Source organism: Gorilla gorilla, chromosome 1 (genome assembly GCF_029281585.2).
Source record: "Gorilla gorilla gorilla isolate KB3781 chromosome 1, NHGRI_mGorGor1-v2.1_pri, whole genome shotgun sequence".
NCBI classification, from domain to species: domain Eukaryota; kingdom Metazoa; phylum Chordata; class Mammalia; order Primates; family Hominidae; genus Gorilla; species Gorilla gorilla.
The window spans coordinates 177,084,357-177,647,530 of record NC_073224.2 but is presented as its reverse complement, the minus strand read 5'-3'; the positions used below and the strand labels follow the sequence as shown (position 1 = coordinate 177,647,530).

General features: G+C 38.4%; 4 protein-coding genes, 2 long non-coding RNA genes and 1 pseudogene across 21 annotated transcripts; 4 read left to right on the top strand and 3 right to left on the bottom strand.

Annotated features, from left to right (window-relative positions):
* Positions 1 to 14,241: 14,241 nt before the first annotated feature.
* On the bottom strand, positions 14,242 to 33,250 carry LOC129526916 (uncharacterized). The gene is made up of 3 exons (XR_008671733.2): positions 33,138 to 33,250; positions 30,283 to 30,326; positions 14,242 to 14,444 (listed from the first exon to the last, which is right to left on the bottom strand). It is a non-coding gene; the product is annotated as an uncharacterized lncRNA (long non-coding RNA).
* Positions 33,251 to 81,714: 48,464 nt separating this feature from the next.
* On the top strand, positions 81,715 to 90,041 carry LOC129526935 (uncharacterized). Its single transcript, XR_008671758.2, has 3 exons — positions 81,715 to 81,883; positions 88,313 to 88,372; positions 89,913 to 90,041. It is a non-coding gene; the product is annotated as an uncharacterized lncRNA (long non-coding RNA).
* Positions 90,042 to 92,771: 2,730 nt separating this feature from the next.
* On the top strand, positions 92,772 to 109,405 carry USP1 (ubiquitin specific peptidase 1). Of its 3 annotated transcripts, none has more exons than XM_063698147.1 (9): positions 92,772 to 94,134; positions 97,459 to 97,697; positions 99,148 to 99,268; positions 99,855 to 99,959; positions 100,818 to 100,978; positions 102,401 to 103,092; positions 105,020 to 105,190; positions 106,142 to 106,343; positions 107,918 to 109,405. In XM_063698147.1, the coding sequence occupies exons 2-9, from the start codon at positions 97,528 to 97,530 to the stop codon at positions 108,651 to 108,653; spliced, it is 2,358 nt and encodes a 785-aa protein (XP_063554217.1). In that variant the 5' UTR covers positions 92,772 to 94,134; positions 97,459 to 97,527; the 3' UTR covers positions 108,654 to 109,405. The 3 variants fall into 3 exon arrangements, with proteins under 3 accessions (XP_063554217.1, XP_055219624.1, XP_004025948.2); XM_055363649.2 differs by having other exon boundaries at positions 92,772 to 94,229; XM_004025899.5 differs by lacking the exon at positions 92,772 to 94,134 and adding an exon at positions 94,338 to 95,067.
* Positions 109,406 to 112,675: 3,270 nt separating this feature from the next.
* On the bottom strand, positions 112,676 to 351,742 carry DOCK7 (dedicator of cytokinesis 7). Of its 13 annotated transcripts, none has more exons than XM_055362977.1 (50): positions 351,270 to 351,528; positions 326,415 to 326,520; positions 317,381 to 317,556; positions 317,122 to 317,190; positions 311,831 to 311,960; positions 311,522 to 311,734; positions 311,099 to 311,184; positions 294,091 to 294,157; positions 292,341 to 292,490; positions 291,065 to 291,145; positions 288,811 to 288,976; positions 282,835 to 282,977; positions 277,462 to 277,555; positions 276,269 to 276,431; positions 244,029 to 244,146; positions 240,694 to 240,764; positions 236,647 to 236,785; positions 235,087 to 235,188; positions 219,802 to 219,888; positions 217,166 to 217,397; positions 213,998 to 214,162; positions 211,003 to 211,172; positions 203,032 to 203,124; positions 201,736 to 201,825; positions 200,691 to 200,786; positions 197,849 to 197,989; positions 197,642 to 197,755; positions 195,988 to 196,158; positions 193,588 to 193,727; positions 187,368 to 187,537; positions 186,241 to 186,395; positions 171,398 to 171,580; positions 171,126 to 171,288; positions 167,622 to 167,718; positions 165,011 to 165,107; positions 162,708 to 162,842; positions 161,656 to 161,808; positions 153,344 to 153,502; positions 152,588 to 152,688; positions 151,293 to 151,485; positions 149,727 to 149,870; positions 145,957 to 146,088; positions 144,417 to 144,431; positions 134,723 to 134,848; positions 133,085 to 133,174; positions 132,726 to 132,962; positions 132,227 to 132,370; positions 131,006 to 131,112; positions 115,197 to 115,364; positions 112,676 to 113,119 (listed from the first exon to the last, which is right to left on the bottom strand). In XM_055362977.1, exons 1-50 carry the CDS (start codon positions 351,305 to 351,307, stop codon positions 113,077 to 113,079), a joined length of 6,423 nt encoding a protein of 2,140 aa, XP_055218952.1. In that variant the 5' UTR covers positions 351,308 to 351,528; the 3' UTR covers positions 112,676 to 113,076. The 13 variants fall into 13 exon arrangements, with proteins under 13 accessions (XP_055218952.1, XP_018874684.1, XP_055219001.1 ...); XM_019019139.3 differs by having other exon boundaries at positions 171,153 to 171,288; XM_055363026.1 differs by lacking the exon at positions 144,417 to 144,431 and having other exon boundaries at positions 134,723 to 134,857.
* On the top strand, positions 255,048 to 263,919 carry ANGPTL3 (angiopoietin like 3). The gene is made up of 7 exons (XM_004025902.4): positions 255,048 to 255,589; positions 256,231 to 256,341; positions 258,618 to 258,732; positions 259,305 to 259,418; positions 259,825 to 259,920; positions 261,509 to 261,775; positions 262,172 to 263,919. Exons 1-7 carry the CDS (start codon positions 255,095 to 255,097, stop codon positions 262,354 to 262,356), a joined length of 1,383 nt encoding a protein of 460 aa, XP_004025951.1. The 5' UTR covers positions 255,048 to 255,094; the 3' UTR covers positions 262,357 to 263,919.
* On the bottom strand, positions 303,843 to 310,541 carry LOC129527146 (large ribosomal subunit protein uL13-like; annotated as a pseudogene).
* A 94,434-nt stretch (positions 351,743 to 446,176) lies between the features above and the next one.
* ATG4C (autophagy related 4C cysteine peptidase) lies at positions 446,177 to 528,032 on the top strand. 2 transcript variants are annotated; one of them, XM_019019202.2, is made up of 11 exons: positions 446,177 to 447,126; positions 466,586 to 466,729; positions 468,043 to 468,126; positions 479,445 to 479,678; positions 481,869 to 482,199; positions 484,001 to 484,071; positions 491,898 to 492,034; positions 496,932 to 497,010; positions 497,670 to 497,746; positions 504,316 to 504,435; positions 526,868 to 528,032. In XM_019019202.2, the coding sequence occupies exons 2-11, from the start codon at positions 466,654 to 466,656 to the stop codon at positions 527,033 to 527,035; spliced, it is 1,377 nt and encodes a 458-aa protein (XP_018874747.1). In that variant the 5' UTR covers positions 446,177 to 447,126; positions 466,586 to 466,653; the 3' UTR covers positions 527,036 to 528,032. The 2 variants fall into 2 exon arrangements, with proteins under 2 accessions (XP_018874747.1, XP_018874739.1); XM_019019194.4 differs by having other exon boundaries at positions 446,177 to 447,174.
* Positions 528,033 to 563,174: the final 35,142 nt, after the last annotated feature.

Below are 563,174 nucleotides of genomic sequence, written 5' to 3'. Positions count from 1 at the left end.
GCAAGGAGCTTCTCCATCCATCTACCCACCCATCCATCCATCCACCCATCCATCCATCCATCCATCCATCCATCCATCCATCCATCCATCCACGCATCCACACATCCATTTATCCATACATGTATCCTCCACGTATCTATCTACCCATTTGCTCTTCCACCCACCCAACCACTCAGCCACCCATGCATTCATCCACTCACCCACAGATCTATTCATCCATCCATCCATTCATCCATCTACATATCCACCTATCCATCCACCCATTCACCCATCCATCCATCCACATATCCACCTATCCATCCACCCATTCACCCATCCATCCATCCATCGACCCATCCATTTATTAATCTAACTAATAGCCTCAATTTTCTTATTTATAAAATGAAGAAAGTTGATACTATATTTAAGTGATATAGAACATGTTAACTACCTGACATAAATAGGTTCATTAATGTTTATGCAATGGATGTCTTTTGCCTTATTAAGGAGTCAATTTCAAGGCGATCTTATTCCTGTGGCCCAATCATGTTCCACAAACTCTGTCCTTTGGTTTATTGCTTTGGGAAACTGGAGTGATGAGGGTGTGCTGGGTCCTTTTTATTACCTGATGAGTCTCTCTGGCTCTTGGTTGTCCATGAAGATCAATAAGAAAATCCCAGGGAGAGACAGTGGGCAGAGGACCATAAGTAAAGTGAACAAAGGCAGGAGCAGCCACAGGCCTCCCCTCACTGGAGTCAGGCGTGGGGAAGGTGTCTGGGAAGCAGGAAGTTTAGGTTAGCTTCCCCACCTTCCCTGTAGACTCTATCTCAGGAAGAGGAAGCTTGTCCAATGTGGAGCTATAAAAATCCTCATGTGGGGCTTTGATGTATCTTCTCTGCAGGGAGCTGGGGCCTAGTTCTAGGGGGAAAAGAAGGTGAAAATCTTAAGGCCTGGGTTTGGGCTGCTATGAAGAAAGCTGGCAAAGCTGTGGCCTGGACTGACTCCTGAAGATGATGGCAGTGAAAATTATTGTACCTGACATTTGTACAGCTGTTCACAGTTTGCACAGGATTTGCACATGTGCATGTGCCATGCCATCACACCCCTGTGTATCAGGAAAGACGGCCTTTTTTTTTTTTTTTGAGACAGACTCTCGCTCTGTTACCCAGGCTGGAGTGCAGAGGCGTGATCTCAGCTCACTGCAACCTCCACCTCCTGGGTTCAAGAGATTCTCCTGCCTCAGCCTCTCGAGAGTAGCTGGGAGTATAGGTGCATGTCACCAAGCCTAGCTAATTTTTGTATTTTTAGTAGAGATAGGGTTTCACCACGTTGGCCAGGCTGGTCTCAAACTTCTGACCTCAAGTGATCCGCTTGCCGCAGCCTCCCAAAGTGCTGGGATTACAGGCATGAGCCACCGCGCCCGGCCAAGACAGGCATTTTTATACTCATCATAAAGACGAAGAAGCTAACACTCACTGTGACAACTGGCTACCCCCCAGGGCACCCAGGCTCCACCTCTGCTCTCCTGACTTTCCCTCCAGAACCGTCTCCCCTAATCTGGAGGTCCTCTTTTGAAATGGTCCCTAGACACTGGGAGAAAGTTACTTCACCATGTCTTGGGCAGCCTGTGACTTCCAAAATTGTGTGGAGAGAACTCTCTTAGTTTGGTTGCTGTTGTTGTTTAAGTTTTAAATTAATTAATTCAAATTGATTTTACAGAGTACCTGCCACAGGTACTCTGTACCTTTTCTTTTCTGGGAGCTTGGCATCGAGTGGAGTGAACTAACCGAATGCAGGCGGTTGCAATTCAGTGGATGGGAGCCAGGATCCGGGAACTGGCTGCTCTGGGAGCATGGAGTTACCTTGCCAATAACATCCCAAAGGTGACTCAGCAGCTGACAGGTAGGAGGGACTCAGGCAAAGGAAGAGAAGAGGGTCCTGGCAAGAGGAAACCCCACTTGCAAACACCAGGATGCAAAGAAGTGAGTGAGTTTGGCAAATTGAAGGAGGCTCAGTAGCTGGAGGGATGGACAGCAGGAGGCTGGAAGAAGGGGAATGGGGAGTGGTGAGACCCCAGGCCGGAGGAGGGCAGGGACCAACGCTGGAGGACCTCAGAGATCACATTGAGGAGTTGGTCTTCATCCTAGGAGCAATGGGAAGCACCTGGAAGGTTTTAGCAGGAACTTTAGATGGCTACGTTTGTGTCTGACTGAAGTGTGAAAAATGGGTTGGAATACAGGAGAAATGAAGGCCTGTGCCAGTAGATTTTTGTTTTTCTGGTTTTTTTTTTTTTTAAAACATGTCTTCACGACTAGATTGAGAACACTTGAAAGTTAGAGAATAAGTCAAAAAAAAATATGGTCCTGAGATGTCCAGGGCTCCTGCAGAAGCATGCTTCTAGGAGAGACAAGCCTTTACAATCACTGCTAGGTTGGGTGCCCACCATGTGCCAGGCAGAGCTTAAGCAGACCCAGGCCCACCCTCAAGGGGCCCACAATCTAGTGTAGTATTATAGACAAGGAAGCCCCATCCAGGAGTGTGCACCAAATCCTGTGCAAGCACCCATACCAGCATGACGGGGTCCCTAGAGATCAGGAAGGCTTCTCAAGGGAGGTGACATCTGAACTGTGTCTTGAAGCATGGAGAAGAGTTTGTTGGTGGTGGCTAATTTTTGGTCAAAGAACAAAGATCTCAACTTTCTTAAAGGACAGTAAAGCAAGAGGTTATTTCTGTCCCTTTCTAAGGAGAAAAATCTTTTCAGATAGGGCTGGCAGGGTCAGTGATATGAATATCAGCTTCACAGCAGAGCTGATCAAAGCTGGTGGCTGATCAGTGGCATGTTGGGAGACTTCACCAGGAGTGCCCCATGCCTGAATTCCTCACCCATCTTGTCCCACCTCAGCTCCAACCTGACAGCACTGGGACTTAAGTCTGTTCTGTCCTGACATATTGTTAACATAAACATGTGAAGGAAACCTGGTGGAGCATTGCCATTAAGAGCAGATGGAGGCCGGGCGCGGTAGCTCATACCTGTAATCCCAGCATTTTGGGAGGCCAAGGCGGGTGGATCACTTGAGGTCAGGAGTTCGAGATCAGCCTGGCCAACATGGTGAAACCCCGTCTCTACTAAAAATACAAAAATTAGCCGGGCATGGTGGTGGGCGCCTGTAATCCCAGCTACTCAGGAGCTGAAGCATGAGAATGGCTTGAACCCGGGAGGCAGAGCTTGCAGTGAGCCGAGATCGTGCCACTGCACTCCAGCCTGGGCAACAGTGTGTGACTCAGTCTCAAAAAAAAAAAAAGAGTAGATGGACCTGGCTTCACATCAGGGCTCTGCCATTTGAAGTTGCTAGGCAAGTCACCTTGACTTCCCTAGACCTTCAGTTTCCTCATCACATAAGAGTAATAGCAGTGCATTCCTGCATCATGGCATTGGTGGGGAGATTCCTGTACCAGTTGTGCAGTCATGGGGTCTCAGCTCCAAACTCTTCTGTATTCTGCTTTGTGCTGCTGGGCCTGGGGCTCTACAAACCCCATTTCTACTCAGCCAGCTGACTCCCATCTGAAATTCTGCCAGTCGGGGTGCTAGAGAGAGCCACGCAATTGGAGGGGAAAGCAGACTTGCTCCTTCTTGTATGTGTCCTGTGGGCTTCTTGTCTATTTTCCTTCCAGGAGCAGCACCTCAGCAGTGCCTTTTAACCCTGGCAGCAGCAGGGCTTCCCCATAGCAATAGCTGAAGCCAGTTTGCAGTTTTTCCAATGCTAGCAGGACCAGCTTCACCACATCCAACTCAGAGACATCAGCACCAGACTAGCAGTATCCCCTGCGCAGGGCTCTGAGTTTCAGCTCAGAGTCCCCCCGTGAAACCTCTAAATGTTCATCATTCTAACTTTTCCCCAGTGAGGCCCATCCCTAGGATGGTCGCTGCTTCCTACTGTTGCTGTCTCTATTATTCCTTATAGTTCTTGTTTGTCTGAATATAGCCTGAAGGTTTGTGTCCCTCCTAAAATTCAGGTGTTGAAATCCTAACCCTCAAAGTGGTGGTATTAAGAAGTGAGGCCTTTGGGAGAGGACTAGGTCATGAAGGTGGACCCCTCATGAATAGGATTAGTGTCCTTATAAAAGACCTCAGAGAGCTGCCTTGCCCCTTCCACTGTTTGAGGACACACGGAGAAGGTGCCATCTGTGAGCCGAAAAGCAGGACCCTCACCAGACACCGAATCTACTGGCACCGTCATCTTGGACTTCCTAACCTCTAGAATGGTAATAAAGAAATTTCTGTTGTTTACGAACTATCCAGTTTATGGTATTTTGTTGTAGCAGCCCAAATAGACCAAGTCAGTTCTTGTTTTTTTTTTTTTTTTTCCAGTTACCTAGTTAACACTTTATACCTATTTAGCGATCCTTTACATGACATTCACTTTGTGGAAGAAACCGATGTGGTCTCTATCTCCTGACTGTCATAACTAATTCAGATGTCTGTGAAATGTTTGGTTCATACTAAACTCTCAATAAATGCTTCGTGTTATTATGCCTTTATGCCTAATGTTTATTCACTTATTCATCTATGTTGGTTTCCTGTGGTGTTTCAGGCCCCGTGTGAGGCACTGGGGTGCAGAGCTGCAGAAGATGCAGTCCAGGCCTCATGGATCTCACAGTCGGAGTGGAGGAGACCACCAAGGACAAAGACCACCTGGAAGAGTTCTCGGTATCTCTTCCCAGAAACTCTCTTTGCTGGCTTCACTGCCTAGTTGCTCCCAGATTTCCCAGAATCCTGATGTCCAGCCGCACAAGCATTCCCTGTCTGGCACATTTTCAAACACCTGTGTTTGACAGACCTCCACAAATAATACTTATGGTGAGGATAAGTGGATAGTATTTGATGTTATTACTATTATTTGCACATCTTACCATCCTTCTTAGATGGTAAATTACTCAGGACTGATTTCCCCAAATGGCTCATTTCTGTATCAGCGTAAAGGCCCAGCAGAGTACCTAGGACATGAGAAGATATCCAAAAACAGATGGCGAATGAATTAATTCATCTAACAAATATTCTTTGAGCTTTTACTCTGAAGCAGGCACTGAGCCAGGTTATCAGGGGCACAAGAACAAAGAAAGGCAACAGGGTCCCTGCCCCTAATGAATGGAAGTCTGATTCGCTGGCTGAAACTGGCCAGCCTTGGAGGACCCAGACCTCCATGGGGCTGGAAGTGGTGCCATCATCTTGGTGTGACACAGACTTCCTGGATGTCCTCTGCCTCCTTCTTGTGGAGCTGGCTGAGCTCTGGGGAGATGGCTGCCCACTGTGGTTTACCTGATGTCCTGAACACTCTCAGCTGGCAGCCAAAGGCTATATTTAAATAGCAAACATTTGCATTTTTAATGTTGACTGGAATTGGAAAGGCAGTGATAACCTTTCTAAGCTGATATTGGTTTTTACACGATTGAAACAGGCTGGGCCTGAGGCATTTCTTAAATGGAAAATTTGAAGTATTTTCAATATCAGTGAGAGTGCAGAACCATCTTGAAACACTGTGCCTGTTTGGATTTTCAGAAAATGTCACCTCCCTCCCTTGAGCACACTCAGCACCTTTGCCCTGTTCACATTTCAGGGTCATTCCTTCATTGGGTCCTCCTAACCCTCTGAGAGGGTAGACAGCCTGAGGCCTGTGTCACTGGCGAGGAAGAGTTTAGGGAAGCCCAGAGGGCAGTGGAAAGGGCTCTGGCCTTAGAACTGGCTCCAAGTACCTTCCCTACACCTCACCACTCGGGTCTTTCTAAGCCTCCTTTTCTCACCTGTAACATAGTAATACAAATGCCTGTTTCATGGTGTATTAGTTCGTTTCCACACTGCTATAAAGAAATACCTGAGGCCAGGCACAGTGGCTCACGCCTGTAATCCTAATACTTCCGGAGGCCGAGGCAGGCAAATCACCTGAGGTCGGCAGTTCGAGACCAGCCTGACCAACATGGAGAAACCCCGTCTCTACTAAAAATACAAAATTAGCTGGGCATGGTGGCGCATGCCTGTAATTCCAGCTACTCAGGAGGCTGAGGCAGGAGAATCACCTGAACCCTGGAGGCAGAGGTTGCAGTGAGCTGAGGTCACACCATTGCACTCCAGTCTGGGCAACAAGAGCAAAACTCCGTCTCAAAAAAAAAAAAAAAAAAAAAGAAAAGAAATATTTGAGACTAGGTAATTCATAAAGAAAAGAGGTTTTAATTGACTCACAGTTCTGCATGGCTGGGAGGCTTCAGGAAACTAACAATCCAATCATGGAGGAAGGCGAAGGGGAAGAAGGCACCTTTTTCACAAGGTGAGAGGAAAGAGACAGACAAGGAAGAGGAACTGCCAAACACTTATAAAATCAGCAGATCTCATGAGAACTCACTCACTATCATGAGAACAGCATGGGGGGAACCACCTCCACGATCCCATCACTTCCCACCGTGTCCCTCCATTGACACGTGGGGATTACAATTCAAGATGAGATTTGGGTAGGAACACAGAGCCGTGCTGTTCAAATGTGCTCATCTGTAAAAATGCTTACCACCCCACACCTGGCACTTTGCTAATGCTCAAAGGTCATTAGTTCTTGTCCCTCCCCTGGCAGTGACCTGCCTAAGGTAACACGTCAAAATCAAGTGAGAACTGTAGGCTCCTGGCTCCCAGACCTCTTTCCAAGAGGCTGGGGACACAGATAGATTAAGACATGCACAGCTGGGTTAAAGCAGAAGGACTCATTTTCATCATTACTTTATTCTGACTACCATCATTAACAAAATATGCCATGACATCCTGTCTGAAGACTTCTTGGCAACTGTATTTTCCTCCTGTTTTTGTTGTAGTAAAAGTTGTTGCATTGTTCCATATGCTCAATAGCCACGTGTAGCTATTTAAGTCTAAATTAAAATTAAACACAATTTAAAATTCAGTTCCTCAGCCACAGTAGCCATATTTCAAGGGCTCAGTGGCCACATGTAGCTAACAGCAACCAGTGCAAATATAGGACATTTCCATCATTACAGAAAGTACTAGTGGGCAGTGCTAAGTGAGAGAGGAGGGGAAGGGAGGGGAGGGGAGGCGAGGAGAGGAGTGGGGAGGAGCGAAATGGGGAGGGGAGAGAAAGGGAGGGGTGGGGAAGGGAGCAGAGAAGAGGGAAAGGGAGGGAAGGGGAAAGGGAGGGAAAGGGAGGGGTTGTGGGGGAGAAGTGAAGAGGGGAAGGGGAAAGGAGGGGAGGGGGAAGTGGGGAGGGGAAAGGGAAGGGAGGGGTTGGGAGGGGAGGGGGAAGGGAAAGGAGAGGAAGGGAGGGAGGGGAGAGAAAGGGAGGGGAGAGGAGGGTAGGGGAGGAGAGAGGAGGGGAGGGGAGGTGACCTATGAGATTCCTAATGCTGCTGTAGCAAATTACTACAATCCTAGTGACTGAAAAATCACAAATTAATTATCTTAAAGTTCTGGATATCAGAAGTCCTAAAATCAGTTCTCCTGGGCTAGAATCAAGGTGTTGGCAGTGCTGTTTCATTCAGAGGTCCAGGAGTCCATTTCCTTGCCTTTCCAGCTTCTAGAGGCCATCAGCACTCCTCAGTTCATGGCCCCTCTGCTATCGCTCCAACCTCTTACAACTAACTCCAGTCTTGTTCTCCTCTCTTATAAGGATTCTTGTGATCATATCAGGCCCACCTGGATAATCCAAGATAACCCCCCAATCTCAATTAATTTAATCACATCAGCAAAATCTCTTTTTGCATATAAGGCAGGATTTACAAGTGTCAGGGATTAGAATATGGACATCTTTGCGGGGCCATTATTTGGCCTACCACAGATGGAGAGAAGAGGAGGAGAAATGGAAGGGGAAAGGAGAGGACAAAAGAGGCAAACTGGTTTTCCAGAGCATTCCTCATTCACACACATCCTTGCACGTGTTCATCTAGGCGTGGAAATCCATCTCCGATATTTGCACATTCTGATGGAAGAGGAAAATTCTCTTCTCTGAGAGAACCAGTGCTTGAGCACTTTTTAAATTTAGTTCAACTCAACAAATATTATCGTTTAAAACTCAGATATGATCATTTCATTCCTTGCTTAAAATAGATGGGTGATTCTTCACAACCTACTCTAAAAGCCCCAAACCATCAACATGCAAACACACACAGGCAAATGCCTCACTGGGCCTGCCAACCCACCTTCTCTGATCTACCTTGCACTTTGCAATCCTTGCCTTAGCTCCTGCTGAACCCATGGCCTGGGATACACGGAGGCCATAGCTTTACCTATGGACACCGGGCAAAACACAGCTCAGAGGTTTTCTCCTCCCTGCTGCCTTCGCAAGCTCTGCTAGACTGATGTTCTCATCTGTGACCAGCATTTTATTTATCTATTTTTCAGAGCATTTGCCCGGTTGTGCCATCTCTCTCCCCCACTTTCTGTCCACTGTATTCCCATAATCAATGGTGATTCTCAAACTCCGTGTGTAGGAAAGACTAATAACTTTTTTGTTTTGTGTGTGTGTGTGTGTTTTGTTTTGTTTTGTTTGTTTGTTTGTTTTTCTGAGACAGAGTCTCACTCTGCTGCCCAGGCTTGAATGTAGTGGCACAATCTTGGCTCACTGCAGCCTTCGCCTCCCAGGCTCAAGTGATTCTCTTGCCTTAGCCTCCTGAGTAGCTGGGATTACAGGCGCGGGCCACCACACCTGGCTAATTTTTGTATTTTTAGTAGAGATGGGGTTTCACCACGCTGGCCAGGCTGGTCTCAAACTCCTGACCTCCAGTGATCCGCCTACCTCAACCTCCCAAAGTGCTGGGATTATAGGTGTGATCCACCATGCCCGGCCAAGACTCGTATTTTTTGTTGCTGTTTAGTTTTCATTTTAAAAATTTTCACCAGGTGCGGTGGCTCACGCCTGTAATCCCAGCACTTTGGGAGGCCAAGGCAGGCAGATCACGAGGTCAGGAGATCAAGACCATCCTGGCTAACACGGTGAAACCCCGTCTCTACTAAAAATACAAAAAAAAATTAGCCGGGCATGGCGGCGTGCACCTGTAGTCCCAGCTGTGGGGGAGGCTGAGGCAGGAGAATGGCGTGAACCGGGAAGGCGGAGCTTGCAGTGAGCCGAGATCACGCCACTGCACTCCAGCCTGGGCGACAGAGTGAGACTCTGTCTCATAAAAAACAATAAATAAATAAAAATAAAAATAAAAAATAAAAATTTCCAATCCATTGCATACAGATGATTTTGTAAAATAAAATGAAAGACATAGGTGCAAAATATAAGCCTTTGTCTTTGTTAAAAGTAAAAGCAGACATACAAAAAGCAAGCTTTATTTTATTATTACAGTCAAATTGCTGTAAGGATTTCTAAACCCTTCCTCTTAATTTCTGTACTTTTATCTTCTTTGACCAGTAACAGTTTTCAGACCACACAGGTCTCTGGGCCGCACCTGAAGGAGCACTGTCCTCTAGCCCCCGAGATGACTCTGCACTTGACCAGCACTTGATCCGCTTTAGGGAGCCCATATGAATTTCCCTGCCAAGTGCTCTGCCAGGTGTCCGAGGGGATGGGATGCGTAGAAGAGTGGTCCTTGTGGAGAGGCCCTCAGAATAAGGAGGTCCCTTCTGGTGATATTCACAGGCAGATGTGGTTGTGGTCCCAGTTGTGCTATCTAAGCAGCTTCAGGACCCTGGGTGTGTCACCTGAATGTGGCCTTGACCTGAAGCTAGACCAAGGTTTTGTTTGTTTTTTTTTAGAGGGAGTCTCACTCTGTCACCCAGGCTGGAATGCAGTGGTGTGATCTCAGCCCACTGCAACATCCACCTCCCAGGTTCAAGCGATTCTCCTGCCTCAGCCTCCCAAGTAGCTGGGATTATAGGCGCACACCACCATGCCCAGCTAATTTTTGTATTTTTAGTAGAGACGGGTTTCACCATGTTGGCCGGGCTGATCTCGAATTCCTGACCTCAAGTGATTCACCTGCCTTGGCCTCCCAAAGTGCTGGAATTACAGATGTGAGACACCACGCCCAGCCTAGACCAAGGTTCTTAAGCTCTCTGTGCCATGGACTGCTTTGATAGTCTGGGGAGGCCTAGGGACCTCTTCTCAGGTAGCCGGAGAAGGAAGCCTGCCTCTCTAAATCCTTCCTGGTGCTAGTTGGGAGGGGCCTCATTCCATTGAGGGACCGTGACTCCAAGTTTCAAGTAGTGACTTCAGTAAACAGGGTGGCCCACACAGGAACTGGGAGCAACTGGGAAATACACATGGCACCTACTGTAGTGGACAAACGAGAGAGAGGCCAGGAGCAGAACTGTTAGCCTGTAAGTTAAAGAAAAGTGCTCTATGAAAGGGGAACTTTGTGCCTTAGTGTCTAGATTGCAATATTCTGTACCTTCCCCCACCACATCCCTCTACACTGTGAGCTTTTTTTTTTTGAAATAGGGTGTCACCCAAGCTAGAGTGCAGTGGTGTGATCACAGCTCACTGCAGCTTTGATCTCCCAGGCTCAAGCAATCCTTCCACCTCAGCCTCCTGAGTAGTTGGGACCATAGACACATTCCACCACACCTAGTTAAGTTGGTTTTGTTTTCTGTGGGTTTTGTTGTTGTTGTTGTTGTTTTGAGACACAAGGTCCCACTATGTTGACCAGGCTGGTCTTGAACTCCTGGGCTCAAGCAATCCTGCTGCCTGGGCCTCCTTGTTGGGATTATAGGCATGAGCCACCATGCCTGGCCACTGTGAGCTTCTTGAAAGCAGAAAAAAAAATTCCTTATTATCATCAATATCCCCAGTGTCCAGCCCAGGGCCTGGCACACAGGAAACCCTTAATAACTATCTGAAGGATGATGACAAGAAAGGAAAGTAGCCAAGGTCATCCTGAGCAAAAACAACAAAGCTGGAGGCATCACACTACCTTATGATGAGTAAGCTTCAGGGACAGTGTGCAGGGCCACAGAGCACAAAGTCGCAATTCTGCCTAGGAGGTGGGCAGCCAGGGCTGGAGGAGAGGGGAAAGGCCTCATGGAGGTGACATTTGTGCTGACCTTTGGGTCTGCTGGCGTGGGCAGAGGAGAGGGGGAAGGATGGGAGTCAAGAGGCTAAAAGGAGGAAAGGCAGGAAAGGGAAGCTTGTTTGGAGAATGGCAGGGTGACCACCTGACCGGAATTTCAGGGGCTTGGGGGACGGTGGCAGTGGGAGTGGCAGAAGGAGTACATGAGGTGACTCTGGAGGGGCCAGCAGGCAAGCGGGGAGCCCTGAAAAGTTTTCAAGCAGGAAAGTGGAAGGATCACAACTGTCCTTTAGAAAGATGACAGTGCCAGGTGAAGAGACAATGAATTGGAGGGAAGAGAGGCTGTAGGGAGGGAAAACACTTTCCCTAAATCAGGCAAAGACTGTGGCAAGGGCAGAGATGGTGGGAATGGGGGGAAAGGGATGGAGCTGAGAGCCATTTCTGATGACAGGGTTTGTGAACACTGTCCCCCACTTTCCCGTGCACACATCCTCCTGAGTGAAATTTCAAGTTTGGATGACAAAATAGATGTTGATGCCATTCCTTAAGAGAGGGGATTCAGGAAGTACTAAGTTAAGGGCCAAAAGGACGAATTCCATTTTGGACATTCTCACAGGACAACTGGGAAAATGCCCAGTTTCAACTGGAAATACAAATCTGAAGCTGAGGAGAGTGGAGTTGAGAGTCCTCAGGGTGTAGGCAGTAATGGGGGCCATGGGGATGGACAAGCAACTCCAGGATAATTGGGGACTGCAGGGTGGCCCACACTGAGCAGTTAGAAACTAGCACCTGTTGCAATGGATAAGACAAAATGTCCGAATATGTGACAGAAATAGTAAGTTATGTTGTCAGGAAGATGAGGGATGACGAACAGCTGGAATTGCTAAACAAAAAAAAAAAAAAAAAATTCTTCCTGGAGAAGGTGGCTTGAAAAGAAATAGCAGGATGCACAGGATTAGGAGGCAGGAAGGAGGGAGGGGAGGATTTTGGATGGGTTTTGCTGGTGGTGGAACAGGGAGCGTGGCCACAGGGCACTGAGGGTGCATGCTGCAAAAATACAGCCCCAGGATGGCGCAGCTAGAGAAAGAAACAAGGAATTGATTCAGAATCCACTTTGAGGAAACTGGTCTCCATGGTTGCCTCTGGGGAGAGGAAATGGGAGTCCAGAGGGTAGGCTGAGAAGGAGACATCTCTCTATACCCTTTTACATCTTCTGGGTATTTTTACCTTGTACACCAATTACCTTTTTTCAGGGTTTAAATAAATTGTTTGGGCCTGATGCTGTGGCTTACGCCTGTAATCCCAGCACTTTGGGAGGTGGAGATGGAAAGATATCTTGAGGCCAGGAGTTCAAGCCTAGCCTGGGCAACATAGCAAGATCCCATCTCAATTATACTAAAAAATAATAATCATCATTAAAAAAAAAAAAAAACCTTTTGGTTTTGGCAGACTAAGCAGTGAGTCTGGTGCCAGAGGAAATCAGGTGGATCCCAAGAGTAAAGATCAGATTCCTGGCCTTCCTTTCAGGCATGAGAGCAGGACCAGTCTCTGACTGAGGGACCAGCGTTGGTGGCTGTAGCTCTGAGTAATCCTCAAATGGCTTTTTTTTTTTTTTTTTGAGATGGAGTTTCACTCTTGTTTCCCAGGCTGGAGTGCAATGGCGTGATCTTGGCTCACTGCAACCTCCGCCTCCCAGGGTCAAGCGATTCTCCTGCCTCAACCTCCTGAGTAACTGGGATTACAGGCATGTGCCACAACACCCGGCTAATTTTACACTTTTAGTAGAGACGGGGCTTCTCCATGTTGGTCAGGCTGGTCTCAAACCCACGACTTCAGGTGATCCTCCCGCCTCGGCCTCCCAAAGTGCTGGGATTATAGACGTGAGTCACCACGCCCGGCCCAGACAGCTCTTTTACATGAATTTGGTTGAGTAAGTGAATGAGCAATCCAGAGAGCAGATGAGGACAGAATGAGAAGTGGCTGGACACTGGAGCTGGCCAGCTTCCAGGGACATAGAAGTATGCCCCCGAGGTGGACTGATGAGCCAGTGCTGGATCCTAATCTTATGACTTGTGTGACTGGGGCCAGGTGATGTTGCAGGAACAGTGCTGAAACCTCATGTTTTACTGTATTAGTCCATTCTCACATTGCTATAAATAAATACCTGAGACTGCGTAATTCATAAGAAAAGAGGATTAATTGGCTCACAGTTCTTCAGGCTGTACAGGAGGCATAGCAGCATCTGCTATTGGGGAGGCCTCAAGAAGCTTCCAATAACGGGGGAAGGTAAAGGGGTAGCAGGCATATCACATGGTGAAAGCAAGAGCAAGACAGAGCCACAGGGAAGGTGCTATCAGATCTCACAAGAACTCACTCACTATCACAAGGACCACACTCAGGGGATGGTACTAAAACATTCATGTGAAACCTGCCCCCATTATCCAATCACCTCTCACCAGGCCCCACCTCCAACATCAGGGATTACATTTCGATATGAGATTTGGGCGGGGACACATATCCAAACTATATCACTTAGATAGAGTTGTTGTGAGAGTTACGTGAGATCAACATCATGACCATCAAACATTTCTGATGACTTACTATGTGCCTGGCATTGAGCTAATTACTCACATAGTTTAATCCTTACAAAAATCCTATGAGACGATTGCCATTATTATCCCCGTTTTACAAATATAGGAAATAAGGGCCAGGCGAAGTGGCTCACGCCTGTAATCCCAGCACTTTGGGAGGCCAAGGCGGGGAGATCATCTGATGTCAGGAGTTTGAGACCAGCCTGGCCAACATGGCAAAACCTCGTCTTTACTAAAAATACAAAAAGTAGCCGGGTATGGTAGTGGTGTGCCTGTAATCCCAGTTACTTGGGAGGCTGAGATAGGTGAATCACTTGAACCCAGGAGGTGGAGGTTGCAGTGAGCTGAGATAGCACCACTGCATTCCAGCCTGGGTGACAGAGCAAGACTCTGCCTCGAAAAAAATATAAATAAATAAATAAATAGGAAATAAGGCACAGAGAAGTTTACTGATTTGTCTAAGATCACACAGTAAGAAAGTAGCTAACCAGGATTGAAACCTAGGCTCTCTAACTCCAGAGTTTAGTTTCTATGTGAAATAACTCACTTAGCCCAGGGTGAAACGCACATAGAGCATCAGTCAGGGTAGGCCAGGTAATGCTGCAGCAACAAACAATGCTGATTCTCAGTAGCATTCCACACAGAGGTTTATTCCTCACTTATGCCAGATGTCTGGTGCAGGGTGGCAAGTATGGCTCATGAGAGTGACTCATAGACACAGGGGAGGGAGGCTTCAGCTTGAGTGCTTCTGCAATCACTGAAACAGGAGAAGGGCAGGGGAGTTCTTTCCATCCAATATGACACATATCACTTCTGCTTTTCTTTCATTTGCCAAAGCCAAGGCAGTGGGGAGGTCAAATTTGACTTTATGTCCTGAAGGCGAGAACCAAAATATTCATTAATAGCCCTAATGATTGCATTTATGCACCCATTGAGTATTGACTGAATTGAAGTCGAATGACTAGTTCAGAGAGAGATGGAGAGAACTCTGTCTCAGCCAGCTGGATTTATAGAGTTTTTGAGAGTTCACAAACATAAGCACTATCAGTCCTGCCCTGAAGGCCGCCGGAGGACCACTGCTTCACCATTTCTGTGTGTCAGGCATTTCTCTGAGAGGTCTGCATGTTGCCAAGACACCATAAAGAATTCTGGTTACAGGTCAAAGCATCCCAGAAAAATATAATTATTATCTTCCAACCGCTGTCATTTATCCGTTCACCCCATCCCAGACCACCCTTTTGTGATGGCTTTTTCCTTTTGCCCTTTTTATGATTTCTGTCATCATATTCTTTTATAAACTCACATGAGGCACACACAGAAATATGGCAAACTTGTACATTACAAAATTTTTTTTCTTTCTTTTTTTGAGACAGGGTCTTGCTCTGTCACCCAGGCTGGAGTGCAGTGACATAACTGTGGATCACTGCAGCCTCAAACTCCCAGACCTGAGCAATCCTTCCACCTCAGCCTCCCAAGGTGCTGGGATTATGATTGTGAGCTGCTGCCCCCAGCCAGGAAATTTTCTAAACCATTTGTAAGTGTACATTTCAGTGGCAGTAATTACATTCACAATGCTGTGTAGGCATCACCACTGTCTATTCCCAAAACATTTTTACAACCCCAAATAAAAACCCTGTACCCATTAGGCAATAACTCCTGATTAAGGTAGAAATTTTTATACTCACTTTAAAGATAAGGATATTTAGGATTAAGAACTTTGCCCAGCATTACACATGAAATAAGTAACAGAGACAGGATTTCTGACTTTGAAGCCAGTGGTCCTCTTGCAGCAGTCAAAGCCTCTCTAGAAGATCCCTATCTGATCACTCATAGTAGGGCAGTGCGGACCATCTATTCGAGGTGGAGTGCGGTTCCTAAACTTGGGAGTGCCCCTTCAATGGTCTGAGGAATAGACAGTCCTTCATTCACTCAACAGCATTCCAAGACATTACTGAATTACTGAGTGCCTGTTAGTACTGGAGATTCAAAGATGAATAAAACTCTATGCTGCAGAAGTTCACAGCTGAGAGAAGTTACTGAGATGTTGCTTATTTTCTCCAAAATCATTTCCCTTCTTGTTTAGTAAAAAAACAAACCAATAAAAAAAAACACAGATTTTCAGCTGGGTTCATGGCTCCCAGGTGCAAGACTACATTTTTCAGTCTCTCTTGTAACTGGCTATGGCTGCATGACTAAGTTCTGGAAAATGGCCCATGAGCATAAGTGGTATGTGAAACTTCTCGGGGAGTGTTTGCAAAAGACCACAGGGGAATACCCTTCTTTCTTTACCTCCCCCTTTATCCCACTTCCTACTGTCTAGAATCAAACTGCAATGGCTGGAGCTTGGGCAACCATCTTGGATCAGGAAGTATAACCCATTGACTGAGGATGGAAGAACAACAAGATGGAATAAGCCTTAGTTCTTGACAAGGTGGGGGTGCTGTGTCATTTTTAGGCTTCATATTTCTCATTTAGAAGAGAAAGAAAACAAGTTTCTATATTATATGTATCTGTTAGTTTTTGGTGAATAACAAACTACTTCAAAGCTAATGGCCTGGCCGGGCAGGGTGGCTCACGCCTGTAATCCCAGTACTTTGGGAGTCCGAAGCGGGCGGCTCGCCTGAGGTCAGGAGTTTGAGACCAGCTTGGCCAACATGGTGAAACCCCATCTCTACTAAAAATACAAAAAATAGCCGGGCATGGTGGTGGGTGCCTGTGATCCCAACTACTTGGGAGGCTGAGGCAGGAGAATCCCTTGAACTGGGGAAGTGGATGTTGCAGTGAGCCGAGATTGTGCCACTGCACTCCAACCTGAGTGACAACTTGAGACTCCGTCTCAGAGAAAAAAAAAAAAAAAAAAAAGCTAATGGCCTAAAACAACAGCCATCTTATTTAGTTCCTGATACCATGGGTCAGCTGGGTGCTGGAGGATTGGCTGGAGCTGAATGGCCTAGGCTGACTCTGTGTGTCTGGTGGTTGGCAGGCTGGTTGTTCTGCAGGGCCTCAGCTGGGATGGTGCCCCTTTGCTCTATCTGGTTTCACTCTCCAGTAGGCTTCGCCTAAGCTTCTTCACATGCAGTCTTAGACTTCCAAAACAAAAAAGGCAAAAACCAAGAGAAGCCCCACATGCAAGTGCTTTGCAAGCCTCTGCTCGTGTCACACATGCTAATGTTCCCCTGATCTAAGCAAGTCACCCGCAGGCATAGTTACTGTGAAATGATTTATTGGAGGCCATTACTACAACAATCCCTATTGTCTAAGCCACTGGTATTTTTGGATTTTCTGTCACATGCACCCGAATCTAGTCCTCCCTTGTACAGGTGGTGACAAGCCTGTGTAACCTCTATGTTTACATTCAGCAGCGCCTGAGGATAAAAACCAGTCACAGAATGTTTTGATGTCAAGGTCACAGTGGCTTGAAAACCTCCACTTCTTACTTGTCCTTATCTCCTTATCAAACTCATTTTAGAGTTACTGAGACTAAACTAGTGGATGAGAAAAAACAGAATTATAGTTTAATTTTCAAGCAATATTAAGAAAACATGAACAGGTCACTGACTTTTTTGCTGTTGCATTTTGTTGTTGTTGTTGTTTAATGATGAGGCTCTTTATTTTAAGAGCCTCATGGTTTTGTGTGGTGGCTCACATTTGTAATCCCAATACCTTAGGAGGCTGGTGAGGGGAGGATCATTTGAGCTCAGGAGCTAGAGATCAGCCTGGGCAACAGGATGAGACCCTGTATCTACAAAAAAATTTTTAAAAATAGCTGGGTATAGTGGCATGTGCCTGTAGTCCCAGCTACTTGAGAGGTTGAGGCGGGAGGCTGAGGCAAGAAGATCACTTGAGCCCAGGAGATTGCAGCTATGGTGAGCTATGTTCCCACCCCTGCACTGCAGCCTGGGCGACAAAGTGAGACTCTGTCTCAAAAAATAATAATAATAGACTGGGCGCAGTGGCTCACGCCTGTAATCCCAGCACTTTGGGAGGCCAAGAAGGGCAGGTCACTTGAGGCCAGGAGTTTGAGACCATCCTGGCCAACATAATGAAACCCCATCTCTACTAAAAATACCAAAATTAGCTGGGTGTGGTGGCATCCGCCTGTAGTCTTAGCTACTCAAGGAGGCTGAGGCAGGAGGATCACTTGAGCCCAGGAGGTGGAGATTGCAGTAAGCCGAGATTGTGCCACTGCACTCCAGCCTGGGACACAGAGTGAGACTACGTCTCGAAAAAAAAATAGTAATAATAATAAATAAAGTGCTTTATGAGCCTTTTTTTAATATAAAAAAGAGTAAATTTAAATTCTTTATTTAAAAAAATTTGGGCCGGGCGCGGTGGCTCACAGCCGTAATCCCAGCACTTTGGGAGGCCGAGGCGGGCGGATCATGAGGTCAGGAGATTGAGACCATCCTGGCTAACGCGGGGAAACCTCGTCTCTACTAAAAATACAAAAAATTAGCCGGGCGTGGTGGCGGGCGCCTATAGTCCCAGCTGCTCAGGAGGCTGAGGCAGGAGAATGGCGTGAACCCGGGAGGTGGAGCTTGCAGTGAGCTGAGATTGCACCACTGCACTCTGGCCTGGGCAACAGAGCAAGACTCCATCTCAAAAAAAAAAGAAAAAAAATTTAAGGCTGGGCGCAGTGGCTCACGCCTGTAATCCCAGCACTCTAGGAGGCCAAGGCGGGTGGATCACTTGAGGCTAGGAGTTTGAGACCATCCTGGCCAACATGGCAAAACCCTGTCTCTAGTAAAAATACGAAACTTAGCTGGGCGTGTTAGCGGGCACCTGTAACCCAGCTACTCGAGAGGCTGAGGCAGGAGAATCACTTGAACCTAGGAGGCAGAGGTTGCAGGGAGCAGAGATCACGCCACTGCACTCCAGCCTGAGCGACAGAGAGAGACCCTGTATTAAAAAAATAAAATAAAATAAAATAAAATGCCGGGCGCGGTGGCTCACGCCTGTAATCCCAGCACTTTGGGAGGCCGAGGCGGGTGGATCACGAGGTCAGGAGATCGAGACCATCCTGGCTAACATGGTGAAACCCCGTCTCTACTAAAAATACAAAAAATTAGCTGGGCGTGGTGGCGGGTGCCTGTGGTCCCAGCTACGCGGGAGGCTGAAGCAGGAGAATGGCGTGAACCTGGGAGGCGGAGCTTGCAGTGAGCCGAGATCGCGCCACTGCACTCCAGCCTGGGCTACAGAGCAAGACTCCCGTCTCAAAAAAAAAAATTTAAATAAATAAAGAGCCTCATGAACATTCACACTCCCATCGAAGCAATCTCAGGGGTTCCTACAAGGGTATCTCGGCACTAGGGCCACCGTATGCTACCGTCAGGTGTCAGGTCCTGTTTTGCCCTCTGCTCAGGAAGCAGTCTGGAAAGGGAGAAATTCTGTGGCCACTGCTGACCACTTCTCATGAAATCGCCATTGCTGCATCATGGGTGCTGTCTCCTGGTGCCCCTGAGGAGCCGCTGCCTGAGGTGCCCCTGAGGAGCCGCAGCACTGGGCTCCAGGTGAAGGACTCTTCCTTGCTACATGCTGAAGCCTCGCTGTCAGGGCTGACCCTCTCCAGCTGCAGGCATGATTTGCCCCAGGTAACTGAAGTGCACCTGGAATTTTCCATCACATGTCCCAGAGCCAGGAATCTGCCAACCTGGCTTCTGTCCTCCACTCACCACCTTCTGTAACAGTGGGAGCTGGTCCAGGCCCATCAAGAGCAGGCAGCACATCAGTGCCAGTGACAGCTCTGTTCGAACATAGCCAAGAAGCAGCTGTTCCTATCCTTTTCCCAACAAAGCAAGAGCTGGGATATGGTTCTGTGGCAATTGCAGCCAGCAGTTTCCATCACCAAGTGGGGCATTTGCTTCCTAGTCCAAAGCATCTATGTATAGTGTGTTTGCTATTTTCCCCTAAGACCCAGGGAGGGACACCTGGCTTATATCCTGGTGCCTTACATCTACAGGGTACACCCTGGAGATTTTGCCAAAGCAAAGGAAAAATCTGCTTCAAAGGTGAAGTCAACTTCCATTTTACAGAAGACTGAAAAACGTGCCCAGCTCCAAAATGGCAGGTTCACCAACGCTCATTCATTGAGGTTTCTAAGTCATAGAATCATGTCACTGACAAAGCCCCTTTGGAACAAAATTATTATGATATAGCATAAAGAGTGCTTCAACAGAAGTGTGAGCATGGTGTGACAAAGGAGAGTCCCTGCTTTGAGCCTCAGTTTTCTCACCTGTAAGGTTACTGACCTCATCAACTTATTGTACAGTTTAAAAGAGACAGTGTCTGCAGGTGCCACAGCCAGCTGGAGATTTTGCCAAAGCAAAGGAGCCTAGCTCAGCACACCTGACGGCTAGGGGCTGCTAAAAGTCATTGTTATTGCCCTTCAGGCCATAAGGACTCTTCCTGTTTGCCCACTGAGTGTCCTGTTTGTCACTCTTGCAGGACAGCACAGATGTGGGCTTTGGGAGCCAGGACTCCTTAACTTGGCTTTATTAGGAATTTAATTTAGTGACCTTGGTCATGTCCTTCAGGAGCCAAGAATCCAAGTAAAGTCGTATCTGTGTATTCTCCGAGCACTGGCTGATGTGCAAACATTCAGGCCCCATGGCTTTCCCACAGGGCATCTTTCCTCCGGTCTGCATGTGGTCAGCCACGGAAGGGGTAGGAGGAGATGAACAATAGACACTTCATCGTTTTTCCCTTATGGATTAATCAAATCCCATTTTTCCGTCAGCAAATATAAGGCAAGAGTTTCCTAATAGAATCTGACTCTGAACACCTGGCGTACAGTTGGTTTAGATTAAGGATCTTACATAAATAAAACAGCAGCAGACATCCAGCCAGCCAGTGCAGAAGACCTGCCATGGGGGGTGGGGGGAAGGAGACGACCGGTTTGTCAACACACACCAAGGTAACCAGCTGGTTAGGGCCATGTGAACTTCCCGTGGATTTTTTTCTTCTTTTTTTGGCAAACATTTATTTCACACTACTCTGGAAGGTGATGTGGCACAGCAATTAAATATGAGCCAAAAAAAATGGTTTAGACTCCAGACCCTGCTACTTACTGACTGAAATGAAGGCAAATGACTGATAAGGTGCCTGCTTCCTCATCTACAAAATTACCTCCTCCCAACATTGGGCCATTGCAGGGATTACATGAGAGACACATGAAAGACACATGCAAAGACTTTAGAATTACCCTGGGCTCATGGTACGCCCTTGAAAACATTAGCTACGACTGTTATTGCTATGTGCTGGGCACTGAGCCAGCTGGAGTTTCCCATAACATAGTTCCTGACTTAAAGTGATGGCTCAAGATATTGAGAAGGCAATGGGACCCACTAGAAAGGAAGCTCTATGAGGCAGGAATCTTTTGTTTCTGTTTTGTTTTCTATTGTACTCCCAGGGCCTAGAATAGTGCCTGGCACATAGAAAGTACTTCTTAATATATTTTGGTTGAATGACTACATTGAAACCATTGTTTAAGGAGCTATGCTTGACTGTGTAGGATTCAGGGGGGACACAAAGGAGGGGTGTCAATAAAATGATTATACAAATTAATCAGTGAGATACGTAAGGAATTAAAATACTTGAAGAGTGTGGAATCTTATCAGGCAACACAGTTGTAAAATAAGTTACAGTAAAGGTTTAAAAATTTGACTAAGCCTACCACTTTCAGAGGCTGAGGCGGGAGGACTGCTTGAAGCCAGGAGATCAAGAACAGCCTGGGCAACATAGCAAGACTCTGTCTCTACAGAAAAATAAAAACAATTAGCTGGGCAGGGTGGTGCACACCTATAGTTCCAGCTACTCAGGAGGCTGAGATGGGAGGATCATTTAAGTCCAGGATGTGGAGGCTGCAGTGTGCTGTGATCACACCACTGCACTCCAACCTGGGTGGCCAAGCAAGACCCTGTCTCGAAATAAAAATAAAATTAAGAAAAAAAATATGACTAACGGGAATAACTTCTTGTGACTCAGGATCCAAGTTATAACAAAATTTGGGGACTTAAATTCCCATAACCTTAAGACAGAGTTAGAGAGGTGAACCTGAATCTTGGGTACCATCAGCCTGGAAGTACTAGCACAGTTGCAGGCCAGCATCTCTGACTTTGAACTTGAACCTGTAACCCCAGTTGCAGGCCAAGACCATCAGTTGACCTGAGATGGTACATCTGCTTCATGTAATTGAGGAAATGACTTTGCTACTCAGGAAAGTTAATAATAAGCTACAGAGATGAGGCGGGCGCGGTGGCTCACGCCTGTAATCCCAGCATTTTGGGAGGCCAAGGCGGGTGGATCACCTGAGGTCAGGAGTTCGAGACCAGCCTGGCCAACATGGTGAAACCCTGTCTCTACAAAAAATACAAAAAATTGGCTGGGCATGATGGTGCGCACCTGTAATCCCAGCTACTCTGGAGGCTAAGGCAGGAGAATCGCTTGAACCCAGGAGGAGGATGCAGTGAGCTGAGGTCGCACCATTGCACTCCAGCTTGGGCAACAAGAGTGAAACTCCATCTCAAAAACAAAACAAAACAAAACAAAAAAAACTACAGAGATAATAAGCAAATGAAATCCATTTGCTTTAGAATTCAGGCCCTGTTACTTACTGACTGTGAAATGAAGGCAAATGACTGAATGCCGACATGCCCACTTCTATGGGATTAAGTCTTCCATGGGCTGTTGAGGAATAAATTTTGAATTCCTCAAGAAAAATAGCATATAATAGTTATTTCAGGTGGTTGAAACATTTAAGAAAATCTGACATATTAATTGTATGATTTTAATTTGAAATGTTTAATTATTATTAAACATCATTTTATTTTAAAACATGCATGAAAGTTGTTTAACTTATAAACAGTATTTGACTGTCTAAAAGACTGAAATGTTTTTAAGTCTATAGGAATATTATGTTTGTAACTAGAGTTTCCATGCTGAAGAGTGTTTTGTTTGTCTTATGAGTAAATCAGCCTTCTAGGGTATTTGATATGCTTGAGATAATCAATTACAGTTGGACCCTTGAACAACATGGGAGTTAGGGACTCCCTGCACAGTGAAAAATTTGTATATCACTTTTGACTCTCCAAAAACTTAAGTACCAATAGCCAACTATTGACCAGAAACCTTACTGATAACAAACAGTCCATTGACACATATTTTGTACATTACATGTATTATATACCATATTCTTTTTTTTTAATTTTATTATTATTATACTTTAAGTTTTAGGGTACATGTGCACAATGTGCAAGTTTGAAGTTTGTTACATATGTATACATGTGCCATGTTGGTGTGCTGCACCCATTAACTCGTCATTTAGCATTAGGTATATCTCCTAATGCTAACCCTCCCCCCTCCCCACACCCCACACCAGTCCCCGGAGTGTGATGTTCCCCTTCCAGTGTCCATGTGTTCTCATTGTTCAATTCCCACCTATGAGTGAGAACATGCGGTGTTTGGTTTTTTGTCCTTGCAATAGTTTGCTGAGAATGATGGTTTCCAGTTTCATCCATGTCCCTACAAAGGACATGAATTTATCATTTTTCTTACAGTAAAGTAAGCTAAAGAAAATGTTATTAAGAAAATCATAAGGGACTGGGCACGGTGGCTCATGCCTGTAATCCCAGCACTTTGGGAGGCCAAGGTGGGTGGATCACCTGAGGTCAGGAGTTCAAGACCAGCCTGACCAACATGGTGAAACCCCATCTCTACTAAAAATACAAAAATAGCTGGGCATGGTGGCACATGCCTGTAATCCCAGCTAGTTGGGAGGCTGATGCAGGAGAATTGCTTGAACCCGGGAGGTGGAGGTTGCAGTGAGCAGAGATGGCGCCATTGCACTCCAGCCTGGGCAACAAGAGCAAAACTCCGTCTCAAAAAAAAAAAAAAAGAAAATCATAAGGAAGAGAAAATATATTTACTATTCATTAAGTGGAAGTGGATCATCATAAAGGGCTTCATCCTCCTTGTGTTCATGTTGAGGAAGCAGAGGAGGAGGAAGAGGAAGTGTCGGTCTTGCTGTCTTAGGGATAGCAGAGGTGGGAAAAGCAGACAGGGGTAGAAGAGGAGGTAGGAGAGGTAGGCACACTTGACGTAACTTTTATTAAAAAAATTTATATTTTTTAAGGGGATCCTTGTTGTTCAAACCTGGGTTGTTCAAGGGTCAACTGTATATTAAATTTGGGATTATAATTTAAAATTTATTTATTAGTTTATTTATTTTTGTTTTTGTTTTGAGACAGAGTCTTGCTCTGTTGCCCAGGCTGGAGTGTAGCAGTGTGATCTTAGCTTATTGCAACCTCCACCTCCCAGGTTCAAGCAATTCTGGTGCCTCAGCCTCCCAAGTAGCTGGGATTACAGGCACGCACCACCAAATCTGGCTAATTTTTGTATTTTTAGTAGAGATGGGGTTTCACCATGGTGGCCAGGTTGGTCTCAAATTCCTGACCTCAAATGACCCACCCGCCTCGGCCTCCTGAAGTGCTTGGATTACAGGTGTGAGCCACTGCACCTGGCCTAAAATTTAAAGGGATTTAATTAACCATGATGGTTAAATGGGGTTAATTATTTAAGGAAATATTATTTTTAAAACTTAACCGAACATTAATTAAAGAACAAATGAAAGTGATGTTATTTTTATACAAAATGACTAGATTTGTGAATAAATTAACTAGATTGGTACACTGAGCTTTAAGGCCTATGAAAAAGGTATAGTTTAAACTTACAACTTTATTACATTGAAATACCAATGTAATTTTTTTACATTGAAATATCAGTGAAAAACAAGCAACTGTAAGTATCCCTTTTCATACAGAAAAGCTTCTGTGTGATATTTTAAAACCTGAATCAACAAGAGAATGCTTATAAAATCCAAAAGGGCTTGACTGAGTGGTCCTGTTAAAAGTGTTGCTATTGTGGATCTTCCTGGAATTTTTTGTATTATTAAAATAAATTTAAAAACTTAGGTTTATATAACTGCTATGATTTGAATGTGTCCCCCCAAGCGCACTTAATCCTCAATGCAACAGTGTTGGGAGGTGGGGTCTAATTGGAGGTGTTTAGGTCACAAGGGCTCCAACCTTGTGAAAAGATTAAGCACTGATTATAAAAGGGCTTGAGGCTGTGAGTTCAATCTGTTGTTCTCTCATGCACGCACACACTCTCTTGCTATGTGACGCCTTCTACTCTGTGATGCCTTCTACCACGTTATGACACAGCAAGAGGGCTGCCAGATGCAGATGCAGCCCCTTGATCTTGGACTTCCCAGCCTCCAGAACCGTGAGCCAAATAAACTTCAATTGTTTACAAATTGCTTGGTCTGCGGTATTTTGTTACAGCAGCACAAAATGTCAAAACTATCCATTTCAATGCCCTTAAAAGACTCCTCTGTCATCTGCTCACCAGATTGGCAGGCCCTCTGGAACAGAGACTGTGCATCACAGATTTGTAACTCTCTGCAGGGCTCCTCCCCAAATGACCCCAACACCCACCCTTTCTCAACTGCCAGAAAGGCAGTTACACCTTATACAGTGCACCCCTGGGACCATGCATTTGTTCGTTCTCCTGCACTGGGGATTCAGCAGGTCTGGTGCTGATCCTTAGGGAAAACTCTGGAAATTTGTGGGAATATTTTAAATAGGGTGATTGCAAAGCATGACTGTCATTAAATGGGTGGGAACCAAGGATGCGAGATGTTCTGTGATCATGAGACAGTCCTATATATGAAGAATTGTTTCATAAACTATATGATTTTCAAATGTTTGCTAGACATTCATGTGGGTGAAAAACTCAATTATAGTTATTTGAGGCTAGAATCTGACTCTGTTTTCCATATAAACTGAGACATTTTTGCATGGTTTTAATATATGCTGAATTTTCCAAGAATGCAATTACTATGTAAATCAAGAGAAGATTGTACTTTATTACATTTGAAACCTTACCAGGAGTTGCTTATTATTTTGGGAAAAATCACATCACCAAAGGCAAAGTAGCTCATAGTATTTGAGTTATCAATGCAATACCACAGTATCTGTCTGCATTTGTGGGTGTCCATCATCCATGGTGATTCTGTATACAAATGCAAGAATATCACTACTTTATCCTAACACTGACTGGGGGCATTTCCAAGCTTTTCCATATTGAAATACACATTATTTAATTCAAAAACCTCTCCTTTTATTTATCCTTTATATGACACTTGGGTGTTAGATTCACTTTACAAAATCATGTATGCATGCAGGGTAAATTATCTCTGAACTCCATTTCAGAATACTGAGGGATATTACACAGTAGTTGTTGGGTCCTGCACTGCTCTCCACCTTTAATCTCTTCTCTGAAAGTTCCTTTTGCCTTCTTGAAACGTGGCTCTCCTCTCAGAATCTTGTTTCTTCTGTAGCCCTCACAACTGATGGTTGCTTTCTCTCCTACATCCTCCTACCACTGGACTCAGAAGTGGGCTAGGTGTCTGCTTCTTCCCCGCTAAGAGTTCCAGACCTTTGTTCTCCTTCTCTGAAAATCCCCAGCTCTGAAGCTCCTAGCCTCAGACAATAGCACTGCCTTCTTCAGAGCTCTGGGTCTTTGCTCCTTGAGGATTTCAGCCTGCGTTCATTGTCTCTCTCTCCAACACTGTGTCAGTCTCAGTTCTTGGTGATTTCAATATTCATGGAAATAGGGGCAATGTTCAGTTAAAGCACAGGCAGTGACCAATCAGAAGTAATGTCAGTCCTCTGGAGGGCCTCCTGCTGGGCATGGTATTACCCTTTAATTGCTGGGTCAGATCTTAGGGAGGTCCTGGGTCCAGGGACAGGAGCCAGGGTAGCCAAGGCAATGGAGGAGCACTCATGGGTCTTAAGCAGTGGCCATTTAACCAACTGATATGAAAGAATTTTAACATCTTAACAACTGAAATGGACATACTGATCCTACCAGGTGATATCAGCCCTGAGTGGAGATGATCCTCCCAAGTTTCTTGATCTCTCTTCTCCTGTGACCTTGTCCTCCATGCTAGCTCAGCTACCCACTCCCATTGTCATGTGCTGGACCCATGAACATAGTTGCACCCCCTCCACGATGTAAATTGTAAGCATCCCACTCTTGGACCTCTAGCTTCTGTCCTTCCAGCGTACTCTACCGACAGCCCCAACTCCAGCATTCTGCCACCTAATCAGAGCCTACAATTCATTATATATCACAGTTTCCACTATGCCTCTCCTCCTTCATGCCTTCCAGTCTTTTCTAATCTAATCACCCAGTTTAGATTAGACTAATCACCCAGATTAGATTCCACCAAACATCATCATAATCATGCCCTTGTGTATACAAAATCCCCTTACCCTACTCTTCCTTTTTTTTTCACCAGCCTGGCAAAGCCAATCTGTGTTAAAATCAAGTCTTCACCTGTTCCAAGCCTGCTTTTAGGTACTTGAATGTCGCTGAAGAAAACCTCACTGCCACATCAATCCTACTACATTGCCTAAGCCAGTCACTTTCCTACTCTGCTAAACAATCAGAATTATCACACATCTTTTCTTGCCTCTTCAAACTTCCAAAACTCATCTGTCCCCCTTACTCAAATCTAGTGGTTCTCAGAATTTTTGGACTCGGGGCCCCTTAAATAACTCTTGAAATTTGAGGACCCTAAAGGGATATTGTTATATGGATTATATCTATTGATATTTATTATATTAAAATTAAAGCTGAGATATTTTAAATATACATATTATTTATTTAGAAATAACAATATAAGCCCATTATATGTTAACATAAATAACATATTTTTATGAAAAAGAACTACATTTTTCAAACTCCAAATTTATTTATTTATTTATTTTTTTTTTTGAGACAGATCTCACTCTGTTGCCCAGGCTGGAGTGCAGTGGCGTGATCTTGGCTCACTGCAACCTCTGCTTCCTGGGTTCAAGTGATTCTCCTGCCTGAGCCTCCCAAGTAGCTGGGATTATAGGCACATGCCACTACATCTGGCTAATTTTTGTATTTTTAGTAGACACGGGGTTTCACTATGTTGGCCAGGCTGGTCTCGAACTGCTGACCTCAAGTGATCTGCCTACCTCAGCCTCCCAAAGTGCTGGGATTACAGGTGTGAGCCACTGCACCCAGCCTCAAACTCTAAAAAATTTTAATGAGAAAAGAAGCACTGTTTTATATTTTTACAAAAATCTTTTTCATGTTTGGCTTAAAACAACTGGATTCTCATATCTGCTTCTGGATTCAAATTGTTATAAAATGTAGTTTTGAATGAAGTATATTAGGAAAATCCACAGACACAGATAAGTCATTAGAAATGGGAAGAATATTTTGATAGTCTTTTGAGAAGATTGAGGAAATTCTTCTTTGATATTGTGCACAAACTTGACAGGTGGTAATTTTTTAAAGGTTAGTCATAGTTTAGATTTTCAAACCACAATAATCAACTTTTCATACTCAGTTACATTAAAATCTACTGATTTATCTTGTACTTTGAATGGATTTTTTTCACCCATGTATGATATTGTAACATCATGCATCACCCCTTTGAGAATATTGGTTCTCAGAAGTATGCAGATATTCTAAATGTTGACATATTTAATTATACAAGACTGTTAAAAAGTCACAGCCATTAGTATCATCACCGATCTCATCAGAAATCTTTAAGTATTGAGAAGCTGCCATGCTCGTGGGGACAGATACAAGTTTTCCAAGACTCTAAGTTTTTCAGTGGGGTGTGAATTTTATCATTGTCAACAAATGGTTCACAAAGAACTCCTGTCAAACAGACTCACTTTGTTCACTTGTTAGTGTCTGCCAAATACCCAAATCTGAATAATCAAAGTTGGCCTGTCAGCCATTCTTTCAACTGGTGTTCCTTGGGTAAAGAGGCGAGGCCGCCTCTCACGTCAAACAATCACACGAGTGCTTTTCCTCGAAACAGCTCTCATACTTTGGTATGCGGCATAAGTGCCCTATGCGTACTTCCTATTCAACAGAGAATATTAAAAAGACCTGTACTCTAGGGATGAAATTTCATAAAATTCATATTTTTCACTTCTTCATCAAGGATATTCTTCAGCGAAACTGCTTTTTATCCCCTGCAACTGCTTGGTGGTGAAGAATATAATGACCACTAGGAGAGTTTGGCACCACTGCCTTGATTTGTGCTAAGACAACAGCAGTTTTACAAACCATTGCTTTTGCACCATCAACACAGTTGTTAACATAGTTGTTACAGGATAAACCAGGCAATTCAAAAAAATTATTCAACCTTTTGAACATTTCAGCACCACTGTGTTCATTGCATCCACATCCACATATACATCATCAATCTTTGATGATAAGTTGGTGCTGAGCCTGAACGAACGCAAGCAAAAGTTGCAAATCTAGGCACACACATAGATTTCCTCATTTTAAGGCAAAAGTTCAATTTTACAGAGGAGATATTCACTTAGTCTTTATGTTTGCAGCTAATTCTTGACTTGGAGTTACCACATCATTGAAAAGTGGCAGTTATGTCATTTCTTTTTTCTTTTTCTTTTTTCTTTTTACACAGGGTCTTGTTCTGTCACCCAGGCTGGAGTGCAGTGGCATGATCACAGCTTACTGCAGCCTCAACCTCCTGGGCTCAAGTGATCTTCCTGCCTTAGCCTCTGGAGTAGCCAGGAGCACAAGTGCATGCTACCACGTCCAGCTAATTGTTTAAATTCTTTGTAGAGATTGAGTCTTACCATGTTGCCCAGGCTAGTCTCAAAATCCTGGGCTCAAGCAATTCTCCACCTCAGTCTTCCAAAATGCTGGGATTACAGGTGTTAAGTTTAGCCTGAAGCTACCTCCTTACATATTGATTTTTGTTTGTTTGGTTGGTTGGTTGGTTTTTTTTTTTTTTTTTTTTTTTTGAGACGGAGCCTCACTCTGTCGCCTAGGCTGGAGTGCAGTGGCACGATCTCGGCTCACTGCAACCTCCACCTCCTGGGTTCAAGCAATTCTCCTGTCTCAGCCGTCTGAGTAGCTGGGACTACAGGTGCGCACCACCTCTCCTGGCTAATTTTTGTATTTTTAGTAGAGATGGGATTTCGCCATATTGGTCAGGCTGGTCTTGAACTCCTGACCTCAGGTGATCCACCTGTCTCAGCCTCCCAAAGTGCTGGCATTACAGGTGTAAGCCACCACGCCCGGCCATCCTTACATATTTTAGGTTCAGCCTAAAGGTTTCTCTGTACATCATGAACTATAACCTAAATAGAATTGTAAACTGGCTGTGACCTACTCTTGTGCCAGTCACTGAGTTTTTGCCAGTCAAATGTGGCCAACTGTTCAAATAAGGCAACCGTGTTCAAATAAGGCAACCGTGTTCAAATAAGGCAAATGCTGAGCTATAACCAATCTGGCTGTTTCTGTGCCTCATTTCCATTTTCTGTACATCACTTTCCTTTTTCTGTCCATAAATCTTCTACCATGTGGCTGCACTGGAGTCTCTGAGCCTGCTCTGGTTTGGGAGGCTGCTCGATTCACAAATCATTCTTTGCTTAGCTGAACTCTTTTAAATGTAATTTGGCTAAGGTTTTTCTTTTAACACAGGCATGAGCCACCACTCTTGGCCTATAATTTCTTTTAATGACTTTTCATCCAGCAGGCATTTAGCAATGTCAACTATACAAGTTGTTATTAATCTCTCTACTACTGTACGTACTTTTCTGGGCAATGTAATATGATGACTTACCTTGTAAGATGCTTCAGTAGCTTTTCCACTTCTAGTTTGAAAATCTGTAACGAACAATTATTGGATTATAAACAGTTTATTATATCTATGTTCAAAATATCCCATTCATTTTTCTTTATATTCTGTATGACCAGCCCTAATGTGGTATTTTGTTATGGTAGCACAAAATGGTCTACGACAAAGATCAATGTACAATAATAAAAGAAATAGTCCACCAAAATGATGTAACAGGCCGGGCGCAGTGGCTCATGCCTGTATTCCCGGCACTTTGGGAGGCCGAGGCAGGTGGATCACCTGAAGTCAGGAGTTCGAGACCAGCCTGGCCAACGTGGTGAAACCTGTTCTCTACTAAAAATTAAAAAATTAGCCAGGCATGGTGGTGGGCGCCTGTAATCCCAGATACTTGGAAGGCTGAGGCAGGAGAATCACTTGAACCCAGGAGGCAGAGATTGCAGTGAGCCAAGATCGTGCCATTACACTCCAGACTGGGTGACAAGAGCGAAACTCTGTTTCAAAAAAAAGATGTAACAATTATGAAATGGTATGTACTTTGTGCTTATTTAGGAAATTGTCTTAGTTCACTCGTGCTGTTATAACAAACTACTCTACACTGGGTAATTTATAAAAAACAAATGTATTTCTCACAGTTCTGGAGGCTGGGAGGTCCAAGATCAAGGCACCAGTAGGTGTCTAGTGAGGGCAGTTCCTCATGAATGGTTCCTTCTATGTGTCCTCACATGGCCGAAGAGATGGAAAGACAAAGGCACTACAGCGCTCCCTCCAAACCTCTTTTGTAAGAGCACGAATCTAATCACGAGGGCTGAGAGCTCCTGATGTAATCACTTCCCAACAGGCTGCATCTTTTAACAGTATCACCTTGGGGTTTAAGTTCTAACATATGAATTTTGGCGGGACACACACATTCAAACCATAGCATAAATCTCACACTATCTCTGTATTCTAAATATATTTTTCTAAACTTTGTCTAATAATTCTAAAGTTTTGTTTTCATAACTGAAGCCTTAGTATATGGAGAGCATAGGCTGAGCATGGTGGCTCATGCCTGCAATCCCAGCACTTTGGGAGGCCATGGTGGGCAGTTTGTTTGAGCCCAGGAGTTCAAGACCAGTCTGGGCAGCATAGCAAGACCCTATCTCTAAAAAGATATCAAAAAAAGAAAAAAAAAAGAAAGAGAGAAACATCAAAAAAAGAAAAAGTTAAAAAAAAAGAAATACATTGACAGCATAATTTTTTGAATTGTAAGGAATTCGGTTGATTAATATTAAAAAAATTAATACAATTAATTGAATAGTTCACTGTAATGCCTCCTATATAATATTCTGAAGTCTGGGCTGGGTGCGGTGGCTCACGCTTATAATCCCAACCCTGGAGGCTAAGGCAGGTGGATCGCCTGAGGTCAGGAGTTTGAGACCAGCCTGGCAAACATGGCAAAACCCCGTCTCTACTAAAAATACAAAAAAATTAGCTGGGCCTAGTGGCACATGCCTGTAATCCCAGCTACTTGGGAGGCTGAGGCAGGAGAATAACTTGAACCCGGGAGGCAGAGGTTACAGTGAGCCAAGATCACACCATTGCAATCCAGCCTGGGCAACAAGAGCAAAACTCTGTCTCAACAACAACAACAAAATAATTCTGAGGTCTGATATATGCTATGCCAAGATGAATTTATAGTAGCTCCATTCTATTTCACTTAACTGTTTTTTTTTTAATAGAGATGAGGTCTTGATATGTTGCTCAGGCTGGTCTTGAACTTCTGAGCTCAAGTGATCCTACTGCCTCGGCCTCCCAAAGTGCTGGGATTACAGGTGTGAGCCACCATGCCTGGCCTATTCTGCTTCATTTATATATTTCTATATATCTAACCTATAATAGACTATCTTAATGAATCAAGCTTTGTGTCTCTCTTGTGTAACTGACAATGGCATAGGTCAGAGTAGATTTTTGTTTAATATCTATTGTATTTGCTGAATAGTTTTGTATTATCTATTTGTCTTCGTTTTTTATTTTAAAAGTAAATTTGAGACCATTCTCCACTAAAAGGAGCTAGGGCTCCTGAGAGAATGGCTGATTCCAGGACTGTGCAGAGAAGACTGAGTTTGAGCCTGGATCACCTTCTTATCTCAGGGAGAAAGGGAATGCTCAAAAACAACAGCACATATCAAAAGAGCCTGAGGGCCAGCCTAATCTGGGAGAATATGTATATCAAATAAGTAATGATATTAACAGATTATAATTCCAATGACTGAAATAATCATTCAAGTTCATGCTAATATAAAGAAATACATTAACAAGTAAATAGGAGAAAAAGAGAACAGCTTTCCTAGAAGGGAATGCCAACTAAGAAATGCAGAATGAATGATAGAGTAGACATTCACTAATTGGCAAGTATCATAGTAATAATTTAAGCAAGAATTATCAATGGATGCGAAAGTTATGGGTGAAAATTTGATAAGGAACAGGATATTTGCATGATCTCAAAGTATTTCCTCACAAGATACTTACTAATTATAAAGAAGAAAATTGTAGCTTTACAGTGGAGAAACCTGGGAGACACCAGCTTGTCCCAGTGATCCAGGTTAGTATCACCAGCAATGGAACAGACTAACATATGTGACTTTTTTTTTTTTTTTTGAGACAGGGGTGGTTCAATCACAGCTTACTGCAGCCTCCACCTCCTGGGATCAGATGATTCTTTCACCTTAGCCTTCTGAGTAGCTGGGACTACAGGTGCGTGCCACCACACCTGGCTAACTTTTGTATTTTTTTGTAGAGACAGGGTTTCACCATGTTGCCCAGGCTAGTCTCAAACTCCTGAACTCAAGCCATTCACCCACCTTAATCTCCCAAATTTCTGGGATTACAGGCGTGAGCCACTGCACCCAGCCCATACGTGACTCTTGATATAGTGCAATGCAAAACACACAGCATCACTTTCCTGGTAATCCTGCCAAAGACACAAAATCTGAACTTAATCACAAAGGAACATCAAATATACCTGAATTGAAAGACATCCTACAAAATAATTGGCCTCTACTTTTCAAAAACGTCAAGGTCATGGAGGACTAAGAAAGACTGAAGAACCATTACGGATTGAAGAAGACTAAAGAGATTACATGCTGATTAAGAGCAATAATTTTAAATAATATTTTAAATAATTTTAAAATATCTAATCCAGGATTACATGTTGCATTTAATCAACATGTAATATTTAAAAATTATTTTTCTATTACTATATAGATATTGTTAAGGTAACTAGCAAATGTTGAATGAGGTCTATGGATTAGATAATAATATTGCCTTGCTATTAATCTCCTGATTTTGACATCTGTTTGGTGGTTATGTAAGAGAAGGTCTTTGTTCTTAGGAATTACATACTGAAATATTGAGGAGTAAAAGAGCATATGCCTGCAACTTACTCTCATACATATAAAAGCAAATGTGGCAAATGTTAAACTTTGGGGAATTTGAACAAAGAGTATCCAGTAGTTCTTGGTATAACTTTTAAAACTTTTTTCTAAGTTTGAAATTATTTCAAAATAAAAAATTATTTAAAAAAAAGTGCATTTTCTTTCCTACCATAATATCTATATTTTAAATGTGAGCCTTAGCTTTTTTTTTTTTTTTAAATCACTCTTTGGGACCTCAATAGTGTTTATTCAATGTATATTTTTGGCATCTAAGTGCTAGAGTCTAGGGATGTAGAGGTGAACTAGAAAAAATTTAGCCTTGTCCACATGAAGTTTATAATCTAGTGGGCAAATCAACTATTGCACAAATAATTATGTAAGTGTAGTGATTATGTGATTCACTTCTGCAGCAACATATACACTTCACAAAGTCTTGCATATGGGCAAACATTATTATATTCCTTCCTTATGAAAATATGAACTCGATCTCACTTTTTTTTTTTTTTCTGAAGGTCCTCTCTGTCTCACAATGACACTACAACCCCAGGAAGCCATTAAGAGTCCACCCAACTGATTCCTTCTTTCACTGTGTGTTTCTGTTGGAGGGATGAGCATTAAAGAGGGAAACGGTGGTGGTTGTTCTTTTGAAAGCTAAAAAACTTTCCATCTTGAAAAGCGTTAAAGTCTGCTGCAGAAGCAGGGCACTTTTTCAAACCTCCTGTTCATTACAGAGATACGCATCTAAGGAACTTTGGGCCATGTTGTGGGGTGACTTTTGAAATTCAAACAAAAGAGAGTTTGTTACAGAGCTCGAAAAGGCAGTTCTGAAAGCTTCATTAATTCTAATAATAACTTCCAATTAATTCATTCGTCACATCCTGATTTTCTGAAATCATTCATTTTCTAAGAGGCTACCTTTAAGTGAAATTAAGAATGCTATGATTTTAATTGATCCAACCTAAGCTAACCATTTAGCCATTTATTAAAATGTAAAACAGAAGCCTGGGCCCAGGTCTGAGGTGAGCAATTTGCAATAATACCCTTCATACATGCAGCCTTTGGAATGAGGAATCCTGACACTCCCGGGGGATATTAAGGATCTAGGGATAAATAGAATTACACCAGGTGCTTCTCCTGGCTTGGGGCCCAAGGCATGATAACAGAGGGGATATCAGTGAGGCCATAATGGGAACACATCCAACATTCTCCAGTTCAACCCTCCCAGTGAAAATATAGCTCTCTAGTAGGAGTGAGGGGGTGGAGACATGGGGATGGAGATGAGAATGAGGATGTGTGGCGTGGGGTTTGGAAGTGTGGGTTGTTCAGGAAGCTTCCCTCCTGCCACTGTAGACCTTGTTAACTGCTGTGGGTCATTAGCAGTCCCTCACTCTGTGTCTGGGTTATGTCTGCTTCCTAGGGTGCTGCCTCTCTGCTCAGACCTGGCCCCCTAGGGCCTGCCTTGCCATGGCTATGGTACCTCAGAACTATTCTGGAATTAGCTGATGTTTTCACTGCACTTCCTTGCCGCCCAGCCTCTGGCACTTGGCCCCGTCAACTATCATGCATAGTTTTTAGCTCTTAAACGCAGGTGTCTCTCCATTTTTGGAAAACAAGTCACAGAAATACCTCAATCCACAAACTAATAAATCCAGAGAGGAGGCTCTGTTCTATAAATGGATTTCCCAGAAAGTCTTTCTGAAAACTGAGCTTTCCTGATTAGCAGAGGCAGATTTACCGTGAAGCCAACAAAGCTTACATGACATCACTCATTTTCAGAGGCCCCTCCAATGCCACAGGAGGCTCCGTAATAATACGTTTCCATGGTCCTATTTTAAAAAATTTTCAAAGGCATAGTATCTTAACTGTAACTGCTTATAGCTACTGTCTGCTTCCCCTACATGCCCCTTTCCCTGTGTCCATGGTTTTTGGTGTCTGGGAGCAATTTCAGGATCCAGGTAAAGGAAGCATGAGTTGGGTCTAATCCCATTTAGTCTGGGTTTAGTGGGACATTTTTATGTGCCTCCAATTCAGTTTGATCTATAGTTATTGCTAGACATCCTAGTGTGGTAAAAGCCTCTCAGGAACGTCCCTACCAACCATATATGGACTCCCTTCAGACTCACGACAGGAAGAGACTACACTCGTAAGTATGTAAGTAATGGAGGACAAACATGCTTGAAGAAGAACTGGCCTGGCTGGGCCAAGGCCCTTGTGAAAGGAAGACTCCTTCCAGCCAGGTCTCACTTTCCCCACCAAGGAAAGCCTTTGTCTTCTAGGTGTGGAATTCTAGAAGCTCCTTTCCTTTCAAGGAGGCAGGAAGCTCCTTTGCCTCCTCTTCACTGGAGTTACTATCGGCCCTTGGCAGATTCTCTGTGCTGGGCTGGTAGAGACCACAACTCCTCTTCTTGAGGCTGTAGGACCCATTTCTAAAAAACTAGATTTTTGTGAATAAAATATTTAAATATCTTGAGAGATCTCAATACTTAAAAGGATCTCAGGGAGACTCTTTCCATAAAAAGAATACGTGCTTCCAAATTACTCTGCTATGAGTTCTAGGGTTACAAATAATAGCTAAAATATTTTGGACTCTTGCTTTTTGCCAGGTACTGTGTTAAGTGTATTTAGTGCACATTATTTAATCTGCTTATTAAAGCAAAGGGAAAAATCATTAAAATTATCCCAAATTTAGAGATGAGTTAGTTGGGGCTTATTGAGGTTATGTAACCTACTAAGGGCCTCCCAGTTCTGAAGAGGTAGAAGCAGTCTTCAAAAGTTAGGTTCTTTGAGTTTTAGGGACTGCTTTTTCTTTAATTTAATATTGTCTTATAATTATGTAAAATGTGAACATGGTTCTCAAGTCAAATCTATAAAAATATACCTCTATTCTTTTCCCCTCATGCTAGTTCATTCTGCCCCATAAGTAACCTCTTTTTAAAATGATTTATCCTTCTAATTTTGAAAAAATATTCAAGCAAATACCTTTTTTAGAGAAATGATAGCACACTTTTCTTCATTTTGTTAAATCTGAAGAACATAAAACCAAATGATGCATTTGAACCTAAATTGTGTAGTTTAAGCCTATGATAAAGTGACTTTAAAACTAGATACTTGACTAATTTGATTACTTTAGAAGACACCTGGAAATGTCTTCTATGATTGTTTTGAAAATTGGTAAAATTTTTAAGAAGAATCAAGACAGGCCAGGCGTGGTAGCTCGCACCTGTAATCCCAGCACTTTGGGAAGCCAAGGCACGTGGATCACCTGAGGTCAGGAGTTCAAGACCAGCCTGGCCAACATGGTGAAACCCCGTCTCTACCAAAAATACAAAAATTAGCTGGGCGTGGTGGCAAGCACCTGTAATGCCAGCTACTTGGGAGGCTGAGACATGAGAACTGCTTGAACCCAGGAGGTAGAGGTTGCAGTGAGCCAAGATCATGTCACTGCACTCCAGCCTGGGGGTCAAGAGCCAAACTCCATCTCAAAATAAATAAATAAATAAATAAAAGAAGAATAAAGACTTTATCCTGCCATTCCTAAAAAAAGTACTCCAATTATATGTGTGTGTGTTTACTTATTTACTTACATAAAAAATATATATTTACTTATGTATTTTAATTGTACAAACTATTGACAAGAAGTTTCTCTTCATAGAAGTATTTCAGCTCATATAAAAAAGAATGAGAATCAGAGGAGTATCACTTTGCAACCCCTATGAATTACTCTGCGTAGGCAATGATCACCAACAGATATTAATATCACAAAAAGGAGACAGCTAGATATTACCAACTGCACAATGAAAGTAAACACAACCACCTATAGTCTTGCTAAACAACAACAAAAAAAACAAACCTGATTGTCATCAAGCCTCGTGGCCTCACTATCAGTTACAGAAACTACAAGAAAAAGGGAACATGTTAAACAACACGTTGGGGACATAATCAGCAAATTCCAGGCCATGGGAAATTCTATAGGAAAAACAACTGGTTTTTTTGACAAGTAAATTGCAAGGAATAAAAAATGAGATGAAAAGGAAAACACATGAATTAAAAAAAGAGACATAATCAATTTTAATGTATGGATCTTATTTGGGTTCTGATTCTAACAAACAGTCCAAAAATATTTTTAGGACCGTAGGGAATTCACAGCAATTACTGAATGGGTATTTGATAAAAATCAAGTTCAGTTTTTCAATATGTTAATGTTATTGTGGGTTTGTCGATTCTTTATATTTTAGACCTACATATGGAAATATTTATGGGTGAAATATTATGTTGTCTGGGATTTGTTCCAAAATAATTCAGTGGGGGAGAGGAGTGGCTAGAAATATGGATGAAACAAGGTTGACCTTGTGTTTATAATTTTTGAATCAGAATGATGAGCACATAGGAGTTTCTTATATTACTCTCCCTGTTTTTACGTGTTTGAAAATCTTCATACAACAAATTTTTTTATTTTTTGTTTTATTTATTTATTTACTTTGAGACAGAGCCTTGCTCTATTGCCCAGGCTGGAGTGCAGTGGCATGATCACAGCTCACTGCAGCCTCTACCTCCCAGGATCAAGCAATCCTCCTGCCTCAGCCTCCCAAGTAGCTGGGACTACAGGTGTGCACCACCACACCCAGCTAATTTTTTGTTTTTGTTAGAGACGGAGTCTCACTATGTTGCCCTGTATGGTCTCAAATTCCTGGGCTCAAGTGATCTTTCCACCTCAGTCTCCAAAAGTGCTGGGATTACAGGCATGAGCCCAAAACTTTTTAAAGACTTAAAAAATTGGCTGGGCGTGGTGGCTCACGCCTGTAATCCCAGCACTTTGGGAGGCCGAGGCGGGTGGATCATGAGGTCAGGAGATCGAGACCATCCTGGCTAACACGGTGAAACCCCGTCTCTTTTTTTTTTTTTTTTGAGACGGAGTCTTGCTGTGTCACCCAGGCCAGAGTGCAGTGGCACGATCTTGGCTCACTGCAAGCTCTGCCTCCTGGGTTCACGCCATTCTCCTGCCTCAGCCTCCCGAGTAGCTGGGATCACAGGCGCCCGCCACCATGCCTGGCTAATTTTTTGTAGTTTTAGTAGAGATGGGGTTTCACCGTGTTAGCCAGGATGGTCTCGATCTCCTGACCTTGTGATCCGCCCGCCTCGGCCTCCCAAAGTGCTGGGATTACAGCCTTGAGCCACAGCGCCCAGCCGAAACCCCGTCTCTACTAAAAAGACAAAAAAATTAGCCGGGCATGGTGGCGGGCGCCTGTAGTCCCAGCTACTCGGGAGGCTGAGGCAGAATGGCGTGAACCCGGGAGGCGGAGCTTGCAGTGAGCAGAGATGGCCCCTGGCCCCGCTGCACTCCAGCCAGGGTGACAGCGAGACTCCGTCTCAAAAAAAAAAAAAAAAAAAAAAATTATGCTTTTAAACACTAAGTTGATCCCATCTCATCACCCACCTATTAACCCACAAATATAGGGTGATTAATTTTCTCTCAGTTTTGAAAAGCAAAATTTTATCAGTATTATTAATATATTCAAATCATTCCTCACAAATTGTAACAACTTTCCTCTCCTTTCCTGTTCATTGAACATGATTTACCCTCACTCCAATTAAAATAACACATCATTCCCCTCCTAACCCAGCCAAGAGAATTGAGAGATTCCCAAACACATTCTCAACTCCTTAATGCTGGAAAGGTGCTGCTAAGCTGAGGGAAGCTGGAGACAATGGATACGAGAAGCTTTTCTCTATTCCTGTTAATGTGTTCCCCTTAGAGAAACTTAACAATAATTTTTTAACTGAGTGAAAATGGTCCCGTAAGTGATTCTGGTGGACGTGGAGATGCGCCCCCCACTTGTTGCCCCAGTTGGTGGGCATGCTGTCAGTAGACAGCTTCAGAGATTGCCTCAGTTGTGGAGAGATGCCTTCTCCAAGGTTATGCCCTGCCAGGGGCAGCTCACATCATGCAGTGTGGCATGTGGTGACTTGGCCATAGTGACTCAATGCAGGACAACTCTTGACAGGCTGCTCAGCTCCAGGGTGGTGGTTGGGGGTGTCAGTTAAGGCTGCAACACAAGTGGACGTCTCCTCTGTCCACTCCTGTTTCTTTCCATTCCCTTCCACAGCTATTGCCCCCATGGGTGTTCTCGATGCACATCTGCACACTGCACTCTGTCTCGGAATCACTCTCTGAAGAACCCACATGGCAACCGCAACCACGCACTGAAATGCCTCGCATTACTGGCAACCGAGCAACTTCATGAAGGCCTTAGTTATTCATGTCTTTGCTTAGTAGCTCAAAACACTGAGGTTGTCTTGAAAAAAATCCAAGTCGCCTGTTCTTAAAAGAAGTTGACTGCTTATTGTTTTGTGGTCTGTGGACACTAGCAAGGTAGTTTGTCCTGAACACTTAGGATCAGCTGGACTCACGTCACAGCATCTTAGACCTGACCAGTAATCCCAGAGTGGGGTAGGCCTTTCTTGGTGCTCTTTCTTGCAGCTCTTTGATGGATATCGATGTTGGCAAGTGCTTCACTCACCAGCTCATGCATGTGGATCCCAAGATTCTAGGGATATAGCAATCCCGTTATGGATGCAAGTTCATCCTTAAGAGAAACTCTAGGCCTCACACATATGTTTACAAATTATTTGACATTGCCAGAAGTTTCACATTGAGTGAACTTGAAGTGCAAATCATTCCAATCTTGTTGCAGCTGTCATGTTTTCCCTGTAACTGGGATTGTGAGACACAATGAGTATCTGAGTTGTCAGCAATCAGGGAGAGGAAATGCCATGGCTGGTTTATTTAGTGTAGTGTATTTGCTGGTTTAATTTTAGTTGAGATGAATATGCATAAGGGCTTTTGTAGCTTCATTCATTATTTTGGTCCCTTTTCACACAAGATCTTCTGTTCTTCAACTGTGAATTCTATTAATAAAGAGTTTCTAAGAGATGTAACCATCATGGTCAGAGAGGGAATAATGTACAAATCTTGACCATTTTCATTTGCAGATGATTTCATATTTGATCTTTATATCAGAGCCAATGGTTTGGGTTTTTTTTCTTTTTCCCAAATGGCACCTTCAGGATGGTAAGGGATATTTCTTTGCCTGAGTGTCCTAATTAACAGTAGTTATAAAAGTAAAGCAGAATTAAAAAGAATGAAATTCTGAAATATGTTATAACATGGATGAACTTTGAAAACATGCTGAGTGGAAGAAGCCAGATACAAAAAGGACAAATATTTTATTATTCCCCTTACATGAGATACCTATAGTGGTCAAATTTATAGAGAAGGAAAGTCGAATTGTGCTTACCAGGGGTTGGGGTGAAGAGAGAATGGGGAAATTCTTGGCCATTATTGTTTTACAAACCCATTATTGTTTAATGGGTACAGAATTTCAGTTTGGGAAAATAAAAATGTTCTGGAGATGGATGGTGGTGATGGTTGTACCACAATCTGAATATACCTAATACCACAGAACTGTACACTTAAAATAGTTAAATGATAAATTCTATGTCATATATATTTTACCACAATTTTTTTAAAAAGTAAAGCAGAAGCTCAGAAGCACAGTTAGTGTTGCAGCACTGAGGGCTTTGGGAGTTCAACAGACCTAGATCTGAGTCCCTGCTTTGCCACTCAGTAGTAGTGAGTGAACTTGGTGAAGTCAACTAGCCACCTGTGGCCTCGTCAATAAAATGGGGCTACCCCACATGGTTGTTGGAAGGATTAAATGAGATAGTGTAGGTGATGCCCTTGTCACAGAGCCTGGCACCTGGTGAGTGCTCAGTAAATGCTGGCTGGGATTAGGAAGCAGAATGCGAAGTGGTTAAACCACCTGGAATTGGACCACTTAATGATGAATCCTGGCAATTTACTTCTCACCATCAGAAGGATTGGGCAAATTACTTGACCTCTCTGTGCCCCAACTGTCTCATTTGCAAAGTAGAGAAAATGATAGGCCCACCTCAGAGCATTGTTATAAGGATTACAGCATTTCCATTAATGAACACATGCATTAACATGTGAAGCGCTCAAAAACGTGCCTAGCAAGCATTATTTAAATATTCACTTTTATTGTTAGGAGCAATTCTGAGGTAATAGACAAAAATGATCAAATAGTCTTATCAGAATACACACACCAAGTATTTAATTAAGGTAATTATGATTTGCCTTGTATTGCCTCATTTTAATTGTTGTTTGATATGGTTTGGATTTGTGTCCCCACCCAAATCTCATGTCGATTTGTAATCTCCGAGTTGGAGGAGGGGCCTGGTGGGAGGTGATTAGATCATGGGGGCAGATTTCCCCTTTGATGTTCTTGTGATAGTGAGTTCTCATGACATCTGGTTGTTCAAAAGTGTGTAGCACCTGCCCCCTCGCTCTCTTCCTCCTGCTCCAGCTATGTAAAACATTCCTCCTTCCTCTTTGCCTTCTGCCATGATTATAAGTTTTCTGAGGCCTCCACAGCCATGCTTCCTGTACAGCCTGGGGAACCGTGCATCAGTTAAACCTCTTTTCTTTATAAATTACCCAGACTCGGTAGTTCTTTATAGCAATGCGAGAACAGACTAATACATTGTTGCTACGGTCAGTTAGCACTTCTCAGATGCTTACTATGTCCCAGGCACTCTGCAAAGCACGGCTGAAGCATTGCCTTTTTAAATCCTCTCAACAGTCCCCATTTAACAAGACACAGAGCAGATCAGCAGCTTGCCCAAGGATCAGCCAACTAGAACCACCATGTGTCTGACTCCAGATTACATCACTCCACTCTACCTCTTACAACAGTCTGCAGCTGTTGCCAATGAAAACGCCTGTACAATAGAATGCAAAAAATAAATAAATAAAGCCTCTGGGAAGGGGGCCAACAATTGAGACTGGAACCTGGGATAAAATTGTTATTGCATCAAGCATTAATTTAGAACTAAGCCTCCCAGAGACCAAGGCAAAATGTCATATGGTGTCTGACTTTTAAAGAGAAGCCCTGCTCTTCCCTTCCCGCACCCCAAACCTGGCCCACTCCTACACATTTACTCATCATTAAAATCTAGGAGCAATCTACATTTGCTAGGCACTTTTCAGTTTTTCAAAATATATACTTGTTCCTGACACCAAAGTCTCAGCTAAACTGATGGCGTGGATTCTCATAGAAGGAATACTGAGTGACCTGATCAACAATATCTTCAATGAGAGTTGGTGCAGGGGTTGTGTGACCACAATCCCAGTGACTACTCTTGGTGTCAGCCCTCGATAAAGGCAGGCAGCAGAGTGTTCAGTCTGTGGGCCCTAGCAGGAGTAGGTAACAGTGGATCATAGGGCTCTTTGCCCGACAATGAACTACTGTGATCCATTCAACTGCAAGTAACCATTAACATCGTTGTGTGGAAAATCATGCATTGCTTTATACTGTACTCTTTTTTTTTTTTTTTTTTGAGATGGAGTCTCGCTCTAGTGCCCAGGCTGGAGTGCAGTGGCGCGATCTTGGCTCACTGCAAGCTCCGCCTCCTGGGTTTACACCATTCTCCTGCCTCAGCCTCCTGAGTAGCTGGGACTACAGCCGCCCGCCACCACGTCCTGCTAATTTTTTGTATTTTTAGTAGAGACGGGGTTTCACTGTGTTAGCCAGGATGGTCGCGATCTCCTGACCTTATGATCAGCCCGTCTCGGCCTCCCAAAGTGCTGGGATTACAGGCGTTAGCCACCGCGCCCGGCCTATACTGTACGCTTATATGGGACAAGGAATAGCATGTCCAAATATTTAAGAAAAAATTACAGAAGAAATTAAAATTTAAAATGATACCCATTGGCCTAATGTATTTTCCTGAAAACTGGGGGAAATACAGAAGCACTAGATTTTAGTAGGAGAACATCTTGGTACAGCTCACAGAAAAGTAGTGATCACAAAATAAGGTTACATATGAGGGGACAAAGTTCCTTAATACCTCCATTATTTTTCATGCGGGGCGGTCCCTGAAGTGCGGAGGTCAAAGCAGTCCACGGGTAAGGAGGAACCGGCCAAGTTGGAGGAGGCAGAGCTGTGAGCTTGCTGCCCTTCCAATCCCTAGAGTAGGGCAGGGGCCACCAGCTCTCAAAGGTCAGCATTCTTCCATAGAAAGGATTCCTTTCTGTGCCATAGGCTAAGCATTCTATTTCTTACTCTGCCATTGGGCCTAACAGCAGTGAGCTAATATGTTTTATGAATTTCTAAGACAGAGCAGCTTAATGCCGCCTTTCCCAAACTTTGATCAAGGAAAATCTGTATTGGCAGCACATCTATTAATATCTATAGAACAGGGCTCCTCACGACACACTGATCTAATGTAATGAGCAGACAATGGTGAATAAACTTTGGCCCATGACCAAGGGAAAGGAAACATAATCCTTGTGTTGTGCTTTTATCTTGCTTTCTAGTTTAAATGTTGGTTTCTCTTTAAATGAGGCCCTCTGACTTACAGGAGTCCTTTGTGCAAGAAAAGCGTGTTTGCATTTCAAAGTCTTACATTTCCCAATACAGCCAACTTCTGAGAACACATTTTACTGTGATAAAGACCTTTCTGAGATTAGAAAGCTAAACAATAGTACAGTGCATTAAAAAAGTTCTTTACTATGGAATTAGCTATGAAAGACCCATAAATACTTAGACAATCTTCTTTGTCTGTGAATCCATTGGACAACTACATAGCCAGCCTGCTAAGGAAATACGTGACCATCCATATGTGGGTGGGTTAATGGGTAGTAACTGTAGGGCATGTGTCTTCCAGGAATATTAACTATTCTCCAGCTGGGTGACTTTGACAAATCACTTCCCCTACATGCATCTTAATTTGACATCTGAAAAATGAGGGTGTTGGATTACAGCGTTTCCAAACTTCTCCAAAGATAAGAATCCCTGGGGTAGTGGTTAAATATTGAGATTACTAAACCCTCCATGGAAATTCTGATGAAATGGATCTGGGTTGGAGCCCAATAACCTTGTTTGTTTTTTAGTTGCTTGCTTCTATGCTTGCTTGCTTGTTTGTTTTTAAACAGGAGCTTTAGGTTCCTATCTTCAAGGAAGTTGGGGAAACCTTGACTAGATGACTGAGAGACTTTCCAACCCTGCCATTCTGTAATTCTATGATTCTGCGAGGTAGGCCATCCACCAGCCCCCTCACTAGGAGTTAAAATAAGATGTTGAGAAATTTTTCTTTTGTAGGTTCTCCCCAATGATGGAGGGACATCTGGTTAAGTCTGTATGAAATAGATATCTACTTCTCATAAGTCAACAACACCATAAGCCCTGTGGGAAGCCACAAACTATAGTTGTTTTGTGTTTATTAGAACTGTGAGGGTTCTTCCCATAAACTCTTCTGACAGGTTCTAAACTGGCGTCCCACACAGGATCCTAGTGTCTGTTCTCTTCCCCAAACCTCACATTTACAACTTTTGACATCCAGATGGTTTCAGAACCTCATAACTCCACTAATGGCTCCCGAGGTAAGATGGTGACCTGTGGTCAAATCCCAAACTCCTACATGCACCAAACCTGCTCGCTTCCTCTTGCTTCTCTGGAAGCCAGTCGGTTCCTGAGACCGACCCAACCATTTGTGAGAATTGGTTGGGAAAATTAGGGCTGCTTTTCCAACCAATCCCTTGAGACAATCTGAAGGCAAAGGGCTAACAGTTCCTGCGAGTTTAGCTTCTCTAAAAGAAAACCTAGACTAGGATGCTCCCAAACAGTCATTTCTATTTGAAGTTTAAACATTTTTAAGATGCACCTACACTTGTTCAAATCAATGATGCAAGTGGGAAGGAAAGCAGAAAATTTTAGAATCTCTTTGAACATCTTTGAAAACAGTAGTCATCAGTGTGAGAGAAAAGTTGACACTGGAGAAAGGAAATGCAGACATAAGATTGTGAGGTTAAGTTAAAACCCTGACCCCTGAATTTTAAATGGAAGTGTTGGTATGAACCCATGATATATTTCGTCTTAAAATATATATATATATCTCCTAGCTCTGTCCACTGAAAAGGACTAGAAGCAAATGATCAACCCAGTAGAATGAGCACAGCGAATACTCATTGTAATCTCTAAATCCTATTTTCCAGCTGGACATGGTGGTTCATGCCTGTAATCCCAGCACTTTGGGAGGCTGAAGTGGAGAGATTGTTTGAGCCCAGGAGTTAGAGGCTGCAGCAAGCTATGAGGGTGCCACTACACTCCAGCCCAGATGACAGAGACAGACCAGACCCTGTTTCTAAAAATAAATAAATAAATCCTATTTTCCACCAAAAGCAGCCAGGGCTTTTTGGAGAAATAGCTGATTCCAAATCTGGGGCAGAAAATTGCAAGATGACCCTGGATTGCTTTGTCATATTAGAAAGCAAGAAAACTGTCAAAGACCAGTAGTTTTGTTTCAGGAAGACTCAGCAGCTAATTTAAACAGCATCCCACTAGCCAAAGATGGAATAATTTGAACATCAATAAGAATAATCACTGCAATGTATTTAAACCATCAAATGTATTAAAAATCCATGAATTTATTTCAATACATTTAAAGTTTCACTGGCCAAAAAAAAAAAAAAAATGCATTGGTTACATTCAGAGGATCCTAGGGAAACACCTTATTATTTTGAATATTGGTAAATAAAGGAAAACAATCAAGCACTTAGCCTCATTCCTGTGCAATGTATATTTCAGCCAAATAGTGAATAAAGAGAAAGGTTTTTTTACAGAGTATTTTCGCTAAACAAATTATAAAGGAATGATATAATTTGACTATCATCAATTTGCATTTCCTAATGGATATGGGTAGGAATCATTGGTAGCTGCTATTAATAATATCACACAAGAAAGGAGACAATCAAACATTATGTATGTACCTCCTGATGGAAGTACACAGCATCTATGGAGTATTCTCACCAAAAAAGCTTAAATTGAAATCTGATCAAGTCTCTAGATCTATTTAAAAATTTATAGGACATGCAGGGGTCAGAGGAAGATGAAATCAGCAAAAGACAGACTATATGGAAAACACTATGACATTGGTCCAGTTTCTCCAATGAATAGGTTGCAAGGAAAGAAAAAAAAAAGAAAATAGTTGAAGCCTGTAAATTAAAACAGACTTAAACATATCAGCTGTACAATACATGCATTTTATTTGGGTCCTGATTCTAACTAACTAAAAATAGTAAAACAATTATGAGACTTTCTTGTATTCAGGAAAGCTAAATACAGGCTGGATATATAACAATATTAAGGACTGTTCATTGTTTGGTTGGTTTGTTGGTTGGTTTTGTTTTGTTTTCAGACAGGGTCTTGCTTTGTTGTCCAGGCTGGAATGCAATCTGTGATCTCGGCTCACTGCAGCCTCAACCTCCTAAGCTCAAGCGATCATCCCACCTCAGCCTCCCAAGTAGCTGGGACTACAGCATGAACCATTACACTCAGCTAAGTTTTTGTAGAGACTGGGTCTTGCCATGTTGCTGGTCTCAAACTCCTGGGTTCAAACGATCTGCCCGCCTTGGCCTCCCAAAGTCTCCCAAAGTGCTGGCATTACAGGTGTGAACCACTGCACCAGTTTTTTTTTGTTTGCTTGCTTGTTTTTGTTTTTTAGAAACAGGGTCTCCCTCTGTAACTCAAGATGGAGTGCAGTGGCACAATCATGACTCACTGCAGCCTCAACTTTCTGAGCTCAAGCGATCCACCCTGCCTCAACCTCTGGAGTGGCTGGGACTACTACAGGCACACACCACCACACCCAGCTAATTTACTTTACTTTTTATAGAGATGGGGTCTCAATATGCGCCCAAGCTGATCTGGAACTCCTGGCCTCAAAGGATCCTCTTGCTTCAGCCTCCCAAAGTGCTAAGGTTACTGGCATGAGCCACTGCACCGGGACTTTTAATGGAAAAATGATATTGTGCCTGAGATTTGCTTCAAAATAATCTGGGGGTGGGGAATGGAGGGCATGGAGGAAATGAGAGGGGCTGTGAGTTGATTGCTGTCAAGCTGGATGGGGGTTTCATGGAGGTTCATTGTGCTATTCTCTCTACTTTTGCATACAGTAAGATTTTTCTATAATAAAAATAAATGTAAGTAGGATTGATTGTTCCTCCTCTTGAAAGGATTCACCTTGCACATTCTTGAAAGGTGGCCAAGGAAGCCACCCCTTGTCCCCTTTCCTGTGGGATGAGGTATGTCTGGAGCGAGCAGAAGTGGGTGTGACTCTGCTCTGTCGCTCACATCTACTGAAGTCTTGAAAAATAACGGAACCCAATACACATTTAAAAGTGACTTTCTCCAACATCAAGTTATTGCACCGTTGTTTGGTAGGGTAGGGAGCAACAGAGGACCATGACGTCAGACTCCAGAACTCAAACATTTTTTCCCCTTCTTCACTGAAAACTCAGACTGTCTTCACATTTTGTTCTGAGACCAGGAGGAAGATCTGGGGCTCTTGGCCAGCATCTCCTTCTTGTCAGGATTGGCTTCTTTGTTTCCATTTCTTTAAAGAATGAAAAAGAGCAGAAGAACCTAGAAAACATTATGCACCTTTCATAGAAATAAAATACAAGCATACTATGTCCATTTCTCATAGACACTGGAGCCAGGCGCTCATTTTATTTTCAGATATGTGGGAGAATCTTTTGTTAGATACTCAGCCCAGCACAATGGGGAGAAAACAGGATACACATGTATGGTAACTAGGTTGTAAATAGATTTTAATCCCTTGAGCCAGCCTACCTTTAATTCCTAATGCCCTGCCCCACAATGAAATTACATGGCCAATATCCTAGATCTCAGCTTTTCAAAGTTTCCTTCTTTACGCAGTCCTGGAATTCCTTACGTGCTTAGAAACAAAAACAATTTTATGATAAATGACTCAAAAAAGAAACAACTTTGCAATAAACTTTCAGCATTTTCCCGAACAGGAGAGTAACAGTCCCAAACAAAGCCACCCAAATTGTTTTCCTTGCTTGCTGAGCTGCAAATCTTTGTTCTGCACACTGATTCCTGATCCATGGTGCCCTTTTCATTAATTTGCTGGCAGATTTGAACCAAATCTGATTCCCATCCTTTCCATAAAACCTCCGATCTCTCCTGAGAGCCAAAGTCTGGGCCCAGGAAGTGCAGTTAGAAACAAAAATGAATTAACACTGAGTAAAAAAATAAAATTGAATAAAGCATGCTAAACCTTCTTCATGGCTTCTTTCCTTTAATACTCATCCATCCCTCTGAGGTGACTGCTTTAATTCTCTTCATTTCATACATGGAAAAACTGGAGCTGAAAGGGGTTACAGGTAGTAAGAGGCTGAGCTGTGACTTGAACAAATTTCTTTTTGACTCTAAAGCTCAAGTTTATAATCACTGTAATAAGCCCCTTTTATCCGGAGGCTTTGGAAGGACTTATTTACATTAAAAGTAGCAGAACTTTGCAGAAAAGATGCCAAGGCAGCAAGACATAGTAAGAAAGGGCACATATGGTTGTGCATGCTGAGCCCTACAGAGGGCGCTGTTTGCATTATAGCTTATGGGACTAGCGTCCCAGGAGTTGTTCTGGGCACTGGCTGCAGCAGGACCACCTGCCCTGAATGAGCATGGGCTTTGAAGTTTCAATAAGCTCCTGTGATCTTTGACCGTGGGTAAGTTGCTTGGGGCTGACAATAAATGCAGAACAGATAATTCTGCTAAGATGACTGCTACCCTAGTGGCTATTGCAGTGGTTATGAATACAGACTTAGGAGTACTGTACTCAGAAAGCAACCTCTCTCAGTGTGTTCTTCCTGAGGGTAGAAGATCACTTTGTCTTGTATTTGGCCAAGTGCAGTTTCCTTCTCCTCCCTCTAAACCTCTAAATGCAGGAGTGCTTAAATCTCAGTCTTTGGGCATCTCCTCTACCTATACTCATTTTCAAGGTGAACTCATCTAGGCTCATAGCTCAAATGCCATCCACATACAATGACTCCCAAATTCTATCTCCAACTTTATCCTCTCCCCCAGCTCCAGACTCTATCTCTATCTTAACCTCTCCACTTGGGCATCTGATAGGACCCTGACGTGTCACATGATTTAAGACATCTGGAATAGAAATCTGGCTTTCCACTCCTCACCTGCTCTTCTCCCAGTCTTTCTCAACCCTGTAAAAGACACCACCCTTCACCCAGCTGGCTCAAGTCGAAAGTCTACAAGTCAGCCCTAACTCCTCTCCTTCTTTTAAATCCAATTTCAATGCAAGTCCTATCAATTCTGCTCCTCAACATTTATCCTTATTCAGTCTCTTCTCCCCAGGTCTGCTTGCTGCTTTTGTGTGTGTGTTGATAAGTTTCATGAATCATATATTTTATTTTCCCAGTATTATAGACTAGATGTTTGTGGCCCCCCAAAATTCATATGTTGAAACCTAATTCCCAAGGTTTTGGTATGAGGTGATGGGCCTTTGGGAGGTGATTAAGTCATGAGGGTGGAATCCTCATGAATAGGATTGTGCCTTTTATTTTTAAAAGAAGGCTCCAGAGAACTCCCTTACCCTTCCACCATTTGAGGACACAGTGAAAAGATGACCATTTATGAACCATGAAGCAAGGTCTCAGCAGACACCAAATCTGCCGGCATCTTGATCTTAGACTTTCCAGCCTCGGGAACTATGAGAAATAAATTTCTTTTGTTTATAAGCCCCCAGTCTATGCTAGTTTGTTATACCTGCCCAAATGCACCCAGATACATTTTGTCTTTCAGTATGTAGGTTATAATTTTCCCTTTAAAAACAGTGTCTTCAAGGGTGGGTCCTGAATATCAAACTTTTATTGCTCTCAATTTCAAACCAGTATAAACACCTAATCCTAGTCCTGCTTTGACCACAAGCATCTTATTTAATTTTTTATTTATAGACAGGATCTCACTCTGTCACCCAGGCTGGAGTGGGCTCATCTGGAGGAGAATCAGACAGAGGCTGTGAGATATTCAGGCCAGTTTTTGACACATTGAGCATAAGGTGCTTTGGTATAAACAGAGATTTTTTAGTCGGAAATTGGTGCAAGATTAGAGTTTTAGAAAATGGTTGCTGCTCAAGGTACACATTGAGCAAGATCATAGCTTACTGTAGCCCTGAACTCCAGGGCTAAAGTGATCCTCCCACCTCAGCTGTCCAGCTACTTTTAAGTTTTTTTTTAGAGATGAGGTCTCTCTGTGTTGCTTACGCTTGTCGTGAACTCCTGGCCTCAAGTGATCCTCCCACCTCAGCCTTCCAGAGCACCAGGATTACAGGTGTGAGCCACTGTGCCCAGCCTGACCACAAGCATCTTGAAGGACTTGGTCTCTTCTCACACCAACAGCTTCTTCCCAAGCCACTCACCATTCCATCCTCTATAATCTCCTCCACCCAAAATTGACACTGCTCTTGACAAGGCAATGACTTTCTAATTGCCAAATCCAAAGGCTTATCTCTAGACCTAATCATACTCAACTCTCCGATCACGGGAAATTGCTGATCCTTCCTTCTGCTCTGGATCCTGTGGCCCCTGCATCCTGCATTGCTCCAACCCCTCTGGCTCAAAGGTGTCAGACTTATTTGATGACTCTTCTTGCAGACTTTACCCTTGATCTTCCTCTCTTCTCATTCTTCACCACTGGTTCTTAAACTTATTTTTTCAAGGACACCTTTGAAAACATGCTAGAAGCTATGAGAGAGTCATCCCTAAAATAAATAAGTAAAAATGCCTATATTCATGGACACATAATACCCTAAGTAATTTCAGGAGTTTCTTCACACCCTCAAGCCAAGTTAGACCCTCTGCTCTACTTTCTCAGCTGGGGGGGTGCCAACCACCCCCAGGGCTTCCATCATCACCCATATGTTGATGGCTTTCAAATGTGTACCTTGAGCAGCAACCATTTGCCAAAACTCTAATCTTGCACCCCCAATTTCCAACTAAAAAATCTGTTTATACCAAAGCACCTTATGCTCAATGTGTCAAAAACTGGCCTGAATATCTCACAGCCTCTGTCTGATTCTCCTCCAGATCGGCCCATTGCATAATGACTCACCATTCGCCCCATTACCAAGGAGGAATTGGCTCTTCTTCTCCCTCCTCTTGCTGCTTCCCAGGCTCCAGCCTTTCTCATCTCTTGCCTGGATTACTGGAGGAGCCTTCTACTTGATCTGCCTGTCTCCCTCATTGCCCTCTTCAAACCCACCTGCTACACTGCAGCGAAATTTATCTTCAGCCTTTTCCTGCATCAAACCCCATTGCTCACAGCAGTACTTCCCCAAGCGTGTTTCAAAGAATACAAAGTCTCCATGATATTATATGAATGGAAAAAGGTTTCGTGGTCAATTAAGTTGAAGAAAAGAATGAAAATTAGTTAGGCTTAATTACATCTCAGAGTCTTCAATATGCTAAAACACATTTCGGAGCTCCAACTGGGAGATATGAAATAAAGCCTTTGTCAAACTATGTGGCAACAAAAGAGCCTAGTGTACCTCAGAATACACTTTGGATGCCACTGGTCTATGAGCTGAACTTTAATTTCCTTGTCCATCTCTTTTTCTTTTTGACTTCTAGCTGCTATTTTTGATAATGTAGACAATGGGAGGAAGGACAGCAGTGGCTTCAGGAAAACCAGCGTTTAAATCTCAGCACAGGACTTCTGGTCAGATTATTTCTCAGGACATGTGCCGTCTAGTGTCCCTGGGCCTCTCGGGAGGCTGAGCTCTGTGGGCTGTGGCACCAGGCGCCCTGGGCCTCTGGCTTTCAGCTGAGTTTGGGCATTGGAAAGCAGTGGTAGCAGAGGTGACGGGAGGGTGTTCATTCCCCACTGCCACCTTCCCTCTGGTGGTTCTGCAGCGCTCCCACACTCTCCCTGATCCCAGCTCTTGTCTGGTAGGGGTGACTTTCCTTCTCTTCCCCTTTAGGCCTGGGGGTGATCATGGCTTCCAGCTGCTACTAACCCCTGGGTGCTTCGTCATCTCTTGTTAGCCCCCTTAATTCTGCCCACACCTTTGTAAATAGTCCATTCCTTAAACTCTTTTCAATTAAACCTTCTGAGTACGCCATCCTGTTTTCCCTGATGGAGACAGGACTTTAGTCTCCTTACAAAATGGGGATGGTAACATCTACCTCATGAGACAGCTGAGAATGTTCTGTGAAAGTACCTGAGGTGTGCTGCACCCAGTACAATGCCTGACCCCCAGCAGTGCCCACTGAATAAGAGATGACTACCCCAGTCCTGCCAGTTGTCCAAGTAGTGACCTACTCAAGAGTCTCTCTGCTCCCTTGCCGGTGATCCAGGCTGAGGTGGGCAGAGGGAAATTATGCCAGGCCCCAGTCTGAAGAGACCAAGCTGCCATCGGGATGCAGGGTCCTGTCAGCAGTCACAGAACAGGACTGACCTGCAGGTCCTACTCCAGGGCCCCGGAACAGAGGATCCTAACAGGGATTGGAACAGCCAAGGGTCAGGGTGTTTCTGTGCTCAGCATTCCTCTTGGAAGAAAGCAGCCTCTGTGCTGGGCCCAGATGGTCTGGCCTTCCACACTGGCCAATTGTTTCGTGAGGAGGAAATCCTTCCAGCTTCCAGTCTACTCCTTGTCCCCCAATGAAGTGATCAAGTGGCCTGGAAGAGGGGGTGCTATTTGGACAGGGAGGACACTTGAATTAGGTTTCCGGTACATTTCCCAACAGGCATACAATGGGGAAATTTTAAAAGGGGTTAATAAGCCAGGTGCAGTGGCTAGTGCCTGTAATTCCAGCTACTTGGGAGGCTGAGGCAGAAAGATCACTTGAGGCCAGGAGTTCAAGACCAACCTGAGTAATAGCAAGACCTTGTCTCTAAAATAATTTTTTTTTAATAGTAAAAAAAAAAAAAAGGCCAGGCGCAGTGGTTCACGCCTGTAATCCCAGTATTTTGGGAGGCCAAGGTGGGCAGATCACTTGAAGCCAGGAGTTTGAGACCAGCCTGGCCAACATGGCAAAACCTCATCTCTATTAAAAATATAAAAATTAGCTGGGCGTGGTGGTTCATGCCTGTAGTCCCAGCTTCTTGGGTGACTGAGGCACAAGAATTGCTTGAATTTGGGAGGCGGAAGTTGTAGTGAGCTGAGATTGTGCCACTGCACTCCAGCCTGGGTGGCAGAGCAAGACTCTGTCTTAAATAAATAAATAAAACAGTAATAAAAAAATAAAAGGGGCTGGGCACAGTCGCTCATGCCTGTAATCCCAGCACTTTGGGAGGCCAAGGCGGGTGGATCATCTGAGGTTAGGAGGTTGAGAGCAGCCTGGCCAACATGGTGAAACCCCGTCTGTACTAAAAATACAAAAATTAGCCAGGCATGGTGATGGGCGCCTGCAATCTCAGCTACTTGGGAGGCTGAGGCAGAAGAATCACTTGAACCAGGGAGGTGGAGGTTACAGTGAGCTGAGATCGCACCACTGCACTCCAACCTGGGTGACAAAGGGAGACTCTGTCTCCAAATAAATAAATAAATAAAAATAAAAGAGCATTAACAGAAATGATATGTTAGAGAACACTTAGTGAATCTGCAGGCAGGCAAATTTATTTATACTGAGCCCTCATATAGGAAATTAATGTATTGGGTGTGTTGAACAAAACATACCTGACTTACGGCACATAATCAAAATGCAGTTTTATTTTGTTTTCTGCCGTCTCTTTAAATCAATTCAGTGGGTAAAATTTTCACAATCTCTCGAAAATCAGGGAGTTTTTCTACACTCTTAAAGCCAGGAATAGACAACCTAATTCAGAAACAAAACAATACAGTATGGTATCCAACACCTCAAACTTCACTCTAGGGCAAGTCTTCTTTGCCTTCTCCCCACCCAGGTGCTCTCTGGTACAAAATTGTCTCCCAGGACCAGGATCCCTCCTGTAGCAGAGGTGCCAGCTGAAGGAAGTCTGAGCTCTCCCATCACCCCGGGGCCTCAGCGATTTAAAATGTAAAATTTCTCCCAGCATCAGGGAGTCCCCACGTTGATCTGCCACAGAGAGACGTGACTAGTCAAACGCCAAATGAGAATGCAGAAAAAGAAGCCAAGTCAGGAGGGAGGCGGGCCTCTGCCTGGAAGGGGAGCAGGGAAGGTTTCATGGCTCTCTTTCCCAGGGCTCTTTGCCTTCCCATCCCAAAGTGGGGCCACAGGCCCTGGGGACCCTGAGGCTATCCCAGCACTGCCAAGGATCTAGCTCTGGTAGCACAGGATGCCCTGATGTCAAGCAATTCACAAGTAGGATAGGATAGTGGGATTCTTAACTCTCCACAAGCCATAGTAAATGCAAGCTTGGGGGCCAGGAGGAAGGAGGCAAGAAGGAGAAGGTGTCACACACCAGGGCCAAATTAAATATCTCTATCCCCCAAGACACTGCAGGACTGTCCATGACGTGCTAGCTAAACAGGCTGAGTTGCAGCTCTAGAAATTTATTTTGAGAACCGCAGATCTGCGGAGATGGTGAAATTGCAAGTCTAAACAAATCTCTTTGTCAAGTGAGGGCACAGGTGGGTATGGATGACATCCAGACACCTGGCTTGGAGCTATTTGGGAGGACAGGCTGTGAAGGAAACCCTTGGCCAAGGACCCTAAATATTTTTCTAACTTAGAATGAGAAGGTAGTGGTCATAGCCCCTCCATTTGATCCCAACCCCTTCAACCTCCCCCAACCAGACCCACTACCTGGAGCCCCTGGTGTGGTAGGCAGAAAAATGGCCCCTCAAAGATGTTCATGTCTTAATCTACTGAACTGGAGAATGTTATCCCACATGGCAAAAGGGACTTGGCAGATGTGATTAAACCAAGGATGTTGAGATGGGGAGATTATCCAGTGGGTGCCCCCAGTGTCATCACAAGGGTCCTTATACGAGAGGGGTGGGAGTGTCAGAGTCACAGAAGGGACTGACGGCAGAAGCAGAGTCAGAGGGAGGCCAGCGTTGGCTTTGAAGATGAAAGGGGCCATCACCAAGGAATGGACAGCCTCTAGAAGCTGAGAAGACAAAGAAATGACTTCTCCCCTCAGAGCCTCCAGGCAAGTACAGCCCTGCTGCCTCCCTGACTGTAAGCTGGTGAACAGATTTCAGACTTCTTCAGAACTATAAAATCATTAACTGTGTTGTAAGACACAAAGTTAGTACCTGTTACAGCAGCCATAGGAAACTAACACATGTGGTAAGAGAACATTGATATGGTTCTTTCAGGTTCCTAAAGGCCCAGTTAAAAATAATCCTGATGAGAAGACATCACGCCACCCACCCACCCACCCCACTCCTGTCCATTTTACTGTGGGAGAGCCCACTTCCAAAAGCTGGATGTTTCAGGGTTGTCCATATCCAGACCTTAGTCACAATCACGGACACCACAGGGTGTCTCAGTGTGGAGTATAGCCATCCCACTTCATGGGCTGACGCCCCATCCTGGAGTGGATGCATTTTGATATAAGGATGAGTTCCCTTTTAGAAAGAAAGCACCAATCGAGACTTTTTTCACCAATTATGACATTAGTTAAAGGATCATGGTGACTCATAGGGCGGTGGGAAGAATGAATGGCCAGCCTACATAATTTCTCGATGAGAAACATCAGCAAGTGCTAAATGGTATTCGAGTATTCTTTTTTTTTTTTTTTTTTGAGACACAGTCTTGCTCTGTCACCCAGGCTGGAGTGCAGTGGCGCGATCTCAGCTCACTGCAACCTCCGCCTCCCGGGTTCAAGCGATTCTCCTGCCTCAGCCTCCTGAGTAGCTGGGATTACAGGTGTGCACCACCACGCCCAGCTAATTTTTGTATTTTTAGCAGAGAGGGGGTTTCACTATGTTTGTCAGGCTGGTCTTGAACTCCTGACATCAGGTGATCCACCCACCTCGGCCTCCCAAAGTGCTGGGATTACAGGCGTGAGCCACTGCGCCCCGCCTAGTATTCGAGTGTTCTTGAGGAAGACATCAGCAACTGGAAATACTGGGGATAAAAACACATGCCAGCCTAAGATCAATACTCAATGTTAACATTATTAGAACCATGTAAATATTATTCCCAGATGAGCCATATAGTGCGTTGTGATTTTTTATATGATAGAATTTTTTCTTTTCTGTCAATAATTGCCTTTGTTTTGTTCCATTTCTTAGGTAACCATCACTATTTAATTTTCAAACTCTGGAACTAAGTATAAATCTCCTAAGATGTTTAAACACATGAGGCAATCTGAAGTGTTCTTTTTTTTTTTTTCTTGGTTACTCCTGAATCCCTCCATCATCCTGGTCCTCTCTGGACCATTCATTCCTCTTTAGGCTGATTGACAGCAATACCTCTTATGCTGGATTAGCTTTGCTTCTGGACTGAGAGTGCTACATGGGCTGAGAGGTATCCTAGAGAAAATTGCCTTGGAGTATGTGCCAGTTCTGATTTTTTCCTGAAGAGACTTTATGGCCTCTATTCATGCAGGGAACATTCTCAATCATATTGTATTTAGCCTCATCCTGGACCAACTGTCACATTTTTTAACTGGCAATGGGTCAAGTAGACTTGGCCGAAGATGGCTGGCAGGGTCTCAAACTTTTTAAGTGAACACAGACTTGAAAAGAAGAGGCTGTTAATTGTGCCCTGAGGGTAGACCTGGCTCCCACTGTGCAAGGGGGCTCAAGCACATACCTGGTTCATCACCCAAAGTGGACCCAAAGTGGCCAAGGATAGTGAGGTTTTCACCCAGGAAGGGGAGCCACATTATCACCTGAGTCCCTAAGATCAGATAAATAAATGAAGGTTATTTAAAATGGTGACAAGATGGGGCTGGGTGCGGTGGCTCATGCCTGTAATCCCAGCACTTTGGGAGGCAACGGCAGGCGGATCACTTGAGGCCAGGAATTCAAGACCAGCCTGGCCAACGTGGTGATAGCCCATCTCTACTAAAAATACAAAAATTATCCGGTCATGGTGGTGCACATCTGGTTCCAGCTACTCAGGCTGAGGCATGAAAATCACTTGAACCTAGGACATGGAGGTTGCAGTGAGCCAAGATCGTGCCACTGCATTCCAGCCTGGGCAACAGAGCGAGACTCTGTCTCCAAAAAAATAATAAAATAGGCCAGGCAAAGTGGCTCACGCCTGTAATCCCAGCACTTTGGGAGGCCAAAGCAGGTGGATCACGAGGTCAGGAGATCGAGACCATCCTGGCTAACAGGATGAAATCCCGTCTCTACTAAAAATACAAAAAATGAGCCGGACGTGGTGGTGGGCACCTGTAGTCTCAGCTACTCGGGAGGCTGAGGCAGGAGAATGGCCTGAACCTGGGAGGCGGAGCTTGCAGTGAGCCGAGATCACGCCACTGCACTCCAGCCTGGGTGACAGTGAGACTCCATCTCAAAAATTAAAATAATAATAATAATAATCATAAAATAACATGCTGAATAATTTTTTTCCTTTTTTCCTAATTTATTAGTCAATTGTCCTAGAAAATGCATTCTCAGTAGGGGTGACAAAACCATTACAATGGTTTGTGATCTTGCAAAGGGCCATGGTACATACACAGATATACAGTATATCTGTGATATTAAAACTTTATGGGGAGAAGGGTAATTTTTTTTAAAATTGGTGAAAAAGCTTCCTTAAGGGGCAATAAAAAAGATTGAGAAATATCATTCTAGAGATTACTGAATAAATACCAGTTGTAATTATTGATCTCTTTATAGTAGGCTTTTTAGTTTAATCATTAAAATTGGAGTCGGAAGTGTTTTCTGTTTTTGTTTGTGATTGGAAAAATAATTCCTACAAAAACTACCTCACAACAGAATCCTTCAATAGTCATGGCCCAGGAAGCTGAGGCGGAAACAAGAAACCCAGGTGTTACCTATTGGTAATTGTCCAGGCAGTAGAAACCAGAGAATGAGGGAAAACCTTGTATATGAAGTTCACCAAGTCATGAGATGAGGGGTAGCTGTCCTTTTTCCAGGACACTTGGTGGTGAGGCTACTGGTATTCTCAGCAGTCATCTGGAATAACATACTAGTGCTAATGGGTGGGTCCTTTCATTTTAAGTTGTGCCATCTGTGGTTGTGACCTAAGGGCCCTGGCAATCAACTATACTGCCACTTTCGAAAATCTTACAGTAAAAATTGACTGAGAATAATTATACATAATCGGCTGTCAGAGGCAAACAGGAACCCTGGGGTAAAATACTTGGAAGCTTGAATTCATTAATTGTTTAGAAGAAAGAGGTCAAGCTGTGCTCAAACCACAGGGGTCTGCAAACTTTCTGTCAAGAGCCAGAGGGTGAATATTTTAAGCTTTGTGTGCCGCTTGTCTCCATCACAACTGTTCGACAGCCATCGCTGTGCAAAGGGGGCAATAGACAAATTGCGGATGAATGGGCATGGCTGTGTTCCAATAAAACTTTATTTTTAGAAAAAGAGGCAGCAGGTGAATTTGGCCTGCAGGTCATAGTCAACCAACCCTTGCTCAACCATATTACTTACCCTTTGCAACATGGAGTTTGCTTTCTTTAAAGGGATGTAGCTGTCATCTGTGGAAACACTTGTTAGAATGTTTTGGTATTTTTCCTGACGGAAAATGAATAGAACAGAAACTGGAAGCTCCAGCTGAGTTTGGTTGAAGCCCCAGAGGGCCCATTTTGATGCCATTCCTTAGCAAAAAGCCCAGCCCTGGGTACCACTCTGACAGCAGACACAAGGTGGGTGGGAAGTTTATGATGTGATTATTACACATTGCCTGCCTATATCAAAACATCTCATGTACCCCATAAATACATACGCCTACTATGTACCCACAAAAATTAAAAAAAATTTTAAGAAGAGAGGTGGAATAGGCCGGAGTCAGAGGTGTGCATTTTTGGGGGGAAAGGGGAGGTTTCAAGGTCCACACATAGACCCTTCTCTTTGGCAATAACAGATTCTGTGCAGTTATTGTACATGTCAGTTTGTATATTTCATTGAGCTGTATTCGGAGGAGGGGAGGATAAGAAAATATGTCTCGTTTCTCTCTGTATCTCAGCCCATAACAGTGAGCCCACCACAGTGTAGCACTCAACCAACAAAGGGTCACGCAAATCAGGCCTAGGACTCTAAAGGCTATATCCTCAGGCAACCAGTTTTGGGTGAAAGCTCCTTAGAGCCCTCTGACCTGAGGCCAGGAGTGACTGAGTTTGTGTTGTGTCTGAGATTTAAAAAAATAAAAATAAAAAAAGGCCAGGCGCGGTGGCTGAAGCCTGTAATCCCAGCACTTTGGGAGGCTGAGGCGGATGGATCACGAGGTCAGGAGATCGAGACCATCCTGGCTAACAAGGTGAAAACCTGTCTATACTAAAAATACAAAAAAAATTAGCCAGGTGCAGTGGCGAGCGCCTGTAGTCCCAGCTACTCGGGAGGCTGAGGCAGGAGAATGGCGTGAACCTGGGAGGCGGAGCTTGCAGTGAGCTGAGGTCGTGCCACTGTACTCCAGCCTGGGCGACAGAGCAAGACTCCGTCTCAAAAAAAAAAAAAAAGTGGGTCTTAAGTGGTCCCAGCTGTGGGGAGAGGAGGGCGTGAGAGACTGGGAGCCAGGTGGGGCTGGACAACTATTGTTCTACTTGAATTTTTTTTTAGAGATGGGGTCTCACTCTGTTGCTCAGAATGGAGTGCAGTGGTGCAAGCATAGCTCACTTCAGCCTCTAACTTCTGGCCTCAAGCAATCCTCCTGCCTCAACTCTGAGTTGCATGGACTGCACATCCTGCTAATTTTTAAATTGTTTATAGAAATGGGGTCCTACTATGTTGCCCAAGCTGGTCTCGAATTCCCAGCCTCAAGCGATCCTCCTTCCTCTGCCTCCCAAAGAGCTGAGATTACAGGAATGAACCACCACTGTGCCTGACTTGTTTTACTTGATGAATGCTTGTTAAGAATAAAACCTGGCCACGTGCAGTGGCTCACACCTGTAATCCTAGTACTTTGGGAGGCCAAGGCGGGCGGATCACCTGAGGTCAGGAGTTCAAGACCAGCCTGGGCAACATAGTGAAACCCTGTCTCTACTAAAATACAAAAATTAGCTGGGCATGATGGCGGGTGCCTGTAATCCCAGCTACTTGGGAGGCTCAGACCAGAGAATCGCTGGAACCCAGGAGATAGTGGTTGCAGTGGGCCGAGATCGCGCCACTGGACTCCAGCCTGGATGGCTGAGCGAAACTCCATCTCAAAAAAAAAAAAAACAATAAAACTTGCAAAAAGAAGCTCATAATTCTCATTCCAAGACTATTTCAAATTCCAAATACATGGATCCGAAAATGTCAAGCTCTCTTAAATTTGGGTACTGTCTGTGAGACCAGTTAGTGAGGTTAGTCTTTCTGTTCCAAATGCCCCTCTCTCTGCCTCCCAGCTTAGCCTTGATTCCATCACATGGGCTGGAGTAGGAGCCTCAGAGGAGGCTGGACTTCCCTGGTGTGCTTGCAGCTAAAGTCATCACTTTGGTGAGCATGTTTCCTGAAGGAAGAATGACATACGAGTTCACCAGTGACAATTTCTCTACATGGAGTCCTGTGGGCAGTCAAAAACACAGGCCCGCCGTGTAACTTCTAAAATAATGAATTGGTAATACTGGATGTCAGTGAAAGCAAACCACCCTGATGAGATAAATGCTGGCAGGCATGGAAAGGTCTAGCCGTCCCTTCTCATCAGCGGACGGCTGGTCTCATCAGGACACAGCTCCCCCTCTTCTGGCCCTAAGGGAACCTGATCTCCCAGCAGATGAGGACTGTGAATCCGCTCCTGGATTTGGCAAAATTGAGGAGGTTTCTGTGGTGACCTGGGCAAAAGCCTGATTAGAGTAAGCTTAGGGAAGAATTGGAGGACAGAGAATTGGAGACAGTAAGAATTCACAGCTTTTTCAAGAATGATTAAAGAAATGAAAAATCAAAAAGGATTAAAGAAATGAGACCAGACTGGGTGCGGTGGCTCACGCCTGTAATCCCAGCACTTTGGGAGGCCAAGGCGGGTGGATCACAAGGTCAGGAGTTCCAGACCAGCCTGGCCAACATGGTGAAACCCCGTCTCTACTAAAAATACAAAAATTAGCTGGGCATGGTGGCACGCACCTGTAATCCCAGCTATTGGGAAGGCTGAGGCAGGAGAATCACTTGAACCCAGGAGGCAGAGGTTGCAGTGAGCTGAGATTACGCCACTGCACAACAGAGTGAGACTGTTTCAAAAAAAGAAAAGAAAAGAAAAGAAAAGAAAAGAAAAGAAATGAGACCATAATTGGCAGGCAGAGGGAGGTGGTGTGGGGGTGCTGGGACCAAATAAGATATAAGATGGAAGGAAAAATGGCACAACTGTATGCTTGGGAAGAGTAGAGAAGGGAGAACTGATGTCAGAAATGGATGGAAGGCCCCAGTGGAGTTGAAAGATGATTGAGCTGGGATACTAGAGAGAGAAAGCTGAAAAGAGACTGTGAGTGGCAAGTGGCAAGTGGGATGTTTGACACTGAGATCATAAAGAGCACAGAGGCCCAGCATGGTGGCTCGCGCCTGTGCCATCCCAGCACTTTGGGAGGCCAAGGCAGGAGGATTACATGAGCCCAGGAATTCAAAACCAGCTTGGGCAACATTGTGAGACCCCCATCTCTACAAAATTAAAATTAAAATTAAAATTAAAAAAATAAAGAGCACAGACACTACCTTGAATCCACAGAAAGGTATCCTGCAGAGGGCTGACCTTACTGCCTGTGTGCAGGCTCCTTCTTGAATTATGCTGAGAAGGCTTCTAGTTCAGCGGAGGATCATGAGGATGAGGAGCATGCACTACGGATGACTGAGTAGTGAGGCTGAAATACCTAGGTCCCCAAGGGCTCTGAAACACAGCCATTCTATTCACCCTGGGCTGCCTCTCACAGGACTTCCACCTGAGAGAAAAAGCTCCTCTCTTCCTTGGGTTCCTGTTATTCTGAGTCTCAGTTCTTTGCAGCTGAACCCAATTCTAACTAATAGGAACAGTAATAGAAAAGAAGCCACTGTAACAAAATTGTACCAAATAAAATAGAATTTAGGGTTAAAAGTAATAAATAGAAAGTAGGACAGTATCTGATGATAAAAGGATTGATCAAAAAATCATAAATTTAAATGGACTTATTAATATAGCTTGTTATATGTTAGTAGACTATCAGAAATGATAGTTTAAGTGGACAAAAATAGTATTAAATAAGAAAGAGTGTACATATACAAAAATTACCATGTATTATGTCCTAAAGTTTATTCTTAGTTGCTGAAAAATGAATCTACTCAAGCTAATTTAAGCAGAGAAAAGCTGATAAGATATTAGGTAACTCCCCAGTTCTCCAGGTAGGGCTGACAGCCAGGTTGGTATATCAGGACCCACACATCTAGGAAAAATGCCTACTCACATCATGAGATTGTCCTAGCAGAAACATCATTGCCATTGCCTCCACCACTTGACACTCTGCACCTTTGACAGTAGGAACAAGATCCCAGTCAGTGCTCCCTGCAGGAGGCGGCAGCCTCATTCTGTCTAGTGCAGAATGGCTGCTTGATGGAAGCTAGTTAAGTAAAAGTCTCACCATGCTCAAAAAGCCACCAGCCCAGACAGGTTTTTTTGTTTTTGTTTTGTTTTTTTTGAGATGGAGTCTTGCTCTGTCACCCAGACTGGAGTGCACTGGTGTAATCTCGGCTCACTGCAACCTCCGCTTCCTGGGTTCAAGCAATTTTCCTGCCTCAGCCTCCTGAGTAGCTGGGATTACAGGCACCCGCCACCACGCCCGGCTAATTTTTGTATTTTTAGTACAGACAGGGTTTCACCATGTTGGCCAGGCTGGTCTTGAACTCCTGACCTCATGATCCACAGGCCTCGGCCTCCCAAAGTGCTGGGATTACAGGCGTGAGCCACCACTCCCGGCTGCCCAGTTTTATATGCAAGCTCTGTTACACTTTCATAGAAGAAATAAGCTCTTATAGATGTTTTTCATAGAATAGAAAAAGAGGGAAAGCTGTCCAACTCACTTTATGAGACTAGTATAATGTTGATACTCCCCCAAATAAGAAGAGTACAAGAAAATACAACTGTAAGCCATGCTCTCTTATGAATGTAGATGCAAACCTTTTTTAAAAAAGTTAACAAATCAGAAAACCAAATGCCACATGTCCTCATAAGTGGGGGCTAAACATTGAGCACACATGGACATAAACATGGGAACAGACACTGCGGACTGCTCAAGTGGGGAAGGAGGGAGAGGGGCATGGGTTGAAAAACCACCAATTGGGTACTGTGCTGACTACCTGGGTGCAATATACCCAAATCACAAGCCTGCATCTGTACCTGCTATATCTAAAATAAAAGTTGAAATTTTTTTTAAGTCACACATCAAATTTAGTACCATATTAGGAAAAAAACAAAAACAAAAAAACAACCTCCCTGGCCAAGTAGGGCCCTTGGGAACACCAGATAGAAAGAGGTAATGCAGCCTATGGTTAAGAGACAGGTCTGGAGCCAGTGTATTTGCCGCTGTCTAGCTGTATGGCCTGGGGCAATTTACCTAACCTCTCTGCACCTAGGTTTTTTCACCTGTAAAATGAATGTAACAATAGTTCTTACCTGATAGGATAGTTGTGTGAACTAAATGAGTAAATTAAGTCAAGAACATAGAAGAGAGACTTAATTAGTTGTCATTACCTCACCAAATGCAGTGGAGATAGAGGCCAATAAACAAGGATGCAACACAAGACTGACAGCAGCTGATGCTGGCCAAGGATGACAACAAACCAGAAACCTCCTCCTTCCCTTCATGCCACGTGAGTCTATCAGAGCCTGGATGCTACCTTGGGGACCAACATGGAGCAGGATGGGTAGAAGCTGGAATTAACTGAGCATTGGCTGTGATTGAGATTTTCTGCTATGTTGTTCCTCTACTGAGAATCCCTACTGATTCTGAAATCTGATCTACGTCTGGAATCTCCTCCTGATCTGTGGGGTATTGCTATCAGATGCAAGAAGACTAGCTAAGGCCGGGTGCAGTGGCTCAAACCTGTAATCCCAGCACTTTGAGAGGCCGAGGTGGGTGGATCGCCTGAGGTCAGGAGTTCGAGATCAGCCTGGCCAACATGGTGAAACCCTGTCTCTACTAAAAATACAAAAATTAGCCAGGTGTGGTGGTGGGGAAACTGTTTTTAATAGAGTAATGGAGGTGAAAACCACGCTGAAGAGTAAATATTAACGAGGGGCTTGGTATCCCTTGTTTTATATAACTGTAGGTCTGTCTAATTCCAAAGCCTATACTGCTCACTTTTCAACATCCTGCTAAATTGTCACTCTTCCCTCCTGCTTTTCTTTAACCAGTATATTGATTAAACCACACAAGCAAAGAAACGTGCCCAACTGCCTAGAGTACTAGCTAACAGAGTCTGGATAAATTACTAGCAATACTTATTGTTTAATACAATTCTGTTTTTTGTCCTTATAACAATTACACATTCTGACCTCCACATACATAATGAATGTGGAGAACCATCTTTTGGCCTCCCCAGGCCACTATCTTTTGGAAAACCAGCAAATTTAAAGACCAACCAACACTATGATGTGAGCGCCACCTACTGTTAAGAAACTTAAAAGCACATCTCAGATAGTCCTAATATCTTGCATTGGTTCAAAGTATTACAGCACATGTTCCAGAGATACTTCAGTTGGATAAATCGTAGGTGATACTTACTTTCAGTTAACTAGTTAAAAGGTTAAAACTTTAAAGGTTCCCTTTAATTTTTTTTTTGAGACAGTCTCGCTCCATCCCCCAAGCTAGAGTGCAGTGGTGCGATCTCGGCTCACTGCAACCTCTGCCTCCCAGGTTCAAGTGATTCTCGTGCCTCAGCCTCCCGAGTAGCTGGGATTACAGGCGCCTGCCACCAGGCCTGGCTAATTTTTTGTATTTTTAATAGAAACAGGGTTTCGCCACGTTGGCCAGGATGATCTCGAACTCCTGACGGGCGGATGATCCGCCCGCCTTGGTCTCCCAAAGTGCTGGAATTATAGGAGTGAGCCACCGTGCCAGCCAAGTTCCCTTTAATTTTTTTCTCTTTAACCTTTAGTTAATTAGTAAACTGGTCAATTATTTGTGCATGTTCTCTCTTTTAACTACAAAATTCTGTCTTTTAACTACTTAAGAAGTTTTAAGTTTTACAATTTAAGTTGTTTTATATGTAATGTTGAATGTTTTAAATAGTGGACATTTCTAAGACCTACTTGGTGGGCTTGCATTTGAAAACTTCAACTTGGCTGGGTACAGTAGCTTACACTTGTAATCCCAGCACTTTGGGAAGCCGAGGTGGGCAGATCACCTGAGGTCAGGAGTTCAAGACCAGCCTGGCCAACATGGCAAAACCCCATCTCTACTAAAAATATAAAAATTAGCTGTGCATGGTTGCGCATGCCTGTAATCTCAGCTGCTCCGGAGGCTGAGGCAGGAGAATCACTTGAACCCTGGAGGCAGAGGATGCAGTGAGCTAAGATCACGCCATTGCACTCCAGCCAGGCCCTAGATACTAGAAATCTAGGGTTTTAAAAAATTATCTCAGTGTAGAGCAAACAATATAAAAATATAACAAAAGGCTAAGTGGTATAATGGAAGTCTCTGTGAAGAAAAATCAGAAAAGTTTGCTGTGGGCTTTTCTACAGAGGCAACTTTTGAACTATAGAATGTCAGAACAGGTAAGAATTTATTCATTTGTCCATTTATTTATTAAGTACCTACTATATTCACAAAGACAAATAATGCAGGATTCACTTTCTAAAAGAGGCCACAGCCTAACAGAGGAGGTAGATATATAAACAAAGTATTTATTCCTCCCCATCCCTTTGTATAAAATCAGAATAAAATATGTTAATTAGGAATGGAAATATAAACATCAAGAGACTCAGATACTCACGTACACAAAGGAGTCAACACTTGGTATAAAGTACTATAACAGGAGTAAGTCCTATGTGAAATGGTAACATAAAGATGACTTGATTAACCTCATTACTTGGTGAGTCCTACAGAAATATGAGTTCCTAAAGGGTGAAATTTGATCTTATTAATTTTGTAACTCCTGGACCAGCACTGGGGCTGGAACACAGTGGCCAATCAAAGCTGGCTGAATTATGCTCAGAGGAGGGAAAGGATGGACAAAGAAGGCTCATCAAGAAGATGATCAGCTAGGTGCAGTGTCTCATGCCTGTAATCCCAGCACTTTGGGAGGCCAAGGCAGCTGGATTGCATGAGCTTAGGAGTTCAAGACCAACCTGGCCATCATGGTGAAACCCTGTCTCTACTAAAAGTACAAAAAAATAGCCAGGTGTGGTAGTGCGCGCCTGTGGTCTCAGTTACTCAGGAGGCGGAGGTGGGAGGATCCCTTGAGCCCGGGAAGTTGAGGCTTCTGTGAGCCGTGATTGCACCACTACACTCCAGCCTGGGCAACAAAGCCAAACCCTGTCTCAAATTCAACAACAACAACAATAACAACAACAAAACTAGGAATTTAAGTTAAGGAGTTTTCAAGGTTAACAAAAGGAGATGGGGGTGAGAAAAAAAGAGTACTCTGAGTAAAGGAATCAACATGGAAAAAAAAACAGATTTGTTGAACAACATAGCTCACTGGGGAAAACGCAAATAACTCAGTATATTTGGAGTGTAGGGTGGGAAGAGGGAAGTGACTAGATGGGAGAAATAGGGGCAAACTTACACCATGGAGGGGTTTGCATGCCGAATACGGGAGATAGGACATTAACTATACATAGATGGATGTCTTAGAAAGACAGCCCTCCTGGCAATGGAAAGGATGGATCAGAGTGAGAAAGAGACTAAATAGGAGGAACTTGACAGGAAGGTGTGAAAGTAGAGAGTGGAGACAAACTAAGGCCACAGAGAGAAAGGGACAGATTCAAAAGTTTTTTGTGATGTCCATTTTGTTGCTCTGAAAGACTAGAGATCCTTAAATTCTTCTGCTGTATATCATCTAAAAATACTCAACAAAATACTAACACACACACACACACACACACACACACACACACACACACACACACACACACACACAGGCTCTCTCTGACTCTTAGATGATTAGAAGGAAAGGGAAACCTGAAGAAGTCCGGGATGAAATGGGAACATAAAAGCAGGGAGGGGAGTATGAATGAGGAAATTAACCCAAGAAGTTGATGGTGACACCATCAGATAACCTAGAGGCATACATGGACCAATGGCAGGTGCATCACTGCACAGAGGAACCTGGGAATAAAGCCTTGGGCCCACCCAGGGCAGAGAGCCAGCAGAGACCACCACAGGTAAAGCTAGGACTCAGGAACAGGGAAATACTGTTCCTGGGAACCTGGGGAAAATAATCTTCCCCACAAATGTAGAGAACAGGGAAAATGGTTTGTTTTGCCCTTGGCTTGAAGAGAAAGTTTTAAAAGTTCCCTGAGCATTTTAGTGATTGATCAACTCTCACACAGGTTTTGGGCCTGAATCTACATGAGTGTCTTAAAAACTGCAATATACCTCGCCGTGATACACACACATCATAAATCATTACTTAAAATGGACCAGGTCTGGAGTGCCTCAAGGCATAAGTGAGAAATTGAAGAAATCCTCCTTGGGAAAAATATGGGATTTTTTTTTCTATGGCTGCTATAAAAAAATGCCAAAAATATAGTGACTTAAAACAACACACATTTATTACCTTACAGTTCCATGAGTCAGAAGTCCAATGTGAACCTCAATAGGCTAAGACGAAAGTGTCAGCAAGGGGCACAGTGGTGCACACCTGTCATCCTAGCTACTCAGGAGGCTGAGGTGGGAGGATCACTGGAGCCAGGGAGTTTGAAACCAGGCCAGGCAACATAGCAACCAGCAGGGCTGCATTCCTCTATGGAGGGTCTAAGGGAGAACCCATCTTGTTGGTTTCGTCAGCTTCTAGAGGCTGACCACATTTCCTGGCTCACAGCCCCCTTTCTCCATTTTCAAAGACAGCAACTTTACACCTGTCTGACTCTTATTCTCCAGTCACATCACCTTCTCTTGGTACAGCTAGAAAAAAATCCTCCATTTTTGTAGGCTGATTTGATTATATTGGGTACACCAGAGAATTCAGAATAATCTTCCCATCTCAAGGTCCTTAACCATAATCATATCTGCAAAGTCCCTTTTGCCATGTAAGGCATTTTGTTCACAGGTTCCAGGCATTAGGACATCAGTGTCTTTGGAGGACCATCATTCTGCCTACCACAAGGACATCTCAACCCATGCCTCAAAATATTTTTGAGCTTCCAATTTTTAAAAAAGCAATAAAACTAGACTAGATAAAGATTTTGGCTACTGGAGTTATGGGATAAAACTTTTTAAATAAGAATATTTGGCCAGGTCTGGTGGCTCATGCATGTAATCCTAGCACTTTGGGAGGCCGAGGTGGGTGGGTTGGTTGAGCCCAGGAGTTTGAGACCAGCCTGGGCAACATGGTGACACCCCGTCCCTACTAAAAGTACAAAAAAATAGCCAGGCATGGTGGCACTTACCTGTCGTCCCAGCTATTTCCTTCTGCCAAAGTGCTGGGATTACAGGTGTGGGCCACCGCTTGCTCTTTCCCTCCCTCCCTCCCTCCCTCCCTTCCTTCCTCTTTTCTTTCTCTCTCCCTCTCCTTTTTTCTTTCTTCTTTCTTTTCTTTCTTTCTTTTGCATCTTAAGAAATATTTTCCTATCCTGAGGTTAAACATCTTTTTTTCAATATTATCTTCAAAAAGTTTAAAAGTATGGTGGCTCACACTCATAATCCCAGCACTTTGGGAGGCTGAGGCAGGAGGATCACTTGAAGCCAGGAGTTCAAGACCAGCCTGGGTAACATGGTGAGACCCCCTATCTCTACAAAGACAAATTTTTTAATTAGCTAGGTGTGGTGGCATGCACCTGTACTTAGAGCCACTCAGGAGATGAAGCAGGAGGACTGAGTGAGCCCAGGAGTTCAAGGCAGCAGTGATCTATTGATACAGGAGTGCGACAGGGAAGTGCTGGGTAGAGAAGCCCTGGAGAGGGCTCCAACCTCAGGCCTGCGCCCACAGACCTAAGTGAGAACAGGGATTCCTGTTTTCATGCCTGAATGTTCGATTTTTTAAGACCACTCTGGCCCCCACCATGCCCCCATCCTGTGCCCATATAAACCTGAGACCTTAGTGAGCACACACACAAACGGGCCAAATGTTGAGAGGAGCAGAGGGACAGAGTGGCAGAGAGGGGAGGAGAGCAGCAGAGTGGCACGGCAGAGACGGAGGGAAGAGGTGTCTGAACATCGGCCAAGATCGGCCAAACTCTAGGGGAGGATTATCTTCCCCACCCCTCCACCTTCCAGCTCCCTATCCCTCTTGCTGAGAGCCACGTCCACCACTCAATAAAATCTTACATTCATCCTTCAACCCTGTGTGTGATCTGATTCTTCCGGGACACTGGGCAAGAGCTTGGCATATAGAAAGCTGTTACACTGGCCTTCTGCCCTTGTGATAAGGCAGAGGGTCCACTGAGCTAATTAACACACAAGCTGACTGCAGAAGGCAAAGCTGAAAGAGCTTTGTAACACTGGGGTTGCAGGCACCCACCCCTAGATGTTACCGCGGGCCCGAGGGCCCAAAGCACTTGCCCCAGCCTCTGCAACTACTTGTCTGCATGCTGTCTCTAGGGGTTTGAGCTCTGAATAAACCGAACAGGTGAGCCATATCCCTGTCACACAACCTGCAAGGAGAATCAGGGAACTCTCCCATTTTACTATGATCACACCATTGCACTCCAGCCTGTGTGAGTGAGTGAGACCCTGTCTCTAAAAAATTAAAATTAAAAAAAAGTTTAAAAGTTTTTACATTTGGCTTTTATAGATTTTTGCTTATAAACTGAGGTCTAAACAAAATTTTCTTTTTTTTTTTAGTCTCACTGTCTCCTGGGCTGGAGCACAGTGGCACTATATTGGCTCACTGCAACCTTCGCCTCGTGGGTTCCAGTGATTCTCCTGCCTCAGCCTTCCAAGTAGCTGGAACTACAGGTGCATGCCACCATGCCCAGCTAATTTTTGTATTTTTAGTAGAGATGGGTTTTCACCATATTGTTCAGGCTGGTCTCGAACTCCTAACCTCAGGTGATCCACCAGCCTCGGCCTCCCAAAGTGCTGGGATTACAGGTGTGAGCCACTGTGCCTGGCCTCCCCTTTTTTAAAAAGGAAATTTGAAAAAAAATCTACTTATTTATTTTGAGACCAGGTTATAAAACTGGCTAATTTTTGTATTTTTGGTAGAGATGAGATTTCACCACGTTGCCAAGGCTGGTCTCGAACTCCTGGGCTCAAGGGATCCACTGCCCTTGGACTCTCAAAGTGCTGGGATTATAGGCGTGAGCCACTGCGGCTGGCCAAATTTAAGTTTTGTAGAGACAGGGTCTCACTATGTTGCTCAGGCTGGTCTTGAACTCCTGGCTTCAAGCAATTCTCCCGCCTTGGCTTCCCAAAGTGTTAGGATTATAGGCATGGGCTATCATGCCTGGCCTTATTTTTCTATATGGATAAAAAATTATCCCAGGCCATGTATTAAAAAGCTTATCCTTACCCCAGGGATCTGTAGTACCCCTCTGTCATATATCTACTTTGCAAATGAGTCTGTTTCTGGATTTTCTGTTCTATTACTTGTATAATTACTATAGCTTTGTAATAAATCTTGTTATCTGGTAGGGAAAATAATTATACTCTGTTTTACTTCAATAATGTCTTACCTAATTTTAGCCTTTATACTTCCATGTAGATTTAAAAATCAGCAAAAAGAAAAAAAATAAAATAAAAATCAGCTTGTAAAGTTCCATTAGAAACCCTGACTAGCTTATGTGGGTTCGATTTCTCCTTCTCTTGAATTTGGTCTGGCTTTGTGACCTATATTTCCTGATAGATTATGGTAGAAGTGATAGTTTACCATTTCCAACCTGGGCTTTAAGAGATCTGCAGTTTCTTCTTTTGCTGCTTGGAACACTCTCTCTTGGGATTGAGCCACTGTTAAAGGGAGCCCAAACAAGCTATGTGAAGAAAAACATTTGGAGAAAGACAATTCCAGGGGTGGCTAGAAGGTTCCAATCTTCTAGTTACCGCTGCCAAGGCATCAGACACATGTATGAAGTCATCTTGGGCGCTTCAGCCCTACCTGCTATCCGACTACAACTTCATGGGATATCCCAGTAAATGCCATGCAAAGCAAAAGAACTACCCAGCCGAGCTCTGTCCACATTTTTCACCTACAGAATTGTGAGCAAATAAAATGGTTAATTTTGGGCCAGGCACGGTGGCTCACACCTGTAATCCCAGCACTTTGGGAGGCCGAGGAGGGGGGATCACCTGAGGTTAGGAGTTCGAGACCAGCCTGGCCAACATAGTGAAACCCCATCTCTACAAAACACACACACACACACACACACACACACACACAAAAGCTGGGTGTGGTGGTGCAAGCTTATAATCCCAGCTACTCAGGAGGCTGAGGCAGGAGAATCGCTTGAACCCAGGAGGCAGAGGTTGCAGTGAGCCAAGATCGCACCACTGCACTCCAGCCTGGGCAACAGAGCGAGACTTTGTCTCAAAATAAAATAAAATGGTAAATTTTAAGCCATTATGTTTTGGTGTGGTTTTTATACAGCAGGTAAATGCCTGAAGAACAGTACAATGGCAAAATATTTGGCAATACGGTTACCTACAGCAACATAAAAGATAGAAATGTACCTAATAGGGGCCGGGTGCTGTGGCTCACGCCTGTAATCCCAGCATTTCGGGAGGCCGAGGTGGGCGGATCACAAGTTCAGGAGATCGAGACCATCCTGGCTAACACGGTGAAACCCCATCTCTACCGAAAATACAAAAAACTTAGCCGGGTGTGGTGGCGGGTGCCTGTAGTCCCAGCTACTTGGGAGGCTGAGGCAGGAGAATGGTGTGAACCCGGGAGGTGGAGCTTGCAGTGAGCCGAGATCACGCCACTGCACTCCAGCCTGGGTGACAGAGCAAGACTCCGTCTCAAAAAAAAAAAAAAGAAATGCACCTAATGGGCCAAGCATGATGGCTGATGCCTGTAATCTCAGCACTTTGGGAGGCTGAGGTGGGTGGATCGCCTGAGGTCAGAAGTTCAAGACCAGCCTGACCAACATGGTGAAACCCCGTCTCTACCAAAAATACAAAAATTAGCTGGGCATGGTAGCAGGCGCCTGTAATCCCAGCTACTCGGGAGGCTGAGGCAGGAGAATCACTTGAACCTGGGGGGCAGAGGTTGCAGTGAGCTGAGAATGCGCCATTGCACTCCAGCCTGGGTAACAACAGTGAAACTCTGTCTCAAAAAAAAAAAAAAAGAAAGAAAGAAAGAAAGGAAATAAATAAATAAATAAATAAATAAATCTAATAAACTTCTCTAACTCTACACTCCATGCCTCTTAATTTTTCTTTATATTTTTCATACATTTGATCTACATTCAGCATAACTTCTTAATCTACCTTCTATTTCACCAACTCTCTGTTTAGCTGCATTTAGTCTGCTGTTTACCCTGGCATTGAGTTTTTCATTTTCTTTGTAATTTTTTCTTTTGTTTTTATTTTATTATTAATATTTTTTGAGACAGGGCCTCACTCTGTTGCCCATGCTGGAGTGCAGTGGTGCCATCACAGCTCACTGCAGCCTCAACTTCCTGGGCTCAAGCAATCTTCCCGCCTCAGACTCCCAAGTAGCTGGGATCACAGGTGTGTGCCACCACGCCCAGCTAATTTTTGTATTTTTTGTAGAGACAGGGTTTTATCATGTTTGCCAGGCTGGTCTTGAACTCCTGACCTCAGGTGATCCACCTGCCTGAACCTTTCAATGTGCTACGATTACAGGGGTGAACCGCCACGCCCGGCCCCACTTCAATCTTTTAAGTAAACGAGGTCATCTGATGCAAGCAGCACAAGCCCTCATGTTTCTTGTACAAACCTTTTAAACAGACCTAGCAAAAGTTTAAGTAACAAATTTAGCGAGAGTTGGCTTGAAAAATCAGGATTCCACAGCAGGGAAGAAAATATACGGCAGAGGGAAAGAAGTTTCAGAAATTAAAAAATATTTACCCATAATAGATTTATACCCACTATAGTAACTTCTAGAGTTCTTCCTCACCCATTTAGACAACTTTGCAAATATTTTCCATTTATTAGGAACTATTTGAGAGACAGGAAAGAATATACAAAACATAAATGTAAATTATGAAGAATAATAATAAATTAAGCACTCACGGGGCCATCAACCAAGTTGGTTAACTTAAAAACTGCGCATCAATCGCGCTGGAGCCCAGTATTGGGCCCCTTCCCTCTCCCAGCCTCCTGTTTTCCTCCTCTAGGAAAAGCCTCCTCCACTGTTTTCTATGGCTTTTTTTTTTTCATTCTCATCTTTATAAATCTATCAAATATGTATGTGCTTTGGGATAAGCTATCCCCATATGTTTGGTTCTCAAGTTATATAAGTGGTATCATTCTATAACTTGCTTTACATTTGTGAAATTCAACTATGTTATTACATGTAGCTATAGCTGATTTAATTTTCACTGTTTTGTGGTATTTCTGTTGTGTGAATGTGCCACAATTTATTCCCCCATCAAAGCATTTGAATTCCTTCCAGTGTTTGTTTGTTTTTTGAGACGGAGTCTCGCACTATCACCCAGGCTGGAGTGCAATGAGCGCTATCTCGGCTCACTGCAAGCTCCGCCTCCTGGGTTCACGTCATTCTCCTGCCTCTGCCTCCCGAGCAGCTGGGACTACAGGCGCCCGCCACCACGCCCGGCTCATTTTTTGTATTTTTAGTAGAGACGGGGTTTCACCATGTTAGCCAGGATGGTCTGGATCTCCTGACCTCGTGATCCACCCACCTCAGCCTCCCAAAGTGCTGGGATTACAGGCGTGAGCCACTGCGCCCAGCCTCCAGTGTTTTTTGTTTTTTGTTTTTTTTAACATTACAAAACCTCGTCCCTACTAAAAATACAAAAAGTTAGCTGGGCGTGGTGGCGGGCGCCTGTAGTCCTAGCTGCTCGGGAGGCTGAGGCAGGAGAATGGCGTGAACCCGGGAGGGGGAGCTTGCAGTGAGCCGAGATCATGCCACTGCACTCCAGCCTGGGCGACAGACTCAAAAAACAAACAAACAAACAAAAACATTACAACAATGCTACCAAAAACATTCTAACATGTATATCTTCTGATATACGAGGGTATATATTACCTATCACCAATTTTAAAAAAATTTTAAGTTCCAGGATACATGTGCAGAACGTGCAGGTTTGTTGCATAGGTAAACATGTGCCATGGTGGTTTGCTGCACCTATCAACCCATCACCTAGGTATTAAGCCCCACATGCATTAGTTATTTGTCCTGATGCTCTCCCTCCCCTCGTACCCCCAACAGGCCCCAGTGTGTACTGTTCCCCTCCCTGTGTCCATCTATTCTTATTGTTCAGCTCCCACTTATGAGTGAGAACATCCAATGTTTGGTTTTCTGTTCCTGTGTTAGTTTGCTGAGGATGAGGCTTCCAGCTCCATCCATGTCCCTGCAAAGGACATGATCTCATTCCTTTTTACGGCTGCATGCCAAATGTTTTTCCAAAATGTTTGTACCAGTTTACACTCACACAATGTACAAGAATTCCTGGTTCTTTGCATCCTCACCAACACTTGATATTGTCTAATTTTTAAATTTTATTTTTTCTTAAACTAGAAGACACAGTAAACTAGAAGACACACTAGAAAACAGTAACTTACTGTGTCTTTAATTCATATTTCCTTAGTGACTCATGATGCTGAGCACGTTTTCATGTGCTAATGTTCCATTTGTATATTTCTTTAATGACATTTCTGCTCAAATCTGTATTAGCCAGTTGTTCTCCAGAGAAACAGAACCAATAAGCTATATGTATATGGATGTATATATGCAGATGTACATATACATGAAGGGATTTATTATAAGGAATCTGCTTACATGATTATGGAGGCCTAGCAGTCCCAAGATCTGCATTTGGCAAGCTGGAGAGCGGTGTTGTAGTTCCCGCCTGAGAGCAGAGAAGACCGATGTCTCAGCTCAAGCGTCAGGCAGGTGGAGTACCCTTTTAGCCTTTTTGTTCTATTCAGATCTTCAGCTGATGGAATGAGGCCTCCTACCCACGGTAGGGAAGGGAATCCACTTTATTCAGGTTACCCTTTCAAACATTCCTCTCAACCAGGAACATCCTCACAGAAACACCCAGGATAATATTGACCAAATGTCCAGGCACCCTGTGACCCACTCAAGTTGACACATAATATTAACCATCAAAAAGTCTTTTGCCCATTTTTTTGAAAATCGGAGTTTTTTTTTTTCTTTCTTAAGTTCTAAGAGTTCTTTTTACATTCTGGATACAAGTCTTCATCAGATATATTTGCAAATATTTTCTCTCATTCTGTAGCTTTCCTTTTTTATTAATGTCTTGAAAAGTAAAAATTTTCAATGAATTCCAGTTTGTCTTGTTTTTTTTCCTTCATGGTTTGTGCTTTTGGTGTATCTAAGAAATGTTTGCCTAACGAGTTCACAAAGATTTTATCCTACGTTTTCTTCAAGAAGTTTTATAGTTTTAGCTCCTACATTTAGTTCTAGTTTATATTTTAATTTTTGTCTGTGATGTGAAATAGAAGTTGAGGTTACCCAAATTTGAATATGCAATATTCCAGCACCATTTGTTGAAAAGACTATTTTTTTCTCCTTTGAATTACCATGGTACACTTGTTAAAAAGCAGTTAACCATAATAATGTAGGTCTATTTCTGGACTCTATTTTGTTTTAGAAATCTATATGTCTATTCTTATACCAATACCACACAATCTTGATTGCTGTAGCTCTATAGTGAGTTTTGAAGTCAAGTAGAGAAAGTCCTCTGACATTGTACTTCCTTTTCAAAATTAACTATTCTATAGTTGCTTTGCATTTCCAAGTAAATTTAGAGTCAACTTGTCAATTTATTTTTTTTAAATTCATCAGTGAGACTTGCCTTTTCACTTTTTATGTTTCGCTATGTTTTGAAGTTCCTACTTGCAATATGGTCAAATTTATTAGTCTTTTTATTTATGGGTTTTTTTGTTTGTTTTTTGTTTTGTTTTTTGAGACAAGGTCTCACTGTCACCCAGGCTGGAGTGCAGCTGTACAATGTTGGCTCACTGCAGCCTCAACCACCTGGGTTCAAATGACCCTTCTGCTTGAACTTAAAAAAAAAAAGACTGAAGTGGAACAAAGTCAAAACTGTATCTTTCATGTAACTTTTTTTGTTATAAAAATATGTCTCGCCTCTAGGAATGAGAAAATTTTGATTATGCAGATGATCTCTTTCTAATACTTTCTGGTCTTTCTCCAGCAATTGTTAAAATTTTAGCCAAATTAAAATACTATCCAGCAAATCTTCACAGACAGTTTGAAGTCTGGTTTCTTTCAACAACTGGTGGTCCCCTGACTTGGAGTTACTATGTTTAATAGGTGAATAGTTGGATGGGATGTCCACCTCTGCAGAGAAAATCCACAAGCCCTTTGAAATCACTGTTGGAGTCCTTCCATGGAGAACAGCCTGAGAGCCTAGCTTTGGTCTAGGAGTATTCATTTTGTTGACAGACGTGCTAGACTTATTCTTAGGTAAGAAAAACATAAAAATGGTGTTTGTTTATTTATTTATTTTATAGAGATGGGGGTCTCGCTGTGTTGCCCAGGCTGCTCTTGAACTCTTGAACTCCTGAGCTCAAGTGATCTGCCTGCCTCGGCCTCCCAAAGTGCTGGGATTACAGGAGTGAGCCACCACGCTTGGTCAAACATGGTGTTTAGACTTAAAGAAAAATACAGCATCAATGAGTGGGTGTCCCTGTATGAATTGAGATACAGTATAGCCACTTCTGATTATGTGAATACTTGAGGCAATAGGTTCAAGACTGTGGACTCAACAAGGCAATGTCCTTGAATTCTCCCAGAGGTACACTTGCCAGGCAGCCCCAGCTACACTGCTTCAAGGCGTCTTTAGGGAAGAGGATCTGGATGGTTTGGTCTTTACGCTGAAAGTGTCTTGAGCTAAAAATAGACTCAGTTTGAGTGTGCTGCTACCCTGTGTGAACTGAGAAAATACCCTGGGTAAACTAAGGCTGAGTAGTCTGAACATGTTTGTTTTTTGTGAGAACTAAGACATAGAGGGTAGTTCAAGGATATGTCCATCAACATATTTAATGTTTATATAAATGTTGTTGATTTATAAATGTTGAAAAATGGTGTATCACAGGTAATTTGGGACAAGTTGTTGCTGTCTTAAGGATGCATTTACAACTCAGACCCAAAACAGCTGAGTGGATTAGACTGTTAATGGATGAGGAAACAAGCAGTGCTTATAGAAATCTCAGCTGAGGAGCTTTCAGGAATCTAAAAGGCCAGGTCAAAGTTCAGCAAAACAAGGTAGTCAGCCCAGTCTGCTTTTTATATCCCAACCGACAAAAAGACAAGAGAGTGATCAAGAGGTAGCAGAAATTGTTGTAGAATTTATAATTCCAGATGAAAGCAAAACATTTAAAAAATTATACATATGAGTAACTTTTTTTCTTGAGACAGTCTTGCTCTGTGGCCCAGGCTAAAGTGCAGTGGCATGATCTTGGCTCAGTGCAACCTCCAACTCCTGGGCTCAAGCCATCCTCCTACCTCAGCCTCTCGAGTAGCTGGGACTACAGGCGTGTGCCACCATGCCCAGCTAATTTTAGTTTTTTGCAGAGACAGGGTCCCGCTATGTTGCCCAGGTTGGTCTCGAACTCCTGGGCTCAAGCAATCCACCCACCTGGGCCTCCCAAAATGCTGGGATTACAGGTGTGTGCCACTGCGCCCAGCCCATATGAGTAACTTTTAACATGAGTTAATATGTTTTTCGTTTTTAAAGACAAAGAATTGAAAGAGCATGACCTAAAAGCCATGTAATTTGTGCAAATCTTTCACAAACTAATTGAGTTTTTGAGAGGTATTTGGATGTCTCAAGATCTCAAAAAGTGATTGGTTAGAAAAGGTTCCTTCCAAGCAGCCAAATAAAATCCTTATGAAGACATAAATCTTCCATTGATAAAAGGTATGAAACCAAATTATTGTAAAACATCTGTTTGAAAGAATAAATACTGATAATCGTGTTTTACATGCAGACCTAAATATATAACTTTTATTGGTATTGTGATAAATCAATAAAGCGAAGATATTATTATGAGTTAAATTGTTTTAACTAATTATTTATCCAGCATACTCAGCATACTCTTACAGAAGAAAAAAATTAACTTACCTGCTCCAAAAAAAAGTGAAAGCATACAGACAGAAAAATTATATTACGGTGTAATAATAAGATGCTTTTACATGGTCCTGTCCACACACATACCTACATATATGATAACACATAGACAGTTTCTCCATGCCTAACTCTTCAGTGGGGAAAAAAAGGTGTGAATTTGAATCTTGATACCCAAAGACCACAGTTTCTGAATTGAGCATAGGGAGCGATGCTACTCCTTTTCCTTTTATGATAGAAAGAGAAAAATCATATATAGGTTCTATTTTTGTCTTTGATGCAAATTTTATAATTCCAAATTTTAGAATTTGTATATTGTGTTTAAATTCAAAGGTAATAAAATATATGGCTGAGTGCAGGGGCTCACACCTGTAATCCCACTGCTTTGGGAGACCAAGGTGGAGGATCATTTGGGGCTGGGAGCTTGATATGAGCCTGGGCAACATAGCAAGACCCCATTTCTACAAAAAAATAAATAAATTAGCCTGGTGTTGTGGTGGACACTTGTAGTCCTAGCTACTTAGGAGGCTGAGGTGGAAGGAGTGCTTCAACTTAGGAGTTTGAAGTTAGTGAGCTATAATGGTACCACTGCACTCCAGCCTGGATGACAGAATGAGACCCTGTCTCTAAAAAAAATAATAATAATAAAGTAAAATAAAATAAAATATATGCTATAACAAATGTAGGAAAATTAACATTTCTTATTGTGGAGATTGTTAGCATTAATGCTAACAAGTTAAAAAGAAAATATATTGGTAAAATTAAGCTTTTCTTTCTTCTTTTTTTGAGATGGAGCCTCTTTCTGTCGCCCAGGCTGGAGTGCAGTGGCATAATCTCGGCTCACTGCAACCTCTGCCTCCCAGATTCAGGCGATTCTCCTGCCTCAGCCTCCAGAGTAGCTGGGACTACAGGCGCGCACCACCACGCCTGGCTAATTTTTGTATTTTTAGTAGAGATGGGGTTTCACCATATTGGCCAGGCCGGTCTCAAACTCCTGACCTTGTGATCCGCCCACCTCGGCCTCCCAAAGTGCTGGGATTACAGGCGTGAGCCACCCTGCCCGGCTGGTAAAATTAAGTTTTAAAAATGAACTTTAGGCTGGGTGCAGTGGCTCATGCCTGTAATCCCAGCACTTTGGGAAGCCGAGGAGGGTGGATCACGAGGTCAGGAGTTCGAGACTGGTCTGGCCAATATGAAGAAACCCCGTCTCTAATAAAAATATAAAAATTAGCTGGGTGTGGTGGCACAAGCCTGTAGTCCCAGCTACTCGGGAGGCTGAGGCAGGAGAATTGCTCGAACCCGGGAGGCGGAGGTTGCAGTGAGCCAAGATCATGTCACTGCACTCCAGCCTGGGCGACAGAGCAAGACTCTGTCTCAAAAAAATAAAAAAATAAAAAAATAAAAGTGAACGTTAATATTTTAAATGTGATTTTATGGTTCACAGCATCAGGGAAGATGTAGACCTACAAAACATAAAATTGGGAATACAAACATGGTTTATTGTATTCCTTGAAAAGATTCAGATATTTTTCCTAAAGTAGCTAAAATATTTAGTGGCTAATTGAATAATGTTTAAATGTAAGGAATTACATGTACACATGAGATTACATTTGAAATGCAATTCACATACCACTCCCTTATAAATTGGTTCTGAATCACAGATGAAATGTTAAAATATAAACATATAAGGTGGCTGGGCGCGGTGGCTCACACCTGTAATCCCAGTATTTTGGGAGGCCGAGGCAGGTGGATCACCTGAGGTCAGGAGTTCGAGACCAGCCTGGCCAACACGGTGGAAGCCCGTCTCTACTAAAGACACAAAAATTAGCTGGGCGTGGTGGCGGGCGCCTGTAGTCCCAGCTGCTCAGGAGGCTCAGGCAGGAGAATCGCTTGAAGCTGGGACGTGGAGGTTGCAGTGAGCCGAGATTGCACCATTGCACTCCAGCCTGGGGAACAAGAGCGAGACTCTGTCTCAAAAAATATATATAGCATTTTGCTTAATCTTACTGGGTAGTTTTTAAACTATGATTTTTTTCTATGATAATTCTTAATTTTAATATAAATTTTATCATATTTTAATAGTAAATTGCTTTAAAAATTTCTTAATTTGGCTTTGGGGCTGTAGGTGAAGTAAATACATAAATTTATTCAAAGACTTAAAGAAAAAAATTAGAGTGCAACACTGAATTGCTTTGGTAAAAGATAAAAACAACACTAGGAGGTACATATTTGTATGCAAAAACTATAGTTAAGAGAATATTTAGACCAAATTTCATAAAATTCTATATAAATAGTAGGTCACTGAGCTCAGGAGTTCAAGACCAGCCTAAGTAACATGGTGAAACCCCATTTCTGCAAAAAATAGAAAAATTAGTTGGGCATGGTGGCATAGGCCGGTTGTCTCAGCTACACGGGAGGCTGAGGCAGAAGGATTGCTCGAGCCTGGGAGGTAGAGGTTGCAGTGAGCCGAAATTGCGCCACCGCACTCCAGGCTGGGCTACAGAGCAAAATCCTGTCTCAAAAAATAAAAAATAAAAAAGACAATGTAGGAAGACTGGGGTGAACTATAACATTAAGGACACCATATATATGCCCTTGTGAACTCCCCTCCCGCATGGACTTTAGGCCTGGCTATGAGATTTGCTTTGGACAATGACGCAATAATACTGAAATATAGGCAGAGGCTTCGCATGTGCTTGTACATGGGACTTTCCCCCTTGGAATGCTGCTGCCATCACCACGTGGAAAAGCCCGATCCGGCCTTCCTGAGGCGGAGTAATCACAGGGAGAGAGAGGCCCAGCTGGCCCACTAGCTGAATGTAGCCAATGAGGGAGCCCAAGCAAGATCAGCAGAACTATGCGGCCAAAGCGGAGAAACGTGAGGAATAATTGTTACTTTAAGTCACCAAGTTTTGGGGTGATTCCATACCAAGACCTATACAAAACCTAATTCCAAGATATTTAGGCTGAAAGAAGGAAAAATACATCATAACCATCACACAATCCACATATTAGAGCCTATATACTTCTGTATACTGTACACTGTATATTGTATATTTCTTTAATTGAAAAATACACGAGCTGTTTTCAAAGTCCAAAATGAGGGCCAGATGCTGTAATCGCCACACGTGTTCTTCCTGCCCACTGCACAGATAAAACCAATTCACTGAGACCACAGTATTACAGTATAGAGTTTAATGATTGCAAGGCAGCCAAGCAGGACTGGAGTTATCACTCAAAACAGTCCCCCTGAAGGCTCAGAGGTTAGGTTTTTCAAGGATAGTTTGGTGGGCAGGGGACAAGGGAATGGATGCTGTTGATTGGTTGGGGATGCAATCATAGGGGTGTGGAAAACAATCCTCGTGCACTGTGTACCCCTCTGGTGGGGGCCGCAGGACTGGCTGAGTCATGAGTCACAGTATGGGTGGGGTCAGTCATTTGCCAGAAGTCTGACAAACATCTAAGAAGAACAATCTTGGGTTCTATAATAGTAATGTCATCTATAGGAGCAACTGGGGAAGTAAAATCTTGTGACCTCTAGGCTTGACAATAAGAGATTAGCGAAACTGATGCAAGGCAGGTGAGCCCCAAAGTGGAGTTTAGCCCACGAGAGTTCTTGGCTTTGTCCAGGAAAGAATTCAAGGGCAAGCCAGAGGTAGGAGAAAACAGCTTTTTTACATTTTTTAAAATTTTATTTTAAGGACTTTAGAAGAAAACAGCTTTACTGAAGAGGCGGTGTTACATGCAGAGCAGGGTTACCTCTAGGCAGAGAGTAACAGCTCAGGGCAGTTTTGCAGTCATATTTATACCCATTTTTAACTGCATGTAGATTAAGGGGCGATTTATGCAGAAATTTCTAGGGAAGGGGTAGTCACTTTTGGATCATTGGGTCATTGCCATGGAAAGGAGCAGTAACACCCGGGTGTTGCCATGGCAACGGTAAATTGACATGGCACACTGGTGGACATGTCTGATTGAAAGCTGTTTTTGCCCTGGCCTTGTTTTAGCTAGACCTCAATCTGGTCCCATGTCTGAGTCCCGCCTCTGAGTCCTGCCTTCTACCTTAAAACTATGCCTACATTCTAGCAGAATTCAGGCCCCTCTCATAATCCTAATCTTTTGGCCTTTTATTAGTTTGACAAAGGCAGTTTCAGTTCCCAAACTCAGGTTTAGGGAAGGACTATTATCATTCTTGCTTTAAAAAATTCCCCCCATGGTTAGCTTGGCCTACCCTGAGGAGTGAGCAAAGACAGCTAGCCTAGAGCCCGTGAGGCTAGAAGCAAGATAGAGACCAGTCTGGGCAACACAGCAAGACTCTGTCCTTAAAAAAAAAAATGTAGCTGGGTACGGTGGGGTGTGCCTGTAGTACTAGCTACTCAGGAGGCTGGGGCAGGGAGGATCACCTGAGCCCAGTAGTTCAAACCTGCAGCTATGATCATACCACTGCACTCCAGCATGGGTGACAGAGCAAGACTGTCTCAAAAAATAATAATAAAGAAAAGAAACAAAGTCCAACATAAAATGGCAAAGTAATATAAAATGAATAGTATATTATGACATGCTTAAATAAGATTTATTTTTTAAAACTAAGGTTTATAAACCTTTAATAATATTATGATTTAAACATATAATATGGTAAAAAAAGTATGTTATATGACATACTCAAGTTAGTTAGAAAATATTTTTAAAGATGGACCTGGAATTTGCCAGAAGGTAAGGATGCTTTCAAAACGTAAGAGGACCCAGAAGCTAGTTGAAAAGGAGTTCCCACATATTAAATTGTGACCATTTATTTTTTGCTTCAAAAAGGAAATAAAAATTATTCTTAAAGCAAGTTAAGATTGTAAAAAGCCATGGGTCTTTAAGCCATGATACTCAAAAGAAAATAATTTATTTTCTCTTCAAATACCTAGTATTTTATTATAGCAAATTTTATTCAGAGAAGGAAAAAATATTGTTGAAGTTTAAATGTAGGTCTCTTTTCAGGATGGTTTAAACATATAAAGAATAAGAGAATGTTAATGGCATGAGAAAGACAGACTCCTCCTCTAAAATATAAATAGGCTCATGAGACTTCCTGCATCCCCCTCAGCACCCGCCCACTTACCGGACATTCATCCACTAAATTGTTACCAAACATTAAGGAAGCACGGCAAGGCATTCCTTTCATAGGCATGAGAGGTCCTCCCACCTGACCCTGGGGCTAGAAACTGAAAAAGAGCTGAAAATTCTGAAGCCAAGTGGATTTTAGCTTTTTATTTTTATGTTCTCCTTTTTCCTCTAAAGCAGCCAGAAAAGCTGAATTTTTACCTTTTAAACAGATTTTAGTTTGTGGATTAATCTTTTGTTTAAATTTAATTACCGAATAGTGATTTCACCAGTTGTTTCGAGGTTGGTTGCCTTTACTAAAAATGCTGGATGAAGGCCAATGGGTCACACACTGAGCCTTTCTTTAACTTACAACTACAATGTCAGAAGAATCGTCACTCTAATCCAAAATATTATCCTCCTCCTGTTGTGCCCATTTGCTCTGACCTTTCCCAAAGGATGAAATAAGAAAACAATTCATTTACAGTGCTTTTTAAAAAAAAATGTTTTTGCCTTCTTCAAAGTTATATATAGGCCAAGTGTGGTGGCTCATGCCTATAATCCTAGCACTTTAGGAGGCTGAGGCAGGAGGATCCCTTGAGGCCAGGAGTTCAAGACTAAACTGGGCAGCATAGCAAGACCCTGTCTCTAAAAAAAAAAAAAAAAATTCAAAGTTATACATGTACATAAGTTAAAGGTTTCAACATATCTTCCTATCCTCCAAGGCAACCACTTTCAACTTTTGACTGATTCTTTGGTATTTACCTTCACATATCTAAATAACATGTTTAGGCCAGGCATGGTGGCTCACACCCATAATCCCAGCACTTTGGGTGGCTGGGGTGGGTGGATCACTTAAGCTCAGGAGTTCGAGAACAGCCTGGGCAACACAGTGAAACACTGTCTTTACAAAAACACCACCAAAAAATTAGCCGGGTATGGTGGAGTGGGCCTGTAGTCCCAGCTATGCAGAAGGCTGTGGTGGGAGGATCATTTGAGCATGGGAGGTTGAGGCTGCAGTAAGCCGTGATTGTACCACTGCACTCCAGGATGGGCAACAGAGACCCTGTCTTAAACAAAACAAAACAACTATGTTTATATTTCTTCTTCTTGATTTTTTAGTTACCATTTTGTTGATTTCCCAATACAGAAGATGAGGATTTAGCTTTCTTTTGTACACTCCTTTGCATCTCCACCAATCATGTACACTTTCAGTTCTTTAATTCTCCTGAAACTTATAATTTGCTCATCCTGCACAATCAAGAGGATGTAATTGATGTAGTAGATCAATGTGATGCAGGATGTCCAGAAGGTCCAGATCTTTTCAGGCTATTTTATGATAGAGGGCAGGAATACTGTTAATATAGCCCTAGAACCAAACCGTAAATGTGTACTTTTTTTTAATAAAAAAGAAATAGACTTTGGGCAGCCTAGACGGGCAGATCACAAGGTCAGGAGATCGAGACCATCCTGGCTAACATGGTGAAACCTCATCTCTACTAAAAATACAAAAAATTAGCCAGGTGTGGTGGCAGGCACCTGTAGTCCCAGCTACTTGGGAGGCTGAGGCAGAAGAATGGTGTGAACCCCAGAGGCGGAGCTTGCAGTGAGCCGAGATTGCACCACTGCACTCCAGCCTGGGCGACAGAGTGAGACTCCGTCTCAAAAAAATAAATAAATAAAAAGAAATAGGGTCTAGCTCTGTCACCCAGGCTGGAGTGCAGTGGTACAATTGTAGCTCACTGTAGCCTCAAATTCCTGGACTCAAGCGATCCTACCACTTCAGCCTCCTGAGTAGCTAGGAAGATGCTCACCACTACGTCCAGCTAATTAATTTTTTTTTTAACATAAAGATAGGGTCTCACTCTGTTGCCCACACTGGTCTTGAACTCCTGGCTTCAAGCAATTCTCCTGCCTTGGCCTCCCAAAATGCTGGGATTACGGGCATGAGCAACCACATCCAGCCAATGTGCACTTTTGTCTGTTTCATGGAATGCCACTGTTTCTGATCCTTTCTTACGATTGGAATAGAAAAGAATGCACTCACTAAAATCAGTGGTGCATACCAAATATCTGAGGATGTATTAATCAACTCTAGCAAATACACCACATCTGTCATGACAGCTGCGATCAGGCCTACTAATGGGTTGCACTTGCAGTAATCTACTGTCATCCTTCAGAGACCATCTATTTTTGCAGGGCCATATGGTGAATTAAACAGAGATATGATGGGAATCAGCACCTCTGTTTCCTTTAAAATCTTAAGAGTGACACGAATTCCTGCCATCTTCTCTTGAGATATAATATTGTTTGATTTCCTGTATGTGTTTCCTATGTGTCCCCCAAAAATTCATATGTTGAAGCCCTAACCCACAGTATGATAGTATTTGGAGGTGGGGTCTCTGGGAGATAACTAGGTTTAGATTATATCTTAGTCCATTTGGGCTGCTATAACAGAATACCATAGACTGGGTGGCTTATAAACAACAGAAATTTATTTCTCATAGTTCTAGAGGCTAGGAAGTCTAAGATTGAGGCACTGACAGATTCTGTATGTGGTGAAGCCTTCCTGGTTCAAAGATAGGTGTCTTCTTGTTGCATCTCAGCCTGGGGAAAGTGTGAGGGCACTCTCTCGGGTCTCTTTAACTGATATCATTCCTTAATCATCTCCCAAACACCTCACCTCCAAATACCATCATGCTAGGGATTAGGTTTCAACATGAATTTTGGGGAACACAGAAGGTCATGAGGGTAAAGCCCCCACCATGGGATTAGTATCCTTATAGTAAGAGGAAGAATTCAGAATTCAGAATTCCCTCTCTACACACTCACACTGAGAAAGGGCCATGTGAGGACACAGCAAAAAGGTGGTTGTCTGCAGGCTAGAAAGAGCTCTCACCAGAAACTGAATCTGCTGGGACTTTGATCTTGGACTCTCCAGCCTCCAATACTATGAGAAGTAAATGTCTGTTGTCTAAATTTCCCAGTATATAGTATTTTGTTATAGCAGACTGAGCTGACTGAGACTGTGCCATGTTTCTCTGGAGCTGGGAAGCAGTTTCAAAGGCTTTCACTTGGCCTTCCCCACCATTATAGCTTTTACCCCATAGGCAAAAATCCTAATGCATTTGCATCAATTGCCAAAAATGACAACCCCATTATACATTTGAAGAGTGGGGAAATGCCAATTAGGTGTGGTCACAGATCCAGTAGTAAACTCACTCTGAGCCGGACCTTGCCATGACTCCATTTATTAACTGGCTTCTCTATGCCCCCATTATAACAGAAGGCCACGATGATGCTTGTGGTCTGTGGATAATAAGTTAAATTCATACCCTCTGTCTCACAATCCTTGGCATGTTTGGGTATGTCCATTTCCCCAGGGTACAATTACCCAAGTAAATGACTAAAGATCCCTTGGGGGAAGGACTGAGGAAACCATTACCATTTATACTTGTTGAGGTATAGCAAGGTCCTTCCTCCTGGCCTCTTCAGTCAATGGGTTCCAGGTCTAAAAATGCTCTGGTCTGGAAACTAAGGAATTGACTATTGGGTGACTATCCTTAGCATCCTGGTCATCTATCCTTAATTTTTTTTTCCCCACTGGTACAAAATAATAGAGCTTAGTTGGTTGTCTATCTATTTTGCCCCTAAAGACGCCACCATCTAGTAACCATTTCTATAACTCTCTGAGGGTCAAGTCCCCTTGGTAGGTCATTATAATTGCAACCTCCTGGCTTCTGGTAATTAAGCACTGCCAGTTGGCCAGTATTGTTTTGGGGTCTATCATCTCCATTGCTATCAGTGAGTCAAAGTCTGGGAGGCCTCTGCTACCATCAGTCCTGGCTTGCAGAGAGCCACCACTGAAGTTTTTAGTGATGTTTATGTCCTTTGCACCAGTGCATTCCGTAATGGCCTTGGTAAATGGTGTGTCCTCTGGGCCTTCCCCCAGAACATAATGATCATAACCTTCCAGGCGTACGTAATATATCCACTCCAGCAGACCCATTTCTGTGAGCCTTTTAATCCCTTTTTGAGCCACCTGCCTGCCCTAGCACTCCTAGCATTTCGTTTTCTTTTCCCATGCTTTTAGGAGCCATTGTAGTAGTTAGTGAATGTTCACGTCAATTCTTGGGGGTCCTTGGCAGAATATTAAATCCTGTATTTGGGAGAATACTCCAAATTCAATATAACTTTCCCATTCAATTTTATGTTCCAGCTCCCCTTGCTTAAGCATCATCTGAATCCAGCCCCATGTACTCTTCTGAAGCTCCTGTTGGTACGTGCTTGTCTAGGTCTTACATCTTCTTTGGGGAACAGTCCTTTACCTCTACCTATCAGGCACAACACCTTCCCAACTAGGTTATGCTATGATTTAACCCTAATTATAGATCTACTGGCTAGAAGGCTAGATGACAGGTGTGAGTGCTGGCAGAAGGGAGAACATGCCTTTCAAGTAGAAGCCTCTGCAATGTCTTCTAGTACAGGAAAGTGATAGCTCTTAGTAGGGAGGAGGGGCCACACTGCAGGCTTCAGAGGAGCCTGGGGAATCAAAATTTTCATGATCACTACCCAGATGGACCCTCCATGTGTCAGGGTGCTAGATTTTCTCAACCATGACCCTGACTTTGACACAACAGACCTATTTTAGGCATTTAACCATCTTTTAAGTTTGACCACTCTAAAGTAGTCTTGATGCTCAGCTTTCTCTGCCCTTCCCCTGCAGATGAGAGCTGTTTTTTGTGCAACGAACAGGTGCTCTGGCTTTCACACCAGACCTTCAATTGTTTATTACCTACCCTTAGCTGTTCTTTATTTTTCTGTAACCAATGGAGTTTAGCAATAGCCATCCAATTCTATTATTCTTATAGCTACAAGTTCCACCATATATGTTAACTGCCAGATATATCACACCTGCAAGTGCATTCTCTTCCACCTGGTACATCATCCTGATTGGACCATTACCTTGTGCCAGGAGCTGACTATGCTTCACCTACCACCTGCTAGGTAGTCTATAATTCAGCTCCCAAACCTCATCTGGTTGTCTACTTTCTCCAACCAATCCTCGTACTAATTCTTGCAGGCAGGCTTCTTGAGGAGCAGGTGCAAAGAGAGACAAAGCTGGAGCATAAGATGTGAAAGGAAGGGAGAGGAAGTAGGACTGGGAAAAGAATGAAGTCAAATTCCAGTACAGGTCCAATAAAGCTTTGGCCAGCCTGGCTAAGAGCTCTGGAGTGAACACTGCCCATCAGAGGTGTCCAGTGGTGGCCATAATGGCTGAGCCTTTATAGTCCAGCCTTGCTTAATCACCCAGTTTAGGCTGCAGAGAGCATGATTGTGGGCAAGGCCATTGTCTGCGATTGAAGCAGAGTCTGATGGAACTGACAACTGGAGGTACTCTTTGCAGCTCGGGAGCAAGTCCCTTCTTGAAGGGGGATCTGGGCAGCTCATCTCCATATCTACCACAAGGGCAAACAGATACCCAGCACATTCTCTTTTCAAGGAACCAAAAGCTGTACAGTACTTTTCCATTTTTCATCTTTTGGGGATATCTTCACCAGCTGGGGATTTTTTTTTTAATCTGGTAAGGGAGGCATAGCAGAGAATGCTATTTGTCCTCTAATATCCATTCTATCCTTCTTCCTTAATATTATAACCCCTGATTTTTAGTTGGGTATATGGCCACCCAGAATAATATTGTCAAATGACTAAGTTCTGGCCAATGGGCTATAAGTAGGAACGGTGTGTACAGCTTCCAGGAAGTATCCTTAAAGAGAGGGGACCATGGTCATCTCTGTCTTTTTTTCTTTCCTGCATAGGACTGTAGACATGATGGCTGGAATTTAAACAGCTATAAAGGACCGAAAGGTAGAAGCCACATGTTGAGAATGGAAGAAATTAATTAGGTCCCTGATGGTCACAGAATCACCATACTAATCTAGACTGCCTACTTCTGCATTATGTATACATGATAAAGAAATGAATATTAATTTTACCTAAGGACACTTAAAAATATTCTCTTACTTATAAACAAACCTATTCCTATCGGATGCAGAGGTTGGTTCCTACAAATTTGGGCTACACATAACCTTAAAAGAAATGTGGTTTTTAATGGAAGCATTTGGGCAGTGGGTGGTAAAGACTCAGATACTGCAAGATGGAAAACTGGTGACCTTTGTTCTCCAGTTGCCAGACATTTGGTAAACCTGTTGCCAGCTTTAGAAGACAGATCACACGCCAATCAAAATTGTGGCACGAAGGGAAATGGCTGGAAATATCTATAAACTTGGTATTTGCTGGCTTTTTCTTGACACTTTAAACCAAGTTCTATGAGATATGAATTCAGGCCAGAAGTAACCAATTTGAATGTAGAAATGGAAAAGAATACAGTTTTGCTAAAGGAGAAATTCTGTCTGTAATCCAAGTGGATTAAAAGTCTCATAATTTGGGCGGGACATGGTGGTTCATGCCTGTAATCTCAGCACTTTGGGAGGCCGAGGTGGGTGGATCACGAGGTCAGGAGTTCGAGATTAGCCTGGCCAACACTGTGAAACCCCGTCTCTATTAAAAATACAAAAATTAGCTGGGCGTCGTGGCAGGCACCTGTAATCCCAGCTACTTGGGAGGCTGAGGCAGAATTGCTTGAACCCAGGAGGTGGAGGTTGCAGTGAGCCAAGATCATGCCATTGCACTCCAGCCTGGGGGACAGAGCAAGACTCCATCTCAAAAAAATAAAAATAAAAGTTTCATAATTTGAAGATTTAAAGGGCAGAAAAAATCCCCACTTCTTCTATACCTTTAGACTGAAGTACAGTTGGCCCTCCACATTCATGGGTTCCATATACATGGATTCAACCAACCACAGATCAAAAAATCTTATGAAAAAGGTACACAAAGTTCCAAAAAGCAAAACTTGAATTTGCCACGTGCCAAGTGTTAAATACTATGTTAAATCCATGTGAATGATGTGTAGGCATTGTATTAGGTAATTAAGTAATCTAGAGATGATTTAAAGTATAAGTGGGATGTGCATAAGTTGTATGCAAATACTACGCCATTTTATATATGGGACTTGAGCATCCTCGGATTTTGATATCCATAACGGTCCTGGAACCAATCCCCCATGGATACCAAGGGATGACTGTACACAGAAACAGTGCCTGCGAAACTTTGGAAGGAAATATGCCTGGCATTTACCCACACAAGACTGACAAATATAGGATTGAGAATGCTATTAAATTCCATTGTTTCCAAAGGGATTAGCTGTCTTTAACAGTGGGGTAGCTGGGGAGCACACAGAAACTAGGAAAAAAGTTTCTGGGCTTAAAAACTCATCTAGGCAAGAACTGTGGCTAGAATTTCTCCCACAAACAACTGACTGAAAGCAAAAGAATGAGAAACATATTAAATTTTTACATTAATCATATTGCCAGAGACACACCAAGCTTCTGCTATTGCTATTGACAAGCACAGTTTTGGAGGTGTTTGATTTTTCTGAAGCAGCATTAGCAGAAACCTCAGTGTCTAGCCACTTGTCCTGTGGGCCTTGACAGACGGGACGTAGGATATGCATGGCACTGGTGCAGATCATAGTGGGTATGGTGTGGTTCTAGGGTCAGCGGTGCACGCAGCTTTCTGATGGTGGAGGTTTCCTAGGCATGGCAGCAGCAGTGTGATTCAGAGACGTCATTTCCTGATCATAGAAGAGTCATTGCTTCCTTGGTGGCCTGGTTCTGGGAAGACTTTGGGACTCATTCCTGAAAAACTAATCTAGAGCCTATTTAATCAACCCTCCCAAGTATTCAATACCTTTGTGTTTATACTAGCTAAAATGGATTCTATTTTCCGCAAATGAATCTTAACTGATACCACACATTGTGTACAGGAAGAATAGTGGCTGCAGACAATAGGATCTCAGGAATATGGGAAAGTAGAATTGCTTATCTGTTCTCGTAGAGTTTGAAAGTAGCAATAATTATGCTAGTACTAGAAAATGAGACACTGCCACTCTGTGGTGCACAATGGCTAAGACTGACCTATATACATTTTCTAATCTTGTCCTTGTGTACTTCGTGATCTGCTGGTTCAACATCTGTTTGTACGTTAAACACCTCAATCTTAATATTCTAAGAACGATGATCCCTCCCATTGAGCCTACTAAGACCCCCATTTTAGCAAGGACCAACACTGAGTTGCTCAGGTTAAAAAAAAAAAAATCGTTACTCGTTTTTTTTTTCTTTTTTTTGGGTGGGAGGGTGGAGGGCAGGGCCTCACACTGCTGCCCAGGCTGGAGTGCAGTGGTGCATCTCGGCTCACTGCAGCCAGGGGATCCTCCTCCCTCATCCTCCCGAGTAGCTGGGACTACAGGCACGTGCCACCACGCACGGCCAATTTTTGGAGTTTTTTGTAGCGATGGGTCTTGCCATGTTGCCCAGGCTGATCTTGAACTCCTGGGTTCAAGCGGTCCACCGGCCCTGGCTACCCGACCTGTTTTTTCTTACATTATCATACAGCCAATCCATCAGTAGAGCTCGTTGGCTGTGCTTAAAATATATCTTGAACCCTACCAGTTTTCAACATCCCACCATCTTATTCCAGACTACCATAATTTATTCCTTGGCTTATTGAACCAGCATCTTGGCTGACCTTTCTGCTGGTACTTTTTTTTTTTTGAGACAGAGTTTTGCTCTGGTTGCCCAGGCTGGAGTGCAGTGGCGCGATCTCAGCTCACCGCAACCTCCGCCTCCTGGGTTCAAGCGATTCTCCTGCCTCAGCCTCCGGAGTAGCTGGGATTACAGGCCTGCGCCACCACGCCCGGCTAATTTTGTATTTTTAGTAGGGACGGGGTTTCTCCATGTTGGTCAGGCTGGTCTCGAGTTCCCGACCTCAAGTGATCAGCCCGCCTCCCAACGTGCTGGGATTACAAGCGTGAGCCACCACGCCCGACCCTGCTTACAATCCCTGCTTGTAAGGTCAACGTGTAATCCCGCCACTCCCCAGCTCAGAATCATCTAACGACTCCCATCGCCTTACTCGGCTTACCCAGGGTCCTGCCTTTCTCACTCATCTCATCTCCTCCCATCTTCTTTCCCAAATTCACTGCGCTCTAAGCGCCCTGGCCTCCTTGCTTCTTTTCAAAACACCAAGCACATTAAGCTTCAGGACGTTTGCAACTTGCTGTTCTCTCTGCCCGCACCATTCTTCCCTCAGATTCCTCCAAGCTTTTTCATTCAGCTCTGCTCAAATGTCAACTCAAAGAGGTCTTTCCAGGCTATTGTATCTATCACTTATCTTAGCGTCACTTATATCTCCCTCTCCAGAATGTAATGCTCCTTTATGACAGGGAATGCCTTTCATCCCTCGCGCCTTGAAAAATGCCTGGCACATAGTAGGCACCTTAAAAATACTTGATTAAATGGATTTGGGCTGAACGTATCCTGCTTAACTGCAGCACTTGAGCTGAGGTCACCTCACCAAAGCAGGCACACAAACACAAAAGGAAGCACACAACCAGATGAGGCCTGCCTGACGCTCCTGAACCCTTTGGGAGGGCTCGCGCGGGAACCCTGGGAAGCTCCCGCGGCCGGAGCTGGGCCTGAAACTGTTCTTTCATTTCCTCCTACGGCCGAGAAGGGAAAGGGGTAAACAGGCTAAAGTGAGGCGAGCAGGGGCTGAGGAGCGGGCCTCAGCTCTACAGCATTCGCCTGAGAATGTACTGTAATCCGTGGCAGCGCCTTGTCTCATTGGATGGCCCTAGGCCTAGTGCGGCCGCGACTCCGAACTGAAAGCCCGGGAGCGGCAGCGTCCAGCCGGGCAGCCATTTTCCGAAGCTGCTCTCTTGGTAACCCCGCCCGGGCGCGTACGCACGAACGGAGGCGGGGCTTACCGCGAGGGCCTCGCTCCGGAAGCCGCACCCTCCGCGGCGTCCCACCGTCGAGGATTAACAAAACGCCAAACAAGATTTTAACAGTCGGCAGCGAAAGCGCGCACTCGAGCGCCAATGAGAGCGGAAGGAGGGGCACCTCGCCTGAGGAACACTCCGTATGTCGAACAATGATTGGCTAGAGCCCACCTTTCTTCTTTTTTGCTATTAGATGGGCTTGCTGCTCCCGCCCATCTAATTGGCTTTGGTCTAGGTACTTCTGATTGGCTTCCCCCGGGCGGTGGGAGGCGCGGTTTTGGGGATTGTTCATCATGGATTGGTGAATTTGGGCTCCTTCTCGAGGCGGTGGCCCATCCTGTCTGCTCTCTGTCCCGTCTCCCGACCCGTACGCTTTTCCCTCAACTCGCGCGCACGAATGGTTAAAAAAAGGGTGTGAGGCTCGAGCCCGCCAGCCAGGCCGCTAGCACCTCGCGCGCGCCCTCAGCGAGGACCCGCAAGAGCTGCCCGGCTCTGTGCCTGCGTTGTTTGAAACTGTGGAACCCGTTAGGCTTTTGGGGAACTACAGTCCCAGCTGGCTCCGGAGCCCGTGCGTGCCAGGGGCGAGTGGCCGTCGCGAGACGGCTTCTGCCTTTCGTGTCTCTGCAGCGTGGAGACTGGAACCGGCAATTTCAAAGGACGCCACATTCAATCGCAGCGCTGGCGCGGGCGGAGGCTAAAACACGGGGGTCCTGAGACTGAGGAAAACGCGCCAAGTTCCCCTCGGTGGCGGAGTGCTAAAGACCCTAGCGGTTCAGGCGTTCGGCGAGCGGGGCCGCTGCTTGTTGCGCTCCTGGCTCTCCCGGGGCGGGCGCAGATGGGCGCCGCTCCCGGGATGTAGTTGGTGTTGGTGCAAGGCGGGAGCGAGCGGCGATCGGGGTTCCCGCTCTTGGGAGCGGATGGTCACTCCCCCGCGGGGAGGGCGAGCCGACCAGATTTTCCTGGGGCCGGGGACCCGGCGGGCTCGGGGCAGGGACTCACCTGTCGCACCCACACTCATTCGGGTTGGACTTGCCGGCGTCACCGCCGCGGACTTCGCTTTGGGCCATGACCAGGTAAGGAGGGCCTGGGAGGAGGGGCCGGCGCCCGGGCGCGGGGGCAAGTTCGGCCGGCGCGGGAGAGGAGCTGCCGGGGAGACCCCGGGACCGTGTTGGCCTCGCACCCTGGTCGACCTGCTAGCGGGAGCCGTGTGTGCCTCGGGCGTGGCGCCTGTCTTGCCGCCGCCGGGACGCGAGAAGGCAGGTGCGGGCTGGGCGTAAATAGGCCAACTCCGCGGCGAGGGCGCCCGGCGCGGGGGTGTGGGCCGAGGACGCCGCCGCCAGCCTCCCCCGACCGGGCAGCCCGGTCGCTGCTCGTCCTTCCAGCTTTCTTTCCGTTCCCGAGAGCGGTGAAGGATGGGGAGAAAGAAACGTTTCCACGCAGGTTGCCCTGTGTCGGTAATTGCGAAATTTTACCGCGCATTTTCTTTCACTTACACTTTTTCAAGAAGTGTTTAGAACGCCGCGTGTCTTAAACCTTGGCGAAGATGTCCTTGTAGATTTTTCTTGAAAAATCGGAATCGAGTTGTGTCATCTTATAAAGAATTTAAAACTATTGGGACTGAGTGTTCACGCTGTCAACAGATAATGGTCGATTCGTCGTGCTTTCTGCGAAAGTTGATTTAGTTACAGGAGAAATATTTTGGATGTAACAGCCCCCCAGTTACAAGGAAAGCCAGGAGCAAGAAATAGCAAGGAAGATACTGCACCTGGCAAAATGTTACATTCTCGGTGTGAGCTTTGCTTTGAGGGGCTAGGAGGTTTGGTTTTTTGATTAAGCTGACTATCTTTATTTCACCTACCTAATCATTCTTCCTTTCTGTGTAGTCTGGTTATTCTGTCGGTTTGAGATCCAGTTTCTGTCATCCATTAAATTGGCTCTCGAGAAAAACGTTTTATCAGAATCATTAATGCTTGGCGATCCCTGAGAACTTAGCGCAGGTTGGTTTATCATTCAGAAGACAGCGCTTCCTCAGAAGCATTAGGTAGACAGGAGAGTAAGTGAAGTTGGAGACAGAATGGGGAGATGGATCAGCTTTCCAGTGCTTCCTGACTTGGGTCTCAGAAATGGTTTCAGTGCTGAGTTCAGTATGAATTCCTAGATCAGTGTCAGCCATGTGAAATGCTTATTAAGGATGAAATTTGAGTGAGTCTTGTGTAGTTATTTTATTACTCTGCATTTTAAATTTGAAACTCGTTGCTGAAGTTTTGGGCTTTAAGTAATTTTGTGGTAGTACTCTAGTCAGATAATTTTTCCTTCCATGTCCTGAAAAATAGGCCTGATGTAGAAAATATTAACTCCTACACTCCTACAAATGTTGCCATTTTTTTTCATGTGCAAGTTTTACTTTAAAACAGTGTGGGAAAGTTGCAAATGGCAAACCAAATCATCTTTTTTTCCTACTCAAAGCACTATTTTTAAAATCCAAAGTTTTTTAAAAAGTTTGGAAAACGAGTATTGTGGTTTCTAGTGCATTAAGAATTGGATTTACACAAAGTGCATCGAACAATTTTTTATATCACGGTCTCAACTTTGCTTGTGTTTTATCTTTCACTTACGGTTTTAGGTATAACTTAACACCATCTCTATGCCTTGAATGCAAATTATTCTTTAATAAGCGTTTTAGGTACTTTATTTTCATGTATTCATGTTAATAACTAGAAAAGGCATTGGAAGAGAGGACTCATCGTCCAGCACTACTTTGATTTTCCATTCATCCTTTCCTACCTTGTACTTGAGAATTAGAGGTGGTAGTGCTCAGTCAATATTTTCTGAATGAATAATTATAATGAAATATTAAGGTTTTTTTTGTTTGAGACGAAGTCTTGCTCTATGGCCCAGGCTGGAGTGCAATGGCACGATCTCGGCTCACTGCAACCTCCGCCTCCCAGGTTCAAGGGATTCTCCTGTCTCAGCCTCCTGAGTAGCTGGGATTACAGGCGCCCGCCAGCACGCCCGGCTAATTTTTGTATTTTTAGTAGAGTTGGGGTTTCACCATGTTGGTCAGGCTGGTCTCGAACTCCTGACCTCGTGATCCACTCGCTTCGGCCTTCCAAAGTGCTGGGATTACAGGCGTGAGCCATCGCTTCCGGCCCTTGAAATAAGTTTTTACTACTTATACTATTTTACTGTAGGTCTACTAAATAGGATATTTTGTAATGCGACCCTTAATCCATAGCAGGCTGATTTTAAAAATTCAGTAGCTTCTGTTTTTTGTTCTTTAAGAACAGTGTGGTATGCTTCTTCATTTAAGCAATAAATATTGAGTGCTTATTGGCAGGCATTAGGTTTTCAAATATTAATTTCTAATTTGTACCATTCCCTTGGTGAATTTGTTTTCAAAATTGATGATTTTGTTGCCAAAACTGATAACCAAAAACTAATGAAACTTTCTCTGTGATTAACAGATATAATTGGTGATTACAACTTTCCTCTATAAATTAACTCTTGACACTCCTTGGGATTTGAAGAAAAAAATGCCTGGTGTAATACCTAGTGAAAGTAATGGACTTTCAAGAGGTAGCCCTTCAAAGAAAAACAGACTTTCCTTAAAGTTTTTTCAGAAAAAGGAAACTAAGAGAGCTTTGGATTTCACAGATTCTCAAGAAAATGAAGAAAAAGCTTCTGAATATAGAGCATCTGAAATGTATGTATCTTACATTTCTGTACTTTAAAAATTCTACAGTGAAGCAGCAGTGAACTTGGTTGACAACTCCAGTCTGACTTGATAGTCTATAGCGGCACAAAAAAGTACGCTTCAGTGTACTTCTTAGTCAAATCTAGCAGTTTATAGTAGGAACAGCAAAACTGGTGGTTCCCCGTAGGAATCACATCCATAATGTTTAACTCATGAACACTGTGCTCAGCCATTTAGACTAACTTGGAGAAATATTTATTGACTAAAATTGTCTTTCTGAGTTTAAATTTGATTATTTGTAGTGCAAAACATCTGTGTAGGCGTAAAAGGTTTTATATATATATATATATTTGGTTCAGAAGACTTGACAGTTATAAGACATTTTAAACTCTGTGGTCATGTAACTAGTCATACCTGTTGGAGGCGTATGATTGCAAATTATAAAAATAAACTTAAAAATAAGTAATGCTTTTGATGCAAATAAATTATTTAGCTACAGAAAATAAATCAGAACAAAGTGGAATACTTTATTCCACCACCAGCAGCTCTAGCTGGAGTCTGTACTACTTCCCTGTTTAACATATAGGCACTGCTGGGTGACTAAGGTGGATTTGGTCCCATGTGTTAATTTCCTAATAGCTATCAATAACCAGTTGAGGAGATTTCTGAGAGTGAACCTTTTGTTTATCAGCATTCATACTTCTGAATACTTTGAGGTGCTAGAGTAATAATAGCTAGCAATCGTAAAATAAATGAAAATACTGGAAGGACCTAGTGGTGTTTTTTTTGTTGTTAAAGAAGTAAAAGAATAGTAAACTTAAAGCATTTGTTTTTTGAGATGGGGTCTCCTTGTGTTGCCCAGGCTGGTCTTGAACTCCTGGGCTCGAGCAGTCCTCCCAAGTAGCTGGAATTACATGTCAATGCCCCCACAGCCACATTCTGAACATTTTATTTTTAAGTGAGGGATAGCTGCATATTTTTTTTTTTTTTTTTACCAGCAGGAAGTCATATATAATTCTCTTCATAGACTTTCTTTCCTCTGAATTCTTATTAATAGAATCTTACTTAGTGCAGCCTCTCCCAAATATTGTCATGGTTAGTTTATTCCCAGGTTTCTGTTCAGTTAAACTACTTGATTAAAATGTCAAAGTAGATGAAACAAATCACAGTCTCTCAGTTCCTCAATTTTCTACTCTGTAAAATAGGATTAACATCCTTTTAAGGGAATTGTTCTGTGGCTTGTTATGTGTAATAATGTTTTTAAATGCTTTTAAAACTTTTATTCTGGGCATATAGCAATTTTTGAGCCTGTATTTCTTAAAATGTCATCTGAACAAGATTCACATACTTTTCAGATTATACAACTTTTGGGAAAAGACTAAATCTACAGAAGTAATATTTTCACCTTGCTTCTTTAAGATAACTACTTGATTATCGTTCTCCCTTCTATATTTCATAGTGATCAAGTTGTTCCTGCAGCACAGTCTTCACCTGTAAACTGTGAGAAGAGAGAAAACTTGTTACCATTTGTGGGACTGAATAATCTCGGCAATACTTGCTATCTTAATAGTATACTTCAGGTAAATTGACAATTTTGCTATATCATAAAGCTTTAGTAGGCAAAGATTGATGTAGCATTTAATGTTTCTGAGTTATTGGAGGACTTTAATGTCCATACTGTCTTTGCCTTTGATTGTTAATAGACCAGAATAGGCTAAAATAATAAGTTGCATGTTATTAAACTTCCTTTGGGGTAAGAGAAAATGATAGACTAAATAAAGGTGGGATAGCAAAATTGAGTAGACCTTAAGTGGAAGGTCAAACCTTTAATTTCTTTCTCTGATTCCTGGTGCTACAGTGTGATATGTGTCTTATCCCTTGGAAGTAACGTTGGTGTTGTGTTGTGTGTCCGTTGGCGTTGTGTTGTGTGTCCTTGTAACCTTAAAGTCTTAGCAATATCTGCCCAGGTGCAGTGCTTTGTGCTAATGAGGGAAGACACTGGGCTACTACTGATGAAGTGGAGAACAAATTTTGACACAAAACTTAATCTCAGAATTTTAGGGTAACACATGTTAAAAGTGCTCTATAGAAAGCATGATGTTGTTTTAATGATTTTACGTGTATTGTTTGTTCAGTAAACACTTAAGACAGTCTCACTTTTTATAGGTATTGTATTTTTGTCCCGGTTTTAAATCTGGAGTAAAGCACTTATTTAATATTATTTCAAGGAAGAAAGAAGCTCTAAAGGATGAAGCCAATCAAAAAGACAAGGTAAGAAAAATAAAGAACAGAAAATAATGTAAAAAGCAAAAGTAAATTAATGGAAATTTACTTGCCTGGAAATGAAGAGGACTGGGGGGTGGATGACAAAGATTATTTCTCTGTTAACGAGCTATTGTCAGGCAATTATTTTTCATTCTTTCAAGGTGGCTAACTAGATAATTCCCTTTTACAATGTTTGCTCCTGTAATGTGTGTATCAAACTTTTGTTACTTGTATACTATATATTACTGTATACTATAATCACAATATGTCATACCCATGTACAACTTATTTACCCATTGTGTTTTCAAATTGAGTTAAAATTTAAATACAGTGTATTTAAAGAAATCTTTAACTTCCCTAATTAAAAAACCATTGTAATTCACATAAATAGTAATTCATAATTCCTCTTAAAATTACAAAAAAGACCAGGCGTGGTGGCTCATGCCTGTAATCCCAGCAGTTTGGGAGGTCAAGGTGGGTGGTGGATTGCTTGAGCGCAAGAGTTTGAGACCAGCCTGGGTAACATGGCAAGACCCTGTCTTTACTAAAAATACAAAAACTAGTAGGGCCTCGTGGTGTGAGCCTGTAGTTCCAGCTAATTGGGAGGCTGAGGTGGAGGATTGCTTGAGCCCAGGAGGTTGAGGCTCCAGTGAGCCGCGATCAAGCCACTGCACTCCAGCCTGGGCGACAGAGACCCTGTCTCAAAATAAAAAAATAAAAAATAAGGCTTATTTGTACATCCCTTAAAATTAGTGCTATTATGCAACTTAGGAAACCTAGTATTCTTAAGTGAGACAAAGACAAAGGGGGAAGGTACTTAATTTGTTCATAAAATTATTGGTTTGTGTGTTTCTTTCTTGACAGGGAAATTGCAAAGAAGATTCTTTGGCAAGTTATGAATTGATATGCAGTTTACAGTCCTTAATCATTTCAGTTGAACAGCTCCAGGCTAGTTTTCTCTTAAATCCAGAGAAATATACTGATGAACTTGCCACTCAGCCAAGGCGACTGCTTAACACACTCAGGTATAGCCTATAATATAATTTTAGGGTTTCAATTTAGCTACTTGTTTATATCCTTGGAGGAGAATGACATGTGAAGAAACAGGAATAAAGGGCAAGGAAAGTAGAAACTCTAGGTCCACAGTCCTTTATATCCCAGAGACTCTGAATACTGGAAATTTTTTTCATAAATTTGGTGCTAAATTCGTTAGATCTGAATATATTATATGAGGCTTTTTATAGTCATTCATATTTATCTCTAACGTGAATATTCATACATGCTTCTATAGAAGTAGTAATGTGTTTAATTATAGAGTACTCCCATATCAAGTCGATGATAAATATTTTACTTATATGCCATATAATCATTGAATCTGAAAATGTCTGAATTTCTAAATGCGTGGTCCTAAGGATTTCACATTAGGAATTATAGGACTATATTCAAAATATGTGTAAGAACTGTAAATTCCAAATATTCTATTTTTATATGTGATTAGAGGAGAACTGTTGGCTAACTGGATTAGATTGCTTTTTTGGTATTTTCTTAAAAATGAAACTTTACATATAAAATAGCCTTATTCAAATACAATTATAGGGCAAGTCTTTAAAACAATCACTTAAGCATTTAGTTTAAAAATAGAACTAGGTGCAATATATTGCTATACCTTAGTTAAGAGGTATGGTAGGCCGGTCACAGCTCACACTTGTAATCCCAGCACTTTGGGAGGCGAAGGTAGGTGGGTCATTTGAGGTCAGGAGTTCAAGACCAGTGTGGCCAACATGGTGAAACCCTGCCCCTACTAAAAATACAAAAATTAGCTGGGTGTGGTGGTTTGCACCTGTAGTCCCACCTACTCGGGAGACTGAGGCAGGAGAATTGCTTGAACCCGGGAGGCGGCGGTTGCAGTGAGCCAAGATTGCGCCACTGCAGTCCAGTCTGGGCAACAGATCAAGACCCTTGTCTCCAAAAAAAAAAAAAAAAAAAAAAATGCCATTGTAGCGTGGTGGCCAAGAGTGGGTTTGAATACTGGCTTTTCATCCTAAGTAGTTCTGTGACCTTGGGCAAGTTATTTAACCTGTCTGTGCCTCAGTGCTTGTGTCTGTCAGTAATGGTGATAATAGTACCTCATAGGGTTATTGTGAAGATAATGTATACATAGGAGATAAAAAACATTTTGACTAAAACCTGGTGTATGGTAAGCATTATCTAAGTATTAGTTATTAATATATTTAGAAGAGGATCAAAGTATTATAATGAAAATAGGGTACAATTTACTCTTACTTTTAGTTACAGGTAAGAAATTCCAAATTAGTGCTGAATAAATGTCTTGACATTTAAAAAATGAAATAATTTATGATTTTCCTTACCTGAATTAATTTCTATATAGACTTTATGTACTGTATCTTCAAAAATAGAATAGATGAAATGGAAATTTTTATTTATAGGGAACTCAACCCTATGTATGAAGGATATCTACAGCATGATGCACAGGAAGTATTACAGTGTATTTTGGGAAACATTCAAGAAACATGCCAGCTCCTAAAAAAAGAAGAAGTAAAAAATGTGGCAGAATTACCTACTAAGGTGGAAGAAATACCTCATCCGAAAGAGGAAATGAGTGGTATTAACAGCATGGAGATGGACAGTATGAGGCATTCTGAAGACTTTAAAGAAAAACTCCCAAAAGGAAATGGGAAAAGAAAAAGTGACACGGAATTTGGTAACATGAAGAAAAAAGTTAAAGTATCCAAGGAACACCAGTCATTGGAAGAGAACCAGAGACAAACTAGATCAAAAAGAAAAGCTACAAGTGATACATTAGAGAGTCCTCCTAAAATAATTCCCAAGTATATTTCTGAAAATGAGAGTCCAAGACCCTCACAAAAGAAATCAAGAGTTAAAATAAATTGGTTAAAGTCTGCAACTAAGCAACCCAGCATTCTTTCTAAATTCTGTAGTCTGGGAAAAATAACAACAAACCAAGGAGTCAAAGGACAATCTAAAGAAAATGAATATGATCCTGAAGAGGACTTGGGGAAGTGTGAAAGTGATAACACAACTAATGGTTGTGGACTTGAATCTCCAGGAAATACTGTTACACCTGTAAATGTTAATGAAGTTAAACCCATAAACAAAGGTTAGTATAATTCTTAGACTTTGATAGGTAGAAGTATTAGCAGCTACAGAATTAGAATTTTCTCTTCCTGGATACATGTACAATATAATCTCTGGCTAAAATTGTTTCAAGAGAAGGAAATTTAACACTGAGTGTGAAGTATGGTGTTTTAAGTGCTATGCTTAGATTAGTGTGTGTGTATATATTGTATACATACATATGTGTGTATGTGTGTGTGTGTAATGTCATTAAAGTAATTTTAACTTATAGCTTATAAAGTAGGGAGGTTCGGCCAGGTATGTTAGCTCGCACCTGCAATCCCAGTACTTTGGGAGGCCTAGGCGGGCAGATCACCTGAGGTCAGGAGTTCAAGAGCAGCCTGGTCAACATGGTGAAACCCCATCTCTACTAAAAATGCAAAACTTAGCCAGGCATGGTGGTGTACGCCTGTAGTCCCAGCTACTTGAGAGGCTGAGGCAGGAGAATCGCCTGAAACCGGGAGGTGGAGGTTGCAGTGAGCCAGTATTATGGCACTGCACTCCAGCCTGGGGCGACAGAGCAAGACTCTGTCTCAAAAAAAAAAAAAAAACAAATAATAATAAAGTAGGAAAGTTTAGTATATTTTAATGTACATTTAAGAGTACATTTCCCTTTATGCAGTGTTTGACATAAACTGATGAAGGACATTGCATTTAGTGAAATTTTAAAAGTAGAGACTAAGTACAGTCATGTGTTGCTTAACAACAGGGATATGTTCTGAGAAATGTGCTGTTTCATTGTGTGAATTTCACGGTGTACTTACACAACTAGATGCTAGAGCGTACTACACAACTAGCCTATATAGTATAGACGAGGGTATCTAATCTTTTGGCTTCCTTGGGCCACACTGGAAGAAGTGTCTTGGGCCACACACAGAATACACTAATGATAGCTGATGAGCCAAAAAAAAAAAAAAAAATCAAAAAGTCTCATAATGTTTTAAGAAAGTTTATGAATTTGTTATGGGCTACAGGCAAGCTTTGCATGGCCTGTTGCTCCTAGGCAACAAACCTGTATAGCATGTAACTACTGAATACTGTAGGCAACTGTAGCACAATGGTATTTGTGTATCTAAGACGTATCTAAGCATAGATATGTAAACATAGGTACAGTAAAAATAATCATAGACTACTGTCATATGCGGTCCATTGTTAAATAATTGAAACGTTGGTAGGTGGTGCATAACTGTAAGTTACACGATACTTGAACTAGATTTTTACCTAGTTTTGTCCAGATCTACAGATATCAGGGAAAATGTGTAATATTGATATAATGAATAGTTTTACAGAAAATGTCATCCTTATTCTGGGTTTATTCTATGGGGAGGTGTCTGTAGGAAGGGAGTTACAATACAACTGACTTTTTTTTATTTTTTATTTTTTTTATTTTTTTGGAGACAGAGTTTTGCTGTTGTTGCCCAGGCTAGAGTGCAATGGCATGATCTTGGCTCACTGCAACCTCCACCTCCCGGGTTCAAGCGATCCTCCTGCCTCAGCCTCCCGAGTAGCTGTGATTACTACAGGCATGCGCCACCACACCCGGCTAATTTTGTATTTTTACTGGAGACAGGGTTTCTCCATGTTGGTCAGGCTGGTCTTGAACTCCCGACCTCAGGTGATCTGCCCGCCTCAGCCTCCCAAAGTCTTGGGATTACAGGCTTAAGCCACTGTGCTCGGCCTACAACTGACTTCTTTTAGAGACAGTTAGTAATTCATAGTCAGTTTTATCTTTACAGGGACCTTAAATTTCATTAATAGGGTACCTCTAATAAGTTAATAATGCTAATAAGCTGATCTATGAAAATGGAACTGTTATTTATGATATACTTTATTTAAATGGAAAATTGGTTATTTGGAATATAATGAGAAACTAATCTGTATAGACTTACATTTTCCTATTTTCATTTTAGGTGAAGAACAAATTGGTTTTGAGCTAGTGGAGAAATTATTTCAAGGTCAGCTGGTATTAAGGACGCGTTGCTTGGAATGTGAAAGTTTAACAGAAAGAAGAGAAGATTTTCAAGACATCAGTGTGCCAGTACAAGAAGATGAGCTTTCCAAAGTAGAGGAGAGTTCTGAAAGTAAGCAAAATTGGAGTCTTGTGTGGACCATGATGGAATATTTATAATTCTTTAACAACACAAAGTTTAATAGTAGCTAGTGTAATTAGGGAGGGGAAAAAAGCTAGCTTTTAGTGTCTAATGTAACCTTTCTGCTTATCTGGCTTCACTTATAAATGGTTAGCATTTGGGAAATTGTGACATCTTGATTTTGATATAGAGTGTGTTAGAATGGAAAACTGAAATGCTTTAATAAGTGTACTTTTGGGAACCTGAGTCTTTCAGAGCTACTGAGGTTTTTAATTTTTTTGAGATGGAGTCTTGCTGGGTTGCCCAGGCTGGAGTGCAGTGGCGTGATCTCGGCTCACTGCAAGCTCTGCCTTCTGGGTTCATGCTATTCTCCTGCCTCAGCCTCCCGAGTAGCTGGGACTGCAGGTGCCCACCACCACGCCTGGCTAATTTTTTGTATTTTTAGTAGAGACGGGGTTTCACCATGTTAGCCAGGGTGGTCTCAATCTCCTGACCTCATGATCTGCCCGCCTTGGCCTCCCAAAGTGCTGGGATTACAGGCGTGAGCCACCGCGCCTGGCCTACTGAGGTTGTTTTTAACACAATAATTGAGCCACTGTTGTGTCTAGAGCATACCACAAAATATGGAAATACCATAGGAAATAATCATGAGACAGGTTTACCTGTCGCATATTGAAAGTTGGCAATTAAATGTAAACAGACTAGGCTTATTTTGTTTTTGCTGTCTATCATATTTTTTCGCTGATCAAACATATTTAAAAGATATGTATACTGTTGAGGATGCACTTATGAAAGTAGTTTCTGAAAGTAAAAAAATCTCTTTAGTTATTTAGGAATGGGTCGGTCAATTGAAATTAAATGCTAATTTTGAACATGAAACTTTGTGGTTTATTTTTTGAATGCCTGAGAGAAGTATTTGAGTGAAAGGATTCTCTTTTTTAGTTTCTCCAGAGCCAAAAACAGAAATGAAGACCCTGAGATGGGCAATTTCACAATTTGCTTCAGTAGAAAGGATTGTAGGAGAAGATAAATATTTCTGTGAAAACTGCCATCATTATACTGAGGCTGAACGAAGTCTTTTGTTTGACAAAATGCCTGAAGTTATAACTATTCATTTGAAGTGCTTTGCTGCTAGTGGTTTGGAGTAAGTATTGTAAATAAGAACTATATGAAGAAAATGAGCTGCTGTAGAAGATAAGTCTTGTTCAAAATGCTGTAATAGTAGGAATATAAAGTACTGAAATGAAGTAGATTGTAAAGATTGCTTCAGTAAAGTTTTGTTCTTATTAACAGTTTCCCTGTAAAAATGAAACAACTTAAATCCTTTTGATATGAATACATATTCTATTAAGTATGATTTCTTCTTTTTTTTTTGAAACAGGGTCTCATTCCAGTTGTCCAGGCTGGAGTGTAGTGGCACAGCCTCAGCTCATTGCAGTCTTGACCTCCCAGGCTCAGGTGGTTCTCCCACCTCAGCCTTCTGAGTAGCTGGGACTACAGGTGCATGCCACCATGCCCAGCTAATTTTTTGTATTTTTAGTAGAGACAGGATTTCACCATGTTGCCCAGTCTGGTCTTGAACTTCTGGACTCAAGCAATCCACCTGCCTTAGCCTCACAAAGTGCTGGGATTACAGGCGTGAGCCACCATGCCCGGCCAGTTTCTTTATTCATCTTTTCATATTCATTCCCTCTTAGATGTTAGTAGCAGAATTCAGTAGAACTGACTGAAGCAGGGAACAAATTTTGTATACATCAAGATTTTTTTGAAGGGGCGGGAAAGGCTAAATTCTTCCTAGTTTTAAGGTAAGCCAGGAAATCAAACTAGTCTTTCAACAGTTTGAGAAAAAATGATTGTTTTGGATAGTCTGTGTTTTTTTCTGACATGTGTAATGCCATTGTATATGTGACTCCTTTGTACATTAGTTGCTTGTTTGAAATTACCACGAGGGCTTCACAGTAGCTCTCTCACACTTGATTATGTCAGAAGATAACATATAGCCCCTTATTCAGTGGACCTTCCCTTTGCTAATAGTATAAAATACTATTTTATTTACTTTCCCGAATTTTGGTAGAGAAAAACTTCACACTAAAAATGACTAAAATGGGCTGGGCGTGGGTGGCTCACACCTGTAATCCTAGCACTTTGGGAGGCTGAGATGGATGGCTTGCACCCAGGAGTTCAAGACCAGCCTGGGCAACATGACAAAACCCTATCTCTACAAAAAATACACAAACTAGTTTGGCGTGGTGGCGGGCACTTGTGGTCCCAACTACTAAGGAGGCTGAGGAGGAGGAGCCTGAGGTGGGAGGATCACTTGAGTCCAGAAGGAGCCATGATTGCACCACTGCAGTCAGCCTGGGTGACAGACCCTGCCTTAAAAAAAACCCAAAACTTAACATTTTTGATTCCAGTTCAGTCTATTTAAAATACCATTTATTTTCTTAACTGCACAAAATTAGGAAAATAAAGGAAAAAATACAGTTATTTCCTTCACAGAAATGCCTGAATATTAGCAGTTATTTAAGTATTTTTTTGTTTCTGCATATATTATAAATATTATTCAAAGTTGGGGTCTTGTTTTGATTCTGCTTTTCTGATATATGAACACTGGATATTAAGGGTTCATTCAGATTTTTACTTGGTTTCAGATTGGGGTATAACATTTTGAATTTAAAATAGAACTGCAGGAAACCTTTTCTTTTTTTCCTCCCAAAGGTTTGATTGTTATGGTGGTGGACTTTCCAAGATCAACACTCCTTTATTGACACCTCTTAAATTGTCACTAGAAGAATGGAGCACAAAGCCAACTAACGACAGCTATGGATTATTTGCGGTTGTGATGCATAGTGGCATTACAATTAGTAGTGGGCATTACACTGCTTCTGTTAAAGTCACTGACCTTAACAGTTTAGAACTAGATAAAGGAAATTTTGTGGTTGACCAAATGTGTGAAATAGGTAAGCCAGAACCATTGAATGAGGAGGAAGCAAGGGGTGTGGTTGAGAATTATAATGATGAAGAAGTGTCGATTAGAGTTGGTGGAAATACACAGCCAAGTAAAGTTTTGAACAAAAAAAATGTAGAAGCTATTGGACTTCTTGGAGGACAAAAGAGCAAAGCAGATTATGAGCTATACAACAAAGCCTCTAATCCTGATAAGGTTGCTAGTACAGCGTTTGCTGAAAATAGAAATTCTGAGACTAGTGATACTACTGGGACCCATGAATCTGATAGAAACAAGGAATCCAGTGACCAAACAGGCATTAATATTAGTGGATTTGAGAACAAAATTTCATATGTAGTGCAAAGCTTAAAGGAGTATGAGGGGAAGTGGTTGCTATTTGATGATTCTGAAGTCAAAGTTACTGAAGAGAAGGACTTTCTGAATTCTCTTTCCCCTTCTACATCTCCTACTTCTACTCCTTACTTGCTATTTTATAAGAAATTATAGAGTGAGTGTATTTTCCTTGTGTATATATTAAACACACCCATACAAACATTGGTAAAGTTGATTACATCAAAGAATCTTTAGCTTATCTTTTGAAGCTACTGGATATTGGTCTCTCTAGGTTTTTATATAGTGAAATTTGAATTACTGAAAACCATGTTAATTTTTAGAACTCATTTTCCTCAGTAGAGACTAGTGATGCATTAGCTTCTGGGAACAAACTTGTATCGGTTCTTAATTAAATTATCCAAAACGGAGGCATTTAAACACTTGGATTTACACCAGTCTTTTGTGTTTGCTTTTTAAAATAAAGTGCTCGTATTTGTATTCTCCATATTTTGGAGTAATTATCTACATGATGTTTATAGTTCCTGTGGTTTTTCACCCAAGAAGCAGAATCTCATTCAGTACATTTAGTTTTATAAGAGTCATGAAGCTAAATCCTTGGGCTATGTCAGAGGCACAAAGTCTAGAATGTGTGTATTCACAATGGTCTATGTACATTTTGTGCCTTGATTCACTTAGAAAAGTGTCTCAGAAAACCTGGACAGTTCGCTTCTACACAAGAATTTTATATGTATTTATGAAGATGATTCTGTACCCTAGTATATCTTTTTGGGCATGGACTAATTTGTATCTGTTTAACTCATATTATGCACGATCTGTATATAGTACATCAAACTTAGAGGTGTGACCTTAAATTTAACTTTTTTTAAAAACCGGGAGGTCAATAAAATTTAAACTGCTTAACTATGTATATGAATATTTGAATTTTTTACTTGTATATTTTTATAAATACAGCTGAATTTTCTTAAAGCGAGTAAGTGTGTGTATATATATATATGTATATATATGAGAGAATAAGCATGCATAATTACCTTTATTACTGAATACTTTGACAGTGCGGGAGTTTTTCAGAGAGGAGAAATTGTGCTTAGTCCAGCCAAGCTGTCATACTTAAAAGAGGTTTATAATGAAATCTGTTGCATCTAATTGTCCTTTAAAGTAGACATGATTTAATGGAATCCAAAACTGGAAAAGTTAAGATGATGCTTTGGGCACACACAAAAACTTGGTTAAAATTTCATTTTAAACTAGTATACTGAAGTGGTAAGTGATGAATGATTTCATGACTTGTTAAGGGACATTCTTGGTACTAAGTTTTTCCTAGAAATGATTCTAAATATGTAAATGCTATTGGGATAACACTATAATACCCCATTTCAACAAGGAGTACCTTCTCAACTAAAAAAAAAAATCGCAGTAGGCTGGGCGCAGTGGCTCACGCCTGTAATCCCAGCACATTGGGAGGCTGAGGCTGGTGGATCACGAGGTCAGGAGATCGAGATCATCCTGGCTAACACATGAAATCCCGTCTCTACTAAAAATACAAAAAATTAGCCGGGCGTGGTGGCAGGCATCTGTAGTCCCAGCTACTCAGGAGGCGGAGGCAGGAGAATGGCATGAACCCAGGAGGCGGAGCTTGCAGTGAGCCGAGATTGCGCCACTGCACTCCAGCCTGGGCAACAGAGCGAGACTCCGTCTCAAAAAAAAAAAAAAAAAAAAAATCACAGTTACATAATGTCTTATATTCTTTCATAGGATGATGAGATGATAAAGTCACGGTTCTCCCCACCTTTCAGAATCACTAATGGAAATCCTTAAACAGTCCTGAGCACTACCCGTAAGTTTTGAATGGAATGGGTCTAAGATAGACACTGGGCCTCTAATACTCGAGAGACAGCCAGTTCTAAGAAGTAACACAAATTCCTGATGTGAGAAAGTTCCATTTTAAGAAAAATGAAGTTTGTAAGAGGTTTGTATCATACGAATGTTTAAGAGGAAGCCTCTGTTCTGAAGGATGTCAGAAAATAATTGGTTTTGCATAATTAAGTTATCATATAAATCATAAAGTCCTTGATATTGTTACTGAGATTTCTGAGATTTTTGTCCAAACTGTTATATAAATGTAACCTAATGAGAAGTGACCCTTCAGTGGTTCCTTATTCTCTCCCCTATATTTATACCCACCACTGACCCCCAAAGAAGAAGGGAAATTGTCACTTTTTTTGGAGGGGAGGGATTTCCATTCTTGACTCCTTACCTTTCCTTATTGTTCATTTGGCTCCTCAAATAGAGTTTTGAGGTTATGCCCTTCTGACTCAAATTTGGTCTAACAATGTAGAATCATCTGAAAAATGTTTTTGTGATTCAGTCTTTGAATTGATGTAGATAAGAGGAATTTGAGATGACACTGCCCATTAAAGTACATGGAGTGTGGGATATCAACCATCACTTAGGCTCTCAGAAGTAGATATTTTTTAGTATATTTCGAATATTTACTACATTGACTATAGAATGAAGGCAATACGTTAAATCTGACCAGTTTTTTTTTTTTTTTTTTAAACGGAGTCTAGCTCTGTCACCCAGGCTGGAGTGCAGTGGCGTGATCTCGGCTCACTGCAAGCTCCGCCTCCCGGGTTCACGCCATTCTCCTGCCTCAGCCTCCCGAGTAGCTGGGACTACAGGCTCCTGCCAGCCACCTCGCCTGGCTAATTTTTTGTATTTTTAGTAGAGACGGGGTTTGACTGTTAGCCAGGATGGTCTCAATCTCCTGACCTTGTGATCTGCCTGCCTCGGCCTCCCAAAGTGCTGGTTTTTGTTTTTGAGTTAAGAGTCTTGCTCTGTTGCCCAGGCTGAAGTGCAGTGGCGCCATCTTGGCGCACTGCAACCTCTGCTTTCCAGGTTCCAGTGATTCTCATGCCTCAGCCACCCAAGTAGTTCGGATTACAGGCACGGGCTACTACACCTGGCTGATTTTTGTGTTTTTGGTAGAGATGGGGTTTCACCATATTGACCAGGCTGTTCCCGAACTCCTGGCCTCATGATCCGCCTGCCTCTGCCTCCCAGAGTGCTGGGATTATAGGCCTGAGCCACTGCACCCAGCCAATCTGATCAGTTCTTTTATATATGTGTGTGTGTATGTATGTATGTGTATAGATAAGTTTTTTTTTTTTTTGAGACGGAGTCTCTGTCGCCCAGGCTAGAGTGCAGTGGCTCGATCTCTGCTCACTGCAACCTCTGCTGCCCGGGTTCAAGCGATTCTCCTGCTTCAGTCTCCCAAGTAGCTGGGATTACAGGCTCCTGCCACTGTGCCTGGCTAATTTCTGTATTTTTAGTAGAGACGGGTTTTCACCATCTTGGCCAGGCTGGTCTTGAACTCCTGACTTGGTGATCCACCCGCCTCGGCCTCCCAAAGTGTTGTTGGGATTACAGATGTGAGCCACCGCACCCAGATCTGGTTAGTTCTTAAGTGATTCATGTAACTGGTCAGTAGAAGAAAAGGATTATAAATGATGCCATTCTGTAAGCTGCACTACTACCCAAAAACCATTGTTCTAAACTGTTCTGGAAATCATTACTATGCATCGTTTTGGAAAAACTTGCCAAGAATTAAAATGTTACTTCTCAAATTTTTTTTCTGTATGACTTTTTCATATAATTTTAGGTGAATTAAAGCACCTAATTTTACTTTTTATATGCTTCTGAACTTTACAAGTGTCAGAAAATAGGTGATTTCTCAAACTCCAGCTGTATTACCTTCATGGTGCTACAAGATAGCGTTAAGTAGGTTCTAATTTACTGGTTTACATCGTCAAAAACTGATGGCTGGCTTTAATTTGAAACAGAGAAATCATTCATTTTAGTTGCTAAGAATCATGAAGTTCATACTACTATCATTGGTGTAATAAGATTTAATCAAGTTAAGGTGTTGTCACTGGTATTAGTTATCCCCGTATTTAAATTATTGTACACAAAGGTTTTACTAAGTAAAGTTCTGCAATTCTAAATTCCTGTTTTGGGTATGTAAATGGAAAATAACTTTGAAACAGTTACCAAACTCATTAATTTGGGGCTATCTATGATTTTTATTCTGCTAGGTTTGGAACTAGTTCTTGAGTCAACCCTTTAATTGTTCTCTGCCATTGTCAATAATAAAAATTTTGAAGTCCCACTTGGTAAAATTAGTGTAAACATTCACATATTTAATAGTACCTTTAAAATAAGCATTACTACATTTAAAATGGTTCCAAAATGAATCTATAAATGGTAATATAAATTAAAAAATACGAACTTAAAGTGAATAAATTTAACGTTAGCTATGGTATAAATAATGGTAAATGTATAGTGTACCTTTGAGTCATTAAAATGTCTTAAAAGATAACAGCTTGTTACCAGAACATTAGAAACCATAGCCATGATTCTCAAGCGTTAACAATCTACATTGGATATTTTCTTGGCCACTGCATTCTTCAATGAATAATAATTTCCAGAATTCCATTCCATGTTGTTTTCCAACAGATCTTTTCACACTCGATGTTGAATACATGGCTCTTTGCAGATGAATAAAACAAGTGCATTCAGTTTAGAGATCCATTTTGCGAAGGCTCATTCGACTGAAGGAATCTCTGGGAAAAAAATGAGAGGACATAGTTAGTTAAAGAAAACAATTTTTGCATATACCTTTAAATGTCTTACATGGTTTTTTCTGCCAGTTACCTTAAAGTTTTGCCACCATTTCTTACTAACTTCCAAGTTGGATGCTCATCCTACATACTCTGCCTTATATATTTTGGCTTATAGATTTAGCTATAGAAGTGTATTACAGTCACCACTTACTGGTCTTTTGTATTCGTTTGTCTGACTGATGCTGCAGATATTGTAATAAACAAGACAAGGACTTAAGGGATAATGGGAGAGATTTCAGGAAAAGATTTGGGGTTTTTTACATGGCAAAAGGCAGGTGTTTATTACATTTTAAGTCTTAAACGAGTTCTCAAACTGTCTCAGGTCCCTTTTACACTCTTAAAAATTATTGAGAACTCCAGGAATCTTTTATGTGGGCTATATATGGATGTTTATCATATCAGAAATTAAAACTAAGAACATCTTAAGTTACTATAAAATAACCCATTACATGTTACTATAAATAGCATTGCTTATTAAAAATGATTTGCAAGAAGCTTTAGGAGAGTGGTACTCATGTAGGAGTGTGGCTTAATGCCTATGTTCTCACATGTGCTTCTATAGTCAATCTTTTCCAATGTCACATCTCAACCTGTAGAAATCTCCACTGTACCCTCACAAGAAAATAAGTGAGAAAAGGCTAATATTTGGCATTAATATGAAATTAGTTTTGACTTAGGGAAATTCCTGAAAGAAGGGACTCCCCTCTCATGGGTCCAGGATCCCTACTGCAAATATTCCTGATTTCATAAACCAGCAAAATTAAAAATTCAGATGCTAAAGAAGAATTTTAAACTTAAATTCTAAAAAAGAGTGAAGGGAACGATACTCTTGGAATACTCTTAACATATTTTCTATTATCAGTTGGTTTCTTTTACTTATCGTTCGTGCCATTAAGGTTAAGCCATGAAGCCTAATATCTCCAGGAAAGGAAAAGGCCAAGTACAAAGAGATCACATTGGCTTCAAATCTCAAAGCTTGCTTTGAAGGGAAACAGCAGTCTTGAAAGCTAGATACTGTTCATCAAGAAAAAGTTTTTCAAAACTGCCTACATATGTTAAGAACTAAAGCTTGGAGGATTGGCCAAAAAGTAGATCATAGAGGACGGCAAAAACTCAGATGTTGTAAGGCAAAATTTTGGTCAGGAAGAATACAGCCTTTCCATGGAAAGGAGTTTCCATGGAGATCTGAAGGAACTGAGATGAGGATTAGGCCTATCTGAGGGACCCAGCACCCTGGCTCTCTGGGATCTCTGACCTGGTGGGTATAAGACTGGGAGAGGGGGAGTGGAAGCAGCAAGAAGGAAAAACTTTCAAAAAGATTGAAGGGGAAACCAAAAGTGGAGGGGACTAGTATGTTTCCCATTGGGAATTTTGAGAGGAAACCATCTTCAACACTTGTATGTAAATTCGATTTCAAAATGCAAGAAAGTGTACTTTTTGCAGTTATTGTGTCCTTTCCAGAATTCCGGTACTATAAAGTGAAATGTCAGGCACTGTCCTAAGAACTTCACATCTGTAATATCATTTAATCTCCACAAAAACCTCTTTAAGTTCTATCTCATTATACAGAGGAGAAATCTAAAAAAATTATCTGCTTAAATAACAGAACTAGGATTTCGTTGTAGAAAATTCCAAGTTAATGACAAGACTTTGTGTGGTGTCCCGGTTAATATGAGTACCAACTTTTGATTCTCAAGTTATTTACCTTGTAGAATGATTATAGATGATACAGGTTGAACATCCCTAATCCAAAATTCTGAAATGTTCCAATATCAGAGACTTTTTAAGCGCTGACATGATGCTCAAAGGAAATGCTCACTGGACCATTTCAGATTTTTGGATTAGGGATACTCAACCAGTAAGTGTAACACTAATATTCCAAAATCTGAAACCCCAAACACTTCTGGTCCTAAGCTTTTCGGACAACAGATGCTCGAGCTGTAAAAAGACTTCTACTAGTTTAACATGTTAGGTTTCAGAGGAAAGAATATCTAAAACCACTTAAAAATAAGCATACCTGTGGCAGGTGACAGGCAATACTGCCTTGTATAACTGAGGGATCTTTCTGTTGATCAGTGGCTGTAGGGCCTCTTTAAGGCGATGATAGTTTCTCTCCAGTTCCCTTTGATACTCCTTTTGATCTGGCCCAATTAAGCTCTTATTTTTTCTTAAGGCATCTTCACACCTAGGAAAAACAGGATGTTATCAAGATATTACTTCTGGCATAGTTTGTGGGTTTAATGCCATACACACGCAAAATACATATACATATATATGTGGGCTTAATGACACACAACACACACTATATATGTGGGCCTAATCACACACACATACACACATACAAAATATAGGCCAGGCATGGTGGCTCATGGCTGTAATCCCAGCACTTTGGGAGGTCAAGGCAGGTGGACCACTTGAGCCCAGGAGTTCTGAGACCAGTCTGGACAACATGGCAAAACCTCGTCTCTACAAAAAAAATGCAAAAATTAGCCAGGCATGGTGGTGCACTCCTGTAGTCCCACCTATTCATGAGGCTGAAGTGGGTGGATGCTTCAGCCTAGGAAGTGGAGAATGCAGTGAGCTGAGACTGTACCACTGCAATCCAGCCAGGGCAACAGAGTGGGACTGTCTCAAACGTGGGTGTGTGTGTGTGTGTGTGTGTGTATGTGTATGTAGGGCAACAGAGTGGGACTGTCTCAAACGTGTGTGTGTGTGTGTGTACGCGCACGCTGAGATTGCACCACTGCATTCCAGCCTGGGCAACCGAGTGGGACTATCTGAAACAAACGTGTGTGTATTTACCATGATGAGGACATTTAGTTTTTCAGCTGAATGTTAAATAATCATCTTTTGTTTTAGGTTTAAGGCAGGGAACAGATAATCAACTGAGTTCCTGTAAAATCTACTAAACATTTACTTCCAGTGTCATTAAGTTGAAAATTATCTGAAGGCATTTTTTTCACATCACCACTTGACTAGAAGCTCTTTCAGGGATGTAATCATGCTCATTTATGTGGCACCAATGTCATCTGGCATAGTGCTTTGCCTGTGTTCAAATATTTCTTAACTGAATAGGTTTTGTTTTTTTTTTTTTGAGATGGAGTCTCACTCTGTAGCCCAGGCTGGAGTGCAGTGGCGCGATCTCGGCTCACTGCAACCTCTGCCTCCCAGGTTCAAGCGATTCTCCTACCTCAACCTCCCGAGTAGCTGGGATTACAGGCGCCTGCCACCACGCCCAGCTAATTTTCCTTATTTTTAGTAGAGACGGGTTTCACCATCTTAGCCAGGCTGGTCTCGAACTCCTGACCTCGTGATCCACCCGCCTCGGCCTCCCTAAGTGCTGGGATTACAGGCGTGAGCCACCGTGCCCGGCTAAATGAATAGATTTTGATGACAGTCCTTTATCCAAGTTAATTCAAGTATTTGAGAAAAGTATCTGGACCCTGACAGACAATGAAGGAAAGGATATTTACAAATAATATATATCTCTCTATATATTTGTGGAATGCCACTAAAGTGATGCTTAGTAGAAAATACATAGCATCAAATGCTTATATTAGAAGGCTAAAACTGAAGAGCTAAGCAACTTAAAGTATTAGAAAGGAAATAAGATTTTAAAATAGAGTATCAAAAATTGCAAAAGTTGGTTCTTTGAAAAAACTAAAAAAACAAACTAAGCTCTGGCAAGATTAAACGAAAGAGGTCAAATATCCCCTACCAGAAATTTAAAGTGGAACATAAAGTTAAATACAGCAGAAGTTTTAAAAGGCAGAGAGGATATAATGTACTTTTTTTTTTTTTTTTTTTTTTTGAGACAGTGTTGCTCTGTCATCCATGCTGGAGTGCAGTGGCATGATCTCTGCTCACTCCAACCTCCGCCTCCTGGGTTCAAGTGATTCTCGTATTTAGCCACCTGAGTAGCTGGGACTACAGGCTCACATCACCACACCTGGCTAGTTTTTGTATTTTTAGTAGACATGGAGTTTCTCCATGTTGGCCAGGCTGGTCTTGAACTTCTGGCCTCAGGTGATCTGCCTACCTCAGCCATCGAAAGTGTTGGGATTGTACAATTTACAAAATTGTACAATTTAATACAAAAAACCCTCTGAATTTATATTAATTGATATTAATAGATTAATGTAGATTTTTTGCTAAATTATTAATAATCTGTTAATCTAGATTAATATAATTTAGCAAAACAGACTCAATGAAGAAAAAAATGGCAATAATCCTAAAATAATCAAATAGGTTGAAACAATTGTCACAAATCTATCTACAAAGAAAACACTAAATTCTACTAAACATCCTAGGGACCAATACCCGAATGTAATGCAATTATTCTAGAGTATATAAAAAAATGATTCCAGGCCGGGTGCAGTGGCTCATGCCTGTAATCCCAGCACTTTGGGAGGCCAAGGCGGGCGGATCATGAGGTCAGGAGATCGAGGCCATTCTGGCTAACAGTGAAACCCCATCTCTACTAAAAAAAAAATACAAAAAATTAGCCAGGCGTGGTGGTGGGTGCCTGTAGTCCCAGCTACTGGGAGGCTGAGGCAGGAGAATGGCATGAACCTGGGAGGCGGAGCTTGCAGTGAGCAGAGATTGCGCCACTACACTCCAGCCTGGGTGACAGAGCAAGACTCGCCTCAAAAAAAAAAAAAAAAAAAAAGATTCCAGAGTATAGGGGAAAAGAACTATTCTTGAGGGGAGTTCCCAACTCATATTTCAAGGCTGGGATACCAAAACCTAATGGAGACTATAAGAAAAAAATTATAATCCAAGCTCACCCATAAAAATAATTGTAAAACTTCCAAACAAAACACAGTTGGCCCTCCCTATCTGTGGGTTCTGCATGCATGAATTAGACCAACCATGGATTGAAATAATAATTTAAAAAACTGTGTTGAACAAGTACAGACTTTTTTCTTGTCATTATTTCCTAAACAATACAATATTAACAACTATTTACATTATATATTAGGTATTTTAAGTAGTCTAAAAATGATTTAAAGTATACAGGAGGATGTACATAGGTTATATACAAATACTACACCATTTTATATAACATATTAAACTTGTCTTCAGATTTTGGTATCCACAGAAGGCACACTGATGGACAATTTTAGCAGAAAACTTGTGCCAATGTATTGAACACACACACACACACACACACACACACACACACCCTCCAAGTATTTTTCTTTTTTTTTTTTTTTGAGACAGGGTCTTGCTCTTTTGCCCAGGCTGAAGTGCAGTGGCACGATCTCAGCTCACTGCAGCTTTGATCTCCTGGGCTCAAGGGATCCTTCCATCTTAGCCTCCCAATTAGCTGGGACTACAGGCGTGCACCATCATGCCCGGCTAATTTTTGTAGTTTTAGCAGAGATAGGGTTTTGCCATGTTGCCCAGGCTGGTCTCAAACTTCTGAGCTCAAGCGATCTGCCTGCCTCAGCCTCCCAAAGTGCTGGGATTTACAGGCATAAGGTACCACACTGGCCAAGTTTTTTAATTCCTGGAATAAATGAAAAGCTGGGTTATAAAATCACTAAGTTTTTAGATTAAAAGATTAAAGGAGATGCAGAATAAAAGCACTTGATAACAAACTTTTAAAACCTGTCATATTAAAAACTCTTTGCATAACTACAAATAGGTGGGTAGTCCTTTAACCATAATTAAAAATCTACAAAAAACCTGTAGCAAACATACTTAGTGGTGAAAACCCTTTTAGAGAAGGAACAAGAAAATGATGTCCTCTCTATTCCTAGTCAACAGTGTACTGGACGTCCTAATTATCATTATAAGACAAGAAAAAGATTCTACAGATAAATTATTAGAATTAGTAAGTCTGGTAAAATTCTCATGTAAAAGTAATATATAAAGTTAACTGCAGCTGGGCACAGAGGCTTACACCTGCAATCCCAGCACTTTGGCAGGCTGAGACCAGAGGACTGCTGGAGCCCAGGAGTGAGAGACCAGCCTGGGCAACATAGTGAGACCCTGTCACTATAAAATTAGGTATAGTGGTGAACACCTGTGGTCCCAGTTACTTGGGAGGCTGAGGCAGGAGGATCGCTTGAATCCAGCAGGTCAAGGCTGCAGTGAGCCATGATCACACCACTGCACTCACTCCAGCCTGGGTGACACAGTGAGACCCCATCTCAAAAAATAAATAAAATAAAATAAAATAAAATAAAATAAAATAAAATAAAATAAAATAAAATAAAAGTCAACTGATTTTTGGTAGAGCAGGAAACAGAAAACACAATTTTAAAAGATAACATTAAGGCCGAGCACAGTGGCTCATGCCTGTAATCCCAGCACCTTGGGAGGCAGAGGCGGGCGGATCACCTGAGGTCAGGAGTTCGAGACCAGCCTGACCAAGATGGAGAAACAGCATCTCTACTAAAAATACAAAATTAGCCAGGCATGGTGGCACATGCCTGTAATCCCAGCTACTCGGGAGGCTGAGGTAGGAGAATCGCTTGAACCCAGGAGGCGGAGGTTGCAGTGAGCCGAGATCGTGCCATTATACTCCAGCCTGGGCAACAAGAGCAAAACTCATCTCAAAAAAAAAAAAATTAATAAAATCATAAAAGCATTATATACTAAAGAATAAATTTTAAAATGTACAAGACCTCTACACAAAAAATTTAAATAGTATTAAGAAAACATTTAAAAGACCTAAGTAAATGGAAAAATATACCATATTCATGGACTGATGTCAATTCTCTTCCAACTGATCTATAAATTCAGGTTATTTTTTGGGTGCATGGAGTGAAAAATTGTTTCTAAAATTTAAAATTTATATAAAATTGAAAACAGCCAAAAACAGTCCTTCAACAAAACAAGGTGAGAGGAATTGCTCTGCCACACGGCAAAGCTTATTATAAAGCGGCAGTAGTTAAGAGAGCATGACATTAGCTGAAAGAGAGATAAATAGAGTACTGTAGGAGAATAAAGATCCCAAAAACATACGCACATAAACACGGGTGCTTAATTTATAATAGTGATGATGCTGCAAACCAGAAAGAAAGAAATTTATAATAGTGATGACACAGCAAACCAGACTTTCACCACAAACCTGTGAATGCTTTTTAAATAAGTGGTAATGAGTCAACTGGATATCCGTAAGGGGAAAAAAAACCTAAACCATATCTCATACCATATTCAATAAATGGCACTGAGATCATTATCAGTTATCAGTATGGACAAAAATCAAACTGATCCCTACCTTGAACCATACACAAAAATCAATTGCAAATGGATTTTTTTTTTTAAGAGATAGAGTCTCACTACGTAGACTTGAACTTCTGGCCTCAAGCCATCATTCTACTTTGGCCTCCTGTGTAGCTGGGATTACAGGCACTCACTGGCTCTTGCAGGCACATTTTTTTAAAGTAGAAAAAGCTTTTTTTTTTTTTTTTTTTTGCCTCCCCCACCCTTTGTTTAACCTATATTGATAAAGGAAAAGACTGAATCATTTAACTACATTAAATTTAAGAACTTCTGTTTGTAGGGGAAAAATGACAAGTCTCAAATTCAGAGGAGATATTTGTGATATTAACAAATGATAGATAAAGCATTCAGAACACACAAATACCCTTAGAAATCAGTAAGGAAAAGAATCCAATAGGAAAATGATAAAAGACTTGAATATGTAACTTTACAGAGGAGGGAAGAGAAATGGCTAACAGACACATGAACCTCTTTGGTAAAGAGATATTCAACCTCTTTGGTAATCAGGGAAATGCAAATTTAATCCATGACTACCTATCATTTCACATCCACTAGTTGGTAAAAGTTACAATGTTAGATAATATCAAGTATTGGTTAGGATATACAGTAATAGGAACTCAAATGCTACTGATGGGAATGTAAATTTGGCTTACACACTTTTGAAAAAAATGTGGCATCGTCTGAGGATGAACCTATGAACCAGCAACACTATTCTTAATTTTAAGCCCTAGAAAATCTCTTGTACATATATGTCCAGAAATAAGGTAGACGGATATTTGAGTAGCACTCTTTGTAACTAAAAACGAAACAAAACAGGAAACAACCAAAATATCCATCAACAGAAGAATGAATAAATCATGGCATATTCATAAAACGGATTATGTAAAAAGCAACATTTACCATAGATATATCTCACAAACACTGAAAACAGCAACTCACAAAACATTGTATACACTGTTAAAGTTAAAAAAATGCAAAACAAAATATGTTATTTAGGGAACCATTTATGATAGAACTATAAAGACAAGAAAGGAAATGATAAATATGAAATTCAGGATACTAGTTACCCCTGAAGGAATGGAGGGAAATGGTATCAGATAGATAAACATAGGGAGGGGATCTCAAAGTCATGGTCATGCTTGGTTTCTTAGGCTGGGTGGTAGACACATGACTTTTTTCTTCCTATTCTTTAATAGCAAATGTTATAAATATTATTTTCAATCTATTCAAGATTTAATGAAAAACGTTTTAAAAAAACAAAACCCCAAAACAAAAAGTAAACACATGGAAAAGTGCTTACTGTTTTTAGTAATAAAAGCAATTTTCTTTTTTTTTTGAGCCGGAGTCTCGCTCTGTCACCCAGTCTGGAGCACAGTGGTGCGATCTCGGCTTGCTGCAACCTTTGCCTCCTGGGTCCAAGGGAGTCTCCTGCCTCAGCCTCCTGAGTAGCTAGGATTACAGGCACATGCCACCATGCCCGGCTAATTTCTTGTATTTTTAGTAGAGATGGGGTTTTGCCATGTTGGCCAGGCTGGTCTCGAACTCCTGACTTCAGGTGATCCACCCACCTCGGCCTCCCAAAGTGCTGGGATTACAGGCCTGAGCCACCATGCCTAGCCGTCAGTCTGTTTTAAATGGTGCCTCAATTTGCTTTTATTGGCTGGGCGCAGTGGCACATAAACACGGACCCTGCATGGCACCATTTGTAGTAGAGAAAAATGTAAACAGATGTAAAGATACATTAAGTCACAACTGAAAAAAACTGCAGTACATACTGTACTACTGCCATAATTTTGTAGCCACCTCTTGTTGCTACCGTGGTGAGCTCAAATGTATCTGCTTAAAATGCCATGTGATGCTACTTATCTCCAGGTGAGCAGTTGTTGCTGCAGTAAATTGCGTATCACAGTAAAGAGTGATTTCTCATAGTTCTTGTGTATTTTTCATTGTATTTAGTGCAACCATAAACTTTGAATAATCCATGGGGCCTACATGAAGTGCCACTAGTGATGCTGGAAGTGCTCCCAAGAAGCAGAAAAAAGTTACATTACAGGAAAGAGGTGAATTGCTTGGTATTATACACTGAGATCTGCAGCTACAGTTGCCCACCATCTCAAGATGTATGTATCCAGTGTAAAGAACACTGTAAAAAAAAGAAAAGGAAATTTGTAAGCCCGTAGGCATGAAAACCTTGCACTTTTTGTGAAATACTGTTTTTGTTGTTGTTGTTTGTTTTTTTGAGATGGAGTCTTGCTCTGTTACCCAGGCTGCAGTGCAGTGGCACAATCTCAGCTCACTGCAACCTCTGCCACCAAGGTTCAAGTGATTTTCCTGCCTCAGTCTCCGGAGTACCTGGGATTACACGTGTGTGCCACCATACCTGGCTAATTTTTGTATTTTTAGTAGAGATGGGGTTTCAGCATCTTGGCCAGGCTGGTCTTGAACTCCTGACCTCATGATCCACCTGTCTCGGCCTCCCAAAGTGCTGGGATTACAGGTGTGAGCCACTGCACCAGGCCTAGAAATACCATTTTATCTCATATCAAAAATGCAGCTTTTATGTGGGTATAGGATTGCTGTAAGAAAAGTGTATCTGTAGATTAATGATTTGAGAAAAAGTGAAGTCATTACACGACAAGGCAAAGGGAAGGTAAAGGATCTAAAGCTGGATGATTTAATGCCAGCAAAGGATGGTTTGATAATTTTAGAAAGAGGTTTGCCTTTTTAAAATGCCAGTAAACAGGAGAGGCAGTTTCTACTGACCAAGAAGCAGCTTCTGCCAACCAAGAGGCAGCAGACAAGCTCCCAGATGCCAATACAAAAATCACTGAAGAAGGGGAATATTTGCCTGAACAGGTTTTCTGTTGTTGTTGTTGTTTTTTCTGAACAGATTTTTAATGCAGATAGAAGTGCCCTATTTAGAAAAAAAAAATGCCACAATGGACATTTGTTACTAAAAAAGAGAAGTGAGCACCAGGATTTAAGGCAAAAAGGGATAGGCTCACTCTACTGTTTTGTACAAATGCAGTCAGGTTTATAATCAAGACTGCCCTTACTTACAAAGCTGCTAACGCCTGAACCTTGAAGGGAAAAGGTAAAAGCTTCTGGTTGAACAACAAAAAGGTCTGGATGAGAACCCAATTTACGATTGGCTCCATGGGTGCTTTGTCCATGAAGTCAAGAAGTATTTTATTAGTTAAGGGAATGCCCTTTAAAGTTCTTTTGATATCGGACATTGCATCTGGCCACCCAGAACCCCAAGTTTAACACCGAAGGTCTTGAAGTGGTCTACTTGCCCCCGTAAAAACAACATCTCGGCCAGGTACTGTGGCTCACGCCTGTAATCCAAGTACTTTGGGAGTCCGAGGCAGGTGGATCATCTGAGGTCAGGAGTTTGAGACAAGCCTGACCAACATGGCAAGACCCCATATACAAAAATTAGCCGGGTGTGGTGGTGGGCACCTATAATCCCAGCTACTCAGGAGGCTGAGGCACGAGAATCACTTGAACCCGGGAGGCGATTGCAGTGAGCTGAGATCGCGCCACTGCACTCCAGCCTGGGTGACAGTGAGATTCTGTCTCAAAAAAACAAAAAAAAACAAAAAACAAGAACAACAAAATACATTCCTAATTCAGCTTCTAGATCAAGGGTCGTAAGGACCTATAAGGCTCATTATACATGGTACTTTATATTCATAGAAAGGAGTGTCAGCACTATGGAAGAGAACTCTGATAAGGAGAACATCACAAGTCTGGAAGGATTATACCATTGAAAATGTCACCACTGTTTACAGAGAAAGCCATCAGGCCCAAGACAATCAATTCCTGCTGGAGAAAACTGTGTCCAGAGGTTATGCATGACTTCACAGCTTTTACAACAGGGCCAATCAAAGAAACCATGAAATAGTTGTAGATATGGCTTAAAAGGTGGAGAGTGAAGGGTTTCAAGATATGGATCTTGGAGAAATTCAAGAGCTAATAGAAACTATACCACAGGAATTAACAGAAGATGACTTGATGGAGATGAATGCTTCTGAACCACTGCCAGAAAATAAGGCAGAAAATGGAAGCAGCAGTGCCAGAAAACAAACTGACATGAGACCATCTGGCATAAGGGTTTCAATAACCTAAGACTGCTTCTGACTTCTTTTACAATATGGACTGTTTATGATAAGGGCACAGAAACTAAAGCAAGTGGTGGAAGAATGACTGTACCATATGGAAACATTTTTAGAAAAATGAAAAAGCAAAAATGTCAGACAGAAATTATGATATCCATACAGATGAATTCACAGCTGAATTCTACCAGACATTCAAAGAAGAACTGGTACCAATCCTACTGACATTATTCCACAAGACAGAGAAAGAGATAATCCTTCCTAAATCATTCTACGAAGCCAGTATCACCCTAATACCAAAACCAGGAAAGGACATAACAAAAAAAGAAAACCACAGAACAATATCCCTGATGAACATAGATGCAAAAATCTTTAACAAAATTCTAACTAACCAAATCCAACAGCATAGCAAAAAGATAGTCCACCATGATCAAGTGAGTTTCATGTCAGGGATGCAGGGATGGTTTAACATACATGAGTCAATAAATGTGATACACCACAAAAACAGAATTAAAAACAAAAATCACATGATTATCTCCACAGATGCAGAAAAAGCAAATGACAAAATCCAGCACCCCTTGATGATTAAAAGCATCAAGGCCGGGCGCGGTGGCTCATGCCTGTAATTCCAGCACTTTGGGAGGCCGAGGCGGGCGGATCACCTGAGGTTGGGAGTTTGAGACCAGCCTGGCCAGCATGGTGAAACCCTGTCTCTAATAAAAATACAAAAATTAGCCAGGCGTGGTGGCAGGTGCCTGTAATCCCAACAACTCAGGAAACTGAGGCAGGAGAATCGCTTGAACCCGGGAGGCAGAGGTTGCAATGAGCCAAGATCACGCCATTGCACTCCAGCCTGGGCAACAGAGCGAGACTCTGTCTCAAAAAAAAAAAAAAAAAAAAAGCAACAGCAAAATTGGCATACAAAGGGACATACCTCAATGTAATAAAAGCCATCTATGACAAATCCACAGCCAACATAATACTGAATGGGGAAAAGCTGAAAGTATTCCCTCTGAGAACTGAACAAAACAAGGATGTCCACTCTTACCACTTCTCTTCAACATAGTACTGGAAGTCCTAGCCAGAGCAATCAGACAAGAGAAAGAAATAAAGCGAATCCAAATCAGTAAAGATGAAGTCAAGCTGTCACTGTTTGCTGATGATATCATTGTATACCTAGAAAACCCTAAAGACTCCTCCAAAAAGCTTCTAGAACTGATAAATACATTCAGCAAAGTTTCAGGATACAAAATTAATGTACATTAATTAGTAGCTCTGCTATACACCAACAGCAACCAAGCTGAGAATCAAATCAAGAACTCAACCCCTTTATAATAGCTGCAAAAAAAAAAAAAACGCAAAAATCTTAAGAATATACCTATCCAAAGAGGTGAAAGACCTCTACAAGGAAAACTACAAAACACTGCTGAACTAAATCACAGACGACACTAACAAATGGAAACACATCCCATGTTCATGGATGGGTAGCATCAATATTGTCAAAATGACCATACTGCCAAAAGCAATCTACAAATTCAATGCAATTCCCATCAAAATACCACCATCATTCTTCACAGACCTAGAAAAAACAATCCTAAAATTCACAAGGAACCAAAAAGAGCCCACATAGCCAAAGCAAGACTAAGCAAAAAGAACAAATCTGGAGGCATCACATTACCTGATTTTAAACTATACTATAAGGCCACAGTCACCAAAACAGCATGATACTGGTATAAAAATAGGCACATAGACCAATGGAACAGAATAGAGAAGCCAGAAATAAACCCAAATACTTACAGCCAACTGATCTTCGACAAAGCAAACAAAAACATAAAGTGGGGAAAGGACACCCTATTCAACAAATGATACCGGGATAATTGGCAAGCCATATATAGGAGAATGAAACTGGATCCTCATCTCCCACCTTATACAAATCAACTCAAGATGGATCAAGGACTTACATCTAATACCTGAAACTATAACTAGAAGATAGCATTGGAAAAATCCTTCTAGACATTGGCTTGGGCAAAGATTTCATGACCAAGAACTCAAAAGCAAATGCAATAAAAACAAAGATAAATAGGCAGGACTCAATTAAACTAAAGAGCTTTTGTATGGCAAAAGGAACAGTCAGCAGAGTAAACAGACAACCCACAGAGTGGGAGAAAATCTTCACAATCTATGCCTCTGACAAAGGACTAATATCCAGAATCTACAATGAACTCAAACAAATTAGCAAGAAAAAAAACAAATAATTTCATCAAAAAGTGGGCTAAGGACATGAACAGACAATTCCCAAAAGAAGATATACAAATGGCCTACATATGAAAAAATGCTCAACATCACTAATGATCAGGGAAATGCAAATCAAAACCACAATGCAATACCTACCACCTTGTCCTGCAAGAATGGCCATAACCAAAAACTCAAAAAAAAAAAAAAAATGGATACTGCTGTGGATGCGGTAAAAAGGGAATACTTCTGCACTGTTGGTGGGAATGTAAACTAGTACAACCACTATGGAAAACAGTGTGGAGATTCCTTAAAGAACTAATTCTTTAAAGAACTAAAAGTAGAACTACCATTTGATAGTAAAATGGACGAAGTCATTTCATGAAAAAGATACTTGCACACACATATTTATAGCAGCACAATTTGTAATAGCAAAAATGTGGAACTGGCCCAAATGCCCATCAATCAATGAATAAAGAAGCTGTGGTGTATACATACGATGGAATATTACTCAGCCATAAAAAGGAATGAGTAAATAGCATTCACAGCAACCTGTACGGGATTAGAGATTATTTATTCTAAGTGAAGTAACTCAGGAATGAAAAAACCAAACATCTTATGTTCTCACTCATTAAGTGGGAGCTAAGCTATGAGGATGCAAAGGTGTAACAATGATACAATGGACTTTGAGGACTCGGTGAGAAAGGGTGGGAAGGGATGAGGGATAAAAGACTGGGATGAGGGATAAAAGACTATCAACTGGGTTCAGTGTATACTGCTTGGGTGATGGGTGCACCAAAATCTCACAAATCACTACTAAAGAACTTACTCCACTTTCAGAGGCCGAGGCAGGCGGATCATGAGGTCAGGAGTTCGAGACCAGCATGACCAACATGATGAAACCCTGTCCCTACTAAAAATACAAAAATTAGCCGGGCATGGTGGTGGGCACCTGTAATCCCAGCTACTCAGGAGGCAGAGGCAGAAGAATAGCTTGAACCCAGGAGGCAGAGGGTGCAGTGAGCTGAGATTGTGCCATACTCCAGCTTGGGCAACATAGCGAGACTCCGTCTCAAACAAAACAAAACAAAAAAACTTACTCATGTAACCAAATACCACCTGTTCCCCAAAAACCTATGGAAATTAAAAAAAAAATTATGATGTCTATAAAGTTATACTGAGTGTGCTTGCCCCTTCTGCCTCCCCTGCTACCTCCTCCACCTCCTCTGCCTCTGCCACTCTTTAGACAGCAAGATCAACCCCACTTCTTTATCCTCCTCCATAGACTCCTCAACATGAAGGCAAGGAGGATGAAGCCCTTTATGATGATCCACTTCCACTTAATGAAGAGTAAAATATATTTTCTCTTCCTTATGATTTTCTTAATAACATTTTCTTTTCTCTAGCTTACTTTACTGTTAGAAGACAGTATATAATACATATAACATAAAAACTATGTACCTAATGACTGTATTATCAGTAAGGCTTCCAGTCAATAGCAGGCTATTAGTTAAGTTTCTGGGCGGGGAGGGTCAAAAGTTTTCATGGGTTTTCAGCTGTACAAGGGACAGCACCCCAACCTCTGTGTTGTTCAAGGTCAACTGTACTTAGAAACTTTTTAGAATGTACTACATACTGTGAGCCAATAAAAATGTTCACGTAGGCTGGGCATGGTGGTTCTTCCCTGTAATCCTAGTACTTTGGGAGGCTGAGGTGGGAGGATCGCTTGAGGCCAAGAGTTCGAGACCAGCCAGGGCAACATACCGAGACTTCATCTCTACCAAAAACACCCAGCCAACCAAACACAACCAGGCATGGTGGTGCACACCATAAGGCTGAGACAGGAGGATCCCTTGAACCCAGGAGTTTGAGGCTGCAGTGAGTTGTGACTGCACTACAGAGTCTGGGTGACAAAGTGAGACCTTGTCTCTAAAACAAAAAATGTTCATGTACTGTGCCTCAGTCATCTCATGCTGGAAATTTTAATTTAACAAAAGAAAAAGATCCATTGTAGTATAAACTATACCACATTCAAATTCAACTTAAATTCTAGTATATTAATTTTAGGAAATAATGTAACCATGAAAATTATAGTTTAAACTCTAATTGAAAAATAAGAATTTAAGATTATAAGTATATTATGACTATAGTATATTAATTTGAAGAATATAACCATTAGAATAGTTTAAACTTTAATTGAAAAATAATTTAAGATTATACGTACGACTATTGTAAAATACATATGCATAAAGGTGTACTATTTAGTTACCATACTGAATGGTAACACACAAAAATAAAAAATGTAGTATTGGCTATAACTCCTTTGTAAGGTTTATATTATGTAGTTTTATTTTTGTTGCTGTTATTTCGGTTTTTTTGTTTTGTTTTGTTTTTTTAGATGGAGTACTCACTCTGTTGCCAGTGGCATGATCTCAGCTCACTGTAACCTCCATCTCCTGGGTTCAAGCAATTCTCTCTGCCTCAGCCTCCCAAGTAGCTGGGATTACATGCGCCCACCACCATGCTCGGCTAATTTTTGTATTTTTCAGTAGAGAGGGGTTTCACCATGTTGGCCAGGCTGGTCTTGAACTCCTGAGCTCTGGTGATCCACCTGCCTCAGCCTCCCGAAGTGCTGGAATTACAGGCGTGAGCCACTCACGCCCCACCTCTTGTTTGTTTTTTTGCAATATAAAAGGAGAAAACCTTCTCTACAGATAGTAACACTTAAGGAGACCTGTTGACTACAGGAATTCATTACCCTATAGTAAGTGTATACAAAAAGAAGGACATTTAAGAACTGTAGTCATGGTAAAATATTCCAAAAACAAAAGCAAGAAACAAAGCACTTGATTGTTACTAAATGTCTATGACCTAAAGAAGTATGTACTGTTCCATAATCATCTGGTTTACAAAGATGGTAGGGTGTATTTTGTTGTTGTTTTCTTACACCTCCCAAATAATAAAATTAATGCCAGAAATCAGTCAATTCTAAAAGCAGGAAACAGGTTTCTATTACTACCACAGTTCACCTGATAAATACTTGCTTTCGTTCTGAGAGTCTAGAATTTTGGTACATCTCAGAGAGAGGGTGCCTACATGACCAGCCCCTGATAAAAACTTTTGGCACTGAGTCTCCAATGAGGTTCCCTACAACATTTCACACCTGCTGTCACAACTCATTGCTGGAGGAATTAAGCAAGTCCTGTGTGACTTGACTGGCAGAGGACCCTTTGAAGCTTGCTCCTGGTTTCCTCCAGATTTCACTCCATGCACCTTTTTCCTTTGCTGACTTTACTTGGTATTCTTTCAGTGCAATAAATCACAGGCACCAGTATAACTATACGCTGAGTCCTGTGAGTCCTCCTAGCAAATCACTGAAATTGGGGATAGTCTTGGGGACTGACACACCCATAAATTATTTCACCTAATCTGCACAGCTTCCCTACGGGAGGTAGCTATTATTATCTTTACTTTATAGATTAGAAAATGCAGGATCATAGAAATTAAGTGACCTGGAAAAGCACAATTAATGATAAGGTCAGGATCTAAACACAAGTTTTTTGCTTCCAAGTTTAGTGCTTGTAAGTATCCTGGGGGGAGGGAAGCAGAAACTCAAATATTGAAGATTCACAACAAATAGTAGCTTTTAAATTAAATGATCTAATAGTAGTTTCAAGTTAATAAAATTTCCTGAGCCTTGGCTTTTCTAATTTTTAAAATTAAATACATGGCACTATAGAGTATGGTAGGGTTGTGGGAGAGGGGAGTAAGTATATGCTATTAAAGAATAGTAAATTCTACACAGATTACTTATTATTGTCAACCGCTTTTCTGTTTTTTTGTTTTCTCTCTCTCTCTTTCTGACACAGGCTCCTGCTCTGTCACCCAGGCTGGAGTGCAGTGTACAATCATAGTTTACTGCAGCCTCCAACTCCTAGCTCAAGCGATTCTCCTGTCTCAGCCTCCTGAGTAGCTGGCACTACAGGCGCACAACCTACACTTGGCTATTTTTTAAATTTTTTTCGTAGAGATGGGGTCTTGCTTTGTTTTCCAGGCTGGTCTCAAACTCCTGGCCTCAAATGATTCTTCTGCCTCAGCCTCCCAAAGTGCTGAGATCGCAGGTGTAAGCCACTGTGCCTAGCCTATTTTCTCTTTTCAATGGTTCCTTAAGGCCCTTATGTCATACTGTGGTATTGGACAGTCTCAATTTGAAGATCTTTATGCAGAAAGCCTTGAATACCTTTTAGTAAAATCTTTAAAGCAGAGTCGCAGTTTATTATGATGTCTGAAGAGCTTTGGGTCACTAGGTATTTCAGACAGAAAAACCTGGGCAACTTCCAAAGGACCCTGCAAAATAAGAAAATAAGAAGTGTGTTTTTTTGTTATCTCTAAAATCACAGAGACAGAATTTACTCAAATGATTTTTCTTAGCTCTGAGATGGCTGCATTTAAGCTTAATGCATCTATGCCTATGCCTATATTAAAACTCCACAGACTGTTTCAGTATTTTCTAATTTCATTCTACATTCTTATCTAGTGGAATTAACTTCTTATGAGTTTATTCTTCAAAGAAACAGAATAGGAACTCAAGGACTGACTACTATGTTCATTAATGTATTTTGCTTTGTATTTTTCACATTCTTTAATGTATCCTGGATGTAAAAGTTGTCAAGCTACTACATCTGCCAATCTGCTGATTATCAGAGTTGATTTTGCTAAAACAGCTTCCCTCAGTATTCCAAAGGTATTCCGGACATTGTGTTAAAGAAGATAATCTTTTGTAAGCTACATCATTTGGAGACAAAACCTTAAAATCATGCATGTTTCTAGGAGGTAAAGGTCTTAAGGTATTTATTTCAGTTTTGGTGGGGCACTTTTTGGCTTTGTTCTTTTAATCTGAAAAGTAGTTAAGACATGGTACAGGAAATCTTACTTGAAGCCTTTCTGTATTTTCCCTTATCATGGAATATTCCTAAGACTGGGGCCATGCCTAAAATCATAAACAAAATAATTTTAATGAACCAACCACAAGGACTAATGGGGATGGCTTCTAATCTGCATATGACAAAAGAACAATAATTTCTTGTGTCAATATATTTTTCAAATTAAAAAAATGATTCCATATCACTTATTTAATCCTCACAACTTATTGTAAAGGAGATCTGGGGAAGGTAACATCAGGGAGAATCTAACATAGTAGAGGTTCACAAATATGCACATAGCTCTGAAAATGAGTCCTTGTTTTAAAGATCACATTCTTTTGTACAAGCTTTTTAAGGAAATATTATTTTAAGTGAATCAATTCCTTCTTAACAGAATTTATAAGATCGCATAGGTAGAAAAATACAGGCAGTAGAGAAGGCAGATACTTTTCATTTGACTTAACAATTATTTCTGATCTGAAATTATCCCAAATCGTATTTACAGCTTAAATCACACAGTGCTAGCAAAAAGCACTAACCTGATTCACTGTTGTGCCTACAGATCCCTGGAGTACCATCTGAAGCATTTTGGGGTCTGCGGGATCCTGATGTGTTGCAAATGCCAACTCCTGTGTCTTTTTCTGCATGTCCTCAATAGCAACTTCAATTGGTGTTAAGATGATCTGAGTAAAAGAGCATCTGTGAAATCAGTGTACTGACTGAAAACTATTTAATGAACTTTATGTATAATCAACTGAAATTAGAAAAAAAAAGATCAATTGTAAACTTTCATGTAACAATAAAATTCCAAACTTGGATTCCTAAATAAAAAAAAAAAAAATCAACCTTTTAAAGAAAAAGCTGGGGGTGAATTAGGGTCTTAGAAAAGAAGTAAAAAATTGAGGACTCAAAAATGGGTAAAGTTCTAATATGTTATGGTATAAGGGATGGTACATATCTTCTGGTACATCTGAGTTGTTGTTACATGGCTTGAATGTATTTGCTTCACTAATGCTGTTTGCCCATTAATGGACTTACCTCTTCTTTATGAGTGACATTGACCCTTGTTTTAATATAAGGAAAGGCATGAGACGTAGTCAGAATGGTCTTCCTTTTGAATTGTTCATGAAGTTCCCCATGGGCACGGCCATCTAAAGTAAAGGGTGTACAGTACATGAATCGGCGAAGATTGTAATTTTTGTCGAAATAGGTGATTCTGTCCTTCATCTCATATGTGTCAAAGTATGGCTCCACATAGGTAATCTGAATATATGCCTAGGAAAGAAAAAAGTCCTTCATTTCCTCACTGTTAAGTCATCATTTAGTCTTTCTCAAACAAAATTGCACAGAGGATTTCAAAGAGATGCCTATAATCATTATAGTCGAATCAACTATACCTTGTTAGGATCTAATTTACACTTGTCTACAGGATTAGAGTCTTTGATTACTTCAACCACATCCTCTCCAAATCTTTCTCCATAAAATCCCTACAATAAAGAAAAAGAAACATTTTATATGAAGTTAAAAAGACTGCGAAATAGAGAAGGCCTGAGGGTGACTCCTGAGCAAAATTAGGAGAATTAGTGAGTTCTGTACAATCATATCAATAATTAAAAGATAATGATTTAGGCTTACAAAAATTATACTAGCTTATAAATTAGCATGGTCTCGGTCCATATTTAGTTGACATTATTCCCATCCACAAACTTTAAATAACACAAAATATCAGAAAACAACAATTTTCTCCAATAAAAATACAGGATTCCACAAGAAGTCCTCAAGAGAAACAAAAGGGAACAGAAAGCAAAGACAAAAGAAACTCATTATTGTTGATGTATAAAAATCTTAGTTTTACTGAGTTTGTTGTGGCTTGATTTCTTAGAGACCATGGGTTAATGAATAAACATTCATTTTTATGAGCTATTTTTTTAATCCCAGAATTTTCAAATAAAAGCATTGACCTGTTGCAGTTCTCTATGGGTTTACATTTTGAAAAGGCAACCTTAGGTCAAGAATATAGTGACTACTCCATATGACACTGAGTAGCAGCATGGGTAAAGGATGACGCTATTCCAAAGGAAAAATCGAATTTGAATCTTCAAAGGAGAAACCCCCACTGCTATCCCAAAGGTAATTTTTATAATTGAGTAAGTCTCAATTAATATTTCCCAAGACTTACACCTAACCTCTTGAAAAACAAAAAGTCACAGTTTGAGCCAATTTATGTCACTTTGGCCAGAGAAGTCACCAATAGGAATATAACATTCAAGAAATTAACATCAGTGAGAATAAAAACAAACCCAGAGCACTACTTCTCTAACTGCTTTGTGAATACAAATCACCTGGGGATCTTGTTAAAATGCAGACTTTGATTCGGAAGGGCTGGGGTGGGGTCTGAGGTTCTGCATTTCAAACAATCTCCCAGGTGAACCCAATGCTTCTGGTCCATCCACTACACTTTGAGTAACAAAAATAGAGAAAGGCTGGAAAGAATAACTATAACAGAAAATACTAGTTAGCCCAGTAAATATAAAACTCAATCATTTATGGTGAAAATTAAGAAATTATAAAGATTAAAGGAAGTGTTTTTAAGGTGTGATTTCAGGCCTTTACGTTCTAAAGATACCTCACCTGGAACCAGTTAAGCCAAAGAGATAATATGCTTGGGTCAGAAATTTCTTAGGGTTCTGGTTCTAGTTCAATTATTAGCTACTACTTAATTCTTTGTCTTTTTCAACAAAATGTGGGATTATACTATATATTTCTCCATTAAGTCGCAGTAATTCTGAAGGATACAGGGGTTTCTAAAATATGTGTGAAAATAGTCTCAAAAAATAAACAATATTACTATTTTATTGCTGCCATAAAAGATTTGAAAGAGTATTATTGTAACTATTAAAAGTCCTTATTCTCTAACGGAGTAGTTTATTTGGCAAGATCTGGCTTACTAAATGATTAGATCTGGATCTGAAAGTCTAATCATCAGAGAGAATACAAACTAAAGATGACATTTTATGAACCACCACAGCATTCACCTCCAATCTGTGAGATATCTCTGCAAGTTTGGTTATTGCAGGCTCCTTGTAAACAAATTCTTGTTCATCCAAATCCCCGAACTTGGTTCCATAAAAACCAACACGAAAATAGGTGCCAAACATCCGCTTACCATCCTAGGTTTAGGAAAATGGAGAAACTTTAATATGAAATCTTCCTGTTTTTCACATTATGTTTAGATTGTTACAGCATAAAATTTCCAAAACATTGCAAAAAGTTTTAATTCAAAATTATAATATTTTAAATGAAGGTTTAAACAAAGTAAACAGTCTTTCCTTTTTCATTATTTCTAACAAATAAGTATGCAAATGGGGCTACTAACAAGTGACTAAATCACATATAATATTTTTCGGAGTTTGTACGAAGTACCTCTATCACATTGGTCTATGTTTTTTAAATCTACATAACTGAGATAAATTAACTCATTTTCCTTATTGCAAGAAAAGATGCTTGATATAAACTGTCTTAATTGTACTGATACTAGAGCATACTAGGTCAAGTTAAATTTTAAAACAACACTTACATACTTTTAAATTAGCATTAGCCTTTATATAACCTCTTCACATATTAAATGAGATTGTAAAAGTTAGGAGTCAAAGATAGCACCGGGCATAGAGCAGGCAATGTAAATGTCAAGACCCTCCAGAATCACTAAAGCAAAAATTCTACAATTAGCAGCCCTGTGCCAATAAATTATTATTATTATTATTATTATTATTATTTAGATGGCGTCTCACTCTTTTGCCCAGGCTGGAGTGCAGTGGCACAATCTTGGCTCACTGCAACCTCTACCTCCCAAGTTCAAGTGATTCTCCTGCCTCAGCCTCCCGAGTAGCTGGGATTATAGGCATATGCCACCACACCTGGCTAATTTTTGTATTTTTAGTAGAGACGGGTTTCAGCATGTTGGCTAGGCTGGTCTCAAACTCCTGGCCTCAGGTGATCCACCCACCTCAGCCTCCCAAAGTGCTGAGATTATAGGCGTGAGCCACCGCACCCAGCCCAGTAAAAAATTTTTATGTAGAAGAGTTACTAAAAATGGAACAGAAAAGGAAAAAAAAAATCTATGAGTGAAAGATAATAAGTAAAAAATTTTTGAGATGAGTTGGTTATTCTAAATCACCCAAACCACCCATTGGCATGCATTAACTACACATTCATGTCAGGTACAAAGTACATTAAGGTCACCTTAACTCTCACACAGCATATCAGAAGACAAATTCTTTCAATAAAGATAAATATTTGGACACTTTCTATGCAATTTTTACAATTTTTTTTAAAAAAGTGTCACCTCAGCCTCCTGAGTAGCTGGGATTAGAGGTGTGTGCCACCTTGCTCAGCTAATTTTTACAATTTAGATACAAAATTATTTTAGGATTCTCTGATGGTGCCTATATGCGCATTACAAGTAAGTAAATACCTCTGAATTCTCTTTAAGCCTAATCTGCTTTATATTTATTTTTCCTATACTGAAAAAGCAAAAGACCATGTAAAATAAGCTAGAAATGCCACACATAATTAAGCAAAATGGGAAGCTCTAATCCTTAATTTACCAGTTTTATAATACCAAAAAAAAAGGTATAGTGATGAAAAATATCCCTACATTTTTGTCCAAAAACATGTAAAGTTTTAAAGAAAAATGTATTTGGAGCTAAAGAAAGTTGAGGCTTCTAATTTAAAAACATTTTTTCAGTTACTTTATTTCAAAATTTAACACACATAAAAATTAATTGATTTCTACAGCAAATTAATCCATCTATATAGATTGAATGATTCAACTAAAATTCTGATTAAAACCATAAGTAAGCCAACGGAACAACATAATAATAGTAAATTCTGACTTAAGTAATAAAGGCACTACATGAAACATAAAAAAAGAACCTAAGAAAATTACTTAAAAATTTGTCATTTTTTTCAAAACATGTCATACACATATATACACATACATTCCTACTTTTTATTTTTTATTTATTTTTAGTTTTTAGTTTTTTTGAGACAGGGTCTCACTCCATTACCCAGACTGGAATACAGTGGTGCGACCACAGCTCACTGCAGCTTCTGTCTCCTGGGCTCAAGTGATCCTTCCCTCAGTCTCCTGAGTAGCTGGGACTACAGAAGCATGCCACCACACCCAGCTAATTTTTTGTACTTTTTGTAGAGATGGGGTTTTGCCATGCTGCCCAGGCTGGTCTTGAACTCCTGGGCTCAAGTGATCTAGCCGCCTCAGCCTCCCAAAGTGCTGAGATTACAGGTGTGACCTGTAATATTAATATGCTGCTATTCTGGCAGTCCTCCTCTCAGAGGTTTCCAGTTTAAAACAATATTCCAATTCTTCAATATTGTGGCCCTTTAAATATTTGAAGATAACAATTAGGACTTGTTCCCTTTAGTTAAACTTTCCAGTTTTCAATCTTCATATGACAGTAATTTCTACTCTGTTGACACTTTATTACAATGCCATCCTTTAAAGTGTGATATCCCAGATATAACCATAATACTGTTGATGTGATCTGACCAATGAAGGTGTGTTGCTGGGCTCAATGTCACCTTGAATCTGAACATTGAATTTTATTAAGGTAGCTTAAAACTAACCTACCTCTTTTTATTATACTTTCTTATGACATTCGGTTCAAGCAAAAATAATTAATGGGTGTTTATTATGTTAGCCACTGTTCATCTTCAGTAATAGGAAAGTAAAAATAAGTTAGACTTGCTTCCCAAGAGAGTAAAAAATGTATTCAAATAATTACAAAAAAAGGGATATATGCTATATTAAAAAGAGGTATAAGGGAAGATTAATCTTGTTGCAAGTAAGTCACAACAGAGGTAATGCATAGGGTTCTACTCAAAATAAACGGCCAAGTGGACAGGGAAGGGAAGGAAGGCACACTGTGATAGAGGGTCAGGGGAAGGCAGATACAAATATCAGGGAAAGCGTTCATCCACTCAAATACTTATTGAGCGCTTACTATGTGTTAGCAAACTGTTCTAGATATTTATGATAAATCTGTGAACAGGCCAGGCCCGGTGGCTCATGCCCGTAATCCCAGCACTTTGGGAGGCCGAGGCGGGCGGATCACGAGGTCAGGAGATCCAGACCACCCTGGCTAACACGGTGAAACCCCGTCTCTACTAAAAATACAAAACATTAGCCTGGCGCCATGGCGGGTGCCTGCAGTCCCAGCTGCTCGGGAGGCTGAGGCACGAGAATGGCGTGAACCCGGGAGGCGGAGCTTGCAGTGCGCTGAGATCGCGTCACTGCACTCCAGCCTGGGCGACAGAGCGAGACTCCGTCTCAAAAAAAAAAAAAAAAAATCTGTGAACAAAAGGGACAAAGATGGTCAGGGTAGGTTTCATCTGAGCAAAGACTGAAGGAGATGGGAGACTTATTCATGTGAATCCCTGAGCGACGTGCATCCCAGGCAGAGGAAAGAGCCAGTGCAAAGATCCGAAGGCTAAAGCCTACCGAGTGTGTTTGAGGAACAGGAAGGTAAGCAGTGTGGTTGGAGCAGAGTAAGCAAACAGGTAGAATCGGATGAGATAAGGTTAGAGAAGTAACTACAAGGAGTTACTGGATATTTAAAAATAAATGTGTGCAGAATGGAGTGGAGGAGAGAGCATCAGGGGATGAGGCTAGAAAGAAAGGCTGAGAATTTGACTATTTTCAACTTAGACTCCCTCTAGTGTCAAACTACTATGGAAGTATATGCTTCATGGAAGCACAGCCATATTGCTTCGCCTGCAGGAAAAACTCACTTCATCTTTATTTCTTCTTCAGAGCTTTGGACCACAGGATGATACCTGTTTTTCTTCTGAATTAAAACAAAAACAAAAACAAAAAACTTTCCTATAAATTAGCCTGTTTTTCTAGCATTACCTTTCTTTACTGTTATGAATCCTTTCTGAACTTTCTATCACTCCTCACAATACAGCTTATTCTTCCTTAGCGATTCTACTTACTGCTTCTACAATCCTCTGGGTGATAAAACTATGTCCGGGACAAAGAAATCCATCACCATGTTTCTAAATGGTTCAAACCTCTTGTGACAAATATATCATAAATCTATTTTAGTTTTGTTGTCTTTATTAAGCAAGAAACATTCCGTTGGACTAGTTGTATATTTCCACAGTGACATCATTTCTCTAACTTCTTTTATCCTCTCCCAGTTGTTTTCCATTATGCTTCCTTTAAGTTAACTGATTTCCATATAGGCATACCAGTATTTCACACAATGGTGATCTTTCTTTCCTTCTGCTAGGTTTATTCCTCTTAAAGAGCATTTACCAGTTCACTTCTAGTTGCAGATCTCAACTGGGAAATATAAAACCTCTTAGATTTTATTAACTAGTGTTAAGATTTCTAATAGTAATTATGATTAAATCATATTAACAACAAAAATAACAACTTTCAACATTTTTTGAGTACTTACTATGTGCTAGACACTGGTTAACCACTTTACATGTATTATATCAATCCTTATCACAACTTTATGTGATAGATTATTTTCACCCTCATTTTATAGAGGAGGAAAAGTATCTTGCCAAAGGTCACGCTGTTAGTAAGTGGTGGAGTGGGAAGTTAAACTCTAATATATTTGACACCCGACTCTAAGGTTTTTTTTTTTTTTTTTTTTGAGACAAAGTCTCACTCTTGTTGCCCAGGCTGGAGTGCAATGGCGCAATCTTAGCTCACCACAACCTCCGCCTCCCGGGTTCAAGCGATTCTCCTGCCTCAGCCTCCCAAGTAGCTGGGATTACCACCATGTCCGGCTAATTTTGTATTTTTAGTACAGACAGGGTTTCTCCATGTTGGTCAGGCTTAGGTGATTCACCTGCCTCAGCCTCCCAAAGTGCTGGGATTACAGACATGAGCCACCACGCTCAGCCTCAAGCTCTTAATTAAGCTTTATGTTCCCCATATTCTATATATACTGGTATAAACACCAGGACATTAGCATAACCCCTGAACTATCATCCACTTCTCTGGTGTTTTCTTGAGAATTCTTACAAATTTCCTCAAGAAATTCTTTTGAGGATTACCTCCTTCCCTATGTTGTTTTCCTCTATATTTCATCCTCTACTGCAATTATTTTTGCATGCTTGCATATCCTTTATACTTCAGCATAAAAATCAGGTTGGTGGCTTACTGACAAAACACATTCTTCCAAGATATATTGTACTCCACTTCTTATCAGAAGGACATATCTGACCATTTTATGTCCCAGTCCGAAAAAAAGAAACCACATCTAATATCATCTACATAGTAAATATTTGCTGTCCATATTTTTCTTTCTTTTTAAAAGACAGGGTCTTACTATGTCACCCAGGCTAGAGTGCAGTGGTGATCATAGTTCACTGTAACCTCAAACTCTTGGGCCTAAGTGATCTTCCTGCTTCAGTCTCCCAAGTAGCTAGGACCACAGGTACACACCACCATGCCCAGCTAATTTTTTTTTTTTTTTTTTGGGTAGAGATGAGATCTCACAGTGTTGCCCAGACTGGTTTCAAACTTCAGGCCTCAAGCGATCCTCCCGCCTAGGCCTCCCATAATGTTGGGATTACAGGTGTCAGCCACAATGCTGGGCTTTCATATCTTTCTTTTTCTTCTCAAAAGTAGCATAAGGGGCAGAAAAAAATCAGTGGTATGGGATATATTACCAGGTGCTCAGTTATGGGTCTATACCAGTCATCAGGGAGTCACTAACTACCAGAAAGTATCTCCTCTTAGAGATACTAAGATTCTTCCCATTTACTATGTTTTCCTTAACTTTCTTCATATCTAACTTTACCTTTCTGAGGTAAAGGCTTATGGATGTTTTATACCTACAATGTTCTGATTTCTTTTTTTTTTTTTGAGACAGGGTCTCGTTTTGTTGCCCAGGCTGGAGCATAGTAGCATGGTCTCGGCTCACTGCAAACTCTACCTCCCCGGCTCAAGCAATCCTCCCACCTCAGCCTTCCAAGTAGCTGAGACCACAGGTACATGCCCCGGCAATTTTTTTTGTTTCTTTTTGGTAGAGACATGGGTTTTGCCATGTTGACCATGCTGGTCTTAAACTCCTGAACTAAAGCGATCCTCCCACCTTGGCCTCCCAAAGTGCTGGAATTACAGGTGTGGGCCACTGTGCCTGACCTGTTTTACTTTCTCCTTTAGAGTGTCACATTTACCCACTCGACTACCCAAAAGTACTTGTTTTCACTATGCTCTATTCTTGAATTTTTATTTCATTTCCTTCTTTCAGAGTTGATCCCCCTGCTCATTATAATTTGCTGTTTCTAATCCTGTTCTATCTTTTAACTGCTTGGATGTGTTACTTTATGTCACTCAGCTTTAGTGTGGATTGAAGAAAATAAAAATCCAACAGAAGCCACTGAGCCAGAACTATGGCCAGTATTTCTGAACATATAAAAACCAAAATACTGGCTCACATTCATGTCCATTCAGTCCAATAATGAGAGTTAAGATATAGTCAATTTGCATCTGTCAATCTCAAAAGTTAGGGTAATCTATATTTCCTTAGGGATCTAGTAGAGATCTTCTCTAGCCTTTCCAGAAAATGTAAGATATACTTTACTAGAGTAGTGGTGTTCTTTAAAGAAATATGTTGTGATCTTTGAATGGAAAAAAAAGTATCACATGACTATGTTATCATTGGGGATTGATTTTTCTGAAAAATTTAAACTTGTATTAGTGTACTTCTGAATACAAATTCGTCACTATTTGATAACTGAACAAACTTCTTTTTTAACCCTGACCCTAAGATAGGGTCTCACTCTGTCATCCAGGCTAGAGTGCAGTGGCACCATCATAGCTCACTGCAGCCTTGATGCCTGGGCTGAAGCAATCCTCCTGCCTCTGCCTCCCGAGTAGCTGGGAGTACATATGCACAACACCATACCTGGCCAATTTTTCTAATTTTCTGTAGAGATGGTCTCACTATGTTGTCCAGGCTGGTACAAACATAATTACAAAAAAAAAAAAAAATATATATATATATATATATATACATAACATAGAAAGTGGTTATAAAAATTTTCATACAGAAATTTAACATTTCTCTTTCTGCTAAAAATAATTAAATATGCATCATAAAAAAAGAAGAGTTCAAAACATGCTTTTAGGCTGGGCATAGTGGCTCATTCCTATAATCCTAGCACTTTGGGAGGCTGAGGCAGGTGGATCGCTTGGGGCCAGGAGTTTGAGATCAACCTGAGCAACATGGCACAACCCTGTCTCTACAAAAATACAAAAAATTAGCTGGTGGCATGCGCCTACAGTCCTAGCTACTCGGGAGGCTGAGGTGGGAAGATCACCTGAACCCAGGAGGTGTCAAGGCTGCAGTGAGCTGTGATCGTGCCACTGCACTCCAGTCTGAATTACAGAGTGAGACCCCATCTCATAAACAAAAATTTTAAAAGACAACAAACATGCTTTTACTTCCTACTATTTCGAGGGAAAAGTAAAAATAAAAGTGAACACTAAACAGCCATTAAAGAACTGAAACTACCAGAGGAGATAACAGCCACATGACTCCTGAAAGGTTCATGATTTATTATTTTGCATGGTAAAGACTTTACTGAAATACTAAGTTTTAGAGTTATCTTTCACACACACACACACACACACACACACACACCCCTCTAAAAAGCTTTGCCAACTCAAATAATTTGAACTAAATCAAGGAGCACAATAAAAAAATGAAACATGTGACTAATATATAAGCCCAGATGGGGTTTTCCTGTAAGTTGGGGAGCAAGTTATCAATTCAAAGAGCCTTTCTACAATGCACAGATTATCCTTACTGGACTTCAATCCAGTGAAAGCTCTACCAGAATACTAGAAAATTAGCTAGGAAACATTGCTTTTAGAAAAAACAAAACTACTGAAGTTTTCATCAAGTCAAAAAGAAAAATATCCACAAGATAGAACTTACCACAATAGACAATAGTAAAAGTGGGGAGTAGGGTCAGCAACCAGGGACAAGAGAGAAGAGAAAACAGAAAGCATTTTAATTACAGAAATTTCAAAACAAATAAGCAGCAAATGGTAGAAAACACATTTTTTAAATGCAGGCATCCATTTAAGTTTTACAAAGGAAAAGCAAAAAACAAACGTGCAACAAATTTAGCAGCTACAAAGCTAAAGGTCCGGTAAAAGGTAGTGACAAGTATATAAACAAGAAAATAAAGTCTGTGAGACTTTTACCATGCAATAAACATGATGACAGAATGATATTAATGTCATAACCAGTGAAAATTATACCTTTCAGGGGTCGATTTAGCATCACGGAAACTAGTAATAAACTGCTCAGAGGTTTCAATTTATTATTTTATGCCTAATTTTCAACTAATTCTATTTAATGTTAGGAAATTTATAAGGAGTTTTATCATTCATAGATAACCATGGCAAGTCTCTTTATGTATGTCTTAACTGAGCCATAGGAATGAGGATTATATTTTGAGTATTAATACAGTCATATACATTTAATCTAGAGAATTAAGGTAGATTTATAAAAGTACTGGCTTCATCTAAAGAAAAACAAGACTTGGGTACTATTTCAGAAATGGAGGAAAACTCAGTAGTAATATTCATTCCCAAGTTTTTCTATTTGGGTCTTAAAACAAGGATTGCAATGCAAACCCAAAAAGAGAAGCTTAAGCTGTTCGATCAACATAAATCTGACAACAAGTGAGAGGCAAAGCACACAACTTTACAAATATACCTAGCTTTAAATAAACCTGACTTATTACTACCTTGCTTTACCTCATGAAAATAAATTAGGGCATATTTTATAGAATTATTTCCTTTGCAGAAACGTTTAAAATAATGGTAATCAATTCTTCCTGGCATTTTTTTCGGGTAAGATTGTATTTACATATAACTTTTTGTGAGTCTTAACTACTACATAAAAGGAAGCATGTGTAGTCTTATCAAACAATATATCAAATGCTGTCAGAATACAAGGTCAAATTAAATTATAAGTTCTCTTAATTTCTTTATCCCTTTCCCCAACAAAATTTAAATGACAAAAGTGAATTTCTTTCCTCAGTAGTGCTCATAGTCAAGGTGAAGTGACTCAAGATCAAATTAACACAGTATCTCATCAATTCTAAAATGTACTTTTTTTGCTCACATTTTAATGTTTTTGTAGTTGGTATTCATCTTTCAACTAATAGGATATCCTGGTTTAATACACAGGGATTTTTTTTTTCCTTTCTTAAAGGCATATAAAATACTAGTATGTTTTGTAATTGATGCCATCTGAGATCAGATGAAATACAATATTTTTTATTTACACCTCTGAGCAATAACACATAAATCGACCTCTGTAAAATGAGGTGAAACAATATGGTTAAAAAAGGAAATCTGTGTGTAAATGTTGATGAGAGAAATGCTTCAAAGGGTAAAAACTAAAGTGATGACAAAGTGGCTCATTTACCAAAGAATCTCATTAGTGTAACATATGGATTTCCATGCACTGCCTACGACCTCATAATAAGATATTTCTTAAAATAACTTACAATATTTTAACAAAATTTCTTTGGTTAATGAATTCAGTTGATAGCAGATAGCAACAGAATGCCCACAGCTAGCACATGTGGGCAAAGCATTGGCATAAGAAATCTGATAAAATCAATCTATTAGTGTCTTTAACTAACTAAAACATTACCTACCTCCCAGCCAGTACTCTGTATAATAAAAAGTAAAAAAGGGCAAGTCATAAAAAAACTGTTTAAAAGAACAAAAAAGGCCAAAGGCACCATATACCATAAATTCTTCTCCACAAATAGAAGACAGCAGGATATTTTAAACAGCATATTCATTTACTTAAGACCTGCAATAATTTCATAAATTGCTTGGTCAAAACCCAGTGGCTAAAATTTTGCCTTTTAAAAACTTTAAGTGAAAGTACAAATTTTAGGGAAAGAGAGCCAGCAGCTTGTTCCATTTACATGTTTAAGTAAGATCTCTAACTAAGGTGAGCTGCACTTCACCAAGTATCCAGGATAAATTAAAATACAAACTGCAACTCTGCTCAAATGCCAACGACACAAACGGTTAAAAGTTTCTCAGAAATGACTAGCTCTAAACGTTCCAGACCTAACATTTATAATTTGCAATTTACAGCTCTAGAAACTGGCTTGAGGTCCCTGTGATAGTATATATACAACTGATTATTAAAAGACCTACCTGTCATGGTCATGAAACCTAATCAATATTTTTCAACTTTAACATTTTAATAGATGACAATAAAATCCTGACTTAACAGGATAGCAGCCCTATTTTTAGACTGTCAAAGGCTTTTCAGATTAATCAGTTCATTTAGAACAGCTTAATTCACTGCAAAAAAGAAAAGGTCAAGCTGATAGGTAACAAAGTAGGACTAATATACTGAATACAAAAGTGGATAGTCATACTCCACCTCCTTTGACACTGGCAGCAGTAGGTAACAGTAGGGTAGCACGGGGAAGGGAACAGAAAAGTGGAGGAGGAGGAGACTTGATAGGATATTTTGCAGTATTTCAATGAAGCCAAGGATTTAGTTTCAAAGAAATCAACTGCTAGTAGTGTACTTCATTTTAAAATTAAGTTTAATTTGATGCTAATTTTAGTGATAATATGTAGATTCCATAATGAACTATAAAGATTAAGTAATGAAATACTATTAGAATTAAATATACATTAAGACAACCATTTTATTCATTATTTTCACAAAATAATATTTTTGTATTAGAAATATATCAAAGGATGATTGAATGTAAACATCTAGGAAAAATAAAGTTCAGTTGCAGTCATTAAAAATATTAGTAGTTTAATTATTAAAGTTTCACATCATTTAATTTAAAAAGCTGAAATATAAAAACTTTATTTTCACAGCAAAGGAATAGGTATCAATTTTAAAATGAGATTCACAACTATGATCTACCTTGTGAAACAGAAAATCACAATTTTTAAAAACTTGCTAATTAATAATTCAAAAATAAAAAAAAAGCTATGCAGAAAGTTTATGATGATCACCATTTACTTTAGGTGAATTCATTTTTATTGTTAATGAGCTTTGCTTTGGCCATGAACTATCATTTTGACCGCTCATTTGTAGTCTGATTAAAATAGTCATTTCATGGGATCTAGTTTGACATCAGTGCAAAACAACATTAATGCTTTCAGACAGTTTTTTCCCTTTACAGTGAAGCTAGAAATTGGAATCATTACCTGATGAACAATTTTGCTGAATGCTTCTTGAAGTTTACCATGAATTGTGGATAGTTTCTTTGCATCCCGATTAGCTTCATGAATAGGAATAAGTACTTTGTAAACCTCATTAACTGCTTCATACATGCCAGCCTATAAGAAAAAATTTTGTTAAGATGTTGCTTTCTTTTAAATCAATAAGAAAGAAAAGTAATTATATGAATTCGCAATATTTCTATTAAGATAATACACTGAGGCCAGACGCAGTGGCTCACACCTGTAATCCCAGCACTTTGGGAGGCCGAGGCGGGTGGATCACAATGTCAGGAGATCGAGACCACCCTGGCTAGCACGGTGAAACCCCGTCTCTACTAAAAATACAAAACATTGGCCGGGCGTGGTGGCGGGTGCCTGTAGTCCCAGCTACTCAGGAGGCTGAGGCAGGAGAATGGCGTGAACATGGGAGGTGGAGTGTGCAGTGAGCTGAGACCGCGCCACTGCACTCCAGCCTGGGCGACAGAGAGAGACTCCATCTTGGGGAAAAATAATAATAATAATAATACCACTGAAATTTTTCCAATAGAAAATAAAAACAAATACTACTAATTTTTAACTGTATTAAGGTTTAATAAAAGAATTTTCCAATGTATCTTCTCCTCTGGATAAATGGGTATGTATGCAGATATGTGTATGTGTGTGTATATTAATATATATACATACACATATATGCATATTTATATTTCTATAATTTGAATTGGGCATTTTCCCTTTATCTGCCCAATAATTACGTCACTAAGGTTAATGTGTGTATGTATACTTATCTATGCTTATAATCTTTTGCAAAAACTAATTCTGAGCAGAAGAAAAATAAATTTCATATTACACTGGTCACAGATACCCAATTCTCCTGTAACAGCATCCTGGGACATAAAAATCATTTACTTTTCCAAAATATTAAGCTGACGAAGGCAATCTCCTATTGTAAATCTCCTATGGAAAAATCACAAATCTTTAACAAAGCATAGAAAGTTTTGAGCCACCAGATTTCCTTCCACTGTGGGCTAGTTGGCCAGTGGTTGCTGTGGTTATAATCACATAATCAGAGTGAGAGACAAGATGTCTTTGTATTGGTCTTCTATCCCTTATCCTTTTTTTTTTTTTTTTTTTTAATAATAATAAGAGACAGGGTCTTGTTCTATTGTTTAAGTTGGAGTGCAGTGGTGTGATCATAGCTCACTACAGCCTTGAACTCCTGGTCTCAAGCAATCCTCCCACCCCAGCCTCCTAAGTAGCTAGGACTACAGGTGCTCACCACCATGCCCAGCTAATTTTTTCATTTTTTGTAGAGATAATGGTCTTCTTACATTGAGTGGGCTGGTTTCAAACTCCTGGCCTCAAGCAATCCTCCCACCTTGCAGAGTAATCCTAGGATTACTATGCAACCTCCCAAAGCACTGGAATGACAGGTGTGAGGCACTGGGCTTGACCCAGCCTTTATCTTTAATAATGGATTGGTGCTGTAGTAAGAGAAGAAAGAGAGAGATGTTTTCCAAAAGCCACTGAGTCCTCATTGGTTTACAGATCAGCAAACATATTTTCCCAGAGAAAAACATATGGTCCTTGAATTTCCCAGTAAGTTCGTAGGAGTATATTTAAACAATAATGTAGTTGTACTAGTGAAATATGTTTAGTGTAACTAAAATGCCCCAGTAATTATTTTAACTAAAATCAGATTAATTGAAAAAGAATAAAATTTACAATTATATACAACCGCAAAAGAATTTTAATAATATAGGTTACTGTCCCCCAATCTAAATGCACTATTGTGAATTATTAAAAATCACACATATACAAACACACAGAGTTATGTTAATTAAAATATTCCTCCAAAAACAAAAAGACTTTTCCCCCTGCTAGCTTAGACAAGTGTAGGGATGGAACTGGAATGGTCAAGGTCCTTAGAGGCAAACATTTTAAAAGAGGATCGACACCTAATATTTTAACTCTGCAAAAACACTCTTAAGAGTCTCACAATTGCCAATAATGATGAAAATGATGGTAACAGTAAACACACTAGTACTTACTTGGAACCAGGCGCTGTGATAAGCACTTTAAATACATGAACTTACTTAATTCTAAAAACATTCCTATGAGGTAGGTACTATTACTAGATGTATTTAATAGATAAGAAAATTGAGGCACCAACAGGTTAAATAATTTGTGCCTGAAGTAAGACAACTACTAAATGGCAGAGCCAGGATTTGAACTTTGGCAGTATGCCTTCTAAATCTACCTTTTATCAATATATTGCAGGATAGGGATAAGGCCTGGTGAAGAACGAATCAATTCCCAACAGCAGTAGAAATGGGGAAAGAGGGCAGCATTGCTATTACCTCAAGCTTCTCTCTTACCCTAACATGAACCTCAGCGTGTCCTAAACCTTGGTGCTGGTACACTAAACATTTAGCAGAAAAGTCAGAGGAAGTAACTGACCCTATCAACATGGTTTAACAAGGTAAGCATGAATTCAGCTAACTATCTTTTCTTTCTCCAATAAACATCCCATCTGGGTTTCATCTGACTGCTTTAATTCTTCACATACGGATGGAAGGGAACAAGATTGGGGTTATAGCATGATAGCATAGTCAGGTAAAGGATTCAGGATGCAGTTCATAAAACTAAAGAGTAAGGCCTGGGCCTCCAATAACTACCTAATGAGGATTACTATGCAACCAATGGAATGAGTGGTCATAACTTTCTTGGACACCAGGGCAATGCCCATCATACTGGAAAGAAGATTCTCCATTTCATCCAATAGACAAGATCTATTTATAGAGCCCTGTCAATCTACCAACTAGGAACTTATATCACTCAGAGACTTTCTGTTTTGTTTTGCTATGTTTTTTAACTTAAAGGTTTTAGAAAATGTTTGGCAGTAACAGTTTTATTAACCAAAAAAATATCTGCTACAAATCACATGCTGGTTCAAAACAAGCAAACGAAAAACACTGGTGGGTCCGGGCACAGTGGCTCATGCCTGTAATTCTAACACTTTGGGTGGCTGATGAGGGGAATATAACTTGAGGTCAGGAGTTTGAGACTATCTTGGGCAACAAAGTGAAACCCCATCCCTACAAAAAATAAAACAATTAGGCAGGTGTGATGGTGTGCCCCTGTGCCCCTGTATTCCCAGCTACTCAGGAGGCTGAGGTGGGAAGATCTCTTGAGCCCAGGAGTTTGAGGCTGCAGTGAGCCAAACCACTGGAACACTGGGGGAAGTGACAGATTATTAAGATGAAAAGGAGTAAGCCAATAATGAATCTAGAAAGAAAATCTTTTCCTAGATAGTTTTTAGGGGACTTGAAATAAAAAACAATTTTTTTTTCTTTTTTTGGAGACAGGGTTTTACTCTGTTGTCCAGGCTGGAGTGCAGCAGCATAATCATGGCTCACTGCAGCCTCAACCTCTTGGGCTCAAGCAATCCTCCCACCTCAGCCTCTCAAGTAGCTGGGACCACAGGCATGAGCCACCATGCCTGGTGAATTTTTAATTTTTTGTAGAGATGGTATCTCACTATGTTCCCCATGCTGGTCTTGAACTCCTGGATTCAAGCAATCCTCCCGTCTTAGCCTCTCAAAGTGCTGGGATTACAGGCATGAGCCACCATACCGGGTCCAGAATAAATTATCTTTAAAGAAAAGTAGGGTCATAAGCCAGAGAGAATAAATACACATGTCATTGATAATTAGAGGTATGAAACTGTGGGAAAAGAATTAACAAGAGTCATCTACCATAGAGAAGGAAGCAGCTGCTTGTTCCAGTAATCCCACAAGTCCTGACTCAGTAAAGTATTTTCCAGAGCAGATACCTTCTTCATCTGGAGATACCACATCATCTGAGACCGCAGATTCTTCTAAAACATTAGATGAAATATTCTAGGGAAAAAATATATTGAAAAGGTTTTTGAAACAGAATTTTCTAGCATAAAAATGTATAAGAAGAAATAACTGAAGATGAACTGTAACTATCAGGTTAGGTTAAAAAAAGGAGAGTGATATAAAGGTAAAAGATAAATCTCTAAAAACTTTCTGTATTTTGAAGATGATAATAAAATGACAATACCATTGCTAGATAACTTTTCTCTTAATAAAAAGTTGTATGAAAGAAAATTAAGAAAAATCATGGGCTAAAGGAAATTGTAATATAAGACATCTAAGGAGACATCAATAGTCTTTCTTATTTATTTAATTGATCTTTTCAAAACTCTCTGTAAAGGAAAAAGGGTACAAAAATGGTCTCTTGACTTATCTAATGTACACGGAGTTAATGAAAAAAGTCAGGTATAATAAAAGCCCTCTTATTCAATGAGATTGGAATCAGCCATTATTTCTAAAAAAGAAATGATACATACATACCTTATTTTATTTTAACCTAAACATTTACAGTAGATGTACACTCATTCATCAACTTTTGAAGTAGATCTAAGGCCTTTTCTTTGTGTGTATGGGTTTCCAGATCAGATTTCCACGGAATCTCTTTTGGGTAAATACCCATAAGGCAACACTCTTTTTAAAGATTTCAAGTTTTGGTTTCTTTTGAGTGAAAACTTAAAAGATTATCAAATTATTCTAGAATTTTAGGAGTTTCCCCTCCCCCAATCTATTTGTCTGGCCCACAGTTAATTCAACAGCAATTGTTTTGGAGATTCACCTTTCCTGAGTCTTTGTAAAACATTCAACTTTGTTTTCAGAGAAACGATAACTTTCTTTTTGCATTCTGATTTCATCAGAAGATATAACATTTAACTAAATTTCATAATATCTCAAACCTACTATTAACAGGTTTTGAAGAAAAGCAAAGCATAACTGACTCTTGGTAAGCAAAGAATTCAACTAGTGGGTCAGAACTATGTACCCTACTAGAGGGCAAACTCATCTGTGAGTCATGGTATTAGTCATAAAATAATCTAATATTTTATGCAGGGAATAGAGAATGTTGGTATATCTGCTATGTGAAGTAAAAGCCAATTAAGAATTTCTACTGAATTCTGATTATCAGTAATACATTTCCATAGATGTTAAAGTATGCAACGGATTACAAGGCAGTAAAGACAAAAAGAATAAATAAGCATAGTGCTGATAATTCAGAGGTAAGAAACTGTGGAAAGAGAATCAATAAGAAGTACTCCTTAAAAATGTATTAATGACAATCACTGTGAAATGTTAATTTACCTTGTGAAGCATTGGCTTAAGTCTTTAAGCTTTCCTACAAACTAAAAAAATCTAAACACCAGTGAGAAAAAGCTAAAACCAAAAAAAGATATACCTTGATTTAATGTACATCTGGAAGATTCCTACCTGAAATGTTACACATCCCACAGGAAGATATTTCCGGTCCTCCAGCATGCTCAAATATTCAGCAACAAGTGCTGCTGAGTGGACTAGACATTGTGCAGCTTCAGCATGATTGCTTCGTTCTGAGTGCTTGCCTGCCATGTTCTGCAACCAGGTCAATCGCAGATCTGGAGAGGTCTGGTAACCCTTGGCAATTCTAATTAGAACAGAAATTCTTCTCCATTAGTATATGCTTCCCAAGCTGGGAGGGAGTTTAGATAGCTCGCTCAGAGTTTACCTAGAAAGGTTTTTGATACTGTGCACAACCTACTTAGTTTTAAAGTAGTATGAAAATGTCGCTATGCAGGCTTAGAGAAATAACTGTGGCATAATATCAGTTGGTGGGGGGGGCAGGAGGGGCAAAAAAGAAATACGCCATATTAAATTCTGACTTTTAAGAAAATAACCAGTTAAGGGAAAAAGTATGGAAATTTATGTGTTTATTACAGAAACATAGAGAAGTTTTATACACAAGGGAAAAAGAAAACTTCTAAAAGGTACTTTTATTACTTTATTTCAAAGAGATTAAATTGTTTTATTTGTGCTTTTAATGAACCCCAAAACTGCAGGAACAGAGGGTCATATGACAGAGAAAAATTCTTAAGTTTTACTATTGTATCTATTAAGGTGTTAATACAATATGATTTATGGAGTTTTCAAAATGTGCCCTTAGAAATATCATTCTTTAGTCATAACTGTATTGAAAATCAGGTAATTAATGTTATGGTAAAACATTCATATACTGTATTTTCTTCTGAAAAGACTGAGTTTTACATTGAAAATATTGGTATGGGCCTTCAAAGGAACTCTGGGGCCCAGGACACCAAAGTGTTAAATATGTGTTATGAATATTTTAAAAAATCCTCATTTTTGATAATCAATAAGTACATTTGCATTGTTCTTAAAAGAAGAGACACAGAAGATCCAAAGATGCCACCTGGAAAAAGTGCATTTGGACTTTCAATCTACCATTAGAAAAATCACTCAAGGCCAGGTGGGGTGGCTCACGTCTGTAATCCCAGAACTTTGGGAGGCCAAGACAGGCGGATCTCTTGAGCCCAGGAGTTCAAGACCAGCCTGGGCAATATGGTAAAACCCCATCTCTACAAAAAAGTAAAAAATAAAAATAAAAACAATAAAGAATGTAAATAAAGAAAAATCACAAATCATTTTTGTGTGTTTATTTTTTTCATCTAATGCTTACTGTATGTCTTACTAAGTCCCTTATACAAAGCATAAATGAATCAAATAAATGCTACCTGTACATTAGATCAATCAACATTTCAGGATCCTCCTGGTGTTCCTTCATTTTCACAGTATCAGAAAGAATCATATGGAGATTGAAAACCAGATCCTGGACCTGCAGCAGAGAATTATATGAAAAACATTCTTGAATTGTCATTCATCCATAATCACCAAATTAGTTTCAGAGATATTTCAGATAAATATCTAAAGGTTTCAAAACAAGTTGTAGGATATTGATATGATTCTGTACAGTATAGGTATGTAGGGATATGGTAAGTGAAGGGTAGTAAACTTTATATAAATTCCTCAGCAGACTATGTTTATTTTTGTTCTTTCACCTGGAAACAAGCAGAACTGTAAGTAGAAATAAAACAGAGGGATATGGGAAATACAAGAATACAAAAGGAAAATTCTCTCCTGTATTTCTGATTTTACTAAAAGGTAGTTTGTAGAAACTAGTTTTTAAGGCATATTATTGTTTGATTAATAAGTAGGAACGTTTCATCATAAAGCTTTGTCTGTACTGTCCAAGTCTGCTGTTCTACTTATTATAAGTGCACAGAATTAAACACCACAGAATTAATTATTTCCAGAAAGAAGGGTAGCTTAATAAAACAAAGAGATTCAGTCCTATCTATGGCACATGATGTGTGGACTGAAAATGAAATAAATGATCCTCCAGCAAAAACCAACTTTTGATTTAACAATTTGGAAAGTGCCTATTTAACAAGCCTATTTCAATTAATGATCTAGAAAGCAGCATTTCTGACCTGATCAGGAAATGTTGTTTCCCTCAATTCCAGATCTTCTTCAGCATATGTCAATATAGTCTTTAGAGAACGTCTTAAGAATTCTTCATTAAAATTCTGAGATGTGCCCACCAAGGAGGATAGTGACATTGTTACCTGCATTTTAACCCTGGCAAAGTTCTGTAACAGAGAAATTGTCCAGTCAATACTTAATATAGAAAAGCTTTAAAAAGTCTGCTATTTTTCCTTGCTAAAAGAAAAGTATATTTAGTGAAAAAATACCATTCTAAGCAAAATATTTTTTAAAGTAATAAAATATGCATATCAAAATCTTATTTTAGAAAGGTTGTAAAACTTAGAATTTTGTTGTGAATAATGTGCTACAAAACAGGATTTTAAGAAGTCATGTGTTAAGGGTTGAATTAGAAATTCTGCTTATGTCTTTACATTTATTTATTATGGGCATATGTTATTAATATAACATTTTACAGATGAGGTTAAATAGCTTGATTGACATTATAAAATTCTTAAATGGTAGATGGAGTATTTAAATTCTAGTCCATTTCATGACATCCATACTATGATGAAAGTAATTTAACACACATCATGCATAAAGTAATGTAAGGTAGAATCTTTTGGAGTGATGCCTTTAACAGTTTATAACTTACATTCTTCCTTTTTTTAGTGTAAATTCATTTCTGCTCCACCATTTTCTACCATGAAATCACTCTTAAGAGATTATTGGTGATAATATATCAATTGTCAAATCCAATATTTTTTGGTCAATATTCTACTTTACATCTTTGTATATTTAAATTACTTTCACCTTGAAAATCTCCTACCTTATCTTCAGTGGCACCACTTTATCCTGGTTTTCCTATTCTTTTTTGACTCTTTTTCTATTTTATTCCTTGGTTGTTCTTCCTAAATACCAGTATTCCCAAAGATTCTGTCAAAAACCTTTTCTCACTTAACATACTCAAAAGAGCCTCATCCATGTCTTTGCTTCAACCAGTATATACACGTTTCTGTCTCCAGCTGATATTTGTCTGTAGAACTCCAGGCTATTATATTTTACTAGATAGCACCATCTGGATGTCTCATAGGTACCACAAAGTCAACATGTCTAAAATACCTTGTCTCCCTATTGATTATCTAAAAAAGTGATACTATTCTTATAGTCATGCCAAAAATCTAGGGGCCACCCCCTACTCATCCTCCCCTCTCATTTTTCATACCATAAATCTAAATCCACACCATCTCCTAATGTGTTCCAATATATCCTTTCTCCATTCCAAATGGCTTTGCTTTATTTTACACCCTCACCATTTCTTATTTGGACTACTGTAATAACTTCCTAATCAATCTCCATGCCTTTTTCTTTCATATCTCTCAGTCTAACCTCTACCTAGCACCACGGAACTTTTTGTAAAATGCAAATCTGAACATGTTCCTCCTCTCCTTAAAATGCTCCTAAGGCAGCTGTCCAAAGTTTTGAGGATAAAATTCAAGAATTCAACTCAGTAAGTATGTCACACTACATAGTAGGCACTGAGAGTATAGTGATAAAATAATTCACAGTTGGCTAGGCCTTTTCAATTACACCTTTATCCCTTACTCTTTCTTCCAGCCATAACCATCAAAAAGTGCTTTTAAAAAAAAAAAGGGGCTAGGCATGTTGGCTCACATCTGTAATCCCAGCAGTTTGGGAGGCCAAGACAGGAGGTTCACTGAGGCCCAAAGTTTGAGACCGGCATGTCTACGAATTTTTTTTTTTTTAATTAGCTAGATGTAGTGGTACATGCGTGTAGTCCCAGCTACTTGGGAGGCTGAGGTGGAAGGATCCCTTGAGCAAAGGAGTTCAAAGCTGTGCCACTGCACTTTAGTCTGGGCAACAGAGTAAGACCTCATCTCCAAAAATTTAAAAAAAGTGCTAAAAAACTGTCTTTGTGTTTGCCCATTTCCTTCTTTCATCTCCATGCCTTTCTAATTATGTATGTGTCATTATCCTTATCTAAAAAGCTCTATCCATTTAGCCATCTGATTGGGTAATTCTTCATCCTTACTTCAAACATCTCTTCTTTCGAAAACCCATCCCTGAATCATAAGCTATTTTTCTATGTGCTTATGAAGTACCCTGTGCTTATCTTGCATTATATTAACAACACCAAGTACTTATTCAGCACTTGCTTAGTGCCATCTACTGCTATGTTTTACTTAATATGAATTTATGTAACACTCACAAAACCATCTGAACTAGATTCATCTGTTATTAAATGAACATCACTTTCTCATCCTCTTCTCCCACTAGGTGCCAAGCTACTTGAAAAAAAAAAAACAAAAAACTGTCCTTTTATCTATGTCTGCCCAATGCCTACCAAAGCAGCCAAGACACAGTTCCATACTTTACTATGTTGTACAATATGCAGACATAATACTGCATCTGTTGAGTAAACATATATATCACTGCCAGTTTTAAATTACCCATTTCTTTCTTTCTTTTTTTTTTTTTGGAGACAGAATCTTACTCTGTCACCCAGGCTGGAGTGAAGTGGCGTGATCTTGGTTCACCACAATCTCTGCCTTCCGGGTTCAAGCAATTCTCCTGCCTCAGCCTCCCAAGTAGCTGGGATTACAGGCGCCCGCCACCATGCTTGGCTAATTTTTATATTTTTAGTAGAGACGAGGTTTCACCATGTTGGCCAGGCTGGTCTTGAACTCCTGACCTCAGGTGATCCACCTGCCTCGGCCTCCCAAAGTGCTGGGATTACAGGCGTGAGCCACTGCGTCCAGCCACCTATTCCTTTTTAGAAACACTGCCTGATACTAATACTATAAATTGTCCTTTCTTCTTTTATATAAAGCTTTTCCAAAATAACAGAAACATGTATCAAGAAAACTGAGTGTGGTCAAATTTTAGAGACTTTATTTCATAAACAAAGTAAGATCAATAAAGTAACCATATTCTTCTATTCTGGGTTAAGACAGAAGACTTCCCTTCCAGTAAAAAAAGGACAGTATGAGATAGCAATTTCCCACTTCTGGATTTCATGTAAAAATAAAAGATGGGGGAATAGAAAAAACCCCACAAACTCTATCTTTATCAAAATGAGGAGTCAGATGTAATTCATTTATTAGAAAAATGGGAGGTTGCCAACACAAGCTAAGTTAGGAAGCAGTTCCAATATAAGGCAAGGAAAGGAAAGCAAAGAGTGAGGAATCCTAGGGCACAGATTTTAGGACTAATGAGGGAAACAAATATTTCCTCTAAGTAAGAAACTTGGCCAGGTGTGATAGTAGCTCACATCTGAAATCCCAGCACTTTGGGAGGCCAAGACAGGAGAGCTACTTGAGGCAAGGATTTCAAGACCAGCCTAGGCAACAGAGACAGATCCTGTTTCTACAAGAAAAAAAAAAAATTAGCCAGGCATGACATGGTGGTGTGTGCCTATAGCCCCAGCTACTTGGGAGGCTGAGGTGGGAGGATCCCTTTAGCCCAGGAGTTTTGAGGCTGCAATGAGCTATGACTGCACCACTGCACTCCAGCCTGGGTAACAGAGCAAGACCCTGTCTCTAAAAAATAAATAAATAAATATACAAGAAACCCATCTTGAAGTTGTAAAACTGTTTTGAAAAAAAAAAATGAGCTAAAAATCTGGTAAAATTGGACAGAGATGGATCATCCAGAAAGTTTAGGCAGTTAGGCAAGATGTGCCTGCAATAGCAAAATCCCAGCCAAAACACATTTCTGAAGGAACTCCCTATAAATGCTTGGGCCAAGATAACCCAGCTTATCCTATGTTGAGTAGTAAAAAGGTAAGGAAGAGCAGCAAAACTCACCAGATAAAGAATACTTAATAGACAAATGATGTCATAAAACAGACGAAAATTCTAATGAAATATTTTGATTTAAATTATACAAAATTTATGAAGACATCTTTAGAATAAAAAAGGCAGAAATACAAGAAGTCAAGGAAAGATGGCAAAAATCAGAAAACAATAACATATAATCAATTACATGTGAGCTGGCAAAAGAAATTTTTTTACTTGGAAAAGTAAGAAAAAAACAGAAATGAAGATGAAATTTTAAAAGTGTTAAAAAGGAGAAGACAAAATGATAGGTAAAGTAAAAGTTCCAACATATGTATAATGAACCGAGCACAGAAATTCCAAACACAGGAACAAAACAAGTATTTAATTTTATATTCAAGAAAATTTTCTGAAATAAATGAACTAAAAGTACACATCATGTACCTGAGAAACTTAACACAAATCAGTCAATACTAAGACAAATATTCTAGAAAAGTCATTTAATTGTAAATATAAAGAAAATCTCATGAGCAGCTGGGGGAAAAAACGTTATTTAAAATGGAGAAAAATACCTTTCAATATATCTACAACAATATTTAATGTCAGAAGACAATGGTACTCAAGTACCCTTTTTTTCCTATGAGGTGTTCTTTATCTGATAAGTTTTGCTGATTTTTCTCATGCTTATTATTATTCAAAGTATAAGGCAAAGATTTCATAACCACCCTTGCTGTCCTACAAGTACAGACAACTTTAAACAATCAAGAACTTGGAAAACTGGCTGGGTGCAATGGTTACTGCCTGTAATCCCAACACTCTGGGTGGACAAGGTGGGAGGACAGCTTGAGCCCAGGAGTTCTGGGCTACAGTGAAGTACCATCATGCCACTGCACTCTAGCCTGGGTGACAGGAGGAAACGCTGTCTCTATTTTTAAAAGGGGGGGTGAGTGGGGTGGGCAGGGCGAGGTGGCTCATACCTGCAGTCCCAGCACTTTGGAAGGCCGTGCAGGGAGGACTGCCTGAGCCTACGAGTTCAAGACCAGACTGGGCAACAAAGTGAGTTCCTGTCTCTACTAAAACAAACAAAAAAACACTTGGAGAATATTACTCCTAAGAACCTTGATGAGAACAATATTTAGCTAAATAAAAGATAATTACAGCCCCAAAAAACTGGTGCTAAGCAATATTTCATTTTACAACTAAGACTACAAACTAAGACTGAAATGTTACAGCTAAGAAAAACACTAGGAGGGTGAGAAAGGAGATAGAAAGAAGTACTTAACTATCTACAGTAGACATAAAACAAATAACATTATTTGAAGGTGGCAATTAAATCAAGTGAAGTATATGCAGATTCAACAATACAGATGTAAACAGTAAGAAAGATACTTTTTTGAAATATTGAGGTACAAAGAATGACAGGGTGGAGGAGAGAAAAGAAAATCAACAATTTTATCACTGTTCATTAAAGGGAGTTAATAGATACTTGTCTCAAGTAGAGTTTCTCGATATTTTTTTCATTATTGTCCCCCTAATAAATCTTTTTGAACATTTTTTCTAATTACATCCCTATGATATTTTAATATCAGAGATGTATACATCTGTTTATGCACTCTATGTATTTCTGGATTTATATACACATAAGAAAGTAAATATAAAGCTTACTCTTTTTACTTGATGCAAGGTTATGAATGACTACATAAAAATTTTAAGTTAAAAATCTGAAAATGATTTACATTTAGCTTATGTTTATAGGCTGGTTTTCTGAAAAACTTTTAATATAATCTTTCAGCTTAAATAAACTATAATGTATCAAATTACACAAATAAATTAGCAACTTATATAACTACAAAACAAAAGCAGCAATGTAATCAATTTTTTAAACCATTCAAAACTGCTATTTATTCAGCAAAAGAAAGGAATTAAAAATTAATTTCTTAAAAATTATTTCAGTGAACTTTCACTATTTGCTTGATAGAAGGAAATAAGTTCTGGCTACTAGATATTCATTCAGATATTGTTGACTTTTTTTATTTTCAGCAAATGACATGATTAAAAATGGGTTGAATAACTTTTGTAGAATGAAGTAATAAATTGGAAAGTTTTTTTCTTGGGCTTAATTTTCAAAGCCCAAGTCACACACGAATGCACTGAGAACCAAACATAAACAATATCCACAAGGCAGCCAATGGAAGCAACCTCTTGCCATATGACTGAGATCAAGCAATTGATTAAAAGTCTCCCTATCACAGTCATCTATTCTCCAGTTTCATAAGCCCAATTTCGCATACATTTTGTTTTTTGTTTATCTTCCATGAACTTAATGTCAATGCTGCTCATGTGATATCCAATAAGACCAATGAGACAAATAAATACTAAGGAATGCCATGTTGTTGGGTAGTGTTGAGCTTTGGAGGACCATAAGCTAAGATTTTTCTCATCCTCCACAAAAACGAATTTTCACTCCCTTGGTGGTAATTACTGCCCTGGTTGAGAATGCATGATCTAAAGAAATAGAGTACTAGGGGTATTACATAACTATAAAGGCAACCATTAGAGCAAAACCAGAAATTTTGCTAAATATGATAAACACTACATCCCCAAAACAAGGTAAACAGACCATATAGTGTAAGATGAAAACAACCAACACAATTTTTTTTAAAGGGGAGGCAAGAGGGAAAGGCATAACAAAATAATAGAATTCCAGGACGTATATAATATAATAACAAGTATGAAAGGTTTAATTCAATTAGAGGTTGGATCACAAAGCAAAACTCAACTCTTATGTTGTATATGAGAGGCACATCTAAAATAAAGTGAAAATTAAAGAACAGGCAAAGGCAATTAAAGTAAGTTCAAATTAAAAAGAAAGCAGAGGTCAAAATCTTAATACCATAAGAGATGAAATTCAGGCCAAAAAATAAAATAGAATAAAGGTTTTAAATAAAACCAAGATGAGTTCTTTTAAATTCCAAAGGAGAAAAACTCTTAAGAAGATACAGTAGTTATGAGTATTAGTACACCAAATAAAAGCTAAAGGAGAAACAGACAAACACAGTTATAGGCTTTAATTTACTTCTACCAAGTGAAACAAAAACAAGGATATAGAGAGACACAATAATGTAATTAATAAGGTGTATTTATCTAGTATATGTTTAACTCAATATTCTGAAAACAGAACTACTTCCTTTTTAAAGATTTTTTTGTAGAACACTCATAAAAACGGATTATATTTAGACACACAAATACACAGATCCACAGTAAAGAAAGGGAGAAACAGAATATACATTGTACAATCACAATGTAATAAAGCTGAAAATTAACATAAAAAAAAATTTTTTTTTTTGAGACAGGATCTCACTCTGTCACTCAGGCTGGAGTACAGTGGTGTGTTCATAGCTCACTGCGACCTCACACTCCTGGGCTCAAAGGGATCCTCCCATCTCAGCCTCCCGAGTAGCTGCGACCACAGGCACAGGCCACCAAGCCCGGCTAGTATTATTTATTTTTTTGTAGAGACAGGGTTTTACTATGTCACTCAGGCTGGTCTCAAACTCCTGGCCTCAAGCAATCTTCCTTCCTCGGCCACCCAAAGTGTTGGGATTACATGTGTGAGCCACTGGAACCAGCCAAAACTTTGAAACAAAAAGGCTAGCAGCCAGGCGCGGTGGCTCACTCCTGTAATCCCAGCACTTTGGGAGGCCGAGGCAGGCGGATCACGAGGTCAGGAGATCGAGACCATCCTGGCTAACATGGTGAAACCTCGTCTCTACTAAAAGTACAAAAAATTAGCTGGGCGTGGTGGCGGGCACCTGTAATCCCAGCTACTTGGGAGGCTGAGGCAGGAGAATGGCGTGAACCCAGGAGGCGGAGCTTGCAGTGAGCCAAGATCACGCCACTGCACTCCAGCCTGGGTGACTGAGCGAGACTCCATCTCAAAAAAAAAAAAAAAAAAATAAGGCTAGTCAACTCTTTGGGTTAAAAAGAAAATACAAACTGAAATGACAAGATTACTAAATATCAGAACCAAGGAGATGCCAAAAATAGCACTTAAAGGAAAATTCAAGGCCTTAAATACTTACATAAGCAAAAATAAATGAACTAAATATTTGACTCAAAAAGGAAAAATATAACACATGAATATAACATATAATAAAAGACAAATGAAAAAATGGAATTCTTCAAAGGCTGTGACATGTAATTGTAAAATATCAAGCCAAGATACTTAAACTTGTATTTCTTTTTACTTAGGGACAATTAAAATTTAAAACTGCTCAATGTACATTTATATTCTAAGTCTGTATTAATATACATACATACATACATACGTACACATGATATGCACACAATTGGAGATTTGGATTTTTGTAAGATATACACAGAATGAGAAATATCAAGATAGCCTATGATTAGACTAAAAATATACAAAAAACTCCATGCTCTCCCAAAAACTGATTTAATAACTATCAGCAGAAGTTATATTTCATTATGAATACAGAGAATTTTCATGATAAAATACTTACATTCCCAATCTCAAAGTTTTGCCTCATTAGTAGGTAAAGGGAGGCACTGGCGTGTGACCGTATTGTACCGATGCTACTACTACAGTGTCGGAGAAGCCTGAGGCATAAATCAGCACACTGCTCTGTCTCTTCTTCAAATAAGAGTTCAGGAAACTGTAAAACAACAAAACAAACCACCACTGAATTTTTACAGTAAAAGTTCCTGAGATATGTTAATATAACCTGAACTGGAGATTTGTTAGTATAGCCCAGAAATTAAAAGAATGGTTAGGACAATATTAGCTAATGGTTAATAGTGTGAGACACAGAGTCAAACTGGGTTCGAATGCTCATTATTCCACTTACTAACTAGTAGTGGGACCTTGGACAAGTTTTCTCATCCACAAAATAGGCCTAATAATGTATCTACAAGGGATTGTTGTGAAGCTTCTATCAGAATGTGCATAAAACACTTAGTAACCAACATATATGAATTCTATATTTATTACAAAATAATACATAAGTTATTTTCATCAACATCTCTGCATTCCATCTTCTAGGATGATTAAAATGAAATAGCTACCTTCAAAATTTAAGAATATACATATTTCTAAGGGAAAACAAATATAAGAAGTAAACATTTAAAGCAGTTGAACAAACACATACCTTCTTTTCCATTCATCATAAAATAATTTCAGTGGGTTGAATTGCTTATATATTGAATTCTTTATAAATTGAGTTTTTTATAAAAACAGAACCAAGTGAAGAGAAAACAAGAGAAGCCCCATATTTAAGATTGGCTATTAATTTCAGGCCCTTCTCCACATCCAAGTTACTGTTTTTCAAACCAGAACTGGTTAAAGGTGATTCGAATGAATGAAAAATTCCAAAAGGCAGGCAGCAGTAGAGAGGCAAAGAAGAATCAAGGGTCTTAGGTTATTATTTAAATTTTAACTACACATATTCATTAATATATTACTACATATATTAACCAATGAATGTGTCAAATGATCTTAGACAATGTTAATAAAAAAAACAAAGTCTGACAACACTGCAGGTACAAAATAACCTACCTTTGAAACCAAGGCTCTCTGTGTAGCAAAACAGTGTTGTAGATAAACTGCACTTTGGTTACAGGCCATGCTGTGTAGTAGCACTTTTAGCACTCCACCAAGAATGCTCTCTTTGGATTCCGTTACAGAAACGGTCTGCAATTTAAAAATAAACAAATAAAATAGAGATGTACTTGCAATGTAGTTATGGATGTTACAGGCCTCCCTATGTATAAATAAAGGCCTCCCTGTATGTATAAGTAAAAGTTTTAAAAGATAAAAAAATGATAACATAAGATCTAGGATGGCTTCAAGAAGGAGCTAAGCAGGATTTGAATAAGAAAAGGGGGAAAAAGAATAAATATAATTTAAATGAGAAAAAACAGGAGTAAGATACAATGGCAAGAAATCATAAGGTGTGTTTCAGGAAAATTAGTAAGTAAATTTGAATTGACTTGAGGTTCATGTAGAAAATAACTAGAGATAAGGCTGAAAAATAGAGTGGTGCCTAGAGCAAAAAATGTTGGTGATACACAAATAACCATTCTTTTCTTCTTTAATAATTGAAATCCTGAATTTTAGCTGAAGACTTTGAATCCGGCTACAGAGAGAGGTGAACAAAAGAGAAGTTACATCTTCTGAGTCATGCCCTTAAAAAAAGAAATGTACTCTGTCCCTGCTGTTTCTTTTCACTGAATGAAATACAGACATGATGGCTGCAGCTCAAGCAACCATCTTGGGATTAGGTATCTTGGACTTATTAAATTTTTTCTATTTTTAAAACTTCAGTCAGGATAATGACTGATAAAATCTTTTTTTTTGTTTTTGAGATGGAGTCTCACTCTGTCACCCAGGCTGAAGTGCAGTGGCTTGATCTTGGCTCACTGCAACCTCTGCCTCCTGGCTTCAAGCAATTCTTGTGCCTCAGCCTCCTGAGTAGCTAGGATTACAGGTGTGCGCCACCACACCCGGCTAATTTTTTTATTTTTAGTAGAGTCAGGGTTGGCTGGGTGCAGTGGCTCATGCCTGTAATCCCCACACTTTGGGAGGCTGAGGTGGGTGGATCACCTGAGGTCAGGAGTTCGAGACCAGCCTAACCAATATGGAGAAACCCCGTCTCTACTAAAAATACAAAATCAGCTGGGCGTGGTGGCGCATGCCTGTAATCCCAGCTACTTGGGAGGCTGAGGCAGGAGAATCACTTGAACCCGGGAGGCAGAGGTTGTGGTGAGCTGAGATTGCGCCACTGCACTCCAGCCTGGGCAACAAGAGCGAAACTCCACCTCAAAAATAAATAAATAAATAAATAAATAAATAAATAAATAAATAAGTAAGTAAATAAATAAAATAGAGTAGAGTCAGGGTTTTGCCATGTTGACCAGGCTGGTCTTGAACTCCTGACTTGAAGTGATCCACCCACCTCAGCTTCCCAAATTGCTGGGATTACAGGCATGGGCCACCGTGCCCAGCCATAAAATACTTTTAAAGGAAAATTCTCACAAAAATGTACAGAATGGATGGTGGGAAGAATACAGAGTGAGTTATGAAGTAGGTGGCCATTGTAATAGCGTTGAAATATGAACCTGGCAGAGTAGTGGTAGTAGAAAAGGAATGGAAGGAATAGGTGAGAGATATATTTACTAAAACATCTGAAAGATCTTGCTAACTGATTTGAATCCTGGCTCTTCTACATACTAGCTGCGTCATTATGGGCAGTTATTTAACATCTTTGTGCCTAAGTGTTCTCATCTACAAGATGAGGATACTGACAGTTTCAATGTCATGAGTTTCTTAGAAGGATCAAATGAGTTAATATTTGTAAAGTGCTTAGGACAATGTTTAACAGAGAAAAAACTAAATAAATGTCAGCTATCACATTGTTACTACAGAATACTGCCCAGAGGGCAACTGTTAGGACCCAACATGATGATTATAGATAAAGAGTCTGAAACATTGCTGTGGTATACAGAGGATACTGCATAAACCCAGTGTATCTATATGTAGCTATAGCTATACATGCATGTTGAATCTCACCTGATGGCAGAACTTCCACCTATAAATACTCAGAGGATATTTGGAAATGCAAGACTAGGCCATCAAGGGGAAAGACAAGGAGATAAAGATTTCATAATCATCCTCCACGAAGAAACAGTTGAAGCTATGGGAATTTATAATTACAGAGAATCTCAGAATGCTTGGAACAAAACTTTTAGGAACTACAAATATTTAATAAAATGTAATTTTATGGCTCACAGTAAACACTTTTCCCTCCAACCTCAATTTACCAAATCCGTATTTTAAATTTCTCTTCTTTGCATTCTTACCTGAACAACAATCTCTAATGTATCTAAAATGATTAGGTTTGCTTCTGTAGCCAGGTTTCCATCAATCAGTGCTTCGTGTTCAATCTCTGCTCTTGATCTAATACAAAATATTGTAAGAAATTATATTTATCTTTTTGAAAACTACAATTCTGAAAAGACTTAAGGATGCATAGAAATAAAAAATTTCAAACCATTTTCAATATTTGCCTGATAAAAAATTACAAGAGAATAAGAAAAAAGGCAATAGTTTACACATTTACGCAGCTTTTTTGTTAGCCACGACAATACACACTTTCTCACCCCATTACAGAAGCATAATGCCACTAAAAGCATAAATGTTTATGTTTTAGCTTTCAAACATGCAGCAGACAGTTTTATTCTAAGTGACATTGACACTAGGTGGTGCTATGTGGGCTTGTATTTAGGACTGCTTCATGGAAAACAACATTCAAATATTTAGTATTCATCTTACTATTTCAAATATTTCCAATGTCTGTATTCAGGATAAATTTACTTATTTTGCCTAAGGTTTCATCTAATTTTCCCCCAATTTTTTTTATATAAATATGCTCAGATGATAATTTAACTCTTCAGTGAGACTAGATGGAATTACTCATTGGAAACAAAACAAATTTGGGGAAAAAAGGATGTGAGGTGACGAATATGCTAGTTAGCTTGCCTGTGGTAATCATTTCACAATTGTACACATATATTAAAAGATCATGTTATATTCTGTAAATATACACAATTTTGTCAATTATAACTCAATAAAGCTAGAAAAATAATAAAGAAAAAAGAACAAAACAGTTTGATGCAATAAAGTGGTTTACTTAAATACTAATATTTGTAAAAGTATCATTTAATGCAAATAAAAATGTAAGGATAATTACACATGATATATGAATATAGTTGAGATTTTTGTTTTAGCAATAATAGATATACAGATACTATATATTACACCAAAGTAGACAAAATAACACATAAAGTACAAGGCCATATTAAACACTAACTTTTCTAAGTTTTTAGATCTGTAAGTCTGTGAGTCTTTATTATTACCACTAAAGAGAATACTTCATTAATTTACAGTTTACAAATTCAATTTAAGAATAAAGCACTTTGAGAGGCTGAGGTAGGGGATCCTTGAGACCAGGAGTTAAGAGACCAGCCTGCACAACATGGCAAAACCCTGTCTCTACAAAAATTATTCGGGCGTGGTGGTGCACAGCTGTAGTCCCAGCTACTTGGGAGGCTGAGGTGGGAGGCTCACCTAAGCCCAGGAGGTCAAGGCTGCAGTGAGTCATGATTGTGCCACTGCACTTTGGCCTGAGTGACAGAGTGAGACCTTGTCTCAAAAAAAAAAAAAAAGAATACAATTATCAGAATTAAACTGGAAAATAAAATACTTAATGTTCAAACTTAAAATTTCCAGTGACATTTTATAAAGAAACATAAGATGGTTTAAACAAAAAGAATCAGGAGAACACCAAAAAAGTCTCCCTCAAAACACAGCAAGATAAGCCAAGAGAACACATTCTACAAATGCAGAAATAAAGCACTACTATACTGATAGTACAGTACCTGGCTACTCTGTGATTTCTAAAAAATAACACATGCAGAAAAACCATCAGAGAAATAGATTTGGACAGACGGAGAAAAAGAAAGAAAAGCACACATTCCAAGGTTAAGAATTTTAATATATTTATATTACATTCAATATCTGATTATTTCAAGCTCTCATACATATGGTACTGAAACTTGTTTCTCTGCTGGCTCTCACTTGTTTCCTCTGTTTTATGATTTTACTGTCTGTGAGAAAATATTGTGAAAGTTTATTTGTGAGAATCTTCTGAGGCTTGGGCTGATGATGGTTCTCAGATAGGGTAATCAATCATCTTGGTTTGCCTTAGGACAGGACTAAGGGGCTCCCTGGGATGTGGGACAATCAGTGCTATAACTGGGAGAGTGCTAGGCAAACCTGAAATGAGTTGGTCACTCCATTCTCAAAGTTTTATGGGCCAGTGAAGCTACTTGCGGGCTAACTTATAATTAGAAATTCTCAAGAAAAAAATTTTAGCCCCTTGACTCAGTGCCAAATCTCAAGCCAGAAAAGTTTACCTGCAGCCACTTGGGCAGTAAGAAGACTCATGTAAGTGCATTGCAGGTGTTTATGGCAGTAGGATCAGTCAATGTATCAAGTCTGCCTTTATGCTAGAAACAGAAGACCTGTATTGTTTTGTCTTTCTTGAATTATATTATAAGCTCCATAACGACAAATGTCAGGTTTCTGATTCTTTGTAATATTTGAAATATTAGTTCAATGTGACACCTAAAATATGTTCAAAAAATAGTTGCTGAATGCATTTTCCAAGAGGATGTTTTAAAGAAAATGGAGTTTAAAATATAACATTTTGCCTTACTATACCACGAGAAGTTCTTCCTCCAAATCTTTTTAAATCTAAAATTTTTAAATTAAATATTTTGTTCTCTAAGACTTAATATATTTATTAAATGTAAATACTAAATGTAAATATAAAGTAAAAGTTATCATTTTCCTCTTACATTTTAAAATTCAACACACCCATCAGTAACATAAAATAGAAAGCTGTATTACTTGTCAAGCTTCTCGGTGTTTTGACGCCAGTGAGTCATATCTTTTCTCCACCTCAAATTTTCTTGACTTCCAAAGGCACTTCCAGATGGGCTTCTTTCTGTCAAATAAATTTCAAAACCAATTTTCAAATGTTATTTCAGTTGGACCACATATATGTATATTTGCAATCATGTAAGAAATATCATACAACAATAAATTGTACAAGCCATTTTATCCTCAGTACAAGTGGAAAAACCTGACAATGGTGCCTTTCATTAAAAATTTTCACAATAATTTCAGAAGAAACATACTTGCTATATGCAGTATCTTTTCTTTAAAACAATACCCATTTAAATAAGCAAATGTTCTAACACTGATTTGCTTAAAATCTTAACCATGGCTTATAAGGCCTTACATGATATGACTTTATTTCCTACCATTCTTCCTCTTGCTTACCGCTTTCTGTTATCCTTGCGAATCTATCAGTATATACTCTGACTATGCTTCTGACTTACAACCTGTGCAATGGTTGTTGTTCCTTTTTCCTAATTGTTCTTCTCACAAATTTTCCTTTATCGCCTCCTTAGAAAGGCCTCCCACTCTCCAATACCTCCTTTTCCTTTTCTTTTGCTTTGTTCCTTTCCATAACACTTAGGACCACAAGTATATAAGCTCCTTAAGAACAGAAATGATATGTACTTTGTCCAAGCATGTTATGTCTAGGCTGATAAAGTGGTTTCTAGGTTTGAAGGCAGACTGCATGTATGGGTTCCTTTAAGGGGTGGCAGCAATAGAAATGATTCATACAAATCCATTAGAAGTGGAGACAGCATTGAGAATGTGGAGAATACACAAATATACATTTAAACAATGGACTCAGTCATAATTTCAAACTTTCAACTACAAAACTGCTTGTTTTTGAAAAAGGTAAGACTTTAAATTGGTTAAGAGGATGAAGAATAATGAAAGTAAAAGTTCAGAGTTCAAATATAAATTTTTAAAAATACTGAAAAACAAATACAAAAGAATACAACTATACATATGTCAATTAAAGAAATACAAAAAATACTGAGAAATAAGAATCATTTCCTGTACAATAAAGGACATGGCTCTATTTCTTCTAATTTCTTTCCCTTTTCTTTCCTTTCTTTCCTTATCTCTTTCTCTTTTTTAAATTCTGAAATCCATGTCTTTAAGAAATTTATGGAAAAAAACAAAAAGATATGCCTATATTAAGATAGTTAGCAAAATTAACTATAATATTCTATCATTTACATTTTTTTCCCACGAAACTGTCTCTCAATAGTTAATAATGTCTTAGAACTGAAAGTTAAGAAAAAGAAAACAATGTCTATGTGTAGTAGACCTAATAAGCCAATGTCTATTATTGACCTAGTTTAAATGTAGAAATGTAAATAAGAATTACAAGACAAGTAAGAATTACAAGAATTATAAGACAAGAAGACTTCAATTGTTATATTCAAACAAACCCAAAAGTACACCGTAAATTGTATGTAACTAAAGTGAAAAAATGGTGCTCTATTAATTTTTTTAAAGGCAAAGACTGTGCCTTTTCATTATTACAAAACATAGTATATAAAGATACTTAAATAGATGATTATTATGCTAATGAATTGTCAGAAAACAATTAAAAATCCATTCACACTTACACTCATATTTTAAGTCAACAAATAAATATTGTGCTGTTGGCATGTATCATCTACACAGATGACCAACCCATGGCCCTGGCCTTAAGAAACTGTTAGCAACAGTATTGTCTGTATGTCACTTTAGAATTTACAAAACGTTTCTGCATGCATGGTTACTATAAAGATGATAAGATCAGTTAGTTACACTATCTTCTAAATTCTGAAAACAATCACAAATTTATAAGGAAAAGGAAGATGGGGAGATTAAGTGACTTGGCCAAGGTTATTTGGCTAATGGGTAGCAGACCTGGGATTAGAAAACCAGTCTCAAATGCTACTAAACTGTTTTGTCTCACTGATATTTGAGTTTGATGGGCAATATTTTTGCCTTATATACAGGGCATATTAATTCATTTTGCAAATAAAGAGTAAAAACAGGCCAGACGTGGTGACTCACAGCACTGTGAGAGGCCAAGGTGGGAGGATCACTTGAGCTCAGGAATTTCAAGACTAGCCTCAGCAATACAGTGAGACCATGTTTAAAAAAAAAAAAAAAATTACTTGGGCATGGTGGCACACACCTGTAGTCCCAGCTACCAGGGTAGGTGTGTATTGGGGGATGAAGGTGTAAAAATTGCTTGGGCGAGGGAGGTCAATGCTGCAGTAAGCCACAATCACATGACTGCACTCCAGCTTGGGTGACAGAGTGAGAATCTGTCTCAACTAAAAAAAAAAAAGTAAAAATAGATGTTATATGGAATGATCCCTAATGTAAACTACGGACTCTGGGTGATGATGTGTTAATGTAGGTTCACCAGTTACAACAAATGCACTACTCTGATGGGGGATGTTAATAATGTGGGGAGGCTACGCATACTAAGGGGTATATAGGAAATCTCTGTACCTTTGCTCACTTTTGCTGTGAACTTAAAACTGCTCTACAAAAATAAAGTCTATTTAAAAAGGGAGGATGGACGCTATTAATCACATAAGGACTTTCCAGAGAAAGTTTTCTAGAGAAGACTTTCCAGGGGAAGTTTTCTAGAGAAGACTTTCCAGGGGAAGTTTTCTAGAGAAGACTTTCCAGGGGAAGTTTTCTAGAGAAGACTTTCCAGGGGAAGTTTTCTAGAGAAGACTTTCCAGGGGAAGTTTTCTAGAGAAGACTTTCCAGGGGAAGTTTTCTAGAGAAGACTTTCCAGGGGAAGTTTTCTAGAGAAGACTTTCCAGGGGAAGTTTTCTAGAGAAGACTTTCCAGGGGAAGTTTTCTAGAGAAGACTTTCCAGGGGAAGTTTTCTAGAGAAGACTTTCCAGGGGAAGTTTTCTAGAGAAGACTTTCCAGGGGAAGTTTTCTAGAGAAGACTTTCCAGGGGAAGTTTTCTAGAGAAGACTTTCCAGGGGAAGTTTTCTAGAGAAGACTTTCCAGGGGAAGTTTTCTAGAGAAGACTTTCCAGGGGAAGTTTTCTAGAGAAGACTTTCCAGGGGAAGTTTTCTAGAGAAGACTTTCCAGGGGAAGTTTTCTAGAGAAGACTTTCCAGGGGAAGTTTTCTAGAGAAGACTTTCCAGGGGAAGTTTTCTAGAGAAGACTTTCCAGGGGAAGTTTTCTAGAGAAGACTTTCCAGGGGAAGTTTTCTAGAGAAGACTTTCCAGGGGAAGTTTTCTAGAGAAGACTTTCTAGAGAAAACGGGGGGGGGGGGGGGGGGGGTATGCTGACTCACCTAAATCAGAATTCTAACTTGTATTACTGCAGAGAAATGATTATTCAAGTTAATTCACAGTTACACTTAAAACACTTTTTAAAAAGCATAGGATTGACATTGAAGACTAGCAACAATCATCATTACAATATACAACTCAAGGAAACTGAAGAAATTCTCACCAGGAGGAGAAGCTATTGTGTACGTACCAAGCTGTCCTCGGCTTCGCCGTACCATTTCTTGCCTGGCACCTATGCTCCCAAGAATAGCTTCTTCAAGCTTTGCTCTCATGTCTTTTGATTTCTTAAAGGTCAAGCTATTCATTCGTTCAAACACTTTTTTCCCCTAAAATGTAAACATTAGAAGAGAAGAGGTATTGAGGAAATTTTCTTCTATTTTTTCCACATTATGTTTCTCCTTTCTTGTTCTTTGCAATGGTACAATGACCACTTACTTTATACTCAAAGCAAGACACACAGAGATAAAGCAGATCTAATAGCCGGTTTAGCTGCAAGACTGAGAGATCTGTAAACCACTTCTGTAGAACTGTTTCATCTGCATTTTTGAGAACCCAAAGTAGACAGATCAAAAGGCTTCGACTTGATTCTGCTGAAAAGGTAGTGTGTTGTCTGCCACTCTGAAAATAAAGAGCAGTAGAATGAGACAGATTGATCAAAGACCATTTCTTGTTTTTTGGCTATCAACTGTTTTCTTCTAAAAACAATAAAACAAAAGTAGCTTAAAAATAATATAATTAAAAACCATTTGATTCAGACAACACTTGCACAAAAGGATCATATATAACCTTAAGGTTAAGAGCCTGAAGTTTAATGAACCTTTCCTGATAATAGAAGTTTGTTTTAATCTACGGCATGACTGTCAGCAGGGGATAAATAAATGTTAATAAAAAACATAAAGATAAAAACTAAAAGATTCTACCATTAAAAACTAAAAGATATATATCACAGAATATCAGATATAATGAAAATAAAGGAAAAAAGCAACTGACTCACAGTAAATAAGAGTGGGCTAAGAGTAGAAAGTAATGACAAAATCGTGTATGTCAGACTTAGAAGACTATTGTTTTTAATCAAGCACCACTGATACAAAAAGGAAAAGTCTTAGGCTATATAGAAGTAAAAAGCTATTTCTACTTATAGCATATAAGGTTGAAATGCTATTTTCAATCATCAATCTATATTAGTATATAGTATGTAAAACAGAAATGAAAAAATAAAAACACATTTACAGCACCACTTATTGGACATACACTCTGTTTCAGTCATCATATTAAACATTTTACATACATTATTTGATTTAGTCCTCCAACAGTATTGCCGAGCAGGTCGTATCATCCCAATTTTACAGATAAAAATACAGATGATAATAATAATAATGATGATGACAAAAAATAAAATTTGAAATGTGCAAGAAACTATGCTAATCATGTTTTATTTAGCTCTCACAACAACTGTAAACTATAACATTAACTATTATTATTATTAGTTTACAGGTAAGAAAACTGAAGGCTAGAGAGTAATTTGCCTTACTATACCAAGAAAGGGTAAAACTAGGATTTTAGTCTAGGTTAACCAGACTCCAAAGCCCATACTCTTCACTATTATACAATGTTCTAATACTCGGCTGACAAATATACTAACTAAAAATGAGGAAGAAGTAGAGGGGATGTTGAGAGGAAAGACACAGGAAAGCTGAACATACACAACTGTTGAAGTCATAATCTCAACTACCTCACCAATCTTCCTTCTATAGTGGATGATAATTAATGACCAAATGCTTTATGTGTATTAAGTTATTTATCCTTCACAATCACTCAAAGAAATAAGTATTATTACTCACCTCAACTTACAGAAAAAAAAACAACAAAAAAACCTGACCACCAGAAGTATTTGGTAATAAGAGGCAGGACAAGAGTTTCAACACAGAAAGTGTGGCTCCTGAGACACAAGCTCCAAGCTCATATCCACTTTGTTTACTGCCTCTCATGGCTGCCCATGCATATAAGTGAATTCACCCACATAAGCTTGCTTAACTATTTTGCTATACTGCTTCTGAGCTGGGCACAAAAGAACTTTGACCCTCATCCCTAAATCCACAATTGTTCTCATAAGGAAAATGCTCCTTTATTTTAAAGACAGACACTTTTTATAGCCGAACTTTCAGATACGCATACACAGCACTGACTGAATTTTCAAGTACCTATTTTTTAGAAATACAATAAAAAATCATTCTCATCTTGACAAACAGGCATACGCTGACATCTCTTATATTCCCACATAAATTGCCAGTAACACAGTGACATCTTTGGGAAGAATTAAGACAAACATGAAAAAGACTCAGTAATGTAAGGATGTCAGTTTTCCATCAAATTGTTCTATAGGATCAATGCAATTCTAATCAAAATCCCAGTCAGGTTTTCCTGGAACTCTGACCAATGATTTTTAAATTTAATGGGGGAAAAGCAGAGAGCCAAGATACTCTTGAAGAAGAACAAGGTGGGATGTGGGGAGCAGGGAGATGAATGTGTTCTACCAGATATCTGCAGTTACTAAAAAACTAAAATAATTAGGACAATTTGATTTTGGCATATTTTTGGCAGTCAAATGAAACAGAATAAAGAACACAAAAAGTGTCCTATGCATATCTAAAAATCTGATCTGTGACAGAGCTGGCACTGTGGATCACTACTGAAAGGATGAACTGTTTAATAAATGATGTTGAGACAACTGATCTTCCTTGAGAAAAAAAAAAGCAGATTCCTACCTTGTACCATCATACAGAAAATAAATCTAGACAAAGAAAGAACTTTAAATACAAAATGTTTAAAACTTTCAGGAGGAAATATAAGACAATATATTTATAATCTTGGGGAAAGGATAGTATATCTTAAATAAGACATAAAAAACATAAACCATAAAAAAGATGGTCACATTTGCCTACATTAAAAATGAGAATTTGTATTCATTCAAATAAATACATTAAAAAGGCACATCATAAATTAGTAGAAATGTGCACATATAAAACCAACCTGAGATTAGTATCCAGAACAGTCTCAACCAGGGTTCCGCGGCATAATTAAGCCCTACAAAAAAGGATTTGAGGGACTATTTTCCCCATTCTCCCAAAGACATTGATAGCAAGGACCACTCTAGGTGTATAGAAGTTAATCTATCACCTACAATAAATGCCCTAGCTCATTAGTTCTTAATTTTCTGGTTGAGAAGGGATGACCTCTAGAAAACAGAAAGAATTGTTTCATAACATTATTACTAGGAATAAGGAAGAGGTCCCAGAGTTCTACATTTTCTAGGCCAAGATTCATACCTCTCCTTCATATTATAACAACCAGAGCTTCACGATTACTCTCTGCCTTCAGACCAGCAGGATTAACCTCATTAAATTATTTTCCCCAGTTTGTGTCTACCACCTCAACAGGCCCAGCCTTCAGAAGGCTTCATTCATGACTCGGACTCTGATCACCACACACATAGCTCTTTATATTCTCTCTTCTTACCTCACTTGCCATGTCTGCCCCTTCTCCTAAAATTCTTCCACTATGACCTCTGAAACACATGGTCAATCATTAACAAAACTGCTTTATATCTATAAGAATACATAGCTTATGTTCCCATAGATGTATAAGAACACATGTATCTTTGTCAGACTATACAACCTACTAACCTTCATCACTGCAGTCATATACTAATCTCCAGAAGACTGGCCCTTATATCTTGATGCTTTTAGCTCCTGACTCACTTTCACTATTTTAAACACTACTTTTTGTCACAGTTCTTAGTGATTTCAATGTCTATGTATTTGATTCTCTAAATATCCTGTGCTATTTTTTACTTCCTTAACCAACTTGTCTAATTCTCAAGAATACCACTTACTACACACACTCACCCTTGTAGTCAAACCTTATGCCTTTTATTACCATTATGGCATGTTCCCCTAAATTTCCATTTTAGGTATGTCCCACCATGCCAATTAAAAAACAAAAATGAAACAAAACAAACAAACAAAAAAACAAACAGGCCGGGCGCAGTAGCTCACGCCTGTATCCCAGCACTTCAGGAGGCTGAGGCGGGCGGATCACCTGAAGTCAGGAGTTCGAGATCAGCCGGACCAAAATGGAGAAACCCCGTCTCTACTAAAAATACAAAATTAGCTGGGCGTGGTGGTGCATGCCTGTATTCCCAGCTACTCAGGAGGTTGAGGCAGGAGAATTGCTTGAACCCGGGAGATGGAGGTTGCAGTGAGCCGAGATTGCGCCATTGCACTCCAGCCTGGGCAACAAGAGTGAAACTCTGTCTCAAAAAACAACAACAAAAAAACCACCTCCATTTTAATGATCCCTCTTCACAACCACCACTTCAACTTTCCATCTCATTACTTCTTATAAATCAACTCCAACAACACACACAATATCAAGTATTAGAAAGAACATGGAGCAACAAATATTTCTTCATTGCTAGAAGGAATATATATTGCTAGAACCACACTGGAAAACAATTTAACCAAGTAAAACTGAACATGTGCATAACCTCTAACCCAAAAATGCCACTCTTAGGTATATACCTTAGTGAAACTCTTCTACAGAGTGACGTAAAGGAACATTCATAATACCTTTATCTGTAACAGCCTGAAACTACAAACAACCCAAACTTCCTTTGAGAAGAGAATGAATACATAATTATATTTTCTAACGGACTGCTATGACATTACAGACTACAACTATACATATCAACATAAATGACTCTTACAAACATATAAAAAAAACAAGTCATAGAAGTACACATAGTATATATTCATAAAAAGGTGAAAATATGTGAAGCTAAATAAAATATTGTTTAGAAATATAGACAAAACCGGCTGGATGTGGTGGCTCATGCCTGTAATCCCAGCACTTTGAGAGGCTGAGTCAGGTAAATCACTTGAGGCCAGGAGTTCAAGATCAGCCTGGCCAACATAGTGCAACTCATCTCTACTAAAAATACAAAAAAACTGGTCGGGCGTGGTGGCTCACGCCTGTAATCCCAGCACTTTGGGAGGTTGAGGTGGGTGGATCACGAGGTCAGGAGATTGAGACTATCCTGGCTAACATGGTGAAACCCTGTGTCTACTAAAAAAATACAAAAAAGTTAGCCAGGCGTGGTGGCGGGCGCCTGTAGTCCCAGCTACTCAGGAGGCAGAGGCAGGAGAATGGCGTGAACCCAGGAGGCAGAGCTTGCAGTGAGCTGAGATTGCGCCACTGCACTCCAGCCTGGGTGACAGAGACTCCATCTCAAAAAAAAAAAAAAAAAAAAAAATTAGCCAGACGCAGTGGCAGTCACCTGTAATCCCAGCTACTCAGGAGGCTGAGGTGGGAGAATCACTTGAACCTGGGAGGCAGAACCTGCAGTTAGCCAAGACTGCACCACTGCACTCCAGCCTGGGTGACAGAGCAAGACACTTTCTCAACAATAGCAACAACAACAACAAGAAGTCAATAAAAGAGAGAAAAAAAAACTATAATGGGGTAAGACAATATAAAGTAAAACATAAAATGTTAAATACATCCAATTTAATTAAACTAAATGTAAATGGATTAGAAACTCTAGTGAGAGAGATTAACAAACCAGATTTTTAAGATACAAGAAAAAAATCTAACTATATGCTGTTTTTAAAAGAAATATCTAAAACATAATACAAAAATGTTGAAAGGGATGAAAAAGTTATGCTATACATACACACACACACACACACAGAGCAAAGAAAACCTAGTGTAGTTATAACTATTTTAAAAAGCATCACAGTTCATGTAGATGAAAGTGCAATCCACCAAAAATTATATAAAAGTGTTAAATGTTTCATAATCAGGCCTCAAAAGAAACAAAAATCTGACAGAATGACAAGGAGAAATTACAAAACCACAATTGTAGTGGGATATTAGAATAAGCATGCAAAATTTAGTAAAGACCAAAAAGATTTAAACAACAAGAGTACAGGACATAGAATGCTGTAACTAACAATGAAAGAATATTCATTCTTTTAGAATACATGAGATATTTACAAAAACTGACCATATACTAGACCATAAAACTAGTTGCCACAAACATAACAAACTGGTATCATACAGAGTTATGCTCTCTGATCATTTAATTAGGCCAAAATCAGAAACAAGGATATCTAGAAATTTTCATGACTGAAAATTTAAGACAAAAACAACTTCTTAAATAGCCCAAAGCCCTAAGAAGAAACCATAATGAACTTCAGAGTCATTCTGAGATGAATCTTGAAAATCTACCTATTGATCATGACAAACTTGTTCCCCCAGCTCACAATTTAGAAGTCACAGATGACAGAAGGGAGAATGTAGCAGGCAATGTGATCCTAGAGGCGATGAGAAGGGATGACTAACTGGCTAAAAGAGAGAGAGAAGATGAAACCATTTGGGGAAGATGTAAGAGAATGCAACTAAGTTGAATAAATAAGATACACATTTTTTTAAAAAAATGCCTGTATAGCCAAGACAATGAGCAAAAAGAACAAAGCTGGAGGCATCACACTACCTGACTTCAAACTATACTACAAGGCTACAGTAACCAAAACAGCATGTACTGGTACCAAAACAGATACACAGACCAAGGGAACAGAAAAGAGGCCTCAGAAATAACACCACACATCTACAACCATCTGATCTTTGACAAACCTGACAAAAACAAGCAATGGGGAAAGGATTCCCTATTTAATAAATGGTGTTTGGAACCGGCTAGCCATATGCAGAAAACTGAAACTGGATCCCTTCCTTATACCTTATACAAAAATTAACTCAAGATGGATTAAAGACTTAAATGTAAGACCTAAAACCATAAAAACCCTAGAAGAAAACCTAGGCAATACCATTCAGGACATAGGCATGGGCAAACACTTCATGACTAAAACACCAAAAGCAATGGCAACAAAAGCCAAAATTGACAAATCGGATCTAATCAAACTAAAGAGCTTCTGCACAGCAAATGAAACTATCATCAGAGTGAACAGGCAACCTATAGAATGGGAGAAAAATTTTGCAATCTATCCAACTGACAAAAGGCTAATATCCAGAATCTACAAAGAACTCAAACAAATTTACAAGAAAAAAACAACCCCACCAAAAAGTGGGCAAAGGATATGAACAGACACTTCTCAAAAGAAGACATTTATGAGGCCAACAAACATATGGAAAAAAGCTCATCATCACTGGTCATTACAGAAATGCAAATCAAAACCACAATGAGATACCATACCATCTCACACCAGTTAGAATGGCGATCATTAAAAAGTCAGGAAACAACAGATGCTGGAGAGGATGTGGAGAAATAGGAACGCTTTTACACTGTTGGTGGGAGTGTAAATTAGTTCAACCATTGTGGAAGACAGTGTGCTGATTCCTGAAGGATCTAGAACTAGAAATACCATTTGACCCAGCAATTCCATTACCGGGTATATACCCAAAGGATTATAAATCATTCTACTATAAAGACACATGCACCTGTATGTTTACTGTGGCACTATTCACAATAGCAAAGACTTAGAAACAATCCCAATGCCCATCAATGATAGGCTGGATAAAGAAAATGCGGCACATACACACCATGGAATACTATGCAGCCATAAAAAGGATGAGTTCATGTCCTTTGCAGGGACATGGATGAAGCTGGAAACCATCATTCTCAGCAAACTAACACAGGAACAGAAAACCAAACACCACATGTTCTCACTCATAGGTGGGAGTCGAACAATGAGAACACATGAACACAGGAAGGGGAACATCACACACTGGGGCCTGTCGGGGGTAGGGGGGTAGGGGAGGGACAGCATTAGGAGAAATACCTAATGTAATTGATGGGTTGAGGGGTGCAGCAAACCACCACGGCATGTGTATACCTATGTAACAAACCTGCACATTCTGCACATGTATCCCATAACTTAAAGTATAATAAAAAAAAGGGAAAAAATGTCACATATAAACAGCATTTAACTAAACAATCAAAGAAAAATGCACAGGCTGAAAATACACATCAAAAAAGAAAGGATGAAAATTAGTGAGTTAAGCATCTATCTCAAGAAGTTAGAAAAAGAACATGAATGTAAACCCAAAGAAAGCAGAAGATAGTAAATAATAAACATTAAAAAGTGAGGGTCAACAGTGCCACCATACTGGTTCTTTATAAAGACTAACAATACATTTCGACTGTCTGGTAAGACTGATAAAGACAAGAAAAGGTACAAAAATCTAGCCATAGAAAAAAGTTTACATCTATTACAGATGATACAGACATTTAAAAAATTATACAAGGTATTTTTGAATAACTTTATAAGTCAAGAAATTTGAATACATTTCTACTAGAATAAAATTTACAAAAATCAGTTGTTAAGAAGACCAGGTGCAGTGGTTCACACCTGTAATCCCAGCACTTTGGGAGACTGAGGCGGGGGGATCACCTGAGGACAGGAGTTCAAGACTAGTCTGGCCAACGTAGTGAAACCCTGTCTCTACTAAAAATACAAAAATTAGTCAGGCACAGTGGCAGGCACCTGTAATTCCAGCTATTCAGGAGGCCAAGGCAGGAGAATGGCTTGAATCCAGGAGGCGGAGGTTGCAGTGGGCCGAGATCATGCCACTGCACTCCAGCCTGGCTGATACAGCAAGACATCATCTCAAAAAATAAAATAAAATAAAATAAAAAATAAATAAATACAATCAATGTAAGAAACAAAAAACTTCAATAGTCTCACAGATAATAAATTATAATAGTAATTTTAAAACTTGAAAAAGAAAACACTTCAAGCACAGATGGTTTCATAAGCTCTCCAAATATTCCAGGAAGAAATAATTCTAATCTTAAGTACTTGCAGAGAAGAGAATAAAAGAGAAAACTCCCTACCTCATTTTAATTGGCTAGCCTAAACTTGATTCTAAAACCTGAAAAGAATATAAGAAAAATTATAGGCAATCTTAGGAACATACATATACAAATCCTAACAAAATACTAGCAAACGAAATCCATTAGTACACAACTATGAAGAAGTTGAGTTTAATTCAGGATTTCAATGTTGGTTTAACACTAGAAAATCAATTTAAATAAAAAACATTAAAAGACCAAAAAGCAAAACAATACAGCCATCTCAATGAATGTGGAAAAAGCATTCGATAACAATTCAACTATTCATAACTAAAAAACAAAATGCTTAGTAAACTAGTAACAGAAAGAGACTTCCACAATAAAGGAAGGTATCTTAAAAAAAACCCAAAACATACAGAACATATGTTTAAGAATGAAATGTTGAAAGTTTTACCTTTAAAGATACAAACATCACCACTTCTATTCAACACTGTACTGGAGGTACTAGCCAGTACAATAAATTATACATATAAAAAAACTGACAGGAAGAAACTACGTTGTTATTATTCACAAATTATATGATTGTGTGTAGAAAAAAAGAATCTACAAATATGTTATTAGTTTATCACTTTATCATTTATTTTATATTGTGGAAATAAAAATCATTGTACAAAAATCAATTTTTTTGATAATGAGTATTTTGTTTCTGTACAAAAATTGTTTCTATTTCCATATAAAGCAATCAACGTTAGAAAACAGACTTTTTGAAAAAGACACCATTTATAGGAACATTAAAAAATATCAAGCACGAATAATAAATCTACAAAAGATATGCTAGTCCTCCTTGGTAGAAACTAAAAAAGTTTGTGTACTGAAGGACACTAAAGGCAGCCTGAACGATGGGGGGATTTGTGTTCAAAAATTACGAGATTCAATAGTATAATCATAATTCAATACAATCTTAACTAAAACTTTAACAGGTTTATTGGTTTTTGTTTATTTATTTTAGTGGAACTTTACAAGCTGATTTTCAAATTTATGTAGATATACAAAGGGCCAAAAAGTAGCCAAGAAAAATTTTAAAAATGTATGACTTTCTCTACATGGTAGACCATATACAGGCAGTACTTCAGAGACGTAGGGAAAATATTCTTTTAATAAATGGTGCTGAAATAATCTGGCATAATATGCAATATAAATAAATAAATGAACCTGGACTCCCAACTTCCACTGCATATAAAAAAATCTATTTCAGGTAGATTTTAATTTTAAAATTAAATGTAAAAGGAAGAACAAAAAAATTTCGAATGTAACACAGAATACCTTCAAAATTCTGAAATAGAAAAAAATTCCTTAAATAAGATACAGAAAATATTAGCTGCAAGACTAAATTTAAGTATATTAAAATCAGGCATTCTAGGCCGGGCACAGTGGCTCACGCCTGTAATCCCAGCACTTTGGGAGGTCGAGACGGGCAGATCACGAGGTCAGGAGATCGAGACCATCCTGGCTAACATGGTGAAAACCCATCTCTACTAAAATACAAAAAATTAGCCAGGCATGCTGGCGGGTGCCTATAGTCCCAGCTACTCAGGAGGCTGAGGCAGTAGAATGGTGTGAACCTGGGAGGCGGAGCTTGCAGTGAGCCGAGATTGTGCCACTGCACTCCAGCCTGGGCGACAGAGCAAGACTCTGTCTCCAAGATAAATAAATAAATAAATAAAAAGTAAAATAAAATTAGGCATTCTAACCACCAAATTCACCATTAAATGGGTAAAACAGCAAGCCACAGAGAAGAAATATTTGAACCACTTATAACTGACAATGGACTTGACCTAGAACATACAAAGTCCTAAAAATCATTAAACAAAAGCAAACAACCAAATGGAAAACAAGCAAAGAACTCTAGACACTTCAAAAGAGAGAATCCAAATGGTCAATCATACATATGGAAAAGTGCACACCGCATAAGTCTTCGGGGAAATACAAGCTAAAATGAGATTCAACTATAAACGACCAGACTGGCAAAAATTTAAAAATCTGACAATTCTCTAAGTATTGATGAACATGTGAAGGAATGAGAACTCTCATATTGTACGTGTTAAGTATAAATTAAGGTACGCCCTCTGGAAAATAGTTGGCCATTACCTGGTATAGATTAAGATACCCACAGTCTATGACGCAACAAATTCCACTTCTAGAAAATACTCTAAATAAAAGTATATATATGCATGCAAGATATATATAAAAGAAAGTCTGCAAAATTGTTATTTGCAATAACCAAGGATCAGAAACCATTCATGCACCTATCAACAGAATGGGCAAATAAACTGATTTATAGTTAGACAATGGGATAGCATACTGAAATGAAAATCAGTGAATTATAGCTACATTTCATAACATTAACGAATACTAAAAACATAATATAAAACTAAACTACAGTATTTTGGCAGGACGTGGTGGCTCATACCTATAATCCCAGCACTTTGGGAGGCCGAGGCAGGTGGATCAACTGAGGTCAGGAGTTTGAGACCAGCCTGGCCAACATGGTGAAACCCCATCTCTACTAAAAACACAAAAATTAGCCAGGCATGATGGCAGTCATCTGTAATCCCAGTTACTCGGGAGACTGAGACAAGAGAATCGCTTGAACCTAGGAGGCAGAGGTTGCAGTGAGCCAAGATCGTGCCACTGCAACTCCAGCCTACCTGGGCTACAGTGCAGGGCTCCGTCTCAAAAAACTAAACAAAACCAACCAAACAAACAAAAAAATATATATATATATAAAATACTATAAACTATATTTTTTTAAAATGCAAACTTAGACGGTAAAACTCTCTCTCTATCTATACATTTTTTTGAGATAGAGTCTTGCTCTGTTGCCCAGGTTGGAGTGCAGTGGCGCGATCTAGGCTTACTGCAAACTCCACCTCCCAGGTTCAAGCGATTCTCCTGCCTAACCCTCCTGAGTAGCTGGGATTACAGGCGCCCACCACCATGTCTGGCTAATTTTTTTGTATTTTTTAGTAGAGATCAGCTTTTACCATGTTGGCCAGGCTGGTCTCGAACTCCTGACTTCAAGTGATCTGCCCACCTTGGCCTCCCAAAGTGCTGGGATTACAGGCGTGAGCCACCATGCCTGGCCTAGATGGTAAAACTCTAAACAAAATTATGCAATTATATCATTAATCAGGACACTGAGAGTTTGGTGGGTTGCTGTGGTTGAGAAAGGGCAGGCTAAGAACTTCTGGATGGCAGCCAACGTCCTTGTTTTTGACCTGAGTGGTAATTACAAAGCTGTTTATTTTCTAATGTTTTAAAACCTCATTCATTTATGTTTTATGTACTTTGTCATATGTAGTATACTTCACAAAAGAAAAGTTAAAAAAATAAAAAGGTTAACACAATTGAGAACAATGGTCATTCTCAGGGGAGGGAGAGATCAAATTGAGGAAGGCCACTGGTAGCTTCAAAGGTTACCAGGCTGTAATGTCTGATTTCTTAAACTGAGCAGTGGATACGCTGCTGTTTATTTTATTATTACATTTTGTACATGCACTTTATTGTATTATTTTATAGGTAGAATATCACCAAAAGTGCAATTGATAAAAAAAATTTGCTACACTGGAATTCATTAAAAATTTTCACACTTCAAATGACACCATCAAGAAAGTAAAAAGATAATCCATAGGAAGGGAGAAAGTATTTGTAAATCAGATAGCTGATTATTTTACAAATCCAGAATACATAAAGAACTCTTAAGAAATCTTAAAATAGCAACCTTTTTTTTCTTTTGAGACAGGGTCTTGCTCTGTTGTGCAGGCTGGAGTGCAATGGCACAATCCTGGCTCACTGCAACCTCCACCTCCCAGGCTCAAACGATCCTCCCACCTTAGCTTCCCAGGTAGCTGGGACTACAGTAGGCACATGCCACCATGCCCGGCTATTTTTTGTGGTTTTGGATAGAAACAGAGTTTTGTCATGTCCCCCAGGCTGGTCTCAAACTCCTGAGCTCAAGCAATCCTCCCACCTCAGTCTCCTAAACTTCTGGAATTACAGGTGTGTGCCACTGCGCCTGACCAATGACAAAAGATTTGAATAGACTTTTCTCCAAAGGAGATATACAAAACAATGTGCCAATAAGCACACAAAAAGATGTTCAACATCTGTAGGTTGTTAGGGAAATGCAAATCAAAACTACAGTGAAGTTCCAATTTACAATCACTAAAGGTGTCCTAATCAAAAAGACAGATAATAACAAGTGTTGATGAGGATTTGGAGAACAGAAATTCTTATTCATTGCTGATGAGAATGAAAAACAGTACAGCCACATTCGAAAAAAAAAAAGTTTAGAAGTCTAAAAATGTTAAACATAGAAGTACCATATCATCCAGCAAATCCACTCTTAGGTATCTACCTAAGAGAGATGAAAACATATGTGGACACAGACTTGTACATAGATGTTCGTGGCAGCATTATTCTTAACAGCCCCAAAGTGGAAATGATACAGCTGTTCATCAACTGACAAATGGATAAACAAACTTTGGTGTATCAATACAATGGAATACTATTTGACAATAAAAAAGGAAAGAAGTATTGATACATACACGACATGGATGAACCTCAAAAACTTATGCTTAGTGAAAGAATACAAACACAAAAGATCATATAGTAAATAATTTCATTTATATAAAATGTCCAGAATAGGCAATTCTATACAGATAGAAGTAGGTTAGTCACTCTCTAGTGCTGGGGTAGGAACGACTGCTAATAGGTATAAGGAATCTTTTCAGGGTATTGGAAATGTTCTAAAATTAGCTTGTGGTGATACCTGCGCAACTCCGTAAATATACTAAAAACCATTAAGGTATATATACTCACAATAGGTGAATTTTTTGATATGTAAATAATCTTTTTTTTTTTAATCTGGTTAAGTTTTATAATTTTCATTTTTTTTTAATTTATTTTATTTTATTTTATTTTATTTTTTTTATTGATCATTCTTGGGTGTTTCTCGCAGAGGGGAATTTGGCAGGGTCATAGGACAGTAGTGGAGGGAAGGTCAGCAGACAAACAAGTGAACAAAGGTCTCTGGTTTTCCTAGGCAGAGTGTTTGTGTCCCTGGGTACTTGAGATTAGGGAGTGGTGATGACTCTTAACGAGCATGCTGCCTTCAAGCATCTGTTTAACAAAGCACATCTTGCACCGCCCTTAATCCATTTAACCCTGAGTGGACACAGCACATGTTTCAGAGAGCACAGGGTTGGGGGTAAGGTCATAGATCAACAGGATCCCAAGGCAGAAGAATTTTTCTTAGTGATATGTAAATAATCTTAATAAAGCTATAAAATTGTCAAGTTTCCTTAAATATTACTGCATTTTTCTGGAAAAAAAATGTCATTTAAAACTTTTAGAACTTGATCTTGCTCTATTGGCAATTTGGTTCCTTCCTGCCCTGATCCTTCTGCCTTTAAGAGGGGAAAAGTTCAGGGGCATAGTAAATATCAAGTGTTTTCAAAACATAAAAAAGTATAAATATTCACAGATTTAAAAAGTCCTCAAATGACAGAATCTTTCTTAGGGCTGACAAAGAATAAAACAGGTTTAAAAAAATAAATAAATGAACTATTCCAAAGGATTATAAATCATGCTGCTATAAAGTCACATGCACACGTATGTTTATTGCGGCACTATTCACAATAGCAAAGACTTGGAACCAACCCAAATGTCCAACAATGATAGACTGGATTAAGAAAACGTGGCACATATACACCATGGAATACTATGCAGCCATAAAAAATGATGAGTTCATGTCCTTTGTAGGCACATGGACGTAGGGACATGGACAAAGCTGGAAACCATCATTCTCAGCAAACTATTGCAAGGACAAAAAACCAAACACCGCATGTTTTCACTCATAGGTGGGAACTGAACAATGAGAACACATGGACACAGTAAGGGGAACATCACATACCGGGGCCTGTTGTGGGGTGGGGGGAGGGGGGAGGGATAGCATTTGGAGATATGCCTAATGTTAAATGACGAGTTACTGGGTGCAGCACACCAACATGGCACATGTATACATATGTAACTAACCTGCACGTTGTGCACATGTACCCTAAAACTTAAAGTATAAAAAAAAAAAAAAAGAAATGAACTATCTATAATGAGGCAATTTTCCAAATTCTGAATGACAGAATACGGGGCTTTTTCCCATAAACCTTGAGGTAATCATTTTTAAAACTGTTTGAGAGAAGACAGTTAATATTCTGGGAACTTTAATGTTTTCATAAATAAAACTGAGCACTTTTGCATCAGCTGATACAATCATCTCATATATTTAAGGGCATATCCTAGTAAATATTTGTCTTTCTAGAAAAAAAAAATTCTGTAGGAGGATTGTTTTTACCGTTGATGTGAGGAGGAAGCTTCCAGGCCTTGTTAGTTGAGGGACCGATGTCCCTGCGATTGCCATGGCAACGGTCTGGCTTATCATACTTCCGCTCTCACTTTCATAATCATCAGTGGCTATACAAATTGGTCTTCCTCGTTGATTGTGAGTTTCTAAAGAAAAATAATCCAAAAAAATAAATAAAACTGTTTAGCTGAACTAATTCCCTTTCCTATTCTCCACTATTCTTTAAAAGAATAACTTGTTGACATGTTATAGTTATTAGATTTACTTCTTTTAGATAATATTTTAAATATCTTTAACAGTAACTCATTGCTATGGTAATAATTTATAGTTTACAGAGAACATTAACTTGCTAGTCAGAAGATATAAGAATATAGACATTTCTGCCTTCAGGTAAGGAAATTCATTTTAGTGATCAAAATACTAGAAAGACTGCTCAACAATCAGTCTCTTAAAGGCAAATAGCTGGTTATCTTTGCAACACCTGCACCTGTCAAAGTTCTTAACACACATTAGATACTCAGGAAATGTTTCTGTTTTACTAAACTGGAAGCTATCGGGCTAATTGCTGGTTTAAATTCCCTCATTTGCCCTAAAGAAAATATTGTTGCAAACTAAATTCTGTATTCAAGTAAATTCTAAATATGGAAAGCAAGAGCAATAAAACTCTGTAGGTTCTAGTTTTGAAGAAGTAATACCACTTCAACTTATTAACCTGGTGTTAGCAATAAACACAATTCCTGATATTCAAGTGAATATTCATTTCAATTTTATATATATGAATCAAGTCAAAACTGAGGTGGTAAACATCTGTCAAGTTTTCTTGTATTTTTTCAGATGTATACTGCATGTTCACACAAACATTTCCTAAAATGTAGGTACAGAATTGCTATAAAATCATTATTTTTAAATTCATCATAAGAACTACTTAAAGCAATCTTATATGGAATTCTCTCACATGGTCAAAGGTTTTCTGGCAATATAGTTAAATATTTATAGTTTACTTTGATCAGCACACAATTCTTATTTTCCTAAAATAACATCTTCATCCTTGAGATATTTTCTAACACTTTTAAACATTGAGCTTTGCCTTTAAAATCTGCCTTAATTATACTAGGTACCTGTAAAATCATACAGCTGAGGTACAGTTTCCATGATAATACCAATCAGAGGTAGATACAACATGGCCACTCGAGCCTTTATCTGAGGGTCAGAGTACCGCGGGTCTGAGTCGTGACTGGAGAGTAAATTGTGTACCATATTGATGACTTTCTTATGCAATCCAAACAGTCTATTTAAAAAGAAGAAGACAAAGAAGAAAAAGCAGTAAGGCCACAGAGATTAGCTAACATCTTTAAAACGAACAGTAAGTCATGGTATTGAATAAATTTTGTTCAATTTCTTACCTTTGTCATATATTTGCATGCATTCCATTCCTATAAAACATTTCTCATTTTAAAATAAATGTATAAAAATGTAAAAAATGTGTAAAATAAGAATTGAAGAAAAGGAAATGCTATACAAATTCACTTAGAAGTAAATCTGAATATTTTTATATTAACTCCTTATTAGTGTATTTGAATATAAAGAAACTAAGACTACTTATAGTTACATTTTGAAGCTAAACAAGGTAAATTTTAAAATGCTGTAATTGTTATTTCATCAAATCAGATCTTTTCACATTTACCAAAAATAAATTATTCCCTTTTTCTGAAAGAAAAATCCCCTACCTAATGGATTATGTAGCCCACAGTCTGGGGTTGCCTTTGACATCTCTATTTAAACTGCACTTCTTTACTAATATACCTCATTTGGGTCCTTACAACTTTTTTAGACTCCCAATCCCCCTCAGTTTCAAACGGGCTAATACACTAACATGGGTCACTTTCACTTAAACATTTTTGTCTCTTCTTAAGCTGACAGCACTTTAACTATGCAAACCATTCTAATTTAAAATTCATCTACTCCAACTTTAACTGGCCCTTAATGCTGCATCCACTAGCAGTTTCAGATCTTACTCTCTCTCCTTAAGCCTCTTACTGTCAATCACAACAGAAGACCTTACTTCCAACTTAGGAAAGAAGAGCCATTCTGAATTTGCTCTGGCCAGGTCTTTTAACACAATTCCATCTTTATAGCTCACAAAGAGTCTTTTCTTTTTGTCTCAGAAAAAGTGTACCTTCTCACAGAAAATAATTTCTCCATATGTTCAATGAACCCCGTCTTTTTTCAACAGCTTCAATGTCTCCCCTCATTAGGTTCTTCCCTTCTTTCTTCAAATATGCCTTTCCTATCTTGAAAATACATCATCACTTTAAACAGTTGAGATTAGAAAACAGGTAGTCTTCTTCCAGAGCCCTTGATTGTATCTGACATTTTACAAAGCTGTATGTGAAATCTAGATGGAGATTCTTTCTTCTTTCTTCCAGCTCTTTAATCATAAACTATACTTTTATACAGGCTTAAAACACATGAAAGCAAACAGCTGAGAGATGGCCACACACTCAGACTACAACATCCAGAAAGAGTCTGCCTGCACTTGGTGCTTTGCCTGTGAGGTGGCACCAATGCGCCTTGCCTGCACCAGCTCGCTCAGAAACACAACTGCGACAAGATGATCTGCCTCAAGGGTTATGCTCACCTGCATCCCTGTGCCGTAACTGCCGCAAGAAGTACAGCCACAAAACATGCTGCGCCCCCAAAAGAAGGGCAAATAAGACACCTCCCCTGGCTCCTCCTTCTCCCACTGGGTGGCCTCCTGCCCAAGCCCCATGGCCCTGGGGCCTCAATAATGTTTCCCTTTTATTGACTAGTGGGTATAGGGAGGGTCGGTGGGTGGAAAGTATATGTTTAAACATTGTCAAGAACCACATCTAGTGAACCTATCTCAGATCTCATTCTCCAGCTCCACTTGACACTTTTGTCATCTTATATATTCTCTCCTCAGGATTTTCTCCAGTAGTTCCCACCTTCCCCAGATTCCCCATCATTATTCTCAAGGCTTAGATTCTGGCCAATTGCTTTTCATGTTCTCCTCTTTGACTTCCTGTATCAGCACTAATGTTTGCCAAAGGTATTCCTTATCTCTCAGCAGCTACTCATACTTCAATCTATCTAAACTCTATCCACTTGTCTTCATAAAGCCTTTTCATATGCTTACATTGCTCAATCCCATTGTTTTTAAATATATATTAATACAAGATCTGTAATATCCTATTCTAGATGTTGAAGATAAGATATTCCCCATTTTTAAGGGGCTCACTTTAGCAAGAGAGAAACACAGACACAAATATAATAATTCTTCAATACTTCAAATAATTCTTCAATTCTTTATAAATGCTACAATAAAGGAATATAAATCCTCTCATCTTCTAAAGAACCATGTGCTACAAAACTAACATTTAATCATAGTGTACTGTTTTGCAGTCTTAACTTTCTAACTACAATGAAAGTTTCTAAAGAGCAAATCTTTCATTAATTATAGAACATATTATTGCCACTTAAGGAATTATTCTTGATTATGTAGCAAGCATGTGGATTAAAAGACAAACATTCCTCTCAAGGATCTCTCCAAGACAATGCTGCATATAATCTATATACCTCCCAAGACAGTAAAATTTAAAGATGAGATATGACTTTCTTACAGTTAATCCTTCATTCATCAAATTAACATACATTAGCAAGTGTCCACTTTGTGCCAGACATAATACTAAGGCACTGGGAATACAGCACTGAACAAGAAAGACAAGGTGCCTGTTCTCATGTGAGAATATGAGCTCACATGCTCACATTCTACTGTGAGAGGACAGATCATAAACAAGGAAATTTCAGATAAGTGCCTTGTAGAAACTAAAACAGGGTTACATGGCTAAGAATGATTGTGACAAGGACAACATGGCTGTTATTTATGAGACAGAGTCTTGCTCTGTTGTCTAGGCTGTGGCGTGATGTTGGCTCACTGTAACCTCCGCCTCCCAGCTTCAAGTGATTCTCATGCCTCAGCCTCCCGAGTAGCTGGGATTAGAGGCAAGCACCACCATGCCCAAGTAATTTTTGTATTTTTAGTAGAGATGGGGTTTTACTATGTTGGCCAGGCTGGTCTCAAACTCCTGACCTCAAGTGATCCACCCATCTCAGCCTCCCAAAGTGCTGAGATTATAGGTGTGAGCCACCATGCCAGGCCTATTTATTTATTTAATTTTCTTGAGACAGGGTCTCACTCTGTCACCCAGGCTGGAATACAGTGGTGTGATCATTGCAGCCTTCACCTCTTGGACTTAAGTGATCCTCCCTCCTCAGCCTCCTGAGTAGCTGGGACTATAGGCATGCACCACCATGTACGGCTAATTAAAAAAATTTTTTTGGTACAGACAGGGTCTCACTATGTTGCCTAGGCTGGTCTTGAACTCCTGGACTCAAGCAATCCTCCTGCCTCAGCCTCACAAAGTGTTGGGATTACAGGCATGAGCCTCTGTGCCTGGCCAATATGGCTGTAATTTAGGTTAGGTGGTCAATGAAAATCTCACTGAGAAGATGCTGTTTGAACAGATACCTGAAGAACCACAAGCAAGAAATGACTATGTGAACATCTGAGGGCTGTTCAACATTGCTTCAAGAGGAGAAAAATCCAAGTGCAAAGGCCTGAAGGTGGGAATGAGCTTGGTGCATTAGAGAAACAGAAAGTAGGCCAGCATGGCTAGATCTTAGTATATGAGGAGGAAGAGAGTGGCAGGAGTAGACAAGAGCCAGATATACAGGGCCTTAAGAACCTATATATGGCAACTATATGCAAGACTATCTTGCAGTCATGAGAGGCTCCAGCCTTAGGATAGAGCTGACACTTCCAGCAGAGGTAAGAAACGTAAAGAACTGGAATCATGATGGTATCACTGAGCTGATGATATTACTGTGCTAAAAACCTATCTTTCTGGAGGTTTATCCGTTCGGAGCCCCCCCTCCCTCTATATCAGGCAGCCGTTTTCTTATTTCTTTCCTCTTTCTTGCCTATTAAACTTTCTGCTCCTTAAAACCAAAAATAATAAATAATAAATAATAAAAATCCTATCTTTCTTCCAATTTTGAAATAGTAAATTTCCTTCCTTTAATAAAGCCAGCTGGAGGAAGAATTTTCTATTTATTGTAACCAAAAACAGCTTCATATACCAAGTAAAAATATTGAAAATACAGATTCAAATGAGTGAGCTATACCAGTTATTTTAAAAAGCTAGTATGTTTAGATAAGTTGTTTTTGGAGTGTTTTTTCCCCAAATAACAGATTCCTTTATTTATTTTTTTTAATGACATCATAGTCATTTGTCAAATGGCAAAATACAAAAGTGGCGCCAAGCAGGGGTGGAAGGCCCAGAGTTTCACCCATTTAGTTTGCCCTCTCTGTACTCCAAAGTCTGCACACACACTGCACACCCCAATCTACACAGAAACCCATTAAGCACCTCTTCAGGACCCTACAGTTCTGTTTAGAACACAGGGTGAAAAACTACTTCTTTAAAATAGATTCCAAACTTAGGAAGTTGCCATTATAAAAAACACATGTCTTTCACTTGCAGATCTGGCCTTTCACAATTTATTCGGTATTGACTATGCCCCTGACATACTGCTAAGAACTTGACATACCTCCTCTTTTATTCATTCAATAAATATATCAGCAGAACCTTGTAAAAACCTATTTAAAGGATCTCTTTTCGTTCTTGGATGAGGCTAAACTGCATTATAAACTTGTATTATTCCTACTACGAAAAAAAAATTTTTAAGCCATTATCACCCAAATGAGTTATGGTCATACTATTAAGATGGACATACCCCATATGGGATGCTGGACCACAACATATCAAGTTTTTTTTTTTTTTTTTTTTGAGATGAAGTCTTGCTCTATCACCCAGGATGGAGTGCAGTGGTGTGATCTTGGCTTACTGCAACCTCTGCCTCCCGGATTCAAGCAGTTCTCATGCTCCAGCCTCCCGAGCAGCTGGGATTACAGACACGAGCCACCATGCGTGGCTCATGTTTGATATTTTTAGTAGAGATGGAGTTTCACCATGTCAGCCAGGCTGGTCTCGAACTCCTGACCTCAAGTGATCTGACTGTCTTGGCATCCCAAAGTGCTGGGATTACAGGTGTGAGCCACTGCACCTGGCTACATTAAGCTATTTCTATAAATTCAAATCACTAGGTCGGTGCAGTGGCTCACGCCTGTAATCCTAGCATGCTGGGAGGCCGAGGCGGGCTGATCACTCGAGGCCAGGAGTTGGGAGACCAGCCTGGCCAACATGACAAAACCCCATTTCTACTAAAATTACAAAAATTAGCCAGGAGTGGTGGCACGCGCCTGTAGTCCCAGCTACTCAGAAGGCGGAGGCAGAAGAATTGCTTGAGCCTGGGAGGCAGAGGTTACAGCAGGCTGAAATCATGCCACTGTTGTCCACCCTGGGTGAGGGTGACAGAGTGAGACCTATTCTTAAAAAAACAAAACAAACAAACAAAAATCACATCATCAGACAACATACTTTTCTAACTACATCAATTTCCAAACATCCTTTAATAATGTACACAACTTTGGAAGTTTTTAAAACCTAAAGATATTTGTTTATAGGGCAATTTTTGAAATAAAATGCTACATAGTGTGATGGCAAATTATAAATTTTTGGCCAGGTGCAGTGGCTCACACCTGTAATCCCAGCACTTTGGGAGGCTGAGGTGGTGATCACTTGAGGTCAGGAGTTTGAGACCAGCCTGGACAACATGGTGAAACCCCATCTCTACTACAAAAAGAAAAATAAGCTGGGTGTGGTGGCGTGTGCCTGTAGTCCCAGCTTTGGGAGGCGGAGGCAGGAGAATTGCTTGAACCCAGAAGGCAGAGGTTGCAGTGAGCTGAGATCCTGTCACTGCACTCCAGCCCGGGTGACAGAGCAAGACTCTGCCTCAAACAAACACACAAAAAAAGATAAATTTTTCTGACAAGGAATCAAATAAAAGACCATTTTCCTCAAATGACAAGCATTTACTTTATATCAAAAAATCTATTAATATGCATAATTTATTTTATATACTATTAAGAAGAAAAAGAACGCTACTAAATGAATCATGATACGCCACCAATTTTAAGACAAATCCCAAATTCAGAGGTGACAAAATATGAGAAAAAGTCTTTCATAAAACTGATTAAACAGATAAATAATATAAGTGAGAAACTTAGTGAAGAGAGAAGTAGAAAAAGAGTGTGAAAGATTATTCTCCTAATCCTCAGGAAATGTGAGTGGAATACTTCTGTCCACTGTTCAAAATCAAACTCATATTCTACAAGGTAAAAACTAGTGTACTCACCCTTCAGCATCAGGGTCTAAAATGACAGCCAGCTCTGTTAACACAAGTCCTGCCAAATAATGCTGTTGGCGGAAAGGCACGGACAATTCAAACATATTTGCAATCTTTTGGTCTTGTACATTCGTAGAAAATCCAGAACTCTGTTGGAGAGTGAGGCAGAACAAGACTATAACAGCAGTGCAACAAAGCATCCTACAGACAGAGCAATATGAGAAATGAAATACTTTTTCCTACGGTAGTTTATTTTATATTACTAACACTGAAGACAAAGCAACTTTTCAGACTTTTGGGACAGGAAACTATGATGAGATTGCTTTATTAAGTTAATTACTTTATTATAGAAATTAATCATTGAAAATTTAATTATTTTACATTTCTTTTTTCACATATACTTTCCTACATATTTTCCCCTTTATTCTCTTAGCCACTTTTCAATACCACACTCTGATGGAAAAAAGAAGCAACTAAATCCAAATGACATAGTATGCACTTACCCCAAAGTACAAGAGAAATATTCATAGTCAAGGCTATTGGTTTCCAGAGAAATTCGAAACACCAGTACAATTGTTTTTCACAGAATATACTATCTCTGGAAAATTACCATCATTTTGTTGTCTACTGAGTTTTTTTTTTTAACATCTTAATACTTCAAAATATTATAGCATTCTCCAAGATACAGTCCATATTCAGGACTCATGTGGGGTTTCTTAGTGCAACAATAGATTTCACATTTCTCTATGGCGAAATCTTCTCCTAATAAGAATATAAAACTCTTCTTAGCCTTTCAAAAAAGAGTGATGTCTCTCTTATCTGAAAGAATCTGAAAATTACGTAGCTAGCTGAGAAAGTGGGCAACAAGATAACAGAAGAAATTCTATGAGCATTTCCTGGCTGAAAGAGATGTTCAGTAAGGAATTAGATATAAACAAATATGTTTCCTTAAGGGTGTTAGCAACCATATTTATGATTAATCTGTCTTTGTGTAGCTACATCTTTGGTAGAGGACAGGGAAAGAAAGAAAAAGGCCAGCCTCATCCATTAGATTAACGGCATGCTAGCCAGACTGAAGAGTTTGTGGAAAAATAGGCTGATCCAAAAGATTTTTTTACAGAGATAAAATGAAAAGTTGTGGGTACTCTTTGATGTTTTCTAGTCTTTCTAGCTGCAGTTTAAATTTTGTTTTTTAAATCACGCATATGAGATATCACCTACAGAATCCTATTCAGGAATTAAATATATTGAAAACAAAATTAAGAAGTATTAAGATTAACTAACTTTCACTTTAGAAATTAAGAGCTTAAAAAAAGTAGCCTCCTTGCCTCAGGAATAATACAGTAGAAAGAGTATTTCACTGGACAAAGGAGAATATAGGCTTCTCTGATACTAAAACCACAAAATCTCTTAATCTCAATTTATAAAAGAGGACATACATATTAACTGCTACAATAACACTTTTTCATCTACAGAGAACCTACTAGCTGTTGAAGTCAAGTGCCACCCACTGAAAAACCCATCAATTTTCATCTGGTTTCCTTTGGGGTTTCTGGATAAAGAGAGTTAAGCAGGGCTTTGTCATGCCTCCACTGCAGTTTGACTTCTTTCTCTGTTCAATTATGCTTCATCCCCCACTTCCTTTCACAGGTATTGATCTCTAAAACACATCTTGCATTTGAAACTCATTCTTGGTGTCTGCTTCAAGAGAACTCAATTTGTGAAAACATCTAAATTAGTAAGTTTATTTAGGTGAATTCATTCACATGTGCATTAAGTCTATGAAAGGAATATAAAACGGTGGTTAAGAACTTGGGCTCGGCCGGGAGCGGTGGTTCATGCCTGTAATCCCAGCACTTTTGAGAGGCCGAGGCCGGCAGATCAAGAGGTCAAGAGATTGAGACCATCCTGGACAACCAACATGGTGAAACCCCGTCTCTACTAAAAATACAAAAATTAGCTGGGCATAGTGGCGCATGCCTGTAGTCCCAGCTACTTGGGAGGCTGAAGCAGGAGAATCGCTTGAACCCCAGAGGTGGAAGTTGCAGTGAGCCGAGATCGCACTACTGCACTCCAGCCTGGGAGAAACAGAAAGACTCTGTCTCAAAAAAAAAAAAAAAAAAGAACTTGGGCTCTAAAATAAAGCCTTGGTTCAAAACCTGGCTCTGCCACTTTTTACTCAGTGACCTTTCTGTGTTTCTGTTTTTCTAACCTGCAAAATGGGTATAATAACAGAACTTGCCTTTTTAGAGTTATTCTGAGGATTAAATGACTTTTAATACTTACAAAGCACTGAGAACTGAGTCTATCATACAGCTGTTATTCAATTAGTGTTATTTTTTCCATTGTTTAAAACTATTCTTCACAAAAGTGACTTTAAATATATGTATATTCACACAATTTGCATACCTGAGATGTTGCAGAAGAAACAGAAGGTGATGGAGATGCAGGTGGAGTAAGTAAGCTGCAGGGTAAGTTTAATGTAACATAGTGCTCATGACTGCAGATGATTCGTAGAAAATCCAGCCTCAAGGACACCAGAACACTCGGATTTGGTAATGAGTAAAGCTTTGAAGATACCTTGTAAGCAATGCATAAGTAAGAGAACACCAATTGAATCTATTATTTCTTTAATACTAATATCAGAATGGCAAATTAGAATTAAAGAGGCAGTACTTGGTATCCAGTTTGGGTTTTGTGGCTTAAGTAACAGTATCACCTTTTTCCAGAGTTACTGCTAAAATTAAAAATTTTAAACTATCAGGTTTACTGTATAAACATATTTGACTAACCTAAAAGCCACATTCTTGTATTTCAAATATAGCATCAATATTTCTACTTCTCATAAAACAGGGAAAATGTATATCACCAAAATAACTTATTACTTTCTTCTTAAAAGAAATTATCAATTCTTTTTATAGCACTTTGTGCTTACCTGTATTTATAATTTGTCTGTTTTCTCAGCAACATCATAAGCTACTTGAGGAGACATACTATAAACTGATTTAACAGCTTTAGTGTCCCTACAGCTTAGCTCAATGTTTGACAAATATAGGAGATCAATGCTTAAAGAATAAAGACAGGACAAGTTCTGGTAGCAATAGTACATAAAGTTTTGGGGGAAAGGTAAAAATGATACATATCGTGTTGCAAGTATTTCCATGTGGGTGAGTGCCCATGCATAGTTTTAACTTTTCTATTAGAAGAAATAAACAATAAAGGCATCCAATAGAATATTCAAAATTCTAAATATTAGACTGCCAAATAGAATTCTGGACTATTAGTTCCCTAAAACTAATCTGTAGACCAGTTGTGAGGTGCTTCACAAGCACTGTGTGCTCCTCATCCCCACCACCATAAGTTTGAACTTCTCAATAATTCTGGGGTGGGACTCAGAAATATGTATATTTTTAAAGCTCCTTTAAAAGGTAATTCTGAAAGGCTTATACAGTTTACTACCAAAGTGGCCCAGCAGAACCAATAACTAATGTTTTCTAGAAGGCAGACTTCACTAATCAGTTGATAAAAATTTTAAAACAAAATCAGCTATGTTTGGAAAAGTTCCAGGATGCTTTTAATTTCGTAAAGTCAAGATAATGAACATATGGCAAATGGGTAAACATCTGTTCATAATTCCAAACTCTACAATGTCCAGGGCTGGATTAGGAGGAATACCCAGCAAAATGCAGTTGCTTTAAAAATCACTCAAGATACAAAAGTCCACTCGGTATAAATGCTCCACTTGCATGACATCTTGAGACTGCTTTACATTACTACTGACTTGATGGTATGATCCAGAATGAGGATTAAAGAGTCATGAGTAGGCCAGTATAACTCAAGGAAATACTGGCTGTACTGACAACAGCTTGCCACAGTCCTTGTGTCCTGATAAAACATGTGTAATTTACTTTTGCCTTGCTAATAAAAATATGTTACTTTGGCTACTTTTTGTTTTAACATCAGTATATAAATGTGCTTTTAAGGTCTCTTAGCTCTAACTTTGAAAAGAACTAACATAGTATTTAAATTATTTGATTACTAATTATTCCTAACTATGCATTACCTGTTTATAGCAGGACTTTATAAGGCTAAAAACAAATCCTCTGTCCATAACAGACAACAGATCATTGAGAAAGAATGCAAGGCTTGTATTGAGTCTCTCAACCATTTCTGTGTCCTGTGAAACAGAATATAAAACAAAAACAAATTAAAGTATGATAGCTTAATCTGAGCTTGAAAGAGAGATAAGTGGGGAAAAAGTTATCATTACCTTCTGAAATCGTGAAACTATGTCACTAGCAATCGTGCTGACAAGAGCTGCAATGTCATCCATGAAACGTTCTGGAAAACGACTTTTCCTTGGAGCCTCAAGTTTATCATTAAAGTATAAATGGTGCACCATGCTCTTTACCTGAAAAAAAGATATAAATTATTAATTTCCTATGAATATACTTAACAATTACAACAACTCTAAACACTTGGACTATTTCTAAAATATGGCATGTAATTTAATAGATGACTGAAATATTTTTAGCTTCTCAAATATTTTTTAAAGTTCCCTACAATGTTTTCTATTTGCTTAAAATAAAAAAAAAAAAACCACCATATTACTTTCAGAAAATGATGCCAGCTAACAATAGGACAAAAAAATTCTGTGTATGTCAACAAAAAAAAATTTCAACCTTTAAATTTTTTTTTTTTCAATAAAGAAACAGGGTCTCACTCTGTCACACAGGCTGGAGTACAGTGGCATGATCACAGCTCCTCCAACTCCTGGGCTCATGTGATTTGCCTGCCTCAGCCTCCTGAGTAGCTAGGACTACAGGTGCACACTACCATGCCCAGCTAATTTTAAAAATTTCATAGAGACAGGGTCTGGCTATGTTGCCCAGGCTGGTCTCAAACTCCTGGCCTCAAGTGTTTCCTCTGCCTCGGCCTCTCAAAATGTTGGGATTACAGGCATGTAATCTATCACATCCAGCCAAAAAAAGTTTAATTAAATTTTTCCAAGACTCAATAATTTTGCCATTCCAAAGCTCCCAAATTCTAAGCTTTGAAAGGTTAGAAACCCTGTCTTCACTATAGTGTCCTCTGTAGCTAATACACAGATGATGGCATATAGTGGGAATACAATAAATATGAGGACTATATTGTATTATATTTGTATTGAATATTGTGCAGATTCTTTATTATAACACTGTGGTAATGGTAACAAAGAATTTTAAACTTTAAATTCAGGGAAATTGAAGCTAAAGTTCTAAACTTAATATAGAGCACAGCCAAGTTTTAAATTGCAGTCTTTTGACTATTTTGTATTTTAGAAACCTGAACATATATGTAAGACTACTAAAAAACGGTGAAAATTACAATTTTTACCTTACAGGAGAAGCAGAGATGTACATGAATTACGAACTTAGGGTTTATTTTCTAGGGAAAAAAACGAGTTGTCACTTATATATAGTCCCTGATTTATTTTTTCCGTAGATTATTAAATCGCTAGAAGAAATGTTTTCTTACCCATAATATAGGTAACATTCAATGCTGAGGACCACCCTATGACATACTCTGGAAGATCCTTTTCTCTTTTTTGTTGTTTTGTTTTATATTTTTTTACATACTTCTTTTTTGGAAGAAAAAGTTTCAGTGATTTCAGCTTTATAGAGGCTGAAGACAAAGGTGAAGAAGACGGTCCCAAGTGCTGAAATGCCTGAGTTTTAATTACAGTCCTGCTACCTACAAGCTGTGCATTCTAAGACAAGTTACTTAACTTCTCTGTGCCTTAGTAATACCTAGGCCACAGGGCAGTACTAGCATATTGTGCCCACTTGATAAATGTTTGTTGCCTTTGTTTACATATGTGTGTGTTTACATATACAAGTTTATATGTACAGGTGACCCTTGAACAGCAAGGGTTTGAACTGCATGAGTCCACTTATATGTAGGTTTTCTCCCACCTCTGCCACTCCTGAGACAGCAAAACCAACCCCTCCTCTTCAGCCTATTCAATGTGAAGACAATGAGGATGGAGACATTTATGATGATCCACTTCCAATTAATGAAGAGCAAATATATTTTAACTTCCTTATAATTTTCTTAATAACATTTTCTTTTCGCTAGCTTATTCTAAGAACACAGTATATAATACGAGTAACATACAAAATATGATTATGTTACCAGTAAGGCATCTGGTCAGCAGTAGGCTATTAGTAGTTAAGTTTTAGGTGAGTCAGAAGTTATATGCAGATTTTGACTGTGTGGGGGAGTCGGTTCCCCTAAACCCCAAGTTGTTCAAGGGTCAACTGTTCATATATATGTATTTATTAATTAAAATATTAATTCACTCATTTTAAAAGTATCACTTATTTGATTAAGCAAAAAGTACTTAAAAAAATTTAAAGAGACAGGATCTTGCTCTGTTATCCATGCGGAGTGCAGTGGTGATCATAGCTGACTGCAGCCTTGAACTTCTGGGCTCAAGCAAGCCTCCCTCCTCAGCCTTCCAAGTAGATGGAACTACAGGTTTGTGCCACCAGGTTTAGCTAATTTAAAAAAAATTTTTTTTGGTAGATATGGGCTCTTGCTATGTTGCCCAGGCTGGTCTCAAACTCCTGATCTCAAGTGATCCTCCTGCCTCGGCCTTCTAAAGTGCTGAGATTACAGGTGTGAGCCACTGCACCCAGCCAGTACTGTTGTTTTTTTATTGATTGTAACTGGCATTTCCCTAAGAGTTTACTAGCCATAATAATAGCAGTGGGTATCTATAAAGCTCTTTCCATCTTTGGTATAAAATCTACAATACTGTCATTATACACTTCATGTATAATGACTAGCAAAGAATGTATCACAAGTTTCCTTTGAAAATATAGCTAGCTTATGCAACCATCCCTGAGAAAATAAGAGTTAAAATGAGCCTCACTCTTAATTCCACCTAAACTGTGTTGAGTGTCCACAGTGTTTATTTAGATATGTAACACATGTAATTTTGTCTTAGAGGCACATGGAAAAGCATTAAGATGTGCAACAGAAAAAGATTTCTAAGGTAACAAATGCGCTAGCATAAAATTGTTCACTAAGAGAAAAAATATTAAAGAACATGCTCAGTTTTTGCTCACCATTAATTCAAAAAAGAACCAGGCTTGTTGCAAAGCTGATTCCCGAACGCTGCCACTGCAAACAACCCACTGCAAAGCCAGCTCCTCGTGAAAAAGCTATCCAGAAGTAAATCCAAAGTTATTATCAAAGTCAAATCTGCTGATAACATAAACCGAATAATAATGCAAATACAAACGAAGATATAATGAGAATAAGCAAAATAAGGCACGTGAACCATTCAATGATGCACTGAAGACACCCATTAACGAAACGGCTATTTATGTATGTAAGACAGTGGTATGTGGAACAGCTGAAAAAATTACATGTTATCTTGCAGTAAAATGTAATTTTAAAAGGACAGGTAGAAGATAGCCTCCTAAATTGTACCTGCAAACAGAAACTAGACTAAAAACTTACAGTACAGTAATATTTTGTTTGTATCTTAAGTACATTTTTAAACATACGCAAATACATGCATGAACTTTGCTGGTACAATTTAGGAAATACATCTTAAAATTTAAACTTTGCTATGAGCCATTAATTTTCAAGTTTTCAGGTAAGGTCTTTTTAAAAAAAAATAGCAGATTTCTGCCTTATAATGGATATGCATACAAAGCATTTGCAAAGTAGTGTATATTAATATGAAAAAGGACTAACAAAACTGTGCATAAGGGAAGCAAATCAACATATCTTACTAAGAGTGACAATTTTTCTAACTCATCTTCCTTTCCCTGGAGATTTAAAACACAAAACAGAAGCAGTTACAGAAACAGAATTAAGAGTTGATACATTTTTTTGGTACTAAAATTTGATGATCAAATTTGAATTCACTAAATTCTAAAAATAGTCAATCCCAAAGATATAAACATTATCATAATGTAAAAAAGTATACATTGACAAGATATGCCCCAAAAGGCATCAGACAAGCAATGCTTGTTCAGATATATTTTTAAGCACAATGCAATTACTGTAAGTATCTCATACTGGTTATGTAAAGAAATCTTACATCTATTTAATTGGTGAAATTATTTTCCCCCTCTATGAATTGTCTTCATATGAATCTACCTTTTTAGTTGGTAAGCGTCCCGTTAATGTTTGTAAGAAACTTGACGTCTCTGTGTGCGAAGACATACGATTACAACTTCGATCCATAGCCTATGGAGTGAAGATGAATGAATGACGAGATAACATTAACGTTTGCAGTGGATGACTTTGCAGCTGACGGATTATGTACAAGTTTAAAACAGAGTTTTATTATGGTTTCAAAAACCATCTATTTTATTGCTCATCTCATTTTCACCATGTTAAGCTGCTTTAATGACAATGCATAAGTAGTATCAAAATGGCTTCTATATATTTTTGGTCTTTAAAAAATGATGAGTATTTCAGTGATTATATAATATTCAGAGTGTTGCAAAGAATGAAACTTTTATCTGTGTGATCTATATACATGCACATATCTAGTAAAAATATATAAAAAGTAAAAACATACTTCTCAACTGGTCTCAGACCAAAAAAGAAATCAGTAACTTTATATTAAAGAAAAGAAAAAGTTTAGAATAATTTCTTTCACTTTTTCATTATTATCAAAAACTACTATTCAGGTTTGTCATATACTAAATCAAATATAAATCATTTACAATATTAGAAATGGAATTAAAAATTTTATTTAAGAACAGGATTTCCCTCCAAAGCCAACACAGATGAGAAGTATATTTTGAGATATCATGCAGTATTAGCCATCAAGCAACTAGTCTTAAGTAAGCAAAACCTAATTCAGCTAAGGTATAACAAATTTCATACTTTGCAACACAGTACAAATTAAAATGGATTTTTGCTTCTGGTATTGAGTCTTATAGCACGGGGATCATATACTGTTCACATTTAATTTCAACTTATTGCCAGTCTTTCTATTCGGTGATTAGGAAGAAAATAACAAGATAGTAAATGTTAAATGAAAATGATACAATAGTTACACTTTAAACCAAAAGCAAATAGAAAACTGTTGGGTTTTTTTCCTCCATGTAAAAAATTTAAAAATTGCTATTAAAGACGTGCTACCCCTAAAGAAGAAACTGTTATAAAAGCCATCAATTGCATAAGCAGCAGGCACTGAAACATTGATAGGGTGTGTAAGGAAGAAAGAAGACAGAGATAGGAAATAAATAGGAAAGAAGAACATTACTGGTGCAATTGGTGGTATTCATGCATAGTAGTTGGAAAATGTGCTAAGTAAACAAAAATACACACTTTTTAATGATTAAAAAAAGCAAGCCACTGAAATCATAGTATATACTAAAAAGTAATGTTCTAAAGGGAAACATCAGCAGCCAATAAAGAAACCTCTAATATAAACACCACCTGTGTTGATTCTGCACTTGGACTGGGGTTGGATCCCCATGGGGCAGCTTTTGGACCACCAGTGTTAACCCAGGAATTGGAGCGATCTAAACCCTAAGCATATAATAGAAAGCAGTTTGAAAGGAAAGAAATATTACATGTTGCATGCTATAAATTATTCTTAAAGAAATTCAGATCTTCTAATGCAAACATGTTTTTAATTAGTACTGTTAAAGCAACCAATATTTGTAGGCACCTATAGAGTATTAGTTCATCAAAATTATCTTATTATATAACACAATTTTTAAAAAAATCACCAAGACCATTAAGTATAGTATTTAAAGGTAATTTTTATTCATGTAAAGGAATACTCTTGAAGTACCAATAACTAATGTTCCCACAGCACCACACCCCCAAACTTTCTTTAAAGATAGTACAAGTTAGCAACAGGTAATTTCCTCTGTATCTAACTGAGGTTTAAAGGAAAAAATGGAAGAAAAACACTCCATTCTTTGTTATAAACTTTAATTTCATTCCATCTCTCATCAACTGAAAACTACTATGCAGTGATACTCCATAATTCTATTTGAGCTTGCTACCACCTTCACTCTCTTTTAGGGACAGACAGGAGAAATAAAGTAAAAACTTAAGAAAAAAATGATACCTAATATTTACTCCTTCCTAATAATGGATTTGGAGCTGCACTTGTAATAATAATGGGCTACTATTTATTAATAAATATTATAAGGAAAAACATTATGCTGGGGCTGTCTATAGGAATTATATCTTCATCATCATCTTCATTAATTTAAAATTTCTTTAAGACGCTACTAAAGTATATGTCCAGAAGTTAATTTATGTTTATCTCTGTCTAAAAGGGGTTACTGTGATTCCAGGTGAAGGAAACAGAGGCTTTTCTTCTATTTCCTAAAACTGACTGTTGGTCAGAATCAATTGAGAAGCTTTATAAAATTCAGATCCTGGGCTCTATCTCTATAAATTCGATTCAGTAATTTGGACTGGGGACTTGAGAATCTAATAATTGGAACTGGAGCAAGTTGTAAAAGATTTTTAAAGAATTATTAGGGTAAGAATAGCAAAGACAATCGAAGACAAGCTGATGTAAATGTATCAGGACATGAGTACAGACCCAAACCAGAAACCACCAAAGGAAAGACAGGTAAAAGTGAAGAGTTGGAACAACTGTAATCAACTCTGTCTAGATATTAGTGTCATTTGGGAAGCTTAACAATAACAGTAACCAACAAATGTGTAGCGCCTTACCTTAAAACAATTAAATCAGAATTGCTGTGAGTGCGGCCCAGACATCAGTATTTTTAAATACTTCAAGAGAAAATTTTAAAAAGAAAAGAAAGAAAAACTGCAACCCTCAAGGGCTTAGGTTTTAGGAGAATATTTCCTCCACCTTTTTTCATTTTTCCCCAAATATATAGAGAAGTTGAAATGGTGGTAAAATAATCACCCATTTCTCATCATTTTTGACAGTGATTGTCTAATATGGGAGTTAAGGTTCCAATCCAGGCTCTCCTGCTTACTAGCTGTAAAATCTAAGATAAATTACTTAATTTCTTTTTCAGTTTCTTAACTATAAAATAAAAATGATGAGAGTGTCTCCCTTCACATGGTAAGAATCAAATTAAATAATGGAAGTAAATTACTAAGTTCAACGCCTTGAATATAGTAAACTCTCAAAAACAGTTTTATAAAAATTCCCATACATATTTTTCTTAAAATGCTTTCTATCAAAGTAAATTAGACAATATCAAAATACTAGTAAGATTATGCAATCAGATTTGTTTAAAATAAAATATCTGCCTTCTCAGAATCCCATTACAATATTTCGAATAAAAGCAAACCAAAAGGCTTATGTTTTTCCTAGAAGTTAAAATAAAGTTTTCATTAAGTCTCCAAAATTATGTCCAAGCCCAAAATTATATCTTTTTTGTATAAAAGTGTAAAGTTCTTCCCACCATATTCAATTTTTACAGTCACTACTCATGTTACAAAAATAACAAAACATGAGCATTTGATTTTTGCAAAATTATAACTGTCCTCTTTTCTCTCATGAATTTCCACAAAAAGAATAAGAACTTTGCTGTACTCTTAAATTTACTTAACTTACTGTTTAATAATTTCCTTTAAAACTACAATATATGATAATCACTAATATGAGAATAAAAAAATCTCTTTGTGCTATGAATTATATTTATATACAGAATACTGATGTTCTGAACAGTTGTAATTACACTAGTCAAAGCTAACTATTTAAAGAAAACTTGTGGCCAGTTATTTGGCAAAGCAAGTAAATTCCATAATTCAGGTGTTATAAAGCTAAGAGTTATATCAAACAGCCCATATTTAAGCAAACTCATCACTTATATTTAATATAATAACTTTATGTTTACCGATTTCCAACAAACATCGAACAGATTAACCAAATGTGTGCCCACGTGTATGTAAGTGTGAGGTTTTTTTGCCAAATCCCAGTAACACTATTGATTTCTTCCCTTACATATAGATAAGATCCTTGAGCAAGGCCCATACTGTATTTGACGTGACATCAACACTTGTGTTATATTACAAAGATTTTGCTTCATATCCGCAAGTCCTCAGCATAGTGCCTAGCACACAGTAAGCTCTCAGTGTTTGAGAAATTAAGATGATATATGAGAAAGAAATGTATCAATGCAAAATTCCACTGGCATTTGATAAAAAGCAATAAAGTTCAGACCTGATGTAACCATGTATTTACATAACTGAATGTTAAAAGACGATTACTAGAATTAAGAAAGCACAGCTAGTTTTGGCAATATAAGTATGAAGAAGTCTCACAAATATTTTCACATTTACATTACAGCCACTGGAGTAATAAAAGCCTGTTCAGGTTATATAAATATTCTTTTTTTTTTTTTTTTTTTGAGACGGAGTCTCGCTCTGTCGCCCAGGCTGGAGTGCAGTGGCGCGATCTCGGCTCACTGCAAGCTCCGCCTCCCGGGTTCACGCCATTCTCCTGCCTCAGCCTCCCACGTAGCTGGGACTACAGGCGCCCGCCACCACGCCCGGCTAATTTTTTGTATAAATATTCTTAAATTTTAGGAGTTCTGTATTTTATACTGGGGAATAAAATATAACCAAAACTTTCATAAAGTCAAATCTCTGCAGACCTTTAAATACATAATTAATCCCAATAGTAAGAGGGCAAACAAAAGCATAATTCTGTTCTTAAACAAGTGATCTAGTCCTGCGGTGTTAACTCATACTAACATTTCTTCATTGGATAAATATCTACTGAGCACCTTGAATAAGTTAGACATTACAGGTGCCTTGGAACAAATATTCCCTGGCACGATGAAGCTTACACTCTGTTAAAGGGAGATAAACACTAAAAAAAAATCAACATAAGAATAATTAATTCATATGCTACATTAAAAGGTAGTAAATGTCAGACAAAAAAAAAAAAAACAAAAAACAGAATAACAGGATTAGAAGGCTGAGGACACAGCCACTGGTTATACATTTAAATAAGATAATCAGAGTCGACCTCACTGAGAAGGCGGCCTTCAGAGTAAAGACTTAAAGGACTGAGAGAATAAGTCATTAGAAGATTGTGCTCAGAGGAATGACATAATGACTTAATTTTTGTGTGTGTCTTAAGTCTTTTTTTTTTTTTTTTTGAGACAGAGTCTAGCTCTGTTGCCCAGGCTGGAGTGCAATGGCGCGATCTTGGCTCACTACAACCTCCGCCTCCTGGGTTCAAGTGATTCTCCTGCCTCAGCCTCCTGAGTAGCTGGGATTACAGGCATGCACCACCACACCCAGCTAATTTTTCTATTTTTAGTAGAGACAGGGTTTCTCCATGCTGGTCAGGCTGGTCTCAAACTCCCAACCTCAGGTGATCCACCTGCCTCAGCCTCCCAAACTGCTGGGATTATGGGCGTGAGCCACCACGCCCGGCCATGTCTTAAGTCTTTAAAGCAACATTCTGGTTGTTATGTTATGAACACAGCACAGGGTAGAAGTAGGGAAACCATCTTTAAAACTAGTACATTAGTTCTGGGAGAGATGATGGTTGCTCAGACCAAGATGGTAGCAATGGAGATGGAAAGAAGTGTCTCTACCTTTCATATATATCCAAATCTGAACAAAACTATTTAGAAAAAGCAGTTAAGTTTAGAACTCCAGAGAGAGATCTGTACTGGAAATATAATTTTGGGAATCATTAGCATAACATTTACGTGGTATTTAAACCCATGGAACCTGATAAGCTCACCAAGGTAGAGTGTAGAGAGAAGACAAGAGAAGAGAAATAAGGACAGAGGCCTGAAACACATCCAGATAAAGAGATCAGAAAAGGAAGAATCCACAAAGACTGAAAAGGTATAATCAGTAAACCAAGAGGGAAACTAAAAGAATGTAGTACCCTGGAAGCCAAATAAATGAATAAATCACAGAGGAAAAAAAAATTCAACTGTGTGAAAAGCTGCTGGTAGGTAAAAGTAAGCCGAGTTCTGAAAATTAACCACTGGATTTAGCAACATGAAGGGTGCTGGTGACACTAACAAGGACAGTTTTGGTGGAAAATGGGAGGAATATTTGACTGAAGTAGAGATGACAGAAGTAAAAGAACTGCAGATAGCAAGTAAAGAAAATTCTTAAGGAATTCTACTATGAAAGGTAGCACAGAAATAGCAAGTAAGGTAGCAGTTGAAATACTAGAGAATAATTACTATAATTTTTATTTTTATTTAATTTTTGTGGGTACATAGTAGACATATGTATTTATGGTTTACATGAGATATTTTGATAAAGGTGTATCATGTGTACTAATCACATCAGGAAGAGTGGGGTATCCATCACCCCAAGCATTTATCCTTTGTGATACAAAAGAATCAAATTATACACTTCTAGTTATTTTTAAATAACTAAATAATAAACAGTATTTACCTATTTAATTATACAAATCACCCTGTTGTGCTATCAAATACTAGATCTTATGCACTCTTTCTAATTATTTTTCTGTACCCATTAACTATCTCCATTTCCCTCCTAACACCCACTGCCCCTTCCCAGTCTTTGGTAACTATCATTCTACTCTCCATCTCCATGAGTTCAGTTGTTTTAATTTTTACCTTCTACAAATAAGTGAGAACATGTGAAGCTTGTCTTTCTGTGCCTGGTTTATTTCACTTAATATGATGATCTCCACTTCCATCCTTGTTGTTGCAAATGACAGGATCTCATTCTTTTTTATGGGTGAATGGTATGCCATTGTATATATGTACCACATTTTGTTTATCCAGTCATCTGTTGATGGACACTTAGATTGCTTTCAAATGAGAGGAATTATTTTTTCAAAATGAGAAAAACAATAGCATGTCTATATGTGAATGGGAATGATTCAGTATTTAGGGAGAAACTGATGATGTGGAAGAGATATGGAAAAACTGGTGGAGTGTAGATCTTGAGCAGGTGAGACCAGATGAGAGCTTGAGTGAAAGAAATTAATTTAGAAAAATAAATAGCTCATCTATTCATTTTTAATACAGAAGAGTATTAGGCAGTAGATAGTAGATGGTAATAGGTAGCTAGATAGGATGGTAAAAGTTTATCAAAGTTTTCTTCTGATGGTTTCAGTTGTCTCAATGAAATGGGAGATAAAATGAGAAAAGGAATGAGGGAAGAGGTGTTAGGAGGTTTGAGGTAATGAAAGAAGGAATTAAATCATTTCCTGGGAGAACAGGAAAGTGATGGAGATACAGAAATACAGTATAATTGCCCAATAGCATTAAGGGCTCTCTTGAAGTTTATTTCAAATGAGATCAATCACCATAGTATTTCTCAAGACATGTTTAGCTGCACAGATGCTGACATGGCATAGGCAGTCAATTGGGTTTAACTATGGTTTCAAGGTTTGGGAAAGATAAGGGAACTGAGGTTTGATTATAACGGGAGTAATTTTTTTTTTTTTTTTTTTTTCTGAAATAGAGTTTCACTCTTGTCTCACAGGCTGGAGTGCAATGGTGAGATCTCGGCTCCCTGCAACCTCCGCCTCCCAGGTTCAAGCGATTCACCTATCTCAGCCTCCAGAGTAGCTGGGATTACAGGCATCTGCCACCATGCCTGGCTAATTTTTGTATTTTCAGTAGAGGCGAGGTTTCACCATGTTGGCCAGGCTGGTTTTGAACTCCTGACCTCAGGTGATCTGCCCGCCTCGGCCTCCTGAAGTGCTGGGATTACAGGCATGAGCCACCATACCCAGCCTGATGGGAATAATTATAATGATTGCCCACAGACATTAAGCTGGCTAAGGAAGAAGAGAGAACATTAAGGGGGTGAGACACAGTAAAAAGGTTGGAGGATCAAGATTAGAGATTGCAAAGGAGTAGATAAACTAAGTTGAGGTACTACAAGAAAAAACAGGAGATAACAGAGAACAAAATACATGAAATTGAGATTGTGAAAATTAAAGTTATTGGTAATGACAAGATTGCAGGGGTGTCCAATCTTTTGGCTTCCCTGGGCCATACTGGAAGAAGAATTGTCTTGGGCCACACATAAAATACACTAACATTAATGACAGCTGATGAACTTACAAAAAAAAAAAAATCCCTAAACAAACTCATAATGTTTTAAGAAAGTTTACAAATTTGTGCTGAGCTGCACTCAAAGCTGTCCTGGGCCACATGTGGCCTGCAGGCCACAGGTTGAACAAGTTTGATATAAGGGAAGACCATGACTGAGGTGGAGTGGAAAACAAGATCACCTAAAGAAGAGTTTCTTGAACTGCCAGGTCAATAAAATAAGAAAAAATGAAGGGTAGCTATAAATAAACTTTAGATTCCTTATAATTTTGAGATAAAATTATATACATTATTAGTGATTACGACTAAATAACTCAATAGGAAGGTAGCTATCAAAAATTTTGCAATAAAAAGAAAACAACATAAAAACTATGTAAATAATACTTGATTAGGACAAAGCTGACAAATTCTCATCTTGCAATGCCTTTCTAAGAAACTACCTTATATTTATATATTTGTATATATTTTTATATATATTTTAAAAATCATTGATCCATTTAAAGGACATCTTGAAAAAAGGCAAAAAATCATTACATATATATATAGGCCTCTTTGTTCTAAATCTTGAGTTTATAATCTATCAAACATAAAAGAAATAACTAGAATTATGCTAAATGAGTCTTAATGTAAATCTTACAAAAATTAAGAGACATTTTAAAAGAACCTTAAGGAAATGCTGTCTATAGCTTCTTTTCTTTAGGAAAGTTTCTGAAAATCCAAAAATCAAACTTATTCTACTGAAGACCTATGCAGTATATAAATATACAGTATATAAATAATGCTACATACTACCTGTATTACAATAAAATATAATCAATAATGAAAACAGGAATAAAAAACCTGAGTTCTTTTCTTAAACATGGAAATAAATGTGTGTGTGGGGTGGGGGAAGCGTTCTCTTTTCGCAGCTGCCATAGTACTCAGGTTACTCTGCAGTATCCCTTATAAATAACTCTGAGTATCACTCTTTCTAGTTTACAAAAATGAAAATTGTTTAATCACTGTTCTGGATATTTTTTGGAGAAGAGGATTCATGACTTGAATCAATGATGACATCTCTCTTCTACATATCAGTCACAGATTTATTTTAATTCTATATGAAATCAATGTAGCCATTTTTAACATGATGGAGTATCAGACCGACAACAATAAGTTATATGCAACTAGTGATCCCAAACAAATTTTAGAATTTTTAGTGGAGTAGTTTGTAAGAGCAAGCATACTTAACAGAAAATAAAACAGTGTTTACTGATAGAAGAGAAATGTACAATTCCTTGCTAATTCCTAACTTACATACATCTCAAAATTCAGAATACATTACAACAACTGGATATTTCTCGTTAGTTCACAAAACAAAAACCAAATTTACAGATGCATGTCTTCAGTTTACCTTACTCCCGATGATTGATCGAACTTCATCATCTGGTGACGTGGGAGTCCCAGATATATCTGGATTGCTATTACTAAGGCTTCGAGAACGATTTAAATTAAGGCTTGCAGGTCTCACCGCAGATCTAGCCATTGTGGCATAATGCACTGATCCTCCCAAACCCCCAGGACCTAGAGTTGCATATGAAACAGCACATAATTAAAGAAAATTAGTCAGGAAAGGATCTGAAAAAAATCTCTGCCACTAAATTCCACAAAGATCATGAATTGCTTTGGTTTCTAAATAAAAAATATACTTTTTTTTTTTTTTTTTTTGAGACAGAGTCTCTCTCTGTTGCCAGGCTGGAGTGCAGTGGCTTGATCTTGGCTCACTGTAACCTCCACCTCCCGGGTTCAAGCAATTCTCCTGCCTCAGCCTCCCGAGTAGCTGGGACTACAGGTGCATGCCACCACGCCCGGCTAATTTTTGTATTTTTAGTAGAGATGAAGTTTCACCATGTTGGCCAGGATGGTCTCAATCTCTTGACCTTGTGATCCGCCTGAAGAGGCAGGGTCTGTTAAATAAAAAGTATTATATATATATATATATTTTTTTTTTTTTAAACAGGCAGGTGCCATTTTTTTTTTTATTAAGAGGCAGCACTGGAGTGCAGCAGTGAGACCACAGTTCACCATAATCTTGGACTCCTGGACTCCCACCTCAGCCTCCTGAGTAGCTAGGACTACAGGCACACACCACCATGCCCGGGTAAATTTCTCTCTCTTTTTTTTTGTAGAGGCGGGGTCTTGCTATGTTGCCCAGGCTGGTTTTGAACTCCTGGCCTCAAGCAATCCTCCTCTCTTGGCCTCCTTGAAGCACTGGGAAATGTTTTTTTAAGAAAGAAAGAAAATAAAAACACTCAAGAACTAATGATTGCTGTACAAAGATACTCTATTTTACAGCAGTTTATAAAACCATATGACCTATAAATAAAATCATTATCTCTTCAGTGTTTCTATAATTGTATATTACACATACAATAAAAACCAAAATTAATAGGACACACACACACACACACAGCCCTTTCACTTCGGTATAGTTGGTATTTCGGACCCAAGATGCTCCAGCTAGTGTCTCTTCCTTTTTTCCCACCTCTCCTACTCTGCCCCTTGACAGTCACTAGAGAGAGTGCCAATTTATTGCTAACATCTCTTAAATTAAACCATGTTTTATTTCTCTACCTTCATTACTGCTAACATCTTTTAAATGAGAGCATGTTTTATTTCTCTATCTTCATCAGTGACAATGTGAATAACAAAATAGTATCTTTATGATATACATACAAAAAACTAAAGATAATTTTCAGATCCAAAGTGATAAAAAAGCAAAGGCGGCTGGGTGTGGTGGCTCATGCCTATAATCCCAGCACTTAGGGAGGCCAAGGCGGGCGGACCACGAGGTCAGGAGACTGAGACCATCCTGGCTAACACAGTGAAACCCCGTCTCTACTAAAAATACAAAAAATTAGCTGGGCGTGGTGGCAGGCACCTGTAGTCCCAGCTACCCGAGAGGCTGAGGCAGGAGAATGGTGTGAACCCGGGAAGCGGAGCTTGCAGTGAGCCAGTATTGCGCCATTGCACTCCAGCCTGGGCAACAGAGCGAGACTCCATCTCAAAAAAAAAAAAACAAAAAAAAACAATGGCTCCCTTTTTGCCTGACTAAAATCAAGCCTAACATCATCTTCCAACCTGTCTTTTATTTTTAAAATAAAACATCCAGGAATTATAGTGTTAATTTATCTTCATCTTTCTGAATGTCATATTTGCAAATGATATTAATACATACCTGTTGCCTAATTAATTCATACAATCTTTCAGGTCAGCATGTAAAAAAAAGATGCTTTGCAAAATCTGTGGAATTCTAATAGTGTACTGAATAAAACAGTAAATGGAGGAGCACTGTAGATATTACATAATCACTCACACATTCATGTCCTCAAGTGGTATAATTTTAAAAATTAACATAGGAAATTATAAACCAGAATATAAATGTCAATTGCTTTTCTTTTTGCAATTAAGTAAAGAAATAAATTGGGCTAAAACTTAAAATCAGGTTACTATTATGTCTAGTGTTCATAACGAACGTCACAATTATTAGTCACCGTTATCAATGTCAACATTGCCAAAAGCTGATAAAAGGCACTTGCCATTATCATTACTGTCATACAGACATATATGTGAGTAGGTTAAATGATATGCACAACATAATCATTAGCTAAATGAACAACTAAAGGATTATTCACACTAAGACATCTCCCACCATTACCTCCACTATCACCAGTGGTACACAAAAGACAATAACAAGTCGAGTCTCCAGTACTCAGAAAGGTTATATTATTTCACTGACCACGAAGAGATCAGAACTTTCCTAGAGAACAATCTTCTATATCACTGTAGGTTTCAAAGGGTTTTCAGGAAACTACCGAGCCACCACATTTCTCCTTTAATGCCCAACAGCACTCTGAATGACAAATACAAGATTCTATTTTTCTTGTCTTTTTTATGTTTAAAAGACAGGATCTCACTCTGTTGCCCAGGCTGGAGTGCACTGGCAAGATCATAGCTCACTCTGGCCTCAAATTCCTGGGCTCATGAGATCCTCCCACCTCAGCCTCCTAAACAGCTGGGATTACAGGGGCAAGCAATTCCTTATCTTAACAAGGAATGATAAAATGCTTCCAGAGACAAAGTTATTTTCAAAGCTCATTTCCAAAAATTAACTCAACCAAGAACTCTAATTCAAACTAAAGCAAACTGTATTAAAAAAGATGTCTAAAAATGTAACTTATTTATCTCTTTAACTTCAGCACCTAGCACAGTGAATGGTACTTAGCAGGTGTTCAATAAATGTTTGCCATTGAATAAATGGATCACAGTATGGACTACAAAATTATCTCAATACTGACATGAACATATAATTTATGAAAGACAGCTTCATAGTAAAAAGAATAAAATACCTGGTGATGATGAATTAGGGTAAGTATTTGGTAGGCGGAAAACATAATGAATATATGATGCAAGAAGGCTGTTTCTGCCATGCTGGTCATGATTTCCTTCCAAGTTTTTGTGAAGTCGATTTATAATTGATGCCATGGCTTCAAAAGATGCTTGACCTAGGTTAACTTTTAAGAAAGAAGAAGTATTTACCTTTGCTTTAACTTTTTTTAGACTGTAAATTCCACGAAGATCAACATTTTGTCATCTTTACATACTTTAAGTATAGTGACTACACAGTAAGTGTATAAAGATGATTACTATTTGATATTGACTTTTAATTACACATTGCATTAGCTGAGCCAAAAATACTTTTCTGAACAAAATGAGAAAAAACTCATTTTACCAATTTAAGATGAAAATTATATGGGTTTGATTAGTCAAAAAAGAAAACAATGCTCAACAGATATGTTATTTAGTAAAACAATACAAAGTACATAAGAAAAAAGAAGATACATCGTGTGTAATACCTTAAGAAGCAATTTCTCATTTTAAAGATTACTCCAAAAATCTAAATAGCATATAAGGGCATATATTACTTTTGTTTAAAAAAATTAAAAATATCAACAATAAAAGAGATTATTGAAAATATTAACAGTATAATAAGAAAATAGTGAATAAGCAACTTGATTGGAATGAGTGAATCTGTAAAATGATTAGAAGGAAAAAAAAAAAAGAGGGGGCTAGAAAAACAGGTTGAAGTAAGACTACAGCATTTTAAATCCCAGGCTAAGCAATAGCTACTCGGTCACTCAAGTCAGTATGTAACAATAATTTTACAAAAATTGGGGAATTGTGATAAATTGCACACTGCATAAATGGGTAAACCGAACAGCCACTTTGAGCAATAGGATCTTAGATTCTATAATTTATTTAACCAAGACAGGAAATTATGAAGAGATAATGAGGCCAATTAAGTTTTCCCAAAAGTAGAATAATCAGATAAAATGGTCATTTAGGAAGATTAATCTATATATACTGAACTAGAGGGGAAAGAGACCAGAGACAGAAACCTGAGCGAAGTTAAGCGATCCTACCTGTGTTTCTGGTTAATCCTTTTCCTTTTTCTTACAGTAGCTACTCCAAGTTACAAGAATCCTTCTCAAAACTAAGGTCCTCCTTAATTCCTCCTTAGCAAATCTTGCCTTCTACCTCACAGAAGAAATGTATAAAGCATGAAAGTTCTCATGTTTTTCTTTTTCTTTTTTCTTTTCTTTCTTTTTTTTTTTTTTTTTAAGAGATGAGGTCTTGCTATGTTGACCAGGCTGGTCTGGAACTCCTAGCCTCAAGCAATCCTCCCATCTTGGCCTCCCAAAGTGCTGGGATTATAGTTGTGAGCTACCACACCTGGCCAAAAGTCCTCATCTTTTTCTACAAATTTATCAGAATCTGAAATTACTTTATCTCCTCTCCAAAGGAAGTAGTGCCCTCTCCTATGTAAGAGTGATCTATCTATCACCTTTACTCTTGTCTCACAGAATTACTCCATTAATTAACCCCTTTTCTCCCCATGTATTTTTCTCCCTTCTCCCATTTGAGCATGTTTAGATGCTGATTTCTCTCAGCACATAAACATGCTAAAATGTCTCCACTCTTTTGCCCTACTCAACCCTGCTTTCTCTTCTAACTTAACTTCTTAAACAGTAGTATAGCTTCTTGTATTTATTTTATCATCTATTTGCTTCTTAATTCCCTGTAATCTGGCTTCTACCTTCACTTAGACTAAAATTACTGATGTAATTTCACGAGTAGACATTTCTCAAGCATACCAGATAAGAGAGAGAGGGACTCTGGAACCAGTTTGAATCTTGGCTCTCAAATATAAATAAAGCACATAGCATTATTCCTGGTACACAGTAAATGCTATGCAAGTGTTTGCAATTACTGTTATTACTATAATTTTACTTATATAATCTATAACAAAGAACAATGCTAACCTTTTTTTCCTTAAAACCTTCTTCTATAATTTCTGTAACTGTACACTCTATGATCTCACAATCCATTCTCTCTTCTCCATCCCATTGTCACCTATGTTTTAACAGGAACTCATCATTTTTTGTATGAAATTCTGCAAGACTCCTAATTTGTCTCCCTGCCTGTAGGTTTTCCCACTTTTAAGTCATCTCTACATAGCATAACCATCTTTTTGTAGTCAAACTTAGTCATGTTACTTCTCTAATTAAGACCAGATTCTTCAAAGGGTATTTATTCCCTACAGAAAAAGTCCCAATTTCCTAAAGTGTGGAAGACCCAACTTCATCTCCCACTCTCCATATTACCTCTAATCAATCCTCCAATTTATAATTACTTAAAATTCCTCCCCCAAATTCATTCTGAGTTCATTATGTCTGTGTACTATGTACATGCTGTTTCATCTCCTTGGAATAATATTTACCTGTCAGACTCCTATTCATCTTTAAATACTCAACCCAGGAATTATTTCTACTTATAAATCTCCCCTAAAAAAACTCAAATAATTGAATACTCCTCTCCTTTGTGCCACTAGTCAAACATAAAAATTCTATCTGCTTAGCTGAAATTTCTTTCAAGTTCAACTTCCCTGCAGGATTTGGGTGAAAGCTGTTGGTAAAAAAATAAGGAGTAAACCTTGAAAAACGATGGGAATGAAGAACACCTTTCCTTCCAGAATTATAGAAAATAAAAAGAGAAAACGGAGACTAAGCAAATGAAGGAAAGAAGAGCTACATTAAGTGGAGGATAGCAGATGAATGAAAATGTAGAGTAGGTAGATTATACATCCTGTAAAATACAACATGATTTACCTGTTTGCCTGTTTTCTTAACTAGTCTGTGAGATGTTAAAGTCAGGAACCATGCCCTGAACAGTGCCTATCAGTGTCAGGTACATAGTAAGTGCTTAATAAATATTTGGTAAATAAATAAATAAATTTGTTTCTATAATTTGAGTATATGCCTATAGAACACATTTTATAAAAACAAAATAAAAGTTATCATTTTCTGGCATTATAAACAAGTAAATAACATCTTCCACCCCAAATCAAATATAGTCCTTATATATAGCAAATAGAAATCATGTTTTTTTTTTTTAACAAAATTTAGAAATGTCAAGTTATAAATTTCACGTCTCATCCCCAAACAAAAGTAAATTACCTATTTGGCCAGCAATGACAGGAGGTCTAATAACTAAAAGTATCAGTTTATCTAGCAGAAGATGAAGAAATCGGACCACTGGTTCCAACTGGGATGAATTCAGTGCTGAAATACTGCTCTTCAATTCATTTTCTAAGTTATTTTCCATGATTCGCATGTCCCCAATTCGGACTGGGAACAGGTGTTCATCCAGAGCATTGACCAGAGCAAAAAATTTGTCAAGATAAGGATCCTAAAACAAAGAATAAACAAAAGCACTAAGCACTTATAACTTTATAAATTTCCCAATTCTAAAGGACCACGGACCACAAACATGTCATATTACTTGATAACACTAAAAAGTTCAAGTAGGTATACAAACATTGTTTCCAATTAAACAAATCTATTTTCATTTATCATAAAATGATCACTTCAAATACTATTAGTTACTTAAGAAAACTACTGATACTAATTAAGATTTTTTTTTTTTTTTAGTTTTAGTTTGCTTTATTAGTTTGAAGTTCAATTATTGTGGCAGGCATATTAGTAACCTACTTTTGTCCATTATTAATTTATTGTCTTTCAGCTCCAAAGCCTTTGGATATAAGGCAAACTCATCGCCATACCTTATGATACTGGAGTCATTCTTTTACTGGAGACTACCTGCGTAGTTCTAAATAAAATCTATATACTACCAACTTTCTTCCTAAAGACAGCATAGAGGTGCTGTATCTTCTTATTTTCCCCTACCTCACTGTGCAGAAAAGAATTAACATAGTGGGCTTAAGACAGCTATTCTTTGAAAGTCCTGTTTACAAGTTTGGCCTTGGGCTAATCACTGGGAACTTGGATTTCAGGGGGGTTCCCATTGACAGAGATGGCTCACTGTGCCTCAAACGTTTGTGCAAAACAATATGGTATAAGCTGAACACCTACTTTCCTTCTGAGAATCTGGAATTTTGGTACATGTTAGGCAAAGGGTGCCTACGTGACAAGCCCCTAGTAAAAACCCTGGGAATTGAGTCTGTACTGAACTTCTGTGGCAGACAATATTTCACATATGTTGTTTCAACTTGCCCCATGTGATTCCACTGGGAGAGGATTTTTGGAAGCGTATTTCTTGTTTCCTCTGGACTTCACCCCATGAGCCTTTTCCCTTTGTGAATTCTGCTTTCCATTCTTTCACTAAAATAAATCATAGCTCTGAGTATGACTATATGCTGAGTCCTGTAAGTCCTCCTAGCAAATCACTGAACCTGAGATGGCTTTGGGAAGTCCCTCCACACCACCCTTTCTGTGTATAGGTTAGTGAAACCCTGAATTTCATTTTAAATACTTGCTTCTTCTCCCTCTACATATTCTCCATGGAAAATCACATTTACCAATATAGTTTCAGCTATCGCATTTATTCTGTTACCTCCAAACCCAAACTTCAAACTAATTACAACCACCTACAGGACATCTCCATCTGAAGTACATAGGCACTTCAAACTCAACAGGTTCAAAAATAAACTCACAGGCACCATAACTGCTTCCCCTTAGCATGGCCCCAAAAGTATTTCTCTCATGTTCTCTATTTAGGGTAGAAATTACCATCCACCTGGACTCTATGGCATTCAAGGTCCTTCACAATCTATTACCAGCCTTCTATCCTTATGTATCATGATTTCCTATGCACTTTAAACTATTTTCACACCAGGTTACCTGATGGTCCTTAGACTACTGTAACTCTGTACTTGCTACTCATCATCTGAGTTGTCCACTCTCCCTTTCTCTGAGTAGTAAATGGTTACTTATAAATGCAACATCTCAGTGCCTAGCAAAACAGATAACTCTTCCCTCTGTACTTCAAAGAATTTAGTTAATATATGTAACACTGTACTAATTTTATCATACTTTTTACACTTTCCCATATTACACTGTAAGGTTCTGGAAGGAAAAGCTCTTTCCTCAACAGGTAACATCTCTGATCTCACGGAACTTACCATCTAATGTGGGAAAGAAACAATAAACAAATGTGTATGTATGTGTGTTATATACATACACACAAACAGAAAGAGTGACAGAGTCAAAGCGCGACAGAGAAGCTGGGCATAGGCAGTAATAAGTGCAGGGTAAGATGACATACAGTAATGAGGTTGCTATGTTTTAAAGAGTAACCAAGGAAGGCCTCTCTGAGGGGAAGAGAAACTCTAATTCATAAGTCAAATGAATACCAGGAGGAAAAGCATTCCAGGCAGAGAAAGAGGATGTATAAAACCTATCAGAACTTGGTATATTCCAAAAATAAGGAATTTGGAACAAATGATCCCTAAAAACTCTTTCCATTTGAAATACTCAAGTCTATGAGAAATAAAGTGAGCTGACGATGGTTTCTCAATTCTAATTAATTCTGCCATGTACCAGAAACTTAGAAAAAACATGAAGTCAATGACATTTTGAAACAAAAATGTTTGCTTTTGTTGACATTCAATGACATTTTGTTGATTCTTTTTTAAAAAATCTTCTAAATATTGTATGTTTTTAACTGACATATTCTCATAAATCTGACAGCAATGACAGATTTATGACAGGTAACAAAACTGACATCACAAGTATTAGATATTATGTTCAATTTATTTAAGTGAAATTTGATAATAAAAATTATTAAAACTCACTTGTGTATGGATAGATGAAACAGCAACAACTTCAACATTAAAAACACCTTTGTGATTATCTACCCATTTCATGCCAGGTAGAGGAACCTGTAAGATATTAAATATAATGATCACAGATGCTTAAGTAGATTATGAACTCTGAAAATAAACAAAAATTACAATATCCCAATGAGAAAAATATTGTGAAAAAATATTTTTATTCACTGTAAATAAATTAAGAACTTTTATATTTCATTCTTATTTCAAAATCAAGCAATGTTTTCTACAAAAGAACTAAAAGTCTCCAGGAGCAACAAGCATAAAATAATACACACAAAATTTCTATCTTCCCAGAGATATACCCCCTTATATCATTCTAAACCTTCATCTATGTACATATATTTTTTATACACATTTGTATATACTTAACATCAAACATTATTTCGAAACCTGTTTTTCATTTATTACATTGTGAATCTCTTTTCATGTCAATAAATTCAAATTTACAATATCATTTTAATGGCTTCTAATATTTCATTTTAAACATTTCTATTATATTTTAATTGGGTCTTAAAATATTTGCAAGCAAAAGAAGCCTGTTGGTTTAAGGATCCAAAAACTTTTTTTTTTTTTTTGAAATAGAGTCTCGCTCTGTCACCCAGGCCGGAGTGCAGTGGCATGATTTCGGCTCACTGCAATCTCCACCTCCCAGGTTCAAAGGATTCTCCTGCCTCAGCCTCCCGAATAGCTGGGACACGCCCAGCTAATTTTTGTATTTTTAGTAGAGACAGAGTTTCACCACGTTGGCCAGGCTGGCCTTGAACTCTTGACCTCAGGTGATCTGCTTGCCTTGGCCTCCCAAGGTGCTGGGATTACAAGCGTAAGCCACCATGCCAGGCCGAAAACATTTTTTCAGAAGTAAATTGCTAGGAATGTCAAAGTTATTTCATAAAAAATAACTTTTAAAAGTACATAAATTCTCTCTATTCCTCCTGCTAACACAGCTAAAAACTCTGAAACCTGACATATAAATGAACATAAAGACTGAAAGGCAGAGAGAAAAAAGATGATAGGCTAGAGATCTCAGGATGCAAGAAACGACAAGACAGCATTTCCTGGGTTTTACTTTTGCCTCACATATCCTGGACTGAGTGCTAGAGAGGATGGCAACCCAGAAACGCCAAAAGAAGTGGAGAAACAAAGCCCCAAGAAAAGCCTGCTCTCTCTGGCCAAAGACAATAATATTCCAGTTAGTTACAAGGGAACAAATCTTGGCCCCACTCTCGCCTCCCTACACTGAATGGAGAGCCTAGGCAGCCACCCTTAGCAGCCTGAAATGAGGTACCCCTCTCCCCAACTTATGCTACACACATTGAGGTGCTATCAAAGAAGACAGAGTTGAGAATCTGTCCCTTGCCTGGTGATAACAAGCCCCCAACCAACAGAGGTGACAGTGGAGGCCATGTGGAGCAGTAACAAGGTGCCCCCCTCCCTCACAACCAGGAAGGGGTCAGCAAAGGCCTCGTGGAGAGCCTGAAATTCCACCTTCACCCAGTAACGAGCTCCCTCACTGGATCCACCCTAGAAAGTAAAAGGAGGCAGAGTGGGTAATGTGGACCTTCACCTCTACCTGACAGCAGCACCTCCAGCCCCCACTGCTAAAACAGAATATATCAGTAAGATCTAGAGTCACATGGTAACTATAATGTCCTGGATGTAATTAAAAATTATTCATCATATCAACTAGGAAACTCTCAACTGAAATGAGAAAAGACAATCATCAGACACCAATACGAGGATGATATAGATGCTAGATAGACCTGACAAGGATTTTAAAGCAGGTATCATTAAAAATGTTCCAACAAGCAATTATGAATGTCTTTTAAACAAATGAAAAAAGACTCACCAAAACAAAAAAAAAACAACAGAAAAATACAAGAGATTTCTTTCCTATAGTTTTATCATTTTTTATCATGTATAGAAAATAAAACCAAATAAATTCAAATCCCCATTACCAAATTTCAACACTAATTAGATAAGAAATTCAACATCTATGACAGGATCAAATTCACACACAACAATGTTAACCCTGAATGTAAACGGGCTAAATGCCGCAATTAAAAGACACAGACTGGCAAACTGGATAAAGAGTCAAGACCCATCAGTGTGCTGTATTCAGGAGACCCACCTCATGGCCAAAGGCACACATAGACTCAAAATAAATGAATGGAGGAATATTTACCAAGCAAAAAAAAAAAAAAAAGGCAGGCGTTGTAATCCTAGTCTCTGATAAAATAGACTTTAAACCAACAAAGATCAACAGAGACAAAGAAGGGCATTACATAATGGTAAAGGGATCAATGCAATAACAAGAGCTAACTAACCTAAATATATATGCACCCAATAGAAGAGCACCCAGATTCATAAAGCAAGTTATTAGAGACCTACAAAGACACTTAGACTCCCACACAATAACGGTGGGAGACTTTAACACCCCACTGTCAATATTAGATCAGCAAGACAGAAAATTAACAAGGGTATTCAGGACCTGAACTCAGCTCTGGACCAAGCGGACCTAATAGACATCTACAGAACTCTCCACAACAAATCAACAGAATATACATTCTTCTCAGCACCTCATCACACTTATTCTAAAATTGACCACATAATTCGAAGTAAAACACTCCTCAGAAAAGGCAAAAGAAAGGAAATCATAACAGTCTCTCAGACCACAGTGCAATCAAATTAGAACTCAGGATTAAGAAACTCACTCAACTACATGGAAACTGAACAACTTGCTCCTGAATGACTACTGGGTAAATAATGAAAGGAAGGCAGAAATAGATGTTCCTTGAAACCAATGAGAACAAAGACACAACGTACCAGAATCTCTGGGACACATTTAAAGCAGTGTGGAGAGGGAAATTTATAGCACTAAATGACCACAAGAGAAAGCAGGAAAGATCTAAAATTGACACCCTAACATCACAATTAAAAGAACTAGAGAAGCAAGAGTAAATAAAGTCAAAAGCTAGCAGAAGACAAGAAATAACTAAGATCAGAGCAGAACTGAAGGAGATAGAGTCATGAAAAACCCTTCAAAAAAATCAATGAATCCAGGAGCTGGTTTTTGGAAAAGATCAACAAAATAGACCACAAGCCAGACTAATAAAGAACAAAAGAGAGATGAATCAAATAGATGCAATAAAAAATGATAAAGGGGATATCACCACTGATCCAACAGAAATACAAAATGCCATCAGGGAATACTATAAACACCTCTATGCAAATAAACTAGAAAATCTAGAAGAAATGAATAAATTCCTGGATACATACACTCTCCCAAGTCTAAACCAGGAAGAAGTCGAATCCCTGAAGAGACCAATATTCAAGTTCTGAAACTGAGGCAGTAATTAACAGCCTACCAACAAAAAAAGTCCAGGACCAGAAGGATTCATAGCTGAATTCTACCAGAGGTACAAAGAAGAGCTGGTACCATTCCTTCTGAAACTATTCCAAACAACAGAAAAAAGAGGGACTCCTCCCTAACTCATTTTATGAGGCCAGCATCATCCTGATACCAAAACCTGGCAGAGACACAACAAAAAAAGAAAATTTTCTTTTCAAAAGAAAATAAAATATCCCTGATCAACATCGATGTGAAAATCCTTAATAAAATACTGGCAAACCGAATGCAGCAGCACACCAAAAAGCTTATCCACCACGATCAAGTCAGCTTCATCCCTGGGATGCAAGGTTGGTTCAACATATGCAAATAAATAAACGTAATCCATCACATAAACAGAACCAATGACAAAAACCATATGATTATCTCAATAGATGCAGAGAAGGCCTTCAACAAAATTCAACATCCCTTCATGCTAAAAACTCTCAATAAACTAGGTATTGATGGAACATATCTCAAAATAATAAGAGCTACTGAAGACAAACCCACAGTCAATACCATACTGAATAGGCGAAAACTGGAAGCATCCCCTTTGAAAACTGGCACAAGACAAGGATGCCCTCTCTCACCACTCCTATTCAACACAGTATTGGAAGTTCTGGCTAGGGCAATCAGGCAAGAGAAAGAAATAAAGGTATTCAAATAGGAAAAGAGGAAGTCAAATTGTCTCTGCAGATGACATGATTGTATTTTTAGAAAACCCCATTGTCTCAGCCCAAAATCTCCTTAAGCTGATAAGCAACTTCAGCAAAGTCTCAGGATACAAAATCAATGTGCAAAAATCACAAGCATTCCTATACACCAATAACAGGCAGAGAGCCAAATCATGAGTGAACTCCCATTCACAATTGCTACAAAGAGAATAAAATACCCAGGAATACAATTTACAAGGGGTATGAAGGACCTCTTCAAGGAGAACTACAAATTACTGCTCAAGGAAATAAGAAAGGACACAAATAAATGGAAAAACATTCCATGCTCATGGATAGGAATAATCAATATCAGGAAAATGGCCATACTGCCCAAAGTAATTTATAGATTCAATGCCATCCCCATCAAGCTACCAATGACTTTCTTCAGAGAACTGGAAAAACTAAACTTCATATGGAACCAAAAAAGAGCCCGCAGAGCCAAGACAATCATAAGCAAAAAGAACAAAGCTGGAGGCATCACACTACCTGACTTCAAACTATACTACGAGGCTACAGTAACCAAAACAGCATGGTACTGGTACCAAAACAGATATATAGACCAAGGAAACAGAACAGAGGCCTCAGAAATAACGCCACACGTCTACAACCATATGATCTTTGACAAATCTGACAAAAACAAGCAATGGGGAAAGGATTCCCTATTTGATAAATGGTGTTGGGAAAACTGGCTAGTCATACGCAGAACACTGAAACTGGACCCTTCCTTACACCTTAAACAAAAATTAACTCAGGATGGATTAAAAACTTAAACATAAGACCTAACACCATAAAAATCCTAGAAGAAAACCTAGGCAATACCATTCAGGACATAGGCACGAGCAAACACTTCATGTCTAAAACACCAAAAGCAATGGCAACAAAAGCCAAAATTGACAAATGGGATCTAATTAAACTAAAGAGCTTCTGGACAGCAAAAGAAACTATCAGAGTGAACAGGCAACCTACAAAATGGGAGAAAATTTTTGCAATCTATCTATCTGACAAAGGGCTACTAACCAGAACTACAAAGAACTTAAATAAATTTACAAGAAAAAAATAAATAATCCCAACAAAAAGTTGGCAAACGATATGAACAGACACTTCTCAAAAGAAGACATTTATGCAGCCAACAGACACATGAAAAAATGCTCATCATCACTGATCAATAGAGAAATGCAAAATCAAAACCACAATGAGATACCATCTCACACCAGTTAGAATGGTGATCATTAAAAAGTCAGAAAGCAACAGATGCTGGAGAGGATGTGGAGAAACAGGAACACTTTTGCACTGTTGGTGGGAGTGTAAATTAGTTCAACCACTGTGGAAGGCAGTGTGGTGATTCCTCAAGGATCTAGAACTAGAAATACTATTTGACCCTGCAATCCCATTACTGGGTATATACCCAAAGAATTATAAATTATTCTACTATAAAGACACATGCACACATATGTTTACCGTGGCACTATTCACAACAGCAAAGACTTGGAACCAACCCAAATGCCCATCAGTGATAGACTGGATGAAGAAAATGTGGCACATATACACCATGGAATACTATGCAGCCATAAAAAAGGATGAGTTCATGTCCTTTGCAGGGACATGGATGAAGCTGGAAACCAACATACTCAGCAAACTAACTCAAGAACAGAAAACCAAACACATGTTCTCACTCATAAGTGGGAGCTGAACAATGAGAACACATGGACACAGGGAGGGGAACATCACACACTGGGGCCTGTCGGGGGGTGGAGGGCTAGGGGAGGGACAGCACTAGGAGAAATACCTAACGTAGGTGACAGGTTTATGGGTGCAACAAACCTCCATGGCACATGTATGTCTATGTAACAAAACTGCACGTTCTGCACAAGTACCCCAGAACTTAAAGTATCATAAAAATAAATAAATAAATAAATAAAAAGAAATTCAACATCTCTGAGGCAAAAAATAAAGATTCTGAAACATTTTTGAAAAAAACAAAAGCCAGCAGAGTAAGTTGAAACCCATCAAAGCAATAAACACTATTATCTCTTTCAATCTAAAACACTTGTTTTCAGCTTTTAAAAATTTCTTTAAAAATAACAGTTCTCTTCAGCTCTAAAACAAGTGGACCTGATAGATATCTACAGAACTCTCCATCCCAAAACAACAGAATATACAATCTTCTCAGTGTCACATTGCATTTAGTCTAAAACTGATCACATAATTGGAAGTAAAACACTTCTCAGCAAATGCAAAATAACTGAAATAATAACAAACAGTCTCTCAGACCACAGAGAAATTAAATTAGAACTCAAGACAAAGAAACTCACTCAAAACCACACAACTACACGGAAATTGCACAACTTGCTCCTGAATGACTGTTGGGTAAATAAGGAAATTAGGGCAGAAATCAAGAAGTTCTTTGAAACTAATGAGAACAAAAAGACAATGTACCAGAATCTCTGGGATGCAGCTAAAGCAGTGTTAACAGGGAAATTTATAGCACTAAAATGCCCACATTAAAAAGCTAGAAAGATTTTTTTTTTTTTTTTGAGACAGAGTCTCGCTGTCACCTAGACTGGAGTGCAGTGGCACGATCTCAGCTCACTGCAACCTCTGCCTCCTAGGTTCAAGTGATTCTCCTGCCTCAGTCTCCTGAGTAGCTGGCATTACAGGCACGTGCCACCATGCCAGGCTAATTTTTTTTTTTTTTTTTTAAGTAAAGATGAGATTCCACCATGATGGCCAGGCTGGTCTCAAACTCCTGACCTCAAGTAATCCCCCTGCCACAGCATTCCAACGTGCTTGGATTGCAGGCGTGAGCCACTGTGCCCTGCCTAAAAAAAAAAAAAAAAAAAAAAAAAGCTAGGAAGATCTCAAAATGAAATCCTAACTTCACAACTAAAAGAACTAGAGAACCACCACCACCAACAACAAAAAACCCAAAGCTAGCAGAAGACAAGAAATAACCAAGATCAGAGCAGAAGTGAAGGAAACAGAGACACAAAAAACCCTTCAAAAAATTAACAGATCCAGAAGCTGGTTTTTTTGAAAAAAATTAATAAAATAGACTACTAGCTAGATTAATAAAGAAGGAAAAAGAGAAGAATCAAATAGACGCAATAAAAAATGATAAAGGGGATACCACCACTGCCCCACAGAAATACAAACGACCATCAGAGAATGTACTACAAACACCTCTCTGCAAGTAAGTTAGAAAATCTAGAAGAAATAGATAAATTCCTGGACATATACATCCTCCCAAGACTGAACCAGGAAGTTGAATCCCTGAATAGACCAATAACAAGTTCTGAAAATGAGGGAGTAATAAATAGCCTACCAACCAAAAAAGCCCAGGATCAAATGGATTTACAGCTGAATTCTACCAGAGATACAAAGAGAGAGCTGGTACCATTTCCGCTAAAACTATTCCAAACAACTGCAAAGGACTCCTCCCTAACTCATTTTATGAGGTCAGCATCATCCTGATACCAAACCCTGGCAAAGAAAGAACAACAAAAAAGAAGGCTTCAGGCCAATATCCCTAATGAACATCGATGCAAAAATCCTCAATAAAATACTGGCAAACCAAATCTGGCAGCACATCAAAAAGCTTATCACCATGATCAAGTAGGCTTCAACCCCGAGATGCAAGGCTGGTTCAACACACGCAAATCAATAAACGTAATCCGTCACATAAACAGAACTAAAGACAAAAACCACATTATTACCTCAATAGGCGCAGAAAAGGTCTTCGATAAAATTCAGTATCGCTTCATGTAAAAACTCTCAATAAACTAGGTATTGAAGGAACATACCTCAAAATAGTAAGAGCCATTTATGAAAAACCCACAGCCAATATCATACTGAATGGGCAAAAGCTGAAAACATTCCCCTTGAAGACTGGCACGAAACAAGGATGCCCTCTCTCACCACTCTCCCCCCTCCCCCCCCCTTTTTTTTTGAGACAGAGTCTCACTCTGTCACTCAGGCTAGAGTGCAGTGGTACGACCTCAGCTCACTGCAACCTCCACCTCCTGGGTTCAAGCGATTCTTCCACCTCAGCCTCTCTAGTAGCTAGGATTACAGGCACATGCCACCACGTCTCGCTAATTTTTGTATCTTTAGTAGAGACGGGGTTTCACTATGTTGGCCAGGCTAGTCTTGAACTTCTGATCTCAAGTGATTTGCCTGCCTTGGCCTCCTAAAGTGCTGGGAATATAGGCATGGGCCACTGCGCCCAGCCACCACTCCTACTCAACACAGTATTAGAAGTTTTGGCCAGGGCAATCAGACAAGAGAAAGAAATAAAGGTATTTAAATAGGATGAGAAGAAGTCAAATTGTCTTGGTTCGCAGATGACATGATCCTCTATCTAGAAAAACCCCACTGTCTCAGCCCAAAAGCTTCTTAAGCTGATAAGCAACTTCAGCAAAGTCTCAGGATACAAAATCAATGTGCAAAAATCACAAGCATTCTTATACACCAACAACAGACAAGAAAAGAGTCAAATCATGAATGAACTCCCATTTATAATTGCTACAAAGAGAATGAAATACCCGGGAATACAGCTAACAAGAAAAGTGAAGGACCTCTTCAAGGAGAACTACAAACCACTGCTCAAGGAAATCAGAGAGGACACAAACAAATGGAAAAACATTCCATGCTCATGGATAGGAAGAATCAATATCGTGAAAATGGCCATACTGCCCAAGGTAATTTATACATTCAGTGCTATTCCCATACAACTACTGTAGACATTCTTCACAGAACTATTTTAAAAAGCTATTTTAAAATTCACATGGAACCAAAAAAAGGCCCATACAGCCAAGACAATTCTAAACAAAAAGAACAAACCTGGAGGCATCATGCTACCCAACTTCAAACTATACTGAAAGGGTACAATAACCAAAACAGCATGGTGCTAGTACAAAAACAGACACATAGACCAATGGAATAGAATAGAGAACTTAGAAATAAGACCAAACACCTACAACCATCTGATCTTCAACAAACCTGACAAAAACAAGCAATGGGTGAAGGATTCCCTATTTAATAAATGGTGCTGTGAGAACTGGCTAGCCATATGCAGAAAACTGAGACTAGACCCCTTCCTTACACCTTATACAAAAATTAACTCAAGATGATTAAAGACTTAAATGTAAAACCCCAAACTATACAAACCCTAGAAGAAAACCTAGGCAATACCATTCAGGACATAGGCACAAGCAAAGATTTAATGACAAAAACATCAAAAGCAATTCCAACAAAAGCAAAAATTGACAAATGGGATCTAAATAAACCAAAGAGCTTCTGCACTGCAAAAGAAACTATCATCAGAGTGAACAGACAACCTACACGATGGGAGAAAAATTTTGCAACCTATCTATCTGACAAAGGTGTAATATCCAGAGTCTACAAGGAACTTAAACAAATTTACAAGAAAAAAACAACCCCATTAAACAGTGGGCAAATGACATGATCAGAAACTTCTCAAAAGAAGACATTCATGTAGGCAACAAACATACGAAAAAAAGCTCAGTATCACTGATCATCAGATAAATGCAAATCAAAACCACAACGAGATACCATCTCACACCACTCAGAATGACGGTTATTAAAAAGTCAAGAAACAACAGATGCTGGTGAAGCTGTAGAGAGATAGGAACACTTCTACACTGTTGGTGGGAGGGTAAATTAGTTCAATAATTGTGGAAAACATTGTGGAGATTCCTCAAAGACCTAGAACCAGAAATACCATTCGAACCAGCAATCTCATTACTGGGTATATGCCCAAAGGAATAGAAATCATTCTATTATAAAGACACATGCATGTGTATGTTCATTGCAGCACTATTCACAATAGCAAAGACATTGAATCAACCCAAATGCCCATCAATGATAGATTGGATAAAGAAAATGTGGTACAGATACACCGTGGAATACTATGCAGCAATAAAAAGGAATGAGATCATGTTCTCTGCAGGAACATGGATGGAGCTGGAAGCCATTATCCTCAACAAACTAATGCAGGAACAGAAAACCAAACACTGGATGTTCTCACTCATAAGTGGGAGGTGAACAATAAGAACACATGGACACAGGGAAGGAAACAATACACACTGGGGCCTGTCATTGGGGGGAGTGTGGGGAAGAGAGAGCATCAGGAAAAATAGCTAATGCATGCTGGGCTTAATACTTAGGTGATGGGTTGATAGATGTGGCAAATCACCATGGCACGTGTTTACCTATGTAACAAACCTGCACATCCTGCACATGTACTCCAGAACTTAAAAATAAATAAAAAATAACAGTTCTCAAAGTCTGGTCTGAGAATCAGCAGCACAAACATCATCTGAAAACTGTTAGACATGTAAATACTCAAGCCCCAACCTAGATCGACTGTCACAAAAACTCGGGAAATAAGGTTCAACAATCAGTATTACAACAAACCCTCTAGGTAATTTCGATTCATGAAAAATGTTATCTTAAAATATTCTAATAAGCAATGGCAATAGCAATGGTGTAATAGTAGCAAACACTTCCGTAGCACTTTCCAAGTGCCTGGCACTATTCCAAATGCTCTCCATGTTATTATATCATTCAATCATCAATACAACCAATTACTGTAAGTCTTAATTATTCTCATTTTACAGATGAAAAAACTGAGGCACAGAAAGTGTCTTAGTCACCTCAGGCTGCCATAACAAAGTACCATAAACAAGTGACTTAAACAGCAGATATTTATTTTCTCACAGTTCTGGAGACTGAAAGTCTAAGATCAAGGTGCCAGCATGGTCAGTTTCTGGTGAGGGTTCTCACCCTGGGTTGCAGATGGCCACCTTCTTGCTTGTATACCCACACTGGGGGAGAGGGGATGTCAAGCTCTCTGGTCTCTTCTTACAAGGGCACTAATCCAATTATGAAGGCCCCACCCTTATAACCTTGTCTAAACCCAATTCCCTTCCAAAGACTCCATCTCAAAATGCCATCACATTGAGGGTTAGCCTTCAACATATGATTTTTTTGGGGGAAACAATCTGTTCCATAGCAGAGAGATTAAGAAACTTGCCCAGGGTCACACAATTAAGTGTTGGAGCCAGGATTAAAGCCTTAGAAGATTATGCTATATTGCCATTCAAAAGCATATAGATTTTAAAAAAAATAACAAAAATCCCTTCATAATCGCACACCTCTTCTGAGAGCTAACTTTGCTAAATTTGGTATATAAATTATTCCTACACAATTACCTACATACAGAGTTGGATTGTGGCTATGTTGTTCAGTAAATAAAACAGAATTAAAAAGAAACAGAGTTGTATCAGCAGCATGGAGGAGGGAAAGGTTGCAAATTCATGCAGTGAAGAAAGACTTCTTTGAGGAGATGCTGCTGTGTCTACAATTTTAATAAAGAAAAAGACTCAGCTATGTCAAGATCAAGAAAAGAAAAGAGAAAATTCAAAGGGCTGGAGGCAGAAAAAAGCTTGGAAGAAGCTGTCAATGCAGAGAGAAAGGGATGTAGTAACGATTGTAGACGATGATGCTGGAGAAGTGGAAAAGACCAAATCATTCAGAGATTTGTAGGTCATGGGAAAAAATACTTGGATTATGTCTATGTGCAAGAAAAAGCCAGAGAAATGTTTTATTTGATCATAAGCAATAGAATGAAACCACCTAATTTTAATTTTAAAATTGCTTTATTTAGTGAGAATGGATTTCAAAGAGGTAAGAACTGAATAATATTATAAAGCAGAGAAAGTGAATGAAACAGGAACTACATATAGCGGAAACACTAAATCTTAGTAAAACAATGCCATAAGCTTTTTGTTAAATTCATAAAATAAAGTAAATAATGTCGTATTTTGGCATACAAATACTTCATTTTAAAAGTAATTTTAAAAGGCTTGTTTTCAGGACACTGTGAATATACTTAAGGCTACAGAAATGTACACTTAAAATGATAAACTTTATGTTCTATATATTTTTACCATAATATTTTTATTTATTTATTTATTTTGAAGAGACAGGTTCTTGTTCAGTCACCCAGGCTGGAGTGCAGTGGTGCAATCAAGGTTCACTGTAAACTCGAACTCCTGCTCCCACCTCAGCCTTCCAAAGCACTGGGATTATAGGTATGAGTCACCATGCCAAGCATTTTTACCATAATTTTTAAAAATCCTAATTTTATACAGTTACAAGGAAGAAGAGTATGGAAAAGGGGAGGAGTCAGGAAGTACCTTGGCTGTAAGGAACGGCATTTTGAAGTTATTTTGATATTAGACAATGCCACTGGCCACCCAGAACGCCATGAGTTCAACACAGAAGGCATCAGAGTCTTCTACCTGCCCCTAAATGCCATGTTTCTAATTCAGCCTCTAGATTGGGAGTCAAAAGGATCTTTAAGATTCATCACACATGGTACTCTACGGAAAGGAGTGTGAATGCTATGAAGAGAACCCCAATAAATAGAACATCATTAAAGTTTGGAAGGATTATACCACTGAAAATGCTATCACTGTTCTAACAAAAGCCATCAAGCCTGAAACAATAAATTCTTGCTGGAGAAAACTGTGTCCAGAGGTTGTCATGACTTCACAGACTTTATGACAGAGCCAATCAAGAAAATCATGAAATAAATTGTGGATATGGCAAAAAGGAAAAAAAAAAGTGAGGGGTACAGATTTCCAAGGAGAAACTCACGAGCTCATAGACACCTAATTGGAGGAATTAATAGAAGAAGACTTGATGGAGATGAGTGCTTTTAAACCAGTGCCAGACATTGAGGTAGCAAACATAGAAGAAACAGTGTCAGAAAACAAACTGACATTATACAACATGGCAGAAGGGTTATTCAAGACTGCTTTTGACTTCTTTTAAAACATGGACCCATCTGTGCTAAGGGCACTGAAACTAAAACAAACGAATAAAGATTGGCACCACATCTTGCTATCTTGGGTCTTGCTATGTTTCCCAGGCTGGAGGGCACTGGCTAGTCAAAGGCACAACCACAGCAAAGTGCAGCCTCGAACTCCTGAACTCGAGTGATCCTCTCAAGAAGCTGGGATTACAGGTGTGCCACTGCATCCTGCTCTGGAAATATTTTTAGAGGAATGAAAAAGCAAAAATGTCAGACAGAAATTATGATGTATTTCTGTAAAGTTACACCAAGTGTGCCTGCTTCCCCTTCCACCTCTTCTGCCTCTGCTACCTCTAAGATAGCAAGACCAATCCCTAATCTTCCTCCTCCTCCTCAGCCTACCCATCATGAAGACAATGAGGATGAAGGCCTTGATGACGATCCACTTCTACTTAGTGATAGTAAATATATTTTCTGTGCCTTATGATTTTCTTAAGAACATTTTCTTTCCTCTGTATCACTTTAAGAATATGGTATCTAATACATTTAACATATGAAATACACGCTAATTAACTGTTTATGTTACTGGTAAGGCTTTCAGTCAACAGTAAGCTATTATATTAGCAGTTAAGTTTTTAGGGAGTCAAAAGTTATACGTGGATTTTTCAAGTGCATGCTAGGGAGGAGGGATGTCACCCCTTACTGCCATGTTGTTTAAGGGTCAACTGTTTACAAAAGTTTTGGCTCTTAATCAGGTGGCTTATTTCACATATCAAGCAGCTATATTCTATGTCTACAGTCAAATCCAAATTATCACCATATTCTTGATCTGTGAGCATATACAGTATGGTAGCTAGAAGAAAATCATGAGTCTCCCTTTAGAAAGCTGAACTTGCACTGCAATTAAGTAAAAACAAATCCTTAACTTCAACAAAAATATATTTTCTTTTAAAACATCTCCTTTGAAACATAATGCTCTCTGACAAATGGCCACCTTTCTGTATAACAAAGTCACACGAAAAAGTCATCACTGAAAAGATGTGTCCCTGGAAAAATGAATGAAAGATTGGGAGGAGGGAGAGTCATAGTTCTTACTCTACTGTCTTTATTCATTAATCTAATAAATATATACTGAGTGTCTATGATGTGCCAAGTACTGTTCTAAATACTTGTAGACAGCAATGAGCAAGACAGACAAAGTTCCTACCCTCATAGTGTTTATACTCTATAGAGAATAAATAAACAAAAAACATTTTAAATACAAAGTCAATGATAAATGACATGAGGAAAAATAAAGAGATAAAGTGGAAGAGGCTGCTATTTAGAATAATCATAGATGACTTCCTTGGTGAGGTGATATTTGAGTAGAGGTCTGAGTAAAATGAAGAACCAGGCTTTGTGATAGAGCACTGCCAGCAGAGGGAAGAGCAAAGGGCCTGAAATGGAAATGCACTTTTCATGTGTAAGGAACAGCAGAGGCTCTGTGCTATGTGGCTATCAAAAGTGAGTAACAGAGAACAGTGAGAAATAAGATCAGAGCAATAGCCTTGAATTGTTTTTTAAAAATAAAAATACATAAAATTTATTTGTGAATACATTTTGAATTGTATTCTGAAAACAAATGCCACCAGGAAAATATTCACAAAACGTATTTTAGAGTAACATTTACCAGCAGTTATATTCAAAATCATTAAGAGACACTGACAACAATTGTGTTTCTCTCAAGAGGAACTTTGGTTTATGAACGGTGGCTACTGATTCTTGATTGAGATTTTTCCAATATTTGTGTTACAAGTCTTTCAAATCCCATATGTAATCATCAAAGTTGCCAATATCTCATGTATTACAGGTTCACAGCTACTTTGTTTTCATTCACATGATCTTCAATTACAAAAAGATTCTAAAAAAATTAATTTAAATCTGTTTTCCTTCCTCCAGTCTTTCAGTGAAATGTTAGGTCTACTAAAAATAAAAAAGAAATATTCATTTATTTAAAGAAGTTTCTCAAGTTACAGTATGAAAATTCTCCAAAATGATCTTTTGAGTTTACATTCCATGTATTATTTTGGTTTTAAAATGAGGATATTTAAATTTAAAATGAAATTTAAATTTAAATTTAAATTTAAAAACAGGATAAAAGCTTTTAAGTTTTATGTAAAAGAATTTTAACCACGGGAGAAAATACTTTTCCTTCATTATCTATAAACTTTAAGTAAAAGAAATGGCAAGAGTTTGCTTGGTAAAAACATCTTTATAGTAAAAAACCCATTTCATTCAGTCTGGAGAAAGTCAACATGGGAGATACTGACCTCAGGAGACAGTACAGAATAAGCCTGTGGTGGTTTTTCCAATGAGACTGGCAAGCAAAACTGGCCAGTCTTCAACCGTCCATTCTGAAGCATTGGTATCCACTTTTAAACGAAAAGAAAACAATTTTATTTTAAATATGCTTGCTATAAAAATAATTACTTAGCATGTTTTAAGAACTTGGTACAAGCCAAATTTGTCTCATATCATCAAACATTAAGGGATTTAATTATACAAGTAATAATAATAGGCCTTCATAATCCCTCTAAAGAGAAGTTCCCCTAATGAAATTTTATTAAGGAGGATACCACCAAAACATTATTATTACTAACCATGCAATATTAAAATCTAGAGGCAAAAAGTTGGTCTTAGGAAAAAGCCATGAAGTAAATCCATTTTAAAAATGAGATAATCATTTCAATGTAAATAGTGAAAGAAATAATTGATTAGACAGGAATGACAGAAACAAAAAGTATGATCATAAATTTATTTTCTTACAGTTAGAGCAAAACTCATGTCACAAACTGCAAGAGACAAAAATAATGAATCAAATGTTGGCTTTTCTCTTTTGGCTGAAAGCATAATTTTTCTGACAGAACTGTGTTATACCATGACTTCCTTCATCTTAGGTTTATCTTTGCAATTCAACCATAGTAATTTTTTTTTTTTTTTTTTTTGAGACAAGGGTCTCACTCCATCGCCCAGGCCAGAGTGCAGTGGCATGATCTTGGCTCACTGCAACCTCTGCCTCCCGGGCTCAAGCAATCCTCCCATCTCAGCCTCCCTAGCAGCTGGGATCACAGGTGCACGACACCACGCCTACCTAATTTTTGTATTTTTGGTAGAGATGGGGTTATGCCAAGCTGGAAAGCATAATTTTGAAAAATACTCAAGGGTTTTAATTTATTCTCCAATAGTCTCTTTTACTCATTTTATATAAAATCATTATCTGCTGAAGAGTCTATGAACCTATTATATTTATACTGCATTGTTGGGTATACACCTAATAATCAAGACCAACACCCAAGTGTTTATACGTGTTAGTCAATAAATCAATTAATTACATTAGTTAATTACATTAATGGGCATTTTCTTGTTATAATGGCTCTTCCTAATCAATGCAACTTCATAACTGTGGGGAATCAGACAAGAAATATTTAAATAACAAGAAACAGGCCAGGCGCCATGGCTCACGCCTGTAATCCTAGCACTTTGGGAGGCCGAGGCAGGCAGATCACTTGAAGCCAAGAGTTTGAGACCAACTTGGCAAACATGGTGAAACCCCATCTCTACTAAAAATACAAAAAAATTAGTTGGACATGGCGGGGGCACCTGTAATCCCAGCTATTCAGGAGGCTGAGGCAGGAGAACTGCTTGAACCCAGGAAACGGAGGTTGCAGTGAGCCAAGATCGCGCCACCGCACTCCAGCCTGGGAGACAGAGACTCTGTCTCAAAAAAAAAAAAAAAAAAAAAAAACCCACAAATAACCAGAAATATCAATTATATCTTTATCACCATTATTTTAGCTCTTTGATCTAAACATTGAACCAAAAGGACTTACTGTATATCCAACTGGTGTTTCAAGAGGAGTATTTTGTTTTTGTTGACAACTAACATGATAAAAAGTAAAAAGCAAGTGATGATGGTCAGTTAAAGTAGCAGGAAGCTTAACCTTGATTTCTTCATGAAAATCAGGAGACCTTCATACAAAAAAAAAAAAAAAAAATCAACAGTCAGTAATTTGTCCAAAATAAATAATGTATTTGTATATTTGAATAATTTTAAAATTTTAAGATTCATGTTTAATTTTTCCTCTAGTCCAAAATATTTTTCTTTATCCCCAATCTCTAAATAACTAAATCTTACTTCCATATAAGAGAGCTGCCACTGTTTCTGAAATTTCTCATCCCAATTTTCTTAATGGGCTGAGTAATCCTACTATTTAAAAGTTCATTAATAATCACCACTTTGATCCTGAGATCTCCATTAGATTGGAAGCTGCATAAAAGAGGACACTAAGGTAGGGAGTTCTCTATTTATGAGCCAATTCTGATAAACATTACATAAAACATTTTTCCTTCACAGGAGAATGCTTTCATATTAAAACTAATGTTTATCATCCTTTTGTAAAAAAATGGGAAAAAAGGCATCTTTAGACAACTTAATATCAAAATATCACATTGGAGGCCAGGTGTAGTGGCTCACACCTGTAATCCCAGCACTTTGGGAGGCTGTGGCGTCAGGATCACTTGGAGTCAGGAGTTTGAGACCAGTCTGCACAACATAGCCAGACTCATCTCTACAAAAAATTAAAAAAAAAAAAAAAAAAAAGTCCTAGCTACTTGGGAGGCCGAGATGAGAGGATCACTTGAGTCCAGGAGTTCAAGGCTGCAGTGAGCTATGATCCTGCCACTGCACTCTGGCCTAGGTGACAGAGTGAGACCAAAAAAAAAAAAAAAAAAAAAAAAAGATCAAGTTTTGCTCTATAGACTGTCTTATATCAACCATCTCATTGTTGAAGAAATAAAAAAGGTTACCTAAATCCTAAATATGGACTAGAATTGACCGCTAAAACAAACAAAAAAACCAGTAAAACCAGGAAACGCCCACAAACTGCATTTGCCTCAGTTTAGAAGCGCTTCCAGACTCTTAAGAATACATCAAATATCTTGTTTGACCAAACCAATGACACTTTCTTCTCAATATTCACTGAGAATAATCCCAAGAGGGCACTTTTATAGAAAAGCACGGCTGCTATTCATAACAAAAAGGGATAAAACCTTAGCATCCCAACCTTCCATATTCAGTGAGTATCTCTCAGAATTATATTCAACAAAAATGCAACCAAACCATATTGCTCCAACTATCTTTAAAGCGAGGTCTGTCCCACCAATCAGGTTTTCTTCCTTAGATGTTAATAGGTCAAATATCCTTCCATCTCAAATAAGCCTCAAAAACATTAACAGGTATAGACTTGAACACAGGAATATTAAGCAGAACAAGGCTTTTGATAATAAACAAGAAAGATAGCTAATGCTAGCCATCTGAGAACTTGATGACTTCAGTGAAAAAAAATAAGACACTAGGCATCTTATTACTAATCCCACCAATCACCACTGAATTATGAGAAAGTTGAGTTTACCAACAATGTCAGATGGCATAGTCATTTTAATTCCACTAATGCTGAGAACAAAAATAAAGACCTAGCAATAAAATCAGATAATTTTTAGAAATTACTATCTTCCTTATCAATATATTTCTTGGTATTCAGTGTTTTAGTTCACTTCTGTCCTAAAAATCATGTAATGTGAAGACTTTTGTTGAAAATTAAATATCTAAGAGAGTTATTCATTCAATAAGTAGGTTTAATTGCCCACCTTTGGCTAAACATTGCATTACTTTTGTGGTGGTTTTAAAGATGAAGATTAAAAAAAACTTCCCTCAAAAAGTAGGCAACAGCAGGAATATAAGTAAGACACATATATATCAATAGCTATGCTATAAAACAGGGGTTGGCAAACTATGGCCTATGAGCTAAAAATAGTTCACTGCCTGGTTTTGTATAGCCTGCAAACTAAGAATGGTTTTTACATTTTTAAATGATTGGGGGTAAAAAAGAATAATATTTCACAACATGTGAAAATAATATGAAATTCAAATTTCAATGTCCATGAATAAAGTTTTATTGGAACACAGCTACACCCATTTACTTGTAACATTACTTACTGCCTATGGCTGTTTTTGCACTATAATGGCATAGATGAATAGCTGCAAGAGAGACCATATAACCACAGGCCTAAAATATATACCATCCAGTCCTTTGTAGAAAATTTCTGCCAACCCCTGGTATACAGCATATAGGGTTATGTGCTTCAAAAACAGAGCTGAACAGATTACTTCAAGTTTGAGATCAGGGAATTGTAACTTAGGAGGTAATATTTGATATGGACCTTGAAGAATGAGTAGGAGTTCAATAAATAAAGGGATTTGGTATTATAATAGAAAAAAAACCAAGAATGGCCCAGAAACAGGACAGCACAGGTTATGTTTAGTAATAAAGCAGAAAAGAAATCAGCAAGACTTAACAGATGATTGAATATTAGAGAAGAGGAAAGACAAAGATGTCTTAAATTTTGTGCCAGAGTAACCGGAAAATGGTGGTATCATTAATAAAAATGGAGAGTAAGAAAGACATAGGGTCAGGACAAGAGTCTAGGATAGATATATGAACACAGAGAAGACAGCAGGGCATCCAAATCAGTATGTCCAGTAGGCCACTAAAAATACATATCTGTACTTCAGAAGGAAGGTATTACTAAAAATAGAGTTGGAAACAATCCACATAAATATTAAAGCAGCAGCATTTTCACTGAATGTAACTCTGAGAGATACATGTATGATTATTTAAGAAAACAATATATTAAGAATGAGGGTTAAGGGCAAAACTTTAGTGTTTTGTGTGGAATGCCTTACACTTACGGGAAAAAGAATACTACAGAAAAAAAAAGAAGTGTTCAAAGAGGTAGAAGGAAGCTCAAGACAAGGCCACAATATAAAGACAAGAAAGAAGAAAGTTTTAAGAAGGGCAAGGAAAATACATACTATACAACAGCACTGAGAAAGGACTGTTGTGTTTTTAAGTATGGAAACAGAAGCTTCTTTTTGAGAATAAGAGACAGAGCCAATGAAGCAAGAGACTAATGCTGCAAGAAACCGGATAAATGATTGACTTATATTCTGGAAGAGGTTAAAAGGATCATTTGAAAGCAGAGGTGAAAAGATTCACATTTAACACGGAGTAGGCCATCACTCCCCTTGAAACAGAAGGAAAGGCAAATCAGTATAGAGAATTTGAGATGAAGAGTAGAGAAGTTGATGGACCATCTCAAGTTGGATAGTCTTGATAAATAGGAATGCTGAGAGTAAAGCACACAGAAAAGAAGTAGGAGCTAGAAGAAACTCCTGTAGCTACTGCTAAATGAAGGCAAAGTGTTAAAACAATAAGATTATAAAAGAGCTGTGGGCCCAAAAAAAAAAAAGATAAAATGAATTGCTGTAGCCCTATCATATGATACAATAACATCAATTTGTGATAGTCCTGATTAGTACAATTTTGTGATTTTTCTCCAACAGTATTCAATAATCCCCCCAAAAGAAAGAAGAAATTAAAGGTTATCCAAAGTTAGCAATTTCCCGAGGAAGAAAAATGACAAGTCACTAAATCAAAGAATTAATGGATACTGGTAACATCACCAATTTAACTGACTAATGTGTTCAAGCTTAGTAAAGGGTAAAGTTACTACAAAGTGTCAGGTGGAAATAACTGGGAAAGACCAAAGGACCAGCGGCCACAATGATAATCAATCACAATATAATAAAAATGAAAGGATCAGAGAATTCAATAGAAAAGATGTTTGGTGTACAAAGTCATATTTGGGATGTCAACAGAGAATGGCTGTGCATCCACAGGTTGAAAATTATAACTCTGATGTCAGCCTTGAATTTGGCACATTTAGTGCAGCAAAGCATTTGGTAAACACACTAATGTGAGTGCTAACAATGCCACTGAGAAGTGAGTAACTTTGAAAGAAATATTTGAATTCAGTACCTGTTATGATATACTACGGCTGTATAGGCTTCCTTTGAAAATTCTGAACAGCTAGATTTACCAAAGATTACCTGAAACAAATAACAGCATGTTGAAACTTTGTTGTAGTAAATGCTGGATGTTTCATATCTATGTAAGAATTTGTCTGATTTAATAACTATTTGAGAAAAATGGGCAAAATCAGCCCAATGAAGAACAATGTGCCTACTGACGTTCATCAAAAAGTTCAATTGCTTAACTATAAGTTTCTTTTCAACAACAGACCCATCTGACATTTAAATATTTCAAAAGTTTCTATCAATTTTATTTATATCTACTGGGAAATTAGATACATTTGTTTCCTTTTTCTTAAAGAAGGTGAAGAATTCACTTTTAAATCAGATGTAGCATATTATTTGGAACTTATATAAGAAATATAAATAGTGGCATAAACCTACTATACAAATTGTTGGCTTCAACACTAAAACAGCAGAGTCATTCTGAAAGTCAAATATAAATTATATATGATATCAGAAATCCTATTTTAGGTCAAGCTATGTATCCTTTGCTTCTAATATTTCCTTCAAGCTACTCTACAATAGAGAAGGAGCTCCATTCTTATATTTTTGCATATATATATATATTTTTAATCCACCACATTAAAAAGAATACAATATTACTTTTGGAATAAGTTTATAGATAAAGTAATTCAGCCTTGTATATCTGTCTCTTGACTTCTGGAGTAATAACAGGAATACTGTGGTTAATTAGAGCAGCTGATTAGATAAATGGCTCAATGTCAAGGTTATAGCTATAATTCCTATGTGAGACAGACTTGCAGTGTTATCTAGCCAGAGATTAGACTTTTAAAGTCTGTATAGCCATCTTTACATATGCATGAATAGATATGTGAACATGTCAGACAATTCCATCAACACAACTGGTAAAACAACTCAAAGTTTATTATTTATATAAAGAGATTAATTGGCATCATCCTTAATTAGAAGGGCATATTAGCAGGTATTTCTGCTTCTTTTTGCAACATTTCAAGCAGGCTCTTTTATTTTAAGGGTATGTACAAGTGTTATAATTATGACTTTCCTAAGATATATATTATTTCATCAATTTACAAATACCTTAGTATGTTTTCATAAATTGTTCCTGTGCCAGAATTATGAAGTTTACAATTTTATCGTGTCAATATTACATTATCAAAAAGTTATCTTAGGACCCATTTAAACAGCCGTTTTTTTAAAAAAAGCAAACACAATATGTCTATGTTTATACACTCTTTCAAATCAGCCATTTCATACATAAAAACATTGTATTTTCATATGACTAATAACACACAAGTAAAAGAAATGCAATACCTTTTTTCCTTCTGAGAAGCTATCACTTTTCACAAAATAACTTGTTTATTTTCATAATATGACATAAAGCAGACAGTGTTCCTTTTTTGACCATTTGACATGTACTCTTAATCATTTAGCAATATGGATTGAGCATTAATTATTTATCCAAAAATGTGATAGGAGTCAAGATATAGACATGAGTAAGACATCGTCCCTGCCCTCAAGGAGCTCACAATCTAATGGGCGAAATTAAGAAATATAGAATCATCAAGTGATAAAGTTCCATGAAAGAAGTGAGAAGATGCTATGGTAGCACCAAAGAGGGAGTGGTCTAACTGTCGGTATAGGATGGGTGCAGCTGGGGCTCTGTAGAGGAGGCCACATATATGATAAGACAAGGAAGAGTTTGTTAGGTAAACAATAAAAAATAGATTATTCTACATATATTACATTTGTCATATGCTCAAATTCATATGGCAACTCACACATAGGCTGACCAAGTATCTATTTTCATAATCTAGTATCTTTTCATCAACTATCATAGTACATTCATTCCTTCAGCAGAAATGAACTAGTATAAAACATGAAATGTGAATTCCAAATCTCAAAAATAAATTCTACAATTATTCAACAAATATTTATTCAGTATGTATTATATGCAATAATCTGAAAAAAATGCCATACGAGAATACAAAGATGAATAATTTGTGCTCACTGTTGTCAAGGATATCTACAAATGTTGATGTAACTGAGGCAATAGGGTAGATGAAAATGTATCTTTCCCAGTATGTGGAAAATCAGAAGAACTTCATTACAAGATGGACATGGAAGGATAAAATAAGACTATTAACAATGCACTTATTCTTAGCTCATTTTCATCCCACTAGGGTTCTCAGAGGTTGAGCATCTATAGCAATAGCATATTTCTATTCCATACGTTACTGACTTCAGCTGAGCCAAAAATTCACTCTCATGAAACTTGCATTTATTAGTGTTCCACAAATCCTGAATGACAATTTGGACAGCCAAGAATCTCTAGTCTGGTCTCAATCTACTATTTCTGATTTTTCTTCCAGTGCTCTGGTTCCCTGGCAACTCACCACTGTCATTACTGTTCACAGGCATTCCCCAACTTGAAATGCTTTCCTTTCCCTGCTCTCCAAACACACTGCTATTAACATTTTAATAACCTTTGGTTTCAGCACAAAAGTACCTCTTCCATGAGATGCCTGTTACCTCAGTAAGGCATTCTCTCCCACCTCTGAATACCTACCTATTCCTTTGAATCCCTATACCAATCTTCTAATAATTAGCACATAGCTTGATTCTCAACATTGTCTGCAAAATGTAATCCCTGGTGAGACTTAAAAATACTGAAACCTGGTCCAATCCCCATAGATTATGATCTAATTTAAGTGAGATTCAGCCTGAGCACTGGTAGTTTGAAAAGCTTCCCAGGTGAATCTAATGTGCAGCCAAGATTGAGAACTAATGCCAGAGTTTGTCAACCAAGGTGGGAAAAGCCATACATATTAAAATCACCCATGGAGCATTTTCAAACTATAACACAGCCTCATATACCACACATCACTTCCCACCTCCTTAGCTGGCCTCACATTCTAAAGGGAGTTGAGGAGAATAAGAATCATAGACGCCAAAAGTACAGAAAAGATATCTCTACTTTGACAGAGTTCTCTAGGTGATATTGATCTAACCCTCTTTTGAAAATCACTATTTTAGATTTATATGTATTCATTTATATCCTCTGGATTACAAGTCTTATTCATCTTTGTATTTCTAGGAGTGCCTAACATATACCAAGTCTTCAAAAATAAGTTAGTCTTCAAGTAATGTCATTACTATCTATACAGAAAGTAATGCAGTTAGAAATTTGGTTTAAAAGATCACATTAATTTCCAGGTTGGAGTTGCCAACCAAAGAGAAAGAAAAAAGTCTATTTGAACTTTATACAAAAAATTAGAAAAGTAAAAGAACATTTCTTACCGGCATGGCATTGCTTGGATCCTCTCCATACATAAACTGGACTTTCACTGTTATATTTCTAGCAGAACCTTGACGATTGGCAAAATTAAGACTCTGAGGGTATATGTAGAGAAGATTTCTGTGAAAGCAACAGTATAGATGATAGTAAATACATATCTAAGAAACACTATGTATCACTCACAAAATACCACAAAGTAAGTGAGCAAATACTGAATTACTGATATTGGTTAGCAATTATGCTAAGTATTTTCACATGTGATGTTTTATTTGCTCCTGAGAGCAATCATTCAAATACACAGCAATAAAACATGTCCCAATTTTGCAGATAAATTGAGATTCAGAAAAGTTAACTGATTTTTGCATATAACCAAGTGAGTGACAAAGCTGAAATCAGAGTAAAGGTCAGTCAGACTTCAAAACTCATTATCTTCACTCTACAAGAGGCTTCTGGAATAAATGAATATGGACTGACACATTATTAAGTTAAAAAAATAGTTCTAATATTATCTTAGTTCCTCCAAGCACATATAAATAGGATGACATTTATAAATGTGGCTTTTGTATAAATGTGATTAAGAATTTAAGAGGTATAATATTCCACATTATTTTTCAAAAACACATTACAATATGATGGATATAATAGAGTTAGGTAGTTACTACAAAACAATAACACCCTAATTTGCATTTATTTGAATTCCTGTCCAGCTCATCATCTCTATCATAGACAAACTTTAATAGTCCTTGCTGCCAACACACAGAAGAGAAATAATTCAAGAAAAGACACCAAAGAGCTAAAAAAAAAAAAAAAAAAAAAAGAATCAAGAGTTACTTTACCTGAAGACTAGCGTTTAGAGCCAATGAACAAGACGTTTAGTATAATAGAACCTTGCTAATCAACTGCTGGGGCAATGAAAACAGGTCTAAATTTTCTGAAGAGTGGTAGGGCAATATAGAAATTTTAAATGAACATGACACTTTGACCCAACAAACACACCTTTAACCTAAGGAGAAAACTGTACACATGTACAAATGATTGTGTTCAAAGTAATTCATTACAACATTTTTGATAAGAGAATGATTACACAGAATTATAAAGAAACACAACGTTTATCAGTACTGAGTTGGTTAATTAAGATACCTTAATAAGAAGGAATATCATGTGTCCCCAAACAATGCACAGCCATATTTATTGATGTGGAAAGAGATACCTAGCTTGTTGAATGGGATATACAGTGGGGAAGAAGCAGGTTCCAGAGCAGGATGTATAGTGACATTACCCTATTTGTGGAAAACTCTGTGTGGGGGTGTGGGGGAAGGTAGAGAGAGAGAATGTATAAAATTATATTTCTAAAAACTAATAATGATGGCTGGGCTTGAGTGTGTTTTAGTTAATAGTAATGGTTTTCTTTTTTTATACTTTAAAATTTTACAGTGAAAATATATGATCTTTACAATTAGAAAAAGCAATAAAGTAATTGCCATGCCAGAGGACGGGAATGTCTTTGACAATAAGCACACCAACTAGAAGTACTAAAAAAAGAAGAAGAATCAGTTGTGCTCAAAATAGTCAAAACATATAAAAGGCAAATACAGAACTGTTATGACTGGTCAGCTTGCTAGTCTAAAAAACTTAAGATCAAAGATGACTATGACTGACCAACCACTGAAATCATCCAGTAAAATTTATAAAGAAAACATTTGCTGATTGCTCCAACAAATGTCAGGCATTGTGTTGGGCACTAGAAAAATAAATAGGAAGATTAAGAAGTCATTCCCTGGTCTTGAGGAACACAGTATAATGGGATAAAAATGCCTATACACAGACCACTTCAAAACAACACAGTGTTACAAGACAGGCATGCAAAAGCCCTATAGGAGGAAAAAATAGGTACCTAGTTGTCTGTGGGGAAGTCTTTTCATTTATAAGATCCCCCATCTTTTCTAGCCTTGTGATTTATTTGTTGAAGAAAGTGAATAGTTTCTCTGTAGATTTTCCAGAGCCTAGATTTTACTGATTGCACCCCTGTAGTGTCATTTGAGATGTTCTTCTGTGGTTTTTGTAAATTGAGAATTGAATCTAGCGCCTTAGTCATATTTAGGTTAGAATTTTTTTCAGGAAGATCACTTTATAAAGGATAATGTGTTATTTTTTCAGGAAATGTTTGGTTGCTTCCTTCTATGAAATTAGTAGACGATGATCAATGCCTAAATCCATTATTTTTTTAATTTTTAAAATTTACTTTTTTTTAAGAGACAAGGTCTCACTCTGTCGCTCAGGCTGAAGTGCAGTGGTACGATCATACCTCACTGCAGCCTTGAACTCCTGGCCTAAAATGATCCTTCTGCCTCAGCCTCCTACGTAGCTGGGACTACAGGCACGTGCCATCACACTGGGCTAATTTTTCTATTTTTTTGTAGAGATGGAGTCTTACTATGTTGCCCAGGCTGGTCTTAAATTCCTGGGCTCAAGTGATTCTCCCATCTTGGCCTCCCAAAATGCTGGGATAACAGGCACAAGCCACAGTCCCCAGCCCACCTAAATCCATTAATTAATTAAGGTTGCCAAACGGTAATATCCTGTCATTTCTTTTTAATTTTGCATCTGGAGTACATTTATGAAGAGTGCTTTCCCTCATCTACTATTTGCTTTGCCAGTGAACCATTATATGAGAGGCAGGAATAAATGCTTGATTCTTTTCCATTACCTGCCAGTTTGCAAAATAATAAATTGGTGCACTACAATCCTCCAAAAACGATTAATTACATCTTATTTTTTAGCATCATTTATAAACTCACAGATGAAACATATTTGATGAGTCTCAGTATATTAGAGTTATTATTCTTATGGATGATTAACTTGTCCCATCTTTGGCAAATGAAAAAAACAATGCAAGCTGGTTTTTGATTCAATCATAGTAGTCTGTGACAATTTTCTGTTGTGACAAGACGTTCCAGACTCTTCTTATTTTTTTTTTCCCCAGAGCTGGAGTCAGTCATTTTACCAAAAAGCTGTAGTTTTCTTAAGAAACATTTTTTTCAAACCACAACGTGAGCATTCATTGTGGATTGGTCACTGTTTCTAGACAATTTAAGTACAAAGAGTTGGGGAGAAATGCTTCCAACAAAAAAAAAGTATCCAGACTTCATACTGATATTTCCAACTCAAATTCAGGACTATAAGGTTTTTACTTAATCTTTTCTGTCTTGTATCTGTACATCATTTTTCCCAAGCTGAGAGTTATTCTCAAGGACATCAACTATGAAAGAATTAAAAGTATATCATTTAATGGCGTGAACCCGGCAGGCGGAGCTTGCAGTGAGCCGAGATCGCGCCACTGCACTCCAGCCTGGGTGACAGAGCAAGACTCCATCTTAAAAAAAAAAAAAAAAAAAAAAAAGTATATCATTTAATTACTCATCTGTGTTGTTCTAAGAATGGCATCTTAAGGAATCCCAAGATTCTACGTTCAGACAGAGACAGACAAGTCTGCAAAGAAGACCGAAAGGGCACCCATACAGAAGACAGAAAACCACGAGAGTACAATGACATGGAAACCAAAGGAAGAAAATATAAGAAAAATGAAATAATTAAATATTTAGTGCTACTCAAGAGCCAAGTTAGGCAAGTACTGAAAAAATTCAACGGGATTTAGCAAAATGAAAGTCACTGATAATCTCAGGCTGCAAACAGATAAAAGTAGGGTCAGGAATAAAAAGGAGGTAAGAAATTCTTAAAAGTAGTTGTGAAGGGAAAAAAGATAATGCAATAATTGGAGACAGACTATGGGAATTTTGGAAGTCTTTTAAAATAAGAAAGGTTTGATCTTAATCACATCCTTGTGAAAATAATTTAGTTAAGACAGAGTCTGCATATACTAGAACAAGAATGTAAGATTCCTGAGGCGATGGTGGGAAAGAACAGAATCCAAAGCACATGATAATGTATTAACCTGACGTATGTCTATAATTCCTCATTGCAATGTTTATTGAGTATCCAGTGTGATAGGTACTGAGAATAGAGATAAAAGATGAAGTCCTTAGCTTCATAGAACTCGTGGTCTAGAGGGGAAATCAGACAAGCAAATAATGATAATAATGTAGTATGATAAATGCTGTGAACACAGAATCACACTGCAGCCAGACAAGGACCTGGGATTAAAGAATCTGCTCACAAAGCACATGAACAGACACTTCTCAAAAGAAGACACACATGCAGCCAACAAGCATATGAAAAAAAGCTCAACATCACTGATCATGAGAGAAATGCAATTCAAAACCACAATAAGATACCATCTCACACCAGTCAGAATGGCTATTATCAAAAAGTAAAAAAGTAATAACATGCTGGTGAGGTTGTGGAGAAAAGGGAACACTTATACCCTGTTGGTGGGAGTCTTAGTTTAACCATTGTAGAAAGCAGTATGGCGATTCCTCAAAGAGCAAAAAGCAAAACTACCATTCGACCCAGCAATACCATTACTGTGTATATACCCAGAGGAATATAAATCATGCTACTATAAAGACATATGCACATGAATGTTCACTGCAGCACTATTCACAATAGCAAAGACATGGAATCAACCTAAAAGCCCATCAATGACAGACTGGATAAAGAAATCAAGTAAATGTGGTACATATACACAGGGAATACCATGCAGTCATAAAAAAGAACAAGATCATCATGTCTTGCAAAAACATGGATGGAGCTGGGAACCATTATCCTTAGCAAACTAATGCAGGAAGAGAAAACCAAATACCTCATGTTCTCACTTAGAAGTTGTAGCTAAATGATAAGAACTTATGAACACAAAGAAGGAAAAAACAGACACAGGGGTCTACCTGAGAAGGGAGGGTGGAGGAGGGAGAGGAGCAGAAAAGATAACTATTGGGTACGGGGCTTAATACCTGAGTGATGAAATAATCTGTACAACTAACCCCTGTAACACGAGTTTACCTAACAAAACCTTCACGTGTCCCCAAACCTAAAAGTTTAAAAAAAGTATTAATCTACATTAAAAAATAAAAAATAATAAAAGAAAAGAAAAACTCAAAAAAATCTGCTCACAAATGTCAACGAGAAATTTCCAAATGAAATAGACAAGCAAAACATACAGAAAAACAAACATGCCATGCATGCTTCCCTCTACCACCCCCCACTCCCAAATCTCCACATTTGGATTACTACTATCTTTGCTTTGCGGGCATGGACATGACTGGCTACTTCCCATCTTTCAAATACAGGAAAGCCTCAACTTTACCCTTCCCCCATCACACCACTTTGTTACTTCATTCAGAACTCTTATAGAATCTATAATTATCTTGTTCATTTATGTATTACTTCTTATTTTTATATCTCCTCTAATACAGCCAAAATACATGAGGGCAGGGACCTTATCTATTTGTGTAACTGCTCTATTACCAGTCCCTTAAACAGTGCCTCATATTTAATGAATAAATGAATGAAAAAAGTACAGACAGCATTAAAAAATTTAGTTACTTAACACTTCTAGGAGTTTAGATTCCAGGTTAAATAGAAATTGAACACTATCTATAAACTACGTTTGATTTCCAATATAAGCAATATAATTTTAAACTCGTCTCTGAAGGTGAAAGGCATGCAATTTTGAGTTCCGAATCCAAATTCTTTTCCATTTGACTACTAACTCCATTAATAAATTCCCAAATAAATCTAGTAAGTCTTTACATTGCATTTAAAATTCTCCTTCAAAGAAATTTCAAATCAACAAGGTAAATTAATGAAAAATGTTGAGGTAGTTGACACTTAGCAGGAAAAAGATGAATTCCTATTTCAATCTCTCATCAAAATAAATTATAGATCAAAGGCTAAAATAATAAAAATAAAATCACAAAAATACTAGAAGAGCTTTAAAGAGACTGGATTTTATAGGTGAGAAAGGCATTTCTTAGCATAAGCCAGAACATTTATAAGATATAAATTTTAAAGCATCTATTAATACACAGCAAGTGATACCATAAACGCAGGAGGAAGGAAATGACAAACTGAAAAAATCTATTGTTTGTTATATATATAACAAAGAATTAGTATCCACAATATGTAAATAATTCCTAAAATTAGTCAGAAAGAGACAAACTTAAAAAGAGGGTAACAAGGAGGGGAGCAAATTATGTACATAACCAGATGATTCGCAAAGATGGCAACAGAGATGGCCAGCAAAACAAACTAGATATATACTTGTCTATTAGATTTATCAACATTTTTTGCCTTTTTCATTAAAAGCATTTGTAAAAGGATATAGGAAAAGAGGAACTCTCATATACTCCTGGCAGGGATGTAAATTGGTACAACCCTTTTGAAAGACAATCTGACAAAAGCAATCGTAAGTTACAAGTCAACATCTATGAATGTATATGAAAATATTTATATACATACATCACCACCATAAAAGCATTTTCTATACATACTGTTTATAATTAGAAAATTGGAAACAAATGATTAAAAGGGGGCTGATTAAATTAAGGTTCATCTACATAACAGGATTATGCAGCTATTAAAAAGGACGTGGTAATTCTATAGACATTCATAGGAGAATAAATTTTAAAATACTAAGATCCTGAATGATATATATATCATGAGCTATTATATATAACAAGATCCCATTTGTGTTATAAAAAATTATGTTTAGTCATTCAAAGGGTCTGGTATGATAGACCCAAAATGTTAATAGAGTCAAGATTTTTATTTTTTATAGGTTTTTGAAATACCTGAATTTTCACAATAAGTACTTTGCACATTAAAAATCTTAGCCGGGCATGGTGGCTCACGCTTGTAATCCCAGCACTCTGGGAGGCCAAGGCAGGCGGATCACCTGAGGTCAGGAGTTCAAGACCAGTCTGGCCAACATGGTGAAACCCCGTCTCTACTAAAAATACAAAAATTAGCCAGGCTTGGTTGGGGGTGCCTGTAATTCCAGATACTCGGGAGGCTGAGACACGAGAATCACTTGAACCCAGGAGGGGGGAGTTGCAGTGAGCTGAGATCACGACACTGCACTCCAGCCTGGGCAACAAAGAGCAAAACTCCGTCTCAAAAATAAATAAATAAAAAATCTTTACATGTCCAAAGATACGGCTGTTCAATTAAAAAATATATATGTATAAAACTTAACATGTTAACAGTGAACACACAAAACAGTAAGATAGATAAAATTATTCCTTCAAAGCTCACTTAACCTCTGGATCTACACTGTCCAAAAAGACGGTCTAATGAGACAATTGAGCACTTGATAGGTGAGTGGTTCTAATTGAGATATGTTATCAGTATAAAACATACAATAGGATCTTCCTATACAACATTAATTAAAAAACAAATTATTGTAGTTAAAAAGGAAAAAATTAGAGATACTATGTAAAAAAAGAGCCAAAATACCTTGTATTTTATTTGAAAGACATATCTCCATAAGATTACACAACCTGGTGTAGGATAAAGGACTTTGCTTTGCTTGGAATTTAAACAATTTAGGCTCTTAAATGTCCTAAAATTCTCTGTAGCTAAGAAATTTTTATATTGGTTCCTAGGAACTAGGAATCCTTAAATTAGGCCCTACATTTGCTTACAAGTTTATTTTCCTTGGCAAAAAATTTTTTAGTTTTTACATTACTGGTTATATTTGATCAGGGTTCTATTTAAATAGGCACAAGTTCAAGCAAAGATCAGATTCTGCTTTTAGCAGTGTGTACTCAGACAGGAAGTATTAAAAGGCAGGCAGAAAATCCTTTATAAAATTACTACTTTCAATGCATTTTCCCATGTTGAAATGCTTCTGCAGTTTATAATTAGGCAAATTACTTTAATTATAATCAATAATGCTGTTCAAGTTACTATAAGAAAAGAATTATACAGATATTTATACCAAAAGACAATATACTAGAAACCAAGACTATGTGACCATTACCTCTACTCTGTCAGTGTTATTTGTGAGAAATCGCACAAATTTTGCAAAAAGTGTTAGTATCCTAGTACAGTATCAAATATAGAAGGAAATAATTTCATAAAGCCTGTCTTTGGTACTAGTGCTCGGTTACTTCCATTAACTAAAAAAGGGGCTACTCTTCAAATTCCCTTCTCTAAAAAGAACGTACTATATCAAAAGGGGGTAACCACTACTACGTATACATTCTGCACTTAGAAATCCCTATATGTTGATTTTATCATTCTCTTATTCACTCAATAAATATTGTTCCTACAATGTGTAAGGCATTACTGTGCTAAAGCATTATAAGGAATATAAGTTAAAAACACATACAAATCTTGCCAATCAACAGCTGATAGTGTAATAGGGGAAAGAAGCTGGCCCATCTATATTCTCCCTCAACTAGCAAGTGGATGAAATATCAGGGTCAATAGTTATAAGCCACAAAAGCTGACAGCTTAATTAAGAGAAGTTTTGAAATATGTATTTCATGACCAATAATTACAACTGTAACTTTTCTATTTAAAGAAGGAGAAAATTTGAATTTCTTCTCTAGCTCAACATACACTTCTATAATTCCATTACATGAACCAGAGTAAAGGGTAAGATGGAAATGAAGAATATTTTCTTACCCTTTTGTGGTTCTATATTGGACATTTAAAAATCATACACAACCTAATCAAAAGATATAATTCTTTAAAAAGGTACAAGAGACCAAAATTCAGAAAATCTAGACTATAACAAAATTTCTCAATTTACATTATCTTAATATGCAATTAATTTTCACCAGTAAAATACTATAGTATGGGTACAAATGCATTGATTAGTTCTAATTACAAAAATCGCTAATATATAATACTGTGTAGTGTTTATGATACATCAGATAATGTTCTAAGTGCTCTGAAAATATAAACTTTTAATCTTTTATACGACCCTATAAAATAGGTGTTATTTTCACTGGACAGATGAGAAAACAGGGGTTCAGAGATGTGAAGTAATTTGACCAAAGGTCACAAAGCTGAAGAATATCAAATCCGGGATTCTGATTCAGGCAGTCTTATTCCAGAATCATGCTCTTAACCACTATGGAATACTACCTCTACTGTAACTATTATACCCAAAACCCTTAATCCTAAGTCATCAAAAGGAAGAGCCTCTACTTTACACAATGAAGAGGCATTTCTAAGAATAGAAATTTAGGGACGAGCACAGTGGCTTACTCCTTTAATATCAGCACTTTGAGAGGCTGATATGGGAGGTTCACTTGAAGTCAGGAGTTCAAGGTCAGCTTGGGCAACACAGTGAAACACAGTCTCTACAAAATATTTAAAAATTAGCTGGGCGTGGTGGCATGCATCTATAGTCTCAGCTACTTGGGAGGCAGAGGGAGGAGGCTTGCTGGAGCCCAGGAGTTCGTGGCTATAGTGAGCTATGATCATGCCACTGCACTCCAGCCTGGACAACAGAGCAAGACCCTGTCTCTAAAAAAGAAAAGAAAAGAAATTTGGAAATGGTTTATTTTGTATTAACAATTTATAATTTACACTGAAATTTATTATGATAAAACTTTTCCCTGTGGTAAAAAGCTATTAACTTTATGAAAAATTTCTTTTAGGTAAGGTTGATTATATATACCCACACACATACACAGGTTAAAAGTTAGTTTCATGTGACATAATAACTAGCATTTTGAGCACTACCTGTTTGCCCAGCACTGTTCTAAGTGCTCTACATGTATTATTGTTAAATTATCATAACACTATGAATTATGTACTATAATTACCCCAGCTTTACAGATGAGGAGACTAATCCATGGGGAGGTTAAGTAACTTGTCCAAGGCCAGACAGGAGAGCCGGCTTTTGGACCCACACCACAGTCTGACTCCAGCACCCATATTCTTAACAATTTCACCATATTAATATGTCAAGATTAAGCAGTTTTAAAGGATGCTATTTTCTCACAAAGTTCTTAATATGAACACTCAATAAGAATAATCACTAATATAAGCATTTAGTATTTTTTTAACACTAAGTTGGAAGCATAGTGGAACATTTATTTTTAGAAATAGTATTAATTGGCTGGGCTCACGCTTGTAATCGGCTGGGCTCATGCCTGTAAATTTTGGGAGGCCAAGGTAAAAGAATTGCTTGACTCCAGTATTTCCAGACCAGCATGGGCAGACATCATCTTTAAAAAAAAATGTTATTAATCTCCTCTTTTTGTTAAATGTATATTATCAAAATTGTTACTAAGCTAACAAACTTCAGAAAAACTTATGATGGGCAAGCTGCTTGTGACATTGAAGGTATTTAAGATTCAATTCTAGTTTGGTCCTAGATGACCACATATCCATTGTTCCTTCAACGAGCACATGGTAAAGAGCCTAGAACACAGAGACACAGAACACAGTGGAGAAAAGGGAGTGAAATGTCTTTAATGACACTTACTATATATGGGATTTTGTGACAATATACAAGGATGGTTAAGACATATAACGTGATGCAAAAAAACATATTAACAATTATAGTGACAAAAAATGAGGAGCATATAATTATACGTTGATTTATACAGAGTACCAGAGGAACACAGCATTGAGAGCCGTAACACCACCTGAGGGAGTGGAGAAAGGCTTCAGAGACAAAGTGTTTTCTGGAATGGATCACTATTTCCAAAAGAACTAAAGTACAGTTTGAGAAATGCATACTTAATTCATTACTTTTTTTCCCTCAACTTTAATAATAAATTTACCCAACAAAAAAGTTTATTTTTGACTTGTAAATCTCTTAAAATCATAAAAAAGTAAAATTAGCTTTTAAAAACAGGTAGTCACCATAGCATTGAATGTGTAGTTTATAATACAGCAAAGTTAAATACAACTTCAAATTACCTATTAAGTTAGTTGCTCATTTCTTTGATTTCATTTAGCATTGATCTAACTCAATGTGGAAGAAGGTTACATTCGTGCAAGTTAACACGGCTTAATGATTAACTATGTTCACCTACCAACCTTACCTTTTCTGGGCAAATATTGGTATATATAGAGTTAAGAAGTCTAGGTCTGCTTCCAGAAGAAAACAGTTCCACGTTGCTTGAAATTGAAAATCAAGATAAAAATGTTCACAATTAAGCTCCTTCTTTCTATTGTTCCTCTAGTTATTTCCTCCACAATTGATCAAGACAATTCATCATTTGATTCTCTATCTCCAGAGCCAAAATCAAGATTTGCTATGTTAGACGATGTAAAAATTTTAGCCAATGGCCTCCTTCAGTTGGGACATGGTCTTAAAGACTTTGTCCATAAGACGAAGGGCCAAATTAATGACATATTTCAAAAACTCAACATATTTGATCAGTCTTTTTATGATCTATCGCTGCAAACCAGTGAAATCAAAGAAGAAGAAAAGGAACTGAGAAGAACTACATATAAACTACAAGTCAAAAATGAAGAGGTAAAGAATATGTCACTTGAACTCAACTCAAAACTTGAAAGCCTCCTAGAAGAAAAAATTCTACTTCAACAAAAAGTGAAATATTTAGAAGAGCAACTAACTAACTTAATTCAAAATCAACCTGAAACTCCAGAACACCCAGAAGTAACTTCACTTAAAGTAAGTAGAAAATAAAGAGGGTTCATGTTTATGTTTTCAATGTAGATCCTTTAAAAAAATATTTCTAAGGCATGCCATTTGAAATACTTTGTTGCACTGTTGAAATACTTTTTTTTCCAAGAAAAATAATCTCCAGAAAATAAAATTTCCCATTATAATTTCAAGTTAGTTTTTTGTTTCCCTAATGTTATATATGAAAACACTGAAAATTTACATTTTATATGAAAATTACAAATCGGTTAAATCATACAATCTAGAACACTATGTCATTACACTATTGTAAATTACTGAAGGTAAGTAAAAAGTTAAAAAAAATTTAAAACTATTCTCCAGTGTTTAAAACAGATTAAATAATACAGTAAATGGAAAAGATTTATTCATATGAAAATATGCTGGGCTTTTTCTTTTAATTGAAGTTCAGAAAATCAAATTTTAGAGATAGTACAATTTAAATAAAATGTTAAGAACAAAAATATGTGCTATTTGAAAGAAGCATACAAGGGGAAGGAATTGCCAATATTCATTTTTCAAATCCATTATTAGTTTAAAAATTTAGATTATGATAGTGTTACAGGAAATTAAAACTCTAATAGAAAAGAAAGAGGAAAGCAACTTATAACCAACCTACCCTCTATATCCAGACTTTTGTAGAAAAACAAGATAATAGCATCAAAGACCTTCTCCAGACCGTGGAAGACCAATATAAACAATTAAACCAACAGCATAGTCAAATAAAAGAAATAGAAAATCAGGTAAGTCAGTATTTTAATGGTATGTCCCATCTTTCACACAGGTCTGTAAAAACACTGAATCATAAAATTATTTACAAGCTTTAACTGGATCATGAGTAAAATTATCACATCAGCATAACTGTTAAAATTGCAGGCTCTGAAGCTAATAAACTACCTGCATTTAAACCATGGCTCTAAAACTTTGTGTGACCTTGAATAAATTACTTCACCCCTTTATCTCTCAGTTTCCTCACATATACTACAAAGATAATAACAGAACTTATAGGATTATTGTAAGAAAAAAAATTAATTCATAGCAGCCAATGTCATCTTACTAAAATTCAAATTAGATCATGTTTCTCTTTGCTCAAAACCACACAATAGCTTTCCATTTCACTCATATTGGCTCTTTAGACCAAGATTACCCAACCCTTCATCATCTCACTGACTTCACCTCCTCTACTCTAGTTATTCTGACCGCTTTACCAGTATTCAAACACATCAAACATACTGCCACCTCAAAGCCTTTGCCCTTGTTGTTTCCTCTAACTGGAATGCTCTTTTGCCCTGGTATCTATGTGGCCCACTCTCTGATTTCCGTTAGGGTCCTTATCAAACATAAAATTCCCAATGAAGACTTACAAGGTCACTTAACCAAAAATCACAACCGCCTGGTCCCATCCCTGAAAACTTCTACTTCCTTAGCTACTTTTCTCCTGCACACTCACCTTTATTTAACATAACATAAATTTTAGTTATTTATCTCTTCTATTCCTGCACTAAAATGTAAGCTCTGTGAATACAGGGATTTTTTCCATTATCTTCATATTTTCCATTATTTGTATATACTCCAGAATATAGAATACTGTATGGCACACAGTAGGCATTTCTGTTGAATTAATAAATGTAATGTCATATTCACACAGAAGCGTGTGCTATGATTATTATTACTTGGATTACTAGAAATAGTGTGCCTCATAATTAAAGGTCAACATTCAACAATGTAATTAATCTACAATGTAAACATCTGGTGAAGTGAGAGAGGGAAGCACTTGTTTAGAAAAAAGCTATGTCAGAATCCATGTATTCTAATATGCAGTACAATAGTTTAAAAATATTAATAATACTCTCAAACAGCTATTCAAGAGGATTCAAAAAACATAATATAAACTCAGAGAAACTGGTAAACAAAATCATTTTCAAGAGATATAAAACAAATATTATTACCAATTTCCACTGAACAAACATAATGTTAGTAGTGTTGCTAAAAGGTTTTTTATCAACTACTTTTGGTTTCCATACTTTCCTTCTTATGATGTTATTATTCTAAATTCTTTTCAATTATATCTTTTACTATGATTAAATGAACCTGCTCCCCAAAGCAAAATGTTACTATAGTAATATACATTGTGTCTAAAAATAAAAATGTGTGAAGAAACCAAAACAATTAATTTCTGAGTTGGAAGAAGAGTTAGATCATTTAACTTTCTCATATTTAAATTAAAAAAACAAAACTCTAAAAATTTAAGTAACTTTAAGATCACATAGTTACTTAGTAGAAAAGAGTAATACCCAGCAAGCAAACTTTACAATAGATCCTTTTAAATAAGGTCCTAGGAAATATCACTTATGCCAGCATCAAAAAACTAACACTAATAATGAAAGATATTATATATTCTGCTTTTCTTACTGTCAATGAGAAAAACTATCATTCAATAAATTGCAAACCCAACACACTTAAATAAAAATAAAGTGTTACTGCTAAACTAACGATAAACTACTGAATACATAGAAAGTAAGCAAACAAACTTGCCAACCTGCCAACATCTACAGATATGTTTACAGGTCAAAAATTATCAAATTATCAAGAAAGCCTGGTTCAAATTATGTATTATGTCTTTATCGCAGGTCTGAAGATCAGTAAGACCTAAAACTGAAAATTATTAAACTTAAAATCTGAACAGAATATCAAATATATTTTATTCATATAAATAAAAGAATACATTACAATATTCTAAGCAAAGCAGTCTCTACTTTTGGCCTTGCTCTGTTTTCCGACCAATGTCTGCTTTTTTGCCTTGCTTTATTTTTTTATCTTATTAAATAACGTCCCTGATTAAATATTTTGAGAACAGGTAATCTGTACAATCTGAATAACACTGTTTATCTAAATATCAAACACTGTTATAACATTATGAACTGAAAGACAAACTGTACTTCTGACATCCTTACTCAGATTTCCCCTAATTGTATATTCAGTTATCATTTTAAAAAACAGATTTATATTCTTTTATCAGCTCAGAAGGACTAGTATTCAAGAACCCACAGAAATTTCTCTATCTTCCAAGCCAAGAGCACCAAGAACTACTCCCTTTCTTCAGTTGAATGAAATAAGAAATGTAAAACATGATGGTAAGACACTTTGGTGGGTTTCCTTCTTGAAGCTATTATTATCAAATTCCCTATTCTTAGGACTTGTTCTAGACTAAAAGATAGTTAAGAGATATCCATCAAATACAATGTATCAACCTAAACTGGATGCTGGGGTTCTTTTTACACCCTATAAAAGACATACCTAAGACAATCAGAGAAATACAAATATGGACTTTATTATTAGATAATATAGAAGGTTTATTAATTTTCTTAGATGTGATCACGGTATTGCAGTTTTAAAGGAGAACAATCTCCTGTTTAAGAGATACATGCTGAAATATTTACGGAGTTAAAGGTCACTGGACTCCAGACTGGTGATAGAACAAGACTCTGTCTCTAAAAAATAATTAATTTTTTAAAAGAAAATAGTTTGGTAAGATGATTCTTACATTCTTAAATAACACGCCATCTAAGAAAAATGCTTTAACATAAACATTACTGAAAAAATGCTACATTTGCCACAATTTCATAAAATGTCAAGTGAAATCTCAAGCTCCAAAGATATTATTCCTATTACTAAATCTGATGTAATAACATTTTATTGATTCTAGGCATTCCTGCTGAATGTACCACCATTTATAACAGAGGTGAACATACAAGTGGCATGTATGCCATCAGACCCAGCAACTCTCAAGTTTTTCATGTCTACTGTGATGTTATATCAGGTAAAACCTGACTAAGGAGAATAGACAGTAGTTGGTTCAACTTACTCATTACGTATTAGGAAGATTAACCTGGTTATCATTGTTTTATACATATATATATGAAATATATATGAGTATTCGTATAAATCTAATACTTTTACCTTGTTTATGTATTTACTCAATATTCTCCTTTTCCTCTAAAATAATCTGAAGTGACTATTATCAACAAGTTTACTATGCCAAAATTCATTAATTGCCTTTCACTTAACTTTTGGGACCATAATAAATAATAAAATGTATTGCCATAACATTAATAAACTACCTTACAAAACCACCAACTAAAATCAAACAAACAAACAAAAAAGTGTTATTTACATCTGTCAACATCAATCTACTAAAAATACATGATTTCATTCATTATATTCAGGTAGTCCATGGACATTAATTCAACATCGAATAGATGGATCACAAAACTTCAATGAAACGTGGGAGAACTACAAATATGGTTTTGGGAGGCTTGATGGTAAGGGGACTACATTCAATCATTCATTCACTTGCTAATCTACAAATATTTACTGAGAACCTCTTATGGACCAGGTATTAGGAAAAGTAGTAACGAACGAGAAGCAGTCTCAGCCTTCATATAATTTATTATCAAACAATTACACATTTGTTAGTAAATTACACTTATTACAACTGTTATTATTTGAATTATATTTATCACAATTACATGTCTGTTCTTAAATATACTTATCACAATTTAATTCCATGGCTTACAATGATCATAACTATAATTATTAAAGACAATTTTGATTAAATGTTATGTTATAAGTAGTAACTGTTAGAAATAAGCTGTGAAAAGAACCACTCCTAGCATTAGTCACTCTATTCTCTCATTAACGTTTTACATATCAATTAATTGGAAGTTAAAAGGACCAGGAAACTCAGACATACAGTATACATTTTAAAATTTCAATTATTTAAATATAATATATAGAATGTACGGCTTATAATGAATTAGTTAACTCAATGCAAATTATTCTATTTTGATTACAAATAGTAAAATAAGCAAGATAAAACAGATGTTTAAAATCCAAAAAGCACATACAAAAATCCACGAATGATGTCTAAGTACTCACTTATAAAGTAGAAGACATTCATTATTATATCAAATTTTTAAATGCTCAGTACTATTTGACCATTTAAAAATTTTGTATTCAAACTACCAGTGAAAGCCCTACCTAGAAGGTATACTCAGTGATAAGTTTTGTAGCTCCAAATCTTCTAATAGTGAATGTAACCCCAAAATAAAAGGCTGACAGGTAAGTCGAGAATACTCACTTAATTCTGGTAAGAAAGTAACCCATTTGTACTTGTATTTACCAGCAATCCTTAAAATGAAGCTTCCTACTAACTCAATAGCAATAAGACAATAGTGAATGTTTAATGAAAACAGTATTTTATAAATACTTTAATAAAAAGGATTGTGATGAAGAACAATCTATTTATATTTATTTATGTTTTTAATTCCAATAAAAATAATTTTTAAAATTACAGAAAAAAGTTATTAAGAACCATGCTTTTAAATTTAAAATGATTTTTAAAATTTATTCCTGTTTTTTTCTACAAAGAAAACATACATTAAGCAAATACCAAAGGCCAGGTTTACATTTGAAGAAAGTGACATTATTATTACTCAAGTCTCTAGGAATACTTAACAAATCTCTTGACTGTATATGGATGTTAATAAATAGCTGACAGTAAAGTTTATCCATATAAAGACTTGCAAGAAAATATTCCTCTACCAATGACGAGACTTTAAAATATCTATAATAATGTAACACATTTCACTGGTGAAACATGTCTTGTAATATGCATTATAGAAAGGATAATCAGACTTTCAGTTCTATTAATATTTTTAACATTTTTGTGCACATAGCTATCTTCAATAAAATTGTTTTAAAAGTTATTATTTTTAGATACACTAAAATGATCAAGGGATTCAAGACTAAACAACTCAATTAGTTGCACCAATAAAAAACACTTAAAAAAACTGTCAGTGTCCAACCTGTAGTTAATAACTCACAGATTTTTAAAACTTTTCTTTTCAGGAGAATTTTGGTTGGGCCTAGAGAAGATATACTCCATAGTGAAGCAATCTAATTATGTTTTACGAATTGAGTTGGAAGACTGGAAAGACAACAAACATTATATTGAATATTCTTTTTACTTGGGAAATCATGAAACCAACTATACGCTACATCTAGTTGCGATTACTGGCAATGTCCCCAACGCAATCCCGGAAAACAAAGATTTGGTGTTTTCTACTTGGGATCACAAAGCAAAAGGACACTTCAACTGTCCAGAGGGTTATTCAGGTATCTTTTTCTGATACCAAACTTTATTTTCATATCTTCAAAGTATCTTCCCACATTATTAGCTATTATCTGCAATGACAACTTTTAAAAATCCGAATCCCAAATAAGCATTTTCTCTCTAGATGAAAACATCTTAACTATAATGAAAGTGTTCATTCTAGTTCAATCAGGTATTTTACCTCTAATCTTCCTCAGATTTTCTATTTTTTGGTGGTGTATAGATTATTCATACAGATTATTTAAAATTGGGACTTATACAGATTATTTAAAACTGGGATACATGCATCTAAAACACTGTAATATCTATAAGAAAGGAAGATAAACTTACGGGGAAATACAGTAACAGTAACTACATACAAGTCTGTACCCATTAAATTGCATATCTATCTCCTTTAGGAGGCTGGTGGTGGCATGATGAGTGTGGAGAAAACAACCTAAATGGTAAATATAACAAACCAAGAGCAAAATCTAAGCCAGAGAGGAGAAGAGGATTATCTTGGAAGTCTCAAAATGGAAGGTTATACTCTATAAAATCAACCAAAATGCTGATCCATCCAACAGATTCAGAAAGCTTTGAATGAACTGAGGCAAATTTAAAAGGCAATAATTTAAACATTAAACTCATTCCAAGTTAATGTGGTCTAATAATCTGGTATTAAATCCTTAAGAGAAAGCTTGAGAAGTAGATTTTTTTAATCTTAAAGTCACTGTCTATTTAAGATTAAACATACAATCACATAACCTTAAAGAATACCGTTTACATTTCTCAATCAAAATTCTTATAATACTATTTGTTTTAAATTTTGTGATGTGGGAATCAATTTTAGATGGTCACAATCTAAATTATAATCAATAGGTGAACTTATTAAATAACTTTTCTAAATAAAAAATTTAGAGACTTTTATTTTAAAAGGCATCATATGAGCTAATATCACAACTTTCCCAGTTTAAAAAACTAGTATTCTTGTGAAAACTCTAAACTTGACTAAATACAGAGGACTGATAATTGTACAGTTCTTAAATGTTGTAGTATTAATTTCAAAACTAAAAATTGTCAGCACAGAGTATGTGTAAAAATCTGTAATATAAATTTTTAAACTGATGCTTCATTTTGCTACAAAATAATTTGGAGTAAATGTTTGATATGATTTATTTATGAAACCTAATGAAGCAGAATTAAATACTGTATTAAAATAAGTTCGCTGTCTTTAAACAAATGGAGATGACTACTAAATCACATTGACTTTAACATGAGGTATCACTATACCTTAACATATTTGTTAAAATATATACTGTATACATTTTATATATTTTAACACTTAATACTATGAAAACAAATAATTGTAAAGGAATCTTGTCAGATTACAGTAAGAATGAACATATTTGTGGCATCGAGTTAAAGTTTATATTTCCCCTAAATATGCTGTGATTCTAATACATTCGTGTAGGTTTTCAAGTAGAAATAAACCTCATAACAAGTTACTGAACGTTTAAACAGCCTGACAAGCATGTATATATGTTTAAAATTCAATAAACAAAGACCCAGTCCCTAAATTATAGAAATTTAAATTATTCTTGCATGTTTATCGACATCACAACAGATCCCTAAATCCCTAAATCCCTAAAGATTAGGTACAAATTTTTTACCACAGTATCACTTGTCAGAATTTATTTTTAAATATGATTTTTTAAAACTGCCAGTAAGAAATTTTAAATTAAACCAATTTGTTAAAGGATACAGTGCCCAAGTTATATGGTGACCTACCTTTGTCAATACTTAGCATTATGTATTTCAAATTATCCAATACACATGTCATATATATTTTTATATGTCACATATATAAAAGATATGTATGATCTACGTGAATCCTATGTAAATATTTTGTTCCAGAAAAGTACAAAATAATAAAGGTAAAAATAATCTATAATTTTCAGGACCACAGACTAAGCTGTCGAAATTAACGTTGATTTTTTTAGGGCCAGAATACCAAAATGGCTCCTCTCTTCCCCCAAAATTGGACAATTTCAAATGCAAAATTATTCATTATTTAATATATGAGTTGCTTCCTCTATTTGGTTTCCTTAAAAAAAAAAAAAAACTCTCATAGGACATGTTTCATTTTGTTCCTTTCAGGAGTAGTAAATCAGACTTTTTCCCCATATAAAGCTTTTTTCTACCAGAAAGATACTTCTGGTAGAAGAAGAGAAAGGAGCTCTTTTCTTTATGGTTCACACGACTGTCTCCTGTCCTAACTACTTTGCTTAAAGTGCTCAAATTCCATCACTAACTCACAGTTGTCTAATCTAAGTCTAATCCCCTTTGATCTCTCAGACTACCTTCCCTTTTATCTCTCTACTACTTACCAATACGAATATCTTTTTTTCAAACTTGACCTTCATTTTGCTTTCACAATACTATACTCTCCATGGATTATCCCTTATCCGAATCCATCTTTATAACCCTATTCCTTTCTCATATTTAGTACTGTGGGCCAATGGACAACCTTCAATCATCTTTTCTACACTGACCCTCAGACATTCTATCTGCTCTCACGGACTCCTTTATTTACCATGAATAAAGTTCCAAAATCTACATATTCATCCCAAGTCCCTTTCCAGTTCCCCTTCTTACATTGCCTATTTGCCATTTCTCCCTTCAATACCTTATACTTCACTCGAATTCAACATACCAAAAATAAAAGGCCAGGCACAGTGGCTCACACCTGTAAATCCCAGGACTTTGGGAGGCTGAGGCAGGTGGATCACCTGAGGTCAGGAGTTTGACCAGCCTGACCAATATGGTGAAACCCTGTCTCTACTTAAAATACAAAAATTAGCCAGGCATGGTGGCATGTGCCTACAGTCCCAGCTACTCAAGAGGCTGAGACAGGAGAATCGCTTGAACCCAGGAGGCGGAGGTTGCAGTGAGCTGAGATCACACCACTGCACTGGGTGACAGAACGAGACTGACTCAAAAAAAATAAATAACAAACTCCCCAGCCCCTTACTGCTACTGCTATCCCTTTCTACCCACCTTTCCCTCCTTTATACTCTTTCACACCATCTTCCTCACTTCTTTATATCCATTAATATGACCAGCATGTTCCCAGTCACAGAAGCCTGGAACCTGGAAGACATCTCTGGCTTTTCACTCAACTTTGTAAACTACTTCTTTTGTATCATAAGCCACCAAGTTCAATACAATCTTCTCTTGAAACGTCTCTTAATCTTATAAGCTTTCTTCCCCAAAGACTGTCTTTAACTTCAGTGCTAGATTATATAAGTAGTCTCCTCTTTCCTCCTAATTTTACATCCCTCTGCCTGTCAATCTTCCGAAAAGGAATTTGTAATGGCTGCATACTGCCTGGACCTGTGTCTTTCAAGCTCATCTACTGAAGAAGTGTAACAGCAGAGGATAATGAAAACAAATCCTTTTATTGTCTGGAGTTACAGGATAAAATAACTTACTATATGCACAAATTTCTTTCAGAATCTTATTGGCATCTTAGCTTAAATCTTAGAATTTTACTTTAAAATTGCATATGAATTGTGTTTTATACTTTATAAATCTATCTTCATGCCTGCAGTGGCTCACACCTGTAATCCAGGTATTTTGGGAGGCCGGGGCGGGAGTACTGCTTGAACCCAGGAGTCCAAGATCAGCCTGTGCAACATGGCAAAACTCCACCTCTACAAAAAATACAAAAATTAGCTGGGTGTGGTGGCAGGTGCCTGTAATCCCAACTACTTGGGAGGCTGAGGCAGGAGAATCGCTGGAGCCTGGGAAGTCAAGCCTGCAGCGAACCATGATCCTAACACTGCATTCTAGCCTGGGCAACAGAGTGAGACCCTGTCTCAAAAAAAATCTTCATATAAAAATATTTATTTCCCCCCAAGTATTTAAAAAGTGATGTTCCTAGAAGATGTGTCATGTTTATCCTGTGAACTTGCACGTCCCATATAGTTGTGCCCTCACAAGAATGTATACTCCAATTAGAAGAGTATAGGCCTTTGGAACAGAATCCAAAATCCTTCCAGGTTTTCAAAAGTCTCTATCACCTGGCCCCAAATTACCTCTTTAGCCATTTTTTCCCACAACACAAACCTTCTGCTCTAATCAAAATGATCTACTTTTAAACATCTCCTCTATGCCTTCCTAATGTATTCCATTTGTCTAGAATGTCTCCCCACACATTTCTGATTGGCTAGATTGTGCCATATTTTAAGGTGCAGATATCTTAATTCTTCCACAAATATTCTAGTAAATGGCAGCTTGTTCATCTGAAACCATACAGAATTAATGTCCATATACCTCAAATGGCACTTAGTGAGAAAATACACAGAAGTAAATATGGCAAACCATAATAATAAAAATTCTGAAAAATAGTACTAAAAGCTCCAAAAGCATCAAAGATAGTCAGTTTACTTGATTTTAGTGAATTACTGAAAAATTTCTATATCAAGAGTTTATTTTGAACCAGTATGAATTTTACTGAAACCAAGTACACACATGTCTCATTATGAGGTAACGTAGTATAGTATAATCTATTTACATACACTCTGTCATCCTGGAATCAGCATATTTTCATGCTTTTATCTTTACTTCCTAATAGCATAACTCATGGAAGTCAACTAACTCATTCATTAATTTTAGAAATGGCATTCATTAAACAACACTTACTGAGCATCTACTATTTGTCTCCTTTAAAAAACGTATTCCAAATTTGTACTCATATATACTCTACCTTCTGTTGTAGGATAATCAAATTTCCTTGTGATTTTTTTTCCCATCACTAACAGCCATAAACTCTGCACTTATGTATGTACTACTGAGTGATTATCAAACACAGCAGTTTTAAAAATGAAAAGAAAGTGACCCAACAATTGGCCCTTTTATCAAAGTCCAAAGTATTATCATGGCAAATCAACTAGGGTAAAATTACTTAACTGGTGCACAGTTCAAGGTCATGAAAGTAGCACTAACAATCCTCTATTATAACCCTTAATAAAATGAGGTTTTAATGACATTTTAGGAAATATAAAATAAACTTAAGAATTCTATCTAAAATATAAAAGCTGTTTTTCCTAAATTCATGTTTAGTCCTAAGAACAGACATACATCTAATAAAATGACTGGGTATATAATTTGAAAGAGCAATAAATTACAACCTTGAAGATGTAAGGTTGTAGCTATTTATCTTAAAACACACAGTCAAACTTCATTTTCCACACCCAATAGATGGGAATAATAATCCTGTCATATCTATTAATACTTCATCGGATTGTAATCATCAAGCCAGATAATGTATTTGAATAGCTTTATGAACTATAAAGTTCTAAACAAATGTATATACTTTTTAAAAACAGGTTCTTCCGTGTCATTTTTCACATTCCTTTAAGTAAATAATCCCTACAAACGCTTCCTAACTGAACATACTATAATTCTCAGGACAGAAGAACAAAACTGCCCTTCTCAGAGTTTGCATCTGTTTCTGGAACTTTACTCCTTCCCTTCGCAATCTAAGATAACACTCCATCACCTTCAGATGCAAGCCCCTAACTAAAAACTTCTGGGTGGCTATGTTAAAATGTTAGGAAATAGAGCTCTTGACTCAGAATTCTTTTTTTTTTTTTGAGATGGAGTCTCACTCTGTCACCCAGGCTGGAGTGCAGTGGCACTGCACAGTGAGCTGAGTGATCTCAGCTCACTGCAACCTCCGCCTCCTGAGTTCAAGCGATTCTCCTGCCTCAGACTCCTGAGTAGCTAGGATTACAGGTATGTGCCACCATGCCCGGCTAATTTTTGTATTTTCAGTAGAGACGGAGTTTCACCATGTTGGTCAGGCTGGTCCCAAACTCCTGACCTCGTGATCCGCCTTCCTCGGCCTCCCAAAGTGCTGAGATTACAGGCGGGAGCCCCCGCGCCCAGCCGACTCAATTTTTATAGTTAAAATAAACTAGGACCAATTTGATAGAATAAAACTCAGAGTGGTATAACAAGGACAAAACCAAAATAGCAGAGTATGTGGCAGTAGCTTGAGACATCTATGAACTCTAAAAATAAAAACAAAAACCAATACTTTCTGAAGCAGAGGACCATACACTTGAATAGAAAAAAAAAATGCTCCTGAATTTTCAGTAACGTTCAGCTGAAATTTATACTTCCTTAAATTATGAATGTAGTAAACCAACCACAGCAGTATTAGCAGTATATAAGATTTTGTCATTAATAGAAACATACATTTACTATTATTATTATTATACTTTAAGTTCTGGGATACATGCGCAGAACGTGCAGTTCTGTTACATAGGTATACACGTGGTATGGTGGTTTGCTGCACCTATCAACCCATCACCTACATTAGGTATTTCTCCTAATGTTATCCCTCACCTAGCCTCCGACCCCCGACGGGCCCCGGTGTGTGATGTTGCTCTCCCTGTGTCCATGTGTTCTCATTGTTTAGCTCCCACTTATGAGTGAGAACATGTGGTGTTTGGTTTTCTGTTCCTGTGTTAGTTTGCTGAGAATGATGGTTTCCAGCTTCATCCATGTCCCTGCAAAGGACATGAACTCATCCTTTTTTATGGCTGCATAGTATTCCATGGTGTATATGTGCCACATTTTCTTCATCCAGTCTATCATTGATGGGCATTTGGGTTGGTTCCAAGTCTTTGCTATTGAGAATAGTGCTGCAATAAACATGTGTGCATGTGTCTTTATAGTAGAATGATTTATAATCCTTTGAATATATATCCAATAATGGGATTACTGGGTCAAATGGTAGGTATTTCTAGTTCTAGTTCCTTGAGGAATCGCCACACTGTCTTCCACAATGGTTGAACTAATTTGAAACATACATATTTTTATATCACAACTATTATAGACATCTCAAAATATTGTTGATGCTTATTACTATTTAGAAAATACAATAGTTTTTTAACCTGAGGCCAGATCATGTTATTTAATTCATCAATAAACACATATATCACAACTTCAATATTTTTATAATTTTAATTCAATGTAACTATTTCCTTTGTTATTCTATATATTTTATTTCATGCATTTAAAAACATTTAAACATTACAGATTGAGTATCCCTTATTCGAAATGCTTAAGACCAGAAGTCTTTCAAATTTCATATTTGTTTTGGATTTTGGAATATCTTTATACTCACGGTTGAGCCACCTCAAATCTGAAAATCCAAAATGCTTCAACGAGATCTTCTTTGAGTATCATATGGGTGCTTGAAATGTTTTGGATTTTGGAGCATTTAAGATTTTGGATTTTCAGATTTGGGATGCTCAATATATATTTCAAAAAAGGGTATCACAGGATTCACAAGACGACCACAAGGTACCATGGTACACAAAAAAATTAGCAGCCCATGTTCAAAGGACCTACTGTCATGTAATAACCTAGTTTAAGAAACATGAATTACATGGCTCTCATGTCATAACATCAATAGTACACATATTCTGACTGGCCAAGCTCTTCCTTGAAACAATATTTTAGGAAAAAAAATTTAATCAGTATATAATAAGCTTATTCAACTACTCAAGAAAAAAAACTGAAGATAGTAAAATTCTAAAGAGATCATAAAACATTTCATCTGTTATTGAGGTTAACTTTTAAAAGTCCTTATCTGGCCAGGCATGGTGGTTCATGCCCGTAATCCCAGCACTTTGGTAGGCCGAGGCGGGCGGATCACCTGAGGTCAGGAGTTCGAGACCTGCCTGGCCAACACAGTGAAATCCCATCTCTAGTAAAAATACAAAAAAAAAAAAAAATTAGCTGGGTGTGGTGGCTTGCACCTGTAGTCCCACCTACTTGGGAGGCTGAGGCAGGAAAATCGCTTGAACCTGGGAGGCAGAGGTTGCAGTGAACCAAGATCATGCCACTGTATTCCAGACAGGGCATCAGAGCAAGACTCTGTCACACACAAACACACAAAAAAGTCCTTATCTGTTAGAGATACATACTGAAGGATTTTCAAGCGAAATGATAGGATGTCTAGGCTTTGCTTCAAAAATATTACCAACAAAACAAAAGACAGGACAAGCAACAGATAACACAAAAATGACAATGCAAGTTAATTAATCTGTTCTCTAATGAGAATATATGGGCACAGTGAGGGAACAACACAGACTGGGGACAGTCAGGGGGTTGGGTGCAAGGGGAGGGAGAGCATTAGCACAAATAGCTAATACACGTGGGGCTTAAAACCTAGATAACAGATTGATAGGTACAGCAAACCACCATGGCACACGTATACCTATGTAACAAATCTGCACATTCTGCACTTGTATCCCGGAACTTAAAGTAAAATAAAATTTAAAAAAAATTAATCTATCCTCTTTACTTTTAGGTGTATTAATTTTAGGTGTAGGTGTATTAATTTGTTCCCTTTACTTTTATAATTTTCCATAATAAAAGTTTAAAACTACATTCAGATTAGATCACAGAAAATAGATTTACTAAAATTTATTAAGAGATGTATGGGCATATTCCTAACAGACCAAAATCCTTTTGTTTCTCACCCTGACAGTTACCAGGTCTGAACCATTGTATTCATTCTTACATTCTTAGTAACGCATCATGTTTGCTAGATATAGTCTTTCAAAAATACTAAGTAGAAAAACAAAGATACAAACATTCAACAGGTGATTACAACTAAGGCCATTACTGGAAATGCGGCTAACTCTAACAATCCTGCCAAGAATACCATGTGTTCTGTGGACATACCTCTTAAAAACTGGATGTCAGTAAAACACATAAGCATTTGCTCAATTAATGTACCTTGATCTATTACAACTCAAATACAACAGTGGTGATCAAGTAAAAATTTGGAACACAAGTAACATTGCATACAATCTATTACCTAACTTTCAGATGATTTCAAATATCCAATAAAAGATCTTTTTCACCATTGAGAAAGATCTTTATTTGGTTTACTTAATGTTAACAATTACACTAGTACTTTTTCTAAAATACTGTGATAGGGTAAGTACTTCCTTGATAAAGCAAGAATTTGATGTAAACCCCACTTGTATGGTGCAGTAAGAAACAAGTCATTCATTTTCTGATTGTTAGAAACTGCCATATATTTGTGTATCTTCATCTACCCCTGTAGAGAATTTGAAAAGATCAGGCCCCTCTTCAGTTAACCCTATGCAAATAAATGTGACCAGCTGTGTGTGGGGGGTAGGGAGGCGCGGGGAATGACAGAGTTTGTTATTTAAAGGTGAAAATCTCTAGGTTCAGGTATAACTTAAATAACAGATTTAAGTCTTTAAGAAGACTCAACATCTTCAAAAGAATATTTTTTTAAAGTGTACATAATAAAAGTAAATTAAACTAATATAGACCTCTTTAGACAGCTTTCTCTGAATTATCTGATAACGAACATAAAAATGAGAAGTGAAAGGTGTATAGGAAATCTGTCATTTTCAGAATACAGTTCTCTTTCCTACGATTTCTCAACTCAGTCAAATGCTTCAATGATGTCCATTCATTCCCCCTATATTCATGCAGTTTTTAATTTTTTCCCTATGAGACCCTTTACAATCCTCTCAAGTTTCTCACTAAAACTAAATACAATATGGAAATATTTTCTTAAAACACACATGAACAATGCTTAAATTCCTAGTTTTTTCAGATATAAATTTGAAGCCTCTGGAACTTCAGCTTTGTCATCTATAAAATAGGGATAACCACATTGGTTCTGTGCAGGCGGCTATCAGATTTAATAGATAATGGCCATATATAAACTAAAAGGAGCCCTAGTGTCAACTTTATCTTCCTTTTTTTTAACATTATTCACTGGGAAAATGTGTACATAAATATTTGTATAGTGACCACTGGTATGTATTATCACAAATTATGTCTTATCCTGAAACATTCCTGAGAAGGCAAAAAGAATCCAAATGAGCTAAAAGATTATCATCACCATGATCCAGCATAACCATTCAGTTAGCAAATATTTATGGAACTTTCTGTAAATTATTGATGATATTTGTATATTAGCTGTCAGCTGCTGAGGTTGTCATACATCCCTTTTTGTCATTCCAAAATTATTTCTACCTATGCTAGGTTTCTAGATATGCTTAAGGTTTTTGTTTTTTTTTAAATAAACTATCAGCTCCTAAACATATAAGCTGTCCATAAGGCCAAGTTTTTCTAACAGCATCAAATAGAATAAACAACCTTTAATGATTTGGTTTTAAGGTCCCATGGACATTAATGGTCTAATAATACAAAGCAGGCCAATACTGACTCTGATAATCTCCCTTTTAAAATAATTCTCTTATCCAATTATACCCCAAATGCCTAGTACCCTCATGCTTTTCAAACCAATCTCTCTCAAGTTGTATAGTGCATGAGTAAATGTAATCTAATAAAGCCAAAAACAATAACAACTTCTATTGAGCATTTAATATGTACTGCATTACTTTGTGACATGCACTTTACACACATTTAATCCCCATAGATTTCTAAGATATAGGTACTTTTATTATACCCATGTTAAAGGAAGGAAAAATCATTCCTCAATTTTAAATACAGTAAGTCCTCACCTAATGTCACAGCTACTGTGACACTGGATAATGTTCTTGGAAACTGTGACTTTAAGAGAAAGACTTTAAGGACCATGTGCAGCAGGTTCTTGAATAATATCATTTTGTTCAGCATTGTTTTGTTATAACACTGACTAGAAAAAAAATGGTTTCGTCACATGTCATTTAGCTTAAAACCTTAGTTTCCAAGAACCTATTAACAATTTTAAGTGAGAACTTAACTGTAATTCCTAAAAATGAAACATGGTTACAAAATATAGGTTACAAGAGCCCATCTCCCAATTTTTCATAAGCTACACATATAGTCGTACTATTTCAAGTAACACAAAAATTATTATTTCTTTATGTAATTTGGAGATTGATTATTTTTAAAAGGGAATGGTCATCAACTTTATAATCATATTTTGTTAAAGAAACTATTTGGCAAAACAGTAACAACAGGAAAAAAGTCAACCAAGTATAGTAATCACAATTCTACTTCTGAATTTTCATGTAGTATCTAATTTTCTCTACTTCACTGAGGATACTCTTATACTAGAAAATTATCGCTTTCTTAAAATAATGCATCCTTTTTGCTCCAACAATTCTCACTGGTACATGCTACTAACAGAGCACTAGGATCATTTCCATAAACTAAGAAACTTAGTAGCCTTGACATTCTATATCACATTTAACCAATGTCTGTTAACAGGTTAAAGCATTTTATATAAGTTCCTTACAAACTGTATATAAGGAGGAATAAGGTTATGTAAAGCCCTAATCTGAAATCAATTCATTTTGATGAAAAACATTAAAGCCTAAATCAGTATTCATATTCAATAAAAGTTAAATAGGAGTAACTCTAATCTTTATGATGAGCTTAGCAAGTTCTATTATTCTCTGGAAATAAACTGCTCACTCATGAGAGAAAAATGGTTATTCTATAAACATTTAATGAGTCCTTTTTTAAAAGCTTCTTGCCTACAATATTATTTTTACTAATAATGTGTGGAATGAGTATTAACTCTGTAATTAATAGAATGTTTAGATACAGTCCAAACTAAAGGCATTGAGATACGTTAAATGATCTCTCAACATCATTCTCAAATTAATATGCTATAATTCATTTTTATACTTGAAAAATTTAACTCCCAGAATAGAAACTAATTATAGTTTTTGGACTATCAGTTAGCCTTACCAATACTAACCACTTCAAGTGACAAAGCATTCCACCCTAAAAACCAAAAGCAAACCCAAATAAACAAATGATCTTAAACAAGCACTAATACATGTTTACATAATTTCCATTAAACTCAAAAAGCAAAACCATACTAACTTATAATTTATAAAATCCCCTTAAATCATTTGATGTATGAACTTTTTATCTCCTCCAGAAGAGGATGTTACATTAAAACTGGATACATCCTTAAGAGAAAACAACGTGCTGCCTTATTTGGCACGGTATCTTCTCACTTGGTATGAGCGCACTACTCAATTCCCATTTAAGTTCTGTAACATGTCTAGATTATCTATATTGGCTCTATTTTCCATTAATTCACAGAAAAGATACCCTAGAATCCATTTATATCAAGTGTTTCACTTACATCAACTGTAAGACATTAAAAAAAATTAAACAAATATAAATAATGGTGTAGATTTTGAGGCTAATGTGAGATAAAAGTGTTCTGTCTGTTTTAATAAAAATGTAGCAAACAATTCTCTACCAATGAGAAATTTTATTTTTATTCAAATTATATATAATTATGAATGCTGGATGTCCTACCATTCCAAAAGATGAAGAACACAGAAAATGAAGTAAGAAGGCTTGGGTTCAAGTCCAAACAAGTCTCTTAATTCAGCCTTCTGTCAGTGGAGAAGTGGAGACAATAATACTGCCAGAATTATATAATGTATAAGATTTCTATGAGACTGAATAAACTAATTTAAATGAAATTATGTTCTATAAAGCACTAAATAAATGTCATCATATCAATATGTCAACACGAAATTTCAGAACACCATTGATAAAGAAAATAATTCAAAAAGTCTTAGGGCAAAATAAGACGCAAAAGATTAGCAATCAGTATAATATTGGACTACTCAAGGGTACTGCTTAAAGCCAGAAGACAGTAGTTATATTTTCAAAATTATGATAGAAAATGATATAGAATTTAGAATTTTATACCTGGCAAAACTATTAATTTGAGAGTAAAGGTAAAGATACTGTCAGACATAAAAGAAAATTTACCTCCCACACATCCTATTTAAGAAAGATACAAAAGCTTTCAGTGAAATGAGCAAACTAAGGAAAATATATGAAAAATAAGGACTCTATTGCAAAAAAAAAAATGAAAGAAAATTTCCAGGATAATGGTAAATAGGCTCTAAGATGACAATTGTACAGTAAGCCTAAAAAGCCTACAAAACTTCCTCTGCAAGGGAGGAAATAATTGATTGTTGATGTATTTCACTGTACTATAAGAGGTTTTACAGAGAGTTTTAGCACTAACACATAGAAAAGGAGCCAACTCATGCAGTGTCTTACAGACTGTTAGAAAAAATTCATTCTTTTTCTGTTTGTAATAGAAGCACTGGAGAATTTCAGACACAGGAATGAATGATTTGATTTACAATTTTCAAAGAATTCTCTGGCTGCAATGTTGAGAACTGACTGAGACAGGAGTAGAAATAAGATAGCCAAATTAGTAAGGATAGCAAAATTCAAGATCAGAGGCTGTCTAATATGGTAGCCTTTAGCCCCATGTGGTTATTAAGCACTTGAAATGTGGCTCATCTGAATTGAAATGTGCTTTAACTATAAAATACACACTAGATTTTGAAGTTAGCAGAAGAGAAGTAAAATATCTCAATAATTCTTAACATTTATTACATGTTGAAATGATAATACTTTAGATACACTGGTTTCAATGACATATATGATTAAAATTAACTTCATCTGTTTCTTTTTTTTAAATGTAGCAATTATAAAATTTTAAATTGCAAATGTGGTTCCCATTATATTTCTGTTTCACAGTGCTCATCTAGATGGTGACAGACTAGAATTTTTAAAAGGTGGAAGTAGTAAGAAGTACAGATCAGGATATATTTTGGAAGTAGAGCCTATGTAACTTGTTGGATGAATAAATGTGAGGGGTAAGGAAAGGAAAGAAATCATAATAATTCCAAAAATTTTGTCCTCAGGAACTTGGTAAATGGTGGTAAAAATATACTAGGATGGGGAAGTCTAGGATGAAATCCAAAATTCTGTTTTAGAATCTTATACCTGAGCTGCCCTGCTGAATATCCCAACAGACATGTCAAGTTCTGGTCTCGGCATTCACAAATAAAGGGTATATCATTCATAAGGAGTACATGCAAATGGCACCCCCAGAGTTATGTAATGTTCAGTCTGAAAAGTTATATCTGACAACTTCATGTCAAGTATTCTCTAGATAGGATATACTCAACAAATATTGTTGATTTATTAGAACATAATGCAGGCACATAAATTTGATTCTTGTGTAATGCTAGATTCTGCTACTAAAAACATTTGAGAAAACATAGTAATTAGGAGTTCAAATGTTTTAACCTAAAAGCCCAGGAATCAAATCCCATCACCATCACATTAAGGTGTGATGCTCAGCAAAATGTTTAACCTCTCTAACCCTCGGTTTACTCACCTCTAAAATAAAAGTAAAATCCACCTCAAATAATGAGGATTAAATAAGACTAAAAAAGATAAAGCATGTAAGGTAATTAACATTATACCTGACACACAGAAAGCCTTAATACGTGAAAACTATTAATAAAATTGTGCGGTAAGAGATAGAGTTAAGTAACAAAACTACTTAAGATTTTTGGAGAGTTTTATTCTAGTTATACTTTAATATTTTAGAATATACAGTATCTTCTATCAGAATTCTCCAAATTAAAATCTCTTACCTGTAAGTAGTGTTTGGAACATAAACATCCTTTGCGGGAAACTCTAAGATTTCTCTGGTAGGTCTAACTCTACTGTCAGGGTAAAGCTTCACTTGAAGCAGCTCCGGAGTTAGGCAATAATGGGGATTTTCAGGTGCGGGAGAAATGTCTATCTTGAGCTGGGCTGCAAATTATATATTAAAAAACAATGTAAAGACAATAAAAAACTCCACGTTAAACATGTTTTTTAAAGGACTTGGATCCTATTTTTGCAAGAAGTCTGGGAAGAATATTACAGAAACCAAATTTATATTATTATCATCTCACGCCTCTAAATCATTTCATTTTGCAAAGTCTCAAACTTAAAAATTACTGATCCAGACATAAATGCATGTAAAATAATAAATGCTTATTAAATAAATGAATGGGAATGAAGGAAGGAAGAAGCAAAAATAGAAAAAAAAAACAGAGGGATCTGGCATAGGAACAAGCTAAGTCATTTCAAAGGTTAAAAGACTTAGTTTTGACTTAGCAAACTTTAAGACATTTTTACTCTGGAATGGTTTGCTCCAATCATAATATGAATCTATTTTTTAATATTTACCATTCTATTACCATTCTAGAAAATAATTTTAAGCCATGATATTATTCATCACACTCACTTTAGTACAGTAATTCCCCCCATCCCCCGCTGGGGATATATTTTAAGACCCAACCCCTAGTGGATGCCTGAAACTGCAGATAGTACCCAACCTTATAGATACTGTTTTTCCCTACACATACATGCCTACAATGAAGTTAAATTTATAAATTAGGCAAAGTAAGAGATTAATAACCCTAACTCATAATAAAACAGAGCAATTATAACAATATACTATAATAAATGTTACATGAATGTGGTCTCTTTCTCTCTGTTCCTCTCTCCAAATATCTTAATATTTTCACATCGTGGTTGACTACAGGTAACTGAAACTACGGAAAGAGAAACAATAGGTAAGTGGGGACTACTGCACTCAAAGTACCAAAGATGCTGAATCCTGCATCCAAACTGTCAGATCACATGATAGTTAATAAAGTAAAGAAGACTGACAGGCATTGGGCATAGAAAAACGTCTGGGCCAGATAAATAAAAAAAAAGATACATAATTATAAGCAATACAACATATTAGTGATAATAATAGTTGCAATCATTTCTACTCAGAATTTTTAAATACCTGTAATAGGTCTTAGTCGCCGTAAGACAGAAGATGGCCTTCTCATATCAGCAAGGAATTTGTAGAGATCTTCATCACTTAAGCGGTCTCCTTCCTGATTTCAATAATAGAGGGAAAAGTATTTGATAAAACAAATATAGCCGGGCACAGTGGCTCACGCCTGTAATCCAAGCACTTTGGGAGACTGAGGCGGGTGGATCATCTGAGGTCAAGAGTTTGAAACCAGCCTGGCCAACATGGTGAAACCCCGTCTCTACTAAAAATACAAAAAAAATTAGCCAGGCATGGTGGCACGTGTCTGTAGTCACAGCTACATGGGAGGCTGAGGCAGAAGAATCACGGGAGATGGAGGTTGCAGTGAGCCAAGATCACATCACTGCACTCTAGCTGGGGTGATGGAGCAAGACTCTGTCTCAAAAATAAATAAATAAATAAATAAATAAATAAAGATATATATATGATGAAAAATAAATTTATAGTTAGTAAGCATGCCCTTATGCCTACAATGTAGTTAGAATAAAAAATTAAATTAAATTAAAATAATTATGATTATAAATATATCATACCAGTTTATTTCCTTTTTTATGCTTTCAAATTTTACTAAGATTTAATAATACCACTATCTTTTTTCTTATTTATAGTCCATTATCTACGCCTATAAAGTATTACAAAATACTCTCAAATATAGAAAACCAATACAAGTTACTGGCCGGGTGCAGTGGCTCACGCCTGTAATCCCAGCACTTTGGGAGGCCGAGGCAGGCGGACCATGAGGTCAGGAGATCGAGACCATCCTGGCCAACACAGTGAAACCCTGTCTCTACTAAAAAATACAAAAAAAATTAGCCGGGCATGATGGCAGGCGCCTGTAGTCCCAGCTACTCAGGAGGCTGAGGCAGGAGAATGGCGTGAACTCAGGAGGCGGAGCTTGCAATGAGCTGAGTTCGCGCCACTGCACTCCAGCCTGGACGACAGAAAAAGACTCCGTCTCAAAAAAAAAAAAAAAAAAAAAGGAAAGAAAACCAATACAAGTTAGAGATAGATGAAAAAGAGAAGAGAAAAATAAGAACACAGACATAAAACAGAATCAAAAAGCAAACTAATAAAAATACTTGAGTCTCATAAATTTATTACTCTTTAGTTCATATTTGTGTTTTCAACTTTATATCACAAATTTCTCCAATGCAAAATCTGCAGCACTGGCTAAGGTGAGGAGGAGAAGAAGGAAGAAAGGAGGAAGAGAGAGGAAGAAGAGGGAGGAAGGATTTAGACGAGGGAGGGAGAGGGAGGAGGAATAGGAGGAGGAAGAAACTACTGTTAAGGAAAATCACAACTGTCCTCATACTAAGGCCAGAAAGAAAACTCCAAAAGGACTTCAACCAATATGAAGAGACCTTGAAAAACACAAAACAAATTACTCATAGCCGATTAACACAAATGTTCAATTTAATGTTAATATTTTTTCTTCTTACAATTAAAATAGCTAGAGTTTTTCTTTTATTGAAGAGTCAGTCTTTAGATTTTATCAATCCAATCTTCCTGCTTTGAGATTTTATTGTTTTATGCATATTTCATATATTGTTCTTTTATCTTATTTGGTAATGCATATATTTGAGACTACTTTATTACTGTCAACTCACCTTGAGCCACAACCCATTTGCTCTTCATCATTATATTCTAAACAAGGATATAGAATTGATCTTCTTTTATCTCACTATTTAGAAAAAATAATTCTTAATTTCTAAGTGGTTATAGTTTTTTATTAATAACTTACAAAGCTTTTAGTTTTATTGAGTTATGGTTAGAAAATCTGACTTTACAAGGTTTCTTCAGTGACCCAATATAACTAATTATTGTAAATGTTCCATCAGTTGTTGAAAAAGTATATTCTTTTCTTGTGCATACAGAAATAATATAAATTTTTTGAGACCAAGTTGCCAACACATGAAATTAATTTTTAAATGGTCCTTATTCATAATATATTCAGATTATTTCTAGTCTTCATTATTTCTATTTCACCCATTAAATTATATTTTCTCTTTCAGTACTTATTGGTCTCCATTCTTTACTCCCTGTTTCCATGCCTTTTTGGTGAGTGAAGCACAATTCCCTCCCTAGGCCTGGCCACATGCCTTGCTTTGCCAGTAAGCAAACATGATGCAAACAGAGGCTTGAAAAACATTTGCACAATTTAGTTTGCTCTCTCTCTTGAACTTTTGTCAGAGCTATGAGAACATGACCAAGCTAGCCTGCTAGAAGTTGAGAGTAGAATTTGAGAGACATGTCACAGAGCTGAGTCATTTCTGTCTTCCCAGTAGAAGTCAGCCTATATTAGCTGATCTCAGCCAACCTCCAAACTTGTGAATGAGCCTAGTTCACTGGAGCAGTCTAGCTGATACCCTTTCCTCTACACTGGTTGTTTACTGTCCTGTACCACTGAAAAAAATAGATAACATATATCTGTCAACAAATAGAACAAATGTCTTCAAAACTATCGTGTGGGTTTGATTTTTTTTTTAAATATCTATGTATTTCTAATAATTTTGACTTCACACATTTTATTTATTTATTTATTTTGAGACAAGGCCTCACTTTGTCACCCAGGCTGGAATACAGTGGCATTATAATTGCTCACTGCAGCCTCAACCTCCTGGGCTCAAGCAATTCTCCCGTCTCAGCCTCCCAAGTAGCTGGGACTACAGGTATACACCAACGTGCCCCGCTAATATTTTTTATTTTTATAGAAACAAGGTCGGCCGGGCACGGCGTCTCACGCCTGTAATCCCAGCACTTTGGGAGGCTGAGACGGGCGGATCACAAGGTTAGGAGATCGAGACCATCTTGGCCAACACGGCGAAACCCTGTCTCTACTAAAAATACAAAAAATTAGCCGGGCATGGTGGCAGGCGCCTGTAGTCCCAGCTACTCGGGAGGCTGAGACAGGAGAATGGCATGAACCCAGGAGGCGGAGCTTACAGTGAGCCGAGACTGCGCCACTGCACTCCAGTCTGGGTGAGAGAGCAAGACTCAAAAACAAAAACAAAAACAAAAACAAAAAACCCAGAAACAAGGTCTCACCATGTTGCCCAGGCTGGTCTTGAACTCCTAGGCTCAAGCGACCTGGCCTTGGCCTACTAAAGGGCTGGGAAAGGGCTGGGATCACAGGCATGAGCCAACATGCCTGGCCAATACATTTTAAATCTGTACATAAACACTAATGATTACTATATCCCTACTGTAGACAGTAATCGCTCATAAACTGAAAAAGAAAAAACTGCCTTATGTGTCTCATTTAGGGAAAAATCTGTGCCTTGAATTCTACTTAATTAAAATGGTAATCTCTTTTTTTAACTTAATTTGCATTTGCCTGATGCATAATTTTCTAGCTACTTAAAAATAGTTACAAAAATAGTATATGCTCATGGTTAAAAATTTTTAATACAGAACCATATTAAACAGTTTCTGTACTGTAAACATTTTCCACTGCTCCATGTTTCCAGCAATCATTTATTTTTAAGTTTTCATAATCATTTTGTGCTACTTCCCAGTTATAGTAACAGTATTCAAAACAGTGTCCAGAGTATGGTGATGAATGCTCAAAAAATACTGGTTGGATAAATAGATAGGGGGTAGATGGCTTATTGATTTATGCTTATAATACCAATTTATTGATAAACAGCAGGCTGAAGAAATGAAAAGAAAGCTGTGGAAATACCAACAGAAGTGGTGTAGCAGCTGAAGAAGTAGAAAGAGGGGGAAGTAACATACCTGCAAGGTTGTGTCACTGTAGCAAATCTACTACCCCATTTCCTAGCTATATCTGTTCTATCACTTTATGCAAGCATAGTCTTCTCTAGACTCTCTTTTACTACTGTCCATAATAAAAAAACCAATACCATTTGAGACATTTATCACTGGTTTTTTTTCCTATGAGTTTCTCAGAGCAGATGCCCATGAATACTACTGATATGTAACAGTGAAGGGGACTTCAAGTAGATTGCTATCTGTCTATTCAAGGTCCATTCAATTGAGGTCTACCCTCAATTCTTGCCCTCTCAAGTTATGAGATATCAGTAAGCCAGGATTTCCTCTTCTTACTCAGAATAACCTCTCAGAAAATGGAATTTTGAAGGAATTATTAGCATTTTCCCTTAATCCACTCCAAAACATGTACTACTTCAGTTTGTTATGCTAATACAAATTTTCTCCCCATTCTTATATGGTTCTAGTCACCTAGTCACTTACAACAAAGACTTTCAAAATTTTCTGATCTTGATTCATGACACAGAATCCATTTTACATCAAAATCTAGTATATACATACACACATGTGTACACTCATACAAAAGGGGGAGGGGGGGAACAACTCCCTAAAGCAATATTTAACCTTACTACATGCAGTGCACTATTTTTTCTATTCTACTCATGTTTTCTTTTCTTTTTTAACCTGGGTGTCATCTACTAAGCTGTTTTTCATTATCATTAAGAATCATGACTGGCATTGGAAAAATACAGATTTGACTCATGGTTAAAAGTGAAGGGAACAGGTTTGCAAAGAGTAAAGTATCTTTGATAGAGAACGTCTTGGATCCATACATTCACCTCTAAAAATAACACTGACCTCATTTTAGCACAAAATGCACTCCTAGGGCCTGAAAGTTCTATTTCACATATTATGAATATGGTAGTTTAGGCCAGAAATACTTGTGTGGGGAAGACATGTAGGCCACATACTCATTCTCATAAAGAAAATTCATAAACAACCAATGTTTAAGAAAAGTTACACTATTAACAATTTGGAAATAGGATACAGGCTGGACATGGTGGCTCACGCCTGTAATCCCAGCTGGGAAGCCGAGGAGGGTGGATCATGAGGTCAGGAGTTCAAGACCAGCCTGGCCAACATTTAGTATCCTGTCTCTACTAAAAATTACAAAAATTAGCCAGGCATGGTGGGCGCCTGCAATCCCAGCTACTCAGGAGGCTGAGGCAGGGAGAACTGCTTGAACCCGGGAGGCGGAGGTTGCAGTGAGCCGAGATCGTGCCTCTGCACTCCAGCCTGGGCAACAGAGCGAGACTCTGTCTCAAGGAAAAAAAAACAAAAAAAACAGGATACAGGTATGAAAGATGGATTTTGATGCATTATTAGTCATGGTCAACATTTCAACATTTAAATAAATATAATGCTAAAATAATAGGAACAATATAAATCGTTTCTCATTCTTATAGTTGCTTTTATTATTTATATTCTTAAAGTTTTTAAGTTTCTTGGAATCACCCTCCCATACATGTATAGTACAATTACTACCTTTCTGAAACTAAAAAAATTTATGCACAAACATCTCCCCAAAATTCCTACATGACAGAACAATACCTGCTTAAAAAAATTTGTCACTGTGAGAGTAGCTGGTCGAAAGCTCGTCAAGTTACAAGCATCATCTCCACTTGTTGTCCTTTCAAGTGATCGTCTGCCAACAATACTAGAATTCCTCCTCTCTGACCAAGACCCTTTTCGTTCTACAAAAGAATTAAAAAAAAATTCATTTTCATAGAAGTTAAATTTTGTTTTAAAGTAGCTTTCCAAACACAAGGAAGAATCTACTAAATTGAAAATTACCCACTCAGCATATCAAGTATAGTAGGAGAATTTTGCTTTTGGAGAGGTTAGTAACAAAGTACCTAAATCTTCTGGTTGTCTTTTTACAACATCACAGGTGTAAAAATAAGTTTCTAACATGCAAAGATCTATGGGCATGACCAATGATGAGCCACAAAGAGCAGCTGTAGAGGAAGTATGCATTTACTACAAAATGTTTACCACATGAAAATTTTAGTCATCGTTAATCTTCCCTCAGTCTTAGCTCTTTAGTTTGAAAGGGAATTGTAAGATAATTTGTATTCAAAGTACTTGCAAGATAATCCTGTTATTTAAAACCAACAGAACTAGACTGAAGATTAACAAGGAAATAGATTAGTTGCGCAAAACTATAAACAAAGTAGACCTAATGGACATTTACACTACACTACAGTACACTAAGCAAGAGCAGAATATACATTCTTGTCAAGCACTTAGAAAATATTCTCTAAAACAGTCTATATACTAAGCCATAAAACAAGATACAATACATTCAAAGAGATTAAAATCATATAAAAATGTTCTCCAACAACAGAAGAATTAAACTATAAATGAACAACAGAAGAAAATTTGGGGAATTCACAAATGTATGTAAGTATAATAGCCCATTTAAAAAACAGCTAATGGAAAAAGAAGGAATAATAGAAATTAGGAAGTATTTAAGATGTATGAAAATGCAAGAACAACATACCAAAGCATTGCTAAAGCAGTGCTCGGGGGAGGATTTACAGCTATTAATGTCTATTTTGAAAAGAACTATCTCAAATCAGTAATATAACCTCAGACTTCAACAAACTACGAACTACAAAAGAAGAGAAAAAAAATCCGAAACCAGCAGAAGGCTACAAGAGGCAACTGCAGAGTGGAAATAAGGAAAATAGAAACTATAAAAACCATACAGAAAAATCAATTAAACCAAAAACTGTTTCTTCAAAAAGATAAACCTGACAAATCTTTAGCTAAAATGATGAACCAAAAAAAAAAGACTCAAATTACTAAAATCAGGAATGAAAGAAGAGATATCATTTACAGACTTTACAGAGTAAAAGGAATAAAGGAATATACAGCAATACTATGAACAACTGTAGGCCAACACTTAGATTTAGACACCAACTAGATAACTTTGATGAAATGGACAAATTTCTAGAAAGATACAAAGTATTTATATTAAAACTGACTCAAGATGAAAGAAAATGTGAATAGACCTAAAACAAGTAAAGAGATCGAGTTAGTAATGAAAAAACTTACCACAAAGAAAAGACCAGGCCATGACAGGTTCACTGGTGAATTCTTCCAAACTTTCAAAGAATACCAATCCTTCAAAAACCCTTCCAAAAAAACGGAAGGAACACTTCACAACTCATTCTATGGGGCCAGTATTACCCTGATACCAAAACCAAACAGAGTCATCAAAAGAAAGAAAAACTACAGACTAATATACCTTATGAATATAGATGCAAAAATCCTAAACAAAATACTAGCAAACAGACTCCAACAACACATAAAAAAGATTACATGCCATGACCAAGCAAGACTTTTCCCAGGAATTTAAGGTTAATTCAACATCCAAAAACCACATCATTCGATGCAACACCACATTAAAAGGATACAGGACAAATAATTTTAATAGAGGCAGAAAAAGTATTTTACAAAATCTAACAGACTTTCATGATAAAGACACTTTTAAAAATTAGAGATAGAAGAGAACTTCCTCAATCTACCAAAATACATCTATGAAAAGCCAACAGCAAATATCATACTTGATGGTGAAAGACTGATTGCATTTTCCCTAAAGTCAAGAATAAGACAAGGATATCCACTCTTGTCATTTCTAAAACATTGCAGAAGAGGTTCTAATAAAGACAGAAAAGAGAAAGAAATAAAAGGCACCCAGACTGAAAAAGAAAAGTGAACTACTTTTTATTTGCAGATGACATGGTTTTGTATACAGAAAATCCTAAAAAATCTGGGGAAAAAAACGAACAATAATTCAAATTTAGTAAACAAATTCAAAAAGGTTTCAGAGTATAAGATCAATATACAAAAGTCAATTTTATTTCTATACACTAGAAATGGACATTCTAAAGACAGAATTAAGAAAACAATTCCATTTAAAATATTATCAAGAAACAATAAAATACTAGGGTATAAATTTAACAAGAGAAGGACTTGTACACTGAAAATGACACAACACTGAAAAAAATGAAAAAGATTTAAATAAATGAAAAAAACTTCATGTTCATAGATTCAAAGATTTAAAATTGTTAAAATGGCAACAATCTATAAATTGACTTAGAGATTCAATGTCAGCCCTATCAAAATCCCAGATGCCTTTGTGTACAAACTGACAGCTGGTCCTAAATTTATATGGAAATAAAAGAAACCCAAAATTGCCAAAACAAATCTTGAAACAGGATAAAAGTTGGAAGACCCACTCTTCTCAATTTCAAAACTTACTTCAAAGGTAAAGTAATATGGTATAGCAGCGGTCCCCAACCTTTCTGGCACCAACGACTGGTTTCATGGAAAAAAATTTTTCCACAGATGGGGTTGGGAGGATCGTTTCAGGATGATTAAAGCGCATTACATTTATCATTAGAGTCCCATAAGGTGCACGTAACCTAGATCCCCTGCATGTGCAGCTCACAATAGGGTTCATGCTCCCACCAGAATCTAATGCCACTACTGATCTGAGAGGAGGCAGAGCTCAGGCGATAATGCTAGCTCAGCTGCTGCTCACCTACTGCTCTACAGCCCGGATCCTAACAGGCAGGACAGGTACCTGTCCGCCACCTGGGGGTTAGGAACCCCTGCAGTAAAGCACTGGCATACAGATCAGTGGAATGGGATTGAAAGTCCAGAAATAAATCCCACATGAATGGTCAATTGACTTTCAATAAGGGATCTAAGAAAATTCAATGGGAAAAGAATAGCCTTTTTAATAAGTGGCGCTGAAACAACTGGATATCCACATAAAAAGAATGAAATTGGACTACCTCACAACATACAAATATTAACTCAAAGTGGATTATTATAAACCTAAATGTAACAGCTGAAACTATAAAACTCTTACAAGAATACATACAAGTAAATTTTGATTCATATTACATAATGGTTTCTTAGATAAAACACCAAAAGCACAGTGACAAAAGAAAAAAATAGAAAAATATAACTTCCTCAAAATTTAAAACTTCTGTGCTATGAACAATACCATCAAGAAAAGTGAACTCACAGACTAGAAGAAAATTTTGCTATCATATATTAGGCAAGGAATTTGCATCTTGAACATATAAAGAACTCCTACAACTCAATGCCAAGAAGGTTAAAACCCCATTTAAAAAATAGGCATCAACTATTAATAAATAATAAAAAGACCAAAGCCATTAAAAAATAAGCAAAGGTTAAAAATACCTATTACTCCAAGAAAGATACACAAATAGCCAATACACACAAAATGATGCTTAATATCGCTAGCTACTAAGAAAAGGTAAATCCAACCTACAATGAGTACCACTTCACTTGCACTAGAATGACTATAATCAAAGAGCAGATAATATGTTACACTGGTAAAGATATGCTGAAACTGGAACCTTCACACACTAGTGGAATGCTAGTGGAATTTTTGAAGGTGCAGCCAAATTGGAAAACAGTGTGGCAGTCCTTCAAAAGATTAAGCACAGAATTATCATATGACCCAGCAATTTCACTCCTAGCTATATATCTACATATCTAAGAAAAAAAATGTCCACACGAAAGCTTGTAAATGACTTTTCAACACTATGAAACATTATTCATAATAAACTAAAAGTAGAAAACCCAAATCAACTGATAAATAAATATAGTATATCAATACAACAGACTATCATTTGGCAATAAAAAGAAATAATACCAATACATGCTACGACATGGATGAACCTGAAAAACACTACGGTAAGTGAAAGAAGCTAGCCACAAAAGACTACATATTATACAAGTCAATTTGTATGAAATGTCTGGCACAGACAAATCTATAGAGACAGAATATATATTAAAGGTTGTTTAGGGACAGGTTAGAAGACTCTGGGGGAATGAGGAGTGACCACTGCTAATGGGTACAAGAGTGTTCCAAGATGGATACAGAAGTATTCTGTAGCAGTGGTTGCAGAACCCTGTGAATATACCAAGAAAACACTGTACAGTAAGTCCTCATTTAACATCATGGATCAGTTCTTCAAAACTGTGACTTTAAGCAACACGTTGTATAACAAATCAATTTTACCACATGCTAATCGATATAAGCAAGAGTTAAGTCCCTACAGCATATTTCTGGTCACAAAAACTTAACCAAACTTCTAAATATTCAAAACACTTCTAATATTAAACGTTCAAATAAATGTGCACTGTACATACATTTAAGAAAGATTAATAAAAATAAGTAGGATAATTATTTACCCAATTATCCCAGTTCAGGGTCACAAATGGCCGAAGCCTGTTCCAGCAGCGCATGAAAGAAGGCAGTGTATGGCAAATACACCTGATAGCAGTAACTTAAGCAAACCCTGAGAATGACCCTATGGTCTAAAAAGAATGTGTATTCGGAGTTCCGAGCTAAGGAACGTGGGAGTGGCCAAACTTGAAGACTCATTCCTTATCTATGAGGATAAGGACATCTGAACTTCTAGCCCATCCAGTGAAATCTAGGCCATACATGGAATCAAGGCCCTTTGTTTTGTGTTAAATGAGGGTTTCCAGGTGGAAGTTACTAGGGGGAGGATGCTAAGTGAAAATGCTACATAAACTGCATGCTTTTTCAAGTGGCTGTGGTTTTCGGTCCAGCTCACCACTCTGCATTTAAGTTCCCTCAGTAAACCCTATGTCTCATTCTCTGGCTCCCCATCTCTTCTTCAGCCTGTGATATGATGTTATACATACCAAAGTCAATAGGGGTCCCACACGACAGGCAGGCACCTGTCCTGGACAGGACGCTATTCCATCACAGGTGCACTCACACACACGCACCCATGTTACCTTAAGCTGCTACCACTTAAGACATGCCAATTAACCTCATGCACACAGCTTTGGGATTTGGGAGGAAATGAGTACCCAAAACTCCCCACACAGACTTGGGGAGAACATGCAAACTCTACACAGACAGTAGCTCCAGCCAGGAATCAATTTGTTTCCTCATCAACATTATAAAAAATCAAAAACAAAATGAGATATTTGAAGATCTGCTGTATTGTACAATTTAAATTGGTGACTTATATGGTATGTGAATTATATCTTAATAATGGTGTTAAATGAGAAAAAGGCAAAAAAAAGAAAAAAGAAAATCCTTTTTATGCAATATTACATTGCAGAGTCTACAAATGAAACAAGCTTATATAAGAAAAAAGAGGCCGGGCATGGTGGCTCACATCTATAATCCCAGCGTTTTGGGAGGCCGAGGCAAGCGGATCACTTGAGGTCAGGAGTTCGAGACCAGTTTGCCCAAAATGGTGAAACCCCATCTCTACTAAAAATACAAAAATTAGCCAGGCATGGTGGCACACATCTGTAATCTCAGCTACTCAGGAGGCTGTGGCAGGAGAACTGCTTGAACCTGGGTAGCAAAGGTTGCAGTGAGCCAAGATCGTGCCACTGCCCTCCAGCCTAGGCCATAGAGAGAGACTCCATCTCAAAAAAAAAAAAGAAAAAAGTAAACATTTAGAAATGTTTTGTATGAAACACTCTTACCTCCAGTACTGATTTCTACTTCTGTAGAATCTCTTTCCAAACTCCCAGCACTGCTAACAATATTCATTAAATGGATTGCAGTCCAAGCAAAAGGCATGCGATATTTCCCAAGTCTTTGGCAAAACTGATCTGCTTGACTCTTCAGTTTCTCCAGTTTTTCTTTATTCTGCAAAACAGAACTTTATACATTATATGATTATACTTGAAAGAAATCAGTTAAAGGCTATTTCATACTACATAAAGGAAAAGGATGAGAAGTCTCAATTCTCAGCAGAGATGAGAAAAAAATCTGTACCCTACAGAGATAAAGTATTAGTGCAATATCTTAACCAGTGAACAAACTCAACACATTCTACAAATGTACGTACAAAGCAGGTCTTTGAAATTTCTATTTGTGATTATGTTATTCTAGGGAGAAGAGAGCAAGTACCAAACATGTATTATGTATTGCAAGTATTGTTTTAGGAAGTATAACCATGGTCTAGTCAGCAACTGGTAACTACAAAATATTCTAGGTTATAATTTGTTAAATTTTGTTACTCTATAAAAGATGGAAGTAGCTGAGCACATTTGAAATAGTCCCTAACTTATAACAACCATGAGTTAAGAGTGGGGAAGCACGAATAGGCCAATGATAAACAAGCTCAGAGTTGTAACAAAATAAGGAAATTAAAAAGTAAAAAGGAAAGCAGAAGAAGACTAAAAGCTGGAAAAAGACTAACAGTCCAAATATTTAATAGTACAAGCATATCTGGAAGACATCTTGAGGCTGGCTCAACTTTTAGGCTACTCCTGAAACAAACATCAAGAGGTGGCCTGCAAAAGCCAATCAACACTCAAGACTGAAAACCTATACTACCTCTCTCATATACTCTTTGCAGATGGGATGTTGAAGTATACATTAATGACAGTGTCCTACCTTGGGACTCAGGGCTAGAAAAAGATGAAATGATAACTAAATGATAGCACTATTTATTACTATCTCTACTATACCCTTAAAACAGTTCTTATTTTAAGTATATTTCAAGTATACTTACTTCTATCAGTGTATGTAAATATAAGTAAAGAGCGGAATAAGCTGCTAGTATATTTAAGAGCACTATGTAACAGAGCAAATTTAATGTAAAATGACAACCGGGGGACAGCCAGAATACTATACTTTAACCATTAGTTCAGCCAGGTAATCAAGGATCAAGAAAAAAATATCATGTGCTCAGATCTACAGAAAAAGCTCAGTTCTTGTTATGAATCTTCGGAAAATAGCAAAACATTTTCTGGGTTTGGGTTGCTTACCCAGTATTCCTCAAGCATACTTCTCCCAGAAGTTCCAGTATTAAATCTTGTGTTCAAAGATCCAAAGATCACTTGTATTCTTGTAGCTAACCCATAGTATCTGAAATTTGTTATTAATTATCCAACTTTTTTTTGCTTTTATAAGTTTATACACATTCTAGCAATTAGGCTGGGCATGGTGGCTCACATCTGTAATCCCACCACTTTGGGAGGCTGAGGCAGGTGGATCACTTGAGTTCAGGAGTTCAAGACCAGCCTGACCAACATGGTAAAACCCCATCTCTACTAAAAATACAAAAATTAGCTGGGTGTGGAGGCACATGCCTGTAATTTGAGCTACTTGGGAGGCTGAGGCAGGAAAATCACTTGAACCCAGGAAGCAGAGGTTGCGGTGGGCCAAGATCCTGCCACTGGACTCCGGCTTGGGTGACAGAGCAAGACTCTGTCTCAAAAGAAAAAAAAAATCTAGAAATTAGCCATCTGATGGCAAAAAAAGGCTGTATTTTCTTTTTTTAAAGACTATTATATTTTTACTATATTCCTTAATAATCTGCAGTCAGATGGAAGCCAAGAATACTTCTATTTTGGTAGGAAAAGTTCTGTCAATATCACTATTTTATAAATAAAGAAAACCTTTAATAATTCAGGAGTTAAACTGAATTAATTTAGTTCTCTCCATGAAGAAAAAAATGTAAAGAGTTTTGAGATAGAAGAGATTTTTAAAGAATACCACAGCATATGAAACATATGACACAGGCTAGGTGACAAATTAAATAAAGAAGAAAGGAAGACAGGAAGTGGGCAAACAGAAAAAAAATAGTACTAGTAAAATTCTTTAATATGCTTTGTTGCATATTAAAGCTATTAATTGCTATTGCATATAAAATGCTATTGGGAGAATAGCATTCTCCCAAGTTACAATAGTAATAATGTGGGGGAAATGAGAAGCATAACATTCTACCTTGGTGGCATCTGCTTCTTTGAAAATCATATATGGTTCTGCACACTCTCCAATGTCTCCTTGCTGTAGGACTTTTTCTAGCTGTCAAAGGCAAAAAAAAGTTAAGATTAAGCTTTTAAAAGCCTGAAATTCAAGGATGGTTCAATATACGAAAATCAATATAACACATTAACAGAATGACAGAAAAAAATATATGACATCTCAATTGCTGTAGAACAAACATTAGACAAAATTCAGTACCCTTTCATGGCAGAAACACTCAACAAAGTAGTAATGCAAAGAAACTACCATAATAAAGGCCATACATGAAAAGCCCACAGTTAACATCATACTCAATGGTTAAAGACTGAAAGCTTTTCCTCTAACATCATGAACGAGACAAGAATGCCCACCTTAGCCTCACCTATTAAGCATAGTAATGGAAGCCCAAGCCTGAGAACTAAACAAGAAAAATACGTAAAGCATCTGAATTGGAAAGGAAGAAGTAAAATTATCTCGCAAATGCTATGATCTTTTATGTAGAAAACTTTAAAGATGCCACACAAAAAACTGTTAGAACTAATAAATGAATTCAACAAAGTTACAGGATACAAAATCTACATACTAGCAATGAGGAATCGAAAAAGGAAATTTAAAAAAAAATTTCATTTATAATACCATCAAAAAGAGTAAGATACTTACAAATAAACTTAACCAAGAAAGTAAAGGATCTATATACACTGAAGACTATAAAACATTGCTGAGAGAAGTTAAATTAGGCGCAAATAAATGAAAAGAAATCCTGTGTTCATGGATTGAAAAGATTTGATATCATTAAGATGTCAAAACTACCCAAAGCAATCTATAAGCTTAATGCAATCCTTATCAAAATCTCAATGATTTTTTTTTTTTTTTTTGCAGAAATAGAAAAACCCATCCTAGAATTCATAGGGAAACTCAAGAGACCCTGAATAATCAAAACAAATTTAGGGAAAAAAGAAGAAAGTTGAAAGTCTCATACTTCCTGATATGAAAATGTATTTATAAACTACAATAATCAAAACAGATATAAGATATATATATAATTCCTATTAGTTCTGTTTCACTGGAGAATTCTAATAAAGAGTTCAAGAAAAATTAGGTAGCACCTACTGTGTATGTCCAATATTGTGTTAAAGAATATCAAGATGAAAAAAATATGTAAAGGTCAAATCTTTGCCCTTGAAAAGTTTATAATACTGACAGACAAGTATACAGACACTACAAAATAAACAAATATATTTAACATTATTCTCACCTTTATTACAAGAAAAACATCTTGGGAAGGATAAGTGATAGAAAAAATTGCTGATCTTGCCAGGGTAGTAATGGCAGCAGGTGGTACATGTGGACGTAACAACCCCTTCATCTGCTCAGAATTAAGGTCAAAATAAAAATTTTCTGAAATCTAAAAAATATTAGTATGTTAAACTTTAAAATCTGTACATTTTACAGTGTCTATTTCTTAAAAGAAAGCTGCTTCTGCTACTTACTTTTAGAACTCTTTCAATGAAACAATAATCTTTTCAATTACAGTAATTATAATAAGAAAACATTTAATCTTAAATTAAATTTCTATTTTCTTTTTAAAAACATTCATGTTAAATAATTCTCAAAAAAATTACTTATTTATCTATAGATAGTAGGATATTATACTCTCATGTAAAGTTTATATTTCACTGAGACCAATCTTTACATACCTAAATCGAAGTAAAAAAAGTAAACAAGCTATTTGGAAAACATAATAAGCATATTCTAAACAACCATATTCCAAATTCTTTTAATTAGAGGCGAGGGGATCAAGGTCAGGAGATTGAGACCATCCTGGCCAAAATGGGGAAACCCCATCTCTACTAAAATACAAAAAATTAGCCGGGCATGGTGGCATGCGCCTATAGTCCCAGCTACTCGGGAGGCTGAGCCAGGGGAATCGCTTGAACCTGGGAGGTAGAGGCTGCAGTGAGCCGAGATCGCGCCACTACACTCCAGCCTGGCAAAAGAGCAAGACTCAATCTCAAAAAAAAAAAAAGTAACCTCTAATAAAGTATACAAAGAAATTATCATTGAGATGACGGATTCCAAATTGACTTTTAAAAAAATTTATGAATAATATCCCAGCAGTTTCGAGTTAGCAAATAAAAGTTGCTAGAGCAGAATTCCATTAAAGAAATCCATAATATGTCTTGTGTTGGCAGCAGAAGTCACTGAAGGCACTTCAAGTTTCCTTTTTTCTTTTTTTAATTTTAAATTGTTTTTAGTAGCAATGGGGGTGGGGGGGGTCTCACTATGTTGCCCAGGCTGGTCTTGAACTCCTGGCCTCAAGCAATTCTCCCACTTTGGCCGGCCAAAGTGCTGCAACTACAGATGTGAGCCACAAGCACCCGGCCAGCACTTCAAGTTTCTACTACATATTAGTCTTAGAATATTAAATTAAGAAATGTTGTAAAATAACTTTCTGACACGCCTGTAATCCCAGCACTTTGGGAGGCCGAGATGGGCGGATCACGAGGTCAGGAGATCAAGATCATCCCGGCTAACACGGTGAAATCCCGTCTCTACTAAAAATACAAAAAGTTAGCTGGGCGTAGTGGCGGGCGCCTGCAGTCCCAGCTACTCGGGAGGCTGAGACAGGAAAATGGCGTGAACCTGGGAGGCGGAGCTTGTGCTGGTGAGAATTTGAAAATCATGTCAATAAAAATTCACTGTCATTGTCATTCCTATTGTTATGTACTGCTTGCCAAAAGTGATTTTCTTGTATTGTCTTTTCTATTTCTTAAAGTTGCTTCTGCTATTTGCTTTTAAAACTCTTTCAGTGAAACAATAACCTGTTTTCAATTACAGTAATTTATAAGAAAATATTTAACTAGTCCTAATAAGTTAAATTTCTATTTCCTTTTTAAAAAGATCTATGTTTAACAGTTCTCAAAAAAAATCAATCTTGCAAAACAAACAGGTTTCTGAAACCAATGATTATGACAAATAACTATGGTCAAATTATATAATCTTACCTTTTTCTTTTCCTTGACATCATATAAAGCCAAACTTGCAAAAATGGGTTCAATTTCAATTTCAAACCTTTATGAAGAAAAAGGATAAAATAATTTTAAAATAAATATAAAATACACAGTTGGAGAGAAATTGATTCCAAAACTAAATTATCACAATACCTGGCAGTTTTCTACACCTGTGCCTTTGCCTATATTAAAACTTCTTCCTGAAATACACTCTTCTATGCATATCGTTCAGAGTCTAAATCAACCTTATCTTCTCTAGTTAATCCTAATTAATTTATCCAGCTACAAATAAACTCAAACTACCTAAAAGCCTAATGACATATTATGTCCATTCTGAGGCACTAATCACTTTCTAACATGGTCACTTATATATGTAGATATGTTCATTTTTAAATAAGTTTTAAAAATAAAAGCCTAATGTTTTCTTTTTCAGATTATAAATAATATATTCAATGCAAAAATCTTAGAAAACACATTAGAATATTCAGAGGAAAACAGGAGCATCCAAAGAATCATAATTAACAGTTTAATGCCTAATCCATCTAGACTTTATGCATAAATGCACTTGCCAAATTTTTTAAACAGTGTCACAGTATACATAATTTGTAGTCTGCTTTTTTAACTTAACATTTTGTGGACAAATTTTCACGTTATAAATATTATTCTTACCATCTTTTTTAATGCTGGCATAGTAATTCCCATTATATGAATACGGCAAAATTGTATACTTAATTGAGATGTCTAACTCATTTCTAAGAACAATGACTTACATACAGTAAACATCTAGTAAATATTTGTTGAATGAAATAATATATAATGTGAGGTTAACTAAAACTCTAGAGTAGAGGTTCTCAATGAAGGACAATTTTGCCCCCAAGGGAACATTTGGCAATACCTACATACATTTTTGGTTATCGAAACTACAGGAGTATTACTGTCACTTAGCAGTTAGAAGTCAGAGATATGACTGAACATACTATGCTGTATAGGACAGTCCCTGACAACAAAGAACCATCTAGACAAAAAAGTCAATAGTGCTGACATTGTAATAACCCTGCTCCACATTGCATGGTATTAAAAGAGAATCGAGGACCTTGTAGAAAATACACAACATATTTACATTAGGGTGAGAGTTTAATAAAGGGACATTTACAAGGATTTGGACAGGATCTTCAGGAAACAACTACAGAGAGTGCCATTCCCTGGGGCTAGCAAAAGCAAGTCATTACCAACCATAGACCTAAAAGAGAACATGGAAGTAATAACCAAAAATTAGAAAGGATAGCTATACCGAAGGTCCTTCACAGAAACTGGCCTTGGAAAGAAAGAGGCAACAGATCTAAGTGACTCAGCAGGGAACTCTCTTCTACCCTCTAACTTCCTGCTGATACATCCCTTAGTAAAACCCAACTACAAGTCAAATGAAAAGAGATCTTGGTGATCCTGTCCATGTGTCAACCTCTACAAAACCTACTCTGCATCCTTTTGATACTGTCGGTCCATTTATTTTGGCCAATCCAGTAAATAAGGAGTATCCCACTGGATTTTTAATGGGAATCTTTTCATCTATTCACTGACCATTTGGATATTTTTGGTTGGCCCATTTTTCTATTTATTGTTTGACTCTTTCCTCATCAATTTGTTGTTCTTTATGCATTCTAGAAATGAGCACACTGCCAAGTATATGTGTTGGAAATACCTTCTCTTTCTCTATGATTTATCTTCTCTTGCGCCTTTCGACGAACAAAAGTTGTCCATTTTAATGAAGTAAAATGTGTCAATGTTTTCTTCTAGGGGTAGTGCTTTCTGTGTCATGTCAAAGAAATATTTTTCTTTCTATAAGATCATAAAGATATCCCTACATTATCTTCTGGAAACTTTACCATTTTGTCCTTCACATTTATGTCTATTATCAATCTGTAGAAAAAATTTTGTGTATCATGGGAGGCAGTGGTCAAGTTTCCTATTTTCATATCTATATATATGAATATATATATATATTCATGAAAATATATATTCATGAAAAAATACATATATTCATATATATAGATAAGAAAATAGGAAACTTGACCACTGCCTCCCATGATACAAATTATATATATATGAGAAACACATACACAGACAAGACAGATAAACACAAAGAGAGGAAAGCAGGGGGGAGAAACAGATATCCAACTGTCCTGCCAATTTATTGAAAGGATTACCCTTCCCATACTATAAAAAACATCCACTGTTATTACAAATCAAAAATGCATAAACATGTGGGTCCTTTTTTAGCTCTTTTTTTTTTAGTTGAAGTAATAAATGTTTAATGAAATAATTTTACATAATATTAACAGCATTCATTTGGCAAAATATTTACATGTTTGTAGAGTACTACTGTATATAAAGTGGGAATATATCAGTACAGACTTTTCTAGCTCTTTCCTCTATTCCAGTGCTCTAGTTGTCTAATCATGTACCAATACTATACCATCTTAATTACATAGTTTCATACTAGTCTTGATATCTGGTTGGGTTTTCAAAGTGAAATGCTAATTTACTTATTCAGAAAATTAGAGGCCAAGGTGGGAGGATCGCTTGAGGCCAGGAGTTCAAGACAAGCCTGGGAAACACAGCAAGATCCAATTTCTAATTTTTTAAAAGAAAGAAAATTAGTATCCCAATGTGTAACTTAGTGCAAACTTTGTTTTTTTTTTTTAGAAATGTTTATATTAATTCTTTTTTTTTTTTTTCTTTTTATTATACTTTAAGTTTTAGGGTACATGTGCACATTGTGCAGGTTAGTTACATATGTATACATGTGCCATGCTGGTGTGCTGCACCCACTAACTTGTCATCTAGCATTAGGTATATCTCCCAATGCTATCCCTCCCCCCTCCCCCCACCCCACAACAGTCCCCAGAGTGTGATATTCCCCTTCCTGTGTCCATGTGATCTCATTGTTCAATTCCCACCTATGAGTGAGAATATGCGGTGTTTGGTTTTTTGTTCTTGCAATAGTTTACTGAGAATGATGGTTTCCAATTTCATCCATGTCCCTACAAAGGACATGAACTCATCATTTTTTATGGCTGCATAGTATTCCATGGTGTATATGTGCCACATTTTCTTAATCCAGTCTATCATTGTTGGACATTTGGGTTGGTTCCAAGTCTTTGCTATTGTGAATAATGCCACAATAAACATACGTGTGCATGTGTCTTTATAGCAGCATGATTTATAGTCCTTTGGGTATATACCCAGTAATGGGATGGCTGGGTCAAATGGTATTTCTAGTTCTAGATCCCTGAGGAATCGCCACACTGACTTCCACAATGGTTGAACTAGTTTACAGTCCCACCAACAGTGTAAAAGTGTTCCTATTTCTCCACATCCTCTCCAGCACCTGTTGTTTCCTGACTTTTCAATGATTACCATTCTAACTGGTGTGAGATGATATCTCATAGTGGTTTTGATTTGCATTTCTCTGATGGCCAGTGATGATGAGCATTTTTTCATGTGTTTTCTGGCTGCATAAATGTCTTCTTTTGAGAAGTGTCTGTTCATGTCCTTTGCCCACTTTTTGATGGGGTTGTTTGTTTTTTTCTTGTAAATTTGTTTGAGTTCATTGTAGATTCTGGATATTAGCCCTTTGTCAGATGAGTAGGTTGCGAAAATTTTCTCCCATGTTGTAGGTTGCCTGCTCACTGTGATGGTAGTTTCTTTTGCTGTGCAGAAGCTCTTTAGTTTAATTAGATCCCATTTGTCGATTTTGTCTTTTGTTGCCATTGCTTTTGGTGTTTTGGACATGAAGTCCTTGCCCATGCCTATGTCCTGAATGGTAATGCCTAGGTTTTCTTCTAGGGTTTTTATGGTTTTAGGCCTAACATTTAAATCTTTAATCCATCTTGAATTGATTTTTGTACAAGGTGTAAGGAAGGGATCCAGTTTCAGCTTTCTCCATATGGCTAGCCAGTTTTCCCAGCACCATTTATTAAATAGGGAATCCTTTCCCCATTGCTTGTTTTTCTCAGGTTTGTCAAAGATCAGATAGTTGTAGCTATGCGGCGTTATTTCTGAGGGCTCTGTTCTGTTCCATTGGTCTGTATCTCTGTTTTGGTACCAGTACCATGCTGTTTTGGTTACTGTAGCCTTGTAGTATAGTTTGAAGTCAGATAGTGTGATGCCTCCAGCTTTGTTCTTTTGGCTTAAGATTGACTTGGCGATGCGGGCTCTTTTTTGGTTCCATATGAACTTTAAAGTAGTTTTTTCCAATTCTGTGAAGAAAGTCATTGGTAGCTTCATGGGGATGGCATTGAATCTGTAAATTACCTTGGGCAGTATGGCCATTTTCACGATATTGATTCTTCCTACCCACGAGCATGGAATGTTCTTCCATTTGTTTGTATCCTCTTTTATTTCCTTGAGCAGTGGTTTGTAGTTCTCCTTGAAGAGGTCCTTCACATCCCTTGTAAGTTGGATTCCTAGGTATTTTATTCTCTTTGAAGCAATTGTGAATGGGAGTTCACTCATGATTTGGCTCTCTGTTTGTCTGTTGTTGGTGTATAAGAATGCTTGTGATTTTTGTACATTGATTTTGTATCCTGAGACTTTGCTGAAGTTGCTTATCAGCTTAAGGAGATTTTGGGCTGAGACAATGGGGTTTTCTAGATAAACAATCATGTCGTCTGCAAACAGGGACAATTTGACTTCCTCTTTTCCTAATTGAATACCCTTTATTTCCTGCTCCTGCCTGATTGCCCTGGCCAGAACTTCCAACACTATGTTGAATAGGAGCGGTGAGAGAGGGCATCCCTGTCTTGTGCCAGTTTTCAAAGAGAATGCTTCCAGTTTTTGCCCATTCAGTATGATATTGGCTGTGGGTTTGTCATAGATAGCTCTTATTATTTTGAAATATGTCCCATCAATACCTAATTTATTGAGAGTTTTTAGCATGAAGGGTTGTTGAATTTTGTCAAAGGCTTTTTCTGCATCTATTGAGATAATCACGTGGTTTTTGTCTTTGGCTCTGTTTATATGCTGGATTACATTTATTGATTTGCATATATTGAACCAGCCTTGCATCCCAGGGATGAAGCCCACTTGATCATGGTGGATAAGCTTTTTGATGTGCTGCTGGATTCGGTTTGCCAGTATTTTATTGAGGATTTTTGCATCAATGTTCATCAAGGATATTGGTCTAAAATTCTCTTTTTTGGTTGTGTCTCTGCCCGACTTTGGTATCAGAATGATGCTGGCCTCATAAAATGAGTTAGGGAGGATTCCCTCTTTTTCTATTGATTGGAATAGTTTCAGAAGGAATGGTACCAGTTCCTCCTTGTACCTCTGGTAGAATTCGGCTGTGAATCCATCTGGTCCTGGACTCTTTTTGGTTGGTAAACTATTGATTATTGCCACAATTTCAGCTCCTGTTATTGGTCTATTCAGAGATTCAACTTCTTCCTGGTTTAGTCTTGGGAGAGTGTATGTGTCGAGGAATGTATCCATTTCTTCTAGATTTTCTAGTTTATTTGCGTAGAGGTGTTTGTAGTATTCTCTGACGGTAGTTTGTATTTCTGTGGGATCGGTGGTGATATCCCCTTTATCATTTTTTATTGTGTCTATTTGATTCTTCTCTCTTTTTTTCTTTATTAGTCTTGCTAGCGGTCTATCAATTTTGTTGATCCTTTCAAAAAACCAGCTCCTGGATTCATTGATTTTTTGAAGGGTTTTTTGTGTCTCTATTTCCTTCAGTTCTGCTCTGATTTTAGTTATTTCTTGCCTTCTGCTAGCTTTTGAATGTGTTTGCTCTTGCTTTTCTAGTTCTTTTAATTGTGATGTTAGGGTGTCAATTTTGGATCTTTCCTGCTTTCTCTTGTGGGCATTTAGTGCTATAAATTTCCCTCTACACACTGCTTTGAATGCATCCCAGAGATTCTGGTATGTTGTGTCTTTGTTCTCGTTGGTTTCAAAGAACATCTTTATTTCTGCCTTCATTTTGTTATGTACCCAGTAGTCATTCAGGAGCAGGTTGTTCAGTTTCCATGTAGTTGAGCGGCTTTGAGTGAGATTTTTAATCCTGAGTTCTAGTTTGATTGCACTGTGGTCTGAGAGATAGTTTGTTGTAATTTCTGTTCTTTTACATTTGCTGAGGAGAGCTTTACTTCCAACTATGTGGTCAATTTTGGAATAGGTGTGGTGTGGTGCTGAAAAAAATGTATATTCTGTTGATTTGGGGTGGAGAGTTCTGTAGATGTCTATTAGGTCCGCTTGGTGCAGAGCTGAGTTCAATTCCTGGGTATCCTTGTTAATTTTCTGTCTCGTTGATCTGTCTAATGTTGACAGTGGGGTGTTAAAGTCTCCCATTATTAATGTGTGGGAGTCTAAGTCTCTTTGTAGGTCACTCAGGACTTGCTTTATGAATCTGGGTGCTCCTGTATTGGGTGCATATATATTTAGGATAGTTAGCTCCTCTTGTTGAATTGATCCCTTTACCATTATGTAATGGCCTTCGTCTCTTTTGATCTTTGTTGGTTTAAAGTCTGTTTTATCCGAGACTAGTATTGCAACCCCTGCCTTTTTTTGTTTTCCATTTGCTTGGTAGATCTTCCTCCATCCTTTTATTTTGAGCCTATGTGTGTCTCTGCACGTGAGATGGGTTTCCTGAATACAGCACACTGATGGGTCTTGACTCTTTATCCAACTTGCCAGTCTGTGTCTTTTAATTGGAGAATTTAGTCCATTTACATTTAAAGTTAATATTGTTATGTGTGAATTTGATCCTGTCATTATGATGTTAGCTGGTGATTTTGCTCATTAGTTGATGCAGTTTCTTCCTAGTCTCGATGGTCTTTACATTTTGGCATGATTTTGCAGTGGCTGGTACCGGTTGTTCCTTTCCATGTTTAGCGCTTCCTTCAGGAGCTCTTTTAGGGCAGGCCTGGTGGTGACAAAATCTCTCAGCATTTGCTTGTCTGTAAAGTATTTTATTCCTCCTTCACTTTTGAAGCTTAGTTTGGCTGGATATGAAATTCTGGGTTGAAAATTCTTTTCTTTAAGAATGTTGAATATTGGCCCCCACTCTCTTCTGGCTTGTAGGGTTTCTGCCGAGAAATCCGCTGTTAGTCTGATGGGCTTCCCTTTGAGGGGAACCCGACCTTTCTCTCTGGCTGCCCTTAACATTTTTTCCTTCATTTCAACTTTGGTGAATCTGACAATTATGTGTCTTGGAGTTGCTCTTCTCGAGGAGTATCTTTGTGGCGTTCTCTGTATTTCCTGAATCTGAATGTTGGCCTGCCTTGCTAGATTGGGGAAGTTCTCCTGGATAATATCCTGCAGAGTGTTTTCCAACTTGGTTCCATTCTCCCCGTCACTTTCAGGTACACCAATCAGACGTAGATTTGGTCTTTTCACATAGTCCCATATTTCTTGGAGGCTTTGCTCATTTCTTTTTATTCTTTTTTCTCTAGACTTCCCTTCTCGCTTCATTTCATTCATCTTCCATCGCTGATACCCTTTCTTCCAGTTGATCGCATCGGCTCCTGAGGCTTCTGCATTCTTCACGTAGTTCTCGAGCCTTGGTTTTCAGCTCCATCAGCTCCTTTAAGCACTTCTCTGTATTGGTTATTCTAGTTATACATTCTTCTAATTTTTTTTCAAAGTTTTCAACTTCTTTGCCTTTGGTTTGAATGTCCTCCCGTAGCTCACAGTAATTTGATCGTCTGAAGCCTTCTTCTCTCAGCTCGTCAAAATCATTCTCCATCCAGCTTTGTTCCGTTGCTGGTGAGGAACTGCGTTCCTTTGGAGGAGGAGAGGTGCTCTGCGTTTTAGAGTTTCCAGTTTTTCTGTTCTGTTTTTTCCCCATCTTTGTGGTTTTATCTACTTTTGGTCTTTGATGATGGTGATGTACAGATGGGTTTTCGGTGTGGATGTCCTTTCTGTTTGTTAGTTTTCCTTCTGACAGACATGACCCTCAGCTGCAGGTCTGTTGGAATACCCTGCCGTGTGAGGTGTCAGTGTGCCCCTGCTGGGGGGTGCCTCCCAGTTAGGCTGCTCAGGGGTCAGGGGTCAGGGACCCACTTGAGGAGGCAGTCTGCCCGTACTCAGATCTCCAGCTGCGTGCTGGGAGAACCACTGCTCTCTTCAAAGCTGTCAGACAGGGACATTTAAGTCTGCAGAGGTTACTGCTGTCTTTTTGTTTGTCTGTGCCCTGCCCCCAGAGGTGGAGCCTACAGAGGCAGGCAAGCCTCCTTGAGCTGTGGTGGGCTCCACCCAGTTCGAGCTTCCCGGCTGCTTTGTTTACCTAAGCAAGCCTGGGCAATGGCGGGCGCCCCTCCCCTAGCCTCGCTGCCGCCTTGCAGTTTGATCTCAGACTGCTGTGCTAGCAATCAGCGAGATTCCGTGGGCGTAGGACCCTCCGAGCCAGGTGTGGGATATAGTGTCATGGTGCGCCGTTTTTTAAGCCGGTCTGAAAAGCGCAATATTCGGGTGGGAGTGACCCGATTTTCCAGGTGCGTCCGTCACCCCTTTCTTTGACTCGGAAAGGGAACTCCCTGACCCCTTGCGCTTCCCAGGTGAGGCAATGCCTCGCCCTGCTTCGGCTCGCGCACGGTGCGCGCACCCACTGGCCTGTGCCCACTGTCTGGCACTCCCTAGTGAGATGAACCCGGTACCTCAGATGGAAATGCAGAAATCACCCGTCTTCTGCGTCGCTCACGCCGGGACCAAACTTTGTAATACTATTTTTTTTTTTTTTTTTTTTTTGAGATGGAGTCTCGCTCTGTCGCCCAGGCTGGAGTGCATTGGCTCAATCTCGGCTCACTGCAAACTCCACCTCCTGGGTTCACACCATTTGCCCGCCTCAGCCTCCCGAGTAGCTGGGATTACAGGCGTGTGCCACCACACCCAGCTAATTTTTTGTATTTTTAGTAGAGGGTTCACTGTGTTAGCCAGGATGGTCTCGATCTCCTGACCTGGTGATCCGCCTGCCTCGGCCTCCCAAAGTGCTGGGATTACAGGCGTGAGCCACCGGGCCCGGCCAATAACTTTATAATATTCTTAAACCACATTTAAAGATCCATATTATTACTATCATGAACAAAGGACGGAACTCTGGAGAAAATAAACTGAAGAAACCAACACAAATCCAGTGAGCTCTACTTTAAGTGGACAAGAATTTAAACTGCCAAAAATGTATATGTAGAGTTTTTTCTTTTTTTTTTTTTAAAGTATATTCCTCATGGATTCAGTACACAATTTGAGCAACTGCAAAAGAAATGAATGCCACATTATTTCTATATTATCAAACATAGGCATGTTTCAAGAAATGCTACTTGCTGAGCAATACTCAATGGCTATTATGCTGCAAAACAGGTATTTTTTATTCACTATAAATGTACCACTCTACATACTCACTTATTTAAAATGTTGAGAATACTTACAACGATGAAAGAAAAAAACATTTTTTAATCACCAAAGGCCTACCATAAGACATTACTAATAAGATGTGACTTATTTGTTAGGTCTTTTGAAAATTAAGTGTGTGGGCTGGGCACGGTGGCTCACTCCTGTAATCCCAGCACTTTGGGAGGCCGAGGCGGGTGGATCACGAGATCAAGAGACCGAGACCATCCTGGCCAACATGGCCAACATGGTGAAACCCCGTCTCTACTAAAAATATAAAAAATTAGCCGGGCGTGGTGGCAGGCGCCTGTAGTCCCAGCTACTAGGGAGGCTGAGGCAGGAGAATCACTTGAACCCGGGAGGCGGAGGTTGCAGTGAGCCGAGATTCTGCCATTGCACTCCAGCCTGCCAACAAAGCAAGACCCCGTCTCAAAAAAAAGAAAGAAAAAATTAAGTGTGTGTGTGCATATTTGTTCCCTTTCAAAGTAATTTATTTGATTCTGATCACAAAATACAGCGAAGGAGCAAGGGCAACGCCTATAACCTCTTGGTTGCACATGTTCCCAGTCTATGTGTCTATAAATACCCTTTGTACAACAGCAAACTCATGCTGTCCCCCAAGCGTTGTTTCACATTCTAGCAGCTACAGAGTATAGCATATGACCAGGTGGCAAGTTAAAACAGATGCCCTATTCACAAGGTAGAGTTCCCCTCCAAATAGTGTTCCAGCTCCCTTGTGCTACTACTACTGAAACCAAAGTAGCTGGTTGTTCCTACTACTGATCTTCTAAAATTCTTTCATGAACAAGTAGGTCACAAATTATGTCTGCACAATTCTTAGAGTGGCTTAAAGTAACCTTATAGAAAGGCAGTGACTAAGGTCTGTTCCTTGCCCCCAGCTTCCTAAATCCCAGGCTGCCTGTGGCACCTGGACTGCCCCTCCTGGGTCCCCCACATCCCAGGGCAGCAGTGAAAGAAGGGCAGGCCAGGCCAAGCATGAGGAATAAACAGTCTTTATTGGACTCAGACCAGGAGTCCATGGCTCTTGAGGACCTCTATGTATTTGTCAATTTTCTTCTCCATGTTCTTTTGGCCTGTTTCTATAGACTCATGAGCTGTCTCTTCTTCCAGTAGTGGATCTTAGCCTTCTCCTTTCTCTTCTTCTCCATGGTGGCTGTCACTGCCTGGTACTTCCAGCCAACATCATGAGCCAGGAGCCCCAGGTAGGCAAACTTTCTCACAGGCTTCAGGCACACAACCTTGAGGGCAGCAGGAACCACAATCCACTTTTTGTCATAGGGGAGTGGGATCCCATCAAACATCTTGAGGTGGTCCAAAGCAGCCTGGCCTCACTTGGTCTTGTGGGGCAGCATGTTTCGCATGGTCCACCAAAAGAGGTGGCTGGGGGCTTGGAAATGGTAGGGTCCTCAGAAAGGATTGGTGTTCATCTACTTGCAGAGGAAGGCCAGGTACTTTAACTTGTTTCTGTAGAAATTGCCAGAAATGTGGATGCCCTCGCAACACATGATCACCACCTTCCAGCCCAGCAGTACCTGCTTGGCCACAATGGCCGCTGGGCAACCCGGAGATGGCCTCAGCCTCATGCACCAGGGCCTTCCCCCTCCCAACTTTGGCAGCCACCTGGGAAAGGCTAAATTGTGTGTGTTTTCACATTTGCTTACAAACAATTATAGTACAGTTTTTAACATTTTATCAATATGTGTTGACCCTCTGTTTTGACTTAAAGTCAATTTTGTAAGACGTTAATATTGTTCCCTCAGCTTTCATTAGGTTAATATTTGCCATTATATCTTAAATATATTTTTACTTTCAATCTTTCTGGGTGCTTATGTTTTACATGGATTGCCTGTTCTTTAATAAAAGACATGTAACAGGGTTTTTTTTAAATGCAATCTGATAATCTGTCTCTTAAATGGATAGTTTAGTCCATTTATACTTATTCTTAAGACTTATATTTGAATTCATTTCTAGCAGCTTTTTTTTATTGTTTACTTTTTCTTTTTTTTTTTTTTTTTGAGATGGAGTCTTGCTCTGTCACCCAGGCTGGAGTGCAATGGTGTGATCTCTACTCACTGAAACCTCCGCCTCCTGGGTTCAAGCGATTCTCCTGCCTCAGCCTCCCAAGTAGCTGGGATTACAGATGCATGCCACCATGCCCGGCTAATTTTTTGTATTTTTAGTGGAGATGGGTTTTACCATGTTGTCCAGGCTGGTCTGGAACTCCTGACCTCAGGTGATCTGCCCGCCTCGGCCTCCCAAAGTGCTGGGATTATAGGCGTGAGCCACCGTGCCTGGCCTGTTCTACTTTTTCTAAGTGTTTTTCCATTCTTGACTTCTTTCTCTTGGACTGACTTATAATTCCACTTTCAAGCCAGTTTTTCTCCTTTGCCTATAATTTACATTTCTATTTTTTTAATGGTTACTCAAGAACTTTTAAAGTACATAGTTAAGTTTTAAAATATCAATATCTGTATTATTCTCCCAAACAATAAGATCTTAGAATGTTTTAACCCTAATCAACCCCCAATTTATACATTGTGTTATTGATTTTGTTCTATCTTAATTATTTTAACCTCATAAACTAGACTATTACAGCAAACACAGGTTTATCTTTGTTTTTCAGTTTCTTTGTTCATCATTCCTTCTTCTACCTAAAATCTTTCTTCCTGAAGTAATTCCTTTAGAAGTTACATTTTTAGTGATAAAATGTTGTAGAAAACAGTAACAATTTTTATCAGTATAAAAAGTTATTTACCTCATCACTTGCAGATTTCAAAAAAATGAATGCAAATTCTTTGCAGATCCTCCCATTAAGAAAAGTCTATTTCTCCATACCTTGAATTCAGGCTACCCTTGTGATTTGTTTTGATCAATAAATGATATGCTGTAAGAGTTTTAATCCAAGGCCACAAGAAGTCTTACAGCTTCCACTCTCCTTTTTCTGAAAACCCTTCCACCACTACATGAACAAGCCCAGGTCAGCCCACTGGACAATGGGAAAAGCATAGCTACTTTCCCAGTTGACATTAAGCCAACTGCCAAATATATAAAAGAGAGACTCCTACACCAACCTGCCTGCTAACTACCAGACATGCACAACTCCTTTACAGATCATCCAGTCCCAACCAAATTGGCCCAGACTACAAGAACTACCCAGATAACCCACAGAATTATGAGAAACACTGAACATTTGTTTTTTTAAAACATTACATCTTAAGGTGGTTTACAATGCAGCAAAAACTAACTGCTTCAAGAATGTGTTTGTTGAAAGGTAATTTTACTGGGTATGAAGTTTGTGGTCAACAATTATTTTCTCTTAACAACATTGAAGATAACACTCAATGTCTTCTGGCTTCCATTGCTGCTGTGATAAATCAGCTGTTAGGCTAATTGTAATTTCTTCGCATAGGATCTCTTTTTCTCTCTGGCCGCTTTTAATACAGTTTCTTGGTTTTGTATTCTCCATTTTTACTATGTTTAGTCTGGGTATGAATTTCTTTTTATTTATTCTTCCTAGATCCTACTAGACATCCAGAATTGAGAGTTACTACTATGTTTCATAAATTCTGAACAATTCTCAGCCATTATCTCTTCAATAATTGTTTTCTTCTTCCCTAAGTTATTTCCATTCTAGAATTCAAATTAGACTTTTTGTTGATATCACTTTATTTTCCATCTATTTACATCTTTGTGTATATTTTGTATAAATTTGTTCAGTTTTATCATCAAGTTCACTTATTCAGTCTTCAGTTTTATCTAACCTATGTTGAGCCCACCTAAATGGATTTATAATTTTAATTATAAAATCTTGAAAAAGATCAAATGAATCCTTTTAAAATCTTCCTGGTCAATTCTGAGAGTCTCTTGTTCCTTTATAATATTTTAAAATAATTATTTACTTAAATATATTAAAAGTACTTATATTCTAAATCTGATTGGTAGTCCTCTTCAGGTCTGCAGTTTGTTTTGCCATGTTTGTTGATTTACGACTGGAGCTGAAACTTTACCTGTAGAAATATTTTGAGGCCTATATTTTTAAAGTGAATTCCTCTAAAAACAATTAATTGATGTATGCTTCTGCCAGGTACCTAGGGCCACTGCAATCTAGAACCACTTTAAGCTAAACTTTTGCCTTGGAATTTTTTGAGCCACACATACAGTAGGTAAGCTTATGACCTGGAATTCTCAAGAGTTTTCTCTTTTTATTTTTTCCTGTTTCCTGTCTGACTTTTCCCTGCCAGAGCCGAAGTTGCAGCAAACAAATATCACTACTATTTCTAATATTACTCTCATGAAATCTGGTGTTAGGCATTTATGCAGGAGCATTTCCATCCTCCTTGCGTGCCAAGCTCTTTCCCTTGTAGCCTATTAAAACCAGGATGAGCAACAGCCCTAATGTAAAATTAGCTACAGAACACTTACTCCTGGGAAATTATGATTTCTTAGCATTTCTTGGCTAAATTCGTATCAACTTGACCATGCCTAGAAGATATTCCCCTGAATGTATAAATCACTATGTTACTGACAAATAGTCTTCTTAATAGTAGAAATAATGTTCTCATCCAGGATAAAGGAAGGCTGTTCTTAGGAAACAAAATGTAAGAGAAATGATTTTCAAAAATATATCAGTTTCTATAGTTAGCTAAAGTAAAGCTATCATTTCTGACTGTTTCTGAACTTCTGTGATCTCAAGTTCTTCCTCACTTTAAACCTGGACTTTTCTTATCATAGACAAATCAGATGTATATAATTATTACTTTAGAATTTTTAATGAGAGACAAACAAAAGTTGAAGAAAATAGTTGTACAAAAAAAACATTCTATATTTTATTTCTCTAAGAGAGAAATAACAAACTTGTAACTTTTATTAATCAAGAAGATCATAAGTAAAGCTACAATGACACACCACTTTACACCCACTAGAATGGTTATGATAAAAAAAACAGATAATAACAAATATTGGTGAAAACTTGGAGAAATTAGAATCATCCTAACTTGCTAGTGGTAATGTAAAATGGTGCAGCTGCTTTGGAAAACAGTCTGGATAATTCCTCCAGAAGTTAAACATGGAGTTACTATACTAACCATAATTCCTATCCTAGGTATATACCCAAGAGAAATGAAAACACATGTCCCACAAAAACCTATATACAAATTATCAACTTAGCCAAAAAGTGGAAGCAATCATTACTGATTAATAGATAAATAGAATGTGGCATATGCATCAATGGAATATCACTCAGCAATGAAAAAGAAATGGTAGTACTGACACGTTACAGCACAAACCTTAAAAACACTATGAAAACTAAGTTTAAAAAAAAAACAAAAAGGACTACATATTGCATGATTCCATTTATAGGAAATAATCAGAATAAGCAAATCTGTAGAGACAGAAAGTAGGACAGTAGTTGCCTACGGATGGAGGAGTTGAGGAAAATAGGGACTTACTACTAACAAATATGAGATTTCTTTTTGGGATGATGAAAGAACTCTAAAATTTATTGTAATAATAGTTGCACAAATCTAAGAATATACTGAAATCCACTGAATTGTATGCTTGGTGAACTGGGTGAATTCACGGGTGAATTGTACACTGAATATACACTGAGTGAACCACATAATACGTGAATTATACCTCAATAAAGCTATTTTTCTTTTTAAAGTAGAAACAACCCAAATGCTCACTGACTGATAAATGGATTAACAAAAAGTGGTGTATCCACACAGTGGAATATTGTTCAGTCATACAAAAAAAATGAACTACTCGGCCAGGCGTGGTGGCTCACACCTGTAATCCCAGCACTTTGGGAGGCTGAGGCAGGCAGAACACGAGGTCAAGAGATCGAGACCATCCTGGCCAACGTGGTGAAACCTCATCTCTACTAAAAATACAAAAAATTAGCCAGGCGTGGTGACATGCGCCTGTAATCCCAGCTACTCAGGAGGCTGAGGCAGGAGAATCGCTTGAACCCGGGAGGCAGAGGTTGCAGTAAGCCGAGATCGCACCACTGCACTCCAGCCTGGGCAACATGGGCAACAGAGTGAGACTCCGTCTTAAAAAAAAAAACAAACAAAAAAAAAAAAAAACCTACTCATATATGCTATAACACAGATGAACATTGAAAACATTATGCTGTATGAAGAAACCAGACACAAATGGCCACATACAATTCCACTTACATGAAATAATCAGAATGGGTAAGCTCATAGAGACAAAAAGAAAATTAGTGATTGTCAGGGGCTGAGGAAAAGAGAGAACAGGGAGTGACTACTAACAGGTATTGTTATGGTATGAAATGTATCATCTCCCAAAATTCATATGTTAAAGCCCTAACCCCCAATGTGACTGTAATTGGAAATAAGCCCTTTAGGGCTTATTAAGGTTAAATGAGGTCCTAAGAGTGGGGCACTAATTCCATGAAACTGGTATCCTTATAAGAAGAGGAAGAGATACCAGAGACCTCTCTCTCTCTGTGCGCACACAGAAGAAAGGTCATGTGAGAATGCAGCAAGCAGCAGCCATCTGAAAGCCAGAGAGAGATGCCTCATGAGAAACCAACCCACTGGCACCCTGATCTTTGACTTCTAGCCTCTACAACTCTGAGAAATAAATTTCTACTGTGTCAGCTATGCATTCTATGGTATTTTGTTATAGCAGCCTGAGCAGACTGATACAGGTAAGGAGTTTCTTCCTGGGGTAATGAGTATGTTCTCAAGTTAGACAGTAATGACAGCTGTGCAACTCTGTGAATATATACCACTAACTTGTATACTTTAAAAGGGTTAATTTTATGATATATAAATTAGATCACAATAAAGCTGTTAAAAAACAAAATAAGATTATAAGTAAGAACTGATGTTAGGTGTCCTGTTATTCAAAAGATTCAATGCACTTAATCTATCTAACATGTTTCTGAATAAATCTAACTAAATGTACAAAGCCTTAGCTTTCAAGGAAAGAAATTGCCAGAATTATATATAGACATCGTCTGTCCCTATGAGTTGCTTGTTTCAGAAAGCTCTATGAATTGAAACTTTTTTCTTAAGTCAGAACAAATAATTAAACTTATAATATTAACACGACAGCATGAAATAAGAGAAAGCACTTTGTAAAGCAGAATGTAAATATAACACCTCAATGATGTTAGCAGAAATCAGATCTAAGTTTTTTAAAGAAGGAAAAAATACATATTTCAAAATCTTCAAAAATCAAAGCCTACTGTAAAATCAAGTCTTTGATTTTATATTTGTTATATGGCAGACTTAGCTTCATATATATCTTAGGCTTAGAACAGTAGGATTAGCTTCATACATAGGTTTGAATGCTGAATAGCACTTAAAATGATATACAGAATTTAAAAGTTGACTTTATGTTTGCTACACAGTAGGCTTAGCTTCATAAATACGTTAGGCTTAGCACAGTAGGCTCAGCTTCATATATACGTTTGAATGCTGAATAGTATTTAAAATGACATGTAGAACAATACTTCTCAAAAGGACACAAATGCAACTATAAAATCTACTCAGATTTTGTTACACCATTACTAAAATTTTATCCTGGAAAATAAAAGTTGTAAGTAAAAGAAATAAATACTCACTTGAGTGATAAGCATTTTACAAGAAGTCTTTGACCAAAATGTTCTTTGGGTATATCAGGAACGCTAAGCCGTTCTATTGGTTCTTCCTACAAATTGAAAAGCAACACCAAAATGAATATGCTTATCATATTCCAACTCTTTAATTTTATCTTTTTAAGAACTTACTTTACTAATCTAACACTTTTAGTCTTCACAATAGAACATAGAAAAGAATGACCTATTTATCCACAGACAGAAGTCATTTGATTATAACTTACTCATTAAGAATAGTAAATTCACTAGTATAAAATGTATTCATTTATAAAAATTACAGCTTTCAGTTGCTTTATCCCCTACATTTTGTAATAAATACTATATATCAATCATAATCCCAAAAGATCAATTTTAATAATCATTTGCTTCTTTATATGCAAACATCTATACCTCATCTGGTGATGGATGCAAAGCAAAAAGTTCTTTGTGACGGTTTGATTTCCTTTGGTCATCATTCTGACGGTCTATTTCTTCATTTGGAGTTCGATCAAGTAAATTGGGAAGCAAAGCATCAGGAAGTGAATTTTTCAAGTCAAAGATACTACAGGCCCAGCTACCCCTTGGGGTATCATCTATTGACATTGAACGTCTTTTAAGGTCATCCTGTCATGCAAAACATTAAATATAAATATATTAATTAATACATTGACAACTATTTTTAAATAACTTCTTATAGTTATTTAAGAATAAAAGTATTACTTGATCATCCTGGTAGTTGTTGCCATCTGGAGCTTCATCAGATTCAAAAACTTGTTTTGGCAAACCTTTTTGCCTTTCTTTCTGTTTATCTAACGTATTGGGATTAAATCCTGTTCCCAATTTATGATATCTATTAAAGAAAAAAAGTTAAATAAATATCAACTATCAAACTTAGGAATTTTTTCACTTTTTGGGCATCATTATGTAATAAGCCAAGTGTTTTCTGCATTATTTCTTTATGTAATAAGAATCTATTCTAGCAATTTAGGTTAAAGAAAATTTCTATTCAATGTTCCTTTAACCCAGCTAAGGAGTAGAGTATGAGTTTCCAAAAGCAAATCATATTTTCCTTCTTTCCATGCCAATCATGTGTATATAAATTAAGCTGTACTTTCAATTCAGAGAATTGGTCAGTAAAAAGAAAACTTGGGAAGCCAGTAACTTGGGTTAAAGAATAAAATGAGAAATAGAAAATAAACACTGAATTAAGAATAATATAAATTTTAAAAGGTTATATACATAGAAAGCACTGAATCTTAAAATTTCAAGTAGCCAAGAAATTTTTTGCTATCTCTCATTATCTATAAAAGATCTTAACCTAAAGCTGCAGACTTGTAAAATGAAAAACAGCAAAATCTACACCATCACTGTGTACATATATATATTAACATTACATATATACACAGTTAGCTAAAAACAACTCTTAAATTAATGCAAGCTTCTTTCTTCACAATCCAATAACAACCTAATACCCAAGAACATCAAATATGAGCTGATCAAAAAGCAATTATTGTTCGTGATTCAACACTTCATAGAGCCAAACTGAAGGAATATTTTAGTTGAAACAAAACAATAATGTTCACAAGATGGTATAGTTCTTGCTATCACCCAATTTATGAGATAGTAAAGAATCACATTTGATATGAATTACTCACATCCAGTCTTGCTGCTAAAGCTATTAAAATAGCAATTACATGATATTAACATCACTGCATAATCGCAAAAGAAAGTATTTTCTCTGAAAGAACTAAAGACACTCAATATAATAACATGAAAGTTATTACTTAGAAGCAGATATCTTAATCTTTAATGGAATGTTTCAAGTGTCTTAATTTGTAAAGCTGCATACGTAAGCTGCTCTGATAAATCAGAATGCTACTGAATTCTATACTAAAAAAATTGACAATATGAAATTCAAGAAAGCAAAGAATGATTCATGATCAATACTCTCTTCTATGTCATCCTGTCCTCTAGTCTGTTGCTATGATAAGGCTCTAATAATTACCCATTCAACCCCACACACATCACCATTTTTCTGACTTGTTTCTTAGCATTCTCACTCTCATTTACGGTTCCAGCCACACTGTCCTCTTTACTCTTTGTTCCTTGAACATTTCTAGCATGCTTTCAATATGGAGCCTTAGCATGTATTGCTCTTCCCTCTGCCTAATAACATTCTTCCCCCAGATATTCACAGGGCTCACTTCCTCCAGGTCTCTGCTCAAAATCACCTTATCAGTAAGGCTTCCTCTGATTAATTATATAAAACAGAAGGTCGAGCATGGTGGCTCACACCTGTAATCCCAACACTTGGGGAGGCTGAGGTAAGAGGATGGCTTGAGGCCAGGAATTCAAGGTAACAGAGAGAGACCTTGTCCCAAGTAAATAACTAAATAGAAACCAAAATAAATAATAAAATAAAAATATTTGTCCCTCTTCTTGGCCCTCTCTATCCACTTCATCCTACTTTTTTCTCCACTGACTCACCTAGATCATATTTAGTCTATATTTACCTGTGTTGGTTTATTGTCTATTGACAATCTCATCTCCCACTAGAATATAAACGCCATGAGGGTAGAGAGTTGGTTTCGTTCACTGCTGTATCATCAGTCTTTAGTATAGTGCCTGGTACATATAAGACTCTCAATAAACACTAACTGAATAAATAAATAAATGAAGTACTTTTGTGTCCCTTTATCATACTGTGCTGAATCGTGGAAGAATTTTGTGGCTTCCAAAATTGACAAATGGGATCTAATTAAACTAAAGAGCTTCTGCACAGCAAAAGAAACTACCATCAGAGTGAACAGGCAACCTACAGAATGGGAGAAAATTTTTGCAATCTACTCATCTGACAAAGAGCTAATATCCAGAATCTACAAGGAACTCAAACAAATTTACAAGAAAAAAACAACCCCATCAAAAAGTGGGCAAAGGATATGAACAGACACTTCTCAAAAGAAGACATTTATGCAGCCAGAAAACACATGAAAAAATGCTCATCATCACTGGCCATCAGAGAAATGCAAATCAAAACCACAATGAGACACCATCTCACACCAGTTAGAATGGTAATCATTGAAAAGTCAGGAAACAACAGGTGCTGGAGAGGATGTGGAGAAATAGGAACATTTTACAGTGTTGGTGGGACTGTAAACTAGTTCAACCACTGTGGAAGACAGTGTGGCAATTCCTCTGGGATCTAGAACTAGAAATACTATTTGACCCAGCCATCCCATTACTGGGTATATACCCAAAGGATTATAAATCATGCTGCTATAAAGACACATGCACACATATGTTTACTGCGGTGCTATTCACAATAGCAAAGAGTTGGAACCAACCCAAATGTCCATCAATGATAGACTGGATTAAGAAAATGTGGCACATATACACCATGGAATACTATGCAGCCATAAAAAAGGATGAGTTCATGTCCTTTGTAGGGACATGGATGAAGCTGGAAACCATCATTCTCAGCAAACTATTGCAAGGACAAAAAACCAAACACCGCATGTTCTCACTCATAGGTGAGAATCGAACAATGAGAACACGTGGAGACAGGAAGGGGAACATCACACACAGGGGCCTGTTGTGGGGTGGGGGGAGGGGGAGGGATAGCATTAGGAGATATACCTAATATAAATGACGAGTTAATGGGTGCAGCACACCAACATGGCACATGTATACATATGTAACAAACCTGCAAGTTGTGCACATGTACCCTAGAACTTAAAGTATAATAAAAAAAAAAGAAAAGTTTATCACATGGCTCACAGACCTCCCTAAGGGGGGAGCCCGAAAAAAAAAAAAAAAAAAAAAAGAATTTTGTGGCTTCATCTTATAGCTATTTCACTTTTCAGCTGTATCCACACCACCATTAAGCCCATCTGCTGAGTCTGTAATACTTTTTTCACTAATCAAAATTTTAATTTCCAAAGATAACAAATTGATTTTTATATGGTTAAAATACCTTTCACATTTCTCATGCACATTACTCTCATGTATGTAAGTGTATTCTTTACGCTTACAGATCTTAATCTGTGTTCCATTAACTATTTCCTAAATTATTACTTCTTTTATTTGTAGATGGATAATTCTATTTCAAGTGTATTGGTTTGCATCAAATACTTGGCAATTTTGGGTTCTATCGTAATTTTTTAATTTGTATCCCCCACATCTGTCTTAAACTACTGTATCTGCTTACCCCAGCCCATATCCAGTGGTTGCAGGGAAAGGACAGATCACGCCACCAAGCAAAGTCTGCCAGTACCTAGTCTTCTGGGTATGAGGAATCCTTCTTCCTCCAAGATGTGCTCACCCTGGGTGCTATCCTATTAGCCTAAGCCTCCACAATTACTGATCCTAAATAAATAAATAAATAAAGGCAGATATCTCTGCTGTCACTGTGCACACATGGTGGAAGAGGTTTCAGAGTAACTACATATCCAATATTTACCAAGTCTCCCTTTCCATTGCCTGCATTCACTGGTTCTGAGCTTAAAGCACTACTGAAGCTTTTGCATGTGTCTTCTCCTTAGATTATTCTGTACTATAGTTTTCTCTTACATTCCAATCACACCTATCTTCTTTGTTTCAGAGATACCTCATAACTTCTAGTTCACCAAAAGTACTCCCCTTGGTCTTCCACTTACCAGTGCATATAATGTATAATATCTAGTATAATAGAAAAAAATAAGGGCTTTAGAATCTGATGCCCCTACATTCCAATCCTGACTACCCTATTTTTTGGTTTGTGGGATCTCAGAGAAGTTACCTAACTACTCTGAGCCTGAGCCACCTTATCTGTTAAAACTTAAATGAGATGAGTGCAAAGTGCCCAATAAAATGCCCAGCACACAGTAAACCCATAAATGTTAATTCTCTTATCCTCTTGCCTAAACCAAGTGTTAACAACCCTGTGCTTAGAAGTAGCAGATTTCCATGATTCTGAGGTCAATATATTTTACAACTAACCTTTTTATTAAGATTTCTGATTATAGGTTTCTAACATATATGCACAGAGGTAAAGACTTTTGAATTATCTGACTGAGAAACAGTATTCTTCAGTAATGTCTAAAATTTGGCTACCAGAATACTTATCAAAATTGTAAGTTCATAAAAACTGCTCTTCTATATAAAGGGCAGCAGACTTTGCTTTTATTAGGTCACACTGAAACTAAAAAGCATGTCAGCATTATCCCCCAGAGTGATATTTAACACAATGTAAAGCCTAGTGAAATAAGACAGCCATGAGGGCAAAACAATCAGCAATGGATATATCACTTTTGCTAGTGCTATTTTGCATAGATTATTTCATTTGTGAAAACTATAATGCCGTATCAGAATTCTCCACTACTTCAATCATATCTCCTTCAGAAAAATCAAATAAGGTTAAGAAGATTCAGTATGAAGACCCTTCTCCATTATGCAAATTAGCAAATGATTATTGTGTAAATCAGTTTTATTATACTTCTTAATCTGACTTGCTATTGCACAGTTTATTAGGAAAATAAATTTTGGCTAGAACAAAACATTATTTTTTACAAATATTTACCTGATTGGATGTAGAGGTCAAAGACCTATAAATATTAGTTAGAAACAGCAGAGACCTTTCAAATAGCTTGGTCTGTAAAACTGCCTATTAATTTTAACTTAGCTATTTAAGTTTCACTAAACTGGATTCTTTTTGAGAAATACAAATTATTCATCAATATCTACCCAATATTTCCTAAAAGAATTAGACCACAAAATCTTTATCATACATTATTAGCTCTTAATGATTTATAATAATACAGAAATACTATTTTCCCATGAATTATATTTTACAAAGAAAGTAAAAGTATTACAGAAATCCTAAGGAGTAAATAGCTATACACAAAAGTTCTTTTGTTTCTTCAGCTATTTTGTTTAAATAAATTTTCAGGTCTCATAAACATTACGAATCTGCCTTAATCCATTTAGAAATCTTACTCAATATTTGTAAATGTTGTAATAAACATATAACTTACTTTCTGATGACAATTGCCCAGTCTTCTGTATAACTTCTTATACAGTCTCTAACATGTGGATCCATTTCACTGTTTTAAAAAGGAAAATACATTTGTAATTTAGACGGGACAGCACTGATGTTCATTAATTGGGTTGCTACAATTGCTGTTTGCGTAACAGGAAATGATGATGCTACAAGAAATAGGCTCTAAATAAAATAATGGAAGGTAGCCTTTCTATAGTTCCTCTAAAGCCAAAAATAAGTCAATGTCTCCTTACCTTTCTTCAGGTACAGCTGAAACAAGAGTTCTGCAGTCCCGAGGACTATAAACAACTTCAATATCATCTGGAGGAAATTCAATCAAATCCCGTAAAGGCCCAGAATCCACAGCCAAAGGATGAGTAATGAGGTAATCTTCCAAATCCACTGGATCTACTGCTTCGGTAAGGGGCACCTTTGTAAAAAGTTGGGATAAGAGATGGGTAGAAAACAAGAGGTGAATGTAATAATTTTAAAACTTAAGGCAAATAACATTTTTTTAAATAAAAGCTTTTAATCTAGTTCTTTCTAAAATTTTCACAGATATTCAACCAGATGCACTAAAGAAAACACAAAGTGTTACCCTTCTTGCACTCCTTGATGTTTTGGGTCATACTCTCTTTAATGTCCTTGCTGACACTTTGCCCAGAACTCTCACATAAAAACACTAGTAAGAATTAACAGTTTTATTCTACTTTATAGTTTACAAAGTACTCACTGGAAGGATTATTTTTGCTTTTTTATATCTTTGGATATTTAAAAAAAAGTAAGTTGCTACGTTTCTAAACAGTGCTCTTACTTTATTTCTTGTTTTTGTTGATTATCCTAGTAAAAACATATAATCAGACTGGGGTAGGCTAAAAAATGTCCCTCCAAAAATTCTCCACATCCTAACACATGGGCCCTGTTACATGTCACCTTATATGGAAAAAAATAAAAAATAAAACAGTCTTTGCAGATGTAATTAAGGATCTTAAAACGGGAGTATTATGCTGGATTATCCAGCTGGTTTCTAAATACAATCACATATATCCTCATGAGGAGACAGAGGGAGATTAGGCTATACACAGAGAGAAAAAAAGTTGTATAAAGATGAAAAAGAGAGAGATTTGAATATTCTGGCCTTAAAGATAGAGATGATGTGATCACAAGTCAAGGAATGCCAAAGCCATCAGAATTTGGAAGAGACAAGGAACTGATACTCCAGGAGAAATCTGAAGAAAGCACAGCCCTGCCAAAACCTTATTTTAGTCCAGTGATACTGATTTCAGACTTTTGGCCTCTAGCACTGTGAGAGAATAAATTTCTTTTGTTTTAAGTCACCCAGTTTGTAGTACTTTGTTACAGTAGCCATAAGAAAGGAATACACAGGCCCTATTAAAACTACCCATTAATAATAATAAAAGACTGGTAGCATTCTTCAGCCAAGTTTTTAACAAGATACTTTTTAATAAAATACCATACTTCTTATCTAGTTCGAAAAAGAAAAAAAAATCAGACAAACCTATAAAGGATATATAACAAACATGCAGTTATAGACTAATGAAAATAAGAACATGTTATTTCTCAGGATAGTCATCTGGAATAAAAACACTGAAACCTGCCTCTGTGCAGGTGCACATTATTAAACAGAAGGTGCTTTAACCTATGCTTCTTTGGACTGAACTTTTTTTTTCTTTTCTTTTCTTTTTTTTTTTTTTTTTTGAGAAGGGCTCTTCCTCTGTCATTCAGGCTAGAGTGCAAAGGTGCAATTTCAGCTCACTGCAACCTTTGCTTCCTGGGCTCAAGGGATTCTCCCACCTCAGCCTCCCAAGTAGCTGGGATTACAGGCGTGAGCTACCATGCCTGGCTAATTTTTGTGTTTTTTTGTAGAGACAGGGTCTCGCCATGTTGCCCAGGCTAACTTTGGAACTCTTGAGCTCAAGCAATCCACCTGCTTCGGCCTCCCAAAGTGCTGGGATTACAGGTGTGAGCCACGGCGCCCAGCCTGGACTTAACATTTTAAAGATATTGAGTAAAATAATAAATAACACATCTTAAACACTCAAAAGATAGTAGTTATTTATCATTATCAGTATATGCCATCTCATTTAAACTTCCCCCAAACCCTGTAAGTTAGATACTATTTCAATTCTACAAATAAGGGCATTTGTGCTCAAAAAAGTTAACCAACATCTGAAAATATAATAGCCACAAAATGGTAGAGCAGAAATTTGAAACTGGGTTTTCGAGCTCTAAAATTTTTTCTATGATTTTTTCTCTCATAAGCCTTCTACCTTACCTGTCTTATTAAGTACAAATTATTCTATGATGTTCTTAACAAAGAAAAAGAAAGCAATCCAACAGGAAAAGAGAAATCTTCTTTAACCATTGTTATTAGAACTGGATATCCACATTTAAAAAATGAACCCCAATCTTTGTATCACAACATATACAAAAATTAAACTGAGATGGATCACAGACACAAACATACATGCTTAAAACTATAAAGCTATTTGAAGAAAACACAGCAAAATGTCCTTACAATTTGGGAGTAGGCCAAGTTTTCTTACACATGAAAAAATAATCATAAAAGAAAAATTTGATTCCTTAAAAGACACTGTTAAGAAAATGATGAACAAGCCACACTAAGAGAAAGTATTTACAAAACATTTGATAAAGGACTAGTACTTAGAATATATGAAGAAGTCCTGTATCTCAATAATTTTTTAAAAAGACAAACCCTCAAATAAATGGGAAAAAATAAAGCACATAAAAAAGTGCTCAAACATCAAAAGTCACTAGGGGGTACTTTCCCTTCTGGAAAGATGAAGTAGAAGTACTTTTCTCTATTCTTTCCAATAAGTACAACAGCCTAGATATTACATAGAAAACAAACCTAAGATGACTCTGAAAGGTATAGAGAAAAAGGCTGGCGGGCAGGGACATCAGAACCCAGGCAATGGCATGACAGTGAGTTACTTCAAAATTTCTTTTTGCCTTATACATTCCAGACTTAGAACCAGAAAAGCCCACAACCCAGAATACACCAAGAAGCCCTAGGGGTGGGAGGGCCGGGGGGTGGGGAGCCTATTTTCCCCAGCCAAAAGATCAAAAAAGCAGCAGCCTGACAAAACAAACATTTAGACTATAACTGCACAAAGGCCAAGGGGGGAGCTAGATTTCTTCCCTCACAAAGCTGTAACAAGGCATCCCAACTCTCCCCACCAGGGTAGTATCAGAGAAGCACAAGTAGGGTGTTGGGATTTTCCTATCTACCGAGCAATAATGAATCTCTTACTCCCAAAGTCTCAGTAGAGACCACTAAGGGAATCTGGACATCAACTCCTATGAAGCAGCAACATGGCTCCTCTTTCCTTTATCACTTGGGAACTGTCAGAGAAGGTCCAGTGGAGAGTAAGTACGTTCACCAATGCCTAGTGTAACAAGGTCATACACCCTTGGGTGTCAGTGGTGGCCATGTGAGGAACAGTAAGGAGCACTACTACCCTTCCCAGCTAAATAGTGTGGGCTGTGGTCCAGTAGAAGTGGGAACCCTCCCTCCTGCTCAACAGTAAGTAACAAGGAGTCCTTCCCCTCCTTGTATACCAAAAGAAGACAAATAAGAAATCTGAACTTCTACTCCGTCTGGCCAAAACAAGATAGCATCCACCTATAACTAGAGCAATATCAAAGAAAACCAGCTAAAATATGTTTAAATAAGACCTAGAAATTAACAACATAAGACCCAAAAGGTCCAAGTTCCAATAAAAAAACTCTCATCATACTAAGAACGAGGAAAATCTTAACTCTAATTAAAAAGACAACTTGTAGATGTTAATACCAAGATAAGTGATCTTAGCATTATATGACAAAGATTTCAAGGCAAACATCAGGAAAATAATTCAACAGCAATTGTAAACACTCTTAAAATAAATGAAAAACCAGAAACTCTCTGTAAAGAAACAAAGTCTCGGCAAAGAAACAGAAGATATAAAGAACTAAATGGAAATTTTAGAACTGAAAATTCAACAGACAAATTCAATAGTAGAAAAGAGGGGACAGAGGAGGTAAAAATCAGCTACCTTGAAGAAAGAAAAACAGAAATTATCCAATCTGAACAGCATTAAAAGAAAAACAGAGTGAAAAATCAAAACAAAACAAAAACAAAAATAAAAAGCATCTTCAGGGACAAACTACACTAAAATATCAAATACTGGCATCACCAGAGTCCTAGAAAGTGAGAAAAAAGAAGGCAGGGCTGAAATATATCTGAAAAAACAATGGCTGAAAACTTCTAAATTTCATAAAAAGATATAAGCCTACAGACTCAAGAAGCTAAGCAAACCTTAAACAGGAAAAACCCAAAGAAATATGTACCATGACACAGCAACCAAATGTAGACAAAGAAAAAAAAAAAAAGAAAGAAAAGAAAAAAGAAAGGCCAGGTGCAGTGGCTCACACCTGTAATCCTAGCACTTTGGGAGGCAGAGGCAGGCAGATCACCTGAGGTTAGGAGTTCGAGACCAGCCTGGCGAACATGGCAAAACCCTGTCTCTACTAAAAATATAAAAATTAGCCAGGCGTGGTGGCAGGCACCTATAATCCCAGCTACTCGGGAGGCTGCGGCATGAGAATCGCTTGAATCTGCCTCCAGGAGGCAGAGGTTGCAGTGAGCCAAGATTGCACCACTGCACTCCAGTCTGGGGGACAGAGCGAGACTCAGTCTCCAAAATAAAACAAAATAAAACAAAATCTTGAAAGCAGTGAGGAGAAAATGACACATTACCTCTAGGAGGAAAAAATTCAACCTAGATTTCTCATAAAAAATCATGGCAGTCAAAAGAAAGTGGCACAACATTTTTCAAGTGCTGAAAGAAAATAACTGACCACCTGGAATTTTAGATCCTGCAAATATCCTTGAAGAATGAAGGGGAAGGCCGGGCGCAGTAGCTCATGGCTGTAATCCCAGCACTTTGGGAGGCCAAGGCAGGTAGATCGACTGAGCTCAGGAGTTCAAGGCCAGCCTGGGAAACATGGCAAAACTTCAACTATACCAAAAATTTACAAAAAATTAGCCAGGCATGGTGGCATGCACCTATGGTCCCAGCTACTCCGATGGCTGAGGTGGGAGAATTACTTGAGCCTGGGAGGCAGAGGTTGCAGTAAGCTGAGATTGCACCACTACACTCCACCCTGGGTGACAGAGTGAGACCCCTGTCTCAAAAGAGAAAAAAAAAAAAAAAATGAAGGGGAAATCAAGACATACTCCAATAAAATAAAACTAAGAGACTCTGTCACCAGCAGATCTATTCTAAAAGAATGGCTAAAAGAAATTCCTTAAACCAAAACGAAATAATAAAAGGTATCTGGAAATATAATAAAAGGTATCTGGAAATATTAAGAAGGAAAAACAAACAGCACGAGCAAAAAATATAGGTAAATACAATAGACTTTCCTTTTCCTCTTGACTTTTCTAAATTGTCCAGTATGATTCTAAGTGTTTATAGAAAAATGTTTAAGACAATTATATACAGGAGAGGGTAAAGGGATGTAAAAATAGGTAAGGTTTCTACACTTTACTCAAACTGGTAATATATCAACACCAATACTGTGATAAGTCATGGATATAACACAATACCTTGTGCAGCCACTAAAAAAGCTATACAAAGAGATACTCTCCACAACACTATAAATCAAAATGGAATTCTAAAAAATGTTTAGGTAACCCCAGAGAAGTAGAAAAAAGAAAACAGAGAGATGAAAAATAGAGAATAAACAAAAAATAAAATGGTAGATTTAAACCCTAACAGAGTAACAACATTAAATTACAAATTTATACATTGTATTATAAATGTAAATGTAAACAGTAAGAGATTAGCAGAAGGGACTTTAAAATATGACCTAACAATGTGGTATCTACAAATAACTCACTTCAAATAACACAACATAGGTAGGTTGAAAATAGAAGTATGGAAAAAGATCTACCAGGCGACAATTATTCAAAAGAAAGCCAGAGTGGCTAAGTTAATAATGGAAAACACAGACTTCAGAGCAAAGAACTGTATCAAATAGAGAGGGACATTACCTTCATTATAAAAGGAATGATCCAAGAGGACATAGCAATCTTAAATGTGTATGTACTAAATAATAGAGTTATACTCTGTGTATGTACTAAATAACAGAGCTATAAAGTAGGTGCAGCAAAAACTGATTGAACTGAAAGAAGAAATAAGACATATCACAATTATACTTGCAGAATTCAAGAGATCTCTTTTCTGCAGATTCTAGAAAATCAACAAGGATATAGTATAATTCAAAAGCACCATCAACCAATAGATCTAACCGACATTTATAGAACACTCCACCCGATGACAACAGAATATACATTCTTTACAAAGGTCCCAAAAGTATACACCAAGACAGACCATACTCTGACCCATAAAACAAACTTCAACAAATTTAAAAGAACTGAAATCAGACAGAATGTGTTCTCTGACTATAGTAGAATCAAACTAGAAAGTGGCAACAGAAAGATAATAGGAAAATCTTCAAACACTTAGAAATTAAACATACTTCTAAATAATCCATGAGTTACAAAAGTCTGAAAAATGAAATGAAAAAATACATTGAACTAAATGAAAATACAACATAAAATTTGCAGATAGGGAAATGTAAACCAAAAATATAAGTGAGATACCACTTGGTACCCATTAGAATGGCTATTATTTTTAAAATAGTTAATAACAAGTGTGGACAACAATATGGAGAAATTTGAACCCTTGTGCATTGACAGTGGAAATGTAAAATGATACAGTTGCTAAGAAAAACAGATTGGTGGCTCCTCAAAAAGCATACAATAAACACAGAATTACTCTATGATCTAGCAATTCCAGTTCCAGGTATATACCCAAAAGAACTGAAAACAGTAAATCAAAAAGCTAATTGTACTCTCATGTTCATAGCAGCATTATTCACAATAGCCAAAAGTTTGCAAACAACCCCAATGTCCATCAAAATTAATAAATAAACAAAATGTGGCATATACATATAGTGGAGTACTATTCAGCCTTAAAAATGAATTAAATCAGCCAGGCATGGTGGCTCACATCTGTAATCCCAACCCTTTGGGAGGCTAAAGAGGATCACTTGAACCCAGGAGTTCAACACCAGCCTAGGCAACATAGTGAGACCCTGTCTCTATAAAAAATACAAAAATTAGCCAGGCATGATGGCATGTGCATGTAGTCCCAACTACTCAGGAGGCTGATATGGGAGGATCACTTGAGCCTGGAAGGTCAAGGCTATAGTGAGCTATGATGGTACCATGGTACTCAGCCTCGATGATAAAGCAAGAACCTGTCTGAAAAAAAAAAAAAAAAAAGATACAGGCCACAACCTGAATAAACCTTTAAAACATTCTGCTAAGTAAAATAAGCTAGACACAAAAGGACAAATACTGTATGATTCCACTTACATCAGGTACACAGAAGAGGCAAATTCATAAAGGCAGGAAAGAGAATATATTATCAGGAGTTGGGAATTGGGGAAAATGGGAAGTTATTGTTTAATGGGTACAGGGTTTCAGTTTGGGATAATGAAAAAGTTCTGGAGATAAATAGTGGTGATGGTTGCACAATACTGTAAATGTACTTAATGCCAGTGAATTGTATAAATAAAACTGGTTAGAATGGTAAATTTTATGTTATGTATATTTTACCACTATATCTATTATATATACAAATATAGCATGTAAGTATATATTATACATATATAAATATTTTTTTAAATTCAATTTTTTTTCTAATTCAGCGTTTTTTGCCCAGATATTATTTCTAGGGCAGTATACAGCTCAGAATTTAAAATGTCACAAATAAATACTCAGTGAAAATAATGACAAAACCTGGGAAGTCGCTACCTATGACTAATTCAATGGGTTCATGGATTCTAGGTCCTAGTGATGTGGAAGGACAATTGGAGTCAGGGTACCAGAACAAGAAGGCCATAAAGATAAGAGGTGGTGATCAGAGAGTGGGAAGTGTAAAACTAAGATTACATATGGGTTATAGTTATTCATAATGACAAAAATCTAAGGTCTGATTATAGAAATTTTGAGTAGTTAAGGTGTAATTCAGGATGCAAAATAATATCACTGGAAGAGAGGCGTTCAAGACACCAAGAGCATTTTGGAAGGATTATCTCCATGTACATTGAAATCAGCCAAAAATCCATATATTCTAAAATTTCTGCAATTAGCATGTTACTGTAATTAAAAGTAAACTTCGTGTTTTCAAATTTTAGTAACACAAACATTATATCATTATAAGTCGATCAAACTGTTATTTCCCAGTTCAATAACACGTACCCTTTCACAGCTAAATGGAAAATGCTAATATATAACTCCACTCTATCATGCTTATTTGCTTTTTTCAGTTTCCCACAGCATTTTGTAAAAATGACCTCTAATTTTAAGACAAATAGAGGTATGTTTTTAATTCATATTTCTAATATAATAAATATTAGTTTTTATCAGAACTGAATTTCCTCATGCCAGCTTCTTTAATAAGAGAACATTTATGTCTCTGACACAGTACTGGGCTTACAGTAATAATTCAATGAATATAAATTCATTTATCTTAAAGGGGACAGATAATACTACAAACCCAAATAATTTACTTCGGTGCTTGTTTCTAGAATAGATTCCTAAATTTTCACATAATGAATCACCTTCAGTCTTTAAAAGTTCTAGGGCCGGACGCGGTGGCTCACACCTGTAATCCCAGCAATTTGGGAGGCCGAGGAAGGTGGATCACAAGGTCAGGAGTTCAAGACCAGCCTGGCCAATATGGTAAAAACCTCGTCTCTACTAAAAATACAAAAATTAGCTGGGCGTGGTGGCACATGCCTGTAGTCCCAGCTACTCGGGAGGCTAAGGCAAGAGAATCGCTGGAACCCAGGAGGTGGAAGTTGCAGTGAGCTGAGAACGCGCCACCGCACTCCAGCCTGGGCGACAGAGTGAGACTCGGTCTCAAAAAAAGAAGAAAAAAAAGTTCTAAATGTAAAATTCCAGGATTGATTAAATCCTGACTATAAAGTTTCAGAGTTGGCTAGGAAACTAGCAATTCTATAACACCCCCAACATCCTCTCCCAACTCAGATTTCAACAAAATGAGGTAACAAGTAAGGTTATGAGACTAATGACGGAAACCAATTAGCTCTTATCTTTCCACTATTTTTTCATGGCCTAGTCAATCATACACCAATAACAGACTATATTTTGAATACGTTACTTACTGTGGTGTGATGGGATATATTGCCAACAATATTAAGGTTTTTGAGCAGTTGGGGAGAACCACTATACTGTCCGGAGATCTGCTTCCTAACTTCGGCTGCCACCGTTCTACAATGAAGAAAGCAAAAACATACGCATTACTGAAAAAAAAAAAAAAAAAGCTAAACTAGTTTAAAATGGAGGGAAGCTAAATACATTAAAGATTCATTCAAAGAAAAACAAAATCTCAGCATAACAATAAGGCTAGAAATTCATAAAATATTTTAGGAAATACTTTTCTAGTTTATAATTACATTACAACGTCTTATGTTGATGTAGGGTACAAGACTGACAGACAACCTACATGAGGTTTTTTCTTATATGGCATTTTAGGGAACACACTTTGGCCTACAATAGAGCTGCAACTATAGAGCTGGCTCTATAGTTGGGAGCTATAAAAAGATGTGTATATTAAAATGTATATACTTTAAAGTATATACTTAAAATGTATATTAAATTAAAATATATATACTTTAAAGTATAAGAATTAGGAATAAAAAACTCTAGAGTGTTTTCAAGCTAATGATTTAATTCAGAGCCCTGACCATCTTGGTCCCCATTAGAGTTTCCAGCTGAGTTTCAAGATAATCTCATTTTCCTAAAAGTATCCAGATTTAAGATATAATCTTCTCCTACTTCTTCTCTTCAATTCCTCCTTCCTTCTTTCATATTCAATCATTTCACACACTTTTACTGAGCACTGTTATGAGCCAACTACACAATTGGAAATGTTTACACAAAAATAAGAGTTATCATTCTTTAGGGCTTAAGATACTGAATTAGCTCAACCTTTTTCAAGTAGGTGACTTGAGGTACTTTATATATTTGTGTTTTAAAAGGCTAACTTCCTATTCATAATTGCCAAACTTTAGAAGCATCAAGCTATCCTTCAATGGGTAACTGGATAAACAAACTGTGTTACATCTATACAATGAAGTATTATTCAATGATAAAAAGAAATGAGTTATCAAGCCATGAAAGACATAGAGGAACCTTAAAAGAATATTGCTAAGTGAAAGAAGCCAATCTGTATGATTCCAACTATATTTTATTCTGAAGAAGGCAAAACTATGGAAGACAGTAAAAAGACCAGTGGTTGTCAGGGGCTAGAGTGGGGACAAGAAAGGAAGAATGAATAAGTAGAAATAGGGTGATATGGTTTAACTGTGTCCCCACCCAAATCTCATCTTGAATTATAGCTCCCATAATTCCCATGTGTTGTGGGAGGGACCCTGTGAGAGAAAACTGAATCATGGGGGCAGTTTCCCCCATACTGTTCTCGTGGTAGTGAAGAAGTCTCATGAGATCTGATGGTTTTATAAGGGGTTTCCCCTTTTGCTTGGCTCTCATTCTCTCTTGCCAGCCACCATGTAAGATGTCCCTCTGCTCCTCCTTCGTCTTCTGCCATGATTGTGAGGCCTCCCCAGCCATGTGGAACTACGAGTCCATTAAACCACTTTCCTTTATGAATTACACAGTCTCGGATATATCTTTATTAGCAGCATGACAAAAAAACTCCTACATGGGATGTTTCGGACAATGAAACTATTTAGTTAATAACAATGTACATCAATATTGGCTCATCAATTATAACAAATGTACCACACTAATGCAAGATGCTAACTGGAGAAATTTGGGAGAGAAGAGAGGATGTATAAGAACTTTCCATACTTTCCATTCATTTTTCTGTAAACCCAAAACTGCCCCCTCCCAAAAAAGTCTACTAGTTTAAAAAAAAAAAAAAAAAAGTTAATGACAAGGGAGGAAGACAACAGCACCAAAGCACCAAGAAAACAATTAGAGGTTAGAGCTGAAATCTGGAGAGAGAATGAAATCTTTGAGAGGGAGAACAGATTCAGGAGAGGGCAAAGGGCGAATTATGTAATCCTTTGTCTGAAAAGACAGGAACATTCGCTTCAGTTTAGGACTCCATTAGGGCTTTTATTTATTTATTTGAAACAGAGTCTCACTGTTGCCCATGCTGGAGTGCAGTGGCGCGATCTCGGCTCACCAAAACCTCTGCCTTCCAGGTTCAAGCGATTCTCCTGCCTCAGCCTCCCAAGTGGCTGGAATTACAGGCGTGCACCACCACGCCTAGCTAATTTTTTTGTATTTTTAGTAGAGATGGGGCTTCGCCATGTTGACCAGGCTGGTCTCGAACTCCTGACCTCAGGTGATCCACCCACCTTGGTCTCCCAAAGTGCTGGGATTACAGGCACGAGCCACCGTGCCTAGCCTCATTAGGGATTTTAATGAAGCCTATATAATGTGAGTATTCATTATAATGTTTAGCTTGAAGTCCTTACATATCCTGATCCTCTCATCGAAGCTGAGATGAGACTATGTAAAAGCCTTTAAAAAGACACAAAACAGGCCAGGTGCAGTGGCTCGCGCCTGTAATCCCAGCACTTTAGGAGGCCGAGGCCAGCAGATCACGAGGTCAAGAAATCGGGACCATCCTGGCCAACATGGTGAAACCCCGCCTCTACTAAAAATACAAAAATTAGCCAGGCGTGGTGGTGCCTTGGCTGTAGTCCCAGCTACTTGGGAGGCTGAAGCAGGAGAATCGCTTGAATCCACGGAGGTTGCAGTGAGCCGAGATCACCTCGAGCCGAGATTGCGCCACTGCACTCCAGCCTGGTGACAGAGTGAGACTCCATCTCAAAAAAAAAAAAAAAAAAAAAAGACACAAAATAAACTTTCTACCTCCCTCATTGCTACTCACCTCACTCTGCCAATCTCAGCACTAGCTCAGTGTTTCTGGGGCTAAATCATGAGTAAACTGAATAGTAAACTGCTGTATTTCATCAAATTCAAGATATCACTGGCCGGGCACGGTGGCTCACACCAGTAAACCCAGCACTTTAGGAAGCCGAGGCGGGCGGATCACAAGGTCATGAGATCAGAACCATCCTGGCTAACATGGTGAAACCCCGTCTCTACTAAAAATACAAAAAAATTAGCCAGGCGTGGTGGTGGGCACCTGTAGTCCCAGCTACTCGGGAGGCTGATGCAGGAGAATGGTGAGAACCCAGGAGGCAGAGCTTGCAGTGAGCTGAGATTGCACCACTGCATTCCAGCCTGGGCGACAGAGTGAGACTCTGTCACAAAAATAAATAAATAAAAATTTAAAAAATCACTAATTGTTAAGAAGTGATATTACTCCATGTACAGCTAATAAATAAAAACTTTGCCAATTAACCACCATACCATCAGTTAATTGAAGATTTCAGATGTTAAAATGTGAAATTTAAAATAATGAAACATAGTTACTTCAAAAAGAGGCAATCTTTTGTTTAATAACAGACATAAAAACGATAATCCTCATATTACAAATCTTTCTACATGACATTAATTTCCCCCCAAAAAAGAAAATCTATTAATTTGAAAATAAGCTGTGATAATGCAACAAGAACCATTTCCAAACAGAGCTATAGTAGCCATAAAAATATGTGCAACCCAGACAAGGGATGTATTTACAACTGGGACCTTCTGCAAAGATTTCATAAAATGGTGGTGAAGGAATCTTCCCAAATAAAAAAACTCTATCTCTTAACCATATCATGATCCAAAGTATGCAAGAAAGAAATGTTAATGAATAACTATAAGCCCTGATACCAGTTAAAATCCTTTATCAGAGGTTACTTTTTCCAATCAGATTTTTTCTTACTCCTAGTGATAGCTCAGAAAGAAAAACAAGGTAGTCTTTTTTCCTTCTAATGAACCATTAATATTAACTGCAAAGTAGAAAAGGTCAAAAATTCTGTAGTTACTTATGCCCCTATATTATAATGTGAAAAAATCTTCTATCCCTCCCAAGAAAACATGATCCAGTATTTGACCTATTTATCTCTTTATCCACTCTCTCCATTCCTACAAGCTACGTATGTCAACACACATTACAGTTTTCACAAAAGAAAGCATCCGCTCAGGCCATTCATTATACGATGTTGGAAACAACTAGCAAAAGACTCACATTCCGAGAGAAAATTATGTTGCATTTAATCTTTCTTCTAACCCACTCCTACTTTCAGACACCCTATCTAGCCATGATTTCCAGAATGAACCAAGGGGTGATAAGGCGCCTGCCTCTCTCTAGTCATTCTTCATGGGACCAGAAGTAAAGCCTGAGAAAAGATGAATAAGGAGAGTTCATACTAAAGTCATAAGAAAGTTTAGTTGAGCTGCTCCTATAAAGTCACAAAAAAAAATAGCTGGAATGTACTATGTTAAATAATAAGGTATCTTGGAACTGGCATTATTTGTATCTGAGATAGAAGTCAGGGAAGAAATGAAGGGTAAAGGATAAATCAGGGACAAAGAAAAAAAGGACTAGCTAAAAATCCCCAAAAGAAAAGGAAGAGAGCAGCTGACACTGCAGTAGTGTAACTATCTAAGTTCAAAACTGATGAATGATGGGTTGTATCAGAGTGTTAGAACTGAGTTGGAATTAACAATAAAGAAAACAAGTGAAACCCCATCTCTACCAAAAATACAAAAATTAGCTGGGCATGGTGGTGCGTGCCTGCAGTCCCAGCTACTTGGGAGGCTGAGGCAGGAGAATAGCTTGAACCTGGGAGGTGGAGAGGTTGCAGTGAGCCTAGATCACGTGACTGCACTCCAGCCTGGGTGACACAGCAAGACTCCATTTCAAAAATAAATAAATAAATAGGCCGGGCGCAGTGGCTCACGCCTGTAATCCCAGCACTTTGGGAGGCTGAGGCAGGTGAACTGCCTGAGGTCAGGAGTTCGCGACCAGTCTGGCCAACATGGTGAAACCCCGTCTCTACGAAAAATACAAAAAAATTAGCCAGACATGGTGGCAGGCACCTGTAATCCCAGCTACTTGGGAGGCTGAGGCAGGGGAATTGCTTGAACCAGGGAGCTGGAGGTTGCAGTGAGCCGAGATCATGCCACTATACTCCAGCCTGGGCAACAGAGCGAGACTCTGTCTCAAAAAAATAAAATAAAATAAATAAATAAATAAATAGAAAGAAAACAACAGACTAAAGAAAAACAACATTGTACCACCTAGTAAGTATTTGTGCCAAAAAATGTTTAACCTGAATTGAATCAAACCTTTACATCTAACTTCCAGTTTACGGGAAATACAGAGAACAGTATAATACTATTGCGAGGAAGCCATCAAACAAAAACTAGAAGGCAGGTCATGCTATGTGCCAAAATCTCTTATGGGTCAATGTGGTGGATAAATTAACAAGTAAAGGCAGTGGACTAAGTTTTAGTGTAAAAAAGACTTAAGACTAAAAGGCAAAGTCTATTTAAGAGGGTGGAAAAACAGATTTATGAGATATAACCAAATGCAACATATGGTTACTACTGGATCCTGATTTGAACAAACCAGCTGTAAAATATATTTTGGGGGATGAGAAATTTGAACATGGGCAAGGTAATACATAAGAGTCATTAGGGTTTTTTTAAAATGTTTTTACTGTGTGGAAAGCAGCATATAGTAAAATGTCCTTGTATTAATATTTTAGAGATGCAAATGATATTTGTAATTTAGCTTAAAAGTCTTCAGTTGGCCCATGCCTGTAATTCCAGCACTTTGGGAGGTCCAGGCAGGAGGATCGCTTGAGCCCAGGAATTTGAGACCAGCCTGGGCAACATGGCAAAACCCTGTCTCTACTAAAAATACAAAAAATTAGCCAGGAGTCAATAGTGTCTACCTGTAGTCCTAGCTACTTAGGAGGCTGAGGTGGGAGGACTAGCTACTTGGGAGGCTGAAGCAGGAGGACAGCTTGAGCCCAAGAGGTCAAGGCTACAGTAAGCCTTAATTGTACCACTGCACTCCAGCCTGGGCAATAAAGTGAGACCTTGCCTCAAAAAAAAAAAAAAAAAAAAAGGCTTCAGTTATTATTATTCTGCCTTAGTGGGGAAACGAACAAATCAAATATGAAGTAAGATGGGGCAAATAAACTTCAAGAGGTATGTATATCACATCCTCCATAAAGCCCTGCCTGATTCTTTCTGTTCCATACAATTGAGTGTCTAAATCTGTTTGGACACTCCTCCCTATACTTTCAAAGCACCCTGTGCTTATCTGCATACATTCAAGGAAAAGGAGCTTCCAGGAGACAAATTCAGACAGGCAGCAGACTAGCCACTGACTGCTTTCTCTTGTTGAATAAGAACATTGCCTTGCTAATTGAGTTTGATTTCAGTAGTGGGAAAGCCCAATGTTTGTAAGCACTCTCTTTGATAGAAGCATGTAAGTTGAAAAGGTTTCTATGGAACAGTAGTTATGCAACCCATAAGTATAAAAGTATGGTGGGGGGAAAAGAGTACAGTGAAGTATCAAGAATTTGGCTTTCCGGGTCTGACACACTACTTCAGAAGCACCTTTGCAACCTCCTTGAGGAATAGACAAGAAAACTTCACGTCTGATTGGGGTACTCTATGTTGTCTCTTACTTGGTATAAATGTCCCAAAACAGGTTCATTTCTGCCATTCAAGAAATTACATGTTTTCAAACTCTAGTGGCATTTTTCTATCTCATTGTGATAACCAAGCAATACCAAAGTCACAGCACCTATCAAATTGTTTTGAAATCTGTTTACCTATCTCCTTACAAGGAATTAAGCAATTAAAAGTCAAAACTTCATCTTATTGAGAGGTGACAGCGTGCTGGCAGTCCTCAGAGCCCTCGCTTGCTCTCGGCACCTCCCCTGCCTGGGCTCCCACTTTTGTGGCATTTGAGGAGCCCTTCAGTCCCCCACTGCACTGTGGGAGCCCCTTTCTGGGCTGGCCAAGGCCAGAGCCCACTCCCTCAGCTTGCAGGGAGGTGTGGAGGGAGAGACACGAGCGGGAACCGGGGCTGTGTGCGGCACTTGCGGGCCAGCTGGAGTTCCGGGTGGGCGTGGGCTTGGTGGGTCCCGCACTCGGAGCAGCCACCCAGCCCTGCTGGCCCCGGGCAATGGGGGACCTAGCACCCGGGCCAGTGGCTGCGGAAGGTGTACTGGGTCCCCCAGCAGTGCCGGCCCACCGGCGCTGCGCTCGATTTCTCGCCGGGCCTTGGCTGCCTTCCCACGGGGCAGGGCTCGGGACCTGCAGCCCGCCATGCCTGAGCCTCCCACCCCCTCCGTGGGCTCCTTTGCCGCCCGAGCCTCCCCAACGAGCGCCACCCCCTGCTCCACGGTGCCCAATCCCATCGACCACCCAAGGGCTGAGGAATGCAAGCGCACGGCGCAGGACTGGCAGGCAGCTCCACCTGCAGCCCTGGTGCGGGATCCACTAGGTGAAGCCAGCTGGGCTCCTGAGTCTGGTGGGGACGTGGAGAGTCTTTATATCTAGCTCAGGGATTGTAAATACACCAATCAGCACCCTGTGTTTAGCTCAAGGTTTGTGAGTGCACCAATCGACACTCTGTATCTAGCTGCTCTGGTGAGGACGTGGAGAACCTTTATGTCTAGCTCAAGGATTATAAATACACCAATCGGCACTCTGTATCTAGCTCAAGGTTTGTAAACACACCAATCAGCACCCTGTGTTTAGCTCAAGGTTTGTGAGTGCACCAATCGACACTCTGTATCTAGCTGCTCTGGTGGGGCCTTGGAGAACCTGTGTGTGGAAACTCTGTATCTAACTAATCTGATGGGGACGTGGAGAACCTTTGTATCTAGCTCAGGGATTGTAAATGCACCAATCAGCGCCCTGACAAAACAGGCCACTCAACTCTACCAATCAGCAGGATGTGGGTGGGGCCAGATAAGAGAATAAAAGCAGGCTGCCCGAGCCAGCATTGGCAACCCGCTTGGGTCCCCTTCCACACTGTGGAAGCTTTGTTCTTTCGCTCTTTGCAATAAATCTTGCTACTGCTCACTCTTTGGGTCCACGCTGCTTTTATGAGCTGTAACACTCCCCGCGAAGATCTGCAGCTTCACTCCTGAGCCCAGCGAGACCACGAGCCCACCGGGAGGAACGAACAACTCCAGATGCACTGCCTTAAGAGCTGTAACACTCACCGCGAAGGTCTGCAGCTTCACTCCTGAGCCAGAGAGACCACGAACCCACCAGAAGGAAGAAACTCCGAACACATCTGAACATCAGAAGGGACAGACTCCAGACGCGCCACCTTAAGAGCTGTAACACTCACCGCAAGGGTCCGCGGCTTCATTCTTGAAGTCAGTGAGACCAAGAACCCACCAATTCCAGACACATTATCTCTAGCAGAGTGCCCAGCACATACAAAGTGCTTACCCAGTGTTTACAGAGCTAAAGTGAAAAACACAGGAATAGAAAAGAAAAATTCATAATTCCTTCGCCAGAAAAGTAATTGAGTAAGAATGCTTGAATGGAACAACTTACGAGAGCTCCTTCACGGCAGGGACCATATCTTATTAATCGTTATATCCTCAAAGTCTAAGACAATGGGGAGAGAGAGAGAAATGGAGAAACAGATATAAGAATTTAGAGAGAGGAAAAAAGAGAGATACTGAATAAGAATGAACTTAGAGACTACCTAGTACTTTCAAAACACCTTTTAGAGTAAACCAATTCATAAGTGATGTTGGTTTCTAACTGATTAAAAGGGAAGAAAAAAGTATGCCTTCTTATCTATTATTGTCAAACAGAAAAATATTTGCAGGGGAAAAATAGTCTCAGTCTAGTTGAGATCATTATTATCATCTTTGTAATCTGGTAAAGTAAAAAAACTACTACCAAAACACAATACTCTCCTATTCTGTATGAAACTTTTTTAAAAACAATTTTTTTAACAGGATATATAATTTGTTTGCTTATCTCAAAATAGTCTCTAATGTGTCTTTAGCATATCTGCAAAGGGCTGGTTACAGAATTACTTTCAAGCCCTACTATTACATAAAGTTACTATGAGAAGCAGAGGAAATAAGATTTTCCAAAATGAAGACAAAAAAGAAAAAACCTGATACAAGAAATCTTTTAAATAAATAAATGGCATTACAAAATGCAAACTTAGGAAGAAAAAATTTCAAACTTCACAAAGAGGTGAAAATAAAAGGTCCATCTCTCTGCCATCTCCAATCTCCAATCCCCAGTCTTATTCCCCAGATGTAACTAGTTAATATTTTCTTGGTATCCTTCAAGAAATAGATGTGTATCTATCATTATATATATAAGAAATCCTTATTTTTTAATGTCCACACATGACATCATACAATAATCATTTCTTGATACCTTACATTATACAATATATATTAGAAATCTTTCCATATTGGCACATAAAACTAATAAAACTAGCAATATTTGTCAGGCACTTACAACGTGTCACATACTGTGCAAAGTGTTACTTTTGTTATACCTCAATCTTTAGAAAACCCTATGAAGTAGGTACTCTATTCAAATATTGAAATTTCAAGAGTTTCGCATAACTGATAAGGAATAGAGCTAAGATTTGAACATAAAGACCTCATTCTTAACTACTAATCTCCTTTTTATCTGCTATAAAGTCCCTGGTATGGATAAACAAACATATTTAACCAGTCTCCACTGGTGGACATTTAAACTATTTCTAGTTTTTCCAAAGATTATCACTAGAATGTAAGTTCTATGAGGCAGAGATTTCTGTCTGAATCAAGAATTATGGGTGATTTTTGAGGGCTTTCTGTATTTCTAAATTCTCTGCAGCAACATTATTTTATAATTAAAAAATAGATATTTTTAGATACATTTCAAAAATAAAGTAACTTGCCCAAGTTTATGAAAGGTAGAGGCAGGGTTTGAATTCAGATCCATAAAGCTCCTAAAGCTTTCCATGGAAGCAGGTTTCCAAAGATAAAATAATTCTTGCTATAGTTTATATTAATGATTTGTCTATTTTCCAAAACCCAGCCTTTCACAGGTCAGTTAAAGATATCCAGTAAAAATGTCTGGTGTATATACTAACATAGTAATAGGAACACTAGAATGACTACCACCATTGTTATGATCTGTTTCCTATCCTTCATGTATGGCTAAATAAAATGCCAATCTAAGCCATTGTCTTTATGTCATTTGTAAGTTAGCCCGTGTTAAAATGTTTAGGAACACAGAAGACTGGATCCCAGTAACCACTAAAGGCTCAAGAAAACTAAAACATATACACGTTGATATGTGAAACAAAACAAAAAAGAAACAGTCCTTCTACATAATACACTTAACATTTAAAATATACCTCCTTTTCTGGTGGGGAAAAGGATTAAAAAGAAGATGTCAGGTGTCTCATATATCCCATTTGACACTATTTTGGGGATAACATTACTCAAAATTATTTTTACATTAGAAAGCACTGTATTAGGGAGACTTGGATGGCTCTATCACTGTGATCAACAGCATTTCAATATAAATCTCAGTTTCATCAACTAAAAGCTGGTGATAATACTGCTCCCTATTTCATGGAACATATTACATTATAATTACATAAAGAAAAGAATTCAAAAATTTAGCATTTGTAAATATTAACACTGATCTGAAATTGGCAATTAAAAACAGAGAGAAAAGAAAAGTATCTACTGCAAAAAGTCAATCCTCCTAAAAGGATATAAATTTATCTTAAATTCCACCCTACTTCATTATAAAAATAAACCCAGAGCTGCCTTACCCATAAACATACAAAATTATATCCTGGTGTAAAGTATACATAATTAGTTGCTAAATCGTGTTTATTCTAACTCTTAAATATTTCTCAAATCCTTGTCCCCACCTTTCCTTTTTTACAACATCTGCCTACAAATAACATCATACATAACAGTGAAAGTCTGAATGCTTTTCTCTTTAGAGCAAGAGAAAGCCAAGTATGTCTGCTCTCACCACTTCTATTCAACCTTGTACTGGAAGAGGGAGGGAGGGAAGGAGGGAGAGAGGAAGGAAAAGGGAAGGAAGCAAGGAAGGGGGGGAGGTAGGGAGGGATGGATTAAAGGCATTTTGATTGGAAAGGAAGAAATAAAACTGTCTTTACTCACAGAAAAAATTATCCTGTATACAGAAAATTCTCAGGAACCCACAAAAAACTACTAGAAATACTAAACAAGTTCAGCAAGGTTGAAGGATACAAGTATAATATCCAAAAATCAACTGTATCTCTATATACTAGCAATGAACAAACCAAAAATATTTTTTAATTCTATTCAAAAGATCAAAAATAATAAAATATTTAGAAATAAATTTAACAAAAGAGGTACAAGACCTTTACACTGAAAACTTCAAAATGCTGAAGAGAGAAATTAAATAAGATCTAAATAAATAGACCCCCCCCCAACCATTTTCATGGATTGGAAGACTCAATATTGTTCAGATGGCAATTCTCCCAAACTGATCAACAGATTCAGTGCAATCTCTATCAAAATCCCAACAAGACTTTGCAGAAACTTGCATACTTTATATCGATATTGGTCCTAAAATGTATATGAAAATGCAAAAAATCCAGAATAGACAAAGCAATTTTGAAAAAAGTAAAAAATTGGAGGACCCACACTTACAAATTTCAAATTTTACTTTAAAGCAATGGTAACCAGAACAGCACTGTACTGGTATAAGAATAGACACACAGAGCAATGAAACAGAACTGAGTATCAAGAAATGAACTCTTACATTTATGATCAACTGATTTTTTTTAACAATGGTGCCAAGGCAATTCAATTGGACAAAAGTATTCTTTTCAACAGTGTTGCAACAATTGAACACCCACACACTAAAGATAAATTTAGACCTTTATCTCAAACCATGCACAAAAACTAATGCAAAATGGAACATAAACCTTAATATAATAACTAAAACTATCAAATTTTTAGCAGAAAATAGAAAAAAATTCATGACAATGGATTAGGCAAAAAGTCTTAGCTACAACACCAAAATCCTGATGCATAAAAGAAAAAAACTGATGAACTGGACTTCATTAAAATTGAAAACCTTTGTGCTTCAAACGTCACCTAAAAAATGAAAGGACAAGCCAAACAAGGAGACAATAGTTGTAAATTATATATCTAAAGAAGGACTTTTACTCAGAACACATAAAGAACTCCTACAACTCAAAAGCAAGATAAATAATCCCACTGAAAAATGAGTAAGAGGCCAGGCATGGTGGTGCATGCATGTAATCCTAGCACTTTGGCAGGCTGAGGGGGGAGGATCACTTGAGCCCAGGAGTTCAAGACCAGCCTGGGCAACATAGAGTCTGTCTCTACAAAAAATTAGCCAGATGTGGTGGCGTGGGCCTATAGTCCCAGCTACTCAGGAGGTTGAGCTGGGAAGATAGCTTGAGCCCAGGAGTTCAAAGCAGCAGTGAGCTATAACGCACCACTGAACTACAGCCTGGGTAACAGAGCAAGACCCTGTCTCAATCAATCAATCGATACAAATGAGTAAGAGACCTGAACACGTATTTTACCAGGGCAGATACGTGAGTGGCTAATAAGCACATAAAAAAAGGTCACTAGTTGGCCAGGCGCGATGCCTCACGCCGGTAATCCCAGCACTTTGGGAGGCCGAGGGGGGCGGATCATGAGGTCAGGAGATCAAGACCATCCTGGCTAATATGGAGAAACCCCGTCTCTAGTAAAAATACAAAAAGAAATTAGCCAGGCATAGTGGCGGGTGCCTGTAGTCCCAGCTACTCGGGAGGCTGCGGCAGGAGAATGGTGTGAACCCGGGAAGTGGAGCTTGCAATGAGCCAAGATCGTGCCACTGTACTCCAGCCTGGGCGACAGTGCGAGACTCCATCTCAAAGAAGAAAAAAAAAGGCACTAGTCATTAGGAAAACACAAATCTAAATCACAATGAAATACCACTTCACACTCACCAGAATGTCTATAATCAAAGAGGACAATAACAAGTGTTAGCAAGCATATGGAGAAATTAGAACCCTCATACATCGCTAATAGGAATGTAAAATGGCAGTCATTGTGGAACAGTTTCGCAGATCCTCAAAAAGCTAAACACAAAATTACACTATGACCTAGCAATTCCACTCCTAGATAGGTATATACCCACAAGAATTGAAAACAAGCCTTCAAACAAAAGTTTTATTCCTATTGGCACTATTCACAAAAGCCAAAAGGTAGAAACAACCTAAATGTCCATCAACTGATGAATGGATAAACAAAATGTGCTACATACAATGGAATATCAGTCAGCCATAAAAGGAGTGAAGTACTGATATATGCACAGATGAACCATAAAAACATTATGCTAAATGAAAGCCACCAGATATAAAAGGCCACATATTGCATGATTCTTTTTATGTGAAATTTTCAGAAAAGGCAAATTGAGAGATTGATACAAAAAGATTAGTTATGCCCAGGGCTTGGGGTCAAAATAGGGAATGACTGCAAACTGGCACAAGGAATTTTTTGGGTGATGGAAACGTTCTAAAACTAGATTGTGGATGATGGTTTCACAGCTGTTAATTTACTAAAAATCATTTAATTGTACACTTAAAATGAATGAATTTTATGATACATAAAGTACACCTCAATAAAGCTGGGTTTTTTTTTTTCTAAGGATCTGGGTATAGTTGGAACTGCTCTGCGAAGATAAGTGGAAGAAACTGTTTATTTGTAAGAGAAAGAATGATGATGGCAGAAAAAGGAGAGCTGAATGCAGTCACTAAGAAAATTTTGCACCCTGAGACTCCGTACCACAATCCTGTAACATCAGCAATTATGAAAATTATTAAATGGTTGATATGAATGAAGGAGTTAGTTCTGTTTTCTGGTGTCGCAGGGCAAACCAGGAGCAGCCCATGATGATGCAAGCATACAGATGCAGAAGGAAAAAATGAGAATGACAAAAGTCAAAAAGAAAAACCAGGAAGACATCCTTGGGAGGGCTATGAGTTGGTACTAAGATCTAGGCTAAACTGTAAAAAGTTAAGGGACAGGGAAGCCACAGCTAGCTAGCATCAGGTTACACTGGTTTTCCTTGAATTTCTTTGCATTTCACCAGTTCCATTTAAATTGCAGATAGGATAGCTGTCTATACTGCCACATATTTAAGTAATTATAGTGATGTGGAACCACTATAAATGACTAAACCACTAAAAAATGACTAATTTTAAAGAACATCAGCTGTTTTGCTATGAACAGTACTCTTATCCTCATTCTTTAGGTTAGAAACCCTTTTTTGGTAAGGAACTAATTCTGTAAGATTTGGGTGGGGCTAACACATCTTTCTCCCAAGCCATAGAGAAGGGCATGTGACCCACAGTGGTCAGACTCTCCTATACCCCTAAACATAGTAATTGGTTCAAGGAAGGACATGTGACCCAGCCCACCCCAATAACTGAGTCCTTGAATCTTTTCTGCCACAACTAAACTGGGAGGATTTGAGCCTGGGGCTGTCAAATCTCATAGTGGCCATTTTGTGGAAAACCTATCCAAGATACGAAGATAAGAGGCTGCTGACATTATCCCTGGACCCAATACACTCAGTTACATGAGTCAACACTTTGTGTGTGTGCAAAATAATCTGATCTGTCACTTGCAACCCCAGCAAAAAAAAAAAATTCCCATGTAAAAAGCCACCGAAAAAGCAGTGATATATCCAGAGTGTCTGCCAAGGGGGTCCAAATGATGCAACCCCAAAGTAAAAGGGAGTTAACTCTGAAGAAATTGAATTGACTGGAATGAAGAAGAAAAGCCCCAAATAAAGCATCAATTCTTAATTCTTATAACAGGCTCTGTTTTCTAGGAAACCCAAACTAAAAGGATATCTACAAAAAGCTGTCAGCTATCATTAGACCAGCGAAACACAGAATGCTTTCCCTTTGAGATCATAAATAAAACAAGGAAGGCCAGGCACAGAGGCTCATGCCTGTAATCCCAGCATTTTGGGAGGCCAAGGTGGGAGGATCGCTTGAGGCCAGGAGTTTGAGACCAGCCTGGGCAACATAGCAAGACCCCATCTCTAAAATAAATTAAAAAATTAGCCAGACATGGTGGTGCACACCTGTAGTTCTAGCTACTCAGGAGGCTGAGGTGAGAGGACAGCTTGAGCCCAGGAGTTCAAGGTTATAGTGAGCTATGATGACGCCACTGTGCTCCATCCTGGACAACAGAGCAAGAGTCCACCTCAAAAAAGTAAATAAAAACTAAAAAACAGAAAAATAAAAATGTAAGAATGTTCAACATTAATACAATGTTGAATAGCAATGGTATCAATCTACACAGTAATACAAAATAACTGTCTACAGAGCAAGATAAAAAATAGTAAGTCAGTTATAAGGATTGAAAAGGAAGAAACAAAAAAAATAATGATTTCCAGATCATATGGTTGTCTACACAGAAAATATAAAGGAATTCACAAGTACATTCTTAGAATAAACAAGAGTTTAGCAAGGTATAGCTGGATACAAAATTGTTATATACTCAGGAATAAATCTAACAAAAGATATGCAAGAACCTGACAGAGCAAATTATAAAATTTCATTGTACAACATAAAGAAGACCTAAATAAATGGAGAAATACACTATGGATCATGGATTGGAAACTCAATATTATAAGGATGTCATTTCTCCCCCAAATTAACATATAGATTCAATGCAATCCCAATCAAATTCTATGAGTTTTGGGTTCAGGGAGTTTTGTTTTATCTTTGGTAGATTCTAAAATTTACATGGAAATTCAAAGGGCTAAGAGCAGTCAAGATTTTTTTTTAAAGGTGGAAGGAGTTACTCTACCAAATGCCAAGACTGATTATACCTAAGATTATTTATAATTTGTAAAAAAAAATACTGTATAACCAGACCAATGGAACAAAACAGAGATCCCAGAAAAAGACCCACAAATAAGGATATATCATCTACAACAGATAATTTCAATGTACATTTTAAAAATAACTAAAATAATTGGATTGTTTGTTACACAAGATAAATGCTTGAGATGATAGATATCCCATTTACCCTGATGTGATTCTTACACATTGTATGCCTGTATCAAAATATCTTATGTACCCCATAAATACATATGCATACTATGTACCCACAAATATTAAAATTAATTTTTTTAATCTACAATAGAGGCGGCAGGGCAGATTAATGGGGAAAGGACAATCCATTTAGAAAAAAATTAAAATTTCACACCATACACATATCAAGTCAAGGTGGAATATAAACCTAAATAAAAAGGGGGTAACTACAAATTCATGATAATATGGATGAATATCTTAATATCTCAGGGTAATAAAATATTTCTTATGACCCATAAACCAATAACCATTAAAAAAGACTGGTAAGTTAAACTGCATTAAAACTGACAACTTACAGCTTTCATAAGATTCCATTACAACTATGAAAAACAAGCCACAGGGTGGGAAAAGGTGTTTGCTACACATATAATCAATAAACAACTAATACACAGACTGTATGTAAAGTACTCACACAAAATCAATTTTAAAAAAACCCAAAGGGAAAAAACAATGGAGGAGGGGGATAACAGCAAAATATTTAAATAAGCAATTTACAAAGAAGAAATTCAAATCATCAATAAACATACAAAACAGAGCTCAACCTCATTAGTAATAAAATAAAAATTAAAATTTACAATGAGATTGCATTGTGCATCCACCAGATTGTGGTAAAAATGAAAAAGTTGGCCATACAAAGTAATGGCATTGATGTAAAGCAACATTGTTGTGAGACTGTAAATTTCTACAACCACTTTAGAAAACAGTTTGACACTACCTAATAAACATTGCTGTAGGAATAAAGATTGCCATCTATGAGTGAACTCCCATTCACAATTGCTTCAAAGAGAATAAAATACTTAGGAATCCAACTTACAAGGGATGTGAAGGAGCTCTTCAAGGAGAACTACAAACCACTGCTCAATGAAATAAAAGAGGACACAAACAAATGGAAGCATATTCCATGCTCATGGATAGGAAGAATCAATATCGTGAAAATGGCCATACTGCCCAAGGTAATTTATAGATTCAATGCCATCCCCATCAAGCTACCAATGACTTTCTTCAGAGAATTGGAAAAAACTACTTTAAAGTTCATGTGGAACCAAAAAAGGGCCCACATTGCCAAGTCAATCCTAAGCCAAAAGAACAAAGCTGGAGGCATCATGCTACCTGACTTCAAACTATACTATAAGGCTACAGTAACCAAAACAGCATGGTACTGGTACCAAAACAGAGATATAGACCAATGGAAGAGAACAGAGCCCTCAGAAATAATGCCACATATCTACAACCAACTGATCTTTGACAAACCTGACAAAAACAAGAAATGGGGAAAGGATTCCCTATTCAATAAATGGTGTCAGGAAACCTGGCTAGCCATATGTAGAAAGCTGAAACTGGATCCCTCCTTCCTTACACCTTATACAAAACTGAATTCAAGATGGATTAAAGACTTAAATGTTAAACCTAAAACCATAAAAACCCTAGAAGAAAACCTAGACAATACCATTCAGGACATAGGCATGGGCAAGGACTTCATGTCTAAAACACCAAAAGCAATGGCAACAAAAGCCAAAATTGACAAATGGGATCTAATTAAACTAAAGAGCTTCTGCACAGCAAAAGAAACTACCATCAGAGTGAACAGGCAACCTACAAAATGGGAGAAAATTTTCGCAATCTACTCATCTGACAAAGGGCTAATATCCAGAATCTACAAAGAACTCAAACAAATTTACAAGAAAAAAACAACCCCATCAAAAAGTGGGCAAAGGATATGAACAGACACTTCTCAAAAGAAGACATTTATGCAGCCAGAAAACACATGAAAAAATGCTCATCATCACTGGCCATCAGAGAAATGCAAATCAAAACCACAATGAGACACCATCTCACACCAGTTAGAATGGCGATCATTAAAAAGTCAGGAAACAACAGGTGCTGGAGAGGATGTGGAGAAATAGGAACACTTTTACACTGTTGGTGAGACTGTAAACTAGTTTAACCATTGTGGAAGACAGTGTGGTGATTCCTCAAGGATATAGAATTAGAAATACCATTTGACCCAGCCATCCCATTACTGGGTATATACCCAAAGGATTATAAATCTTGCTGCTATAAAGACACATGCACACATATGTTTACTGCAGCGCTATTCACAATAGCAAAGACTTGGAACCAACCCAAATGTCCATCAATGATAGACTGGATTAAGAAAATGCGGCACATATACACCATGGAATACTATGCAGCCATAAAAAAGGATGAGTTCATGTCCTTTGTAGGGACATGGATGAAGCTGGAAACCATCATTCTCAGCAAACTATCATAAGGACAGAAAACCAAACACCACATGTTCTCACTCATAGGTGGGAACTGAACAATGAGAACATTTGGACACTGGAAGGGGAACATCACACACCAGGGACTGTTGTGGGGTGGGGGGAGGGGGGAGGGATAGCATTAGGAGATATACCTACTGTAAATGACAAGTTAATGGGTGCAGCACACCAACATGGCACATGTATACATATGTAACAAACCTGCAGGTTGTGCACATGTACCCTAAAACTTAAAGTATAATAAAAAATTAAAAAATAAAAATAAAAATACAAAAAAAAAAAAGATTGCCATCTATGACCCAGAAATTGCAAGGGTGGCTATACCCTAGAGAAACTCATGCATATGTATACCTGAAAATTTGTACAGGAGTGTTCATAGAAACGTTTGTAATAGTAAAAAACTGGAAACAATCCAAATGTTCACCTACTATAGAATGGATTGATTGTGGTATATTTATGGAATGAAATACTACAAAGCAATGAAAATGAATGAACTTCAACTACTCAGAATATCATGAATTAATCTCACAAATTATAATTTTGTGCAAAGAAGCAAGACAGCAAAGCATACACACAATACGATTCCACCCGAATGACTTCAAAAAGAGAAGAAAACATTTTGCTTAGTAATGCATTCACAGATGGTAACATTAAAGAAAGGAAGGAAATGGTTATCCCAAAAGTCAGAATGGCGGACTGGAGTAGTCTTAAGAAGGGGTAAGATTTAGGAAAGAAAAGGAAGAATGTATCTAAAAGAAAAAAAAAAACAGCAGAACAGTTACAGAGATGGAAACAAGCATAGCATTTGTGGAGGTACAGTGAAAACACCAGACTGACTGGAGGACAATATGTAAACTAGAGAATAAGTCAACAAAAGGAGGACCAGGTCACAGTTAACCTTAAAATCCAAGCAAGGGTTTGGCTTTAACACTGTAAGAAGCCACTTATATTCTTGAACTGCACAATCCCATGATGAAAGCTGTGTTTTAGGGAGACTTAATTTGCAACACACTTGAATTAGAGGAGGGAGGGACTAGATCAGCTAGTAGCTTTCTATGGTCACCTAGAAGTGAAATAATAAAGGATGTCCAACGCAGCTTGGTGGCATTCATTTAAACACTTTATGTGTCAGATATCCATGGGATCTGTGTGAAGCACTGGAAATAAAAAGTCAAAACCAGACCTGCCATCAAAGAGCTCTGAAAAGCAGTATAAAAATAGGGAGGGGGTGGAGGGACATAAGAAATGTAACTTTTTAAAAAAACAGCTCATGAAATCAGTGATGAAGAAAAGAAAAAAGTCAGTTTCCTAGCCCTCAAGAGCCCTATAATTCAAGAACACATAAGGTAAGCACAACTATATAGCCCAAGGATTGATGAGGAAGAGAATAAGCAGGAAGTAGCCATGACTATACCACATACATGGGAGAAATGTGACAAGGAAAGGAATGTTTGGTTGGCAGCTGAAAATGCCAGAACACTCAATAGATCTTTGTTTTAGGATGAGAAAGACATAGTAAGTCTTATGGTTTAAGGGAAAGGTCCACAAAAAGGAGTAGATTGAAGATGTTAGAACAGGGAAAGTTGTGGGATCAAGACTCTGAGAGAGGTGGCAAGAGAGAATTTCAAAGTACAATAAAATAGGTAAGCTTTAGGAACAAGAGACCTTTCAGGCTCAAGGGAAAGATGGTTAAGTCACATATTGAGAGAGTAGTATGCTAAGGTTAAAATGAAGGACTAATGGTAGTCCCAAACTTTTCAGTAAGATGAGGTAGAGAAACAAAATTGTTAAATAAGAGAAATGACCTAAGGTAAACCTTATCTCAAATGGCAAGATATTAAGACATAAAGATCAACTCTGGAATGTTCTAGTCTCTCTTTAACACTACTTTGCAGCTTAGGAGCAAGAAGCAGGTTAGATATTCAGCATTAAGAATTAGTGAGATGAGTACAACAAAAGATCAGGGAAGTATGTGTGTCCAGTGAGACAAAACAGGCAGCACGGAAGTAGTTGTTAATATATGGAACTATGAATTGAACAAAGTAGATTCTGTAGATTGAAAGACTGGGCCCATCTGTCCAGAGTTACTAACACAAGACTAAAAACATCTGAGGTGTTAAATAAGTCGATATCCAGGAAATCCCACTCATGTAAGATCTTCCCTCAGAAATAAAGATCTGATGGAAACCTTTCATTCAATTATGCTGCTTATGCAGCAAAAGGATACCCGGTTAACAAAAGAAGGACTAAGAAAGCTGGCATAACTTTAGGGATAGTAGCAGTGACACTGTTAGGAAACCTGGAACTACCACAGAAAATATTCTGCAGAAAGAAAATATAGTCAAATAAAAAGAGTAGGCCAGGTAGCTCATGCCTGTAATCCCAGCACTTTGGGAGGCCGAGGTGGGCAGATCCCTTTAGCCCTGGAGCTCAAGACCAGCCTGGGCAACATGGCGAAAACCCGTCTCTGCAAAAAGTGCAAAAATTAGCCAGGCACAGTGCCCATAGTCCCAGCTACTTGGGAGGCTGAGGTGGGAGAATCGCTTGAACCTGGGGGCAGAGACTGCAGTGAGCCAAGACTGCACCACTGCGCTCCAGCCTGGACAACAGAGCGAGAACCTATCTCGAGAAAAAAAAAAAGCATAAGATCTGAAATCAGGCTGAGCGAGGTGGCTTACGCCTGTAATCCTAGCACTTTGGGAGGCCAAGGCGGGTGAATCACCTGAGGTCAGGAGTTCGAGACCAGTCTGGCCAACATGGTGAAATCCTGTCACTACTAAAAATACAAAAATTAGCTGGGCGTGGTGGCGGGGACAGGAGAATCACCTGAACCCGGGGCAGCGGGGTGGAGGTTACAGTGAGCCTATCGCGCCACTTCACTCCAGCCTGGGCGAAAGAGCAAAACTCCATCTCAAAAAAAAAAAAAAAAAAAAAAATCTGAAATCAGAGAACTAGGATTTGAGTCCCAATTTAGGCAAATACAGTTGCTGTTTTTAGCCCTCAATTCCTCATCTAGAAAATGATAACAACAGTAAGTAATATAGAAATCATAATAGCAGTGGCTAACATTTTTGAATGCTTATGTTCCTGACACAGTACTACTAATGCATTATTAGAACTGTATTAGCTCACTTACACATGTATTAACTCATTTAATCCTCACATTAACTTTATTGAGGCTGTTATCCCCATTTTTCTGTGGTATATGCAGAATTTCAACCTGTGCAATCTGATCCCAGATCCTATATTCTTTAGTACATTTTCTGCCTCTCTGGGTTATGAAGATGAGATTGCAGTAAAAAAGTGCTTTAAGTGTACACAAATGTTCATCATTACTGCTAAGTATCAAGCAACAGGACAAAATAATCCCAACAAAATCCCAGACAATTTGTCCACAGTCTACATTCCATAAATCCATGGGCCTTATCCTCAAAAAGCAAAGGGGACACACACGTACAAAGACAACTACTTGATATGGACAAGATATACATGCTGCTTTTCTATGGTGAGCTGAAGTAAACAGTATAATTAGTGATAATAAGAATAAAGAGCCTTCAGAAATCACCAAATCACAGCCTCAAAAAATAACTGCACTAAATGCAAGGGGCTAAAAAATAACTGAGACAGAAACAAGATCATTATAATTCTTTTTAAAGTATAGGTTTCTGAACAATCACAAAGCTTTGAAAAGAAAGAAGGTTTCAAACAGCAACAGGCTTTTCACAGAGCAACAAATTTCATATACGAACACTAGGAAAAGGATTATCATTTCCAACAAAAGCCTCAAACCACATTATAAATACTGTAGTAAAAAACAGTTGATACTAACTAGGCACTTAGAGCACTGTTCTAAGCACTTTAGAGGTAACAATTCATTTAATCCCCACAACAACCCTACGAGGTTAAGTCTTACCATCATCCTCATTTTCTAGATAGGGAAAATGAGGCAGAAGTGTGGTCAAGTAACTTGGCCATGTTTACTCAACGAGTGGCTGTGCTGGGGTGTCAAACCCAGGGACTTCATCTCCAGAATTTGTGCTATACTTCCTCTAATAGAAAAGTTAAAAAGCAGAACACGAATTGATTCAGAAGTATTAAGTATTATTCAATCATATTTGATAACAAGGAAGAAACTTTCATTCACAATAAGCAGTTAATAATGCATTACTCATAGCAGTTCTGTCTTTGGTGTTCCTTCCAAGTTAAGTCTGCACATTCTCACTGGACAATCTCATCAACCCCCACCCACCCCCCGGCTCCAAATGCAATCTACTTGCTGATAACTCTCAAATCTAGATCTCCAGCCCAATCTCTCTTCTGCACCTTCAACCTGCACCAAAAACCAAATAGATATTTCTCTCTGAATGATTCATGAGCCCCTCAAAATTAACATGTCCAAAACTGAATCATCATCTCCATCCCACTTGCATCTCCCAATCTCAAACTCCTTTTTCCTCCCGTACTCCCTTACCCCAAAGACTGCCACCATCATCCACGTGGTTGTCCAACTTAGGATGTCATCCCAGACTCCTCAGTCCGCCTCACCTTGCATGTCCAGTCACCAATCACTACCATATCCACCTCCTGTCTGTCCAATAAGTGCACATTTCTTCATTCACATTATCTTAATTTTATAACTTCTTAGAAAGCTGTTCTTATTTGCATTTTGTGTTGTTTTGCACAACTGATTCTCTTTTTCTTTTGTGGTTTGTCCTGTCCCATCTGGTGGCGAACTCCACTAATAGACATATAATTTCATATCCAACTCTCTAATGTGCACTTACTTTATCAGCATGATGTTTTCAGAGATAAACTTCTGGTTCTAATAAGAGAAATTAATACTAGGAATACATGTCAAGTAATAACATTTTTTAATGACATCATCATCAGAAGACCTAATTATTTTACAAAAAAAAAAAAAAATTCCTGTCATCATAACTCCCTGGGAGAAACTAATTACTACAAGTGTTTGATGACAGGTAGTATAGGCCATGTACTATCCTACGCACATTACACAAATTATGCCACTTAATGTTCACAACAACACTATGAGCTGGGTCCTATTATTATTCTCATTTGCCAGACGAGGAAACGGAAATTTGGCCCAACAACTTGGCCAAAGTCTCAAGCTAGAAAATACCAGTCAGGATTTGAACCCATGTCGGGGTCTGAGAGTAGAGCCCATGCTCTTAAACACTTGCTATTTTGCCCCTTCAGGAAAAAAAAAGTGCTAGAACGTTGGAAAGAAAGAAAAAAAAAAAAGCCTCTGCCTCGAAAGCAGCTAGGACGACAGGTACAACACCACACCTGGCTAATTTTTTTGCAGAGATGGGGTGGAGGGACTCGCTATGTTGCCCAGGCTGGTCTTGAACTCCTGGCCTCAAGCGATCCTCCTGCCTCGGCCTCCCAAACTGCTGGGATTACAGGCCTGAGCCACTGCATCCGGCCCAAAATTTTTAAAGAAATGTCAGCAAACTAAAAAGACTCAGAGCCACAGAACTACAACTGCCCCAAAACAAAAAAAGGTAATTTACTTTGAATTCTTCTTTTCTTGGGACATCATAATTCACACAAATATGATTTTATTAAAACAAAAATGTCTACTGTCTCATACATAAGTATACTCCACAAAGAAATTCTACAAATATTAGAGTCCTCTGTCATTTAATTTTTATTTGGAGGGTGGGAGAAAGGTGGCAACCAACCACCACAAGTAGGTGAAAGGCTTTGAAACCTCCACCTCGATCACTTGCTTTACTTCAAGACTGCGATCACTTGCTTTACTTCAAGACTGCTAACATATAAGAGAATGTCAGTGTATAAAGAACACTGCCTATCATCCATCTTCTCGGGTGCTCTGAGAAACACAGGCGCACAGTTAAATTCACAGGCGAACTCAGAACAAGCTTCAGCCTGCAATCCGTCAGGGATTCGGCAGCTGCACACCGAAGGTGCAGCCCGCAGCTCTCAACTTTTCATTCTGTCCACACGTTTTCAATCCTGGACGCACAAGCCCACTTTGAACCTGGCCCGAGGGTGCAAAGAGGGTTCCTGTCAGATTTCTCAGGAAGAGAGAGACGCGTGAAGGAGGGGCGGCCTCCCACCCGCCCCGAGCCGCCGCGCGTTTCTCCTTTTGTTGGGGTGGAGAAGGGCGGACCCCGCACCCTCTAGGGGCCAACAGGGGGTGGGCGGAGAGACCGGAGGGGGCGAAACGCCGCGGCGGCCCCCGACGAGCCTTGGGGTGGGAACACAAAGAATTTGGGAAGCGGCCGACCGCCCTTCCATAAACCTCCGCGAAAGTCCAGGCCCGGGCCGCCGAGAAGCAGGAGGAGGCGGGCGCGCTGGAGTCCGCGGCCCTCTCCGCTCCCTGCCGAGGCTCAGCGGCGGGCGCGGGCTGAAGGCCGGGGTTCGAGGGCGGCGCGAGGCCTCCGCTACCCCCTCAGCCACCCCGAACCCCTTCCGCCCCTCCGCGAGCCAGGCCGCGGGATCCCGGTGCCGGCCCCGCCACACCCACCCGCCTCCTAGGCCAGGCCTGGGAGGACTCCGCGGCTCTTTCTCGGGCGGCGGCGGCGGCGCGCCCCACGCCGGAGATTTACCTGCTGATCTTCTGGGCGAAGGCGCGGCGCTCGGCCATGGCTGCTGCGGCGACGGCGACGGCGGCGGCGGCTGCGGCGGGCTGGGTGCGGACCGGCGGGCGCGTGCCTCCTCGCTCGTGCTCCCTCCCTCGCGGCCTCCGCCAGTCCGGGCTCCGGACCTGGGAGGCTGGGGCTGGCGGCCGGAGCCGGGAACGAGCCCTGCCGTAATGTTCCTTAGAGGCGCGCAGCGAGAAACCGCTCCTCCCCCAGCGCGTCAATCCCGGCGGGAACCCCGGCTGCGGAAGGCGGCTGCGGCCGGCGGGAACCGAGGGGAAGAATGGAGCGCTGAGGAAAGGAGGCGCCAGCCCCAGCCGCTTCGCTGCCGCGGAGCCTGCACGACCGAGAGGTCGCGGAGAGAAGCCAGAGACAGGCCAGCGACCTGGCGAAGCAAGAAAATAAGATAACCGAACGCGTAGGGGGAGCTTGGCTTTCCCGAAATGGAAGGGAAGGAAATGGAAGGTGGGCTTTGCCGAGGGGGCTGTGCTTTAACCAAAGCCCTGGATGACTGGGTTCATGTTTCTGCAGCACCGGTCTCCGAGCTTTTTAAAGCACTTGGGTTTCTGCTTCGGCCTCATGAATGCAGTCTAACTGGAGAAACAGTGGTTTTTCTTATAGAGAAAGGGCCAGAAAATACCTTGCTCCTGCAGCGATAACAATAGTAATAGTTGACTTCTGGTGCTTAGCCAGCCACTGGATTAAAGTTTTTCAAGCACGAGCGCTTTGAAGTAGATCGTTACTATCCCTATTTTAGAGGGAAGGAAATTGGCTCGGAAAAGCTAAGTGACTGGCCCCAGGTCGCACAGATGGTAAACTCTTTCACTGAGAGTCAAACCCAGAGCCGGTTCTTTTCTTTGAGGACAGTTGTTTCCGTATTATTAACCCCTTTTGGATCTCTCTCTGTCTCTCATACATATATATATATATATATATATATATATATATATATACACACACACACACACACATATATATATATATAAAATCCAGGTGAGCTCTAACGTTCACCCCCATTTTGATGTTCTGTTAAATAAGCTCTGTGTTGACCACTGAAACTGACCTTGTCCATCATAGCCTATAAAACAGAGACTAGCAGAGATCTGTTTTCATCTGTTCTGTTGTAATCCCATAATGTCTAGAATATTTGGCTTCTAATGCATATCTGTTGATACTGAAATTATGGTGACACTAAGAAAAATATCTTGGTTTCTTGTAGTACCTTTCCTCTTAAGTATTGCAAGAACTTAAAATGTGTATTTATTTATTGTTATTATTATATTCTCAGTATGTCCTGGTGGAATATGTTGGATACCTGTTTTCCTCTCTTTTACCATTGGAAAATCTGTAGCTTGGAGCCATTAGGTCACTTGCCAGAGTCACACACTGAGTCAGAGGTGAAAGCCTCAATTAGTCAGATCCACAACTTCCTGTCTAGTGCTGTAACTTCTGTGGAAGACTGTGTATTTATATAACAATGCTCATTCCAGTAACACACTGCTTTTATTTATTGATTTATTTATTTTAGACAGAATCCCCCTGTGTTGCTCAAGCATGGAATGCTTAGGGCACTGCAGCCTAAAACTCCTAGGCTCAAGCAATCCTCTTGCCTCAGCCTCTGGAGGAGTAGCTAGTACCACAGGCTCTTGCCAAGGCGCCCTCCAGTAACACACTGTTTTCAGATGCTTGTTTACTAAAGGAAAAGATAGTCTATTCAAAGAGGACAGATATTTGGCTTCTACCTAAGTATAGAGCCCACCTAGGTGTTCTAAAAAACACGAAGGTGAACTAGACACAGACCTGCTCTCAGAATGTTTGAGTCCATTGGGAAAGATGAACCAGGTACTCACAGACTGTAAGTCAAGGCTATCACTGTACCTGGCTTTTAAGACCCTCTGTGATAGGAACCCAGACTTATTTTGCCACTTTCTTACTCTGTAACCTTAGGCAAGCTACTTAACTTCATCTCTAAAAGGAGGAAAATAATTATATCTACTTGAAAGGGTGTTGTGAAGATTTATTGAATTGATTAACATAAAGTTCTTAGAACAGGGCCTGATTCATGGTAAGTACGATGTGTGTCAGCTGTTGTTATTATTATCACTGTTACTGTCATTATTCATCCTATACTTAAGCTTGTCCTGGGTGTTTGATAGTCCCTGAATTGGTTGTCTGCTCTCATACTCCCAGCCAGATGTTGCATGCCTTTATCTCTGCTCTCCAAACATCTTTTCACTACTCTCTTAGAGAACTGGCCACATTTTGCTCTGAATAGTTCTTTGTATACATGACTCACTAGTTGCCAAAGTGTCTGAAAGGACTTTGCATGTACTCTGCAGCTTACTGGAAACATTTAGAGCAGGAAGAGGACAAGCAGGATCACGCTGTAAGCAGGGTAATTCAGAGTCTGGGGAACACTCTAAGCAGGAAGGGTGACCCCTTACCTCTGGGGAAGAGCTGGCAGTCACAGACCAAGTCATGTTGGCTGGTATCCCTGCCCCACAGGGTTTCAATGTCAGGAAAAGATATGGAACGCAGCAATGGGAGTGAAAGTGGAATTGCTTCAGCTGACTAGCATCCATGCTCCCTATACCACCCCCTACACACACACACACACACACACACACACAGGTGTCAATCCACTATACTTCTGGGGAGCTCACTCTACCACCCTCAGTTTCAAGGGTCTTTTGACCTGGGCCTCACCAAGCAAAGCAGCACACTCCTCTGGCTTCTGTAACTGATTTAGGGATAGGCTCATGAATCAAACCAAGTCAATCGGGCCCAACCAGAATTAGAAATTGCATTTGGTATATACCAGGGCACTCCATCTAAAGAAGGCCTACCTGAGAATGAAGCCAAACACAGCAGAGAGGAGAGCAAAAATATTGAAAAAGACAAGTTCCTTAGAATATAGCATGACTTGAGCCTTGGACTTTGCAGTTACATGAGCTAAAAATGTGCTGGAATTTTTTTGGGGGTGTGGCTGGTTTTTCATTAGGTTTGCTTTCATTAGCAGTTCAAAGTCTTACCTGATACAGGACTTCATTCAGTCAACTAACATTCATTAAGTACTATACTAGACCCTGGAAATATAGTGGTAAATAGCGCAGTACTTCTGTCCTCAAAGAGTTTAGGGTCTGGTAGAAGAGAAAAGTAAGTAAATAGTAAGTTACATGCTGAGACAGGAAAAATTAAGGAAGCTATTGGAGTGCATATAAATTCTTGATAGCACCAGTTCTCAAATATGAGGTGTTAAAAACTGGATGGAATTTAACCCTGTCCTTAGCCCTGTTATATAACCTAGGAGAAAGGCTGGCTGCAACTCCGGGAGCATGAGTAGCCCAATTCAGAATTCAGGGCCCAAGCTCCCCACTGATGGAAAGATACAAAGAAACTACTTGCCAGAAGCCAGGACCAATTTGGCAGAGTCTACTCAAAACAGTGAGTTTTAGGTAAGAAAGCCTCAGAACAGTTTTCATTAGACATACCAGTGTACTAAGTCCCTCAAGCAGAAAACTTAGGGATATGACAGAAAAAAAAAAAGAAAAGAGAAAAGAAGGTGGGAAAATTATGAGTTTTGCATTCTACCCTTTATTGAACTTGGGTCTACCCGCTTTAATATAGCACCAAGGAGGATTGTGGAGGGGTCTGGTCAAGGGTCTAAGGCTACAGTACAAAGAAATAGAGTTTTCGGGTCATGATGGATTAAGTTCTGGCTTTGCAGGCAGAATGTGTTATCTTTTGGGATTTGGGGGAGCATAGGGAATGGTTCCTTTTTTCAGGCATGGGCTTTTTTTTTTTTTTTTTTTTTTTTTTTTGAGACGGACTCTCACTCTGTAGCTCCGGCTGGAGTGCAGTGGTGCAATCTTGGCTCACTGCAAGCTCCGCCTCCCGGGTTCACACCAGTCTCCTGCCTCAGCCTCCCGAGTAGCTGGGACTACAGGTGCCCGCCACAATGCCCAGCTAATTTTTTAAATATTTTTAGTAGCGATGGGGTTTCACTGTGTTCGCCAAGATGATCTCGATCTCCTGACCTCGTGATCCACCCGCCTCGGCCTCCCAAAGTGCTGGGATTACAGGCGTGAGCCACCGCGCCTGGCCAGGCATGGGTTTTTATGAAACACCACTGGTTTCATACAATAAGATCAACATGGAGCTTCCTTCTTTGGAAGCCTCTAGCAAGGCCAAATGAATGTGGCCCGGAGAAAGGGAGAACTGAGGCATGATATGTGGGTTTACCTCAATCCCAAACTAAAGCCTAGGAGTTGGACACTAAATCTAAGCTACAGATGCTTTTGCCTGACTTTGTCCTCTGTGCTTCACTTCCTGTCAATATCTAGCAAGTGTAATTTTTGCAGGGGGAAATTAAGGGATCCTCAACCTGGCCATACTTAACAACTAATAGCACCCACATTTACTTTGTTGTAATACTCACCACACTATTGAAGTATTGTCTGTTAATCTTTGCACCCCATCGAACTTGATCTCTTGTTCACCATTGTATTTCCAGTATCTAATACACTGCCTGGTCCATTATAATAACTTAGTAAATGTTTTTGAGTGAATAAATGCCATGAACTAAAGTATTTTTAGATCCTACCTGTATTCATCCGTTTTCATACTGCTATAAAGAACTGCCCGAGACTAAGTAATTCGTAAAGGAAAGGGGTTTAATTGACTCACAGTTCAGCATGGCTGGGGAGGCCTCAGGAAACTTACAACCATGGTGGAAGGCGAAGGGGGAGCAAGGCAGCTTCTTCACAAAGCAGCAGGACGGAGAAGTGCCAAGCAAAGGGGGAAGAGTCCTTATAAAACCATCAGATCTCCTGAGAACTCACTCACTATCACAAGAACAGTATGGGGGAAACTGTCCCCATGATTAAATTACCTCCACCTGGTCTCTTCTTTGACACGTGGGGATTATGGGGATTACAATTCAAGATGAGATTTGGGTGGGGACACAAAGCCTAACCATATCACTGCCTTAATTTATATTTCCCCAAAAATAGAGCTTGAGGCTTGGATGCAGGTAGTTTATTAGGAAGTGATGCGAAGAAGCTGGAATGAGGATGTGGAGAGAGTAGAACAGAGAAGGGAAAGCCAGTAAATAGTGTTGTTGAGGTGTTAACCACTGTGGGCAACTGAGGCTCAATCCCGCCTGCAACCTGCGTAAAGTATGGAGTGCACCTCAGAATTGTCTCTTTGAGGCTCAGTATTTACCTGATGCCATCTAGATCTCTTGGCTGAAGGCTTACTATTGGAATATTAACTGCCCGCACACTTAATACTACAAAAAGCTAAGAGACATGGTGTATGTTTCTGGTGGCCAGCTATCAGTGCCCCTGAGAATTGTTCACCACAGCTACACCTAAAATCGGAAAGGAGCCATGGGGTGAAGTACAGGGTACCAATAGTGTCTATTACAGATCCCCTGAAAGTAATGCAGAGACTACAATAGTGATCTTGCCAGAATAGAACGTATTTGCACCTCATGGTTCTGCTGCTTTACAGAATTGGGAAAGACGTTAAAAGGCCAGACCACCTGAGTCAAAATGGCCCACGATGCAAGCTCAGTGCCTACTTTAAAAATAGGTCCATAATGTTTTTCCTCAATGGACTATTATATCAGTAGAAAAAAACATACTCTAACAACATGCTTCTGACACCAGATATGTGGGATTTTTTTCCCCATACATCAAGCAAGCAATCGATTCTGCAGCAGACACCAGTTGAGTCTCCTTCAATTCAGTTCTGGAGTTCTGGAATCTACCTGAAGTTCAGTTCTGACACTGTCTACCTGGAGTTAGCGTCAGATCCCACAGGTTGAGGGCTTGGTCCCACAAGACTGCCCCCCACATCCAGTGCCAATTGCAAGCCACAGGTTGTTCTACCAGTGCTTTGACTGACTGTAAATTGGGGTTCCCACAACCCCTTTCCTTGGGTTTGATTAATATACTAGAGCAGAACACAGGGAAATATTAATATTTACCAGTTTATTATAAAAGATATTACAAAGGATAAGTAGAAAAGATGCATAGGGCAAGGCATGTGGGAAGGAGCGCAGAGCTTCCATGCCTTCTCTAGGTGCACCACCCTCCAGAAACCTCTACATGTTCAGCTCTCTGGGTTTTGGTAGAGGCCTCATTACAGAGGCATGATTGACTAAATTACTGGCCACTGATGATCAATTTAATCTTCAGCCCCTCTCCCCTTCCTGGAGGTTAGGTGGTAGGGCTAAAAAGTCCTGTATTAATCCGTTTTCATGCTGCTGATAAAGACATACTTGAGACTGGGCAATTTACAGAATTAAGAGGTTTAATGGACTTACAGTTCTACCTGGCTGGGGAGGCCTTAACAATCACGGCAGAAGGCAAGGAGGAGCAAGTCACGTCTTACATGGATGGCAGCAGGCAAAGAGAGAGCCTGTGCAAAGAAACTCCCATTTTTAAACCATCAGATCTTCTGAGACCTATTCACAATCACAACAACAGCACGGGAAAGACCCGCCCCTGTGATTCAGTCATCTCCCACCAGGTTCCTCCCACAACACATGGGAATTATGGGAGCTACAAGATGATAATTGGGCAGAGACACAGAGCCAAACCGTATCAGTCCCAAACCTCTAATCGTCTTTTACCAGCCCCCATCCTGAAGCTACACAGAAGCTGCCAGCCACCAGTCATTTCATTAGCATACAAAAAAATTATTCCTTTGGAAATCACAAGGATTTTATGAGTTTTATGCCAGGAAATGGAATGAAGACGAAGTATAGATTTTACAGTATCACAGCTATATTTCAAGGTAGTCATATTTGATGGAGTAAAATTCTTTTTAAAAGAATTTCAGCTAAGAAATGCAGACTCAGATGAAATAATTAAGCTAAACCTGTATAATCCAATACCGTAGCCACAAGCCACATGTGGCCACTTAAATTCATTAAATAAAACTAAAAATTGAGTTTTCAGTTTTATTAGGCATATTTTAAGTATTCAGTAGGCCACAGGTGGCTAAGGGCTGCCATACTGGACAGTATACAGACAGAACATTTCCATTATCATGTGAAGATCTGTTGGACAGCACTAATCCAAAGATCATTGCTGCTAAACCATTAGGTAAGAGCCTTATGGGGAACTTTAAATGGTTGGATCAGGCTGATAAGACCAGAACCCACTGATGAATCTTAACATCAAACACACACACACCCAGAGTTAACCAGTCAAACACACCAGAGGCACTATGTGCCTCATCACATGATATAAAGAAGGGAGTGTAAGATGATACATCTATGGAAGATGTATAGGATGTATACAGCATCACCTATGAAACATTCCTGGCAGATATTTAAAGCTAATGCTGGTTCTGTTTATAGAAAATACAGGAGATGAAAGAACATGTCAAATAATATGCTTGGGTTAAAATTAGCAAAATTCAAAATATGAGAAATTTTACAGGACATAATGACCTAGTTCCTTTAACAAATAAATTTCAAGGAATAAAAAATATTAGAAGTAGAGTAAGCATATAAGCAACAAGAGGTAAATTGGACATAATCAAAATGTAAAGTTTTTGTGCTTCAAGGACACCATCAAATTGAAAAGACCACCCACAGAATGGGAGAAAAATTTTTACAAATGATTTATCTAATAAGAAACTTAAATCTAGAATATATATAAAGAACTCTTATAAGTCAATAATAAGAAGACAACCCAGTTTTAAACTTGGCAAACAATTGGAATAGACATTTCTCCGAAGAAGATATGCATATGCAGATGGCCAACACACATATAAAAAGATGATCAACATCAGTATCAATCAGGGAAATGCAAATTAAAACCACAGTGAGATGCCACCTCACAGCCACTAGACTGACTAGAATCATAAGGACAGATATTAATAAGAGTTGATGAGGGTGTGGAGAAATTGGAGTTCTCATATACAACTGGTGGGAATGTAATATGGTGCAGTCACTTTGGAAAACATTCTATCAACTCCTTAAAAGGTTAAACATAAGTTACTATATGACCTAGGAATTCCACTCCTAGAAATATACCCAAGAGAAATGAAGATAGATAGATAGATAGATAGATAGATAGATAGATAGATAGATAGATAGAGAAACTTGTACACCAATATTCATAAAAGCATAATTCATAATAGCCAAAAAGTAGAAACAACCCTAATGTCCATCAGCTGATGAAAGGATAAATAAAATGTGTATCCATTCAATGGGATTGATGTGATTTGGCTATGTCCTCACCCAAAATCTCATCTTGAACTCTAATCCCCACATGTCCAGGTGGAGGTAATCAGATCATGGTGGTTTCTACCATGCTGTTCTTGTGATAGTCTCACAAGAGCTGATGGTTTTGTAACCATCTGGCATTTCCCCTGCTTGCACTCATTCTCTCCTGCTGCCCTGTGAAGAGTGCCTTCCGCCACGATTGTAAGTTTCCTGAGGCTTACAGCTATGTGGAACTGTGAGTAAATTAAACTTCTTTTCTTTATAAATTACCTAGTCTCAGGTATTTCTTCATAGTAGCATGAGAATGAACTAATACAGGGATATTATTCCAGAAATAAAAAGAAATAAAATACTGGTACATGCTGAAATATGGATGGACCTTGAAAACATTATGCTGATTGACGTAATCCAGTATTTGTTTTGGGATAAAACGATACAAGGTATGACATTTGCTTTAAAAATAACCCAACATGGGTTTCTGTTGATGGGTGTTGAAGCTGGGTAAGAGAATATGGGGTTTCATTACATCGATTTTTATAAGTTGAAAAAAGGCCCTCAAATGAGTATTATGTCAGAAGAGAGAAGACAACTTACTGATTAGAGAAGAAAGGGTTGAAAGCTTAGCTCAGAGAATGAATCAATCATGAAGCCAGTCTAAAAGGTCTAAGCAGCCAGAGGTTAGAGTAATCACACAAGTAGAGGAACTGTCTGGCCAAAGGCCGTCTTGGAACCAATGTCTATAGTGCCCTATTGTGCACCATTCTCATTTTATTTCACTGAGCTGAGAACTGAGACCTGCTGGACATTACTGATTATGGATCTGGGCAGAGATGAGCCCAGTGTTCTTTAGGAACAGTAGGGCAGATCTGGGACAAGCAGGTCTCACACAGAAAAAAGACAGAAACATCAAAGTTCAAAAGAGTTGCAGTCATGGAAAGGTTCTGTCAGGCGGGAGACTGTACATGTTTGTAGGTTATGGGGGAGGACTAGAGGAGCGAGAAAAAGTGAAAATATTGAGAGATACTTTTGATAATCTTGAAAAGAAAGAGGTATCTTTCACCTGCTTGGGAGGGAAGAAAAGGTTGGAAAACCACACAGCATTTTAGAGGTGGAAATAAGGGAAGTTGAGGGAGCTTAATTCAGGATTTCATTTTCTCACTAAATGTAATGATGTAAGGCTAGTATATTAGTTTTTTGCCACTGCCTGACCAAAAGTGATGGTCCCCTTTGTTGTATAATGTAAACTATCAAGCAATCAGCTATCTCATATCCGTAAGTCCTGCCCACATGAAACGGGAGAGCCTATACAGGACATGTATGCCAGGGACAGGAATCTTGGTAGAACTGCCTACTACAGCCAGGTAAGGATGAGAATCTTGAATGTATGATCCCATATTGCTGGAAATGGTTCACTCTATGAACTAAGAGATAAGGCCTTGGATAGGGAACTGGGGATCATATTGAAAACTTACAAAGAAATACGGAGAACCAAATGGGGAAGGTGCTGAAAGTCATAATCCCTCTTGAAACAGAGGGAGCAGGGGACTGAAGATGAGAAAAAGTGGGGTTTTAGTTCTGGCTCTGCCACAACCTTACTATAAAGTTTTGAGCAAATCACAAACTTTCTGGGCCTCTCTTTCTTCAGCTATAAAATAAAGGTGATAAAATTAGAGGATTGCTAAGGTAAATAACATTTCTCTGTTACCATTATCGTATGGTACTTGTACAAGTATAGAAAAAGAATTGTAGGATATTCTTTTTCCAAATACTTTAAAGATTTGCACTATTTGTTTGGGGACTACTTAGGCATAGCCTTGCTTAAAGGTAGGGAAAAGGTAGATGATTACCGCTTAAGAATGCTGCCAAGCCGGGCATGGTGGCTCACACCTGTAATCCCAGCACTTTGGAAGGCCGAGGCAGGCGGATCACCTGAGGTCAGGAGTTCGAGACCAGCCTGACCAGCATGGAGAAACCCTGTCTCTACTAAAAATACAGAATTAGCTGGGTGTGGTGGCCCATGCCTGTAATCCCAGCTACTTGGGAAGCTGAGGCAGCAGAATCGCTGGAACCCAGGAGGCAGAGGTTGCAGTGAGCCGAGATGGCGCCATTGCACTCCAGCCTGGGCAACAAGAGCGAAACTGTCTCAAAAAAAGAATGCTGCCAAGCCAATAATCATGTGGTTCTGAAATAGAATGTCATTTTGTACCTTAGCTCTGGTATTTGCTGTTTTGTTTCTTTACCTTTTATTATTTAAAAAAAATTGTTTGTTTATTTATTTGAGACAGAGTCCTGCTCTGTCACCCAGGCTGGAGTGCAGTGGCATGTTCATGGCTCACTGCAACCTCACTCTCCTGAGCTCAAGCAGCCCTCCTGCGCCAGCATCCAAGTAGCTGGGACTACAGGCATAAACCACCGTGCCCGGCCTTGTCTCTACCTTTAATTTTTAGTACAGATAAGGTCTCACTATATTGCCCGGGCTGGTCTGGAACTCCTGGGCTCAAGCTATCCTTCCGCCATGGCCTCCCAAAGTCCTGGGATTACAGGTGTGAGCCACCGCACCCAGCCTAGTATTTGCTGTTTTAATCTATCTGCAATTTGTTTTAGTTCTCTGCTTTCTTGACTGTTTTAGCTTTATTATACCACATGACTCTTTTACCAAAGGTGGGATATTCTTTCAAGTCCATTCTGAATCATTCTGACTCTGCTTCTGTCCCTGCTTCTAGATCTAATAAATTACCCAATATCTCTTATTTTTACCTTCTCTACTTCTCAAACAGAGATTATAATAGATACTTTTGAAGGATTTTGTGAAAATAATTGATTCTACAAAAATAGTTTTTAAAGCTACAAGTAGAAATAAATATTGCTATAAAAGTTCATTCTTTTAATTTTATTATTATACTTTTAAGTTTTAGGGTACATGTGCACAATGTGCAGGTTTGTTACATATGTATACATGTGCCATGTTGGTGTGCTGCACCCATTAACTCGTCATTTAGCATTAGGTATATCTCCTAATGCTATCCCTACCCCCTCCCCCCACCCCGCAACAGTCCCTGGTGTGTGATGTTCCCCTTCCTGTGTCCATGTGTTCTCATTGTTCAATTCCTACCTATGACTGAGAACATGCAGTGTTTGGTTTTTTGTCCTTATGATAGTTTGCTGAGAATGATGGTTTCCAGCTTCATCCGTGTCCCTACAAAGGACATGAACTCATCCTTTTTTATGGCTGCATAGTATTCCATGGTGTATATGTGCCACATTTTCTTAATCCAGTCTATCATTGTTGGACATTTGGGTTGGTTCCAAGTCTTTGCTATTGTGAATAGTGCCACAATAAACATACGTGTGCATGTGTCTTTATAGCAGAATGATTTATAATCCTTTGGGTATATACCCAGTAATGGGATGGCTGGGTCAAATGGTATTTCTAGTTCTAGATCCCTAAGGAATCGCCACACCAACTTCCACAATGGTTGAACTAGTTTGCAGTCCCACCAACAGTGTAAAAGTGTTCCTATTTCTCCACATCCTCTCCAGCACCTGTTGTTTCCTGACTTTTTAATGATCGCCATTCTAACTGGTGTGAGATGGTATCTCATCGTGGTTTTGATTTGCATTTCTCTGATGGCCAGTGATGATGAGCATTTTTTCATGTGTTTTCTGGCTGCATAAATGTCTTCTTTTGAGAAGTGTTTGTTCATATCCTTTGCCCACTTTTTGATGGGGCTGTTTATTTTTTTCTTGTAAATTTGTTTGAGTTCTTTGTAGATTCTGGATATTAGCCCTTTGTCTGATGAGTAGATTGCAAAAATTTTCTCCCATTCTGTAGGTTGCCTGTTCACTCTGATGGTAGTTTCTTTTGCTGTGCAGAAGCTCTTTAGTTTAATTAGATCCCATTTGTCAATTTTGGCTTTTGTTGCCATTGCTTTTGGTGTTTTAGACATGAAGTCCTTGCCCATGCCTATGTCCTGAATGGTATTGTCTAGGTTTTCTTCTAGGGTTTTTATGGTTTTAGGTCTAACATGTAAGTCTTTAATCCATCTTGAATTCAGTTTTGTATAAGGTGTAAGGAAGGGATCCAGTTTCAGCTTTCTACATATGGCTAGCCAGTTTTCCCAGCACCATTTATTAAATAGGGAATCCTTTCCCCATTTCTTGTTTTTTGTCAGGTTTGTCAAAGATCAGATAGTTATAGATATGCGGCATTATTTCTGAGGGCTCTGTTCTGTTCCATTGGTCTATATCTCTGTTTTGGTACCAGTACCATGCTGTTTTTGTTACTGTAGCCTTGTAGTATAGTTTGAAGTCAGGTAGCATGATGCCTCCAGCTTTGTTCTTTTGGCTTAGGATTGACTTGGCAATGTGGGCTCTTTTTTGGTTCCATATGAACTTTAAAGTAGTTTTCTCCAATTCTGTGAAGAAAGTCATTGGTAGCTTGATGGGGATGGCATTGAATCTATAAATTACCTTGGGCAGTATGGCCATTTTCACGATATTGATTCTTCCTATCCATGAGCATGGAATGTTCTTCCATTTGTTTGTATCCTCTTTCATTTCATTGAGCAGTGGTTTGTAGTTCTCCTTGAAGAGGTCCTTCACATCCCTTGTAAGTTGGATTCCTAAGTATTTTATTCTCTTTGAAGCAATTGTGAATGGGAGTTCACTCATGATTTGGCTCTCTGGTTGTCTGTTATTGGTGTATAAGAATGCTTGTGATTTTTTCACATAGATTTTGTATCCTGAGACTTTGCTGAGGTTGCTTATCAGCTTAAGGAGATTTTGGGCTGAGACAATGGGGTTTTCTAGATATACAATCATGTCATCTGCAAACAGGGACAATTTGACTTCCTCTTTTCCTAATTGAATGCCCTTTATTTCCTTCTCCTGCCTAATTGCCCTGGCCAGAACTTCCAACACTATGTTGAATAGGAGTCGTGAGAGAGGGCATTTGCCAGTTTTCAAAGGGAATGCTTCCAGTTTTTTGTCCATTCAGTATGATATTGGCTGTGGGTTTGTCATAGATAGCTCTTATTATTTTGAAATACGTCCCATCAATACCTAATTTATTGAGAGTTTTTAGCATGAAGGGTTGTTGAATTTTGTCAAAGGCCTTTTCTTCATCTATTGAGATAATCACGTGGTTTTTGTCTTTGGTTCTGTTTATATGCTGGATTACATTTACCAATTTTCATATGTTGAACCAGCCTTGCATCCCAGGGATGAAGCCCACTTGATCATGGTGGATAAGCTTTTTGATGTGCTGCTGGATTCCGTTTGCCAGTATTTTATTGAGGATTTTTGCATCAATGTTCATCAAGGATATTGGTCTAAAATTCTCTTTTTTGGTTGTGTCTCTGCCCGGCTTTGGTATCAGGATGATGCTGGCCTCATAAAATGAGTTAGGGAGGATTCCCTCTTTTTCTATTGATTGGAATAGTTTCAGAAGGAATGGTGCCAGTTCCTCCTTGTACCTCTGGTAGAATTCGGCTGTGAATCCATCTGGTCCTGGACTTTTTTTGGTTGGTAAGCTATTAATTATTGCCTCAATTTCAGAGCCTGTTATTGGTCTATTCAGAGATTCAACTTCTTCCTGGTTTAGTCTTGGGAGACTGTATGTGTCAAGGAATTTATCCATTTCTTCTAGATTTTCTAGTTTATTTGCATAGAGGTGTTTATAGTATTCTCTGATGGTAGTTTGTATTTCTGTGGGATTGGTGGTGATATCTCCTTTGTCATTTTTTATTGCGTGTATTTGATTCTTCTCTCTTTTCTTCTTTATTAGTCTTGCTAGCAGTCTATCAATTTGTTGATCTTTTCAAAAAATCAGCTCCTGGATTCATTGATTTTTTGAAGGGCTTTTTGTGTCTCTATTTCCTTCAGTTCTGCTCTGATCTTAGTTATTTCTTGCCTTCTGCTACCTTTTGAATGTGTTTGCTCTTGCTTCTCTAGTTCTTTTAATTCTGATGTTAGGGTGTCAATTTTAGATCTTTCCTGCTTTCTCTTGTGGGCATTTAGTGCTATAAATTTCCCTCTACACACTGCTTTGAATGTGTCCCAGAGATTCTGGTATGTTGTGTCTTTGTTCTCGTTGGTTTCAAAGAACATCTTTATTTCTGCCTTCATTTTGTTATGTACCCAGTAGTCATTCAGGAGCAGTTTGTTCAGTTTCCATGTAGTTGAGCGGTTTTGAGTGAGTTTCTTGATCCTGAGTTCTAGTTTGATTGCACTGTGGTCTGAGAGACAGTTTGTTATAATTTCTGTTCTTTTACATTTGCTGAGGAGTGCTTTACTTCCAACTATGTGGTCAATTTTGGAATAGGTGTGGTGTGGTGCTGAAAAGAATGTATATTCTGTTGATTTGGGGTGGAGAGTTCTGTAGATGTCTATTAGGTCTGCTTGGTGCAGAGCTGAGTTCAATTCCTGGATATCCTTGTTAACTTTCTGTCTTGTTGATCTGTCTAATGTTGACAGTGGGGTGTTAAAGTCTCCCATTATTAATGTGTGGGAGTCTAAGTCTCTTTGTAGGTCACTCAGGACTTGCTTTATGAATCTGGGTGCTCCTGTATTGGGTGCATATATATTTAGGATAGTTAGCTCTTCTTGTTGAATTGATCCCTTTACCATTATGTAGTGGCCTTCTTTGTCTCTCTTGATCTTTGTTGGTTTAAAGTCTGTTTTATCCGAGACTAGGATTGCAATCCCTGCCTTTTTCTGTTTTCCATTTGCTTGGTAGATCTTCCTCCATCCCTTTATTTTGAGCCTATGTGTGTCTCTGCATGTGAGATGGGTTTCCTGAATACGGCACATTGATGGGTCTTGACTCTTTATCCAATTTGCCAGTCTGTGTCTTTTAATTGGAGCATTTAGCCCATTTACATTTAAGGTTAATATTGTTATGTGTGAATTTGATCCTGTCATTATGATGTTAGCTGGTTATTTTGCACATTAGTTGATGCAGTTTCTTCCTAGCCTTGACGGTCTTTACAATTTGGCATGATTTTGCAGTGTCTGGTACCGGTTTTTCCTTTCCATGTTTAGTGCTTCCTTCAGGAGCTCTTGTAGGGCAGGCCTGGTGGTGACAAAATCTCTCAGCATTTGCTTGTCTGTAAAGTATTTTATTTCTCCTTCACTTATGAAGCTTAGTTTGGCTGGATATGAAATTCTGGGTTGAAAATTCTTTTCTTTAAGAATGTTGAATATTGGCCCCCACTCTCTTCTGGCTTGTAGAGTTTCTGCCGAGAGATCAGCTGTTAGTCTGATGGGCTTCCCTTTGTGGGTAACCCGACCTTTCTCTCTGGCTGCCCTTAACATTTTTTTCCTTCATTTCAACTTTGGTGAATCTGACAATTATGTGTGTTGGAGTTGCTCTTCTTGAGGAGTATCTTTGTGGCATTCTCTGTATTTCCTGAATCTTGAATGTTGGCCTGCCTTGCTAGATTGGGGAAGTTCTCCTGGATAATATCCTGCAGAGTGTTTTCCAACTTGGTTCCATTCTCCCCATCACTTTCAGGTACACCAATCAGACGTAGATTTGGTCTTTTCACATAGTCCCATATTTCTTGGAGGCTTTGTTCCTTTCTTTTTATTCTTTTTTCTCTAAACTTCTCTTCTCGCTTCATTTCATTCATTTCGTCTTCCATCACTGATACTCTTTCTTCCAGTTGATCACATCGGCTACTGAGGCTTGTGCATTCGTCGGGTAGTTCTCGTGCCGTGGTTTTCAGCTCCATCAGGTCCTTCAAGGACTTCTCTGCATTGGTTATTCTAGTTAGGCATTCGTCTAATTATTTTTCAAGGTTTTTAACTTCTTTGCCATTGGTTTGAACTTCTTCCTTTAGCTCAGAGTAGTTTGATCTTCTGAAGCCTTCTTCTCTCAACTCGTCAAAGTCATTCTCCGTCCAGCTTTGTTCTGTTGCTGGTGAGGAGCTGCGCTCCTTTGGAGGAGGAGAGGTGCTCTGATTTTTAGAGTTTCTGGTTTTTCTGCTCTGTTTTTTCCCCATCTTTGTGGTTTTATCTACCTTCGGTCTTTGATGATGGTGACGTATAGATGGGTTTTTGGTGTGGATGTCCTTTCTGTTTGTTAGTTTTCCTTCTAACAGTCAGGACCCTCAGCTGCAGGTCTGTTGGAGTTTGCTGGAGGCCCACTCCAGTCCCTGTCTGGGTATCAGCAGCGGTGACTGCAGAACAGTGGATATTGGTGAACCGCAAATGCTGCTGCCTGATTGTTCCTCTGGAAGTTTTGTCTCAGAGGAGTACCCAGCCGTGTGAGGTGTCAGTCCGCCCCTACTGGGGGTGCCTCCCAGTTAGGCTACTCGGGGCTCAGGGACCCACTTGAGGAGGCAGTCTGCCCGTTTTCAGATCTCAAGCTGTGTGCTGGGAGAACCACTACTCTCTTCAAAGCTGTCAGACAGGTACATTTAAGTCTGCAGAGGTTACTGCTGCCTTTTGTTTGTCTGTGCCCTGCCCCCCAGAGGTGGAGCCTACAGAGGCAGGCAGGCCTCCTTGAACTGTGGTGGGCTCCACCCAGTTCGAGCTTCCCGGCTGCTTTGTTTACCTACTCAAGCCTCAGCAATGGCGGGCACCCCTCCCACAGCCTCACTGCTGCCTTGCAGTTTGATCTCAGACTGCTGTGCTAGCAATGAGCGAGGCTTCATGGGCGCAGGACCCTCCGAGCTATGTGTGGGATATAATCTCCTGGTGTGCCATTTGTTAAGCCCATTGGAAAAGCTCAGTTATAAGGGTGGGAGTGACCCGATTTTCCAGGTGCCGGCTGTCACCCCCTTCTTTGACTAGGAAAGGGAATTCCCTGACCCCTTGCGCTTCCCAGGTGAGGCGATGCCTCGCCCTGCTTCAGCTCACACACAGTGCGGTGCATCCACAAAAGTTCATTTTATTTGGCATGTTTTTTCAAAGTTTTTCCTTTAAGAGGTGGGGTCTTGCTGTGTTGCCCAGACAGGAGTCCATTGGCTATTCACAGGTAATCATAGCACACTGCAGCCTAGAACCCCCGGGCTCAAGAGATTCTCCTGCCTCAGCCTCCCGAGTAGCTAGGACTATGGGCATGTGCCACCATGCCTAGCCAGAGTTTGTTTTTGTTTGTTTGTTTGTTTTTTGAGACAGAGTCTTGGTCTTGTCACCCAGGCTGGAGGGCAATGGCGCGATCTCAGCTCACTGCAACCTCCGCCTTCTGGGTTCAAGCAATTCTCCTGCCTCAGCCTCCTGAGTAGCTGGGATTACAGATGTGTGCCACTATGCTGACTAATTTTTGTATTTTTAGTAGAGACAGGGTTTCACCATGTTGGCCAGGCTGGTCTCAAACTCCTGACCTCGTGATCCGCCTGCCTCGGCCTCCCAAAGTGCTGGGATTACAGGCCTGAGCCACCACGCTAGGTCCAAAGTATTTTTTAATACAAGAATCACCTAGCCAGTCCTTTAAGGTTGTCAGCTCTGTAAGTTTGCATACTTTTACTATATTATGTACTTACAAATCATAGATCTGGAAGGAACCTGGGAGCTTATCTGATTCAATTCAAGCAGCGTGAAATGGTTTCAACTAAAACCACCCAGGAAGTGGCCAAACCAGGCACAAAACTATGGTCTCTGTATTCTATTCAAGTACTGTTGTCATAACTACATGGAATCCATTCATCATTGACTTACTCACTGAATACATTGTTGTTGTTGTTATTGTTGTTATTGTTGTGGTTTTTGATACAGGGTCTTGCTCTGTGACCCAGGCTGGAGTGCAGTGGCACGATCTCGGTGCACTGCAGCCTTTACCCCCTGGGCTCAAGTGATCCTCCCACCTCACCCTCCCCAATAGCTGGGACTACAGGCATGCACCACCATGCCCAACTAATTTTTTTATTTTTAGTATAGACGGGGTTTCACCATGTTACCCAGGCTGATCTCAAACTCCTAGGCTCAAGCAGTTCACCCGCCTCAGCCTCCCAAAATGCTGAGATTATAGGCATGAGCCACAATGTCCAGCCATGAGAAAAAAAATCTTTTTTCGGAGTCTTGCTCTGTCGCCCAGGCTGGAGTGCAGTGGCCTGATCTCGGCTCACTGCAAGCTCCGCCTCCCTGGTTCACGCCATTCTGCCTCAGCCTCCCGAGCAGCTGGGACTACAGGCGCCCACCACCACGCCCGGCTAACTTTTTTGTGTTGTATTTTTAGTAGAGACAGGGTTTCACCATGTTAGCCAGGATGGTCTCGATCTCCTGACCTCGTGATCTGCCTGCCTCAGCCTCCCAAAGTGCTGGGATTACAGGTGTGAGCCACTGCGCCCAGCCTTTTTTTTTTTTCTGACAGAGTCTTACTCTGTCGCCCAGGATGGAGGGCAGTGGCATGATCTCGGCTCACTGCAACCTCCGCCTCCCCGGGTTCAAGCGATTCTCCTGCCTCAGCCTCCCAAGTAGCTAGGATTACAGGCGCCACCACCACACCTGGCCAATTTTTGTATTTTTAGTAGAGATAGGGTTTAACCATGTTGACCAGACTGATCTCAAACTCCTGACCTCAGGTGATCCACCCACCTCGCCCTCCCAAAGTGTTGGGATTACAGGTGTGAGCCACTCTGCCCAGCCGAGTAAATATTTTTTAAGTGCTACTGTATGCCAGGGTTTGTGCTAGGGCCTGGTGATAGACCTGTGAATGAGAAAATAGGTATTGCTATCCAGGAAGTAACAATTGATAGGGAAGGGGGCTGGGGAGGGAAGTAGGCAAGTAAACCAGCAATTCTTTGATAAACATATGCACAGAATACTTTGGGAGTACATAAGAGGATACCGTAACTGATTCTTGGGTGGTCAAGAAGAACTTCCAAGAAGAGATGCCCTGAATCCTAACAAGTAGAAACAAGCTAACCAGGGAAACTAGTAGGGGTGGGGAATGGACATTCTGGGCAGAGCAAACCGCATTTCCAGATGCACAGATGCACTGAAGTACAAGAACTTGGCTTATTCTGTGAAACTGCAAATGTTCTGCATGGTTGGAGCTTGGAATACAAGGTAGGGAGCGATTACAAGTAAGATTAGAGAGATAAGGCAGAGGCCAGTTTATGAAGGGTTTGGCATGCCAGGCTAAGGAATATAAAGTACACACTGAAGGAAATGGCATGGGAAGTGGAGGGTGGCAGGGAATAATATAATCACATTTGAATTTGACAATGATTAATCTGAATTTAAGGAAGAAAATGGGTTGAAGCAAAGTTAAAGTCAGGGCAGGAAGACTGATCAGAAGGCTGTTGCATTAAACTAAGAGTATTAATCTATAGATTTGGTTACTGTAACAGAAACTCAAATAACAGTGGTTTGCACAAGATAAAACTTCTTTCCTCACCTAACAGGCTGAGCATAAGCAATCCAGGGCTGGTGTAGCAGTTCAAATGAGCCACCATGCCCAGCCCCCATTCACCAGAATTTAGACACATGAACATTGCACAGCTGCAAGGATAGCTAGGAAATGTAGGTTTTATTTTGTCAGGCCATGTGCCCAGTTTAAAAACAGGGATTTATTACCATAGACAAAGGGCAGGATGAACTTTAGGACCACTAGCAAGCTTCTATCATACTAACTAAGAAAAGAAAAAGACCTAAACTGAAGTAGTGGCGGTGACTTGGGCCAGTTTGAGAAGTAATTGGGAAGTTGAGTTGATAGGACTTGGCTATGGATTAGAAATGACAGGTGAGGGCCGAGATGGTGCCAAACATGATACCCAGGTTTCTGACTTGGGCACCTGGAGGGATAATGGCGATAACATTTACTGAGCAAGAGCACAGAAGAGGGAGAAGAGATTCAGGGAATAAGTGAAGAATATAATTCAGTTTTGCACAAGCTGAGTTTAAAGTGTATGTAAGACAGGCCGGGCATGGTGGCTCACTCCTGTAATCCCAGCACTCTTTGAGGCCGAGATGGGCGGATCACTTGAGGTCAGGAGTTTGAGACCAGCCTGGCCAATGTGGTGAAACCCCATCTCTACTAAAAATACAAAAATTAGCTGGGCGTAGTGGCGCATGCCTGTAATTCCAGCTACTCAGGAGGCTGAGGGGAGAATTGCTTGAACCTGGGAGGCAGAGGTTGCAGTGAGCCGAGATCACGCCACTGCACTCCAGTCTGAGCAACAGAGGAAGACTCCGTCTCAAAAACAAAAATAAATAAAATGAAGTGTATGCAAGACATTCAGACAGAAATGTCCAGTAGATTGACTTTGGAATCATCAGCATGTACAAAGTGTAAGAACAGATGTTACTTAAGGTGTGAGAGAAGACAGAATGGGTCAACTGAGAAAAAGAAGAAAAGGCTGAGGAGAGAAACCAGATTTTTAAAGACGAAAGTGGAAAAGGAATCCCAAGGATAGGTAGAAAGGACAATGGAAGTAGGAAAATGTGGCGATGTGTCATAGAAGCCGAGGGAAGAGAGCTTTCCAAGAAGAGGGAACAATAAAACTTAATTCAGTCCTGGGCGTGGTGGCTCACACCTGTAATCCCAGCACTTTGGGAGGCCTAGGTGGGTGGATCACCTGAGGTCAGGAGTTCGAGACCAGCCTGCCCAACATGGTGAAACTCCATCTCTACTAAAAATAAAAAAATTAGCTGGGCGTGCTGGCAGGCGCCTGTCGTCCAAGCTACTCAGAGGCTGAGGCGGGAGAATCGCTTGCTTGAATGCAGGAGGTGGAGGTTGCAGTGAGCCGAGATCACGCCACTGTACCCCAGCCTGGGTGACACAGTGAGACTGTATCTCAAAAAAAAAAAAAAAGAAAAGAAAAATTGTTGAGGAGCACTGTGAAAGATATTCCCAGAAAAAAAAAAAAAAGATGCAAAAGCTAGAGATTTCTATTGGTAGGATTATTTAGCCATTTGCTAGAGTCAGGGAACCTAAATGAGGGCAGTAATGGCACCTATTTTATTGGTTGTTTAAAGGATAAGATTAAATAATTCAGGGACTTAACACATAGTAAGGCCTCAGTGACGATTAGCTATTTCTGCTGTTGTTTTTATGATTAGGATTGTTTAAAAATCTGTTTAATAACTACCTATACTTTACTTCCTATCCTCTGTCTCTTCCTCCTGCTGCTGCTTACTTTTTTTTTTTTTTTTTTTTTTTTTTCCCAGAGAGAAGATCTAGCTATGTTACCCAGGCTGGATTTGACCTCCTGGGCTCAAGGGATCCTCCTACCTCAGCCTCCCACACAGCAGGGACTACAGCTGCACACCACTACCCAGCTCCCTTCTTCATGTCTTACCTGTCCTTATTATCACAGTGAATAATGCCTAATCTATTAGTGAATAATGCCTTATCTATTAAGAGCTATGTGAAAAACCTAAACTCTTTCCATTTGCAACCCTTTTGGTATGGTCAAGTCAGTGGATCTGGCTATCATACAAACTCAAATCAACTACTACAAATTCAGATTAGCTGAGCAGATTCCAGCCATTTTAAAAGCTTGTCTCTGCTCTATCCTGTATCTTTCTGCATTTAGATGTAACTTCACTGTGGGTGTCCTTACAGTATATATTTTTATGAGACATCAAACTTACTAAGAGTACTTTATAGCATAGTATTTAGGAACTTAGGGGTCAGAATTAAGACATTGTTACTACTATGTCACCTTGAGAATTTTGTTTAACTTCACAACACTTCAGTTTCCTGATCAGTTAAATAATTATGATAATACAAGACATAGTAGCATCACAGGATTATTCTGGGGCCTAAATAGATAATGTATATAAAGTATTTATCACAGTGCCTGGTACAGGTGTTAGCTTCTGGTACTACTCTGATTCTAGCCTCCCTAATTCTCATTCTTTTTTGGGGGTTGCAGGGGAGTTCACTGTGCTGTTTGCTATATTTCAAGCCTCAAAAGACAATGAAGTTCCCAAATGCTCTTCAAGGCAGAACAAATATAAATAATGATTCTCACACCAAATGTGTGCAAAGTTCAAATATTGCATTAATGGTGCTTTTTATTGTGCAAATGATACGACTAACCCATCATGTCCTTTCTGTGTCAGGAAGAACATGGATGGGAACAGAAGGATCTTTGAAATCCTACCCTCTGTGTAGATCAGTATCTGGGAATTTTTCTCTTGTTAGTACTGATTTATTTACTCTTTCTGGTTTATCTGCTGTTTCCCTTAAAACCTTTATGATAAAAACATATTTGAATGCCCACTTTGTGCCTAGTATTTTGCTCCATTCTAGTAATTTAGCAGTAAATATGGCTGAGTAATGTAGACGATCACCATAGGCAGAGATGCATAAACTGAAAACTGAAGAATAGCTGGGAGTCGGCGAGGTGAAGCTAGATGCTGTGGCCTTAGATTCAGTTCTGTCTTCTCTGACCAATAAATCTGCTGTGTTCCATGAACAGCAGCTGTGGTCCATTCTCTTTTTGTGACTTTCGTGTGGCAAGTTACTTTACTTCTCTGAGCCTCAGTTTCTTTATCTATATAATAGAAATAAGTAATATCTACCTCATTGAGTTAATTATAAGGATCAAATTAAATATGTATGCAGTAAAGCACTTTCTGTAGTGTTTGGCACATAAGAAGAGTTCAATAGGTAGAAGATATTATTAATAGTTTAAGGAAAGCAGTTGGTGAGTGGTTTTTAGAAATTTTCACATTTCTAAATCAAACCTAAGAAATTAATGCTAAATATAGGCATAATGCTAAATATAGGCATAATTAGCTGGGCGTGCTGGCAGGCACCTGTTGTCCAAGCTACTCGGGAGGCTGAGGCAGGAGAATCGCTTGAACCCAGGAGGTGGAGGTTGCAGTGAGCCGAGATCACACCACTGCACCCAGCCTGGGTGACACAGTGAAACTCTATCTCAAGAAAAAAAAAAAAAAAAAAAAGAGCCTCAAACTGAGGCTCAGGGAAGTAAAATAACTTGCCACAGGAAAGTCACAAAAAGAGAATGGACCACATTCATCATAGTGAAAACCTTGAAACAGTCTAAGTGTCCAACAAAATTACTCACTTTGAAGTATATAAAAAGCAATGTTTTATGGCATGCCTTTTGAGGCATTAAGATCATCTCTATAATAGTATCCCTCTTATTTATTTGCATTCTGACAGCAGTCTATCTTGAGTAGAAAAGGATAGAATTACAGTGTGTGCCATGGATAGCACATGGAGAGGTGTCTCACAAGGAAATGTCATCTTGCGTCTTTTTAGGGAAAATTTGGGAACCTGGGAGCTGGTGGTTTTATTGCCTCGTGGTTTCATATTAACTCTTTTAAACTGTTCCGTAAAAGTGAATATGTGCCCTTTAGATATATTTTTTTTGTTACAGCTGGCCCTTAAGTTTTGTCAGTAGAGGGTGGTGATGGGGAGACTTTGCAGGAGGAAGTGAGTTTTCCTTCCTGTTCCATGTGCTCTCTCAGCAGGTCCTACAGCATTCCCAGCTTCTCTAGCACCTGGCTTCTGCATCCAGAAGTCATCAGCTTCCCCCGGAATTGTATGAAGCCCTCTGGTGAAAATTTCCCAGCAACCCAGAGGGTGAATTTCTGGCAAGTTCTAGTGACCCCGTTCCAGCAAGCTTCTTTCTACCTGTGCTGCACCACAGTGACTTATCTGCCATCCATTGAGCCACAGTGGTGCCGTCTCCAAGAAGGTCAAAATCTTAGCCATGTGGGATGGAGACGGGGTTATCCTTGGCATGCTCTCTCAGCCCTAGCAGTAGCTCTTCATATCTGCTATTTCTATATTTTAATTTCTATATTTTATTTCTATATTTTAATTCTCTTTACTTCTTTACTACTAGCTAATCCCATCTTACTCTCATCTCCTTCTTTATATCAAATTTATACTGAACTTGCCCTCCTCAAATTACTATGTAATTTTCTCTCTCCTAATTGGATCCAGACTGATTCATCACAGCTGTAGGCAAAGCTGGCTTTATATTAGAAGAATCATGGATAAGAAACAAGGAAATAGAATGCTCCTTGAATATGCGATTTTGGAGTCATCCAAGACCTAGTGTTCCTTTGTGGGTTAGGTGCTAGGACTCTCCAGCTGGAGGAAGGTAATTAGAGGTGCTGCCAGCTGGAGCTGAAACCTACTGGAGACACTTACATATTGAGAGAATAGTGCAGGCTGAAGCTGGCTACCAGCAATTGTCTCCCTTCTGCCTTCATGGTGACTCTATTATTCCCTCACCTTCAAGGCTTCCCTTGGTACTCAGTTTTTGCCAAGTCTCAGAAAAATAAAAATTACAAGGTCACTCTACCCAAAGAGTGGCTTTCCACTTCTGTTTACCAACTTGTGCTTCTCATATCTCCCTGGAAACTAGGAATCAATTTGGCCCTGGATCACAGGTGATAAAACTCTACTTCTTACATATGCATCCTAGGCAAGCACCCATGAAGCCTCCTTTAGAAATACAGTGTCATTTCAGATTGTATCTAATGTTCCTGGAGTTAAGTTGCTACTGGACTGCAGAATCTTTCCAGGGAGAATTGACTGGGAAGTGACTCAGAGTCAGAGTCTATGAGAAGGTATATAAGAAAACTGGTGATTAACAAGGTGTGGGCTTGGCCAGGCACGGTGGCTCATGCCTTCAATCGCAGCATTTTGGGAGGCCAAGGCAAGTGGATAGCTTGAGCTCAGGAGTTTGAGACCAGCCTGAGCAACAAGGCAAAACCCTCTCTCTACAAAAAATACAAAAATTAGCCAGGTGTGGTGTCACATGCCTGTAGTCCCAGCTACTGGGGAAGCTGAGGTGGGAGGATTGCTTGAGCCAGGGAGGCCGAGGCTGCAGTGAGCCAAGATCGTGCCACTAGACTCCAGCCGGGGTGACAGAATGAGACCCCATCTCAAAACAAACAAACAAACACACAAAAGATGCGGGCTTTTCTCGAGACAATGCCCCCTCCCAGAAAAATCTCAACTTTTATTTAGAGAATAGGTTTAGCCTTCCACCTCCTCTTTCTTCTTGCACCCATATCCATCCTCTCTGAGAGGTCTTCCATTTAAAGTCTCCCTTGATGTATATTTAACCACATTTCATTGGCTCTTTCCTTTTTGTTTTGGTTGGGGGTTGGAGAGGAGTTCCATAAGGAATCGATGTGATTTTTCTCCTGGCCATTTCTCTAAGAATAACCCTTTCTGAATGAGGTATGTTAATCAATTCAGAGTTGGTCATCTTATTCCTTTGTATGATAGAAGAGTAGATTTTAAAATATAAGCAATGAGTATGCCTTGCTTTGGGGTATCTGGCACTGATTACCTTCTTACAGCATCACAGTTACTCTCTTTGGAAACCCTTTCTTCAATCTCAATCCATGTCATGGAACTTATCCTACTCTTAACTCTAGGAATTATTCGTGAAATCTGACAAATTAGAGTGTCACATCCCCCGGTCACAGTTGTTGATAATTGGCTCAAGGAGAGTCAAGGATCCAGTACAGGCCAATGAATATCAAGAGCAACAGTTTTTCTGGAACTTTTAGAAACAATGCTCTTTTACTGTATTTGTTAAACTGATGGGGTATAAGGTGTGCTATCTTGCCTCTCAGTGGCTAAAGCCAACAGAGACAAAAGCAGAGTGAAACAATAGTGAGAAATATCATCCAGATGCCTTGTTATAGCCTGCACTGTCTGGTATAGTAGCCACTAGGCACATGTGGCTATTGAGTACTTGAGAGGTGGCTAGTCTAAATTGAGATGTGCTGTAAGCATAAAATTACACTGGGTTTCAAAGATTTAGTATGAATAAAAGAATGTAAAATTTATCATTAATAATTTTTTATATTGATTACATGTTGGAACATTTTGGATATATTGGGCTAAATAAAACATAGTAAAATTAATTTTATCTACTTTTTTCTTTTTTATATGCCAAATAAAATATTTAAAATTATACATGTGTTTCACATTTGTGGCTTGCATTGTATTTATATTGAATAGCATTGGTTTGAGCACTTAGATCCAGCCATGCCTAAAGTTATATAACTCTGAACTAATATAGGCCAGTAAATACACATTTTTGCTTATGCTGTTTCTTTATATCAGGCATTGAATTTTTTATACTGTCCACTAAAAGAGTTCTAATTAATATATTAGCTAAGGCCAGGTGCAGTGCCTCACGCGTGTAATCCCAGCACTTTGGGAGGCCGAGACAGGCAGATCACGTGAGGTCAGGAGTTCAAGACCAGCCAGGCCAAAGATACAAAAATTAGTTGGGCATGGTGGCAGGCACCTGTAATCCCAGCTACTCAGGAGGCTGAAGCAGGAGAATCGCTTGCACCCGGGAGGTTGCAGTGAGCCAAGATCGCCCCATTGCACTCCAGCCTGGGTGCCAAGAGCGAAACTCCGTCTCAAAAAAGAAAAAAAGAAAACATATATGATATGTAATATATATATATTAGGTAAAATAATTAGTTCAGCAAATACGTCATCCCAAACCGATTTTTCTCCTAGGCAGAAATTGGAGAAGATGCTAAAAAAAAAAACAGTCTGAAAACCTTATTCCTTTGGAGCCAATAAGAGCATTCTGATTAGGCAATATTGCTTAAGGGTAGGGGGAAAAATCACTTCATTTTATTATGCCAGTGTCAGAAACCTAACTGAATCCAGTTATTAAAGTATCCCTAGTTGTCTGCATTGACCAAATAGATATATAATATTAATATAGTATTAATACATGTTTTCAGTCATTTCTTTGATGACTTGCATTATGGGTGAGCATTTCAGTCCAAAAGAATTTCCCCTCTGGCTTGGGCTGGTTCCTAAAATGAAACTTCATAATAGAATGTTGAAGCATGGAGTTCTTATAATCTACAAACTGCTCATTAGTGCTTTGCAAAAACATATAGTTTCCACTTGTCAGCACAAAAGAATTATTTTCGTCTTCAATCTTTTTTTTTTTTTTTCCTTGAGACAGAGTCTCACTCTGTCGCCCAGGCTGGAGTGCAGTGGCGTGATCTTGGCTCACTGCAAACCTCCACCTCCCAGGTTCAAGTGATTCTCCTGCCTCAGCCTCCCGAGTATCTGAGATTACAAGTGCGCACCACCACACCTGGCTAATTTTTTGTATTTTTAGTAGAGATGAGGTTTCACCATGTTGGCCAGGCTGGTCTCAAACTCCTGACCTCAGGTGATCCACCCACCTTGGCCTCCCAAAGTGCTGGTATTACAGGCGTGAGCCACCAGGTCTGGCCAGAAAATCTTATTACTAACAAAGTTTTCCTCCAGGATAATCAAAGGGATAATAAACTCAAAATAATTTTTCATTTTAGTCATCTTCAATATCTCTCCTGAATTCCAAAGAAATTATTGAGTGTCCAAATTTAAAGACATGCAATGTTTTGTATGAAATGTGCATTTTTTAGTTTATTGGTAATTTTTTTTTAAGTTTAGAGTTATCACTTCAAAAAGATAAGTTTTCCTGAAGGCAGAAACACCTTTCTAACTAATGCTTGATACCCCAAATCACTACTACTCCTACTACCACTACTGCCAGTTACTATTTATTAAATGCCAGGAATTGTGTTTGGTAGTTTACATATGATACCTTGCATCTTTGAAACAATACTAGACATATTGTCTCCAGGATACTGAAGAAGAAATGAGGTTCTTTGAGGCAAGGTGGCTTAACCGAGATCACACAGCCAGGATTCAAAATCCAGGTCTGATGTCAGAGCTTGGGCTCTTTCCACTGAGTTTTATGTTTTTCTTTACTCAGTTGTGGGGCAATCTTCACCTAATTTGAGGAACCAGTAACTAGCCCCTTTTCCTCACCTGACTTCTGAATAAATGCGAAAACAAGATACAGGAGTAAGGCAGTCAGAGCCAAAAGAAATCAACTTGATTAGGGGTAAAGGTTAAGTTGGAGGGCTAAAGTGTCTGAGCAAGTGGGCTTTGTAATACTGAGTCCAGAATTATTCAGACGTACCTACCCAGTTGCAGGCAGTGCTGGATCTAGGCAGGCCCCCCTTCTCACCCCAAGCACTGGCAGTGCCTGTCCCTACAGGAACAGAAAAAAAAACCCCACGCTTCCTCTCTTCAGCTATTTCCCAAGAGGAAGAAGCTAAACTGCTCATGCCCAGTTTCTTTTTTTCAAACGCACTGATGGCCCCAGGGTGGAACGAGTGCGGTGTTGTCAGAAGATCAGGAGCACTGTACTGATATATACACTAATGGGCTCCTGTCAAATGGAAGAAACATCAGGAACAGGAAAGATAACACTAATAGCATACTCACAGGTTAAATACATCTATTTGTCTACATAGAAAGTCTCGATTGATGGATTTATAGCTCTTTCTAATATTCTTGATAAAAATTTATTTTTTCCATTGCCTTATAAAGTTTAAGAAATTACCCTGACTATACTCAGAGTTTTAATAGTGTCATCATTTTATCATTACAAAGCAATTATACTAAGCACCTACCTGTATGTAACCTTGGATGGATACTTTAATCTGTCATTGTACCACTGCCATGATTTCAAGAAAGGACATTTATTTTAATAGATTATGAAACATGAGAGTATAGATGAGCTCAATGCTAATGAAAGCTCCCAAAGGCCTTTATCTATCTTATTCAACACTGCTCCCAAGCTTAGTACCTGGCACATAAAGGGTCTCAATAAAGATTTGTTGGCTAAATTAATAAATATCTTAATAAAATTAATAAAGTTCTTCAAATTCTACATTTATTCTGGTGCTCCATATTTTTTTTCTTTTCTTTTCTTTTTTTTTTTTTTTTTTTTTTTTTGAGACAGAGTCTTGCCCTGTCACCCAGGCTGGAGTACAGTGGCACAATCTCGGCTCACTGCAACCTCCACCTCCTGGGTTCAAGCAATTCTCCCTGCCTCAGCCTCCTAAGTAGCTGGGATTACAGGCGCGTGCCACCATGCCCGGCTAATTTCCTTTTTTTTTTTTTTTTTTTTTTTTTAGTAGAGACAGGGTTTCGCCATGTTGGCCAGGCTGGTCTTGAACCCCTGACCTCAGGTGATCTGCCCGCCTTGGCCTCCCAAAGTGCTGGGATTACAGGCGTGAGCCACCACGCCTGGCCCCTGGTGCTCTGTATCTAAGTTAGTGTTTACAAGAGGGTCTTAACTATTTTCAAAGGAATATGTTCTGGAAGACTTTTCCAATGGGAAAAGTACTGTATGGATGCCTTAAAGGGAAAAGCCAAGGATAGAAGAGGCAGCATGCTCCTCCTTTTCCAAATGGATATTTGCGTATATTCTCCTTGCCTTAGAATTTTCTCCTCTCCACACAGTTTCCCGCTCCTTCTTTCCTTTCTTTTTCCCCTCCCCTTCCCTCCCCTCCCCTCCCCTACCCTACGCTACTCTACCCTTCCCTTTCCTTCTCGTTCTTCCTCACCAAGAAAGGGTTAGATGTTACACAAGAAAAGAAACCAATTTAGAGAGCCCCATCTACATTAGAGGAGTTTAGGGTTCTCTGGACTGGGGAGCTAGAGTGCATTAGAGAAGACTGGAGTCCCCAGTTTTTGAAACTAGTCATGGTATATCTCAGCATACAGCTTGCTCACGAAAAGATAAGCAATTATTTTTAAGTCCTCAGTGGCTCCTACAAGAAACACAGGGAAAATTACAAAATAGGCAAAATTTGGTGACTCGTTTACCATCATATCTGCTTCTTTCCTTCTGCTCCTCCACGGATTCACAATTGTTACTGCTATTCCCCTGTCCAAAGTCACCCATCTTTATTCCATCTTATGTTTCCCAAAGCACCACACTACAAGGTACTCCCTTCTTCCAGTGTATTTCCTTCCATGTTAGTCAACATATTAGATAGAAAATGCAGGCCGAGTATGGTGGCTCACGCCTGTAATCCCAGCACTTTAGGAGGTCAAGGCAGGTGGATCACCTGAGGTCAGGAGTTCGAGAGCAGCCTGGCCAACATGGTGAAACCCCATCTCTACTAAAATACAAAAATTAACCAGGTATGGTGGCACATGCCTGTAATCCCAGCTATTCAGGAAGCTGAGGCAGGAGAATCACTTTAAGCCAGGATGCAGAGGTTGTAGTGAGTGAGACCCAGGAAGGAAGGAAGGTAGGAAGGATGGAAGGAAGGAAGGAAGGAAGGGAGGGAGGAAAGGGAGGGAGGGAAAAGAAAAGAGAAAGGAAGGAAAGAGAGAGGGAGAGAGGGAGGGAAGGAAGGGAAGGGAAGGAAGGAAATGCAGGAACATGTTCTAGCTAGCCTAAGCAGAAAAGGAATTTATTTATTCATTATTTATTTATTGAGACAGAGTCTCATTCTGTCACCCAGGTTGGAGTGCAGTGGCGTGATCTCGGCTCACTGCAACCTCTGCCTCCTGGGTTTGAATGATTCTCCCTCCTCAGCCTCCCGAGTAGCTGGGATTATAGGCACCCACCATCACACCCGGCTAATTTTTGTATTTTTAGTAGAAACGGGGTTTCACCATGTTTGCCAGGTTGGTCTTGAACTCCTGACCTCAAGCGATCTGCCCACCTCAGCCTCCCAAAGTGCTGGGATTACAGGCGTGAGCCACTGCATCTGGCCAGGAATTTATTAAACACCATTAAATAATTCACAGAATTTCCTGGGAGGTGTAAAAACCAGGCTTGTAAGAGGCCAAATTATGTCACAGAACACCGGGAAACCATTACTGCCTCCACTACTGACATTAATGTGAGATACGAAAACTTCTAATAGAACCTCTGGTACTGTTCCCTGGGAATCTAGATGCACTTTCTAGTTCCACCTGCTTCTTCATCTCTCTAGCCTTCACTTCAAAGCCTGGTGCAAATGTGTCTGATTAGAGGAGCCTAACTGCAAGGGAGACTGAGAAAGTGAAATTTGGCTTCTATTCAGTAGAGAAATCATCAAATATAACAAGAATATTCAAAGGTGCTGGGCAGCCAATAAGAATAACAAAGATGTACTACTCTACCCCAGTTAGCCTCTCAGCTCCTACTGATCTGAGCCAGGTTTTCAGCAGATTGAAGTAATTCACACCGAAGTGTGGATGACTGATGGTTTCTCTCTTTTTTTTTTTTTTTTTTGAGATGGAGTCTCGCTCTGTCGCCCAGGCTGGAGTGCAGCGGCGCGATCTTGGCTCACTGCAACCTCCACCTCCTGGGTTCACGCCATTCTCCTGCCTCAGCCTCCCGAGTAGGTGGGATTACAAGTGCTCATTTTTTTGTATTTTTAGTAGAGACGGGGTTTCACCACGTTAGCCAGGATGGTCTCGATCTCCTGACCTCATGATCCGCCTGCCTCGGCCTCCCAAAATGCTGGGATTACAGGCGTGAGCCACCACGCCTGGCCAAGGATGACTGATGGTTTCAACTCCACATGAACATCGATGCTTTAAAAGAGTAGCTTATTAACCCAAATAAACCCCCAGTTGTTAAAATATTTATATGGTGGAAAATACTTTTAAAATAAGGGAACATATAGTGTTTCTTTTATTTCTTCTTAAAAATGGGACCAGGTGCTGTGGCTCACGGCTGTAATCCCAGCACTTTGGGAGGCTGAAGTGGGAGGATCACTTGAGCTAGCCAGTTCTAGACCAGCCTGGGCAACATAGTGAGACCTCATCTGTACAAAAAAATCAAGAAAATTAGCTGGGCGTGATGGCACACACCTGTAGTCCCAGTAACTGAGGAGGCAGAGGCAGGAGGATCACTTGAGCCCAGGAGGTCAAGGCTGCAAGTGAGCTGAGATTGCAGCTGCACTCCAGCCTGGGTGACACAGTGAGACCCTGTCTCAAAAAAAAATTTCTTTCTTTTTTTTTTTTTTTGAGACGGAGTCTCATTCTGTGGCCCAGGCTGGAGTGCAATGGCCCCATCTTGGCTCACTGGAACCTCTGCCTCCAGGGTTCAAGCAATTCTCCTGCCTCAGCCTCCTGAGTAGCTGGGATTACAGGTGACACCACCAAGCTAATTTTTGTATTTTTAGTAGAGACGGGGTTTCACCATTTTGGTCAGGCTGATTTCGAACTCCTGACCTCGTGATCCACCCACCTTGGCCTCCCAAAGTGCTGGGATTATAGGCATGAGCCACCTAGCCCGGCCAACATTTCTTTAAAAAAAAAAAAAAAAAACTTTACTGAACTTTGATTAACATACAAAAAACTGCACATAATTAATGTATACAACTGGATAAATCTTTAATTCTTTATTAAATACACATTTTATTGAGCTTATAATGTGCCATACAGTAGATTCGGTATTGAGGAAACCTGGTCCATGCCCTAAAAATTCAATAACCTCATAAGGGACAGAGAAAAGTTAATATATATAAAGCAACATAATAAATGCAGAAAACAATGATATCTGTGTGGGCGTGTGTGTGTGTATACACAATTCATAAAGGGTCTTTTATATTATGCTTAAGAATGTGGACTCCTTGGTAGCTTATATTTGCATACTATCCACGCGCACTTTTTTCTCCTTTGTAAGAAATAGGCTCTGAACTCCATGGGGTGCAATAGAAGCAAAGAATCATTGATAGGAGGGCCAGCACTCCTCCAGAAGTATTCAGAACTGTAATCAAGAATCCTCAAACTGGGAGGGCCTGTGGTTACTTTATGAACTATGTGTCAGTCCTGCAAACCTCACAGCCTGAATTACCACTGAGTGTTATCTGAATACAGGCTGCCCTTGAAGTCCCTAATTTCATTGCATTGACGGAGGCTTTAGTGAGTCTATAATTGGAAAAGGAAGCATTTGTGCCTCAGGTACAGGAAATCACCAAACAATTAACTTCCATGGACTCATGCAGCCTGGGCCAAATGCCTCAGTGTGCTTGTCTTTGTTTCATGTCAGGTTATTGAGGAAATGTTTCGCAGGCCAGAATCTTGGCTTTACTGTGTTGTTTTGTCAATGGAGTCAGCTGTGAGACCTTAAACAGTGATAACTATCTATAGTAAAATCTGAATATAGCACTCAGAGGTCTACCACAAGGAAGGGAGGTTTTCAGAGGGGGCAGAAAGTTTTCTCTAAAATACATGTAATTTGGCTATTCAGAGGTGGGAAGGGCCACTTAGACGAGAGAAAAACTAGTGTGGTAAGAAAGGGAAAGGGAAACAGTTATTACATGTCATGGCCAGGGAAGGCAAACCCCTCAGAGGCAGAGAAGCTGGTGTTGGACACAAGGCCAGCCTTATGGGTAGGCAGAGACAGTTGAAGGGCACTACAAAGATTTCCCTGACCCAGAAAATGCCTCAAAGGAAGTGACAGAAAAGGCCCCTGGAGGAAAAACAGAAAAACACACAATGAAGTGATAGGACAGCAAGGATGAGCTTCCTTCCCCAAAGTCACAATATTTTCCAAGAAACCATTTTGGATAACTCATTTTGCTCATTGAAAAAACTGTATTCATACTATGGGCAATGTCACATATTAAGAAATTGGTGGCCGGGCGTGGTGGCTCATGCCTGTAATCTCAGCACTTTGGGAGGCCGAGGTTGGCAGATCACGAAGTCAGGAGATCGAGACCATCCTGGCTAATGCTAAAATACAAAATACAAAAATACAAATACAAAAAAAAATACAAATACTAAAAATACAAAAAATTAGCCAAGCATGGTGGCGGGCGCCTGTAGTCCCAGCTACTTGGGAGGCTGAGGCAGGAGAATGGCATGAACCTGGGAGGCGGAGCTTGCAGTGAGCGAAGATCACACCACTGTACTCCAGCCTGGGCAACAGAGTGAGACTCCATCTCAAAAAAAAAAAAAAATTGGTATGTAATTGTTACTATTATCATTGTTATTTTTAATGAAGAAGGCAATAGAAGCTAAGGGCACAGGTTTGAGATTAGACAGACCCAGGTACAAATCCTGGTTTTACCACATACTAACTGTGTGACTTTAGACAAGCTACTTAATTTCTCTGGTATCACTTTTGTCGTCTGAAAAATGGGAAGAATCATTCATTCCAAAATATTTGCTGAGCAGCTACTACATAAAAGGACAAATAAGATCCCTACCTTCCAGAAGCTTGTATGTTAGGAGTATGGAGGGAGAGAAAGACAATAAATAACTAAATAATAAGATGATTTTAGATTGTGATAAATACTGTAGAGGATATATAGTTTTCAGTGTGTGCACTCGAATTAGACTGCCTGGGTTCAAATCTCGGTTATGCTATTTACTAGCTGTGTGATCTTTGCAAGTGACTCAATCTCTGTACCTCGGTTTCCCCATTTGTAAATGGGCATATTAATAGCATCTACTTTATAACCTCATGGGATTATTATGAGGATTAAATGAATGCATCCATGTAAACTGCTTAGAACTGTGTACACCACATAGTAATTGCATAAGAGCTATATACTAATACTATGAAGAAAATAAATTGGAAGATATGATGATAAGTTGGGAGAGTGGTATTTAAGACAGGGTAGTCAGTGAAGGACTTCCTGAGGCTGTGATATTTAAGCTGACACTGAAAGAATGAGAAAGAGCCAGTCATTATTAGAGTATTTCAGGAAGAGGAAGACCTAAGTGCAAAGATTCTAAGGCAGAAAGACTCTTCGCATGTTTGAAAAAGAGAAATGAGACCTGTGTGGTAAAACATAGTGAGCAAGAGAGAAAGCTGCATCATAATTATTTTCTACTTCTGCATAACAAATTACAACAAATTGAACATCCTCTTACTAGCTCACAGTTCTATAAGTCAGAAGTCTAGGTGGGAATGAGTGTGGTGGCTCATGCTTTAATCTCAACAATTTGGAGGGCCAAGGTGGGAGGATCGCTTAAGCCCAGGAGTTTGAACCCAGCCTGGGCAACATGTTGCAACCCCAACTCTATGAAAAAAATTTTTTTTCTTAATTAGCCTGGCCTGGTGGTACACGCCTGTAGTCCCAGTTACTTCAGAGGCTGAGGTGGGACGATCACTTGAGCCCAGGAGGTTGAGGCTGCAGTGAGCCATGTTCATGCCACTGTATTCTGGCCTGGACAACAGAGCAAGACCCTGTCTCAAAAAAAGAAAAAAAAAGAATAAATCTAGTGGCTGGACCTGGTGGCTCATGCCTGTAATCCCAGCACTCTGGGAGACCAAGACAGGATTGCTTGAGCTCAGGAGTTCGAGATCAGTCTGAGCAACACAGTGAGACCCTGTCTCTACTAAAACACACACACACAAAAATTAGCTGGGCATAGTGACACATGCCTGTGGTCCCAGCTACTCAAGGGGCTGAGACAGGAGGATCACTTGAGACAGGAGGTTGAGGCTGCAGAGAGCCCTGATCATGCCACTGCACTCCAGCCTGGGTGACAGTGTGAGACTTTGTCAAAAAAAAAAAAAAAGAAGAAGAAGAAGAAGAAGAAAAAAAAAGAAATCTAGGTGGGCTTGGTTGAGCTCTCTGCTTAGGGCTTCACGAGGCTGAAATCAATAATTTAGCCAGGCTGAGCTGTTATGATTCAGATTTACTATATGAGATAATAAATGAATAATGTTTTAAGCCTTTAATAAATGACTTAACATTTTAAACCCCTCAGTTTGTGGTAATATTGTTACACAACAATAGATAACTAATACAACTTAAGTGTAGGAAATATCACATTTCATTATTTTCTAGATTAAATTAAATCCCCCGAGTCCATCAGAGTGGATAATTTAATCAGTTATTTTTAGAATGCTCTAAGGCTTACATCATTCAGGAAAACCGATGTGGGGAAGAGTGTATACTGAGTCCTGAATCCACTGATTTGCTGGTAAAACACACATTGTCCAAATCTATATAGTCTATTCAAAGGTGGCTGCCTCTATTGAAGACAACAGCTACTCCCTCTGTGCCAGACTTGGCCGTGGAGACCTTCATTCCAGAGGGAAGGCTGGAAGCTTAGTGCTCAGTCCCCAGGTACACGCAAAGCCATGCCTATCAAAATTCCTGCTATTTCCAGGCCACCATGAGGAAGAAGAGTATAGATCCCCACAGCTGGAGGAGCTACCACTGCCCTTCTTCCTACTCTGGAAATCTTTCTCTGCTCCAGCTTTTTCTGTCTTAACGTCAGTCCAGCAAGTCTCCAAGACCCTAGATTTCAAAAGCAACATTCTCTTAACTAAGGAATCCTAGAGCTTAACAAACAGAACACCAAGTACTAAGCTATTCTATCCTGCGAAAGGGAGGAAAAATGCTCTCTTATTTTTGGGATGATTCTATAGCAACTAGAAGTCATTTAATTTGCCACACAGTCAACCAGGGCAAAATGAAAACACATGTTCAATCACAAAGTGTTCATTACAGTGAAAGATTTCATTTCCTCAAGAAATGCAGGACTCTTCATAGCTCTAAGTGCTACAGGAGACTTTTCTTTCCTTGTTTTTTTTTTTTTTTTTTTGAGATGGAGTCTCTCTCTTGTTGCCCACGCTGGAGTGCAATGGTGCAATCTCTGCTCACTGCAACCTCCACCTCCCGGGTTCAAGTGATTCTCCTGCCTCAGCCTCCTGAATACCTGGGAATAAGTAGAGACAGGTTTTGCCATGTTGGCCAGGCTGATCTTGAACTCCTGACCTCAAGTGATCCACCTGCCTCAGCCTCCCAAAGTTCTGGGATTACAGGCGTGAGCCACCACGCCTGGCTTACAAGCTTTAAAAAAAAAAAAAATCTACCACTACAGTCTTGGCTGTTAGCTTTCTGAGGTTCTTTTATTTTTTCCCATTGAAATGCACTGGACAACATTCCAAATTACCTACTAAACCAAATCCAAGTTCTTCCACCACAGAGATACGAATTTATTTTTACAGCAGTTAACAAAAAAAATTTCCCCCTTTTTTTTCTTTTGCCATTTTCTCTGATAATGCCGTATTATTCCTCCCACTCAACAGCCAAGAAAGACAACCCAACTACTTCCTCCTCCAACATACAGGAAAGAATAGAAACAATTCTATCAGCTCCAGCTGGGGCAGCACAAATGCCAGGAAGCTTTTCTTAGATTTTTGAATCCTACGTGACTCTCACTTTAGGTGCTTTCCAAAATTTTGGTTTCATTTTTCTTGAATTCTGTTCTGCAGAAACTCTCAATTGTCTAACACTGGTGGCATTTAGTAATCTTTGCCAAGTTTAATTCCAATCTAGTTGCTTGGAAGATTTCAGTGACCCAAGAAGAAGGTTTTGTAAACCTCCTTGTTTTGTGCAATGGGAATTTGTTCAGCAATTGGGAGTCAGGATCCCTCCCTATCTCTCAGCAAAATAGGTTGTTTTATTTCCTTTTATTTCAAAATATACTGGGGTTTGTTTTAAGACAAATTTTGAGTCCCACTATTGCTAATGATCAGTTGTATGCTTTAGGCAAATTCACGAAACTTTCTAAACCTTGGTATCTTCATTTGTAATGTTGGGATAATTCCTCCTTTATACAGTTGTTGAAAAAGCTACTGGATTTAAATCTGGGTTTTATAGTGAGCATAGTGTGTGCTCATTAAATGGTAGACATTGGTTCTTCTTTATCTGATTCTTCCCAACTCTGGTTTACTGTCGTTTATCTTAAGTAAAAATCTTGTAGCCACAAAGCAAGTAACCAGCTCCCCTGTCCAACATTAGTGTCAGAAAATGTTGGTGCCTCTGACAAATAGAAAATCTAATGAATAGGGTACTGTTTTAGGAAGAAGGAGATCTGGCTTTCCCCCTGGGCTTACTGCAACAAGTGACTTAACTTACAAAGCAACCATGAAAATGAGCATTGTGCCTCAAGAAATAAACCCTCTCACTCTTTTTCTTGGATGTGTGTTGCATTGTCATAGGATTGTTTTCAGCATTAGGAGGCTCTGATACAAGTTTAGTTCAGGTCAGCAAACTTTTTTTTTCAGGGCTTCGTCTGTATCAGGACTGTGCTTGTTATCAGATATAAAAATGAAGAAGGCAAAATTCCTGAGCTTTCATTCACTCACTCAGTAAATGTTTATAGAGTGCCTACCAGGTAATAAAACTGTGAGTCTTGAGGAATCAAACAGAAAAAGTTACTGCCCTCATGGACTTTATAATATAGAGAAGATTATAGACAGTGTTGCACTGATAAATGTTTAACAACAACCAGCTCTCCAAAAAGAAAAAAAGAAAAGAAAGAAAATCCAATTCTTTTCTTTTCTTTCTTTTTTTTGTTTTTTTTGAAACAGAGTCTCACTCTGTCGCCCAGGCTGGAGGGCAGTGGCATGATCTTGGTTCACTGCAACCTCCGCCTCACGGGTTCAAGTGATTCTCCTGCCTCAGCCTCCTGAGTAGCTGGGATTACAGGTGCCCACCACCAGGCCCAGCTAATTTTTGTATTTTTAGTAGAGACGGAGTTTCACCATGTTGGCCAGGCTGGTCTCAAACTCCTGACCTCGTGATCCGCCCACCTCGGCCTCCCAAAGTGCTGACATTACAGGCGTGAGCCACTGCACACGGCCATTCTTTTCTAATTCTATCTGTTTGTGGCCTCTTTTTTTTTCTTTTTGGAAATGTTTAGGAACTTTTTTTGTCCCTAGTAAATAACATTTCCCATCTTTTGCTCTGGTGTGGGTCTTTTAAAGTCTATTATGCTGAGCACAGCATGCTGTTTCACTCTAGAAAGTCAATACAGTTGTGGAAAATTTTCCTGCATTTGATTATCACCTCCCCTCTGTTTTCTCTATTCTTTCTTTCTGAAATTCTTATTATTTAGATGCTGAAGTAAGTATTTTTCTTATCTTTTCTATTTTCTGTCTCTTTTTCATTTTCTTTTCTTTTCTTTTTTTTTTCTTTGAGACAAAGTCTCATTCTGTCACCCAGACTGGAGTGCAGTGGCACAATCTCGGCTCACTGCAACCTCTGCCTCCCAGGTTCAAGCTATTCTCATGCCTCAGCCTCCTGAGTAGCTGGGATTACAGGCACGCGCCACCTCTCCCGGCTTATTTTTGTATTTTTGGTAGAGACACGGTTTCACCGTGTTAGCCAGGCTGGTCTCAAACTCCTGACCTCAGGTGATCCACCTGCCTCGGCCTCCCAAAGTACTGGGATTACAAGCGTGAGCCACTGCGCCCGGCTTTCATTTTCATTTTTATATTTTGGCTCTACTTTCTCAGAGATTTCCTCCAATTTTATTTTCCAATTCCCCCCATTCCTGAGCTTTTGGGGTGATTCACAGCATGAATCAGCTTGTTATTACCCTCCTCCTCTTCAAGTTTAGATCTGAGTTTTCTCTAGATGGGAATATTTGTTCTCACTTATTCCCCTGCTTCCATTCTTCAAATTTTGTTATGTTGTCTCCTCTCCCTTTCTGTTGGTCATTTTTGGCTTATACCTTTTTTGAGGTCACATTACTGGGATTTCAGGAAGAACCAGTGGTGAAGGCACATTTTTAATCTACCATGCATAATCAGGTCCTTTATTTCTTGCCATTTTCATTCCTACTATAACAGTCATACTTCTCAAGGCAGCATAGATACCTCTGAGTTACAGGCAAAAGATCAAGTGCAAGAAAGTGATGTAGGACAGGCAAGCACCAAAGTGGAGCTTAGCCAGAGAGGGTTCTTGGCTTTGCCCAGAAAAGAATTCAAGGGTAATCCGGAGAAAGAAGAAAACAGCTTTGTTGAACAGTCAGTGTTACAGCTCGGTGACTGCTCCCGCAGAACGGGGCTTAGAGTAGCAGCTCGGGGTAGTTTTGCAGTCATATTTACACCCACTTTTAATTGTATGCAGATTAAGGGGCAGTTTATGCAGAAAAGGGGTAGTAACTGTTGAATGGTTAGGTACCATGGAAAGGGGTGATAACAACCCTGGTGTTGCCATGGCAACGGTAAATTGACATGGCACACTGGTGGGTGGGTCTGATTGAAAACTGCTTTCTCCTTGGCAACACCAGGGAGAAAGTGTGAAAAAGTGTCTTGGCTAGTCCTCAGTCTAGTCCAGTATCCAAGTCCCACCCCTAGAATCAAGTCCCGCCTCCTACCTTAAAAGTACAGAAGAGAAAAAGCACAAATATTAATATTTCAAGATATTATAACATTTCCAACAGTGCTGGAGCCAGCTCATACTGGCTTATAAGAATAGATGGCTTATATTCAGGAATTTTATGAGACAGTGGTTAACCATTATTAAAAATTAAATAAACTTAGAATATTTATTATAACATAATGAAATAAATTATATTAAAAACAAAGACCATACTCAAAACTTATCACTTCCTAATTATTGTAGTGAATCCTACTATTATCTATCTTCTTGAGGTTCTTTACCTCTATCGTGTCTATATCACAGAAATATTATATAATGGTGTTCCATATATTTATTTATAAATTAATTAATTAATTAATTAATTAAAAGAAAACCAGGTATTATTCCAGCTGTCAAAAAACATTTGCCTCTAAACTTTCTTTTTTTTTTTTTTTGAGACAGAGTCTCGCTCTGTCACCTAGGCTGGAGTGCAGTGGCACGATCTTGGCTCACTGCAACCTCTGCCTCCCAGGTTCAAGCGATTCCCCTGCCTCAGCCTCCCCAGTAGCTGGGATCACAGGCGCATGCCATCACGCCCAGCTAATTTTTTGTATTTTTAGTAGAGATGGGGTTTCACCGTGTTAGCCAGGATGGCCTCCATCTCCTAACCTTGTGATCTGCCCGCCTTGGGCTCCCAAAGTGCTGGGATTACAGGTGTAAGCCACCGCGCCCAGCCTGCCTCTAAACTTTCAACCTATGCATGCCAAGGTTCAAAACCTTTCTGAAACAATTGATTATTGTTCTACATCCTTCACTAAACCCTTCCACACCACATCCATCCGAGCTGGGCTTAATGCCCCTCCTACACATTCTTAGCATATCATTCCTACCTACCACCTTTGTGTTAAAATGATCTGCTTATCGGCTTCTCTTTGGCTAAACTGTAAGCTTCTGTATGGAAAGCCTCCACAAACCCCAGATGAGACTGAATTTCCCTATTATAATTGTCCACAATTCCCTATAGTTTGGCTTTATAATACTTATGCGTGTGATTATATTTGTAACAGGAATAGCAATTAACGCTCTCTAGTCTTACATACCCATTAAGGCTGAGGCTTTCTTTCACACCCCTCAGTTTCCTCACAGCATTCCTTTTATTTTCAAAAGATTGCTTGAAAAAAAATGTTGAATGTTTCTTCCTCTTTTATTTAAAACAATAGTTTATATTTGTACAGAGTTTTTAAAGTTACGTAATTCTATGAAGCTTATAATGAAAAAAGCAGTACACTGTTTCTCCTTTCCTACCCCCAATCCCCAGTACTCAAAGGCAACATTTAAAAGATTTTATTAGTTGTTTCTTCTCATACTTGCCTCTGTCTTCCTAAATAACATTCTTGTATTGCTGCTATTTGGAGATTGTTCAGTTTCGTATATTTTGGCTTCCTGCTATGGAAGATGAAGATTAAGCTCTCTTATAATGCTCCCAACACCACACCCCATCACAAACACATTCACATACATTCTTTTCCTCCTCCATTTCTCCCTATATAATTACATCATTGCACAACTTTTGGTTAATTCAACATGACCATACATTGTACAATGACTACATTTCCTCTTTTATACAATATGTTTTGGTTTTCCTGGAATTAATAATTGCCTCTATTGTTTGCTTACTTTTCTATGTACCTATAACTAATTCATCCTCAAACATTCCTCGATAATTATAAATTTACTTTCATAATGTTGAAATACATTGGTTGTTTCTTATTTTCATTCATTTTGTGACAACACCCTTCTTGGAGGTCTCTGTTAACCCTGCCCCCAATGTGAACAGATTGCTTTCTAGAAATGTTTTGTAGGTGTCACTCTGGGATCTTCTGCATGCTCCTCCTGAGGAGTCAGTTCTCCTGCTTCTGTTGGAGTCCCTATTTTCTGGATCCTCTTTCTTTTATGTTTGGCCTTCTTGCTTTGTGCTTCCATTCTCCAGTAATTCCCGAGAAAGAGTACATGTTGGGTATAATTTTAAGAACACAGACATCTGTAAATATCTTTCTTCTACACTTGAATTAAAGCTTGGCTACATTTAGAATTCTAGGTTGAAACCATTTTCCTTGGAATACTGAAGATATTGCTCCATTGTCTTCTTGCGTGAAACATTGCAAACTGATGGTGTGTGAAAGAAAGCCTCGGCCTTAATGGGTATGTAAGACTAGAGAGCATTAATTGCCATTCCTGTTACAAATATGATCACACGCGAAAGTATTATAAAGCCAAACTATAGGGAATTGTGGACAATTGTAATAGGGGAATTCAGTCTCATCTGGGGTTTGTGGAGGCTTTCCATACAGAAGCTTACAGTTTAGCCAAAGAGAAGCCGATAAGCAGATCATTTTAACACAAAGGTGGTAGGTAGGAATGATATGCTAAGAACGCGTGGGAGGGGCATTGAAAGCGCAGCCCGGACGGATGTGATGTGGAAGGGGTTAGTGAAGGATACAGAACAATAATCAATTGTTTCAGAAAGGTTTTGAACCTTGACATGCATGGGTTGAAAGTTTTGAGACAAATGTTTTTGACTATCAAAATAATATCTGAGTTTGCATTATTTTATTTTATTTATTTTTAGACGGAGTTTTGCTCTTGGTCTCCTAGGCTGGAGTGCTATGGCGCGATCTCGGCTCACTGCAACCTTTGGCTCACTGCAACCTCCGCCTCTTGGGTTCAAGAAATTCTCATGCCTCAGCCTCCCGAGAAGCTGTGATTATAGGGACCCGCAACCATGCCTGGCTAATTTTTTCGTATTTTTAATAGAGACAAGGTTTCATCGTCTTGGCCAGGCTGGTCTTGAACTCCTGACCTCAGGTGATCCACCCACCTCAGCCTCCCAAAGTGCTGGGATTATAGGCGTGAGCCACCACGCCCAGCCTTATTTATTTGTTTTTGAGACAGGATCTTGTTCTGTCACCCAGGTTGGAATGCAGTGGTATCTTGGCTCCCTGCAGCTTCTGCCTCCTAGGCTCAAGGGATCCTCCCACCTCAGCCTTCTGAGTAGCTGGGACCACAAGTACTTGCCACCATGACCAGCTACTTTTTTAAATTTTTTTTAGCAACGGGGTCTCACTTTGTTACCCAGGCTGGTCTCAAACTCCTGGGCTCAAGCTATCCAGCTGCCTTGACCTCCCAAAGTGCTGGGATTACGGGCATGAACCACCATGCCTGGTGGTTTTAATATTTTAATAATCTCTATAGATTTGGTAAAGAGAGGGGAAAATAGGCCAAATAATAGCAATTTTTTGTTTGTTTGTTTTTTGAGAGGGAGTCTAACTTTGTCACCCAGGCTAGAGTGCAGTGGTGCCATCTCTGCTCACTGCAACCTCTGCCTCCCAGGTTCAACTGATTCTCCTGCCTCAGCCTCCTGAGTAGCTGGGATTACAGGCACCTGCCACCACGCCTGGCTAATTTTTGAATTTTTAGTAGAGACGGGGTTTCACCATGTTGGTCAGGCTGGTCTCAAACTCCTGACCTCAAGTGATCCCCTGCCTCGGCCTCCCAGAGTGCTGGGATTACAGGCGTGAGCCACCGCTCCCGGCCTAATAGTAATGTTTTAAAATAACAGGTGTGGAAAAATCTCTACTTACTCAGGCCTGAGAATATTTCTTGCAAGTCATATTCCCTTTTTTTGCCTTAGAGATATAAGAAATTAGGAGAAATCAGGGGGTATCAAATACCCTCATACTCTTTTCCTAGGAAAAAAAAATTTAAAGAATGTATTGCAACTTTGCTCACTTATATTTCTTGCAATGGGAATATTGTTCATCAGTAAATGCTCGGTGCTTTAAATTTGCAATTACCATATTTGCAGAAACTTGAAAAATCATCCCAATTAAATGAAAAAATGTATAGGAGGATTATCTTTCTTTTGCCCTTACAACTCAAATTATATTCGAAGTAACATTTTTACAGCAGTCAAAACTTTTAACCAAAAATTCACACCTGCAGTCTCATAAGTTTAACAAAATGGCCACATTCCAAGCTTTATTTTCTCAATAACCCTGACTGTTTAAACGACTCCCATTGAACCAACAGCTTACAGTTGCTGGGCAATAAAAAAGCTAGCAAAAGGACCTCCAGCCCTGCTGTTTAGCTATTACCCAGCACTCTCAGAGTTTGCTCCAGTCTGGCTGTTCAATCAAATTCATTTTCCAGTAGCTTCTGGCCTTTGTCTCCTCTTTCTGGCCACGCATTTCATTGCCTCCTGAATTTGATGACAACATTTTCTTTCTTCATTTTGAATCTTGGCCCAGAATCTCACTCTCCCAGCCCCATGGAAAGATGGGGAAAAGATTTCATTCTGCTGATCAAATTTGTTAGAAGACATTCTTTAGAGTCTGAAAAAATATATTTCATTAGCAGTTCTCTAGGTAGTGGAATTTTTAGTGATGTTTACTCTTTTTTCCTTGTTCTAATTTTCCTCTAATAAACAGAAAAAAAGCAAGAGTAACCCACCAAATTTGGATAAAGGGCTTCTGCTTTTCATATTCTCTTCAACCAGAACAGCTTAATTTTTCTCCATTTATTTATTTAAGTATTTATTCATATTTGAAACAGGCTGAGGTGCAGTGGCATGATCTCAGCTCACTGCAACCTCCACCTCTCGGGTACAAGTGATTCTCCTGCCTCAGCCTCCCAAGTTCTGGGATTATACGCGTGAGCCACTGCACCTGGCCTTAATTTGATTTTTATTATCCACAACACTCATATCTCTTTTTGATCCTACTGTAATATCACATTATCCTACCTAAAGATGAATTGTTCCAACTCTGATGCTTTGGTAATCATCTTTTCTAAATTAAAAATTGAGGCCAGGTGCAGTGGCTCAGGCCTGTAATCCCAACACTTTGGGAGGACGAGGCAGGTGGATCGCTTGAGATCAGGAGTGAGAGACCAGCTTGGTCAACATGGTGAAACCCCATCTCTACTAAAAATGCAGAAAAATTAGCTGGGCATGGTGGTGCATGCCTGTAATCCTAGCTACTTGGGAAGCTGAGGCACGAGAATCTCTTGAACCCGGGAAGGAGAGATTGCAGTGAGCCAAGATCATGCCACTGCACTCCAGCCTGGGTGACAGAACGAGACCCTGTCTCAAAAAAAGAAAAAAAAAGAGAGAGAGATTTGTAATCTAGCAAAATACGTTATTTACTTATTTTCTTTCCAGCTTTTAGTGTGGGCCCAAGGGGGTACCTGTGCAGGTTTGTTTCATGAGTAAATTGTGTGTCATGGAGGTTTGTTTTACAGATGATTTTGTTACTGAGATAATCAGCATAATATGTGATATGTAGTTTTTTAATCCTTACCCTCCTCTTATCTCCACCCTCAGGTAGGCCCCAGTGTCTGTTGTTCCCTTCTTTGTGTCCATGTGTACTCAATGTTTAGCTCCCACTTATAAGCGAGAATATGCAGTATTTGGTTTTCTGTTCCTGCATTAATTTGTTTAGACATCTTTTATTTAAATACATGAATTCATTTTCAGGAAAAGCCTTCCAGAGACATGAAAATCAAAATCCAATAAAAGAATGACCTTTGTTATGGAAAAACAAAGAAAGAAAGAAATCAGGTCTTTTTTGGAAAATCTGGGACATTGAATTGTTACACGTAACATGTGTCCCCCTAGGGACATAGGTCACTTTCAGTATTTGCCAAAGCATTAGGTCAGCCAGACATGGGAAACATCTCGGAGCTTAATAACTGAGCTGCTTCAATGTGTTTTGATAAAAGTTTAAAATCTCTGGCCCCAATTTATTGAACACATGCCTTTGACAATACAGCATTTCTTTCTTAGGCTATTAGTGAAAGATTAACCATCTACTCAGTGATTGTTATTGTGCCTGTATGTGTGCAGTATGAACAGTTATGTAACAAAATTGCAAAGATTAGAGACCTTTAAAAGGATCTGGGGAAATAGGAAGAGTCTATAATCTTAATAGGAAAGGAATGAATTATGCAAGCAACTGAAAGTGTGTCAATATTCTCTGCTTCACAAACAAATTGGAAACCAGTGGTAAACTTTAGATCAGAAACAGAAACTCAAAAAATGAAAGAACTGGCCATGAGCAGTGGCTCAGGCCTGTAATCCCAGCACTTTGGGAGGTCGAGGCAGGCGGATCACCTGAGGTCGGGAGTTTGAGACCAGCCTGACCAACATGGAGAAACCCCATCTTTACTAAAAATACAAAAAATTAGACAGGCATGGTGGCGGATGCCTGTAATCCCAGCTACTTGGGAGGCTTAGGCAGGAGAATCACATGAACCCAGGAGGTGGAGGTTTTGGTGAGCCTATATTGCGCCATTGTACTTCAGCCTGGGCAACAAGAGCAAAACTCTGTCTCAAAAAGAAAAAAAAGAAAAAGAAAAGAAAAAAAAGAAAGAACCTAGAAACTTAGAGGTCAACTAAGGAGACAGGCATTTTTATAAAAAGAGTTGAAAGAAATTTGTGGTAGAATAACAGAAAATACAGACAAGTTAAAAGAAAAAAGAATAAAAGCCACTAAAATGTCATGTTAAGTATTTTAGTAGACAAATTTATCATAATTTGCACAAAAATTTTCTGGTTTCTGATTTTTGAGTTTTATAATTAAAATACTTATAGTTAAAATGATAAATGTTCTTATAACTAAAGTCTCTGGAATCCTCATTAGCCCCTGAAGATAAACTCTGAGAAGTGGAATTGTAGGGTATATTGATTAAGATTCTTTGGTTGCAAATGACAGAAACCCAACTGGAACTGGCTTAAGGAAAAAAGACTTGATTGACTCGCATTTATTCAATGATTTTTTTTTTAACTATTAGAGTTTTTATTCATTTGAAACTATGGATACATTTACTTCCCAAATCAGAGCACAGGTCTGGCCAAAATAAACTATTATGAATGTTGAAGGCTTTTTTAGAGCTTTCACCTCAGATCATTCCTCACACACACACACTGATCAATACTTAGCTAAACAAGGAAGGGAGACCCTCTACAGATCTCTGGAGCTCTCCTATGCAGCAGTCTTCTCCCAGGTCCATTTCCTCAACTCACAGACTGTGAGGCTCCACTTGGACTCCTCCTCTTTGCAATATTATATGGAATCTCTCTAGGCAGGAAAGTGGGGTGATCACTTGCTCTCTCTCTAGGGATCATTGTCCTCCACCTCCTGATATCCAATGTCTGAAAACCATTGTGTCATGTATTTGGTCTATTTTTAAAAATTTTTTCAGATGGGAGAGTAAATCTGGCCCTTGTCACTCCATCATGGCCCAAAGTGAAGTCTCTATCTCAACAATTATTTCTGGATGGCCTCTTATGTGCTAGGCCCTTGGGATCCCTGCTTTTGTGGAGCATGTGATCAAACTGCAGAAAGATCCGAAGTAGGGCTGGCTCCAGGGACATCTGGATCCAGGAATATAAATGCTACCAGATTTCATGGTTTCTGTCTCTCTCTCTCTCTCTCGCTTTCTTTCTCTCTCTCTCACCCTCTCTCCCCCTTTACATATCTGTGTCTCTGCATCTTTCTGCACGCTGATGTTAATCGAAACGTCTAAGATGAGCTGAATTAGTGAAGAGTACACAGCCAAAGCAACTTGGAATTGAATTCTTTCAAGCTTAGTCATTTTCAAGCTTAGTCATTTTAGGAGAGAGGGAATTTCTTTTCCTCAGCTTCAGTTTAAAAACTTTCTAGAAAGGAATCATAAGCCCACCCCTTGGACATATCATTGCACCTAGGGAAGTGAGTAACTTAAAGTGACCCAGGCTGGATCCTGCCTATTTTTGTGGCCAGGGATCTGGAATCTCTTAGCAGAAAAAGCCACAGGGGAATCATCAGCTGAGCAGCCATTCCCATTTGTGTCTTCAACTCTGGGTATACTAATTTGTGACACTTAAAAAAAAAAAAAACTACTTTGAAGTAATTTCTAACTTCAACACATTTACCAATAGTTTGTATTAAGGGTCAGATGTTTGCCTAGTGTAGTATTAATATATAAATACACTAAGATAGAAATAACCTTAATATTTGAATGAATATGGTACAGATAAGCAGTGAATTATGGAATTAAACATGTGAGGGCTCAAAAGAACAAGAGTGAACTCTGACGGGTAAAAGAACCATTTTTTTTTTTTTTGAGACGGAGTCTCGCTCTGTCACCCAGGCTGGAGTGCAGTGGCACGATCTCCGCTCACTGCAAGCTCCACCTCCTGTGTTCACGCCATTCTCCTGCCTCAGCCTCCCGAGTAGCTGGGACTACAGGCACCCGCCACCACACCTGGCTAGTTTTTTGTATTTTTAGTAGAGACGGGGTTTCACTGTGTTAGCCAGGATGGTCTCGATCTCCTGACCTCGTGATCTGCCCGCCTCAGCCTCCCAAAGTGCTGGGATTACAGGTGTGAGCCACCACGCCCAGCCAAAGGAACCATTTATACATTTAGTTTAGAAAACCCCAAAAACAGCTGGGCATGGTGGCCCAGCAGTTTGGGACACTGAGGCAGGCCGGTCACCTGAGGTCAGGAGTTCGAGACCAGCCTGACCAATATGATGAAACCCTGTCTCTACTAAAAAAAATTAGCCAGGCATGGTGGCGGGCGCCTGTAGTCCCAGCTACTTGGGAGGCTGAGGCAGGAGAATTGCTTGAACCCCAGAGGTGGAGGTTGCAGTGAGCCAAGATTGCACCACTGCACTCCAGCCTGGGCAACAGAGCAAGACTCTGTCTCAAAAACAAACAAACAAGCAAACAAACAACCCAAAAAGAAACCTATGGTAAGCTTTTCTTTATTTTTTCCCTTTGGTTTTTGTTTGCTTGTTTGTTTTTACTTGTTTATGGTAAGATTTTCTTATTCAGGGACTCAGGACCAATAAATTATTTAAACATTTAGGCTAACTCTGTCACAGCTTGGGCAAGAGAAAACTTTAATCCTGAAGCCATTTTTAACAATTCCCCTCATTTTTTTATATTTCTCACCCAGTTATCAAGTCATGTCCATTCCACCTCTTAAGCGTCACATGAATTTGTCCACTTCTTTCAGCCTTCACTGACCTCTCCTTGTCCAGACCATTCTCATCTTTTCATTTGTATTACTGCAAAAGAATTCTAACTGGCTCCCTGACTCAAGTCTTGCTCTCTAAAATGGATGCATGTGTTTGCTGCCCAGCATCTATTTCTGCTTCTTTTGGTAGCAGTACTCAAAATTTCCTTTGGAAAAACACCACTTTCCCATTCTCAACCATCTAATTTGGGTGAGATTTAACCTCATCCTCAGTTCCAAGAGTGGATTCTGGTTAGCTTGGCTACCTAGTGAATTCCTATTGATTTCCACTGAATTAGTAAATTCACTAACTCACTTAGTGAATTTATCTATTCCCTTCACCATCCTTATTATTTTAGGCCAATGAGATCCCATAAAATGTTTGTTGGGGGCTTCTGGGAGTAAGTTTCTCCCTCTGAGAGAGGCATGAACAAAGAAATATGGAAAGCTGCTGCACCCATCTTGGGATCAAGAGGGTAGCCAACCTTAAGATGAAGTAGACCATGCAAAAGCCAAACAAGAGAAATGGAAAGACATCATGACATTGTTCATTCTACCTCTGAGCTTATAGTTATGTAACCCAAGAAACTCAATTGTTGAAGCCACTTTCAGTTAGGTTTTTTTTATAATTTATAACCAAAAGCATCCTAACTATACTCTCTTTCAAATCATTTTCCATTCTGAATTCAAAACTGATCATGTCACTTCCACTTCCAAGAGAGGCAGATAGCAAATTGCTAGACTATGATGGAGAGTCCAGAGAAATACCTTATAATATCATGAAGATAATGGCACCTGTAAAGCATTTAGAACAGTATTTGTCACATCGGTAAGTAAGCAGTTAGAATAAGGCATGGCATTCAATAAACACTCAATCAAATCTTATTCTCAGTTTTAAACATTTCAAAGACTTGCCTGTGCCCTTAAGGTAAAGTCTGAAAAAACCCTGGCCTATAACTCTGACTCCCTTCATGGTGACAAGATGGCTGGCAAGAGTTTGTAGGACCTTTCCTAAACCTGGCGTTTGCCTGCCACTTTAGACTCTCACTTTGCTATTTCTTTACTTTGTATTCTCTTTTTTTTCTTTTTTCTTTTTTTGAGACGGAGTTTCACTCTTGTCACCCAGGCTGAAGTGCAATGGCACGATCTCAGCTCACTGCAACCTCTGCCACCCAGGTTCAAGCAATTCTCCTGCCTCAGCCTCCCAAGTAGCTGGGATTACAGGTGCCTGCCACCACGCCCAGCTAATTCTTGTATTTGTTTTTAGCAGAGATGGGGTTTTACCATGTTGGCCAGGCTGATCTCAAACTCCTGACCTCAGGTGATCTGCCTGTCTCAGCCTCCCAAGTGCTGGGATATAGGCATGAGCCACTGCACCCGGCCTTCTTTACTTTGTATTCTGTTTCTTTTTCTCTTTATGGAGCTAACTTCTATTTTTCCTTTGGTTAAAATATCGCTTTCTCAAGGACAATTTCCCTAATTTCACAATTTAGGTTATCCTCTCCTGCTATACAGTCCCATAATTACCTTTTGTAATACAAAAGATGTTACAATGTGATACCTTGCATTTGTAATTATTTGCTTAGAATCTGCCTTCCTTTTTTAGAATATACACTCCCTGGGGGCTGGGCTTCCTATCATACTTGCAGCTATATTCCCAGAGTCCAGTATAGGGTCTGGGACCAAATGAATAAAAGATCAAGAATGAACGTGGAGTTCAGAATCACAGTGGAAGCAAAAAGTATATTTTAAGAAGGAATGAGTATTCTACCAAGCCTAGCTTAAATGTCAACCTAGAGCTACCTGATGTTAAATAATCTAAGTAATCAGCCTGGGCAAGATGGCAAGCCCTAATCTCTACAAAATTGTTTTTAAAAAATTGGCAAAGGAGACTGTGGGATCATGGCAGATGGGAGGCAGGACTAGATTGTAGCTCCAGACAGAGCAGCATGCAGAGGCTTGCACTGTGAATTTTAGCTCCAGATTGACTGCAAGAACAAACCAGCAATCCTGAGAGGACCCACAGACCCTCTAAAAGAAGTAGACTGCTGCTGCAGGACCTGGGAGACACCCCAAATACTGTGAATGCCTCAACTGCAGAAGTGGGAAAGGGAGACCCTCCTCTCCTGAACACACACCCGCACTGGAAAAGCTGAAGGTCTGTTCATGGGAGAATTTTCCGCCCTATCTTCAGCCTCCTCAAACAAAACAATTATCAGCCACGAATTTTGTATCCAGCGAAACTAAGCATCATATATGAGGAAAGATACCGTCATTTTCAGACAAACAAATGCTGAGAGAGTTCACCATTACCAAGCCACTCCTACAAGAACTGCTAAAAGGAGCTCTAAATTTTGAAACAAATCCTGGAAACACATCAAAACAGAACCTCTTTAAAGCGTAAATCACACAGGACCTATAAAACAAAAATACACGTTAAAAAGCAAAAACAAGAAACAAAACCAAAGTACACAGGCAACAAAGAGCATGATGAATGCAACAGTACTTCACATTTCAGTGCTAACATTGACTGTAAATGGCCTAAATGCTCCACTTAAAAGATGCAGAACTACAGAATGGAAAAGAACTCACCAACCAACTATCTGCTGCCTTCAGGAGACTCACCTAACACATAAGAACTCACATAAAATAAAGTGGTGGAAAAAGGCATTCGTGCAAATGGATACCAAAAATGAGCAGAGGTAGGTATTCATATATCAGACAAAACAAACTTTAAAGCAACTACAGTTAAAAAAGATAAAGAAGAACATTATATAATGGTAAAAGGCCTTGTCCAACAGGAAAATATCACAATCCTAAACATATATGCACCTAACACTGGTGCTCCCAAAATTATAAAACAATTACTAATAGACCTAAGAAATGAGATAGACAGCAACTCAATAATAGTGGGGGACTTCACTACTCCACTGACAGCACTAGACAGGTCATCAAGACATAAAGTCAACAAAGAAACAATGGATTTAAACTATACCTTGGAACAATGGACTTAACAGACATATACAGAACATTTCATCGAACAACCACAGAATACACATTCTATTCAACAGCACATAGAACTTTCTCAAAGATAGACCACATGATAGACCTCAATACATTTAAGAAAATTGAAATTATATCAAGCACTCTCTCAGACCACAGTGGAATAAAACTGGAGATCAACTCCAAAAGGAATCTTCTATACCATGCAAATACGTGGAAATTAAATAACCTGCTCCTGAATGAGCATTGGGTCAAAAATGAAATCAATATGAAAATTAAAAAATTATTCAAACTAAATAACAATAATGATACAACCTATCAAAACCTCTGGGATCCAGCTAAGGTGGTGTTAAGAGGAAAGTTCATAGCCCTAAATGCCTACATCAAAAAATCTGAAAGAGCACAAACAGACGGTCTAAGGTCACACCTCAAGGAACAAGAGAAACAAGAACAAACCAAACCCAAACCCAGCAGGAAAAAGGAAATAGCCAAGATCGGAGCAGAACTAAATGAAATTGAAACAACAACAACAACAAAAACCAAAAGATAAATGAAACAGAAAGTTGGTTCTTTGAAAAGACAAATAAAATTGATAGACCATTAGCAACATTAACTAAGAAAAGAAGAGAGAAAATCCAAATAACCTCACTAAGAAACAAAACAGGAGATATTACAACTGACACCGCTGAAATACAAAAGATCATTCAAAACTTCTATGAACACCTTTACGCACATACACTAGAAAACCTAGAAGAGATGGATAAATTACTGGAAAAAGATAACCCTCCTAGCTTAAATCAGGAAGAATTAGATACTCTGAACAGACCAATAACAAGCAGCGAGATTGAAATGGTAATTAAAAAATTACCAACAACAAAAGTCCAGGACCAGATGGTTTCACAGCAGAATTCTACCAGATATTCAAAGAAAAATTGGTACCAATCCTTTTGACATTATTCCACAAGACAGAGAAAGAAGGAACCCTTCCTAATTCATTCTATGAAGCCAGCATCACCCTAATACCAAAACCAGGAAAGGATACAACCAAAAAAGAAAATTATAGATCAATTTCCTTAATGAACATAGATGCTAAAATCCTTAACAAAATTCTAGCTAACCGAATCCAACAATATATCAAAAAGATAATCCACCATGATCAAGTGGATTTCATGCCAGGGATGCAGGGATGGTTTAACATACATGAGTCAATAAATGTGATACACCACATAAAGAGAAGTAAAAACAAAAATCACATGATCATCTCAATAGATGCAGAAAAAGCATTCAACAAAATCCAGCATCGCTTTATAATTAAAACTCTCAGCAAAACTGGCATACAAGGGACATAACTTAATGTAATAAAAGCCATCTATGACAAACCCACAGCCAACATAATAATGAATGGGCAAAGTTGAAAACATTCCCTTTGAGAACGGGAACAAGACAAGGATGCCCATTCTCACCACTCCTCTTCAACATAGTACTGGAAGTCCTAGCCAGAGCAGTCAGACAAGAGAAAGAATAAAGGGCACCCAAATCAGTGAAAAGGAAGTCAAACTGTCACTGTTTGCTGATGATATGACGGTTTACCTTGAGAATCCTAAGGACTCCTCCAGAAAGCTCCTAGAACTGATACAAGAATTCAGCAGTTTCCAGATACAAGATTAATGTACACAAATCAGTAGCTCTTCTATACACCAACAGCAACCAAGCTGAGAATCAAATCAAGAAATCAACCCGTTTTACAATAGCTGTAAAAAAACAAAAAAACAAACAACAACAACAAAAAAACTTAGGAATATACCTAATAAAGGAGTTGAAAGACCTCTACAAGGAAAACTACAAAACACTGCTGAAATAAATCATAGACAACACAAACAAATGGAAACACATCCCATGCTCATGGATGGGTAGAATCAGTATTGTCAAAATGACCATACTGCCAAATGCAATCTACAAATTCAAAACAATCCCCATCAAAATACCAACATCATTCTTCACAGAGTTAGAAAAAAAATTCTAAAATTCATATGGAACCAAAAAAGAGCCCCCATAGCCATAGCAAGACTAAGCAAAAGGAGCAAATCTGGAGGCATCACACTACCTGATTTCAAACTATAATATAAGGTCATTGTCACCAAAACAGCATGGTACTGGTATAAAAATAAGCACGTAGACCAATGGAACAGAATAGCGAACCCAGAAATAAACCCAAGTACTTACAGCCAACTGATATTCAACAAAGCAAACAAAATCATAAAGTGGGGAAAGAACACCCTTTTCAACAAATGGTGCTGGGATAATTGGCTAGCCACATGTAGGAGAATGAAACTGCATCCTCGTCTCTCACTTTATACAAAAATCAACTCAAGATGGATTAAGGACTTAAACCTAAGACAGGAAACTATAAAAATTCTACAAGATACCATTGGAAAAACCCTTCTAGATATTGGCTTAGGCAAGGATTTCATGACCAAGAACCCAAAAGCAAACGCAATAAAAACAAAGATAAATAGCTGGGACCTAATTAATCCAAAGAGCTTTTGCATGGCAAAAGGAACAGTCAGCAGAGTAAACAGACAACCCACAGAGTGGGAGAAAATCTTCACAATCTATACCTGACAAAGGACTAATATCCAGAATCTACAATGAACTCAAACAAATCAGTAAGAAAAAAACAATCCCATCAAAAAGTGGACTAAGGACTTGAATAGAGAATTCTCAAAAGAAGATATACAAATGGCCAACAAACATATGAAAAAATGCTCACCATCACTAATGATCAGGGAAATCCAAATCAAAACCACAATGCGGTACTGCCTCACTCTTGCAAGAATGTCCATAATCAAAAAAATTAAAAAATAGTAGATGTTGGCATGGATGCTGTGAACAGGGAACACTTCTACACTGCTTGTAGGAATGTAAACTAGTACAGCCACTATAGAAAACAGTGTGGAAATTCCTTAAAGAACTAAAAGTAGAACTACCATTTGATCCAGCAATCCCACTACTGGATATCTACCCAGAGGAAAATAAGTCATTATTCGAAAAAGATACTGCACACACATGTTTATAGCAGCACAATTCACAAGTTGCAAAATCGTGGAACCAAACTAATTGTCCATCAGTCAATGAGTGGATAAAGAAACTGTGGTGTATATATATATCATATATATGAGATATATACATATATATACATATATGAGATATATACATATATGTATGTATGATATGTATGATATGTATGATACATATATCATATATATGTGATGGAATACTACTCAGCCATAAAACAGAATGAATTGACAGCATTTACAGTGATCAGGATAGACTGGAGACTATTATTCTAAGTTAAGTAACTCAGGAATGGAAAACGAAACATCATAAGTTCTCACTGATATGTGGGAGTTAAGCTATGGGGACACAAAGGCATAATAAGAATGATACAATGGACCTTAGGGACTTGAGGGGAAGAGTGTGAAGTGGGTGAGGGATAAAAGACTACAAATATGGTGCAGTGTGTACTGCTCAGGTGATGGGGTGCACCGAAATCTCACAAATCACCACTAAAGAACTTATTCATGTAACCAAATACCACCTGTACCCCAATAACTTAAGGAAAAAAATTTAAAAATAAATAAATAAAATTTTTTTAAAAAATTGGCCAAGGATGGTGGTGTGTGCCTGTGGTCCCAGCTACTTAGGAGGCTGAGGCAGGAGGATGACTTGAGCCCAGGAGATCAACGCTGCAGTGAGCCATGTTTGCACCACTGCACTCCAGCCTGGGCAACAGAACACATTTCTGTCTCATAAATAAATAAGTAAATAAATAAATAAATCTAAGTATCTTGGGTTAAATTCCACTTTGGGCAGGGCTAAGAGAGGAGATGTGAACTCTGAGAGCCCAAATATTATGTATTTCAAGTCTATTTTTTTGGTAAGTCAATTTTTGACTACCCTTTCTTTACTTATTGTGCCCTGTGAACTCTTCCATGTCCATACCCATTCATTGTCTATAATCTTGGCACTTTCTTATTCATTAATTCAACAAATATTTATTCCCTATCACCTTTATTTATGCATTTCTATAAATGCTAGAGATAGGGTAAATAAAAGTATGGCAAAACCAGCAATTACTTTTGCACCAACCTAATATGATTTTATAAGAAATTTATAATTTCATTAGAGAAATAGATGTATAAGCAAAGAAATTATAATACAAACATTGTGATAAGTGCAGGAAGTAGAAAATAGTGATTATTGCTTTCTTCAAACATGAAGTCTTGTTAGTCAGGAGTCTTTCAGTTGTAAGTGCCAGAAACCCAATTTCAAACAGCAAAAGCAGAAAATGGAATCTATTGGCTCACATCCCTACAAATTCCAGGAATAGAACTGTGCTAAGGGACTCAAATAATGTTGTTGGGTCTTCATATCTTGTTCTGGTTTATTTCTTGCTTTTGGGGCCTTGCTTTTTTCTTCTGAAGATGGACTCTGAAGTGAATTCTACAGCACACTACCCAGATGCCTTGTTTAGAATCGAAGCATTGGTTTCCTTCAGGTTTTGGGAGTGTTGGCTGCTGATGGCTCATAGTTGAGTCTCTTTCTGAGACAAAGGGAGGTGTCTCACTCAAGTTTATCCCTCCTCCCTGAGAACAGCTTGAATCCAAAGACTAATCAGTGAGGGATACAAAGGGCTGGCCTCTTGCCTTGATTCAGGACGTACCTAAAAGGCCATCCAGCTTTAGAGTTACCCATGGGAACAGTTCAGGAATCTGAGGAACTTACCATCTGACTCTTGGAAGAACTGTTCTGTGGAGAAGAGGGTTGAGTTTATTTTTTTTATTCTGGAGATATAGGGATGAAATGGAGAGAAGTAAAGAAGAGAAAATATGAAGCGAAACCAAACAACTGTTCCAACTGGTGAAAGACTAGGCACCTTGCCCGGTGACTCCTCTCTAGAACCCTGCAGACTTTTATCAAGTATTTGGCTACAAGCAAGTTTTTTGAGAAACCAGTGGAAGAGTCTGTTCTTCCTCTCTGAACTGGCCTAGGATGGGATGGAACTGTAGAGCACAGGCATATTTACGAGTTTAGAGACATAATTCTGAGGAAATAAGTTCTAGAACTTTGCAGAAGCAGTAGGTAGGGCTATGAACTCTATACATTGTAAGGTTTGACAGGCAAACATCTGGATGTATCTGTCACAGCAACTAATGTCTTAGAGAATAAGGTATTGCTTCACCAAACATTTGAGGAACTAGTAAAAGTAATCAATGCTAATAAATGACAGTATAGTAAAATGAAGGCAAAGTGCCACAGGAACAGAAAGGTCTTGAACAGCTAACCGATATATTAAAGAACAAATAGATTTGCCCGGCATGGTGCTATCTATCTGTAGTGCAAGCTACTTGGGAGGCTGAAGCAGGAAGATCACTTTGAACCCAGGAGTTCAAATGCAGCCTGGGCAACATAGAGAGATCCTATCTCTAAAATAAAAAAAAGAAAGAAAGAAAAGATAAATTTGTATAAGTCCATTACTTGGCTTTATTACAGTACAGAGAAAAACTGAGGGAAGGATTAGACAGGTCTAAAGCTATTAAAAAGAAATGATATAGCAAGAAAAACTGGAAGTTCATTGTCTGTGAAAAATTAAAAAAATAAATTATGTTCATTCATCTAGCATGATGAATAAAAATAATTGACATTGTAAGGCTCCAATTAAAACATTTCCAGGCCGGGCCTGGTGGCCCACACCTATAATCCCAGCACTGGGAGGCTGAGGCAGGCGCATGAGTCAGGAGTTTGAGACCAGCCTGGGCAATACGGTGAAACCCCGTCTCTACTAAAAATTTAAAAAATTAGCCGGGCATGGGGGCACACACCTGTAATTTCAGCTACTCAGGAGGCTGAGGCAGGAGGATTGCTTGAACCCCGAGGCAGAGGTTTCAGTGAGCTGAGATTGCACCACTGCACTCCAGCCTAGGTGACAGAGTGAGACCTTGTCTCAAAATAAAATGAAACAAAACAAAATCCAAAAGTGTTTCCTCATGTTTTATTAATTAAAAACAAACAAAACCATAGCTGAGGAGGTTTCTCAGCTCAGAGGTTGACTGAGGAGGTTTCTCTGCAAGTGTGTTTACAACTGTGAATGGTAAATCTCACCAGAAGAAAGGCAAATAAATTAGATCGCTCCTGGAAAGCACTCTGCCTCATTCTTCAGGGGTTTTTGATGATGTGACTTCATATATAAAAAAGCACAGAGCTGAACTCAAAATGAAATAGCAAATTAAGAGAGCCATCTACTGGCAACTCATTGAAATCTGTTTAATTTGTTACGTTTCTATGCCCAATATTTTCTCATCACTAATTCTAGGGTCAACTTTCTAGACATATTTAATCTGCTCAACCTTCATGTTATACTTTTTATGAAGGAGGATATCTTTAATATAAGCTACAATTTGTAACACAGATACCCAGGTTTAGGAATTATTCTTTGAAATTTAGCCAACTTGTCTATTACGCTAAGAATGATGATGACAGTACATGTGATGTTTAGTAAAGTGACCATAATAAAAGCAGACGATATATGTCCAGCACTGGTCCATGTACTTTACTTGTATTGATTCTTATAATCTTCACAAGAACCTTATAAAGGAGGTACTATTATTATTTTCATTTTGCAGGTAAGGAAACTGAGTACGGAGAAGTTAGATATCTTGCTCAAAGTCCAACAGCTAATAAGATTTTCCCTTCAGATCAGACACAAGACATAGATATTGTTCTTGTCACTTCTATTCAACATTGTTCTAGAGGTTCTAATCAGGGCAATTAGTTAAGAAAAAGAAATAAAACACATCCAGATTGGAAAGGAGAAAAGCAAAACTATCTGTTTACGGATGATATCACATATACAGAAAGTAAATCCTAGGTAATCCACAAAAAAGTTTAAGAGTTAATAAATAAGTGTACTCAAGGTGGTATGGTACAAGATCAATATGCAACAATCAGTTGTTTTTCCTATTCACTAGGAACAAGTAATCTGAAAATGAAATTAAGAAAACAACTTCATCTACAATAGCATCAAAAAGAATAAAATACTTAGGAATAAATTTAAGACAAGAAATGCAAGATTTCTACACAAAACATACAAAAATCATTGAAAGAAATTAGAGGTTTAAATAAATAGAAAGGCATCTGTGTTCATGGATTGGAAGACTTGATATTGTTAAGATGTCAATACTCTTGAAATTGAGCTACAGATTCAGCGTAATTCCTATGAAAATTCTGGCTGGCTTTTTTTTTTTTTTACAGAAATTGACAACATTATTCTAAACTCCATAAGCAAATGCAAGAGACCCAGAAGAGCCAAACAGTCTTGAAAAAGAACAAAGTTGGAGGACTCACATTTTCCAGTTTCAAAACCTACCGCAAAGTTATAGTAGTCAAGACAGTGTTGTGCTGGCATAAGGATAGACATATATATCAACAGAATAGAATTGCAGGTTCAGAAATACATCCATAACTTATGGGCAACTGATTTTCAACAAACATGCCAATACAATTTAGTGGGGCAAAAATAATCTTTCCGACAAATGACACTGGGACAACTGAATATCCACTTGCACAAGAATGAACTCTTACCTCATAGCATATACCATCGGAACTCAAAATGGATCATAGACCTAATTATAAGAGCTAAAACTATACTTTTTTATCTTTCTACCTTGTCTAAATATACTTTTATAATAACAAATTGGGAAATATGGTTAAACTTATGGTTTTCTGTTATTGAATGTCATCAAATTGATGAATAACAAATTGAATATCAAAGTTGATTGAGCTTAATTATTATTAAGTATTATTGTGTATGTCTGTGTATCCTGTTGATAGACTGGAATATTTGGGTAAGTAATAAAAGAAAGACATACATAATTTATAAATTATTGCATACTATATTAGTTTGCTAGGGCTGCTATAACAAAGTACCACAAACTGAGTGGCTTAAACAACAGAAATTTATTATCTCACAATTTTAGAGACCAGAGGTCCATGATCAAAGCATTGACAAGGCCATGCTCCCTCTGAAGGAGCTAGAAAAGACCTGTTTCATGCTCCTACTGGAAAGTATAATTCCAATCATCACCTAGAGTTATCCCTGCATGTTTGTCTCTGTGTTCAAATTTCCCCTTTTAATAAGGACACGAGTCGTATAGGATTTGCAGTTCACCCTACTCTGGTATTATCTCACTTTACCTTAATTAATCATATCTGCAATTATTCTGTTTCCAAATAAGGTCATATTCTGAGTTACTGGGGTTTAGGATTTCAACATGTAAATTTTAGGAGCAGGGGACACAATTCAACTCATCACACATGCTTATTCCATAGGATTAGTTTTCTTCCCTTAATTTCAACAAAATAACTAAATGTGTTATTATAATCAATATTTTTACATAAATTGTATTTCATTGTAAAATGGCCTGAGGAATTAAAAAATAAAAAAGTATAAGATTATAAAATTTGCATAAATTTTATAAAAATATAAGTTAAAATAAATGTAAAATTTAACAATTATTTTTGTATTTTAAAAAGCTATTTTTCTTCTGAAATTGTTAATTTCATTTATTAAAATTCAAAGCAAAAATTTTATTAACAAAATAAAAATTATTCAAGTAAAATAAAAATTTAATATTTTGAAAATATTTAATAGTATTTAATTTTAATTTTATTTAACTCCTGTTAAATATTTTTATAAAGATAAAACTATTTGCACTGTTAATGTGCAATGCTTGTCTTGTTGCCGATGTAAAGAATTGTTAAACTACTTCATGAATTATTATGTATAGATCTACATATATGTATATATGTACATTTAAGAGTAATATGTAATGTTTAACATTGCAAAATCTTTCTCTTCCACTATATTATTTATTTTGCATAACAAGTTACTCCAACTCTTAGTATTTTTTTTTTTTTCAGATGGAGTTTCACTTTTGTTGCCCAGGCTGGAGTACAGTGGCACGATCTCAGCTCACTGCAACCTCTGCCTCCTGGGTTCAGGTGATTCTCCAGCCTCAGCCTCCCGAGTAGCTGGGATTACAGGCACCCACCACCACGTCCAGCTAATTTTTGTGTTTTTAGTAGAGACTAGTTTTGCCATGTTGGCCAGGCTGGTCTCAAACTCCTGACCTCAAACTCCTGCTTGCCTCAGCATCCCAAAGTGCTGGGATTACAGGTGTGAGCCACCGTGCCCAGCCTCTTAGTGGTTTTAAAGAATAACATTTATTATCTCACACTTTTTGTGGGTTAGGAATTGCCATGGCTTACTTAGCTGGGTCCTCTGCTTCCTGGTCTCTGACAAGGCTGCAGTCAAGGTGCTGGCCAAGATTTTTGGTTTTTGGTCTCATTTGAAGGCATGACTGGGGAGGAATGTGCTTCCAAGTTTACAAAGTGATTGTTGCCAGGATTCAGTTCTTTGCAGGTTGTTGAACTGAGGGCCTAAGTTTTTTACTAGCTATTGGTCCTAGGCTACCCTCAGTTGTTTGCCATATGGGTCCATCCAACGATAGCAGCTTGTTTCATCAAAGCATGTGAGCCAGGAAGGCAATAGAGAGAGTCTGCCAGTAAGATGGAAGCCATAGTACTTTAAAGGGCATAAATACAATGAGGTGAGAATCACTGGAGACCATCTTAGAAGATTGCCTGCCATAGTAACAATATGTAACTCTTGTGAATACCATGCTGCTTCATGAGTACTTAGGAACCACAAACTGGAATAGGAACAGAAGCAAGAAAGTGGATGCTTTGCTCTAATGGAAAATGATTCTTGGCTATGGAAGAATCTATTGCATTCATGCTGAGAGGAAGAATTTGACAAGTTAATTAATTAGTCTTTTTTCTTACCTAAGCATTTTGCTACTCAAGTCCTCTCCATACTCTGAAGCAGTATTTATCTTTTATATTGCTACCAGGAAAACCCACAAACTATTACAGCATTTGAACACAGTTGCCTTTGGTAGGGCAAGAGATTCGGAGAAGCATTTCTCTGAGGCCTGAACAATGTTACAATGTTAGTCCTGAGAATAGATGTTTAAGATGAAGGGTTGCACTGAGCCAGTGCTGAACACCAGTTAGACAATGATGAAGGCACTCATGTTTTTTGTTTGTTTGTTTGTTTGTTTGTTTTGTTTTGTTTTGTGTGTGTGAAAGAGAGAGAGAGGGGTATATTATATGTAAGACCCTCTAAAGCATGAGGATACAGAGTAGCAGTTCTTTTTGCTCATGGGTAGTGGCAGAACTGCTGTTTAAGCCACCTGGAACCCAGTAGGGACTAAATATTATTATACTCCTTGGCTTGTCTAACATGTCTCAATTTTTAGGTGATTTGAATTCAGATCAGTCTGACTCCAAAACTCACATTTTCTCTTTCTTGCCTTCTTTTTACTTCCTTTCATTCTTTTGAAAGTTACTATTTTCTAATTACAAATATATACACACACAAATTATAAATGATTTGCGAAATGCAGAAAAGCAGTAAAAAAAAGAATTATTCAAAGTTTCATAATCTAAATGCCAGCATTGTTGACATTTTGATCTGTATTTCTTGATATTCTTTCTTCTAAGTGTAATTTTTCATTTTTTGTTTAACAGAGGTGTGACTATTTTACAAGTATAATTTTTTATTCAGTTGTTTTCACTTACCATTACAACATAAGGCACATTTCCATGTTATCATGAACTATTCATAAACATCATTTTTAACAATCCCATGCTCTTTTTTCTACAATACACTGCTTTCCAGGGAAAGACAGTAAGTCAAATATTGCTCATAAACATTCCTTCTGTTAGTCTAAATTTCATCCTGGCCCAATTTCAGATTCCTCTGAATCTAAAAATAACCTTTCTCTCTCTCTCTCTCTCTCTCTCTCTGTCTTGGTAGAGGATGAGCTATTTTTGGTATTTGGAGACTCAGGAATTCAGTGGGCTTGGAAGAAGAGGGAAGGGTCAAACTGGGCCATTTGTTACTTTAACCCAAAGCCAGGTCTCAAACTTTGACTTGGGGCAAGGTTCAGAAGGAAGCTACTAACTTATTAATATTAACTCTTGATATCATAAAAACTCTACTTTTAAAATACAATTATTAAAAAATCTTAGCTTTATATATATTTTTATATATTTTGTTTGTGTGTGTATATATATTATATATGTATATATATTATATATATAATTTTTTTTTGAGACAGGGTCTCTGTCACCCAGGCTGGAGTGCGGTGGGGTGATCTCAGCTCACTGCAGTCTCTGCCTCCTGGTTCAAGCAATTCTTATGCCTCACCCTCCCAAACAGCTGGGACTACAGGTGCACACCACCATGTTCACCTAAATTTTTGTATTTTTAGTAGAGAAAGGGTTTTGCCATGTTGGCCAGGCTAGTCTCAAACTCCTGACCCCAAGTGATCCGCCTGCCTCAGCCTCCCAAAGTGCTGGGATTACAGGTGTGAGCCACTACAGTTGGGCTGCTTTATATATTTTATAAAAAGGCAGCCAGAAAGAACTCTTGACTTTTTGGCTTCTCTACAGAAGCAAAAAAGTTGGGCAGGATTATGTTTATTTAGTGCCAGTACTTAAAGGTTATTCTTTTTTTTCTTTTTTGAGACAGAGTTTCGCTCTTGTTGCCCAGGCTGGAGTGCAATGGCATGATTTGGGCTCACTGCAACCTCTGCATCTGGGGTTCAAGCAATTCTCCTGCCTCAGCCTCCCGAGTAGCTGGGATTACAGGCATGCACCACCATGCCTGGCTAATTGTTTTGTATTTTTAGTAGAGACGAGGTTTCTCCATGTTGATCAGGCTGGTCTCAAACTCCCAACCTCAAGTCATCTGCCCGCCTCGGCCTCCCAAAGTGCTGGGATTACAGGCATGAGCCACTGCGCCCAGCCCAAAGGTTATTCTTTAAAAGTTCACAAAGTCTACATCACTGAATGACAAATACCAGTTTTTAAGATTAATCCATTCTAGGGCTGGGTGCAGTAGCTCTAGCCTATAGTCCCAGCACTTTGGGAGGCCGAGGTGGGTGGATCATTGAGGTCAGGAGTTTGAGACCAGCCTCGCCAACATGGTGACACCCTGTCTCTACTAAAAATACAAATAGAATTTAGCTGGGCGTGGTGGCAGACGCCTGTAATCCCAGCTACTCGGGAGCCTGAGGCAGGAGAATCACTTGAACCCAGGAGGCAGAGGTTGTAGTGAGCCGAGATCACATCACTGCATTCCAGCCTGGGCAGCAAGAGCGAAACTCCATCTCAGAAAAAAACAAAACAAAACAAAACAAAACAAAACAAAACAAAAACCATTCTAGTTTTTAAAATGTTATCTTTGTGGCATGGCCAGTTAAAAACTCAATTAACTAGAATTCTGCGTGAATGCTGCATTGGCTTGCCTTTCAAGAGCTTGAAATTTACTGAGAGAGGTAAGCATGTACATAATGAATGAAAAAACAAGGAAGAATGTGAATAGCACTTAATAAACACACGAAGTTGGCCAGGTGCAGTGGCTCATGCCTGTAATTCCAGCACTTTGGGAGGCTGAGGCGGGCAGATCACTTGAGGTCAGAAGTCTGAGACCAGCCTGGCCAACATGGCAAAACCCCAACTCTACTAAAAATACAAAAATTAGCCAGGCGTGGTGGTGGGCGCCTGTAATCCCAGTGAGAGGTAACAATGTGCTAGCAGCCCTTGCTCGTTCTCAGCGCCTCCTTGGCCTCGGCGTCCACTCTCTTCATGCTTGAGGAGCCCTTCAGCCCAGCACTGCACTGTGGGAGTCCCTCTCTGGGCTGGCCAAGGCCAGAGCTGGGTCCCTCCACTTGTGGGGAGGTGTGGAGGGAGAGGCGTGGGCGGGAACCGAGGCTGCACGCAGCACTGGTGGGCCAGCATGAGTTCTGGGTGGGCATGGACTCGGTGGGTCCTGCACTTGGAGCGGCCGGCCAGTGCCGCCGGCCCCGGGCAGTGAAGGGCTTAGCACCCGGGCCAGCAGCTGCAGAGGGTGTGCAGGGTCCCCCAGCACTGCCAGCCCGCCTGCACCATGCTTGAATTCTTGCCGGGCCTCAGCTGCCTCCCCACAGGGCAGGGCTCGAGACCCGCTGCCTGCCATGCCCAATTGACCCCTCACCCTGTGGGCTCCTGCGTGGCCAGAACCTCCCCAATGGGCACCACCCCCTGCTCCACGGTGCCTGGTCCCATCGACTGCCCAAGGGCTGAGGACTGCGGGCGCACAGCATCGGACTGGTGGGCAGCTCTGCCCACAGCCCCGGCACAGGCTCCTCTAGGTGAAGCCAGCTGGGCTCCTGAGTTGGGTGGGGACTTGGAGAACTTTTATGTCTAGCTAAAGGATTATAAATGCACCAGTCAGCACCCTGTGTCTAGCTCAAGGTTTGTAAATGCACCAATCAGTGCTCTGTGTCTAGCTAATCTAGTGGGGACTTGGAGAACTTTTATGTCTAGCTGGAGGATTGTAAATGCACCAATCAGCACTTTGTGTCTAGCTCAAGGTTTGTAAATGCACCAATCAGCACTCTGTGTCTAGCTCAGGGTTTGTAAACGTACCAATCAGTGCTCTGTGTCTAGCTAATCTAGGGGGGACTTGGAGAAGTTTTGTGTCTAGCTAAAGGATTGTAAATGCACCAATCAGCACTCTGTGTCTAGCTCAAGGTTTGTAAGTGCACTAATCAGCACCCTGTAAAAATGGGCCAATCAGCTCTCTGCAAAATGGGCCAATCAGCTCTCTGTAAAATGGATCAATCAGCAGGATGTGGGTGGGGTCAGATAAGGGAATAAAAGCAGGCTGCCCGAGCCAGCAGTGGCAACCCGCTAAGGTCCCCTTCCATGCTGTGGAAGCTTTGTTCTTTCGCTCTTCGCAATAAATCTCACTGCTATTCACTCTTTGGGTCCGCACGGCCTTTACGAGCTGTAACACTCACCACGAAGGTCTGCAGCTTCACTCCTGAAGCCAGTGAGACCATGAACCCCTGGGGATGGACGAACAACTCCAGACGCGCCACCTTTAAGAGCTGTAACACTCACCGCGAAGGTCTGCAGCTTCACTCCTGAAGTCAGCGAGACCACAAACCCACCAGAAGGAAGAAACTCCGGACACATCCGAACATCTGAAGGAACAATCTGGACACACAATCTTTAAGAACTGTAACATTCACTGCAAGGGTCTGCGGCTTCATTCTTGAAGTCAGCCAGACCAAGAACCCACTAATTCCGGACACATTTTGGCAACCCAGATGGGACTATCACCTATCACCAAGTGGTGAGTACCATCAGACCCCTTTCACTTGCTATTCTGTCCTATTTTTCCTTAGAATTCGGGGCTAAATACCGGGCACCTGTTGGCCAGTTAAAAGCAACTAGTGTGGCTGCTGGACTAAAGACATGGGTGTCAGGCTTTCTGGGAAAGGGCTCTCTAACAACCCCTGACTCTTCGGAGTGGGAGTGTTGGTTTGCTTGGAACCAGCTTCCGCTTTTCCTGTACTTCTGGGCTGAGCCGAGGGTCGACAGAGAGGAAAGCCATTCAGCTCCAGGGTCCCGACAACAAGTTTGTTGACCCTGTGGCCATGAGCAGAACTCTCAAAGGCATGTCGCCCAAGCGAGACTCACCCATCTATCCTATCTATCCTGACCCTTGCCCCCTGGGTCCTAATGCCTGCCAGACAAACTTCCTCTCACCTCTCTTCTCCGAGGCTAGTCCCACTTCTAAAAATCACTCCCTGTCTCTGGTGCTTTTCTAGTTTCTCCCATAAGAATGACTTCTAGTATAAACTCCAAGACTCTGTTACCTTCTTTAGGCACCCTGGCTTACCAATCAGAAAGACATAATGTTTGCCCAAAGCCCCATTGTAGGGGGGACTATCTGGAATTTTAGGATTCCTCCTCAGACTAACAGGCCTAACAAAAGCTATTCCTCAAGCGAGGATATGGGAAGCCTCAGAAATTGTATCCTTCCTATTCATATAAGTAAGGACAAAAGGTATCACTCTTCCAACCCTGGAGATCCCTTCCCTCCCTCAGGGTATGGACCTCCACTTCATTTTTGGGGCATAACATCTTTATAGGATAGGGGTAAAGTCCCAGTACTAACAGGAGAATGCTTAGGACTCTAACAGGTTTTCGAGAATGCATTGGTAAGGGCCACTAAATCTGATTTTTCTCAGTCCTCCTTGTGGTCTAGGAGGGCAGGCAAGGGTGCAGATTTTCAAGAATGCATCGGTAAGAGCCACTAAATCCGACCTTCCTCAGTCCTCCTTGTGGTCTGGGAGGAAAACTAGTGTTTCTGCTGCTGCATCAGAGAGCGCAACTATTCTGTTCAGCAGGGTCCAGGGACCGTTGCAGGTTCTTGGGCAGGGGGAGAAACAAAAGAAACCAAAACCGTGGGCGGTTTTGTCTTTCAGATGGGAAACACTCAGGCATCAACAGGCTCACCCTTGAAATGCATCCTCAGCCATTGGGACCAATTTGACCCACAAACCCTGAAAAAGAAGCAGCTCATTTTTTTCTGCTCTACAGCTTGGCCCCAATAGTCTCTCTCTGATAGGGTAAAATGGCCACCTGAGGGAAGTACAAATTACAGTACTATCCTGCAGCTTGACCTTTTCTGTAAGAGGGAAGGCAAATGGAGTGAAATACCTTATGTCCAAGCTTTCTTTTCATTGAAGGAGAATACACAACTATGCAAAGCTTGCAATTTACATCCCACAGGAGGACCTCTCAGCTTACCCCCATATACTAGCCTCCCTATAGCTCCCCTTCCTGTTAATGATAATACTCCTCTAATCTCCCCTGCCCAGAAGGAAATAAGCAAAGAAATCTCCAAAGGACCACAACCCCCCCCCGCCGGGCTATTGGTTATGTCCCCTTCAAGCTTGTAGGGGGAGGGGAATTTGGCCCAACCCAGGTACATGTCCCCTTCTCCCTCTCTGATTTAAAGCAGATCAAGGCAGACCTGGGGAAGTTTTCAGATGATCCTGATAGGTACATAAATGTCTTACAGGGTCTAGGGCAAACCTTCGACCTCGCTTGGAGAGATGTCACGCTACTGTTAGATCAAACCCTGGCATTTAATGAAAACAATGCAGCTTTAGCTGCAGCCCGAGAGTTTGGAGATACTTGGTATCTTAGTCAAGTAAATGATAAAATGACAGTCGAAGAAAGGGATAAATTCCCTACCAGTCAGCAAGCCATCCCCAGTATGGATCCCCACTGGGACCTTGACTGAGATCATGGGGACTAGAGTCATAAACATCTGTTGACCTGTGTTCTAGAAGGACTAAGGAGAATTAGGAAAAAGCCCATGAATTATTCAATGATGTCCACCGTAACTCAGGGAAAGGAAGAAAATCCTTCTGCCTTCCTTGAGCAGCTATGGGAGGCCTTAAGAAAATATACTCCCCTGTCTCCCAAATCACTCGAGGGTCAATTGATTCTAAAAGATAAGTTTATTACCCAATCAGCCACAGATATCAGGAGAAAGCTCCAAAAGCAAGCCCTGGGCCCTGAACAAAATCTGGAGGCATTATTAAACCTGGCGACCTTGGTGTTCTATAATAGGGACCAAGAGGAACAAGCCCAAAAGGAAAAGTGAGATCAGAGAAAGGCTGCAGCCTTAGTCATGGCCCTCAGACAAACAAACCTTGGTGGTTCAGAGAGGACAGAAAATGAAGCAGGCCAATCACCCAGTAGGGCTTGTTATCAGTGTGGTTTACTAGGACACTTTAAAAAAGATTGTCCAATGAGAAACAAGCTGCCCCCTCATCCATGTCCACTATGCTGAGGCAATCACTGGAAGGTGCACTCCCCCAGAGGATGAAGGTTCTCTGGGTCAGAAGCCCCCAACCAGATGATCCAACAACAGGATCGAGGGTGCCCGGGGCAAGCGCCAGCTCATGTCATCACCTTCACTGAGCCCCGGGTACAGTTAACCACTGAGGGCCAGGAAATTGACTTCCTCCTGGACACTGGTGCAGCCTTCTCAGTGTTAATCTCCTGTCTTAGATGACTGTCCTCAAGGTCCATTACCATCCAAGGAATCCTGGGACAGCCTGTAACCAGGTATTTCTCCCACCTCCTCAGCTGTAATTGGGAGAATTTGCTCTTTTCACGTGCATTTCTTGTTATGCCTGTAAGTCCCACACCCTTATTAGGGAAGGATATATTAGCCAAGGCTGGAGCTATTATCTACATGAATATGGGGAACAAATTACTGATTTGTTGTCCCCTACTTGAGGAGGGAATCAACCCTGAAGTCTGGGCATTGAAAGGACAATTTGGAAGGGCAAAAAATGCCTGCCCAGTCCAAATCAGACTAAAAGATCCCACCACTTTTCCTTATCAAAGGCAATATCCCTTAAGACCTGAAGCTCATAAAGGATTACAGGATATTGTTAAACATTTTAAAGCTCAAGGCTTAGTAAGGAAATGCAGCAGTCCCTGCAACACCCCAATTCTAGGAGTACAAAAACCGAACGGTCAGTGGAGACTAGTGCAAGATCTTAGACTCATCAATGAGGCAGTAATTCCTCTATATCCAGTTGTACCCAACCCCTATACCCTGCTCTCTCAAATACCAGAGGAAGCAGAATGGTTTGCTGTTCTGGACCTCAAGGATGCCTTCTGTATTCCCCTGCACTCTGATTCCCAGTTTCTCTTTGCCTTTGAGGATCCCACAGACCACACGTCCCAACTTATGTGGACAGTCTTGCCCCAAGGGCTTAGGGATAGCCCTCACCTGTTTGGCCAGGCACTGGCCCAAGATCTAGGCCACTTCTGAAGTCCAGGCACTCTGGTCCTTCAGTATTTGGATGATTTACTTTTGGCTACCAGTTCGGAAGCCTCATGCCAGCAGGCTACTCTAGATCTCTTGAAGTTTCTAGCTAATCAAGGGTACAAGTTGTCTAGGTCGAAGGCCCAGCTTTGCCTATAGCAGGTCAAATAACTAGGCCTAATCTTAGCCAGAGGGACCAGGGCCCTCAGCAAGGAATGAATACAGCCTATACTGGCTTATCCTCACCCTAAGACATTAAAACAGTTGCGGGGGTTCCTTGAAATCACTGGCTTTTGCTGACTATGGATCCTGGGATACAGCAAGATAGCCAGGCCCCTCTATACTCTAATCAAGGAGACCCAGAGAGCAAATACTCATCTAGTAGAATGGGAACCAGAGGCAGAAACAGCCTTCAAAACCTTAAAGCAGGCCCTAGTACAAGCTCCAGCTTTAAGCCTTCCCACAGGAGAAAACTTGTCTTTATATATGTCACAGAGATAGTAGGGATAGCTCTTCGAGTCCTTACTCAGACTCGTGGGACAACCCCACAACCAGTGACATACCTAAGTAAGGAAATTGATGTAGTAGCAAAAGGCTGGCCTCACTGTTTACGGGTAGTTGTGGTGGTGGCTGTCTTAGTGTCAGAAGCTATCAAAATAATACAAAGAAAGGATCTCACTATCTGGACTACTCATGATGTAAATGGCATACCAGGTGCCAAAGGAATTTTATGGCTATCAGACAGCTGCCTACATAGATACCAAGCGCTACTCCTTGAGGGACTGGTGCTTCAAATAGGTACGTGCATGGCCCTCAACCCTGCCACTTTTCTCCCAGAGGATGGGGAACCAATCGAGCATGACTGCCAACAAATTATAGTCCAGACTTATGCTGCCCGAGATGATCTCTTAGAAGTCCCCTTAGCTAATCCTGACCTTAACCTATATACCGATGGAAGTTCATTTGTGGAGAATGGGGTATGAAGGGCAGGTTATGCCATAGATAGTGATGTAACCGTACTTGAAAGTAAGTCTCTTCTCCCAGGGACCAGTGCCCAGTTAGCAGAAGTAGTGGCACTTACCTGAGCCTTAGAACTGGGAAAGGGAAAAAGAATAAATGTGTATACAAATAGCAAGTATGCTTATCTAATCCTACACGCTCATGCTGCAATATGGAAAGAAAGGGAGTTCCTAACCTCTGGGGGAACCCCCATTAAACACCACAAGGAAATTATGGAGTTATTGCACGCAGTGCAAAAACCCAAGGAGGTGGCAGTCTTACACTGCCAAAGCCATCAAAAAGGGGAAGAAGAGGGGAGAACAGCAGCACAAGCAGCTGGCAGAGGCAGGGAAAGACCAGCAGAGAGAAAGAGAGACAGAGAGAGGAAGAGACAGACAGAAAGTCAAAGAGAGAAAGAGACAGAGACAAAGAGGGAGCCAGAAAGAGAAAGAGACAAAAAGTCAAAGGAGAAAGAGAGGAAGAGACAAAAAGGGAGTCAGAAGGAGAGAGACAAAGAAGAAGTCAAAGAGAAAGAAAGAGAGATGGAAGTAGTAAAGAAAAAACAGTGTACCCTATTCCTTTAAAAGCCAGGGTAAATTTAAAACCTACAATTGATAATTGAAGGTCTTCTCTGTAACCTTATAACACTCCAATACCATCTTATTGTCAGTGTAAACAAGGGCATAGCCTGAAAGCACTGAGGCCACTGACAACCCATAGCCTTCCTATCAAAAATCCTTAACCCAGCAGGTTTCCTAATAGGGGATCTAAATCTTAATTAATTACCATACAAAGGTCCAACCAGCTCTAGGAGGAACTCCCTTCAGGACAGGATGATAGATGGTTCCTCCCAGGCAATTAAGGAAAAAAGACACAATGGGTATTCAGTAGGTGATAAGGAAACTCTTGTAGAAGCAGAGTTAGGAAAATTGCCTGATAATTGGTCAAATGTGTGAGCTGTTTGCACTCAGCCAAACCTTAAAGTACTTACAGAATCTGGAAGGAGCCATCTATACCAATTTTAAGTTAATATGGGTCGAACGAGGTATTATTAATAGCAAAGAATAATTGAAATCCCAAACTTACAAGGTTTTCAACAAAAGTAAAGTTTGCTAAAAGTTAACAGTGTAAACATATATTATCCTAACTTCTAATCTTGTGGAAATCAGACCTTATCAGTAACCCTCAAAGCTCAAGTTCGTCAGCACAGAGCCATACAACTAATACCCCTACTTATAGGGTTAGGAATGGCTACTGCTGCAGGAACTGGAATAGCCAGTTTATCTACTTGATTACCCTACTACCACACACTCTCAAAGGATTTCTCAGACAGCTTGCAAGAGATAACAAAATCTATCCTTACTCTACAATCCCAAATAGACTCTTTAGCAGCAGTGACTCTCCAAAACTGCTGAGGCCTAGACCTCCTCACTGCTGAGGAAGGAGGACTCGGCACCTTCTTAGGGGAAGAGTGCTGTTTTTACACGAACCAGTCAGGGATAGTAAGAGATGCTGCCTGGCATTTACAGGAAAAGGCTTCTGAAATCAGACAATGCCTTTCAAACTCTTATACCAACCTCTGGAGTTCGGCAGCATGGCTTCTCCCCTTTCTAGGTCCCATGGCAGCTATCTTGCTGTTACTCGCCTTTGGGCCCTGTATTTTTAACCTTCTGGTCAAATTTGTTTCCTCTAGAATCGAGGCCATCAAGCTACAGATGGTCTTACAAATGGAACCCCAAATGAGCTCAACTAACAACTTCTACTGAGGACCCCTGGACCGACCTGCTGGTCCTTCCACTGGCCTAAAGAGTTCCTCTCTGGAGGACACTACAACTGCAGGGCCCCTTCTTTGCCACTGTCCAGCAGGAAGTAGCTAGAGCAGTCATCGGCCAAATTCCCAACAGCAGTTGGGGTGTCCTGTTTAGAGGGGTGATTGAGAGGCGACAACATGCTAGCAGGCCTCACTCACTCTCAGCACCTCCTCGGCCTCGGCGTCCACTCTGGCCCCACTTGAGCCCTTCAGCCCACCACTGCACTGTGGGAGCCCCTCTCTGGGCTGGCCGAGGCTGGAGCCGGCTCCCTCTGCTTGCGGGGAGGTGTGGAGGGAGAGGTACAGGTGGGAACCGAGGCTGCACACAGCACTCCCAGGCCAGCATGAGTTCCAGGTGGGTGCGGGCTGGGCAGGCCCTGCACTCAGAGTGGCCGGCCGGTGCTGTCAGCCCCAGGCAGTGAGGGGCTTAGCACCCGGGTCAGCAGCTGTGGAGGGTGCGCCGGGTCCCCCAGCACTGCCGGCCTGCCTGCGCCATGCTCGATTTCTCACCAGGCCTCAGCTGCCTCTCTGTGGGGCAGGGCTTGGGACCTGCAGCCCGCCATGCCAGAGCCCCCCCCCGCCCCCACCCCCCACCCAAGGCCCGTGGGCTCCTGTGCAGCCTGAGACTCCCCAATGGGCACAGCCCCCTGCTCCGTGGCAACCGGTCCCATCGCCACGCAAGGGCTGAGGAGTGCAGGCGCACAGCATGGGACTGGCGAGGAGCTCCACCCACAGCGCAGGCACAGGATCCACTAAGCAAAGCCAGCTGGGCTCCTGAGTCAGGTGGGGACTTGGAGAACTTTTATGTCTAGCTGGAAGATTGTAAATGCACCAATCAGCACCCTGTAACTGCTCAAGGTTTGTAAATGGACCAATCAGTGCTCTGTGTCTAGCTAATCTAGTGGGACTTGGAGAACTTTTATGTCTAGCTGGAAAATTGTAAATGCACCAATCAGCACTTTGTGTTTAGCTCAAGGTTTGTAAACACACCAGTCAGCACCCTGTCAAAGTGGGTCAATCAGCTCTCTGTAAAATGGATCAATCAGCAGGATGTGGGTGGGGTCAGATAAGGGAATAAAAGCAGGCTGCCTGAGCCAGCAGTGGTGACCCGCTGGGGTCCTCTTCCGTGCTGTGGAAGGTTTGTTTTTTCGCTCTTCACAATAAATCTTGCTGCTGCTCACTCTTTGGGTCCGCATAGCCTTTATGAGCTGTAACACTCACCACAGAGGTCTGTAGCTTCACTCCTGAAGTCAGCGAGACCACGAACCCACCAGAAGGAAGAAATTCCGGACACATCTGAACATCTGAAGGAACAAACCCTGGACACACCATCTTTAAGAACTGTAACACTGACTGCGAGGGTCCGTGGCTTCATTTTTGAAGTCAGCGAGACCAAGAACCCACTAATTCCGGACACACCAGCTACTTGGGAGGCTGACGTAGGAGAATCCCTTGAACCTGGGAGGTGGAGGTTGCAGTGAGCTGAGATTGCGTCACTGCAGTCCAGCCTGGAGACAGAGCAAGACTCAGTCTCAAAAAAACAAAACAAAACAAAAGACAAACAAACCCAAAGTCTTACTGTGGCATCAAAGAAGAATAAATTCTGAATGATGAGAGTTTTGTATCAGAGTTAGAAATTTGAACTGGGCTGGCTGGGTGTGGTGGCTCATGCCTGTAATCCCAGCCCTTTGGGAGGCCGAGGTGGGCAGATCACGAGGTCAGGAGATCGAGACCATCCTGGCTAACATGGTGAAAGCCCCATCTCTACTAAAAATACAAAAAAAAAAATTAGCTGGGCGGGGTGGTGGGCGCCTGTAGTCCCAGTTACTCGGGAGGTGTGAACCCGGGAGGCGGAGCCTGCAGTGAGCAGAGATTGCGTCACTGCACTCCAGCCTGGGCAACAAAGTGAGACTCCGTCTTAAAAAAAAAAAAAAGAAATTTGAGCTGGGCTAAATGTATATACATATACAGATATGTGTGTGTGTGTGTGTGTGTGTACACTGATTTTTTAAAAAAAACACAGGTTTATTGAGAAAAATTAAAAATATAGGGAAATATGTGCATTATAACCAAGATAATGACACTTAAGAACTCGATGTATAATCTTGTTTTTATAAATATACTTAACAAAAGATATTACTATTACAAACATCTGTTAATTTGATGAATATGTATGTAATGCTTACAATGTCTTAGGCACTGTTTTACAGGCTTGAGTTACGTCAGTGAAGATGTAACTCAAGTAATTTCTTTTGTCATAGAGCTTATCTTTTAGTGGAGTGAGATAGAGAATAGACAAACAGAGAAATAAGTAAATTATGTAGAATGCTACAAGGTGATAAGTCCTATAGGGATAGAGAGAAGAAAAACAGAGGACAGAAAGGAGGATCAAGACTCCTGAGGAATGGATTACAATTTATTTTTATTTTTGAAACAGGGTCTCACTCTGTCATTCAGGCTGGAAAGCAGTGATGTGATTACGGCTCACTGCAGCCTCCACCTTCCAGGCTCAAGAAGTCCTCTCACTTCAGCCTCCTGAGTAGCTGGCACTACAGGCATGCCACCTTGCCCAGCGAATTTTTGTATTTTTAGTAGAGACAGCTATGTTGCCCAGGCTGGTCTTGAACTCCTGGGCTCAAATGATCGCTTTCCTCGGGCTCCCAAAGTGCTGGGATTACAGACGTGAGCCACCATACCCAGCCACCTGTGCATTTTCCTAGTCAGGGAAGTCTTTAGTATTTGGAAGTTGACAGGGTCGCTGTGGCAGATAAAAGTTTTTTGATATTCTAATTTTTACTTAAAAGTTCAAAATTTTATCATCCACAAGAAATACTGTGGTATTTTCCTTGAAGTAACAGGAGTACTTCATTCATTTTTGAAAAAATTTCTGCCAGATGCCAAAGTCTGAGTAAACATAGTTTGTCTGTTAGTTACTCTTTCACACAAAAATTGTGTTCCAAGAAAAAATTGTCTAGTTTACCTGGCAACTTGAAAAATCACGTAAGTGCTTTTCCTCAAGATAATCATCCTGCTTTGGTGTGCAGCAGAAGTGCTTTATTTGTACTTCCCATTTTGTCACCCAAAAACCTTTTACTTAAGACTTGAAATTCAATACAATTAATAAGTTTTACTGCTTTATCCATGACATTAATAAATAAAAGTGGCATTTTTTACTTTGAGTGCATGGCAGTGAATAGTAACAATGGCCACTAGCACAGTTTGGTGCCACTGCCTCGATTCCAGTAAGTTTCCAATCCTTTTACCCACCATTGCTTTTGCAGCATCAGTGCAAACATCAACATAGTAAAAACGACACAATGCCTTAGCATTATTATGAAAACAGTTTTGGCTATGGATCTCTTGAAAGGGTCTTAGAAACCTCAGAAGTCTGCAGGCCACACTTTGGATATCATTGCTTTAATCTCTTAGTCATTGATATCTCAGCAGACACCTAATGTAGCATAGCCTCAGCTGTACATGTTGTCCTTATTTTCCAGGTGGGGAAAATGAAGATGAGAGATGTTCATTAATTGGCCCAGGATCCCATAGGCATAAGGAAGAGAAGTAGATTTTGCATCTAGAATTGTCTAAATCCAAATCCCAGTCTCTCCTTCTACTTTATATTTCCTGGATAATAATGCTTAAATGCCTTACCTCTTATTTTTCTCTTTTGCAGAATACACTGATTTTATTGAAGTATTTGTTGTACATCTTCCCTCCTCTCTTGGGTGGTCAGGGCATATCTGGACTCTCAATAATATGTTTTCCTAGTTATAAAAGTACTAGATTCAGGACAATTGGCTTTGGTGAAAAAAAGAAAAAAAATTGTAATAAATAAATAAAAGTAATAGAGGCAATATTTTGAACAAGACAACGCCCAAACTCTTTTGCTAAAACATTTATAGAAATGCTGAGTGAAAAGTAGGCAAGCGGCCGGGCGCGGTGGCTCACGCCTGTAATCCCAGCACTTTGGGAGGCCGAGGCGGGCGGATCACGAGGTCAGGAGATCGAGACCATCCTGGCTAACACGGTGAAACCCCGTCTCTACTAAAAATACAAAAAATTAGCCGGGCGTGGTAGTGGGCGCCTGTAGTCCCAGCTTCTCGGGAGGCTGAGGCAGGAGAATGGCGTGAACCCGGGAGGTGGAGCTTGCAGTGAGCCGAGATCGCGCCACTGCACTCCAGCCTGGGCGACAAAGCAAGACTCCGTCTCAAAAAAAAAAAAAAAAAAAAGTAGGCAAGCAAGCAAGCAAGCCTGAGATAAAGATATCTATCTTATTCTGGAACCAGAGTAGAGAAAAAAGAGGTAGTGGTTTGCCCTTGAGAATTTGTCATTTAAGCCTGCCCTCATTCAGATCTCAGGTCTGGAGTTATGCTCCATGCATGGCAGTGATCCTCAAGCTGAGAAATTCATGTAAAATGTATCTGAACTGTAATCCCAGCACTTTGGGAGGCTGAGGTGTGCAGATCACTTGAGGTCAGGAGTTCAAGACCAGCCTGGCCAACATGGTAAAACCTCGTCTCTACTAAGCATACAAAAATTAGCTGGGCATGGTGGCGTGCACCTGTAATCCCAGGTGCTTAGGAGGCTGAGGCAGGAGAATCGCTTGAACCCAGGAGGCGAAGGTTGCAGTGAGCCGAGATTACGGCACTGCACTACAGCCTGGGTGACGGAGCGAGACTGTCTCAAAAATAACTAAATTAAATAAATAAATAAACAAATAAAATAAAATGGATCTGAGAACTGAAACACTTTTCCCCCATACAGCTTGGTGATGCCAAAGTTACCTGCCTGCCCTCTCCCCACAGTTCACTGCTTGCTTAACACAATTTTATTATCTTATTGTATACATAACCTTGTTTTACGTGTTTTTAAATACATCCTCTTTAATGTGTATTGTTGATTCATTAACACTGACCTCACTACTAACAGCACTATAACTCATGCCTGAATAAAGCTTACCTAATAGTATTTTCCCTGTAAGGTACATCACAGCCTCTTTTTCTTCTTTAACTGTTTTTTTTTCCCCAGCTTCACTGAGGTAGAACTGACAAGTAAAAATGTATATATTTAAGGTGTACAATGACAACACATCCTCCTGCACTGAGTTAACACTAGACAGCACTTTAGCACTATGTTTGGAGGCCATTTTAAACAGCAAAATCACCAACGAAAAGCACAAGAATGTGAATAATGTAGCACTAAATATACTGAGACAGGGACACTTGTTTACGGTATGTGAGCTGAAAGAAGGCGGAGCCTAGCCTTGTTTGACCTCAGCTGGAAATGGGCACAGGGGACTCAAATTTTTTCGCAGCTCGGCACAAATGAATGTCTGCAGATAACTGGGAAACAGTCATGTGTATTGATTTTGGGGTAGCAAACAAATTTTAGCAAGTAGGTGAACCTGCAGATAAGGACTCTTTTGAATAATGAGAACCAATTGTAATTGCAAAACTTTTCTGAAGGAACACACCTTAAACTCAGGCCACTAATAAGATACTTATTTTGCTTGAGATGTGGTCAAAATCCCTAGTTACAGGAGGAAACAACTTATCATGAATGAGATAGCAAATACAAGAACTTAGAAATCGAAGAACATGTGAAAATACAACTATTCGATAGGGACTATGAAACAAAAATGTTAAAAGTGATTCTGTAAATTTAAAAATAGTGAAAAAACAAGACATTATTTCAAAAGACTAAGCAGATTTGAAGAAGACTAGATAAAATTTCTAGATATAAAAAAGAGTCAATTAAATAACAAACTCAAGGAAAGGATTAAAAAGTGAACTAAATAGTTGAAAAAAGAATTAGCGCCTGGTAAATTCACTAGTGTTTCCACTTTACACATGTCCTTGGAGTCAGCCAGCTCTTTCTACAGTATTGGAAGGATAAAGAGATGCTTAAGACCTAAACAGTCCTTAAAGAAATGATAATTAAAATTAGATACTACTTCATACCCACAAGAGAGGCAAAATTTAAGACTGATGTTAATACTCCAGTGTTGGAGAAAGAATAGAGAAACAGATATTCTTACATCAATGGATACAATGTAAATTAATCAAAGTTTCTTAAGAGTCAGATGACAACATGTATAACAGTCTAAAAATCAGATGACGTTCCCTAAGTACAGCACTTGGAGAAATTTATTCTAGGGAAATAAACAATTATAATAAAACATACATAAACAAAGACATACAACATAGCAGTATTTATTAAATCACAAATTTGGAAACTACTTAAATCATTAATACAGGGGATATCTTCTACAGATATTGCCAATTCTAATCAATGCAGAAATCAAAACAGAAAAATCACAAAGTAAACATAAACTGAAAGTCATAATGCTGTAATCCTTATAGATATATATATACCTGTGTAAACATATACATAATATATTTTATAGCAAACATAAAATATTATAGCTTAATTATTTTAATTTGGCAATATGTTTTGGACATTTTCCTCGTTAATAACTATGCTTCTACAACGTGATTTAAATTGTTTGCATTGTATTCTATTGGTGTGTTATAATTCATTTAGTCATTCCCCTGTATTAATGATTTAAGTAGTTTCCAAATTTGTGATTTAATAAATACTGCTATACTGTGTATCTTTGTTTATGTATGTTTACTATAATTGTTTATTTCCCTAGAATAAATTTCTACAAGTGCTGTACTTACGGAACGTCATCTGATTTTTAGACTGTTATACATATTGTCATCTGACTCTTAAGAAACTTTGATTAATTTACATTGTATCCATTGATGTAAGAGTATCTGTTTCCCTATTCTTTCTCCAACACTGGAGTATTAACATCAGTCTTAAATTTTGCCTCTCTTGTGGGTATGAAGTAGTATCTAATTTTAATTATCATTTCTTTAAGGACTGTTTAGGTCTTAAGCATCTCTTTGTTCGTTTGTTTGTTTTTGAGATGGAGTCTCGCTCTGTCGCCCAGGCTGGAGTGCAGTGGTGCGATCTCAGCTCACTGCAAGCTCTGCCTTCCGGGTTCACGCCATTCTCCTGCCTCAGCCTCCCGAGTAGCTGGGACTACAGGCGTCCTCCACTATGCCCGGCTAATTTTTTGTATTTTAGTAAAGACGGGGTTTCACTGTGTTAGCCAGGATGGTCTCGATCTCCTGACCTCGTGATCCACCCACCTTGGCCTCCCAAAGTGCTGGGATTACAGGCGCGAGCCACTGTGCCCGGCCAGCATCTCTTTATCCTTCCAATACTGTAGAAAGAGCTGGCTGACTCCAAGGATACGTGTAAGGTGGAAACATTAGTGAATTTACCAGGCTCAAACAAAGCCTGACCTTTAACTTTGTAGGTATGAAAACATGCTTTTTTTTTTTTTTTTTTTTTTTTTTTCAGGAAGTAGAAAGACACACAGCACCAGGCTTATAGAAACCAAAATATCTATTAAAATGGCAATTTATTAATATTAATAGGAAACTAACTTCTGAAGAAATACAGATGCTTTTAGTGAAGGAAGACACCTCTTTCAAAATGTTTAAATGTGATGAAGAGGAGAGACCCTTGGTGGCAACTAAAGGTAGATGGAGGGCTGAGGGAGAGCTTTCTGGAAGCATTCATCATTAAATCAATAAACGTGCTCAATATTAATTATCAGTAAGTGCTATAAATTCATAAAGACCAGAAACTTATTTTTATAGATTTATTATGGAGATAACCATTTTTTGTTTGTTTGTTTTTGAGAAGGAGTCTTGCACTGTCTTCCAGGCTGGAGTGCAGTAATTGCCTGGAGTGCAGGCATAATCTTGGCTCACTGCAACCTCTGCCTTCCGGGTTCATGCGATTCCCCTGCCTCAGCTTCCGGAGTAGCTGGAATTACAGGCGCGCGCCACCACGCCTGGCCAATTTTTTTTTTTTTTTTTTTTTTAGTAGAGACAAGGTTTCACCATGTTGGCCAGGCTGGTCTCAAACTCCTGACCTCAAGTGATCCACCCGCCTCGGCCTCCCAAAGTGCTGGTATTACAGGCATGAGCCACCGGGCCCTGCCCAAGATAACCCTTTTTAATAATATTGTTTTTATTAAAAGTAAAAAATTAGTTTTATTCAACCAATCTTTATTCTTTGCAAAAGATTGAAACTTTACTTAGCTATGATAATCTTCATAAAGATGATAACAGTCTTGTGTGTAGACTTAGACTTATGTGGAATTTCTTGTTAGCATTATTGATCCTATTTAAAATGAAATCATCTAAAATGCTAACATTGTTGAACAACTATTGTTTTAAAACAGAGAATCATAATAAGAAGCATTAATTAAATGATGATAAGTAAGCTAATGACTGCAGTTCTCCTTTCTCAGTATTGAAACAAATAGATTGCCTAGACCATCATCTACTTTTCTGCAATAGCATTTTCTTATTTTAGAGACTTATGGCTGTTCTGTTGTGTCATAAACCCAAATACCTATAGATTAATATTAATTTACTTCAGAATAATAATAGATATTATGTATTGCCTATGTAGCTGTGTGTGCTTGAAGCTTTTATATACATTGTATCATTTTATCCTTTTAGTACCTCTTCTTCTAGGTGACACAGTCAGATCCAAAATGTCCAGCATAAGATGGACTTTATTTTTTGGTGCAGTTTTTAAACAATGTACATAACATGATTCCACATAACATGAAATTCATTATTTCTTTTCATTTTAATTTTTTATTTTTAATTGTTGTGGGTACATAGTAGCTGTATATATTTATGGGGTATATGGGATATTTTGATACAGGTATACAATGTGTAATAATCACACCAGGGGAAATGGGGTATCCATCACCTTAAGCATTTATTCCTTAGTTACAAATAATCCAATTATACTGTTTTAGTTATTTTTAAATGTACAATTAGGCTGGCCATGGTGGCTCATGCCTGTAATCCCAGCACTTTGGGAGGCCAAGGTGGGCAGATCACTTGAGGTCAGGAGTTTAAGACCAGCCTGGCCAATATGGTGAAAACCCATCTCTACTAAAAATACAAAAAATAGCAAGGCATTGTGTAATCCCAGCTACTCGGGAGGCTGAGGTGAGAGAATTGCTTGAACCCGGGAGGCAGAGGGTACAGTGAGCTGAGATCGTGCCACTGCACTCCAGCCTGGGTGACAAAGCAAGACTCCATCTCAAAAAAAAATTAAATTATTATTGACTATATAGTCACCCTGTTGTACTATCAAATACTACATATTATTCATTCTTTCTAACTATTTTTTTGTACCCGTTAATCATCCCCAGTTTCTCCTCAACCTCCTACTACCCTTCCTAGCTTCTGGTAACCATCATTCTACTCTCTATCTCCATGAGTTCAATTATTTTAATTTTTAGCTCCCACAACTAGGTAAGAACATGCAAAGTTTGTCTTTCTGTCCCTGGCTTATTTCACTTAACATAATGACCTCAGGTTCCATCCATGTTATTGCAAATAACAGAACCTCATTCCTGTTTTTAATGGCTGAATAGTATTCCATTGTATATATGTACCACATTTTCTTTATCCACTCATCTGTTGATGAACACTTAGGTTGCTTCCAAATCTTGGCTGTAGTGAATAGTCCTGCAATAAGCATGGCAGTGCAGATGTATCTTTGATATATAGATTTCCATTTTTGGGGGGTATATACATAAGAGTGGAATTACTGGATTGTATGGTAGCTCTACTTTTAGTTTTTTTTGAGGAATCTCCAAGCTGTTCTCCATAGGGGTTGTATTAATTTACATTCCCATCAACAGTGTTCAAGGGTTCCCTTTTCTCCACATCCTCACCAGCATTTGTTATTGCCTATCTTTTGGATAAAAGCTATTTTAACTGGAGTAAGATGATATCTCATTGTAGGTTTGATTTGCATTTATCTGATGATCATTCAATTTGAGCACCTTTTCATCTGCCTGTTTGGCATTTGTATGTCTCCTTTTGAGAAATATCTATTCAGATATTTTTCCCGTTTTTCAATCTGATTATTATATTTTTTCCTACAGGGTTGTTTGAGCTCCTTATATATTCTAGTTATTTTTAAATGTACGATTAAATTATTCATTTTTTGTGTATTCATTGTATGCTTTTAAATTTGAGGTTACCAAGAGGCTTGCAAACATTATCTTATAACCCATTATTTTAAACTGATGACAACTTAACACTGATTGCATAAACCAACAAACTGACAGGCAAGCAAAAAGAAAACTAATACAAACTCTGTACTTCATCTTTCTGCTTTTTATAACTTTTTATTGTTTCTATTTGTATTTATTGTACTGTCTGTGTCTTGAAAAGTTGTTGTAGGTATTATTATTATTATTATTATTATTATTATTATTATTATTATTATTTTGAGACAGAGTCTTGGCTCAGTAGCCCAGGCTGGAGTGCAGTGTGATCTCGGCTCACTGCAAGCTCTGGCTCACTGCAAGCTCCGCCTTCCGGGTTCATGCCATTCTCCTGCCTCAGCCTCCCGAGTAGCTGGGACTACAGGCGCCTGTCATCACGCCCGGCTAATTTTTTTATTTTTATTTTTAGTAGAGACGGGGTTTCACCATGTTAGCCAGGATGGTCTCGATCTCCTGACCTCGTGATCCACCCGCCTCGGCCTCCCAAAGTGCTGGGATTACAGGCATGAGCCACTGCGCCCGGCCTGTAGCTATTATTTATGATTGGTTAATCTTTTCATCTTTCTGCTTAAGATATGAGTAGTTTGCATACCACAATTATTATACAGTATTATAATATAATATTAAATTATTATATACAGTATTATATACAGTATTGTATTGTATTATTATATTACACAGTATTATAATATTCAGTGTCTGTGTACTTGATATTACCAGTCAGTTTTGTACATTCAGATGATTTCTTATTGCTCATTAATATTATTTTCTTTCAGAGTGAAGTTTCTTTCAGAGTGAAGAACTCCACTCTGAAAGTTTCTTATAGGACAGGTCTGATGATGGGACTATAGGACTCCATTTAGCGTTTCTTACAGGACAGGCCTGATGTTGATGAAATCTCTCAGCTTTTGTTCATCTGGGAAAGTCTTCATTCTTCCCTCATGTTTGAAGTATATTTTCATCAGATATACTATTCAGGGGAATTCTATACTATTCTTTCAGCACTTTAAATATGTCATGCCATTGTCTCCTGGCCTGTAAGGTTTCCACTGAAAAGTGTACTGCCAGAAGTATTGGAGCTCCATTGCATGTTATTCGTTTTTTTCTCTTGCTGCTTTTAGAATTCTTTCTTTATCATTTACCTTTGGGAGTTTGATTATTAAATCCTTTAGGTAGTCTTCTTTGGGTTAAATCTCTTTGGTGTTCTATAACCTTCTTGTACTTGAGTATTGAGAGCTTTTTCTGGGTTTAGGAAGTTCTCTGTTATTGTCCCTTTGAATAAACTTTTTACCCCAATCTGTCTACCTCCTCTTTAGGGCCAATAAGTCTTAGATTTGTCCTTTTGAGGATATTTTCTAGATCTCATAGGCTGTGCTTCATTCTTTTTTATTCTTTTTCTTTTGTCCTCTCTGTATTTTCACAACTAATGAGCTGTCTTCAAGCTCACTAATGCTTTCTTCTATTTGATCAATTCTGCTACTGAGACTCTGATACATTCTTCAGTGTGTCAGTTATATTTTTCAACTCCAGAATTTCTTTTTGATTATTTTTAATCATTTCAATTTCTTTGTTAAATGTATGTGATAGGATTATGAATTCCTTCTCTGTGTTATGTTGAATTTCTCTGAGTTTCCTCAAACCAGCTATTTTGAATTCTCTGTCTGAAAGGTCACACATCTCTGTCTCTCTGGAATTGGCCCTGGGTGCCTTATTTAGTTCATTTGGTGAGGTTATGTTTTCCTGGATGGTCTTGATTCCTGTGGATGTTTGTCATTATCTGGGCATTGAAGAGTTAGGTGTTTATTATAGTCTTTGCAGTTTGGGCTTGTCTGTACCAGTCCTTTTTGGGATGGCTTTCCAGATATTTAAAAGGACTTGTGTGTTGTGATCTAAGTTTTTGGTCACTGCAGTCACATCTGCATTAGGTGGTACCCCAAGCCCGGTAATGCTGTGGTTCTTGCAGACTCATAGATGTACCACCTTGGTGCTCTGGGATAAGATCTGGAAGAATTCTATGGATTACCAGGCAGGGACTCTTCTTCTCTTTCCTTACTTTCTCCCAAACAAATGGGGTCTTTCTCTTTGTGCTGAGATGCCTGGAGCTGGGAGAGGGGTGACACAGCACGCCTGTGGCCACCACAGCTAAGACTATGGTGGGTCAGACCTGAAACCAGCACAGCATTGGGTCTTGCCTAAAACATGCTATAACAACTATCTGGATGCTGCCTATGTTTGGTCACAACCCTAGGTTCTACAATCAGCAGGTGATGAAGCCAGCCAGTCTGGTGTCATTCCCTTCAGGGCAGCAGTTCCACCATACACAGGTCCAGAAATGCTGTCTGGGAGCTAGGGCCCAGAATTGGAAACCTTAAAAATCTACCTGGTACTCTTCTACTGCAGCTAAACTGACACTGAAACCACAAGACAAAGTCCTTCCCATTTTTTCCCTCCCTTTTCTTCAGGCAGAGGAGTCTCTACCCATGTCCACCATCACCACAGGCCCATGGGGAGTAATCCAGGGTACTCCCAACATTCCCTTAAGATTCAAGGGCTCTTCAGTCAGCTTGTAGTGAGTGCTGCCGGGCCTAGGACTCACCCTTCAGGACAACGGGCCACTTTCTGGCCCAGGGTAGGTCCAGAAATGCTGTCCACGAGCCAAGGCCTGGAATCAGGGACCCCAAATGCCCACTTGGTGCTCTTCCCCACTGTGGCCAAACTGGTACCTAAGGTGCAAGCAAAGCCCACTCTATTCTTCCCTCTCCTTTTCTCAAGCAGAAGGACTCTCTCCTCATAGCCACCAGAAATTCGCCATTTCAGCCATTTCAAACTATACAGCTAATTGGCATTTAATGAGTTCTCAGTGTTGCACAATCATCACCATTATCTACTTCCATATTGTTCTCATCACTCCAAAAATAAACTCCATGTCCACTATGCAGTCATTCTTCATTTGCCCCTCTTCCAGGCCCTGGAAAGCACGAATCTGCTTTCTATCTTTATGGATTTGCTGATTCTGTATATTTCATATACATCAGATCATACAATACATTGCCTTTTGTAGCTGTCTTCCTTCCCTTAGCTTCTTTCTCTTAGCTGTCTTCCTTCCCTTAGCTTCTTTCTCTTAGCTGTCTTCTTTCCCTTTAAAGGTTCACTCATGCTATATCTGTACTTTACCCCTTTTTGTAGCCAAATAATATTCTTTGTATAGGTAAATGACATTTTGTTTATCCATTCATCTGTGGATGGACATTTGGGTTATTTCCACTTTTTGGATATTGTGAATAATGCTGCAATGAACATTGGCATACAAGTATCTGTTTGAGTCCCTGTTTTCAATCCTTTTGGGAATATGTTTAGGAGTGGAATTGTTAGGCTATATGGTAACTTTATTGAGGTAACTCTTTTTGAGAAATGTCCAAACTGTTTTCCACAATGACTGCACCATTAAACAGTCTTATCAGAAATGTATGAGGGTTCTAATTTCATCTTATTCTCGCCAACACTTCTTATTTTTCACTTTTTTATTATAGCCATCCTAATACATTCTAACTGTGTTTTCTTTGATTCTGTGTTTTCTTTGATTCTGTGTTTTTCTGTTTGGCATCTATACAGGGTCAATGTTATTTTAACTATATTTTCCTATGTTCTGTATTCATGATGTTCTGGTATTCAAGAGCCTTACTGACTCTGGGAGAGATTAGCCTTCTCAGGCTAACTAATTCCTAAAGATAACAACAACTTGCCTAGGAGCATGCCTTTCATACAAACCAACCAATCCAGCATCTATTCACCGTATCACCCATCTCCTTATCTAATTGTCACACACAAGCCAATGCTTCCCCATCCTGAATGTCCCAGAGCCAGGTACCAGACAACTGGAGATAATGCCCATAGCCCATAGCCTCCTGGAATTATTCAAACTAGCCAATCCTAAACTATTTACTCTGCCCTGCTTTATCTTTACCATGGAAACTCCAAAAAGACTCAGACCTAGATTTTCCCCTTGCTCTTATCTTCTGCCACCTGGTCCAAACCTGGTACTTCTCACGTTGCCCTGTGGGACATGTGATGACCACCCTCCCCTCTGGGACTTGTGAGTATGACACACTTCCTTTCAAGCCTTGTCCTCCTCTCCTGTGGTTGCACCAACTTTACTACACCATATTCAACATCTATATTCTTAGAACAAAAGTGATATCTCATTGTGGTTTTGATTTTTATTTCCCTGTTGATTAGTGATGTTGAGCATCTTTTCATGTGCTTATTGGCCACCTGTATGTCTCATCCGGAGAAATGTCTATTCAAGTCCTTTGCCTGTTTTTTAATTGGGTTGTTATCTTTCTGTTGTTGAGCTGTAAGAGTTCTTTATTCTGAATATTATATCCTTATCAGATACATAATTTGCAAATATTTTTTCCCATTCTGTGGGTTGTCTTTTCACTGTCCTTTGATGAGTGAACATTTTCAGTTTGAGGAAGTCCAATTTATCTATTTTTTCTTCTTTCCTTTTTTTTTTTTTTTTTTTTGAGACAGAGTCTTGCACTGTCACCCAGGCTGGAGTGCAGTGTTGATCACAGCTCATTGCAGACTCAAACTACTGGGCTCAAGCCATCTTCCTGCCTCAGCCTCCTGAGTAGCTGGGACTATAGGCATATACCAGCAGGACCAGCTAATTAAAAAAAATTTTTTTGTAGAGAGAGGGTCTTGCTATGTTGCCCAGGTTGATCTCAAACTCCTGGGCTCAAGCAATCTTCCCACCTTGGCCTCCCAGACTGTGAGGATTACAGATATGAGCCACCATGCCTGGCCTATGTATTTTTTCTTTCTTGGTTGTTTTGGTATCAAATCTAAGAAGCCATTACCAAATTGAGGCCATGAAGATTTACTTGTATGTTTTCTTCTAAAAGTTCTATCATTTTAACTCATATTTATGTATTTGATCTATTTTAATTCAATTTTTGTATATTGTGTGAGGTAGGAGTTCAACTTCATTTGTCCCATCACCATTTGTTGGAGAGAACATTCTTCTGTCATCACATGGTTTTGGCATGCACTGCTTTTTTTTCTTCCAATTTTTTGTTTGTTTTTTATTATTTTAGAGACAAGCTCTTGCTTTGTCACCCAGGCTTCAGTGCAGTGGTGTGATCATAGCTCACCGCAGCCTCGAACTCCTGGACTCAAGTGATCCTCCTGCCTCAACCTCCCAAGTAGCTGGGAATATAGGCATGTACTACTATGCCCAGCTAATTTTAAAATTTTTTATAGAGATGAGGTCTCATTCTGTTGCCCAGGCTGGTCTTGAAGTCCTGGCCTCAAGTGATCCTCCCACTTTGGCCTCCCAAAGTGCTGGAATTGTAGGTGTGAGCTACTGCACCAGGCTGATTTTTGTGTGTGTATGTGTAGTAAAATACACATAACATCAAGTTTACTGTTGTAATCATTTTTTTTGTTGTTTGAGACGGAGTTTCGCTCTGTCGCCCAGGCCGGAGTGCAGTGGCGTGATTTTGGCTCACTGCAACCTCTGCCTCCCGGGTTCAAGTGATTATCCTGCCTCAGCCTCCCAAGTAGCTGGGACTACAGGTGCCTGCCACCACGCCTGGCTAATTTTTGTATTTTTAGTAGAGATGAGGTTTCACCATATTGGCCAGGCTGGTTTCGAACTCCTGACCTTGTGATCCACCCACCTCGGCCTCCCAATTTTGTAATCATTTTTAAGTGTATAGTTCAGTAGCATTTAAGTACATTCATATGCAGCCATCACCACCATCCATTTCTAGAACTCTTTTCATCATACAAATTGGAAACTCTGTACCCATTAAACACTAACTCCTCATTCTTCACTCCCTCCAGCCCCTGACAACCACCATTCTACTTTCTGTCTCTATAAATTTTACTATGCTAGGTACCTCATACAGGTGGAATCAGGCAGTATTTGTCTTTTCATAGCTGGCTTATTTCACTTAACAAAATGCTCAAAGTTTATCCATGCTGTACCATTCATCAGGCTAGGGTGAACCTCAGATTTATATAGGATTTCTGTTTTGAAGCCTTGACTGGTGAATAATACTTCATATTATGTCCTCTTGGTCATCATCTTTCTTTTTGTGTTGTCACCTGTGCCTTTACCACGGTCCAGTCTCCTGATATTTTTTTCCGTTTGAATCTCTCCATTCCTTATTTGATGTTCTAATTTGCTCCATCCTCATTTTCCTCAGAATTCTGGCTTTGCCTCCTGGTCTTAATGAATGCCGACTTTCCCCTGAAGATTTTGTTCCCCTGCAACATTGAATTTATGCTTTTTGTGTTTTTTGGTCTCATTCATTCAGAATACTGGGTCAGTGGTTGAGTTCAGCTCTCTTTTCATTCTCCAATGCTACACCTGAACCAGTACTCCTCTGCTCTTATGTTAAAATCCCATTCCTTTGAAGGATTCCATGACATTTGCATATGTCATTCTCCACTCTATCTGTGCTATCACCTATTGACTTCCTGGTTACTAGTTCATATCCCCATCCACATGGCTTATAATCTTACCTATGCTCATGGTTTCAGTTGTCCTCTAAAGTGGATGACTTGCGAAGCTATATATTCCGCTCAAATCTTCCCCTTGAGCTCTGTATCTAACTGTCTGTTGGGCATAGCTATATGGACAACTCTTAAGCATTCCTAACTCAACATGTGGAAAATTGAAAAGCCAGAAATGTGGGAGTCTCCCTTGATTCCTTCTCTCACTCACACTTTCTCTTGACTCTATTATCTTAATATTTCTGGCCAATATTTCACTCTTCTCTTATCTCTACTGTTGGGGCTTGGAAGATAACACCCCAAACGATGACACTTTGGCATGCTGAGTACTTTGAAGAACACTGGAAAGGCTCAGACGCAAAATCTCTTTCTGACCTTCTCTTGCTCTTCTTTCTCCGGCTTGCCTTTCTCCCCAAGGGAGGCCATAGAACCTAGAATTCCTCTTCCCCAAGGCAGGTCATAGGAACTAGAACGCCTCTCCCCCAAAGTCTGCCATAAAATCTAGAAATACTACTCTAACCTTCCCCCACCTTTCAGTGTAAGAGCTGGCCTGAAAGGAATTCTCTGACCTACCTCGACTGAAAGTAAATCATAAGACCCACATTCCAGAAGGAGTCCTGACCTGTACCCAGGAGGGAAGAATGTCACACAAGGAGGGCAGGAAGAATCTGAACAGTCAGGCTCTACTGGGTTTCCCCACTCAATTACTATTAGATCATTTCCTTTTTGTCTAATTGCATTTCTCCATGGCTGTCCACTCTTCATCAAATCTAAGCATAAAAAGGGGCAGATTTCCCTGGGTTTTTGGGTCTTCATTTCAGAAGGGTCCCGTGTCACATAAAACTTTGATTAAATAAATTTGTAATGCTTTTCTTTTGTTAACCTGTCTTTTGTTACAGGAGTGTTGGCCATGACTCTTATGGCGGGGAGGAAAGATATAATACCTTTCCGCCCCTAGACTACTTTATTTCAGATCTCTCATTGTAAAAAACTGAATTATGAAAACAATCTCCTAATTGGTCTTGCCAGCCCAATCCATTCTTCATACAGCAAATAGTAGACTAAAATGCAATCTAGTTATGTCACTCCTAAATGGTTCTCTTTATATTTAGGTTAAAGTATACAGTCTTAGTATCATAGTATACAGTCTTTTTTTTTTTTTTTTTTTTTTTTTGAGACGGAGTCTCCCTCTGTCACCCAGGCTGGAGTGCAGTGGTGCAATCTTGGCTTACTGCAGCCTCCTCCTCCCAGGTTCAAGCAATTCTCCTGCCTCAGCCTCCTGAGTAGCTGGGATTACCAAGCGCCCACCAGCACACCTGGCTAATTTTTGTATTTTTAGCAGAGATGGGGTTTCACCATGTTGGCCAGGCTGGTCTCGAACTCCTGACCTCAGGTGATCCACCTACCTTGGCCTCCCAAAGTGCTGGGATTACGGGCGTGAGCCACCACGCCTGGTCTACAAAGTCTTTTTGTGAAATAGCTCCAGTTTGTCTTTCCAGACTTATATCGTACTATTCACCCCACTCTCATGTTCCAGCTATAATGAATTTACAGGTTGTCTTAAAGTGGCTGAACCTCCCTCTTCTACAGCTAGTTAATTCTTATTTTTGTCATTTAAATCATCTTGGGAACTTCCTCCTCTAGGGTCCTCACTCAATTTGAGAGTAACTGACCTTCTTCATTCTCTTAAAGTCTTGTCCTTACTTTTAGCATAACATTTATCACATTGTATTGAGGGACCATAATCTCCTTACTGAATTCTGTCTATATTTCCAGCATAGGTGTGGGTGTTTAGTAAATACTAGCTGCTGTGAAGAGATCCCATGCTGCATGTCAAGGCTAAGGTTTACTTTGTAGCACTTGATGAAGTGTGGTTATGAAAGGAAAAAGAGAAGATAGAATAGACCAGACCGAGTGCAGTGGCTCACGCCTGTAATCCCAGCACTTTGGGAGGCTGAGGTGGGAGGATCTCTTGAGCCCAGCAGTTTGAGACCAGCCTGGCCAATGTGGTGAAACCCCATCTCTACAAAAAAATTCAAAAAGTTAGCTGGATTTGGTGGCATGTACCTGTAGTCCCAGCTACTCAGGAGGCTGAGGTGGGAGAATCACCTGAGCCTGGAAAGTCGAGGCTGCAGTGAGCTGTGATCGTACCACTGCACTCTAGCCTGGGCATTGGGAGTGACTGCATTTAGCAGGAAAGCTGAGTCCACTGAAGGTGCTTTCACAATTATGGTGATTCTGTGCACGTTTGTTTGCTGAAGTAAAGGGAGCATAGTTGAGAGAGAGAGAAAGAGGTTGAAGATATAAGAGAGGGGATAGAAATAAGATTACTTGGAAAAGAGGAAAGGTTTTCACCAAGTTTTCTTTTTTCTAATTTTTTTTTTTTTGTTTGAGATGGAGTCTCACTCTGTCACCCAGGCTGGAGTGTAGTGGCGCGATCTCGGCTCACTGCAAGCTCCGCCTCCCGGGTTCTTTAAGATAATTTTTTAGCCTTTAGAAGTCTACAAGGTATTCATTCCATCAAGGCTGAGTTCAATGTCGCTTAACATAACATTCCCAATGAAGCATTCATGGTATACATTTATTTAATAGAATCTTCATCTTTTCCTGGTCCAGGAAGGAGATGGATAAGAAATACACTTGATAGAAGTTAAGAAGTAAAAGTTTCCTAACAAAAATCTGGAGCTGCCTCACAATCAATGCTATTAGAATGGTTGGTATACTTTCAAAGCATATGCCTGGAATACGATGACATTTTAGAAAGGGCTTGACTCTTAAGATAAATGTTACCTATATATTATAAATGTGTTTTTTATATGTAAGTACACACACACACGTATACACAAGTACGCACACACATATACACATACTAAGCAGTGTGTGTGTGTGTATATATATATAAATTGTTGCTTTCATGATTATTGAATGTGACATTCTGATTAATTATTCTGGTTTTAATAGTTATTTTATTATACAGCCTGAATTACTGATTAGAAAAATAAAGCACAAGAGTTAGAAACAGCTTACATTAAAACTACGCAGTATTCATGAAAAGGCAGTTTCGGGGCCTCAGTCATCACTGTGAATTTTTTTTTTTTTTGAGACAGAGTCATGCTCTGTCGCCCAGGCTGGAGTGCAGTGGCGTAATCTCGGATCACTGCAACCTCTGCCTCCCGGGTTCAAGCAATTCTCCTGCCTCAGTCTCCGAAGTAGCTGGGATTACAGGCGCACGCCACCACGCGTGGCTAATTTTTCTTGTATTTTTAGTAGAGACGGGGTTTCACCACGTTGTCCAGGCTGGTCTTGAACTCCTGATCTCAAGTGATCCACCCGCCTTGGCCTCCCAAAGTACTGAGGTTACAGGCATGAGCTACTGCACCCGGCCTAGTCATCACTGTGAACTTCCACAAACGCTTATTGAGAGCCAGTTACTCTGCACAAAGTACTGTGCATAGAGCTGGGAGGGGCACAGATGTTTAAGATGCGGATCCTGCCTTTAAGAAGGTATATTAGTTATTATAAGTTTCAATTAACCAAATGTGTGATGATTATTAAAAGTCAGTGTTATACATATTTACTTTGTTTTCTATTCTGATAAAGCTCATGTATGCTTTTAATTTCCCTTTAAATCTTAACTAATTTCCAAAACTATCAGTGTTTCATAAACAGCTTATAGTGCCCAGACAGAGTGCCTTGCCCTTAGTAGCACTCATCCTATTTTTGTTGAACTAAAACGAACAGCTTCTCCAGTTTTAACTCTTGCATGGTTGGCAATTGGCTGAATTGGAATGTGAAGACACATTTAGAGGAGAGAATGTTCTGTCTGAGTGCTGCAGCTGTAAGAATCTCTTCAAAAAACATAAAGTCTATTACATAAATTATGTACTCTTTAAACTCTCATGTTCATTTACACAATTGATCATGGAAACGACTTTAGAAATATGTGTATCAAATATTTAGCATATTTTTAAAGCTTCCTTAATAACATCACTAATAAGTGGATGCAATTTTGTGTTTATTTACGGCAAACACCTATGAATATCAGATAACCTAATTATAGTTTATCAACATTACCTTTGAATCATTCCAATGGAAATGTCCTCTCTCACTGCATTCATATTGTTTCGATGCACGAGCATGGAAAACAGCAGATTATTTTCCATGATCATAGATTTTAAATATTTACTTGCTAGCGCTGCATAATTTAATGCACTAGAGTTGGAAAGCAGTTTGTATGACAGCTGATGCCATGTCAGTGTTGCAGAATATAGTTTCCTCCTGTGATTTCTGTGTGAAGTTGTAAAAAGGAAAGGTACTCTACTCCTTTTTTTCTAACCAATTAAAATTTGTTGTGGTAAATCTACAGAAAACCCAAGTCTGTAGTATACACACAATTTACTTTTGTATAATTATATAGTTATTTTAAGAATCCAAGCATTGTTTCTCATGGCCTGTTAATGCACAATACCAAAAATAAAATACATGCATTCTTGTAATCCAGGTCTTTATGAAAGTTACAAAAAGGCATCTAAACAGCTTGTTAGATGCATGCTCTCTCTCCTAAAAAAAATCAGAACAGAGTTTGGGGATTTCGAAACAGGAAACCACAGGCTATGGAATCATGCAAGAAAACTACTTTGCTCACACTAATAAGTGTGCCATTTGTGATCTTATCATATCCTTTGTTTGTTGTTTTGTTATTTAGTTGTCCAAGTACATGAATAAAAAATAAATAGATCCAGCTACCTGTTTCTGTGAGAATAAAAAAATAATTTAAACCACCAAATCCATTACAAAATTGAAAAAATTTCAAGTTTAATTTTGAACTTTTCAACTCTTCATTCTTGAAGGTTTTCATTCCCATGTGGTTTCATAGTCCGGTGGCATAGACTTCATATTTTATTTCTAGTTTTTAGTATAATTTCCTATGTAATTCAGAAGCATGTCTGGTAGTCCTTGCTCCAACAAAATCTGCGGTACTGTAAAACGGCATAGGATTACATTTTAGAGTAACAGTATTTCTCTTGACATCATTTAGGGGTGAAGATAAAAATTTCCACTTATTTATTTATTTATTTTTTTACTTTCTTGAGACAGGGTCTTGCTCTGTCGCCCAGGCTGGAGTGCAGAGGCACAATCTTGGCTCACTGAAAACTCCGCCTCCCGAGTTCAAGCGATTCTCCCGCCTCAGCCTCCTGAGTAGTTGGGACTACAGGCGCGCGCCACCGCACCCAGCTAATTTTTTATATTTTTAGTAGAGACGGGATTTCACCATGTTGGCCAGGCTGGTCTGGAACTCCTGGGCTCAAGTGATCCGCCCGCCTCGGCCTCCCAAAATGCTGGGATTACAGGCGTCAGCCGCCGCGCCTGGCCAAAAATTTCCACGTTATAAAAAGCATCTTCGGACCGTCCTTTTTTCTTTCTTTCTTTTTTCTTTTCCCACAAAGCCTCGCTCTGTAGCCCAGGCTGGAGTGCAGTGGCGCGATCTCTGCTCACTGCAACCTTTGCCTCCCGGGTTCAAGCGATTCTCCTGCCTCAGGCTCCCGAGTAGCTGGAATTACAGGCGCCCGCCGCCACGCCCGGCTAATTTTTTAATTTTTTAACAGAGACGGGCTTTCACCATGTTGGCCAGGTTGGTCTCGAACTCCCAAACTCAAGCGATCCACCCGCCTCGGCCTCCCAAAGTGCTGGGATTACAGACGCGAACCACCGCGCCCGGCTGTCCTGTGTTTTAATGCTTGAAAATAATCTGAATATGGAAAATGAGTGCACATATCCCTTGATGTTTTATAAATAACCTACAGTCCTAATAATGGCTTGGCTTAGAGTTCCTTCACAACAGGAAAAGAAGGCATCCTGGCTTTTTTTTTTTTTTTTAAATCAAAGTGAGGCTTGGGTTGGCTCTATCTTGGTCCTGAGTGCGAGGAAGGAGGGCCGCAATGCATGCTGGATCTTGCAGTTCCTACGCCAGAGGCAAGGGCGTGATGCTGCATGGCCTGCTGGTAGTTGAAGTCCAAGTGCTCGAGAGGAATTTATGGCAGCCGTAATGTGGTTTGTCTATCAGAGAGACAATGCTCACAGACGGATACTTTCTCTTGGTTCTGCGCTTGCTGCATTGGTGGATTAGCGGCTTGGGGTGGCGAACAGGTGGGAAAAAGGGATGGATAAACTAAGCATAGCAGAGGCCTTTACGCCGCTGCTATCGCTACTGCCAATCGCAAGGCTTTCGTATCCCGGAAGTGGCTGATCTGTTGGATTTGACGCGGAGGCGGTTCCTCTTACTACGGTGGCCGGGGTGCTCAAAGTACCTGTAGCTGCGGCGCTGAGGTCGGAACGTCTGCGTGTGTGCGGGCTGGTTTTGTGGCGGCTGCTGCTAGAGCTGGAGCATTTCCCGGGTTGGTGGCTCCTGCACATTTTTACAGTTCTCCAGTCCTTCTGTTTCGGTGAGGGATCGGCTTGAGGCTAAAGGAGTCGAGAAGTTTGGGACTTAGCGTCTCTGGTCCCCGAATGACTGGGTTTCTTGCGGGGGTCCGCCTTCAGTGAAGACCCTGTGGCCAACCATCTGGGTTCTCTGAGGGTTTTGGCGCCTTCCTTGTCTCTCCTTTCTAGTGTCATTTGTCTTCTAACTCTTCCTCGCTTTGTCCTGGGTTCCAGAGATAAACCGTAAGCCTAACTGTGGGCAGCTGTTCCTCCTTTCCTTGCGGTTTTCTTAGATGTTGCAGGCAAGACTCTTTCCCCTGATCTATCGCATCCATTTGACCTCTCCTCATGCCAGTGCTCTGTCGGCTCTGTTTTTCCTCGTTTAAAAAATAAAAAAAGGGAAATAATAATAATAACTGGATCCCCACTGTCTCTCTGTTCTCATTCCTAGCCTCTTTCTCCCTTTTTGGTGTTTGTTACTGCTTCAAGCCATAACACACTGCCTTGCATATATTAATGCCTTTCCATCTAAATATTAACGTTCATTCACTTCATTTGGTTCCCGCTCACCGTGAACTCTCCCAACCCTACCCGCGTCTAAGGGCTTTTGATGTTGGAGGTGTAGAATAAATTCTTACATATGATGACTATATTCATATATGAGAACCTTCAGCGGTCAACTCAGCATCACTGCTTATTGAGTTTATATTTCTTGTGATTTCTTTGGCTTACCTTTTCGTTTTGTATTGGTTATTTACCCACATGGGGCTCACTGCTACCCTATAGTTACAGAAGAATACCTCGTCTTACATCTTTTTATATCCGAATTACTTAGGAGTTTTCTTATGTTTTCCTGCTCGGACCATATGTCCCCGGTGGGTTTTTGGCAATGATTTTGTATCAGTTGATGGCAGAAAGAGACAAGGGAATGATCTTCTTGCTTGCTTGTGACTTGTAATTAGATTATGAGCCATTGAGAGTACCCAGAGGGAGTGGAAAGGCTTTGAAAAGTAAAGTCTATGTATTTTCTGAGTTTCAAATTGATAAAGCTTCTTCTTTGAACAGGAAGAGTTTCTATTTAGTCCAATAATCTGAGGCTATATTGGATTACTAGTTCATTCGCTATAAAATTTTTAGAACCACATGTCAAAAAGTGGCCCATCTAAAGAATTGTATAATTTAGCAAAAAGTCATTAAAAGCCATTTAATTAATGCTCTTTTTCTTTAAAATAGGATTCAAGTATTTGGAAAAATGTATTTATGGTGATTGGTTATGAAGTATTTCTAGATGTTTTGATGGTTCTGGTGAACAGCATCGTATTCTGTTCACTAATGTTTTATAAAAAGGCAGAAATTTTCTGGCTTTCTGGGGAACCACGTAACTCAAATGAGTTTGCAGCTCGTTTTCTATTCCAATTATTGCACTAAAGAGGTTCTTATACTAAGATTATCATTCTTTTTTAAGCTATCAAGTATGATCTATACATGTCAGTAAAATATAAATATTAATACTGGTACAATGTTAAATTGGGATTATTCCTAATTAATGCACAAAATGCTGAAATGGTTTCAGCCATGCTTAAGATTTGGGGCGAAATATATTTCAGAATAAATTTACTCATATAATTTTTTATTGAAAAAAATGATAAGGTAGCCATTACTCAATCTTTTAATATTTTTCCTGAGATTTTATTCATTTAGTAGGAATTTAGTGACTACTTACTATTTAACTATTGTCACAAAATCACCAAAACATTTATTTGTAAGAGTATCCTCTTGTCCTCAGCTCTGCATAGATACTTTTAAAGCATTAGCTCAGTTATTCCAACTAAGCTATTGAGTATTATTTACATTTAACAGATGAAAAAACTGAAGGTTGAAGAATTTAAGGAAATTAATTCAGTTCTTTTCGACTCTTCCCACTGTACAACAGCTGCAAGGATCTGTGCTCTATCCTGAAATATATAAAGAGCGTTAAATCAACACATGCTTACTGAGCAGCTATTCATACCAGACACTCTTCAAGGTGCTGGGGATATAGAGTGAACAAGAAAAGTCCCTGCTCTTAGGGAGCTTATATACTCTAGCAGAATGTATGAGATGTAAACTTCGCCTTCAAGAAGCAGAAAATGTAGTCAATATGTATTAGATTTTACGGGAGTGTTTTAGAATGTTAAAGGTGAGAAGAGAGATAACTAGGGAATGTTTCATGAAGATGAGATCTAATCTGGAATTTAAATAGTGGTTAGGGATTGGTAGGTAGAAATTAGGACCCTGTCTCAAAAAAAAAAAAAAGTGAAAATCTATGATATAGAATAATTGGTGAGCCTTATAAAGCACTTTATTTTTATTTTTTGGACTATTTATAAGTAAAATTGTAATATTTGACATGCATTCAATCATTTAGCATTTATTTATTAACCAGACACTCTTCTAGGCCACAGTGGTATAGTAGTGAGTAAATACGATGTTTACCCTCATAGAATTTACTAACAGAGGAGGCAGACATAAATCAAATAGTCAAAGAAATTTAAAGTTACAACTGTGGTAAATGCTATTAAAAAAGGACTTGATGTTACACAGAGGAAGAGCTGATTACAGAGGGGATAAGAGTGGAGATGGGGAGAGGCCAGTTAGAAGATTGTTGGAGTGGCCCAATTGAGAGATGGTATTTTGGACAAGGTGGTGGTGGTAAGATGGATTCCAGAGGTGTTCAGGAGGTGGAACTAGGTGATGGATTAGATATGGAAGGTGAGGGAGAGGAAGATATCGTGGGCTAATCTTAGGTTTTTGGCTTATATAACCGGAAGGATTGTTGCACCCTTCACCGAGGTAGAGAACATTGAAAGAGGACCAGGTTTGGGAAACATGTGTTTATTAGTATTTTTTGTTGTGGTAGCAGTGTTTAAGGTTAATTTCTTAGTTATTTTTACCCTTTTGTGTCATTGTTGTAGTTTTGTATATTTGAGTAATACTATGCCTAAAATAGGTTTTTTTGGTATCATTTTTTCTTGATTGAGCAGGGGTGGGGTTCTACATGAAAGCATCTGGAAATATGTTGGTCTCTGTTTTGAATCTATCTGTAATATATTAAACCATGTATATGAATAGGTAACTGAATAATGCAGTTACATGCCATCTTTATTTTCACTTGAGATTTGGTAGTAAACTGGCATCTGGTTAAATTCTAACTTCATTCATTTGGTACATACATAAATATACATGCATTAGGGAAAAATACATACTTTTGATTTTTCTCTGAAATGCTTCATTCATGTAATTTTTGATAGATATTGAACCCAAACAGTAGTGATTTATAGTTTATTGTTTAAATTTTACATTTCTTAGTAAAGTGGTAGAGTGTATAGAGCAAAGAGACTTTGGTGTCAGACTGCCTGGATTCATGGTCTCTATTTGCTGTATACTAGCAGTATGACCTTGAAGAAGTTATACAGCTTTTCCAAGCCTTTTTTTTTTTAATTTATAAGATGAGGGTAATAATAGTGCCAGCCTTATAGAATTGTTATGAGAATTAAATGAAATGATATATATACATAGGTTAATAAAATACTTGGTACAGATTTTAAGTGTTTATTATCATTATTATTATAGTGATACTGGGTTCAAGATCATCTTGACTCCTGTGACACCATTTTAATTTTAGGATACCTTGTAACTAATAAAACTCAATTTGAGAAAAAAAATTTATTTGGTATTTAGATTTGGAGAAAATATATAAAATAGTTTTGCTTATTCACTATTGTCCCAGATACACCAGCACATAACATCTTTCACAGAGTTCTGAGATTATGTGTAGTTTACAGCTGTGATAGAAAACTTATGGTGATTAGTTTGTGATTACTTATTGTTTGTTAGGATTATTACCTTTATTTTTAGCCAAACCTTTTCGAAGTTTGAACTTGCTTTTAGCTCTTATTGAATAGGGTGAAGAGTAGTTAGGCTTTATGAAGTCTGATCAGCTGCTCTAAAATCAACCTAACTTCTACTTTTTCCCTTATTTTTTTCTTTTTACTTTCAAACCTGTAAAAACATTGAAATGGTAGTATGACAAATACCTGTATATCCTTTTACCTAGATTCACTAGTTGTTAACATAGTGCCTCTTTTGCTCTCATTCCTTGCTGTTAGACAAGTGCTGTTTCTCTCTCTATAAATACACACAGACACACACACACACACCCCTTTTTTTCTTGCTGAACTATTTGAAAGTAAGGTGGCAACATGACACTTTACCCCCAAGTAATTCATCATGCATCTCCTAAGAACTAGCACATTCTCTTACATAACTATAATGCCATTAGCATATCCAAATAATTTAACCTTGATATGATAATATTGTTTAATATGCAGTCCATATTCAACAATTAGATTTTTCCAAATATCCCAGTAATGTCATTATACCATTACAAAAATACCGAATCCAATTAAAGACATTAATTGTATTTAGTACTTATATGTCTGTTTTATCTAGAACAGTCTTTATCATTTCTTTCTTTTTTTGTCTTCAGGTAGAATGCCTCACAAAATTGATTTGTCTGATTTTTTCCTCACAATTAGTTTCAGATTGAAGAGTTGTGGGTTTTTCTTTTTTTTTCTTTTTTCTTTTTTTTTTACTATTACATGGGTGATGTTTTGAACTTTCCATTTAATCGTATTAGGATTAACATGATCGTTTATTCCATTATTGGTGATTAAGTTTGATCACTTAGTTTAGCCAGATTTTTATATTCCGAAAGTATGTTTTCCCTTTTGTATTTAGTAATCTGTAGGGGTGATAAATTGAGGTCATGTGGATATTCTGTTTTGCAGGTTTTGTTTTCCTATCCAGTGATTTTAGTAGCCATTGATAAAAGCACTGGTGGTTGCCAAATAGTGATTTCCCACTTCTGTCATTCCTACATATATTTGCTGGCTCTCTTCTCTAAATAAGAGCTTTCTCTTCTTTTTTATTTTAGTATCACTATGTACCCAAGTATCCTTTTTTTCAAAATCTATGCAGTGCGTTATAATTTGCTACCATTATTCCTTTTGGTGATTAAATTATCTCAAATCTGGTCAGTAGTAGATCCTTCAAGCTGGTTCCCATGAACTTTGGATATGTCCACATTGGTGTTTGACAACTTTCTTACTCATATTTGCACAATAAGATGTTCCAGCCTCGCCTTGTAAATTTCCTGCTCAATACATGGAATCAGCCATTTTACCACAGAGTCCTGGTTTATTTTAGTGGAAAATGATCCTTAGAAACCAAGATCTGGGCCGGGCGTGGTGGCTCACGCCTGTAATCCCAGCACTTTGGGAGGCCGAGGCGGGTGGATCATGAGGTCAGGAGATCGAGACCATCCTGGCTAACACGGTGAAACCCCATCTCTACTAAAAAATAAAAAAACAAATGAGCCAGGCGTGGTGGTGGGCGCCTGTAGTCCCAGTTACTAGGGAGGCTGAGGCAGGAGAATGGCGTAAACCCGGGAGGCGGAGCTTGCAGTGATCCGAGTTTGCGCCACTGCACTCCAGCCTGGGCGACAGAGTGAGACTCCGTCTCAAAAAAAAAGAAATAAAAGAAACCAAGATCTGGGTATTCAATATGCTCTTTGCTACTGGGGTGTCATTGGTTCTAGATCCTTTAAATGGACACACATATACACTTTTTTTTTTTTTTTTTTTTTTTGAGACAGTGTCTTGCTCTTGTTGCCCAGGCTGGAGTGCAATGGCGGATCTTGGCTCACCGCAACCTCTGCCTCCCGGGTTCAAGCGATTCTCCTGCCTCAGCCTCCCGAGTAGCTGGGATCACAGATATGTGCCACCACACCCAGCTAGTTTTGTATTTTTAGTAGAGACAGAGTTTCTCCATGTTGGTCAGGCTGGTCTCGAACTCCGGACCTCCGGTAATCCGCCCGCCTCGGCCTCCCAACGTGCTGGGATTACAGGCGTGAGCCACTGTACCCGGCCAACATATACATTTTTTAAGAAATCATGAGTTCATAGGATACCTTCAATTCAAATTCAACACTGCAGAGTTCTCATCACTTCCTTCCAATTCCTGTTTATATCTCTGTTTTCCCAAAGAGAGAATTCTGATTCTCAATTATATCACTATTTTTACTCATCTAACCTATCCTACAACACACATAAAACAGTTTTGGAATTACTAGACTGACTGATACTGCTTCCAGCAACAGATTTACCAAGTAAAGATTTCTTTGCCATTTTATGTTCTTAGAATATATCCCACTAGAGGTATATATAATCAAAATAGGTGTTCAAAGTTATTTGAATTATTTTTTCTGTGTGATTATGTTATGAATGTAAAATATAGTTAGGTTCCTACTAAATTACTTTTTAATATACTCTTTGTAAAATCAGTTATCTGTAAAACTACTAAAGTGACATAATTTAAAACTTTGTAATATATAGTTATAGAGAACTCTAGAACAGTTATATCAGCTGGAGAATATTCAGTTTTAAGACTTGTAAGGCTCTAAACTTGTAGCTCTATTTTTTCAGTTATAATGATATTTAAAATTAGGAGTGCAAGAAAAGTGACATCAAGTGATTCCATTTGTAAACCAAAACAATTGTGTTTGTGAACATTTTAAACAATGCTCTTCTTTTAACTGATGATACAATTCAAGCATTAATCTTTAACAATAGACATAATTGTTGGGGGTACTTTAACTAATTCCCAAGTAATAGGTCTAATGTTTTCCTGTATTTATAACCAGAATGGAAAGATTTATGTTTTTTGTTAAGTCCTTCTTTGTATTTGAAGAATACTTGTTGTGACTGTATTTTACCCTGTGATATTATTCATGTGTGAATATTCTCATTGGAAAGGGGGAAAATATGTCTCTTAATAGTTATGATACTTTATATCTCTATTGTGAGATATAACCACATTCAGCCTTATGGTTAGTTATAACCATTTTGCTTATTAGAATGTAAGATTAATGAGGGCAGATACTGGGTTTCATGGCTCATTGTATCTCCCTCAGTGCCTTGTAGGAGTAACCACTCAAATACTTGATGAATAAACGTGATATTTTGTGTTTAAATTACATGTAGTACTAGCTTCAGTAATATGGATGCACCTTTTTCTTGGCAAGAGTAACTAATATAATGGGTCTTGGAAATGGTCTTATCCATTGTCGTAGTCTGTCTTTCATTGCTTATAACAGAATAACTGAAACTGGGTAATTTATGTAAAAAAGGAATTTATTCCTTATAGTTAACGAAAGCTGAAAAGTCCAAGGTTGAGGAGCTGCATTTGGTGAGGGCCTTCTTGCTGGTGGGGATTCTGCAGAGTCCTGAGGTGGTGCGGGGCATCACATGGTGAAGGAGCTAAACACACTAGCTCCAGTCTCACTTTCTCTTCTTGTAAAGCCACCAGTCCCACTCCTCTGCTAACCTGTTAATCCATTAATCCATGAGTGAATTAATTTATTTATGAGGGCAGAACCTCAGTTACCCAGTCATCTCTTAAAGGCACCATGATAACATTCATATTTACTTATTACATACCTCAAAATCACTGTATCTTAAACTGAATTTCTTATCTTCACCTTAGTCTTTTCTACTTGGGTTCCCTGTTTCAGCTAATGGAACCATTATGCTCCTAGACATTAGACCTGAAATCTCATAGTCACTTTAGTCTCCTCTCTGGTATGTGGGCATATACACATCCATATATTTGTATGATGTTGCTAGGTCTACCATGTCAACTTGCTACTTTTATCTACTCTTTTCTTTTTTTTTAAGATGGAGTCTTGCTTTGTCGCTTAGGCTGTTGTACAGTGGCACAATCTCGGCTCACTGCAACCTCTGCCTCCGGGGTTCAAGCAGTTCTCTGCCTCAGCCTCCTGAGTAGTTGGGATTACAGGCACCCACCACCATGCCCGGCTAATTTTTGTATTTTTAGTAGAGACAGGGTTTCACCAACTTGGCCAGGATGGTCTTGAACTCCTGACCTCGTGATCCACCCGCCTCGGCCTCCCAAAGTGCTGGGATTACAGGTGTGAGCCACCACGCCCGGCCTTATCTACTCATTCCTAATCCTTTCACCAGTACCCTGATTGAGGTTCTCATTACCACTCATAGACAGTCTTCTGATCAGTTGAAGGAATTGGGACATTTAATGTAGAAAAGAGAAGATTGGGGGATAGGGAGGTTAGGAGGTATGTCTTTAAATATCAGATGGGCTCTCCAATGGAAAGATTAGTTTCAGAGGTTACAACCAGGACCAGTTAGTGAAAATAATGTATAGACAGAAACTTGGTTCCACATAATATCATTTTAGCAAATCTAGTTGTTTAAAATTAGCAGGTATCATGTAGTTACTATGGATACTCTAAAACAGTTATGGATGCTCTGGAACAGATATGAAAATACACAGTTTAAAACATTATCAGGCTTTTACATTTATAGCATATTTTGAGTTTAGTACAATATTCATTTAGTACTGACCTCCCTTTTCTAGAAGTAAGTGTTCAGTCAGAGGCTGAGGGACTGCAGTTGGCAAGGATGTTTTAAAGGAGATCTTTTTACTGTATAGGTGGTTGAATCCAAGTAGTAGCTGGTTATTAGTGAGTCTGAACCAGAGAGCAGATCACAGCTCTCAGGGTGGTAGTGATTTTTTTTTTTTTTTTTTTTTTTGGAAACGGAGTCCTGCTCAGTCGCCCAGGCTGGAGTGCAGTGGCGCGATGTCGGCTCACTGCAAGCTGCACGTCCCGGGTTCACGCCATTCTCCTGCCTTAACCTCCCGAGTAGCTGGGACTACAGGCGCCTGCCACCACGCCCGGCTAATTTTTTGTATTTTTAGTAGAGACGGGGTTTCACCGTGTTAGCCAGGATGGTCTCGATCTCCTGACCTCATGATTCGCCCGCCTCGGCCTCCCAAAGTGCTGGGACTACGGGCGTGAGCCACTGCGCCTGGCCATGATTTTTTAAATTCTTTAAATTTACACATTTCACTACTCCTCTCCACCCAAGTACTATTGATTAGGAAAGATTAATGATAGCTTGTATTGTGTGAGACAATGGTCAAGAACTACTGTTAATATTAATACTTACTAGTGCCAGGCACAGTGGCTCATGCCTATAGTCCTAGAACTTTGGGAGGCTGAGGCGGGCGGATCACTTGAGGTCAGGAGTTTGAGATCAGCTTGGGCCATATGGCAAAACCCCATCTCTACGAAGAATAGAAAAAAGTAGCCCGGTGTGGTTGTGCCTGCCTGTAGTCCCAACTACTAGGGAACTGAGGTGGGAGGATTACTTGAGCCTGGGAGATCAAGGCATTTGGCACTGCACTCCAGCCTGGGCAACAGAGTAAGACCTTGTCTCAAAAAAAAAAAAAAAAAAAACAACAACCAAAAAAACAAACAAAAAACCAACACACACACACAACACCAAAAAACAAAAAAAGTATTAGTTATTAGATGCTTTGTAAATTCTCTTTCAGTCCTGAGATTCTTACATCCTTCATTTCTTGTAGGGGTTAATTATATTTTGTTGATTAAATGATTTGACTCTTTACCTCTTATGTAAAGATAGCAGTCTATATAAGACTCTATAAGTCGCTATATAAGTCTCTATATTAACTTACGGTGTTACCTCTTATGTAAAGACTACTATCTCTATATAAGAGGTTAACACCGTGAGTTAATATTAAGAGCTTGGAAAGTTGCGTTTTGAAGTATGGAGGCTCCAAGTATTCATAGTTACCTTCGACTTATCAGAGGTTCTAAGAACCTGACATAATTAAAATGTATTTATCAAACAACTGTGTGGTAAATATTATGTTCTTCTTAGAGATAAGATCAAGGCTTAAGGCTATCTTAAAACAGCCTAGGTGTCATTAATAATTCTTATTTTGGTCTTCAAGTACATGATTGAGGTCATTTAAACTCCTTAACATCTTATTTAGGTTGGTTATGATGATTACTTTGCACAGTCTGTGAACATGTAATATGCAGTGCTGCAGAAGTGGAGGTTTTTGCCACAAGCCAGGTGTGAGGAACTTGGCAGAAGTCATGTGTGACCATAAATGTGTGTCTGCTTAATACTTAGTTTCTTTCATGTGTATTTCACTCGTTAGATTTAAGAGAAGAATGCATTGGTATTTTATGTAAGTCATCATTATAAAGTAGCTGTGCATTGATTCAGTGTTTTTTATTGGAGGATGTGATCCTGAGGAGTCCTAAGAATGTTTGTAAGATTTTTCTTGAGGCAAAACTATCTTATTAGTCTCTCTGCTATCAGCCCTTTATTCTTTTCAAAGCCATTTTCTGAACCTGCATGTCCTGCCTTTATTGTGTTGCTGTTCCTTTTTTCAGTCTTTTTGTCATTATCTCTTACTGCCATCTACCTTGCCTACCTTGCCTTAGCTCTGAAGGGGACACTGCACTTAAATATTACTATTGCTCTCCCCTTCATATTTGCCACTTTTTAAAAAGATAAGGAAAAGAATTTACGAACTGACCATTTATAGAGTACAAGTTCAGTGCATGAAGATAGAAGATTGGCAGGTATCAGTGAAGAGAAGGAATAGAAATGGACACAATAATTGATGTTTCTGTAAACAAAGAGGAGGGAGAGAAGAAATGAGAGCGGAGATGATAGCCCATTGTATTAGAGACCTTCAAGATCAGATAAGGGATTGATATTTCTTACTAAAAATGCAAGCAGGTAGAAAAGGTTACATATAATAGATAAAAAACTTAGAGTAGACTTCACAGTTCATTTTATTTGATGATATAGCTAAAAGCACATCAAAAATTCTAAATCAATATCTATATTTCATCTAGCAGCAGAATACTATTTGAGGAAGATGCCTGAGCATTCGCAAATTCCAGAGGTCTGCGGTGTTTTTACCCATTGCACTGTGTGACTGAGATGTATTCCATAGACTTAATCCCTAAAGTTCTGCCAGGAGCATGTACTTGGCCTTAAATCCTCAGTGGATAAAGTAGTCTACTTATTGCTAGATGGGAGAGGCTGATTACCTTCACCTGCCCTTCTTGTACATTGATTTGAGTACTCTTTACATTTATCAGTTTACAATTTTTTGACTATCTTAATGCATGGTTATTGGTTAGAAAAGTGACTCTCTAAAAATGACATCTGGGTCTCAATCAATAATTTTCATATCAGATGTTGTAGCTCTGCTCTCCAAAAGAATTCTGCTTAGTCTTCACTGTGCTTTTTGTATCATTAACAGTAAAGTTAGGAATAAACTTCATCTGTTAGCTTTACCTTTGTTTACTGAGATAGGATAAAATAGTTTTCTTCTCTTTAATACTATTAGCATCTGATTAAAATGGATTTGTTAGAATGTTAACAATGCACAGAAATATGAAGATGGCAGGTGATAAGGTTGTTGTAGTATGTGTTAGTAAAGAACATCTGCTTGAAAAAAGATTTAGTAATTTTTCTAAGTCGGGGATGGTGATGGGTGCCCGTAGTCCCAGCTACTTGGAAGGCTGAGGCAGGAGGATTGCTTGAATGCAGGAGTTTAAGTCTGCAGTGAACTATGATTGTGCCACTGCACAGTCCATCCTAGGCAACAGAGGGAGACCCCTTTTTACTTAAAAAAAAAAAAAAAAGAAGAGAAGATTTAATAATTTCTCATAGTTTTTAAAGAAGTAATTCATAAGCACCTTCTAAAAATAGTTTGGAAATTGTGAAGTATATTATTTTGATACTTTCCAGACTGAGAATCTAATGACACCACATAGAATAAACAAGAATTTTGGCATATCAGTTAATCACTGGGGCAGTGAAACCAGGCATTTTAACTGCTACGGGGATTGAAATATACTGACAGAGAAGACATCCTATTACAAAATTCCTAATTTTATAATTATGGCTAAATTATTACTTTTCTTTATGCTTTGTAGTCAAATGCATTTTAATTTTTTTTTTTTTTAACAAAAGCAGGCAAGCGGTTTCCTCATTTGTGTGGGTTTTTTTTTTTTTTTTGCTCATTTGTAGTTAAACTAAAAGTACTGTTTGTCTTGCTTTCCTTGGCTTATCTGACACAAATATAAATAAAATATTTTAGTAGAACAAAGCATTAATTTATTTTTCTCTTTCCAAATGTTACCCCATTTATTTTAAGGAGAAAAAAATTATGAATTAACAAGGAATAATCCTCCAAGTTACTTTATTTAGCTAGAGTTGCCATGGGGAATTAAATTGAGGAAGTTAAATGTTCACATGACTAAATAGCTGAATCTGATGTCTTTAATAACCACAAGAATAAGGTTCTTTATCTTAAAAAGGGGAAAAAAAAAGTCTCAGCATTTTAACTTTATCAGCTGTTTAGGAATTTTGTAATAGGATGTCTTCTCTGTCAATGTTCTAGTCCAGCAGTTTCAGTTGTATTGTTAGAATTTAATATAACCTGGTTATATTTGTAATTTAGTGTATTCAGTTTTTTATTTGAGCAGTTTACTTTTGAATAATATTGATGTTTTTTAAAAGATGCTCAATGTGAACAATTTAAATAATAAAGAGAAATACAAAGAGGAAAGTCAAAGTAGAGGTTCATTTCTTAGATGCCAACATTATGGGCTGGGCACAGTGGCTCACACCTGTAATCCCAGCATTTTGGGAGGCCAATGCGGGCGAATCACCTGAGGTCAGGAGTTTGAGACCAGCCTGGCCAACATGGTGAAACCCCGTCTCTACTAAAAATACAAAAATTAGCTGGGCATGGTGGCACATGCCTGAAATCCCAGCTACTCCTGAGGCTGACGCAGGAGAATTGCTTGAAACTGGGAGGTGGAGGTTGCGGTGAGCTGAGATCGCACCATTGCACTCTGGCCTGGGCAACAGAGCAAGACTCTGTCTCGGGGAAAAAGAAAAAAAGAGAAACTAACATTATGAGCTTCTAGACATTGTTTTATGTATATATGTACATGTGTGGGCATATGTATATACATATATGATATGTATCGACATGCATAAGTTATATTTATGCTGTTCCCCTTTTTTTCTCACTCAATGCCCTCGATATCTTTTTATAGTGATATAGATCTATATAATTATAATATGTATATGCCATAATTTAGTCATCAGCAGATGATTTTATGTCTGTTAGTGCTGGCTGTGCTATTCTCTTCCATCAAAGAGAATAATTTGAGAAATAATTATGTTATTGTTTATGAGTTAATAATTTGAGAAATAGTTATGTTATTGTTAATTATGCTTGTTTTTTCAGGATTGGCAGTTTGATCTCTTGTGATGAAAAAAATTCATTTAATGTACATTTCTTAGGTCTAGTAAGGTTGAAAATATTTTGTATGTTTATGGCCTCTTTTTCCAATTGCCTTTTTTTCTGTTTAGGTTTTTCCTTATTGATTTATAAGACCTTTTTGTATATTAAGGACATTAACTCTTTATATATGTAATTGGTAATTGGTACTGAACTTTTTCCTTATTGTTGGATTGTAACAACCTTATACTGTTTTTCTTCTTTCTCTACAAAGTTTTCATTTTTATTTAATTACATTTTCCTGTCTGATTTCTGGTTTTGTATATACCATGCTTAGAAAAACCTTTTCTTTTTTTTTGAGATAGAATCTTGCTCTGTTGTCCAGGCTGGAGTGAAGCAGCACAATCTCAGCTCACTGCAACCTCCACCTCCTGGGTTGAAGCAATTCTTCTGCCACAGTCTCCCAAGTAGCTGAGATTACAGGCGCGTGCCACCACACCTGGCTAATTTTTTTGTATTTTTAGTAGAGACGAGGTTTCACCATGTTGGCCAGGCAGGTCTTGAACTCCTGACCTCAGGTGATCCACCCACTTTGGCCTCCCAAAGTGTGGGGATTACAGGCATGAGCCCACCGTGCCCAGCCAGAAAGGCCTTTTCTACCCCAAGATTTAAAAAATAATTTAAATCTGTGTTTCCTTGGAGTATGTGCACATATGTGTTTGCATTTGTATTTAAATATTTGATTCATCTAGAATTCATCATTTATTGAGGTAGTCATCTAGCTTTATTTTAAAAACTGTCTAGCTTATTGTTTTAGCATTATTTATTAAATTAGCCATCTTTTCTCACTCGTGTAGTTATTTTTCATATTAGGTACTAAATTCTTAAATACGCTTGGGTTTATATTTGTGCTCTCCATTATGTTTTATTCAGTGTTATCCTGTGCTAATAAGAAAAATAAATTTAAATAGTACTAAACTTTACTGTAGTTTTATAGTGTGTTTTAATATGTGGTAAGGCAACTCTCCTCTTCAATCAGAATTTTTGGTTATCCTTTATAAAGTATCTCAATTTGTAATACTTTCCAACATGGCTCAAGGGATCATCTTTCAAAATAATCTCTGATTTCTCCAAAGTTAAGATTTTTAGAAACAGCCATTTTAAAATTTGTTTTTTTTTTTGGAGACAGAGTCTTGCTCTGTTGCCCAGGCTGGAGTGCAGTGGCACAGTCTTGGCTCACTGCAAGCTCTGCCTCGCAGGTTCGAGTGATTCTCCTGCCTCAGCCTCCTGAGTAGCTGGGATTACAGGCGTGCACCACCATGCCTGGCTAATTTTTATATTTTTAGTAGAGATGGGGTTTCACCATGTTGGTCAGGCTGGTCTCGAACCCCTGACCTCGTGATCCACCCACCTTGGCCTCCTAAAGTGCTGGGATTATAGGTGTGAGCCACCGCCCCTGGCTATTTATTTATTTTTGAGACAGTATCTTGTTCTGTCGTCCAGGTTGGAGTGCAGTAGCACAATCATCGCTTACTGCAGCCCTGACTTCCTCAGCTCAAGTGATCCCCCAACCTCACCGGTAGCTGGGACTGTAGGCACACGCCACCATGTCTGGATGATTTTTAATTTTATAGGGAGAAAAACTCACCATGTTGTCCAGGCTGGTCTTGAAAACTTGGCTCCAGCATTTCTCCCCTTCAGCCTCCCAAAGTGTGGGGATTGCAGGTGTGAGCCACCACACCAGGCTCCATTTAAATTTTTGTTACAGAAATAAAGTGGGTTTCAGTCTTTACAGAAAAATGGAATTTAATTTTAGTCATATGAAAAGTAACTATGCTGAATTATTTATTAAACTAGCAACAACTCATCTTTAGTTTAACCTTATGATAATAATTTTATCATTCTCAACTACTCTATGTAACAATGATAATAAAAGTATTTTCATAGAATAGTTAAGGATGTGTCCCAAAGGCATTTCAATTGTTTCAAGTTTGGGGGTAAAGTTACTCTGAGTAAATAGTGTAGCTACATAGCAGGAGTTTTGACCAAAAATAATGAAATAACAACTCAACAATTTATTCCACTCTAAGTGCCTTTGAGGTTAGAATATTTGTTTCATTAATTTCTGTATCTATCATAGCATCTTAATTTTTAATTTTAATTTTTGTGGGTACATAGTAGGTGTATATGTTTATGGGGTACATGAGATGTTTTGATATAGACATGAAATGTGTCATACTTACATCATGAAAAATGGGGTATCCATTCCCTCAAGCATATATCTTTTGTATTACAAACAATCCAGTTATGCTCTTTTAGTTATTTTTAAATGTTCAATTAAATTATTATTGACTATAATCCCCCGTTGTGCTATCAAATACTAGGTCATATTCATTCTTTCTATTTTTTTTTTTTTGTACCCATTAACCATTCCCACCTCTCCCCAACCTTCTCATTACCCTTCCTAGCCTCTGGTAACCATCCTACTCTCTGCCTCCATGGATTTGTCACAGCATCTTATCTTGCTTATGTATTTACTTAGGCGTCATTATCTAAGATACAGACTTCCCCATATAACATGTCTAATTGCTCACTGTCTTCATTTTTTCCCCATCCAGATTAAGGCATCTTGGTTTTCACACTTGCTGAGGACTGTCCAGAGTATTCTGGATGGCTGGTGATGAGAACTGTCTGAACCAAAAAGTCTTCCCTGTGGCCTTCTTTCTTTCAGACTTAGAAAGAAGATACCTGCATGCACATACTCTCATTAAAAAATTTTGGATCTAGAAGACCAAGCTTGGTGGCTTTTTAAAAATAATTTTTTTTAATTCTAAAAATAATAAATGTTTTTGTATAAGATTTGGAAAATGTGGGCAACTGTGGTATAAAAATAACCACAGAGAAACTACTTTTAACATTTTGCTGTACTTCTTTCTTACTTTCTAACTCCCTTCATTCCCCCTTCACTGTCCCTGCGCTTGCCTGTGTCATATGACACATAAGTTTCAGATTCTGCATAGTGTTTCCCCATTTTAGGAGACATTTTTAATGGATGCATAATCCATCATGTGGATGCACTATATATAATTCACACATTTTATAAACTCTTTTCCTTTTCTTGCTTTTCCAGATTTTGCTAAATTATGTATGCAGTTTTCTTGAGGAAAATTCTTCTTTCCTTTTCTTTATTCTAGTGTCAGTTAAAAAAAATTCTAATTCTGGTGAGAGTGCTGCTAGTGATATACCTATATTTCATATCAGTTCACTGATTCCTTTAATAAATATTTTTGAGAACCAATTCTGTGCCAGGCAGAATTTAAGAACAGTCAGTTACAGTATAGTGCAATGAATGTGGTGATACAGGAAAACGTAGGATCCTATGAGAACTAAGAGGAGGATACCTATCTTAGTTTAAAGTTTAGAGAGGGCAGTCAGGAAATCTTACCAGAGGAAGTGAAACCAAAGCTGGGTTTCAGGGACTCTATGATAGTAAGGTCATCATACAGTGAGGGTGAGCAGTAAGGCACTTGAGTTAGAGGGAACAGATGCAAAGGCATGAGGTACCAGATAACATACCAAGTTCAGGAAGCTTAGATATTAATATTAAATGTGGTTTCAGCATATGCTGCATGTGAAGTAGTAAAAAAGGAAGCTGAGTAAGTAGGCAGAGGTTATTTCATGAAGGGCCTTAAATATCATCCTTAAGTACCAGGAACTATGCCAAGTGCTAGGGGTATAAACAAAAAAAACAGAGTCCTTGAGGAATGTGTTTATAGCTTTCATTCTCATTTATACGTCAGCAGTTCTCAAATTAATATGCCTAGCCCAGACCTCTCCTTTGAGCTCCAGATCTATATATCCAACTGCCTAGTTGATTGACATCCCGAGAATATATCTAGAGTGTAAATTCCAAGAGAACAGGTATTTCATTGCCTTTGTTCTAAGCTGTACTTTCAGTGCCTAGGACAGTGCCTGGCAATAATTTATCTAATGATTAAAGAAAAGAATGGCAGGGCGTGGTGGCTCACGCCTGTAATCCCAGCACTTTGGGAGGCCAAGGTGGGTGGATCACGAGGTCAGGAGTTCAAGACCAGCCTGCTGGGAGGCGGAGATTGCAGTGAGCCGAGATGTTGCCACTGTACTCCAGCCTGGGAGACAGAGCGAGACTCCATTTAAAAAAAAAATAAAAAAGAAGGCCTGCGCGGTGGCTCACGCCTGTAATCCCGGCACTTTGGGAGGCCGAGACGGGCGGATCACGAGGTCAGGAGATGGAGACCATCCTGGCTAACACGGTGAAAACCCGTCTCTACTAAAAGTACAAAAAATTAGCCGGATGTGGTGGCAGGCGCCTGGAGTCCCAGTTACTCGGGAGGCTGAGGCAGGAGAATGGCATGAACCGGGGAGGCGGAGCTTGCAGTGAGCCGAGATTGCGCCACTGCACTCCAACTTGGGGGACAGAGCAAGACTCCGTCTCCAAAAAAAAAAAAAAAAAGAAAAAAGAAAAGAACTACTCTCCGCTTGTGTTTCTCAGAGACATCTTAAATACCACATATCTCAAATCAAATTCATAATCTTCTCCCTCTAACCTCTCCCTCTCCTGATGTTTCCTATCTCAGTGATTGGCACCATCTGTTTAGTTTCACAGACCAAAGCCTGGGTATATCTTTGGCATATCCCTGTTCTTTACCTTCCATATCCATTGTATCACCAAGACTTACTGAATTTTCTGCATGTTTCCTCAGATGTCCATTTCTCCATCTTCACTGCTCCAGTCCAAGCTATCATCTCCTAGTCCTGTATAATACAGGTTGAGCATCCTTAATCCGAAAATCAGAAATCTGAAATTTTCCAGGATCTGTAACCTCTTGAGTGCCAACATGATGCTCAAAGGAAATGCTCATTGGAGCATTTTGGATTTTGGATTTTCGGATTAAGGATCCTCAACTAGTAAGTATACATAATGCAAATATTAAAAAAAAAAAAAAAAGAAATCCAAACACTTCCAGTCCCAAGCATTTTGGATAAGGGATACTCAACCTGTAGTGGTAAACTCATTATCTACTCTTGTTCCTTTCCATGTTCTTCTCCATGCTGCTATTGAAGTAAAACAAACAAACCTACTGAACCTGGTTATGATATTCCTGTTTGAAACAAATTGCTCTTAGGATAAAGAACAAAATTTTTAACCTGGTCTACAAGGCCCTTTGTGCTTTGGCATCTATATAACCCTATAGCCTCATCTCATGCCACTTTTTTAGACTTTTCTGTTTTCTAGTCACATTGACTTTTTCAGTTCTTCCAATAGACCATGCTTTCTCCTGGCTCAGAACTATGATGTATAATTGGTAACTTTTAATACATATTATAAAATGGAATGTCTATTGTTAGAGAAATGAATGTATCAATATTTTTGAGTAGATATTTCTAATCCTAAAAGGGTAATGTTCTGTGCAGCATTCTTTTCTTGAAAAGTAAACTGTCTGTGAATTATTGCAAATAAGCACAAGCATTTTCAGTTATAATTTGTTCCTTTTGAGATTATATCACACATCTCAATTTTCCCTAAAGTCAGTAATAAAACAAACACTTATGAGCTACATTTATTCTATTTTAAAGTAAGACAACATTTTCCGTTATAAATTTAAGCCGTTCTGTTTGTTTAAGTGCTGCAGTATGGAGATAGGAAGGAAACATAGGAAATGTCTTATTTAAAAAACAAAACAAAATAATTAGACTTTATGTGATGTGAAAGTAGTGACTAATCAATATAAGTGGAAGCTTCCATTCTGAAGATAGTCAAGATTTTTTATAAGATTTCAAATCACCTTCTCTAATTACAGATAAAACAAATCTTGGATATTCTCACTTGCGCCAATGCACCAGAGCAGAGCTGTGTTACTAAATTGATTTATTGTACTCAATTGTGAGCAGTTGGGGGAGATTATTGCTTGGTTTTGCATGATAGGTTTATTGTTGTATATTTGTTAGTAAAGGTTTTTTGTAATTAAAATATAGAATATCTTATTCTATAAGATTTCTGTTTGTAAAATGAGAAATTGGTTTTCTGTTTATTTCTGAGTATAAAAAGAGAAATTGTTTTGCTCATTTGCAGTTCAAACTGTATTTAATCACTTAACTTTAACAGGTATTGCTCCATGTAACCATATATGTAGTAATTACTGATTTTTTCCTTAATTTTTAAAGTCAGTATAAAAGATTGAACTCTACAGAAGAATGCAATCAAGTGATGGCTTTTCCTTTAGAATTTGAATATGGAGGCTACAGGAACAGATGAAGTTGACAAGCTCAAAACCAAATTTATATCTGCTTGGAACAACATGAAATATAGTAGGTATCATGTTTTAAAAATTGTATAAATCCAAAGAAATATTTGGCAATATTTATCATTTTCCCCCTTAAGTCACTGACAATTTCTTGAGAATAAATGGCATACTTTACTTTGAATGAAATATTTCTATAAGGAATGTAGTTAAAAATATCTCCTGAAGAAAGAGCCAAGTATCATCATAAACATTGCCTAGAAACTCAAGCATACGATGTGGTCTCCTTTTTTCTTTCTTTTTTTTTTTTTGAGACTTAGTCTCGCTCTGTCACACAGGCTGGAGTGTAGTGGTGCAATCTCAGCTCACTGCAACCTCTGCCTCCCAGGTTCAAGTGATTCTGCTGCCTCAGCCTCCTGAGTAGCTGGGACTACAGGTGCGCACTACCACACCCGGCTAATTTTTTTTTTGTATTTTTAGTAGAGATTGGGTTTCACCATGTTGGTCAGGCTGGTCTTGAACTCTTGACCTTGTGATCCGCCCACCTTGGCCTCCCAAAGTGCTGGGATTATAGGCGTGAGCCACTGGGCCTGGCCTTTTTTCTTTTTTTTTTTAAGTTGCTAGAGTATATTAATATCCTCATGTCTTACATAATTTTTTTTTTTTAAGCGTTCTAAAGCATATAGAATTTATTCAGGTGATGATAATACCTTGGCTTTTCAGATACAATTTCAGGCAGCCTCATCTCTGCGCCAGGAAATAAGCAAAATAGGCCTCTTCCCACACAAAATAGACTGTAAAGTTCGTGCACTGATACCTCTGATTTTTCTCCTAGATATTATTTTTAACCTAGTTACTTTTGATTTGCAAACAAATCTAATAAGGAGTATATGGCTATTTTTGAAGCCCACCTAAGATGGAGAAGTACTTGGGCAGAACCAGCTTCAACAGGAAAAAAGCTCATATTCATAAAATAAGTGTGAAAACAGAATTCAGTAAAACCCCTTGATAATGCAAATTCAGGAAAAACACAATTGGCAGTTTAAATTATGTACCATAAGAACATTGTGAGAACTTGATAAAGACCGTTATGAGCTATCTGAAAATAAATTAAAATTAAAATTTTTTCTTTCTTATGTCCTTTAATTGGATAGTTTTTAAAGTGTGTTTAAAATTCTTAACTTTATTTGAAACTAGCATAAATTGCCTTTATTTCCAGTTCATTGTTCAAATATTGTATTTTGCAACTGTTGCCAAAAATGCACATCCATAAATAATAATTGATGGTTTGAAATTAAATAAAAGAAAATGCTGCTAGACTTTTAGTGTGAAATCTTTTAATTACAAAACGTTTTCTTTTCTTTTCTTTTTTTTTGCTAGGTTGGGTGTTGAAAACAAAGACGTATTTTAGTAGAAATTCTCCTGTATTATTGCTTGGAAAATGTTACCATTTTAAATATGAAGGTAAGTACAAAATTTGTAAAGCATTTAAAAATTTTTGTAGAAATCGTCATGTAACTTTTTATTATTTTACTTCTAGATTAATCTACTTTTGCAGTATTTCTTTTAAGTATTTGTATTTCTTATAGCTCATAATATATTACTGTGTTGTTTGGGTTTCTTGTTAACTAGTTGAGGATAAGGACCTTGTCATCTTTTGTTATATCCCCATAATTTTGGACTTATAGTATGAGTACTAGGTAAATATTATTTGAATTGATATGTTAATATTCTTTGTCACATTCTCTGATAATTAAAAGTATCACCTTAGTTAATCTAAAAATGATAATTTTTTTAATTCTTAAGGATGTTTCAGTATCTGAAATTGACTTTACTTGATGGTTTTGAATTTCTACGTATATTAATTCTTTCAAAAATTTTCTTATATTTTCTTTTAATAATTCATGTCACTCATTGGGTGCCAGGCACCATGCTGGGCTCTTTAGGAGATATCTTTAATTCTCACAAGAAACCTACAAGGTAGATTCAGGTATTCTCATCTTGTGAATGTGAAGGCAGGAAATTTGAGAAGTTAAATAATTTGTCCAAAGTCACATGGGTATTAAATGGCAGAGCTGAAATTTAAACCAAGACTATGTCTCTAATACTGGCATTCTTTTAAATATACATCCTTGCTTGGTTTTGTGTTTTGTGTGTGAGAAAGAGAGAGAGTGAATATGTGTTATAGTATGTTGTTATCACGGCTTTTCATTTTTGGTTGACCTATTTTGGTATATCATTTATTAGCAATTTTCTAAAACCTTGTAAATGGCTTGTAGTAAAAACAGCTGACATTTATTGAGCGTTTATAATGTGCCAAGCGGTATTCTAAATAATTTACATGTATTAATTCATTGAGTCCTTACAACAGTCTTGAAGGATAAGTAGGAATTTGATAAAGAAGGAATGCATTTTAGGTAAATAGAATGGCATGATGAAGGCAATAGCAGTGAGTTAATAAAGGGCATATTTAGGAGACAGAGAGATGTCCAGTTTAGCTATGACAGGAGATAATTCTGAAAAGGACCAAATTACAGAGGAAGATCTTGAGTGCTGTGCTAAAGGGTTAGGTCATTTTTTTTTTTTGGGCAGAGGACAACCACAGCAATACGTATGGTTGAGAGTATGGATTTATATCTATATGTCTGATACATATAAGCATTTTAAGTGATATTATTTATGATTTCAAAAATTAAAAATTTATTAGAATTATTAGGATAGCATTATATATATATTTTTTGGAAGAAATACTTTGAAAAATCAAGCGATGAAAAGTAAATGATAAAGAAGCTATGAATGAGGGAAATAGACTTCTTTTCTGGAGTAGGATTGGGGATATAGGAAAGGAGAAAGGTGAGGAGGGGATAAGAAAAGAGAGAGAGCCAGAAAGGCAGCCGGAGGCTGTATGTCCATTGAGAGGTTTCTTTGTTATTGTCCCTGATCTTCAGTAAAGTCAGTTAAGCTCATGAAATACTTGATGTAAGAGGAATTTTTCTGGAAAAAGGTGAAATTTGGCATCTGGGATGAAAAAAACAACACATTATCATCGCAAGAGCTAGAAGCACATAGGATCATGAAACCTTAAGCTGTGAAGAATTAGCAGAAACCTTAGGGCTAGCTTTGCCTTCTACATGTCATATCATTTTTGGTTCAAACAACTTTACTAAGTTTTCAGAGAGGTAGGCGATGGGGTACCCAGCTGGCTTCTTAATTACAATGATTATTTTTGAGCAATGAAATGAAAAATTTCATTTAATTATTTTTAGTAATCATTTGTTGAAAACATGCTGGCTAGGACATTGATCATGCCCAGAAGGAGCACATCAAAATCATAACTGAATATATGCTTGTGAAATCATAGGAATTATATATATTAGTTTCTGCCCCCTGTTCCTGACTCAGAGCTCCTAAAACTCTTATAATATCCTGAGTAGTAGGGGTGCTAGGAACGTCTTTTGTTCTTGTGTTTGGTCTTTGATCCCAGTTCCTAACACAGTTGGTAAAACTCTTAACAATTTGCTGAGTGATGGGGGTGATGGGAGTGTCTCATATGGAGCTCCTAAATCCCTTGGAATTTCCTGGGTGATTAGAATGCATCTTTTGTTCTAATGAGGTGACTCTGCGGGTTTCTGGATGGCATCTTGTCACCAGAAAGACCAAGCCAAGATTAGAATGGAACTTTCAGCCCCATTCCCAATCCTCTGGGCAAGGGAAGAGGAGATTGAGTTGATAATTTATCATGCCTATATGATGAAGCCTCCATAAGAATCCCTGAAATACGGGATATGGAGAGCTTCTGGATTGGTGAACACATCCACCTCCTGGGAGGGTAACGCACTCCTTCAACTCCTAACAACTTCATGGGAGCAGAAGCTCCTGTGCTTGGGACCCTTCTAGACCTTTCTCTGTGTACCTTTTCATCTGTATTCTTTATGATATCCTTTATAATAAATGGCGAAATATAACCAAGTGTTTCCTTGAGTTCTGTGAGTCATCACAGCAAATTACCAAACCTGAGGAGGGGATTGTGGGAACCACTGATTTGTAGCCAAGTTGGACGGAAGTATGGGTAATCTGGAACCTACTTCTGATGATTGGCATCTGAAGTGGAGATTGATCTTATGGGACAGTCCTTACCCTGTGGGGTCTGTGCTAACTTCAGGTAGTTAGTTAATAATTGAAGTATAGGATTCCCGGTTGGTGTCTGGAGAGTTGGAAAATCAGTTGGTGTGGGAAAAACCTTCACACATTTGGTGTCAGTAGTGAAGTGTTGAATGTAGACTAAAAGGAAGCGTTTTTCCACTTCATGCTTTGGAAAGATAACTGATGGTAATGTAAAAGAATTGAAAGTCAGTAGACAGGACATGATGCCTTTGATACAGGGCAGTGGATCTGGAAAAGAGAGGATGGATTTGAGATATTTTAAGGTAGGATCAACAGCATCTGGCAGATGATTGGATTTGGGGTCTTCAGAGACAGAGAGGAAACAAAGATTTAAATATCTCCATCTTGGATGATAGTGTTGGTAACCAAAAGTGGTACACTAGAGGAAGCCTGAATTTTAGGGGAAAGATAATTTAAATTCGGGTGTGTGTTATTTGAGGTAGGCTGTGTGGAAGTGAAGGACAGACATACCGATTTTTTTTTTTCCAGCAAGGTGGGCAAGGTGGCATTTAAGGCCAATAGATAAGATCACATTGATGGAAAGTATAGGTGGAAAATATCTATCTTTAAGGATATACTGAAGAAGAAGGATCAGTGAATTAAACTGAGAAAGGAAAGGCAATATATAGCACAAAATTCATAATAGTATACCTGTAGAAACCAAAGGAAAGACATTTGCAGGAAAAGGGGGTTGTACAAAGTGTATAAATGCTTAAAAGAGATAGAGCAGGAAATAGCCTGAGTAGAGGGTGTAGGGTCTGGCAATGAGAAATTACTGATGACTTTTGAGAGAGCATTTTTACTAGAGTGGTACGAATAGAAAAGTAAAAGCAGTCATATTAACAGCAGCTAGTCTACATTTACTGACGCTGTGATATGTGCTAGTTGCTGTGGCTACATGATATGTGCTAAAACTAAATTGCATTGTTTTATAGAATGAATGGTTATGATATTGGAGTAGAGAAAAACTTATTTTTTAGATTCTGAGGCAGTGTCTTGCTCTGTTGCCCAGGCTGGAGTGCAACAGTGTCACAATCACGGCTCACTGCAGCCTTGACCTCCCTGGGCTCAAATGATCTTCCCATCTCAGCCTCCCAAGTAGCTGGGACCACAGGTGTGTGCCACCATGCCCAGTTAATTTTTTATTTTTATTTTTTGTAGAGACAGGGTCTCCCTATGTTGTCCAGGGTTGTCTCGAACTCCTTGGCTCAAATGGTCCTCCTGTCTTGGCCTCCCAAAGGGCTAGGATTACGAGCTTGAGCCACCATGCCAGCCAAGAAGAACTTGTATAAACTATAAAACACGGTCTATAAAAGGGAAATATTAATCAGTTTGACCAGATAAAATTAAAAATATCCACATATTTATACAAATATGTATAAATATACATATATAATAAATATATGTACATTATAGTAAATGTATATGTTTATATACATATGTGTATATATACACACGTATATTTAAAAATATGTATATGTATACACATGTATATATAAATACATATAGACATATATAGTGTATATAATATATAATAGTCTACAATTATAATTATATAATTATAATGTATAATTATATATCACTTAATATAATGTATAATATTTAATAATATATAATATACTAATATAATTTATATAATATATAATTATAAACATAATTGTTTATAATTATATATTTTATATATAATGTATCTATATATACATATATGTATATATATGTGCATGTGTGAAGATGTATCAGGAAAGATTAATCTCCAAAATAATAACCACAAATGAATATGCAATGAATATGAAAAACTTGAACAACCCAAGAAAAATGAGCCAAGATTGTGAAGAGGTGCTGTTTAATTAGAAACTTGAATGGCCAAATACAAGAAAATGCATATCCTGGTAATAAAGGGAATGCAAAATAAAATGAGATACCATTCTTACTTATCAGATATAATATACACAAATTTGAAGGTTCGATGATATCAAGTGTTAGCAAGGGTATGAAGAAATAGGAACTGAAACACTGTTGGTGGGAGGGTAAATTGGTCTAACCCGTTTGTGAGAAATTTGAGAGTACCTAGAAAAATAGAGAATATGTTTAACTTACGACCCAACATTTCTAAGACGCTTAAGTATTTAGAGAAGTTCTCCATATGTGTGGAACACATGTACAATAATTTTATTGTAGCTTTAATAAAAAGTTGGAAACAAGTATTCACAAGAAGAGGATTAGATGAATAAAGTTATTCATTCATTCCACAATTATTTATTGAGAGGTTACTATGTGCCAGGCACTGGGGTTACTGCTGAAAGTATGAAACATACAGTCTTTACTCTCAAGAAACTTACAGTCCCACAGATGAGAGACATTAAATAATTAGAAAAATATTCACTTTGGTGAATTTCTAGTTCTTAACACGTGTCTAGAGGTTACTGCTCTGCCTTGGTCAAGACTTTCTTTGTTGCCTCAACAGAAATATAATATTCTCTTCACCTCATTTGAGATATTTTAATGCTAACATTTTCTTTTTGTCATTACAGACTTACGGCTTTTCACATTTACTGTATGTTGGTTGATCTCAACCAATTATCTTTTGATGCTCAAATTGTCGTGACATTGGCCAGTGGAAGGTCCTTTGAGATTTGCTTCTGTATCTTTCAACAAAACCACATAAATCTTACGAAACATTTTGTTTTCTTCCAAACTACACGTTCAGACCCACTTTGTATTTTTCAGCATCAGATAGGAAGCTAGCAATTTCCCATTGAGTCCTTGTTTTTTTTTTTTTTCTTTAGAAGAAAAAGTGTTAGAGACCATAATCTGAGTGCAAAGGTGCTTTGTGGGGATGATATTGACCCAGGCCATTTCAGTGGACAAGCTAGAACAGATACATGTTTTCAGTGTTTTTCTTATAAAGGCATGAATTCAAATTAATATTTGAAATCTATTTCTAACTGGATCATATTCCTACTTAAATTCTTGATTCTTTAATATCTCATTTTCTATCATAGAGAAATTTTTTAATAGTTACTTTTGTTTTGCTAAGGATTTTAGTGAAATTACTTTAGCTGGAGTCACTCATCTCTCATTTTCTGTGGCATTTATCTGATGGATAGTTTCGTTCATTTGTTTCAGTTCCCTTTCTATTTGAAGGCATTGACATTCTGATATCTCACAAGTCTAAGTGCTTAGAAGGTAGCAGCTTTCAGCCACAGTGATTTTATATCACTACTACCCTCCAAGTCATCTACAATGAATTTATTCATAAGAATTTAATACAAGATTCTTAAACTTGATTCTGTCTCTATTATTTAATTTCTAGTAATATTAGAACATGGTTGCAAAAATTAGATTATTTTAACAATGCTGAATCTGTCCTGATTTATCAAGCTTTTAAACTTATCTTCCTACCTTTCTGAGCTACAAACTTATTTCCTTGTATTATGCAGTTTTTCCTTCTCATTATATCATGCTGTGCACTGTTATGTCGAGGTATATAGTATATAAATCCAAATGGCCCTCCTAGTAGTATCTAGACCGAATACCAAAAGTAAAAAAAATTTCTTACAATTTGTCTGTGAGCTGTCTATAAAGAAAACAATTAAGAATTTATTTTATTTTTAATAAGCCTCATCTTTCCACAGATTGCATGCTATCACCTGGCTAGCATTTTTTCAGGGTTTCTCTTAGATGACCAGGACATGATGGGCCTAAGAGCCATTAATTAAAAATTAGAATTTAGGGTTATCTCTGATATACCCGTTGTATCTCAGGGACCAAAATGATTTAACATCTATCATTGTGGATTTGTCTGTTTCTTCCTGAAGTTCTATCAGTTTTTGCTTCCTTTATAGTAGTTCCTACTTAACGTCATAGATAGGTTCTTGGAAACTGCAACTTTAAGTGAAACGATGTACAGCGGGTCCTCAACATCCTTTTGTTCAACTTCATTTCATTATAACAATGATGAGAAAAAATTGATTTTATTGTACATCATTTTGCTTAAAGTCACAGTTTCTGGGAACCTATTGACAACATTAAGTGAGGACTAACTGTATTTTGAAGCTCTGTTGTTAGGTACATAAACATTTAGAATTATTATTGTTTCTTAATGAATTGACTCCTTAGTAGTTATGAATGACCTTCTTTATTCTTGGTGACATTCTTTGGTCTGAAGTCGATTTTGTCTGATATTAATATAGCCACTTCACAGACAACACAAGAAAAAAAGAAAATTTCAGGCCAATATCCCTGATCAACATCGATGCTAAAATCCTTAATAAAATACTGGCAAACCAAATCCAGCAGCACATCAAAAAGCTTATGCACCACGATCACGTCGGCTTCATCCCTAGGATGCAAGGCTGGTTCAACATATGCAAATCAATAAATGTAATCCATCACGTAAACAGAACTAATGACAAAAACCACATGATTATCTCAATAGATGCAGAAAAGGCCTTCGATAAAATTCAAAACTGCTTCATGGTAAAATCTCTCAATAAACTAGGTATTGATGGAATGTATCTCAAAATAATAAGAGCTATTTATGACAAACCCATATTTTGCCCATACTGAATGGGCAAAAGCTGGAAGCATTCCCTTTGAAAACTGGCACAAGACAAGGATGCCCTATCTCACCACTCCTCCTCAACGTAGTATTGGAGGTTCTGGCCAGGGAAATCAGGCAAGAGAAAGCAATGAAGTGTATTCAAATAGGAAGAGAGGAAGTCAAATTATCTCTTTTTGCAGATGACATGATTGTATATTTAGAAAACCCTGTTGTCTCAGCCCAAAATCTCCTTATGCTGATAAGCAATTTCAGCAAAGTCTCAGGATACAAAATCAATGTGCAAAAATCACAAGCATTCTTACACACCAACAACAGACAAACAGAGAGCCAAATCATGAGTGAACTCCCATTCACAATTGCTTCAAAGAGAATAAAATACTTAGGAATCCAACTTACAAGGGATGTGAAGGACCTCGTCAAGGAGAACTACAAACCACTGCTCAAGGGAATAAAAGAGGACACAAACAAATGGAAAAACATTCCATGCTCATGGATAGGAAGAATCAATATCATGAAAATGGCCATACTGCCCAAAGTAATTTATAGATTCAATGCTATCCCCATCAAGCTACCATTCACTTTCTTCACAGATTTGGAAAAAACTACCTTAAAGTTCATATGGAACCAAAAAAGAGCTCGCATAGCCAAGACAATCCTAAGCAAAAAGAACAAAGCTGAAGGCATTACACTACCCGACTTCAAACTATACTACAGGGGTACAGTAACCAAAACAGATATATAGACCAATGGAACAGAACAGAGGCCTCAGAAATAGCACCACACATCTACAACCATCTGATCCTTGACAGACCTGACAAAAACAAGAAATGGGGAATGGATTCCCTATTTAATAAATGGTGCTGGGAAAACTGGCTAGCCATATGCAGACAACTGAAACTGGAACCCTTCCTTACACCTTATACAAAAATTAACTCAAGGTGGATTAAAGACTTAAACTAAGACCTAAAACCATGAAAACCCTAGCAGAAAACCTAGGCAATACCATTCAGGACATAGGCATGGGCAAGGACTTCATGTCTAAAACACCAAAAGCAATGGCAACAAAAGCCAAAATTGACAGATGAGATCTAATTAAACTAAAGAGCTTCTGCACAGCAAAAGAAACTGTCATCAGAGTAAATAGGCAACCTATAGAATGGGAGAAAATTTTTGCAATCTCTCCATCTGACAAAGGACTAATATCCAGAATCTACAAGGAACTTAAACAAATTTACAAGAAAAAAACAATCCCATCAAAAAGTGGGTGAAGGATGTGAATAGACACTTCTCAAAAGAAGACATTTATGCAGCCAACAAATATATGGAAAAAAGCTCATTATCACTGGTCTTTAGAGAAATGCAATCAAAACCACAATGAGATACCATCTCACGCCAGTTAGAATGGTGATCATTAAAAAGTCAGGAAACAACAGATGCTGGAGAGGATGTGGAGAAATAGGAAGATTTTTACACTGTTGGTGGGAGTGTAAAGGGAGTTCAACCATTGTGGAAGACAGTGTGGCAATTCCTCAAAGATCTAGAACCAGAAATACCATTTGACCCAGCACTCCTATTACTGGGTATATACCCAAAGGATTATAAATCATTCTACTATAAAGACACATGCACATGTATGTTTATTGCGGCACTATTCACAATAGCAAAGACTTGGAACCAACCCAAATGCCCATCAGTGATAGACTGGATAAAGAAAATGTGGTACATATACACCATGGAATACTACGCAGCCATAACAAATGATGAGTTCATGTCCTTTGCAGGGACATGGATGAAGCTGCAAACCATCCTTCTCAGCAGACTAACACAGGAACAGAAAACCAAACACTGCACGTTCTCACTCATAAGTGGGAGTTGAACAATGAGAATACATGGAGACTGGGAGGGGAACATCACACACCGGGGTCTGTCAGTGGGTGGGGGACTAGGGGAGGGATAGCATTAGGAGAAATACCTAATGTCAATGACAGGTTGATGGATGCAGCAAACCACCATGGCATGTGTATACCAATGTAACAAACCTGCATGTTTTGCACATTTATTCCTGAACTTAAAGTATAATAATAATAAAAAATATAGCCACTTCAGCTTTCTTTTGCTTAAAGTTGCATGGTATATCTTTTTTCATCCTTTACACTTAATCTATTTGTGTCTTTACATTTAAAATATGTTTCTTATAGGAAGTACTAGCTGAGTCTTGCTTTTTTATCCAATCTGATAATCTTTGCCTTTTAAATTAAGGTGTTTAGGGCCAGGCACGGTGGCTCTCATGCCTATAATCCCAACACTTTGGGAGTCCAAGGCAAGTGGATTACTTGAGGCCGGGTGTTTGAGAACAGCTTGGCCAACATGGAGACACCTCGTCTCAACTAAAAATACAAAAATTAGCCTGACATTGTGGTGCATGCGTGCAATCCCAGCTACTCAGGAGGCTGAGGCACAAGAATCGCTTTAACCCTGGAGGCGGAGATTGCAGTAAGTCAGGATTGCACCACTGCACTCCAGCCTGGGTGACAGAACGAGACTGTTTCTCAAAAACTAAAAATAAATAAATAAATAAATGTGTTTAAACCATTTACTTTTAATATGATTATTGATAAAGCCAGGTTTAAATGTATCATGTCATTATTTGCTATTTGTTAAATCTTTTTTTTTTGTTTTCTTTTCCTCCCTTTCTGCCTGCTTTTGGATTGAGTATTTTTATGATTCTCTTTTATCTCTTTTGTTGTCTTATTAGCTATAACTTTTTATTGTTATTTTAGTGGTTTAAGGTTTATAGTATACATCTCTGACTTATCACAGTCTGCCTTCAAGTGATATACCAAGAGCCTTACAGTATACTTCACCTTCTCCCTCTTGGTCTTTATGATATTGTTGTCATGCATTTTACTTATTTATATGTTATACACCCCACACATTTTACTTAATATGTTATCCACCCCATAGTAAATTACTATTATTTTGGTTTAAATAGTCAAATATCCTTCAAAGAAGGTATCATGTTTGGTGTTCTTCATTCCTTTGTGTGAATCTTTATTTCCATCTGGACCAGTGGTTTAATCATGGCTCAATGCAGCCTCAACCTCCTGGCTCCAGTGATCCTCATCCTCACACTTCAGCCTCGCAAGTATCTGCACCGCACCTGGCTAATTTTTTATTTTTTTTAGAAATGAGGATCTCACTATGTTGCCCAGGCTGTAGTGCAGTGGCACGATCTTGGCTCACTGCAACCTCTGCCTCCCGAGTTCAAACGATTCCCTTGCCTCAGCCTCTCGAGTAGCTGGGACTACAGGTGCCTGCCACCATGCCTGGCTAATTTTTGTATTTTTAGTAGAGATGGGGTTTCACCATGTTGTCCAGGCTGGTCTTGAACTCCTGACCTCAAGTGATCCATCTGGCTCAGCCTCCCAAAGTGCTGAGATTACAAGCGTGAACCACCGCGCCCAGCCAGAATCTTCCTGTTTTAGCCTCCCAAAGTGCTGGGGATTATAGATGTGAGCCACCACGCCTGGCTAAGGTTTCTTTTAATACAGGTTGGCTGGTGATGTCTTCCAGCTTTTGTGTATCTGAAAAAGTCTTTATTTTGCCTTTATTTTTGAAAGGTGTTTTTGCTGCATATAGGATTCTGAGTTAATGATTTTTTTTCTTCACTACTTTGAAGATGTTGCTGCACTATCTTCTTCTTTTGTTTCCAGTGAGAAATCTAATATCATCCTTGTCTGTGTCCCCTCTTCAAAGAGTTAATTATGTATAGAATATAGGATATTATTATTAATAACAAGAGTATTGTTGATAATACCTTATATTAGTTAACTCTACAGTATGTAAAACATTTCAGCATTGATTCTAACTTGATTTTCATAGGCAGTTATGAAAATCTAACTTGATTTTCATATCTTTATTTTAAAAGATAAAATTGGAAAAAAAGGATTAGAAAGATTGTGACATACTTCACATCTTAAGACAGTAATGATAATGTTTGTTACCATTATAGACATTTCTCTGGTTATCTTTAGACCGTATGTTTATTTTTTAGATGAAGATAAAACGTTACCTACAGAGTCGGGATGTACAATAGAGGATCACGTAATTGCAGGAAATGTAGAAGAATTTCGTAAAGATTTCATTTCTAGAATATGGCTGACCTACAGGGAAGAATTCCCTCAAATAGAAGGCTCAGCTTTGACAACAGACTGTGGGTGGGGCTGCACATTGAGAACTGGCCAGATGCTCTTGGCTCAAGGACTCATACTACACTTTCTTGGTAGAGGTAAATCAAATTTCTGTTTTTCTTTTTTTTGTTTTTGTCGTCGATATTTTTCCATTTGAATTCCAGCTTACAAACTGCATGAAATTCCCTGAGGTTAATTTCTTGACTGTGAGATTTTCTAAGGAGTTGTAACTAATTTGGTGTATTGCATTTTTTTTGAACTGGGTCAGATATGACTTATATGTAAACTTTCCTGATTCTCTTTTCAAAAATGCAGGTTAAATATACCTGTTATTCTTGGTCACCATTATGAGTTAAGTTAGTTCAATTTTTAGTACCCTTTGGATTTTATTGTTCTTACTGTTTCTTTCCTTTTGGTTGAACTCTGGATTATCTCCAGTTTAGTTAAGTCCTGGGCAGGTTAATAACAGTGATTTTGGGGACATATGTAATATTTTTTAAATTTTAAGAGACTTTACTCTGGTTTCTTTATTTTCTCCCTACATGTCAATAATGGTTTAAAAATATTTTTATCTTTATTAGTGTGATTATACTCAATTATATTAAATCGATTAGACATACTCTTTCAAATTAAAAACTTTTTTTAGCAATAGGGTCTCACTCCATTGCTCAGGCTAGAGTGCAGTGATGTAATCATAGCTCATTGCAACTTCGAACTCCTGGGCTCAAGCTATTCTCCTGCCTCAGCTTCCTGAGTAGCTGGGACCACAGGTGCGTGCCACCATGGTTAGCTAATTTTTAAATTTTTTTGTAGAGATGTGGTCTCACTATGCTGCCCAGGCTGGTCTTGAACTCCTAGGCTCAAGTGATGCTCCCACCTTGTCCTCCCAAAATATTGGGATTACAGGTGTGAGCCACTGTGCCTGGCACTAGACATATTCCTAATAAGGTAATCATGCAGTTTTAGACCCTAAAAAATGTCATTGATACTTAACTTACATATATATGTTTTTCCTAATGTGCCACCTTTGTGTTAGTCCATTTTTAATAATGTGTACATTTGTAGGAATATTTTAGTTTACAATTTTAGGATATCATATTTGATTATTAAATATTGTCAGATTTTTATAAGTGTTAAGACAGTATCCCTACAATGCATGGCATATATTTAGTAACTTTTTTGTAGAGATTATTGATGAGATTATTTAGAGAGAATGTTTATTGAAGAATGGTGTTGAAAATGTAAGGAAAATAATTTTTAAACTGGTTTTCTGGGATGATTTATTTATAGTCTTGTGCAGTCATGGGCAAGGATTGGAATATTTTTCAGTCCTCACTAGATCTCTGAATCTATGACTTATTTTGTTAACTTAAAATTACATGCATGTTTGGGTATTGTCTTGTTATTCAAAACAGTGACATAATGGATATATTTGATTTTTCAAGGTCTTTGATCTTTTATGATTTCATTTATTAATTATTAGAGAATTGTTATTACTCTGTTAATAATGATTAAGTTATTCTGAAGAAACGTACAGGAAAATATTTTGAAAAAAAATTTAAAACTTCCATGGTCAGACTTCTATTTTAATATAATCAAAACATCCACTTTCTGAAGATATCTTCTTATGAGTATCGTAAATGTTAGTAAATATGTTTATTGTGCCTTTGGGTAGTCAAGACTGGATGTTTGATAAGCAGTCTGATAATGAAATACAAAAGTCTTTATCTCAGCACTGTTAAAGAACAGAAAAAAGAACATCTGGGATTGTCCATTTTTACCCAAGGTTACTATTTTTTCTTTCTTTTGTCTTGTATTTTTGTAATTTTTTTCTTGATTACATGAAATTTTGGAAACTACGGAAAAGTACAGAGAATAATACCATTAAGGTAGAAACATCATTGATATTTTGGCATATTTGTTGTCTTGTACCTTTGTTTTTTTAAGCAGTTTTATTGAGATATAACCTATATATCATAAATTCACTCATTTCAAGTGAATAATTCAGTGGTTCTTAGCATAGTTATAGAGTTCCACAATCGTCACCATAAATCTAATTTTAGAACATTTTTATCATCCCTTGAAGAAACCTTGTACTCATTAGCAGCCACTCCCAGTACCTCTCCATAAGCAACCATTAATCTACTTTTTGTTCCCATGTATTTACCTATTTTTGAATTTACTGTCTTAGTAACCCAAATGACCTTAAATGCTACGTATTTATTTTAGTAGAATTGTTAAAGTATCTATTTAAAAGATCTGAACACTTTGCTTTGGGACTACTATAGCTTGGACCTGGCCTGATGCTTTGAATATTGAAAATTCAGACTCTGAATCATGGACTTCCCACACTGTCAAAAAATTTACTGCATCATTTGAAGCATCACTTTCAGGGGAAAGAGAATTCAAAACCCCAACAATTTCTCTGAAGGAAACAATTGGGAAATATTCTGATGATCATGAAATGCGGAATGAAGTTTATCATAGGAAAATCATCTCTTGGTTTGGTGATTCCCCCTTGGCTCTTTTTGGCTTACATCAACTAATAGAATATGGAAAGAAGTCTGGGAAAAAAGCAGGAGATTGGTATGGACCAGCTGTGGTTGCTCACATTTTAAGGTAAAATTGTTTTAAAATCTTTCTTCTTGTGACAGAGGTCCTCAGGATTAAGAGATACTGATTTTTGCAATGTGTATATATAATTGGAACTTTAAAAGTCTTAACTGTATGAGAATGTTGATAAAGACGCTTTCATTTGCCAGCAGGGAAAAAAGAAGACATACTGCGACTCTAGTTACATTTAATTTATTTACTGACAAATTTTTCTTCTCTTTCTCTTAGGTATAGACATCCCAGGTCTGTTTCTAATCAGGTTTTCATTAGAATACCTTACTGAAATGCTCTAAACACTAACATCTCTTTCAAACTTGGAACGTGCATAGCATTATAGTTTTTTTTAATAGTGTAACCTGGGGGCTGTAATGTACTGATAGTGTAATGAAATGTCAAGAGCTAAAATTGATATTTTCAGCATTTCTTTGCACACATCAAATTCTTGTGAATTGGAAATGTATGGCACTGTTAATATTATAATTATATCATGGTAAAAGTAAAGAATCTGTGACATTCAGGATAGTTAGAAAAAAGTCGAAAGTCAAATTTCACTTTACTTCAGCTTTTTATGTACCATTTATTTTGATACCAAGTTTTTAAAAAAAGATCTTATTTGTGTGTGTATCCCATTTTTGTTATAAACTAAATCATTAATATTTCATATAAGTATAGCATGTTGTGATTTAAATTTACTCCATTTAAAATCATATATAAATTTGAAATCATTACAAAGCATTTTTGCATATTAACGTGCTTCTATATTTTATAGGCCAGATGCTTACAATTGAAAAGTATTTGCCTAATGTTATTAATTTGATTGTTAATAATATATCAATTCCAACTTGGTATGACATTTATAAAAGCATAATCATAAAAGCATAGTTTCTACCCTTCAAGATGTTCTCTACTCCAGGGGACAGCAAACTTCTTCTGTGAAGTGACAATAGTAAATATTTTAGCTTCACAGGTCTTGTAAAGTTTTCTGTTGACCATCTTTCCTCTCCCTCCAGTCCCTTAAAACTGTCAAAAACCTTTCTTAGCTTGCAGATGGTACAAAAACAGGATACAGGTTGTATTCAGCTTATGGGCATAGTTTGCCAGTCTTTCTTCTACACTAACACATAGGAACATGAATAATAGGGCATTTTCAATTAAATGATTACATATATAGTTAAATAAAATTATATTTCCACAATTTGCATAATCACCGTTTATAGATATTGTTATTGTGATTTTTTTCACATCATGCACACCATTGAGAACATTATACTTAGGAATATTATTTAATTTACAGTTTTACTTATATAATTTCAAGACTTGAAATTAGGAAATTCATTTGTTCAGGTCATATAGGTTTTTGAATGAAGGAAAAAAGTCATGCTGTTGTTTAAAGAACGAACAGTTTCTTAAGTGTACCAGAGGACAGACACAGTAATTGACTCCTAGTCAGTAATGTAAGTTAATTTGCAGCAAATCTTGCAGCATATTCATACCACTGGTAAGGTGAGTGGTTGAGAGAAATCCTTCTTTTTGGAGGGAAGGGAGTAGAGCTTTATACCCAATAATTTTTTTGATGTATTTTGTAATTTGTGTTTTAATGTTCTTTGAGTAATTTAATGTAATATTCAACTTTGAAAATTTTAATCTGATGTCTGATACCATTCAGATACTAGTTTTTGACAGCAGACACTATGAGTTAAATAGGAAAGTCACAAAACTGCTGGCATTTTTTCCTTCTTAAATTAAATCTTTAGTTGCCAATAGGAAATGTTAGGATTTTGAAAGATAACGCTTGTTATTTTCTCAGAAAAGCAGTTGAAGAAGCAAGACATCCTGATTTACAAGGAATAACTATTTATGTTGCACAAGATTGTACAGGTAAGGAATGTATATAATTCTAATCTTTGTTTTATTTGGTCATACTTTTTATATGTGTTTAGCTTATCCCAGTAATACTGTAAATGATTATGAAGGTAGGGACCATGTCTTATACATTTTTGTTCCTAAATGTAGTAAGCACTTAATAAAAATATTTTTTGATTGAATACATACTATGAATTTTTAGTTGCGATATTAAAATAAATTCTCAAAGAATTTCAGCATTTCAAATAACTACTTTAAAAGTGATAGGCAGGAAAATTTAACATAGGTATATACTTGGGCTGCATGTATGCTGGGAACCATTTCATTGGTGGACGTATTTCAAGGAAAGAAAATTCTTAGTTTATCTTATGAGGAATTGAATATATTTCTCACTAATACTTCAGTAAATCATCTACTAATGATGCAGCTATTGTCCAGATTTGCTTTGTTTTATTGTTTTGGGTCTTCTTTTTGATGATCACTGTCTATACAGGTTGAGTATTTTTTATCCAAAATGTTTGAGACCACAAGTGTTTCCGATTTTGTATTTTTTGGACCTTTCAATATTTGCATGTATGTAATGAGATATCTTGGGGATGGGACTGAAGTCTAAACATGAAATTCATTTATGTTTTGTATACTCCTTATACACATAGCCTGAAGGAAATTTCATCCACTATTTTTAATAATTTTGTGCATCAGACCAAGTTTTGACCGTGTTTTGATTGCAACCCATCACATGCAGTCACATGTAGAATTTTTCACTTGTGAAAAATGCTGTGCTCAAAAAGTTTTAGATTTTGGATTAGGAATGCTCAACCTGTAGTAATTTTGAAACTTTGTTGCGGATAAAATAGACACCTCAATTCTTAATAAATTAAAAATGGCTTAGCCACCTCATGCTGTTAAGTGTTTTTTTTACAGGAATACTCTTACAGTGATAAAATATGTTAATGTTTTAGAAAAGTTAAATATACTTCAATCATGTTTTAATACAAGGGTATCTATAAAATGCTTAAGGTTACACTGATAACCACCTAGTGTTTGTAGTGTGTGATAATAGTTACCAAATATTCATGCGTTTTTGTTTGGCCTTGTAAAGAAAGACCAATATCCGTAATTATAGCCATATGAAAAGAAAAGGTCTAAATTTTCAGATAAGTATATGAGTTTTGCAGGTACTGTGTTTTTCAAGTAGGAAGTCTTGAAAAACATTTGCTGTGTTAAATAGTTCTAATTAAGCCTAAGGATGTACCTAAACAAGTAATCATTAAATAAATGTATGAATTTCCCTTTTGTGCTTTTATTAACACAGTCAGCCTAGATATTTGTTACATATAGTTAATTAAGCAAACATTACAGTGTTCCTTGTTATAGAAACGGTTTGTGTAATTTGAAGTAGTTCTTAAAATTTTTATCACTCATGTTTAAGACTCCTAAAGGGAGAACTTGTATTTGTATAATTTCGATAGACTATGAGATTAGGAATTAAGTGAGACCAGACTCTATCAGTGATTTTTTCCCCCTCTGTCTTCATTAGTGTTTTTAAAGGTTTTGTTTTCTATTTATTTTCTCTTTTTCTTATTCTGTGTTGTTTTCCTTTGTACTTGCATCTATTTTTATGGCTTTAAATACTTAGGACTATGTACTCTATACTAGGACTTTTAAAAATACCTTTTTAGAGCCAAGCACGGTGGCTCATGCCTATAATCCCAGCACTTTGACAGGCCGAGGTCGGGGGATCACTTGAGCCCAGCAGTTCAAGACTAGCCTGGGCAGCATGGTGAAACCCTGTCACTACAAAAAATACAAAATTTAGTTGAGCATGGTGGTGACATGCCTGTAGTCCCAGCTACTCGGGAGGCTGGGGTGGGAGGATCACTTGAGCCCTGAAGGCGGAGTTGCAGTGAACTGATATTGTGCCACTGCACTCCAGCCTGGGCAACAGAGTGAGACTCTGTCTCAAAAAACATTTCTAACCCTACCTGAGTCACTATGTGATAACTTATATTTTCTGCCACCTTTCAAATATCTCCACTTGCGTATTCTACAAACACTTCAAATTCAGCATGTTTAAAAGTACACTTACTGTTTCCCTCGGTCCCACCCCTTTTCTTTCTATTTTCTCTTGGCTAATAGTGGCATGTCCACATATGTACTCAAGTAGTAAGTAGAACCCACTTATTCTTGACTGCACTTTCATTGCTTATATTATATTTAGTCAGTCAATACTTAAGAAAATGTTCCTGAAATCTGTTCTCTCATCTTCATTCTCATTGATTTAGATCAGACCCTCATCTCTTGTTTGGACTTTAGCTTAATTTCCCTACCTGTCTCTTTTCCCTTTTTGGTCCATCTGATCAAAAGAAACTGATCATGTCCCTTTATCTACAAACCAATGACTGCCCATTAACTCTAGTCTCATGTTATCTTGGCATATGAAGCACAATGAAGTCCTTTATAATTTGTCCCGACCTACATTTCCAGCATCACCTTCTAACACTATCTTCCATACACAGTACACTAAAATATTTTCTGCCCTCAGGCCATTCCTTAGACATGGTGTCATTATCTTTTTTCCCCATGCCTTTGTGCATATTATTGCCTCTGCTTGGAATGCTTTTTATTATTAGAATGCCTCTTGTTAGGTCTTATTCATTCTTCAAGAACATGCACAAAGGTTATACCTTTGGCAGTCTTTCCCAACTCTCCTTAGGCAGAATTACTTTTCCTCTGTGGTCTGTAACATTTGGAAATACTTCTATTAAATATTGAACTTGTAATTCACTTGTGATATCACCTTATAATTGTTTGTTTCTTATATATAATATCAATGATTGTTGAGGTAGCAGGCATAGAAGTAAGGTATCAGAATCATTTGGTTGAGATTCGCTGCTGTAATGAGCCTCTGTTACAGAATTGGACTATGTCATATGCCTTACATATATATTGGAAGTGAAGGAAAAACACCAAACATTTGGGCTAGACAGTCTTTGAAGTCAGGATCTTATTTATTTTATACCTCTCTAGTGTAGAACACATCAATAAATAGCAGGTCCTCAATAAATGTGTGTTGAATGAAGATGAAGGGTAAGAATGCAATCTCTATCCCGATGAGGGAGAACTACCGTGGCATTTTTGTAGCTTTGGTTTCAATTGACTATGGGAGATAGGGGAGTTAGTTGACGAGAAGAATTTGATAGCTCAGTCTAAATTTGGAATTTAAAGGAAAGAACTGGGACAGAAGTGGCAGAATTTCCTATTCGGCTCTTCTGGGAAGATCAGAAGAGTTTCATTCAACTGACAAGGAGTATGGGTGTAAAGTATGTTTTGAATAAAACTACTTTAATTTGAATAAAATAAAATTTTGTCTATATTTGCTTCTACCAAATCCTCCTATTTTCTCTTGAACGGTGGTACTTAGACTGTCATACCCACCATCATACCAGAACTGCTCTTTTCTCTTTGTCTCTCTCTTTTTTTTTTTTTTTTTTTTTTGAGACAGGGTTTTACTCTGTTGACCAGGCTGGAGTGCAGTGGTGCGATCATAGCTCACTGTTACCTCAAACTCCTGAGCTCAAGTGTTGCTCCTGCCTCAGCTTTCCAAGTAACTAGCATTAAAGGCATGCATCACCATCCCTGGCTAATTTTGAAATTTTTTATAGAGATGAAGGTCTCGCGGTGTTGCCCAGGCTGGTCTTGAACTCCTGGCTTCAAGTGATCCTCCTGCCGCAGCCTCCCAAAATGCTGGGATTATAAGTGTGAGCTGGCTGGGCATGGTGGCTCATGCCTGTAATCCCAGCACTTTGGGAAACCAAGGCAGGGGGATCACAAGGTCAGGAGTTCGAGACCAGCCTGGCCAATATGGTGAAACCCTATCTCTATTACAAATACAAAAATTAGCTGGATGTGGTGGCAGGTATCTGTAGTCCCAGCTACTCGGGAGGGTGAGGCAGGAGAATCCCTTGAACCCCGGAGGTGGAGGCTGCAGTGAACCAAGATCGTGCCACTGCACTCCAGCCTGGGTGACAGAGGGAGACTCCGTCTAAAAAAAAAAAAAAAAAAAAGCATGAGCCATTGTGCCCACCCCAAAACTGCTCTTACCAGTAATTTAATCTTTCTAAGCCTCGCAGTAACTTCTCAGTCCTCATACCACACAATCTATCAGTAGCGTTTGACACCGTTGACTCTTTCCTCTTCCTCCTTACAACACTTTGTTTACTTGATTTCTGGACACTACTCTGTAGATTTTCCCTCTGCCTCCTTATTCACTCCTTCACAGCCTCGTTTGTTGGTTTTTCCTCATCTCCTTGATCTCTAAAAATGTCATGTTTTAGTGCTCAGTGTTTAGACTTCATCTCATCTTTTTTTCTGTCTATACTGATTTGAATTCACCAAGTCTTGTGGCTTTATAATGCAGATAGTAATCTGCATGTTGGTAACTCCCAAATTGATAGGTCCATCCTAGTCCTCTCTCTAAACTCCAGTTGCATGTCCCTGTCTACTCAGCCTTTCTGTTTACCTAACAAGTATCTCAAACTGAATTCCCAATTCTCCCTCCTATATTTTCCCCTCCTCCAGTCTTCCATGTCTTTATAAATGGCAACTTTCTTACTCTGTTTGCTTAAACCAAAACCCTTCAAATCACCTGTGACTCAATTTTTTCTCTCACATCTTACATTTAATAGTGAGTCCTTACTTTATCTTCAGATACATGAACTGATAACTTTTTTTTTTTGGAGATGGAGTCTCGCTCTGTTGCCCAGGTTGGAGTGCAGTGGCGCGATCTCAGCTCACTGCAACCTCTGCCTCCCAGGTTCAAGCGATTCTTCTGCCTCAGCCTCCCAAGTAGCTGGGATTACAGGTGCCTGCCACCATGCCTGGCTGATTTTTTGTATTTTTAGTAGAGACGGTGTTTCGCCATGTTGACCAGGCTGGCCTTGAAGTCCTGACCTCAAGTGATCCACCCACCTTGGCCTCCCAAAGTGCTGGGATTACAGGTGTGACCCACCGCGCCTGGCCGAACTGATCACCTCTACGTGACCATTCCCTATTTTTTTTTTGAGATGGAGTCTAGCTCTGTCACCCAGGCTGGAGTGCAGTGGTGCGATCTCCACTCACTGCAAGCTCCACCTCTCGGGTTCATGCCATTTTCCTGCCTCAGCCTCCCGAGTAGCTGGAACTATAGGCGCCCGCCACCATGCCTGGCTAATTTTTTTGTATTTTTAGTAGAGACGGGGTTTCACCATGTAAGCCAGGATGGTCTCGATCTCCTGACCTCGTGATCTGCCCACCTCAGCCTCCCAAAGTGCTGGGATTACAGGCGTGAGCTACCACGCCCGGCCGACCATTCCCTATTTTTACAGTTACTACCTTTGTTCAAACCACCATCATCTCTTTTTTTCTTTTTTTTTTAATTTAAGTTCTAGGGTACATGTACGCAACGTGCAGGTTTGTTACATATGTATATATGTGTCATGTTGGTGTGCTGCACCCATTAACTCATCATTTACATTAGATGTATCTCCTAATGCTATCCCTCCCCCCTCCCCCTACCACAACAGGCCCTGGTGTGTGATGTTCCCCACCCTGTGTCCAAATGTTCTCATTGTTCAGTTCCCACCTATGAGTGAGAACATGCGGTATTTGGTTTTCTGTCCTTGCAATAGTTTGCTCATAATGGAAAGCCACCATCATCTCTTGCTGGATAACTGCAGCGGCTTTGTAACTGTTCTCTGTGCTTTAGCCCTTGCCCCTGTAGCCTATTTTGGTTTTAGAGTAAAATGAAAGCAAGTTTATTAAGTAAGTAAAGGAATAAAAAAGTTGCTACTCCATAGGCAGAGCAACCCCTTGCCTATACAGTCTATTATGAACACAGGAAACAGGCTGTTAAACTGTGAGTCAGATTAGGACATCCCTAAAAAATTCTTCAATGGCTTCCCATCACTGAAAAACTGGTCTTTACAATGGCTTTCAAGAGCTCACACAATCTGTCTTCATTCTCCCCTATAACTATAATCTTATCTTCTAATCCCATTTTTGCTACTGTACCCCTTGTTTACTTCCCTCCAGAAGACTGGCATCTTGTTCCTGGGACATGCTAATTATACTTCTGCCTTAAGATACTGTCACTTTTTGATCTTTTAACTTGGAATGCTTTTCCCCTAGGTATCTATCTGTATTACTTGGTTTCTTTCTTTTGGTCTTGATTCAAATATTACTTTCTCATAAGATCTTCCCTGGCCACCTTATTTTAAATTGCCCCCCTCTCAGCATTTCCTGTTCACCCTTCTCTCTTTGTTTTTTCAAAGCATGCATCACCATCTCTATTTCCTCCATTAGCATGCATGCTCAAGAAGAGTGGGAATTTTTCTGTTTTGCCTGCTGCTGAAGGCCCCGTGTCATATAGTAGCTAACTATCAATAAGTATCTATTGAATACATAAATCAGGTAGGTATTTTTTTTAAACTTTTATTTTAGGTTCAGGGGTACATGTGGTACTTGTTAGACAGGTAAACTTATGTCACGGGGGTTTGTTGTACAGATTATTTCATCACCCAGGTATTAAGCCTGGTACCCAGTAGTTATTTTTTCTGCTCCTCTCTCTCCTCCCACCCTCCAGCCTCAAGTAGACCCGAGTGTCTGTTGTTCCCTTCTTTGTGTTCATGAGTTCTAATCATTTAGCTCTTACTTTTAAGTGAGAACATGCAGTATTTGGTTTTCTGTTCCTGTGTTAGTTTGCTAAGGATAATGGCCTCCAGCTCCAACCATGTTGCCACAAAAGACATGATCTCATTCTTTTTTATGGCTGCATAGTATTCCATGGTGTATATGTAGCACATTTTCTTTAATCTGTGAGATGGGCACTTAGGTTGATTCTGTGTCTTTGCTATTGTGAATAGTGCTGCAGTGAACATTCGTGTGCATGTGTCTTTATGGTAGAATGATTTATATTTTCCTGGGTATATACGCAGTAATCATTGCTAGGTCAAATGGTAGTTTTGTTTTTAGCTCTTTGAGGAATTGCTATACTGCTTTCTACAAATGGTTAAACTAATTTACACTCCCACCAGTGGTATATGAGTATTCCCTTTTCTCCACAACCTCACCAGCATCTGTTACCTTTTGACTTTTTAATAATAGCCATTCTGACTGGTGTGAGATGGTATCTCATTGTGCTTTTGATTTGCGTTTCTCTAATGATCAGTGGTATTGAGCTTTTTTTAATACGCTTATTGGCTACATGTATATCTTCTTTTGAAAAGTGTCTTTTCATGTCCTTTGCCCACATTTTAATGGGGTTGTTTTTCTCTTGTAAATTTGTTTAAGTTCCTTACAGATGCTGGATATTAGACTTTTGTCAGATGTATAGTTTGCAAATATTTTCTCACATTCAATAGGTTATCTGTTTACTATTTTGATAGTTTCTTTTGCTGTGCAGAAACTCTTAAGTTTAATTAGATCCCATTTGTCAATTTTCGCTTTTGTTGCGATTGTTTTCGGTGTCTTTGTCATGAAATCTTTGCCTGTTCCTGTGTCCAGGATGGTATTGCCTAGGTTGTCTTCTAGGGTTTTTATAGTTTTGAGTTTTACATTTAAGTCTTTAATCCATCTTTAGTTGATTTTTATATATGGTGTAAGGAAGTGGTCCAGCTTCAGTCTTCTGTGTATGGCTAGCCAGTTATCCTAGTGGTATTTTTAACTTACTAAGACATTTCTGGTGATGCCAGAGATGAGATAGCTGGCTGTCCCTTGTGGGGTGGAGGATAAATTTGGGTAAAAATATTTCTGAAAATCGCTTTTATATAAAATTTAATACATATTCATTATGTTTTTCTCAGTTTACAATTATGATGTAATTGATAAACAGAGTGCTTCCATGACTTCTGATAATGCAGATGACAAAGCTGTTATTATTCTAGTTCCTGTTAGACTTGGTGGAGAAAGAACCAACACCGACTACTTAGAATTTGTGAAGGTATGAAATAAGTGCTGAATTTTTTTAAGGCAATACTGGCTAATATGAAAAATATAGAAGGTTTGCAATTTTTTTCTGTTAAATGAGTAGTGATGATTTTGCAGTTGTACGTTGTGCGTTGCAAAGTTTGACATTAGAGATTTTAAATTTCGGTATTATAAGACCAATGTGAGTTGAAGAGCACAGTGTTCTATAACAAAATGAAAAGCCTTTTAATCTTTGTAGCTAATTAGGGAGACACAGATGCAGCAGTAATCATAACCTGTAATATAGTTACAGTTTCATTATTCTTATTTGTAATTTTAAGTATATATCTTTATTCATAAAACTAGCTTTAAACTATATCACATTAATTATTGAAAAAACTCTCTATTACTGCTATGTTATCTCATAATATGTTTCCTGTGACACCATGATGTCAATAAGAGATGAGATTATTTCTATAGCTAGAAATAATGAAGATATGAAGATAGTATTTGGAGGAATTCCAACTTTGTTTTTTTCACCTTAACCAGTTAAAAATCAGTTCTTTCTTGGAGCACATTGTTTGGTTTCTTGCACCAAAAGAACCTGTGTAGTTATGGTATCTTGTTTTGGGCACCAAGACATTCACATATGATAAAATACCTTGGAAATAGTTTCTGATTAAGGCAAAAGTTTTTAGTTTATTTTCATAGTTTCAATAAAATTCTTTATTTTTTAGTAGTTTCTTTTTGCAGCAGTAGTTGGAATTCTTCTTTAAATGGAGTGTTATGGGATATAGTAATGTTGAAATAAAGTCTGAATCTATCTTTTATGATTAATAACAATTTGTTCCCTCCATGAGGCATTAATCCCATATTATAGTCTCTATATATTTAGTTGGAACATCTATTCTCAGGGTAGATTGTGCTAATTCTAGAAATCTAGAGCAGTTGTTTTTAACATATGATATACATGGAAGTTTTTTAGCTGGTATACTGGCTTTTCTTGATAGTTACTAAAATTTTGGAAGCACATTTGTTACTAAGAGTAACAATACTGTAATATATCAATGACATATTAATCTTCCAAATAAAGGTAAGGTTTTGATGTCTGACATGTATCTTTAGTAGGGTTATTGGTGCAGTGTGAGAAGCTGTGAACCACTTCATCCAGAGAATCTGTTGAGGGTTTTGAGACTTCTGACATGTTGTCATCTCTAGGGGGGTTCTAATCAAATCTGAACTGGATTCTTTTTTGCCTTCTCTACTACCATGAGAAGATTAGAAACTGATGCAGTCTTGGAACTGATTCCTTTAGCCAAAGCTTCATTCCTGGTGGAATGGGTTGCAAATGGCTTCAGGCATGTTTCATCTTGCTGAGGACTTTGCTATTTGGTGGTATTGATAGTATTCATTAGATGGTCTCACTGCCTAATGCTCTTGAGTGATTCATGGTTAATAGCTTAACCATGGTTTGTAGTGAAATGTAGCATCCTGCTACACTGTATGAGGAGGAGGATGCTACATTGTATGAGGAGAAGGAAATTTGATGTGTGTTTTATTGGTCCTTATCACAGGAGGTTTATTTATTTATATTAAGTTTTTTAAGGACCTGGAATGAGGAAAATCCAGTATGTTCTTTTTCTTCAGCAAGACAAATTAGGACTTTTCTTTTTGTAGTGAAACGAACTATGGTTAAGCTGTTAAAGTGAAGCCTCAGTATCTAACATATAGGAGTTACTCAATACATATTTGTTAACCCTAATTTGTATAATACTTTTCAATGTAAATTTATCTCATTTTGCCCTCACAGTAGCTAGGAACTGGATTGTCTTTATGAAACAGAAAAGACATAGAGAAGTTAAGTGATATATCCAAATTCAGATAGCAAACTGGTAGCAGAGACTAGACTTTTCTTGACTGTAAGTTTGTTTTTCATGTTTTTCTCTAAAACATGAACTTTTTGAAAGGTAACATTTTCTTGAGCTTCTACTAGCTTGATTTACACCGTAGTCCACTACAGTGGGAGAGCAGTGACTATTGAAACATTTTGATTTTCCAGTTAGGTAAAAATGGCTGAAATGGTTAAGTGGAGTAGGTTATATGATAGGTATTATGTTTGGCCAGAGGGGATGGTTGAGTCAGACCCCAATGAGAGCATGTAAAGAGGTATTCACTTAGAAGTGAAAAGGTAGTGTGTTCATTAGCCCTAAAAGAAAAATAATTTTTTCCTTTTTTTCATGTATGGTCAGCCGTTGTATTTTTTCCTGCCAAACCAATGTACATTGGTGAGTCTAAAATGAACTGTTCAGTTCTATTTTTCAAATTTATTAAACAAGGTATTTCAGAGATAGTGCCAACATAGCATCCTGCTACATTGTATGAGAAGAAGGAAATTTGTTGTGTGCTTTATTAGTCCTTACCACAGGAGGTTTATTTATTTATGTATGTATGTATTTTTAAGGACCTGGAATGAGGAAAATCCAATATGTTCTTTTTCTTCAGTGAGACAAATTAGGACTTTTTTTTTGACTGATTACTTCAGTCTTATTTATTGCTTCATGGATACAGCTCAATAAATTTTCACCACTAGAAAAATAACTGTGAAGAAGCTCTTTTAGGAACTGAAAAGTGTTTCAATCCAAAGATACAGCCTCTTACATGTAATGGCATTCTAGCTCCTAATCTGCTTCTAAGCGTTTATTACTAAATTTGCTCTAATGCGTTGCAAGGGAAATACAGATGTCAAGAACCAAAGTCTTTCTTCCGTTACTTAGAACCATTCATTTTCTGAGGAGAGTCAGTGACAATCCTTGCTATATATTTTTTTCTTTCTTTTCTCAGTTGTAAGAGACATAGAACTTTCACTGCCTCACAGGTCTCTATGATATAAACATTGCATTTCAACTGATCAGACTGCCTCAAAGTAAGGCACTCTCTAATTGTATTAAGGATTTTTATTTAGGGGGAAAACAGTAGAATTCTTAATTGATAAGTAACTTTATTACTGTTTAGTGAGATTTTTGATACAATTTTATCTTTATTTTTAGTTAGCTCTAAGATTTTAACCTGATATGCTTTCTCTGTTTTATTTAATTTTTTCAGTTGCAGCTCTCATTCAGTTTATCATTTCAGAAAAAACTTCATGATATTTTTACAATACTAAGAATATACAAGGTTGTTCTTTAGAGGGTGTCCGAGTCCATTTTTTGCTGCTGTAGCAGAATACTGGAGACTGAGTAATTTATAGAGAACAGAAATTTATTCTCTCACAGTTCTGGAGGATGGGAAATCTAAGATCAAGGCACTGGCATCTGATGAAGGTCTCCTTGCTGCGCTCTCACATGGTGGAAGGCAGAAGGGCCAAAAGAGGGCGAACTCTGTCCTCACGTGCCAGAGGAGCAGGAGAGAGAAACCACTCCTGCAAGTCCTTTTTATAGCAACATTGAGATTTTTGATACAATTTTATCTTTATTTTTAGTTAGCTCTAAGATTTTAACCTGATATTCATGCAAGCTCTGCCCTCATGACCTAAACACCTCCCCAAAGGCTCCAGCTTTCAACACTACATTGGGGATTAAGTTCCCACACATGAATTTTGGAGGGAATAAAAATGTTCAAACTATAGTGGAGGGTTACTTATAACAGTGAGAACTTGGAATGACTTAAATATTTATAGTGGAGGTTTTAAAGCACATTTTGTTGTCATAAAATAGAATATTTTTCAGCTACTACATATTATTAATATAGATCTCTATTTATTGATAGGAAAAGATATTCATGACATAATGAGCAACAAAAGGTTACAATGGCATGTGTTGTGAGATTTCACATATATAAAATTGTATTTGTAAATCTGTGTGTGTATATGTATGTAATGTAGACAGATGTTAAGAAGGTGTTCCCCCAAATATTAATAATGATGAGCTCTGGGTGTTGGAATTTGGGAAAAGTTTTACTTTTTTCTGTATTTCCTGTATGTGTGTGTGTTCTCTATGGTTTGGTTACTTGTTAAAGGAAAAAGAACGTTTGTCCGTATATTTGTTTTTATATCTTAGAGATTTCAAAACATCCTCTCATTTAAGAGAAGGAAAGCTTAACTATTGTTTAATTGTGGGATTTTATAACCTATACTTTATCATTATTAGTGTTTTATAGGATATATCAAAATTATTGCAGGAACTGTTGTTAAGACATTAATTGATTCCACTAGACATTTTAAACTTACTCAATTGGACATGTTTTTAAAAAGATATAGAGTTGATTTGGCCTAACTTAAATAGAGTTCTGCTTAGAATAGATTGCTGAGGGGTGTATTAAATAATTTATTGTGGTATTCCTGATATTTTATGATTAGTAAAATAAATTGTCTTTAAATGCAATAATTATTATTTTCCTTGGATTAAGTTATTTTCATTACTCTTTATTTCAAATGAAGTAGCATAAAAAATTTGAGTGAATGCCATTGATTAGAAAATGGCTTTCAATTTGTGATTCTAAGACTCAAGGTTCAATGAAAACAGCAGTAAGGACTAAGAACTATCTTTAGCATTTCAAAAAGCCTGACGAAAATTTTACGTTGATCACAGTGAAGCTGCACCAGCTAACTGGAAGGCTAAGTGTATTGGCTTTGGCAGGAATTTTATTGCCTTACGGTGGTAAAATTGATTATCTCTCTATGTAGTAGTTGTTTAATGTTGTTGAGCAACACGCTGATCAAAATATTTGATTTGTCATGTTAATGTTGAGTGATTTAAAGAAAAGGAAGGCAGTTTGGAAGACAAGTGGATTTCAGAACCTGGGTGCAAATGTAATATAAATGATAACTGGTAGTGGTAAATTTGGGAGCTACTAATATTAGTAATAGAAATTTGTTTGCTTTGAATAATTACCACTTGCCCCTTGACTAAATCTGTATTAATTTTTTTTGGCAGGGTATTTTAAGCCTGGAATATTGTGTGGGTATTATTGGTGGCAAACCTAAACAGTCATATTACTTTGCTGGATTTCAAGGTTAGTGATTTAGTAAAATATATTTCTTCATTGTTTTCTTTTAAAAGTCAGAAAGTTAATATGAGATCATCTGGAAACAGGATGATTAACAGAGCGAAACGAGTACATTATACATTCATCAGTCCTACTATAGCCACTCATTTGTCATTTGGTCTACAACATAATTAGATTCTGTAAAATATATGTTTAATTTCTGTTATTGCATAAACAAGGCATAATTTATTGGTTGTGCTAAACTTCAGAAGACATCGCTGGCACATTCTGGCAGTTGCTATTTACATATTTACTTTTTACCAGTTTTAGTGGTGCAAGTAGATGATAAAATGACAAGCAATATGTTCTTCCTGTCAAGATAAAGAAGTGCAATACATTTTTCATATGCAAACTGTAGAATATAATTGTGTGTTTGTGAAAGTAATTTTATCACCAAAAATTAAATGACAGTCTCATCACTTTATAAAAATTCTGCTTATACAAGCATATTTGATTATGCAAAAGTTAATCTATCCTGTGCAAACCTATGTTTCAGTCAATGAATATCAGTCTGGCAAGCTGTTACTCCCAGATTTTTTTCAGCTGTTCTACATAGAAATTGGATTGTAAGCAGTGTAATAATAAGGTGTTTTTTGAATTACTTGTCTTCTGTTTTGTCCTTGTAGATGACAGTTTGATTTACATGGATCCTCATTACTGCCAATCTTTTGTAGATGTCAGCATAAAGGATTTCCCTCTTGAGGTACTGTGGATAAAGAGCTGATACTGTTTTCTTACCATATGAAGTAAACTAATTATTTAGAGATGTGCTAGGTAGCTATGCTTTTACGGTATTATAACTACTGGTTAATAATCAATATTTTACTGATTTATAGAACCATAATTAACACAGTGGTCAAAGGTTAAGTACTTTGTTGCTGAATTTTAATTTATGATATACTTTCTTCTTCATTTATCTTTGTCTCTAACTTGTTAGAAACCCTGGCCATACTAAAATAAATGATCAAGTCTCCAAGTAATTTTATGTAGAGACAGCTAAACAGTACTGAAGAATTTAAAATGTTAGGCCTGTTTAAAAAAAAAAAAAAAGAAAAATAGAAAGGGATAGACGGGTTAGAGTAACAAAGCGACTTAATGCGGTTATCTGCTAAATTATTTTGCTTTGAGTACAGTAATTAAATCTTAGCCTTTAGTTAAGAAGTTTTCAAGAGCTTAGTTGGGTTTCTAATTTTTTTTGAGCTTTTATTTCTTAACCTCTTCTTTTCCTTTATACAGGTCATTTTGTGATCCAGTATTTTAATTCAGAAAAATTTGAGAATACATAAATGAAACATGTAATTATTACATGGTTTTGATTGTTTTCCCAGTTTGTGCTTTTACAGACTAAAGTAATTTTACAGAATAAAATAATTTAAATCACTTGAGTGTCATGGATCACTAATTTTCAAGGACTTGATGAGTTGCAAATATAGTTGAATACTTTGTTTTAGTAATTGCTTGCTAGCTAATATTAACACCTAATAGTATTTAAGAGGTAGAATATGAAAATAGATAAACCACAAGGTTAAAGTCTGGTTCAGAAAGATATATTATAAAACATTTTGGCATCCTTTGTAAACTACTACCTCAATTAAAGTATAAGCATCTGGAGGCCAGAGGTCAGGTCTATTTTGTTCTTTCATAGTATCTTGCACCTTAATAAATATTTGCTAGTTGACTGATTGGTACTGGGGAAGGCACTACAGAATAATTGTGCCATGTGAACTACATCGTAATTCTCTTTCTGCCTTGTGGTCTTGTAGCACTGATTCTTGTGTCCAAGTTACATTTCCAGTAGATTAGTGCCAAATTGACTCCTTATAAACAGTAGATACTTGAGATTTAGATGGAAAATTGTTCTTAGTATTTTAGTATTACCTAAATAAGCAAATTAAAAGATTATTGGTCTGATTATTTTGGCCAGTAGAGAGAAATTATCCATCTGATATTTTGAGAGACTGCAAAGATACCAAGTGAATGAATATCCTGGCTATGTGTATACAATCAAAATTAGAAAGGCTTCAACTCATTATTGGGAGACTGTTGCAACACTCCAAGAGGGAGTTATTAATAATAAAGGTTTGAAGTAGGCTGGTGATAGTGAAAATGGAAAGGAATAATTGATTTTAAGATTTTACTGTGTAAGGTAAAATTTGTTAAAATTGACTTCTTAAATGCACAGAAACATTTCTTATATAGTGGGACACTTATAGAATGGGTTTATAGATGTTATATTTTTAAGATTCTGGTAGAATATCTTAATCTCTGTGGAAAATTCCTGTTAAAAATTTTTATTTTTCTGAAATGAAGAGATTTATTTTAGTTAGTAGCATCACTTGTTTTCCTATGAAAGTATAATATAAAAATTATATCAAGTTGTAGAGGAATAAAATTTCACTTTTTGCTTTTTATCATCTTTTAAGTTTATAATACACCAGTTGAAGGTGTTTTAATTACCCTGTATTACTAACCATCCTTGCTTTGCTATACTGCTTGTATATTTATAGCTAGTGAAATTATGTAGTTGATTAATGTAAAAAATTATATGCATATTCTAAAACCACCCTTATACTTCAATTATTAAAATCATTTTTATAGGGAACTTTTTGGATCAGTATTTTTTTGGTTAATAGATGGAGAAATTGAAACCTTAAATCATCCACTGATTCCACATAAATAATTGCTGGTAGTCCTCTGATATTTTGAGTGCCCTAAATCTAATAGATTGTGAAATTTTAAGGAAGTGGGATGATATGAGAATATTTGAGATTAAAGAAGAGATTTAAACAGATTGCATCTTTTGTTGTTCTTACAGTGTTGAATTTCTACATTTCTAGAATTGAACTCTTAACATTTTGAAACCAAATCAGAGTAACTCATTTCTTTCTTTTTTAATGAGCTCCTTCTAGGTGCAAGGGACTTTCATAAGCCCTTTAGAGTCCTCTGTTGAACTCTTTTCTTCTCTGTGGTTCCAAGTGTTTTGATTATATACATTTCTATTAATGTTTAATTCTTGTGACATTTTCTTCTGAAATAAATTAGTATATCCTATTGAATTTCTATACTAACTTTTAAGAGACTCTTCCTCATTTTTAGCTATCTTCACTGAGTTTTTAACACATTGAGAAGTGAACATCAGCAGTTATATTTGGATCCTAAGTCTAGTAGTGAAGATATGCCAGGGATATCTTTGGTTAGGACTGAGGAATGGAGCACATGGTTCAGTGTGAGGGCACATTATAATGTAGAAACTCACACTGTAATTTTCAAACAGAAAATGAGGTTCAGAGGAGCAGCATGAACAGCCTTAAACAAAAGTCATCAAAGAACAACTTGAAATTAGAAGGGAGTGAGAAGAGACCTCAAATGGGCTTTGGCAGTGAGGGTATGTAAGAAAAGCTTTATTAATAGACATGTCAGTTTGTTCTGATTGCTGGGTCCCCAATTCCAAATGTCAGATTTTAGGAGGTTCATACAGTGGTAACTGTTTTAATCTACCTTAGGAAATTCAGAAATAGTGGCAGTAAAACTTAGAATTACGTGATGTGGGCATCTAGATTGGATGAGTGAATTCTTCAGTGAAAGATAATACCCTTTATGAATTACACATGTGAACTGCAATTAGTAGTAGGTTTTTTTTGTGTTGTCTTTTGGGTGGAGGATAGGGTCTTGCTCTGTTACCACTCCAGTTGGAGCGTAGTGTGTAATCATAGCCCACTGTAGCCTTGACCTCCTGGGCTTTAGCGATCTCTCCACCTTAGCCACTCAAGTAGTTGGGACCACAGGTGGGTGCCACCATACCCAGTTAATTATCAGTAGGTACTTTTTAATAAGGGTATTTTCTGATTAACTGTCTTAGGAAGCTTCATCTGAATCACCAAAATAGCATAGCTGTACCTATAAGCATATGTTTCAGTATTGTTTTTGTATGTTTAGGTAATTAGACTTCACTATTCTAAACAATAAGCCTAGAATAGTGCCTGTCATTTTGTAGGTGCCTAATAACTATTAAGGCAATTGGTAAATAATGTATCAAAAAATGAAATAAACGGGAATTGATTCTGGCCAGTATTTCCAGAAACGCTGTTACAGAAGTGTATCTAGTGAATACTCCTTAAAGTGCGTTTGTCAAGTAGATGCTACTCCTCTTACCAATCATTAGAATTTTAAAAATTAAAAAAAATCTTAAGTGCATAGCTCAAAAATTATCACGAAGTGAACATAGCCCTGAATTAGGAAAATATTTGAAAGTTTAACTTGTTCTGCAATAGACAACGACTGTGAATTGTAAATTCATGTTGATTGGCCTTTGAATCTTCTTGGGTAAACAAAATGATATGAATGGCCGGGCATGATGGCTCCCGCCTGTAATCTCTCCACTTTGGGAGGCCAAGGCAGGTGGATCACCTGAGGTCAGGAGTTTGAGACCAGCCTGGCCAACATGGTGAAACCCCGTCTCTACTAAAAATACAAAAAAATTAGCCGGGCGTGGTGGTGCGCGCCTGTAATCCCAGCTACTCGAGAGGCTGAGGCAGAGGAATTGCTTGAACCTGGGAGGCAGAGGTTGCAGTGAGCAGAGATCGCACCGCTGCACTCCAGCCTGGTCGACAAGAGTGAAACTTCATCTCAAAAAAAAAAAAAAAAAAGTTTAAATGATATAAAATGCCTCTCTGTTGTATGAGTCCTAGTGCTCATGCAGCAATACCCAATATCAGTTTAAGTGATCAGAGATTTATATCTGTGTTTTTGTGAATATTTTAAAAGTTCTTTGTAGATATTAAAACAACCATGAATAACAATTTAGTGTTTGTTATTATCTATGATGGTTGTAGTCAGTACAGTGAGATAGTAATAAGACTATTCTGGTTTAGTATTATTGGTTCTTACATGAAAAGCCTTTTAAAATCAAAAAAATTTTATTTTCTAGAGACGGAGTTTTGTTCTGTCACCCAGGCTGGAGTGCAGTGGCACCACCATAGCTCACTGGCACCTCAAACTCCTGGGCTTACGCAATTCTCCCACCTAAGCCTCCCAAGTAGCTGGGACTATAGGTGAACGCCACCACACCTGGCTATTTAAAATTTTTTTTTAGAGGTGGGGTCTTGCCATGATGCACAAGCTGGTTTCAAACCTCAGCCCTCAAGCAATCCTCCCACCTCAGCCTTCTGAATTTCTGGGCACAGGCATGAGCCTGACTCAAGTTCTTACATGAAAACTTTTACCAGTGCTTTAGTATAATATAGAATACCCTTTGTAGATGAGTTCAAAAATATATTATTAGACCATGTACAAGCTTTTGGCCCTCCTTCTTATCCCCGACTGGTAAAAAAGTTAAGAAACATTCTTTGTGATTGTCTTTGGAATGAGCTGGGCAAATGGTTATTTGTAGATACCATGTATGTAGAATAATTTCTTATAAATATGACTTAGAACTGTGCCATATACCCTAATATACTCATATTCCTGTAAATTGTTAACTAACAAGTTTGTTTAGCTTTTCTGTGCTTTTCTAGTTCTGTTTTAAATATTTCTTTGCTAATGTAACAGGTAGATCAATGTTAGAAAAAGTCCAACTAAGATTATACTTGTATTGACTAGTGCCATGGAGGTTCCAGTTTAGCTAGGTTGAATCTCAGTACATAAAGTAAGTTAGCTAAGCATTTTGCAGAAGTCATAGTTTTGAAAACTCGTGTTTTGGCCTATATTGAGTGACATATTGTTGGATTTGAATCTAATATGCAGTTGAACTTTTCATTGGAAAAAAAAGCAGCTTGAATGTATATATTTTGCATATCTTTTGGTGATACGGGATACAAATTGGGTCACTAGGATGTACAGGGAGAGAAAGTGATTTTAATTGATTTCACCATGAACATAACAAATATGACAACTTATTTTTTCCACACTTTAATAGATAGCATGAAGTTAAAAATCCCTTAGTTTTAGGCATTGAATGTAGGGAAACTATAATTTTATGAGCTCAAATCCAGCTCTCCTCCCCTCCCCTCCCATTAATGGAGTTGGAGTCTTGCCCTCTTACCCAGGCTGAAGTGTAGTGGCACGATCATATCTTACTGCAGCTTCAAAACTTCTGGGCTCAAGCAGTCCTCCTGCCTCAGGCTCCTGAATAGCTGGGATTGTACATGGGAGCCACAGCACCCAGCTCCTAGATTATTTCTTAATTGAGCTTGTTGTTTAATTCAAAAATTTCCCACACTTATCTCCCATCTGCCCAGTTCTCTCCCTTTCCCACAGACTTGTTAATTTTTGTATATCCTTAGTTTATTTATATGAATATGAATATACAGTCTTATGTTCTTTTTAACACAAACTTATTTTTTCTACATACAGAAAAAGACTTGGTCACTTCAGTGATTTTTAAGGACAGGCTAAGCATTTAAGCATTAAAAAAATTTTTAAACATAGTACTAAGGTGTGATTGTGAAGAACAAAAAGATTGCAGTGATTACTTTTATATTCTGCCGTTTTTCTACTTTTGTATTCCCTAAAGATGCCAAACTCTACTAACAGCCAAATCCACTAGCAAGACAGTAGAGAAACTAGGGCAGCCTCCCCAGCCCATTTATATCTGTGGCACTGTGTCTATTGGAGAAAAGTGAACTAAAGAGACAAAAGGACTGATGAGAAAGAGGGCAGGGACCATAATGGAATGGTTTCACCTGTTCCAGCCTGTTTCCTGAGAAGAAACAAGAATTAAAGCACACTCAAAGAGAAAGTTGAAGAATACGCAGTTATGTATTAATTGTGTGAATTGCTAAAACCCTCAAGTTAACCTCTTTTTATGTCAATATAGAACATTTACCTGAATCTGTGTATTTGTTTAAAAAGTCTAGATATCCTTGTTAAAAGGTTTATAAACATTAACCCAAAATCTCCAACAAAACAGACTTAACTGCATTTTAATAGAAATGGCTAACTTGATTCTAAGCCTCGTACTTTTTTCATGTCTTTTTCATGTTTTCAAGTGTTAGAAATGCATACCACTTTTGACACACTTCCTTTCTTTTGCAGAATGGCGCTAATATCACAAAAGGTTGAAATTTGGTGAATTAAATATATAAAAATGTTGGCTCTTATATTTTACAGTTTTGCAGAGTGGAGAGGACCATCTGCGTAGGATGAACTAAAACACCATTTGAAAATCATGTTTATAGTGATGGGAAAAAGCTAGATAGAAAATTTTAAATAATAGTTTTATATGTACTTGTCTATCAAAGATAAATTAATCCTAAAGAACTTTAAAAATTACAGACATTCCACTGCCCTTCTCCCAAAAAGATGTCTTTTCGAAAAATGGATCCCAGCTGTACAATAGGATTTTACTGTCGAAATGTTCAGGACTTCGAACGAGCTTCTGAAGAAATCACCAAGGTATCTTTATTTAAAATATTATATTTGTAAATGACCTAATTTTATTAGAGACAGACTGTCAGAAAGCAAAAACCTGTAAATTATGATATTTTTATAAAACTTCCTCTTGAATGTTAATATTATTAGGAGTATTGTGAACTGAAAAATAAAGCCATTTGAGGAATCTTAGCGTTTGAGGCAAATGAAATCTAGTGACAAGTTGAAAGTATTGATTGGTCCACTAGGTGGCACTGTTGAAATAAAAATCCTTTTGCAAACTCTAGACCGGTGCAAACAATTAGGTTATATTCTATTTGAAGAAGATTTTAAAAGGGCAATCCCTTAGGGGTAGGAAAAAAATTAATGAAGTATTTGATCAAGCCAAATTGTGCATTATTTCTTGTTAGTCCAAGTGCTTCTTTGATTTTTTTAAAAAGAGACATGGTATTTTTGGATTTCTCAGAACTGCTTTATCAAATGAGCTGTGTTTTTACCTTCCAGTAAGCTTGTCTAATCTGATCTATTCTACTTATAGGATCCTTGAAAGAGGTTTATTTAACTTCTTCTCATTACATTTATACTTCTACATTTTTTTGGTCCTTGAGTACTGCTAAAACATTTATGGAACCTTAATATCTGTCTCTACGTAGTACTTTAGAAAATAAAGACTGCTTTTTAAAGAAATACACATAGTTTGATAGCTCTTTATTTGTATCAGTAGTCAGGCTGTCATTTTATGGTATGTAAGACCAATACTCGTCATTTTTGGGAATTTTTTTTTTTTTTTTTTTTTTTTGAGACTAGGTTTCACTCTTGTTGCCCAGGCTGGAGTGCAATGGCGCGATCTCGGCTCACTGCAACCCCTGCCTCCCGGATTCAAGCAATTATCTTGCCTCAGCCTCCTGAGTAGCTGGGATTACGAGCATGTGCCACCATGCCTGGCTAATTTTGTATTTTTAGTAGAGACGGGGTTTCTCCATGTTGGTCAGGCTGGTCTCGAACTCCTGACCTCAGAATTCTTCACTGGAACTTATATATAATAGTAACTTATTACTGCTTTATTTCCAGTTAATTTTATTCAGGAAAGTGGACATAGTAAGTTGAAATTTTATTTTTACAATGTAAAAATGGAACGATAAAAAATAAAACGTTTCATATAAGCTAGATTTAGTTTACTTGACCTGCCATATGAAAGAGGAAATTTAGCAGGAATGTGGCAGGAAAATGAATGAGGAAAGGAACAAATGAGGTATATGGGAACCGTTCCATATTCTTCATTTCTCACAGTTGTTCTCTTTTCTTTCTCCTTTTTCAACATGGAAGGCCAGGTGAACATAACAAAATATATATTTTTCATTTTTCCTCCTATTACTGGAAATTAGTATATTCATTTGTATATTTTAGTTTGACAGTTCTTTGTCTTTACAAAGTATCATGTATATGCTAAAGTATACAAATACAGGTGATATTGTGATATTTATTGATGTTGATGAACATTTTCCATTAAAAAGTCCCATTTCCCTGTTTCCATTCATGTATTTTCTATCTGGATGAAAATAAATATGTTTAAAACAGTAAAGCAGTTTACTCCTGGAATAGAAACAAACCAGATTATTATTACCAAATTAAAAAAAAAACAAAATTAAAAAATGTGTTGTGTGTTGATATTTTCTAATTAAAGACACTTATGGCTTTTACATTGGAAAAATACTTAGAAATTATTATTCTTGAGCTTCAGAATAATATGCATTAAGGCAAAGAGAAATTATGTTGAAATGTCTTTTGGAAGTACTGAGAATTTTGTAAGAATCAATTAACTTTGCTTTAATGATAGTGTTCTTCTTAAGTCAATAGCTTTTTGTAGCAGTATCAAAAACTCACCATGTCAGTTAATAACACAGTTTCTTTTGCCTGGAAGGTTATAAGTTAAGCACTTGCCTTTTTTTCTTAAACTGAATTTGGCAGTTTTAGTTCAATCATTTTTTTAACCCTTAAAAATTAAAATCACTTAAAATTATTGGTTTCTGTATAAGATGTATCTTTTCAGTTTTCTCATTTTGAAAATGAAGCTGGTAGTCTAGAGTCTCATGTTTAATTCGTAATACCCTATGAACGAATAACTCCTTATGCTATATGATTTTAAAATATTAATAAAAATTGTTAAACCAATTCAGTGTTTAGCAGAATTCAGTCTAGCAAGTATCTGCATAACTATCATATACAGAGCACAAAATGACCAAGATACAATCTCTGCTTTTGAACAAGGTGTAAAACTTCCATCCTCAAGTAACGTTTATACTTCAGTAGGGGAAATAAGACAAGTAGACATATATTACATTGAATATGATAAGCATCCATATGGAAATAGAAATAAATTGATAGAGGAAAGAAGAGGGTTGAAATGAGAGATGTCACATCTAAGTCAAAGTACTTTATTGTGATGGTCATATTTAAGAAGGGCTTTAAAGTATAGGCTTAATTTCTACTGGCTTAGGGAAAGAGAAGTTTACTTCAAGCTGAGGAAATACCAAAAGGAAAAGTATAGAAGGAAAGTGGAGAGTTTGTCTAGAGAATGGCAAGTAGTCCAACTTGGTAGGTGCCAAGGCTTCATATTAGGCAGGGTTTCTGCTTCTGACTGCCTGAATCAAAATCCCTAAAGGTGTGGCCTGGGAGTCTCCGTTTCTGGCAAGCCTCCCACACAGTCTTGTGTGCCAAATTTGAGAACCACTTGCATAAGACAGGGCAACCCAAGATGTGACACTTGATGTTGTTTTTAGGTGGTACTAGGACAAACATTTTAATACTTAACATTAACTGGCATATTAAATGTGTGACTTATTGATTTGTACAAGGCTATTTAAGTTAAAAATGATGAAAAGAAAAATATTCATTAATCATGATAGTGAAAGGGGTATATAAGTCTCTGAGTTTTGGGAAACACTGTTATAGGAAATACTGAAGGAAGAGTCTAGAAAAGTAGATTAGAATAATACTATGGAGAGTCTTGAATTAAAGCTGAAGAAGTTGTACTTTAGTAATATGTTGATTTTGTTAAATTAATTTTAAAATTTCAGGCATACAGAAATATAGAGAATAATATAGTAAATACCCATGTGTTACCACTGAGCTTAAGAAAGTTACATATATAATTAATAAGTGTGTTATCTTCCACCAATCTTATTCCTTTTCTTCCTTCTCAGTGGTAATCACTATCCTGAATTAGTGTATCATACCCATACTTTATATATCCATAAACAACACGTATTATGTTACATTTAGTAAATTTTTGTTAATGATATTTTTATATAAAGAGATATATATTCATCTGCAACATTTTTATTTAACGGTGAGTTAGAGATTATCTATGTAACCGTACATGTTGGTCTAGCTTATTCATTTAAACAGCTGAATAGTAGTCCATTCCGTAATACACTCTTTTTATTTAAACTTTCTTTCTTTGATGGTCATCTGGCTTGTTTCTGAGAACTTAAAACTCCTTGTTATATTTGTTTAATTACAGATAATGTTTTAAATAATATTCTTGTACATATCTCTTTGTGCATATATAATACTTTAAGTAGGGTTACATTAGATATACTAGATACATTACAGTGGAATTTCTGGGTCATAAGATCAGCATATTTTTAGGTTTGCTGTATGTTGTTAAATACTCTCCAGAGTGATCATGCCAACCAGTATATAAGAATTTCTTAACATCCTTATCAACACTTGATATTGTCAAACTTTAAAATTTTAACCAGTCTCGTGGATATGAATAGTACCTCTTTGTAGTTTTAATTTATATTTCCCTGATTGATACTAAGGTTGAATATTTAATCAAAGTTTATTGGCCCATTTGTTTCCTCTTTTGTGAATTTCCCCTTCATTCTTTTTCTCTATTTTTTTATAGGGCTATTTGATATGAAGGAAATCTTTACAATTCTAGATACTACTGCTTTGTTGGCTTTATACGTTACAAATATATTCTTCTAGGCCGCTATTTTTACTTGTTAATTGTGTCTTTAATTTTAATATAGTCAAATTAATAATACTTTTATGGTTTTTGAATTTTGTATCAAAGAAATCTTTAATAAGCAAAAGTCATAAACATATTCTCCTATACTCCTTCCAGAAGTTTTATGTTTCACATTTAGAACTTGTATATGTTTTATTTATTTTTATTTATTTATTTTTTTGGGATGGAGTCTTGCTCAGTCACCCAATCTGGAGTGCAGGGGCGCGATCTTGGCTCACTTCAACCTCCACCTCCCGGGTTCAAGCAATTCTCCTGCCTCAGCCTCCCTAGAAGCTGGGATTACAGGTGTGCACCACCACGCCTGGCTAATTTTTGTATTTTTAGTAGACACAGGGTTTCACCATGTTGACCAAGCTGGTCTTGAATTCCTGACCTCAGGTGATCCTCCTGTGTCAGCCTCCCAAAGGTAGAATCAGTAAGACAGCCACTTAGAAAGTGGTGAGGGAAAGAGAGAGCTCACAGACAAGTCTGTTTTACATCTAGGTGACCAGGAGAACAAATTAGTAGTTCATTAATATGGTGATTCATTTAGTCAGCAAATACTTGAGTGCTTTCATCCCTGTGACTCCACCAGAATTCCTCTTCAAGGTCACTAATGACCCTACATTGCCAAGTCCATTGGTCGAATCTCAGAGTTCATTCTAGTTGTCATAAGAGAAGCATTTGATGTAGGTGAACATCCACTTCACCCTCCTACACCTTCTTCACATTGGCTTCCAGGACACCAAACTCTTTTGGTTTTTCTCATTCTTCACTGGTTGCTCGTTCTTTAGTCTTCTTTGCCTGCTTTCTTCCCCAGCCTCTTAATGTTGGAATAGCTTAGGGCTTATCCTTTAGTTCTGATATCTTCTTTATCTTGATGATCTCATCCAGTCATATAGCTTTAAATATCAGTTATAGTCCAAGATCGTATCTTTAGCCCAAAATTGTTTTCCAGATTTTATATTATAATGTCCAGTTGCTATTCAGTGTCCCTTATACATCTGGCGTACGTTTCCAAAATCAAATTCCTGATCTTCCTTCTGAAGCCTGTTTTGCTCACAGTTTCCCTTGTCTCATTTGATGGCAAATTTATCCACTGTCTGCTCAGGCCAAAGCCTTGTATTATTCTTACCTCCCTTCTCTCTCTCACATCTCATAACAACTTATATATTCAAAGTATATCTAGAATCAGACCACTTTTCACCACCTTCCCTACTGCTCTTGCAACACTGGTCTGAGACACTATTGTTACTTCAGTGATCTCTTATGTAGTTTCCAAGCCTCACTTCCCTGCCTCTAGCTGGTTCTCAATTCAGCAGCCCTGGTAATTCTTTCAAAACATAAGTCATACTGGGCAGGGCACAGTGGCTCACACCTATAACCCCAGCACTTTGGGAGGTCGAGGTGGGCAGATCACCTGAGGTCAGGAGTTCAAAACCAGTCTGGCCAACACGGTGAAACTCTGTCTCTACTAAAAATACAAAAATTAGCCAGGCATGGTGGTGTGTGCCTGTAGTCCCAGCTACCCAGGAGGCTGAGGCACGAAAATCACTTGAACCTGGGAGGTGGAGGGTGCAGTGAGCCAAGATTGTGCCATTGCACTCCAGCCTGGGCGAGAGAGCGAGACTTTGTCTCAAACAGAACAGAACAAAAAAAGCATACGTCTTACTGAAGCATTGAGAATAAATAAAAAACAAACAGAAACCATAAGTCGAAGCACTGACATATCCTAAAGCATCTGGAACAGTGCCCAGCTCATAGTAAGTGTTCATTTTGTTGAATGTCTGTCTGGAGCTGGATATGCAGTGGTAAACAAGATAGTTGTGACTCCTGGCTTCATGAACTTATAGTCCAGTGGACATTAAACACACAAGTGTATAACAAAAATTAAAAGTTTCATCAAGAAGAAAATACAGTGTCATGAGAAAGAAAAATAGAAGAGACATAATTTAATTTCGGGAGTGCAAAAAACGTTTAATAGTATATATTCACTGCATTTTTTGTAAGGATCTTAACATGCCTATGAAACCTGCCCTATTTAAATCTACCACACAATGAGTAAAAAATCACCAGGAGAAGAGTGAGTGTCTTTCTAATCATAATGGACCTAATAGTTTCATGTCTTGCTTTAAGACTCTTGGAAGCCATGAATTAGGAGTAGGTAAAGTGAACAGTAGAGTTTGGCATGATGGGGAGAGCAGAATTTCAAGTCAGTTTAGTAGTATCTTTTATTTCGTTGAAATGGTCAACTGTGGAAATCCCTGTGGACAGGGAGGCAAATGGTTCGGGAGAGTTGAGAGTGGAAAACTTGAAGGTCAGATGAGTATGATGAAGTCAGGTTTACTGGAAGTGCCTCCAAAACAACCACTCTTCCGTTCTCTGCCTTCTTCAGACTTCAGCATCTCTATGGAATAGTTCTATTTAACACTGTGTCTAATCTTCTATTAATAATCTTCCTCCCTACCACCCCTCATGTCTGAGTAGTTAATTATGTTGTTGAAATCTTTTACGTTCTTTTTTCTTTCCTATATGGTTTTTAAATTACAGAAAGACATGTTATAAAAGCCTCCTATTGTGATGGTAGGGTTGTCTGTTTCTCCTTTAAGTTCTTTTTTGTTTGTTTGTTTTATACATTTTGAGGCTTTGCTATTAGTTACATACAAACTTAGGACTGTTAGGTCTTCCTATTGAATTACAACTTTAAATGTTCCTCTATCTCTTAGTAATATTTCTTACCTTAAATTCTGTTTTTGTACTTTGTGTCATCAAAAACTTGAATCCTGTAGGATTTTAAATTCCACAAGGCATTGTGTTTTAAAGAGTCAGTATTACCCTTTCTGATGCCCTTCATTTTTTTCCTGTTTTACTCTGCTTCCTTTTGGGATCGTTTTGCTTGTTTCTGAAGAACTTTCTTTATTATTTCTTCTAATGCTGTTACCTGGTGATAAATTCTCTCAGCTTTTGTTTGAACACATCTTTTTTATGCCTTCATTTAAAAATGGAAACAATAGCAAATTTATAGAAAAGTTGTAAATATAATACAAATAATTTTTTTTCCTGAACCATTTGAGAATAAGTTGCTAGCAGATGCCCCATTAGCCTTGAATAGTTGAGTGTGCACTTCTTGCTTAGAAATAAAGACATTCTCCTACATAACCACAATATAACTATCAAAATCAGGAAAGTGGCATTGTACATTATCACCATTTAATCCCCAAGAAACTATTCAGGTTTCACCAGTTGTCCCAATAATGCTCTAGGTGGCAAAAAGATTGAGTTCACAATAATACGTTACATTTATGTGTCTTAAATCTTCTTTAATCTAGAACAGTTAATCATCTTTTTTGATTTTCACATTATATTTTTGAAGATAACAGGATACATGTTTCTTGGTTTTTTTACAGGACACTTTTGAAAATTTTGTAGATTGTCCTCTCAATTTGGGTTTGTCTGTACAGTTTCATCATTAATTTCAGGTTATACATCTTTGCCAGATATATCACCGAAGTGATGCTATGTTTTTCTCACTGCTTCTTGGTGATTGGCATGCGATTTTTATTGTTTCTTTATTGGTGATGCTAACTTTGACCCCTTGGTTAAAGTGATGTCTGCCACCTGCCAGGTTCCAGTCTGTCTTCAACATACCCAGTTGACCAGAATGACTTCTTCCACCCGGGCATGCATACCTGCTTTGCCCAGCCCCGTCTAGTGGCTTTAAAAATGAATTGTTTGGGAGGGGAAGGGAAGAGGAAGAGGAAGAGCTTGCCTTTGTTGTTGAAGGATATTTTTACTGGATATAGAATTCCATGTTAACAGTTGTTTTCTTTCAGTGTCTTAAAGATATTTATTCCATTATCTCTGGCTTCTTTAATTTCTTAACAGACTTTGCCTCTCTAAGATTTTTATTTCTCAAGACTTAAATTGTTTTAATTGCTCTCAGATGCTTTCCAACAGTTGTTTTATCTATCATACTTTATCTTTTTTTTTTGGAGACAGAGTCTCACTCTATCCCGAAGGCTGGAGTGCAGTGGTACGATCTTGGCTCACTGCAACCTCTGCCTCCCGGATTCTAGTGATTCTCATGCCTCAGCCTCCTGAGTAGCTAGGATTACCGGTGCCTGCCACCACGCCCAGCTAAGTTTTGTGTTTTTAGTAGAGCTGGTGTTTCGCCATGTTGGCTAGGCTGGTCTCAAACTCCTGACCTCAGGTGATCACCCACCTCAGCCTCCCAAAGTGCTAGGATTACAGGCGTGAGCCACTGCACCTGGCTGTACTTTATCCATTTCTTGTGGTGGTTCTTGGTGGTAGAGTTGATTTGATACAAGCTACGCCATTATGATGCTCCTAATTAGTATATTTATAAAATACTTGTTTTAGTTATTTCTTTTAAGGTGTAAGGTGTGACTATAAACTAAAAATATTTTTAAAATTTTTAACACAGAAGTTTTGTTTCTATTTCATTAGAATTTTACGAGTACTATTTAGAGAGAGACATGAGATTAAAGTTTTGTCTTCTGTTCATCCAAAGAAATTATGGTACTGAAGTAAATTATAAAATAAAGTAAAATAACAAATGAAAAGAATTTGGTTACTAAATAAATGACAACTCCATTTTCCTGGGTGCTCAGCCTAAAAACTGGATCCCTTGCTCTGTCTCACAAACCCCATGTTGTATGCATCAGCAAATCCCATCATCTCTTCTTTAAAATATACTTAGAATTTGATAATTTCTCACCACTCTCATTATTACCCTGGCCCATCCTCACATCTTCCTTGAGATTATTGTGGTAGCTCCCTAACTGATCTCCCTTGCTCTGTCTACAGTCTAGAATCAACATAGACGCCAGAGTGATTTTGTTTAGAATGTAACTAAGATCGTGTTAATTTTTAAAAGAACCTTACAGTAGCTTTTTAACTCAGAGTAAAAGCCCAAACTCTTACAAACCCACAAGGCTTTATATAAATGGAATCTCTGCTTCTCCCTGCTGCCTCTTTGAACTCATTCCCTACCATTTTCCCTAACTCTCTCAAGTCCAGCCACACTAGTCTCCTTGAAAATGATCAGTGCCCGCCCCTGTTTCACGGGTTTCGTTTGTTTCCTGTGCCTGGCATTCTCTTCCTACAGGTATTCTCATGGTTCTCTCCCTTCTTTCAGATCTTAACTCAAGTGTCACATTCTTAGGCCTTCCCTGGGCACCCTTTATACTTCGTAATTCCCTTCCTTCATTGTTTTATTTTTCTCCTTAGCACATATCACTATACACATATACGTATATATTCTGCTATATCATGTAAGTGTATATATACACACACACACACACACACACACACACACACACACATTCTGTTTAGTTATCTATCATCTGTTTATTCCGCTGGAATGTCATTTCAACAAGGGAAGGATTTTGTTGGTTTTGTTTCTTTTTGTATCCCCAGTGCTTAGCACTGGCTATCACATTGTAGAAGGTCAGTAAATCATATTTGTTGAATGAAGAAATGAATTAAAAAGACTTTGTTATAAAGTTGTCTTATAAGTTAGTAAAGAGGTCAGTGATTGAGTTATAGAAAATCTACAGTGTGTTTTTACCTAGTTCTTCTATTTTCCTTAAATTGCTGTGGATTTATCTTAAAACTTGGAATAGTCCTTTTATTCAGTGCACAACTCAAAATATGTTTTGTTCAAAAAATTAGTTTTCATATTTATTAAAGTAGTACATACACTAACTTTAAAAATGGAAATTGCAATAAAAGGCTTATGCTGAAAATCAGGAGTCCCTTGCCATTTTACTTCCCACTCCAAAGAATACCTCCTCAGGTATATTCACTTTTAACTCTTTTAGCTATTTATTTAGAATTTTAACTCTGCATTTCTAAGAACAATAAGTCTTCCCTTAACATCATTGATAGGTTCTTGGAAACTGTAACTTTAAGTGAAATGATACAAAATGAAACTGGTTTTACCATAGGATAATTGATATAAACAAGAGTTAAGTTCCTAAGACATAGTTCTTGTCACAGAAGCATCACCAAACTTACAAATAAAGACTTAAATACTTCTATTATTAAACATTGAAATAAATGTGAGCTGTACTTGTATTTAAGAAAGATTGAGATATTTCACAGAGATGACCGAACATTTAAAAAAAATAAATAGCTACAAAGAGAACTAAGGAAATGAAAAAGGAGTGGGAATACTAACTCCAAGAAAAACAAAGCTTAGAAAAAAAGGAATGTAAGATAATTGTTTATCTTACAATTGTTGGTGGATCAGTGAGCAACAGCAGTCATGGTGGTGGGTTAAATCAAGGAATAGTTTGCAAAGCGAAAATTGTAAGAAGCACCTCCTACCACCACACAGTTCCAGAACAATCACAAATCTGGCAGGCTCACTGAATGCCCTGTTACCGTGTGTTTATTGTCAAGCATTTGTATGATTGTTGTATACCTTACACATTTTTATTTGGCAGTAATTTGTATTCATTCATTCATTCATTCATTCTCCAGCTGGCCTATTCAGTTCAGGTTGTAGGTGGCCAGAGGCTATTCTGGAGGCTCAGGACGCAAGGTGGGAAGCTACCCGGAGTAAGGTATACTCATACACACACCATTATTCTCCCAGACCGGATCAGTGCAGACACACCAGCTCACCTCATGTGCACATGTTTGGGATGTGAAAGGAAACTGGAGAACTTAGAGTAACCTCCTTACACAGGCATGAGGAGAATGTGCAAACTTCACACAGATAGTGGCTCTGGCTGGGAATTGATTTTTTTTCTTCATGAACATTATAATCACACAACGTTGAACAAAATGACATTATTTGGGAACCTGCTGTAATGTGCTTATTCTGCAGTTTCTTGATTAGTCCATTGTAGACATTCTTTGTTATTTTTCAGTTATAGTACTTGAGGATTTAACTCTCTTCCCACACCCTTTCACCTGGTTTCTCTTCTCCTAGCCATACTCCCACTACAGTTATAACATAGATTTTGGTTAGTCACTATTCAGTGTTCACATTATGCCTCCATAATATTGTTTACTAATCACATAATGTGCTATGATTACATTTCTTTTTTCCTATCCTTTGTATTTCTTAGAGTTAGTACTCCTTCCCCCTTTTTTCATTTCCTTAGTTCTGTTTTTACCTATTTATTTTTTTTCTAGATGTTCAGTTATATCTGTCAACTACCTAGCGGTAAGTTTTTCATAATTATAAACATAGGAAAAATCTCTTTTTTTCTGGAGATTTGCTCATTTCTGTTTTCTATTCACTCTCACCTTAACTGTTCTCCAGGCCTGGTGCAGAGTGGTCAGTTTGGAACTTCCTGATGCCACTTTCCTGTATTTGATCTCCTATATTCTGAATCTTTTAGTTTATTCCTTTCTCTTGCTGGAGCATATTTTCTAGTGCCTTCCTATGAAAACGATGCATAGATGGTAAATTTTTTGAATTCCTGCATGTCAACCAGCTTTATCTTTTAATTTATTGATAATTTAATTGGATACAGAATTCTAAAATGAAAATAATTTTCCCCTGAACTTTAGAAGCATTGTTCCACTCCCTTCTAGCATTTAGTGTTGTTGAGAAGTTTGATGTCATTCTGCATTATTTTACTCCAAATGAAATTTTTTTTTTTCTCCGAGAGCTTTCAGGTTGGAATCCCAGCTCCATCACCTAATTGCTGTGTATCTTCAGGTGCATTGCTGCACTTCTTTGTGCATCAGTTTTCTCATGGAATGAAAATACTAATAGCCACCTTTCTCTGTAACATCATTATGAGGATTAAAGATTTAATAGACTAGTGCTTGGTTTATAGGAGCACTAACGTGTTAGCTATAATTATTACTGTTATTTTTACTTTTGAGACAGGATCTTGCTATGTTGCCCAGGCTGGAGTGCAGTGGTGCAATCATAGCTCACTGCAGCCCCGACCTCGTGGTCTCAAGCAATCCTCCCACCTCAGCCTCCTGACTAGCTGGGACCACAGGTGTGTACCACCACAACAGCTAATTTTTACATTTTTTGTAGAGACAGGGTTTCACTGTGTTGCCCTGGCTGGTTGTGAACTCCTGGGCTCATGCAATCCTCCTGCCTCAGCTTCTCAAAGTGCTGGGATTACAGGCATGAGCCACTGTACCCGGCCAGTTACAATTATTTATCCCTAATATTTTGAAGCTTCATTATGTGTCTTGGTTTGCATTCTTTGTCATTGATTGTCCTGCTTTCTTCCATTATGGGAAATGTCTTTGAAATTAAAAATAATCATTTCCTCTGTTTTCTTTGTTCTTACCTTCTGGAACTCTTATTATACAGTTTGGACCTTCTGAATTGCTCCCTAGTTTTTCTCTTTTTTCCTTTTGTTTCTCATGGTCTTCATATTTTTGTACTGGAAGATTTCCTTGCTTTACCTTCTACCTATTCTGTTGTTCTTAAATTTCAATTAGGATGCTTACATTTTTAGTTGTTATTGATATTTTTTCTATTCCTTTTTCATAGAATTCCTTTCTTTTTTATGGATGTATTTTCTCTTTTCCCCTAGAAAATTAATTATAGTAATTTTTATAGTAATTTTGTAATTACTATAAAATAGTAATTTTGAAGTTTTCTTCTGTTTCTTTTGTTGTTTATGCTTCCTTCTGGACTCTTTCATGGTTTTGTTTTTTCTTTTCTCTTTTTCTTTCTTTTTTTTTTTTTCAGACAGAGTCTTGCTCTGTCACCCAGGCTGGAGTGCAGTGGCGCGATCTTGGTTCACTGCAAGCTCCGCCTCCCGGTTCATGCCATTCACCTGCCTCAGGCCTCCCGAGTAGCTGGGACTACAGGCACTTGCCACCACGCCCGGCTAATTTTTTGTATTTTTAGTAGAGACAGGGTTTCACCGTGTTAGCCAGGATGATCTTGATCTCCTGACCTTGTGATCCTCCCACCTCGGCCTCCCAAAGTGCTGGGATTACAGGCGTGAGCCACCACGTCCAGCTGTTTTTTCTTTTAATCATCTGGTTTTTCTTTATATGCTTTCCCCCAAATGACTAGTGACCTTCTCTCTGTTTATATTTAATAGTAAGGCACGAAAAAGCTGAGTAGAAGCTCTGTGTGTTTGAGCTTGGCTTTTTAGCTGTTAACTTTCATACTAGGATGATCATGTAATGAGCTTGCCTTTTTGTTGGGTGACCCTTACATGCTAGTAAGTGGTGGTCTTTTCTCTGGAGTTGTTTCGTTTTCTCAAAGAAAAGTTTTGCCGTCTCTTAAGGGCCTGTGGAATGAATATATGTTGTCTGCTCGAGCTCCAGGAGCAGGAAGTGAAGGATACTGAGGACCCTACGGTTTCCTATTTTTAGACTGACACTTAATTACTCAGCTTCTGAAGTCATCACTGTGTCTGGTGTACTGGAGTTCATATCATTATCTATTCAGTTTTTCCAAAGAATAAATCTTTATTTTTGTATATGGGGGATGGCTGGAGAGGGGGGTGAAGAAGGGTATTGGTTGCAAGGAGGGACCTGGGAATTGAGTTCATACAAGTTTTTATCAGTTTCCTTGTTTTTAGTTTTGGGTCTCACCTCTGCTTTCCATGACGTCTTTGGCCGTTCTGTACTGTTGCTCTCCAAGTTCTGCAAGATGAATTTGCTTACTTTTCATGGGTATCCCAACACATCTCCTTCCTAACTCACAAACTTAGGTTGTATTTCCCCTGCTCTGCTGTGCTGTAAATGGCCTGATGTAGATTATTTTTTATTTTATCTCATACCCCCTTTTATTCTTATTGTTTTCATTTGTTCTCAATTTAATGATTATTAAATAATCATTTGGTAATTCAAGGATAAACATTACCTGTTCATTGTTAAACTTATTACCTAGTAGCGCTGGTGTTTGAGGACAGGAAATCACAAATGAAAATGTACTAGGGAATGAATTATTTGATTATGGAATGCATATCAGCACAGGGGAAAAATTTACATGTGGCCAGTTGTCTTCTAGCTGCAAAACACAATTTATGTTATAGCCATTGAATCCCTGAGATCTTAGAAGTTATTCAGTCCAAAGCTAACGTTTGTTGAGTCTTCACCTATGGTATATTATCTCATTTAACCAACCAAACCTTCTGAGATAGGTACTTTTGTCTCCATTTTACAGATAAGGAATCTTACATTTAGAAAGGTTTAGCAGTGTTGACAAAGGCCACAACTAATAAACGGTGGTGCTGCGATTCACCTGAGACAGTAACTCAAGACTGTGTGCTCATAAGCACTATGCTGTATAGTCTCCTATTTATACATCAGTCCATGTTCCAGACAGTTGAGTATCTAATCTTTATTTCAGGTTATAGTGAGCTAATGACTTTTCCTGGAAGTATTTTCAGTTTTCAGATAGACCCTTATTGTTAAAAAATTTCTTCTTTTGGTGAATCGAAATCAGCCTGTATGTAGTCTTATAGAGTAAGAGAATAGGTTTGCTCTGTAGTCTTATAGAGTAAGATAATAGGGTTGTTTCCCCTTCTAGGACAGTTACTCCCATTTTCTCCAGTGGTACACGGTTTCCCATGCCCATCACTATTTTGGTAAAGGTCTTTTTGAAACCACTTTAGTGTTTCAGGCTTATGTTCACCCAGAGGTCCTCCTTCTAGTTCTGTGTTTTCCACATGAAATCTGAGTGACTTTTTAAATTTCATAGGTCTTTTTTACTTCCAGGATCTAATGATAGAAACTCTGAGTTCTTTTGAAATCTTCAGCAGCTTATAGTTTATTTGGGGAGACATGAAATGGAGGTTAAAGATAAATGACTGTACAATTAAATGCCAGAAGACTAATATTATGATAGTTCAATAATAATGATAAAACCAACACATTAGATGCCAGGCAATCCTCTAAGTACTTTACATATATTAGCTGATTTAATCTGCACAACAACTCTGTGAGATAGATACTATCATTACTGGCATTTTACAGCTAAGGAAAATGAGACAGGTATAGTAATTTGCCCAGGGTTACACAGTTAATAAGTATCAGCCAAGTTTTGAACTGATAATGTCCAACTCCACAGTGCATGTTTGTGATCCTTACATTATACTAGACAAATGTATAGGACTTTGGAGAAGGGAATAATCACTGTAGAGTGAGATAGTTGTCAGTGGAACTTGGACTGGAACTTCACTGATGGAGTTTGGTACAATCAGACAAGAAGTATGAAGGATGACTAGATGATAGAAACATCCTGAGCAGAACCACCAAGGTCAAATGTTGGGGGAAATCTATGGTAGGATGTTTATGAGGTAGTCTAAGGGAACAGTGAAACCCAAATCATGTGTTAATTTGGCTTATAGGGACCTGAGTGATCTGGCCCTTGTGTACCATCCTTACTGTTTTCCTCTACCTGCAAGCCACGCTGGCTTGCTTTCTCTTCTTTGAACATGCAAAGTGTGCTGGCATCCTAGGACCTTTGCACTCTGATTTCCCTGCCTAGAGTGCTCTTCGCCCAGAACTTTTATGTCTGGCTCCTTGTCATTCACAGGGGCCCCCAACCCCTGGACCATGGACTCGTACCAGTCTGTGGCCTGTTAGGAACCAGGCCGCAAGCAGAAGGTGAGCGGCGGGTTAGCGAGCGAAGCTTCCTCTGTGTTTACAGTCATTCCCCATCACTACTCGCATTACCGCCTGAGCTCTGCCTCCTGTCATTATCAGCGGTGGCATTAGAGTCTCATAAGAGTGTGAACCCTATTGTGAACTGCATATGCAAGGGATCTAGGTTGCATGCTCCTTATGAGAATCTAAGGCTTGATGATCTGTCACTGTCTCCCATCATCCCCAGATGGGACAGTCTAGTTGCAGGAAAACAAGCTCAGGGCTCCCATTGATTCTACATTATAGTGAGTTGTGTAATTATTTCATTATATATATTATATATATATTATATATTGCAATGTAATAATATAAATAAAGTACACAATAAATGTAATGCACTTGAATCATCCTGAATCCATCCCCACCCCCCCAGTCCATGGAGAAATTGTCTTCCATGAAATCAGTCCCTTGTTCCTGAAAGGTTGGGGACTGCTGGTTATTCAGGTTGCAGCTTGGTCTTTTCTGACAACACATCTTAAAGAAACCTTCCAGTCCTTCCTTAGCACATGAGCCGGTTTTATTTTTATTGTGGTTCTCATCTCTGAATGGTGTACAAACACCATTGGTTATCTGTTCAATACTCATCCCTCTTTCTTTTTTGCTAAAGAATCCTGATTTTGTTTGCAGTGACAGTACCCACCAAATACTCACTTTTCTAGTCTCCTATTTCTTTAGAAACAGTTTGGTGTAAGTGAAATATAAGTGGGTGTGTGCTGGAAGTTTCTGGGAACGCTTTTGCTCTCCTGCTGTAATGGGATGTAGATGCAGTGCTGTCCTCTTACATCTACCTGCCCCTTCCTTGAATTTAAACTAAACACTTGGGATTTCAACAGTCCTATTTGATTCAGAGAGAAAGGCCAAGAGAATTGTAGAAGCTGTTCACCTGACATCAATTAATCAAAGTAGCAATGTCAGGCTGGTGAAAACAGTTCGCATTATTTGACATTGTTGTTATTGTTTTATATTATTTCTTTCTTTGTCACTTGCAACAAAATCATTCCTAATTAATGTAAATGATGTTGCCATTGATAGAAATGGAGAAGTCTGGAAGAGAGCTACTTTTAGGAGGAAGAAATAGAAATTTTATGATCAATTTAAGTTGATGTTGCAGTCATGCCTCCACTGACTACTGTTGGAGGTGGTAGTGGTTACACCAGAACAAAACTACCTATGCTCAGATCCTGACTGTATCAGTTACTAGTTGTGTGACCTTATACGAATCACCTAACCCCTCAATATTTCAGTTCTCCCATCTGCAAAAACATGGATGATAAGCCTAGCAGAGAAATTGTTGAGACAGATGGTAGGTAATATTAAGGAAGAGAATATAGAAGGAGTGAATGTAGAGAGAAGATAAAGGAACAGTTGATTTTTATCTGCATTTTGGGATGTGGAAATAAGTAGAATGAATGAAGGAGGAGATAGAGAAGAAATCGTTCAGAAAATAGAAGGAAAAACAGGAAAGCAAAATATCTCAGAAATCAGGAAAATGGTATTTTAAGAAAGAAATACTCAGCAGTGTTGATTGCAGTAGAAATAATAGGAACTAATAACAGGCCTTTTTATTTGAGGGCTAGAAGAAAGTATTTTTTTAAGAGAGTGTTTTAAGTACAGTGAGGGGTAAAAGTTGGATACAAGGATTTAAGATTGTGTAGTGAGGAAATAGGATAGTTAACATCACTTGCACACTTAGCTTAGTTCGACTATATGAGCTCTTGTAATAAAAAACAGGAATATATTTTTCCATGTATACTCTTTATTATATACAGTCATACATTGCTTAATGATGGGGATACATTCTGATAAATGTGTTGTTAGGTGATTTCATTGTTGTGCGAACATAATTGAATGTACTTGCATAAACCTGGAATTGTGTAGCCTACTACACACCTAGGCTGTGTGGATGGGTTGAGTATCCCTAATCTGAAAATCTGAAATCCAAAATGCTTCAGAATTCAAAACATTTTGAGTGCTGATATGATACTAAAAGGAAATGCTGTTTGGGACATTTAGGATTTCAGATTTTGGATTTTTGGATTTTCAGCTTTGGGATGCTGAACCAGTAAGTATATATAATGCAAATATTTCAAAATCTGAAAAAAATCCAAAATGGAAACACTTCCGTCCTAAGCATTTCAGGTAAGGAATATTCAAACTGTATAGCCTGTTGCTCCTGGACTACAAATCTGTACAGCATGTTACTGTACTGAATACTAGAGGCAATTATAACACAAAGGTAAGTATTTGTGTATCTAAATGTATCTAAACATAGAAAAGATATTATAAAAAGATGGTATAAAAAATAAAAAACGGTGTACCTGTGTAGGGAATTTACCATGAATGGCACCTGCAGGACTGGAGGTTGCTCTGGGTGAATTAGTGAGTCTGTGGTGAGTGAATGTGAAGGCCTAGGACACTACTGTACACTACGGTAGACTTTATAAACACTGTACACTTAGGCTACACTAAATTTATGAGAAAACATATTTCTTCAATAATAAATTAACCATATCTTTCTGTAACTTTTTTTTTTCTTTTGAGGTGGAGTCTTGCTCTGTCGCCAGGCTGGAGTGCAGTGGTGCAATCCTGACTGACTGTAACCTCCGCCTCCCAGGTTCAAGCAATTCTCTGCCTCAGCCTCCTGAGTAGCTGGGATTGCAGGCGCCCACCACCACGCCTGGCTAATTTTTGTATTTTTAGTAGAGATGGGGTTTCACCATCTTACTGTAACTTTTTAACTTTATAAAGTTTTAAATTATTTTTAGCTTTTTGACTGTTTTATAAGCACTTAGTTTAAAACACAAACACATTGTACAGCTCTACAAAGATATTTTCTTTCTATTCTTATTCTATAAGATTTTTTCTATTTTTAAAATTTATTCTTTTCCTTTTAAACTTTTTTGTTAAAAATGAAAACACAAACATACACATTAGTTTAGGCCTACCCAGGGTCAGGATCATCAATACCACTATCTTCTACCCCTACATCTTGTCCCACTAGAAGGTCTTCAGGGACGGTAACACACATGCAGCTGTCATCTCCTGTGATAACAGTGCCTTCTTCTGCAGTGCCTCCTAAAGCACCTGCCTGAGGCTGTTCTACAGGAAATTTCTTTTTAAAAAAGTAAAATGAGTACACTCTAAAATAATAAAAAATTGTATAGTAAATACTTAAACCACTAAGTCATTTATTATCAAATATTATGTACTGTACATAATTTTATCTGCCATACAATCAGTTTGTTTACACCAGCATCACTACAAACTTGTGAATAATGCATTGTGGAATGACATTATGACAGCTGTGACAACACTAGGTGATAGGAATTTTTCAGCTGCATTATTATCTTATAGGACCACTGTTGTATGTGGTCCTTGTTGACTGAAATGTTATTCTGTGGCACATGACTGTACTATTTACATAACTATATATTTTACATTTATACATATTATTGAACAGTGTTGCATACACAAGATTATGCATATCACCCTTTAAACAATTTAAAGACTTGTTAAAGGTGATTTTTGACAATGCTTGATTTTGCAGTATGGGCTGACTTTAGAGCTTAACCCCTACATAGGGTATAGCTCTAGTGTGGTGAATATATGCTACATAGGTATACACTGCCCTGTACTGGGGAATAATTTTACATATATGGTGGCAGGGACTAGTGGAAAAAGTTTTGGCTTGAGGAGAAGTGATCATCTCCTGGTTCTATTTCTGTCCTACCAACTACTAGCTTTATTATGGTATACATTGCTTAACTTCTGTCCTCCAGGTTTTTCCTTTGTAAATTCTGAAACCTGTCAACTCAGTACTTAGGAAAGGTGTGATAAAATATTTGATCTCCTGAAATGTATGCTTTGCCTTTTAGCTAATAAAGTAGCTTCAGTGTAGCTTTAGCTGTGTTATTACAGTAGTACAGAGTTTAGAATTGCCTGTTCTAAAGTTGTTGAGCAAACCACTGAATTCCCTTTTTTTAAAAAAACAACTATGAGATGGTGAATTCAGTTACCTTAAATTTTTTTTAAATAATAGTTTTCTCCTACTATGCAATAGAAGAATTACATGTTAGAAAGTTCAAAAAATAGGCTGGCCGTGGTGACTCATGCCTGTAATCCCAACACTTTGGGAGGCAGAGGCGGGCGGATCACTTGAGTTCAGGAGTTTGAGACCAGCCTGGGCAACATAGTGAGACCCCATCTGCATAAAAAATACAAAATTAGCCAGGTATGGTGGCACATACCTGTAGTCCCAGCTACTCGGGAGCCTGAAGTAGAAGGATCATTTGAGTCCAGGAGGTCGAGGCTGCAGTGAGCTGTGATCATGCCACTGCACTCCAGCCTGGACGACAGAGTGAGAGTATGTTTCAGAAGAAAGAAGCTTGGAAAACAGAACACACACACACACACACACACACACACACACACACACACACACACACACACACACAGAGACACACAAACACATGAGAAAAATCACTATTTCATTCAGAGGTAACTTAATGTTTTGTTATCTTTCAGTCTTTTCAAAATATATATTTGAAATTATTTTAACATAATTGAAACTAAATTTTATAGCTTTATATCTTTTTTAAGGATTATGTAATAAACATTTTCCAAGTTATCAAATAATTTAGATTAACTTTTATTTTGTATAGTATCTCCATGTCACATAGATAGCCTAAATTGTATTTTTTCATTTGGACATTATATCATCCATTATGGAAGGACTTTTAAGGTTTTGACAATGTAGCCATTCTTGTAATATAAAAAAGAACACTAACCTTTTCACATTTTAAACTTTTCAGAATCAAATTATGATTAAAGCTGCTATTATAAACATCCATATGCAGGATTTTATGTGGACATAAATTTTCAACTCATTTGGGTAAACCTTTAATATATTGTTAATTTGATACTCTTTAAATACTTAAATAAACTCAGCAAAGTTTGGAAAATAATTCTCCAAGCCTGAATCAATAAATATTGTGCATAAGGAGACCTTATACTGCAAAAAGATTTGCAAAAAGTAGATGCATTTTTAAATTAAAGGGTAGCAGTTTCCTTTCTGACATTTTTTTTCACCTGGGACACAGATTTGAATCTTAACTTTGATGAGCAACTTAGTCCTATATTAATAAACCCGGATAACTCCTTTCTTAATCTTGAAAGAAAGGATGAAGAGATGATAACGTTAACTCTGCTGTGTTGATCTGAAAATGATATGTGGATACTTGCCCGTTAGATACTGGACTTTTACAAGTGACATTAAATGAATATAAAAATAACAACAGTTTTTGGACTATATTCCAGCTATTGGCTGGAGGTGAAAGATGATTAATCAGATGCCAATACTCTCTGCCTCTTATTTTTCATTTTACACATTTTTGGTCTTCTCTCTTCTCTTTTTTGTAGTATATAAATAAAATAAATTTCAGCAATGTATAAATAAGCACAATATGAACTATAGGATCTGATTTTCATCATGTCTAGTTTTGTTAATATTGATTGTTTTTAAATGGTTCATTTCCATTCAATTAAAAATATATTTTATATAGTTGTCTCATTGAAATATTTTTAATTTTATATCATATGCTAGGCCTACCTATCTGGCCATGTTTCAAGAGAATCTATAAATGTAATATGTAAAAAATTGGTGATCCTTCAGTTGAATGTTGACATTTGAGATAATGCAGTTTTGCCTCTGAAATTATCTTTTAAAAACAAATTGCATTTAACTGACAATAATTATGTTGTATATAAATGTTGTATTCTTTTTAGCATTCTCTGTAAATTGCATAGTAACTTTTCAGAATCCCTGTGGCCCTGCTTACCTATTGAAAATTTCTTTTTGTCAAAACATCCTTTACTCAAAATGTTTAATTCATTTTTTAATGAAAATCATTAAAAGTTTTGAATAGAACTTGTTTAACAGAAATATTTAAAATTGTTTATATTATACTTGTGAATCTCAAATTGATGGGCTATAAAGGTTATGAATATCCTCACAAAATTCTAGGTATTGCTTTTTTTTTGTATGTAATGTAACTTTAGAAGATAATATGTAAAATGTGGATTATTACTATGTGTGAGAAGGCCATTTTTCATGTTGACTAGATTATTGTAGAAATAGTTTATTTAAAATATTTTCTAAAAGAGAATCTTTGAAAAGACCAGAGTTATTTTTTAAAAATAACTTCATATTATTGCTTTTGATCTTCTTAACAGTTCTCTGAGGTAGAAAAATTGGATTTCTTTTGCTCTGTTTTTGTACACTTGATCTTAGCCAAAAAGCCGAGCAGTGATTGCCCTGTTTTATAGATGTTATTCAGGTAGAGTGATGTGTCCAAGGTCACATCAAGGTAAGTTACAAAACAGAGATTAGAATGGACCTTCTGACTCAGTTTACTGCCTAGATTACCAAACAGTCTTCTACAATATTTTATCATAGTCAGTGATACCATTTTGTTTCATTGTCTATTACTACCTAAAGAAGATAAATTACAACCTAACTCTCTAGTATTTCTTCAGACTAATGTGACCAGAAAACTTACTTTGGGGAAGTGGGAGGTGAGAGTGAGCATATACTTTGATGATTTAATCCCAATGAAGAAGCATGCATTTACCTATAAATAAACAATACAATGCTAATCATTTTTTGTCTTTTAGCAAGAACAGGTAAAGGAGTAGCACCGGGTGAATGTAAATGAAAGAAGCTAACAGGAGAGGTTCAGGGCTAAAACAGTAGATTTGTCCTGTGGTCTTAGTGTGCACTATTGCATCCAATAAGGAATTCTTCTATACTTTCTGTTACAGATGCTGAAATTTTCTTCTAAGGAGAAATATCCCTTATTTACTTTTGTAAATGGTCATTCCAGAGACTATGATTTTACATCTACTACAACCAATGAAGAAGACCTTTTTTCAGAGGATGAAAAGAAACAATTAAAAAGATTTAGCACGGAAGAGTTTGTCTTGCTTTAAAGATTAGCACATTTGTGCTTGATAAGAAGAATTCCATTGAAAGGGGAAAAATGAAGAGAAACAAGTATATCTGAAATGTTTATTTTCACAAATATCTTCATTTTATATGTTCTTTAAAAAAGAACATTTGAAAATATAAAAGTTAAAGATATTTTTCTAAAAGAGAAATGATTTAATGAATCTTGCTTTCTAATAAATAAATTGAGTGATTCTGGTTGCATTCCTATTTCCCTAAGATCTACTAGTGATAATTCTACCTTAACTGTAAGCCTTTTAGTCTTCAAAGTCTTCCACCAGAGCCCATTGTTCTCATGGAGGTTTTGTGATATTAACCCTCCCCCAAAGACTGGGATCACCAAATAGTTTCAAAATTCTCAGTTTGTACTAAAGACCAGAAGATCAGAGAAGGAAACTTTAATGCTGTCTAGCCTCCTGCTATTAATGAAATCAAAGAATACTTTTGCATATGTCTTGATAATTAAATAGTATTTGTTAACTGTGATATGCATACACTTATATAAGCAGAATTATGAGTTAAAGTAATACTTAGCCATATGATTTTATAATGGCTCCTCATTATGCTTGCTGTTGAACCTTTTATGAGGAGTGAATATAAAGTATTGGTTTTCCCTCACAAATTTAAAGGTTATGTTATTAATACTATTATAACTGCATCAATCAAGTCAGATAAAGGCAACTATAAAATAGTAGTAGTGTTTATTTCCTATCTCAAGGGCGAAATTTTATGGGAATTCAATTTATTGTGCAGTTTTTAAGTTTAAAATACCAAGAAAGATGTCACTAGAATCTCTTCTATGTGATTTTTGTTTTTTATATAAAGCAGTGTAGTGGTGTTTAGAAACTGAGGCCACCTGTAAGGCAAATCTGCCTTAAGTGTATTATGTGTTACTTAAAGGCAAATTTGTGATCTAAAAGTACAAGAGTGATTTTTGAGCTAGGATTATAAAATACATAATAAAGATGTGAGAAGATAAAATGCTTTTGTTTTGGTTTTAATGTTGGGATTATTTTAATCCTTTCATTTGAAAAATCAGTGTCTCAAATGAATTCTGTTCATTTATAATAAATTCATATATTACTCTGAAAACTATTAATTTTTTTAAGTGGAGCTTTCATGTTTCAGTGTAGAAACGTGACTTATAAAGACATAAAATTGTGTATCATCTAAAGTCATTGATCTCTTCCATCAGAAAACCTGTTTGTTTAGAGTTGCACGTAAAGCTGAAAGAGAGGGTGGGCGGATTGTTTTAGTATACCTGATGAGAAAAATCAGGTTTGACATTTCTCAGTGAAGATTACTTACTGAGTTGAAATAAACAGTCTGAAATCTAAAAGTTTTCTTTAGTCTAAATACAGTCAGCACAAATTAAGTCCAATACTAATTTTCCTAGAATGTCAAAGCAGTGTAGGAACAAGAAGCCAGTGGTATACCAGATTTTATACACTGCAGTCGTCTGATCTAAGCTATTGCAATTTACTGTTCCTATATAGCTGCTGTATTCACAGGATTCTATGGTAAACACATCCAATGAGAGCACCCATACCTTCAAGTGGGTCTGGACTGGTTGTAAATGTTCTTACAAGAACTAATATAAAAGCTTAAGAGTTACAGAATAGCATTGTTATTTCTTCAACATATTTAGGGATCATTTTTAGGTAGATTATTGGAATGAGACAAGATTACCTGGGCAAAGTTAATGTGAGAGGAGGCAAAAATTTCCTTTACATTGAATTGTATGGAAAACAGTATATTTTACAGACAAATCTTACAATACAGTCATCCTCATGACTGGGAATAAATGTTTGGAATCAGAAATTGTTTTACATAATAGGCACACATAAAAGTATTGACTGATATGTGTAAGTGAATGAATGCATGCATGATAATTGAGAGGGGGTCAATTTATTTTGCCTAGTAATTCACCTTCAGTCAACGACCAGCCAAAAGTTATGCTAATCTTTTATTTGGAAGGCACCAACAAAAGTATATCATTAGATTTAGAATAAACGTACTGTACATCCTGGTTTCAGACTTTGTTGTGAACACAGATTTCATTTCAAGTTCTGACAGCTAGTAAACTCAGTCAATAAAGCTTATGGATGATCTTTTTCAGCCTGGAATAAAGGAAAGTCAAAAAGGACAGGATTCTAAGATGAGTGTTCTGTTAGAACTATGATAGGAGAATCCTCCATTTGCACATTAATATTAAGATACTGGATTTTACCATTAACATTTCAGAAATGAATTTTTAAAATTCTTGATGTGACTTTCTGATGGTGAAGTTTTCTTTTCTCTTTTCTTCATAAGATTTGACACTTTGAATCCCTTTTTGTCAATGTGTTAACCACCAGCAGGCAATCTTAGGAGTCATAATTTGCTGAATGAGTGAAGGAAAAGATCCTTTACAGTGTAAGTATATCCAGAAAATTTCCTTGAGGTATTCATATTTCTGTTTTTACATTAAACCAACCTCATTAAATCTGTATTAGTGAGAAGACAACTTTGGAGGATTAAAAATTTAGGTTGCTTTTGTGTTCTATGATCATTAAGATTTAACATTGTCCAAGGGCAAACATATCTAAATATATGTTAATTCCATCTTGTTTTTAGAAGATTAACAGCAAAAATGACTTAGCTATATAATCTATCTAATTTTAGGCAAGAATCTCTATTTTTTAGAGACCTCTAGTTCCCTTCCATTATTCAATACTAGAAAGCACTTTATTCTGTTTATTTTATTTTTTATTATACTGTAAGTTCTAGGGTACATGTGCACAACGTGCAGATTTGTTACATATGTATACATGTGCCATGTTGGTGTGCTGCACCCGTTAACTCGTCATTTACATTAGGTATATCTCCTAATGCTATCCCTCCTCCTTCCCCCCACCCCAAGACAGGCCCCTCTTTTTTTCTTTAATTTTTACTAGGAAGTTTCATTTTCATGGTTTATCACAGATCACCTTTAATAGCTTGCATTTGACATTGTCTTTTTGACTATATGTTCCTAAATAATCATGAAAAACTATAAAGGATTTTCTAAAATCAAGAAACAAGGAAGGACAGATAATGACAGAACAACTTGAAAATATGAAATCACTACATGAATTGTTACTTAAACAGAAATGGGTAGGAAACTGAGAATTTAAAATCATGGTGAAATAGAAGCAAGATATTCAGAATATATGATAGAGGCAATTCTTGGAAAGGATAAGGGATTATTTTCTATAAAAAAAGGAGAGTAAATGTCTTCCCCAAAAAAACTCTAGGCGAGTAAATATTTATCATGTGACATTTATTATACCCTCAGTATTGTCAGTCAACCACCATTCAATATTGCTATGTATTTGAGCCTTTATACTGAGTACTCAGATACAGAACTGAAAAGGTGAAACATCAGGCCAGGAGAATTGGAAACATCCTATTGATTATAAAATATAAATTTTATATCATTTCATAGTTTGAATCTTAAGTCAGTTTTAAAATCTTAAGCATTTTTGTGTGGCTTTCATGGTTATTTAAAGACTTTTTCCTTGACTATAAACTTTGAAAAATATTATATTTAGAGTTGGTATTGCAGACACATTTTTGAGTTAGCATTTTCCTCTCTTTTTTACAGTCCTTCTTGACATTATTGGTGGCAAGCAATGGCCCAAAACATTCACAACTACAGTTATAAAATTTCACTTATTCTCTCACAGTGATAAGAAAAATATGCTAAATGTGGAGAATACATGTTATTAGAAGGGAAGATTACTCTTTCTGTGCTACCCTCTCTCCAACCAGTTCTTCCAGAAATGTAGAAACTCAGTCTTCCAAATTTGTCATCCAAGAGTGAATGATAAGAAAATATTCTACTCAGAATTGTCTTTCATTTAAATTATTTAAAAATTATTTATAAATATGATACATATATTTATAAGTATTATAAATACATATTTATACTAATATTCATTAATAAAATAGAGAAGTCAAGGGTTTTATAAAAAGTTGTTTTATAAGCAGGAAAGGTAAACAAAAGAAAGTTGAAATCCAATAGAAGTTATAACAAAAGGATGAGAGAATGATTAACAGCAAGTTTTGAGTGTATCTAGGCAAATACACCATAGCAAACTGACACAGATAAAAATACATTAATTAAAAAGTATTGCGGGCTGGGATGATTTAAAATTAAATGTAGGCAGTAGAAGAATGTAAATACTGATAAGGGCCAGTGGATATGGGGCTACCATGTTGCAGAACTCCACGGAACACTATTTTTTAGTATATGTTACATGAATGGTACTCCCTGGAATTGTGCAATGTAGCATTAGAGTTCCTAATATTTACATACTACTTGCTGTTTATGCTGCACTGTTCAGTTTAGTTCATTTGTATTAAAATATAGCTAATGAATCTAAGATGGGGAATTAGATCTGGGATTGACGGAACAATTAATATGAGTTCTGGGACTTAGATGATCACTTAATGGAACAGGTCAGGAGAGTCCATGGTCAACTGTCTGGTTATTTAAATTATTTCTAAAATACTTTAAATATATATCATTTGGAAAGGATCAACCTATACTTACACGATACTTCAACATATTACTTTCATTTTTCTATACTCCCTTCTACTTTAGGTTCATATTCTCATTACTCTTTAAGCGTGTTCAATAGGTTGAATTTTGATTCCTATTTCTTTATTCTATTGATGAAGAGGGCCACCACTTATTCTGTCTTTTGTATTTGGATCTATATACTGACTGTTTTATGCCTCTGACCTGCATGTTGGTCTTTCCCGTGACTTGTGGTTGGCTCCTAGACCTGACCTGGGCTTGGCCAGTTTTATGGCCACTAGCACATGTCTATACCTACAGAGACATTCTTGGTTTTGTATGTAATATGTTCCCATAAACACTTGAGACAGTTGAGTATGAAGGAACTGAACAATAGATATTTTTAAACAGTGTTTTAAGGAAGGTTCTTATGCAGAGAGTTAAAAATATAAAAATATTTAAAACAAAATTATTTTTAATTATACAGGCTTTTACATGGTCTTAATGATACACTTTTGGTATCTCACAGATCTTTATTTTTTGTTCTTTTGTATTAGAACATTCAATTGACTGACTTAAAGTTGACTTATAGTAGAATATACAGTTGACTGAGCATTTCATTGAGGCTAATGATTATTTCTATCTTTATGTTAAATTTGTGAGATCTACATTTCTTAGCACTAGTTTTAGCACTGATTTTTCTGTTTTCCTGCAAAATAAGAGGGAATGAAATATACAATCCAACAGTTATCTAATCTGCTATACAAAGATTGTGATATTAGCTGGCAGGCAGCATCAGCTCAGATCTCAAAGTGCATCTTTGTCAGATGATGTTTAAAAGTCCAAATTCCATAATGTTTAAGGTGGCTCAGGGGTGTCAGATGATATATGTCTAATGTCCACATAGTTCTGTTTTCTGTCTTTTTGTTACAGCCATTCTACTGTGTGTGTGAAGTAGTATCTTGGGGTTTTCTTTTTTAAATAATAGCTTTATTGAGATGTAATTTACACATTAGACACTTCAACCTTTTAAAGTAAAATAACTTTAAAAACCACAATTTAGTGGTTTTTAATATATTCAGAGTTGTGTAATGATTGCCATTACCAAATTCCTGAGTATTTTAATTACCCTAAAAAGAAGCCCTGTACCCACTCTAACTTCCCATTCTTCACCCCTCTTTTTTTCCATCCCCAGCCCTAGCAACCACTAATCTACTTTCTGCCTGTATGGATTTGCGTAATCTGGACATTTCATCTAAATGGAATCATACACTATATGGCCTTTTGTGTCTGACTCCTTTAACTTGCCATAATTTTTTTCAAGTTTCTTCCATGTTGTTACATGTATTTGTTAGCACCTCATTACTTTTTTTTATGACAGTAATATTCTATTAGATGGGTATACCACATTTTCCTTATTCATCAATTGATGAACAGTGCGATTTTTTTCTACTTTTTAGCTACTATGAATAATGCTGTTCAGAACATTCGTGTACATGATTTTGTGTGGGTGTATATTTTCATTTCTACTGGATATTTGCCTAGGAGTAGAGTTGCTGATCATGTTTATAACTATGTTTAACTATTTGAGGAATTCCTAAACTGTTTTCCAAAGTGGTTCACCATTACACAATCCTAGCAGCAATGTATGAGAGTTCTGGCTTTTCTACTTTCTCACTAACCCTTGTTATTGTCTAGCTTTTAAATTTTAGCCAGCAGAGTACGTGTGAATGGTACCTTATTTTGGTTTTGATTTTCATTTTCCTAGTGACTAATAATGTTTATCTTTCCATATGCCTGTTGACCACTTTTATGTCTTCTTTGGAAAAATGTATATTTAAAATCTTTGCTCATTTTAAAATTAGGTTATTTGTGTTTATATTATTGAGTTATAAGTGTTCTTTGCATATTCGGGATACAAGTACTTCATCAGATATATGATTTACAAGCATTTTCTCTTGTTCTGTAGGTTGTCTTTTTATCTTTTTTTTTTTTTTTTTTTTTTGAGGCAGAGTCTCGCTCTGTTGCCAAGGCTAGAGTACAGTGGCACGATCTCGGCTCACTGTGACACCCACCTCCTGGGTTCAAGTGATTCTTGTGCCTCAGCCTCCCAAGTAGCTGGGATTACAGGCTTGCACCACCATGTTGGCTAATTTTTATATTTTTTATTAGAGATGGGGTTTTGCCATGTTGGTCAGGATGGTCTTGAACTCCTGGCCTCAAGTTATCTGTCTGCCTCGGCCTCTCAAAGTGCTGGGATTACAGGTGTGGGCAGCCGCGCCCAGCCATCTTTTTACTTTGTTGATGGTATCCTATGAACTACTGAAAGTTTTAATTTTGATAAAGTCTAATTTATGTTTTTTTAATTTCTTGTGCTTTTGGTGTTATATCTGAGAAACCATTGATTGAATCAAGGTCCTAAAGTGGTCTATACCTATACTTTCTCCTAAGAGTTTTATAGTTTTAGCTGTTACATTTAGGTTTTTTTTTTTTTTTTTTTTTTTTTTTTTAGAGACAGTCTCACTCTGTCGCTGGAGTGCAGGCTGGAGTGCAGTGGTGTGATCTTGGCTCACTGCAACCTCTGCCTCCCAGGATCAACCGATTCTCCTGCCTCAGCCTCCAGAGTAGCTGGGATTACAGGCATGCGCCACCACACCCAGCTAATTTTTGTATTTTTAGTAGAGATGGGGATTCACCATGTTGGTCAGGCTGGTCTTGAACTCCTGACCTTATGATCCACCCGCCTCGGCCTCCCAAAGTGCTGGGATTACAGGCATGAGCCACCATGCTTGGCCTAGGTTGTTTTTTTTTTTTTTTTTTAATCCATTTTGAGTTGATTTTTGTATATGGTGTGAGGTAGGTGTTTATTCTTTTGCATGTAATGTCCAGTTGTCCAAGCACCATTTGTTGAAAAGACTACTCTTTTCAACAAATGAATAATGTTGGCACCCTTGTTGAAAATCAACTGACTGTAAATATAAGGGTTTATTTGTAGACTCTCAAATCTATTCCATTTATCTAGCCTCATGCCAGTTTGATACTGTCTTGATTACCTTGGCTTTGTAATAAATTCTGTAATTGGGAGGTGTAAGTCCTTCAACTCTGTTCTTCTTTTTCAACATTGCATGGCAATTTCTGGAAAATTTTTTCTCATTTCTTTCAGTCTTCATTTATTCTTTTTTTTTTTTTTTTTTTTGAGATGGAGTTTTGCCCTATTGCCCAGGCTGGAGTGCAGTGGCGTGATCTCAGCTCACTGTAACCTCTGCCCCTTGGGCTCAAGCTATTTTCTCGCCTCAGCCTCCCATGTAGCTGGGATTACAGGTGTGCACTACCATACCCAGCTAGTTTTTGTATTTTTAGTAGAGACGGGGTTTCACCATGTTGGCCAGGCTGGTCTTGAACTCCTGACCTCAAGTGATCCACCTGTCTTGGCCTGCCAAAGTGGTGGGATTACAGACATGAGCCACTGCGCCCAGCCCAGTCTTTATTTTTAAAACATAAATCTTTATTTTTATTATTGAAATTTTACATAGTAGAAAATTGGCCCAAAATGCTGAAGATACATGTTTAGAAAGTAAAACATGCAAAATACAGTTCTTAGAACTATGATCATGTTGTATAAGAACAAATCAATTATAGTAGATTATATTATACCATTGCATCATCCAGAACAAGTGCTTCAAAAGTAAGGCTTTACATATTCACCCAGTACTACTAGTTTGGAAAAAATTATGAATCTTTATATTTTGGGGAAAACAGATGTTTAATTTTTTGGTCAAACTCCAGTGTTATACATTGGAGAAGACATAATGAACTGGTTAAACTGTAGAGTCAGACTGGCTCAGCTCAAATTGTGACTTTAGCACTTACCAGCAATATGGCCTTGAGCAAGTACTTAACATCTATAAAATGGGGATAACAGTCACTGTCGTAGTATAGTAGCAGCAGAAGGCTGTTGTAAGGATTAAGGGAGGAAACATGTGAAACACTTATTAGAAAAGTGCCTGGCACACAGTAAATACTCAATAAGTGTTAGCCTTTAAAAGTGTTGTAAAGATTTTATTCATGCCAGTCTCAAGATTTGAAAAGACTTTAAAATTCCTTTTTTTTTTTTAACTGGCATTGGAATGCTAGAATTAGGAAAAATAAAACAAAAACCTCTTAATTCTATGCTAATATTGAATGTCCATGAAGCACTACAGAATACATTGAGATTTTTTAAAAAGTGACACTTCTGTCAGGGAGCTTAGAATTAAGGATGGGGAAAATACACAAAAAACTCATACATGATCGAGAAAGAGAATGTTTATAATAGAAGTTATACAAAGTAAAAGGTTATTTGGTTTCAAAAGAAGACAGCTCACATATGGTTATGGGGATTAGGCAAGTCTTCCTGGAGGAGGTGGCATTTTGGATGAATTCTAAAAGTCTGATTTGATTTATATACAGGATGTGATAAGGTAAGTATCTGAACTAATAAGAAACAAAGACTGAGAGCCAGGGTCCATGGTCCTGCTTTCTAAACAGAAGTGGGTTTGGGGCAGGGGCCATCCCCATAGGGCACAGTTGAGGTGCATGTGGCTGGTTTTGGTTGTACTGGCTAGGGAGCACTGCGGGTAGTTAGTAAGGGGGTGATGCTAAACATTCTGCAGATGACTGAGGGCTGTGATGGTCAGGCTGAAATGTATAATTTGGTGGATGCCTAGGAGAGACACAGGAAGAAGAATGCTATGAAGGGGAAAAAAAGGGTGTAGAAATCAGAAGAGCAGGGTTTTGGTTTTAACACTTTAAAATATGAAAATTTAAAATTGGAATGTGATTCCTCAAGCCCTATTCTTAGATTCTGTTTTACCTAGATATAATTCTATACATTCTATGCATATACTTAGTGAATTTACGCATATACTTAGTGAATTTAGATGGGGCAGAGAGAGTAGGTCATTTAATGCTGGGGTTCTTAACCTGATGAACCCATGAATAGAATTTAGGGGTTCATGAGCTTGGGTTGGAAAAACATTTACATCTTTATTTTTACTAACATCTACCTGAAATATAGTATTTCCTTTCAATAAGAATACAGACAACAAAATATAGCAGTGTTAGCAGTAGCTAGAACATTACTACTAATAGAAATTATAGATATTTTTATATTACAGCTAATATAGATACCTTGAAGTATTTACACTGCTTTGAAATTTTGGTAGGTTTTGCTACTAGGATTTTTAAATGTGTTGATAGAGAAGCAAATATATTACCATAATTACAAATTTTTAAAAATGTATAATTTATAGTAAATTATAATTTATAGTAAAATTTTAAAATTTTTATTCATGTGCATTTTAATTTACATTTTAAAACATTTTTCTGAGAAGGAGACACTAGGCTTTACCAGACTTCCAAATGATGTAAAGTGATGAAGTTTGGGAAATAGAATGGTAGAATGTTGTGAGAATGATTGGAAAAACAATTTCAGGCCAAAATTTGGAGTTGGATCATGTTGAGTGAAATAGATGGTGTAAGCATCTGCAGAAGAGAGTGTGAAGTGATAATAGAGTCATCTGGAAGTGGGAATGCAAAGCTACCTGAATCAGAGGGATTTAAATGGAAGGAGGAGTGTCCTTGCTGGTTAAGTTTAGGAGAGAATTAGTACTGCCAGGAAAATGAAAGTTTGAGTTAATGTTAAGAGATAGAGGATTAATGATTGCCAATGGCAACAACTGACATTGGGTGCTTACTACATATAAAATAGATATTATTTAATCTTTGCAAAAATCCTGGGAAGTAGATATTTTTATCCTTGCCATTTTACAGATGAAGAAATTGAGGGTCTGATATGTTAATTCGCCAAATTATCGCAGTTGGCAATATGCAGATCTGAGATTTAAACGTCTCCTGATTCCAAAGCCTGCTCTAGTTTTTCCTACATCATATTGAATTAGATGTTCCAAAAGACCAAGAGGAAGAGGCTAGAGAAAATGGCATGTGAGGACTGAGCTGGATGGGGATGAAAGCAGGGAGACTGTGGAAGGGAAGTCTTTGACCTGCTTTTGGAAAGAATTTTGGAAAACGGGTTAAAGACACAGGCAGTCTGGGTGGTAGGCCGGAGGGGGTGAGGAGATGAGGTGGCATTTGACGAAAATTTGCTTATATTTGAGTGGCATTGAGAATCAAGTCCCCATTGTTTCAGAAACTGTTACACAGATGGTAAATTTATGTAAGATGCTCCTTTTCTCTCTTCCCTTGGCATAGTACTCCTGCCCACCCTGAGGTGGGGAAACTGCTCTTAGTAGTAGCCTTATGAGGTGACATTTTGAGCCTTCTCTTCTTTGCCTGGCCTTCAGACCCCAATTTTCTAGAGACTGCAATTGAGAAAGACCTTTTGTTACTGTACAGTAGGGGGAAAACTCCCAGTGGTATAAAACAGACTGAGGACTTTGCAAAATATAGCAAGTTCATGTCTGCTAATATGTTAAGTTATTTGGCCTCTCTAGTTTAAGTAGTGATTTGTTGTTTTCATGCTAATACAAATTCTTGTATTAATAGGAGCACGGCCCTGGGTTTCTTCATCCGTCTGGGAAAAAATTGCTTGTTTGATGGTAAACAAAGAACAGAAGAATTGGTTCACTGTCCTCATTTTAAAAAAAGATGGTATGAAGCAATAGTGGAATAATTTTAATTGTAACCATCTAACACTTGCCATCAGTAAGATCATTTGTGTTCTGATTTTAGGAAATGGAGTATTAAAGAGTACATAGTGCATTAGAAATGCAAAACATGACCACATGTTCTCAGGATTTTGTCAGTGTTACATGAAAGAGCACTTGTATTGGGATGCTCGGCTCTGAGGGTATTCTCTGTTCAGTGTGTATTTACAGAGATGTATGAATATTTGATTAATGAGTCATGGTCTCCGGAGAAATTTAATAACTGTATTGCTGTACAAAGCCAGGCCCTTAACTGTTAACACAGCTGCCAATAGTGTCATTGACATTGCGGCCCTTTCTGAATCTAATATATTCTGTGGAGTAAATTCCTTGGTTAAAAAGGGATCTGTGAGAGACATTCAGTTATCTGTTTTGAACTTCATTTAATTTACAGGCTCTGATTTGTAAAGATTTTTCCAGTGAAAACAAGCAGTGATAGGGAAACTTAAAAATGACCTTTTTAAAAATGATTATTTTTCCCAGAAATAAGTTGGAAAATCATTAATAAATAAAAAGGAGTTGGTTATCCTCTTCAAGATTATCTTTTGGGGATTCAGTAATCATTTTTGTCTTGCTTGTCATCTAAGAAATATCCACAAGCAGTAGAAATCTAAGATATATTTGTGATTTGGATATGTAGATCTCATATGTATTAGAATGTCCTAATCTAAATTCATTATTAAACATAATTTAATGCTTTTTCAGCAATAATTGAAGGCTAATTTATCCTTTCTTCATTCTTTTTGTTTTTAATATCTATGGAGAAATCAATTCTAACTTTCAAAGTTAGGTAGGTATTTTAGTAATGTTACTTCGGTTTAACTGCTTGAGTAACAGGGAGAAATGTCAAAAAAAAGATAAATTCAATGCAGGAGCTTTCGCTAGAAGCTGTAACTGCAGGTTAGAATTATCCATGCTATGCAGAATTTCCTGCAACTCTTCTCCTTAGGGCCACAATGCATTACAGCAGACGTATAATGAAGCTGCTATAAAATCTCTGGTAATTAAGGGGGATTTGACAGTAATTGCAACAGTGAATCAACTTAATTATTACCTGCTTCAAAGAGAGCTAACCTGATGTTATAATCTAACCTTTTCTGCTTTTAAAATGGGAGATTAAACAAGTATATGTAGCATTTAAGAATTAAATCTGTTGAGATACAATTGTATTAATATACTTCTAATATATACTTTATGCACATGTACACATCAGCTTCTCAAGAACCAGCACCCAGCTCTCTGTGATCCATTAAAGTTATTTGGTATGCTCTGGAAATTAAACCAAAGGCACATCTCTTATTCAAGTTAGCTTCTCCCTCAGCCACAAACAGACCTTGGTTGTGGTTAACTTGACTTCCACAAGATAAAAAATATTTTCTTAATATTAGCACATAAAGCAAAGAAACACCAAAGTTATTATCATTGCTTACATTAGGTAGACCATCTCTTAGAATCTTAAAATCTCATCAAAAGTGCAAGTAAAGCTAGGTGTGGTGGCATGTGCCTATAATCCCAGATACTTGGAAAGCTGAGGCAGGAGGATTGCTTGAGCCCAAAAGTTTGAGAATGTAATGAGCTACGATCACACCACTGCATTCCAGCCTGGGTGACAGAGTGAGACCCTGTCTCTAACTGATATGAAGATAAAGATTTAGAATTACTGAGAGCTCTTATCTAACTTGGTATATCCAACTCGGCACAAGGATCGAGATACCTGTTTCAGCCTAAGTTATGTCGAGGGTAACACTTTTTATAAATGTTCTCCTCTCACTTCCTATTGCCTGCTATCTTCCCACAAGAATGGGAGTGGAGAGAGAGAAAAGTAGTGTGGTTTTGATATGAATTTATGTCATATACCATGTATTACCAGGTACCTACTAAATGTAATCAATACCAGGTTCTGTATTTATGGTTTGGCTTCCTCTCTGGCAGATTTCCCCAGCTCTCTTTTCTGCTTTTAAGCCTTTATCATACATACTTGTGTCTTTGTTGGCTTTAGCTTTACTACTACTTTCAATGGCAAAAACCGCAATTACTTTTGCACCAACCTAATGGCTCTCTTAACTCTCTAATTATAGCAAGATTGGTCCACAGTAGTTTTGTTTTGGAATTGAATCTTTTGGTTTGGTTTTGTGCGTGCATATGTAGAGATCCAATGAAGTGACTTGTTTCACAGGAGGTGATTGATTAGGCATAGGTTTGGTACAGTTTGGGGATGGAACAATCTCATCCTCAACCAATGTTTTCCACACTAAGAGTATGTTCAGATGAACGTGAACCAGAATTGAGTCTTCATCTGGGGCAGCAATAGGTTAGCTGCTTAGGACCTTGGGCAGGCTTTGATCATTGATCTAATAAGATTTTGTCTTCTGGTGTATTGCAAATTCAGCCTGGAATCCCTGAAGGAAGATTGAGAGCACAAGTTATATACCTTGTTCTCTAATGTTTTCTTGCCACTAATCAAACTCTTTCTTAATATAGGAGGCAAATAAGCACAGTCAACAATTGACTAATGAATAGGGAAATTAAACAATGTGAATTACAATTTTGATTTGCTCACTGGACTGACCTGGGGCAAATTGTCTAGAACCTCTTTCTGTTTTATTCTTATGCTAGACTGAATTACAACTACTCCACAGGGATCTCCTAAAATCTGTTTCCTTTTTTGTCTGTCAGAAAATTTTCATGAAGCAGGTCACCAAAGTAGTGTCCTTAACAAGTTAACACAACTTCCAAAGGTGCCAATTTTATAGTCAAGGATTCTCCTATTCCATGCAAGCCATGGTTGTCTTTAATTCATGCTCATAACTTATAATTTACCAGGGATCAGTTACCTATGTAATAGTTATACCTGACTTTTTGTCTTTTGGATGGTTCATTCCTTGTTAGCAGTGAGCAGAGAAAGTTGAAAGGTATGAAGCTCAAACCAAATGATTTTTACTTGATAATCAGTGTAACAAGGCTATGGGAAGAAGATGGAGCACTTACTATTCTAGGCACTTTATATGCATTATCTCATTTTCATACCAGGAACAAATCTGTGCTTTATAGAGAAGAAACTTGAGACTTAGATTAAGAAAATTGCCCAAGGATAGCTAGGTTGTAAATGATACATTCAGGATTCAACCCTAGATCTGATTCCATAAGTGGTTGAAACTACTAAATTTTGGATTTGTTTGTGGAATTAATTAATTAAAGGAGCAACCATATTGCTCCTTTCTGAGATATCACAGGTGAAAATGTACAGGAGAATATATACAGGTTTTCACTGAAGACCTCCCTGAAATACAATATATTTTTAATGTCAGCATTTTCAATGCCAGACATACTTAAGAACCAATAAGTTTTGAAGCTTTTACCTTCCAGGTTAATGCGCCCTTTCAGTTCTTCTCAGGTCTTTTCCACAAGCAAAACATGTACTGACTTCTTATGAACTTTGTGAAGAATGGGTATCTATTTAGAGACCTGCATGGTAAAGACAAATTGTCATACTTCTTTGTTCTTATAAAATGATGGAGTAAAAAAAAAGTTAGGATTATGTTTTCTGAGAGAAAGTTAATTATACAACCATCTCAGTTATTCAGGGACAGAATATTAGATGAAGGATATATTCATTCCTGCCTTGGGCAATAGAAATGGATTTTTTTCAGTTGGCACTAAGGTGGTCACAATAAGGGATTAAGAGAGAGTTGGGATCACCTCAAAAAATGACCTGTCTTTGAAAGATAGCAGAGTTTTAAGGAACTTTAAAGATTATCTAGTCCATTGGCTTTTTATAGATGAGTCCCAAAAAGATAAAATTACTTGCCCAAGTTACACAGCTACCTATGACAGAGGTGTTTTAGAATCTAGCTTATTTTAGCTGAGAGAAAATTTATCTCAAAGAGTTTATGTTTGGCAACTTTAATATAAATAGCAGAACATCTACTGACATCTTTTTAAAAATCGAATCATATTTAAGTAAAGTGGGTTCCGTTGATTTTCCAGACTACAGTCCTGAAAAGGGATGGAATTCTTATTACAGAAACTGACTTTCCTTTGTTGTCCAATTAGAGCATTGACGTAGATTTGGAATACTGAGTGAAGTTAAAAAGAAAATTGTTAATTAATAGCAGTGGGAATCAGTCTGAGCATCTTTTCAACAATATTTCTACCCCTGCCTTCAACTTATATCTTGGCTTTTTGTTTTATTGTTATTGGGTCACTTCTCCAAGAAGCATAGGAAACTAGGTGATTGCCAGTTGTAACTTGAAAAGGAGGGTAGGATCTGAAAAGAAAAGGAATGGAAATTTTTATTATGAAATCTCAATTTCAGTTATATATTGCTGTGTAATAAATTATTGTCTTAACCTAATAAGGACATGTTATTCTTAATAATTTTGTGGTTGATTGTGCTCAGCCGTGAGGTTCTTCTGCTCCACATGGTGAAGCTGCAGTTACTCATCCAGTTGCTTTCAACTGAGAGTTCACCTGGAGTTTAAACATCCAGGATGGTCTCTCATCTTTCAAGACTACTCTCCAAGTGACCTCTCATCATTTGATAGTCTAACCCAAATTTTTCTACAGCATGACAGCTGGCTCTGAAAAACACAAATGCAATAGCTTCCAGGACTTGTTAAGACTTGGGCTGGGATCTGGCACAGTGGCACTTCTGCTACATTCTACTGAGCAAAACAAACCCAGTTCAGAGTCAGGGGTAGGGGAAATAGATTCCATTTGTTGATGGGAGAAATGGTAAATAATTTTTTTGGCCATCTTTACCACCATCCCAAATTTTTAGGATCTCAGCTTTCATTTATCAACCAATCGTATATCTGAACTTTCTTAACATTTAAATATCCCACATCAAATATTTAACAAATGCCAGTATTTCCTTAGTCCAAGCAATAACCCATTTCTTTCCTCAGCTCCCCCCAAAACAAAGAAATTCACAGACATACATGACTTCAGAAAACAGTAATATTATGCCTTCGTGAAATCCTCAATTTCAGAGATGACAAGAAGATTTCTAATTATCTGTCTTGGAGCTGAGGTAGATTTTCTAGCCCCTTCTACTTCTCAAGGGTGTAAAAACAGCCTCAAGTCCTAGGAAATTTAAATTCTGGAATAAAAAGAAGTATGAACATGTGAGAGTGAGCCAGAGAGAGAATTTTGGCTGGAAATTTAGATGAATAATTTGGTCCAGCAAGAAGACCCTATCCATTTTCCCTTTGGCTGCTTAGTTCTAATTTCTCTAATAGAGTCTGAATTTAGTGAATCATCTTCTCTGACCAGGTACCCCTCTGCCAGAACAACAGAAAGTGCCAAACTGCCTCAGCCGTGATGGTCAATTTGACATGGAAATATTGTAAAAATAGCAATGAGGGGATCAGCTTTGCTTCCCCATAACTTTATTTTTTATATAATTATGCAGGATCTATACACAGGCACCCATGTCTGCTTTTCTGCTGCAGATGTAGTCATTACAGAACTAGCCAGGCCCACTTACTGAAGCATTTAGACAATGGTGGGTATGGATGTTATGGAGTGGATTACACTGTAAAGACAGCAATATGATTTCGAATCCCCTTTTCCCTGAAGGCACCAGCAGAATCACCAAGAGGCAGCCTATTCCCCCTCAAATGAGATATAGCAGTTTATCATGTCAGACTACGCCACAGAGGGTTAAGGCTATACAGCTTCTGGCTGTCAGAACCAGGATTTCATCTAGGGGCCCCTCAGGCCATATGGAGGAAGCCTCAAAAGTTCATTCTGCTTTTTCCATTGTCTGGCATCTTGTTTCCATTCCCATGCCAGTGTCCTCTTTTGACCAAGCTTATAGCCCAAATCCAAATCATGTGTCCAACATAAGCTTTCATAAGATTTTCCTTCTATTCATTAAGAGAAGCCTCTCCATTGTGTCCAAATAAACTTAGTAAATACAAATATGAGAGGATACATTTTTATTTTAATTTATAAATTTTAATATACCTCTACAAACTTAGGGAGCTGTCTTTTAACCTTTGGAACAATTCTGTGGAAATAATTTGAAATTATTTCTGCTGACTAGAGACAATCTACAGAGACAGGATCATGAGAGGAAAAATATACATATGTAATTCTTTTGTGAAGCTACAATATTAAGATTCTGTTCACGACTCCTATTAGAGTTCATCACGACCTATTTCAGCTTTTGCACACCGTAATTGTTTCATTGTGAAAATCTTTTGTGTCTATTTTCTGAATTGCTATGTTGTCTATAAATATTTAGTGATAATTCATGATTGGGTTGTATTTACCCCTGTAGTTATGTATTACAAATGAAACGACAGCATCTGCTGAAATTAAAAGTGGCCACATTTTCACTGGAGCTTAATTAAATGCCAAAATTTATCTACATTAACAACAAAGTAGTGAAATTTATTGATCAATTCACATGATATAAGTTGACAAATGGCTTAAGCAATTTCCATAATTTTCTACACGTGTTAAAATTTGTAATGAAAAAGAACACTATATTAACATTAAATGAGAGCTGAAAGGGAGGTTTTGTACTGGGGCCAGTGCCCTGGAGCAGTGTACTTTGTTTCCCGGGCCCTGTCCAGGCTTGCTGTTTGAGCTGTGTACAGATGGGTCTCTGACAGTCCTACAGCTGTTCTCCTAATTGTCCATTAAGTGTTCTATTGATTCTCTGATTCAAAGTACATTTCTTTCAGCTCAAGCTATCGTGTGAAGTGGCAGACACATTCCTTGTAGAATGACAGAGCTGCTTGAAACCTAAAAATGCAGTCTGCCAGTTTCAATTGAGGATCCTGCTTTCAAAGGAGAAGGCTTGGTTAAAGGCGCTTTGTAATAGCTGGTTAGGTTATATTTTCTAAACTTTTAGCATCAATCAATTAAGGCAGCAGCAGCATGAAGAGTTTTAATTCCTGGTTAAGCATGTACAGATTGCACCTGGCTGATACAGGACAGGACGAGGGGATCAGGATTGGTAAGAGAAGATCAGACTCGTTTAGCTGTATGCAGATTTTTTCCCCTCTGCATCCGACATGCGCAAAGTCATTTTCATTTGACTTGCAAGTTCACTTTTTGCATTTTTTAAAAAATTGAGATCATCTGCAATTCTAGATTATGCCAGTCAGAAGCCTGTTTAAAATCATCTCTCTTTAATCTGGAAAGTGAAAGATAAGATGCATATCTGTTGCAAGGACCATAAATCTTCAGAGAAACAAATAACCATAGATAAAACTGTAAAAGTTATTTAGTACTCCACTGGAAGAGGTTTATTAATCTAAAATTTCCAGTCCGTTGTGTCATGATTTGGTTAGCACTCTGTATCTCATTTTGTGCAATTGTACCCCAAGCAAAGATCTGATCTCTTCAGAGTTTGAACTTTATCAGTTGTGTAGTTCAGTTTTGGTCTAGGTTCAAGAAATAAAGCAAAAGCTGCTATCCAAAAAAAAAAATCCACAACTCTGGTTTGGGTTGCCCCCAATAGTATGTACTTTCTTTTCTTAATGAAATGACACATCCTAATGATTTTACCATCTAGATTTAGCTCCTAATTACTCTAATATAATATTTCTATAGAAAAGTCTTATTATCTAGTAATCTTTCATCTATAAATGAAATGAACAAATAATGTTAGTTGTCTCTTGTGTATCATTAACTTAATTAGGAGCCACCCCAATGGACTTAATCACAGTTGAGGTTCTCTGGTATGATTTTAGCTTACATAAGTTTATAGATTCATCGAGATTTTCAAAGGGAAAAAGACTATCAAACACGTATTTAAATCGGTTTTATGTATTAAATATACATATTTCAATGCATAAACATGAGAAATATCTATTAAGGAAAATCACTTTAAGGGAAAAATTAATTAAAAACTGCTCTGTTTCCCACAATTAGCTGTACATTTTTTTTTTTAATGTCACCTTTGTATCTTTGCACAATAGCTTCTTTGGAAGTATACTCTTCTCTTCTCTCATTATTGTTGGGTAAAGGAGCATGGTCACTAAACTGGTGTTCCTTTTGTCAAAAAGCAAATGATTTCTATCCTGATGTTCTGTCTGAAGCATGGCTCTTTTTACTCTGGCCCTCCCATCTATAAGCCTCCATGCTGTAGCATCCTAAGTAGGAAGCGAGTTGCCTGCTGTAAGAGTTGATGAAACAGGGAGACAATATATGTACTTTTAATTTGTTTTTAGTGTGATGTATTTAGGATTTGGAAGCATCAGGAATTATATAACTTATTTGCTTTTAAAATATTTGTTGTGATATTACAGTATATGTGAATGAATGCAGTATGTGGTATGTATTACAGAATCTAATCTGAATTTAGGGATTTAAGTGTTTTCAGAATGTGGAAGCTTCAACCAAAATGTCTTCTTACCAAAGGATGATAAATCTTCCCTAGCTGCTTTTTCTTGGAAAACAAGTGAAAAATCTATTTCTAACATAGTAATATAGTATATATTGATACCTGCAAAACATTATGTGAATCTACTTAGATGCCAGCACTTTCAATTACAGTTAGCCAGTTTTTAAAAAAGATTTTTAGAAGCTTTCAACTGTAGACTTTTGTCTTGTTGAATGAACTTCAGCTACACTAAATTTTAAGTAAATTTGTGATGACTGAGCAATATACATTGGCTGAGCTAGAATCCAATAACCCACAGGACAAATTAATTTTCAACAAAAAGGGCAGAAACCTCAAGTGCCATGAGTATATGGAGTCTCATTCTATCTCTCTGGAGCCATTTTTGCAAATCACTACAGCTATTCATAATCTAAATCAGTCTCCTTTAGCAGCAGAAAGATCTTTTTTCATGACAAAACAGAAGATGACATTCATTAGTGCCTAACTTGCATAAGCTACCTTAAATTTATTGGTGCTCTTCTACTTATCTGGGTAAGAATTCCTTTGTCTACAGCTATAGGAAAATTCCAGTTGTACTACTTAAAAATATAAATTGTCACTTTTATCAGAACTTTTGGCAGTTTATTTTAGAAGTAAAACTGGTGGTTAAGGTTTTAAGACTTCCAATGGGCGTTGTTTCAATCATATTTAATAGGTGCCTAGGATAGTAATAGGATTATGTATAAGCTTCTGTGCTGAAAAAAAATTCACATTTTTATCCATATACTGCTGGGGAGGTTTGTGGGGAATCAACCTTTGCTGTTGTGGATATGGCTATGTGCATTGTATTACCTGCCAGGCATGGACAGAGACTTAACATCACCCAGCTGGTTTGCTCATCATATTCAAGGACTATGCATGATTTTTAAAAGGAGGCAAGATACTTAGAAGACATCATTTTGAAATGTCCCATAAGCTGTAATAAACCTTTCTACCAGTAAGTGGGAAACTTAGTTTCTTATTATGTTCATAATCTTCTGATTAGACTCTTTCTTTTGTTGGTCAAATTTTCTTTCCAGTTCATAGGAACCAGCCTTGGATCTGTCTGGAAAAATTAAGTTGTTGCTGTATCAGTAGGACCATGCTTTTTGTTTTCTGTTCCCTTCCACCTCTACCATGCTGTTAAAAAAACGTGGAAAAACTGAGTGTACATACATTTTTCAGTGATGGTTTTGTTTGTCTTCTGACAACCAGATCCTTGGCCTGGTGGGACAGTGAGGAGTATTACCTAGCAAGAATTATTTTGGTAGGGTGAGATGGCAATGTGGTGCATCTCCATAGAGGAGGAGGAGGAAGAGAATGTGGGTATGAGCTTAATAGGACCTGACTTGGCTAGGGGTTGAAAAGAGCCTGAGGTAGCAATGAAGATCGATTTTCAGGGATTAAAACATAATTTCTGAGTATTTGGGGTGATGGTATTGTAAGATAGCCAAATCCTAAACAAATCTTTCACTAACACTTCTTTCTTCTGTGACTACATAGCATCTCTAATGTCTGAATTCACATTTCTATCTGTTCCTAGTCATTTATCATAGACGATGACATTGAGGCAAGCCTTGGATATGACCTGGAATGAAGGGAGAATTGAATAATACAAGTGGTGTGGCTCACTATTTGGAAGAAGTCTTGTGCTTTGAAAAAAATGTATTCTGTGTCCACAAGACAGACTTTTTCCGTAAATCTGACAGGTCCATGTTAAGGAATGCATTTGTACCCCTGGTGTCAGTCACTGTGATCTAACCATTTGAGCTAATTAGACTAGTCACATGTTGTTAAATACTCATCCATAAAATCTCCACAAAAATGGAATTTTAAAGTCAATCAATGCCCTTTTTTCTGTCTTGGAAGATTATATCAAGGAGCATGAACAGAAATAGAGCTCCAGCAAAATCATAGGTTAAAAGGAATATTCTAGGGTCTTCTCTGCCACGGAGTCAGCTTCCCATAAAAGGTCTCTCTCCTGTTTTCCCATATTCCAAGCAAAGTGTGCTCTAGATCTATACTTCCAGGGTTCAAATACCACGTCTGCCACTCTCTTGCTGTGTGACCTTGTGCAAGTTATTTAATCTGCCTGTGCTTCAATTTTTATTTCTGGGGAATTATAGTAATACCTATCATATAGCATTGTTAGGGGTCTTGAACGAGTCAATATTGTTGGTGTCAACCTACTACTCTTGTGTCCATGTTGTTATATGTAATGATCAATTCATAGTTTTCTTTTTATTTGCCTCATTAGCACTATTCAACACAGTTATCATTCTTCTTTCTTGAAACACTCTTCTCTTGGCTTGCAGGATGCCCTGCTGTCCTGGTTTTTCTCCTCTTTCAATGTTCCTTCTCAGTTTCTCCTCATCTCTCCAATCTGTCAATGTTGGAGTGCCCTAGAGCTTAGTCCTTAGTCTTTTCTCTTTTGTTTTATACTCCTTGTTGATGTCCTCTAGGTTCATGACTTTAAATATCATCTATATGGCTGCTACTTCCAAACTGATAACTCCAGCTTGCATCTCTCCCCTTAACTAACTGCTTGACGTCTCCAGTTGGCCATCTGGTAGGCATCTCAGATTTAACACAATCAAAGCTAAAGCCCCATTTGCACCCTCCTGCCCCCAAAAGTTGCCTCTTTTACAGTCTTCTATCTCAATGAATGGCATGGCTGCCCATTCAGTTGCTCAGGCCAGAAACCTTGGAGTCATCCTTGATTTCCCTCTCTCATTCTCACTGTTTGTGTCAATTCTATCAGCAATGGTCTTGTAGTGAAATTTGCCAGCACTGTCCCTCCCATCTAGAAGTCTCTGTCTTCATTCTTTGCTTTACATTTCTTCATAGCACTTATCACCATCTGGAAATCTTTGTTTTATTTGTTTGCTTATTTATTGTGTTTCCCCCTACAAAATGTAAATGTCTAGAGAGCAGGGGTTTTTTGTCTTTTGCTTACTGTTGAATCCTAGCATCTAGAACAGTGCCTATAACATCTTAGACCTCAATAAATATTTGTTGACTGAATGAACGAAGTGCTTAGCGTGGTTCCTAGTACATAATGAATGCCCAATAAATGCAAACCACTATTTTATCCCAATTATAAAGTTGCATTGTACATAATATAGGATAACTCCATGTAAAGAGGCTCCTTATGCATATTAATAATCCTATAATTCTGTACAGTAAAACTCTTTTATTATTTTACTATAGCATCAAAATATCCCTTTTGGATTACCCCAGTACTTCACCATGAATTGTATGTGTATATCCTCAATAAATGTTTGGTGAATAAATTAAGTGTCTCAGTTTTTGACTTGAGCATTCCCTTTTTGGAAAATCAAGAATAATGGCCCAATATTCTTTGGGACCAGCTTCCTGATTAAAGCTTTTCAAGACAAAAGCAAAAACGATGGTAGGAATTTATGGGTTAAAATTTCCCCTTCTGGCCTCAGGCACTTTAGGAGGCCAAGGTGGGCATATTGATTTGAGCTCAGGAGTTTGAGAGGAGCCTGGGCAACATGGTGAAACCCCATGTCTACTAAAGATATTCTAAAAAGTAGCCGGGTGCAGTCCCAGCTACTTGGGAGGCTGAGGTGGGAGAATTACTGAGTCTGGGCGGTCAAGGCTGCAGTGAGCTGAGATCATGCCACTGCACTCCAGCCTGGGCAACCAGAGCGAGACCCTGTCTCAGGAAAAAAAAAAAAAAAAAAAAAAATTCCCCTTCTTCTATTTGTCCTTGTTCTTAGCCCTGGGTTCCTTTTATTTAACTTAAAATTACTGAGGAATTTCAAGCGTTTTAATATTGTTTTCTACCGTAGAATCCTTTTGTCATGTCAATTCAACAAATACTTGAGAGCTCTACTGTGTGCTAAGCACTATGCCAAGTACTAGGGATTTGTAGAGGAATATTGGTTCTTACCTTTGAGGAGCCCAAGAAAGTAGAGAAGGTAGGCATGTAAATAATTACATTTCTTTTTTTTCCCTTAGAGATGAGGTCTTGCTTTGTTGCCCAGGCTGGAGCACAGTGGCTATCCACAGGCACAATCATAATGCCCTGCAACGTCAGACTGCTGGGCTCAAGCGTATCTCCTGCCTCAGCCTCTCAAGTAGCGGGGACTACAGGTGTGTGCCACCACACCCAGTTTACATTTCCGTATGGTATAATAAATGCTATAATGGAACCGTGTACAAAGGTACAGAGGTAGCATAGGAGGGAATGATTAACTCTGAGAGATGGGTAGGTTGGGGAGGAAGTGAAAGGTTTCATAAAAGGTTATGCCCAAGCAAACCTATTATAAATGGAAACATATAAATAGGAGTTTTTCCAGTACATAACATGGGTTCTGGAGAGGGTGAAGACATTTCAGACAGAGGGAACAGAATATGCAAAGGCACAAAGTTGCATAATAGCATACTGTGTATAGAAAATTACAGATAATTTGGTATTGTTGAAGCAAAATGTGTGTGTGTGTGTGTGTGTGTGTGTGTGTGTAAGGGGTTGGTGGTATGTATGGGAAGTCACAGAACATGAGGCTGCAGGGCTTTCCATGCAGCATTAAGAGCTGTTACTATTTTATGTAGTGGGGAGCTATTTAAGAAAAGGAGCATGGATCTGTAATATTAGTGCTTTCTGAAAACTACTCTGCCTGCTCTATAGAGGATGTATTGATGAAGATAAGAGTGGAGGGATGGGAGTCTACTTGGGAGGCTATTGAAAGAGTCCTTGGGTAAGATGATGATGATGGTAGAACCCTCTGCCTTTGAACAAGCTCTATCAGAAAATTTTACTTTATACCAAGTCAAAACTGGCATTCTCTCATTTGTTCTGTTATATCCCATAGACCATACAAATGTGATTCTTTTTCAAGAAGTCTTACTCAGGAATTAGAAATGACTTTTGTGTCTCCCCAAGTTTCTTCATTTCTTGCTGTCCTTTGTGAGACATAGTTCCGGACCCCTTACCACCATGGTCCTGATCCTTGGACATGCATGGAATATCAGTGTTACTCTTAGGATACAGCCCCAACAATCTATTATAACACTGTGCACATGGTCTGGCCACAAAAATCCAATGATCCTAATTTGTCTTTTCATCATTGCAACCTGAGGTGTTTAGTTTTTTTTTTTAGCAGCCAAATCATTGTCACCTGCTGAATCTCTGGTCACCAAAACCCCAAGCTTTCTTATCCTGTCTATCCCATCCAGTTCAACTGATATTTACAATCTATGTGTAGGACTTTATATATATTCCTGTTAAATTCATCTTCTTGGGTTTGTAGACCTAGAGTTTTTCTGTTATGAAAATTTGAAACTGATCCAAGATTCAAAAGGATTATATTAACCATGCCTTTAGATTTGTGTCATCTGCAATGGTGGTTACCTTGGTTACCTCTAGTTGCATCCTTTTTTTTTTTTGTTGAGATGGAGTCTCACTCTGTCACCTAGGCTGAGTGCAGTGGGTCACTGCAACCTCTGCCTCCCAGGTTCAAGAGAGTAGCTGGGATTACAGGCATGCGCCACCATGGGCCCAGCTAATTTTTGTATTTTTAGTAGAGATGGGGTTTCATCATGTTGGCCAGGCTGGTCTCAAACTCCTGACCTTAGGTGATCTGCCCGCCTTGGCCTCCCAAAGTGTTGGGATTACAGGTGTGAGCCACCATGCCCAGCCTAGTTGCATCATTTTTATTTTATTTTTGAGACAAGGTCTGGTTCTATCACCCAGGTTGGAGTGCAGTGGTGTGATCTTGTCTCACTACAACCTCTGCCTCCTGGGGTCAAGCTATCCTTCTACCTCAGCCTCCCAAGTAGCTGGGACTACAGGCACGCACCACTATGCCTGGCTAATTTATTATTATTATTATTTTTATTAGAGACTGGGTTTTGCCGTGTCGCCCAGGCTGGTCTTGAACTTGTGAGCTCAAGTAATCCACCTACCTTGGCCTCCCAAAGTGTTGGGATTACAAGTGTGAGCCACCGCATCAAGCCCTGCATTCTTTCTTTTTTTTGAGACGGAGTCTCACTCTATTGCCAGACTGGAGTGCAGTGGTGCATGCGATCTCGGCTCACTGCAACCTCTGCCTCCCGGGTTCAAGCAATTCTCCTGGCTCAGCCTTTTGAGTAGCTGGGCCACCGCCCACCTTGAGTAGCTGGGCGCGCGCCACCGTGCCCAGCTAATTTTTATATTTTTAGTAGAGACGGGGGTTTCCCCACCCATGTTGGCCAGGATGGTCTCAATCTCTTGACACATGATAGGCCTGCCCCGGCCTCCCAAAGTGCTGGGATTACAGGCATGAACCACTGCGCCTGGCCATTCTTTCTTAACATTCATCTGTTTATACTCCTTTTTTGTCTTGAGTTTTCCTAATTTCAGTGTAGCTCAGGAACTTTCATTGATGGTTTGTTCTGCTGTTGAAGCTAACATGGCTCCACACTGCATTGCCCCTCAACCTCTGTTGTTTCAGCCACTGTCCTGCTGTCACTCTTGCAGATATGGATGTACACATATGGATATATCTTTGGGCTTTGGCACTCTGCTTATTCTCATGTTGTTGCTGATGTTGTCATCATTCATTTTACCTTCTGGTTATCCTAGTACTTCCTCTGCTCCAGCAGACCTACACTCAGATGGGGGAATCCTCCACTTCTAAGATTTGTAGTTCTTTAATTGTATGCCACAGAAAGAATAAGGCTTTATTTTGTGTGTGTGTGTGTGTATGTATGTATGTATGTATGTATGTATGTATGTATGTGTGTGTATGTGTATGTGTTTAAAAATTCGTCAGTGTTATAGACCTTATTTATTTCACTCCACCTTTAGGCTTTTTATAGGCTCCCTAACTCTCCACAGGATTCCTTCAAGTCTGGGCCAAAAGACAAAATTGCTTGTAAGTAATGGTTATAAACTCTGTTGCAGCATTGGTATACAGTTGGTACTCAGTGTCCAGAATATAGTACTCCAAATGGTCACTTCCCACTAGCCCTCCACTAATGTCCCTGGCTTGAACTGGTGACCATCTACTACCTTAAGATAAATTCCCCTCTTCCTCTATTCTCTCCTGTCGGAGCATGAGGAGTTGAAGAATGACCCTTGTCCCCTATCTTTGGCCAAGAGTCTTTGTCCTAGAAGTGAAAAATCAGTTCCAACCTCTATGGTTTCTTTTCAGACTATTGCCTTTTCACGCAAACAGAATTTGCACTGGGGGCTCTGATATGCATGAATTCAGAGACGGGTTCCCAGAATGCTCTCTGTTCCCATCTGTGACACTCATTGCACCTCTTTGATTTAATGTGTGTGCTTCATTCATCCTAACAGACTTGCATTTGCTTTTTCTCTTCAGATCTGACTATAGATACCTTTTTTCACCTTAGCAGTTCTGACTTAATCTCCCTTAGCATAGCTTCCCTTCTCCATAACAGGAAAAGAATAATACTCTTTTCCCTCTTCAAAGGGTTTTTCAATGGACCAAATGAAATATTGTATGTAAAATCATTTTACAAACTCTAAGGAACTGTGCAGGTATTGTTATTTACTGGAATCATCCATGATCCAACTTAGCTCTAAGGATCTGACTCGGGCCATTGGCAAACATGTGACCAACAGGAGGAAGAAGGTTAGTCCCTTGCAGGCTACAAGACTCTCACAGGGTCAGAATTGTCAAATTTTAGAGTAGGATGGGGCCTAAGAGATCACTTGGTCCAACTCCCTCATTTTGCCAATGAAAAATCAGACCAGAGAGGAGCAGTGGACTTGCCTTATTCATCACTCGAGATTTGCTTGGGTCAGAGATCTGCAATGGAAGTCACAATTCCAAAGCTGGAGGAGGAGAGGGGCCAGCCAGCCATCAGAAAACATGTCCTATCCCTCCCTAGGTCAGGGACACCATCAGCCTTTCTTTGGGGTGGAATATTTTTTAACCTTTTTTCTTGCCTTGACAGAAATGTCAGGCTTCCTCTGCTTCACAAGCTCCTCAAAGACCCACTTGTTTCCTTTTATCGAATAGGATTTCCCAAGCAAACACAACTATGTTGTTGTTTGTCTCTCAGTAGCTCTGCTGTGCAGGGAATGAGGGCTCCACTCTTGATCAGCCCAGGGACTCCAGTGCCAAGCCTCTGATATATAGTGCAGGGACTGCAGGGCATCCGAGTTGTAACAAGAACAAGATGAGCTTGTGGCCTCGGGCTTCTAACCTGCTCCTCAACCCACACTTCAAAGAAAGTTATTACACAAGAGTTAGACTAAATCAAACCAAACTGCAATGTTTGCATACTGTGGCCCATTTTCAGATCTCATTGTATCTCACCACTAGTCCCTCAGAAACCCAGTTGGGAGCAGAACAAAATGACCCAATGATAATTTAGTTGTAGGTCTTTAAAAATGAGTCCAACTGATTTATTTAGAAATTTCAGTTAAGCATGATGTCAGGAAAATCTCTCTGGCTATTTATCATCTTTTTTTCCTCTTAGCATAGTCCGAGTAGGCAGAATAAAATTAGAAACTGGCTATTCATATACTTCCCAGTTTTTGGTGTAGGCTGATATTGTTACTAGACTATCAGAATGTTGAGATGTTTTGCTGATAATTTTCTGCCAAAAGAATACCCATCATAGCAACGAAGGCCTTTATTATGCCATTTGCTTTCTTTATTGGCAATGCTATACAGGTGCTATAGGAAGAAGAGGTATAACAGATGATCTAAAGATATATATTTCACTTCAGTTAGACCTACCACTCCCATTTCTCGAAAACACCACAATCTGAAAGCCTGAAAAGTTGGATTTTTTCTTTGTAGCTTTGAAGAGTAGATACAACATCTGTCAAGTTTTTGAATCATAAAAGAAATAAAAGCTTATGTTCATTGTTGTTAAGTGTATTTTGTAGGATGGTTTTGAAAACTCTGGTAAATATGGAAAGTCCCATTTAATCCAGTAATCAGACCATTATTAGATTCTACAAGCATTTCTTGTGTATGACAGTGAAGCTTTTAGAAAATCCTTTAGTTCCAACCATGAAGCATTGCAATGTCTCAGAATCATTCAGGGTTAAAACTGGGAGAGATCACCAAGCTGTATGAAGAAGCAAACTGAGACCACACAGACAGGTGATTTCACTCGTGGTCACAAAGCCAGCTACTAAAAGCCACAACTAGAATTCAGGTTAGACTCTTTCTGTTTACATCTGATATATGGTTCTTCTCTTGTTAGATCTAGGATGACAGACAGGAAAACCAAAAGCAAAGAATTTTGCATGAGCAGAGACAAAAGTTAACGGTTTTATGCAAAACCCAAAGGCCATTAAGAGAAAAAATAATCAAACCAAGCAGCCAGCCTTTTAAGGGGAAAGGAGAGACTGCCAAGGCCAGGGAAAAGTTATTATGGATCTGGGTTGAAGATAAGAAGAGAGTAGCCTCTTTTGGCGTCTGTGGACTGAAAACATCTATGGGGCAGGAATGGAATATTTTCATGATTACTTTTTTAATACTTCTACTTACCACGCCAGTGCTTGTTTCCTATCCTTAGGAATCAGAGTGAAGCTTCAAGTTGCTGTGCTTTGGCAAAATTAAAGACTGAAATGCTGCTAGAGAGTTTCTCCACCTCTGCCATGGTCAGCATCCTACTCTGTTCTGTGGAGGTGCTGCCACCACTTACCTCCTGATGCAGAAAGTCAATTAGTCCATCGACTGGTCTTTACTAACACCTTCTAGGTCCTCAGCCCCAAAAGACACAGAGTATCACATCATCACCACCCTCGGGGAGAACATAATCTGTTCCAGAGGTTTCACGAGATATTAGCATCTTGAAATTATTTGCAAATTTTCGTGTATATATGCATATCTTTGAGGAGAGGACTATCAGATTATTAGAGGAGTCCATGATTCAGAAGAGGTTAAGATTAACTGATCCAGTGGGAGAGACAAGCTAATTTACAGAATCTGCTAAACAAGAATGGTGGTATATAATACATTTGTAAGATCAAGGTGGGTCAATGTGATCAGGGACTGCTTCCAGGATGAGATAGGATTTTTAGGTGTGTCTTCAAGGGTAGAAGACGTCTGGATAGGTAGAGAAGAGAGGACAAGTGTGCCTGACTGGAAGGACACAGTGGATTGGAAACTAAAATTAATTGAACAGAATGTTGATTATACATTCAACACCTTTCTACATGTGATCTCATTAAATCTGCACAACAAGCCAGCTAAATGGGGATTATCATCTCTATGTTACAGGTAAAAAATTATTCAGGGAGGGTAAGAAACTTGTACACAATTGGGAAGTTTGCAAAGCCACGTTTTGAACCCAGGTCATTTGACCTCAAAACCTTTGTTTTTCCCCCCACCCCACTGCTCTGCAATAGCTGTAGCATAAACAAAGTAATGACAAATGAATGAGCATGGCTTATATGGATAAGGGAAGGAATATGCTTGACTGGAGGGAAGGGTTCTTGTTGAGGAGCAGGGCTTATATGGTGATAGATCCTGACAGCTGAGGCTTTATTAAACACTTACTATGCACCAGTCATGATGGTAAATTCTTCATCTCATTTAAAACTCAAATAACTCTATGAGGGGATACCATTATCATCCTCATTTTGCACCTGGGGTGCCTGAGGTTATAGGTAATCTGTCTAGGCTCACACTGACAATGGGGAGCTGAATTAGAAGGAGTTGAAATTCAAACGTAATCCGTTTGCCTCCAGAGACAACACTGTAGAAATATACTAGAAAATTAACCTTGTGTAAGTGTTTATGGTGTGCCAGGTACTCTGCTGAGCACTTCATACACTTCATTTTTTTTTTTGAGACAGAGTTTCACTCTTATTGCCCAGGCTAGAGTGAAATGGCGTGATCTCGGCTCACCGCAATCTCTGCCTCCTGGGTTCAAGTGATTCTCCTGTCTCAGCCTCCTGAGTAGCTGGGGTTACAGGCATGTGCCACCACACCCGGCTAATTTTGTATTTTTAGTAGAGACGGGGTTTCTCCATGTTGGTCAGGCTGGTCTCGAACTCCTGACCTCAGGTGATCCACCCGCCTCGGCCTCCCAAAGTGCTGAGATTACAGGGTAAACCACCGCGCCCAGCCCACGTCTCATTTAATCCTCACAGAAACCCTGTGAAGAAGACGTCATTATTGTTTTCTCTATATTATAGAACAGAAGTGAAGTCCCAGGTGAACTGAAGCTCGGGGAGGTTTAGAAGCTAGTCAAAGGTCACAGAGTTTGGCCAGGCTGGGATCTAACCCAGGTCCTCTGGCTCTGGAACCTGGACTCAGAGTTCCTATGGTACACGACTTGCCTAAGCCAGAGATTCGGAGAGTGGAGGCTAACAGACACTTCTCCTAACTGCTCCCTATGCTCCCACTAGATTCCGAATCTTCTCCTTGTTGGTAATTTTTCATGCTGCTTAGCGGTTCCCTCATTACTTCAGATCTTCATATACATTGGGCCCAAATCACTATTAAAATAGAGCCTGGAATGAATGTTTTTTATTATGTTATGAATGGAGGCAATGTGATTAAGACCTCCTTCATTCATCAAACAGTTATTGAGCCCGTACGTAGGGCATTTCAGGGTATTGGGGAGATGGGAAGATGAAGATACAAGAAAAAAAAGTACTTACTCTCCAGGATTGCACAGTCTTGTGAAGAGAATAGACACATAAACCAATAATTAAAGTGCAGTGTGATAATGAATGCAACAGAGGTAGGTGGGGACAGAGTAATGTCAGAACATAGAGAAGGGGTACCTAACTCAGAATGGAGATGAGGACATTGGTGGGATATGGGGAAGATGTCTCAAAGAAAGTGACACTTCTAGTAATTGTTTTTGTTTGTTTTTAGAGAGGAGGTCTCTCTCTGTCGCCCAGGCTGGCGTGCAGTGACAGGATCACAGCTCACTACAGCCTTGAATTCCTGGGCTCAAGCGATCCTCCTGCCTCAGCCTCCTAAGTAGCTGGGATTACAGGTGTGTGCCACCATGCCTAGCTAATTAAAAAAACTTTTTTTTTTTTAAGTATGTTGCTCAGGCTAGTTACAAACTCCTGGGCTCAAGCGATCCTTCTGCCTCAGCTTCCCAAGTAGCTGGGATTACAGATATGAGCTGCCATGACTGGCAATTATCTGTTTTTGAGCTCAGTTTTTCTTGTATGACATTTTGAAGTTTTTAGTTTAAAATGGTCAGCACAATGTAATTTTCTGTTATACACACACACACACTTGGTTTTTATGTCACACTACTTATACTTTCATTGCACAACTGCTTTCTTAAACTTAAAAAGTCAACACAAAGACAATGATTTGTGAACATAACATTTGCTACTTGTAGTGCTTTTGCTGGCTATATTAGATTTTCTACTCTGAAGGCTTTGAACGCTTCCCTTATTTGACCAAAGCAACATGCTCTGTTGATGAAGCACTGAGTCAAGGTTATCTCTCATCACGTCTCTTTTAAACCAAGGGATATTTTCAAGGTCTTTCTATATTATTACTTTTAGATTAAAAAAACCCTCAGCTTTATTGTAATATATTTACATATAATAAATTCAGTTTTAAGTATACAGTTTCATGAGTTTTTGACGAATGTATACAGTTGTGTAATTACCATTACAACCAAGAAATAGAATATTTCCAAAACTGAAAAAGTTCTCTTGTGCCTCACTAGATTCTGTCTTAGTAGTGAGAGCTGCAGCAAGCTGTCTCCTAACTTGTAGTGAGAAGTCAAACAGCTGGAGAGAGAATGACCAGTCTAAGGAACTAACATTGATTGAGCTGCCTTACCTAAGCATATATGCAGAGAGTTAGTTATACCCCCTACCAGCCCCATGAGGGTATTATCTCCATTCTACAAAAGAGGAAACTAAGGTCCAGAGAATGTAAATAACTCACTCAAGGCCATTGAGCTAGAAATGGTGGAGCCAAGATTCCATCCAAGTTATGTTTTCTACAAAATTACCTTCCCACTGCTAACAGAGGGAAAGATATAAAGAGGAAAAGATATAAAGAAAATGGGAAGCCAAATGCTTAAGAGTAGATACTGTCTGATTCTATTTATACGAAATTCTAGAAAAGGCGAAACTAGTGACCAAAAGCAGATCATTAGTTACCAGGGGTAGGGGGAGGGGGTTAACTGCAAAAGGGCATGAAGGAATTTTTTTAGGTTATGGAAATGTTCTGTATCTTGATTATAATGGTAATTATGCAATGGGATTAATTTACCAAAATGCATCAAACTGTGCACTTAAAGTTGAGTTGCATTACATATAAATTATATTACAATAAAGCTGGGTTAAAAAACTTTAAATGAAGACAGTAAGGAAAGACTTTGGAAATACAACCTTAGTGTAAAAGTCACAGCAACATTATCACATCATTAAAATGTCACTTTTGCCATATCAAATAATAAGAGTATAGAAATTTTTTTATGTAACTTGATGCTAAAATTTTTAAAAATCTGGCAAAGATAAATCAGTGCTCACTATGGCTTTGAAATAAAATCAGTAAACTCTGTTTTCTTACACAAAATGAACAATTCAATATACATATTTCTGAATCTGTTGCAAACGTCTGGTGAACGAGTGTCTGATTAAGCATGATCCAAAAAGAGCTTGCAAGTAGAACTGTTTACTAACATTTCAATTTCTATGCCTCATTTATTAGACTTAGAATAAAAAGGTGAGAGGGCTGTTTGGGATTGTCTTTAACCTTGATGATATTTCCACTGAAGCAGCATAATGGCTCTTAATTGCTTAAGTGAAGAGAACATGTTGACGTGTCCTTCTTTGGGCTGAGAGCTTAGAGCCTAAACCATTATGCTAATTCAAGCATTATATACACCAAAGTATTTATGGGACTGACACAAGTGATGTTGCAGGTAAAGGGCTGTGAAATGGTCTGTAAACAGAGAGAATTGATTTGAGGCCCAAAAGCAGTGCTGTTAAAAGTCACAGCCATTGAACAGCCAACCCTACGATTTCTATCCAGATTGTCAAACTGGGTCAGACAGTGTCAGCAGGGCTGCCATTAGAGATCAGATGGGTGGTTTAATCATATGTAAAGCGAGAACATAAACAGGCTTTCTCAAGGTAGAGGTCCGTCCCCGTCTGGTGTACGTGTGTGCATGTGCAATGCGTATGTACGTGTGCACATGCACCACATTTTCATTATGGAAACTTCACAGGGCTATACTCGGTGAAATGTTAATGCACTGGTTTTTGACAAAATAAAATCTTCCAGCAGGTATAAGTCAGACAACAATGTAATGTAAAGACATTCAGGAAGAATGTGAATCCAAAATCTTAAAAGGAAGGAAGGACCATCATATCCTTGCTCTTGATCTTCCAGGCCTTTGGCATCCTCTGTTTTTTATATCTCTTCCTACAGTAGGACTACGTATTTTTTTAGTTAACCTCAAAATAATTCTGTAAGGCTCCTCATCACCTGCATTATTAGCACACCTTACTTCCAACATTGAAATGATGGAATCAATTTTATGTAAACTAGGCTCTCTTTACACAGCCTTCCAAATGACATCTGGATGGCCTAGTTCCGTCTTTGTTTTAAATCTCTGAAAACCAGAATTATCTAGTTGTTTAGTCACCCAAAGTCAGAATGTAGAAGACTGTGATGGAAAATTTCCTCTCATCCCAGCTTAAAGTCAGAGGAAAAGGTCATGGTTCCTTTCCTCCTTCTTTCCAAAATAGAACAAAAAATTCTATAAACATATTAAGAGAAGTAGAGCATGATGATGAAGACCCCGGACCTTGAGTTCAAATATCAGCTCTGTCACTGACTTTGGGTGAGTTATGCAACCTCCCTGTGCCTCAGTTTCTTCCTCTGTAAAATGGGGCATTGACCCCCAGGATTACTGTGGGGATTCATAAGGCAAAATGCTTAGAAAAGTGCCTGGCACAGAGTAAGTATTCAAAAAATGTTAGCATTACTGATAGATATTTGGCCTCATAAACTTTTGATATCATTTGTCTATTTTAAGTACAATTTTTTCCTTCTTGGGGTTCACAGAAATTATTAATATTCTAGGGAATCTATTGAATATGTTTGGTATTTAAAAAACAGAACAGCTCATTGTTAACTCACTTAAGGTCTCCAGTGAAGGTTTTCTGCTGTAGGCTCAGGTTCCACCAGAGGAGCACATCTTTCTCATTTGGTTTCAGTGTTGGTGCTGCTTAGGGTGGCACTCTCCAGGAAGGGAATAACGGGGACATCATGTACTAATTTACTTGGGTTAGTTAAATTCTTCAGGACACTCTTTTCTGGACAAGAACCTCTGAGATACCTTTCCTCTTAGTAGAGTGGCATCTTATGTTAATGTGCTGCTATTCCAAGCCAAGCTTTTAGTGTAGAGCTCTTCTTATACTGGCTAATAGTTTTAATTAGAACTTTTTTTTCTAGGTAGAGACCTGCTCAGGTCAGGAAATTTTGATGAGTTTCAGAATCACGAATGATGGTATTTAAAATAACACAGTATGAAATCAAGACATAGCCTAATCATCACATGGTTTTACCGTCCTTTTAACTGTCTTCCTTTAGAATGTGACTTAATGAAAAGATAAGATTTTGGTTTAATTTTGGTCAATTGATCAGATTTGGAGTGGATCATATTGTGGTATCTTCTAAGGGCTTAACATGTGGAACCATACCAAAAATTATACAAATTATATAATTTGTGGTTTCCAAAATGTTCTGTTTTAAAGTTCTTAATATGCCACAAATGTATATTTCAGAAAATACTTTAAAATGCACATATGACATCCCTTAACTGTAGACATAAAAGTTTCCCCAATTTTGTCACAGCATTTTGAGTTTTGAACATACATAAGATGTTCAAAGAGTTGAGAGATCTGGTCTGTGGTCCTGATGCCATCACTAACAGGCAGTGGGACCTTGAGCAAGTCTCTCCACTGGTCTGTGCCTCCATTCCCCATCTGTAAAGGGGATCACTGGTCCCTACTCACACCCCGCGGATGTAGTGAGGCTGGTCATGTGGCAAAGGAGGCACCTGGAACAAAGAAATGTTTTATGCTGATGCTTTCTGTAGCATCATCTTGGAGCCTCAAGTCTTGTTTAAATAAAGGGGAAACATAGGGACAAAGAAAGTGATCATACCAAATATTATCTATGAACATACATACCTTTGTTTCACAGATGTTTTATTAACCCTGGCTCGATACAAATCCAATAATAGGACCAGAGCTCATCTCTAGAGACTATTTTGCTTCAATCTTTTTCATAGGCAGGACTATGCCCAATAATTCTGAACCAATAGGAATCTAGCTTATTTATAAAAAGTATCTAAAAGATTTCACAGTGTCACACAGGAACCCATTCAGAGATTTTGTAATTAAGGCCAGCGCTTCCTCCATAAAGTTTAAAACAAATCAGAATGGTCCCAAAGAATAGCTTTGTAGATTGCACCGTTCTCTTGGCAAAGTGAAAGAGATGTATACGCAGCTTGAGCTGGTTCTGAGTCCCCCTTAGGCCACAGAGAAA

What these genes read in the sequence shown, in the direction of transcription:
- ANGPTL3 (XM_004025902.4), top strand. Translation starts at nt 255,095, where the DNA reads ATGTTCACAATTAAGCTCCTTCTTTCTATTGTTCCTCTAGTTATTTCC. An exon ending in TAAAAGAAATAGAAAATCAG is followed by an intron (nt 256,342 to 258,617) that starts GTAAGTCAGTAT and finishes TTCTTTTATCAG; the next exon opens with CTCAGAAGGACTAGTATTCA. An exon ending in AAGAAATGTAAAACATGATG is followed by an intron (nt 258,733 to 259,304) that starts GTAAGACACTTT and finishes TATTGATTCTAG; the next exon opens with GCATTCCTGCTGAATGTACC.
- USP1 (XM_063698147.1), top strand. Translation starts at nt 97,528, where the DNA reads ATGCCTGGTGTAATACCTAGTGAAAGTAATGGACTTTCAAGAGGTAGC. An exon ending in AAGCCAATCAAAAAGACAAG is followed by an intron (nt 99,960 to 100,817) that starts GTAAGAAAAATA and finishes CTTTCTTGACAG; the next exon opens with GGAAATTGCAAAGAAGATTC. An exon ending in AGTAGAGGAGAGTTCTGAAA is followed by an intron (nt 105,191 to 106,141) that starts GTAAGCAAAATT and finishes TCTCTTTTTTAG; the next exon opens with TTTCTCCAGAGCCAAAAACA.
- ATG4C (XM_019019202.2), top strand. Translation starts at nt 466,654, where the DNA reads ATGGAGGCTACAGGAACAGATGAAGTTGACAAGCTCAAAACCAAATTT. An exon ending in GTGGTTGCTCACATTTTAAG is followed by an intron (nt 482,200 to 484,000) that starts GTAAAATTGTTT and finishes TTATTTTCTCAG; the next exon opens with AAAAGCAGTTGAAGAAGCAA. An exon ending in TTACTTTGCTGGATTTCAAG is followed by an intron (nt 497,011 to 497,669) that starts GTTAGTGATTTA and finishes TTGTCCTTGTAG; the next exon opens with ATGACAGTTTGATTTACATG.
- DOCK7 (XM_055362977.1), bottom strand. Translation starts at nt 351,307, where the DNA reads ATGGCCGAGCGCCGCGCCTTCGCCCAGAAGATCAGCAG. An exon ending in TTAGACCCTGATGCTGAAGG is followed by an intron (nt 187,538 to 193,587) that starts GTGAGTACACTA and finishes CTTTTTAAATAG; the next exon opens with ACTGTTTGGATTGCATAAGA. An exon ending in AGAGAGCCTTGGTTTCAAAG is followed by an intron (nt 161,809 to 162,707) that starts GTAGGTTATTTT and finishes GTTGTTTTACAG; the next exon opens with TTTCCTGAACTCTTATTTGA.